This window comes from Macaca mulatta, chromosome 4, assembly GCF_049350105.2.
Source record: "Macaca mulatta isolate MMU2019108-1 chromosome 4, T2T-MMU8v2.0, whole genome shotgun sequence".
Lineage (NCBI taxonomy): Eukaryota > Metazoa > Chordata > Mammalia > Primates > Cercopithecidae > Macaca > Macaca mulatta.
This window is the reverse complement of record NC_133409.1, coordinates 150,582,890-151,017,500: the sequence shown is the minus strand read 5'-3', so window position 1 is coordinate 151,017,500 and position 434,611 is coordinate 150,582,890. Positions and strand designations below refer to the sequence as shown.

At 48.0% G+C, this 434,611-nt stretch overlaps 28 protein-coding genes, 7 long non-coding RNA genes, 3 other non-coding genes and 2 pseudogenes across 185 annotated transcripts in view; 18 read left to right on the top strand and 22 right to left on the bottom strand.

Annotated features, from left to right (window-relative positions):
• Positions 1-7,737, top strand: part of LOC144340487 (uncharacterized) — a 20,835-nt gene extending 13,098 nt beyond the window's left edge. Inside the window, exons 5-7 of one of the 3 annotated variants that reach the window (XR_013416664.1) lie at positions 2,485-2,588; positions 3,285-5,166; positions 6,190-7,737. This is a non-coding gene — a long non-coding RNA (uncharacterized LOC144340487). Of the gene's footprint in view, positions 1-2,484; positions 2,589-3,284 lie in introns of all 3 variants that reach the window. The other 2 variants (XR_013416663.1, XR_013416662.1) reach the window with 2 other exon arrangements.
• Positions 7,738-10,035: 2,298 nt separating this feature from the next.
• On the bottom strand, positions 10,036-15,444 carry LOC100424348 (HLA class I histocompatibility antigen, alpha chain G). The gene is given in 9 exon segments (XM_078000535.1): positions 10,036-11,047; positions 12,732-12,779; positions 12,886-12,947; positions 13,360-13,476; positions 13,581-13,856; positions 14,432-14,707; positions 14,953-15,222; positions 15,352-15,417; positions 15,420-15,444. Coding segments are annotated over 9 exon segments (1,269 nt in total). The 5' UTR covers positions 15,424-15,444; the 3' UTR covers positions 10,036-10,897.
• A 43,178-nt stretch (positions 15,445-58,622) lies between these two features.
• LOC714466 (class I histocompatibility antigen, Gogo-B*0101 alpha chain-like) lies at positions 58,623-89,706 on the bottom strand (annotated as a pseudogene). Its single transcript, XR_013416649.1, has 11 exons — positions 88,349-89,706; positions 62,321-62,388; positions 62,151-62,213; positions 61,790-61,906; positions 61,408-61,663; positions 60,898-61,177; positions 60,026-60,301; positions 59,830-59,931; positions 59,361-59,393; positions 59,209-59,256; positions 58,623-59,046 (listed from the first exon to the last, which is right to left on the bottom strand). The product of XR_013416649.1 is annotated as a class I histocompatibility antigen, Gogo-B*0101 alpha chain-like (transcript).
• Positions 64,224-69,044, top strand: LOC144340495 (uncharacterized). The gene is made up of 2 exons (XR_013416676.1): positions 64,224-65,455; positions 65,999-69,044. It is a non-coding gene; the product is annotated as an uncharacterized LOC144340495 (long non-coding RNA).
• Positions 70,076-86,539, top strand: LOC144340493 (uncharacterized). The gene is made up of 4 exons (XR_013416673.1): positions 70,076-74,276; positions 76,159-79,999; positions 80,216-86,011; positions 86,347-86,539. It is a non-coding gene; the product is annotated as an uncharacterized LOC144340493 (long non-coding RNA).
• A 942-nt stretch (positions 89,707-90,648) lies between the features above and the next one.
• MIC1 (MIC class I antigen) lies at positions 90,649-158,505 on the top strand. 4 transcript variants are annotated; one of them, XM_077998229.1, is made up of 9 exons: positions 90,649-91,992; positions 99,817-100,071; positions 100,341-100,619; positions 101,207-101,485; positions 101,588-101,737; positions 104,516-114,651; positions 141,508-141,569; positions 141,771-141,925; positions 143,247-144,128. In XM_077998229.1, exons 1-6 carry the CDS (start codon positions 91,923-91,925, stop codon positions 104,581-104,583), a joined length of 1,101 nt encoding a protein of 366 aa, XP_077854355.1. In that variant the 5' UTR covers positions 90,649-91,922; the 3' UTR covers positions 104,584-114,651; positions 141,508-141,569; positions 141,771-141,925; positions 143,247-144,128.
• A 7,620-nt stretch (positions 158,506-166,125) lies between these two features.
• Positions 166,126-173,655, bottom strand: LOC114677641 (uncharacterized). Its single transcript, XR_013416679.1, has 2 exons — positions 172,919-173,655; positions 166,126-168,090 (listed from the first exon to the last, which is right to left on the bottom strand). It is a non-coding gene; the product is annotated as an uncharacterized LOC114677641 (long non-coding RNA).
• A 2,537-nt stretch (positions 173,656-176,192) lies between these two features.
• Positions 176,193-189,205, top strand: MICB (MHC class I polypeptide-related sequence B). Of its 2 annotated transcripts, none has more exons than XM_077998849.1 (6): positions 176,193-176,580; positions 184,432-184,674; positions 185,073-185,222; positions 185,797-186,075; positions 186,174-186,308; positions 188,554-189,205. In XM_077998849.1, the coding sequence occupies exons 1-6, from the start codon at positions 176,490-176,492 to the stop codon at positions 188,679-188,681; spliced, it is 1,026 nt and encodes a 341-aa protein (XP_077854975.1). In that variant the 5' UTR covers positions 176,193-176,489; the 3' UTR covers positions 188,682-189,205.
• Positions 189,206-204,100: 14,895 nt separating this feature from the next.
• Positions 204,101-204,914, bottom strand: LOC144340620 (peptidyl-prolyl cis-trans isomerase A pseudogene; annotated as a pseudogene).
• A 10,555-nt stretch (positions 204,915-215,469) lies between these two features.
• MCCD1 (mitochondrial coiled-coil domain 1) lies at positions 215,470-216,757 on the top strand. Of its 2 annotated transcripts, NM_001194528.3 has the most exon segments (3): positions 215,547-215,723; positions 216,264-216,539; positions 216,573-216,757. In NM_001194528.3, coding segments are annotated over 2 exon segments (360 nt in total). In that variant the 5' UTR covers positions 215,547-215,552; the 3' UTR covers positions 216,453-216,539; positions 216,573-216,757.
• Positions 216,758-216,760: 3 nt separating this feature from the next.
• Positions 216,761-228,405, bottom strand: DDX39B (DExD-box helicase 39B). 4 transcript variants are annotated; one of them, XM_015135918.3, is made up of 11 exons: positions 228,352-228,405; positions 226,725-227,067; positions 225,568-225,695; positions 225,209-225,301; positions 222,986-223,169; positions 221,857-221,975; positions 219,288-219,419; positions 217,810-217,919; positions 217,569-217,713; positions 217,295-217,442; positions 216,761-216,967 (listed from the first exon to the last, which is right to left on the bottom strand). In XM_015135918.3, the coding sequence occupies exons 2-11, from the start codon at positions 226,933-226,935 to the stop codon at positions 216,951-216,953; spliced, it is 1,287 nt and encodes a 428-aa protein (XP_014991404.1). In that variant the 5' UTR covers positions 226,936-227,067; positions 228,352-228,405; the 3' UTR covers positions 216,761-216,950. The 4 variants fall into 4 exon arrangements, with proteins under 4 accessions (XP_014991404.1, XP_077854977.1, XP_077854978.1 ...); XM_077998851.1 differs by having other exon boundaries at positions 226,725-226,937; NM_001047143.1 differs by lacking the exon at positions 228,352-228,405 and having other exon boundaries at positions 216,951-216,967; positions 226,725-226,935.
• On the bottom strand, positions 222,860-222,935 carry LOC114677863 (small nucleolar RNA SNORD83). The gene has a single exon (XR_003729292.2). It is a non-coding gene; the product is annotated as a small nucleolar RNA SNORD83 (small nucleolar RNA).
• LOC114677862 (small nucleolar RNA SNORD83) lies at positions 227,505-227,582 on the bottom strand. Its single transcript, XR_003729291.1, has one exon. It is a non-coding gene; the product is annotated as a small nucleolar RNA SNORD83 (small nucleolar RNA).
• Positions 228,406-230,807: 2,402 nt separating the features above from the next.
• Positions 230,808-233,113, bottom strand: ATP6V1G2 (ATPase H+ transporting V1 subunit G2). Of its 3 annotated transcripts, none has more exons than XM_077998861.1 (3): positions 232,962-233,113; positions 232,442-232,542; positions 230,808-231,917 (listed from the first exon to the last, which is right to left on the bottom strand). In XM_077998861.1, the coding sequence occupies exons 2-3, from the start codon at positions 232,499-232,501 to the stop codon at positions 231,744-231,746; spliced, it is 234 nt and encodes a 77-aa protein (XP_077854987.1). In that variant the 5' UTR covers positions 232,502-232,542; positions 232,962-233,113; the 3' UTR covers positions 230,808-231,743. The 3 variants fall into 3 exon arrangements, with proteins under 3 accessions (XP_077854987.1, XP_077854986.1, NP_001040610.1); XM_077998860.1 differs by lacking the exon at positions 232,962-233,113 and adding an exon at positions 232,808-232,925 and having other exon boundaries at positions 230,808-231,875; positions 232,520-232,542; NM_001047145.1 differs by lacking the exon at positions 232,962-233,113 and adding an exon at positions 232,808-232,889 and having other exon boundaries at positions 231,744-231,917.
• Positions 233,114-233,162: 49 nt separating this feature from the next.
• Positions 233,163-245,515, top strand: NFKBIL1 (NFKB inhibitor like 1). 8 transcript variants are annotated; one of them, XM_077998854.1, is made up of 5 exons: positions 233,181-233,326; positions 234,534-234,810; positions 243,367-243,466; positions 244,314-244,490; positions 244,708-245,515. In XM_077998854.1, exons 2-5 carry the CDS (start codon positions 234,661-234,663, stop codon positions 245,295-245,297), a joined length of 1,017 nt encoding a protein of 338 aa, XP_077854980.1. In that variant the 5' UTR covers positions 233,181-233,326; positions 234,534-234,660; the 3' UTR covers positions 245,298-245,515. The 8 variants fall into 8 exon arrangements, with proteins under 8 accessions (XP_014991407.3, XP_014991408.3, XP_077854980.1 ...); XM_028846828.2 differs by having other exon boundaries at positions 244,314-244,535; XM_077998853.1 differs by lacking the exon at positions 233,181-233,326 and adding an exon at positions 233,970-234,121.
• Positions 234,719-259,673, bottom strand: LOC100427033 (uncharacterized). Its single transcript, XR_001444198.3, has 3 exons — positions 259,536-259,673; positions 237,136-237,251; positions 234,719-234,856 (listed from the first exon to the last, which is right to left on the bottom strand). It is a non-coding gene; the product is annotated as an uncharacterized LOC100427033 (long non-coding RNA).
• LOC144340473 (uncharacterized) lies at positions 248,901-251,449 on the bottom strand. The gene is made up of 2 exons (XR_013416622.1): positions 250,542-251,449; positions 248,901-249,292 (listed from the first exon to the last, which is right to left on the bottom strand). It is a non-coding gene; the product is annotated as an uncharacterized LOC144340473 (long non-coding RNA).
• LTA (lymphotoxin alpha) lies at positions 259,088-260,782 on the top strand. 3 transcript variants are annotated; one of them, XM_015135926.3, is made up of 4 exons: positions 259,088-259,255; positions 259,681-259,788; positions 259,875-259,980; positions 260,226-260,782. In XM_015135926.3, exons 2-4 carry the CDS (start codon positions 259,690-259,692, stop codon positions 260,636-260,638), a joined length of 618 nt encoding a protein of 205 aa, XP_014991412.1. In that variant the 5' UTR covers positions 259,088-259,255; positions 259,681-259,689; the 3' UTR covers positions 260,639-260,782. The 3 variants fall into 3 exon arrangements, with proteins under 3 accessions (XP_014991412.1, XP_014991411.1, NP_001040613.1); XM_015135925.3 differs by having other exon boundaries at positions 259,197-259,399; NM_001047148.1 differs by lacking the exon at positions 259,088-259,255 and having other exon boundaries at positions 259,690-259,788; positions 260,226-260,638.
• Positions 260,783-262,685: 1,903 nt separating this feature from the next.
• On the top strand, positions 262,686-265,292 carry TNF (tumor necrosis factor). 2 transcript variants are annotated; one of them, NM_001047149.1, is given in 4 exon segments: positions 262,686-262,871; positions 263,471-263,516; positions 263,710-263,757; positions 264,059-264,480. In NM_001047149.1, coding segments are annotated over 4 exon segments (702 nt in total).
• A 2,218-nt stretch (positions 265,293-267,510) lies between these two features.
• LTB (lymphotoxin beta) lies at positions 267,511-269,589 on the bottom strand. Of its 2 annotated transcripts, NM_001047150.1 has the most exons (4): positions 269,396-269,557; positions 268,766-268,811; positions 268,511-268,582; positions 267,662-268,116 (listed from the first exon to the last, which is right to left on the bottom strand). In NM_001047150.1, exons 1-4 carry the CDS (start codon positions 269,555-269,557, stop codon positions 267,662-267,664), a joined length of 735 nt encoding a protein of 244 aa, NP_001040615.1. The 2 variants fall into 2 exon arrangements, with proteins under 2 accessions (XP_014991414.1, NP_001040615.1); XM_015135928.3 differs by lacking the exon at positions 268,766-268,811 and having other exon boundaries at positions 267,511-268,116; positions 269,396-269,589.
• Positions 269,590-269,717: 128 nt separating this feature from the next.
• Positions 269,718-277,860, top strand: LST1 (leukocyte specific transcript 1). Of its 14 annotated transcripts, none has more exons than XM_077998227.1 (8): positions 269,725-269,928; positions 272,963-273,117; positions 273,704-273,758; positions 274,643-274,770; positions 275,163-275,261; positions 275,471-275,493; positions 276,140-276,280; positions 277,406-277,860. In XM_077998227.1, the coding sequence occupies exons 4-7, from the start codon at positions 274,743-274,745 to the stop codon at positions 276,251-276,253; spliced, it is 264 nt and encodes an 87-aa protein (XP_077854353.1). In that variant the 5' UTR covers positions 269,725-269,928; positions 272,963-273,117; positions 273,704-273,758; positions 274,643-274,742; the 3' UTR covers positions 276,254-276,280; positions 277,406-277,860. The 14 variants fall into 14 exon arrangements, 13 of the variants coding, with proteins under 13 accessions (XP_077854348.1, XP_077854353.1, XP_077854350.1 ...); XM_077998224.1 differs by having other exon boundaries at positions 276,095-276,280; XM_077998226.1 differs by having other exon boundaries at positions 276,140-277,860.
• NCR3 (natural cytotoxicity triggering receptor 3) lies at positions 276,466-280,647 on the bottom strand. Of its 10 annotated transcripts, none has more exons than XM_077998872.1 (5): positions 280,320-280,624; positions 277,553-277,704; positions 277,360-277,477; positions 277,104-277,211; positions 276,638-276,747 (listed from the first exon to the last, which is right to left on the bottom strand). In XM_077998872.1, exons 1-5 carry the CDS (start codon positions 280,360-280,362, stop codon positions 276,638-276,640), a joined length of 531 nt encoding a protein of 176 aa, XP_077854998.1. In that variant the 5' UTR covers positions 280,363-280,624.
• A 27,698-nt stretch (positions 280,648-308,345) lies between these two features.
• AIF1 (allograft inflammatory factor 1) lies at positions 308,346-310,198 on the top strand. Of its 2 annotated transcripts, none has more exons than XM_077998296.1 (6): positions 308,346-308,461; positions 308,696-308,757; positions 308,845-308,911; positions 309,276-309,317; positions 309,526-309,688; positions 309,998-310,198. In XM_077998296.1, exons 1-6 carry the CDS (start codon positions 308,374-308,376, stop codon positions 310,080-310,082), a joined length of 507 nt encoding a protein of 168 aa, XP_077854422.1. In that variant the 5' UTR covers positions 308,346-308,373; the 3' UTR covers positions 310,083-310,198.
• Positions 310,199-311,704: 1,506 nt separating this feature from the next.
• LOC144340471 (uncharacterized) lies at positions 311,705-313,843 on the bottom strand. The gene is made up of 3 exons (XR_013416620.1): positions 313,650-313,843; positions 312,937-313,223; positions 311,705-311,951 (listed from the first exon to the last, which is right to left on the bottom strand). It is a non-coding gene; the product is annotated as an uncharacterized LOC144340471 (long non-coding RNA).
• A 328-nt stretch (positions 313,844-314,171) lies between these two features.
• On the top strand, positions 314,172-331,701 carry PRRC2A (proline rich coiled-coil 2A). 5 transcript variants are annotated; one of them, XM_077998878.1, is made up of 31 exons: positions 314,172-314,315; positions 316,229-316,373; positions 317,241-317,418; positions 317,768-317,867; positions 317,956-318,028; positions 318,688-318,831; positions 318,977-319,128; positions 319,309-319,388; positions 319,537-319,679; positions 320,263-320,353; positions 320,472-320,688; positions 321,253-321,727; positions 322,634-322,824; positions 323,030-323,327; positions 324,075-324,285; positions 324,619-326,481; positions 326,860-327,128; positions 327,337-327,467; positions 327,714-327,843; positions 327,949-328,034; positions 328,227-328,451; positions 328,606-328,746; positions 328,868-328,939; positions 329,056-329,223; positions 329,435-329,517; positions 329,678-329,888; positions 329,979-330,077; positions 330,202-330,414; positions 330,511-330,605; positions 330,703-330,793; positions 330,915-331,701. In XM_077998878.1, the coding sequence occupies exons 2-31, from the start codon at positions 316,292-316,294 to the stop codon at positions 331,053-331,055; spliced, it is 6,453 nt and encodes a 2,150-aa protein (XP_077855004.1). In that variant the 5' UTR covers positions 314,172-314,315; positions 316,229-316,291; the 3' UTR covers positions 331,056-331,701.
• LOC114677882 (small nucleolar RNA SNORA38) lies at positions 316,581-316,712 on the top strand. Its single transcript, XR_003729310.2, has one exon. It is a non-coding gene; the product is annotated as a small nucleolar RNA SNORA38 (small nucleolar RNA).
• A 461-nt stretch (positions 331,702-332,162) lies between the features above and the next one.
• Positions 332,163-346,736, bottom strand: BAG6 (BAG cochaperone 6). Of its 50 annotated transcripts, none has more exons than XM_015135967.3 (26): positions 346,476-346,736; positions 345,743-345,863; positions 343,247-343,364; positions 342,936-343,132; positions 342,652-342,705; positions 342,418-342,492; positions 341,330-341,565; positions 340,446-340,575; positions 339,466-339,663; positions 339,003-339,255; positions 338,580-338,657; positions 338,362-338,469; positions 338,136-338,248; positions 337,944-338,031; positions 336,584-336,870; positions 335,869-336,160; positions 335,533-335,702; positions 335,296-335,349; positions 335,087-335,189; positions 334,871-334,995; positions 334,559-334,705; positions 334,099-334,158; positions 333,526-333,669; positions 333,329-333,436; positions 332,632-332,778; positions 332,163-332,355 (listed from the first exon to the last, which is right to left on the bottom strand). In XM_015135967.3, exons 2-26 carry the CDS (start codon positions 345,848-345,850, stop codon positions 332,260-332,262), a joined length of 3,489 nt encoding a protein of 1,162 aa, XP_014991453.2. In that variant the 5' UTR covers positions 345,851-345,863; positions 346,476-346,736; the 3' UTR covers positions 332,163-332,259. The 50 variants fall into 50 exon arrangements, with proteins under 50 accessions (XP_014991453.2, XP_077856552.1, XP_077856540.1 ...); XM_078000426.1 differs by having other exon boundaries at positions 337,944-338,028; XM_078000414.1 differs by having other exon boundaries at positions 338,580-338,684; positions 346,500-346,736.
• On the top strand, positions 346,494-353,579 carry APOM (apolipoprotein M). 6 transcript variants are annotated; one of them, XM_078000476.1, is made up of 8 exons: positions 347,196-347,657; positions 349,361-349,532; positions 350,715-351,436; positions 351,827-351,981; positions 352,592-352,665; positions 352,756-352,854; positions 353,001-353,099; positions 353,440-353,579. In XM_078000476.1, the coding sequence occupies exons 3-8, from the start codon at positions 351,323-351,325 to the stop codon at positions 353,463-353,465; spliced, it is 567 nt and encodes a 188-aa protein (XP_077856602.1). In that variant the 5' UTR covers positions 347,196-347,657; positions 349,361-349,532; positions 350,715-351,322; the 3' UTR covers positions 353,466-353,579. The 6 variants fall into 6 exon arrangements, with proteins under 6 accessions (XP_077856605.1, XP_077856604.1, XP_077856603.1 ...); XM_078000475.1 differs by having other exon boundaries at positions 349,361-349,536; XM_001112572.5 differs by having other exon boundaries at positions 349,361-349,546; positions 350,735-351,436.
• A 122-nt stretch (positions 353,580-353,701) lies between these two features.
• Positions 353,702-356,120, bottom strand: C4H6orf47 (chromosome 4 C6orf47 homolog). The gene has a single exon (XM_001112658.5). It carries the CDS (start codon positions 355,297-355,299, stop codon positions 354,418-354,420), a length of 882 nt encoding a protein of 293 aa, XP_001112658.1. The 5' UTR covers positions 355,300-356,120; the 3' UTR covers positions 353,702-354,417.
• Positions 356,121-357,432: 1,312 nt separating this feature from the next.
• On the bottom strand, positions 357,433-361,511 carry GPANK1 (G-patch domain and ankyrin repeats 1). Of its 7 annotated transcripts, none has more exons than XM_078000469.1 (4): positions 361,194-361,511; positions 360,448-360,613; positions 359,456-360,183; positions 357,433-358,051 (listed from the first exon to the last, which is right to left on the bottom strand). In XM_078000469.1, the coding sequence occupies exons 3-4, from the start codon at positions 360,079-360,081 to the stop codon at positions 357,607-357,609; spliced, it is 1,071 nt and encodes a 356-aa protein (XP_077856595.1). In that variant the 5' UTR covers positions 360,082-360,183; positions 360,448-360,613; positions 361,194-361,511; the 3' UTR covers positions 357,433-357,606. The 7 variants fall into 7 exon arrangements, with proteins under 7 accessions (XP_077856595.1, XP_077856594.1, XP_014991469.3 ...); XM_078000468.1 differs by having other exon boundaries at positions 359,456-360,180; XM_015135983.3 differs by having other exon boundaries at positions 360,472-360,613.
• A 211-nt stretch (positions 361,512-361,722) lies between these two features.
• CSNK2B (casein kinase 2 beta) lies at positions 361,723-369,060 on the top strand. 4 transcript variants are annotated; one of them, XR_013416067.1, is made up of 10 exons: positions 361,723-361,830; positions 362,414-362,496; positions 363,445-363,547; positions 364,111-364,226; positions 364,669-364,744; positions 364,891-365,080; positions 365,408-366,563; positions 366,710-366,838; positions 367,420-368,015; positions 368,762-369,060. XR_013416067.1 is itself a non-coding variant. In XM_077998880.1 (9 exons), exons 7-9 carry the CDS (start codon positions 366,506-366,508, stop codon positions 367,818-367,820), a joined length of 588 nt encoding a protein of 195 aa, XP_077855006.1. In that variant the 5' UTR covers positions 361,723-361,830; positions 362,414-362,496; positions 363,445-363,547; positions 364,111-364,226; positions 364,669-364,744; positions 364,891-365,080; positions 365,408-366,505; the 3' UTR covers positions 367,821-369,060.
• Positions 369,061-371,647: 2,587 nt separating this feature from the next.
• Positions 371,648-376,031, bottom strand: LY6G5C (lymphocyte antigen 6 family member G5C). 2 transcript variants are annotated; one of them, NM_001032890.1, is given in 4 exon segments: positions 371,703-371,963; positions 371,966-372,083; positions 374,060-374,227; positions 375,219-375,343. In NM_001032890.1, coding segments are annotated over 4 exon segments (420 nt in total). In that variant the 5' UTR covers positions 375,340-375,343; the 3' UTR covers positions 371,703-371,950.
• Positions 376,032-382,893: 6,862 nt separating this feature from the next.
• Positions 382,894-399,103, bottom strand: ABHD16A (abhydrolase domain containing 16A, phospholipase). 9 transcript variants are annotated; one of them, XM_078000455.1, is made up of 22 exons: positions 398,942-399,103; positions 397,871-397,927; positions 397,485-397,545; positions 397,057-397,123; positions 396,725-396,811; positions 392,706-392,791; positions 390,023-390,077; positions 389,307-389,380; positions 388,969-389,091; positions 387,762-387,876; positions 387,536-387,637; positions 386,474-386,537; positions 386,018-386,067; positions 385,524-385,647; positions 384,948-385,052; positions 384,651-384,714; positions 384,176-384,232; positions 383,968-384,030; positions 383,752-383,828; positions 383,570-383,668; positions 383,426-383,472; positions 382,894-383,226 (listed from the first exon to the last, which is right to left on the bottom strand). In XM_078000455.1, the coding sequence occupies exons 5-22, from the start codon at positions 396,770-396,772 to the stop codon at positions 383,143-383,145; spliced, it is 1,437 nt and encodes a 478-aa protein (XP_077856581.1). In that variant the 5' UTR covers positions 396,773-396,811; positions 397,057-397,123; positions 397,485-397,545; positions 397,871-397,927; positions 398,942-399,103; the 3' UTR covers positions 382,894-383,142. The 9 variants fall into 9 exon arrangements, with proteins under 9 accessions (XP_077856581.1, XP_077856578.1, XP_077856580.1 ...); XM_078000452.1 differs by lacking the exon at positions 390,023-390,077; XM_078000454.1 differs by lacking the exon at positions 397,485-397,545.
• LOC100427419 (lymphocyte antigen 6G6e) lies at positions 398,942-411,186 on the bottom strand. Of its 2 annotated transcripts, XR_013416618.1 has the most exons (4): positions 410,147-410,530; positions 409,022-409,147; positions 408,405-408,919; positions 398,942-399,265 (listed from the first exon to the last, which is right to left on the bottom strand). XR_013416618.1 is itself a non-coding variant. In XM_078000480.1 (3 exons), exons 1-3 carry the CDS (start codon positions 410,271-410,273, stop codon positions 408,807-408,809), a joined length of 366 nt encoding a protein of 121 aa, XP_077856606.1. In that variant the 5' UTR covers positions 410,274-411,186; the 3' UTR covers positions 408,781-408,806. The 2 variants fall into 2 exon arrangements, 1 of the variants encoding a protein (XP_077856606.1); XM_078000480.1 differs by lacking the exon at positions 398,942-399,265 and having other exon boundaries at positions 408,781-408,919; positions 410,147-411,186.
• Positions 403,189-409,815, top strand: LY6G6F (lymphocyte antigen 6 family member G6F). 3 transcript variants are annotated; one of them, XR_013416614.1, is made up of 6 exons: positions 403,189-403,366; positions 403,868-404,197; positions 404,281-404,544; positions 406,449-406,604; positions 406,699-406,841; positions 406,991-407,224. XR_013416614.1 is itself a non-coding variant. In XM_015135991.3 (6 exons), exons 1-6 carry the CDS (start codon positions 403,315-403,317, stop codon positions 407,013-407,015), a joined length of 894 nt encoding a protein of 297 aa, XP_014991477.1. In that variant the 5' UTR covers positions 403,189-403,314; the 3' UTR covers positions 407,016-409,815. The 3 variants fall into 3 exon arrangements, 2 of the variants coding, with proteins under 2 accessions (XP_014991477.1, XP_077856597.1); XM_015135991.3 differs by having other exon boundaries at positions 406,775-406,841; positions 406,991-409,815; XM_078000471.1 differs by having other exon boundaries at positions 403,268-403,380; positions 406,775-406,841; positions 406,991-409,815.
• Positions 411,187-412,048: 862 nt separating the features above from the next.
• LY6G6D (lymphocyte antigen 6 family member G6D) lies at positions 412,049-415,765 on the top strand. 2 transcript variants are annotated; one of them, XM_015135992.3, is made up of 3 exons: positions 412,049-412,111; positions 412,203-412,325; positions 414,696-415,765. In XM_015135992.3, the coding sequence occupies exons 1-3, from the start codon at positions 412,057-412,059 to the stop codon at positions 414,917-414,919; spliced, it is 402 nt and encodes a 133-aa protein (XP_014991478.1). In that variant the 5' UTR covers positions 412,049-412,056; the 3' UTR covers positions 414,920-415,765. The 2 variants fall into 2 exon arrangements, with proteins under 2 accessions (XP_014991478.1, XP_077856600.1); XM_078000474.1 differs by having other exon boundaries at positions 412,057-412,111; positions 414,575-415,765.
• A 350-nt stretch (positions 415,766-416,115) lies between these two features.
• On the bottom strand, positions 416,116-418,947 carry LY6G6C (lymphocyte antigen 6 family member G6C). The gene is given in 3 exon segments (NM_001194576.2): positions 416,116-416,423; positions 417,210-417,320; positions 418,739-418,947. Coding segments are annotated over 3 exon segments (378 nt in total). The 5' UTR covers positions 418,791-418,947; the 3' UTR covers positions 416,116-416,208.
• A 1,494-nt stretch (positions 418,948-420,441) lies between these two features.
• On the top strand, positions 420,442-424,093 carry MPIG6B (megakaryocyte and platelet inhibitory receptor G6b). 5 transcript variants are annotated; one of them, XM_015135936.3, is made up of 6 exons: positions 420,442-420,558; positions 420,753-421,100; positions 421,266-421,356; positions 421,713-421,753; positions 421,872-421,970; positions 422,098-424,093. In XM_015135936.3, exons 1-6 carry the CDS (start codon positions 420,498-420,500, stop codon positions 422,169-422,171), a joined length of 714 nt encoding a protein of 237 aa, XP_014991422.1. In that variant the 5' UTR covers positions 420,442-420,497; the 3' UTR covers positions 422,172-424,093.
• A 329-nt stretch (positions 424,094-424,422) lies between these two features.
• DDAH2 (DDAH family member 2, ADMA-independent) lies at positions 424,423-427,661 on the bottom strand. 16 transcript variants are annotated; one of them, XM_077998893.1, is made up of 7 exons: positions 427,446-427,661; positions 426,260-426,620; positions 426,041-426,140; positions 425,841-425,914; positions 425,560-425,679; positions 424,927-425,027; positions 424,423-424,741 (listed from the first exon to the last, which is right to left on the bottom strand). In XM_077998893.1, the coding sequence occupies exons 2-7, from the start codon at positions 426,554-426,556 to the stop codon at positions 424,585-424,587; spliced, it is 849 nt and encodes a 282-aa protein (XP_077855019.1). In that variant the 5' UTR covers positions 426,557-426,620; positions 427,446-427,661; the 3' UTR covers positions 424,423-424,584.
• Positions 427,662-427,963: 302 nt separating this feature from the next.
• CLIC1 (chloride intracellular channel 1) lies at positions 427,964-434,010 on the bottom strand. Of its 2 annotated transcripts, none has more exons than XM_078000473.1 (6): positions 433,589-434,010; positions 431,863-432,546; positions 431,541-431,666; positions 431,272-431,378; positions 429,918-430,099; positions 427,964-428,386 (listed from the first exon to the last, which is right to left on the bottom strand). In XM_078000473.1, exons 2-6 carry the CDS (start codon positions 431,916-431,918, stop codon positions 428,225-428,227), a joined length of 633 nt encoding a protein of 210 aa, XP_077856599.1. In that variant the 5' UTR covers positions 431,919-432,546; positions 433,589-434,010; the 3' UTR covers positions 427,964-428,224. The 2 variants fall into 2 exon arrangements, with proteins under 2 accessions (XP_077856599.1, XP_077856598.1); XM_078000472.1 differs by having other exon boundaries at positions 431,863-431,972; positions 433,949-434,010.
• Positions 434,011-434,611: the final 601 nt, after the last annotated feature.

Genomic DNA, 434,611 nt, shown 5'->3' with positions numbered 1-434,611 from the left:
TTTATTTTGTCTGCTGTAAGTATAGCTACTCCTGCTCACTTTTGGTTTCCATTTGCAGAGATTCTCTCTTGCCACCCTTTTACTTTCTGTCTCTATGGATTGTTGTGAGGCAGTATTACTGGTGAGTTTTTTGTAAGCAGAATATTGTTAGCTCATGTTTTCTATTCATTCAGCCATTCTAAATCTTATAAGTGGATAATTTAATCTGTTTACATTCCAGATTATTATTAATATGTGAAACTTTGTTTCTGTCATATTGTTGTTTTCTGGTTGTCTTATATGTTCTTTGTTACTGTCTTTTTCTCTTATTGGTTGTCATTGTGATTTGGTGGATTTCTGTAGTAGAACCTTTTGAGTCCTTTCTCTTCCTCTTTTGTGTGATTGCTTTACCAGTGAGTTGTATACTTGTGTATATTTTCATGATGATAATGTTGATATGTTGAAAATGCTGTCCTTTCACTTCTAGGTTTAGGACTTTCTTCAGCATTTCCTGTAGGGCCAGCCTAGTGGTAATGAAGTCTTTCAGCATTTGCTTGTCTTGGAGAGATTATTTCTTTTTCAATTATGAAGAATAATTTTGTTCAGTTTATTACTCTTGGCTTGGCATTTCTTTTCTTTCAGGACTTTGAGTATACTATCCTATTCTCTTCTGGCCTGTAAGATTTCTGCTAAGAAATCTGCTTTTAGTCTGATGGGATTTCCTTTATAGGTGACTAAACGCTTTTCTTTTGCTATTTTTAGGGTTTGCTTTGTACCTTAGACTATAGAAAGTCTGACTAGTAATGTGCCATGGAGAAGAACTTTCTGCACTGTGTTTTTCTCAGGATTATTAAACATCTTGGGTCTGACTTGGTAGTCATTTGGTACCATTTGGTAGACTTGGGAATTATTCATCTATTTTTTCATTAAACAGGTTTTCTAATCTGTTCTTGCTCTCTTGGCTCTTGAGGATACCAGTAATTTGAATTTTTGGTTGTTTATTGTGCCATATGTCACGAAGGCTTTGCTCATTTTTTGTGTGTGTGTTTTTGTCTGATTGGATTATTTCAATAGATCTGTCTTCAAGTTTTGGGATTCTTCCTTCTACGTGGCCTAGTATATTGTTGAAGCTTTCAAATGTATTTGGTATTTCATTTCATGAATTCTTTAATTCCTGAATTTCTGTTTCATTCCTTTTTTTAAAGTCTACATCTATGGTAAATTACTTATTCATATCCTGAATTATTTTTTGATTTTTTTTTGTATTTTTTTCAGAATTCTTTTGTATCTCACTGAACTTCTGTAAAATAAATGTTTTGAATCCTTTACCTGGAATCTTAAAAATTTCCTTTTTATTAAGATCTATTGTGTTCCTTTGGGGCTGTATTTTTTTTTTCTTTTTTGCTTTTTCATGTTTCCATCCTAATGTTAACATTTTTGCATCTGATATAATTCTTTGATTATAAGAATTGATAAGTCAATTCTTCCTATTTTTGAATTTCATTTCATAGTAGTGAACATTTTTCTGAAGATGAATCTATGGTGTTGGTTGCAGGGGGTACTTTGGATTTGATTCTGGGTGTAGTACATAGTAGAGTACTATGGTCTCTGTATAATTTCTTTGGCTGTAGACAGTGTTAATGGTATCTGTGATTTCCTCCGTGCATTAGGGTATGGTTATTACTGAGGCTGTGGTGAAGATGTCCTAGGGACTGGGATGCCACTTGAGACAGTCTTCAAGCTCCAATGGTGGCAGTGGTGCGCTGAGTGTTCCTATCTTTGTGCCCCAAGGTGGTGCCTGCTAGCACTTGTGTTTGTGGTTACCAGTGGGCTGATTCCCGGGTCTCCAGGTGGCTTGCTTGGATGCCAGTAGTGGCAGTGGTTCACTGGGTGGGTGGGTGGGATCTTGGACTCCTGGGCAGCTAGCTTTGCAGTGGCAATGGTGGGCTGATTCTCTGGGTCCCAAGCAGTGTGCATTGTTACCAGCAGCTGTGATAGGCTGAGTGGGATGCCTATAGGTGGTGTTTGCATGTAGGTGACAGCTAAGGTGATAGCACTCAACCTCAGGTACCCAAGAGGAGTACGCAGGTGCCCAAGGTGGTGGATTAGGTTGAGGAATTCCCAGGACCCGGGGCTGTGTTCTCTGTCTCAGTGAGAGGGGTCGATGAAGCTGTCTCTTCATCATTAAATGCTGTGCCAACGAGTCCCTTAATTTTCTTTTTGCCTGGAGGACTGAAACATTTATTATAGTTTAGGTCGGCCGGTTATGTTTTTCACTACCTATATGTCTAAAATCCCTGTATTTTTTTATAGATATGTTCAGGGTATGTTAATTAGCTTGATTTAATCATTACATATGGTATACATATATCAGTATATTACCCAATATCTCATGAACGTATTATGATTTGTCAATTAAAATTATACAGAGATATGTTGGAAAAAGGTATTATTTTCTGGGAATAGAATCTAGTTTCACAGCATTTTCCTTTTATGTTTTTAAAGATATTGGCTGGGCGTGATGGCGCACACCTGTAATTCCAGGACTTTGGGAGGCTGAGGCGGGCGGATCATGAGGTCAGGAGATCCAGACCATCTTGGCTAACAGGGTAAAACCCCGTCTCTACTAAAAATACAAAAAATTAGCCGGGCGTGGTAGCGGACGCCTGTAGTCCCAGCTACTGGGGAGGCTGAGGCGGGAGAATGGCGTGAACCCGGGAGGTGGAGCTTGCAGTGAGCCGAGATCACGCCGCTGCACTCCAGCCTGGGCAGCAGAGTGAGACTCCATCTCAAAAAAAAAAAAAAAAAAAAGATGTTGCTCGTCTGTCTCCTCATTTGCATTGTTTCCAGTGAAATAACTGCTGACATCTTTATTATTTTTTTTCATTTTCTGTTTTTTTTTTTAATTTTCTCTCCTTCTATGGCTTTCAACAAATACATGTTTTTTTCACCCACAATTATAGAGTGAACTTGAGCAACAATTTATAGAGAGGGCTTTTGACTATTGGTTGTAAATTTTTAGAAACAGTTGTTTGCTCTTTGTTTTATTAGGTCAAAGGCTAATTTCCTCAGAGTATTCTTATATTGAAGAATGTCGTAAACAATTTTATTTGTGATCTTGGCTGAACCATGGTGCCCAGATAGGTGATCAAGCATTATTCTGGATGATTTGTGAGGATATTTCTTGGATAATATTAACACATAAATAGCTAGACTGAGTAAAGTAGATTGATGCCTATAGTATGGGTGGGGTTCATCCAATTCATTGAAGATGTAAATTAAACAAAACACTGACCTTCCTCAAGGAAGATGGAACTCTGCAGCAGACAGCGCTGGGATTTGAACTGCAGTATCAGTCAACTGACCCACAAACAGCTGGTTGGCTTGTGTACAGCATTTACAAGATGAATGGACAACATCCTGTTTGGAGGTCTACCACTTTGATCAAAGAAGATAAAAACAGAACAGCTCTTGTGGACTGAATTGCATGGTATTTTCTTAGCAGTGGTGGAAGAACTGAACAATGATAAAGCTCCTATGTTTTGGTTTTTACTGACTTACAGACAGTGACTAATGGCCTGACCATATAATTAATCAGGAGAGCAATGGGAAAGTTGCCTATGAAAAAATCCCTGTATGAGATAGTCTTATGGAAATCACTATGATAATTTGAGAGGCTCACTAATGTAAGACATGTGGATTCCTGATGTAGAGTGAATGTTGTTCTTGACTGAATCTCTCATCAATGTGTGATCCCCAGCATTAAAGGTGGGACATGGAGGGAGGGGATTGGATCATGGGGGCAATTCCTCATGAATGGTTTAGCACCATCCCCTCAGTGCTGTTCAATGCCACTCAGAATAACTCCCTTCCAGGTTTGGAAGGTGATTGCAGTCAACAAGCATTTACCTCCAAGGGTTTGCCAGGTGCACGTGTAATTCCAGCTGTGAGAGTGGTTGAGGCAGAAGGATAACTTGAGTCCAGAGGGTAGAGTTTAGCCTGAGCAACATTTGATCCTAGCCAAGGAAACATATCAAGACCACATCTAAAAAAAAATAAATCCACATGTTTGCTTGTGGATTTAATTCTACTTAATTCACCTGGGTCCATGAAATAAGTAGACACTAGGGGCTGTAGCAATGCAGAGAGAGGTGGAATCAAGACATAGTCCTCTTGCATTCCCCACTTCACAGCCACAAAATACCCATAAGAAGTGTTTTCTTTAACAACAACAAAAAGACAGAGACAGCATATGGCTACATGGCAGATTATCTTATGGGAAGGCCTTGAAAATACATAGCTGGCAAGTGAGACTGTTACCTTTAGCCCCAAGAGGCAGCAAATGGGTCTTCGCAAGAATAGATACTTACCATGGAGTGGAACTTGTTCAACTAGTGGTAGGTGTGCTACCAAACTGAATGGGGTCCACTCACCTGGTGCAGTAAAGGCAAACATCCACACTGAGATTTTGTTGTGGGAGAAAGGAGGGCATTTATATGTAGGGCGCCAAGCAAGGAGAATCAGGCAACTCACACTTAAGACCCAACCTCCTTGATGGGTTACAAGCAAAGGTTTTTAAAGGCAGGACTACTTAGGAAAGCAGAGTTACAGACATCATAAAATTGTGCATGGAAATTATACATTGGTTTGGCCTTAAAAGTCGGAATATCCTGATGAGGGAGCTTACAGGTCTTAGGTAGATTTAAAGATTCTCTGATTTGTGATTGATAAAGAAGCAAAGCTTCCTTACATAGTTGGGGGCAGTAGAGAGGAATGTTCAGACCTGGCCTGTGGGCTTGACTCTCTCCAGGCCCCTCAGGAAAAAATTTAGAACAAAGAATGGGGGTCAGAGTTCAGTCCTCAGTTTCCCCTTATCTGAGGTCTCCCTGTCAGTGGATTTATTAGGTGGGATTCCATGTTTCTGAAAAACAACTCAGGACATATATTAAGATGTTATTTTTAGTTTCTGTAGAGATTCAAACATCTTGTGACTCTAACTTCCTTGGCTATTGTTTTAAGCTATCACTACCTTCTTACTTATAAAGTCACTCACTTACTTTTTAGGGCTGGCTAGGTGCCTGGAATTTCTCTTGAAGAAACTGAAGGTTTTCCTTTATTTCCATGTTGGGAGGCCCTGGTAGGCTTCTAAAAGAGGTCCCTCCTTTATCTCAGATACACATGGTAGGAGTGCTACAAAAGAACTTGAATGGGAGATACAGCAACCATGTGGAACACTGATTGACATTTCTTTACACCAGAAAAGGCACTTGCTCAAAATGTCCAACAATAGTCAGAGTGATGTCCTCCTCAAAGGGAGAGTTCCATAGAGAATTAAAATAGTCAACTGAAACACTGGGTGTATAAAGCAAGAGAACAAGGGGCTTGTCTCCCCAAGAGAAAGGGGAAACAAGCATAAAGATTGGGCTTGTACACCTTCATGAGTGTGCTCACACTTGACATGAGAGTATCCTCTCTTTTCCTGGTGGATCAGGGAAAGGTGCTGGTGTGATCTACATATATTCCTTCCCATGGTGGGAGGACACTGGAATGATGACTGTAATTCACCTCAACTTGCTTTTCTCATCCCTGATGCAGTGGTCCCAGGGCTAGGGATGGAAATAGAGTCCAGAAACAGGAATTATTCCTAAGCAAGAAACGGTAAATATATTTTATGTCCTTTATGTAATAATTCCTAAAGGCCTGGAGAAGTAGGTTGTGCCTTCACTGCACCTGGCAAAGTTGGGACTAACACTGAATGCAGCTGTATTGCCTGGGGTCAGATAGCCACCCAGATCTCTACCTGCATAACCCTACCCTCTATGAACTGAAATGGATGATGTGAGACAATTGCTAGAACAGTATTTGTCCCTGCAGTCCAAGCCAGCACAGCAGCAGAACCTAGTGTTCCTTCCAAAATTATAAATGTTTAGTATAAATGAAGAGAAGGAGAAATAGTAGCTGAGAGTAAATGAATGAACACATGGGTTATGTAATGAGGAAAATCCAATGTTACATGAACTACTCGAAAGAGGTATAAGTAAGAAAGAGTATTGTCTCTTAGCTCGATTTCAACAGATGCCTGAAAGGGTGCAGCCATGTGTTGCTGATACTATTCCTATTTTTGGACTGCACTGGGATCATTGTTAATGACCAAAGAGGATTCTGGTAATGTACCAGGATCTTTTCACTGTTATGATTCTTCTGGTGTAGGAGATCTGTGATTGGCCAGACACAGTGGCTCATGCTTGTAATTCCATCAGTTTGGGAGGCAATGGTAGGAACATCGTTTAAGGTCAGGATTTGAGACCAGCCTCTGCAAAATAGTGAGACCCATTCCTATAAAATATTTAAAAATTAGTTGGGCATGGTGGTGTGCACCTGTAATGCTATCTGCTCAGGAGGCCGAGGCAGAAGGATCACTTGAGTCCAGGAATTTGAGGTTACAGTGAGCTCTGATTGTGCCACTGCATTCTACCCTGGGCAACAGAGCAAGAGATTAACTCTAAAATAAAATAATAAATATTATAAGAAGAGATAATGTAGTCAAAACCAGGGTGTGATCTGTCGTCCAATAAAAATATGTGGTCTTTGTCCCTGTTTCCTGACAACCGGGTTCTAGAACATTTGCAATCTCCTCAGTGATAAACATGACTTCAATATGGCAAGGAGAAGACTATGGGGTGAGGGGCTCCTAGATAGCTTTAGAATGGGAGCTGGTTGCCAGAAACACGAAGCTGTGATTAGAGGATTGGAACTTTTAGCCCCATCCCTAAAGTCTAGGAGGGAAAGAGAGGCTCCAGGTTGAGTTCAGTCACACAATGGCCGGTGATTTAATTAATCTTGCCTACACAATGAAATTTACATAGAAACCTCTAGAGATTGGGTTTCGGAGAGCTTCCCAATTGGTGAGCACATCCATGTGTCCACGTGCTGGGAAGGTGGTGAACTCCATCTCCATGGGGACAGAGGCTCCTGTGCTCAGAGCCCTTCCAGACCTCACCCTGTGCACCTCTTCATCTGGTTGCTCATTTGTATCCTTTATAACTGCTGTGGTTTGAATATTTCCCCAAAAAAGTATCTGTTGGATATTTCTTCCCGAATGCAACATTTTTAAGAAATGGGACCTTTGAGAGGTGATTGGACCATCAGAGCTCTGCCTTCATTAATGAATTAAGACTCATCATAAAAGGACCTGAGGCTGTAAGTTTGACCTCCTTTTCCCCCTACCTCTCACCCTCTCTTGCCCTTTTGTTTTCTACCAGATACAGTCCCTTGATTTGGGAATTCCCATCCTCCACACCATGAATGAAACAAATTTCTGTTTCTTATAAGTTATCCAGTCTCAGGTGTTTGCTATAGTGGCATAATTTAAACCAGGGGTCCCTAACCCCCGGGCTGCGGACTGGTACAAGTTTCTGGCCTGGTAGGAACCAGATAGCACAGCAGGAGGTGATCGGTGGGCGAGGGAGCATGAGCATGACCACCAGAGTTCCGCCTCCTGTCAGATCAGTGGGGGAATTAGATTCTCATAGAAGCACGAACCCTATTGTGAGCTCTGCATGCGAGAGATCTGGGTTGCATGCTCCTTTTGAAACACTAATGCCTGATCATCTGAGGTGCAACAGTTTCATCCAAAACCATTTCCCTCTGCCTTCCGCCACCTCCACTGGTCCATGGAAAAACTGTCTTCCGTGAAACCGGTCTCAGGTGCCAAAAAGGTGGGGATTTAAGCTATAAAAATAAAAGAACTGCAATACTGAGTGTGAAAGGAAAGTAAAATTTCAGGACTCCAAATTCACTATACCAAAGGGAAAAGTTAAGTTTGGAGACTGAGTAATGGAAAAACTGCCTTTTTTTTGTTCCTAAACAAATAACTGCAAAGATAGAAGACCCCATATCTCCCCAGGTGGCCTCCCTCACAAACTGCTCACAAGATAATTCCTTGTGGGCCCCAACATCTTTACTCTAAAATGGAGTTTTGTTGAATTTCCCCCTGACAGTGTAAATTAACAGCTTATCTTCACAGGTACAGGACAAAGACAAGACTAGACATCATCCCTTCACCCACCAGGTGACTTTTCTTCCCAAGGTTTACTTTATCTTATGTAAAATGCAGATTTACTGAGCACGAGATGAATGCATAGTTGACTGTTTTTTTCCTCTCCTGGCTGCTCTTTCCCCTATAAATATTGAAGTCCTCAAACCCTGTTAGGAAAAAGCACGGGCCACAGATGCTACAATGATTTGTGTCTCTGTTTCCAAGATGCATCTTCAGCTCGGCAAAATCAACTTCTAAACTGACTGAGACCTGTCTCAGAGGTTTTTTGGTTTACATGACTATAGCGACGTCCTGAGTTCTTTGAGTTAATTTAAGAATTATCAGTCCTTGGGAGGTGAGAGACCCCTGACTTTGCAGCCATGATAGACAGAAGTGCAGGTAACCTGGGACCCGATACTTGGGACTTGCATCTGAAGTCAGGACAGACTTGTGGGACTGAGCCCTTAAACCTGTGGAGCCCGAGGTGAACTCCAGGTAGTTAGTGTCAGAATAGAGTCAAACTCTAGGACTCCCAGCTGCTGTTGGAGAATCAGAAATTTGGGTGGAGGAAAACCCCATCACCATCCCACAGAGAGAAACTTAGAGTAAGAGTAAGCAAGTACACCTCTATCTTTTTGGTCCCAGAGGAAAAGATAAACAAAATGTAAGCATTTACTTCACGTCCCTAATCTATTAAACACAGGTTGCTACCAGCTGTTCATTGTCCAGACATGGAGTGGTCCTACCTCTAACCTAGAAGTTAGGATTTTTTAGGCCTTTGAGGGTGTCACATAAAAACTAATAAATGTTAGAGATTCTCTCCCCAGAAATATTTCCACACACAAGAAAATATAAATATTAATATAAAACATTGGTGTGGACCCAGAACCTCTGAGGTCTTACAAACCTGGGTGTTTTAATCCTAGTAAGAGACAATGCTGAGGAAAGATGTTGGAATAATCATTTCATCATCACACAATGCCACTCCAATAATCTAGACTATAAACTGGGATAGACAAAAACTTGATGTAATAATCCATCCTCAAGGGATATGTTATTTATTAGTCTTGGTTCATTCAGCCACTCTGTGTGCCTACCAGGTACCAGATAAAGTTCTCTTCCTGGATCACTGCTCCAATAATTAAAATTTGTCACTTTTTCCCACCCCTCACATCCAGCACTTGAACCCTCTTACTACACCAGAGTAACAAATATGTTACTCGGTAACATATTTGAAGAGATTAATTTTGAGCCAAAAATGAGGGACCACGGCCCATGACGCAGTCCTCAGAAGACCCTGAGAACATGTGTTCAAGGTGGTTGGGGAATAGGTTGGTTTTATACATTTTAGGAACATATGAGACATCAATAAACTATACATTGTTTCGATCCAGAAAGTTGGGACAATTTGAAGCAAGCAAGGGTTGCGGGGTAGTGCTTCTGGGTTATAATTAGATTTTTAATTTTTCTGATTGGCAATTGGTTGAGTTACTATCAACAGAAAGGAACGTCTGGGTTATGATAAGAGGTTGTGGAGTCCCAAATTTTCTCATGCAGACGACGCCTCCAGGTGCCAGGCTTCAGAGAGAATAGATTGTAAATGTTTCTGATCAGATTGAAGGTCTGTGTTGGTGGTAAATGCTGGTCAGCTTTTCCTGAATTTCAAAAGAGAAGAGGGCATAATGAGGCATGTTCAACACCTGCTTCCCATGGTGGCCTCAGTCTTTCAGGTTAACTTTTGAGCACCCTGGCTGAGGGTGTCAATTGAGATGGTTAGGAGGGGGTGGCTTTGATGTTTATTTTTGGTTTACAACATGCAAAATGTTGAGAGAAGACAGACACCACCTCCCTCCTTGGAAGAGGACAACACTCCAGTCACCCTGCAGTTGATCATGGACATGCGTCTTAAGCTCCACCAGTCCGATGACCACCTGCTGAAGAGGTGTCATTGTCCTAGGTAAATACTAAGGGTGTGTCATCTCACGCCAAGAAGATTAAGGACACTGACACACGAGGAGTGAGTTTAGGAGCAAAGGGCTGAATAGGCAAAAGAAAGACAAAGGGGAACAATTCTCTTCTTGTGAGATAGAGGGGCACCCAAAAGGGAATTCCGGCCTGGAATGGGAGTGCATCCGATTTTACAGGCAGGCTTGAGGAGATGGTGTCTGATTTATGTAGGGCCCACAGGTTGGTTGGACCAGGTGTGATATTTACATAGTGCAAGTGGAAGGCTGTTCACCCCACCCTCATCCTATTATGCAAATGGGCTTGCCACTTGGCCGGCGCCATGTTGTCTGCTCCTTACTGTAAACGTGCCTGGCAAAGAGAAGGGAAGATGGAGTCGCCATTGTGATCATGCCCAGTCCCAGGTACCCGATTCCTATTCGCACAGCTGCCAGCATTCACCTGTGCAAGCTTCCAGCTTACTTGTCTATGTCTGAAGCTTGATATTACAGGCTGCTCCTTGTTAGAAAAGAAAATAATTTGGAGTCTGCTTTTCATTAAAAGCCTTCCGTACCCTCACTAGCTGTATAAATAATTTCTTAACTCCTATATCACTGCCAGCCTCTGAGCCAGAATGAGGTGACAGAGAGGCTGGGACTGTACAGAACACATTTTAGTAAAGATGGCTGAGTGACAGTAGTGATGTCCAGTTTCCAGGTGCAGCAGTGACATCTGTCCTGGCCTCAGGGTCCAGTGTCCAGCACCAGGTGTCAGAGGTGTGAGCAGTGGCGTCTGTGCTCAGCAGCAGGGGCAGTTGTTCCTAGGAGGGACCTGATCCAGGGTGGGCTGTGGATTCTGTTCCTGGATATGTAGGTTCCAGCCTGCTTCTGTGGCCTTTCCCACAATAAAACTAGACCCAATACCAGATATACGACTTTATGTATACATTACAGAAATTTGGTTTCCATAGTTTGCTCCAAGAAGTGAGTGGGAAATGAGTCTGTGGACGAGTGTCAGAGAGCGGCATTCAGAGGTGTTCCTTGTGCGAGAGCCACATCCTGAATTCTCTACCTGGCCTCTACCCCACTGTGGAGAGAACAACAGGGAATGTCACATCTCATAACTGATGATACACATCCTCCCTTTTCATACTGTGAGAAAAATCCTCTTTTAAACAGGTTTGAAAACCCACTCCACCCACCCACCCTGGGCACTCTCTGATCTCAGTGGGTCCCAATCTGGCCGAGCAGCAGGATTGCTGGCGGGGGCTTAGAAAACACTCAGGCCACTCCCCAGAACCCCAGTCTCAGAGTATTATGCATACGACCAAGGAATCGTTTATATAACAAGCCCTAGAGGTGAGGCTGATGCTCAGACATGTGGGATCCTGCTGTTCTTGATACTCCAAGTATAATCTGGAGAACAGCAACATGAACTCCAGCCTTGTCATAAATACAGAATCTGTAGCTCGACTCCAGACTTCCTGGATCTCAGCACCACGTTCGAGTGATCCCTGTACACACGGAAGTTCCTTGCCTAAGTGTCCTCTAGACTTGGGGTCAGAACTGTGCAGTCTGCTCTGGGTGTGGTCTGATCACATCCCTTACAACTGGAGGTCCAGGGTTCAGTCCTTGCCCTCATTCTTTTCCACAGTCAGTCACTCCCTTGGTGCCCACCACCCACAGCACACTGCAGCTCACAACCAGGTTCTCTCTTCAGGAAAGAACAGTCCTTGATGATGGGTCCAAGTTCACAGACAAATATAAGTCTAAATTAGACTCTGCTTTATAGATTCATGAGTTGGGATTGGATTCAGCACCAAGATCACAAGAACCAGGGCAGGGAGAGAGGGCAGGAGAGCAGAGCAGAATAGAAGCTCTAGAAGCAGGGCAGGAGGTGAATGGCTCTGAAAATTTGTCTCAGAATGCACAGAGACCCCCGTGTTCAGGGGCCACCCTGGGCGATGTCTGAGCCTCTGTGGTCACAGTTCCCACTGGACAAGTTTCCACTGATGGGACAAGGACAATGGAGCAGAGGTGACCCAGCTGAGGACTGACCACATAAAGTCCATGAAGAACTGAACAGTAACTAGGCACAGGCCCAGTCCACACTGGGCTCCTCACAGCCTTCTCCACCCCCACCTGCAACAGATTCAACACAGTGAACATGCAGATTCTGGAAGGTTCTTAGGTCTTTATTTGCTCTCTCAAATTCTAGGGTTTACTTATTTAATTAATCCATCAACCTCTCATAGCAGATATTTGAGAAAACAAATTTATATTCAGATTCTTATTTTCAGTAGGGAAGTAAGAAGTTGCAGCTTAGTGCACATAAAGTTGAGACTGAGATGGAGACATCCAGTCCCACCTCTCTGGAACAGGAAAGATGACTGGGGAGGAAACACAGGTCAGCGTGGGAACAGGGGTCACAGTGGACACAGGGGTAGACTGTCTCTCCACCTCCTCACATTACGCTAACAGGGACACAGACACATTCAGATGCCTTTGCAGAAAGAGAGGCCAGAGTCTCTTGAAGTCACAAAAGGGAGGCATAAAGAAATCCTGCATCTCAGTCCCACACAAGAGAGTTATCTCAGGCTACAGAAAACAACAGTCATGAACAAATTCAAGTCAGTCATGGTAAGTGATGACACTCTGAACAGCCCACCACACACTTGAAACGTCCCAATCAAAGAATCTCCATTACGCAGGCCTTTCCCCTCTGCCCCACCCCCACCCCCGCAGCCTACTCTAGACCCCAAGAATCTCACCTTTTCAAGCCGTGAGACACACATCAGAGCCCTGGACACTGTCGCTGGCTGGGGTAGAACAAAAACAGGACCTCGTCAGAGCCCACAGGAGACGTGGGACAGGAGGAATTACGGGATGGGTGAGCTCCTCCACACTCCCACCCCCACCACTTACACGCAGCCTGAGAGTCGCTCCCTCCTTTTCCACCTGTAGCAAGAAAATGTCCTGTGAGGGGACTGGGAGGAAGCAGGGTCATGAGATCTTAAGAGGAACCTCCTAGTCTTGGACCCAAAAGAAATTTCCAGAACATGACTACAGACCCAGGGCAGGATCAGCAAACAGGAGGAAAGCAGGTGTGTGTCCTGGACCAACTGCCCTTCTAAGGTCTGTCCTTAGCAGGGACCTTGCCCTGACTCATGAATGCTGGAATCAGGACCCCAACAGCACAACCATCAAGGTGATACATCTGTCCTTCATTGTCACATGTGCTGCACAAAAGAGTAAGTGCCGGCACCCAGGGCCCCAGGCTGGGTTAGCCCCTGTGTGGATGCTGCTTCCCAGGAATGAAGCAGGGAACACTTCTACCTGGGGTTTGAAATCCCCAGCGGGACAAGAAAACCCAGACCCCACCCCACACCCTTTCCCTACCTGAGCTCTTCCTCCTCCACATCACAGCAGCGACCACAGCTCCAGTGACCACAACTGCTAGGACAGCCAGGCCAGCAACAATGCCCACGATGGTGATAGTGGACTGGGAAGATGGCTCTGGGAAAGGAGGGGAAGGTGAGGGGCCCTGACCCTGCTGAAGGGCTCCAGAAGGGCTCCTGTTTCCCCTGAGAAGAGACATGACCCCTCATTCCCCTTCTTACCCCATCTCAGGGTGAGGGGCTCCGGCAGTCCCTCATGCTGCACATGGCACGTGTATCTCTGCTCTTCTCCAGAAGGCACCACCACAGCTGCCCACTTCTGGAAGGTTCCATCTCCTACTGGCCTGGTCTCCACAAGCTCGGTGTCCTGAGTTTGCTCCTCCCCATCCCGCTGCCAGGTCAATGTGATCTCCGCAGGGTAGAAGCCCAGGGCCCAGCACCTCAGGGTGGCCTCATGGTCAGAGACGGGGTGGTGGGTCACGTGTGTCTTTGGGGGGTCTGATGGGAAGAATCAGAAAATTCAGGCGCTTTGCATCTCTCATGGGACACCCCAGCAGCACCCATGTGACCACCCTGAGAATGAACAGGACACCTGGGGTGGGGAAGGGAGCACGGAATCCAGACACCAGCCCGGACACAGGCATCTGGGATAATCTCCTATTCCTTGGAGAGTTCTAGTCTCTGAGGGAGGAACAGGGACTTCTGGTCCTAACCTGAGTGGAGGCCGAGGGACTCAGAAAAGCTGGAATCAGACCTTCAAACACATTGAGTGTGAGGCAGAGAACAAGGCCTGAGAGAAAAATTCACGGTGCCCAAAGTTGCTGCAGGAGCCAAAGGGGACCCCTGATCAGTATTCCAGGGACTGTCTTTCCCTCCATGTCCTCAGAGACGTCATCCCTTAATTGTCCTAGAGAGCAGAGGGGGCCCTCAGAGGAAATCAGGAAAACTCACGCCATTCTCCATTCAAGGGAGGGCGACATTATAGCGCTGATCCCATTTTCCTCTCCTCCTCATGGGAGGCCATCCCGGGCTATCTAGAGGTGATGGGGAAGGCGCCCCATTGCCCCTGGTACCCGCGCGCTGCAGCGTCTCCTTCCCCTTCTCCAGGTATCTGCGGAGCCACTCCACGCACGTCCCCTCCAGGTGCGCTCTCATCTGCTCTGCCTCGCGGGCCGCCTCCCACTTGCGCTGAGTTATCTGAGCCGCCGTGTCTGCCGCGGTCCAGGAGCGCAGGTCACCGTTCAGGGCGATGTAATCCTTGCCGTCGTAGGCGAACTGGTGATACCCGCGGAGGAGTCGCCCGTCGGGCCCCAGGTCGCAGCCGTATATCCACTGGAGGGTGTGAGACCCTGGCCCCGCCCCCGCGGTCAGCCCCGCCCACCGAGCCCCGTCCCGCCCCGACCACACCCCGGGCATTTTGGCCGCAACTGAAAATGAAACCGGGTAAAGGCGCCTGGGGCTCTCCCCGGTCGAGGATCTGGGCGGGTCCCGCGGCCTCGGGGCGGATCTCGGACCTGGAGACTCGGGGAGACCCGGGCCGTCCGTGGGGGATGGGGAGGGGTCGTGACCTGCGCCCCGGGCCGGGGCCACTCACCCGCCTCGCTCTGGTTGTAGTAGCCGCGCAGGTTCCCCAGGCCCACTCGGAAAAACTGTGTGATGTTCTTGGCGAGCCCTGTCTGCTCTTCCCAATACTCCGGCCCCTCCTGCTCCGCCCACGGCGCCCGCGGCTCCATCCTCGGACTCGCGGCGTCGCTGTCGAACCGCAGGAACTGCGTGTCGTCCACGTAGCCCACGGAGATGAAGCGGGGCTCCCCGCGGCCAGGCCGGGACGTGCCGGCGCTGAAATACCTCAAGGAGTGCGAGCCTGGGGGCGAGGAGAGGCTGAGACCCGCCCGACCCTCCTCCCCGCGCGGCTCCCCGGGCCCTGCGCCCCCGCCTGCGGTCCCCTCGCTCCTCCCCGCAGAGGCCGTTTCCCTCCCGACCCCGCACTCACCGGCCCAGGTCTCGGTCAGGGCCAGGGCCGCCGAGAGCAGCAGGAGGAGGGTTCCGGGGGCCATGACCGCATCTCGGCGTCTGAGGAGACTCTGAGTCCTGGCGGGTGCGTGAGGACTTTAGAACTGAGACCGCGGCGACGCTGATTGGCTTCTCTAGACATCCGACACCCAATGAGAGTGGGAACTGGGGACGCGTCACGAGTATCCTGGAAGAAGGACCCGACACAGGTTGAGAGAAGTGAAACTAGGGGAGTGGGGAATCCCCAACCCAGGGCCTCCCCAATGCAGATAAGGCCCGAGGCCCTGAGAGCCACGCCCAGGACCTGGGACTTCATCCTGATCCCTCTCCGACACCAAGCCTCTTTGACACCCTGTCTGCCTGAGTCCTGGACAAGTATCTGTCTGTGGAAACCAGGGAGAGACTCCCAGGCTGCACCCAGCCTCTTCCCCTTCCCTACTCGTCCTGGAATCCCCGATCCTGAACTGGGCTCCCTGCCTCCCACTCCCTACCTCTCCCCTTGGACCTTTATACAGGGAAACTCACCACGGGGAACTTGATGCCAGAGAGTGAGCTCGCCCTGGGAATGGAGGTGTAGAGACAGGGGTTTTCTCTCTAAACCTGGTGAAGTTTTGTCTGAAGGCACCACACGGAGATTCTCATAGAGACCAGTTTCCTTTTTGTTTATTAATACAGTAGGTAGCACAATATTGGTAATCCCTGAATGATTAGAATTCCAATTTGTAAAAGTCCTGTGCCAAAACAGCATTACAATTAAACCCTCAAAGCTCCTAAGTTTTACTTTCCCAGACTATGGATCTGTGACTCTGAGTTGTTGAATTTAAAATTATCTTCATTCCCTAGCCCGAGTTTCCCTGCGTGAGTCCAGAACATCTCTTGAATACAAAGAAGCAGAGTTTGTTACTGTCTATTGCAACCGGGAGCCTGTAGTCATCACCTCAAAGTTGCGAGTGCTCCATGTAGTCCCAATGCTCTTCACGGACGCTCAAGCACTGCCTGTTTTCCAGAACTATGCACATCTAAGCAGTGTGCATATTTTATCTGGACACTAAATGAGTTTAGCAACTACTAAACTACTAATACTAAATGAGTTTAGCACATTGGTAGGCTACAAGATCAAAACACAAAAACTGAGTGTGCTTCTATAGAGCGTCAATGCATTAATACAAATGTTATTTAAAAATCCAACTTACAACAGCATTAAAAAGAATGAAGTCAGAACAAAATTGAGGGCCCAGCAATACTCTTCACTTCTATGGTTAATTGGTTTTTGAAAACAGTGCTAATATAATTCAGTGGGGGGAGAAATTATCTTTTCGTCAAGTGGTGCTGAGACAATAGGCTATCCATATGCAAAAGAATAAAGCTGGATCCCTACTTCACACTACATATAAAAATTACCTCAACGTGTATCAAAGACCTAAATGTGAGACTTAACACTAGAAAACTCTTAGAAGAAAACATAGGTATAAATCTTCATGACTTTGGATTAGGTAAAAATACCCGATCTTAAATGATACCAAAGGCACAAGCAAAAAGAGGAAATAAAAGATAAATCGAACATCATCAAAATTAAAAATGTGTGAGTCTAAGGACACCACCAAGAAAGTGAAAAGAAACTCATCGAATGGGAGAAATTTTTTGCAAATCTTACATCTGGCAAGGAAAAGACTTGTATTTAGAATATATAAAGAATGGTTGTAACTCAATATAATAATATTAGTAATAATAAGATAATAATAAACAATAAATAAAATAATAATATGACAAATAATATACAAAAGGCTCATAAGCATATAGAAACATGTTCAATATCATTAACCATCAGGGAAATGCACACAACCCAAAAATAAGATACTATTTCCCACCCACTAGAATGGCCATAATTAAAAAGGTAATAATTAGTGTTGATGAGAATATGGAGATACTGGAACACTCACACTTCGCTGGTGGGGATTTAAGAGACATAGCTCCTTTAGAAAGCAGGCTATCAGTAGCTCAAATTGTTGAACATTAAGTTATTATTACATGAACCAGCAATCCCCTCCTATGTATACAGTATACCTAAGAGAAATGAAAACATAAGTTCACATAAAAACTTATATACCATGTTTGTAGCAGCATTATTCATTATAATCCAAACGAGAAGGACCAAAATGTTGCCAACTAATAAATAAATTGTGATATATCCATACAATGGAATATAATTAAGCAATGGAAAAGATGTTAAGTACTGATACAAGCTACGACTCATTCAAACTTTGAATACGTTCTGGTAAGTAAAAGAAGACAGACACAAACGGCCACATGTTGTATAATTTCATTACATAAAATGTTCAGAATAGGTAAATCTGTAGAGCTAAAACATAGATTGGTAGTTTCTTAGGCCTGGGCTTTGGATATGGATTTTTCTGCAGGGCTGGGAGGAGGTAAAAGGATCTGTAATTGATTGTGGTACTGGAGACACAACTGTGAATATTCTAAAAACCACCGAATTGTATATTTTGAATGTGTTGATTTTATACTATTTAAGTTATATCACAAGTTGTCTGGAAAATGATTAAATTACATATAAAATTTACAGTCATTGCAGTTCAACAAAAGCTACCAGATAAAAACACTCAGTATGGTTTGCATGCAAGTGAAGAAAGTAGACATGCAGAGAGAAGGCTGATACAATAGTAATCACCTTAGTAAAGTGGGTTTGGATTTAGTGACAGGAGAGATTTAAAAGTATATTTATGTATATTTTGATTGTTTCATTTCCCATTGTGAGCATGAATTATTTTTACACTAAAAATTTAAAAATAAAATGTTACAAATCTTGAAAGCTCTGCAGTCAAATAAACATAGTAACAAATGATAAAGAGCTGTCTGGAATGTCTTCCTAGAGAACTGGTTGAAGCACATGCATGTAAAAGGGAGGCAATGTATGTATGTATGTATTTGAGATGGAGTCTCACTCTGGCGCCCAGCTAATTTTTGTATTTTTAGTAGAGACAGGGTTTCACCGTGTTGGCCAGGCTGGTCTCAAAACTTCCGACCTCAAGTGATCTGCCCGTGTAGGCCTCCCAAAGTGCTGGGATACAGGCTTGAGCCACCAAGCCCGGCCACAACTTCTCTTTTAAAAGGATCTCTGACTGCTGTGCTGAGAACAGAATTGAGAGGCGAGGGACCAGGGAGGCAGAAGGGAAAACAGTAGGAAGCGAGTACAGTATTCCAGGCTGGAGATGTCAGTGACCTTGACTGGGGTGTGAGCAGGGGAAAGAGTGGGATGTGAGGGGATTCTGGATGCATTTGAAGATGGACTCACAGCATTTGCCAATGGATTGTATCTGTGGTGTGAGAAAGATGAAACAAGTACACCCATAGTTGTAAAATGAGTGAGTAGAAGGAAGGGTGGAGCTGCTGTCAGTGGAGATGGGGAGACTCTGGCAGGAGCATACTGAGGAGGGGGCATCACAGGCACTCAGTGGAGATGTCTACTAGGAATGCAGGTTGGGGAGCTGGGGTGGAATTTAGACAGACAACTCCAGAGTTTAGAGGAAAGGAGAAATAGAGCAGGCTGGAGAAATAGATTTAGGAGGTCACACTATATAAATGATACTTAAAACCTCAAGAATGGACGAAGCACCAAGGGAATGGTTGACTGTGGAAAAGAATGAGCACAAGGACTGAACCCTGGACCTCCAGTTTAAGGGATCTGATCAGAGCACACCCAGAGCAGACTGCATAGTTCTGACCCCAAGTCTAGGGAACACTTAGACAAGGAACTCCCATATGCACAGGGATCATCTGAACGTGGTGCTGAGATCCAGGAATTCTGGAGTCAAACAAGAGATTCTGGATTTATGACAAGGCTGCAGCTCATGCTGCCGGTCTCCAGATCAAAAACACCAGGATCCCACATGTCTGAGCATCAGCCTTGCCTATAGGGCTTGTTATATAAGTGATTCCTTGGTCTTCTGCATAATTTCCTGAGACTGGGGTTCTGGGGAGTGGCCTGAGTATTTTCTAAGCTCCCACCAGCAATCCTGTTGCTCAGCCAGATCGGGAACCACTGAGATCAGAGATCAGAGAGTGCCCAGGGTGGGTGGGTGGGGTGGGTTTTCAAACCCTGTTTAAAAGAGAATTTTTCTCACAGAAAGAAAAGGGAGGATGTGTATCATCAGTTATGATATGTGACATTCCCTGTTGTTCTCTCCACCATGGGGTGGAGGCCAGGTAGAGAATTCAGGATGTGGCTCTTGCACATGGAACACCTGTGAATGCCGCTCTCTGACACCCGCCCACAGACTCATTTCCCGCTCACTTCTTGGAGGAAACCATGGAAACCAAATTTCTCTAATTTACACATACAGTAGCATACATGGTATTGGGAGCTAATTTTATCGTGGGGATGGCCACAGAAGCAGGCTGGAAACTACACATCCAGGAACAGAATCCATAGCCCACCCTGGGTCAGGTCTCTCCTAGGAAGAACTGCCCCTACTGCTGAGCACAGATGCCACTGCTCACACCTCTGACACCCTGGTGCTGGACACTGGACACTGAGGCCAGGACAGATGTCACTGCTGCACCTGGAAACTGGACATCACCACTGTCACTCAGTCATCTTTACTAAAATGTGTTCTGCATAGTCCCAGCCTTTCTGTGTCACCTCATTCTGGCTCAGAGGCTGGCAGTGATACAGGAGTTAAGAAAAAATTATTTAGGCAGATAGTGAGGGTACAGAAGTCCTCAGTAAGGTTTTCCTTTTAATGAAATGCAGCCCCGAAGTCATTTTCTTTTCTAACAAAGAGCAGCCTGTAAAATTACTACATCTAATAAAAGAGATAGACTCCAGTATAATAGTGGAGACTTCAACATCCAACCCTCAGCATTAGACAGATCATCTACACAGAAATCAAGAAGAAACATTGGATTTAAACTTTAGACCTAATAAAGCTAACAGACATTTACAGAGCATTCTATCTAACACTACAGAATATGCTACACTCTTTCCATAAACATATGGAACATTTTCTGGGAGAGAGCCTATGTTAAGCCACAAAAAAGTCTCAACAAATTTTCAAAAGTTGAAACCATATCAAATATCTTCTCCAGTCACAATGGAATAAAACTAGAAATATACACCAAGAGAAACTTTGGCAACTAGACAAATACGTGGAAATTAAACAACATGCTCCTGAATAACCATTGAGGCAGTAGAGAAATTAAAATGGAAATCAGAAAGTTTCTTGAAGCAAATGAAAATGGAAACACAACATGCCAAAACCTGTGGGATACAGTTAAACAGGGCTAGAAGGGACGTTTATAGCAATAAATGCCTACCTTAGAAAAGTAAAAACACTACAAACTAACAATATAACAATGAACCTCAAGGAACTAGAAAAGCAACAACAAACCACATCCAAAATTAGCAGAAAAAATAATAAAAATCAGAACAGAACTAAATAAAAGACTTCTAAAAACCATGTAAATCATCAACCAAGTGAAAAGATCATTCTACAAAAAGATAAACAAAAGTGATAAACCACTAGCTAGACAAACCAAGAAAAAAAGAGAGAAGACTCAGACAAAATCAGAAAAAAAAAAAAGAGAAACATTACAACTGATACCGCAAAAATACAAAAGATTATCAGAGACTATTATGAATAATTCTGTACTGACAAACTGGAAAACCTGGAGGATATGGATAAATTCCTGGAAACATACAACCTAGCAAGACTAAATTAGGAAGAATAGAAAACCTGAAGCCCTGACATCCATGAACCGTTCTCACAGCGGGTCCAGTGGGCCCCTGACCACCCTGTGATTATTTCCTCAGCGCTGGTTTGCATAATTGAAATAGACCTGCTCAGCAACAGGCAGAATCTGCAGTTCACTTCCTTTTGTACCTTTTATTTTCAGTTCAGGGGTACTGGTACAGGCTGTTATATAGGTAAACTTGTGTTATAGGAGTTTGTTGCACAGATTAATCACCCAGTTTTTAAGCCTAGTACCCATTAATTATTTTTCCTGATCCTCTCCCTCCTTCCACCCTCCACCTTCTGAAAGGCCCCAGCGTGTGTTGTTCTCCTGTCTGTCTCCACGCGTTCTCATCATCTAGCTCCCACTTATAAGTAAGAACATGCAGTATTTGCTTCTCTGTCCCTGCATTAGTTTGCTAAGGATAATGACTTTCAGCTCCATCCATGTCCCTGCAGAGGAAATGATCTCATTCCTTTTTCTGCTGCTTAGTATTCCATGGTATATGTGTACCACATTGTCTTTATTCGGTCTATCATTGATGGGCATTTAAGTTGAGTCCACGTCTTTGCTATTGTGAATGTTGCTGCAATGAGCATATGTGTGCATATGTCTTCATAATAGAATGATTTGTATTCCTTTGGGTATAATGGTATTTCTGTCTTTAGGTCTTTGAGAAATCACCACACAGTCTTCCACAATGGCTGACCTCATTTGCACTCTCACCAATAATGTATAAATGTTCCTTTTTCTCCAAAACCTTGCCAGCATCTTTAATTTTTTGACTTTTTAATAATCGCCATTCTGCCTGGTGTGAGATGTTATCTCATTGTGGTTTTGGTTTGCATTTCTCTAATGATCAGTGGTGTCGAGCTTTTTTTCATATGTTTGTTGGCTGCATGTATGTCTTCTTTTGAGAAGCATCTGTTTATACGCTTTGCCCACTTTTTAAAGGGGTTGTTTTGTTTTTTCTTGTAAATTTGTTTGAGTTCCTTATAGATGCTAGATATTAGACCTTTGTCCAATGCATAGCTCGCAAAAAATTTTCCTCATTCTGTAAGTTGTCTATTTACTCTGTTGATAATTTCTTTTGCTGTGCAGAAGCTCTTTAGTTTAATTAGATCCCATTTGTCAATTTTTGTTTTTGTTACACTTGCTTTTGTCACCTTTGTCATAAAATCGTTGCCCATGCCTATGTCCTGAATGGTATTGCCTACGTTGTCTTCTGGGTTTTTATAGTTTTGGGTTTTACATTTAAGTCTTTAATCCATGTTGAGGTGATTTTTGTATATGTTGTAAGGAAGGGGTTCAGTTTAAATCTTCTGCATATGGCTAGCCAGTTATCCCAGCACCATTTATAAATAGGGAATCCTTTCCCCATTGCTTGTTTTTGTCAGGTTTGTCCAAGATCATAGTTGTAGGTGTGTGGTCTTATTTCTGGATTCTCTATTCTGTTCCATTGGTCTATGTGTCTGTTTTTCTACCAGTACTATGCTGCTTTGGTTACAGTAGTCCTGAAGTATAGTTGAAATCAGGTACCGGATACCTCCAGTTTTGTTCCTTTTGCCTAGGATTGCCTTGGCTATTTGGGCTCTTTTTTGGTCCCATGTGCATTTAAAAATATTTTTTTCGAGTTCTGTGAAGAATGTCAATGGTAGTTTGATAGAAATAGCATTGAATCTGTACTTTACATTGGGAGGTATGGCCATTTTCACTATACTGATTTTTCCTATCCATAAGCACAGGAAAATTTTTCATTTGTTTGCATCATCTCTGATTTCTTTGAACAGTGGTTTGTAGTTATCCTTGCAGAGATCTTTTACCTCCTAAGTTAGCTGTATTCCTAGGTATTTTATTCTTTTTGTGGCAGTTGTGAATGGGAGTTCATTCCTGATTTGGCTCTTGGCTTATCTGTTGTTGGTGTGTAGAAATGCTAGTAATTTTTGCACATTGATTTTTTATCCTGAGACTCTGCTGATGTTGTTTATCAGGTTAAGAAGCTTTTGGGCTGAGCCTATTCACCTATCAATCATCTGGTCCTGGGCTTTTTTGTGGTTTGTAGGCTGTTTATTACTGCCTTAAGTTCAGAACTCGTTATTTGTTCAGGGATTGAATTTCTTCTTGGTTCAGTCTTGGGGGCAGTATATATGTCCAGGAATTGATCCATTTCTTCTAGATTTTCTCGTTTACGTGCATAGAAGCATTCATAATATTTTCTGGTAGTTGCTTATATTTCTTTGGGGTCAGTGGTAATGTTTTTATTGTTTCTGATTGCGTTTATTTGAATTTTCTTCCTTTTCTTCTTTATTAGTCTAGCTAGTGGTCTATATATTTTCGTAATTTTTTTTAGAAACCTCCTGACTTCATTGATCTTTTGAATGCTTTTGAGTGTTTCTGTATCCTTCAGGAGACAATACCTTTGTTAATTTTTTTGGTGGTTGTTGTTATTTCTTGTCCTCTGCTAGCTTAGGGATGTGTTTGCTCTTTGTTCTCAGGTTCTCTTAGTTGTGATTTTAGGTTGTTAACTTGAGATCTTTCTAACTTTTTGATGTGGGCATTTACAGCTATAAATTTCCCTCTTAACACTGCCTTAGCTGTTTCCCAGAGATTCTGGTACATTGTATCTTTGTTCTTATTAGTTTCAAAGAACTTCTTGATCTCTACCCTAATTTCATTATTTACCCAAAAGTCATTCAAGAACAGGTTATTCAATTTCTCTTTAATTGTATGGTTGAGTGAATTTCTTATTCTTGATTTTGAATTTGATTGCACTGTGGTCCAAGAGACTATTACGATTTCAGTTCTTTTGCATTTGCTGAGGAGTGTTTTACTTCCAATCGTGTGATCGATTTTACAGTAAGTGCCATGTGGCAATGAGAAAAATGTATATTCTGTTGTTTTGGGGTGGAGAGTTCTGTAGATATCTATCAGGTCCATTTGATCCAGGACTGAGTTCAGGGCCTGAATACCTTTGTTAATTTTCATCTTGATGATCGGTCTAATATTGTCAGTGGGGAATTCAAGTCTTCCATTATTATTGTGTGAGATTTTAAGTCTCTTTGGAGGTCTCTAAGAACTTGCTTATGAATCTGTGTGCTCCTGTATTGGGCGCATATATATTTAGGATAGTTAGATCTCCTTGTTGAATTAAACCCTTTACCCATACATAATGCCCCTTTTTAAAAATCTTTTTTCATCTTTGTTGGTTTAAAGTCTGTTTTGTCAGAAACTAAGATTACAACTCTGACTTTTTTCTGCTTTCTATTTGCTTGATAAATTTTCCTTCATCCCTTTATTTTGAGCCTATGTGTGTCATTGCATGTGAGATGAGTGTATTGGAGTCAGCGTACTGATAGGTCTTGGATCTTTATCCAGCTTGCCCATCCGTGTCTTTTAAATGGGGCACTTAGCTTATTTACATTAAAGTTAGTCTTGATATGTATGGATTTGATCCTGTCATCATGATGTTAGCTGGTTACTTTGCAGACTTGCTTATGTGGTTACTTTATTGTGTCACTAGTCTGTATAATTCAGTGTGTTTTTGTAGTGGCTGGTAACTGTCTTTCTTTTCCATGTTTAGTGCTTCTTTTAGGAATTCTTGTAATGTAAGTCTGGTAGTAATGAATTCCCATGGCATTTGTTTGTCTGAAAATAATCTTATTTCTCCTTTGCTTATGAAGCTTAGTTTGGCCGGATATGAAATGTTGGGTTGGAAATTCTTTTCTTTAAGAATATTGAATATTGGCCCTCAATCTCTTCAGGCTTGTAGGGTTACCACTGAGAGGTCCACTGTTAGTCTAATTGGCTTCCCTTTGTAGGTGACCTGGCCTTTGTCTCTTGCTGCCCTTAACATTTTTTCTTTCATATCAATCTTGGAGAATCTGATGATTACTTGTCTTGGGGATGATCTTCTCATGGAGTAACTTACTTGCCACCTCTGCATTTCTGAATTTGAATATTGGCCTGTCTAACTAGACTGGGGAAGTTCTCATGGATGATATCCTGAAATGTTTTCCAAATTGGTTCCATTCTCCCCATGACAGGTATACCAATTATTTGTAGATTCAGTTTCTTTACATAATCCCATGTTTCTGGGAGGTTTTGTTAATTCCTTTTAATTCTTTTTTCTCTATTCTTATCTTCCTGTCTTATTTCAAGAAGTCAGTCTTCAAGCACTGAGATTCTTTCCTCCACTTGCCATATTCTGCTATTAATACTTGTGACTACACTATGAAATTCCTGTAGTGTGTTTTTGGCTCTATCTGATTGGTTACATTCTTCTTTATACTGGCTATTTTGTCATTCACTCCAGCAATGTTTTATCATGATTTTTAGCTTCCTTGCATTGGATTACAGTGTGCTCCTTTAGCACAGTGAACTTTATTCCTATCCATATTCTGAATTCTACTTCTGAATTCTACTTTCTGTTACTCAGCCTTAGCCTGGTTCCAAACCCGTGCTGGCTTTTTGAGTTTTCAGCATTCTTGCACTGATTCCTTCTCATGTTTGTGGGCGTATCTACCTTCAATCTTTGGGGTTGCTGACCTTTGAATGGGTTTAGTTTTTCTCTTCTTTTGTTTTCTCTTTTAACAATCTGGCCACTTTTCTGTAGGGCTGCTGCAGTTTGCTGGGGGTCTGTTCCAGTCCCTAGTTGCCTCTGATTTTCCAGTACCTGGAAGTACCACCAGTGAAGGCTATGTAACAGCCAAGATGGCAGTCTGCCCCTTCCTCTGGAAGCTCTGTCTCAGGGAGGTACAGACCTATTGCAGGCCAAACCCACCTGTGGGAGGTGCTAGAGACCTTGGTTGGGAGGTCTTGCCCCATCAGGAGGAACAAGATCAGGATCTAGAGGTTTACTAAAGGGAAGAATATGCCCTCAGGAGACACAGAAATGATTCCATTGAACTGGAAGCTAAGACAGTCACCCGGCCCCTTCAGTTCCTTATGCTTCTGAATCAACAGAAAAGGAAGGAGTGACTGCACTGTCTGGGGTGATTGGTCCTGGTCATCATGGGGAATTGGTCTGCTACTACACAATGGCAGCAAAGAAGACTATGTCTGGAACACAGAAGATCTTTTAGAGCATCTCTTACTAATACTCTGCCATAATTAAAGTCAATAAAAACTAAAACAACCCAAGTCAGGTAGGACTACTAATGACACATACCCTTTAGGAATGAAGGTTTAAGTCATCCAAGCAGGAAAAGAAATCTAATCAGCTGAGGAACTTGCTGAAGGCCATGGGAATATGGGATGCTTAGTAAAAAAAGAAAAAAGTCTTTATAAAAGAAAAAAGTCTTTAGTTTTGGCTGGCACAGTGGCTTATGCTTGTAATCCCAGCACTATGGGAGGCTGAGGTGGGTGGATTGCTTAAGTCTAGGAATGTGAGACCAACCTGGGCAACATGCTGAAACTCCATCTCTACTGAAAATAAATACAAAAAATTAGTCAGACTTGGTGATGTGCTTGTAGTCCCAGCTACTTAGGAGGTTGAGGTAGGAGGATCACTTGTGCTCAGGAGGTGGAGATTGCAGTGAGCCAAGGTAATGCCACTGCACTCCAGCCTGGGCAACAGAACAAGACCCTGTATCAAATAAATCAGTAAATAAATAAATAACCAGCTGTAACCATGTGACCTGTTATAGAAATAAAGATGGCAAACGTTATGAGTATTACCTTCTTATATTTTATAAAGATATTTATGTCTGTGTGTATGTATCTGTACGTGTATTAAGCAAATACCTTTGTTTTCGTCTTTTCCTGATCGTCTTATAATAAAACATAAGATGTGCTAATAGTTCCCTTTTATTAATGATTTTTAAACTTTTTTTAAACATGGTATTGACGTTATAGTATATCGAAGAAAAGAGTGCATATCATGCATTCAGTTTGATTCTTTTTCTGAGGAAAGGGTTAGTGTGTTTTTAGTTGGATGCAAACTAGTTGTATCATCTTTGGCAAATGTGTGACTTTATAGTTGTTTTTATTTGGAGACTAAGTATGGTTTAAGAAAACGTTAATGGGCCGGGCGCGGTGGCTCAAGCCTGTAATCCCAGCACTTTGGGAGGTCGAGATGGGCGGATCATGAGGTCAGGAGATCGAGACCATCCTGGCTAACACGGTGAAACCCCGTCTCTACTAAAAACACAAAAAATTAGCCGGGCGTGGTGGCGGCGCCTGTAGTCCCAGCTACTCGGGAGGCTGAGGCAGGAGAATGGCGGGAACCCGGGAGGCAGAGCTTGCAGTGAGCTGAGATCCGGCCACTGCACTCCAGCCTGGGCGACAGAGCGACACTCCGCCTCAAAAAAAAAAAAAAAAAAAGAGAAAACGTTAATGGGTGCCAAGTTCACAAGCATGGACTGGGATGATGGGTCTTATGTGTCAATTTGACTAATCCATAGCACCTAGTTATTTAATCAAACACTAATTTATATGTTGCTATGATGGTGTTTTGCAGTTGTGGTTAAAATCTGATGTCAGTTGATTTTATGAAAAGGAAATTACTCTCAAAAATCTGGGTGGGACTTTTTGAGTCAGTTGAAGGCCTTTGGGCAAAATATGAGGCTTCCCAGAGAAGAAAAAATTCTGCCTGAGGTTGACAGTAGCAACTACAGTTTAGGTTTTCAGTCTGCCAGCCTGGTCTACAAATTTCAGACTGAAGCCTGCAACATTGTGACTTTCCAGCCTGCCAGCCTGCCGAGGTGTAATTTGTGACATCAATAACGTAAAATGAGGGCTGGAAAAAGATGTGAAGAAGCAAGCCAAGTGTGGTGGCTTATGTCTGAAATCCCAGCACTTTGGGAGGCCAAGGCGGGCGGATTGCCTGAGCTTGGGAGTTCAAAACCAGCCTGGCCAACATGGCGAAACTCCATCTCTACTAAAAATACAAAAAATTATCATGGCTTGATGGCAGGCACCTGTAATCCCAGCTACTCGGGAGGCTGAGGCAGGAGAAGCACTTGAACCCAGGAGGTGGAGGTTGCAGTGAGCCGAGATCATGCCATTACACTCCAGCCTGGGCGACAGAGTGAGATTCTCTCTCTCTTAAAAAAAAAAAAAAAAAAAAAAAAGCGGGTCCGGGCGCGGTGGCTCAAGCCTGTAATCCCAGCACTTTGGGAGGCCGAGACGGGCGGATCACGAAGTCAGAAGATCGAGACCATCCTGGCTAACACAGTGAAACCCCGTCTCTACTAAAAAATACAAAAAACTAGCCGGGCGTGGTGGCAGGCGCCTGTAGTCCCAGCTACTCGGGAGGCTGAGGCAGGAGAATGGCGTAAACCCAGGAGGCGGAGCTTGCAGTGAGCTGAGATGGCGCCACTGCACTCCAGCCTGGGCGACAGAGCGAGACTCCGTCTCAAAAAAAAAAAAAAAAAAAAATGCAAAGCAAAACAAAAAAAAAAGCGGAGTTCTCATATATGACTGAAGTTGGTTTCAATTCGAGATTGTTATAACTGTTTTGTTACATGTAATACCATAGTAATCACAAAGAAAACATACATAAAGTATACACGAAAGAAAATGAGAAGTTATTCAAAATATATTGCTAGAAAAAAATTGACTTAACACAAAGGAACGTTGGAATGAAGAGCATGAGGGATGAAACAGCTATAAGACATGCATAAAACCAACATCAAAATTACAGAAGTAAGTCCTTCCTTATCAGTAATTACTTTAAAGGTAAATGGATTAAACTGCCCAATCAGAACTCAGAGATTGTCACAATGGATAGAATAAAAAGAATCTAACTATATGCTGACTACAGGATACTCACTTTGCATCTAAGGACACATACTAGTTGAAACTGGAAGGATAGAAAAGGACATTCATGAAAATAGTAAAAAAGAATTTTTTATGATCTCTCAAAAGGTTCTATGTGTTGGCTGAGCTCAGATGATGGCCTGGGAGTTTTACATCGTTCAGGAAATGAAGCGGAAGGAACCAGATGCAGGCAGGATGGTTAATAGCAGTGTCCAGAACTTACACAATCACACTTCAGCCATATTTTATTGGCCAATACATTTATCAGATCTGATCGTGTTTAAGGGGGTGGAGAGACCTTACCTCCTGATGAGGGAGTGGTGGGTCAAACTAAAGAAAACCAAGTGTGATGGAAGATATTTTTGTAGCCCTTTTTGGAAAATACATGCAATCCAAAACATCCTATTGGCCAAAAAGGAAGAACACCATCACTCCTTACCCCTCCAGTGTAAGTCCTGTGATTCTATAGTATCCTGGGGAAGGATCATGTCTTAGGAAGCAGGTGTGGAGTCAAAGCTCTAAATAAAGCCCCATCTACAGTCATAATTTCACTTTATTTTGATGAAATTTTGTGTCATTTTCGATAAAGTAGGGGCTCACAAACTCTTCAGGGATCTCTCCAGTGGCGGGGATGACATGCTTCCTCCTCCACAGTTCAACTTTACAGATAAGTGGATCTAGGTCTCAGTTTCAGTTACTTAAAACGTCAGAGACTTGGATGCATGCAGGTCACAAAAAGGTGAAAGAATGTTCTCTTACTTTCCCATCTCTCACTCACTGCACCCTGAACAAGAACCTGCTCTACCTTGACCTTTTGAATGGGGAGGAGGGTCACACTCCTGCCTAACCTTCAAGTTTCCAGAGATAAACCTGCTACCCAAACAGCATGGTTCATTATGACGACTAAACCTTACACCAACAGCTCTCCCCTTATCCACCATGGCAGAAACTGAATCCCATGGAAAGACCCAGAAAATTCTTGCTCAATAGGACCAGTGTCATGCCCATTCTGCCAAAATGAAGCTAACATATTCATCACAATATGGGGTGTTGATGGGGATATAAAAATGATTACCAAAAAAATTTGACAAAAAAATCTTTAAAAAATCTTCTGCTACAAAGGAATGCAGCTCCTCACCAGCAACAGAACAAAGCTGTATGGAGAATGGCTTTGACGAGTTGAGAGAAGAAGACTTCAGATGATCAGTAATAACAAACTTCTCCAAACTAAAAGAGGATGCTCGAACCCATCACAAAGAAAGTAAAAACCTTAAAAAAGATTAGATGAATGGCTAACTAGAATAAACAGTGTAGAGAAGTCCTTAAATGACCTAATGGAGCTGAAAACCGTGGCACAAGAACTACGTGATGCATGCGCAAGCTTCATTAGCTGATTTGATCAAGTGGAAGAAAGGGTATCAGTGATTAAAAATCAAATGAATGAAAAGAAGTGAGAAGAGAAGTTTAGAGAAAAAAGAGTAAAAAGAAACAAACAAAGCCTCCAAGAAATATGGGACTATGTGAAAAGACCAAATCTACATCTGATTGGTGTACCTGAAAGTGATGGGGAGAATGGAACCAAGTTGGAAAACACTCTGCAGGATATTATCCAGTAGAACTTCCCCAACCTAGAGAGGCAGGCCAACATTCAAATTCAGGAAATACAGAGAATGCCACAAAGATACTCCTCGAGAAGAGCAACTCCAAGACACATAATTGTCAGATTAACCAAAGATGAAATGAAGGGAAAAATGTTAAGGGCAGCCAGAGAAAAAGGTTGGGTTACCCACAAAGGGAAGCCCATCAGACTAACAGCGGATCTCTCAGCAGAAACTCTACAAGCCAGAAGAGAGTGGGGACCAATATTCAACATTCTTAAAGAGAAGAATTTTCAACCCAGAATGTCATATTCAGCCAAACTAAGCTTCATAAGTGAAGGAGAAATAAAAGGGAGGCAATGGCAGAAGAATCAAGGCAGAACTACAGTGGTAGAAGAGAAGAAAAATGTAAACATGGAGACATAAGACAAGAAGATGACTGATGAAGGAAGTGTCTCAAATACATAAATACATACATACATACATAAAAGAGAAGTTTTACCGTGTCCCTCTTCTGCTCCAAATTGTCCTCTACCTCCCACCTCACTGAGAGCAAAGGTCAGATGCTTCCCCATTCCCCTCAAGCCCACTTGCTCTGGCTGTACCTCTGATCTCACCTCAGTTTCTCTCTGTCCTGGCCTCCTTGTTCTTCTGGGAACACACATACCTTCCTGCCCTGGTACATCTGAACTGGAGTTCCTCTGCCTGGAAAGAACTTCCCCAGACATCCTCGTGGACAACTCCTCATGTCCATCAAATCTTTCCTCAAAGATCAGCTTTGCAACGTGGCACACACTGACCACCCCAGCACAACAGCCACCTTCCCTGTCCCCACTGCCCACACCCTGGATCACCTGTCTCACAGCACTTACCACCTTCTAGCACTTTCTTCCCTTGCTCTGGTTATAATGTATCTTTCGTCTGCCTCTTCGCATTGGAACACATGCTACCCAAGGTCAGAGATTTTTCTCATTTACTTCAGTGATGTTCCCCAGATGCAGAACCACTCTGTCCTGTGTCTGGCTGACGACAAAGGTCAGTTGAATGAATGATCAGTGTAGAGCACCTCCCTAGTCTAAAGCCAGTATCTTTATTAACATAGCTTCAGGCCAAATGATGTTTTGTGGTGACCACAGCACAAGGTCTCCTCACACTGACACCGAGGCTGCCTGTGCTTTTCTCAGCAGTGCTGCTTGTGGTCCTCCCTCCTCCATCCTTCCTCCCACACCAACACCCCCACACACTGCAGCACACATTCAGGTTTCTCTCTTCAGGAAAGAACAGTCCTTGATGCCCACAGGTGGTGTTTGCATATAGGTGACAGCTAAGGTGATAACACCCAACCTCAGGTACCCTAGAGGAGTGCGCAGGTGCCCAAGGTGGTGGATTGGGTTGAGGAATTCCCAGGACCCGGGCCTGTGTTCTCTGTCTCAGTGGAAGGGGTCAATGAAGCTGCCTCTTCATCATTAAATGCTGTGCCAATGAGTCCCTTAATTTTCTTTTTCCCTGGAGGACTGAAACATGTATTATAGTTTAGGTCTATGGTTATAATGTTTTTCACTACCTATATGTCTAAAATCCCTGTATTTTTTGATAGACATATTCAGGGTATGTTAGTTAACTTGATTTAATCATTACATACGGTATACATATATCAGTATATCACCCAATATCTCATGAATGTATTATGGTTTGTCACTTAAAATTATACAGATATATGTTTGAAAAGGTATTATTTTCTGGGAATAGAATCTAGTTTCACAGCATTTTCCTTTTATGTTTTTAAAGATGTTGGCCGGGCGTGGTGGCTCACACCTGTAATTCCAGCACTTTGGGAGGCCGAGACGGGCGGATCACGAGGTCAGGAGAACGAAACCATCTTGGCTAACACGGTGAAACCCCATCTCTACTAAAAATACAAAAAATTAGCCGGGCATGGTGGCGGGCGCCTGTAGTCCCAGCTACTGGGGAGGCTGAGGCGGGAGAATGGCGTGAACCCGGGAGGTGGAGCTTGCAGTGAGCCGAGATCGCGCCGCTGCACTCCAGCCTGGGCGACAGAGCGAGACTCCGTGTCGCAAAAAAAAAAAAAAAAAAAAAAAAAAAAGATGTTGCTCGCCTGTCTCATTTGCATTGTTTCCAGTGAAATAATTGCTGACATCTTTATTATTTTTTTTCATTTTCTGTTTTTTTTTTTTATTTTCTCTCCTTCTATGGTTTTCAACAAATCCATAGTTTTTTTCACCCACAATTATAGAGTGAACTTGAGCAACAATTTATAGAGAGGGCTTTTGACTATTGGTTGTAAATTTTTAGAAACAGTTGTTTGCTCTTTGTTTTATTAGGTCAAAGGCTAATTTCCTCAGAGTATTCTTATATTGAAGAATGTCATAAACAATTTTATTTGTGATCTTGGCTGAACCATGGTGCCCGGATAGGTGATCAAGCATTATTCTGGATGATTTGTGAGAATATTTCTTGGATAATATTAACACATAAATAGCTAGACTGAGTAAAGTAGATTGATGCCTATAATATGGGTGGGGTTCATCCAATTCATTGGAGATGTAAGTTAAACAAAACACTGACCTTCCTCAAGGAAGATGGAACTCTGCAGCAGACAGCGCTGGGATTTGAACTGCAGTATCAGTCAACTGACCCACAAACAGCTGGTTGGCTTGTGTACAGCATTTACAAGATGAATGGACAACATCCTGTTTGGAGGTCTACCACTTTGATCAAAGAAGATAAAAACAGAACAGCTCTTGTGGACTGAATTGCATAGTGTTTTCTTAGCAGTGGTGGGAGAACTGAACAATGATAAAGCTCCTATGTTTTGGTTTTTACTGACTTGCAGACAGTGACTAATGGCCTGGCCATATAATTAATCAGGAGAGCAATGGGAAAGTTGCCTATGAAAAAATCCCTGTATGAGACACAGTTTTATGGAAATCACTGTGGTAATTTGAGAGGTTCATTAATGTAAGACACGTGGATCCCTGATGTAGAGTGAATGTTGTTCTTGACTGAATCTCACATCAATATGTGATCCCCAGCATTAAAGGTGGGACATGGAGGGAGGGGATTGGATCATGGGGGCAATTTCTCATGAATGGTTTAGCACCATCCCCTCAGTGCTGCTCAATGCCGCTCAGAATAACTCCCTTCCAGGTTTAGAAGGTGATTGCAGTCAACAAGCATTTACCTCCAAGAGTTTGCCAGGTGCACGTGTAATTCCAGCTGTGAGAGTGGCTGAGGCAGAAGGATAGCTTGAGTCCAGAGAGTAGAGTTTAGCCTGAGCAACATTTGATCCTAGCCAAGGAAACATATCAAGACCACATCTTAAAAAAAAAAAAATCCATATGTTTGCTTGTGGTGATCACCTGGGTCCACGAATTAAGTAGACACTGGGGGCTGTAGCAATGCAGAGAGAGGTGGAATCAAGACATAGTCCTCTTGCATTCCCCACCTTACAGGCACAAAATACCCATAAGAAGTGTTTTCTTAACAACAAAAAAGACAGAGACAGCATATGGCTACATGGCAGATTATCTTACGGGAAGGCCTTGAAAATACATAGCTGGCAAGTGAGACTTGCCAAGTTGCCAAGATACCTTGGCCCCAAGAGGCAGCAAATGGGTCTTGGCAAGAATAGATACTCACCGTGGAGTGGGACTTGTTCAGCTGGTGGTAGGTATGTTACCAAACTGAATGGGGTCCACTCATCTGGTGCAGTAAAGGCAAACATCCACACCGAGATTTTGTTGTGGGAGAAAGGAGGGCATTTATATGTAGGACGCCAAGCAAGGAGAATCAGGCAACTCACACTTAAGACCCAACCTCCTTGATGGGTTACAAGCAAAGGTTTTTAAAGGCAGGGCTAATTAGGAAAGCAGAGTTACAGACATCATAAAACTGTGCATGGAAATTATACATTGGTTTGGCCTTAAAAGTCAGAATATCCTGATGAGGGAGCTTACAGGTCTTAGGTAGATTTAAAGATTCTCTGATTTGTGATTAATAAGGAAGCAAAGCTTCCTTACATAGTTGGGGGCAGTAGAGAGGAATGTTCAGGCCTGGCCTGTGGGCTTGACTCTCTCCAGGCCCCTCAGGAAAAAATTTAGAACAAAGAATGGGGGTCAGAGTTCAGTCCTCAGTTTCCCCTTATCTGAGGTCTCCCTGTCAGTGGATTTATTAGGTGGGATTCCATGTTTCTGAAAAACAACTCAGGGACATATATTAAGATATTATTGTCAGTTTGTATAGAGATTCAAACATCTTGTGACTCTAACTTCCTTGGCTATTGTTTTAAGCTATCACTACCTTCTTACTTATAAAGTCACTCACTTACTTTTTAGGGCTGGCAAGGTGCCTGGAATTTCTCTTGAAGAAACTGAAGGTTTTCCTTTATTTCCATGTTGGGAGGCCCTGGTAGGCTTCTAAGAGAGGTCCCTCCTTTATCTCAGATGCACATGGTTGGAGTGCTACAAAAGAACTTGAATGGGAGGTACAGCAACCATGTGGACCACCGAGTCACATCTCTTTACACCAGAAAATGCAATTGCTCAAAATGTCCAACAATGGTCAGAGTGATACCATCCTCAAAGGAAGAGTTCTGTAGAGAATTAAAATAGTCAACATTGGGTGTATAAAGCAAGAGTGGGGAAACAAGCACGAAGGGTGGGCTTACACACCTTCTTGAGTGTGCTCACACTTGACATGAGAGTATCCTCTCTTTTCCTGGTGGATCAGGGGAAGGTGCTGGTGTGATCTACATATATTCCTTCCCATGGCGGGAGGACACTGGAATGATGACTGTAATTCACCTCAACTTGCTTTTCTCATCCCTGATGCAGTGGTCCCAGGACTAGGGATGCAAATAAAAGTCCAGAAACAGCAATTATTCCTAAGCAAGAAACTGTAAATATATTTTACGTCCATTATGCAATAATTCCTAAGGACCTGGAGAAGAAGGTTGTGCCTTCACTGAATCTGGCAAAGTTGGGTTTAACACTGAATGCAGCTGTACTGCCTGGAGTCAGATAACCACCCAGTTCTCTACCTGCATAACCCTAACCTCTATGAACTGGAATGGATGATGCGAGACAATTGCTAGAACAGTATTGGTCCCTGAAGTCTAAGCCAGCACAGTAGCAGAGCCTAATGTCCCTTCCAAAACTAGAAATGTTGGTATAAATGAAGAGAAAAAGAAATAGTAGCTGAGGGTAAATGAATGAACACATGGTTTGTGTAATGAGGAAAATCCAATGTTACATGAACTACTCGAAAGAGGTATAAGCAAGAGATGATATTGTCTCTTAGCTCAATTTTACCAGATGCCTGAAAGGGTGCAGCCGTATGTTGCTGAGACTATTCCTATTTTTGGACTGCACTGGGATAATTGTTAATGACCAAAGAGGATTCTGGTAATGTGCCAGGATCTTTTCACTGTTATGATTCTTCTGGTATAAAAGATCTGTAATTGGCCAGGCACAGTGGTTCACGCTTGTAATTCCACCACTTTGGGAGGCCATGGTAGGAGAATTGTTTAAGGCCAGGAGTTCGAGACCAGCCTGGGCAAAATAGTGAGACCCATTCCTACAAAATATTTAAAAATTAGTTGGGCATGGTGGTGTGCACCTGTAATGGTATCTACTCAGGAGGCTGATGCAGAAGGATCACTTGAATCCAGGAATTTGAGGTTAGAGTGAGCTATGATTGTGCCACTGCATTCTACTCTGAGCAACAGAGCAAGAGATTATCTCTGAAATAAATAAATATTATAAAAAGAGGTAATGTGGTCAAAGACCAGGGTGTGATCTGTTGTCCAATATAATATTTGGTCTTTGTCCCTGTTACCTGACAAGCAGGTAGTAAAACATTTACAATCTCCTCTGTGATAAGCATGACTTTAATGTGGCAATGAGATGACTATGGGGTGAGGAGCTCCTAGATAGCTTCAGGATGGAGACTGGTTCTCAGAAACACCAAGCTGTGATTAGAGGATTGGAGCTTTTAGCCCCATCTCTTACCTCTGGGAAGGAAAGAGAAGCTGGAGGTTGAGGTCGGTCACCAATGGCTGATGATTTAATTAATCTTGTCCACACAATGAAACGTCCATAGAAACCTCTAGAAAGTGGGTTTTGGAGAGCTTCCCAATTGTTGAGCACATCCGTGTGTCCAAGTGCTGGGAGGATAGTGAACCCCATCTCCATGGAGACAGAGGCTCCTGTGCTCAGAGCCCTTCCAGACCTCACCCTGTGCACCTCTTCATCTGGCTGCCCATTTGTATCCTTTATAACTGCTGTGGTTTCAATGTTTCCCCAAAAAAGCATCTGCTGGAAACTTCATCCGCAATCCAACAGCGTTAAGAGGTGAGACCTTTGAGAGGTGATTGGACCATCAGAGCTCTGCCCCTTTTAATGAATTAAGTCTGATCATAAAAGGATCTGAGTCTGTGAGTCTAACCTCTTATTCCCCCTACCTCTCACCCTCTCTTGCCCTTTTGCTTTCTACCAGATACAGTCCCTTGATATTGGAATTTCCATCCTCGACAACCATGAACCAAATAAATTTGTGTTCGTTATAATTTTTCTAGTCTCAGGTGTTCTACTATAGTGGTATAATTTAAACCAGGGGTCCCTAACCTCCCGGCTGCAGACTGGTACAGGTTCCTGGCCCAGTAGGAACCAGACCGCACAGCAGGAGGTGATCGGTGGGTGAGAGAGCATGAGCATGACCACCTGAGTTCTGCCTCCTGTCAGATCAGTGGCAGAATTAGATTCCCATAGAAGCACAAACCCTACTGTGACCTCTGCATGCCAGAGATCTAGGTTGCATGCTCCTTATGAAATGCTAATGCCTGATCATCTCAGGTGGAACAGTTTCATCTCAAAACCACTCCCCTCTACCCCCGAATGGTCCATGGAAAAATTGTCTTCCTTGTGCCCAAAAGGCTGGGGACTGCTAATTTAAGCTATAACAATAATAAACTGCAATACTGAGTGTGAAAGGAAAATAAAATTTCAGGACACCAAATTCGCTATACCAAAGGGAAAAGTTAAGTTTGGAAACTGAGTGATGGAAAGACTGTGTGGTATATGATGAGGTTTCTCTTCAAATAACCCAATCAATCTTATTATTTAATTCATAGTGGCCCCCTTTTTTTCCCTTTCCCTCCTTTTTGTCCTTTTTGCCTTTGTTAGATGCCCAGGCACGCCACAGTACCAGGCGTTATCAGTACCTTCTCACATTCCTTTCCTTATTTGGAAAGAGGACTTAACTTTCTAGCTCATTACAGACACCCCTTCCCATTTCCTCTCCGCTTTCTTTTACATGTCCACCTTATCTAAAAAAATCAAATGTGTAGCCAACTGGGATTAGTTTAGATTGTATGACCCAACCCCAACCAATGGGGAAAGCGTACAGGGGCAGGACTTGCATCAGGAATAAAGGCTCTCATGCCCCTTTGTTCAGGGCGCTTTCATGGCGACTGGCCAAGAAGACACCCCTCTGCGCAGAAGTAAAATTGCTTTGCTAAGAATCCTTTGTTCGAGTGTTCAATTTTCTTAGGATTTTGAGCGTTATTCCTAACAGTTCTGGCACCCAGCTCTGGGGATCGAATATTCTCCTTTGGGAAGGGAGCCTTCGGGCATTCCACCCAGGGAGACGCGTCCTACTATCTAGTTATGGTGGCCCTAGGGTGAAGGAGAACAAATCTCCTTCGTCCATTGTGACGAACAAATCTGGATTCTCAGCAAAGCAGGGAGGAGAGGCTTGCAAGACTGCAGCAATAAGAGTACCAGGTAATTCTTGTGCATGGAATAAGGTAGGAAACTTCACGAAGGCCACTAAGTATTTCCTGGGTGGTCGAGATAAGTTGGAGGCTGAGAGTGTGTGAATGGAACTAAGTAGTATTGTGGTTGTGTAGAGTGAGTGAGTCTTCTTTGCCGTCTGTTGCTGCCATCTATCTGCTAGAGGCAGGAACAGAGTAGACAAAGAGGAAGGGGGAGGGTAGAAATCCCAAACAGGTGGGGTTGGAGACTTTTCCCAAAGCCTCAGTAAGCCTCCAGGAAGGGGGAGGGTAGAAATCTCTAACAGGAGGGGTTGGACCCCCCCATAAGGCCTAAGATGGGAAACGTTTCGAGTAAGACAGGAAAATCAAAGAGTCTAGAGAGAGATGGAAGTCCTTCTGGTAGCCCCTTGGGGGTTTATGCCAAAGTATTGGAAAGATAGTGAGAGAACCAAGTATAAACGAAAATAGCAGATGATAAAATATTGTTGCTTTATTTGGGTTCGAGAACCCATCCTTAAACCCTCACTTTTCTGGCCAAAATTTGGGTCTAATGATTTGTCAGCTCTTAATGGAACATATTACTGGTAAGAGCCCTGTCTCCCAGGAAAAAAATCGGTTGCGCCCTCTGCTGGCAGCAGGGACTAGGTCTCCTTTATCTTTTAGACTTCGGAGGGAGAAACAAGTCAACCCTTCTGAAAGAGAAAAAGTTCCCGTGCCTGGACAACCTACACCTACTAACACGTGGGATCTTCTAAATCATCTTCCTTCATTCAGCGTCCCGGATCCCACCCCTCCGGTTCCCGTCTCAGGTTCCTCCCCTGTTTGGGTCACTCTTCCAGCTGCCCCAGGCTGTGCTGTCCCTCCGGCTGTGACTTCGGGTTACTCCCCAGCCATTTCAGGCAGCATCCCAGCCTGTTCTATTCCCCCAGCTGCTGCTGTGGATCCCTCCTCTGCTTGTGGTGCTTCTGCTCATATTGCTCCCCCTCCTTATAATCCCAACTCTGCAGAATTACTGTCTTGTGAGCCTGCCCCCTCTCAACCTATTAAGTATCCCTCTTTAAAGGGGCTTCAACGTGAAATAGAGCGACGTAAAAAGGATATTCAGAACTTTCCATTTCCCTCCACACCCAAAGAGCCAGATCCAACTTTCTTTCCTTTAAGAGAGGTACCACAAGGCTGAGGGACTATTGGCTTTGTAAGCTCTCCCTTGACTAGTTCAGAGGTCCGGAATTTTAAAAAGGAGCTTAAGCCATTACTAGATGACCCTTACGGAGTAGCAAATCAAATTGATCAATTTTTAGGGCCTCAGATATACTCTTGGGCCGAGTTGGTGTCCATCTTGGGCATCCTCTTTTCAGGGGAAGAACGAAGTATGATTCGGAGGGCTGCTATGGCGGTTTGGGAACGCGAGCAAACTCCCAGTCAAAATGTTCCTCCTGCGGACTATAAATTTCCCACCCGAGACCCCCAGTGGGACAACAACAATGCAAATCACTGGGAAAACATGCAGGATCTAAGGGAGATGATAATAAAAGGAATTTGAGAATCAGTAGCCCGAACTCGAAATCTTTCTAAAGCATTTGATATTCAATAGGAAAAAGATGAGGAACCCTCTAGATTCTTAGATTGAGGGAACAAATGAGACTGTACGGAGGCCTTGATCTGGAAAAACCCCTTGGACAGGGAATGTTAAAATTTCACTTTGTTACTAAAAGTTGGCCAGACATTTCAAGAAAATTACAAAAAATAGAAAATTGGGAGGACCATCCCCTGAGTGAACTGCTCAGGGAGGTTCAAAAGGTATATGTCAGAAGAGATGAGGAAAAGCAAAAACAAAACACAAAATTTACGTTATCTACCTTCCAGCAGATAGCTCCAAATCCATATACCTCTAAGCAGGGCTTCCAAGGAGCCAGAGATTATAAGGGGCCTAGACTGGTCTTGAGAGGACCCAAGCCTCCATCTGGAGGGCTGAGGACCTCAACTCATAAGCCCCCTAAGGGGTATGGGGGGCAAGCGCAGAGAATGCTAAGACTGAGAAGAGAGAGGGACAAGATAGATGTTACTGATGTGGAAGAACAGGCCACTTCAAGAGGGAGTGTCCTGAACTAGAGAGAGAGAGAGAGACTCTCACACTCAGGACTTTTGAAGAACAATGGGGGAGTCAAGGGTTCCACCTCTCCTATTTTAAGTCCCACCAGAAGCCCTTGATAAATTTGGAGGTGGGACCTAAGCATGAATTTATCACCTTTTTAGTTGATTCAGGGGCTTCACGCTCCTCTGTTTCCCTCCACCTGGTCTCACCTGCTCTTCAGAAGAACTTTTAGTCTCTGGGGTAAAAGGAGAAGGATTTAAGGCAAACATTTTAGAAAGCACAGAAGTCAGATACCAAGATCAATTTACTCATATTCAGTTTTTATTAATTTCTGAAGCGGGAACTAATTTATTAGGGAAGGACTTAATGTTAAGGCTAGGCATAGGCCTTCAAGTGGGCCCTAAAGGATTCCTCACTTCACTACATTTACTCACTGCTGTGGATGAGAAATATATTCATCCCAATGTCTGGTTAAAAGAAGCAAATAGAGGGAGACTCCAAATCCCTCCAATACGTATCAAACTAAAAACTTTTGGGGAAATAGTAAGGAGAAAGCAATACCCCATTCCAGAGGGCAGAGTAGGGCTAAAGCCTGTAACTGAGGGTCTCGTTAAAGATAGGCTCCTTGAATCCTGTATGTCTCCTCACAATACCCCAATCCTGCCTGTCAAGAAATCAGATGGGTCGCATAGATTGGTGCAAGACCTTAGAGCTGTTAATCAAATAGTCCAGACCACTCACCCCATTGTTCTTAACCCTTACACCATTCTTAGCAAAATTCCATATGATCATCAGTGGTTTACAGTGATAGACTTGAAGGATGCCTTCTGGGCATGCCCCTTGGCTGAGGATAGCTGAGACATATTTGCTTTTGAGTGGGAAGACCCCTATACAGGGTGGAGACAGCAATATCAATGGACAGTCTTGTCCCAGGGGTTCACAGACTCCCCCAACATCTTTGGTAAGATCCTAGAACAAGTACTAGAGAAAGTTACAGTCCCTAAACAAATATGTCTGCTTCAGTATGGGGATGATCTTCTAATATCTGGTAAAGACATAAAAGAAGTAGGTGACTTCTCTACACACATTCTCAATCACTTGCAATATGAGAGGTTGTGGGTCTCAAAATGGAAACTTCAGTATGTAGGACCTGAAGTTAAATACTTAGGCCACCTAATCAGTGCAGGTAAACAAAAAAAAAAGGACCTGAAAGAGTGGAGGGAATTGTTTCCCTACCCCTGCTTCAAACTAAACAAGAACTCAAGAAATTTTTAGGACTAATTGGGTATTGTCATTTATGGATTGATTCATATGCATTAGAAAGTAAACTTCTATATGAGAAACTTGCCCAGTGGAAGCCTGATCGTCTCTTGTGGACTTTCCAGGAAATCCAGCAAATTAAGGCATTAAAAGAGATGCTCATAACCGCCGCTATTCTAGCTCTACTCTCCCTAGAAAAGCCGTTTCATCTTTTAGTTAATGTAAACAATGGGTTAGCCCTAGGAGTGCTCACCCAAGAACATGAAGGTTGCCAACTGCCCATGGCCTCTTGTCAAAGGTCTTAGACCCAGTCACTCATGGGTGGCCCTAACATATCCAACCCATCACAGCTGCAGCAGTATTAGTCAAAGAAAGTAAGAAGTTAACCTTTGGAGGAAAGTTAACAGTAAGCACGCCCCACCAAGTTAGAACTATATTAAATCAGAAAGCAGGGAGGTGGATCACTGACTCCAGAATTTTAAAATATGAGGCTATCTTACTAGAACAAGACTATTTAATATTAACTACTGATAATTCACTTAATCCAGCAGGCTTTTTAATGGGGGATCCAAACTTAAAATGAGAGTATGCATGTTTGGATCTGATTGATTACCATACAAAAGTTTGACCAGACTTGGGAGAAACTCCCTTCAAGACAGGGCGGCACTTATTCATAGATGGGTACTCCTGGGTGATTGAAGGGAAAAGACGTAATGGGTATTCAGTGATGGATGAAAAGACACTTGAAGAAGTAGAATCAGGAAGGCTGCCTAATAATTGGTCTGCCCAAATGTGTGAACTGTTTGCACTCAGCCAAGCTTTAGGACATTTACAAAACAAAGAAGGAACTATTTAGACTGCCTTTGGGGTGGCACACATATATGGGAAAATTTGGATAGAGAAGGGTCTTATCAGTAGTACAGGCCAAGATTTAGTTCATAGAGAACTGATTGCACATGTCCTCAACAACCTCCAATTGCTGGAAGAGATAGCTACTGTACATGTCCCAGGGCACCAAAGGGACTTGTCTTTCACAAGTCGGGGAAATAATCTTGCAGATTAAATAGCAAAACAAGTTGCCATTTCTTCCAAAACGTCTGTTTTTCATTTAACTCCATGCCTTCCTTCTCCTACTGCAACCCTCATTTTCTCTTCCATTGAAAAAGAGAAGTTGATAAAAATAGGAGCTAAAGAGAAGGTGGAAGGGAAATGGATATTACCAGATCAGAGGGAGATGTTGCCAAAACCTCTCATAAGGGAGGTCTTGTCTCAATTACATCAAGGGACACACTGGGGACCCCAAGCAATGTGCGATGCAGTTATCTGGGTTTATGGGTGTATAGGAATTTATACCCTGGCCAAACAAGTTACAGATAGTTGCTTAATATGTTTAAAAAAAAAAACCTAATAAACAGGTTCTAAGGAAATCGCCCCTTGGAGGAAGAAATCCAGGGCTGAAACCATTTCAAAGTGTTCAGATCAATTACACTGAAATGCCTCCAACTGGTCATTTAAAATACTTATTAGCAATAATAGACCACTTTACCCACTGGATAGAGGCAATCCCATTCTCATGTGCAACTGCCAGTAATGTAGTTAAAGCATTAATTGAAAACATCGTACCCAGATTTGGACTAGAAGAAAATATTGATTCAGATAATGGAACCCATTTCACTGCGCATGTCATTAAGAAGTTAGCCCAGGTACTAGATATAATTTGGGAATACCATACCCCTTGGAATCCATCCTCCTCAGGAAGAGTAGAGTGGATGAATCAGACTCTAAAAAACCACTTAACTAAGTTAGTTTTAGAAACTCGATTGCCATGGACTAAATGTCTTCCTATTGCTTTGTTAAGAATCCAGACTGCCCCTCGGAGAGATATTGGCCTCTCCCCTTGTGAAATGCTTTATGGAATGCCCTACTTACACTCTACTGCTGACATCCCTATGTTTGAAACAAAGGATCAGTTCCTCAGAAATTATGTACTTGGTCTATGCTGTACCTTCTCTTCCCTTAAAACTAAAGGTCTCCTAGCACAGGCACTGCCCCTGGAGTTTCCAGCACATCAGCATCAGCTTGGAGACCACATTCTCATCAAAGGGTGGAAGGAAGGGAAGCTTGAACCAGCCTGGGAAGGACCCTACCTAGTGCTCCTAACTACTGAGACTGCAGTCTGGACAGTGGAAAGAGGATGGACTCATCACACCCAAGTCAAGAAGGCACCACCACCTCCAGAATCATGGACTGTCACTCCAGGGCCAACCACCACCCAACTAACTCTAAAAAAGAGCTTAGGGCAGGGCACAGTGGCTCACGCCTGTAATCCCAGCACTTTGGGAGGCCGAGGCGGGTAGATTACGAGGTCAGGAGATCAAGACCATCCTGGCTAACACGGTAAAACCCCGTCTGTACTAAAAATACAAAAAAATTAGCCAGGCATGCTGGAGGGCACCTGCAGTCCCAGCTACTCCAGAGGATGAGGCAGGAGAACGCCATGAACCCGGGAGGCAGAGCTGGCAGTGAGCCAAGATCGCGCCACTGCACTCCAGCCCAGACTACAGAGTGAGACTCCATCTCAAAAAAAAAAAAAAAAGAGCTTAATAATCACTTGTTTATTATCTTTTTTCTTTTCAACAGAAGGTCACCTTGTCATCAATGTAACTCAGGCTAGTCATCCTTTAACCCTTCAGTTCGATGCCTGTTCAGTCATCCCATGTGGAGACGAGCAAGCTCAAAGGAGGCTATCCCATGTTGATAAGTATCTATGTCCATATTGCAAAGAATCAAACAAGTATAAGTATGGAGCTTTAAAAAGTCCTTGTGGTGACTGGGCAGATGTTTGGTGAACTACTAAGTACAAAAGGTGGACAGCCAAGCCCCCTGCTTCAAATAAGTTATGGGGACTGAAACAAAAACTCCAACTAGTCCGTGGTCCCACCCCACCAAATTGTAAGCCATTACACTGTAACCCCTTGTTGCTGCTTATAAATAATCCCCGGACAATGGCCCCAGATCCCTCTATATTCAAATGGTATGGGTTGGGAGCAGACACTGAAGGACAGCACCCTACAGGAATCTTCTCCTTAAGGTTTGTTAAAACACTGATTAACACTAATAAAGGAGTTCAGACCCCAAGTTCCGGAGACACGTGGAACCCAACGCTCTCCCCACATATAGCGAGTCCAACATCCTCCTCCCATCTCCAGAATGACCCAACCAAGGAAACAATTGTGGAGGTAGAAAACTTAAGGCAAACTATAGCTCTAGAGACAGGATACCAAGATGCAAATGTTTGGCTGGAATGGATTAAACATTCTTCTCGCACTTTAAACAAAAGCGAATGTTACCCTTGTGCGCACAGTAGATCGGAGGCCCAGATTGTCCCCTTCCCACTTGGATGGTCTTCCAACCGACCGAGCATGGGCTGTATGGTCGCTGTCTTCCAAAACCCCTCAGCCTGGGGCAACAAATCATGTCAAGCTCTTTCTCTGCTGTTCCCCGAAGTTCAATACCCTGTGGGTCAGCCCCCGAGGACCATTCAGCGTCCGTCTCCCAATGCCAATTTTACTTCGTGTCTCTCACGACAGGGAGAGAACTTGGTGTTCCTGGGATCTTTAACGGGATGCAGTGAACTTAAGCCTTTCCAAGAGCTTATCCATCAGTCTGCCCTTAGCCATCCTCGAGGAGATGTGTGGTGGTATTGTGGTGCACCAATACTGGACACTCTGCCAAGTGACTGTAGTGGAATTTGTGCTCTAATTCAATTGGCCATCCATTTCACCCTGGCATTTCATCAACCAGAAAGGGTAAGAACCAAACATCGTCAAACAAAAGAGGACCCCCATGGGTCCTTCGGTTCTCATGTTTATATAGATACCATTAGGGTCCCAAGAGGAATGCCAAATGAATTATAGGCCCGAAATCAAATAACTGCCAGATTTGAATCTGCATTCTTCTAGTGGTTAACTGTAAATAAAAATGTCAATTAGATAAATTACTTTTATTACATTCAGCAATGATTTATTAATTATACTAGAGATGCTATTAAAGGAATAGGTGAACAATTAGAACCTACCAGCCAAATGGCCTGGGAAAACAGGATAGCATTAGACATGACACTAGCAAAATAAGGTAGAGTTTGTGTCATGATCAAGACCCAATGCTGTACTTATATCCCTAATAATACTGCTACCAGCAGGACCATAACTAAAGCATTACAGTGTCTTACTGCCCTATCAAATGAGCGAGCTAAAAATTCTGGACTAAATGATCCCTTCACAAATTTAATGGGAAAATTGGTTCAGTAGATGGAAGGGACTTATGTCCTCAATCCTTATCTCTCTGGCCATTGGATTAGCATTTCTTATTCTCGTAGGATGCTGCATCATACCCTGTGCCTGAGGATTAATACAAAGACTTATTGAAACAGCTCTCACTAAAACCTCTTACGATCCTCCTCCCCCTGATTCAAATAAGCTTTTCCTTCTAGAAGACCAAGTAGAACCAAATTATGCTAGAAAAATTTGAAGAGAAAGAGTTATTAAAAAAAAAAAAAAGGAAGCAGGGGAAGCTGCGGGTTATTATGAGGTTTCTCTTCAAATAACCCGATCAATCTTTTATTCTTTAATTCATAGCACCCCCTTTTTTCCCCTTTTTCTCCTTCTTTTTTTCTTTTTGTCTTTGTTGATGCCCAGGCACACCACAGTACCAGGTGTTATCAGTACCAGCTCACATTCCTTTCCTTATTTGGAAAGAGGACTTAACTTTCTAGCTCATTACAGACATCGCTTCCCCTTTCCTCTCCACTTTCTTTTACATGTCCATCTTATCTAAAAAAAATCAGATGTTTAGCCAACCGGGATCAGTTTAGATTGTACAACTCGACCCCAGCCAATGGGGAAAGGGTACAGGGCAGGACTTGAATCAGGAATAAAGGCTCTCATGTGCCTTTATTCAGGTGTGCTCTCATGGCAACTGGCCAAGGAGGCACCCCTTTGCAAAGAAGTAAAATTGCTTTGCTAAGAATCCTTTGTTCAAGTGTTCAATTTCCTTAGGATTTTGAGCATTATTCCTAACAACTGCCTTTCTTTTGTTCCTGAACAAATAACTGCAAAGATAGAAGACCACATATCTCCCCAGATGGCCTCCCTCAAGAATTGCTCACAAGATAATTCCTTGTGGGCCCCAACATCTTTACTCTAAAACTGAGTTTTGTTTAATTTCACTCTGCCAGTGTAAATTAACAGCTTATCTTCACAGGTACAAGACAAAGACAAGACTAGAAATCATCCCTCCATCTACCTGGAGACAAACGCATATTTGACTTCTCTACCCAACATTTACTTTATCATATGTAAAATGCAGATTTACTGAGCATAAGATGAAAGCATAGTTGACTGTTCCTTTTTCCTCTCCTGCCTGCTCTTTCTTCTGTAAATATTGCAGTCCTCAAAACCCTCTTAGGAAAAAGCATGGGCCATAGATGGTACAACAATTTGTGTCTCTTCTTCCAAGGTTAATCTTCAGCTCGACAAAATAAACTTCTAAACCGATTGAGACCTGTCTCAGACGTTTTTTAGTTTACATGACTATAGCAACTTCCTGAGTTCTTTGAGTTAGTTTAAGAATTATCAGTCCTTGGGAGATGAGAGACCCCTGACTTTGCAGCCGTGACAGACAGAAGTGCAGGTAACCTGGGACCCGATACTTGTGACTTGCATCTAAAGTGAGGACAGTCTTGTGGGACTGAGCCCTTAAACCTGTGGAGCCTGAGGTGAACTCCAGGTAGTTAGTGTCAGAATTGAGTCGAATTGTAGGACTCCCAGCTGCTGTTAGAGAATCGGAGAGTTATTTGGGTGGAGGAAAACCCCATCACAGAAAGAAACTTAGAGTAAGAGTAAGCAAGTACACCTCTACCTTCTTTGGTCCCAGAGGAAAAGATAAACAAAACGTAAGCATTTATTTCATGTCCCTAACTCTGCTAAACACAGGTGTTCAACCAGCTAAACCAGCTGTTCATTGTCCAGACGTGGAGTGGCCCTACCTCTAACCTAGAAGTTAAGATTTTCTTTTAGGCCTCTGAGAGGGTAACATAAAAACCAATAAATGTTAGAGATTCTCTCCCCAGAAATATTTCCACACACAAGATAATACAAATATTAATATAAAACATCAATGTGGACCTAGATCCTCTGAGATCTTAAAAACCTGGGTGTTTTAATCCTAGTAAGAGACAATGCTGAGGGAAGATGTTTGAATAATCATTTCACCATCACACAATGCCACTCCAATAATCTAGACTATAAACTGGGATAGACAAAAACTTGATGTAAATACTTTCAAGGGAATGGGTGGAAATATATTATTTCTTAGTCACTGGTTCATTCAGACACTCTGCATGCCTGCCAGGTACCAGATAAATTTCTTGTCTTGGATCACTGCTCAAGAATTAAAATTTGTCATTCTTTTCCCACCCCTCACACTCCAGCACTTGAACCCTCTTATTACATCAGAATTCCACACTGTCGATGAAAAGAGTCAAATTCTGTAACATATTTGAAGAGATTTATTCTAAGCCAAATATGAGTGACCACAGCCCATGACACAGCCCTCAGGAGACCCTGAGAACATGTGCTCAAGGTGGTTGGGGCAAAGGTTGGTTTTATACATTTTAGGAAGACATGAGACATCAATCAAATACATTTAAGATGTACATTGGTTTGGTCCAGAAAAACAGGACAACTTGAATCAGGGTTGGGGGTGGGGAGCGTCTAGGTTTTAGGTAGATTTTAAAATGTTCTGATTGGCAATTGGCTGTTATCAATAGAAAGGAATGTCTGGGTTACGATAAGAGGTTGTGGAGACCAAATTTTCTCATGCAGATGACGCCTCCAGGTGGCAGATTTCAGAGAGATTAGATTGTAAATGTTTCTTATCATACTTAAGGTCTGTGTTGATGTTAAATGCTGGTCAGCTTTTCCTGAATTCCAAAAGGGAAGAGGACATACAAAATGAGGAATGTTCGATGCCTGCTTCCCATCATGGCCTGAATCAGTCTTTCCGGTTAAATTTTGAGTGCCGCAGGTGAGGATGGTGTCCATTAAGACGTTTGGGGTTGGGTCGGGGGTCTTTGAAGTTTATTTTTGGTTTATGACACTTAGAGTCTTGAGAGGAGACAGAAACCACCTCCCTCCCTGGAACAGGACTATGATCCAGTCACCCTGGCAGTTGGTCATGGACATGAGGTTTAGGCTCCACCAGTCAGACGACCACCTGCGGGACCCTGACCCAGGATGAGGCCGTGACTGTGCAGAACGCATTTTAGTAAAGATGGCTGAGTGACAGTGGTGATGTCCAGTTGCCAGGTGCAGCAGTGACATCTGTCCTGGCCTCAGGGTCCAGTGTCCAGCACCAGGGTTTCAGAGATGTGAGCAGTGGCATCTGTGCTCAGCAGCAGGGGCAGCTGTTACTAGGAGGGACCTGATCCAGGGTAGACTGTGGAATCTGTTCCTGGCTGTGCAGTTTCAAGCCTGCTTCTGTGGCCTTCCCCATAATAAAATTATCTCCCAATACCATATACACTACTTTATGTATAAATTAGAAAAATTTGGTTTCTGTGTTTGCTCCAAGAAGTGAGGTAACAATCTGTGCACCAGTGTCAGACAGCAGCATTCAGGGGTTTCTTTGTGCAGAGCTGAGAGCCACATCTTGAATCGTCTACCTGGCCTCCACTCCATGGTGCAGAGAATAATAAAGACATCACATCTCATATTTGATGATATATGTCTTCCCTTTTCTTTCTGAGGGGAAAACCCACTTTTAAACAGGGCTTCAAAACCCACCCAACGAACCCACCCTGGGCACTCTCTGATCACTCGTATCAGTGGTTCCCACTCTGGCTGATCAACAAGATTGCTAGTGGAGGCTCAGGAAATACTCAGGCCACTCCCCAGAACCCCCTGGATCAGAGTATTATGCACAAGACTCAGAAAACGCTTACCTAACAAGCCTTACAGCTGAGGCTGATACACAGGCATTGGGATCTTGGTGTTCTTGCTACTCCAAGTGTGATCTGAAGACCAGCAGCATGAGCTCCAGCCTTGTCACAAATCCAGAATCTCTTTCTCCACTCCAGACTTCCTGGATCTTAGCATCACGTCCAGGTGATTCCTATGCACAGTAAAGTCTGGGACTCCTTGGTCTATGTGCCTTCTAAACTTGGTGTTCAGAACTGTGCAGTCTGCTCTGAGTGTGGCCTGATCAGATCCCTTAGCACTGGAGGTCCAGGGCCCAGTTCTTGCACTCATTCTCTTCTACAGGCAGTCACTTCCTTGGTGCCCTCATCCATGCTTGAGGTTTTAAGTATCATTTATAAGTTGTGACCTCCCTAATTGAGTCCTCCAGCCCAGTCCTTTCTCCTAAACTCCAGATTTGTCTGTCCAACTGCCACCCCAGCTCCCTCACCTGCATGACGCATAGACATCTCCTCCACTGAATGCCTGCAAAGACCCCGCCTCAAATAAGTGCCTGCCAGAGTCTCCCCATCTCCACTGACAGCAGCTCCATCCTTCTACTCACTCAGTTTAAAACTATGGGGGTCCTTGATTCCTCTCTTACACCACAGATATAATCCATTAGCAAATGCTGCGAAGTCCATCTTCAAATGCATCCAGAATCTGCTCACGTCCCACGATTTCCACTGCTCACACCCCAGTGTGAGCAACCGATATTTCCAGCCTGGAATACTGCACTCGCTTCCTACTGTTTTCCCTTCTGCCTCCCTCGTCCCTCGCCTCTCAATTCTGTTGTCAGCACAGCATTCAGACAGATCCTTTTTTTTTTTTTTTTTTTAAATACCTTAAGTTCTGGGGTAGATGTGCAGAATGTGCAGGTTTGTCACATATGTATACACGTGCCATGGTGGTTTGCTGCTCCCATCAACTCATCATCTACATTAGGTATTTCTCCTAATGCTATCCCTCCCCTAAGCCCCCACCCCCCAACCGGCCATGGTGTGTGATGTTCCCCTCCATGTGTCCATGTGTTCTCATTGTTCAACTCACTTATGAGTGACAACATGCAGTGTTTCATTTTCTGTTTTTATGATAGTTTTCTGAGAATGATGGTTTGCAGCTTCATCCATGTCCCTGCAAACGACATGAACTCATCCTTTTCTATGGCTGCATAATATTCCATGGTGTGTATGTGCCACATTTTCTTTATTCAGTCTATCATTGATGGGTATTTGGGTTGGTTCAAGTGTTTGTTATTGTGAACAGTGCCACAATAAACATACATGTGCATGTGTCTTTATAGCAACATGATTTATAATGCTTTGGGTATATATATACTCAGTAATGAGATTGCTGGGTTAAATGGTATTTCTAGTTCTAGATCCTTGAGGAATGGCCACACTGACTTCCACAATGGTTGAACTAATTTACACTCCCACCAACAGTGTACAAGTGTTCCTATTTCTCCACATACTCTCCAGCATCTGCTGTTTCCTGACTTTTCAATGATCACCATTCTAACTGGTGTGAGATGGTATCTCATTGTGGTTCTGATTTGCATTTCTCTAATGACCAGTGATGATGAGCATTTTTTCATATGCTTGTTGGCTACATAAATGTCTTCTTTTGAGGAGTGTCTGTTCATATCCTTCACCCATTTTTTGATGGGGTTGTTTTTTCTTGTCAATTTGTTTAAGTTCTTTGTAGAGTATGGATATTAGCTCTTTGTCAGACAGATAGATTGCAAAAATCTTCTCCCATTCTGTAGGTTGCCTGTTCACTCTGATGATAGTTTCTTTTGCTGTGCAGAAGCTCTTTAGTTTAATTAGATCCCATTTGTCTATTTTGGCTTTTGTTGCCATTGCTTTTGGTGTTTTAGTCATGAAGTCTTTGCCCATGCCTATGTCCTGAATGGTATTGCCTAGGTTTTCTTCTAGGGCTTTTATGGTTTTAGGTCTTACATTTAAGTCTTTAATCCATCTTGAATTAATTTTTTGTATAAGGTGTAAGGAAGGGATCCCAGTGTCAGCTTTCTGCATATGGGTAGCCAGTTTTCCCAGCACCATTTATTAAATAGGGAATCCTTTCCCCATTGCTTGTTTTTGTCAGGTTTGTCAAAGATCAGATGGTTGCAGATGTGTGATGTTATTTCTGAGGCCTCTGTTATGTTCCATAGGTCTATATATCTGTTTTGGTACCAGTACCATGCTGTTTTTGTTACTGTAGCCTTGTAATATAGTTTGAAGTCAGGTAACATGCCTCCAGCTTTGTTCTTTTTGCTTAGGATGGTCTTGGCTACACAGGCTCTTTTTGGTTCCATATGAAATTTAAAGTAGTTTTTTCCCAACTCGGTGAAGAAAGTCAATGGTAGCTTGACGGGGATAGCATTGAATCTATAAATTACTTTTGGCAGTATGGCCATTTTCACAATATTGGTTCTTCCTATCCATGAGCATGGAATGTTTTTCCATTTGTTTGTGCCCTCTCTTATTTCTTTGGGCAGTGGTTTGTAGTTCTCCTTGAAGAGGTCCTTCACAACCCTTGTTAAGTTGTATTCCTAGGTATTTTATTCTCTTTGTAACAGCTGTGAATGGGAATTCACTCATGATTTGGCTCTCTGTTTGTCTGTTATTTGTGTATAGGGATGTTTATGATTTTTGCACATTGATTTTGTATCCTGAGATTTTGCTGAAGTTGCTTATCAGCTTAAGGAGATTTTGAGCTGAGACAATGGGGTTTTCTAAATACACAATCGTGTCATCTGCAAACAGAGACAATTTGACTTCCTGTTTCTAATTGAATACCCTTTATTTCTTTCTCTTGCCTGATTGCCCTGGCCAGAACTTCCAATACTATGTTAAATAGGAGTGGTAAGAGAGGACATCCTTGTCTCATGCCAGTTTTCAAAGGGAATGCTTCCAGTTTTTGCCCATTCAGTATGATATTGGCTGTGCATTTGTCATAAATAGCTCTTATTATTTTGAGATATTATTTTGAGATAGGTTCCATCAATACCTATTTTATTGAGAGTCTTTAGCATGAAGTGCTGTTGAATTTTGTCAAAAGCCTTTTGTGCATTTATTGAGATAATCATGTGGTTTTTGTCATTGTTTCTGTTTATGCGATGGATAATGTTTATTGATTTGCATATGTTAAACCAGCCTTGTATCCCAGGGATGAAGCCAACTTGATAATGGTGGATAAGCTTTTTGATATGCTGCTGGATTCGGTTTGCCAGTATTTTATTGGGGATTTTCGCATCAGTGTTCATCAGGGATATTGGCCTGAAATTTTCTTTTTTTGTTGTGTCTCTGCCAGGTTTTGGTATGAGGATGCTGCTGGCCTCATAAAATGAATTAGGGAGGATACCCTCTTTTTCTATGGTTTGGAGCAGTTTCAAAAGGAATGGTACCAGCTCTTCTTTGTACCCTGCTAGAATTCAACTGTGAATTCATCTGGTCCTGGACTTTTTTTTGGTTGGCAGGCTATTAATTGCTGCCTCAATTTCAGAACTTTTTATTGGTCTTTTCAGGGATTCGACTTCTTCCTGGTTTAGTCTTGGGAGGGTGTATGTGTCCAAGAACTTATCCATTTCTTCTAGATTTTCTAGTTTATTTGTGTAGAGGTGTTCATAGCATTCTCTGATGGTAGTTGTATTTCTGTGGGATCTGTGGTGATATCACCTTTATCATTTTTTATTGCATCTATTTGATTCTTTTCTCTTTTCTTCTTTATTAATCTGGCTAGCGGTCTATTTTGATGATCTTTTCAAAAAACTACCTCCCGGATTCACTGATTTTTTTGAAGGGTTTTTTTGTGTCTCCATCTCTTTCAATTCTGCTCTGATCTTAGTTAATTATTATCTTCTGCTAGCTTTTGAATTTGTTTGCTCTTGCTTTTCTTGTTCTTTTAATTGTGATGTTAGGGTGTTAATTTTAGATCTTTCCTGCTTTCTCTTGTGGGCATTTATTGCTATAAGTTTCCCTCTATACACTGCTTTAAATGTGTTCCAGGGATTCTGGTATGTTGTGTCTTTGTTCTCATTGGTTTCAAAGAATATCTTTATTTCTACTTTCACTTCATTATTTACCCAGTAGTCATTCAGGAGCAGGTTGTTCAGTTTCCATGTAGTTGTGTGGTTTTGACTGAGTTTCTTAATCCTGAGTTCTAATTTGATTGCACTGTGGTCCAAGAGACTGTTTGTTATGATTTTCATTCTTCTGCATTTGCTGAGGAGTGTTTTATTTCCAATTATGTGGTCAATTTTAGAATAAGTGCAATGTGGTGCTGAGAAGAACATATATTCTGTTGATCTGGGGTGGAGAGTTCTGTAGATGTCCATTAGGTCCATTTGGTCCAGAGCTGAGTTCCAGTCCTGGATATCCTTGTTAATTTTCTGTCTTGTTGATCTGTCTAATACTGACAGATAATATTGGGTGTTAAAGCCTCCCACTATTATTGTGTGGGAGTCTAAGCCTCTTTGTAGGTCTCTTACAACTTGCTTTATGAATCTGGGTGCTCCTGTATTGGGTACATATATATTTAGGACAGTTAGCTCTTCTTGTTGCATTGATCCCTTTCCCATTATGTAATGCCCTTCTTTGTCTTGTTTGATCTTGGTTGGTTTAAAGTCCATTTTATCAGAGACTAGGATTGCAACCCCTGCCTTTTTTTTTTTTTTTTTTTTTTTTGGCTTTCCATTTGCTTGGAAATTCCTCCATCCCTTTATTTTGAGAATATGTGTGTCTTCTCACGTGAGATGGGTCTCCTGAACACAGCACACCAATGAGTCTTGACTCTATCCAATTTGCCAGTCTATGTCTTTTCACTGGGGCATTTAGCCTGTTTACATTTAAAGTTAATATTGTTATGTGTGAATTTGATCCTGCCATTATAATGTCGGTTGGTTATTTTGCCCATTAGTTGATGCAGTTTCTTCATAGCATCAATGGTCTTTACAATTTGGTATGTTTTTGCAGTGGCTAGTACCAGTTGTTCCTTTCCATGCATAGTGCTTTCTTCAGGAGCTCTTGTAAGGGAGGCCTGGTGGTGACAAAATCTCTCAGCATTTGTTTTTCTGTAAAGGCTTTTATTTCTCTTTCACTTATGAAGCTTAGTTTGGCTGGATATGAAATTCAGAGTTGAAAATTCTTTTCTTTAAGAATGCTGAATATTAGTCCCCACTCTGTTCTGGCTTGTAGGGTTTCTGCTGAGACATCCACTGTTAGTCTGATGGGCTTCCCTTTGTGGGTAACCTGAGCCTTCTCTCTGGCTGCCCTTAACATTTTTTCCCTCATTTCAACCTTGGTGAATCTGACGATTATGTGTCTTGGAGTTGCTCTTCTTGAGGACTATCTTTGTAGTGTTCTCTGTATTTCCTGAATTTGAATGATGACCTGTCTTGCTAGGTTGGGGAAGTTCTCCTGGATAATATCCTGAAGAGTGTTTTCAACCTTGGTTCCATTCTCCCCATCACTTTCAGGTACACCAATCAAATGTAGATTTGGTCTTTTCACATAATCCCATATTTCTTGGAGGCTTTGTTCATTTCTTTTCACTCTTTTTTATCTAATCTTGTCTTCTTGCTTTATTTCATTGAGTTGATCTTCAGTCTCTGATATCCGTTCTTCTGCTTGATCGATTCAGCTATTCATACTTGCGTATGCTTCAGAAAGTTCTCGTGCTGTGTTTTTCAGCTCCATCAGGTCATTTATGTTCCTCTCTAAGCTGGTTATTCTAGTTAGCATTCATCTAGCCTATTTTCAAGGTTCTCACCTTCCTAGCATTGGGTTAGAACATGCTCCTTTAGCTTGGAGGAGTTTGTTATTACCCGCCTTCTGAAGCCTACTTCTGTCACCTCGTCAAACTCATTCTCTGTCCAGTTTTGTTCCCTTGCTGGCAAGGAGTTGTGATCCTTTGGAGGAGAAGAGGTGTTTAGGTTTTCGGAATTTTCAGCCTTTTTGCGCTGATTTCTCCCCATCTTTGTGGACTTATCTACCTTTGGTCTTTGAAGTTGGTGACCTTCAGATGGGGTCTCTGAGTGGATGTCCTTTTTGTTGACACTGATGCTATTCCTTTCTGTTTGTTGGTTTTCCTTCTAACAGTCAGGTCCCTCTGCTGCAGGTCTGCTGGAGTTTGCCAGAGTTCCACTCCAGACCCTGTTTGCCTGGGCATCACTGGCGGAGGCTGCAGAACAGCAAACATTTCTACCTGTTTCTCCCTCTGGAAGCTTTGTCCCAGAGGGGCACCCACTAGAGGCCAGTCAGAGCTCTCCTGTATGAGATGTCTGTCTGCCCCTACAGGGAGGTGTCTCCCAGTCAGGATACACGGTGGTCAGGGACCCACTTGAGGAGGCAGTCTGTCCCTTATCAGAGCTTGAACACTGTGCTGGGAGATCTGCTCTCTTCAGAGTTGCCAGGCAAGGATGTTTAAGTCTGCTGAAGCTGCGCCTACAACTGCCCCTTCCCCCAGGCGCTCTGTCCCAGGGAGGTGGGGGTTTTATCAATAAGTCCCTGACTGGGGCTGTTGCCTTGTTTTCAGAGATGGACTGCCCAGAGAGGAGAGGCAGTCTGGCCACAGCAGCCTTGCTGAGCTGTGGTGGGCTCCACCCAGTTTGAACTTCCCAGTGGCTTTGTTTACACTGTGAGGGTAAAATCGCCTACTCAAGCCTCAGCAATGGTGGACACCCCTCCCCCTACGAAGCTCGAGTGTCCCAGGTCAAGCTCAGACTGCTGTGCTGGCCATGAGAATTTCAAGCCAATGGATCTTAGTTTGCTGGGTGTGGGTGGGACCCACCATACCAGACCCCTTGGCTCCCTGGCTTCAGCCCCCTTTCCAGGGTAGTGAACAGTTCTTTCTCACTGGCATCCCAGGCACCACTGGGGTATGAAAAGAATCTCCTGTTTCCCAACCCCTTGTGCTTGCTGGGTGAGTCAACGTCCCACCCTGCTTCGGCCCACCGTCCTTGGGCTGCACCCACTGTCCAACCAGTTCCAGTGAGATGAACCAGGTACCTCAGTTGGAAATGTAGAAATCATCCACCTTCTGCGTCGATCTCACTGGGAGCTGGAACCCAGAGCTGTTCCTATTCGGCCGTCTTGCCAGTAATCCAGAGAGATTCTTTTAAAAGAGAAGTTGTACCATGTCCCGCTTCTGCTCAAAACTATCCTCTAACTCCCATCTCACTTAGAGCAAATATCAGATCCTTCACCACACCCTCCAGGCCCACCTGCTCTGGCCACAGTTCTGCCTTCATCTCAGTTTCTCTCTGTCCAGCCCTCCTGGCCTCCCTGCTCTTCTTGGCACACAGACACCTTCCTGCCATAGTGCATTTCCACTGGAGGTTCCCCTGTCTGGAAAGAACTTCCCCAGACATCCTCACGGATAACTCATGTCCCTCAAATCTTTCCTCAAAGGTCACCTTTGCAACAAGGCCACACTGTATAACAGCCACCTTGGATCACCTACCCGAAGACACTTGCTACCTTCTAGCATCTTTCTTCCTTACTCTGCTCATAGTGTATCTATCCTCTGCCTCTTCCCACTGGAACACAAGCTCCACAAGGCCAAAGATTTTTCTTATTTTACTTCAATTATGTTCCCCAGATGCAAAACCACTCTGCTGTATGTCTGTCAGACAACAAAGGTCAGTTGAATGAATGATCACTGTAGCACACCTCCCTATTCTAAAGACAATAGCTTTATTAACATAGCCTCAGGCCAAATGCTGTTTTTTGACAGCCACAGCACAAGGTTCCCTCACACTGACATTCGGGATGGCCTGTGCTTTTCTCAACAGGGCTGCTTGTGCCCTCGCCACACCAACCCCCCTCCCCCAACATACACACACACACACACACACACACACACATGCACACACACACACTCTGCAGCACATAATCAGGTTTCTCTCTTCAGGAAAGAAAAAATCTAGACTATGGATCCAATTTTACAAACAAATATAACTCTAAATTAGACTCTGCTTTATAGATTCATGAGTTTGGATTGGAGCCAGCACCGAGATTACCGGAACCAGGGCAGGGAGAGAGGGTAGGAGAGCAGAGTAGAATAGCAGTTCCACCAGAAACATACCTAAGAGGAAAAATTATGGGATCCCTCCTCTCCGTTAATTCCAGAAACTGGTTCCTTTAAAAAGGTTGGGTGCAGCAACATGGATAGAAATGGAGGACATTAGGTTAAGTAAAGTAAGCCAGGCACAGAAAGACAAATATCACTCCCTCCTATATGTGGGAGCTACAAAAATTGATCTCAACAAAGTAGTGAATAGAATGGTGGTTACCAGAGGCTGGGAAGGGCAGTAGGGAGGCAGGGGTTGATGAGAGGTTGGTTAATGGGTACAACAGTCAGATAGAAGGAATATGATCTAGTATTCAGTAGCATAATAGGGAAACTATAGTTAACAATAATGTATTGTATATTTCAAAATAATTAGAAGAGAAGATTTAGAATGTTCCCAACACAAAGAAATTATAAATGTTTGAAGAAACAGATATCCTAGTTACTCAGATTTGATGATTACACATCATATGCTTGTATCAAAATATCATACATACCCCACAAATATGTACAACTCTTATGTATCCATAAAAATAGAAAAGTCATAAAAAATAAAACAGAAATGTTAAAGAGAAGATGGAAAATACAATCTAGGATAGAGGACTATTAGGAGGGCAGGAGCTGAATGGCTCTCAAAATTTTTCTCTCAATAGCACAGTGACTCCTGTGTGCAGAGGCCACCCTGGGCGATGTCTGAGTTTCTGTGACCACAGCTCCTGCAGGACAAGTTTCCATTGAAGGGACAAAGACAATGGAGCAGTGAAGATGACCCAGCTGAGGACTGACCCCATAAAGCCCATGATGGACTCAACACCAACTGGGCACAGGCCCCATCCACACTCAGCCCCCCGCAGCCTTCTCCAGTCCCCACCTGCAACAGACTCTGCACAGAAAACAGGTGGATTCTGGAAGGTTCTCAGGTCTTCAATTCCTCTCTCTAATTTTAGGCATCATCTCCTTTAATTAATCCATCAACCTCTCATGGCAAGAATTTGAGAAAACAAATTTATATTCAGATTCTTATTTTCACTAGCCAAGTAACAGGTTGCAGCTCAGTGCACCACGAAGTTGAGACAGAGATGCAGACATCCAGCCCCACCTCTCTGGAACAGGAAAGATGATTGCGGAAGGAATGCAGGTCAGCGTGGATACGAGGGTCACGGTGGACACAGGGCTGGGCTGTCTCTCCACCTCCTCACATTGTGCTAACAGGGTCGCAGACACATTCAGACGCCTTTGCAGAAAGAGATGCCAGAGGCTCTTGAAGTCACAAAGGGGAGGCATGAGGAAATCCCATCATCTTAGTACCACAAAAAGCAGCTGTCTCAGGCTACAGAAAACAATAGTCAAGAACAAATTCAGGTCAGTCATGGTAAGTAGTGACACTGAACAGCCCACCACACACTCAAAATGTCCCAGACAAAGAATCCCCATAACCCAGTCCTTTCCCCTCTGCCCCACCCCCACCCACTTCAGATCCCCAGGGTCTCACCTTTACAATCCCAGCGAGACACGTCAGAGCCCTGGGCACCATTGCTCCCTGGGGTAGAACAAAAACAGCAGCTGGTCAGAGCCCCCAGGAGACGTGGGACAGGAGGAATTAGGAGGTGGGTGAGCTCCTCCACATCCCAGTCCCCAACTTACAGGCAGCCTGAGAGTAGCTCCCTCCTTTTCCACCTGGGGGAAGAAAATGTCCTGTGAGGGGCTGGGGGAAGGCAAGGTCATGAGGTCCTGGAGGAAACCCCTAGTCTTGGACTCCAGGGAAGTTTCCAGAAATGTGACTGCAGACCCAGGGCTGGATCAGGAAACATGAGGAAAGTGGGTGTGGGTTCTGGACAAACTGCCCTCCTGAGGTCTGCCCTCAGCAGGGACCTTCCCACGACCTGTGACTGCTGGGATCAGGTCTCCATCACCACGATCAAGGTGATTCTCTGTCCTTCATTGTCACAGGTGCTTCATAAAGAGTAGGTATTGGCACACAGGGCCCAGGCTAGGTAGGCCTGTGTGTGTGGATGGTACTTCCCAGTAACGAGGCAGGACACACTTCTACCTGAGGCTTGAAACACCCAGTGGGACAAGAAAACTCAGGCCCCACTCCTCTCCCCTTCCCTACCTGAGCTTTTCTTCCTCCACATCACAGCAGTGACCACAGCTCCAAGGACAATCAGGCCAGCAACAATGGCTGCGATGAGGATGGTGGGCTGGGAAGACTGCTCTGGGAAAGGAAGGGAAGGTGAGGGGCCCTGACCCTGCTGAAGGGCTCCTGCTTTCCCTGAGAAGAGACATGACCCCCCAGTCCCCCTCCCTACCCCATCTCGGGGTGAGGGGCTCCAGCAATCCCTCATGCTGCACATGGCACATGTATCTCTGCTCCTCTCCAGAAGGCACCACCACAGCTCCCCACTTCTGGAAGGTTCCATCCCCTGCGGGCCCGGTCTCCACAAGCTCCGTGTCCTGAGTTTGGTCCTCCCCATCCTGCTGCCAGGTCAGTGTGATCTCCACAGGGTGGAAGCCCAGGGCCCAGCACCTCAGGGTGGCCTCATGGTCAGAGACGGGGTGGTGGGTCACATGTGTCTTTGGGGGATCTGAGGGGAAGAGTCAGAAAATTCAGGCACTTTGCACATCTCATGGGACACTCCAGCAGTGCCCATGTGACCATCCTGAGAATGGACAGGACACCTGGGGTGGGGAAGGGAGCACAGAATTCAGACACCAGCCTGGAAACAGGTACCTGGAACAAGCTCCTATTACTTGGAAAGTTTTAGGCTCTGAGGGAGGAACAGCGACTTCTGGTCCTGACCTGAGTGGAGGCTGAGGGACTCAGAAGAGCTGGAATCAGACTCCCACACACACTGAGTGTGAGGCAGAGAACAAGGCCTGAGAGATAAAGTCACAGTGCCCAAGGCTGCTGCAGGGGTCAAAGGGGACTGCTGATCAGTATTCCAGGGATTGTCTTCCCTCCATTCCCTCAGAGACTTCATCCCTTAATTGTCCCAGAGAGCAGGTGGGCCCTCAGAGTCACTCTCTGGTACAGGATCCGGAAACCTAGGAGGATTCTTCCCACTCAGGAGCAGAGGGAGGACGATATTCTAGCTTTGTTCCCGTTTTCCTCCTCTCCTGGCGGGAGGCCAGCCTGGGAGATCTACAAGAGATGGTGAAGGCGCCCCGTGGCCCCCGGTACCTGCGCGCTGCAGCGTCTCCTTCCTGTTCTCCAGGTATCTGCGGAGCCACTCCAGGCACCTGTCCTCCAGGTAGGCTCTCACCCTCTCCGCCTCACGGGTCACCTCCCACTTGCGCCGGGAGATCTGAGCCGTGGTGTCCCCTGCGGTCCAGGAGCGCAGGTCCTCGTTCAGGGCGAGGTAATCCTTGCCATCGTAGGCGAACTGGTCGTACCCACGGAGGAAGCGCCCATCTGGCCCCAGGTCGCAGCCGTACAACTCCGGGATGGCGAGACCCTGGCCCTGCCCCCGCGGTCAGCCCCGCCCCGACCCGACCAACCCACAGGGATTTGGGCCCAAACCGAAAAAGAAACCGGGTGAAGGCGCCTGGGGCTCTCCTGGGTCGAGGATCTGGGCCGGTCCCGCAGCCTCGGGGTGGATCTCGGACCTGGAGACTCGGGGACGACCCGGGCCATCCGTTGGGGATGGAGAGGGGTCGTGACCTGCGCCCCGCGCCGGGGTCACTCACCGGCCTCGCTCTGGTTGTAGTGGCGGAGCAGGGTCCGCAGGTTCACTTGGAAATTCTCTGCGTGGGTCTTGGCGCCTCGTGTCTCCCGCTCCCAATACTCCGGCTCCACCCACGGCGCAGCGGCTCCATCCTCGGAATCGCCGCGTCGCTGTCGAATCGCAGGAACTGCGTGTCGTCCACGTAGGCCACGTAGATGAAGTGGGGCTCCCCGCGGCCGGGCCGGGACACTGAGGTGCCGAAATACCTCATGGAGTGGGAGCCTGTGCGCGAGGAGGTGAGACCCGCCCGACCCTCCCCCCGGCGCGGCTCCCCGAGTCCTGCACCCCGCCGGGCGGGCCCCTCGCTCCTCCCCGCAAAGGCCGTTTCCCTTCCGACCTCGCACTCACCTGCCCAGGTCTCGGTCAGGGCCAGCGCCCCCGAGAGCAGCAGGAGGAGGGTTCGGGGCGCCAAGATCCCATCCTTGGCGTCTGTGGAGACTCTGAGTCGGGGTGTGTCCGCGGGATCTTTAAAACCGGGAACCGTGGCGACGCTGATTGGCTGCTCTCGAAACCCGACACCCAATGGGAGTGAGCACTGGCGCCGTGTCATCAGTATCCGGGAAAAAGGACCTGACAGGTTGGGAGAGGGAGAAGAGAGACGCTGGGGAATTGGGCAATCCCCAAGGCTGAGCCTCACCACCCCAGACACCGCCGTCGGGACCTGAAACCCAGAGAGCCAAGCTCCAGGGCCCTGGAACTTTGCTCTTACCCTGCTTCTTTTGTATCAAGCGCTCTATCTCAATGTTTCCCGGTTTGTTGGCCCGGGAGTTGTCTGAGAAACCAGGCAGAAACCTTCGGCATGTGCCCAGGCCCTCTCCCTTCACTTTTCATCCCAGAATCCCTGTCCCTGAACTAGACTTTCTGCCTCCCACTCCTTACCTGTCCCCCAGGACTCTTCTAGAAGAAAACTCACCCCAGGGAGCTTGGTTCCAGAGAGTGAGCTTGTCCTGGGAATGGAGGTGCAAAGACAGAGGTTGTTTTTTGTTTAAATCTGAAAAAATTGTGCCTGAGCCCATGAGATTAGAGACCAGTTTCCATTTTGTTTATTAGCTACAGTGAGTAGCAGAATCTTGGTAACCCCTGAATTATCAGGAAGCTAATCTGTAAAAAATGTGACTTTGTCATTACAACTGGACACACAAGGCTCCTAAGTTTTCCTCTTTCAGACTATATATCTGTGACTCTGGCTTGTATTTTAAAATTACCTTCATTTCATAGCCCTGAGTTTCCGTGTGAGTCCAGGACATCTCGTCAATACAAAGTAGCACAATGTGTTACTGTATGTTGCAACCAGAAGCTAGTACATTCATTCACCTCACAGTTGCAAGCACTGAATGCAATCACAATGCCCCTCATCAGTGCTCAGGCACTGCCTGTTTTTAGAAAGTAACCACATCTAAGTGGTGTGCATATTTCATAGGAACACTTAGTATTTTTTTAAACCTGATTAAAAAGCAATTAGTTTTTAGGCAGTCCCACATAAGGTATTAAAGACCAAATGCAAAAAAAAAAAAAAAAAAAAAAAAACCCTTCGAGTCTCTGTAGATGAATGTATTAAAAATCTATTAAACAATGTGTTTAAACCTAAGAATTCTGCTGCTTTCGAATTTTTTCCCTCTGCTCCTTTTCCTCACCTCCTGCTTCTCCAGTCCTTCCCTCCATCCCTCTCATTCCTCAGGATTCCTCCTCTCCCCTTAGTCCCCACCACTCTGTCACTCCTGAATAGCACCTCTAGCACTGTCCCATTACCTGCTATGTGACTGTTCTCTCCACAGTGGTCCTGCTACTGTGAGTTAGAGTGTAAGAGTTAAAGAAAGAGGAAAGAAACATGAAACATGGCTTGGCAGTTAAAGACAGGTTTACTTTAGATAAAACATGACAGGGTCTTCTGACCAATTTTGGTCAGGAGCACTTTCTTTTACAGACTAAGAATATATATTGGTTTTAGGGTGAGGAGTTTATTACAAGCTTGAAATCTTCCTGTGTGAGGGAGAAGTTTTATGGCAGGGTTGGAATGTTTCTGGGAGGAGGTGAGTTTATCTTGGGGCAGACATCTTCCCGGCCGGAGGGGCGTTATCTCGAAGCTAGCATGTCTCTGGTCGGGGAGGAGTTTGGAATGTTTCTGGTTGGAGATGTTATTTGTGGTTTATGGCCGTGCTGACTTTAGACATTAGGCTGATGCCCTTTGGATTTAGGCATTTTTTTAATTAAGGTAACTTTAGAACAAGGGATTTATCAGAGATGGTGATGCTCCTGCTCTGTCACAGAGTGTGTTATTTCTTCACATAAAACACTCCAATGGCTCCATCTCACTCTTGTGAAGCTTATAGAGTGTAAGGCACATGAGCATATGAGGGCACACTTGGTTCATCATAGGCACTAAATTAATTTTTGTTGATTGAATAAATGAAATACGAGTGTATTAAAATTTAATTGCATCATGGAAAATTATAAAATGAAAAACACTGGAAAAAGGTAAGAAAGATTTTATTTTATGCAACTACTGTGTATATAAATTCATAAATTCATTCCATGTACCTTTTGAGCCTGTGTATGAATTTTATACGACTGCATAACAAATTATCACAAACACTGGCTTTAAACAGCACCCATTTATTCATTTATTTTTAGAGACAGAGTCTGCCTCTGTCATCCAGGGTGAAGTGCAGTTGCACAATCATGGCTCACTGCTACCTCAAACTCCTGGGCTCAAGAGATCTGCCTGCCTCAGTCTCCAGAGTAACTAGGATAACAGGCAAGTGTCACCATGCCCATCTAGTTAATTTTTTTTTTCCTTTTTTGTAGAGAGGAAGATCTCATCAAATTGCCCAGACTAGTCTCAAACTCATGGCTGCAAGTGATTCTCCTGAGTCATTCCCTCAAATGTTAGGATTACAGACATCAGCTACCACACCAAGCCAAGCAACACCTATTTATTTGTTTACAGCTCCTTAGAAATCCCGGCATGATGTGGATAGGGTCTCTGTTCAGGGATTCCCAAAGCTGTGTTTTCATTTTGAGATCCTCCTTCAAGCTTATACAGAGGTGACAGAATTCAGTTTCTGGCAGTCGTAGGACTGAGGTCCCTGTTCCTTGCAGACTGTCAGTATGGAGAGGGGCAAGAGCTGCACTCAATTCCTGGTTCCCACCACTGTTCTTTGCCACACAGCTCCTCCATTTTCAAAGCCCATAGTGCAGGAAACCACTCATGCTGAATTCCTCTCACACTGTGAATCTCTATGCTCAGGAAGAACCCAGTCCTTTCAAGGGCTCACAACATGAGGACAGCCCAAACCAGGATAGTCCCTGTCTTAAAGTCAATTGATTTAGGACCTTAATTATATGTGCAAATATCCCTTCACAGCAGCACCGACATTAGTGTTTGTTGAGTAACTGGGGGAAGGTGAATGACCAGGGGGTGATTTTTGGAGGCCATGATAGAATCAGCCTAGCATGGCCTGGATCTTTCTTTTGTGTTTAATTGGAATATAGTTGGAAATTGAAATTCCAATGAAACAATCACTGTGAATGGTAATAAAATATATCTTATCTAGCCATTGAAATTCTTCTTACCTCTTAAAACCAAATGAAATGTTTAATATCTTATAATTAATTTAAGCCAGGTGCAGTGGCTGATGCCTGTAATCCCGATATTTTCAGAAGCAGAGGCAAAGGCAAATCGCTTGATTCCAGGGGTTCAAGATCAGCCTGAATAACATGGCAAAACCCCTATCTTTACAAAAAATACAAAAAATTAGCCAGGTATGGTGGTGCATGCCTGTACTCCCAGGTACTGGGATGGCTAAGGTGGGCAGATCACTTGAGCCCAGGAGGTTGAGGCTGCAGTGAGCTGTCATCCTTCCAAGGCAGTCCAGCCCAGGTGACAGAGCAAGACCTTTTCTCAATAATAATAATAAATGTAGAGCAAATGAAAATTAAAGTGCAATAATTTTTCCTCTCTTATGAAGCTATATTAGTTATTTACTGTTATTTAACAAATCATTTAAATTTAGTGTAATGCCCAGACAGTAAGTTCCCCAAAGAAGACCACCAGAGCCCAGAGTCAAAGCCAAGCGGCAAGGATCTTTTACTGCAAGTTCGAACTTGGTCCCTCCATTCCACAGCATACAAGAGGGCCCCGAACAATGCGAAAGCTTGCCTTTTATAGCCCGATGTAAATAGGATACGTAAAGTTACAGATGAACAAGGAAATTCTTTTGGTTACAGCATTATAATTGGTTTACATTTTAAGCTATACATTTAGCAGTTTTCTATTGGTTCCCGCGCTTTCAGTAAAACCATGAGCGGCTGTGTCCTTATCGGAGACTTTCCAGGTGGTGTTTTTTTTTTTTTCTTTAAAGTCGAGATATATGGTAGTCTCTGAGTTGAGGAATGTGTTTGTACTGGGCTCAGGAAGTTGAGAGATAAATGGTGGGATGTGTTTGTACTGGGCTCAGGAAGTTGAGAGATAAATGGTGGGATGTGTTTGTACTGGGCCTGTTTGTGTTGAGCCCGGGGCTGAGGAATGTGCCTGATTTCTTTCATTTCTTTCATTAGCAGCTCACAAAAACAAATATTTATCATCTCCTGCAGTTTCCAATGGTCAGGAATCCGGAAGAGGTTTCCCTGAATGCTTCTGGCTCAGGGCCTCTCACAAGGTTACAGTCCAGCTGTCAGCCAGGGCTGCATTATCTCAGGGCTTAACTAGACTTGAAGATTCACATGAAACATGGCTCACTCACATGGCTATTGGAAGAGGCCTCAGTTTCTTGTTGTCTGGTCCCAGAAGGCCTCAGTTCCTTATTGTCTGGTCCCAGGAGCCCTCACTTCCTAGCCACATGGACTTTTCCACAGGGCTACTAATGACACAGCAGCTGGCTTTCCCCAGAGTTCATGATTCTAGAGACAGAGAGAGCAAAGGTGGAAAGCCACAATGCGTTTTATGTTTAACATCCCAAGTCACAAACTGTTATGTCAGCATTCCTCTATCAGTTAGAAATGCATCATTAAGTCCAGGCCACACTCACCAGGAGGGAATTAAGCTGCACCTCTTGAAGGGAGGATTCTCAAAGAATTTGCATATATGTTAAAAGCAAAATTAAAATTATTGTTTCAGGATTTTGTAAATCAAAAGCTTCTTTCATCTGATTCTTTTATTTAATGATTTCAGCTTCTCTTTTTAAAGTAATGATTAAAAGTTTGCGACATCGCAAAGCCTTGGGTGCTGAGGGGGAAAAAGTTTCAGACAGGAAGGAGATAAAACAATATCTCTGAGTTTTTATTGCAAATACCTCTGATAACAATGATCTCTTTAATTTGTTGCAACACAGTTGAGAACATACAGTAACTAGATCAAATAGTTCTAAGACTTCAGTGCCACAACAATAATGCCTTGAAAATAAGTCTTTGTTTTTTCTAAGGTGTCTCAAATGTGATTTTAAAATGCTCCAAATGCCAATTTTCATATTCATATATCATCTTCAACAATATTTGCCTAATCAGATTGCTTTTCAGGTAGAAAAATGTGACTCTCATGCCTCAGTCAACATATCTAGCTTAGCATGATGCCAATAACTTTGGTTGGATGCAGTTTCCCAAAATGGTTAGCTCCAATCTAGGAACAAGATTTTTCTAAAACTACCTTTTTGGTGGGCATCATATAATAATCTTAACATCTTTGGTTCTGGTTTTGAATGAGATGTGATAGAAGCGATTTGGACACCACTGTGGTTTGTGAACCCTGAAAATCTGAGACAGGACTCAGTTAATTTAGAAAGTATATTTTGCCAAGGTTGAGGATACGCACCCATGACACAGCCTCAGGAAATCCTGATGACTGTGCCCAAGGTGGTCAGAGCACAGTTGGGTCTTATACCTTCTAGGGAGACATGAGACATCAATCAACATATGCAAGATAAACACTGCTTTCTTCTGGAACAACGGGACAACTCAAAGCAAAGACGGGACAACTCGAAACAGGGAGGGACTTCCAGCTCACAGGTAGATAAGAGACAAATGACGGCAATTCTTTTGAGTTTCTGGTTTTCCTCTCCAAAGGAGACAATCAGACATGCATTTATCTCAGTGAGCAGAGGGGTGACTTTGAATACAATGGGGGGCAGGTTGGCCCTAAGCAGTTCCCAGCTTGAGTTTTCCTTTAACTTAGTGATTTGGTGGCCCCAAGATTTATTGTCCTTAAACAGATTCTAAATAACACTTCTATTATGTGCTTCTAAAGTTTTTTTTTAAGCAGCCCTATTGTGTTTTCCAGCCATATTTGCTGTTCCCTCACTGGTTATTCCTATGTAATATTTCCCTGTTTAATTTATTTTGACCAACCATGTGTATTTCCAATTCTGTAAAAGTTTAATTTGGGTATATGTGTGGTAATATGTAACACATCAAATCCTTTGCAAGATGAAATTGCCTTACACATCAGATTGAACATTGTATACCAGAAAATCTAGAGAGATACCAGTGATCCAAGGATCAAATGACCTATTTCTAGCCAAGGCCATTTTCATGAAATCCTGGTACTCTCTGTCACATGCCTCCTTACTATTGGCTATGGCTTTGTTCCAATTAAGAAGTCATAATCAAGTAACTAACTGGGCAACCAGCACTAGCATAAGACACAGAATCTGTGAGACCACCCTGGGCTGCTGCCCAATTCCATCCCCCAGAAAGAGCCTCCATCCTGGGTCTTGTGATTATTATTCCTTTGTATTTTTATAGAGATTTGTACAATAAGTGTATATACACCCAAACCAAATATGAGTTAATTTTGCCAGTTTTTGAGCTTTCTGTATGGTAAACTCATACTGCATTTATGTTTCCAGGATGCACATTCTGTGCAGGAGTCCTCTTTGGTGTGGGTGGCTGTCTTCCATTCATTTTTAGACTGCTGAAGCTTTATATTTTATTGTTATACTACAATTTTGCTGCTTTTCTATTCATGTATATGTGGTTAACTCCAGTTGTTGTAAACATTAGTGTGCTTGTCTCCTGGACACATAGGCAAGAAGGTTCCCAGAGTATATGATCAGGAGTGGGATGGTCGGATGATCTGTTGCATGGACTTTACCCATACTAGATGATGAAAATTTGATTTTCAAACTGATTTTACCAACTTAAACTTTTTTTTTTTTTTTTGAGACGGAGTCTCACTCTGTCGCCCAGGCTGGAGTGCAGTGGCGGGATCTCAGCTCACTGCAAGCTCTGCCTCCCGGGTTCACGCCATTCTCCTGCCTCAGCCTCCTGAGTAGCTGGGACTACAGGCGCCCGCCACCTCGCCCGGCTAGTTTTTTGTATTTTTTAGTAGAGACGGGGTTTCACCGTGTTAGCCAGGATGGTCTCGATCTCCTGACCTTGTGATCTGCCCGTCTCGGCCTCCCAAAGTGCTGGGATTACAGGCTTGAGCCACCGCACCCGGCCCAACTTAAACTTTTACAATGAAACTTTTACATCAGTGGAAGAGCTCATGTTCATGATGTCTTCTGAAAACACTGGCTTAAAGGTGAGGAATTAAGAGTTAAAAGCCACAGTCTTGGCTAATATCCAGAACCTATAAAGAACTAAATCAAATTTACAAGAAAAAAACAAACAACCCCATCAAAAAGTGGGCAAAGGATATGAACAGACACTTCTCAAAATAAGACATTCATACAGCCAACAGACACATGAAAAAATGCTTATCATCACTCGCCATCAGAGAAATGCACATCAAAACCACAATGAGATACCATCTCACATCAGTTAGAATGGCAATCACTAAAAAATCAGGAAACAACAGGTGCTGGAGAGGATGTGGAGATATAGGAACACTTTTACACTGTTGGTGGGACTGTAGACTAGTTCAACCATTGTGGAAAACAGTGTGGCAATTCCTCAAGGATCTAGAACTAGAAATACCATTTGACCCAGCCATCCCATTACTGGGGATATAAGTCATACCAAAGGATTATAAGTCATGCTGCTATAAAGACACATGCACATGTATGTTTATTGAGGCACTATTCACAATAGCAGAGACTTGGAATCAACCCAAATGTCCATCAGTGACAAACTGGATTAAGAAAATGTGGCACATATACACCATGGAATACTATGCAGCCATAAAAAAGGATGAGTTTGTGTCCTTTGTAGGGGCATGGATGCAGCTGGAAACCATCATTCTCAGCAAATTATCGCTAGAACAGAAAACCAAATACCACATGTTCTCACTCATAGGTGAGAATTGAACAATGACATCACTTGAACACAGGAAGGGGAACATCACACACCGGGTCCTATTGTGGGGTGGGGGGGAGGGAGGGATAGCTTTAGGAGATATACCTAATGTAAATGACGAGTTAATGGGTGCAGCACACCAACATGGCACATGTATACATATGTAACAAACCTGCACGTTGTGCACATGTACCCTAGAACTTAAGTGTAATAAAATAAAATAAAATTTAATTTAATTTAGTTTAATTTAATTTAAAAAGCCATTGTCTTGACTGCAGAATTACAACAGGTGTTTTTTATTCAGACTCTGTTAATAACATCCTGCTCTTTACTGGTATCCCATATATGTGGCATTATACTTATAATATAGCTTCAGAAAATGCTTCTTAGAGCATTACCACATAGGGTTATTTTATATCTTAGGAATATTTCATAATAAAAAGGAAAATTGGATGAAGTGCGGGAGGTTGGAAGGAAGGAAGGAAAGGAAGGAGGGAGGATGAAAATAGAGAAGAAAGAGAGAGGGAGAGGGACAGAAGAAAAAAGAAAGGGAAGGAAAGAAAGCAACAAAGAGAAAAAGACAAACTGAAATCAAGAAGAGAATAGATGTAGAGGAACTGGAAACACCATGTATGGCCAGTATTATCAAAATAGAAGGAAGTGAACACACATAGATAACCACTCTAGAATCATGGAGACATAAGAGAGCTACATTAGTTGTCTGTTGCTGTGTAACAGATGTTCCCCAAGTTTAGTTACTTAAAACAACTTAAATGTAAAACAACTTGAAACTGGAGCCACTGCAGGTGGCAGAAGTTAGATAAACAAAAGGATTTTACAAACTGGAATAGGTAAGAGGTCACCGGTGTGCAGATGGAAAGGATTTTGTTGGTCCAAGTCCTCCAAGAAGCAGATGCCACCATGGGATAAAAGTTGCAGCATTTTATTAGGGCAGGCACCTGTTAGACAATGTGGGAAGGGAGCCAGCAAACCCTGGGAAAGGCAACAGACTGAGATGCAAGTGTGACCCCAAGTGATGGGCAGAAGGAGAAAAGGTGTTTTGGATGCATTCTAGAACACAGGCAATCTAAGGAGAGTTGAGCAAGGCCATGGAAGAGTCCTGCAGCCACCAATGGCCATCAAAGGAGTCCTCTGTGTCCCAGGAATGGTCCTGCTTTGGTGTCCCTGGTGTGACCTATTACTGGTTGGGAACAGCCCACGGGAAGCAGGGTCTCTGCATCACTGCTGCTGAGGATGTCAGAGCACAGGAACGAGGCCTTGGGAAATTACCTGGAAATGCGACTCAACTCTTCCTTCCTGAGGGGTCTGGGTTCTTGGAAATAAAACCCTCTCAGTCTGGGTTGGTGGACCATTCTCCTCACACTTACAATGGGACAAGCAGAACCAGGAGGCCCTGAAGAGGATCCCTGGGTTCCACATGAACTCCTCCTCCCCTCATTGTGTGACAGCAGCCATGCCTCCTCCTGGGGATCAGGATCTGTTACCTGTGCCTGGAGAGGAGGGGACTTCTCACCTGCTGGTCTCTGGGCACACACTGTCCAAAGTTGCTCTGTGGAAGCTGTAATGTGTAGTTCGGTGGGCACTCATTTGTCCCCTTTTAAGAGTACTTTCCTTTAGAATCCAGGACTTTCTACCCCGCAGAGCATGGTTTTGGGAGAGGAGAAGTGCAAAATCCCACAGTAGGTGAGTTGAAGGAATGGGATATGGAGCCACATCCATGTCTACCCCTTGGTATCTGGACCCACGTGTTCTTCCTACTGAGATCACAGAACCGTAGAGATGTCTTTGATTTTAAAAATGCACCATGTCCTGAAAGATGGCACCCTCCCACCCCCAAAGAGCTTCCTGCAAGCTGGCGCTGAGCTGTGCCTATAGAAGCTCTTTTCAGCATTCTTTATGGCCAGCAGCCCTTGGTTGGTGCAGATGGTGATAGGACCAGTGGGTCCCACAGCCATGGCCACACTGCACCTCCTTCCCTGTCAAGTGGGTCCCCACGAAGATACTGCACGGAGAGCAATGCCAAGCCTGTGGATCAGGAATATCAACAGCCCCCAGAGAGTGGTGCTGGCTGAAGGTTTGAGAGCAGGACAGGAAAACCCACCTATAGAATAGGTGCCTATCCCTGTGAAGATGAACCTATGGCCCTTCCAGGATGGAAGGAGTGCAATGTAGTCAACTCCTCACTTAGGGTCTGGTTGGTCACCTGAAAACATAGAGCCCTACCAGGTAACATCATTGGCCTCAAATGCTGATGAGTAGGACATTTAGAGGTGGCAGCATCTGGATCTGCCTTGGCAGGAGGGAGTCAGTACTGTTGGACCCATAGGTAGCCTCAGCCCTGCCACTGTGTTTGCTCCATTTATGTACCCATCGTACCCGGCCTGGCTGACCCATGGGGAAGGCTGACTAATTTCAATGCTCTGCTTGGTTGTTCAGGGCCATTTCAGGTTTGGGTGTTTTCTGCGGATGTTAACATGGGATTCAGGCTCAACTCACGTGAAACATTTCCATCTCATGATGGATGCTGTCGGGCATGTCCAATGTATGACTTCATGAGTTACACAGATGCTGATTCGTATGGGCACTTGGAATCACATGCTTGTTTTGTGTCCTATGATCAAGCATTCTCATCTCATCAGAGCCTGTAACATGCCAAAAGCTGCTTCTAACATATTGCTCTGCAGCTCTGCTTGGATGGGTATATGTCTCTGCTGTGGATGGCGTGGCCTTACTCCAGAATCCCAGGCCCTCCGTTGTGACTCTCCTGCTGGTGCTTGGTTTGGCTCCATCCCAAATCTTACCCCACCACTGGCACTTTCAGCACCAGGGGGTCTGAGGGATGGCGGCTGCACCATGGCCTGGATCTACTGCAGTGTCCTTTCCTGTGGAGGCTCCACTCAAAGCTGGCATCCTTCTATGTCACCTAGAGTGTTGGCTAAAGCAATATATCTACCTGTGGAATTTGATGTCAGAGCTCAAACGGGCTCACCAGGCAGTGTGCTTGCTTCCTTGCATGAGGATGCAAGATGCAACAGTTTGTCATTTACTTTGGAGGGGACACACCTGGATGCCCCTAAACACTGGACCTGTAAAACTTCACTGCAGTGGCCATTTCTGAATCTCTGTTAGGTTATCTTCACCCTCTGGAGAGAAGATGTTTCACCAAAGCCTCCAGTGTACTTTTCTCCTCTTGTTCATCCATCCCAGTCAACATGATGTTGTCAATGAAATGAAGGAATTTAATATTTTATAGGATGTCCAGGTTCTCCAGATCTCTTAAGACTGTACTATACAGGGCTGGGGAATGATAGTAGCCCTGAGGCAAACTATAAATAAATGTGTTGTGGATCCCACATGAGTCACTTTATATCCACTTTTTTTTTTTGACAGAGTCTTGCTCTGTCGCCCAGGCTGGATTACAGGTGCACGCCACCAATCCCGACTAATGTTTTTGTTTGTTTGCTTGTTTTGTTTTGAAACAGAGTTTCACTCTTGTTGCCCAGGCTGGAGTGCAATGGCACAATCTCGGCTCACCGCAAGCTCTGCCTCCCAGGTTCAAGTGATTCTCCTGCCTCAGCCTCCCAAGTAGCTGGGATTACAGGAATGCGCCACCACACTCGGCTAATTTTGTATTTTTAGTGGAGACGGGGTTTCTCCATGTTGGTAGACTGGTCTCAAACTCCCAGCCTCAGGCGATCTGCCCTCTTCTGCCTCCCAAAATGCTGGGATTACAGGCATGAGCCACCACACTCGGCCTATATTCACTTCTAATTGGAATGGAAAGGAATGCACTCAGCAAATCCCCAGCTGCACACTGTGTGCCTGAGGCCTTATTAATCTGCTCTACCAGATATCCAGCCGGCATGCTAGCTGCAATCAGGACTCCTACTTGGTCATGTCTGGAGTAATCCCCTTCATTCCTTAGGCCCCATCAGGCTTATTTGCTAGACTACACGGAGAGAATAGGCAACCCAACACCACCCCACATCCTTCAGCTCTCTAATGTTGGTGCTAACCCCACAACACTTGCAGTGACCTCCACAAGGTTCACCCTGGGACACACGATCATTTGTGATTTGGCCAGAATGGAGGCGGTTTCAGAGGTTTCCCTTTGGCCTTCAGCACAATGACAGCCCTTACTCCACAGACTAGGGACCCAGTGTGGGGGTGACTCCAGCCGCCAGGGCATCAGTGTCAATTATGCACTAGGAGAATGGGGACATAACTAGGGCTGGGTCTATGGACTCAGTGATTCCATGATGAGCCATAATGTGTCCAGGTTTATTTCTGTAATCCCCAATGTGATGGGGGTCATGATGGTGCTGTGGGCCTCTGGGCATCAATGTCATCTCACACTCAAAGTCAGACCCGCCCAGGTTCTCCCTATTTCCCTTTCCCAGGGTACAGTCTCTAAAGTAAATGGCTGTAGGTCCCTTTGCAGAACGGCTCAGCGAATTGACCCAGCATATACTTGCCATGGGATTGCACAGTCCTCCCTCCTAGGAATATGGACACCTCCTCCATCACTGGGGTCTGAATCTGAAGCTTGACTGAGATCTAGGCATTGAGAATGGATCATGATTTTGTATTGGGTCAAACACCCTCAGCCTCCTGCTCAATTCTTGCTTTCTTATCATAGATATCAAGCAGCACCCTTGCTGGCTGCCCGTCTGTTCTGACCCTGGAACACCACCCTCTATTAACCTTCCCCACAACTCCGGGCAGGTCAAGCCCCCTCGGCTGCTCCTCTGGGGTTGCCATGGTAACTGTGTCCTCTGGCTGTTGCAGGTCACTGCCATCACTTGTTCTCTATCTCTTCAGAGCCACACTCTACCCATAGATATTCATGAGCCCAACTCTGAGACAACCTTTCCTACCATCACCCCCAGCCTTCAGAGAACAGCACAACGAAACTTGTTAGTGATTCAGGTCCCTGTCGCCAGCACGTTCCTGAGGCTTTGCTAGAAGGTGGGCCCTCTGGGTCCTCTTATAAAGCACGGATCTTGTGGGCCTTCTGGCCTCACCCAATGTCTCCATCCCGCATGCCAAATTGCCTCAGCCTCATTATTCCATCCTCTACATGTTCCAGGGCAACTAAATCAGGTCTAGCTTGTGAGAGTCCGGCATCATTTTTTCCCAGTCTACATGGATCACCCCAGCAATGGGTTTGCCCCATGCCCTGGGGTCTTTGAAAAACCCTTGTAATATGGTTTGGCTGTGTCCTCACCCAAATCTTATCTGGAATTTCCACGTGTTGTGGGAGGGACTCTGTGGAAGATAATTAAATCATGGGGTCAGGTCTTTTCCATACTGTTCTCATGATACTGAATAAGTCTCACATGATGGTTTTATAAGGAGAAACCCCTTTCACTTGGTTCTCATTCTTCTCTTATCTGCTGCCATGTGAGACATGCCTTTCGCCTTCTGCCGTGATTGTGAGGCCTCCCCAGCCACATGGAACTGTGAGTCCATTAAACCTCTTTTGGTAAATTGCCCATTCTGGGTATGTCTATCAGCAACATGAAAACAGACTGATACATCATGCCTTGAGACAGTGTTCCCAAGTCAAAGGAGTTTTATTTATCTAGCTTGAAATTCTCTCCCTTTGATCAAACGCCCTCAAATTCCAATCCCAGAAGTGCTCCCCGGAATCCTATGTGGCCACGCCGGCTGGTTCCTGCAAAGCTCCCGAGTGGGATTCCTGCTGCGTTGTAAGGGTGAGGCTTCTGCAGCGTCTCCCAGCATAGAAAGTGGGAACCATTACTAGAGAAGGACAAGCCTTTTCTGCATGCCCACAGGGTCCTGGAGGGCACCCATCAGATAATGCTGTCCTAGTTTGCAGCATCTCACTTTTCCCCACCAAGGCCCTGACTTTCCACAAGAGGCCTGCCTTGGTTGAATGTCAAACATCTCTGGAGTTCTGTGACCCTCACAATAATGTCTTCAGCTACATCGCATGCTCTCTACCCTTTCTCCACAGGAAATAAGGGCCTCTCCATGAGACACTGCAGAGGCCCTCACACGTAGCCAGTGACAGCTGTTAGAATTCCTTAGATTCTCATTCTCCTTTTACAGGGCATCAACACAACCAAGCAGTAACCAGCCAACTTCCCTGTTGTAGGTTTTCCCTCCCAACCTGTCATTATTGTGTAGAGGCTTCTATCACCCCACCTAGCACCCAGTAACCAGGGCATCTTCTCAGGTCAGTGCTGGGGAGATCCGCAGCAGCTCAGCTGCACCTTGTGCCGTGGACTTTCTGTGTCCCCTACCAATGCGGATGGCATCCTCGGCCTGCCAGGCAGTGGGCAAGCTCAGCCCCAATCCCCGTTTTTGCCTGTGTTTATTGACCACTCCTGAAGCCACTTGTGTTGGTTAGCATCCCCTGAGGAGCAGACTGCAATACAGAATTAAATGTGCCAGGATTTATTAGGGGAAATAGCCATGAAAGAAATTGGGGAGCTAGATAGAAAAGACTGGGAAAGCCATAAGACTATGATGCAAGTGGCTTTTTTATTTTTATTTTTGAGTGATCTCAGCTCACTGCAACCTCCACCTCCCAGGTGCAAGTGATTCTCACGCCTCAGCCTCCCAAGTAGCTGAGATTACAGGCATGCACCACCACACCTGGCAAATTTTGTATTTTTAGTAGAGATAGGTTTTCACTATGTTAGCTAGGCTGGTTTCAAACTCCTGACCTCATGTAATCTGCCCACCTCGGCCTCCCAAAGTGCTGGGATTACAAGCATGAGCCACTGTGCCCGGCCAGACTGCAATGCAAGTTTAAACCCCAGTGAAGGAGAGAGGGAAGGAAGTTTGGCTGGAAGTATCCTAGACCCAGTGCAGGTTAAGAGAAGTTCAGTAAGGGTGAGCCCTGGAGCCTCAGTGGGCCTTTAAAGGAGGGACAGTCCTGCCTTTGTTTCTCCTCTTCCCTCAATTATTGAATCAAAGAAGCCCATGGCAAGCGTGGTCTCAGAGCACATGTAGCAATAGATTTTATAGCAGGTTCTTATCTGAATTCACTTCCTTGCAGATAGGACTGAGGTCCCCACTTCCTCGCTGGCTGTTGTCCAGGGGCCACCCTTAGCTCCTAGAGCCCTCTCTCAGTTCCTCACATGTGTCCTTCATGACATATCCAAACCTCCTGCTTGGAACCTCTGACCTCCCTGCTCTGCTGTGTCTCCTCTGTCTTCCTCCTCTGCGGCATCAGAGGCAACAAGCGGCAACAGCTGGAGCATCATCAGTTGTGCTTCCTCTAGCTGAGGGGCTGGAATGTGCATTCTCAAGACTGCCACAATGATCCAGTGGGGAGAAAGGACAAAGGGTGATGATAAAAGAGAAAAAAAGGTATGACCTGATGAACTGATACCTTTAAGTAAATGAGAAGGGATGATGTTTGGGACACCAGTAGAGGGACTGGCTCTGGCTGGGAGCAGGAAGGTTAACCCACAACAACCATCCATGTGGTAGAAGGCCCAGCATGCAGCGCAGCTGCAAATGCAAGAGCAGATGGAATCTGTGAAGTTGTCTTCTAGTGTGTTCAGTTTTCTCAGTGAAGTAGGAAGCAAGGTCATTAACTGAAGTAAGAATGCAGATAGAGGGTTGGATGTGTGAGCAGAGAGAAGGTGTGTGAGAGTCACCCAGGCCAGCAGGAGGCTGAGGGTGAGCCATGCTGGGAGACGGTGATTGCTGGCTGTGGTAGGGGGCCCCCATGAGGTGTGGGTCATGAAGTTGGAGAGAGTAGTCAGTGTGCTGTGTGCTGCTCTCCAGCCTCCTGCAGCTCATGGGGGCAGGTGCAGTGCAGGCAGAGGTGGAATCCACCAGCTGTGTAGTTTTGCCAAACAAGTGTGACAACCCAAGGGAGGGGCAAGAGAGGGATGGAAATTATTTACAATAGAATTCAAAATGGTTGAAGAGGGAGGAGAGGACATCAAGGGCGAGGGACAGGGAGTAGATGGCAGGATCACTCGGTTGGGAATCCCAGGGTGGGTGGAAGGATTGTTGGAATTGATGTACTATAGGGCAGACTCCAAGCCTGGAAAGCGGGCACATAGGCAATGAGTGGTTCACTGATATTACATCACAGCATATGATCAAATGATAGTATCTGTGTCCTCAGAGCCTGTGGCCTCCGTGCAAGGGGATGAGTGGAAAGATGGTCAGAGAATGGGAAGTGTGAGATTGAGAGTATGGAAGGGCTGGGGTTCTTGACCATGATGAGGCCTAGGGATGACAAGGGCATGAGATTCAGGCAGAGAGAGGAGAAGGTCATGGAGGAGAGGAGTTCCAGCATCAGAGAAGCCAGAGGTCGATGCACCCTCTGTGCTGTCTTGGTGTCTATTGCTGCCATAAAAATTAACACAAACCAAGTGGCTTTAAACAGTATCTATTTGTCATGTCACAATCATGTGGGTTACAAGTTCGACAGACTCATGGGGCTAAAATAAAGGTCTGTGTTCCTTCTGACTCTGAGGAAAAATCCACCCTCAAGGTCATTCAGATTCTTGTCTGAATTCACCTCCTTGCAGATAGGACTGAGGTCCCCACTTCCTTGCTGGCTATTGTCCAGGGGCCACCCTTAGCTCCCAGAGCCCTCTCTCAGTTCCTCACATGTGTCTCTTACAACATATCCAATCCTCCTGCTTGGAACCTCTGACCTCCCCTTTCTACGGTGTCTCCTCTGCCTTCCTCCTCTGCAGCATCTGACTCCAGCCAGAGCAGCTTCTCTGCTTTTTAATGGCTTGTGAGATTTATTCGGGCCCACACAGATAGTCCAAAATTATCTCACAGTTTTAAAGTCCTTAATCTTCATCACATCAGTGTTGTGCCTTTTGCCATGTAATATAACCTGCTCCAGGGTGACAAGAATTGAGATTGGACATCTTTGGGAACCATTACTCAGCCCATCACATCTGCGTATGTTGAAGTCACCAAGGATCAAGGAGATCAAGGATCAAGGATTGCTGGAGAGGGCAATAGTGAACCAGGAGCTACAAGAGTCAGGACTGAGAGGAACGGCCTGCAGCCCACAGGGAATGGCTGCAATGAGGGGAGTGGGGCCCAAATCTGATGACAGCTTAGGGGACTTAGGGATGAAGGAGGCAGAAAGGTTGAAGAACCACAGTGAAGAGTGAGGATGCCACCCCACCTCTGGGCCAAGGGTACAAGGTCCCTGTGGAAAGTCCCCCATGTGGGAGGACTTTGGACGGGGCCACATCCTCTGGGAGACACAGACATCGCTGGAGCTGCGAGGTGCAGGAACATCTGAGGCAGGATGTGGAAGTTTTGCTGATCATGGGCTGAGAATTCCCGGGGGCACAGCGGGTAGATTTCTGGATTCGGGAGGGGTATGAGGAGACAGAATAGGGGTGTGCGGAGCCTTGTGGGGATGTGAATGCAGAGTGTTGGGGGACCCAGTGTGACTGACACCAACAAGGAAAGGGCATGAGGAGCTCAGTCCTGGTGGACTCAAGGCAGACAACGGTGCTGAGGCTGTGGGAGACGACGGAGGAGGCTCAGGGATGGCTCTCACCTGGGCTCTGTCCATGGAGGTGAGGACGGTGAGACAGTTGGGCCTTAGTGCTGTGTGGGCTTCTTCTTGTCTCCCTGATGACTGGGTGGAGGGCCTGGAGGTAGAGGGGTCTTAGAGGATTCACTCTTGTCCCTGAGGGAGGGGGTGACTCACTCCAGGTCTCAGGTCTGCACTGACACCTTTCTTTGTGGCTTGGGGCTGCCTACTGTAAATTATTGGGGATTAGTCCATTTTGGAGTTATAACCTAAAACAGAGACTCAGATGGTTCAAATGTCCTTTTCACGAAGCAATGTTATTATATGCGTATCATTTAGATTGTCTTGCAAAAGTCTCATTTGTTGTTTTTCTAAATGCCTGTCAATATTGTTTTAAAATTTACAAATGTGATAAATGTATCCTCAATGTTAATTGGTTGCAGGTTGTTTAACCTTATATGTATAGTTTCACATATATATAACAACAGTAGTTTGGGCCTCTTATATTCTAATAATTAAGACTTTAAGCTGTGTCCACATTGCAGTGCAAGTATGTGTCATGCATAACCCTAGCACTAAGAGACAAGAGGGAAAGTCCCTCTCCCCTAAAATTTTAGGAAATTTCTGGGTTCTTTTTCCACTGAGGGGGGACAAGTCAGCTAGTGAGGAACATGAGGTCTTTGGCCTCATCTAAAGATGCTTCAGCTACCAGCTGTGAGAAGCACTGCCCACCAGGAAGGCCTCCCTGCCTGGCTCCTGGACTCTTACACCATGGCAGTGGCCATCTTCCCTCCCACTGCAGAGTGATATCCCGGATAGTGATATCACTCTGCAATGGGATGTGAATGCAGGGTGTTTGGGGGACCCAGTGTGACTGACACCAACAGGGAAAGGGCATGAGGAGCTCAGTCCTGGTGGACTCAAGGCAGACAACGGTGCTGAGGCTGTGGGACATGACGGAGGAGGCTCAGGGATGGACCCTTACACCATGGCAGCGGCCATCTTCCCTCCCATTGCAGGTGATATCCCGGATAGTGAGCTGCTAGCAACTGTCCACTCTCAGGCAGTTTTGCCTTCTAAGACACGGGTTTTTGTCTGAGGACCTTCTTGTTTTCAGATGATCAAAACTGGGGCCATCCACTCCCTTCTGAAGCACTTCTGCCCAGTGGCCTGTGGCTGTGCCCCCAGTCACAACAGGACACCCCTTCAGAACACGCTGCAGGAAGGCGACATCTCTACACAGGCTCACACGTGCAGTGTGTGCACGGAGCTTTGGTTCTAGTTCAGGAAGAATGGGAGGAGGCTCGCTAGTCCAACAGAGCTTGAGGCCTGTACCAGTGTCATATTCCAGGAGCCAAAGTTATAAGGGATACAAAGAGCCCAGACCTACCAGAGATGGCAAATCCCTACAGTATCATTCTGGGCCAGCAAGAAGAGGGAAAGAGAAATTATGGTCGTACTTCAGAAATATTGCAGGTTTGGTTCCAGACCATGGCGACAGAGCAAGTCACACAAATTTTTCAGTTTCCCAGTGCATATAAAAGTTATATTTACACTTGACTGTAGTCTTTAAGTGTACAATAGCATTATGTATAAAATGAACTATGTACATACCCTAATGTAAAACTACATTATTGCAAAAAAATGCTAACAATCACCTGAGGCTTCAGCTAATCCTAACCTTTTTGCTGTGGAGAGTCTTGTCTCAATGTTAATAATTGCTGACTGATCAGAAGGGTGGTTGCTGAAAATTGCTATGGCAATTTCTTAAAATAACACAGCGAACTTTGCAGCAAGATTCTTCTCCTCACTTGGACACTTAGAGGCCATTGTAGGGTTGCTAACCGGCCTGCCTTCAATATTTCTGTGTCTCACAGAATGGGGAAGGCCGGGAGAGAGAGAGAGTCAGTAAACCAGCCAGTTGGTGGAGAAGTCACAACAGTTATCAATAAGGTTCACCATTTTATAAGGGTGTGGGTCATGGTACCCCAAAACAATTACAAGAGTAACTTCAAAGACCACTGACCACAGGTCGCCATACAGGTATAATAATGAAAAAGGTTGAAATACTTCAATAATTACCAAAATGTGACACAGAGACATATAGTGAGCACATGCTGTTGGGAAAATGGTGCCAAATAGCTGTAGGTTATTTCCAAACAAAGGACCTAGCCACTCTTCTTTTGTAATTTTTTTTTTCACTATTGTAATTAATATCCTTATACCTAAAGATCTTTCCAGATATTGGATTTGGTTTTAAAATCACAGATTTCTCAAATATAAGTTATTAGGTGAAAGGGCATGAACATTTTTAAGCCTTCTCATACATATTATCAAATTGCTTCTCAAAAGCAGTGTACCATTATATTCACCCATTTATTCAACCCATATTTATGGAGCCCCGTCTCTGTATTTGGATTTCTAGATGCTGGAAATCCAAGTGGTGACTAGACAAGGTCCCTGCCTCAAAGAACTTGTGTCATTGATACAGACAACAAATGAAACAAATGAAAACAATTCTAATATCAGTGATAATTGTTACGGAGAAAATATGCTTGAGCTAGAAGATTGATGGAGGTGAGAATGGTAGGAGATATATTTTGTTGATCAAGATGTTCCTGAGAATTTGACCACTGGACATCTGAGCAGAGACCTGAATGGTGTGAGGGGCCTTTGGATCCCTGGGGAGCAGGTGCACATGGGGAGTTCCAGGGGGAGGTGCCTGAGACAGGATTGAGCAGTGTTAGTGGAGATGAGTGAGCTGGGCTGAGAGGGGTGGGATAAGGCCACAGTGGCCAGAGGGATCCTGTGATGAGTGGCTGTAGGAAATAGTGAGAGACTGGGGTTTCAACGTGCTAGGAAGGGAAGAGGCTGGAGTGTCTGTGGGATGTGGTGGTGAGGATGAGTTCTAATTCCCATTTGAAAGACTCACTCTGCCTATTGTGTGGGTGATGGACAGCGGGCATGAGAGTCAGCAGGAAGCTCGGCTGGAAAGCCCTCCAGTTTACTATCTTGGAGAGGATGGCTCCAGTGAGAAGACAGTAGAGGACTGAGAAGTTATTGGATTTGGGGTTAATACATTTTTAGCATGGTGTTAGCAGTAACTCCATGGAGAACCACACATTTATTTGCTTACTTTAATTCTATAACAACCTTCGAGGTGGCTTACTGCAACAAACCCAGTGTAATAAATACATATGAATTATTTTAAAATCAACACCAAGGAAAATATACATTTTAAAAGATTAAGGCTGGGGTAAAGCTAGAACATTACTAGGCAAGAAGGAACATCTGAAACATTTGCTGAAATGGAGTTCTCTGTTTACCTAGCCATAGATTTGTTGCCTCATGATTTCACTGCATCTGAGCACCACGGAGCGGGGCGACAGTGCAGGTCACTAGTCCCTTGTTTCCTGATTCAGGAACAGCATCCTGTTCTACACTTACAGTCAAAGGAAATTACATCATTATAAGATGTTTAATGATGAAGTCAAAGTCCACAGAGTCAGCAAGTAAGTGTAAAAACCTCAGGAGTCCAAGGAGAGTCTACATTTCTCCCCGGAAATGGCCTCACGACGTGCTGTTAAAGGGAGCGGGTCCTTTCAAGGGGCCCCAAGATACAGGAGCAACTGGGCTGCAGCTCTCAGTAAAGATGCCCTTTCTACCTGCAGTTCCACGAAACCTCACAGGCAACTTCGGTGATCTCACCTGAGCTAGGAATTCGGGTTTTTGATGTTGGTTCTCTTTGAGCCATTGTGTGAGCTTTAAAATGTGACGTGGAGATTTTGCTATACTGGTATTTCCTTGCTGGAATTTGACATCCATGGTGGCTCTGGTTTCCCTGTCTGGTTCCAGGAGGAAATGGAATGTCCTGCACTTTTTTTCAGCATCTCTTTGTGTAAGAAGGATCAGGAGACTTGGAGTCAAGGGCTCCTCCAATCTCACTCTCCTCCATAAAACAGTGTCCCGTAAGCTTTCTGGGGGTGAGGGCCTTGACACTGTGCTGTTCTGATGAATATAATTGTCCCAGCTCCCGAAATAAAACCACAGGTGCACAAAATACCGACTCTTGCAAGCAATGCCAAGGTGGGGATGTTTCCTAGGCACCAGGTTTAGCACTTTGTATGTATACACACAGGAGCCAGGCATTGTGGTTTATGTCTATAATCTCAGCACTTTGGGAGGCTGAAGCATGAGAATTGTTTGAAGCCAGAAGTTCGAGACCAGCCTGGGTAACAAAGTAAGACCCAGTCTCTACAAAATACACACACACACACACACACACACACACACACACACTGGGTATGGCGGCTCCAGTCTGTAGTCCCAGCTACTCGAGAAGCTGAGGTGGGAGGATTGCATGAGTCCAGGAGTTGGAGCCTGCAATGAGCTGTGATCGGGACACTGCTCTAGCTTGACCATCAGAGTAAGACCCTGTCTCAAAAACAAACAAACAAAAAAAACAAACAAACACAGCCAGAGTCAGCGCTGAGGGAGAGGCTGACCTCAGGGGTGGCGTCACAGGTATTTCTCAGGTCCCTCTCAGTGGCCTTTGTCTCTTTTTCCTGGAAGCGGAGGAAACTGTACTCCATGAGGGGAAGTCCTCTGAAGAACGCAGGAGATACTCAGGAGCGGGGTCCAGAGAAGGAAAAGGATGAGGAAGTGGAGACAAAGAGGAGGAGGCGGGGCAAGAAGGGAGCACGTGAGGAATGGGAAGGGGGAGGACCTTCCAGCTGTCAGAAAAGTCAGGCAGAATTTGGCTCTTGGTTTTTGTGCTTTATAAGAATGGATTTGGGGAACCAGCCGGAGTGGAAGATAAGGAGTCTACTTTGCGGAGGACACATGTGAGTCTCCTCCTAGTTTGAACTCATCAGTAGCAGCTGACAGCCAGGACCTTTGTGGGGGGCATGTGACACCCCTTTGCAACCAGGGTATTTTCTGCACCCCACCGGCCGCCCCTCCTGGGACAGCGCTGGTCCCTCCAACCCTAACAGGGAGGGAAGGAAGGAGAAGTCTGGAGGCTTTGGGTCCTCCCTTGTGCTCCTTCTTCCTCTGCCCTTTATTCCCTGAGTGTCCTCGCCTTTCGTCCGCTACCAGGACCCCACTACAGCAAAGCGCATCCTGCACACTGGCCTGGACTCCCTTTGTAACTATCCAGTGGGTTCATCTTGCCCGCTACCTAGACAAAACCGATTTACCAAGACAGGAGAATTGCAACAGAGAAAGAGTAATTCATGCAGAGCCCTCCGTGCGGGAGACTAGAGTTTTATAACTCAAATCAGTCTCCCTGAAAACTCTGATCAGCTTTTAACGATAATTTGGTGGATGGAGGGGCTAGTGAATCAGGAGAGCTGATTGGTTGGCCCCGGTATGAAATCATAGTGAGTGGAGGCTATTCTCTCAGGCTGAGTCAGTTCCTGAGTCGGGGCCACAGGACTGATTGGCAGGTCCAGATCGGGCCCTCCAGTTGTTAGAAATGCAAAAACCTGAAAAGACATCTCAAAAGGCCGCTTCGAGGTTCACAATAGTGATGTTGCCTACAAGAGTAACAGGAGAAGTTGCAAATCTTATGACCTCCGGAATAATGGCTGGTAATATTCAGAATTCCAGCCCGTCTCATCCTAACTTAATGACCGGTAGCCTTTCTTCGTTTTACAAGAACAGTTTTCCTTCAAGCTATAAACTAAATTCCTTCCCAAGGCTAGTTCAGCCTATGCCTAGAAATGAACAAGGGCAGTTTAGCGGTTAGAAGCAAGATGGGGTCAGGTAGGTTTGATATCTTTCACTGTCATGATTTCTCTAGTTATAATTTTGCAAAGGCGGTTTCACCTTGGCTTCAGACCCACCAATACAGTATCACTGTGCCCTGTCCTTCCAACCACTGCCACTAGGTGGAAGCAGAGCGAGCATCGCCCAGATGGGCTAGATTCTTGCCACAGGCTCACTGCTAGAACGAACGTTCTTGAGACTTTAGATCTGAAAGTCAGCCTGATTTCTGAAAGCCTTTGACCGGTTCCAAAATCAAATCAATACTCCAGGAACAAGATCTGCCTCGACTTTGTCTCCACCCAAGGACGCTATGGCTACGCAGTTTTCAAACGTGCTTTGAGAATAAATGGAACGGGGTCCCCTGTGTCCCCACTCATTTGCGTTTTCCTTTTTATTACAGCCAACCCCTTTTGTAAATATTGTTACATATCCCTTTATTCCACTGAAAACATCTCTTCCAAAGGCACTTTAAGAAAGATTCAATGCCATGAAAATAGGAAGGATCCTCTTGAACGAGAGTTTCTGGTGGTGGGTTTTAATGAACATTTTAGTTTTTAAAACTCTGTAACTATCTCGTTGTAGGGCTTAGCCTCATATTTTCAACTGAAATATTCTCTTCCTTAACCTCCACATAGATACAAGTTTATAATTTTTTTTATCTTAAAATTTTATTTATTTTTCTGTTTTGGGGACAGGGTCTCCTCCTGTCACCCAGGCTGGAGTGCAATGGCACAATCAGAGCTTACTGCAGCCTGGAACTCCCCAGCTCAAGCGATCCTTCTACCTCTGATTCCCAAAGAACTGGGATTATAGTCATGAAACACTGCAATCCACCCAAATCTAAGTTTATACTAAAAGATAAAATTTCAACATCGTAGGGGATCGGTCAGGTGGTGGGAATAATTATAAAGTTATAGGAAATAGACACAAACCTTCTTGGAAGGCAGAAAGTTTTGCAAAAGCCTCAGGATAGGGTTATGGCTGAAAGCAGCCTAATCCTCTTACCTTGAGTTAATAGCTTCGAGTAGGTACAAAGACATGTAAGGGTGCTTTTTTTTTTTTTTTTTTTTTTTTTTTTTTTTTTTTTTTGAGACTGAGTCTGGCTCTGTCGCCCAGGCTGGAGTGCAGTGGCCGGATCTCAGCTCACTGCAAGCTCCGCCTCCCGGGTTTACGCCATTCTCCTGCCTCAGCCTCCTGAGTAGCTGGGACCACAGGCGCCCGCCACCTCGCCCGGCTAGTTTTTTGTATTTTTTAGTAGAGACGGGGTTTCACCGTGTTAGCCAGGATGGTCTCGATCTCCTGACCTTGTGATCCGCCCGTCTCAGCCTCCCAAAGTGCTGGGATTACAGGCTTGAGCCACCGCGCCCGGCTGACATGTAAGGGTGTTTAAAGAGCATGTTTACTCATGCGGTCCTAAGACCAACCTTTGATCATTTGTAGTACTGCTCTCTCCGGGGGACAGGGACTAGATTAATTACCAACAGATGTGTTGACTCAAAGCCTTTGTCATTAAATCTGTGCTGAATAAAGGCCCACAGGGCCAGTTACTGAGGGTACCCAGGTGCCACAACCCCTTCTGTGAGTGGCCCGGCCCCCTGGCGCACTCATTCACTGAATATTGGTGTCTGAGTATGTTATTCATCCATCGTGCAGCTTGAGTCTGCTGGTCAGACCCCAGCACAACATTTAAGAGGAAATGAAAGTCACAAAGTTATCCCAGTCTCTGGAGTCACTGTCAAAACTTTCATGAGGAATCTTCCAGGTTTTCCCCTACTTAAAATATATATTAATATTATGTAAGTGGTATTAGTGGCATTTTCACCCAGGCTGGAGTGCAGTGGCACAATCTTGGCTCACTCTAACCTCTGCCTCCAAGATTCAAGCGATTCTCCTACCTCAGCCTCCCAAACAGCTGGAACTACAGGCACCCGCCACCACACCTGGCTAATGTTTGTATTTTCAGCAGAGACAGGGTTTCACCATGTTGGCCAGGCTGATTTTGAACTTCCGACCTCAGGTTATAGGCCAGCCATAGCCTCCCAAAGTGCTGAGATTACAGGCATGAGCCACTGCGCCCAGCCTCCTTAACCTTTTAAAAAAAGGTTAGAAGTATGCTTGACGCATCTTTTCATAGCAATGATTAAAATTGCTCTTACTCTTTTTAATGACAGCATAGAATTTTATCGTGTAGCTGTTCTTTGGGAGACGATTGAAATCTTCTTTATCTTCACTGTGGTAATGGAGATGGGGGTGTGTACAACAGCTAAAATTCAACAAGTTGAATATTTTAAATAGATGCAGTTTATTGCATCCAAAGTATGCCCCCAATAAGATGATTTAAAAATATTATCCTCTTTGAGACTTGTACTGCTTATGTGAAACAAAACAAAACAAAAACCTTGTTCTTGTGCCCAGGAGACTCACCCTGACACATCTGGAGGTAGAGGGTCATGCTCTCCGCAACTTACCCTCACAGGCTCTGAAAAAGCAATAATAGCATTATATTTACGGATTCAGAGAGAGAGAAGGCTATGGTAAAAATGTTCATAAGTAAAACTAGATAAAGGGCAAAAATAAAAGAAATAATGAAACTGCGTCTTTTAAATTTTATCTCTCCGGCCGGGCGCGGTGGCTCACGCCTGTAATCCCAGCACTTTGGAAGGCCGAGGAGGGCAGATCACGAGGTCAGGAAATCGAGACCATCCTGGCTAACACGGTGAAACCCCGTCTCTACTAAAAATACAAAGAATTAGTCGGGCGTGGTGGCGGGCGCCTGTAGTCCCAGCTACTCGTGAACCCGGGAGGCGGAGCTTGCAGTGAGATCCCGCAACTGCACTGCAGCCTGGGCGACAGAGCAAGACTCCGTCTCAAAAAAAAAAAAAAAAAAATCTCTCCTTGACTTTTTCTCTCCCCTTTTCTTCCTATCTCTTCCCTCCTTTCCTCAACGCGTCCCCCCATCCTTCCCTCTTTTCTGCATTCTCTGCATTTGATCCCCGGTGTATTCCAGCCTCCAGGCCAACAAACGGGTCGGCGTCCGCCGGGGGCATGTCAGGGAAGGGACGCAAGGCGGCGCTGTCACCGCATTCTGAGAGCCGCAGCGACCTGGGCCCCTTGTATCATTTCAGTGAAGGTCACTCCAGTCTTTGATGGAGGCCACACTCGGGGCGTAAATCAGGATCCTCACTGAAGTGGCGGGGCCCTGAGAGGCTTTTTCCTGGCCCCTTAGTTGTGGGTTTTCCTGCGGGCGGTAGAGCCCGTTTCCATCAGAACCGCCCAGAGGCGGCCTCTGCCTTCCAGGGGTGGTGGAGCAGCAGGAAGCGTTTTCGGATCCTGGAATCCGTGGGCGGCCCGTGGGAGGGACTGAGGCGCATTTCCCTACTCACCCGGATCCGAATCCGCCGCAGTGCTGTTTCAAGCGAGTCACAATCCAGATCGCGCTCCAGCCCGGACTCGGAATTCCTGCCCCGCGGGGCTGCATTTCACAGCCGCAGGTGTGAGTGACCCGCAGCTGGAGACCAGAAGCCTGAAGGCAGCTCCGCCCTCCCCAGCGCCGTTATTCCGTTTCTATATCAGTAAACACGTTTCGTTTTCCGTAGACCAGGGCGGGGTGACGGGTGATCCCAGTCCTCGCAGTGAACTCCGGGCCGCAGACTTGAAAACGCTTGCGGGCAAGGGCGGGCGCTGTGGCTCTCGCCTGTAATCCCAGCACTTTGGGAGGTCGAGGCCGGCGGATCACCTGAGGTCGTGAGCTCGAGACCAGCCTGACCAATATGGGGAAACCGCGTCTCCACTAAAAATACAAAATTAGCCGGGAATGGTGGTGAATGCCTGTAATCCCAGCTAGCAGGGAGGCTGAGGCAGGAGAATCGCTTAAACCTAGGAAGCGGAGGTTGCAGTGAGCCGAGATCGCGCCATTGCACTCCAGCCTGGGCAACAAAAAGGAAAACTCCGTCGAAAAAAAAAAAGAAAAGCTTTCGGGGGCGGAGCGCAGCCCCGCCCTGGGTTATGTAAGCGACCGCGCTGGGCCGTTTCTCTTTCTTTTCCGGACCCTGCAGTGGCGCCTAAAGTCTGCGAGAAGGAAATCGCCTCTATGCTCGTGAGTGCATGGGGTATAAGGCAAGTGCTGAGGGAGAAAACGTAGTTGATGGGGCAGAGCAGACGGGTCTGGTGGTGGGGTGGAGGGGGAGGGCTTTGGACAGAAGACCTGGGAGGCTTGGTTGGGGAGGGACGCCCAGGCCTGGGCACTAAGAAGCAACTCTCCTGGAGCTCAAGACCATCTTGGCCTCCCCTAGCCCCGGAGAGGACTGGCTTCATGTCTCCCTGAAACCACTTCTAAATGCCTTAGAACAAACCTTGCATATTCATTATTTTTATTGAACTATTAAAAGTCTTTTTTGGCCGTGAGCTGAATGAGATGCTTTGCTGGAGCTGGCACAGGGAGAAGGTCCTGGAGGGAGGGTAGACACTGTGGAGGGAAGGGCTGGGTCAATCTCCCTCTCTGTCTCTCACTAGGCTTACGACCGTTAGCGTGAAAATAATCTCTCTGAGGTGGGGAAAGGACCCCAGTCCCTGCTGTGCTCACTAAATTATGAGGATCAAAATAAATTATCAGTGAATGTAAATGGGAAAACTAAGAAATTGTTAAAATTCTCAAATACATTATATTTTAATCCACAGAAAAGTATAGGCTAGGGATCATGGGGGACTAGTTAGTAATGACAGGTATACTTTAACTTAAAAAAAAAATTTGTGAGGCTGACAAAGAAGAAATGGGCACATTTCCTGATCTTGGAGGGTTCATAGGGTAGAAGATGGTAGGTGACAGCTGGGTGTGGTGGCACTCGCCTGTAGTCCCAGCTACTCAAGAGGCTGTGGTGGGAGGATTGCTTGAGCCCAGACATTCAAGGCTGCAGTGAGCTATAATCACGCCCCTGCATTCCAACTGGGTGACAGAGCAAGACTCCTCTCTTTAAAAAATTTTAAAAATTAAAAAAGATTCAAGGCAGGGCACAGTGAGTACTATCAGGAAGGTTCAAACCACAGGCTAAATCAGTAGTTCTATGACTTGACTATACATTGGAAACATGTAGGGAACTTTAAAGGATACTGAGATTTAGGTCCAACCTAGGTTTACTGATTTAACAACCTAGGTTGTGGCTGTGGCCTGGGAACACGGATATTAAAACTCTCCAGGTGGTTCTATGCAGTGGCTAGGTTTGAAGACCACTGCCTAGATGTCCCAGCGACTAAGAGATGCACATTGGGGACAAGGCAATTCTCTTAGTAGAAAGAGGCTTTCCAGACAGCATTCTTATTACTGAGAATTGAGAATTCATATGCCACACAATTTATCCTTTTAAAGTGTACAGCTCAGTGTCTTTTAGCATAATCACAAGGTTGTGCCACCATCTACCCTGGAAGATTTTTTTCCTTTTTTTCTTTTTTCTTTTCTTTTTCTTTTAAAGGCTAGTCAAGTGAAACAGTGGGAGTAAGAAGAAACAAAGACATCTATAACTAATTGTAATCAATTAGTTGTAAACACCACTGCACTCAGAACAGCCTAATTGGGAAGATTTTAAGGCTATGGTGCGGTCTGATGGGTTCCAAGTCAGAGGTGACAGTAACCTGGAAGAGGGAAACTGCTTGAGAAGCGGCATCCTGGTGGGATAGGGTGAGGAGATCCCAGAGCCCACTTTTACTGCAACCCTGGGGAGATGTCACCAGAGAAATGGGGGTGGTGCCAGACAGCAGGTTGTGGCAGCTGTGGTTTCCATGACAGAGTAGAAGCATCCATCATGTGTGACATTCAGCAGATGGGGCGCTGTGGGTGGCTTGGAGCACTCTGGTTGTAACTGAGGCAGGCACAGTGTTTAGGAAGCCTGTGCAGTAATCTAGGCTGAAGGGAGGGGAAAGCCTAGACTAACATTGTGGCTGTGGGATTGAAATAGGATTGGAGGAGCTGACTTTGACTCCCAGAGATGAAGGGGAAAGAGGAAATCAGAAGGGACCAAGGATGGTAATGCTCTTAAGAGAAACTGAGGAGGAAGAGAGGATGATGTGGTGGGAGATGTGTAGAGAGTCCTTGTAGATCTGCCACATTGAAGGGGACTATGGTCCCAGAGGTACAGATGTCCTAAATCAGGCTGGAAAAGGGAGTCTGGAAAGAGCTTGGTGTAGTGAACCATGGGGAGCCGCCTCGTTGGCCCTGTGATCACCCAGGGACTGAATAGAGAGGCGGCCCTGGGAGACCTCAGACACTTAAAGGATATAAGGGGGTAAAAGCGGGGGCCTGGCTTTGAGTCAAAGGGAGGAGAAGGAGATTATAAAGCTGAAACGTCTAAGAGAGTTTGTGGTCTGAGCTGTTCTACTGGGGCAGGTGCTTCTGAGAGGCAGAGGTGGCTGAGATCTGGAAACAGGTCTGCAAATCTGGTCACTAGTCTCATTGCCAGTGACACTGTGCGCGGTTAAGGGAGTGTGTTGGGAGAATAGCCACGCGTTGTCTGTCCCGGAAGGAACAAGCCAGCGAGAGCCGGTCTGATGGGGCGGCCGGCGAATGGGGCTTGGTGAGGCCCGCGCTCCTAGGGGTGGAGGTGTGGGGATGGGTGGTCGCGATGCCGGGAGGGCAGGCAGGGCCCTGGCCGTGCTCATGAAGTTGGAGCTGTACTCTCAGCTACTCGAAGCTCGTCCCTGCTTTAGGCTGCGCTCCCGCGTGCTCCTCTTTTCTGGGCGCCAAGTCCCGCCTTCTAAATCTCCCCAGGTCTCCAGCCCACTGGAAGTTTCTCTTCCGAGCGTGGCCCCGCCCTCTCCGCTCCTGATTGGTCCTAAGTTCCGGGCCCCAGTTTCATTGGATGAGCGGTCGGGGCCGGGCCAGGTGATTAAGTTTCCGCCGCGCATTTCCCCGGGCTTAGTTCAGGTCGCCACTGCTTGAGCCGCTGAGAGGGTGGGGACGTCGGGGCCATGGGACCGGGCCGGGTCTTGCTATTTCTGACCAGCATATTCCCTTTTGCACGTCCGGGAGCCCCTACTGGTGAGTGCTGTTCCTGGCGGTCCTCGGCGGAGCGGGAGCAGCGGGGCGTTTCGGGGGGTCGGGTGGGTAGCGGCGAGCGCTGTGCTGTCAGGGCGGGGCTAAGGTGCGCTGTCGGTGGTGCGGGGAGCCGGACGCGGCCGTTGTCGCCATTTCTAGGGTGTCCTCTGCCCTCATCCCCTGCCCCCGCCACCGAAGGTCCCTCCTGCCTCCCTTATGGGCCTTTCCTACAAGCAGCCTTCACCCAGTGCTGCCCCTATGCCTCCTACTCCCAATTGTCCCTGACCCTAACTTTCTGGTGCTGCCTTTTTTCTGGGGGTCTTCCCTCCATCCCACTCCCCTCCAGGCCACCCAAGGGGAGCCCTAGTGCTAATGGCAGTTGGGCCTTAGGCAGGGCACAGGGCAGTGCAAATGCCCCCTCCTCTCTAGTGCAGGTGCCTGCTCTGGACTCTGCCTCACGGCGGCCCCTTCCCCACTCCTTCATCCTCAGCCTCACCCTCTTGAGGACCCCATCCTCCAGCCCACAGGTGCTGAACCATCCCTCCCGGGTCCCTCCGCCCCTCTCCACCTTGGGACCTTGCACTGCTCCCACTTCTTGCCCAGCTGCCTTGGGCCATCAGCAAGTTCTCATCTTTCCCAAGCCCCACCCTCCCCTCCTGTCCTCACCCTACCTCAAGTTCTCCCACAGTCACTCCTGCACCATGGTCATGCCGCCCTCCAGTTCTTGCTCTGCCCATCTCCCCTCCCCAACCCAGACCTAAAACAGGCCGTTGGGCCAACTGTTCCTTGACCTTCATTCTTTTCTTTTGGTTCCTTGACCCCAGTGGGCTCTCACTCCCTACACCACATACCTAAAATCTGTTTTGCCTGCTTGCAGTGCCACTGTTCCCCGTCCAGCACTACTCCTTTTGGCAGGCCCTTCCTCAGGCTGAGAATCTCTCCCTCTACTTTGGTTTTCTCTCTCTGGCCAGCACTCTCACCCCTTGCTTTGTTTTTAATTTTTAACTTTTGTTTGGGTATGTAGTAGATATATATGTATATATTTATGGGGTACCTGGGATATTTTAACACAGGCCTACAATATGTAATAATCACATCAGGGTAAATGCAGTATCTATCACAACAAGCATTTATCCTTTCTTTGTGCTACAAACAATCCCATTATGCTCTTTCAGTTATTTTTAAACGTACAATAAATTGTTGTTGACTGTACTCACCCGGCTGTGCTATCTACTAGATCTTATTCATTCTAACTATATTTTGTACCCATTAACCATCCCACTCCCCCACTCCCCACTACCCTTCTCAGCCTCTGGTAATCATCATTCTATTGTCTCTCCCCATGAGGTCAATTGTTTTAATTTTAGGCTGCCACAAATAAGTGAGAACATGCAAAGTGTGTCTGTCTGGGCCTGGCTTATTTCACTTCACATAATGACCTCCAGTTCTTTGCAAATGACACTATGGCTGAATAGTACTCCACATACACATGTACACCACATTTTCTTTATCCATTTGTCTGCGATGGACACTTAGGTTGCTTGCAGATCTTGGCTGTTTTGAATAGTGCTGCAATAAACATGGAAATGTAGACAGCTGTTTAATATACCGATTTCCTTTCTTTTGGGTATATGCCTAAAAGTGGGAGTGCTGGAGCATATGACAGTTCTATTATATTTTTAGTTTTTGGAAGAACCTCTGCACATTGTTTCCCATAGTGATCGTACTAGTTCCCATAGTGATCGTACTAGTTTACGTTCCCACCAACAGTGGACAAGGTTTCGCTTTTGCTACATCCTCACCAGCATTCCTTATTTGCCTGTCTTCTGGATAAAAGCCAGTTTATCTGGGGTGGGATGTTGTATCGTAAGAGTTTTGATTTGCCTTCATCTGATGGCGCATGATGTTGAGCACCTTTTCATATACCTGTTTGCCATTTGTATGTCTTCTTTTGAGAAATGATTATTCAGATCTTTTGCTCATTTTAAAATTGGATTATTAGATTTTTTTTTTCTATAGAGTTGTTTGAGCTCCTTATATGTTTCAGTTACTGATCCTTTGTCAGATGAATAGTTTGAAAATATTTTCTCCCATTTTTAGATGGTCTCTTCATTTTGTTTATTGTTTCCTTTGCTGTGCAGAAGCTTTCTAACTTGGTATGATCCCATTTATGCAATTTTACTTTGGTTACCTGTGCTTGTGGGGTATTACTTAAAAAATCTTTGCCCAGTCCAACATCATAGTTTCCCCAGTGTTTTCTCTTATAGTTTCATAGTTTGAGGCCATAGATTTACATCTTTAATCCATTTTGATTTGATTTTTGTATATGGTGAAAGATAGGGTCTAGTTTCATTCTTCTGTATAGGGATGTCTAGTTTCCCCAGCATCATTTATTGAAGAGACTCTCCTTTGCCCAGTGTGTGTTCTTGGTACCTTTGTTGGAAATGAGTTTACTGTAGATGTATGGATTTGTTTCTAGGTTCTCTATTCTGTTTCATTGGTCTATGTGTCTGTTTTTATGCCAGTATCATGCTGTTTTGGTTACTGTAGCTCTGTAGTATAATTTGAACTCAGATGATGTGATTCCTCTAGTTTTGTTCATTTTGCTCAGGATAGCTTTATCTATTCTGGTTTTTTTGTGGTTCCATATACATTTTAGGATTATTTTTACTATTTCTGTGAAGAATGCCATTAGTGTGTTGATAGGGATTGCACTGAAACTGTAGATTGCTTTGGGTAGTATGGACATTTTAACAAAATTGATTCTTCCAATCCATGCACATAGAGTATGTTTTCCATTTTTTATGGAATATCTCTTCAATTTTTTGCATAAGTGTTTTTTGTTTTTTGTTTTTGAGATGGAGTTTCACTCTTGTTGCCCTGGCTAGAATGCAATGGAGTGATCTTGGCTCACCGCAGCCTCCGCCTCCCAGGTTCAAGCGATTCTTCTGCCTCAACCTCCCAAGTAGCTGGGATTACAGGCATGTGCCACTGTGCCTGGCTAATTTTGTATTTTTAGTAGAGACAGGGTTTCTCCACATTGGTCAGGCTGGTCTTGAACTCCCAACCTCAGGTGATCCACCTGCCTCGGCCTCCCAAAGTGCTGGGATTACAGGCATGAGCCACCACACCCAGCCACATCACTGTTTTATAGTTTTTATTGGAGAAATCTTTCACTTCTTCAGTTAAGTTTATTCCTCAGTATTTTATTTCATTTGTAGCTGTTGTAAATGGGATTCGTTTCTTGATTTCCCTTTCAGATTATTTTCTGTTGGCATGTAGAAATGCTACAGATTTTTTACTGTTGATTTTGTATCCTGCAACTTTACTGAATTTGTTCTTCAGTTCTAATAGTTTTTTGGTGGAGTCTTTAGTTTTTTCCAAGCATCAGACCACAAGATCTGCAAACAATGATAATTTGACTACTTCTTTTCCAGTTTCGATGCCTTTTCTTTCTTTCTCCTGTCTGATTGCTGTAGTTAGGATTTGCAGTACTGTGTTGCATAACTGGTAAAATTAGTCATCCTTGTCTTATTCCAGATCTTAGAGAAAAGGCTTTCAGTTTTCCCCCATTCAGTATGTTACTAGCTGTGAGTTTGTCATATATGACTTTTATTATATTGAGGTCTGTTCCTTGTATGCTTAGTTTTTTGAGAGTTTTTATCATGAAGGGATGTTGAATTTATCAAATGCTTTTTCAGTGTCAATTGAAATGGTGATATGGCTTTTGTCCTTTATTCTGTTGATATGACATATTATATTGATTGATTTGTGTATGTTAAATCATCCTTGCATACCTGGAATACATTCCACTTGATCATAAAGAATGATCTTTTTAATGTATTGTTGAATTTAGTTTGCTAGTATTTCCTTGACAATTTTTGCATCATTGTTCATCAGGGATATAGGCCTGCAGTTTTCTTTTTTTGATGTGTCTTTGCCTGGTTTTGGTATCAGGATATTCCTGGCTTTGTAAAATGAGTTTGGAAGTATTCCCTTCTTCTCTGTTTTTCAGAACAGTTTGAATAGGACTGATATTTCTTGCTCTTTAAATGTTTAATTGTGGTAAAGTATACATTACATAAATTTTACTGTTTTAACCACTTTTAAGTGTATACTCAGTGGCATTAGCTACATTCACATTTTTGTGCAACCCAAAACTCTGTACCCATTAATCGGTAACTCCGCATTCCTCACTACCTCTGGCCCCTGGTAACCACCATTCTACTTTTTGTTTCTATGAATGTGACCACTCTAGATACCTCATTTAAGTAGAATCATGTAACGTTTGTTGTTTGTCTTTTTGTTTCTGGCTTATTTCACTTATAATATTTTTGAGATTCGGTGGGCACAGTGGCTCATGCCTGTAATTCCAGCATTTTGGGAGGCTGAAGCAGGTGGATCACCCAAGTTTCGGAGTTCGAAACCAGCCTGGCCAGCCTGGCCAACATGGTGAAACCCCATCTCTACTAAAAATACTAAAAGTTAGCCGGGTATGGTGGCAGGTGCCTGTAATCCCAGCTACTCAGGAGGCTGAGGCAGGAGAATCGCTTGAATCCGGGAAGCGGAGGTTGCATTGAGCTGAGATCAGGCCACTGCACTCCAGCCTGGGCAATAAGAGGGAAACTCCATCTCTAAAAAAATAAAAAATAGGCCGGGCGCGGTGGCTCAAGCCTGTAATCCCAGCACTTTGGGAGGCCGAGACGGGCGGATCACGAGGTCAGGAGATCGAGACCATCCTGGCTGACACGGTGAAACCCCGTCTCTACTAAAAAATACAAAAAACTAGCCGGGCGAGGTGGCAGGCGCCTGTAGTCCCAGCTACTCAGGAGGCTGAGGCAGGAGAATGGCGTGAACCCGGGAGGCAGAGCTTGCAGTGAGCCGAGATCTGGCCACTGCACTCCAGCCTGGGCGGCAGAGCGAGACTCCGTCTCAAAAAAAAATAAAAATAAAAATAAAAATAAAAAAATAAAACAATAATAATAATATTTTCGAAGTTCATCCAGGTTGTAGTGTGGGTCAGAATTTCATTCCTTTTAAAGATGGATAATACTCATGATATGTATGTACCACATCTCGGTTATCCATTCCTCAGACAGTGGACACTTGGGTTACTTCTACCTTTCGGATATTGGCAAATATTTCATTTCTTTTGGGTATATATTTATTTATTTTGGGTATTTCTTTTGGGTATATATTTATCTATTTGGGGTATTTCTGTTGGGTATATATTTATTTATTTTGGGTATTTCTGTTGGGTATATATTTATTTATTTTTGGGTATATATTTATCTATTTTGGGTATTTCTTTTGGGTATATATTTATTTATTTTTGGGTATATATTTATCTATTTTGGGTATTTCTTTTGGGTATATATTTATTTTTGGGTATATATTTATCTATTTTTGGGTATATATTTATTTATTTTTGGGTATATATTTATTTATTTTGGGGTATATATTTATTTATTTTGGGGTATATATTTATTTATTTTGGGGTATATATTTATTTATTTTTGGGTATATATTTATTTATTTTGGGGTATATATTTATTTATTTTGGGGTATATATTTATTTTGGGGTATATATTTATTTATTTTTGGGTATATATTTATTTATTTTTGGGTATATATTTATTTATTTTTGGGTATATATTTATTTATTTTGGGGTATATATTTATTTATTTTGGGGTATATATTTATTTTTGGGTATATATTTATTTTTGGGTATATATTTATTTATTTTTGGGTATATATTTATTTATTTTTGGGTATATATTTATTTATTTTTGGGTATATATTTATCTATTTTGGGGTATATATTTATCTATTTTGGGGTATATATTTATCTATTTTTGGGTATATATTTATTTATTTTTGGGTATATATTTATTTTTGGGTATATATTTATTTTTGGGTATATATTTATTTATTTTTGGGTATATATTTATTTATTTTTGGGTATATATTTATTTATTTTTGGGTATATATTTATTTATTTTGGGTATATATTTATTTATTTTTGGGTATATATTTATTTATTTTTGGGTATATATTTATTTATTTTTGGGTATATATTTATTTATTTTTGGTATATATTTATTTATTTTTGGGTATATATTTATTTATTTTTGGGTATATATTTATTTATTTTGGGTATATATTTATTTATTTTTGGGTATATATTTATTTATTTTTGGGTATATATTTATTTTTGGGTATATATTTATTTATTTTGGGTATATATTTATTTATTTTTGGGTATATATTTATTTATTTTTGGGTATATATTTATTTATTTTTGGGTATATATTTATTTTTGGGTATATATTTATTTATTTTTGGGTATATGTTTATTTATTTTTGGGTATATATTTATTTATTTTGGGGTATATATTTATTTATTTTTGGGTATATATTTATTTATTTTTGGGTATATATCCAGAAATAGAAGCAGTACACAGGGGCTTCATTTTCTCTACCTCTCTGCCAACCTTGCTCTGTGTGTGTGTGTGTGTGTGTGTGTGTGAGATAATAGCCATCCTGATTGGTTTGAGGTAGTATCTCATTATCTCATTGTGGTTTTGATTTGCATTTTCCTAGTGACTACTGATATTGAGCATCTTTTCATGTGTTTATTGATCATTTGTATATTTTCTTTGAAGAATTGGCGATTTAAGTCTTCTGCCCATTTTTTCCCCCACATAGCTTCTCATGGCTACTTTGCCCATTTTTTAGTGGGTTGACTGTTTTGTTGTTTTTGTCAGACTTTTTTACATATTCTGGAAACTAATCTCTTATCAGATATATGACTTGCAATTTTTATTTCATTTCAGGGGTTGATTGCTTTTTCACTCTGATTGTGCCCTTTGATGCACAGATGTTTTGAATATTCATGAGTCCAGTTTGTCAGTTCTTTCTATTCTATCTGTGCCTTGGCGTCATATCCATGAAAGCACTGTCAAATCCTATGTCATGAAGATTATCCCCAATGTTTGCTTCTAAGAAATTTTTAGGTTTTAGTTCTTGAGTGTAGAGTTTAGGTCTTTGATTCATTTTGAGTTAATTTTTGTATATAGTACAAATTAAGGGTCCAATTTTATTTTATTTGAACAACCAGTGCCCCCAGAACTATTTGCTGAAAAGATCAACTGACTCTTTGTCACCTGCTCACCCCAGTGGACACTAGCTGTTCCACCCACTTGCTGTCCTGGGGCCTTGTCATGCCACTCCTCCACTTTGGACCCAAGCCCACACCATTGCTCCCCTCTGGGATACTGACCCTACTATAAGCTTCCCTGGGGCTACAACCTTCCTACCCCTTGTGCCTCATGACCACCCCCTCCCTTGTCCCCGCCATGCCCATGATGAGTCTTTTCTCGAGGCAGCTCCCCTTGCCTCCATCTCACCCTCACCTGTGCACCACAGCCACACTGGACATGGGTCCCCCTGAGCCTGAGTCCCTTCCCATTCCCACCATCCCCTCTGGCAAGACCTTCCTTCCACCGCTGCCTTCATGCTCCTCCCTTGCCCCTGCAGGGCAGCCTCTCCCCGTGGCCCCTATTCCCTTAGGGGGCTTGTGGCCACCCAGTCCTGGCACCTGGCCTACAAGTTTGTCATCTCCATTCCCCCTTCTTCTGTTCGTCAGTCCCCTGCTCTGTCCTCCCACCCTCACAGTTTTCCTTGTATCTGAAATCCTCGTTCTTGTCCCTTTGCCCGTGTGCATTTCCTGCCTCCTCAAGAAGCTTGAGACAGACCTGTGTGTTAAACATCGATGTTAAGTTATTTCCAGGAAGAAGTTTCATCTGTGATTTCCTCTTCCCCAGAGCTCCACAGTCTTCGTTACAACGTCACGGTGCTGTCCCGGGATGGATCTGTGCAGTCAGAGTTTCTCGCTGAGGGACATTTGGATAGTCAGCTCTTCGTGCGCTATGACAGGGAGACGCGCAGGGCAAGGCCCCAGGGACAGTGGGCAGAAGCAGTCCTGGGAGCTAAGACCTGGGACACAGAGACTGGGGACTTGACAGAGAACGGGAAGGACCTCAGGAGGACTCTGACTCATATTGAGGGCCAGAAAGGAGGTGAGTGCGGGCAGGGGCAAGAGTAATGGGAGGCCTTCTCCAAGAGAGTTGGAGGCAGAGAGCAGGACCCGTCTCTTCCTGCTGGTTCTGGCTGGGGGTGGGGGTGAGGAGTAGGTCAGTGGGGCTCAGCAGGGTGGTGAGCCAGCACTCAGCCCACACCGGGAGGCATGGAGGAGGGCCAGGGAGGTGTCCCTGCTGGGCTGAGTTCCTCACCTGAGTGGAAAGGTGACGGTTTCAGGAATGGAGAAGTCACTGCTGGGTGGGGGCAGGCTTGCATTCCCTCCAGGACATTCAGAACTGTGAGATCTATGAAGATGGCAGCACCGGGGGCTCCCGGCATTTCTACTACGATGGTGAGCGCTTCCTCTCCCTAAACCTGGCGACTCAGGAATGGACAGTGGCCCAGTCCTCCAGAGCTCAGACCTTGGCTATGAATTTCTGGAAGGAAGATACCATGAAGACCAACACACACTATCACGCTATGCAGGCAGACTGCCTGAAGAAACTACGGCGATATCAGAAATCCAGGGTGGCCGTCAGGAGAACAGGTACCAACCCTGGCCAGGGGCTCTCCTCTCCCTCCAATTCTGCTAGAGTTGCCTCTGCCTCCCAGCTCTGTCCAGGGAAACCCTCCCTGTGCTATGGATGCAAGCATTTCCTGTTGGCATATTGTGTCTGATTTGCCTCTCCTGTTAGAGCCACTGGATAAAGACAGTGAGTCAGGGGCTGAACCTTCCAGTGTTGTAATCGGGGAAAGCGGCGGGCCCTGCGACAGAAGCCTGAGCCTGGGGTGGGTGTCAGGCAGGAGAGGAAGCCTTCAGGGCCAGGGCTGCCCCCTCTGCCTCCCAGCCTGCCCATCCCAGAGAGTTCCCTCCTGGCCCCACGACCCGTGAGTCCACCCCAACATCCCCCTCCTCAGCATCAATGTGGGGATCCCAGAGCTTGAGGCCACAGTCCCAAGGTCCATCCTCCTGCTAGCCTGGAGGAACTGGGCCCCAGGGTGAGGACAGACTTGCAGGTCAGGGGTCCTGGAGGGCTTTAGCCAGAGTGAGAACAGTGGAGAGGAGCAGCCCCGTTCCCTGCATCTCCCTTAGAGGGGAGCAGGGCTTCACTGGCTCTGCCCTTTCTTCTCCAGTGCCCCCCATGGTGAACGTCACCCACAGCGAGGCCTCAGAGGGCAACATCACCGTGACATGCAGGGCTTCCGGCTTCTATCCCCGGAATATCTCACTGACCTGGCGTCAGGATGGGGTGTCTTTGAACCACGATGCCCAGCAGTGGGGGGGGATCCTGCCTGATCAGAATGGAACCTACGAGACCTGGGTGGCCACCAGAATTCGCCAAGGCGAGGAGCAGAGGTTCGCCTGCTACATGGAACACAGCGGGAATCACAGCACTCACCCTGTGCCCTCTGGTGAGCCTGGGGTGACCCTGGAGAGGGTCAGGCCACGGTAGGGACAGCAGGGACGGCTGTGGCTCTCTGCTCAGTGTATAACAAGTTATAACTTTTTTTCAGGGAAAGTGCTGGTGTTTCAGAGTCAATGGCTAGACATTCCATATGTTCTTGGTGTTGCTGCTGCTGCTGTTGCTGCTGCTGCTGCTATTTTTGTTATTATTCTCTATGTCCTTTGTTGTAAGAAGAAAACATCAGCTGCAGAGGGTCCAGGTGAGAAAAGGGAGCAGTTTCTGGAGATGGTAAGGCCCCTGTCCGGGCAGTAGAGTCCCCTCCTTGTTCCTGCAAAAATAGGCATGTTGGTGACAAGGCTTCTGGAACAGGGGATGGAAGTTGGGGAATTTGGGAGGGGAATGGGAGCAGCATCTCCATCTACACCGCTAAGTTCTTCCCAAGCGAGGGTCAGATGTCCGGCTGTGGCCTCCTCCTGCTGCAGGTGAGCAGTGGGCAGCAGGGAGGGCTGCGGTGCCTGCTTTGTCCCCATGCTGGTCTCTGTGTCTCTCAGGCTCACTAGGGCGCATCCAGGTGGTGTGAACTGGGAATCACGTGCTGATTGCTGAGGGCCTGGATGATCATGGCCTCAGAGGGAGCAAATAGTAAAGGTGGCTATAATCTGGGGAGGGCCAGAAACTGGAGAGGAATCTGAGGAGAGGCGGTGCCCCTAGTCCCTTCCTCTCTGCATCCCTCTCCCCTATTTCTGCAGCCATCAGGGTGGACACCCAGAAAAAGACCTGTGAGGCCCAGCCTGGGGGCCCTGCCTGTGTAGCCCTTTGCAGACCCCTTGTAACAGAGAAGGTCCTGAGCACACATGGCCATCTCTGTCCACTTTGCAGCTCCCCGTGCACCTCCTCCAGGAGCTTTCTCGGGGGTATTGTGTCCTCTGGGCCACTCAAGGCCCCGCTCTTTCCAGGTTCCTACTGCCTGGCCTCCTAGAGTTTCCTTGCAGATGACAGGGATGAGTAGATAAGCAGATGTTCCTGGGCCATTTGAGGAGCGGGGCCCAGCCCCTCATCAGGGCAGCTGTGGTCCCTGTTTTCATCCCACCTCCGAGTGTTTTCTTTTTTTTTTTTTTTTTTTTTTTGAGACGGAGTCTCGCTCTGTCGCCCAGGCTGGAGTGCAGTGGCGCGATCTCGGCTCACTGCAAGCTCCGCCTCCCGGGTTCACGCCATTCTCCTGCCTCAGCCTCCCCAGTAGCTGGGACTACAGGCGCCCACAACCGCGCCCGGCTAATTTTTTGTATTTTTAGTAGAGACGGGGTTTCACCGTGGTCTCGATCTCCTGACCTTGTGATCCGCCCGCCTCGGCCTCCCAAAGTGCTGGGATTACAGGCATGAGCCACCGCGCCCGGCCATCCGAGTGTTTTCTTCTCCAGTCCCTGAGGGTCACAGTCCCCAGGTGCCATCTTTTGGGGGCTTTGTTCTGTGCTCTGTGGCCTCACCTCGCCCTCCCTGAGCCAATTTCCCTTTCTCAAGGTAGTCACTGCCTGGTAAGTTTGGAGTAAGGGACGGTCAGAATCATTTCCCCGCAGTCAGGTTGTTTGGCGGGGGATGAAAAGAGACAGCAGGAAGTTTTGTGTTTCTGCAAAGACAGAAGCAGCGCAGGGGACAGTGAGAGGCTGGGGTGTCCAGGAGACCTGAATCTTTCCCCACTTCTGCGTGTCTAGCGTTAGGGGCGCTGGTTTCTCATCCTTGATCCTAATTGCGCTGTCAGTCGGCCCCTCAGGCCTGAGCAGATTGGAAGGTTCATCCTCTGCCCTGCAGCAAGAGGGCCCCGTCCAGGAGGCACCCACAGCAGGGGCAGCGCAGGTCTGTGGTCGCTCCTGCTCTCACCTGCGGTGTCTCCCGTAGAGGGATTGTCGGTTCTGCTTCCCTGTGGGCAGGAGTGGTTTTCTCATAGGTCACTGGGCTTTTGGCCAGGAAAAGGGTATGAAGTTCATGTACCAGTTTCTCAAAATTCCTGCTTTCAATGTTGATGTCCAGTAAAGATACTCATAATTTTAGCTCTATAATCTTAATACGATTTCCTCTAATATTGTAAAACATATTATATGACACAGGAACTCAAATTTGGAGCTCCCTCTCCAGGAGGGTCTGTGTGGGAGATGGTGGCTATGGCAGTGGCAGTTCCCAGGTGCAGAGGGCGGGCGGAGGCAGCCTCAGGCTAAGGGGTCTCCGCTACTCCACATGGAGAAAATCCCTTGTAGGTTGCAAGGGCAGTGGTCTAGGTAGAATCCCTGCTAGGGACAGAGCAGGAAGGCCTCACACCCTCACCAAGCAGCAGCCCTGGGGTGGAGCTGCGTTTCCAGGGGTAAGTGGACCAGGCAGGAGCAGTGGTGACTCAAGAGCAGGTCACAGGCCTCGGTGGGTGCTGAGGGTCAGGAGAGGCCAGGCCTCCTCAAGCAAGGTGCGGGTCCCAGGGTCACATCAGGTGCAGATCCTCTGGCAGCCACATCTTTCCATGCTGGGCCTGCTGGGCCCCCCAGCCTTCCTGATGGGATTCCCAGTTAGGAGCTGTCTGCTCAGGGCTGGGAGGGAAGGAGCACTGAGCTGCAGATAGAGGGCAGAGCCCACAGTGGGCAGGGCCTGCCCTGGTGTGCAGGTGCCTCTGCAGGAGAGGAGGGCCTGGGGACTGAGAGCAAGGGTCAGGACCTCTCTTTGGGGAGGCCTCTCGCTGTAACAGGACTGGTCAGGTCTGAGAGGAGGGGAGGGCACTGGATTCCCTCTTAGGTCTTGTCCTTTATTCTTGTGGCCCTTTCACTCCCTGCACAATGAGTGGTGGGCAAGGGCAGGGGCTGATGTTGATGGAGTGATGAGAGGGAACTGGCAGGAACTGGGAAAAGCAGGGAGGGAGGAAGAAAAAAGTGGGGGCCTCATCTTCCCTCAGAGAAAGGGTGAATCTGGTTTTGGAGCAACTGAAGAGAGAAAAGTCCTCAGGGAATAAACAGAACACTGCACCCAGTGGAGCATTTACCCATTTCCCTCTTTTCTCCAGAGCTCGTGAGCCTGCGGACCCTGGATCAACACCCGGTTGGGACGGGAGACCACAGGGATGCTACATAGCTCGAATTTCAGCCTCTGATGTCAGCTCCTGGGTCCACTGGCTCCACTGAGGGTGCCTAGACTCTACAGACAGGTGGCTGGGATTCAACTCCCTGCCTGGACCTCACCAGCACTTTCCCTCTGTTTCCTGACCTACGAAACAGAGAAAATATCAGCACTTATTTATTGTTGTTCGATGTTGCAAAGTGTTAGTAGATATGAGGTGTTTGCAGCTGTACCATATTAATTGATTCATCATTTCTGTTGTTTTTGTTTTTTTTTTTTTTTTTTTTTTTGAGACAGAGTTTCACTCTGTCACCCAGGCTGCAGTTCAGTGACACAATCTTGGCTCACTGCAGCCTCCACCTCCCGGGTTCAAGCACTTCTCGTGCCTTAGCCTCCCGAGTAGCTGGGGTTACAGACACACACCACCATACCCGGCTCATTTTTGCATTTTTCATAGAGACAAGGTTTTGCCATGTTGGCCAGGCTGGTCTCAAACTCCCGACCTCAAGTGATCCGCCTGCCTCAGCCTCCCAAAGTGCTGGGATTACAAGCATGAGCCACCGTGCCCAGCCTATTTTATTACATTTTAATTTATTTTATTTTATTATATTATCCTCTGTGCCTGGCCTATTTTATTGTATTTTAAGATATTTTAATATATTACATGTGTAGTAATTAGGTTATCGTAGGTGAGCTTTATGAGTGAGTGTCTTGGTAATGACTCCTCCTGACCAGCCCAGGACCAGCTTTCTTGTCACCTTGAGGTCCCCTCACCCCATCACACTGTTATGCATTACTCTGTGTCTACTATTATGTGTGCATAATTTTATACCATAGATGTTTACTCTTTAAACAGACATTTCTAGTCTCTTTTATTTCATGCGTCTGGGAGCGGATAAAGTGTGAGGCTCAGGGAGAACGAGAGGTCTGTCTCAATGCCTTGGTGCAGCGTGAAAACAACCTCCCCTCCTTGTCCGCTTTCCCTGCTAGTTCCCGATGACTGACAGATTCACAGCAGAACAGAAAGGACTAGGGAGGGGTGGAGGTGGGACATCTGGCACCGACATTCAGGGACTGACCGTGTGAGGGAACATCTGCCCTGAAGAGTTGGAGTCTTCCAGTGATGACACAGAGCTGAAGTATGATACTGGGGAGGGGATAGAGAGAGCTTCGAGGTTTTCTGATTTTGAAGAATTCCAGTCAGTCAGGTTCTGGCATAAAGTGACTGCTGGGGAGGTGTGGACTGAATTAATGAAGAATAAATGAACCAGGAAAGTGGACATATAAGAGGTGGGTTATTCCTCACCTTGCTTGTTTCTTGATGCCTCCTGACTGCTGGTGTTGGGACACACAGATGGGTGATGCACTTCTTGGTCAAGGCAACCTCAGCCCCACCCAGGTAAGGCGGTCATGGCAGACAGCGTCAGGGTGACACCTGTGAAACAGACTCAAGCCAGGGATGGGAACCCTCCTTGCAGCAGGAGTGGATGCAGGACCTGCCTGGAAGCAAGAGAAGGGTGAGGGACCCTAGCTGGGCCCTGTTTCCTCCAACTGCCTGGGTTCACAAAGCAACTAGTAAGGGAGCTTGGAGTAGGGAATTCACTCATGTGCTACTTATTTATATAGAGATGTGTTCATCGACATTTTCTTTTATGTTTTTATTCAGGTTGATGTCATTTACACATTTATGCATTTATGTTATATATTTAATAGTCTTATTTATATTAGTTAGCAGTTGTCACTTGTTGAATTCAGTTCTCATTAGGTATAAATTTTCAAATTCATTTAAGTTTTTATTAATCAAAGTTTAATTGTCCGTGATTTAAAACATCAAATATTTGCATAGGATTTCTCTAGAGAAACAAGTCCTCTCTGCATCTTCTCAATTTCTGCCTTCCTAGAGGCAACAATGTTCAACATTTTTGCTAAGTCTTTCAACTTTTACTTCCATATGTCTAAATACAATTCCTTCATTAATACTGCTTGATTTTTCAGTTGCAGCCATTATCTGTTGCACAGCACAGTGGTGAATGCAGTAGTTAATTGTACCTGTTCCCTTTCACTCTTCCCATTCTTTCATCTTCCCAATGTATTTCTATAGTAATTATGTTTAGTTCAGTCATTCCTTGTTTCTTTTTCCATGACTAATTTTCTCATATGTCAGCTTGACCACTTTTCACTTCCTGAACATTTGTTCTTCCTGTAGTTAATACTTGCCTTTGTTTTGTTTATTTTATAAATAGCACTCATTAATGTTGATATTTCTTCTATTTGTATTACTCCTTTTTTTTTTTTTTTGAGACAGAGTCTCACTCTGTTGTCCAGGCTGGAGTGCAGTAGTGCAATCTCGGCTCACCACAACCTCCACCTCCCAGGTTCAAGCAATTCTCCTGCCTCAGCTTCCTGAGTAGCTGGAATTGCAGGCATCTACCACCATGCCCAGCTAATTTTTGTATTTTTAGTAGAGACGGGGTTCCACCATGTTGGCCACAGTGATCTCTATCTCTTGACGTCGTGATCCACCCACCTCGGCCTCCCAAAGTGCTTGGATTACAGGCGTGAGACATTGCACCTAGCCTTTTTTTTTTTTTTTTTGAGATGGAGTCTTGCTCATGTTGCCCAGGCTGGAATGCAATGGTTCAGTCTTGGCTCACAACAACCTCCACCTCCCAGGTTCAAGGGATTCTTCTGCTTCAGCCTCCTGAGTAGCTGGGATTACAGGCATGCACCACCACACCCGGCTAATTTTGTGTTTTTAGTAGAGACAGTTTCTCCATATTGGTCAGGCTGGTCTCGAACTCCCGACCTCAGGTGATTCACCCGCCTCGGCCTCCCAAAGTGCTGGGATTACAGGGGTGAGCCACCGTGCCCAGCCGTATTATATTACTCTTTTAAGAAGTTACAGACTTTGGATATTCCACTTTACCTTCTTGGAAATGTCCCTCCTGGGCCCTTCTGGCTGCTCCCATCTGGACTGGAGGCTTCTCCCTGTGGAGCAGAGTCACCATCGTAGGATCTCCCTCCACTGCATGAGGCAGTGCTTTACATGCGGTGGAGCCACCTGGGGTCCTGCCAAATGCAGACTGATTCAAGATGTCAGGGCTGGGGCATATGAGCCTGCCTTTCTAGTTTCATGAGATGCTGATTCTTCTGGGTGTGTGTGTGTGTGTGTGTGTGTGTGTGTGTGTGTGTGTGTGTGTGTGTGTGTGTGTGTATGTATGTATAAAGAGAGAGAAAGAGGGAATTTTGCTCTGTCAGCCAGGCTGGAGTGCAGTGGTGGCTGGAGTGCAGTGGTGCCATCATGGCTTACTGCAGGCTCGATTTCATAGGCTCGAGTGACCCTCCCAACTCATCCTCCTGGGTAGTCAGGATCACAGGCCACATCCTAATATATTTTTAATTAGCTGATGCAGTTTCTTTCTAAATTAGTAACAAAGCTAAGCATTTTTTCATTGTGGCAAAAAATACATCACATAAAATTTACTATCATAACTATTTTTAAGAATACAGTACCATTGGCCAGGTGTGGTGGCTCATGCCTGTAATCCCAGCAATTTGGGAGGCTAAGGCAGGAGGATCACTGGAGGCCTACAGTTCAAGTCCAGCTTGGGGAAAGTAGTGAGACCTTGTCTCCAGCCAAAAAAAAAAAAAAAAAAAAACCGAAAAATATACAGTACTATAATCGTGTTAATTGTAAGCACATTGTAGTGCAACAGATCTCTAGAATATTTCACCTTGAAAGCTGAAACTCTGTGCCCATTGCACAAAAATGCCTCACTACCTGGAAGTTTTACCTGGCAACCACCATTCTACTTTCACGTTCATCAAGTTTGACTATTTTAGACACCTCATATAAATGGAATTATGCAGTATTTGGAGTTGTTTTTTTTTTTGATTGGCGTATTTCACTTAGCAATGACTTCAAGGTTCACATATGTTGTATCATATAGCAAGATTTTCTTCTTTTTAATGTTGAATAATATTCCATTGTCTGTACATCATCATATTTTCTTGATCTGTTCATCTGTTGGTAGACATATAGGTTGCTTCCATGTCTTGCCTGTTGTGAATAACACTGCTATGAACATGGATATGCAATCTTTCTTTTTACTTTTGTATCCCCCCCCTCATTTTGGTGCATTTAATCTTCTAGTAGCTTTTTCTGAAAGCACGTGCTTAAAGTACATTTGTGTGTTTCAACATATCTACTATTATTTTGCCTGTCTCCAGGAAGAGGAAAGAAATGTATTAAGGTGCTCTTTGGCACAGTATTTAATGGTAAAGAAAGAAACAGTATAAATGGCGAGTGCTGCATCACCATTTCCTACAAGCCCCTCAACACAGGGAGTTTCAGCATTGCAGTTTCAGCATCCTGCAATTTCAGAACTACTGTGAATACAAAAAGCAAGAAAAGTCCTGCCTAGAATGGGAGTCACTCCAAATATGGTGGCCCTGGGACAGCAGACCTTTCTTGTCACACGTCTTCCATGAGGGCCCTTTCTTCAGTGACCGTGGTGCTTTCCTTCTATCATCTATCTATCTATCTATCCGGTTGGTTGGGTCTCTCTGGAGAACCCTGATACACTAATGGACAGTAAGGAAATAAAGCCTAGTATTATCAATAATTGCCATTGAGAAAAATATGCCCTAGGCCAGAAGATCGGTGATGGTGGGAATAGCAGGAGACGTAGTTTAGACAAGGTCATTGAGCAAGACGTTTCTGAGAACTTGACCACTGGTTATCTGAGAAGAGACCTGAATCGTGTGAGGAGTGAGTCATGTGAATCCCTGGGGAGCAGGTACATGTGGGAGTCACAGCATGGGTAGGTGGCAGAGACAGGAGAGAGCGGTGACAAGAGGTTGGTGTGAATGGAGACAAGTGAGCTGGGTTGAGAGGGGTAGGATGAGCTCAGAGTTGACAGAGGGGCCCTGTGTTGAGGGGCTTGTAGGAAATGGTGAGACATTGGGGTTTCATTGCGCTAAAAAGGGAGGAAGCTGGAGTGACTTTGGGATGTGGTGGTGACGATGTGCTCTAATTCCCATTTGAAAGCCTCACTCTACCCATTGTGTGGGTGATGAACAGTGGCGTGAATGTCTCTTCATGTCCATTACCCATTTTTGAATGGTGTTGGTTTTTTAATTGGTGAGTTGTAGTTTGTTATGTATTTTGAATATTAATTTTTCATCAAATATATGATTGGCAAATAACCCCACCCATTCTGTGCATTTTCTTTCCACTCTCTTAATAATGTCATTTGTTGCAAAAAAGTTTTTAAATTTGATGAAGTCTAATTTATCATTTTTCTTTAATTGCTTGTGCTTTGGGTCATCCAGCCAAGAAACTAGTACCAAATCCAATGTTCACAAGACTTTCCTCAATGTTTTCTTCTAAGGGTTTTACAGGTTTGACTCTTAAGTTTAGTTGTTTGATCTATTCTGAGTTAATTGTTGAGTATGGTGTAGGGAAGGCTATGAATTTTGGCCAACATCATTCTTTTGCATGTGGATATCCAGTTTCTCAGCACCATTTGTTAAAGCACCATCTGTGGAAGTGGGGCTGACACATTTGCAAGATGCATTGAGCACTAGTACACCATGCATTTATTTCCTTTTCTTTACTCCACAGTTGTTTTGAGGAGGCTTCCAGTGACAAACACAACAGAAATGAAAATACATGAATTCTTATAAAATCAGTATCAAGTAGAATTATAAGCTTTAAAATGTTAAGAGTGAGGCAAGACTAGATCATTGCTAGATAAGCTGAAACATAGACTGAAATGGAGGGTTTACTGTTTTCCTTGCTACAAATTTTGTTGGCTCACAATCTCTTATGCTTATTGCATAAGGGAGCCAGCCACGGGGTGGGGTGATAGCTCACATAACCAGTCCCTGGTTTCCTGCTTAGAACAAGTTCAGATTCTCTCCACTTACAGTAAAAAAGTGAATTGCAGGATGTTCAAAGGAAGTTGACATCCACAAAGTCAACGAATAAGTAGTAAGTGTAAACCTCAGAAATTTAAGGAGATTCTACTTTTTCCCCAAAAAAATACCTCACAATTTCCTGCTGAAAGGAGAGGGTTCATTCAGGGAACCACATGATGCCCTTCTTCTGCTGCGGTTCTAAGTGGAGTTGTCCTTTTCTCTAACTACAGGTCTCACAAACCCTTGCAGCCAGCTTCCATGATTTTAGCTTGACTAAGACTTTGAGTTTTTTATATAGTTTGTATTTGAGCTGCTGCCTGGGGCTTAGAAATGTGACTTGGATATTTTGCCAAAGTGGTATGTTTTTCTATAGAATTTGACATGGTGGAGACCCTGCTTTTCTGCCAGGTCCCCACAGGGGATACACTGCCTTGTACCTCTTTTTAGTACTTCATTAGCAGTGGTAGAAGATTTGAGTGAGGGCGTCCCTCAATCTCTACCCTCTCTCTGGTGCAGAGGATCGTGGCCTGTTGGGGGAACAGTTGTGTCTAGGTCCCCTGGCTGATATGATAAATATCAAAGTCCGACCTCTGGTAATGAAGCCACATGTGCACATAACATCACTTTTCCATGCAGTGTCATAGAAGAATTGGTTTCTGGATCCCAGCTAAGGGCCTAAGCACTACAGACATAGAGATAGAGCTCTGGGGAAGGGAGGGATGACTGGGGTGGAGCCACATATGTCTTTCAGGGCATCTCTCAGTGGTCTTTGTCTATGTCCTTGCTGGAGTTCAAGGAAGTTTGTACTCAAGGAAGAGAAGGTCCTTGCAGGCCTCCTCACCCTTGGCATTCTAGGTATTTGGGCTGGATAATTTTCTGTTGCATGGGTGACTGGGCTCACCTGTACACTGCGGGATGTTCAGCAGCATCCCTGGCCATTCCCCACAAGATACCAGCAGCACCTCCTCCTCACTCCAATTATGACAACAAAAGATTTCTCCAGACATAGCTCCTGTCCTCTGGTGGGAAAATCTCCCCTGGATGAGAACACTGGTTTGAGAGGTAGAGACACTCAAGAGCTGGGCTTGGACAGGGGAAGGGATGAGGAAACAGACACAAAACAGAGTGGGGCTGGGAAACAGGCAAAGGGAGTTCAGGCCTGGAGGGACCTGGCCTGATGGCTGCAGGTATGGAGACTAGAGTCTCAGAGTGTGTGGGACTGAAGCACGTGAGGAATGGGGAGAGTGACAGGACCTCCTATTGCCAGAAAATCGCACTTGTAACCACTGCATTCCCAGCCCAGGTGTACGCGTCTCTGGGAAATCAGAATGCATTTGGCTATCATGGTGTCAGAAAGAGCCCTGAAAAGCCTTGTGTGCCTCCCAGTGTAATGAAAGTGCAGGTGACAGCCCCTCCTGGAAACATTGTTGCCAGATGTTTAACCCAGATCTGTCTAGGTCTTTAGGAAACACAGCGGACAGAAGAGCAAAGTAAAAGGCCTCCGGTGAAATAATATGATAAATTAGGTGTGGAGAGCATTCTAAAGTTATTTGGCCTGCAATAAGTCATGTCATTCTAAAAGAAAAAAAGATTAGTGGATTGCTGTAGATTATAGGTAACTAAAGGACACATAATCAAAGGCAATGAGTGGATATTTTATGGAAACAAGTTATAAAAAATGTACAAAGAATAGATTGAAGAAGTGAAGATATTTGAATATGAAAGCGCTTTAGATAATACGGAATTATTGTTTATTTTCTTTGGTGTGATAATGTAGGTTTTTACTCTTAGGAGATGCACAATGAGGTGTTTACTGGTGAAGTATCATGGGTCTAGCAAGCTAGTTTACAATGGTTCACTCAAAAATCTTAGTCCATTCTGTCTCTCTTCATACATAAACACACACACACACACACACACACACACACACACACACACACTATACAAACACATACAACTGAATCTATAAAGACACATGTATATGGCCAGGCATGGTGGCTCATGCCTGTAATCCCAGCACTTTGGGAGGCCGAGGTGGAAGGATCACCTGAGGTCAGGAGTTCGAGACCAGCCTGGCCAACATGGTGAAACCCCATCTCTACAAAAATACAAAAACTAGCCAGACATGATGGTGGACACCTGTAATCCCAGCTACTCGGGAGGCTGAGGCAGGAGAATCACTTGAACCTGGGAGGTGGAGGTTGCAGTGAGCCGAGATTGCACCATTGCACTCTACCCTGGGTGACAGAGTGAGACTCCATCTCAAAAAAAAAAGATATATATATTTTTTTATTTGTTATAATTATATTTGAGATGGCATCTCACTATGTTGCCTAGACTGGTCCAGAAGTCCTGGCCCCAAGCGATCCTCCCACCTGGCCTCCCAAAGTGCTGAGAATGCAGATGTGAGCCACCATGCTCAGCCTTTATTTATTAATTAACAAAAATTGTATTTTTAAAAGTTTTATATATTCATGAGGTGCGAGTGCAATTTTGCTACATTGATGTATTGCACTGTGGTGAAGGCAGGCCCTCAGTGCATCCATCACAGGAGCAGTGTATCCATCAAGCACCACTGTATCCACCAAGCAACCTCCCATCATACACTCCCTCTCATCTACCTCAGCCCCTCTGAGTCTCCATTGTCCGTCATCACATAATCTGCTTCCATGTATCTAAAGAGATATTAAGCAAATATAGCACAATGACAACTGATGGACTTCATTCCACTATTCTTTCAGCTTTTTTGCACATTTGAACATTTATATAATTATCAGTTGGAAGAATGAGGGAAAGAGAGAAAGAGAGAGCTGAATCTAAAGATCCTAAAAGTTGTATCCCACTAGGAAATATACTTAATTTTTGCAGTTCTCAAAGTGTGGCTGTAGATTACTGAGATTTTGGGGTGCCTTTCAGAGGATCCAGGAGAGAAATCTGTTTTCACAATAAGACCAGGTTGTAATCTGCCTGTTTTCACAATAAGACCAGGTTGCAATCTGCCTGTTACGTTTTGTTGACCTTTCCATGGATGGTGCAAATGCCAAGGTAGGCAACACAACCAGCATCTTAACAAAAATCAAGGCAGTGGAGTCAAACTGAATTCCTGCTTAAGAATATTTTGATGGAGCAATAAAAATTATGACTTTTGTTAAATTTTGATCCCAAATACATGTCTTTTTAATGTTCTTTTCAAGAAAATGGAAAGTGTACAAAAAAAACTTAACTGGATATGGAAAGAGGATGGTAGTCTTGAGGAAGGGCACTTGGATGACTGAGTTGTGTGTTAAACTAGCTGATCTCATTAAAAGACATTTGCATTATTTTCAGTGTGGGGCTACTATGAATAGAGCAGTTATGAATATTGTGTACAGGTTTTTTGTGAACATAAGTTTGTATTTGTTCAGGATAAATGCCAAGGAGGACAATTGCCTGTTGTATGGTAATTGCATGTTCAGATTTGCCGAAAACTGCCATACTCATTTCCAGAGTGACTGTACCAGTTCTCATTCCTACAAGCAACGTATGAAAAATAAGATTTCTTTGCATCCTTGCCAACATCTAATGTTACCTTTATTTTGTATTTTAGCCATTCTCACAGGTGTATAGTGATATCTCCTGTGGTTTTAATTTGTATTTCCCTAATGGCTAATGATGTTGAGCATTTTTAAGTGCTTATTAGCCCTATGTTTATCCTTCTCAGTGAAATGTGTGGTCATGTCTTTTGCTCATTGCCTATTTTGTATTTGGATTTATTTTTTACTATTGAGTTTTAAGAGTTCTTCATATATGCTAACTACAATTCTTTATAGAATCTGTTGCTTGCATGTCTCTTCTATTTTGTAGCTGGTCTTTTTATGCTCTTCATGGGTGTCTCACAGAGCAAAGTTTTAAATTTTCTTAAGATCTAGTTTATTAACTTTTTCTTTTATGGACTATACTTTTGGGGTTATATCTAAGTGCTCTTTGTCCTCTCCTAATCTGACAATGTTTTCGTAAAAGGATTGTAATATATATTTATTTATTTGTTTGTTTGTTTGTTTGTTTGTTTGAAAAAAAAATGTAGCACAGGCTGGCATTGAATTCCTGGGCTCAAAGGATGCTCCCACCTCAGCCTCTCAGGTAGCTGGGATTACAGGCCTATGCAACCATGCCTGACTCAAGGTTTGTCATTTTAAAATTATGTTTTTCATTTAAGCTTGTGATCCACTTTGAGTTATTTTTTGCACAAGGTATGAGGGTTAGGCCAAGGTTGTTTTTTTTTTTTTTTCACTGTGGTTGTTCAGTTGCTCTAGCACCATTTGTTCAAAAGGCTCTCCTTCCTCCATTGAATTTCTTTTGCACTTTTGTAAAATATCAGTTGGACATATTGTACCTTCTGCCAATTTTTAATTGGGCTTTCTTCTTATTGAATTCAAAAACTTGTCATATATTCTGGATACAAGTTCTTTATCACAAATACAATTTTCGAATATTTTCCCTGTGGCTTGCCTTTTCATTTTCTTAAAAAAAAAAAAATATATATATATATATATACACACACATATATATATATTAGAGAGAGAGAGAGAGAGAGAGGATATATAGATATAGAGATGGAGTGTTGCCCTTGTTGCCCAGGCTGGAGTGCAATGGCATGATCTTGGCTCACTGCAACCTCCACCTCCTGGGGTGAAGTAATTCTCCTGCCTCAGCCTCCTGAGCAGCTGGGATTACAGGCATGCACCACCATGCCCTGCTAATTTTGTAGTTTTAGTAGAGACAGGGTTTCGCCATGTTGGTCAGGCTGGTCTCGAACTCCCAACCTCAGGTGATCTGACTGCCTTGGCCTGCCAAAGTGCTAAGATTACAGGTGTGAGCCACTGTGCCCGGCCTTAATGGTATTTTTTTAGCACTAAAGTTTACATTTAAAAGAAGTCCAATTTATCATTTTTTAAAAACTTTGTGACTTGTGGTTTTGGGGTTTTGTGTAACAATTTTGCCTAGCCCAAAGTCGCAAAATTTTTCCATTATATTTTCTTTCAGAAATTTTACAGTATAAACTCTAGGTCTATAATTCATTTGAGTCACAATTTTATGTGATGTTGAGTAAGTGGCTAAATAATTTTTTTTGAGACAAGGTCTTGCTCTGTCGCTCAGGCCGGAGGGCAGTTGCATGGTCACAGCTCACTGCAGCCTCAACTTTCCTGACTCAAGGGATCCTCCCACCTCAGCCTCCCAAGTAGCTGGGACTACGGGCACAAGTCACTGTGCCTGGCTAATTTTTTCATTTTTTGTAGAGACGAGGTCTCACTTTGTTGCCCACTTTGTCTCAGACTGGTCTCAAACTCTTGGCCTCAGGCAATCCTTCTGCCTTGGCCACACAAAGTGCTTGGATTATAGACATGAGCCACCATGCCTGGCCCTTTTTCTTTAAAAAAAATTTTTTTAATTATTTTTAAAAATTGTTTTGAGTACATAGTAGGTGTATGTATTTATGGGATCCATGAGATGTTTTCGTTTAGGCATGTGTGTGAAATAAGCACAATACAGAAAGAGACAAAAAGCACACCAGATTGGCTACAACTTAAGACCAACCTCACAAATTCTTTTTCATTAAAACTTTACAGAGTGTTTAAACAGGGATCTTTATTATCCCTTTTACTGGTTTGCACAGGGAGAGAGAAGCCAAAAGCCAAGCTGGTAAAATAACTATTACCCTTTTGTCAGCATGTCAGCCTTCTGGGTTCCCTTCCTGCCAAGCTCAATTCTAAATCAAGCATTTAAGGTTTGGGGAGGTTAACTTTTTCCAGTTAACGTTCTAGAGATAGGAACCATTTTAAAACGTTAAAAGAACTAAGGAAAAATACCATAGAAAAGTCTGGGGGTTTGGGTGGTAGAACTGGAGGAGATGACAATGTGGATGGGAGAGGCAGGTAGGGCCAGGGTATGGCCTAAGTCTCCCTTTATTTGCCTAAGGTCCTTTAATGAGAAAGGAATTTGATGGGGCCCCAAATAAGCAGTATCCTCAGATGGTTCCCTGGAAGTTGCTTCTCTAATTTTCGGGAATCAGTCTCTATAGGCCTGCCTGATACGACTGCTAAAAGAGCTGAGTTGACTGTGCAATGCTTGCAAAGGCCTAATAAAAAGGCTATGCTCTTGTGCAAAAGAAAATGAGCTGCTTTTTCGTCAAACTCTCATGGTCAAAGGAGTCCTTATGCTTCAGAATGCACTCCAGAGGTGTACAAGCTGAGAGGTGTACAAGCTGAAGAATCTGTGTTACCTATCTAGAAAGAGAAGCAAGAAAAAGGCATCCTTTTAGTCTCCTTCCTTTGGGTGTGACTTAGGGTGGCTGGGAAGAGTGGGGCATCCCCCCTGCTGTTTTCCCTCCTTGGGGTCTGGATGCTGGCACCTTGTTTAATGTGCTGTCTATGGTTGAAGGCATGACCCTCAGCCATGGAACCAGAAGAACTAAGTGATTGGGATTAGTCACACTTACCCATGGAACTCCAGTCCTCTGCTTGCAATTTCCCTTTGACTTCATAGACTTATGTGGTCTGCGTGGCTCCCAGAAAGAAATGCCTTGGAAAAAACTACGTAATAGTTACATTTCGGCAAGACCCCTTTAATAGAAGGGGCATACTAGATTGAACTTCATATCCTGCTATTATGGGCCATGCTAAAGCCTTTACCCTTATAGAATGGTTCCGGCTAACTTCTGGACTTAAATACCCTTAATATTTAGGTACCATTTTAATTGGAGGCAGAATAGGTGCCTTAAAAGAACATAGAGACTGAATGGTGGTTTTCCTGCTGATGGGACAGTATTGAGACTAAATTTTGGTTTTGGAGGACATTTCCCTCCTTGTTGAAGGCAGAGATTTCCCATTTACAGAAGCAGCATAAAATCTAGTTTCTAGTAGAGGGATGCAAAAAGGGAGGAGAATTGGGAAGTTAGAGTTTTTGGCAAAGGACCAACAATGTGCTTCATGGATAGGACTTCTATTCCACTAGTTGGTGCTGTTGACCTTGAAATGCCATGTGCACTCCAGACCAAGGGCAGAGAGTGACCTCAAAATGTCATGTGCTCTCCAGACCAAGGGCAGACAGAGATGCTCACTGTGGCGGGTAGGGGGGATGTGTTCCTAGAATATCGCAATGACATTCCCCTGAGCTATATCCCTGGTTACTACAGCATTTCCTGAGCATGCCTAACAGGATTACTTCTCTAAACTGTAAAATTCCTACAGCATTATATACAGAGAGAGAATAGGAGACATGGCAATCATGGACAAGAATGGAGGAAATCATAGGAAAGTTAGAGATCCTGTTGCCAACACCCAATCAGGCAGTCGGAGGCTGGGGTCAGTCTAGAAGCCTTTGATAACACCACGTGGTAGCCCCAACCAGAAATCCTCAGTTGCTGCATGACTTCTTCCAGCCCCACGTGATGTCTAGGTCCTCCATGAAAGGAAACTGGTTCAAACATGGCCAGTATGCCCAGCAACCCATGGGTAATCGGGGATTCTCCATGTTTTCCCTAGGAAGCCTGTATCCCAAGTCTTGTAATGCTGGGAGCCACACTAACCATTTTTAAATGGCTGAAGGGGACCCAGTATTTTGTTTGATTTGATTCTAAAATGGAGGCCAAGAGCCTAAAACAGAGTGGAGGTCTGCTTCTATACTCACCATTCTGATGAATATACCTTGGGATCCCAAATGAGCAACAAAAATAAAGCAACACCTTTGTCTGGGGTGATACCTAAGGTGCATTGCCTCATGCCAAGAAAATTAAGGACACAGACACACACAAGGAGTGAGTTTAGGAGTAGAGGTTTCATAGGCAAAAGGAAAGAAAGAGAAAGGAGAATAGCTCTCTCTCCTGTGAGAGAAGGGGCACCCAAGTGGGAATTCCAGCCCATGGCAGAGTGCACTGGATTTTAGAAACAGGCTGAAAGAGGTGTCTAATTTACACAGGGCCCACAGATTGGTTGGACCAGGTGTGATGTTTACATAGTGCATGGGAAAGCTGGCCACTCCACCCTAATCTTCTTATGCAAATAGGCTTTCCACTTGGCTGACACCATGTTGTCTGCTCCCTACTGCACACATGGTTGGAAAGGAAAAATGGAGCCGCCATTTGAACTTGCCTAGTCCCAGGTAGCCTTTTCCTATTGGCACGACTGCAGGTATTCACTCATGCAAGCTTCCAGCTTGCTTGTCTATGTCTGCAGCTCAATTTTACAGGCTGCTCTTTGTTAGAAAAGAAAATGATTTGGGGGCTGCTTTTCATTAAAAGGAAAACCTTACCAAGGACTTCTTTACTCTCACTATCTGCCTAAATAATTTCTTTTTAATTCCTGTATCAGTTACATAATCAGTTTTAAAGCAAATACTGTTATGTGATATTGGGATACCTGGACATTTTGCTGTCATAGGAGTTTATCCCTGAAGGTATTACCAAACTGCTTCCTTAGCTATAAACATCCTAGGACCATGGGTCATGACAAGCAAGGAATGTACCTTGCTAATTTAGAGATAAACTTTATTTGGGGGAAGGGGGTGGTTTTTAGTTACATGGATAAGTTCTTTTGCAGTGGTTTCTGAGATTTTGGTGCATCCATCACCCGAGGAGTGTACACTGTACCCAGTATGTAGTCTTTTCTCCCACACCATCCTATGGCCCTACCCTCTGAGTCCCCAACGTTCATTATATCATTCTTTTGCCTTTGCACTCTCATATAAGTGAGAACACATGACATTTGGATTTCAATTCCTGAATTACTTCACTTAGAATAACGGCCTCCAACGTCACTCAGGCTGCTGCAATTGCCATTATTTCACTTCGTTTTGTGGCTGAGTAGCGTTCTGTGGTGTATATATACATACCACATTTTCTTTTTTTTTTAATTACACTTTTTATTTTGAGGTAGTCATAGATCCACATGTAACTGTAAGAAATAATAAAGAGGCCAAGTGTGGTGGCTCACACCTGTAATCCCAGCACTTTGGGAGGTGGAGACAGCAGGATCACTTGAGCCCAAGAGCTCGAGACCAACCTGGGCAACACAGCAAGACCCTGTGTCTTACAAATAAAACAATAATAATAATAATAATAAAGAGAAATGTCACACATTCTTTACCCAGTATTCTTCAATGACATGCTACAACTACAGCATAATATCACAAGGGACACTGACATTGATATGGTCAAGACACAGAACAGTTCCACCACCACAAGGAACCCTCATGTTACCCTTTTATAATTACACTGACCTCTCCCCACTTCCATGCCTAACCCCGGCAACCGCTAATATGTTCTCTACTTCTATTAAACTTGTCATTTCAAGAAAGTGATATGAACGGAATCATGCAGTACGTGTTCTTTTGATATTGGCTTTTTTTTTCCACTCAGCATGACTCCCTAAAGATTAAAAGATTCATTTACATTATTGGATGTATCTATCAATAGATTGTTGGGTTTTTTGTTTTTTGTTTTTATTATTATACTTTAAGTTCTAGGGTACATGTGCACAATGTGCAGGTTTATTACATGTGTATACATGTGCCATGTTGGTGTGCTGCACCCATTAACTCGTCATTTACATTAGGTATATCTCCTAATGCTATCCCTCCCCCTTCCCCCTGCCCCACGACAGGCCCCAGTGTGGGATGTTCCCCACCCTGTGTCCAGGTGTTCTCATTGTTCAATTCCCACCTGTGAGTGAGAACATGCTGTGTTTGGTTTTCTGTCCTTGCAATAGTTTGCTCAGAATGATGGTTTCCAGCTTCGTCCATGTCTCTACAAAGGACATAAACTCATCCTTTTTTATGGCTGCATAATATTCCATGATATACACCACATTTTCATTATCCACTCATTGATTGATGGACATTTGGACTGGTTCCATATTTTTGTAACTGTGAATTGTGCTGCTATAAACGTGTGTGCAAGTGTCTTTTTCATATAATGACTTCTTTTCCTCTGGTAGATACCCAGTAGTAGAACTGCTGGATAAAATTGTGAATCTACTTTTAGTTCCCTAAGGAATTGCCATACTGTTTTCTATAGTGGTTGTACTAGTTTACATTCCTGCCAGCAGTGTAAAAGTGTTCCCTTTTTACCACATCCACAACAACACCTATTGTTTTTTTTTATTTTTCAGTTATGGCCACTATTGCAGAAGTAAGGTGGTATTGCATTGTGGTTTTCACTGACATTTCCCTGATAATTAGGGATGCTGAGCATTTTTTTCATATGTTTGCTGGCCATTTGTATATCCTCTTTTGAGAATTTTCTATTCCTGTACTTAGCCTTCTTTTTGATGGGATTATTCGTTTTCCTCTTGCTGATTTGTTTGAGTTCTTTGTAGATTCTGGACATTAGTCCTTTGTCAAATGCAGAGTTTGTGAATATGTTCTCCCTCTCTGTGGGTTGTCTGTTAACTCTGCTGATTATTTCTTTTGCTATGCAGAGGCTTTTTAGCTGAGTTAGGTCCCATGAATTTATTTTTGTTTTTGTTGCATTTGCTTTTGGGTTTTGCTCATGAAGTCATTGCCTAAGCCAATGTCTAGAAGGGTTTTGTTCAGTGTTATCGTCTAGAATTTTTATGGTTTCAGGTCTTAGATTTAAGTCTTTGATCCATCTTGAGTTAATTTTTGTACACAGTGAGGCATAGGATCCGGTTTCATTCTTCTACATGTGAGTTGCCAATTATCCCAGCAGCATTTGTTGAATAGGGTGTCATTTCCCCACTTTATGTTTTCATTTCCTTTGTCAGAGATCAGTTGACTGTAAGTATTTGGTTTTATTTCTGGGTTCTCTATTCTGTTTCATTGGTCTACATGAGTCTTTAGGGTTTTCTAGCTGTACAATCATATCTTTGGCAAACAGCAACAGTTTGATTTTCTCTTTGCCAATTTGGATGCCCTTTATTTCTTTCTCTTGTCTGATTGCTCTGGCTAGAACTTCCAGTACAATGTTGAATAGAAGTGGTGAAAGTGGGCTTCCTTATCTTGTTTCAGTTATTGGGGGAATGATTTCTAATTTCCCTCATTCAATATAATGTTGGCTGTAGGTTTGTCATAAATGGCTTTTACTACCTTCAGGTATGTTCCTTGTATGCCAACTTTGTTGAAGGTTTTAATCATAAAGCAATGCTGGATTTTGTCAAATTTTTGTCAAATGTTTTTTGTGCATGGTTAGTACTAAGTGTCAACTTGATTTGAATAGAAGGATACAAAGTATTGATCCTGGGTGTGTCTGTGAGGGTGTTGCCAAAATAGATTAACATTTGAGACAGTGGGCTGGGGAAGGCAGATCCACTCTTAAGCTGGTGGGCACAGTCTAATCAGCTGCCAGCGAATATAAAGCAAACAGAAAAGCAAGAAAAGGAGAGACATTGGCCTAGCCTCCCAGCCTACAGCTTTCTCCCATGCTGGATGCTTCCTCCCCTCAAACATTAGACTCCAGGTTCTTCCGTTTTAGGAATCAGGCTGGCTCTCCTTGCTCCTCAGCTTGCAGACAGCCTATTATGTGACCCTGTGATTGTGTAAGTTAGTACTTCATATGCATATATATATAATATATATTATATATAATACATTATAATATATATTATTCTGTTAGCATTAAGTACTAACATAATATATATAAAATAATTTATATATTAAGTACTAACTTACTATATATGTGTATATATATTCTGTTAGTTCTGTCCCTCTAGAGAACCCTGACTAATACAGATTTTGGTATCAGGAGTGGTTCTAAAGGAACAGAATATTAAGGATGGAGTTCTTTCATTGGTTTGGGGGTTTCTGGAGTTGGTTGCTTAATATGATTAGACCCAAAAATGCTAAGGACTCTACTTCTAATAGTATGGAGAACATTGATAGTCCCTGGCATGAACTGTTTAGAGAGTTATGCAAAATAAATGCATTTGACACTCCTGATTCCCCACTCCTGAGAGGCAAGTTTAGTGACTCTAAACCTAATACCTTTGACCATATGTAGAGAACCAGGGAACATAATAAAGCTGGTTGGTTTCTCCCAAGTTCAGTGATAAAAGTTCACTTGGACAAAGTGATGAAAGAAGATGATTAACTAGGGATTCTGTCTCCCAGCTTCAGAAGCAGATACTGAGCCTCAAATCTGCTAAGATTGCCCCATGAGTGAAAGTCTTATCTCCTGTAGAGAAAAAGCTGAAATTATGGAAAGACAGACACAAGCTTTTCTCATGTGAGTGGCTGACCTGCAATAAAAGATGCATGCACAACCTCACCACGTGTCTACTGTTAAAGTGAGGGCATTGATCAGAAAAGAATGAGACCTTGCAACTTGGAATGGGGATATGTGGGAGGATCCTAATGAAGCTGGGGACACTGAGTGTGTAAACTATGATGAAACTTTTTTGCTAGAAGAATCAGCTTCTCCATCCCCAGTACAGGCAACATCCCCTCCCCAGCCCATGCTGCCATCAGCCTTTCCACCTTTGTCTGAGAAGACAAACCCTGCACTGCCTGAGGCAACAGTGATGGCCTGCCCTGAGGCAGTTGCCAGGCAAGATAATGTTGATTCTCCTCAGGAGCTGCCCCTAACACCTCTGTTTGCTTCTAGACCTATAACTAGACTAAAGTCCTGGCAGGCCCCTAGAGGTGAGGTTGAGAGTGTGACCCATGAGGAAGTGTACTACATTCGAAAAGAACTGTTTCAGTTTTCTAATTTATATCAATAGAAATGTGGAGAACAGGCATGGGAATGGATATTACAGGTGTGGGATAATGGTGGAAGGAACATAGAGTTAGATAAGGCTGAATTTATTGATTTGGGCCTAGTAAGTAAGGACTCTGCTTTTAATGTTGCAACTCAGGGAGTTAAAAAAGGTTTTAATAGTTTATTTGCTTGGTTAGCTGAAATATGGATTAAAAGATGGCCCACTGTGAGCAAGCTGGAAATGCCTGATCTCCTTTGGTTTAATGTAGAGGAAGGAATCCAAAAGCTTAGGGAGATTGGGATGGTGCAGTGGATTAGTCACTTTAGACCTACTCATCCCAGCTAGGAAGGTCCAGAAGATATACCCTTGACCAATGCCTTGTGAAATAGGTTTGTGAGGGCAGCACCTGCATCTTTGAAGAGCCCTGTAATTGCTCTTCTCTGTATGTCAGAGCTAACAGTGGGAATCACAGTCACTCAACTACAAAATTTAAATACAATGGGAATAATTGGATCCCGAGGTGGTAGGGGCCAAGTGGCAGCACTCAACCATCAAAGGCAAGGTGAGTGTAGCTACCGTAATGGATAGCAGAGGCAAAGTGGCAATCAGAATAGTCTGGCTCATGTAGAGCTCTGGCATTGGTTAATTAATCATGGTGTTCCTAGGAGTTAAATTGATAGGAAGCCTACTTCATTCCTAATTAATTTATACAAGCAGAAAATTTCTATGTGCAATGGACAAAAGACTAATTTGAAGTACAAAAACAAAGAATCATGGCCCCTCGGTCAATTTCCAGACTTGAGCCAGTTTACAGACCCAGAACCCCTTGAATGAAAGGGAGGCTGGGTCCCCTTGAAGAAGGACCCCACTACATTACTGACAATTTATGCAGTGAATCTTCTTCCATCCTTCTGCGAGGAGACCTCCAGCCTTTTCCCAGGGTTAACTGTGCACTGGGGAGAGGAAAATGATCAGATATTTCAGGGACTACTGGACACTGGCTCTGAGGTGATGTTGATTCCAGGGGACCCAAAATGTCATTGTGGCCCTCCAGTTAAAGTAGGAGCTTACGGAGGTCAGGTAATTAATGGAGTTTTAGCTCAGTTCTGACTTACAGTGGGTACAATGAATCCCCAGACTCATCCTGTGGTCATTTCCCCACTATCAGAATGCATAATTGGCATAGAAATAGTTAGCAGCTGGCAGAACCCCCACATTGGCATGCTGACTGGTAGAGTGAGGGATATTATAGTGGGATAGGCCACACGGAAGCCATTGGAACTGTCTTTACCTGGAAAAATAGTAAATCAACAACAATATCACATCCCTGGAGGGATTGCAGAGATTAGTGCTACCATCAAGAACTTGAAAGACCCAGGGGTGGTGATTCCCACCACATCCCCATTCAACTCTCCCAATTGACCTGTGCAGAAGACAGACAGATCTTGGAGAATGACAGTGGATTATCATAAGCTTAACCAAGTGGTGACAACTCCAATTGCAGCTGCTGTACCAGATGTGGTTTCATTGCTTGAGCAAATTAACACATCTCCTTGTACCTGGTATGCAGCCTTTGACTTGGCAAATGCCTTCTTCTCCATTCCTGTCCATAAGGCTCATAAGAAGAAATCTGCCTTCAGCTGGCAAGGCCAGCAATATGCGTTTACTATCCTACCTCAGGGGTATATCAACAATCCAGCTTCGTGTCATAATCTGGTTCAAAGAAACCTTGATCACTTTTCGCTTCTGCAAGATATCACACTGGTCCATTACCTTGATGACATTATGCTGATTGGATCTGGTTAGCAAAAAGTAGCAAACACACTGGACTTATTGATGAAACATTTGCATGCCAGAGGATGGGAAATAGATCTGACTAAAATTCAGGGACCTTCTACCTCGATAAAATTCTAGGGCTCCAATGGTGTGGGACCTGTCAAGATATTCCTTCTAAGGTAAAGAATAAGTTCCTGTATTTGGCCCCTCCTACAACCAAGAAAGAGGCACAATGCCTAGTGGGCCGATTTGGATTTTGGAGGCAACACATTCTTCATTTGGGTATGTTACTCTGGCCCATTTATCAAGTGACGTGAAAGGCTGCCAGTTTTGGGTAGGGTCCAGAACAGGAGAAGGCTCTACAACAGGTCCAGGCTGCTGTGCTCTGCCCTTGTGCTATATGACCCAGCAGGTCCAGTGGTGCTTGAGGTGTCAGTGGCAGATAGGGATGCTGTTTGGAGCCTCCGGCAGGCCCCCATAGGTGAATCACAGCAGAGGTCTCCAGGATTTTGGAGCAAGGCCCTGCCATCTTCTGCAGATAACTACTCTCCTTTTGAGAGACACCTCTTGGCCTGTAACTGGGCTTTGGTAGAAACTGAACATTTGACTATGGGTCATCAAGTCACCATGCAACTGAACTGCCTATCACGAACTGGATGCTTTGTGACCCATCTAGCCATAAAGTGGGTCATGCACAGCAGCATTCCATCATCAAATGGAAGTGGCATATACATGATCAGGCTCAAGCAGATCCTGAAGGCACAAGTAAGGTACATGAGGAAGTGGCTCAGATGCCCAGGGTCTCCACTCCTGCCACCCTGCTTTCTCTTCCTCAGCCTGCACCGATGGCCTCATGAAGAGTTCCCTATGATCAGTTGACAGAGGAACAGAAGAATAGAGCCTGGTTCACAAATTGTTCTGCACGATATGGAGGCATCACCCAAAAGTGGACAGCTGCAGCACTACAGCCCCTTTCTAGGACATCCCTGAAGGACAGCAGTGAAGGGAAATCTTCCCAGTGGGAAGAACTTTGAGCAGTTCACCTGGTTGTGCACTATGCATGGAAAAAGAAATGGCCAGATGTGGGATTATATGCTGATTCATGGGCTGTAGCTGATGTTTTGGCTGGAGGGCCAGGGACTTGGAAGAAGCATGATTGGAGAATTGATGGCAAAGATATTTGGGGAAGAGGTTTGTGGATGGACTTCTCTGACTGGTCAAAACCCACCGAGGTATTTGTATCCCATGTGAGTGCTCACCAATGGGTGATCTAAGCAGAGGAGGATTTTAATAATCAAATAGGATGACCCATTCTGTGGACACTCAGCATGTTTTCTCAGCCACTCCTGTCATCACCCAATGGGCCCATGAACAAAGTGGCTACGGCAGCAGGGATGGAGGGTATACATGGGCTCAGCAACACAGACTTTCACCCACCAAGGCTGACCTCACTACAGCCACTTCTGAGTGAGTGCCCAATTTGCCAACAGCAAAGACCAACACTGAGCCCTCAATATGACACCATTCCTTGGGCGATCAGCCAGCTACCTGGTGACAGGTGGATTATTGGACTTCTTCCATCATGGAAAGGGCAGAGGTTTGTTTTCACTGGAATAGACACTTACTCTGGATATGGGTTTGCCTATCCTGCATGCCATGCTTCTGCCAAGACTACCATCATGGAGTCACAGAATGCCTTGTCCACCATCATGGTATTCCACACAGCATTGCCTCTAACCAAGGCACTCACTTTATGGCTAAAGAAGTGCAGCAGTAGGCTCATGCTCATGGAATTCACTGGTCTTACCATGTTTCCCATCATCCTGAAGCAGCTGGATTGATAGAATGGTGGAATGACCTTTTGAAGTTACAATTACAATGCCAACTAGATAACAATACTTTATAGGGATGAGGCAAAGTTATCAGGAAGGCTGTGTATGCTCTGAGTCAGTGTCCAATATATGGTAGCGTTTCTCCCATAGCCAGAATTTATGAGTATAGGAATCAAGGATTGGAAGTGGCACCACTCAACATCACCCCTAGTGATCCACTAGCAAAATTTCTGCTTCCTGTTCCCACAACATTACATTCTGCTGGCCTAGAGGTCTTAGTTCCAGAAGGAAGAACACTGCCACCAGGAGACACAATATCGATTTCATTAAACTGGAAGTTAAGATTGCCATCTGCATACTTTGGGCTCCTCCTATATTTAAGTCAACAGGCTATGAAGGGAGTTACAGTGTTGGCTGGGGTGATCGACCCGGACTATCAAGATGAAATCAGTCTACTACTCCACAACAGAGGTAAGGAAGAGTATGCATGGAAGATCCATTAGGATGTCTCTTAGTATTACCATGCCCTGTAATTAGGGTCAATGGGAAACTACAACAGCCCAATCTAGGCAGGACTACAAATGGCCCAGATCACTCAGGAATGAAGGTTTGGGTCACTCTCCACCAGGAAAAAGTTCACAACCTGCTGAGGTGCTTGCTGAAGGCAAAGGGAATAGAGAATGGGTAGTAGAAGAAGGTAGTCATCAATACCAGCTATGCCCACACGACCACCTGCAGAAACAGGGACTGTAATTGTCATGAATATTGCCTCCTTTTTCTAAAATCATGTTTGTGCATGTATACACTTGGACTAAGAAAATACCTTTATTTTATTTCCTTTGCCTTTATCATGTGACTTAGGATTTATTGACTTCATGTCATCATTTCAGTTTTATTAACTTTATGTAATAGTATTTGGGTTGGGGATTGGTGTGTTTCTAGTTGTATGAAGGATCATTGTATTATGTTAGGTGTAATTACGACCTTATTATTGTCTTTGTTTGAAGATTATATATGATCTCAGGAGAAGAGTATGGGTTCAAGTTGACAAGGGGTAGACTTGTAATGGTTAATACTCAGTGTCAGCTTGATGAGATTGAATGATACAAAGTGTTAATCCTGGGTGTGTCTGTAAGGGTATTGCCAAAAAAGATTAACATTTGAGACAGTGGGCCAGGGAAGGCAGATCCATTCTTAATCTGGTAGGCATTATCTAATCAGCTGCCAGCAAATATAAAGCAAGAAGAAAAACTTGAAAAGGAGAGAGACTGGCCTACCCTCCCAGCCTACATCTTTCTCCCGTGCTGGATGCTTCCTGCCCTCGAGCATCAGATTCCAAGTTCTTCAGTTTTGAGACTCGAATTGGCTCTCCTTTCTCCTCAGCTTGCAGAGAGCCTATTGTGTGACCTCGTGATTGTGTAAGTTAACACTTAATAAACTCCTATATATACATATGCATACACATATGTATATGTGCTATTAGTTCTGTTCCTCTAGAGAACCCTAATATATGTATCTATTGAGATAACAATATTATTTTTGTTTTTCATTCTGTTTATGTGATGTATCACATTTATTGACTTGCATATGTTAAACCATCCCTGCATCCCTCGTATGAAACCCACTTGATCATGGTGTATTATCTTTTTGATATGCTGTTGGATGGATTAACCAGTATTCTGTTGAGAATTTTTGCATCTAAGTTTATCAGGGATATTGGTGTGTAGTTTTCTTTTTTGGTTATGTCGTTTCCTGCTTTTGGTGTTAGAGTGATACTGGCTTCATAGAATAATTTAGGGAGGATTCCCTCTTTTTCTTTTGAAATAGTTTCAGTAAGATTGGTACCAATTCTTCTTTGAATGTCTGATAGAATTCAGCTGTGAATTCATCCGGTCCTGGACTTTTTTTGGTTGACAATTTTTTTTATTTCTCTTTCAATCTTGCTACTTGTTATTGGTCTGTTCAGTTTCTGTTTTTTCCTGATTTAATCTGGAGGATTGTATATTTCCAGGAATTTATCAATCTATTCTAAATTGTCTAGTTTGTGTGTGTAAGGGTATTCATGGTAGCCTTGAATGACCTTTTTTATTTCTGTGGTATCAGTTGTAATATATCCTGTTTCATTTCTACTTTAGCTCATTTGGGTCTTTTCTTAGTTAATTTCACTAATGGTCTATCAATTGCTTATCTTTTCAAAGAACCAGCTTTGTTTCATTTATCATTTTTTCATGTTTCAATTTTACTTAGTTCTGCTCAGATCTTTGTTATTTCATTTCTTTTGCTGGGTTTAAGTTTGGTTTGTTCTTGTTTCTCTAGTTCCTTGAGGTTTGACCTTAGATTGTCTTTTTGTGCTCTTTCAGACATTTTCACATAGGCATTTAATGCTATGGGCTTTCATTTTAGTACTGCTTTTGCTGTATTCCAGGGTTTTGATAGGTTATGTCACTGTTACCATTCAGTTCAAAGAATTTTTAAATTTCCATCTTGATTTTATTGTTGACCCAAAGATCGTTGAAGAGCAGATTATTTAACTTCCATGTATTCACACAGTTTTGAGGGTTCCTTTCCAGTTTCAGTCCATTGTGGTCTGAGAGAGGACTTGATATAATTTTGATTTTCTTAAATTTATTGAGACTTATTTTGTGACCTATCATATGGTCTATCTTGGAGAATGTTCCATGTGATAATGACAAAAAGGTATACTCTGCAGTTGTTAGGTAGAATGTTCTGTAAGTATCTGTTAAGTCCATTTGTTCTAGGGTGTAGTTTAAGTCCATTGTGTCTTTGTTGACTTTCTTGAGGACCTGTCTAGTACCATCAGTGAAGTATTGAAGTCCCCCACTATTATTGTGTTGCCACCTGTCTCATTTATTAGCTCTAGTAATAATTGTTTTATAAATTTGGAACCCCTAGTGTTAGGTGCATATATGTTAAGGGTTGTGATACTTTCCTGTTAGACTAATCCCTTTATCATTATATAGTGTTCCTCTTTGTCTTTTTTTTAAAACTGTTGTTACTTTAAAGGCTGTCTTGTCTGATATAACAATAGCTACTTCTGCTCACCTTTGGCTTCCATTTGCATGGAATAGTTCCACCCCTTTACCTTCAGTTTATGTGAGTTCTTATGTGTTAGGCATTCTCTTGAAGACAGCAGATACTTGATTGGTGGATTTTTACCAATTCTGCCAATCTGTATCTTTTAAGTGGAGCATTTAGATTATTGACATTCAACATTAGCGTTGAGATGTGAGGTACTATTTTATTCATCATGTAGGCTGTTGCCTTAATACCTTGTTTTTTCCATTTCTTAGTGTTGTTGAAGAGTGATGGCTAAATCTAAATGTATCCAGCATAATTCACCTACACTTAGTTTTCTAGATAATTGAGTTGGATGGCCCCATTTTAGTAGTGATAAACATGAAACTCTAAACCCAATAACATCTTGGAGAGATGATTTGTTTTTTTCCTATAGGAAATGTCTCAAACTGCTTTCTAGACAGCCTCACAAAACATCTAGAATGTATAAATCCGACTTTCATAATGCATTAATGATATGCTTTGGCTGTGTTCCCACCCAAATCTCATCTTGAATTGTAGTTCCCATAATTCCCATGTGTCATGGGAGAAATGTGGCAGGAGGTAATTTGAATTATGGGGGCAGATCCCCCATGCTGTTCTCATGATAGTGAGTGATTCACATGAGATCTGATGCTTTTACAAGCATCTGACATTTCCCGATTGCACTCATTCTCTCTCCTGCTGCCACGTGACAAGGTGCCTTCTGCCTTGATTATAAGTTTCCTAAGGCCTCCCCAGCAATGTGGAATTGTAAGTCAATTAAACATCTCTTGTTTATAAATTACCCAGCCTCGGGTATTTCTTCATAGCAGTGTGAGAATGGACTAATACAGTAAATTGGTACCAGGAGTGGGGTGCTACTATGAAGATACCCAGGAATGTGGAAGTGACTTTAGAACTGGGTAACAAGCAGAGGTTGAGACAAGTTAGAGGGCTCAGAAGAAGACATGAAATGTGGGAAAATTTGGAACTTCCTAGAGACTTGGAGGGCTCTGAAGACAGGAAGATATGGGAAAGCTTGAAACTTCCTAAAGACTTGTAGAATGGTTTTGACCAAAATGCCGATAGTAATATGGACAATGAAGTCCAGGCTGAGGTGGCCTCCGATGGAGATGAGAAACTTGTTGGGAGCAGAAATAAAGGTGATTTATGCTTTAGCAATGAGACTGGCAGCATTTTGCTCCTGCCCTAGAGATACGTGGAACTTTGAACTTGAAAGAGATGATTTAGTGTATCTGCCAGAAGAAATTTCTAAGCAGCAAAGTGTTCAAGAGGAAGCAGAGAATAAAAGTTTGAAAAATTTGCATCTTGATGATGCAACAGAAAATAAAAACCCATTTTCTGGAGAGAAATTCAAGTCCGCTGTAGAAATTTGCATCAGTAAGGGGGAGCTCAATGTTAATCACCAAGACAATGGGGAAAATGTCTCCAGGGAATGTCAGAAACCTTCACAGCAACCTCTCCCATCACAAGCTCAGAGGCCACCCTTAAGTGAAAAAAATCAACCACAGAAGATGACATTATAATAGGCTTACTACAGTAGCGGAAGGTGCTAAGTGTTTCTCATCATTGGTGCCTTTGTTAAAATGGGGAGGGTTTACTGAGTGAGTGGGCAGTGGGTGGTGGTGGTGACAACCACATTCTCTCACTGTGGCCTAACACTTTTGAGGCAAGTTTCCATTTCTCCATTAGATATGTCTTCTCCACATGCAGAAAACGTAGTCTCATAGCTTCCCTATTGGGTGCCAGACTGTTGGCATTTCATTTTTTTTATATTTTTTTTATTTTTATTTTTATTTTTTGAGACGGAGTCTTGTTCTGTCGCCCAAGCTGGAGTGCAGCGGCCAGATCTCAGCTCACTGCAAGCTCCACCTCTAGGGTTTAGGCCATTCTCCTGCCTCAGCCTCCCGAGTAGCTGGGACTACAGGCACCCACCACCTCGCCTGGCTAGTTTTTTGTATTTTTTAGTAGAGACGGGATTTTACCGTGTTAGCCAGGATGGTCTCGATCTCCTGACCTTGTGATCCACCCGTCTCGGCCTCCCAAAGTGCTGGGATTACAGGCTTGAGCCACCACGCCTGGCCTCATTATTTTTTTAATCAGAGACATGAATATCCTTTTTCTTAGTTGATTTCTAGGACTTCAAGGTTTTTTTTGGGAAGAAGTTACTTGAGGAGGCTCCTTGGTGGACCACGGGGTCCCTCCTAGGGATTTATTTGGTGCCCCTGGTGTGGGTGACTATCTCCCTGAGTCCCAAAAGACAGCACATTCTGCTGGGTACCCAGGGATAGGGACAGATGCTAACAGCTCCATCTTACAAGTGCAACATGAAATTTAAGGTCAGGGAATCTCTTAACTTTTCTTTCTTGAAGGACCTCACATTTAGCTTCTTGACTCAAAATCATTTTGTGGATTTGAACAGGTTTCCTCTGCAGTGTACTGTCTGTAGGGGAATACACTGAAAACACAGTTCATTTTCAGATACTCAATGGGATTGAAAAGTTGAATTGTTTGCTTGCTTGCAGTGAGCACAGAGGAATTTGCTGTCCCATGCCACTGGGACATTTTTAGGAGCACCATCCTCTTCCAGAGGGCTTGAGTAAGGTCAGTGAGGAATTAACATGCAGTATATTGGCAGCTCCAGGATTCAGCAGGGAGACACACATGTCTTTCTGATGTGTGAAGTTCTGAGGGCATTTTACAAAGTACTTGTTCACTGAGCAGGTGTTTCCACTACTTGCAATAAGTCAGTGGATATGGAAACCACTTTTCCATCTATCAACCACAGATGAGAAGATGAACATGAAGTGCTCTGAAAGAAAGCAGAAAAGGCCCTTTCCATGAATTTTCCTAATTTTTAGAATTATCTTAAACAACACGCCTGAAGTTACAACCACATTCTTTTCTAGCAGCTTCACTTCTAAATGAGAAAATCATCGAAAGGGTATTTAGTACTCAAGTGGTTGACACAGGATAAATGCTGAAAATCAGTGCTCGATTCGAAGATAGTGATGTTCCAGAATGTTGGAGTCTCTCAGGTGTCAGTAGGGAGGTGGGCCGGGGACTTTTCCCAGTAACCAGAAGGAAGAGCCTCAGGGAGATGAGGATGTCTCACAGCCAGGGAAGGGACGGTAAAGGGCCCCATGTGAGTGCATCACAGGGATCTGTTCCTGTTTAGATGCCAATGCTCAGTACCCAGTGCAGAACATGGCAAGACTTCAGCAAATACATCAGTCAGCTGGATGAAGGAGGGCAGGTGTGAGCCAGCAAAAAAAATGCTTGTGATTTTATTGGAGCATGAATTTAAAAGTGTTGATGTGACCGGGCGCAGTGGCTCACGCCTGTAATCCCAGCACTTTGGGAGGCCGAGGAGGGTAGATCACGAGGTCAGGAGATCGAGACCACAGTGAAACCCCATCTCTACTAAAACTACAAAAAATTAGCCGGGCACAGTGGCAGGCACCTGTAGTCCAGCTACTCGGGAGGCTGAGGCAGGAGAATGGCGTGAACCCAGGAGGCGGAGCTTGCAGTGAGCAGAGATCGCGCCACTGCACTCCAGCCTGGGTGACAGAGCAAGACTCCGTCTCAAAAAAAAAAAAAAAGAGTGAAGTATTTGTTCAGGGATAGACAAACAGAAAAAATTATTAAAATACAGTCCTCTGTATTTTCTTCTAGGAGTTTTATAATTTAACCCTTACATGTATGTCTCTAATCCATTTTGTGTTGATTTATGCATATGCTGTGAGGTAGGGTTTCAGTTTTTTTTTTTTTTCTTTTGCAGACACAGTGTCTGTGTCACCCAGGCTAGAATGCAGTGGGGCAATCAGAGCTCATGGTAGCCTTGAACTCCTGGGTCCAAGCAATTCTCCTGTCTCAGCCTCTCAAAATGCTGAGATTGCAGGTGGAGTCACCACTTCCAGCTCCCCAACTTCATCCTCTAGAATGTGGACATCCAGGTGTCCCAGTTTCATTAGATGAAGAGTGTATAGTTTAACACATTGAGTTGTATTAACACCTTTACTGGGGTTCTTTACATATAATTTCTTCATGTGTCTCTGAGCTGTTGTCTAGTACCCTTTCATTTTAATCTGAATGACTCACATTAGTATTTCTTATAGGAAAAATCTACTGGCAATGGAATCTCTCAGTTAGCTGTTAATTAACTGGAAATATCTCAATTTCTCCTTCATTTATTTTAACTTATTAATTGTGATAAAATGCCCATAACATAAAATTTACCATCTTAACCATTTGTAGTGGTAGTGTTCAGTAGTGCTAAGAACATTCACACTGTTTTGCAAACCAATCTCCAGAACTCTTTTCATCTTGTAAAACTGCATATTTTCATTTTTGAAGAATAAGTTTTCTGGATATAGAACTCTTGGTTGACAGCTTTCTTTTTGTAGCACTTTAAACATGTCATACCACTCTGACTTTCCTCGGTGTTTTCTGGTATGAAATTGGCTGTTAATCTCAATGAGGATCCCTTGTACATGATGCATTATTTGTCACCTGCTGCTGTCCAAGTTCTCTCTGCCTCTATTTCAACAGTTTGGTTATAACGTATCTTGGTTTGGATGTCTTTGAGTTCATTCCACTTGGAGTTCATTCATTGAAGTTCTTGAATGTGTAGATTCACAGATTTTTATCAAGTTTGGCAAGGTTTCACCTCTTATGTTACCCTGCCAGGACCAGCTCAGTCAGGGAGACCCTAACCCAGCAACGCTAGAGGAATTAAAGACACACACAAAGAAATATAGAGGTGTGAAGTGGGAAATCAGGGGTCTCACAGCCTTCAGAGCTGAGAGCCCCAAACAGAGATTTACCCACGGATTTATTAACAGCAAACTCATCATTAGCATTGTTTCTATAGATATTAAATTAACTAAAAGTATCCCTATGGGAAACGAAGGGATGGGCCAAATTAAAGGAATAGGTCGGGCTAGTTAACTGCAGCAGGAGCATGTCGTTAAGGCACAGATCGCTCATGCTATTGTTTGTGGCTTCAGAATGCCTTTAAGCGGTTTTCCACCCTGGGCAGGCCAGGTGTTCCTTGCCCTCATTCCGGTAAACTCACAACCTTCCAGTGTGGGCGTTAGAGCCATTATGAACATGTTACGGTGCTGCAGAGATTTTGTTTATGACCAGTTTTGGGGCCAGTTTATTGCCAGATTTTGGGGGGCTTGCTCCCAACGTTACCCCATATTTTTACTGTCTCTTTCTATCTCTCCTCTACTTTGGGAACTCCCATTATGCATCTGTCAGTCCACTTGATGCTGTAGAGAGGTGTCATAGCCTCTGATCATTTTGCTTTATTTTTTTTTCTTCCTGCTCTTCAGATTACATAATCTTAATTGGCCTATCTTCAATTTGCTGGTTCTTCTGCCCGCTAAACTCTGCATATATTAGTAAGCATGATGGTGTCCCACAAGTCCCTTAGGCTCTGTTCACTAATTTTTTATCCTTTTTTTCATTTGTATTCCTCACAGTCTACAATTTAAGATGACTTGGCTTCAAGTTTGCTGATTCTTTCTTCTATCTGTTCAAGTCTGCTATCGAACATCTCTAATGAATTTTTTTCAGTAATACTTTTCCCTTCTAGAATTGCAGTTTCCTTATTATATTTGTAATGACAGTCTTTATTTTGTGAGATATTGTTCTTCTGGTTCATATATGTGTGTGTATATATATATAGTATATATAGTCCATGGTCTTTTTTATTTATTTGAGCATATTTAAAACTATTGGTTTAAAGTCTTTGTCTAGTAAATCTAATGACTTGGCTTCCTTAGGGACAGCTTCTGCTGATGTATTTTTTTCTGTGAATGGGCCATTTTCTTAAACTTCTAAATACCTCAAGAATTTTTGTTGAAAACTGAACACTTTGAATACAACAATCTAGTAACTCTGGATACTATATTCTTTCCACTCCCCAGAGTTTCTTGTTGCCACTTGTGGATGGAGTTGTTTCTTAGTGACTTTTCTACACTATTTTTTAAGCTTTTTCTTTGTCATGTGTGACCACTAAAATCTATTCTATTAGCTTCATGGTCAGCCAGTGATTTTACAGAAGTTTCCTTAAACAGCTGGAGCCAAAAAATAAATAAATAATGCCTCCCAGACTTTGCAGATGGACTCTGAGTTGGGATACTCCTTCGACACTTAACCAGGCAGTTTAGACGTCCACCTTAACCTTCATTGGCTGCTTACTTGGAGGCTAAAGATCACCCATAGGTAAAAGCCTAAGGTCATCTCAGGTCTTTTTAAAGAATGTGTTTGGCCCTGGCCGTGTATGTGGCATTCTGATTTCCTCAGTATATGTGGGATATTTTGAAAGCCATATTGCCTTATGTATCTCCATCTCCAGCCTCTACCTTCCTAGGCTTTTCAGTCTGTCTGCTATTAACCCATTCGTCATTCCATGCCCCAGGCATCTGTGACTAGTATTTGCCTTTAAATGCTTTTGACAAACATAGCTATGGAGACCATTCCAATCTTAATAAAGTTCCAAGAGGAGTGAAGCAAAGACCAGCCTCTAAGCTGATCTTTTTGGGGGCTATCATACATGTCAAAGGACACAAACACAATTATTTGAAAAGAAAGTTCATTTTGCCTCTTCTGGCATCAGGAAACTACACCAGGAATGTGGGCCACCATCCCCATGGCTGCCTCATAGCTGAGGGTGTAGGGTTGGGAGTGAGTAGGTGGCTAAGGAATAGTGGCACCATGCTCTCTTACTAAAATCTAGAGTTCCTTTTTCATTAAGCACTACTTCGGTTGTTGTAAAAAAAAAAAAAAAAATTTATAGGCTCCAGAGTACAGAAAAACTTAATTTTGTTATTTTTTTCCAGATTAACAGTTGCTTTAGTGGGGGAGTGTGTTTTTGGAGTTCTCTACCATTTTTGGTGAAGGCATTACAATTGTCTTTTAATAAGATTTAAAAATTATGAAAAAGTCTTACATGCTTACCATTTCTGGTGCTCTTCATTACATATTTGCATTTGGTATCATCCTTTTTGCCTGAAGGACTGAACTACTTATTACAGTTCATGTCTCCTGGTTATGTATTTTTTCACTCCCTATAAGTCTAAAATCCCCGTATTTTTTGATAGATATCTTTAGAGTCCGTTAAGTAGCTTGATGTAATCATTACACATGGTATATATATATCAGTATATCACACAGTACCTCATGAATGTATTATTATTTGTCAATTAAAATTATACATATATACATATATGTTTTTAAAAGTTTTTTTTTCTGGAAATAGAATCTAGTTTGACAGCATTTTCCTTTCAGAACTTTAGAGATGTTGGTTGTCTGTCTCCTCATTTGCATTGTTTCCAATGAAATAACTACGGTCATCTTTATTACTATTCTTACGTTTTGTGTTTTTTGTTTTTTGTGTTTGTTTTCTGCTTTTTCAATTTTCTCTCCTCTGGTTTTGAACAAATACATGTTACTATCACTCACAACCATAAAGTGAACTTGGGAAACAATCTGTAGGGAGAGTTTGTTGATGATTGGTTTTTCATGAAAATTTTCAGAATAAATTTTCAGAAACAATTGTTTATTCCTTGTTTTACAAAGGCGAATTTCCTTAGAATATTATTGTATTGAAGAATGTCACAAATAATTTTGTCACCTGGACCTGGTGCCCAGATAGGTGGTCAAGCATTATTCTGGATGATTTTTTTAGGATGTTTCTTGGATATGATTAACATATAAATTGCTATACTTTGAGTAAAGTAGATTGACCTCTATAATGTGGACAGGCTTCATTCAGTTCATTGAAGGTGTAAATTGAACGAAATACTGATCTTCCCCAAGCAAGATGGAATTCTGTCCTGGGATTTGAACTGCAGTATCAGTCACCTGACCCATAAAGAGCTGGTTGGTTTGTGTATAGCATTTGTAAGATGAATGGACAACACCCCGTTTGGAAGTCCACCCCTTTGATCAAAGAAGATAAAAACAGAACAGCTCTTGTGGACTGAATTGCAGGGTGTTTTCTTAGCAGTGATGGAAGAATTGAACAATGATAAAAGCTACCATGTTTTAGTTTTTACTGACTTATAGGCAGTGACTGATGGACTGGCCATATAATTAATTAAGAAAGCAACGGAAAACTGGCCTATGAAAAGAATGCCCATATGAGACACAGTCCTATGGAAATCACTATGGTAATTTGAGGGGTGCATTAACATAAGACATGTTGATGCCTGATATAGATTGGATGTTGTCCCCATCCAAATCTCATGTCAAGATGTAATTCCCCATGTTGGAGTTGGGGTCTGGCAGGAGGTGACTCGATCATAGGGTGATTTCTCATGAATGGTTTAGTATCATCCCCTCAGTGCTATTCAATACCCATCAGAATAACTCCCCTCCAGGTTTGGAAGGTGATTGAAATCAACAAGCATTTATCTCTAAGTGCTTGCCAGGTGCACCTGTAATTCCAGCTATGAGAGTGTCTGAGGCAGAAGGATATCTTGAGTACAGGCATTTGAGTTCAGCCTGAGAAATATTTGAGTCTAGCCTGGGAAACATATCAAGACCACATCTCAAAAAAATTTACGTTTGCTTGTGAAGATCACTGGGGTCTATGAAATAAGTAGACACTGGGGCTGCAGCCATCCAGAGATAGGCTGAATCAAGACATATTCCTCTTGCATCCCCGACCTCACAGGCACATAACACTCATAAGAACTGTTCTTTTTAACAAGACTGGGTGCAGTGGCTCACACCTGTAATCCCAGCACTTTGGGAGGCCAAGGCGGATGGATCACTTGAGGTCAGGAGTTTGAGACCAGCCTGGCCAACACGGCGAAACCCTGTCTCAACTAAAACTACAGCAATTAGCCAGGCATAGTGGTGTGTGCCTGTAATTCCAGCTACTCAGAAAACTGAGGCAGGGGAAAAGCTTGAACCTGGGAGGTAGAGGCTGCAGTGAGCCAAGATGGCGCCCCTATTCTCCACCCTGGGTGACAGAACAAGACTCTGTCTCAAAAGAAGGAAAAAAAGTATTCTCTTTAACAAGAAAAGAGACAGAGACAAACAGAGACAAGAAAAAAACATGAATGGCAGGTATTGCCACCATGTGGACCACTGAGCCACATTACACCAGGAAACACATTTGCCCACAATGTTCAACAATGGTCAAAGAAATTTCTTCCTCAGAAGAAGAGTTTCAGAGAGAATTAAAATAGTTGAAACACTGAGTGTATAAATCAGGAGTAGGGAGACATAAGCATGAAGGGCGGGCTTACACACCTTCATGAGTGTGCTCACACTTGATATGAGTGTGGACAAAGGAGTGTCCCCACTAGAGAGTGTCCTCTTTTTCCCTGCTGGATCGGGGAAAGGTGCTGGTGTGACTCCACATACAATCCTTCCCAAGGCCGGAAGACACTAGATTGATGACTATACTTTACCTCAACTTGCTTTTCTCATACCCGACGCGGTGGTCTCAGGACTAGGGATGCAAATAAAAGTCCAGAAACAGGAATTATTCCTAAGCAAGAATTTGTTAACATCTTTAAAAACCATTATGCAAGACTTCCTAAGGGCCTGGAGAAGTAGACATGCCTTCACTGCATCTGGCAAAGTTGGAGCTAACATTGAATGAAACTGTATTGCCTGGAAGCCAGATAGCCAACCAGTTCTCTGCCTGCATAACCCTAACCTCTGTGAACTGAAATGGACTGATGGAAGACACTCACTGTTAATAGCACGTATAGCTCCCTGCAGGCAAGGCCAGCACAGCAGGAGAATCTAATGTCCCTTCCAAAACGAGAAATATTTGGTATAAATGCAGAAGAGGAAGAATAGTAGCTGAGGTGAAATGAATGAATAAAAGGGGTATGTAATGAGGAAAATCCAATATAACATGAACTCCTCAAAAGAGGTATAAACGAATGATGAATTGTCTTTTATCTCATTTTTACCAGGTGTCTGCAAGGTTGCAGCCATATGTTGCTGAGACCATTGCTATTTTTGAACGGCAATGGGCTAATTGATAATGACTAAACAGGACTCTGGTAATGCACCAGTATATTTTTACTGTTATGATTCTTCTGCTATAGGAGATCTGTGGTTAGCCAAGCAAAGGGGCTCACATTTGTAATTTCACCACTTTGAGAGGCCATGGTAGGAAGATTGCTTTTGAGGCCAAGAGTTTGAGAACGGCCTGGGGCACATAATGAGACTGCATTTCTACAAAATATTTAAAAACTAGTCAGGCATGGTGGTGTGCACCTGTAGTGCCAGCTACTCAGGAGACTGAGGCGGAAGGATCACTTGAGTCCAAGAATTTGAGGTTACAGTGAGCTATGATTGTGCCACTGCATTCTACCCTGGGCAACAGAGCAAGACGTTGTCTCTAAAATAAAATAATAAATAAATAAATAGAAATTATAAGAAGAGATAATGTGGTTAAAGGCAGGAAGTGATCTGTGGTCCAATAAATATATTTGATCTTTGCTCCTGTTCCCTGACAGGCAGGTCCTAAAACGCTTGCAGTCCCCTCAGTGATAAGCATGACTTTAATATGGCAATGAGATGACTATGGGGTGAGGGGCTCCTAGATAGCTTCAGGATGGGGGCTGCTTGCCAGAAACACCAGCTGTGATTAGAGGATTGGAACTTTCACTGCCATCCCCATCCTCTGGGAAAGAAAAGGGGGCTGGAAGTTGAGCTCAGTCATCAATGGCCAATGATTTAATCAATCTTGCCTACACAATGAAAATTCCATAGATACCTCTAGACAGTGGGTTTTGGAGAGCTTCCCAATTGGTGAGCACATCCACATGTCCACGTGCTGGGAGGATGGTGCACCCCATCTCCATAGAGACAGAGGCTTCTGTGCTTATCTCTTTCTATAAGGCAGATATCGCTGTTTCTAGGAGGGAACTAGAGTGGACTGTGGATTCTTTCTCTGAGTCAAATAAAAATGTAGAGTCAGAAAATTCAGACACTTTGTACTCCTCATGGGACACTCCAGCAGCACTCACGTGACCATCCTGAGAATGGACGGGACACCTGGGGTGGGGAAGGGAGCACAGAACCCAGACATCAGCCTGGACACAGGCACCTGGGATAATCTCCTATTCCTTGGAAAGTTCTAGTCTCTGAGGGGGGAACAGCGACTTCTGGTCCTGACCTGAGTGGAGGCCGAGGGACTCAGAAGAGCGGGAATCAGACCCCCCCACACACTGAGTGTGAGGAAGAGAACAAGGCCTGAGAGAAAAAGTCACAGTGCCCAAGGCTGCTGCAGGGGTCAAAGGGGACTGCTGATCAGTATTCCAGGGATTTGCTCCAGATTAATCTGAGTCATGGAAAAACTGCCTTTCTTTTGTTCCTAAACAAATACCTGCAAAGACAAAAGACTACATAAATAAATCCCCAGGTGCACAACTTTTTCAGATTTAAAGAAAAAATAACCCTTGTCTTTGCACCTCCATTCCCAGGATAAGCTCACTCTCTGGCATCAAGCTTCCTGGGTGAGTTCTCTTCTAGAAGAGTCCAAGGGGACAGGCAAGGAGTGGGAGGCAGGAAGTCCAGTTCAGGGAGGGGGATTCTGGGATGAAAAGTGACGGGAGACGGACTGAGCCCATGCCGAGGGTTTTTCCCTGGTTTCTCAGATAGCTCCGGGGCCAAGATTCGGGAAGACATCGAGACAGAGCCTTTGATATAAAAGAAGCGGGTAAGAGCCAAGTCCCAGGGCCCGGGGACTTGGCTTTCTGGGTTTCAGGCCCCGAGGGCGGTGTCTGGGGTGGGGCGGCTCAGCCTTGGGACCCAACTCCCCTTTCTCTCCCCTAACTTTCCCAACCTGTGTCAGGTCCTTTTTCCTGGATACTCATGACGCGGCCCCAGTTCTCACTTCCATTGGGTGTCGGGTTCCTAGATCAGCCAATCAGCGTCGCCGTGGTTCCTGGTTTTAAAGTCCTCGCCGGCCCACCGGGACTCATTCTCCCCAGACGCCAACCTTAAGGTTCATGGCGACCCGAACGCTCTTCCTGCTGCTCTCGGGGGTCCTGGCCCTGACCCAGATCTGCGCAGGTGAGTGCGGGGTTGGGAGGGAAACGGCCTCTGCGGGAAGGAGCGAGGGGCCCGACCGGCGGGGTAAATCTGCACATATATTTAATTACAGATTACAATTACAATCAAGGCAGAAATGATCTTATTTTTACATTTTTACACAAATGATTCTCCATCAAGAGATGGAGATACAAGAGATCAAGGCAGAGAGGGGACCTTGTGCTGTAGCTGTCACAAAAAACAGCATTTGGCCTAAGGCTATGTTAATAAAGCTATTGCCTTTAGAATAGGGAGGTCCTCTAAAGTGATCATTCATTCAGCTGACCTTTGTTGTCTGACAGACGTAGGACAGAGTGGTTCTGCATCTGGGGAACATAAATGAAGTAAACTCAGAAAAATCTTTGGCCTTGTGGAGCATGTGTTCCAGTGGAAAGAGGCAGACGATAGATACACTATAAGCAGATTAAGGAAAGAAAGTGCTGGAAGGTAGAAAAGTGTTGTGGGGAGGTGATCCCCCTCAGTTTTATGGCAGGGTTGGAATGTTTCTGGGGGAGGTGAGTTTCTCTTGGGGCAGACATCTTCCCGGCCAGCCGGAGGGGCGTTTTCTCGAAGCTAGCATGTCTCTGGTCCAGGAGGACTTTGGAATGTTTCTGGTTGAAGATGTTATTTGTGGCTTATGGTCGTGCTGACCTTAGCCGTTAGGCTGATGCCCTTTGGATTTAGGCGGTTTTTTATTAAGGTGAACTTTAGAATGAGGGGCTTATCAGAGATGGTGATGCTCCTGCTCTGTCACGGAGTGTGTTATTTCTTCACATAAAACACTCCAGTAGGCCAGGCGCAGTGGCTTACGCCTGTAATCCCAGCACTTTGGGAGGCCGAGGCGGGCGGATCACGAGGTCAGGAGATCGAGACCATCCTGGTGAACACGGTGAAACCCCGTCTCTACTAAAAATACAAAAAAAATTAGCCGGGCGTGGTCGCGGGCACCTGTAGTCCCAGCTACTCAGGAGGCGGAGGCAGCAGAATGGCGTGAACCCGGGAGGCGGAGCTTGCAGTGAGCCGAGATCGTGCCACTGCACTCCAGCCTGGGCGACAGAGCAAGACTCAGTCTCAAAAAAAAAAAAAAAAAAAAACTCCAGTGGCTCCATCTCAGTCTTGTGAAGCTTCTAGAATGTCAGGCACATGAGCATATGAGGGCACACTTGGTTCATCATAGGCACTAATTTAATTTGTGTTGATTGAATCAATGAAATATGAGTGTATTAAAATTTAACTGCATCACCAAAAATTATAAAAATTAAAAATTTTACCTGTAAAATTTTTACATTTTTATTTGTCCCAGAGACAGAATCCACAGTCCACCCTAGGTCCCTCCTAGAAACAACTGCCCCTGCTGCTGAGCACAGACGCCACTGCTCACACCTCTGACACCCTGGTGCTGGACACTGGGCCCTGAGACTAGGACAGATGTCACTGCTGCACCTGGAAACTGGACATCACCACTGTCACTCAGTCATCTTTACTAAAATGCATTCTGCACAGTCACAGCCTCGTCCTGGGTCGGGGTCCCGTAGGTGGTCGTCTGACTGGTGGAGCCTAAGCCTCATGTCCATGACCAACAGCCAGGGTGACTGGGGCACTGTTCTGTTCCAGGGAGGGAAGTGGTTTCTGTCTCCTCTCAAGACTTTAAGTGTCATAAAGCAAAAATAAACTTCAAAGACCCCCAACCCAACCCCAAACATCTTCTTAATGGACACTATCCTCACCCGCGGCACTCAAAATTTAACCTGAAAGACCAATTCAGGCCATGATGGCAAGGGGGCACTGAACATTCTTCATTATGGTCTCTTCCCTTTCAGAATTATTCTCTCTGAAGCCTGCCACGTGGAGGCATCATCGGCATGATAAACTTTGGTCTCCACAACCTCTTATCATAACCCAGACATTCCTTTCTATTGATAACAGCCAATTGCCAATCAGAACATTTTAAAATCTACCTAAAACCTAGAAGCTCCTCCTCCCCAACCCTGAATCAAGTTGTCCTGTTTTTCTGGACCAAACCAATGTATATCTTAAATGTATTTCATTGATGTCTCTTATCTTCCTAAAATGTATAAAGCCAACCTGTGCCCCAACCACGGTGAGCACATGTTCTCAGTGTCTCCTGAGGGCTGTGTCATGGGCTGTGGTCACTCATATCTGGTTCAGAATAAATCTCTTCAAATATGTTACGAGTTTGACTCTTTTTATCAACAGTGTGGAATTCTGATGTAGTAAGAGGGTTCAAGTGCTGGAGTGTGAGGGGTGGGAAAAGAATGACAAATTTTAATTCTTGGAGCAGTGATCCAAGATGAGAACTTTATCTGGTACCTGGTAGACAGAGTGGCTGAATGTACCAGGGACTAGTAAATAACATCTTTCCACCCATTCCCTTGAGAGTATGATATTACATGAAGCTTTTGCCTGTCCCCGTTCATACTCTAGATTATCGGAGTGGCATTGTGTGATGGTGAAATGATTATTCAAACATCTCCCCTCGGCATTGTCTCTTACTAGGACTGAAACACCCAAGTTTGTAAGATCTCATAAGATCTGGGTGCACACTGATGTTTTATATTAATATTTATATTTTCTTGTGTTTGGAAATATTTCTGGGTAGAGAATCTCTAACATTTATTAGTTTTTATGTAACTCCCTCAATATGTGCTTCTGAAGTTTTTTTTTAAGCAGCCCTATCGTGTTTTCCAGTCATTTGCTGTTCCCTCACTGGTTATTCCTATATAACCTTTTTCTGTTGGGTTTATTTTGACCAACCATGTGCATTTCCAATTCTGTAAAAGTTTAATTTAGGTGTATGTGTGGTGATATATAACACATCAAATCCTTTGCAAGATGAAATTGGCTTGCACATCAGATTGAACATTGTATACCAGAAAATCTAGAGAGATGCCAGTGAGCCAAGGATCAAATGACCTATTTCTAGCCAAGGCCATTTTCATGAAATCCTGGTCCTCTCTGTCACATGCCTCCTTACTATTGGCTATGGCTTTGTTCCAATTAAGAAGTCATAATCAAGTAACTAACTGGGCACCCAGCACTGGCATAAGACACAGAACCTGTGAGACCACCCTGGGCTGCTGCCCAATTCCATCCCCCAGAAAGAGCCTCCATCCTGAGTCTTGTGATTATTATTTCTTTGTATTTTTATAGAAATGTGTACAATAAGTCTATATATCCCCAAACAAAATATGAGTTAGTTTTGCCAGTTTGGGAACTCCCTGTACGGTAAACTCATACTGCATTTATGTTTCCAGGATGCACATTCTGTGCAGGAGTCCTCTTTGGTGTGGGCGGCTGTCATCCATTCATTTTTAGACTGCTGAAGCTTTACATTTTATTGTTATACGATCATTTTGCTGCTTTTCTATTCATGTATATGTGGTTGACTCCAGTTTTTGTCATAAACATTAGTGTGCATGTCTCCTGGACACATAGGCAAGAAGGTTCCGAGTACATGATCAGGAGTGGGATGGTTGGATGATATGTTGCATGGACTTTACCCATACTAGATAATGAAAATTTGATTTTCAAACTGATTGCACCAACTCAAACTTTTACAGTGAAACTTTTACATCAGTGGAAGAGCTGATGTTGATGATGTCTTCTGAAAACACTGGCTTAAAGGTGAGGAATTAAGAGTTAAAAGCCACTGTCTTGACTGCAGAATTACAATGGGTATTTTTTATTCAGACTCTGTTAATAACGTCCTGCTCTTTACTGGTATCCCATATACAGTAGCATTATACTTATAACATAGATTCAGAAAATGCTTCCTTAGAGCATTACCACATAGGGTTATTTTACATCTTAGGAATGTTTCATAATAAAAAGGAAATATGGAGGAAGTGAGGGAGGATGGAAGGAAGGAGGGAGGTTGCAAACAGAAAAGAAAGAGAGAGGGAGAGGGACAGAAGAAAAAACTAAGGGAAGGAAAAGAAGCAACAAAGACAAAAAGACAAACTGAAATCAAGAAGAGAATAGATGTAGAGGAACTGGAAACACCATGTATGGCCAGTATTATCAAAATAGAAGGAAATAAAACACACATAGATAGCCACTCTAGAATCGTGGAGACATAAGAGAGCTACATTAGTTGTCTGTTGCTGTGTAACAGACGTCTCCCAAGTTTAGTGACTTAAAACAACTTAAATGTAAAACAACTTGAAACTGGAGCCACTGCAGGTGGGAGAAGTTAAATAAACAAAAGGAGTTTACAATTTGGAATAAGTAAGAGGTCACTGGTGTGCAGATGGAAATGATTTTGTTGGTCCAAGTCCTCCAAGAAGCAGATGCCACCATGGGATGAAAGTTGCAGCATTTTATTAGGGCAGGCACCTGTTAGACAATGTGGGAAGGGAGCCAGCAAACCCTGGGAAAGGCAACAGACTGAGATGCAAGTGTGACCCCAAGTGATGGGCAGAAGGAGAAAAGGTGTTTTGGATGCATTCTAGAACACAGGCAATCTAAGGAGAGTTGAGCAAGGCCATGGAAGAGTCCTGCAGCCACCGTTGGCCATCAAAGGAGTCCTCTGTGTCCCAGGAATGGTCCTGCTTTCGTGTCCCTGGTGTGACCCATCACTGGTTGGGAACAACCCGCAGGAAGCAGGACCTCTGCATCACTGCTGCTGAGGATGTCAGAGCACAGGAATGAGGCCTTGGGAAATGCAGCTCAAAACTTCCTTCCTGAGGGGTTTGGGCTTTTGGAAGTTAAACCCTCTCAGTCTGGGTTGGTGGATCATTCTCTTCACACTTACAAAGGGACAAGCGGAACCAGGAGGCCCCAAGGGGATCCCTGGTTTCCACACGAACTCCTCTGAGAAGGGGACTCCTCTTCTCACCTGCTGGTCTCTGGGCACACACTGTCCAAAATTCCCCTGTGGCAGCTGTAATGTGTAGTTCAGTGGGCACTCATTTGTCCCCTTTTAAGAGTACTTTCCTTTAGAATCCAGGACCTTCTTCCCTGCAGAGCATGGTTTTGGGAGAGGAGAAGTGCAAAATCCCACAGTAGGTGAGTTGAAGGAATGGGATATGGAGCCACATCCACGTCTACCCCTTGGTATCTGGACCCACGTGTTCTTCCTACTGAGATCACAGAACCGTAGAGATGTCTTTGATTTTAAAAATGCACCATGTCCTGAAAGACGGCACCCTCCCACCTGCAGAGAGCACCTGCAAGCTGGCGCTGAGCTGTGCCTATAGAAGCTCTTTTCAGCATTCTTTATGGCCAGCAGCCCTTGGTTGGTGCAGATGGTGATAGGACCAGTGGGTCCCACAGCTATGGCCACACTGCACCTCCTTCCCTGTCAAGTGGGTCCCCATGAAGATACTGCATGGACAGCAATGCCAAGCCTGTGGATCAGGAATATCCACAGCCCCCAGAGAGCGGTGCTGGCTGAAGGTTTGAGAGCAGGATAGGAAAACCCACCTATAGAATAGGTGCCTATCCCTGTGAAGATGAACCTCTGGCCCTTCCAGGATGGAAGGAGTGCAATGTAGTCAACTCCTCACTTAGGGTCTGGTTGGTCACCTGAAAATATAGAGCCCTGCCAGGTAACATCATTGGCCTCAAATGCTGATGAGTAGGACATTTAGAGGTAGCAGCATCTGGATCTGCCTTGGTAGGAGGGAGTCAGTACTGTTGGACCCATAAGTAGCCTCAGCCCTGCCACTGTGTTTGCTCCATTTATGTACCCATCCTACCCGGCCTGGCTGACCCATGGGGAAGGCTGGCTAATTTCAATGCTTCTGCTTGGTGGTTCAAGGCCATTTCAGGTTTGGGTGTTTTCTGTGGATGTTAACATGGGATTCAGGCTCAACTCACATGAAACATTTCCATCTCATGATGGATGCTCTCGGGCATGTCCAATGTATGACTTCATGAGTTACACAGATGCTGATTTGTAGGGGCACTTGGAATCACATGATCGTTTGTGTCCTATGGTCAAGCATTCTATCTCATCAGGGTCCATAACATGCCAAAAGTTGCTTCTAACATATTGCTCTGCTTTGGATGGGGTATATGTCTCTGCTGTGAATGGCGTGGCCTTACTCCAGAATCCCAGGCCCTCCGTTGTGACTCTCCTGCTGGTGCTTGGTTTGGTTCCATCCCAAATCTTACCCCACCACTGGCCCTTTCAGCACCAGTGGGTCTGAGGGATGATGGCTGCAGTATGGCCTGGATCTACTGCAGTGTCCTTTCCTGTGGAGGCTCCACTCAAAGCTGGCATCCTTCTATGTCACTTAGAGTGTGGGCCAAAGCAATATATCTACATGTGGAATTTGATGTCAGAACTCAAACAGGCTCACCAGGCAGTGTGCTTGCTTCCTTGCATGAGGATGCGAGATGCAGCAGTTTGTCATTTACTTTGGAGGGGACACACCTGGATGCCCCTAAACACTGGAGCCGTAAAACTTCACTGCAGTGGCCATTTCTGAATCTCTGTTAGGTTATCTTCACCCTCTGGAGAGAAGATGTTTTACCAAAGCCTCCAGTGTACTTTTTTCCTCTTGCTCATCCATCCCAGTCAACATGATGTTGTCAATGAAATAAAGAAATTTAACATTCTATAGGATGTCCAGGTTCTCCAGATCTCTTAAGACCGTACTATAGAGGACTGGGGAATTACAGAGGCAAACTATAAATAAATGTGTTGTGGATCCCATATAAATCACTTATATCCACTTTTTTTTTTTTTTTTTTTTTTTTACAGAGTCTTGCTCTGTCACCCAGGCTGGATTACAGGCTCACGCCACCATGCCTGGCTAATATTTTGTTGCTGGGTTTTTTTTTTTTTTTTTTTTTTGACAGAGTTTCGCTCTTTTTGCCCAGGCTGGAGTGCGATGGCACAATCTCAGCTCACCGCAAACTCCACCTCCCAGGTTCAGGTGGTCCTCCTGCCTCAGCCTCCCAAGTAGCTGGGATTACAGGCATGCGCCACCACGCCCGGCTAATTTTGTATTTTTAATAGAGAGGGATTTTCTCCATGTTGGTCAGACTGGTCTCAAACTCCCAGCCTCAGGTGATCCGCCCTCCTCTGCCTCCCGAAGTGCTGGGATTACAGACATGAGCACCACGCCCGGCCTATATCCACTTCTAATTGGAATGGAAAGGAATGCACTCACCAAATCCCCAGCTGCACACTGTGTGCCTGAAGCCTTATTAATCTGCTCTACCAGATATATCTAGCCGCATATATCGGTATATATATAGGCATGCTAGCTGCAAACAGGACTCCTACTTAGTTACGTCTGGAGGAGTCCCATTCATTCCTTAGGCCGCATCAGGCTTATTTGCTAGATTACATGGAGAGAATAGGCAACCCAACACCACCCCACATCCTTCAGCTCTCTAATTTTGGTGCTAATCCCACAACACTTGCAGTGCCCTCCACAAGATTCACCCTGGGACACATGATCATTTGTGATTTGGCCAGAATGGAGGCGGTTTCAGAGATTTCCCTTTGGCCTTCAGCACAATGAGAGCCCTTACTCCACAGACTAGGGACCCAGTGTGGGGGTGACTCCAGCCGCCAGGGCATCAGTGTCAAATATGCACTAGGAGAATGGGGACATAACTAGGGCTGGGTCTATGGACTCAGTGATTCCATCATGAGCCATAATGTGTCCAGGTTTATTTCGTGGCCTCCTTAGTCCCCAATGTGATGGGGGTCATGATGGTGCTGTGGGCCTCTGGGCATCAATGTCATCTCACACCCAAAGTCAGACCCGCCCAGGTTCTCCCTATTTCCCCTTCCCAGGGTACAGTCTCTAAAGTAAATGGCTGTAGGTCCCTTTGCAGAACGGCTCAGGGAATTGACCCAGCATATACTTGCCACGGGATTGCACAGTCCTCCCTCCTAGGAATATGGACACCTCCTCCGTCACTGGGGTCTGAATCTGAAGCTTGGCTGAGATCTAGGCATTGAGAATGGATCATGATTTTGTATTGGGTCAAACACCCTCACCCTCCTGCTCAGTTCTTGCTTTCTTATCATAGATATCAAGCAGCACCCTTGCTGGCTGCCCGTCTGTTCTGACCCTGGAACACCACCCTCTATTAACCTTCCCCACAACTCCGGGCAGGTCAAGCCCCCTCGGCTGCTCGTCTGGGGTTGCCATGGTAACTGTGTCCTCTGGCTGTTGCAGGTCACTGCCATCACTCGTTCTCTATCTCTTCAGAGCCACACTCTACCCACAGATATTCATGAGCCCAACTCTGAGACAACCTTTCCTACCATCACCCCCAGCCTTCAGAGAACAACACAATGAAACTTGTTAGTGATGCAGGTTCCTGTCGGCAGCACGTTCCTGAGGCTCTGGTGAAGGTGGGGCCCCTGGGTCCTCTTATAAAGCATGGTTCTGGTGAGCCTTCTGGCCTCACCCAGTGTCTCCATCCCACATGCCAAATTCCCTCAGCCTCATTATTCCATCCTCTACGTGTTCCAGGGCAACTAAGTCTGGTCTAGTTTGTGAGAGTCCAGCATCATTTTTTTGCAGTCTACATGGATCACCCTAGCAGTGGGTTTGCCCCATGCCCTGGGGTCTTTGAAAAACCCATGTGATATGGTTTGGCTGTGTCCTCACCCAAATCTCATCTCAAATTTCCATGTGTTGTGGGAGGGACTCTGTGGAAGGTAATTAAATCATGGGGGCAGAATTTTCCCATGCTGTTCACATGGTAGTGGGTAAGTCTCATGAGATCTGATGGTTTTATAAGGAGAAACCCCTTTCGCTTGCTTCTCATTCTTCTCTTATCTGCTGCCATGTGAGACATGCCTTTTGCCTTCTGCCGTGATTGTGAGGCCTCCCCAGCCACATGGAACTGTGAGTCCATTAAACCTCTTTTGGTAAATTGCCCATTCTGAGGTATGTCTTTATCAGCAACATGAAAACAGACTAATACATCATGCCTTGAGACAGTGTTCCCAAGTCAAAGGAGTTTTATTTATCTAGCTTGAAATTCTCTCCATTTGATCAAACGCCCTCAAATTCCAATCCCAGAAGTGCTCCCCGGAATCCTATGTGGCCACGCCGGCTGGTTCCTGCAAAGCTCCTGAGAGGGATTCCCGCTGCGTTGTAATGGGGAGGCTTCTGCAGCGTCTCCCAGCATAGAAAGTGGGAACCATTACTAGAGAAGGACGGGCCTTCTCTGCACGCCCAGAGGGTCCTGGAGGGCACCCATCAGATAATGCTGCCCTAGTTTGCAGCATCTCACTTTTCCCCACCAGGGCCCTGACTTTCCACAACAGGCCTGCCTTGGCTGAATGTCAAACATCTCTGGAGTTCTGTGACACTCACAATAATGTCTTCAGCTACATCGCATGCTCTCTACCCTTTCTCCACAGGAAATAAGGGCCTCTCCATGAGGCACTGCAGTGGCCCTCACACGTAGCCAGTGACAGCTGTTAGAATCCCTTAGATTCTCATTCTCCTTTTACAGGGCATCAACACAGCCGAGCAGTAACCAGCCAACTTCCCTGTTGTAGGTTTTCCCTCCCACCCTGTCATTATTGTGTAGAGGCTTCTATCACCCCACCTGCCATAGCACCCGGTAACCAGGGCATCTTCTCAGGTCAGTGCTGGGGAGATCCACAGCAGCTTCAGCTGCACCTTGTGCCGTGGACTTTCTGTGTCCCCCACCAATGCGGATGGCATCCTCGGCCTGCCAGGCAGTGGGCAAGCTCAGCCCCAATCCCTGTTTTTGCCTGTGTTTATTGACCACTCCTGAAGCCACTTGTGTTGGTTAGCATCCCCTGAGGAGCAGACTGCAATAGAGAATTAAATGTGCCAGGATTTATTAGGGGAAATAGTCATGAAAGAAATTGGGGAGCAAGACAGAAAAGACTGGGAAAGCCATAAGACTGTGACGCGAGTGGCTTTCTTTTTTATTTTTGTTTTTATTTTTTAAGCGATCTCAGCTCACTGCAACATCCACCTCCTATGTTCAAGTGATTCTCATGCCTCGGCCTCCCAAGTAGCTGGGATTACAGGCACACATCACCACACCTGGCAAATTTTTGTATTTTTAGTAGAGGTGGGTTTTCACCATGTTAGCCAGGCTGGTTTCAAACTCCTGACCTCAATTAATCTCCCCACCTCGGACTCCCAAAGTACTGGGATTACAGGCATGAGCCACTGTGCCCGGCCAGACTACAGTGTGAGTTTAAACCCCAGTGAAGGAGAGAGGAAAGGAAGTTTGGCTGGAAGCATCCTAGACCCAGTGCAGGTTAGGAGAAGTTCAGTAAGGGTGAGCCCTGGATCCTCAGTGGGCCTTTAGAGGAGAAACATTCCTGTCTTAGTTTCCCCTCTTCCCTCAATTACTGAATTGAAGAAGTCCATGGCAAGTGTGGTCTCAGAGCAAATGTAGCAACAGATTTCAGGCTGCAACAGCTGGAGCATTATCAGTTGTGCTTCCTCTAGCTGAGGGGCTGGGATGTGCATTCTTAAGACTGCCACAATGATCCAGTGGGGAGAAAGGACAAAGGGTAATGATAAAAGAGAGAAAAAGGTATGAACTGATGAACTGATACCTTTAAGTAAATGAGAAGGGATGATGTTTGGGACACCAGTAGAGGGACTGGCTCTGGCTGGGAGCAGGAAGGTTAACCCACAACCACCATCCATGTAGTAGAAGGCCCAGCATGCAGCGCAGCTGCAAATGCAAGAGCAGATGGAATCTGTGAAGTTGTCTTCTAGTGTGTTCAGTTTTCTCAGTGAAGTAGGAAGCAAGGTCATTAGCTGAAGTAAGAATGCAGATAGAGGGTTGGATGTGTGAGCAGAGAGAAGGTGTGTGAGAGTCACCCAGGCCAGCAGGAGGCTGAGGGTGAACCATGCGTGGAGAGGGTGATTGCTGGCCATGGTAGGGGCTCCCTATGAGGTTTGGGTCATGAAGTTGGAGAGAGTAGTCAGTGTGCTGTGTGCTGCTCTCCAGCCTCCTGAAGCTCATGGGGGCAGGTGCAGTGTAGGCAGAGGTCGAGTTACCCACAAAGGGAAGCCCATCAGACTAACAGTGGATTTCTCGGCAGAAACCCTGCAAGCCAGAAGAGAGTGGGGGCCAATATTCAACATTCTTAAAGGAAAGAATTTTCAACCCAGAATTTCATGCCCAGCCAATCTAAGCTTCATAAGTGAAGGAGAAATAAAATCCTTTACAGACAAGCAAATGCTGAGAGATTTTGTCACCACCAGGCCTCCCTTACAAGAGCTCCTGCAGGAAGCACTAAACATGGAAAAGAATAACCAGTACCAGCCACTGTAAAAACATGCCAAACTGTGAAGACCTTCGACATTATGAAGAAACTGCATCAATTAATGGGCGAAATAACCAGCTAGCATCATAATGACAGGATCAAATTCACACATAACAATATTAACCTTAAATGTAAATGGGCTAAATGCCCCAATTAAAAGATACAGATTGGCAAAGTGGATAAAGAATCAAGACCCATTGGTGTTCTGTGTTCAGGAGACCCATCTCACATGTAAAGACACACACACGCTCAAAATAAAGGGATGGAGGAAGATCCACCAAGCAAATGGAAAGCAAAAAAAAAAAAAAAAAAAAAAAAAAAAAAGCAGAGATTGCAATCCTATCTCTGATAAAACAGACTTTAAGCCAACAAAGATCAAAAGAGACAAAGAAGGCCATTACATAATGGCAAAGGGATCAATTCAACAAGAAGAGCTAACTGTACTAAATATACATGCACCCAATACAGGAGCACCCAGTTTCATAAAGCAAGTCCTTAGAGACCTACAAAGAGATTTAGACTACCACACAATAATAATGGGAGACTTTAACACCCCACTGTCACTATTAGACAGATCAACGAGACAGAAAACTAACAAGGATATCCAGTGATGTAATTCCTCCCTTGCAGAGTTTCAGAAGAATAAGTGAGAAAAGACACAGTGCCAAGAGAAACAGATACAAGACCTGTAGTGGGTTGGACACCAGTGCTCTAAAGCAAGTTCTGCCTAAACTGGCAAGAACATTTTTCAGGTCAGGAACAGGAGTTCTGGATTCTGTCTGGGGCCAGGCTGGGAGGGAGCTGGGCGTGGCAGAGCAGGATGGGGGCAAGGGCTGTGGCAGGGCCTGGTACTGAAGTGAGGCCAAAGCCTGGAGAGAATGGCTCCTGGTGGCTGTTGGGCAGCTCACGCAGCTCCCTGCCTCACCCACTGTATAAGTCAGGGTTCTCTAGAGGGACAGAACTAATAGGATGTATGTACAATGTAAGGTAGTTTATTAAGGAGAATTGACTCACATGATCACAAGGTGAAGTCCCACGACAGACCGTCTGCAAGCTGAGGTGCAAGAAAGCCAATGGTGGATCAGTCCAAGTCCCAAAACCTCAAAAGTAGGGAAGCTGACAGAGCAGCCTTCAGTCTGTGGCCAAAGGTGTTTGGCTGCAGATTCCAGGACAGGACCTTCTTGTCCCCTGCAGTGACCCCCCACCTTGCCTGACTATATCTGTCCAACTTGATGGTGCCACTGAGGGCTCTGATGCAGGGAAGGAGCTGTGTGCTCTGTGTGGGAGAATGCCTTCTGCCTTTCTAGCGGGGCCTCAGGTGAGGGCTATGAGCCTGAGCTGGAAGAGGAGATGGAAGGGAGATGGCCTTGGAGCAAACGTCTGCCCCTGATAGTGTATCCTGTAGGTATCATCCCATCAGCCAGTGCATTGGCAGGACCCCATTCACTCAACCCTCCCCCTGGAGGTGGTTCCTGGTGGTGCCTCCTCAGGAGCTCCCGCCTCCAGCTGCACAAATCCCTGAGAATGGCACGTGGGTACGAGGGTGTCGGTAACTGTCATGCTCCAGTGCTGACTTGAGTGTGTATGTGTGTGTGTGTCTGCACAGGTGTGTGCATGTGTGCACAAGTGGGAATTGGAGTGTGTGTACACGTGTGTAAGTGTCAGAGTGAAGCACGAGTGTGTGGGTGCCCACAGGCAGCAGTCGGGGTCCCAGGGTCCTCACTCCTCCCTGCTTTCCTTTCTCTCCAAAATTTGACCACACAGCAGCTTGGTGACCATCTAGGTTTAAGTGTATCAAAGAGAAGGGAAACGCAACTAGGATTCCTGTAGTGTGGGGAAGGGAAATGCCTTAGCCCAGCTCTCTGATTTGCCTTTTAATGGGTTTGAGTTGGAATGTGGGTGCAGAAGAGCCTCCCACAGTGCCACTGGTGGTGGGGGAAATAGCCCCTCCCAATGACCCATTTTCATGCTGCTGATAAACACATACTGGGAAGAAAAAGAGGTTTAATTGGATTTACAGCTCCACATGGCTAGGGAGAACCATGGTGAGAGGTGAAAGGCACTTCTTACATGGCAGTGGCGAAAGAAAATGAGGAGGAAACAAAGGCAGAAATCCCTGATAAACCCATCAGATCTCATGAGACTCACTCACTATCACAAGAATACCACGGGAAAGACTGGCCCCAAGGATTCAGTTAACTCCCCCTGGGTCCCTCCCACAGCATGTGGGAATTCTGGGAGATACCATTCAAGTTGAGATTTGAAGGGGGACACAGCCAAACGATACCACTGGATGAGAGCATTTAGATTGATGTCACGATGTATATGGGTCCATAGGAACTTGAAAGACTCTTCCCCTTCACCCTATTTTAGCAAGATAAACAGAGGAAAGGAGCTTCCCTTAAGGGAAGATATTGACTCTATCCCTGAAACTAAATCACAAGAAAATAAGAAATGCATGAAATCTAAACTAAGATATTTGGGTAAACTGTCTCAGAATTTAAAGCATCAGCAGCGACAAGATATAAGGATCAGTGACAATTCTTTCACTCCATGGTCTAGTCCAGTGAGACTGGTCAGGTCTTGCTGCCTCAGTGCTGTCCTGGTACTTTGAAACTATCTGTGATTCTGTGAACTGAACCCCCAGCTGCCCAAAAACTTCCCTTTGCTGATCTGAGCCAGACTCTGCTTTTATGGCTTACACCCAAATAATTCAAGTTATTTTAAAAAACAATAATAATTCAAGTTATTCATTTATGAGTTATATAGTCTCATGTGGGGAAAGAGAAGGAGAGTGAGGTAATACTCAATTTTACTACCTGCTAAGCATTTATAAGTGAGATACTTCTTTTTAAAGTCATACTTTTGGATTAAAACAAACTCTGGTGTATTTAAGTAAATTCCCTGAGGAATGTGAACACCGTAAGCAGGTCAGTGCGTTATTCGCTGCTTCCCCTCCACAGAGCTGTGGTTCACTCTCCTCCATCCTGCCCCCTGCACTGGGAGGCGACCACAACAGACAGCGTGGCCTGTGCTCCTGCACCACCTGGCTTCTGCCTGAGTGTGGATGAGAACAGGCGTCTGCAGGAGATGGGAGCATGGCGGGAGAAGTAACTCAGGGTTTTCATTTCCTTAACTCCCTCTGGACAGGTCTGTGGTTCTGTAATCATTGCCGCCCTCTACCTACAGCCACAGGCATGCGGGGCTGCCCCTAGTGAAAGCCACAGATTTCCCTGGGTTCTGGAAACTGCTCCCTCTTCCTTGTTTTTTCAAGCTCAGAGATGGAAACAGTTTCCTGCCACTGATCATCCCAGGGAGCTTCAGCACCCCTTGTGGTTTTCTTAGCCCTGCCAGCACCTCTGTAATGTGTCTTCCTTCTTTGTCATCTCTTTCCTGCCAGGACCCTGACTGCCTCACAGAAGAAGTGTCAAGAATTTATTTATGACATGGCAATAACACATCTATTCATGGTGTTAATTCAATTTGTTTCCTAGAGACAGGGTCTTGCTATGTTGCCCAGGCTGGTCTTCAACTCCTGGCCTCAAGCAATCCCCCTGCCTTGGCCTTTCAAAGTGCTAGGATTACAGGAGTGAGCCATTGTCCCTAGCCCTTAACTTGAAAATCTGACTTAGTATAATAAAAGAAAAAAATAGAAGTATTCTGGAAATGGAGCAGGAAAGAAGGCAAAGGTGGGAACCATCAGTCTGTGTCATCTGAGAAGCCCCCCGTGCAGAGACTGTCCCAGGTCTATAGTGAACAACAACAAAGCACACAGGATGCTGGTGTCAGGGACAGAGCATGGCCGCGGCGGGATGATAGCGGCTCTCCTATGAAATAATGCTCATATACAGCCCTTGTGAGAAGGATCAGATCAACATATAAAAATATGCCAAATAAAGTGAAACTCAAGGCAGGAGAGGGACTGGCCATTCTCAGCCCTTGACCTCCATGGACTTGGAGAAGGGCTCAGTCTGGAGATGTGTGAGGCCTCCGACCTGGAGCAGCACCTGCCCCTAAAGACCAGGCACAAATCCCAGCACATGGAGGGATCCAGACAAATACACAAGAAATGACCACAGCGGGAGCCTTACTGAGCACAGAGCGAGGCTGCACACCACTCAGCACCTGCCTCTCCACCTGCCCTTCTCTCCCCAACACAGCAGATCCTCAGAATCCAAAAAGAGAACCTAACCTCCATGTTTTATTAATGGTTTATAATACTATATCGCATCTTCAGAAAACAATACACAGAAGATAGCTATAGAGCGAGACATCTAGTTAGGGTGAGTGAGTCACAGTAGCGATCTGGGAGGGAGACCCTGTAAGCCTTTCATTCCAAGAAAAGAAAGTTTGATCCAAAGAAGGAGACCCCAGGCCTGGATATTGGGATTACATGCAAGGGGTTCTGGAACATCAGGAGAATGGGTTCCTCTCCCTACATCCTCCCGGGGCTATGCTTGGGAGGACAGCAGCTGGGGGAAGAAAAGTCAGGGTCCACAGAAATATAAGGGGACTGAAAACAATCTGTGTCTTGCTGGTCTGCACAAGGCAGCTCTCGAACTGTGGAGAACATGGTCATGACCAGATTCAGCTCAGCCACTCTCAGCCTTGAAACCCAGAGCATTATGGACAGCCCATCACCATCCCCCACCTTCAAATCCGAAGATCCCTACAGCCCAAAGCTGCTGCCTGGCCTCAACTCCTGTTGGCATCAGGCCCCAAGGAGGCTGTGAGCACGTCTGTCTGGGACCCTGTCACCTTCTGGAGAATGACAATAAAGAGGACCCAGCAGCCTGCAGGAGGAGACTGTATTCGAGGCAGGACCATGGGATGGGTGAGGCACAGGACTGTGGTTCTATCCTCTCTATTCGAGGGGTTAGAGATGAGCTGCCTCTGCCACCCTTTCCGTGGTGATATTTGTAGAATACACCCCTGCTGGAATTTGTATGAGGAAAGAAACCCGATGAGATGCTGTGGTGAAGAGGGGCCACAAGGGTCTTGAATACCAAGTTAATATCGCTACCAGCTGAGATTTGGAAGTGAAACCCAGGACCCAGGAGAGGAGGAGGAGGAGATAGCGCAGGACCCTGTGATCGCTCTCCTGGCCGTCTGTGTGCAGTGAGACGCTTCCCTTCAGGGTTGGGAGCACCCAGTATCATGGTCTTGAGTGTTGCTACCCTGTCGTTCTCATCTGTGAATGGGGCCGGATCCCTTTCTTCCTCTAATATAAATAACTTGGAGGATCTGTCACCAGACACCTCATATCTACATATTAATAAATTCTGTACAATGGTTTGGTTTAATGTTTTATATGTTATAAGAAATAAATAAAACATAGGGATGATATTTTTAGTAAAGGTAATTCAGGGGATATGAAAATCAGATTCCTAGGGTCCTGGGTACCTCATCTTGCTGTCTGAAGTCCTGATGGAGGATCAGTGGAGAGCAGAGTTCAGAAATCATCCTGAAGGCTGAAGTTCCCTGGTGAAAAGGACCCTCTCCTGCACCGTGGGGCTCAGACGGAACAACACAGCTCCCTCCCAGGGGCTCCAGCCTCTGGCCTGTGTTGTCAGTCTGCACTTTCTCGGCCTTCCTGGCTGCCAATATTCTGGTTCCCAGCAGCCTCCTCTCTCACCCTTCACCTCTTCTGACTGGGTGTAAATAGTAACTAGACCAGGCAGTGCCCTCCCTGTCAGTCTGCCTGTCTGCCTGGTTCCCTCTCAGAGTTTGTGTCTTCATTCGGTTCACCATCCCCAGCCCCAGCAGGAACAGGGAGAAGTGACTCGGCAAATCCCCCACTCAAAATGGGATCCCTCAACCAGAGACCACGTATGAAAGTCAGTTTTCCCTGACTAAAGAAACAGGTCATTTACCCTGTTAGAAGTTCGTGTCTGCCAGAGACCTCCACCTGGGAAATGCTGGTTCATGGCAAGGTCTCTCTTTTAGTAAAGGGAACAATTCCTGGCTAATTGACAGCTAATAAGTCGTTTAGAATCCAATTCTTGTAAAAAGATTACCTACTTAAAGGATTAACTCCGTTATAATAAGGACACACATCCCACACCGTACATCCAATGTCATTTGTGAGATTGTTTTCATTTGCTCATGTAGAATGTTACTCTACTGCCTTGCAGAGAGGCTTGCCACACATTTCAAATCTCTGCTTCTCATTTCACACCATCTGGCTGAGGAGGTGAAGGTGATGGGAAGTGTCTTCAGACAATACTCTGAGGTTTGTCTCTCAGAGTCACAGTCATATATTACATATAGAGATTATTTTCTTAGAAGTTGTAATTTATTGATATGTATTTTAATCATGGCATAGATAGATACTATCCAACAATTTGTTTTTATTACCTCCATGTTACACTGCTTAGGTGGCCACTACTGGTATCTCTGCATTTTCTTTCTTGTATGTGACATTAACGTATAAGATTGTGTGTACATGGTGGCTTGATTTCCAGGAATTGCTAATTAGGTAATTTAGACCATTCCTTCCACTGAGTACAATGGGAAAAGGAGGAAAACACACATATTGGAAAAATCTGGTTGAGCAAATGGATGGGCTAACAAAGCAGTGAAGACTTGCCTGGCCAGGAACCAGGAGAGGCAGAAATCCAGAAAAGCATCTTGAGCTGCGGAGCTGCTTTTGTGGATCGGAGGCAGTGCCACCAGCTCCCCGGCCGGAAGCCCACTTCCAGGGTTCAAGACTCAGGATTCAGAACTTAGATGGTCTCCTGGTCTCTCTAGAATTCGGTGCTCATTTAGCCACGGCTAACACCCTCACACACAATGGCTGGAGGATCCAAGCTTATGGTATGACTGCCTCTGGAGCATTTCACTCTAGAGAAATCCCAACAGGTGGAGGTAAATGGTCCAGAGGGCACCAGCCAGCCTCCCACAGAACTCAGTCTAAGGCACTTCCCTGTGTTGTTACCCATGTTGGCCATGTCCTCAGGAACTCAGTGGAACGGCCATGTAGTCTCTGAGTGGAAGTGAGGGCCGGGGAGTGGGGCGGTATGGGGCGGTGGTCCCTAGGCAGTCAGAGATTTTGTGTCCCTGCATCCCTTCCTTCCATCCCAATCAGAGACCACTTGTGAAAGCCCAAGAACAAATGTCCTTAAATGTCAGAGGTGAATCCAAGACCACTGATCCATTGTGCCCAGGAGCCTTGGGCCATGTAGCCCAGCAGTAATAAAGTCTATGAGGCCTTGGTCGCCCCCAAAGTGGTGCCCCAAGAGGAGCTGCCACTCGTTGCCATCAGGCACCCCAGGAGCTGGACATGGTATTCACTGTCATTTCTGATGAGGAACTAGAGAGGTCCCATAGCATATACACCTTGATCAAATTGGGTCATGGTGGAGTCAGGCAAAATTCTGCAATGACTCACAGGTACCTAAGTATAAAATAAAGTCTCAACTCAGAGCATCCATCAGAGCTTCAGGCTCAGTAGTCATTCCTTTGTGCTGTTGCTGTGCTTGTACTGTGAAAACTGGTGCTTGAAGGAAGGAGATATAGTGACATGTTGCAGGAAAACACATGTCATTAGAAAACTTGGCATGATTCAGGGAGTGGGAGGGACCATTGTCTTTTCCATGGTAGATGTGGGGCTCTCTGTCATCTTTATCCTGTTGTTCCAAGTGCAGAAGAGAAAGCTTCTTCCTACTTTCAGCTACATGACTGACAACAGGAGCTGGAATTCAGAGGATCAGTGGCAGACTCTCTCTCTCCAGGCCCCAACCCTGTAGGTTTAAGGAACAGACTTAGGTCTCTGGCACTTTGTTCTCAACATGCATTTTCCTTCACTCATCCAGAAAAAAAAAAAAAAAAAACATAGAAAATGAACCAAAGGTTGCAATTCTCATGGCACCTAGAGAACTGGAGTACGGACCAAGGTTGCCATGTGCCTGTCATTGCTCCACCACACTCGGTTGCTGTGTGACCTCAGGAGAAGCTCTCTACCACTAGGGACTTTTAAATTCATCTGTGAACCCTGGATAAACACAGACATTCCGGTAACCTTACTGAAATGAAGTGAGGACCAATGGGTTGACAGGCAGAGAAAAATTTAAGTGATGGCATTTACTCCTAGACAGGGCTGTTTAGGAACATGCATCTTAAAAGTAGGAGGAAAACATAATGCCAGCAACGCCCTGCCTAAAATCCCCTTTAGTGATGATAATTATCATTCATCTTTCTATAAAAGTACAGCAAGACTTTCTCTCTCAATATCTCAAATCAGTTAAGTATATCTTCTGATCATATACCAGTGTGGACCCACATGTTTTGCTCTGAGTGAAAATGAAAAGGAATGAGAACATCTCCACCTCCGTGTGGTGACCATGGGACCACAGAGGTCTGGAAACCAGCCTACATCGCCCAAACTCTACATCACTTTCCCTTGTCAATTTTCAATCTATCTGTTCTATGCTTTGGAATCCTACATAATTCATACTCTTGAATAATCTCATTTCCATATGCAGGGCAGGGTAGAAAAGGTGATATCTCTGTTTTAATTTGCTAAGACTTCCATAATAAAGTGGCACAGACTGGGTAAGTTAAACAATAGAAATGTATCATCTCCCAGTTCTGGAGGCTACAGGTCCAAGATCAAATGTATTGCAGGGCTGATTGCTCCTGAGGCCTCTCTGTTTGGCTTATACATGGCCATCTTCTCCCTCTATCTTGTCAACATAGGCCTCAAAATATGTGTAGAGGGACACAGTTTAGCCCATAACAGTCTGTGCCATCCTTGGCAGTGCCTTTTGTAAGAAATAAAAGAGAATACAACCCTTTGGCTGGACTCTGTTGATATTTTGAAATGTTGGTCTTGCAGTAAGAACACCACCAAAACAAGGAAGCCAAAGTTTAGTTTTCCCTGGAAGGTGAGCCCTCCCTGAGCCTGGCTGCCCCAGGGCAGCAAGACCCAGTGCTATGTAGTTCTCCAGAGTGCTATTTACTATAGTGATTCTGATTCTCTACTTTTAACTGGGAAAATAATTCTCTCTCAGGAAAGCAACCACTTCTGATGCTATGTAGGTATTATTCTCCTTATACTTACAGGAGAAAAAAATTGATGTTAATAAACAGGAAATATTTGCCAAATTATTATCACACAAATAATTTTTATATTATCTTAAGATATCCTTTATTGTATTGCGCTTGTTGGTTTTTTAATAAAAAAAATTACTGGCACATAATATTTGTACATATTTTGGGGTACACTAATATTTTCATGCGTGTGTAGAATGTGAAATGATCGAGTCGGGATATTTAGGATATTCATCACCTCAAGCATGTGCCATTTATTTGTGTTGGGTGAATTTCAAATCCACTCTTCTAGCTATTGTGAAATATACAATACGTTGTTGTAACCATAGCCAGCCTGCTGTGCTATCGAATATTAGAATTTATTCCTTCTATTTAACTGTATCTTTGTACCCATTAAGCTACCTCCTTTTATCTCCCAGGTCCCCCCACACACGTTTCCCAGCCTCTGGTAACTATTATTCTACTCTACCTCAATAAAATCAACTTTTTTTCAGTTCTCACATGTGAGTGAGAACATGTGATATTTGTCCTTCTTTGCCTGGTCTATTTCACTTAACATACTGACCTCCAGTTCCATCCATGTTGCTGCTAGTTATTATGAAGTCGCTCTAGCTAGAAGAATGGAGAATTAAAAGAAATCTTTGTGAAGCCACTACCCAGGTTTGTCCATTTGTAACATTTTAATATTATTGGCTATATGTAGTATACATAGAAAATAATAGAAATATATGTAGATAGCCCTGATTTTCCACAGTTCTGTTATGTATGTGTTTCAGTTGATACTGAACTGAGTAAAGCAAGGACTGCCAGTGAGAAGTGAGCGATGTCTTGAATTTGGTGAATGCCTTTATAATGTTACAAAGTTTTTTAAATCCCTTTGTTTGACATGATTTTAGACTTTGTATAAATTGTTTTTTGTTGAATGCATCATTCTGTGGCTTGCTTTTTCATTTAACATGGTCTATGAGGTGAATCCACACCCACAGAAACAGTTCATTTGTTTTCAGTGCTGGATAGTATTCATGGGAGGAATATCCCACAATTTATCTCTTCTCCTGTCCACAGACCTTTAGCTTGTTTCTGGTACGGACACTGCCACGATGAACATCCTGGGTCATCTCTCTCTGGTCCCCTGTGTGAGTTCCCCAAGATATGGATGGAGGAACAGGATTACTGTGCTTTTACCACATGATGTTATAGGATGTCAAATTGTTCTCTGAAGAGGTTGTATCAACTCCACCTCTAAAATCTTATTTGATATTTTACAGGTCAAGTTCTCTTCCTCCCCAACTGACTGCTCATCCTCAGTCCCCCTTCATTGGCTCCTTTTGTTGTAGATGCTGGAGCACTCTGGGGTTTACTGCCTCCCAACCACTCTAGTGTCCTCCACTCCCAGGATTTTAAATATTGTCTAGACACAGATGGCTCCCAAATATATATCTCTACGTATTTCTATAATCAAAAAGATAATGGTACCAAAACAGGTACCCTGATATATTGCGGATGGGCCTGCAAACTGGAAATGTTTTCAGGAAAGGCAGTATGGCGATTTCTGCCTAAGTTAAAAATGCATACACCCAGCAGTCCCACTTCTAGAAATGTGTCCAAAACTACCCCTGCATTCCTGAAAAATGACTGTATTCAGAATTAGATGTTGCAACCCTGTTTGTAAAAGCAAAAAGGAAAGAAGAAAGAAAGAAAATGAAAAATAAAAGAAAAAATAATCCAGATGTCTGTCACTAGGGGACTGGTTAAAAAAGCATTGCAAGCTGGGCACAGTAGCACTCACCTGTGAATAGCCACTCTACTCCACTCTGGGTAACATAAGGAGGCCTCCCTACCTTCCTAAGAAAACCCAAACAAGCACTGCGTATCCACACCGCGGAGTCTACAAACATTTAACACAAAAGAAAAAAGACATAGGAAACTCTTGATATTCCCTCATGGGATGGTCTCTATGATACATTATTAAGAAGAAATAAAGCAAGGTGTAGAATAACATATAGAGTCTGCTAAAATTTGTGTGAAAAGGGACAAAGATATATATGTACACATTTATATTTGCTTGCATATGCATAAAATATATTTGGAAGAATAAACAAGAAGTTGATATCCCTGGTTGCCTGTTGGGGATGAGACAGGGTTAAGAGAGAGACATTTTACCTTTTGAACATTTTAAATTTTGAATTTTGAACTATATCAAGAAATAAAAGATAATTCCTAGGGAGACCAAACAAACCCAAGAAAATTCACAATGCAAAACCTTTTAAAAACTAATAGAATTTTTTTACTTTTATTAAAATAAATTTTAGGCCGGGTGCGGTGGCTCAAGCCTGTAATCCCAGCACTTTGGGAGGCTGAGGCAGGCGGATCACGAGGTCAGGAGATCGAGACCATCCTGGCTAACACGGCGAAACCCCATCTCTACTAAAAAATACAAAAAACTAGCCGGGCGCGGTAGCGGGCGCCTGTAGTCCCAGCTACTCGGGAGGCTGAGGCAGGAGAATGGCGTGAACTCAGGAGGCGGAGCTTGCAGTGAGCTGAGATCCGGCCACTGCACTCCAGCCTGGGCGACAAAGCGAGACTCTGCCTCAAAAAATAAATAAATAAATAAACAAATTTTAAAAATTTTCTAAATATTATATTATTCCTTTAACAAGGAGGTTTACTACCATTTTAACTCAGTATGTTGTTTTCTTTTTAATTGCATTATTTTTCCTTACATCTGTCTTTTTTCCAACACAACGTAAAATAACAGCATGATTGATTAAATGCAATTTGTTTGGTGAAGGAAATTTTGTTCAAATCTTGGTCTAAGTGGGAAAGGGATTCTAGAGGATCCAGTGCAACAATTACGGCTTCGGTATGTTCACAACGCCCCCTAGTGTTTATATGGGCTCATGGATGTGATATCTAGAAAACACTGGAATTCTCAAGGACACACGACTGAAGCCATTTGCCAAATGTTCAAGGTCCTATTAAAGGCCCATCTGAGTACTTGTCATACGAGGTCACCCTATCTTTGAATCAGAAGGTACACTCAGAGCTCCTAGGGTCACATCCCAGGCCCAACCAGCTAAGGTCAGTCAAGGAAGGTCTGGAGGTCAGTGTCGTGAGGAGTGGGGGGTCAGTGTCACTGGGAGTATGGGGACCAGTTGTGGAGTGGTGGGAGTCCCAGGTGCTGTATGAAGCCGAGCCTTTGGATCACTCTGTGATTCCACATTTGGTCCCTTCTTGGGTGTCTGATATTCCCGGGACTCCAAGGAAATCAAATGCTGCAAGCTTGGGTTGGGGAGCTGTCCAGGATGGGTCAGGTGTGGTCTCATTGATCCTACACTTCTGCCTCCCAGGCCACTCCCAGCCCTCTTCTGATATTAGAAATCAACACGGATTGCCTTAGGGTGGTGGTTCGCAAAGTGTGGTCCTGGGGGAAGCAGCATTGGCATCACCTGGGAACTTAGATATGCAATCTTCGGGGCCTGGCCTGGACTTACTGTATCAGAAACTCTCCATTTTAACAAGCCCCCAGCAGAATTCTGCTTTTCAAATCAGATCTCTGTCTCTCTCTCTCTTTCTCTCTCTCTCTCTCTCTGTCTCTCTCTCTCTCTCTCTCTCTGTCTCTCACTCTTTGTTTCAAGTCTCAATATTGAATAACTGTGACTTCTGGATAGTCAGATGTTAGACAACCTTTCTGCCAGGAAGCACCAGGCTCCTTGATCAGCTTATTCTCATTCTTGGCCTGGCCCAGAGGAAGATGTTCACTTCCTGGATTCTGAGCAAAGCTCTCCTATCCTGGGTGTCTGTGGTGCTCCCACTTACACCACAAAACAAAGTTCAAATAATATTCTTTTCTTTTATGAGATTTTTGGTATTCCTTCATTAGTCAGAGCTGAAGATCTACATATATGTCTACGAAGCAAGTGTGCATGTCTCACTAGCCAGTTTGTTAGTCTTGCCAATGCACCACAATGTAGCAGCCTCTCAGTGTCTTCTTGTGAGGTGTTACCTGGAGTTCTTTGTCTCACCACCAAGAGAATTAAGGAGCGTGGATACAAAGAGTGAGGTTGGAGCAAAAGTTTAATAAGCAAAAAAAGAAAGCTCTCCCCTGCAGAGAGGGGGCTTGGAAGAGGGTTGCCATTTTTACAGTTGAATGCAAAGGCTGATGAGGGCTGGGTGTCTCATTTGAATAAGGCACGAATTTATGGTAGCTCCACCCCATCCTCCTAGTGCCCATGTGGACCCTTAGCTTGACTCCACATTGCTTTGTTTCCCTTACTGCCCATGTATCGGGGAACAGAATTTTCCATTGCGGGCATGTCTGGGCAAGTTTCCTGTGTAGCCTTTCTTATTTGTGCAGCTGTGGGCATGTCTTAGGCAAGCCCCCCTGTGCAAGTTCCCTTTTCTGTGCCTGCAGGCTGTTCTTTTGTTTGAAATAATTCAACTGAGGACCCACCATAACTGGCCACCTGACCAGTTTCTTCCTTTTTCCTCTCTCAATTTGTGTTATAATTTCCTTACTGATCTCTGCCTGAGCAAGACTGGGCATACCTTGAAGGCAAGGAGGGTTTACTTCCTCTTACCTCAGTCCCAGCTCCTCTTAAAACAATGCCCGGCACTCAGTAGGTATTTGATAAATGTTTGCCAAATGAAGGGATTGCCTGCAATGGCCTGGCAGACAGGAAAGCAGAATGAAAACCCACAGGCCAAAAGTGGCTGGGAGAAGATTTTCCAAATCCTGGTGCTGGGCACAGGGCCCACTAAAGTTCACTTTTGAACCTTCCCATCTGTCTCATCCTCCTCTCTTCAGGGACATCCGTGCCCCACAGAGCCCACTTAGTCACACACTACCTTTCAGGACCACCTTCCAGATCAGCCAGGCACAAACCCCACAGACTTCCTGCCTGTGGCTCCAAATCCTCAGCTGAAATTCTGAGGCTAATTTCAGTGGAGTTAGAGGCTTATCCCTTAGGAGTGGCAATGGCTGGCTTTAAGATTCGAGAAGTAGTGTTTCTAATTTTTTAATTTTTTTTTTTTTTTGAGACGGAGTCTCAAAAGGCTAGAACATTACCAGGCAAGCAGGAACATCTAAAACATTTGCTGAAATTGAGTTCTCTGTTTACCTAGCCATAGGTTTGTTGCCTCATGATTTCACTGCATCTGAGCACCACGGAGCGGGGCGACAGTGCAGGTCACTAGTCCCTTGTTTCCTGATTCAGGAACAGCATGCTGTTCTACACTTACAGTCAAAGGAAATTACATCATTATAAGATGTTTAATGATGAAGTCAAAGTCCACAGAGTCAGCAAGTAAGTGTAAAAACCTCAGGAGTCCAAGGAGAGTCTACATTTCTCCCCGGAAATGGCCTCACGATGCGCTGTTGAAGGGAGCGGGTCCTTTCAAGGGGCCCCAAGATGCAGGAGCAACTGGGCTGCAGCTCTCAATAAAGATGCCCTTTCTACCTGCAGTTCCACGAAACCTCACAGGCAACTTCGGTGACCTCACCTGAGCTAGGAATTCGGGTTTTTGATGTTGGTTCTCTTTGAGCCATTGTGTGAGCTTTAAAATGTGACGTGGAGATTTTGCTATACTGGTGTTTTCTTGCTGGAATATGACATCCACGCTGACTCTGGCTTCCCTGTCTGGTCTCAGGAGGAAATGGAGTGTCCTGCACTTTTTTCCAGCATCTCTTTGTGTAAGAAGGATCAGGAGACTTGGAGTCAAGGGCTCCTCCAATCTCACTCTCCTCCATAAAACAGTGTCCCGTAAGCTTTCTGGGGGTGAGGGCCTTGACACTGTGCTGTTCTGATGAATATAATTGTCCCAGCTCCTGAAATAAAATCATAGGTGTACAAAATACCGACTCTTGCAAGCAATGCCAAGGTGGGGATGTTTCCTGGGCACCAGGTTTAGCACTTTGACTTTGTATGTACACACACAGGAGCCAGGCATTGTGGTTTATGCCTATAATCTCAGCACTTTGGGAGGCTGAGGGATGAGAATTGTTTGAAGCCAGAAATTCAAGACCAGCCTGGATAACAAAGCAAGACCCAGTTTCTACAAAAAAAAAAAAAAAAAGAAAAAAAAGAAAAAATAGATGTATATACATACACACACACACACACATAGTAGTGGCTCCAATCTGTAGTCCCAGCTACTCGAGAAGCTGAGGCGGGAGGATTACCTGAGTCCAGGAGTTGAAGCCTGCAAGGGGCTGTGATCGGGACACTGCTCTAGCTTGACCATTAGAGTGAGACCCTGTCTCAAAAACAAACAAACAAAACAAAACAAAGCAAAATACATACACACACACAGCCAGAGTCAGCGCTAAGGGAGAGGGTGACCTCGGGGTGGGGTCACAGGCATTTCTCAGGTCCCTCTCAATGGCCGTTGTCTCTTTTTCCTGGAGGTGGAGGAATCTGTACTCCATGAGGGGAAGTCCTCTGAAGAAGGCGGGAGATACTTAGGAGCAGGGTCCAGAGAGCAAAAAGGATGAGGAAGTGGAGGCAAAGTGTAGGGGGCAGGGCAAGAAGGGAGCATGTGAGGAATAGGGAGGGGGAGGACCTTCCAGCTGTCAGAAAAGTCAGGCAGAATTTGGCTCTTGGTTTTTGTGCTTTATAAGAATGGATTTGGGGAACCAGCCGGAGTGGGAGATAAGAGTCTACTTTGCAGAGGACACGCGTGAGTCTCCTAGTTTGAACTCATCAGTAGCAGCTGACAGCCAGGACCCTTGTGGGGGGCACGTGACACCCCTTTGCAACCAGGGTGTTTTCTGCACCCCACTGGCCGCCCCTCCTGGGACAGTGCTGGTCCTCTCCAACCCTAACAGGGAGGGAAGGAAGGAGAGATCTGGAGGCTTTGGGTCCTCCCTTGTGCTCCTTCTTCCTCTGCCCTTTATTCCCTGAGTGTCCTCGCCTTTCCTCTGCTACCAGGACCCCACTACAGCAAAGCGCATCCTGCACACTGGCCTGGACTCCCTTTGTAACTATCCAGTGGGTTCATCTTGCCCGCTACCTAGACAAAACCGATTTACCAAGACAGGAGAATTGCAATAGAGAAAGTAATTCATACAGAGCCCTCCGTGCGGGAGACTAGAGTTTTATTACTCAAATCAGTCTCCCTGAAAACTCTGATCAGTTTTTAAGGATAATTTGGTGGATGGAGGGGCCAGTGAATCGGGAGAGCTGATTGGTTGGCTCCGGTATGAAATCATAGTGAGTGGAGGCTATTCTCTCAGGCTGAGTCAGTTCCTGAGTCGGGGCCACAGGACTGATTGGCAGGTCCAGATGGGGCCCTCCAGTTGTTAGAAATGCAAAAACCTGAAAAGACATCTCAAAAGGCTGCTCTGAGGTTCACAATAGTGATGTTACCTTCAAGAGTAACAGGATAAGTTGCAAATCTTATGACCTCCGGAATAATGGCTGGTAATATTCAGAATTCCAGCCCCTCTCATCCTAACTTAATGGCCGGTGGCCTTTCTTCGTTTTACAAGAACAGTTTCCTTTTAAACTATAAACTAAATTCCTTCCCAAGGCTAGTTCAGCCTATGCCTAGAAATGAACAAGGGCAGTTTAGCGGTTAGAAGCAAGATGGGGTCACTTAGGTCTGATACCTTTCACTGTCATCATTTCCTTAGTTAAAATTTTGCAAAGGCGGTTTCATCTTGGCTTCAGACCTACCAATGCAGTATCACTGTGCCCTGTCCTTCCAACCACTGCCACTAGGTGGAAGCAGAGCGAGCATCGCCCAGATGGGCTAGATTCTTGCCACAGGCTCACTGCTAGAACGAACACTCTTGAGACTTTAGATCTGAAAGTCAGCCTGATTTCTGAAAGCCTTTGACCGGTTCCAAAATCAAATCAATACTCCAGGAACAAGATCTGCCTCGGCTTTGTCTCCACCCAAGAACGCTATGGCAACGCAGTTTTCAAACGTGCTTTGAGAATAAATGGAAGGGTCCCCTGTGTCCACACTCATTTGTGTTTTCCTTTTTATTACAGCCAACCCCTTTTGTAAATATTGTTACACGTCTCTCTATTCCATTGTAAACATCTCTTTCAAAGGCACTTTAAGAAAGATTCAATGCCATGAAAATATGAAGGATCCTCTTGAAAGAGAGTTTCTGGTGGTGGGTTTTAATGAACATTTTGGTTTTTAAAACTCTGTAACTATTTCGTTGTGGGGCTTAGCTTCATATTTTCAAACTGAAATATTCTCTTCCTTAACCTCCACATAAATCCAAGTTTATAATTTTTATTATTTTAAATTTTTATTTATTTTTCTGTTTTGGGGACAGGGTCTCCTCCTGTCACCCAGGCTGGAGTGCAATGGCACAATCAGAGCTCTCTGCAGCCTGAAACTCCTGGGCTTAAGCAATCCTTCTGCCTCTTATTCCCAAAGAACTGGGATTATAGTCATGAACCACTGCAATCCACCCAAATCCAAGTTTATACTAAAAGATAAAATTTCAACATTGTAGGGGATTGGTCAGGTGGTGGGAATAATTATAAAGATAAAGTTATAGGTAATAGATACAAACCTTCTTGGAAGGCAGAAAGTTTTGCAAAAGCCTCAGGATAGGGTTATGGCTGAAAGCAGCCTAATCCTCTTACCTTGAGTTAATAGCTTCGAGTAGGTACAAAGACATGTAAGGGAGTTTATCTAAAGAGCATGTTTACTCATGTGGTCCTAAGACCAACCTTTGATCATTTGTAGTACTGCTCTCTCCGGGGGGATGGCGACCAGATTAATTACCCACAGATATGTTGACTCAAAGCCTTTGTCATTAAATCTATGCTGAATAAAGGCCCACAGGGTCAGCTAGTGAAGGTATGCAGCTGCCACAACCCTTTCTGTGAGTGGCCGGGCCCCCGGCGCACTCTTTCACTGAATATCGGTGTCTTGAGTACGTTATTCATCCATCGTGCAGCCTGGGTCTGCCGGTCAGACCCCAGCACAACATCTAAGAGGAAATGAAAGTCACAAAGTTATCCCAGTCTCTGCAGTCACTGTCAAAACTTTCGTGAGGAATCTTCCAGGTTTTCCCCTACTTAAAATATATATTAATATTATGTAAGTGGTATTAGTGGCATTTTCGCCCAGGCTGGAGTGCAGTGGCATGATCTCAGCTCACTCTAACCTCTGCCTCCCAGATTCAAGCGATTCTCCTGCCTCAGCCTCCCAAACAGCTGGAACTACAGGCACCCGCCACCACGCCTGGCTAATGTTTGTATTTTCAGTAGAGACAGGGTTTCACCATGTTGGCCAGGCTGATCTTGAACTTCCGACCTCAGGTTATATGCCCACCATAGCCTCCCAAAGTGCTGGGATTACAGGCATGAGCCACTGTGCCCAGCCTCCTTAACCTTTTAAAAAAGGTTAAAAGTATGCTTGGCATATCTTTTCATAGCAATACTTAAAATTGCTCTTACTCTTTTTAATGACAGCACAGAATTTTATCATGTAGCTGTTCTTTGGGAGAGGACTGAAATCTTCTTTATCTTCACTGTGGTAAAGGAGATGTGGGTGTGTGCAACAGCTAAAATTCATCAAGTTGAACATTTTAAATAGATGCAGTTTATTGCATGCAAAGTATGCCCCAATAAGATGATTTAAAAATATTATCCTCTTTGAGGCTTGTACTTTGCTTATGTGAAACAAAACAAAACAAAAACCTTGTTCTTGTGCCCAGGAGACACACCCTGACACATCTGGAGGTAGAGGGTCATGCTCTCTGCAACTTACCTCCACAGGCCCTGAAATAACAATAATAGCAGTATGTTTACAGATTCACAGAGAGAGAAAGCTATTGTAAAAATGTTCATAAGTAAAACTAGATAAAGAGCAAAAAAAAGAAATAATGAAACTGCGTCTTTTAAATTTTATCTCTCCGGCCGGACGCGGTGGCTCACGCCTGTAATCCCAGCACTTTGGGAGGCCGAGGTGGGCAGATCACGACGTCAGGAGATCGAGACCATTCTGGCTAACACAGTGAAACCCCGTCTCTACTAAAACACAAAAAATTAGTCGGGCGTGGTGGCGGGCGCCTGTAGTCCCAGCTACTCGTGAACCCGGGAGGCGGAGCTTGCAGTGAGATCCCGCAACTACACTTCAGCCTGGGCGACAGAGCGAGACTCCGTCTCAAAAATAAACACATAAATAAATCTCTCCTTGACTTTTTCTCTCCCCTTTTCTTCCTATCTCTTCCCTCCTTTCCTCAACGCGTCCCCCTATCCTTCCCTCTTTTCTGCATTCTCTGCATTTGATCTCCGGTGTATTCCAGCCTCCAGGCCAACAAACGTGTCCGCGTCCGCCGGGGGCAGGTCAGGGAAGGGACGCGAGGCGGTGCTGTCACCGCATTCTGAGAGCCGCAGCGACCTGGGCCCCTTGTATCATTTCAGTGAAGGTCACTCCAGTCTTTGATGGAGGCCACACTCGGAGCGTAAATCAGGATCCTCACTGAAGTGGCAGGACCCTGAGAGGCTTTTTCCTGGCCCCTTAGTTGTGGGTTTTCCTGCGGGCGGTGGAGACCGTTTCCATCAGAACTGCCCAGAGGCGGGCGCTGCCTTCCAGGGGTGGCGGAGCAGCAGGAAGCGTTTTCGGATCCTGGAATCCGTGGGCGGCCCGTGGGAGGAACTGAGGCGCATTTCCCTACTCACCCGGCTCCGAATCCACCGCGGTGCTGTTTCAAGCGACTCAGATTCCAGATCGCGCTCCAGCCCGGACTCGGAATTCCTGCCCCGCGGGTCTGCATTTCACAGCGGCAGGTGTGAGTGACCCGCAGCTGGAGACCAGAAGCCTGAAGGCAGCTCTGCCCTCCCCAGCCCGCAGCGCCGTTATTCCGTTTCTATATCAGTAAACACGTTTCGTTTTCCGTAGCCCGGGGCGGGGTGACGGGTGATCCCAGTCCTCGCAGTGAACTCCGGGCCGCAGAATTCAAAACGCTTGCGGGCAAGGCCGGGCGCGGTGGCTCTCGCCTGTAATCCCAGCACTCTGGGAGGCCGAGGCCGGCGGATCACCTGAGGTCGGGAGCTCGAGACCAGCCTGACCAACATGGGGAAACCCCGTCTCCACTAAAAATACAAAATTAACCGGGCATGGTGGTGAATGCCTGTAATCCAAGCTAGTAGGGAGGCTGAGGCAGGAGAATCGCTTAAACCTAGGAGACGGAGGTTGCGGTAAGCCGAGATCGCGCCATTGCACTCCAGCCTGAGCAACAGGAAGGAAAACTCTGTCGGAAAAAAAAAAAAAAAGCTTTCGGGGCCGGAGCTGCAGCCCCGCCCTGGGTTATGGGAGCGACCGCGCTGGGCCGTTTCTCTTTCTTTTCCGGACCCTGCAGTGGCACCTAAAGTCTGCAAGAAGGAAATCGCCTCTGTGCTCCTGAGTGCATGGGGTATAAGGCAAGTGCTGAGGGAGAAAACGTAGTTGATGAGACAGAGCAGACGGGGCTGGTGGTGGGGTGGAGGGGGAGGGCTTTGGACAGAAGACCTGGGGGGCTTGGTGGGAGAGGGATGCCCAGGCCTGGGCACTAAGAAGCAACTCCCCTGGAGCTTGAGACCATCTTGGCCTCCCCCAGCCCCGGAGAGGACTGGCTTCATGTCTCCCTGAAACCACTTCTAAATGCCTTAGAACAAACCTTGCATATTTATTATTATTATTGAACTATTAAGTCTTTTTTGGCGGTGAGCTGAATGAGATGCTTTGCTGGAGCTGGCACAGGGAGAAGGTCCTGGAGGGAGGGTAGACACTGTGGAGGGAAGGGCTGGGTCCATCTCCCTCTCTGTCTCTCACTAGGCTTACGATCTTTAGCAGTGAAAATAATCTCTCTGAGGCGGGGAAAGGACTCCAGTCCCTGCTGTGCTCAATAAATTATGAGGATCAAAATAAATTATCAGTGAATGTGAATGGGAAAACTAAGAAATTGTTAAAACTCTCAAATATGCTACATTTTAATCCACAGAAAAGTATAGGCTAGGGATCATGGGGGAATAGTTAGTAATGACAGGTATAGTTTAACTTAAAAAAAAAAAAAAGTTTGTGAGGCTGACAAAGAAGAAATGGGCACATTTCCTGATCTTGGAGGGTTCACAGGGTAGAAGATGGTAGATGACAGCTGGGTGTGGTGGGACTCGCCTGTAGTCCCAGCTACTCAAGAGGCTGTGGTGGGAGGATTGCTTGAGCCCAGGCATTCAAGGCTGCAGTGAGCTATAATCACGCCCCTGCTTTCCAACTGGGTGACAGTTGGAATAAAAAAATAAAATAAATAAAAAAAGATTCAAGGCAGGGCACAGTGAGTAGTACTATTAGGAAAGTTCAAACCACGGGCTAAATCTGTAGTTCTAAAACGACTATACATTGGAAACACGTAGGGAACTTTAAAAGATACTAAGATTTAGGTCCAACCTAGGTTTACTGATTTAACAACCTAGGTTGTGGCTGTGGCCTGGGAACATGGATATTGAAAACTCCAGGTGGTTCTATGCAGTGACTAGGTTTGAAGACCACTGCCTAGATGTCCCAGCGACTAAGAGATGCACTTTGGGGACAAGGCAATTCTCTTAGTAGAAAGAGGCTTTCCGGACAGCATTCTTACTATTGAGAATTAAGAATTCATATGCCACACAATTTATCCTTTTAAAGTGTACAGCTCAGTGTCTTTTAGCATAATCACAAGGTTGTGCCACTGTCACCACTATCTACCCTGGAAGATTTTTTTCCTTTTTTTCTTTTTTCTTTTCTTTTTCTTTTAAAGGCTAGTCAAGTGAAACACTGGGAGTGAAGAAGAAACAAAGACATCTGTAACTAGTTGTGATCAATTAGTTGTAAACACCACTGCACTCAGACCAGCCTAATTGGGAAGATTTTAAGGCTATGGTGTGGTCTGATGGGTTCCAAGTCAGAGGTGACAGTAACCTGGAAGAGGGAAACTGCTTGAGAAGTGGCATTCTGGTGGGATAGGGTGAGGAGATCCCAGAGCCCACTTTTACTGCAACCCTGGGGAGATGTCACCAGAGAAATGGGGGTGGTGCCAGACAGCAGGTTGTGGCAGCTGTGGTTTCCATGATAGAGTAGAAGCATCCATCATGTGTGACATTCAGCAGATGGGGCGCTGTGGGTAGCTTGGAGCACTCTGGTTGTAACTGAGGCAGGCACAGTGTTTAGGAAGCCTGTGCAGTAATCTAGGCTGAAGGGAGGGGAAAGCCCAGACTAACATTGTGGCTGTGGGATTGAAATAGGGTTGGAGGAGCTGACTTTGATTCCCGGAGATGAAGGGGAAAGAGGAAATCAGAAAGGACCAAGGATGGTGATGTTCTTAAGAGAAACTGAGGAGGAAGAGAGGATGATGTGGTGGGAGATGTGTAGAGAGTCCTTGTAGATCTGCCACATTGGAGGGGACTATGGTCCCAGAGGTACAGATGTCCTAAAACAGGCTGGAAAAAGGAGTCTGGAGAGAGCTTGGTGTAGTGAACCATGGGGAGCCTCCTCGTTGGCCCTGTGATCACCCAGGGACTGAATAGAGAGGCGGCCCTGGGAGACCTCAGACACTTAAAGGATATAAAGGGGTGAAAGGGGGGCCTGGCTTTGAGTCAAAGGGAGGAGAAGGAGATTATAAAGCTGAAACGTCTAAGAGAGTTTGTGGTCTGAGCTGTTCTACTGGGGCAGGTACTTTTGAGAGGCAGAGGTGGCTGAGATCTGGAAACAGGTCTGCAAATCTGGCCAGTGACGCTGTGCGCGGTTAAGGGAGTGTGTTGGGAGAATAGCCACGCATTGTCCGTCCCGGAAGGAACAAGCCAGCGAGAGCCGATATGATGGGGCGGCCGGCGAATGGGGCTTGGTGAGGCCCGCGCTCCTAGGGGTGGGGGTGTGGGGATGGGTGGTCGCGATGCCGGGAGGGCGGGCAGGGCCCTGGCCGTGCTCATGAAGTTGAAGCTGTTCTCTCAGCTACTCGAAGCTCGTCCCTGCTTTAGGCTGCGCTCCCGCGTGCTCCCCTTTTCTGGGAGCCAAGTCCCGCTGTCTAAATCTCCCCAAGTCTCCAGCCCACTGGAATTTTCTCTTCCGAGCGTGGGCCCGCCCTCTCCGCTCCTGATTGGTCCTATGTTCCGGGCCCCAGTTTCATTGGATGAGCGGTCGGGGCCGGGCCAGGTGATTAAGTTTCCGCCGCGCTTTCCCCCCGGGCTTAGCTCAGTTCGCCACTGCTTGAGCCGCTGAGAGGGTGGGGACGTTGGGGCCATGGGACTGGGCCGGGTCTTGCTGTTTCTGGGCCGGGTCTTGCTGTTTCTGGCCAGCATATTCTCTTTTACACGTCCGGGAGCCGCTGCTGGTGAGTGGCGTTCCTGGCGGTCCTCGGCGGAGCGGGAGCAGCGGGGCGTTTCGGGGGGTCGGGTGGGTCGCGGCGAGCGCTGTGTGTCAGGGCGGGGCTCAGGTGCGCTGTCGGTGGTGCGGGGAGCCGGACGCGGCCATTGCCGCCACACTTCAGCCTGCTTTCCCGTCTCTTTTCAGTCCTCGGGATCCCGCATCACCTGCCTATTCTGGTCTCCTCCTGCGCTTGCTCTCCTCGCCTCTCCTCCGCTTCCTCTCACTTTTCGGACAAACCAGTCCTTCTGAGGCCCATGGGTTCCCGGGCTGCCTCCGGGGCTGCTCCTGTGAATGGCATTCGAGGGCTCTTCCAGCTCGGCCACTGAGGCAGCCACAACCCCCGGTGCTCGGGGCGGCTCTCAGGTCCCTGAAGTCCTGTCCTCTCCCGGAGCCGACGTGTTCTCAGCTCCTGGGCCACAGCTCCTGGATTTGGAGCCCTCCTTTCTTGGGACCCGGAGCTGGTGCTTCCTGCTGTTGTGGGTACTGTGGGGGTTTGGAGTCTGCAGGCTCCGGACAGAGGATTCTTCCTGCGACTTCTCTCATCCCCAGCTCATTCTCCCCTCGCCTCCGGCTTCCGGGAGTCCTCTCCTCTCTCGCATCCCACTCCTACTAATGACCAATGATCTAAGGACACCAGATTCCCTCCTACCTCCTCCCTGCCCATCTCAAGGCCCGCTGGGTGCTGTTGCCCTCCCAGCTCCCTGCTACCCCTTCCTGTGTGCTGTTCTCTGATCCATTTCTAGGGTGTCCTCTGCCCTCATCCCCTGCCCCCGCCACCGAAGGTCCCTCCTGCCTCCCTTATGGGCCTTTCCTACAAGCAGCCTTCACCCAGTGCTGCCCCTATGCCTCCTACTCCCAATTGTCCCTGACCCTAACTTTCTGGTGCTGCCTTTTTTCTGGGGGTCTTCCCTCCATCCCACTCCCCTCCAGACCACCCAAGGGGAGCCCTGGTGCTAATGGCAGTTGGGCCTTAGGCAGGGCACAGGGCAGTGCAGATGCCCCCTCCTCTCTAGCGCAGGTGCCTCCTCTGGACTCTGCCTCACGGTGGCCCCTTCCCCACTTCTTCATCCTCAGCCTCACCTTCTTGAGGACCCCACCCTCCAGCCCACAGGTGCTGAACCATCCCTCCCGGGTCCCTCCGCCCCTCTCCACCTTGGGACCTTGCACTGCTCTCACTTCTTGCCCAGCTGCCTTGGGCCCTCAGCAAGTTCTCATCTTTCCCAAGTCCCACCCTCCCCTCCTGTCCTCACCCTACCTCAAGTTCTCCCACAGTTACTCCTGCACCATGGTCATGCCGCCCTCCAGTTCTTGCTCTGCCCATCTCCCCTCCCCAACCCAGACCTAAAACAGGCTGTTGGGCCAACTGCTCCTTGACCTTCATTCTTTTCTTTTGGTTCCTTGACCCCAGTGGGCTCTCACTCCCTACATCACATATCTAAAATCTGTTTTGCCTGCCCTTGGGGTGCCACTGTTCCCCCTCCAGCACTACTCCTTTTGGCAGGCCCTTCCTCAGGCTGAGAATCTCTCCCTCTACCTTGGTTTTCTCTCTCTGGCCAGCACTCCCACCCCTTACTTTGTTTTTAATTTTTAACTTTTGTTTGGGTATGTAGTAGATATTATGTATTTATTTATGGGGTACCTGGGATATTTTAACACAGGCCTACAATATGTAATAATCACATCAGGGTAAATGCAGTATCTATCACAACAAGCATTTATCCTTTCTTTGTGCTACAAACCCATTATGCTCTTTCAGTTATTTTTAAATGTACAATAAATTATTGTTGACTGTACCCACCCTGCTGTGCTATCTACTAGATCTTATTCGTTCTAACTATATTTTTGTACCCATTAACCATCCCACTCCCCCACTCCCCACTACCCTTCTCAGCCTCTGGTAATCATCATTCTATTGCCTCTCCCCATGAGATCAACTGCTTTAATTTTTGGCTCTCACAAATAAGTGAGAACATGCAAAGTTTGTCTGTCTGGGCCTGGCTTATTTCACTTCACATAATGACCTCCAGTTCTTTGCAAATGACACTATGGCTGAATAGTACTCCACGTACACACGTACGCCACATTTTCTTTCTTCATTCGTCTGTTGATGGACACTTAGGTTGCTTGCAGATCTTGGCTGTTTTGAATAGTGCTGCAATAAACATGGAAATGTAGGCAACTGTTTAATACACCGATTTCCTTTCTTTTGGGTATATGCCTAACAGTGGGAGTGTGGAGCATATGACAGTTCTATTATATTTTTAGTTTTTGGAAGAACCTCCACATTGTTTCCCATAGTGGTCGTACTAGTTTACATTCCCACCAACAGTGTACAAGGGTTCCCTTTTGCTACATCCTCGCCACCTTATTGCCTGTCTTCTGGATAAGGGTGGGATGATTTGATTTGCCTTCATCTGATGACGCATGATGTTGAGGACTTTTTCATATACCTGTTTGCCATTTGTATGTCTTCTTTTGAGAAATGATTATTCAGATCTTTTGCTTATTTTTAAATTGGATTATTAGATACTATAGTTTCTTAGTTTGAGGTCATAGATTTACGTCTTTAATCCTTTTTGATTTGATTTTTGTATATGGTGAGAGATAGGGTCTAGTTTCATTCTTCTGCATGTGGATATCCAGTTTCCCCAGAATCATTTATTGAAGAGACTCTCCTTTGCCCAGTATGTGTTATGGGTACCTTTGTTAGAAATGAGTTCACTGTAGATGTATGGATTTGTTTCTGGGTTCTCTATTCTGTTTCATTGGTCTGTGTGTCTGTTTTTATGCCACTACCATGCTGTTTTGATTACTGTAGCTCTGTAGTATAATTTGAAGTCAAATAATGTGATTCCTGTAGTTTTGTTCTTTTTGCTCAGGGTAGCTTTATCTATTCTGGGTTTTTTGTGATTCCATATATATTTTAGAATTGTTTTTCTATTTCTGTGAAGAATGTCATTGGTGTTTTGATAGGAATTGCATTGAATTTATAGATTGCTTTGGGTAGGATGGATATTTTAACAAAATTGATTATTCTGGCTGGGCGCAGTGGCTCACACTTGTAATCCCAGCACTTTGGGGGGCCCAGGCGGGTAGATCACTTGAGGTCGAGAGTTCAAGACCAGCCTGATCAACATGGAGAAAACCCGCCTCTACTAAACATACAAAATTAGCCGAGCATGGTAGCATATGCCTGTAATCCCAGCTACTCAGGAAAGCTGAGGCAGGAGAACCGCTTGAACCCAGGAGGCAGAGGTCTTGGTGAGTTGAGATCGCGCCATTGCACTCCAGTCCAGGCAACGGGAGCAAAACTCCGTCTCAGAAAAAAAAAAAAATTGATTATTCCAGGTCATGAACATGGAATGCCTTTTCCATTTTATTGTGTCCTCTTCAGTTTTTTGCATCAGTGTTTTGTTTTTTTTGTTTGTTTGTTTGTTTGTTTTTTCTGAGACAGAGTCTCGCTCTGTCGCCCAGGCTGGAGTGCAGTGGCCGGATCTCAGCTCACTGCAAGCTCCATCTCCCGGGTTCACGCCATTCTCCTGCCTCAGCCTCCCAAGTACCTGGGACTACAGGCACCCGCCACCGCGCCCGGCTAGTTTTTTGTATTTTTTTTTTTAGTAGAGACGGGGTTTCACCGTGTTAGCCAGGATGGTCTCGATCTCCTGACTTCGTGATCCGCCCGTCTCGGCCTCCCAAAGTGCTGGCATTACAGGCTTGAGCCACCGTGCCCGGCTCCGCATCAGTGTTTTATGGTTTTTATTGGAGAGATCTTTCACTTCTTCAGTTAAGTTTATTGAAGGGGTGGCCTGCCCCTCCACACCAGAAATAAGACACAGAGACAAAGTATAGAGAAAGAAAAACGGGGCCCAAGGGACCGGCGCTCAGCTTACAGAGGACCCACACCGGCACCGGTCTCTGAGTTCCCTTAGTATTTATTGATAATTATCTTTACCATCTTAAAGATAAGGGAGTGGCAGGACAATAGGATCATTGTAGGGAGGAAATCAGCAGTAAGACATAAGAACAAAAATCTCTGTGACGTGAATAAGTTTAAAGGAAAATGCTGTGCCTTGAGATGCATATGCAAACATCTCCATAAACCTTTTAGCAGCATTGTTTCAGCCTATCACATGGGGAGAAACCTTGGACAATACCTAGCTTTCCTAGGCAGAGGTCCCTGCGGCCAAAGGTCGTGTACGGCCAAAGGTCGTGTACGGCCAAAGGTCGTGTACGTGTCCCTGGGTAGTTGAAATTAAGAGAATGGTGATGACTTTCAACCAGCAAGCTGCCTTCAGGCATTTGTTTAACAAAGACACATCCTGCACAGCCCAAAATCCATTAAACCTTGAGTCACCACAGCACATGTCTCTTGCAAGGACAAGGTTGGGGGTAGGATCACAGATTAACAGCATCTCAAATACAGAACAAAATGGAGTCTCTTATGTCTACTTCTTTCTATATAGACACAGTAACAGGCTAATCTCTTTCTTTTCCCCACAGTTTATTCCTAGGTATTTTATTTTATTTGTAGCTAAATGGGATTAGTTTCTTGATTTCTTTTTCAGATTATTTGCTGTTAGCACATAGAAATGCTACTGATTCTTCATGTTGATGTTGTATCCTGCAACTTTACTGAATTTGTTCTTCAGTTCTATTAGGTTTTTGGTGGAGTCTTTAGGTTTTTCCAAATATCAGACCACATGATGTACAAACAAGGATAATCTGACTTCTTCTTTTCCAATTTTGATGCCCTTTATTTCCTTCTCCTGTCTGATTGCTCTAGCTAGGACTTGCAGTATTGTGTTGAATAACTGTACTGAAAGTAGTCATCCTTGTCTTGTTCCAGATCTTAGAGAAAAGGCTCTCAGTTTTCCCCCATTCAGTATGTTACTAGCTGTGAGTTTGTCATATATGACTTTTATTATATTGAGGTCTTTTCATTGTATACTCAGTGTTTTTAGAGTTTTTATCATGAAGGAATGTTAAATTTATCATGCTTTTTCAGTATCAGTTGAAATGGTGATATGGCTTTTGTCCTTTATTCTGTTGATATGATTTATTACATTGATTAATTTGTAGATGCATACTTGGAATACATTCCACTTGATCATGAAGAATGATCTTGTTAATGTATTGTTGAATTTGGTTTGCTAGTATTTCATTGACAATATTTGCCTCAGTGTTCACCAGGGTTATAGGCCTGTAGTTTTCTTTTTTTGATGTGTCTTTGCCTGGTTTTGGTATCAGGATATTCCTGGCTTTGTAAAATGAGTTTGGAAGTATTCCTTCCTCCTCTATTTTTCAGAACAATTTGAATAGGACTGGTATTTCTTGTTCTTTAAATGTTTAATTGTGGTAAAGTATACATTACATAAATTTTACTGTTTTAACCACTTCTAAGTGTATACTCGGTGGCATTAGCTACATTCACATTTTTGTGCAACCCAAAACTCTGTACCCATTAATCGGTAACTCCGCATTCCTCGCTACCTCTGGCCCCTGGTAACCACCATTCTACTTTTTGTTTCTATGAATTTGACATTCTAGGTACCTCATTTAAGTAGAATCATGTAATGTTTGTCTTTTTGTTTCTGGCTTATTTCACTTATAATATTTTGAGGTTCATCCAGGTTGTAGTATGGGTCAGAATTTCATTCCTTTTAATGATGAATAATACTCATGATATGTATGTACCACGTCTTGGTTATCCATTCCTCAGACAGTGGACACTTGGGTTGTTTCTACCTTTTGGATATTGGCAAATATTTCATTTCTCTTGGGTATATATTTATTTCTTTTGGGTATATATCCAGAAATAGAATTGTTGGACCATACAGTATTTCATGTTTTAATTTTTAGAGGCATCACCATAGTGTTTTCCATTGCAGGTGTGCCATTTTATATTTCCAGAAGCAGTATACAGGGGCTTCAGTTTCTCTACCTCCTTGCCAAACTTGCTATTTGTGTGTGTGTGTGTGTGTGTGTGTGTGTGTGTGTGTGTGTGTGTGTGTGTGTGTGAGAGAGATAATAGCCATCCTGATTGGTTTGAGGTAGTATCTCATTATCTCATTGTGGTTTTGATTTGTATTTTCCTAGTAACTACTGATATTGAGCATCTTTTCATGTGTTTATTGATCATTTGTATATTTTCTTTGAAGAATTGGCCATTCAAGTCTTTTGCCTATTTTTCTCCCCCACATAGCTTCTCATGGCTACTTTGCCCATTTTTGAGTGGGTTGACTGTTTTGTTGTTTTTGTCAGACTTTTTTATATTCTATATATTCTGAAAACTAATTTCTTGGTTTCTTTTTTGAGACGGAGTCTTGCTCTGTCGCCCAGGCTGGAGTGCAGTGGCACGATCTCGGCTCACTACAAGCTCTGCCTTCCAGGTTCACGCCATTCTCCTGCTTCAGCCTCCCTAGTAGCTGGGACTACAGGCTCCTGCCACCATGCCCGGCTAATTTTTTTTTTTTTTTTTTTTTTTTTTTTTTGGAGACAGGGTCTCCCTCTGTCACCCAGGCTAGAGTGCAGTGGCGCCATCTCAGCTCACTGCAAGCTCTGCCTCCTCGGTTCACGCCATTCTCCTGCCTCGGCCTCCCAAGTAGCTGGGACTACAGGTGCCCACCACCATGCCCAGCTACTTTTTTTGTATTTTTTCTAGTAGAGACGGAATTTCACCATGTTAGCCAGGATGGTCTTGATCTCCTGACCTCGTGATCTGCCTGCCTCGGCCTCCCAAAGTGCTGGGATTACAGGCATGAGCCACCGCGCCTGGCCTTCTGGAATCTTATCAGATATATGACTTGCAATATTTATTTCATTTCAGAGGTTGATTGCTTTTTCACTCTGATTGTGCCCTTTGATGCACAGATGTTTTGAATATTCGTGAGTCCAGTTTGTCAGTTCTTTCTATTCTATCTGTGCCTTGGCGTCATATCCATGAAAGCACTGTCAAATCCTATGTCATGAAGATTATCCCCAATGTTTTTTTCTAAGATATTTTTAAGTTTTAGTTCTTGAGTTTAGAGTTTAGGTCTTTGATTCATTTTGAGTTAATTTTTGTATATAGTACAAATTAAGGGTCCAATTTTATTTTATTTGAACATCCAGTGCCCCCAACACTATTTGCTGAAAAGATGGACTGACTCTTTGAGACCTGTCACCTGCTCACCCCGGTGGACACTAGCTGGTCCGTCCAATTGCTGTCCTGGGGCCTTGTCATGCCACTCCTCCACTTTGGACCCAAGCCCACACCATTGCTCCCCTCTGGGATACTGACCCCACTATAAGCTTCCCTGGGGCTACAACCTTCCTACCCTTGTGCCTCTTGACCACCCCCTCCCTTGTCCCCGCCATGCCCATGATGAGTCTTTTCTCGAGGCAGCTCCCCTTGCCTCCATCTCACCCTCACCTGTGCACCACAGCCACACTGGACATGGGTCCCCCTGAGCCTGAGTCCCTTCCCATTCCCCCCGTCCCCTCTGGCAAGACCTTCCTTCCACCGCTGCCTTCCCTTGCCCCTTCAGGGCAGCCTCACCCCATGGCCCCTATTCCCTTAGGGGGCTTGTGGCCACCCAATCCTGGCACCTGGCCTACAAGTTTGTCATCTCCATTCCCCCTTCTTCTGTTCGTCAGTCCCCTCCTCTGTCCTCCCACCCTCACAGTTTTCCTTGTATCTGAAATCCTCGTTCTTGTCCCTTTGCCCATGTGCATTTCCTGCCTCCTCAGGAAGCTTGGGACAGCAGACCTGTGTGTTAAACATCGATGTTAAGTTATTTCCAGGAAGAAGTTTCATCTGTGATTTCCTCTTCCCCAGAGCTCCACAGTCTTCGTTACAACGTCACGGTGCTGTCCCGGGATGGATCTGTGCAGTCAGAGTTTCTTGCTGAGGGACATCTGGATGGTCAGCTCTTCGTGCGCTATGACAGGGAGACGCGCAGGGCAAGGCCCCAGGGACAGTGGGCAGAAGCAGTCCTGGGAGACCAAGAGACCGAGGACTTGACAGAGAATGCGCAGGACCTCAGGAGGACTCTGACTCATATTGAGGGCCAGAAAGGAGGTGAGTGCGGGCAGGGGCAAGAGTAATGGGAGGCCTTCTCCAAGAGAGTTGGAGGCAGAGAGCAGGACCCGTCTCTTCCTGCTGGTTCTGGCTGGGGGTGGGGGTGAGGAGTAGGTCGGTGGGGCTCAGCAGGGAGGTGAGTCGGCACTCAGCCCACACAGGGAGGCATGGAGGAGGGCCAGGGAGGTGTCCCTGCTGGGCTGAGTTCCTCACCTGAGTGGAAAGGTGACGGTTTCAGGAATGGAGAAGTCACTGCTGGGTGGGGGCAGGCTTGCATTCCCTCCAGGACATTCAGAACTGTGAGATCTATGAAGATGGCAGCACCGGGGGCTCCCGGCATTTCTACTACGATGGTGAGCGCTTCCTCTCCCTAAACCTGGCGACTCAGGAATGGACAGTGGCCCAGTCCTCCAGAGCTCAGACCTTGGCTATGAATTTCTGGAAGGAAGATACCATGAAGACCAACACACACTATCGCGCTATGCGGGCAGACTGCCTGAAGAAACTACGGCGATATCAGAAATCTAGGGTGGCCGTCAGGAGAACAGGTACCAACCCTGGCCAGGGGCTCTCCTCTCCCTCCAATTCTGCTAGAGTTGCCTCCACCTCCCAACTCTTTCCAGGGAAACCCTCCCTGTGCTATGTTAGCATCTTGTGTCCTGATTTTCCTCTATCGTTAGAGCCACTGGATAAAGACAGTGGGTCAGGGACTGAACCATCCAGTGTTGTAATCTGGGAAAGCGGCGGGCCCTGCGACAGAAGCCTGAGCCTGGGGTGGGAGTTAGGCAGGAGAGGAAGCCCTCAGGGCCAGGGCTGCCCCCTCTGCCTCCCAGCCTGCCCATCCTGGAGAGTTCCCTCCTGGCCCCATGACCCAGGAGTCCACCTCGACATCCCCCTCCTCAGCATCAATGTGGGGATCCCAGAGCCTGAGGCCACAGTCCCAAGGCCCATCCTCCAGCTAGCCTGGAGTAATTTGGCCACAGGTTGAGGACAGACTTACAGAAGGTCCGGGATCTGTGAGGGATTCAGCCAGAGTGGGAACAGTGGAGAGGAGCAGACCTGTTCCCCGCATCTCCCTTTGTGGGGAGCAGGGCTTCACTGGCTCTGCCCTTTCTTCTCCAGTGCCCCCCATGGTGAACGTCACCCACGGCGAGGCCTCAGAGGGCAACATCACCGTGACATGCAGGGCTTCCGGCTTCTATCCTGGGAATATCACACTGACCTGGCGTCAGGATGGAGTATCTTTGAGCCATGACGCCCAGCAGTGGGGGGATGTCCTGCCTGATCGGAATGGAACCTACTACACCTGGGTGGCCACCAGGATTCGCCAAGGAGAGGAGCAGAGGTTCGCCTGCTACATGGAACACAGCGGGAATCACAGCACTTACCCTGTGCCCTCTGGTGAGGCTGGGGTGACCCTGGAGAGGGTCAGGCCAGGGTAGGGACAACAGGGAAGGCTGTAGTTTTCTGCCCAGTGTATAACAAGTCCCTTTTTTCAGGGAAGCCACCGGTGCTTCAGAGTGAACGGCTAAACCTTCTGTATGTTCTTGTTGCTGTTGCCGTTGTTACAGCATTTATTATTATCTGTGTTCATCGTTGCAAGAAGAAGAAAACATCAGCGGCAGAGGGTCCAGGTGAGAAAAGGAGGCAGTTTCTGGAGATGACAAGGCTCCTGTCTGGGCAGCAGGGTCCCCTCATTGCTCCTGATAGGATGTAGGTGACAAGGCTGGAACAGGGGATGGAAGTTGGGGTATTTGGGAGGGGAATGGGAGCCACATTCCCATCTACACCCATAAGTCCTTCCCAAGCCAGGACTGGGGAAAGGCCCTCGAACGTCCAGCTGTGGCCTCCTCCTGCTGCAGGTGGAGTGGGCAGCAGGGAGGGCTGCAGCGCCTGCTTTGTCCCCGTCCCGGCCTCTCTGTCTCTCAGGCTCACGAGAGTGCGTCCAGGTGGGGTGAGTTGGGAATCACATGCTGATGGATGATCATGGCCTCAGAGGGAGCAAATAGTAAAGGCAGCTGTGATCTGGGGAGGGCCAGAAACTGGAGAGGAATCCAAGGAGAGGCAGTGCCTCCCCTATGTGCCTCCTCCAGGAGGCACTTTCCAGGTTCCCACCACCTGGCCTCCTAGAGTTTCCTTGCAGATGACATGGATGAATAGATAAGCAGATGTTCCTGGGCCATTTGAGGAGCGGGGCCCAGCCCCTCATCAGGGCAGCTGTGGTCCCTGTTTTCATCCCACCTCCGAGTGTTTTGTTCTCCAGTCCCTGAGGGACACAGTCCCCAGGCACCATCTTTTGGGGGCTTTGTTCTGTGCTCTGTGGCCTCACCTTGCCCTCCCTGAGCCAACTTCCCTTTCTCAAGGTAGTCACTGCCTGGTAAATTTGGAGTAAGGGACGGTCAGAATCTTTTCTCCCCCAGTCAGGTTGTTTGATGGGAGATGAAAAGAGACAGCAGGAAGTTTTGTGTTTCTGCAAAAACAGGCCATGCAGGGGACAATGAGAGGCTGGGGTGTCCAGGAGACCTGAGTCTCTGTCATTTCCCCACTTCTGTGTGTCTAGCGGTAGGGGCGCTGGTTTCTCATCCTTGAACCTAATTGCACTATCAGTTGGCCCCTCAGGCCTGAGCAGATGGGAAGGTTCATCCTCTGCCCTGCAGCAAGAGGGCCCCGTCCAGGAGGCACCCACAGCAGGGGCAGCGCAGGTCTGTGGTCGCTCCTGCTCTCACCTGCGGTGTCTCCCGTAGAGGGATTGTCGGTTCTGCTTTCCTGTGAGCAGGAATGGTTTCCTCGTAGGTCACTGGGGTTTTGGCCAGGAAAAGGGTATGAAATTCACGTGCCAATTGCTCAAAATTCCTGCTTTCAATGTTGATGTCCAATAAAAATGTTCATAATTTCAGCTCTATAATCTTAATAGGATTTCCTCTAATACTGCTGTTGTAAAGCATATTAAATAAAACAGGAACTCAAATTTGGAGCCCCCTCTCCAGGAGAATCTGTCTGGGAGATGGTGGCTGTGGCAGTGGCAGTTCCCAGGTGCAGAGGGTGGGCGGAGGCAGCCTCAGGCTAAGGGGACTCCCCTACTTCACATGGAGAAAATCCCTTTTAGATTGCAAGGGCAGTGGCCTAGGTGGAATCCCTGCTAGGGACAGAGCAGGAAGGCCTCGCAGCCTCACCAAGCAGCAGCCCTGGGGTGGAGTAAGTGGACCAGGCAGGAGCAGTGGTGACTCAAGAGCAGGTCACAGGCCTCGGTGGGTGCTGAGGGTCAGGAGAGGCCAGGCCTTCTCGAGCAAGGGTGGGGTCCCAGGGTCACGTCAGGTGCGGATTCTCTGGCAGCCACGTCTTTCCATGCTGGGCCTGCTGGGCCCCCCAGCCTTCCTGATGGGATTCCCAGTTAGGAGCTGTCTGCTCAGGGCTGGGAGGGGAGGAGCACTGAGCTGCAGATAGAGGGCAGAGCCCACAGTGGGCAGGGCCTGCCCTGGTGTGCAGGTGCCTCTGCAGGAGAGAAGGGCCTGGGGACTGAGAGCAAGGGTCAGGACCTCTCTTTGGGGAGGCCTCTCGCTGTAACAGGACTGGTCAGGTCTGAGAGGAGGGGAAGGTACTGGGTTCCCTCTTGGGTCTTGTCCTTTAGTCTTGTGGCCCTTTCACTCCGTGCACGATGGGTGGTGGGCAAGGGCAGGGGCTGATGTTGATGGAGTGATGGGAGGGAACTGGCAGGAGCTGGGAAAAGCAGGGAGGGAGGAAGAAAAAAGTGGGGGCCTCATCTTCCCTCAGAGAAAGGGTGAATCTGGTTTTGGAGCAACTGAAGAGAGAAAAGTCCTCAGGGAATAAACAGAACACTGCACCCAGTGGAGCATTTACCCGTTTCCCTCTTTTCTCCAGAGCTCGTGAGCCTGCAGACCCTGGATCAACACCCGGTTGGGACGGGAGACCACAGGGATGCCACACAGCTCGGATCTCAGCCTCTGATGTCAGCTCCTGGGTCCACTGGCTCTACTGAGGGTGCCTAGACTCTACAAACAGGCGGCCGGGATTCAACTCCCTGTCTGGATCTCACCAGCACTTTCCCTCTGTTTCCTGACCTATGAAACAGAGAAAATATCAGCACTTATTTATTGTTATTGGATGCTGCAAAGTGTTAGTGGATATGAGGTGTTTGCATCTCTGCCATATAGAGAGCGGCAAAGAGATCATGACCAACTCAACATTCCTTTGGAGGCTATATGATCAAACAGCAAACCGCTTATCATGAATGCAGGATGTGGGCAAACTCAGGACTGCTCCTGCCTCCTGCCGACAGAAGGTTTGCTGAGGACAATCACTCCATGGTGCTCATTGAGGTTATCTACTGGGTCATCTAGAGCCTATTGTTCGAGGAATGCAGTCTTGCAAGCCTACTCTGGACCCAGCAGCTGACTCCTTCCACCCCTCTTCTCGCTATCTCCTATACCAATAAATACGAAGGGCTGTGGAAGATCAGGGAGCCCTTGTTCGCGAGAAGCAAGGAGCCCCCTGACCCCTTGTTCCAAATATACTCTTTTGTCTTTGTCTTTATTCCCACGTTCATCTTTCGTTCAGTCCAGTACAGGGTTGTGGGGCCCTTAACAGTGCCATATTAATTGGTATCATTATTTCTGTTGTGTGTGTGTGTGTTTTGTTTTTTTGGTTTTTTTTATTTTGAGACGGAATCTCTGTCACCCAGACTGCAGCTCACTGACTTGATCTCAGCTCACTGCAACCTTTGCCTCCCAGGTTCAAGGAGTTCTCATACCTCAGCCTCCCGAATAGCTGGGATTACAGACAGGCACCACCACACTCAGCTAATTTTTGTATTTTTCGTAGAGACGGGGTTTCGCCAAATTGGCCAGCCTAGTCTCAAACTTCTGACCTCAGGTGATGCACCTGCTTCAGCCTCCCAAAGTGCTGGGATTACAAGCATGAGCCACCGTGCCTGGCCTATTTTATTGTATTTTAATATATTTTATTATATTGGCCACCGTGCCTGTCCTATTTTCTTACGTTTTAATATATTTTAATATATTACATGTGTAGTAATTAGGTTATCATAGGTAAGCTTTGTGAGTATCTTGGTGATGACTCCGGACCAGCTTTCTTGTCACCTTGAGGTCCCCTCGCCCCGTCACAACTGTTATGCATTACTCTGTGTCTAATATTATATGTGCATAATTTTATACCATAGATGTTTACTCTTTAAATAGACATTTCTGGTCTGTGTTTTATTTCATGCGTCTGGGAGCGGATAAAGTGTGAGGTTCAGAGAGAAGAAGAAGAGGTGTCTCAATGCCCTGAGCCAGCATCAAAGCCATCTCCCCTCCTCTTTCCCTTTCCCTGCTAGTTCCCAATGACTGACAGATTCATAGCAGAACAGAAAGGACTGGGAAGGGATGGAGGTGGGACATCTTTCACCAACATTCAGGGGCTGACCTTGTGGGGGAACATCTGCTCTGAAGAGCTGGAGCCTCTTGTGATGACACAGAGATCTTTGTCACTGTGTTCAGGGAAAGGACCAAGCCTCACTCCCCATGCGGAGAGGAGGTTCTGGCTGTGACCGGCCTGTGGGAGAGGTGAGGACCCGCTCCCTCTACAGTGACAGCCAAGAACCTGCAGGTGACAGAGAAGGCTTCCCCTCAACTGTGTCCTATCAGGTTCTTCCAGACATCAAGGAATAGACCTGGGACACTGCCTTCAGTGACATGAACACACCCGGAAGTGAGGTGGCCCTACCAGGGGGTCCTGGGGCTGCCACTTGTTTTGGGAACTCAGTGTCTGCAGAGGGGCGTGGAGAGTAGGCTTTGTGCAAAACAGTAATCATGACCTATAAATTATTTTATTCTTCATTAGCTTTTTGTCATAAAATAAAAGTTACTCAAAAAGAGAAACTGTCTGAAAATGTTTCCCTTTAATAATAATAATAAAAGATAAATACCCTTCAACCACCAGAGATACAGAAGTTTGTCAACCAGCCCAGAAACCCCATCATTTGCCCCAACTCAGTGATAAAGGCTTCCCTCCTCTGCATAAAATCACAGCCTGACCTTTATGATCATCACTTCTTTGTTCTATTTTATATTTTCATCATCTGAAATTGTAGTTAAGTTTTACCTTGGGATATATAAATTTTGTTCTCTTTTTTTTCTTTTTTTTTTTTTTAAGATGGAGTCTCAATCTGTCACCCAGGCCGGAGTGCAGTGGCGCGATCTCCGCTCACTGCAACCTCCGCCTCCTGGATTCAAGCGATTCGCCTGCCTCAGCCTCCCGAGAATCTGGGACTACAGGCGCGTGCCACCATGCCCAGCTAATGTTTTTGTATTTTTAGTAGAAACGGGGTTTCACCGTGTTAGCCAGGATGGTCTCAATCTCCTGACCTCATGATCTGCCTGCCTCGGCCTCCCAAAGGGCTGGGATTACAGGCGTGAGCAACCGCAGCCTGGCCTGTTCTCTTTTTCTCTCTATGCTCCTCCTTGAAATTTATATTGTTCTGGTTGAGTTTTCCATAGTTTGCATTTTGCTGTCTCCATCCCAAGGCATAGTTTAATATGGACCGGTTTTATCTGTACTTTCTATAAATTGGTACTTGGCTGCAGATATTTGCTTATAGGCAGACTTGATTTTCTTCTTGAATACTTTATGGCACTCCATTGTATTCTTCCATCAAGAGGAAGAACTTAGTACTGATTATTTATACTTTACTTTTTTCTTTCTTTCTTTTTTTTTTTTTTTTTTAGATGGAGTCTCTGTCGCCCATGCTGGAGTGCAGTGGCGCGATCACAGCTCACTGCAAGCTCCGCCTCCCGGGTTCACGCCACTCTTCCGCCTCAGCCTCCCGAGTAGCTGGGACCACAGGCGCCCGCCACGCCCAACTAATTTTTTGTATTTTTAGTACAGACAGGGTTTCACCGTATTAGCCAGGATGGTTTCAATCTCCTGACCTCGTGATCCGCCCGCCTCGGCCTCCCAAAGTGCTGGGATTATAGGCGTGAACCACCGCGACCGGCACTTTTACTCTACTTTTAATTGCCATTGCTTTTCAATGGCTAAATCTGTTAATTCGTTATGGGTTGCAAAAGAATTATAGTCTCAGTCTCTCATTCCTTCCTCATTTACTAGCTGAATAATTTCTGAAATAAGAGATTTATCCTTGGCCGGACGCGGCTCATGCCTGTAATCCCAGCTACTCGGGAGGCGGAGGTAGACGAATTGCTTGAACCCGGGAGGCGGGGGTTGCAGTGAGCCGAGATCGCACCATTGCACTCCAGCCTGGGTGACAAGAGTGAAACTCCGTCTCAAAATAAGTAAATAAATAAAGTGGAGCACTTGACGGCCATGGGAGAGAATAGGCTATGACCACACATAGCAAGATGATGAGCCCAACAAAGATGATGAGCCCGACCACATGAAAACAACTTTTAATTTCATTCGATCAGAACCGACAGAACTAATCTACTGTGTTACAAATCAATACAGTGGCTACTGTAGGGTGGGGGAGGGTGGTTTATGAGTGAGTAGGATTCCAAGGTGTTTCTTGGAGGGTGGACATGATGTTGCTTGATGAAGGTGTTGTTTATCTGAGATTTTACTTGGTCAAAACCCACTGCTCACCTGTGATTTGTCCCCCTTCCTCCATGCATGATGTCTTTCTTTTTTTTTTTTTTTTTTTTGAGACGGAGTCTCACTCTTGCCCAGGCTGGAGTGCAGTGGCCGGATCTCAGCTCACTGCAAGTTCCGCCTCCCGGGTTCACGCCATTCTCCTGCCTCAGCCTCCCGAGCAGCTGGGACTACAGGCGCCCGCCACCTCGCCCGGCTAGTTTTTTGTTTTTGTTTTTGTTTTTGTTTTTTGTATTTTTTAGTAGAGACGGGGTTTCACTGGGTTAGCCAGGATGGTCTCGATCTCCTGACCTCGTGATCCGCCCGCCTCGGCCTCCCAAAGTGCTGGGATTACAGGCTTGAGCCACCGCGCCCGGCCGCATGATGTCTTTTTTTTTTTTTTTTTTTTTTTTTTTTTTTTGAGACAGAGTCTCGCTCTGTCACCCAGGCTGGAGTGCAGTGGCCGGATCTCAGCTCACTACAAGCTCTGCCTCCCAGGTTTACGCCATTCTCCTGCCTCAGCCTCCCAAATAGCTGGGACTACAGGCGCCCGCCACCTCGCCCGGCTAGTTTTTTGTATTTTTAGTAGAGACGGGGTTTCACCGTGTTAGCCAGGCTGGTCTCGATCTCCTGACCTCGTGATCCGCCCGTCTCGGCCTCCCAAAGTGCTGGGATTACAGGCTTGAGCCACCGTGCCCGGCCCGCATGATGTCTTTCATTCAAGTTTACATTTCTGGTGTTTTGAAACAATTCTCTCTAAGCTAATAGAATTTCTCCTACTCCAAGTCCTTAGAAATGCTGCATTGGAAATACCAGTGAAATTTTTTTTTAATTCCAGGAAATAAACACCTGTGACTCAGATAGAAAAAGGAGAATCTACCACAAGAGCAGTCGGCTTGGGAGCTGACACCAGAACAGCTTTGGAAATGGCTGTCCAGCCAGGAACTAGGAATCAAAACTCAAACAGGACCACAGGAGGTGGAGGGTAGAAATGACGCCCCAGCAGTGCATGAATGAATGAGTCATGGGCAGTGGCTCGCGGGTTGCCTGGCCAGTCTGGAACTTGGGGAAAATAAAGTTGGAAAATTGGGGGGTAGAAGAGAGAAGTGTGCATTCACCTCTTTCCATGGGAAGAGCGTGTGAAGATAGAGGTTGCATGTAGATGCCCACCAGAGGGTCTCCAAGGGCTGGGGCTCCCTGTAACCAGTTGGGCGAGATGGCTTGATGGACGATGCCACTCAGTCGCACAGGGCTTGCTCATGGAGTTCGTGCATGAAGTGGCCATGGTGGCTGCGATGGACACTGCATGGGCACAGCAATTGAGTCGCCACTCACCAGGGCTGACCTGGCAGCTGCCACTGCTGAGGACCTAGCCTGGTAAAAGCAGCTGTTTCTTTGAACAGAGAAAAAAAAAACAGACAATGCTAATTAAGAGCAAGACAGTGTTACGACAGATAAATATGCCACTGCAGCTATAGTAGAGATGTAAACAATCTTGAAATTATTTTTAAAAAAAAATGTTGATGGAAAAGACTTATTGCAAGTAAAGAAGTTAAAACAGTTGTAAAAATTATATTTCTGCCCAACTATATCCAGATTGTTTCACAGGGAAGTCCTACTAAACCTTCAAAGAAGGTTATTGGACTTATTTAAAATATTCAAGAGAGGCCAGGTGCGGTGGCTCAAGCCTGTAATCCCAGCACTTTGGGAGGCCGAGACGGGTGGATCACGAGGTCAGGAAATCGAGACCATCCTGGTTAACACGGTGAAACCCCGTATCTACTAAAAAAAAATACAAAAAACTAGCCGGGCGAAGTGGCGGGCGCCTGTGGTCCCAGCTACTCGGGAGGCTGAGGCAGGAGAATGGCGTAAACCCGGGAGGCGGAGCTTGCAGTGAGCTGAGATCCGGCCACTGCACTCCAGCCTGGGCGACAGAGCCAGACTCAGTCTCAAAAAAAAAAAAAAATATTCAAGAGAATGGGGCAAAATATGAAAAGCTAGACAACTCACTTTATCAGATATGAATAATGTTAATTCTAAAGTCAGAGAACAAATAATAAAGAAACATGATAGGAAAATCACTATTAATAATTAGATGAAAAATAGATGAGAAAAAAGTAGACTGTGTCCATCAGTGTGCTATAAACAAATTAAATATCTTGACCAAGTTATGAATCCCGAGAATGCAAGAATATTTAAACTTTAAATCTTTTAATGCATTTTAACACTTAATTCAATAATTCAGAAAGAGATCATCATAGTTCACTAGATGTAGAAATCACTGCAGATGAAATCCAACACTACACCTGACCTACATTTCTTCAGTTATCTCTACTTTTAAGAATTCGTGATCAGGCCGGGCGCGGTGGCTCAAGCCTGTAATCCCAGCACTTTGGGAGGCCGAGGCGGGCGGATCACAAGGTCAGGAGATCGAGACCACAGTGAAACCCCGTCTCTACTAAAAATACAAAAAATTAGCCGGGCGCGGTGGCGGGCGCCTGTAGTCCCAGCTACTCAGGAGGCTGAGGCAGGAGAATGGCGAGAACCCGGGAGGCGGAGCTTGCAGTGAGCCGAGATCGCGCCACTGCACTCCAGCCTGGGCAACAGAGTGAGACTCCGTCTCAAAAAAAAAAAAACAAAAAGAATTCGTGATCAGTGCAGCACTATTCACAATAGCAAAGACAAGGAATCAACCTAGACGCCCATCAACAGTGGAACGGATAAAGAAAAATGTGGTACATATACACCATGGAATGCTACCCAGCCAAAAAACAAGAACAAAATCATGTCCTTCACAGCAACGTGGATGAAGCTGGAGACCATTATTCTAAGCAAATTAATGTAGAAACAGAAAACCAAGTACCACATATTCTTACCTATAAGTGGGAGCTAAACCTTGAGTACACATGGACCCAAAGAAGGGAACAATAGACACTGGAGCATCCTTGAGGGTAGAGAGTGGGAGGAGGGGGAAGATTAAAAAAAAACTACCTATCCAGTATAGTGCTGATTACCTGAGTAACAAAATTATCTGCACACCAAACACCCATGATACACAATTTACCCATGTAACAAACCTGAATATGTATCCCTTGAACCTAAAAAGTCGAAAAGAAAAAAGAAAAAAAGAATTCCTGATCAGGTTGAGCCCACCTAAATAATCCAGGAGAATGGCCGGGCGCGGTGGCTCACGCCTGTAATCCCAGCACTTTGGGAGGCCGAGGCGGGTGGATCACGAGGTCAGGAGATCAAGACCATCCTGGCTAACAAGGTAAAACCTTGTCTCTACTAAAAATACAGAAAATTAGCTGGGCATCTTGGCAGGCGCCTGTGGTCCCAGCTACTCAGGAGGCTGAGGCAGGAGAATGGCGTGAACCTGGGAGATGGAGCTTGCAGTGCGCCAAGATCGTACCACCGTACTCCAGCCTGGGCAACAGAGCGAGACTCTGTCTCAAAATAATAATAATAATAATAATCCAGGGCAGTCTCGCCTCTCAGTGTCCATACCCTTAACAATATCTGCAGTTCATCTTGTTGTGTAAGATCACACATCCAAAAGTTCCGGAGCTTAGAGTTTGAATATATTTGTGGGGCCATTATTCTGCCTATTATAATTATATGGTGGCTGAATGAGATTTAACATTAGTCTAATTAAACTCCTAGAAGATGAAAGGTAAGTAATTACAAGGCGGCATTCCATAAGGAGATATGGCAAACAATTAAGTAAAGATATACACAGCCCCATGAATTAAAGGAGATTCACATCAACTCAGACCGCACTGGAACTTCAGATGGTAAAGACAAACAGTGATCTTTAAAGTGGCCATAGAAGAAACACAGATCTGGCCAGGCGCGGTGGCTCACGCCTGTAATCCCAGCACTTTGGGAGGCCGATGTGGGCGGATCACGAGATCAGGAGATTGAGAACATCCTGGCCAACATGGTGAAACCCAGTCTCTACTAAAAATACAAAAAAATCTGCTGGGCGTGGGGGTGCGCACCTGTAGTCCCCACTACTCAGGAGACTGAGGCAGGAAAATCGCTTGAACCCGTAGTCCTAGCTACTCGGGAGACTGAGGCAGAAAAATAGTTTGAACCCAGGAGGCAGAGCTTGCAGTGAGCCAAGATCGCACCACTGCACTCCAGCATGGGCAACAGAGCAAGACTCTATCTCAAAAAAATAAAAATAAAATAAAAAGAAACAGATCATTATTTAATTTTTTTTTTTTTAGATGGAGTCTTGCTCTATTGCCCAGGCAGGCTGGAGTGCAATGGTGCCATCTCGGCTCACTGCAACATCTGCCTCCCAGGTTCGAGCAATTCTCCTGCCTCAGCCTCCCAAGTAGCTGGGATGACAGGTGCACACCACCACGCCTGGCTCATTTTTGTATTTTTAGTAGAGACAGGGTTTCACCTTGTTGGTCAGGCTGGTCTCAAACTCTTGACCTCAAATGATCCATCCGCCTCGGCCTCCCATAGTGCTGGGATTACAGATGTGAGTCACGAGGCCCGGCCAACAGATCATTTAAAATGCAACTGGATTGGAATGTAGCTGATGTCTCTCCCTGTCAGCCCCAGTAGCCAGAAGAGACACTGGCATTCACAAGCTGAGGGAAAAACCAACATCAAACTAGGAATTTGTGGCTGGCAAACCGATCTTTTGAGGCAGGCAGATCATAAGGTCAGAAGTTCGAGATCACCCTGGCCAGCATGGTGAAACCCTGTCTCTACTAAAAATAAAAAAATTAGCTGGGCATGGTGGCACGTGCCTGTAGTCCCAGCTCCTCGGGAGGCTGAGGCAGGGGAATCGCTTGAACCCGGGAGGCCGAGGTTGCTGTGAGCCGAGATCGTGCCACTGCACTCCAGCCTAGGTGACAGAGCGAGACCCTGTCTCAAATAAACAAATAAATAAGTAAATAAGATAAAGTTAAATAAGGTCACAGGGTGGGGCCCTAATCTGCTGGGACTGGTGTTTCTAAGAGGAAGACATAGAAATGTCTCTCTTTCTGCAAGCACACAGAGGAAAGGCCATAGGAGGACATAGTGAGAAGATGGTCATCTACAAACCAGGAAAAGAGCCCCCACTAACCGGAAACGAAATTTTCCAGTACTTTGATCTTAAGATTTTGTTATTGAATGAATGTTTGTGTGTCAAATTCATATGTCAAAGCTCTAATTCCCAGCATGATGGTATTAAGAGGTGGACCTTTGGGAGGTTATTAGATTCAGATGAGGTCAAGAGATTGACCCCATGATGGGATTAGTGTCCTTATAAGAAAAGGAGGAGACTGGAGCTCTCATTCTCTTCACCACATGAGGATATGGCAAGAAGGCCGCTGTTTCCCAGGCAGGAAGAGGGACTTCACCCCGAACTGAATCTGCTGGCACCCTGATCTCAGACTTCCAGCCACAAGATTTGTGAGAAACGAATTTTTGTCGTTTAAGCCACCCATCTGTTGTGTTCTGTTATGGCAGCCCTGTAACTGAGTACCCCATTTTCCTTAAAATTATCTTTACCTTTTTTCTTTTTCCCTGTGTGTTCGCCTCTTACTTAGCTCTTTAAGAATGCAATTATAACCTTTGCCTTCTCTCTCCCAGACACTCCCTACACTGCAAGCTTACCTATGTGTGGGCTTAGAAGTTCCAGGGACCAGCAGGCTCATACCTATAATCCCATCACTTTGGGAGGCCAAGGTGGGTGGATCACCTGAGGTCAGGAGTTCAAAACCAACCTGGCCAAAATGGTGAAACACCATCTCTACTAAAAATACAAAAATTAGCTGGGTGTGGTGGCGGGTGCCTATAATCCCAGCTACTCAGGAGGCCGAGGCAAGAGACTCGCTTGAACCCGGGAGGCGAAGGTTGTAGTGAGGTGAGATCACACCACTGCACTTCAGCCTGGGCAACAAGAGTGAAATTCTGTCTCAGAAAAAAAAAAAAAAAAAAAAAACAAGAAGAAGTTCTAGGGACCAAACCTTAAAACAAACCAGGAACCTCCAGAACTCTCCCCCACCAGGAGATTGCTTTGAGACAATGGTCAATTTACAACCTAGTTCTGCCCACAATGGTGCCAATCGGACCACTCAATAGATAAGCCATCAAACAAGTCACGTAGACCTCACACCTCCTTACCCCTTCCCTGCAAGCCAGTCACACCAAGTCCCCCTTTATAAACCTTGGCCTTCTCCCTAGAAATTTGAAGTATTTACTTTGGATGGGAATTTGGCCACTTCCCCACTACTAGTTTTGGTTAATAAAGTTACTTTCTTACTACCAGCCCTCCTGCTTGTTATCTGAATTTGCAAGCAGCAAGTAGCCAGACCTGAGTTCAGTTACAGTGCAAGATGACTAAGGCAATCCCCAAAACCAAATACCAGTAACTCCCCCTTTCCAGTCTCAGACCCAGCTTTAAGATCACAGCATTTAATCATGCCTATTTTTTTGTTTTTTTTGAGATAGAGTCTCGCTCTGTCGCCCAGGCTGGAGTGCAGTGGCGCTATCTCGGCTCACTGCACGCTCCGCCTCCCAGGTTCACGCCATTCTCCTGCCTCAGCCTCTTGAGTGGCTGGGACTACGGGCGCCTGCCACTGTGCCCGGCTAATTTATTGTATTTTTAGTAGAGACGGGGTTTCACCATGGTCTCGATCTCCTGACCTTATGATCCGCCCGCCTCGGCCTCCCAAAGTGCTGGGATTACAGGCGTGAGCCACCGCGCCCGGCATTAATCATGCCTTAACAAATATTTAGTGAGTGCCTCTGTGCTAGGCATGGTTCTAGGCCTGGTGATCATTTAATCAATAAAAGACAAACACCTGCTCCCTGATGCTTACAATCTGAAAGACAGACAATAAATAAAAGCATAATAACAGTAGTGGGTTACATGGATGTGTTCCAGTAAAAAAAATCTTAAAATAAAACAACAGACTTTATATGTTCTCTCTTTCTCTGGGTTGACTGGGCTCAGCCAGGCAGCTCTTCTGCTCCATGTGACATAGGCAAAAGCTGCCATCATCTGGAGCCTGAGGGGCCCAGAGCATTCAAGAGGCTTACTGGGGCTGTTAACTTGGTTGTCTGAGTTCTCCTCCACCTACTGCTCCACATGGCTAGGTTGCTCCCTGCTCCATCCCTGGGCTTCAGAGGGGGTGTTTCAAGATATCTAGTCAGAACCACAAGGGATCTTTTGTAAGAACCTCAGAAGTCAGGCAGTATCATGATCCCCATGTTCTAGTCACCAAAACCAGTCTCAGATCCAAGAGTCAGGGAGTAGGGGGATTAGGCTCAGGTCTTGATAGAGGATGGCAAGGTCACATTGCTAAAGAGCATGTGGGATCGAAGACATTGGTGAAGCCATCTTTGGAAAAAGACATTTGCATACTTAGAAAGAGATAGGAGATAAGAAAAACAATAATACAAAGTAGAGAATTAATGCAAAGTCACACAGGTGGCATTTTTAAATAGTATGGTCAGGGCCGAGTGCGGGGGCTCATGCCTGTAATCCCAGCACTTTGGGAGGCCTAGGCGGGCAGATTCCCTGAGGTCAGGAGTTCAAGATCAGCCTGGCCAACATGGCAAAACCCCATCTCTACTAAAAATACAAAAATTGGGCCAGTCACGGTGGCACATGCCTGTAATCCCAGCACTTTGGGGGGCCAAGACAGGCGGATCACGAGGTCAGGAGTTTGAGACCAGCCTGATCAACATGGTGAAACCCTATCTCTTCTAAAAATACAAAAATTAGCTGGGAGTGGTGATGCGCACCTGTAATCCCAGCTACTCAAGAGGCTGAGGCAGGAGAATCACTTGAACCTGGGAGGCGGAGGTTGCAGTGAGCCAAGATCACACCACTGCACTCCAGCCTGGGTGACAGAGTGAGACCTGTCTCAATAAATAAATACATAAATACATAAATAAATATAGGATGGTCAGGGTGGGCCTCTTGGATGGGCCATGTGAGCAGACCTGAGGAGGAAACAGCTATGCAGATATTTGAAGGAAGAACCTTCCAGTATCCCGCTGTAAGCATACCCAGGACTCTGCTCTGGGGCAGACCCTAGAGCTGCAGTAGAAATGGAGGTGGCCACACTCACAGAGACTGTGGCAGAGTGTTGGGGATTTGGATCTCCTTTTCCTGCTGTGGCTGTTAGAAGTTCTGGAGTTGGGGAGGGAAATGCACTGGCATGTGGAGGAAGATGAGGAGAGGAGGGGGAGGCTGAAGTGTGTCCCACCCTCGCTCCACCTCTCTGTTCTCTCTCTCCTGCACCCGATGCCTCCCCGACTTCCCCAGAGTTGTGGCCACTGACAAGGAGGACCCTGAGGGCAACCACACCTTGCCATGCAGAGCACCTGGCTTCTCACCTGCCAACCTCACTCTGACCTGGCGGTAGGAAGGGAAGGAGCCAACTCTGGACTCAAGGCTCAAAGGGACCAGACCCAGGGAGATGAGACATATCAGGGCTGGGCAGCTGTGGGGGACCCTCCCAGAGAAGGCATGAGATACACCTGCCTGCAGGTGCCCCTGGGCCTAGAGAAGCCGCTCAGTGTGACTAGGTGAGGTGTTGTCAGAGGACCAGGGGCTGAGGGAGGGGCATCCCATCGAGACCCTGCCCCCCTCTCTGCCTCAGCACTCAAGGCCCCTTCCTCCCTCCTCTATGGAGATGCTGAGGATGTCCTCATTCTCCCTCTGAGCATTCACATCTCACCCCTCATCTGTCTCTCTAACCTCCTTCCTTCCTGCTGCAGCTTCTGCCCCAGCCCCAGGCTCTGACCTCTCTCTCCCCAGTTCCACCCTCCAGGGGGTGATGGTTCACTTCCCTCTGAGGAGCCAGCACTAGGTGAGAGGCTAGGAGAAGGAAAAGCTCACGGGCATGGATTGGGAGGGAGAATGGGCACTGAAATGGAAGGCTGGGGAGACAGAAAAGGCAGGTGTTTCCAAATCACTATTTTTCTGTCATGGTCAGAGTGCCATCCTGCTGCCAGGCCCAGGGACGTGGAAGGAGCAGCAGGAATTGGGACATACTCCACAGGAAAGAACAATGTGACTCCTTCCTCCACCGTCTTCTTCCTCTTGCCTATTCTGGTCAATTCTGTAAGTGAATCATGTTACCAAAATGTTAAATGTTTCTTTTAGGAAAGTCTCCAAATATTAGGGAATAAAATTATTAGGGTCTAAGCCCTGCATACCGAAAAACAGAAGCTTTAAGAAATAAAGACCTGCATGGAGAATTGGTCATCAAGTCGGGGATGTCAAAGTCTGCGCTGAATCAGCTCTTTTTTTCTTTCTTTCTTTTTTTTTTTTTTTTGAGACAGAGTCTTGCTCTGTCACCCAGGCTGGGGTGCAGTAGTGTGATCTCAGCTCACTGCAACCTCTGCCTCCCCGACTCAAGCAATTCTCCTGTCTCAGGCTCCCAAGTAGCTGGGATTACAGGCATGCACCACTACACCCAGCTAATTTTTGTAATTCTCAGCAGAGATGGGGTTTCGCCATGTTGGCCAGGCTGGTCTCAAACTTCTGACTTTAGGTGATCTGCCCGCCTCAGCCTCCCAAAGTTCTGGGATTACAGGTGTGAGCCACTGCGCCCAGCTGAATCAGCTCTAAAGTGGTGCTGAAGTGAGAGCCATTTATGTGCCTGTGTGAGCTCAGGCAGGTCTCAGACAGGTCTTGGGACCTCTGTATCCTCCTTAGAAGAGTGAAATAAGCACCCATTGCCCAGACCTTGGTTATGATACGTCATTCTCCGATAAAAGGAGGCAGGGCTCCTTAGAAAAACAGCTGATTCTAGGGCTGGGATAGCAAAAACATAAGATGAGCCTGGAACATCTTGTAATGCCGGAAAGTAACCCCCACCCATCTCCCAACCCTCACCACCAAAAAATAAGGGCATGTCAGAGGGACACAGGAGTCAACCTGAAAGACAAAGCTGGAATAATCTGAGCAACAAAGTACAATAGTATTGGATTATAACCCAAAATATAAATAAATATTCATTCCACACTGATTTATTTAATCAAAAATAATTAAATAAATAAATAGGGAAGAAGAGACAAATCTTCCTTACAGAAGAATTTCAAAAAATATATTACAAGAATCTCCATTCCAGGAGACGGAATTTTATTTCTTTCACCTTGAATACAGGCTGGACTTACCGACTTGCTTCCAAAGACTAGAGTATGAAAAGGGAAAAACAATAACTTTACAGTGGAAAAATGTAGCAGACACTACCTTAACCAAGCAATCAGTCATGTTAACATCTTGCACCCCAGAAATGATGTGATGAGGACACTCCCCCTCTATAGTATTCTTCCCTTAATCCCATAACCCCAGTCTAATCATCATAAGGAAGCATCAGACAAACCCAAAGTGAGGGACATTCTACAAATTATCTGTCCAGTATTCTTCGAAACTTTCAAGGTCATGAAAATAGGTAAAGACTGAGAAACTCACAGATCAGAAAGACTAGAGAGACTCAAAAGCTAAATGCATTAATGGGCCCTGGAGAAACAGGTGAAGTCCAAATAAAGTCTACAGTTTAGCAAATAGTATTATTATAGCAATGTTAATTTCTTAGTTTCTTAGTCTTGACATAATTTTGTTAGATGTTAACATTAAGGAAAGCTGGAGTTTATGGAAACTCTGTGTTCTAGCTTTGCAACTCTTTAAATCTATTATTGTTATTGTTATTTTTTGTTTTGTTTTGTTTTGTTTTTGAGATGGAGTCTTGCTCTGTCACCCAGGCTGGAGTGCAATGGCGCGATCTCAGCTCACTGAAACCTCCACCTCCTGGATTCAGGTGATTTTCCTGCCTCAGCCTCCCGAGTAACTGGGATTACAGGTGCCTGCCACCATGCCCAGCTACTTTTTGTATTATTAGTAGGGATGGGGTTTCACCATGTTGACCAGGGTGGTCCCAAACTCCTGACCTCAGGTGATCCGCCCACCTCAGCCTCCCAAAGTTAAATCTATTATTATTCAAAACAAATTGAATTTAAAGTGAAATTAAGCTAGGCAGAGTAGCTCATGCCTGTAATCCCAGCCTTTTGGGAAGCCAGGACAGAAGGATTCCTTAAACCCGGGAGTTTGAGAGAAGCCTGGGCAACATGGTGAGACCTTGTCTCTATAAAACAATTTTTAATATAAAAAGTGAAATGAATAGACATATATTAAATAAATTAAATCAATAATTAATAACATTCAGAAACAGAAAACATCAGCCCGCAAATGGGTTTACTGATAAATTCTACCAAACATTTAAGGAAAAAAATTATACCAATTTTCTATAATCTCTTCCAAAAGCCATACTTTCTTTTGCTGCTGTTGTTATTTAGTTTTAATTTCATAATCATAAACTTAATGCTGCAATCCAGCTAGGCATGGAAGGGAACAAGGAAAACATGGAACCCAAAGGGAACTGCAGCGAGAGCACAGTTTCTAGGCTACTACGAGCAGATGGGTGGAGGGTGCTCTCCTGAGTTACGGAAGGAATGGTCTAGTGGTTAAGATAAAACACAAGTCAGGCCAGGCGTGGTGGCTCACACCTGTAATCCCAGCACTTTGTGAGACTGACGCAGATGGGATCACCTGAGGTCAGGAGTTCGAGACCAGCCTGACCAACATGAAGAAACCCCATCTCTACTAAAAATACAAAATGAACTGGGTGTGGTGGCTCATGCCTGTAATCCCAGCTACTCGGGGGGCTGAGGCAGGAGAATCGCCTGAACTCAGGAAGCAGAGGTTTCAGTGAGCCGAGATGGTGCCATTGCACTCCAGTCTGGCAACAAGAACGAAACTCAGTCTCAAAAAAACCCAAAAAAAAAACACAAGTCAAACTTAGTCAAGTTGTTCACAGTCAGCAATGGTGATCTTCTTGATGGTCTTGCCATTCTGGACCCAAAGCACTCCATGGCCTCCACAGTATTCATGCCATCTTTCACCTTGCCAAAGACCACGTGCTTGCCATCCAACCACTCAGTCTTGGCAGTGCAGATGAAAAACTGAGAATCGCCCGGGCCTGGTGACTCACACCTGTAATCTCAGCACTTTGGGAGGCCGAGGCAGGCAGATCACCTGAGGTCAGGAGTTCGAGACCAGCCTGACCAACATGGTGAAACTCCGTCTCTACTAAAAATACAAAAATTAGCCAGGTGTGGTGGCGCATGCCTGTAATCCCAGCTACTCAGGAGGCTGAGGCAGGAGAATTGCTTGAACCCGGGAGGCGGAGGTTGTAGTGAGCCAAGATCCTGCCACTGCACTCCAGCCTGGGTGACAGAGTGAGACTCCATCTCAAAAAAAAAGAAAAAGAAAAAAAAAACTGGGAATCATTTGTGTTGGGTCCAGCATTTGCCATGTACAAGATGCCAGGACCTGTCTGCTTTAGGATGAAGTTCTCGTCATCAAATTTCTCTCCATAGATGGACTTGCCACCAGTGCCATTATGGCATGTGAAATCACCACCCTGACACATAAACCCTGAAATAATTCTGTGAAAGGAGGAACTTTTATAACTAAATCCTTTCTCTCCAGTGCTAAGAGCATGAAAGTTTTCTGCTGTCTTCGGAAACTTGTCTGCAAACAGCTTGAAGGAGATGCAGCCCAAGGACTCGCCATTGACGGCGATGTCGAAGGACACGGTGGGGTTGACCATGGTTGATAGTACAGGGCTCCTGGGGGTGGCGTCTGCAAAGCCAAGACAGACACTTTCTATCTCATTTCATGAGGCCGGGATTCCATGAGGGAATACTTTCTAACTAATTCCATGAGGCCAGCATTTGCCAAATACCAAAATCAGATGAAGACTTTACAAAAAAGAAAACCACGGACCAATATCTCTCATGAACATAGATGCAAAAATCCTCAGCAAAATGCTAGCAAATCAAATCCACAATGTATGAAAAGAACAATACACCATGACTAAGTGGAATTTATCCTAGGTATGCAAAGTTACTTCAACATTTGAAAATCAATTAATGTAATCCATTATGTCAACTGGCTAAAGAAGAAAATCACATGATCATATCAACAGAGGTAGAAAAAGCAATTGACAACATCCAACACCCATTCATGATGATTTAAAAAAAAAAAAATCTCTTAGGAAGCTAGGAATAGAGAAGACCTTACTCAACTTGATAAACAACATCCACAAAACATCCACAGCTAACATCACACTTAATGGTGAGAAACTAAAAGCTTGCCTGCTGAGATCAGGACAAGGCAGGAATGACCCTCTCAACACAGCTTTTCAACATTGTACTGGAAGTCCTAGCTAATGCAGTAAGACAAGAAAAGGAACTAAAAGGTATACAAATTTGGAACGAGAAACAAAACTGTCTTTGTTCACAGATGATATGATTGTCTATGTAGAAAATCAAAAAGAATCCACACATAAAAAACTCCTGGAACTAACAAGCAATTATAGCAAAGTTGCAGGATATAAAGTTTATATGTAAAAGCCAATCACTTTTCTTTTTTTTTTTTTTTTTTGAGATAGAGTCTTGCTCTGTCACCCAGGCTGGAGTGCAGTGGCCGGATCTCAGCTCACTGCAAGCTCCGCCTCCCGGGTTCACGTCATTCTCCTGCCTCAGCCTCCTGAGTAGCTGGAACTACAGGCGCCCCCCACCTCGCCCGGCTAGTTTTTTTGTATTTTTTAGTAGAGACGGGGTTTCACCGTGTTAGCCAGGATGGTCTCGATCTCCTGACCTCGTGATCTACCCGTCTTAGCCTCCCAAAGTGCTGGGATTACAGGCTTGAGCCACCGCGCCCGGCCGCCAATCACTTTTCTATGTATCAGCAATGAACATGTAGAATTTGCCATTTAATTTTTTTTTTGTTCAAGATGGAGTCTTGCTCTGTCGCCCAGGCTGGAGTGCAGTGGCGCCATCTCAGCTCACTGCAACCTCCGCCTCCCGTGTTCAAGCAATTCTCCTGCCTCAGCCTCCTAAGTAGCTGGGATACAGGCGTGTCCCAACATGCCCAGCTAATTATTGTATTTTTAGTAGAGACGGGGTTTCACCATGTTGTCCAGGCTGATCTCGAACTTTTGACCTCCTGATCCACCTGCCTCGGCCTCCCAAAGTGCTGGAATTACAGGCGTGAGCCACCACTCCTGGCCCAGAATTTGCCATTTAAAACACAATACCACTTACGTTAGCACCCCTAAAAATGAAACACTTAGGTACAAATCTAACAAAATATGTGCAAGATCTATATGAAGAAAACTACAAAACTCCAACAAAAGAAATCAAAGAACTAAACAAATGGAGAGATGTTCCATGTTCATAGTCACGAAGGCTCAATATTGTTAATATATCTGTTCTTTCCAACTTGATCTGTAGAATGAATGCAATCTCAATAAAAAAACCTCAGTAAGTTATTTTGTGGATATTAACAAACTGATTCAAACTTTATATGGTGAGGCAAAAGACCTAGCCAGCACAATACAGAAGAAAAATAAAGTCAAAGTACCACCACTACCTGACTTCAAGACTTCCTATAAAGCCACAGTAATCAAGACAGAGTGGTGATTAGCGTAGCTATTGTGGGAAACGATATGGAGGTTCTGCAAAAATTTTAAAAATGAAATACCACATGATCCAGCAATCCCACTAATGGGTATATATCCAAAGGATACAAAATCAGTATGTTGAGATATTTGCACTCCCATGTTCATTGCATCGTTATTCTTTTTTTCTTTTTTCTTTAGAGACAGAGTCTCTCTATTTTGCCCAGGGTTGTCTTGAACTCCTGGCCTCAAGTCTCAGCCTCCCAATTAGCTGGGATTATAGGCACAAGACACTGCACTGGGCTGCTGCATTATTCTCAATAGCCAAGATATGGAATCTACCTAAGTGTCCATCAATGGATGAATAGATAAAGAAAATGTGGTATATATAAAAAATGGAATACTATTCAGCCTTGAAAAACAAAAGTCTGTCATTTGTGACAACATGGATGAACCTGGAAGACATTATGTTAAGTGAAATAAGCCAGGCATAGAAAGACAAATACAATTTCACTTATATGTGGAGTACAGAAAAATGTCAGACTCACATATAGAGAGTCAACTGGTGGTTATCAGAGGCTGGGAGGTGGGGGAACTGGGGAGATTTTAGCCAAAGAACACAAGATTTCAGTTAAGAAGAATAAGTTCAAGAGATCTATTGTACCTTATGGTGACTAAACTTAATAACAACATATTGTATATTTCAAAATAGTATGATAATTGCTTTAAGCATTCTCATCACACACACAAAAAATATGTATGTGAGGTAATGTACATGTTATTAAATTGTTTGGTTTATGCATTCCACAATGTGTGTGTATGTGCGTGTGTGTGTGTATATATATATATATATAAAAACATGATATACACCATAAATGTATAAAATTTGTTAATCAAAAAATTAATTTTAGAAAGACAGAGTGGCATTGGCAAAGAATAGTCAAATTGATCCACTTGAGCAGAATAGAGAGCCAAGAAATAGTCCCACATAAATACAAGGAGCAAAGACAATACGATAGAGAAAAGATAGTATTGGTCAGGCACGGTGGCTCACGCCTGTGATCCCAGCACTTTGGGAGGCCGAGACGGGAAGATCACGAGGTTAGGAGCTCGAGACCATCCTGGCTAACACGGTGAAACTCCATCTCTACTAAAAATACAAAAAATTAGCCGGGTGCAGTGGCGGGCACCTGTAGTCCCAGCTACTCAGGAGGCTGAGGCAGGAGAATGGCGTGAACCCGGGAGGCGGAGCTTGCAGTGAGCCGAGATTGCGCCACTGCACTCCAGCCTGGGCGTCTCAAAAAAAAAAAGAGAAAAGATAGTCTTTTCAGCAAATGATGCTGGAACAACTGGACAGCCATGTACAAGAAAAATGAAAAGATCTCTCTTAAAAGGTTACTGTGAAAGCCACCTGTGACAGTAACAGAAAGTGCCCAGCAGGGTCTCTGACACTTAGTAATGTAATCTCTCTCACTGTAATGTGATGGCTAAACTTCAACATCCCTCAGCCCCTATCTCCATAAAACTTTCCCGTAGAGGCAACAATGATTCCTGTCAGTCACCCAGTCCTGCCAATCCACTGGGTAGGATACAATATTGAAGGGCCCATCAGCACACTGGTCTTAGGGGGCTCTGCAGCCCCTTGACCTTGTGGATGATGCTGGTCTTAATCTCTTCTTGTCCCTGGCTAAAGACAGGCCCCTCCTGCGGAGGCCAGGTCAGAATGCTCATCTGATTAAGACTCTATTAAGAGTCAGGAATAACAAAAACAACAATAAATAAATAAACATAGCAACATAATCTATGTGTCTTAGTCCATTTCCTGCTGCTATAACAGAGTACTACAGACTGGGTAATTTATTTTGTTATTTTTTCTTTTTTTTTTTTTTTTTTTTTTTTTTTTTTTTTTTTGAGACGGAGTCTCACGCTGTTGCCCAGGCTGGAGTGCAGTGGCGCGATCTCGGCTCACTGCAAGCTCCGCCTCCTGGGTTCACGCCATTCTCCTGCCTCAGCCTCCTGAGTAGCTAGGACTACAGGCGCCCGCCACCGCGCCCGGCTAATTTTTTGTATTTTTAGTAGAGACGGGGTTTCACTGTGGTCTCGATCTCCTGACCTTGTGATCCGCCCGCCTCGGCCTCCCAAAGTGCTGGGATTACAGGCTTGAGCCACCGCGCCCGGCCTTTATTTTGTTATTTTTCCAACAGGGTCTCTCTCTGTCGCTCAGACTGGAGTGCGGTGGCATGATCTCAACTCATTGCAACCTCCACCTCCCAGACTCAAGTGATCCTCCCACGTCAGCCTCCTATGTAACTGGGACCACAGACCCGCACCACCACACCCAGCTAATTTTTGTGTTTTTTTGTGGAGATGGAGTTTTGCCATGTGCCCAGTCTGGTCTCAAACTCCTGGGCTCAACCTTGGCCTCCCAAAGTGCTTGGATTACAGGCGTGAGCCACCACACCCAGCACAGACTGATCAATTTATAAAGAGAATAAATGTATTTTCCACAGATCTGGAAGCTGGGAAGTCCAAGAGCATGACACTGGCATCTTATGAGGGCCTGGCTGCAGTATCATCCCACGGTGAGAGGTGGAAGGACAAAGAGGCTGAACTGAGTTTTATCTTGCCATACAATGGCATTAATCTATTCAACCTAATCAACCCTGAAAGGTCCCATATCGGCCAGGCACAGTGGGGTGGCTCACGCCTATAATCCCAGTACTTTGGGAGGTCAAGGTGGGCAGATCACCTGAGGTCAGGATTTCGAGACCAGCCTGACCAATATGATGAAAACCTGTCTCTACTAAAAATACAAAAATTAGCTGGGCGTGGTGGCACATGCTTGTTATTCCAGCTACTCAGCAGGCTGAGACAGGAGAATCACTTGAACATGGGAGGCAGAGGTTGTAGTGAGCTGAGATTGTGCCATTGCACTCCAGCCCGGGCAACAAGAGCGAAACTCCACCTCAAAAAAATATAAAAATAAAAAAGTCTCACATCTTAATACCATTAGGATAGCAATTAAATATCAACATGAGTTTTGGTGGGGGACATTCAACCTTAGCACTAGGTATTCTGGTTTGTGTATTTTTTTTAATCTTAATTCCTTCATTTCTACAATTATGAGATCTACAATTCGTCCACTATATTTGTTTTTTGGTTTTTGTTTTGTTTTGTTTTTTGGGTTTTTTTGTGTTTTTTTGTGTTTTTTTTTTTTTTGTTTTTGTTTTTTGAGACGGAGTCTCGCTCAGTTGCCCAGGCTGGAGTGCAGTGGTGCCATCTCGGCTCACCGCAAGCTCCGCCTCCCGGGTTTACGCCATTCTCCTGCCTCAGCCTCCCGAGTAGCTGGGACTACAGGCGCCCGCCACCGCGCCTGGCTGATTTTTTGGATTTTTAGTAGAGACGGTGTTTCACCATGTTAGCCAGGATGGTCTCGATCTCCTGACCTTGTGATCCGCCCGCCTCGGCCTCCCAAAGTGCTGGGATTACAGGCGTGAGCCACCACGCCCAGCTGTTTTTTGTTGTTTTTTTTTTTTTGAGACGGAGTCTCACTCTGTCACCAGGTTGGAGTGCAGTGGCCTGATTTCAGCTCACTGCAACCTCTGGCTCCCGGGTTCAAGTGATTCTCCTGCCTCAGCCTCCCAAGTAGCTGGGACTACAGGCATGCACCACCATGCCCAGCTAATTTTTGTATTTTTAGTACAGACGGGGTTTCACCATGTTGGCCAGGATGGTCTCAATCTCTCGACCTTCGTGATCCCCCGCCTCAGCCTCCCAAAGTGCTGAGATTACAGGCGTGAGCCACTGAGCCTGGCCTCATCCACTGTATTTGAACTGACCCAAAGGCCAGCGCTTTCTCAATTAAGTTCCCACAGATGAACAAAACCAAAATTCAGATTCTATTTTATTTATGGCTTAGAACTACCTACTGTTAAAACACACACACACACACAAACACAAAAAAACAAAAAAACTACCTACTATAAATTATTGAGGGTTAGTCCATTTAGTCCATTTTGGAGTTCATAACCTAAAGCAGAAACTCACATGATTGAAATGTCATTTTCCCAAAGGATCGTTATTAGTGTATCATTTAGATTGTCTTGCAAAAGTCTCATTTGTTGTTTTTTTCTAAATGGCTGCTAATCTTTTAAATTAACATATATACGGCCAGGTGCAGTGGTTCATGCCTGTAATCCCAGCGCTTTGGGAGGCTGAGGCAGGCGGATCACTTTAGGCCAGGAGTTCAAGACCAGCCTGGCCAACATGGTGAAATCCAGTCTGTACTAAAAATATAAAAATTAGCTCCACATAGTGGCACATGCCTGTAATCCCAGCTTCTTGGGAGGCTGAGGCATGAGAGTTGCTTGAACTCGGCAGGCGGAGGTTACAGCGAGCAGAGATTGTGCCATTGAACTCCAGCCTGGGTGACAGAGCATCGCTCTGTCCACCCTCCAAAAATGTAGTTAATTTTCTTTTTTTTTCCTTTTTTTTTGTTTTTTTGAGATGGAGTCTTGCTCTGTCACCCAGGCTGGAGTGCAATTGCACGATCTCAGCTCACTGCAACCTCCCAGGTTCAAGCAATTATCCAGCCTCAGCCTCCTGAGTAGCTGGGATTACAGGCGGCTACCATCATGCTTAGCTAATTTTTTGTATTTTTACTAGAGACGGGGTTTCACCATGTTTGCCAGGCTAGTCTTGAACTCCTGACCTTAAGTGATCCACCTGCCTTGGCCTCCTAAAGTGCTAGGATTACAGGCGTGAGCCAACCGCGCCCGGCCAATTTTCAATGTTAATTGGTTGTGGATTGTTTAACAATATACTGCATAGTTTCACTTATCTATAACAACAGTAGTTTGGGGCTCTTATATTCTAATAATTAAGACTTTAGCTGTGTGCACATTGCAATTAAAGTATAAATCATGCATAACCTTATCACTAAGATACAAGAGGGAAAGCCCTTCTCCCCTAAAACTTTCACAAAGGTTCTGGGTTCTTTTCCCACTTAAGTGGGAAAAAGTCAGCTAATGAGGAATGTAAAGTTTTTGGCCTCATCTAAAGGTGCTTTGGCCTGCAACTGTGAGAAGCGCTGACTGCTGGGAAGGCCTCCCAGCCTGGTTCCTGGACTCCTACACCACGGCAGAGGCCATCTTCCCTCCCAGTGCAGAGTGATATCCAGATAGTAAGCTGGCTAGTAGCTGTCCACTCTCCAGCAATCCTGCCTTCTGGGGCATGGTTTTCTAAGGACCTTCCTGTTCCTAGATGATCAAAATTGGGACCAGCCACTCCCCTCTGAACCACCCCTGCTTCTGGGCCTGTGGCTATGCCCTCCAGTAACAACAGGACACCCCTTCAGAACACCCTGCAGGAAGCTGACATCTCTACACAGGCTCACACATGCACGGTGTGTGCACAGGACTTTGGTTCTAGTTCAGGAGGTATGGGGGGAGGCTCACTAGTCCAACAGAACTTGAGGCCTGTACCAGTGTCATATCCCAGGAGCCAAAGTTACAAGGGATACAAAGTGCCCAGACCTACCAGAGAAGGCAAACCCCTACAGCATGCAGGGCTAGACAGGGGCAAGAAACAAGGTCATTCTGGGCCAGCAAGAAGAGGGAAGGGGAAATCACAGGCATACCTTGGAGACACTGCAGATTTGTCTCCAGACCATGGCAACAAAGTGAGTGACACAAACTTTTTAGTTTCCTATTGTGCATAAAAGTTATGTTTGTACTATACTGTAGTCTGTTAAGTGTACAGTAGCATTGTGTCCAAAAAAATGTGTATACTTAACGGAGTCTCGCTCTGTCACCCAAGCTGGAGTACAGTGGCATGATCTTGGCTCACTGCAACCTCCGCCCCCTGGGTTTAAGCCATTTCCTGCTGAGCCGTCCAAGTAGCTGGGACTACAGGTGCCCATCACCATGCCCAGCTAATTTTTGTATATTTAGTACAGATGAGGTTTCACCATGTTGGCCAGGCTAATCTTGAACTCCTGACCTCAAGTTATCCACCCGCCTCAGCCTCCCAAAGTGCTGGGATTACAAGTGTGAGCCACGGTGCCTGGCCATATACTTTAATTTTAAAATATTTTATTGTTAAACAAATGCTAACCATCATCTGAGGCTTCAGCTAATCCTGATCTTTTTGCTGGGGGAGGGTCTTGCCTCCATGGATCAGGGGCATGGTTGCTGAAGGCTGCTTTGACAACTTCTTAAAATAAGACAATGACGTTTGCCTTTTGCCGCATGGATTATTCCTTTCAATATTATTGTGCCTCAGGGAATAGGGAGGCCCAGAAAGCAGAGTCGGGAGAATGGCCAGTTGGTGAAGCAGTCACAACACACACATTTTTCCATTAAGTTTGCTGTCTTATATGAGCATTGCTCATGGTGTCCCAAAACAATCACAATAGTTAGAGGTCACTGTAACAGGTATAATAATGAAAAAGCTTGAAACATTTTGAGAATTCCACAGTGTGACACGGAGACATGATGTCTGTCTGCTGTTGGAAAAATAGCATCAACAGACCTGCTTTTTTTTTTTTTTTTTGAGACGGAGTCTCGCTCTGTTGCCCAGGCTGGAGTGCAATGGCCGGATCTCAGCTCACTGCAAGCCCCGCCTCCCAGGTTCACGCCATTCTCCTGCCTCAGCCTCCTGAGTAGCTGGGAGTACAGGCGCCCGCCACCTCGCCCGGCTAATTTTTTTTTGTATTTTAGTAGAGACGGGGGTTTCACCGTGTTAGCCAGGATGGTCTCGATCTCCTGAACTCGTGATCCGCCCGTCTCGGCCTCCCAAAGTGCTGGGATTACAGGCTTGAGCCACCGCGCCCGGCCATCAACAGACCCGCTTGATGTGCTTGACACAGGGTTGCCACAAGCCTCCAATCCCTAAATAAAAAACAGCGTCTGCAAAGAGCAATAAAGGGAAGCACAATAAAAAAGGTACATCTGCAAAGGGGAATCAGCACTTAAGCAAGGTCAGGATGAGCTTTCAAGTCAGGTGGACCTGGACATGAACCCTCCAGGCCCTACTACCAACCAGCTGTGGACCCTCGAGCACATCCAGCCTAGAGCTGCCCCCAACAGACACTTCCCCAGTGAGTGCTGAATGAAACCATCTGAGCCAATTTCCTCAGGTGCAAACCAGTGATGTAATTCCTACCTTGTAGAGTGAAGTGAGAAAAGACAGTGTTAAGAAAAGAAAAAGACATGCCGGGTGCAGTGACTCACGCCTGTAATCCCAGCACTTTGGGAGACCGAGATGGGCGGATCACGAGGTCAGGAGATGGAGACCATCCTGGCTAACACGGTGAAACTCCATCTCCACTAAAAATACAAAAAATTAGCCAGGCATGGTGGTGGGCACCTGTAGTCCCAGCTGCTCGGCAGGCTGAGGCAGGAGAATGGCGTGAACTAAAGAGGCGGAGCTTGCAGTGAGCCCAGATTGTGCCACTGCACTCCAGCCTGGGCGACAGAGTGAGACTGTCTCAAAAGAAAAAAAAGGCCGGGCGCGGTGGCTCAAGCCTGTAATCCCAGCACTTTGGGAGGCCGAGACGGGCGGATCACGAGGTCAGGAGATCGAGACCATCCTGGCTAACGCAGTGAAACCCCGTCTTTACTAAAAAATACAAAAAATAGCCGGGCGAGGTGGCGGGCGCCTGTAGTCCCAGCTACTCGGGAGGCTGAGGCAGGAGAATGGCGTGAACCCGGGAGGCGGAGCTTGCAGTGAGCTGAGATCCGGCCACTGCACTCCAGCCCGGGCGACAGCGCGAGACACCCTCTCAAAAAAAAAAAAAAAAAAAAAAAAAAAAAGACGCAAGACCTGTGGTAGCCTTTCCTTTCTGTCTGGCAGCAGCCACTGGGTAAACCAAGATGGTGCATACAAGTACATCCAGGAGCTATGAAGAAGCAGTCTGATGTCATGAGCTTTCTTCTGAGGGTCCGTTGCTGGCAGTACCATCAGCTCTCTGCTCTCCACAGGGATCCCCTCCCGGCCCCACCCAGCCCAATAAAACACGCTACTGGGCTACAGCCAAGCAAGGTTGTGTTATATAGAAGCGCCGTGGTGGCCGAAAATCCAATTCCTAAGAATGCAACTTAACAGCAAGCCTATCATGGTGTTAACCAGCTAGTTAGCTCAGAAGAGCAAGCTGGATGCCACTGTGGGGCTCTGAGTCCTGAATTCTCATTGGGCTGGTTAAAGATTCCACATACAAAGTTTTTGAGTTTATCCTAGTTGATGCACTCCATAACACTATCAGAAGGAAACCTGACACCCAGTGGTCCACAACAAGCACAGGGAGATGCGTGGGCTGATATCTGCAGGCCAAGAGAGCCATAGCCTTGGAAAGGGCTGTAAGTTCTACCACACTACTGGTGGTTCTCGCCATGCAGCTTGGAAAAGGTGTAATACTCTCCAGCTCCACAGCTACCACTAATGTAAGTAATGTTTGTAAAATTCATACCTAATAAACACTAGATTTAAAAACAAAACAAAACAAAACAAATCACAGACCTGTGGTAGGCTGGGCGCCAGTGCTCTAAAGCAAGTTCTGCCTAAACTGGCAGGAACATTTTTCACATCAGGAACAGGAGTTGTTCCTGGACTCTGCCTGGGGCCAGGCTGGGAGAGAGGTGGGGGCAGAGTGGGACAGAGGCAGGGGCAGGGCTGGGGGCCGGGGCCTGGGCAGGGCCAGGCACTGAAGTGAGGCCGAGGCCTGGAGGGAACCAGTTCCTGGTGGCTGTTGTGCAGCTCACACAGCTCCCTGCCAGGTCCCCCGCCATGGTCCCCCCTCTGCCCTGGCTCTCTCGGTGCCATTTCCTTCGCCTCCTTCTGCCCTCTTGGTCCCTGGCACCCCAGGGCTCCCGTGGGTGCTGCTCCCAAAACCCCAAGGCAAGCATGGAAGAGCAGACCAGCTCCAGAGGCAATGGGAAGATGACATCCACTCCCAGGGTAAGTGGCACCACAGGTAGGAAAAAGAGGGTGTGAGAATTTGTACTGGGGTGTGGAAAAAAAACCCTCAATCCCACCCTGCACCACCCCACACCATGCCTACCCCTGCAGCTCTTTTCCTAAATTCAGCTACCAGCTCCTCTCCCAGTCCAGACCGCAGGGCTCCCTTCCCCCACCCCCACCCACAGCAGCACAGTCCACAAAGTCCTTGAACAGGATCTATTCCCCCTCACATAACAGTTAATTATTTCTTAGTGGGGAGGAGCTGCCGATCCTCTTTCCAGTGACCCCATATCCTTGTTCAAGGAAACCAGTTATGGCCCCTGGGCCAGGGAACTCTATCTGCACCCCCCCCACCAAAGGCCTATGCCCAAGACAGGGAGCTACCTGGGCTTCTCAATACAGGTGTCCTTAAAGGACTGGGTCAAAACCAGATAGGGAAGGTGGAATTTCTCACTTCCAGCCCAGAGCCTGCAACAGTTTCCCAGGGCCTCGGCCCCCTGCCCTGGCTGATGCTCCCTCCCCTAATTCCCTCACCAGGGCCCCGGGATCCACCGCACAGCTGAGCTGGCCCAAGCTGAAGAGTTGCTGGAACAGCAGCTGGAGCTATACCAGGCCCTCCTGGAAGGACAGGAGGGAGCCTGGGAGGCCCAAGCCCTGGTGCTCAAGATCCAGAAGCTGAAGGAACAGATGAGGAGGCACCGAGAGAGCCTGGGAGGAGGCGCCTAAGCTTCCCCTAGTGCCCACAGCACCCTCTGGCACTGAAAATCCATGTGCCACCCACCAGCGGCCTTGGGATCAGAGACACCCCAGCCGCTCCCAGACCAGAGAAAGTGGAAGAGACCCCCACAAATCGCGGGCAATTGGCAGGTAGTGGGGGAGCCAGGGCTCTGCAGTCTTAGTCCCATTCCCCTTTAATCTCACAGCAGGCAGGGCACCCAGGCCTTACAGGAATTTACGCTGGACCATGCCCTAAAATACCTCACCCCAAATACAATAAAGGGACGAAGCACTTATAGATACCACAGACACATGTGTTTCATTTTTAGTTTTGTTAAAAAAAATTCTGACAAATCAGAAATGGGGGTTCAGGAGTGGTGGTGATGCAAAAGATGGAAGCCATGGGGTGGGGGCTGTCAGGGGTGGGGGCAGTAGTGTCTCCTTCACCCCCACCCTGGTGTCCTCTCCTGAAGGACAGACGGTCACATTCCAGAATGGGCGAGTCTTCTACCGTGTCTGTTCAACTAAGGAGAAAACATAGCATGGTCAGAATAAGGCATGAAAAGGGGAAAGCAAGGCAGGAACACACAGCGCACATGCAGATGCTGGTGTACTATGTGGGTTCAGAGAACAGATGTGGGGGTGAGGGAAGGGATGTAATACGATGAGAGAAGACAGAGACCCCACATAAAGGTCAGGAAAGCATCCCAACACAGCATCAAAGATCAGGGGGCATGAACCAGCCAAGTGTCCATTATGCATCAGGTGCCAATGATCTAAGTGATGGGATTTAGGACAAACACACTAAGGAACAGGGAGGACCTAAAGGGTTTCATGAGATCAGTACTCACTGTAGGAGGAGATGTCTATCTCATCAGGCAGCTCACTAATATTGACCTCAAAGCGATCCTGCACATCATTGAGGATCTTGGCATCATTCTCATCGGACACAAATGTGATAGCCAAGCCCTTGGTGCCAAACCGGCCTGCTCTGGCCACCTGGAAGGAGACAGAGGGTAGCACTGGAAGATCAAAGAGGAAAGAGATCCAGAGGCAGGGATGAAGATGTACAAATAGAAAAGAAGGGAATGGGAGAGTGGGATTTCTTCAGCCTGTGGGGTTTACCCGATGTAGGTAGGTGTCAGAATCCTCAGGCATGTCATAATTAAAAGCAATGTTCACCCGCTCGATGTCCATGCCTCGGCCAAATAGGTTGGTAGCCACAAGAATTCGTCGTTGAAAATCTTTAAACTGCTGATACCGAGAAAGCCTTTGTGAGAAAGGAAATTTTAAAAATGTTGAGATGCCCTTCTCTCAACTGTCTTTCTCCCAAAGACACAAAATATCTTTCCCATCTTCAACTCACCTCTCCTCCTGGGGCATCCCACGGTGGATGGCAATGGCTGGAAAGTTCTGCTCCACCAGTAGCTGGGCCAAGGCAATGCACCGCTGCACAGACTTCACAAAGATCACCACCTGTTGTGGGGTGGGGTGGGAGGTGGGGGGGTCGCGAATTGGGGGAATAGGAGTCCATAGTGTGTGTGAGACATTACATGGGAGAGAGGAGTTTCTAGTAATTACGTTCTCAGGAATTCCTCTTCATCTCTCTTATTCCCCCATTATATATTTAGAGCAGAAGAGGAAATATAACTTTATTTTAGCACTGATTTTTCCCTAGGGAGGCTGGCCTCTGAGGTAGCACAAAGTTCAGAAACCAAAACTGCCAGACATGGTAGGAGACAAGGATGAGATCACCTCATGAAAAAGTGATAAAAAACTAGAATTAAGATCTGGGGGGGTAACTGATATTCCTGCTCACCAAAACATTAAACCTAAGGGAGCTATCCTAATTCTATAAAGTAGTTTTAAGTGCAAATAGGCCACTCACAAGTATATTAATGAAACACTTTTTTGACATGGGGTCACTGTCCCCCAGACTGGAGTGCAGTGGTGCAATCGTGGGTCACTGCAGCCTACACCTCCTGGGCTCAAGAGATCCTTCCACCTCAGCATCCCAAGTAGCTGGGACCACAGGTGCACACCACCACACCCAACTCCTTTCTTTTTTTTTTTACTATTTGTAGAGATGGGCCTCTCTCTGTTACCCATGCTGGTCTTGAAGTTCTGGGCTCAAGCGATGTTCCTGCCTCAGCCTCCCAAAGTACTGGGATTTATGGGCATGAGCCACTGCCCTGCACCCAGTCACAAATGCTTCTCTTGAATAAGCAGTTATTAGAGGAATTAAACATGTAAGAACCCTAACTTGCCCCCCAAAATCATTTCAAGCCTTTAACAACTTCCTAAAACCTTTCAAGGACTTTTGGAGACAAGGTCTCACTCCACTGCCCAAGCTGGAGCACAGTAGTGCAATCATAGTTCACTGCAGCCTCAATCTCCTGGGCTCAAGCTATCCTCCCACCTCAGCCACCAGAGTATCTGGGACTACAGGCATACACCACCACACCTGGCTAACTTTTTCTTCTTTGGTAGTGAAGTTTCGCCATGTTGCCCAGACTGGTCTCAAAGTCCTAGACTCAAGTGATCCACCTGCCTCAGTCTCCCAAAGTGCTGGGAGTACACACATAAGCCACCGTACCTGGCCAAGGATCTTAACTTTTGAAGTTTATTTTCCTTGAGGTTATTGAGGACATACATATCCATGCCAACCACAGAATAGAAAAGCAGCTTCCACCTTACTCATGCTCAGCCCCTAATGTTTACACCCTCATAATTCTCTCCCACATCACACATGTGATTTCCTCAATAAAAGTGTACTTAATATCCAGGTTTCTGCTACAGCTGGAGTGCTCCAATGCTCATCCCCCTACTGGACGTGTAACTGACCTGGTTGAACTCAAGGACATCCAGAAGGTCAAAGAGCTTCCGGTTCTTCTCGTTGTCCTTCAGTTTCACGTAGTACTGCTGCAACCCATGCAGCGTCAACTTCGTCTCATCATCCACGAAGATCTCCATTGGCTGGGGGGGAGGAAGGGGTGGGGAACGGGAGGAGGGCAGAGTGGGGGGGTTAAACCTGGGGGGGTGGAGGAAGCTGATCTCCAATACACCCCATGGGGGGATGGGGAGGAAAGAGAAGATTGAAAACCCCACCCCACTCCCAAAACTACCCATATTTTACTGTGGTCTCTCTCACATTACATCTAATTTCCTTCCTATCAGAGGGGTTTTAAGACTGCCCAACTAAAAACTATCATGGGAAAGAAACTGCAAATGAAGTAAAGGAGCAGTGAAACCACCCAATGGCACAGATGCCACTACCTCAAATAGAGGTGGGAGAAGAAAGAAAAAATGTGGAAGATGATTCTCAAAGGGAGAGCAAGGCCCAAACGTCTGGGAAATGATGGGAGGCAGTGACTCAAGGTCAGAATAACTCCATCACAGCTGCTTGTAAGAACATGGGGTGGGGGCAGGACAACTGCTCCATTTGATTCTCCTACTTCAACTAAGAGAATCTCATATACATTAGGAAAGTGGATGTCAATTTTAAGATCAGAACACTGCAATGGACAGTCAAAATGCCACTTAAGGAGAAACAAAAATTACTCAAGATAAGTAACTTGCCGTCAGACCACAACAGGATAATTTTAGATGAGACTGGTCTCTTCACTAAGAATTAAACCATCTACAGGTTTACAGGGAAGGTATCAGTAAGTGGTATTAAAAAACCAAATTCAGAGCAGGCAGATATGCTTTTAAGGGACAGGATCTCACCATGTTGCCCAGGCTGGAGTGCAGTGGCTATTCACTGGCACAATCATAGCACATTATAGCCTCAAATTCCTGGGCTCAAGTGATCCTCCTGCTTCAGTCTCCCGAATAGCTGGGACTACAGGCACACACCATTATACCTCACTGCATTCATCTTTAAAATTTAAAAACCCCCTGAAGGGGAGGAGAGTAACAAAGACAGAAATTACCACAACTCCAAAATACAACTTTCCTAACACTTTTGTACTTCTCTGGGGGAAGATAGTTAATATTAAGACCCAGAGGACAAAATAGGAAAGGATGGGTATGTCATGGGAAAAAACAGAAGCCCAATCCCAAAAGGCAGGTTTTGATACAGGGTCTTACTCTATCACCCAGGCTGGAGTACAGTGGCACAATTACAGCTTACTGCCGCCTCCGTGTCCCAAGCTCAAGCAAACCCTCCTGCCTTAGCCTCCCAAGTAGCTGGGACTACAGGCATGCGCCACCACGCCTGGTTTTTCTGGTAGAGACAAAGTCTTACTACACTGCCCAGGCTAGTCTCAAATTCTTGGGCTCAAGCAATCCTCCCATCTTGGCCTCCCAAAGCACTGGGATTAGAGGTGAGCCACCAGGCCCAGCCAAGGCAGGCTTTCTAAAGAGAAGTTCCATGGCCTTCTTCAAATCTCATTCTAGCCCCAAATAAAGCTAAAGAGTTATCATCCCACGGGAAGGAACACTGCAGGGAGAACACACTCCACTGCTTATGCAATTGGCCCCACCTAGCCCCAAACCCTAACACCCACCCGATTACATCCACTTTACCTTTCCTATGTCCCTCTCCTCTGAGTATTAAAAAAAACAAAAAAATTTTTTAAGGAAAAAAAAAAAAAATCTACCACCCCATTGAGGACACCCCTCCCCAACACATATGGGGGGAAACGGGGCACGGCACGCGTTGGGTTCAGGAAAAAAACCGGGAACGGAAAAAGAGGCTGGTTTGGTCCTCAGCTTCCTGGTCAGGTTTCCCCGCGGCCTCCGCTGCCGCCATCCACCGCTGGGTGCCGTCTGCATTCCCTCGCCGCGCCACGGTGCTTCTCTGTTGCCGGCTCACATCAACCGAGGTTCCAGATGGGTGCAAGGAGATGTGGGTGGGAAGGAGTAGGGTATCGGGGATTGAGGTGCCAAAGGCCCCCACCCCTGGAGGTGGGGAAGGGGAGGATTCATTTGTGCTGATGCTCTTCTTTTGGACATGCCCTGCCATCTGTCTGTCCCTCTCTTGCTCTCCTGCCACCGGAAAGTAGGAGTTTTGGTGAGCAGAAGGCTCCAGCTGTATGCTCGACGCCACCTTGACAGTGCGTGGCTGTAGGGGGCACGTAAGAGACGATGGGTGGGTGGTAGGGCAGAAAAATTCTGCCCTCCCCCAAAGGGAGAAGAGGTTCAAAAATGTTGTGATTTTTGAAAAAGTCGAACACTACCCGCTCTCACATTAACCCGACCAAGTCTTCCGGAGTTTCCCTGGCACCCGCGCAGACCCTAACACTAGCTGTCTCTGCTTCTGTATGTCTCTTCAAGGAGTCATTACTCCCAGTTGGGCACAAGCCGCCTTCTTGGCACTTGAATGACAAGGGAGTCTGAGGAAGAGGGCGAGGAAGGGGAGGAGGCAGCGGGCGGGGAGTGGAGGGAGAGAAGGTAGAAGGGTATTTACATCTTGCATGAACTTGCGGCAGACTGGACGGATCTCTTTGCTCAAGGTAGCACTGAACATCATGACCTGCTTCTCGTGGGGGGTCATGCGAAAAATTTCCTGGACATCCCGACGCATGTCTACAAGAACAAGGAAAAAAATTGTAGGAGAAAATAAGCAAGTATGATAAACAAAGATTAGAGGTAGACTTTCCAGTGAGGTGAAGATTGCTGGAAATAGTAATAACACAACGGAAAAAGCAATGGACTTGGAATCAAGAATTGGGATCAGATTCCAGCTGTTCGTTTTAACCAAGCAAGAAATAAGATAAAACCCCAAAGTTCCCAACTATAAAACGGGGACAAAGCCCAGTGCAGACGCTCTCAAGGCCTTCGAAACATGCTTTACAGGCCCTTCTCCCAATCCTTTCCTGTCCAAGCCCCAGCCAGCCCTCAGGAGACTACAAGTATCAACCATATATTACATTCCAGGTAGCAGAGTCCATCTATGACTCTCTGGATCACTTTTCTATCAACTCAGGCAAATATGACATTGCTACCTGGAGCCCACCTTTGTAACTCACCACACTGAATTGCCGAAGACCATTTGTAATGACTTATGGGGCCTATGTCCAACCCCACACTCATTCACCAAGATTCAAATCTTACAGAAAAAACTTCCATTAACCCCACTTGACACACTAGAATACCACACCACACGAACTGCTACACTCTCTACATTAATCCCAGACCTGAGTCTAGAAACTTATTCAGCTATAAATTCTGACTGTAAATGCTGTGCTGGAGATGCCAGAAGGGTACTGTCTTCTCTTTCAGTTTAGAATCTCCCCTATGACTTCCAGTATAGGAATCTATAATGAAAACGATGGTGGTGGTGATAACTTAGGCCTGAAATTACCGAAGTCCCCTATTCTCAAAGATTAAAAACAAAAATCATAGAAAGATGATAGATGACATCCTTTACTGTGCTTAAAAGCATAATAAAGCCCAACCAGGGAACCCAGAACCATCAGTCATGGGTGATAGATAAGAGTCGTCCTTGCACTGAGGCGCTCCTGTTTCAAATAAACATCATTTGGCTCCAAAGAACAACTCCCCAGCATTAGCCAAGTCCCAGCACTGCCACTCACCGAGCTGTTCAAGCATCTTATCACATTCATCCAAAATAAAGTGTTTAATGTGTTTGAGGTTGAGGCTCTTATTTCGAGCCAGGGCTAGGATACGGCCTGGAGTCCCCACGACGATATGCGGGCAGTTCTTCTTCAGCACCTCTTCATCCTTCTTGATAGACAGACCACCAAAAAAAACAGCAACCTGCCGAGAGCCAGGAGCAAAGAGTCTCAAAAAAGAGGAAGGAAAGAGTCCAATCCCCCCAGAGTTCCCACTGTTTGAGCTAAACCAATTTTTAGCATGTTTCAAAACTAAAACGAACTCTAGAGGTCACCTAATTTAGAAATGTTATGTCCCCCCACCAAACACTGAGGGTGACTGCCTAAAGTTACATAGCTAGTCGGAGCAGTCAGGACAATAATTCAGTTCTTCTGACTTAATCTAACCGTCTTCCTTCATTTATGAGGCCAAGCCTCATTTTAAAAATAAAGGAGTCAGGTGTGGTGGCGCACGCCTATAACTCCAGCTACTCGGGAGGCAGAGGTTGCGGTGAACCAAGATCTCACCATTGTACTCCAGCCTGGGCAACAAGAGTGATATTCCGTCTCTAAATAAATAAATAAATAAATAAAATAAAGCCAGGCCCGGTGGTTCACGCCTGTAATCCCAGCAGTTTGGGAAGTCGAGGCAGGTGGATCACTTGAAGCCAGGCGTTCAAGACCAGCCTGGCCAACATGGTGAAACCCCATCTCTTCTAAAATACAATATTTACAAATTTACTACTAAAATACAAAAACTACAAAACTTAGCCAGGAGGCTGAGGAAGGAGAATCGCTTGAATGCAGGAAGTGGAGATTGCAGTGAGGCGAGATTGAGCCATTGTACTCCAGGCTAGATGACAGAGCGAGACTCCATCTCAAAAAATAAAAAATAAATAAATAAAGGACGGCAAGAAATTACCAGGATTAGTATAAAGTACCACAAAAAAACACATGGAACATTAAGTTTTCCTAAATAAACCCAGAATCTCAAACTCCTTCATACAAACCCCATGAAATTACTGCTTTGGGTGAAATATTATCACTTCATGTTAAAACCATTAGGTGAATAGTTGGTTAGGGATCTGGGCCTTGGTACAGTGTCAAATAACACCAGAAACTCTAGTTTTAAGGGGGAAAAGAATGACCATGGAATCAGACTGTCACGATGCTAATCCTATGGTAAACCTAAAGTCACTAATGAGGCCAGGCACAGTGGCTCACACCTGTAATCCCAGCACTTTGGGAGGCCGAGGTGGGTGGATCACTTGAGGTCAGGAGTTCGAGACCAGCCTGGCCAACATGGCGAAACCCTGTCACTACCAAAAAAAAAAAAAAAAAATTAGCCGGGTATGATGGCACACTGTAGTCCCAGCCACTCAGCAGGTTGAAGCAGGAGAATCGCTTGAACCTGGGAGGTGCAGGCTGCAGTGAGCTGAGATCGCACCACTACACTCACAGCCCAGGGGACGCAGCAAGACTCCATCTCAAAACAAATAAATAAAAATAAAAATAACTAACATAAGTCAACCCGATTTCTGGCATAACAGGAGATACAGCATCACCTATGAAGGATAATTGCCAAAAATGCTTAACTTCAATCAGATTTTTTTTTTTTGAGATGGGAGTCTCACTCTGTCACCCAGGCTGGAGTGTAGTGGCACAATCTCAGCTCACTATAACCTCTGCTTCCTGGGTTCAAGCGATTCTCCTGCCTCAGCCTCCCAAGTAGGTAGGACTACAGGTGTGTGCCACCACGCCCGGCTAATTTTTGCATTTTTAGTAGAGACAGGGTTTCATCGCATTGGCCACACTGGTCTCGAACTCCTGACCTCAAATGATCCACATGCCTTGGCCTCCCAAAGTGCTGAGATTACAGGTGTAAGCCGCTGCGCACTTGGCCAGAATCCTCAATATTCACACACCCCTGAAGCTGTTTTAAAGTTTCTGGCTTTCTCTGCCACACACCCCAAAATTACCAAACTGATAGGATTCAAAGTCAGTATAAAGTAGTAAAAAAAGGGTGGTCTCGGTTAAGCATCATCCATAGCCCAATTACGAATCCTCCCGTTACATAGGATCTTAACACTGTTAAACCATGGCAAACTAAAACTTCTCCAAAATTAAAGAGACTACTGGCCTACAAGTTTCTTATCCCTCCAACTTGCCACACCCTCACTCTGAGGTCTCTTTACCTCGGCTTACCTTGACATTGGGCATGTATTTAGAGAAGCGCTCATATTCCTTGCTGATCTGAAAAGCCAACTCCCGAGTGTGACACATCACCAGCACAGACACCTTAGGCAGGAAGTAGACCGAGACATACCATGAGTGTAGCCCTTCATCGTTCCCTCTAGGGAAGTGACTGACAAAAACACACCTGGGCCGATAATAAATGACTTCAATTCTGTGATCTAAATCACGAACCCCATGCTTGGATAGAACATTCCCCACAGCTGTCAGGTTGTCAAGGGTAACCGAGGTCATCATGTAGCTAGGACAAAAACACCCTTCCCTTATAGTCCTAACCAAAACCCCTTCCCCAGCACTCTCCCCAAATATACCTGCCCAGTAACTGGCTCCAGCTGTTGCAGTGTGGCCAACACAAACACTGCTGTCTTTCCCATGCCCGACTTGGCCTGGCACAGGACATCCATTCCCAGAATGGCCTGAGGGATGCACTCATGCTGGACTAAAAGTAGGGAGGAAAGATAAATTAGACTTCAGTCTCCAGATAACTCTACAACCTTTTTCATCATGCCAAGCCCATTTCTTACCACTCAATTCTCAAAATCTAGTATTTACCTGGTTCTTGCCAACTTCCAGACCCCTTTTTCCTCTCTCTGCTCAATTATATTCACCTCAAAATCAGACTCTCCTAATTCATCCCAGCTTTGGCCTCCTCCAGATCTAGGCCTTCCCAGTCCTACTAACAGCCCCCTTGCATCTACCAACCGCTCACCTTCAATGCTCCTGGCTCTGTCCTTATTTTTCTTAATCTGTAACAATTCATGACATCTGAATACCTGCTAAAGACATTTCTCCTACTTAGGTTGCCATACTTCGGGTCACATAACAACAACCCGGGACAAAATGAAGGACTTGGTACCTGACCCAGAAGCCAGTCATCTCTAAACCAGTCATAGAGGTTTCCAGAGGCCACAGTTGGCCTGGCCCAACAGAGGGAGACTACAGGTCCAATCAGGACCTTTCTGGAAATTTAAAATTACAAGTCAAATGACAAAATTAAAAATAAGCAGACAAAAGAAGTCAGTCACAAGAATGAATGGCAGACCTAGAAGCTACTTTTGGATAATTAGCACTTTGGTGCTATCATGAAAGAAAGAACAAGTCTGTATAATCCTCCTCTATCCAAAATCGTTTTCGATACTTATCTCCTGATTTTTTTTTTCCTCACTGTCTCCCCGGCTGGTGTACAGTAGTGCAATCACGGCTCACTGAAGCCTCAACCTTCACCTGCTTCGTTTAGTAGAGACAGGAGTCTCCCTATCTTGCCCAGGCTTCTCTTGCACTCGAGCTCAAGTGACCACCCCTCCTGCCTTGCCCTCCCAAAGCGCTGGGATTACAGGCGTGAGCCCCTGCACCTGACCCTGATCTAGCCTTAAGTATAAACTTTTACCACCTGAGCAACAACAAACACATCTTTTTATTGTACCCTTAAAGAGCCCAATGAGCACTACATGCCCAAGAGAAAATTTACCTTCTGACGGATGCTCAAAGCCACAGTCGACAATGGCCCGGAGCAACTCTGGCTTGAGCAGGAAGTCACGAAAGCCAGAGCTGTGGATGGAGACATAGGAGCCCTTGACATCCTTCTTGGCAGGGGCCTCAGCCCCATCTCCCCCAGCTGCTGTCTCCACCTCATCATCTTCATAGTCCAAGAGCTCATTGTCCACATCGTTCTCTGCCATAACTGGGCCGGCAGGGGAAGACGGGAAGGGGAATCTGGATGGGTTCTCGCAAAACAGGTGAAAACAAGGGGTGAAGAGTAGGGGATTGAGGAACAGCAAAGGAAAATAAAGATACTATTTCTAACAGAAGAGCTGGGGAGGGGGAAAAAAAAAAAAGCAAGACTTAGTCACGAGCAGAGCCTTCACCACCTCTTTTCCATTCCCAGTTCCCACTTTCCCTAAACTAGGAAACTTTTACATGGAAAAAAAAACAGATACACAACATAAAAACGAAAAGCAAATACAACAGAACAGAAAAAGCAGCACCAGCGAAAGTGGTTAGGACACAGGTTCCCAACAAGATTAGCAATCACAGTAGCGGAAACCAGAAAAGTTGGAAGGGGAAGACCAACTTATAAATTCTTAATCTGAAAATAAGTGAGGAAATATAATAGATAATAAAAGATAAAATATGATTAATAACTTAGTAAAGTGGAAAATGGAGATGACAAGCAGAGTCCTGGAAAGTCCTCAAAGGAAGACTGTGCTTTCCCTATTATAATCCCACCGTTATGGATGCCTAACTCAGCAGCCATCAGTCAAGGGTGATAGATGAGGGTCATCACTGCGCAAAGCGCTCATCTTTCGAAAAGAAAACATCATATGGCCGCCGTCCACCTCCCATAGCTCTCAGCCTCCCACTTCTCAGTATCCTCTCTTCCGTTGTTTAAGAAAGCCTTGTGTAATTAGCATGGGGGGGAGGGGCGGTGCAAGACAAATGGCTCGGCCACCAAAAACAAAAAAAATCCATGTCTCCACCCTACAATAACAAAGTTAATAGTTGACAGAGAAAGGCAATCCCCGCCCAGGCTTTAACAGGATCTTTACCAAGTGGTCTGACATCACTGTTGCGCTACGAAGGTGAGACTCCTTTTGGAGAAACATACAATGACACCAATAGTAAACACTTGTAAGGCACTCCAAATTAACTTGGGCGAGTCAAGGTGAGAAAAATCCAACTGGGCCCAAAAACCGGCTCCTCCTCCCAGTCCCACCGTGGGCCAAGAAAGGGCTCAAGAAAGGACAAGTAAGGTGATAAGAGCCCCGCCCTCCGCAAATACCAAGACCAAGGGACGCCTAGCGCCGCCTCTCATTGATGCTGAGGCCTCCAATATGAAAAGAACCTACTGGAAGAAGGGAGCAAAACGAACACAATGGCGCCGAGGACACCATCTTGGATTGGGCCCCCCCTTAGCTTCCCTTCCTTCCCCCAAGAGCTCTTTGCTCTCGAAAGGGATGCAAGCTACGGAAATGGGGAACCAACTAGGCCCCAGAGACCAGACGATCGCCTGTGAAAAGGGTATCAGGAACCCATGTGACGGGATGGGTGCGAAGAAGCGCAGATGGCAACGGATTGTAGTGAACGCCAAAGCTTACCTAAGAAGGCAGAGCGCGTATGGCGGCAGCAACAGCGACGAAGGAGGGAAATCTGCCTTCACTTCCGGTTGCAGGCTTCTCTCTACTCCAGCCTCCCGCCTTCTTGGCTGCAAGAGCGCAGGCGCAAGGGACCGGAAACGGGGCCTTCCGCGGTTGTACAGATCCGTGCGCTCCAGGCTTGCCTTTGGAAAATGCCTGTCTGAAATTTGTTTTAAAACCGTTTCTAACTTCCCTGCTACCGCCAGTAACAAAACGTATAAAGGAAACTAACGTTTCCTCCCACTGTTATCTTTCTTCTGTTGTCGTACTCCTCTCCATGCCTCTCATCTCTTCGTTTAGGTTTTTGCCATGCAGGTCTTCTCTCTAGGCACTCCATGGATGCGCGAGGAACCGGTGTGGCGAGGGCTGCGAGTTCCCACGGGGTCCTTGGCCCGGTAGTGAAGGTGACCTGAGGGCGGCTGGGCAAGCACTAGGAAACGGCAGGCCCTAGCTGAGGGGGGGGGCGTTGCCCGACTCTTTCCCAGTCGTGGGGCTAGTGGGCGGTATTTTCCCAAAAGGATGCCGTCCGAGGTAGCTGCGGCCCTAGGGCCAGGGAGTCAGGAAGGTGTTCTGAATCCGAGCGGGAAGACGGGGTCTGGATTCGGCCCCAAGTGTCAATAGTAGGGCTTGAGGGTTATACTACATTCCATTAATACTGTTTTTTTTTTTTTTTGTTTTGAGACAGAGTTTCGCTCTGTCGCCCAGGCTGGAGTGCAATGGCGTGGTCTCGGCTCACTGCAACCTCTGCTTCCTGGGTTCAAGCGATTCTCCTGCCTCAGCCTCCCAAGTAGCTAGGATTACAGGCGCCCGCTACCACGCCCAGCAAATTTTTAGTTTTTTAGTAGAGACGGGTTTTCACCCATGTATGACCTCAGGTGATCCACCTGCCTCGGCCTCCCAAAGTGCTGGGATTACAGGCGTGAGCCACCTCACCCGGCCCATTAATACTGTTAATTCGAGCAGAATGTTCTTGGCCCTACCCCAACAGCCCCATTGTTCAACCTGGATTTTTTTTCCTGAATGAAACATTTGCCATCCCTGTCTTTGAGATGGGGAGCTACAAAAGTAAGACCTGATGTCCTGCTGTGTAATAAAACAACAAACGTTTGACCCTCTCCCTGTTAGCACACTTAATCTTTTAATACTAAGGAGTAGGTACCGTTCTTGTCATCTTATTGACAGAAGCAAAGCAACATATCCCAAGCAGTACAGCTAGTGAGGTTACAGCCAGGATGCAAACATCTCTAATTCTCTATTGTATTCTGCCTCCCTGCTCAAAGAATCTGGTTAGTAAATACACTACGGGTTACCTTATTGGTTCAAATTCTTGGTGAAGCAAGCTTGTCTTCAGTGACAAAATGAAGTAACTAATTCAAGAATAGTGTCATAGAAGGTATTTTCCCACGTATCATTCAATTTATGCAAAAGTATCAACTGCCTCCCTTGTGCCACATGCTGTCCTAGGTTCTGGGGACACAGCAGTCAACAGCCCTTTTCTCACAGTGTTTACATTACAGGGAAGAAAACACATAAAGACAAATATAATGTCAAGTATCGATAAGTGTTCGGGGTCCAGTGGCTCAGGCCTGTAACCTAACCCTTGAGGAAGCCGAGGCCGAAGGATTGCTTGAGCCCAGGAGTTTCAGACCAGCCTGGGCAACAGTGAATCTCTACAAAAAATTTTAAAATTAGCTAGGCATAGTGGCACTCGCCCGTAATCCCAGCTACTCAGGAGGCTGAAGTGGGAGGATCATTTGAGTCCAGGAGGTCAAGGCTGCAATGAGCTGGAACTCTAGCCTGGGCAACACAGTGGGACCTTGTCTCAAAAAACCAGTAGCAGTAAGTGCTATGAAGAAAATGCAAGGTAAAGGGGCAAAGAGCACTTGCTCCTACATTCCAGCTTTTCTCTATAGTTGCCATCTATAGTCGTCAGATTCCCAAATGAGGAACCATGTTTCTCCCTTTAGAGAAATAATAAAGTACTACTTGTTCTTGTTTCCCCAACATGTTTCAAAGGATAGCCATTTGGGCTGTTTAGGGAATATGTAAACAAAAAACAAGAAAGTGACTGAATGCCGGGCGCAGTGGCTCACACCTCTAATCCCAGCACTTTGGGAGGCCGAGGCAGGTGGATCACTTGAGGTCAGGAGTTTGAGACCAGCCTGACCAACATGGTGAAACCCCATCTCTACTAAAAATACAAAAAATAGCCACGTGTGGTGGCACACACCCATAATTCCAGCTGCTTGGGAGGCTGAGACAGGAGAATCGCTTGAACCCGGGGGCAGAGGTTGCAGTGAGCCAAGATCGCGCCATTGTATTCCAGCCTGGGCAACAAGAGCAAAACTCCATCTCAAAAAAAAAGTGGCTGAAAATGAGAAATGATGAGGCAAAAGGAGGCTGCTTCAACTCACCAATTTATTTGCCAATAGTTATTTTATTGATACTTTTTTTATTGTTACAATGGTAAAGTAAGGTGTCAAGGATGTAGAAAGGAAGGGCATGCATATGAGGGAACACAGTATCATTTTAGATCTTGGAAAACAATGAGCATCTGATAAGTCTCTGGGGAAATAGGAAAGGAGGAAAATCCAATAAAGAGAAAGATCAGCATAAGAAAAACAAAGACAGCCTACAAAATGCAGTTATCTACCTGGAATTGTAAGCGAGGGGCTAAATGTAGTCATCTCCTCTTTTTGGAGATCAGAAGGTCTCTGGGAAAAGAGAAAAACCAATTATTCAGAAAATAACTAGGGTCACAGAATGAACAAGTGGAATTAGAGAGCCACTGATGGAAGTGAGGAAACAGCAGTGTAGGTTTTGGCCGGTGAGCAGGTGGTGGTAATAGTATCATAGGGTTGCTAATTATTGAATCACTGCTACTACATGGGAGGAACTGTGCTAGACTTTACAGAATGATTCCAAATCATTGAAGCAACCCTCACAAGGTAGGCATTATTATCATCCCAGTTTCACAGAGGAGGACATCGAGGCTACCAAGTTAAGTAGCTTGTCCTGGTTCCACAGCCAGCAAGCAACAGGGTCAAGAGAGGGGACCCACATCTGCGAGACACTGAAGTCAGGATGTTTTCCACATTCCTACTTCCCCATATTACAAATTTCACAGAGGGTTTAGGTGAGAATGACTTGGGAGTTTACAAAGTCCCAGTGAGGGTTAAAGAACAACAAGGAGATTCAGATGTGAGCAGGATATTTATAAGTGTCACAAGAAAATTATTGGATCCTGCCTCCCAGGATTTTTAGGGGATGGAAAGAAGACAGGGATTATGGTGGGAGGTGATTTTGATTGGAGGATTTCTTTGAGGGAGGGAACTGGCAGAAGGAGTCAGGCCCTAGGCAGAAATCCGGTAGTTGGGGTGGACTTGGGGCCTGACGTCGCAGACCATGCCAAGAAGCTGGGCCAGGACACGCTCTCGGTTTCTCTGCTGGGAGCTCTGCATGCCCTGCACCTGGCGCCTTGTAGCCTGCTCCACCTCAGCGGACAGGTTCCCCTGGGAACCCATGGCCTGGGGGGTAGGGAGAGGGGTGGAAGAGAGAAAGGGAAAAGCAGAAACAGAGAGACAAGGGTCCAGGCATATGAGGGGAAAGATCCTGAAACAAAGCCTAGAAGAAAGGCCCTCTCAGAAACCACCCCCATCCCACAGAAATATCCCAACACCAAAGAGATCAACCCTTTCCCCTTAGACCTAACATGCAACTTCACCCTAAAACAGACTGTAATATCCCCACCACCTCACCGTCCATGACCATAAAACTCTACCCTCCACCACAAATGTTAATCATACTCCACATAGATGTTATACTTTACACAGACTGTGACATTCCACCCATAAGCTCTATGTGGCCTTCAAAAATCCCAGACTCTCTTACATATCATCACAAAGTTTCACCAATGTTGTGGTCCCTGCCAGGGTCCCCTCAGCCTCAGCCCTCTGCCACCATATTTTCTTGTTGAGTCACCCTTACACACCTCACAAGATGTACCCACCAGCTTGCACTGGGGTCTCATACCAACTCTGCCTCAACTCACCGCCTGCTGCTTGCTCTGGAATTCCTGCTCTCGCTCTCTGCGGTATTGCTCCACCTCCATCTGTGCCTCCTCCTTTGCCTGCTTCAGTCGCCGGGCCTTCCCTGGAGGCAGAAGAAAGGACAGTGGGTGGGGTGGGCCCACACACACACACACATGTAATAGCAGGGGTCAGTCCCTTCCAGAAAGTTATACAGCCTTCTCTCAGCCAACCAGGGGCCAGATTCTAATATCCATCCATTTCTTCCCTCCTAACCAGCCTCCAGACCCTAGCTGTCTTCCCACCAGCCTTGGGTTTTCCCAAAATGTTTGCGTCCCCCACCCCCAATTTTCTTTCCAGACTCCTAAGGGAGGAAAGAGGAGACTCACTCTTTCTGGCATCTGCCACCTTCTCAGCTGCCCGCTTCTCAGCTTGCAGAAGCTGCTGGATACCCTGGGACTGACTGGCCATTTCTGTTGTTATGGCCAATGCTGTTTTGAATGCTGTGAAGGTACCAGATGGCTCCCACCCCCCACCGCTCACTTCTCCTCCTCCAGCTCGTTGCTACAGTCCTCCACTACCCCTGGGTCTTAGTGCTCCCCTTCTCACTCAGCCTACTGCACCGGGTGTTTCCCCCAATCTCATCCTCCTATTGATGACTGGTCCTGCTCTCTAGCACTTCTTGCTCAGGCAGTACCCAAAGGGGCCGCCTGGGAGCAGCAGAGACCAGGCCCAAAGCTGTGGGTTTATAACAGATTAGTCATCCCAGTCGGAAAGGTCTAGGGATGAGGCAGGGGCGGAGACGGGGGAGTACTGGGGTGGGAGAAGGAGAACTTGATTGGTGGGAGAAGGAGAACTTGATTGGTGGTATCAGAGGAAGCATAAAGGGTTGTGAATGGGGTGAAAAGGTAAGGATGTCATCATGCAACCTGTGTTGGGAAAAGAGCATTCTGGGCTTAATTCTAAACTAACTCTCTCCCTTTCTCTCGCTCTCCACCACCCCGCCCCCTCCCCGCCTCCCGTTGTTAACATCTCCATCTTTTTCTACATAATTCTCAAGTACAAATTTCTGCATCTCACTTGCCCTATCCTACGATAGTCTTCTTCTGTCTTTTGTGTGTATTTTTTCTCTTTTTTGATCTGTCCCTGTAATTGGCCCACTGTGGTTTTTGTTTTTGTTTTCCATGTTTAATGTGATTTTTATCCTATCTTTATCTCCCGTTTTCTCTCTCTTCTCATCTTTTCGTCCATCACTGAACCATCTCCTCTCTCTGCCAAGTTAGAGGAGGCGGGAAAAAACCTCCAAATAACTCTCTTTTCTCTCTCCTCTCTCCTCCCCTCCCCTCCCCTCCCCTCTCCTCTCCTTTTCCTCGCCTCTAGTCCAGTCTTCTGGTTTCAGACGGACCCTTAACTTAAGTTCCCTAGTTTCCCCCGGGAGATGTGGCCAAGAACCACTCTGTCGGGGCGGAACGACATCCGGTAACACCCCTCACAGTTCACTTCCGCCCTCCACCTGCGACTCTGCTTGCGCCATTTCCTCCAGCCCGGAGTGTCTCCGCCCTTCCCGCCTCCAGTCTCCGAGCTTCTTAAACACAGGCCTTGGGCCTACAGCTCTGGGGGTACTTGGGGGGGCGGGGGCAGGTCTGATGAGTAACCCCTCCCCCCAGGTTCCAGAGGAAGAAGCCTCCACATCTGTCTGCCGGGTACATGATATTGAATTTCTAGATCATTATTGGAGATTATCTGTGACTTTTTAAAACTCAGATTTCTGCTGATAAAAATTTTCCCCATCCGGCCCTGTTGGGTTTTTTAAAAGTTCTTTGTTAAAAATTAAAAATTTACCTGGGCTCCTGAGCCTTAAACCAATTATTTACCCTTTTCTCGAATTTTACATTAAAAAAATTAAATCTCTGATCCATCACCCCCCTCAAAAAAAATTTTTTTATTCAAATCTATCATCTGATAAAGGATAAGGGTTAGGATAGGCCTCATCTCTTGTTGAAGATATTAGAAAAAAAGGGAACCAAAGGGAGAAACAACAGGGGATGTCAGAGATGGAGAGAGAAGGACCAGCCAAGGCTGAAGTCCTGACTGCTGCCTTTTTTCCTTCCTCAGCCCAAGAGTTCCATGGCCTCCACTTCCCGCCGCCAACGCCGAGAACGTCGCTTCCGTCGTTACTTGTCTGCAGGACGGCTGGTCCGGGCCCAGGCCCTCCTCCAGCGACACCCAGGCCTCGATGTAGATGCTGGGCAGCCCCCACCACTGCACCGGGCCTGTGCCCGCCATGATGCCCCAGCCCTGTGCCTGCTGCTTCGGCTCGGGGCTGACCCTGCCCACCAGGACCGCCATGGGGACACGGCACTGCATGCTGCTGCTCGCCAAGGCCCAGATGGTGAGTCTGCTCAGTGGGGAACAAGGTCATAAGCAGCTGACCAGACCTGAAATGAAAGCCAACCAATAGTTGAGAATTAAGCTACTTATTTTGTCATCAGGACCTAGGGAAGGATTTAACCAAGTTGGCATATGGCTGTCATTTGTGCCTTTACATTCCTGAGCTACCATTGTCTGAAGAACCCAACATTCCCCAAACAGCAACTGGTCTTCAAATTTCACATCTGTTTAGTAGCTACTTTGTTTCTTTTTTTTTCTTTCTTTCTTTTTTTTTTTTTTTGAGACGGAGTCTCGCCCTGTTGCCCAGGCCGGAGTGCAGTGGCGCAGTCTCGGCTCACTGCAAGCTCCGCCTTCCGGGTTCACGCCATTCTCCTGCCTCAGCCTCCCAAGTAGCTGGGACTACAGGCGCCCGCCGCCACACCCGGCTAATTTTTTGTATTTTTAGTAGAGACGGGGTTTCACCATGTTAGCGGGGATGGTCCCGATCTCCTGACCTTGTGATCCGCCCGCCTGGGCCTCCCAAAGTGCTGAGTTTACAAGCGGGAGCCACCATGCCCGGCCCCTACTTTGTTTCTTGACGGATTGTTTGCTTGTAGCCAAAAAGTAGCATAGAAGGTAGGTTCTGGAGTTAGACTGCCTGGATTCAAACCCCAGCTCCAAATCCCAGCTCCACACTTCATAGCTACCTATTCTTGGACAGGTTACTTGAGGCTTAGTTTGCCGATGTGTAAATATTAAAATAATAACAACCTTTGCTATGTGCCAGGCATTTCTCATAAAGTAACACATTTGATCCTCACAACAATCTTAGGAGGTGAGTACTGATATTATACCCCATTTCCCAGCTAAGGAAACAGGGCATAGATAAGTCATTTGCCAAAGTTACAGTTATTCACTGGTAGAGCAGAGATTATAACCCAGATGGACTAGATAGAGTGTCCATGCTTTTAACAGCTACATTGTCCTGTGTTAGACATTATAGCATTGTACCTTGATTGTGCCCATGTTCAAAGTACCCATGTTGTGCTATATATGTTTGGAGAAGCAATTGACATAGTACATAATTAGAGTACCTGGCACACACAATAAGCACTTGGTAGATGCTGGCGATTGTTGTTCCTGGTTTGTTTGTTTGTTTGTTTTTTATGGAGTTTCTGTCTTGCCCAGGCTAGAATGCAGTGGTGCGATCCTGGCTCACTGCAGTCTCTTCCTCCCTGATTCAAGTGATTCTCATGCCTCAGCCTCCCAAGTAGCTGGGATTACAGGCGTGTGCCACCACGTCCGGCTAATTTTTATATTTTTAGTAGAGATGGGTTTTCGCCACATTGGACAGGCCGGTCTCGAACGCCTGACCTCAGGTGATCCACCAACCTCAGCCTCTCAAAGTGCTGGGATTACAGGCTTGAGCCACCACGCCTAGCCTTGTTCCTGTTTTTGTTATCAGCAGGTCCATACTCCCTTACCCACAATTCTAAACTCAAAAACACTCTGAGAACCGAACATTTTTCATCAGGCTGCCACCAAAATTCATTTGGTGACAGAAAACTAATCTGAACTAAAGTAAGACTTATCTATGATTTATTTTTATCCTACTGATGTCAATATTCATACATTTCCCTGCAGAAACACTCATGTGTTTGGTTCTTGGGGCTACCCAGGCCCTCCTGGGCTACCTAATATACAGTGAGTATACTTTTAGGTCAGCCCTATCAAGTCCCAAAATCATTTGAATTCTGCAAAACTTTTGGCACTTGAAGGATTCACATGGGGAACCTGGTGATATTGTAATAGGGTGGAGGCTGGGCACAGTGGCTCACGCGTGTAATCCCAGCACTTTGGGAGGTCGAGGAAAGCAGATCACGAGGTCAGGAGTTCGAGACCAGCCTGGCCAACGTAGTGAAACGCCTGTCTGTACTAAAAATATAAAAATTAGCCAGGCATGGTGGTGCACATCTGTAGTCTCAGCTACTTGGGAGGCTGAGGCAGGAGAATTACTTGAACCCGGGAGGCAGAGTTGTGGTGAGCCGAGATCACACGACTGCATTCCAGCCTGGGTGACAGTGAGACTCTGTCTCAAAAAAAAAAGGAAAAAAATAGTGGTGGAAGCAGCTCTTTATAAGTAGAGCCCTGCTTATTAGAATAAAAGGTGAAACCTTCTTTCCCCATCTAGAGATTTCCTTCTGGAGTAAGACCATTAGAGGAAAACCTCTAGATCCGATGAACAACCCTAACATCCCCCAGCTCAAGTATAGACAGAAGGCCCCTCCCACAAAACCTCCCCCAAATGGTCAAAAACCCCCCTATTTAAAAATGTCCTTTAACGTACCTGAGATAGGCTAGCATATTCAGATTTGTTTCTTCTTGTTATTTTTACTTAAAACAGAGTAGATTTACCAAGTGTAGGCATCTAACTTGACAGCTCATATTGTAAGAGGCAGGACCCTGGAAGGCAAAAGAGCAGATTACCCCGAGGCAGACCTGCATCCAGACCCCAGCTCTGCCATCGACAGGGACATGCAGCTTACCTCTGTGAGCCCAATTTGCCTCACAAAAATGGGAGTTTTGCTTTGTTTTGTTTTGTTTTGTTTTGAGACGGAGTTTCATTCTTGTTGCCCAGGCTAGAGTGCAATGGCGTAATTTCAGCCCACCACAACCTCTGCTTCCTGGGTTCAAGAGATTCTCCTGCCTCAGCCTCCCGAGTAGCTGGGATTACAGGCATTTGCCATCACGCCCAGCTAATTTTGTATTTTTAGTAGAGATAGTGTTTCTTTTTTTTTTTTTTTTTTTTTTTTTTTTTGAGACGGAGTCTCGCTCTGTCACCCAGGCTGGAGTGCAGTGGCCGGATCTCAGCTTACTGCAAGCTCCGCCTCCCGGGTTTACGCCATTCTCCAGCCTCAGCCTCCCGAGTAGCTGGGACTACAGGCGCCCGCCACCTCGCCCGGCTAGTTTTTTGTATTTCTTAATAGAGACGGGGTTTCACCGTGTTAGCCAGGATGGTCTCGATCTCCTGACCTCGTGATCCGCCCGTCTCGGCCTCCCAAAGTGCTGGGATTACAGGCTTGAGCCACCGCGCCCGGCCGAGATAGTGTTTCTCTATGTTGGTCAGTCTGGTCTCAAACTCCCAACCTCAGGTGACCCGCCAGCCTCAGCCTCCCAAAGTGCTGGGATTACAGGCGTGAGCCACCACGCTCAGCCAAAATGCCCCTGATAGTATGGTAGGGATTTCCTTTATTGTTTGTTTGTTCGTTTTGAGGCAGGATCTCATTCTGTCTCCCAGGCTGGAGTGCAGTGGTGCAATCTTGGCTCACTGCAGCCTCTACCTCGTGAGCTCAAGCAGTCCTCCCACCTCAGCCTCCCTAGTAGCTGGAACTACAAGCACACACCACCATGCCCAGCTAATTTTTTGTATTTTTGGTAGAGACTGTTTTGCTATGTTATTCAGGCTGTTCTCCAACTCCTGAGTTCAAGCAGTCTGCCAACCTCAGCTTCCCAAAGTGCCGGGACTAGAGGCATGAGCCACCATGCCCAACTCTATTGTATTGAATTTTAAGAAGCTGGTAAGACTGATATCCCATTTACAGATGAGGAAAGCAGAGCCCAGAAGGTTCGGGAACTTGTCTGAAATCTCACATCTTTCAGGTCATTGTCTTCCAGAGGGGAACCCAAGCTCAGTGCCTTCACTCCCAAACCCTGGTGTCCTCTCTGGCCTTATTTACTCCTGGTCCCCTGCCAGCCCTGCCACCAGATGGCCTTCTAACTCCTTGGTTGAAAGACCCATCTCATTCGGCTTCCAGCTTCCTTTTTTTTTTGAGACAGAGTCTTGCTCTGTCACCCAGGCTGGAGTGCAGTGGCACGATCTCGGCTCACTACAGCCTCTGCTTCCTGGGTTCAAGCAATTCTCCTGCCTCAGCCTCCCAAGTAGCTGAGATTACAGGCACACACCACCATGCCCAGCTAATTTTTTTGTTTTTATTTATTAATTTTTTTATTTTTATTTATTTATTTTTGAGACGGAGTCTCCCTCTGTCCCCCAGGCTGGAGTGTAGTGGCAGTATCTTGACTCACTGCAGCCTCCACCTCCCGGGTTCAAGTGATTCTCCTTCCTCAGTCTCCTGAGTAGCCAGGACTACAGGAGCCTGCCACCACGCCTGGCTAATTTTTGTATTTTTAATAGAGACGAGGTTTCAACATGTTGGCCAGACTGGTCTCGAACTCCTGACCTCAGGTGATCCACCTGCCTCGGCCTCCCAAAGTGCTGGAATTACAGGTGTGAGCCACCATGCCCAACCCAATTTTTGTATTTTTAGTAGAGAAGGGGTTTCTTTTTTTTTTCTCGAGACAAAGTTTCGCTCTGTTGCCCAGGCTGGAGTGCAGTGGCGGCGCGATATTGGCTCATTGCAAGCTCCGCCTCCCAGGTTCACGCCATTCTGCCTCAGCCTCCCAAGTAGCTGGGACTACAGGCGCCCGCCACCACGCCCGGCTAATTTTTTGTATTTTTAGTAGAGACGGGGTTTCACCGTGTTAGCCAGGATGGTCTCGATCTCCTGACCTCGTGATCCGCCTGCCTCAGCCTCCCAAAGTGCTGGGATTACAGGCGTGAGCCACCACACCCGGCCAAGATGGGGGGGTTTCAACATATTGGCCAGGCTGGTCTCGAACTCCTGACCTCCAGCGATCTGCCCACCTCAGCTTACCAAAATGTTGAGATTATAGGCATGAGCCACCATTCTCATCCCACAGAAGGTTTTTTGGTTTTGTTTTTGTTTTTTGTTTTGTTTTGTTTGAAAAAGAGTCTTGGCCTGTTGCCCAGACTGGAGTGCAGTGGCACAATCTCAGCTCACTGCAACCTCTTCCTCCCAGGTTCAAGAGATTCTCCTGCCTCAGCTTCCCAAGTAGCTGGGACCTGCCACCACACCCAGCTAATTTTTGTATTTTTAGTAGACACGGGGTTTCACCGTGTTAGCCAGGATGGTCTTGATCTCTTGACCTTGTGATCCACCCACCTCAGCCTCCCAAAGTGTTGGGATTACAGGTGTAAGCGACCGTGCCTGGCCAAAATGTTTTTTATGTTTATTTTTCTTAGTATGAAACTCCAGCGTATTAAAGAGCATTGGGAGCGGTTGATCTGGTAAATCGCTATAAAGGGGGCATTTCTTTTTTTTGGGGGGGGGTGTGGGGGGATGGAGTCTCATTCTGTTGCCCAGACTGGAGTGCAGTAGTGTGATCTCGGCTCACTGCAACCTCCACCTCCTGGATTTAAGCCATTCTCCTGCCTCAGCCTCCCGAGTAGCTGGGATTACAGGCGCCTGCCACCACACCCGGCTAATTTTTTGTATTTTTAGTAGAAACAGGGTTTCACTATATTGGCCAGGCTAATCTCGAACTCCTGACCTCATGATCCGCCCACCTCGGGCTCCCAAAGTGCTGGGATTACAGGCGTGAGCCACCGCGCCCGGCCTAAAGGGGGCATTTTTAATACTGGAGAAGGGTGAACTATTTTTTTTTTTCTCCCCAAGACAGAGTCTTGCTATGTCACCCAGGCTGGAGTGCAATGGCACAATCTCAGCTTGCTACAACCTCCACCTCCTGGGTTCAAGTGATTCTCCTGCCTCAGCCTCCCGAGTAGCTGGGATTACAGGCATCTGCCACCATGTGAGGCTAATTTTTGTATTTTTAGTAGAGACGGGGTTTCACCATCTTGGCCACACTGGTCTTGAACTCCTGACCTCATGATCCACCCACCTCAGGCTCCCAAAGTGCTGGGATTACAGGCGTGAGCCACTGCGCCCGGCCAAGTTTTTTAATTTCTAAAAATAAAAATAAGTGTACATTTAAAGTAGTAGAAGAAAATGCAGAGAATGTTTTATAATCTTAAAATAGAGCCTTCCTAAGAGTGAAATGAAATAAAAAGTCAGAAAATAATATATTGATGCAGATTTAACTACATGAAAATTTTAGGCTGGGTGCGGGTCACTTGAGCCAGATCTAGGCAGATCACTTGAGCCAGAAGTTCAAGACCAGCCTGGACAACACAGTGAGACCTGGTCTCTACAAAAAATACAAAATTAGCCAGGCATGGTGGTACGTGGCTGTAGTCCTGTAGTCCCAGTTACTCAGGAGGCTGAGGCGGGAGGATTGCTTGAGCCCAGGTGGGGCAGAGTTTGCAGTGAGCAAGATCATGCCACTGCACTGCAGCCTGGGCAACAGGGCGAGACCTTGTCTCAAAAATATAAAGTTTTTTTAAAGACAGAAGAAAATGTTTGCAATATGTATAACACATACAGTGTACAGAACCCTCATATCAATATGTGTAATTTCCAAAGAAAAAGTAGATAAAGAATATGAGCAATTCATTCACAAAAAAAATACAGATAGCCAAAAGACATGAAAAAGAAACGAATATCATTAATAAAATATTTTTTTAATTTATCCAACTGGCAAAATTAAAAGGGTTGATGATACTCAATTTTGGTAAAGGAAGACACAGGCACCCTTGTATTCTGGCACAAACTTATTGAGAGCAGTTTGGCAAAATTGCACATGTCTTTGACTCAGAAATTCCACTTATGAAAATCTACCCACCCAGAAAGACTGTAACGAGTCAACAAAGATACTCATGAGGCTGAACATTTTTGGAAACAAGTCTATCGATATTGGGGTAAGGAGATTTGCTTTGTACACACAGTGGAACACTATACAGTCATCAAAAAGTATGAGGTAGACTGTATATATTCCTGTGGAAAAAATATAAATGAGATGTTAAAGAAGCAAGTTGCCAAGCAATATTTGTAGTATGGTTACATATGTGTCATATGTATGCTTTTATGTACACCAAGACAGGACTGGAAGGGATCACAGTATGCTGTTAATAGTCATCGAATGTGTTCTTCCTTCTTTAAAAAGAAAATTTCAACTTAATTATATCCCTTTCACATTAAAATGTCAAATAAAAATGGGGGATAAGCCACCTACAGCCCCACCACCCATAGGCTAGAATTTTTACATATTTTTTGCCAGTCTATTTTTTTTCTTTTTTTTCTTTTTTTTTTTTTTTGAGACGGAATCTCCCTCTGTTGCCCAGGTTGGAGTGCAATAGCACAATCTCAGCTCACTGCAACCTCTGCCTTCCAGGTTCAAGTGATTCTCCTGACTCAGCCTCCCAAGTAGCTGGGATTACAGGCACATGCTACCACGCCTGGTTAATTTTTGTATTTTTAGTAGAGACGGGGTTTCACCATGTTGGCCAGGCTGGTCTGGAATTCCTGACCTCAGGTGATCCACCCGCCTCGGCCTCCAAAGTGCTGGCATTACAGGCCATGAGCCACCACACCCAGCCTTTTTTTTTTCCCAACCATAGGATTTGGCCTCTTGTTTTAGACAGTTAGGATCTGATCCTCTCTGCTTCTTTTTTTTTTTTATTTATTTAATTAAATTAATTAATTTATTTTATTTTTTATTTTGTATTTATTTATTTTTTTTTTTCTGAGACAGAGTCTCACCCTGTCGCCCAGGCTGGAGTGCAGTGGCACAATCTCAGCTCACTGCAACCGCTGCCTCCCAGGTTCAAGCAATTCTCTGCCTCAGCCTCCCGAGTAGCTGGGATTACAGGCACTGGCCGCCACGCGTGGCTAATATATATATATATATCTGTGTGTGTGTGTGTGTGTGTGTATATATATATTTTTTTTTTTTTTAAGTAAAGATGGGGTTTCACCATCTTGGCCAGGCTGATCTTGAACTCCTGACCTTGTGATCCACCTCCCTCAGCCTCCCAAAGTGCTGGGATTACAGGTGTGAGCCACCATGCCCAGCCAGATCTGATCCTCTCTACGGTTTTGTAGCCAGCTGTTTTCAAACACATGCCTCAGTTGTAGTGGCTGTTTAATATTATGTTTTTATAGTTGGAGGTCCTACTCCTTGAAACCTATGAATGTAAACCTCCCATGCAAGCCTGAGCAGCCACTACACTCACACCTGCAGTGAGCTCAGGTGGGGAACATGTGAATGAAAGACAGAACCAGGTACTCCCTGGGTGGGATAAGTTGAGAGGGTCTGTGACAGGTCACAGCAGCACTAGGGAGAAGTGCCCCCACTCTCCCCTCACCCTGATGTGATTTGGGTAGGGATGGTGGGCCTTGACCAGCCACAGCTGGGCCGTTCTGTCTTCTTGCCTTCCTGGCCTTGCCTTCCCCTATTCCAGCTTTCTGCCAGGTAAACAGTACTTTCCAGCACTACCGAATAAAGATTTAAGGACTGCTAGTCCATTTCCTCTTACCCCGGGGAAAGAAAGTAGGTCCACAGGAAGGATGGCTGCCTCCCTCCCCTTCTTCTATCCCCCAGGTGAAAGAGTTGGTTGGCGGCCACAGTAGGTGGGCCTGGCCAGGGTGCCTGGGTTGGCAGTGAAGGAAGTAGCATGGCACTAAGCTAACCTTGGGCCAGATGCAACAAGGTTGGGACTGAAGAAAAGGGGAGTTCAGGAACGTCGATTCCTCTCCTGTTTTCTCTCAGCCCGTGGGTGAGACCCTCTGTCACACTCCACTCCTTTTCCCCGCCCTAGGTCAGCAGTCATTTGGAAAGAACTTGCTCTGCTGCGGCCACATTCTGTGGCTCATACTTGTTGCCGGTTCACCTCCCCACCCCTCTCCCATCATCCCCTGGTAAGGCTGACTGAGAGAAATTCCCCTGAAAACATTTATTTTACTCAGTTTATTGATAAGTGATAATAAAAGATAAGTATTACATATTTGTGTATTATTAATGGCCCAGAGTAGGACGTTCAGATATTTTCCCAGTCTCATATATATGGTTTCAGATGAGAAAATAAGGGATTTATATAGTGACAGTATTTTTAAGTGAAAAGTGGAATGCATAGTCAAAGAATTTTGGCACTGCCTTGGTGGCTGGAGGCAGGTCAGAAAATGTCAGTTGGCATGGTAGAACTTCTGGGACACTGAAATAGTTTGTAGAGACACAAGTGAGAATTTTTTTTTTTTTTTTTTTTTTGAGACAGAGTCTCGCTCTGTCCCCCAGGCTGGAGTGCAGTGGTGTGATCTCAGCTCACTGCAAGCTCCACCTCCCAGATTCACGCCATTCTCCTGCCTCAGCCTCCCGAGTAGCTGGGACTACAGGTGCCCACCACCACACCTGGCTAATTTTTTGTATTTTTTAGTAGAGATGGGATTCACTGTGTTAGCCAGGATAGTCTTGATATCCTGACCTCGTAATCTGCCCACCTCAGCCTCCCAAAGTGCTGGGATTACTGGCGTGAGCCACCGCGCCCAGCCAAGAATATTTTAAACTACTATACTTATCATGCATGTGGTAAACTATCAGTCTGTATTTATCAGTGATGGTTATTTCCTAATACCCAGGAGGCATACATGTGGGCCACCCTTCCATTGCTTTAAGACCAAGGGAGTGAGTGACCAGCAGGATTCAAGATGGCAGCTCTGCCGAGGATTGGGAGTCCCAGCTAACTTCTGCTCCCTGCTCTCCCACCAACAGCCTACACCGATTTCTTCCTCCCGCTGCTAAGCCGCTGTCCCTCTGCCATGGGAATAAAGAATAAGGATGGGGAAACCCCTGGCCAAATTTTGGGCTGGGGACCCCCCTGGGATTCTGCTGAAGAGGAGGAAGAAGATGATGCCTCCAAGGAACGGGAATGGAGGCAGAAGCTCCAGGGTGAGCTGGAGGACGAGTGGCAGGAAGTCATGGGGAGGTTTGAAGGTGAGAAGTCCACTGCTATCCACAGCTGCCCTTCCCTGCTGGCCGCTTTCCATCTGCATGAATGCATCACACTAGGCTCCTCTGCCTCCTTCTCTGTGTTTCCCTGCCTCTTGGGGTCCATCACCTTCTCACAGCCTCTCTCCAACTACCCCCATGCCACCCTCCCAAACAGGTGATGCCTCCCATGAGACCCAGGAACCTGAGTCCTTCTCAGCCTGGTCAGATCGCCTGGCCCGGGAACATGCCCAGAAGTGCCAGCAGCAGCAGCGAGAAGCAGAGGGATCCTGTCGACCCCCACGGGCTGAGGGCTCCAGTCAGAGCTGGCGACAGCAGGAGGAGGAGCAGCGGCTCTTCAGAGAGCGAGCCCGGGTCAAGGAGGAAGAACTGCGTGAGAGCCGAGCCAGGAGGGCGCAGGAGGCTCTAGGGGACCGAGAACCCAAGCCAGCCAGGGCTGGGCCCAGGGCAGAGCACCCCAGAGGAGCGGGGAGGGGCAGCCTCTGGCGATTTGGTGATGTGCCCTGGCCCTGCCCTGGGGGAGGGGACCCAGAGGCCATGGCTGCAGCCCTGGTGGCCAGGGGCCCCCCTTTGGAGGAACAGGGGGCTCTGAGGAGGTACTTGAGGGTCCAGCAGGTCCGCTGGCACCCTGACCGCTTCCTGCAGCGATTCCGAAGCCAGATTGAGACCTGGGAGCTGGGCCGTGTGATGGGAGCGGTGACAGCCCTTTCTCAGGCCCTGAATCGCCATGCAGAGGCCCTCAAGTGACCCTAGGGAAGAAGCAAGAAACTTCGGGGCTGCAGCCTCAGGATGAGGCAGAAGGAAGGGTAAGGGAAAGGATGGGGACCACAAGGAAGAGCCAGGTGCTGCTCAGCAGAGGATATGGGTGGGAGTGAAACTTGTAACAAGTGGGGGTGGGGAGTGCGGGCCGCCACCACTGCTCTTTGACTCTGCCGTTTCCTAATAAGACCTGGTTCCACATCTCACTCCCAGTGTCTCCTCTGTCTTTTTCCATTGCTGTGGTTTTCATCACCCATGACATCTCCTTTCCCGCCCCGCCTGCTGAAACCCACAGCTCCCACACACCTGCAACACACACACACGCTAACGCGGGCTCTCGGCTGGAGGCAAGAAGCCTCTGCATGCCCCCACAGTTCAGCCCTAAGAAGGCCCAGTTTGCCATGCAGCCTCACTGCGCTCCCCACACCGGAGTCTTGTCCACCCTGCAGTCTGTGGCTGGAGAAATAGATGCGAACAGAGGCAAAAAGGGGAACAAAACCAGTTTCCCTCCCCTCCCTGGCTCCCCAAGCTGAACCACATCCTCCTCCCCACTTAACACCCCCTTCCCCCAACACAGGGCTTTCCCTTTGCTGAGTCACTGAATGAGCGAGTTGGGGGCAGCCGGGGCTGGGGGGCCATGAGGAGGCTGGGGGAGGATGGGGAATACAAGCAGAATGGCTGGAGGAAGAGCCCTGTGGGGGAGTGGAATTTCAGTTGCTAAAATTAGGAGCAGAGGAAGGAGGTGGAAAGAGCAAAATTATGTAACCTGGGTTGTCTGTTCTTGGGCAACTGGAGCTCCACACCCAAGGCCAGCCATGCCGCTGGCTCCATCGTCTCTGCCCTCTAGCTTGTCAGTTGTATCTCTCTTCCTCCAGGGCCCCAATCTTCATCTCTGCCATTCAGCTTCTGCCCCATCCTAAACCTGAGTTCATCTCTGGGCAGCCCAGGCATGGCCTTCCCTATAAACATTTCCTTTTCCAAGAATCAGTAGTTGAAGTCCTGAGGGGTAGAGGGAGAGTCTGGGATTCCCACGGAGGAGAGAGGGGGGCTCCCTGGAAACCAAGATAGGAAATGACAGACCAGACCCCACTACCATCGCCCAGGACACAACTGGGAACTCGGCAAAAAGAAAGGACAGGGCTGCAAGGAGAGTACAGGCATGTGCTGGTGAGTGCACCATCTGCATAGTTACACCAGAGCATCTTATCCATCAGAAACTTATTTTTCAGGTTTATGAGCCCAGGTCTCTACAGGAGAATCCCAGGAGTGGAAGTGGAAGTCAGTAGAGGACAGGGAGGGCAAACCTCTGGGAACATGGGAACATGGGAACATGGGTGAGCACGAGATCCTTGAAGAAGACAGAGAGCCTGAAGTTCGGAAGAGACCCAAGGCCTCTGAAGGACCAGGCAGATGTTCAGGGTGCAGGAGGGGGAGGGGCTGGTGAGAAAGATCCTGTGAGAGGAAGCTGCTGTGATTCAGAGAAGAGACTTCAAGCTGTGTGTGACCCTGGCGTCCGGTTCCTCTCACAGGCTGGAGCTTTTCGGAAGTGGCATGCAAAGAGCCCAGGTTTGGCCTTGGGGGGAGTTGGGGTTATGGTCCCTAAGCTGGGGGTTGAGAGGTAAATTGCAGAAAACTGGTGACCAAATTTGCTCCTCCACCCAGGAGATTTCTTACTGGTTTTTAAGCACATCATTTCCCCTTCTGCATGAGTTACATAAAACCAAAGCAAAATAAGCCCTGAAACCTGGGCCCACCGGATCACAGTCTTTTCAACGACCCTACCTGGTGTCTGGCCCCCAGCCTTGGTGGGGGTTCCCCTGAGATAAGGGCTGTTCACTTTCTCTGACCACATGGTTTCCGCTTCTGTGTCTCTTGTTTCCTAGGCTGATAAAAATACTGAGCCCTAGAGGCCCTGGCTTCCTCTGACCCCTTGGGGCAGGCAGCAGGCATCCTGTCCAGCATGGGGGGCAGGGGCGGGGGGGCCCGGGATTCCCAAGGGGTGACTCAGTGCCTGCCATGAAACAGTGGGTAGGTGGAAGTGTATCTCTGCTCTCTCGAGCTGGCACCAGGAGTTGAGTCTCAGTGGAGGATGCACTGGGAATCAATTGGAGGAATAGGCCTAGAAAAGAATAATGGGATTGGAGAGGGTCAGTTTGAGGACTCAGGTTGGGACAGGTTTGGGTTAAGTTAGGAAAAGGAACTGGGAGAGACTCTGTTCCGTGTAGGTCACCTGAGCATTATGTAGCCCAAAGATCAATTTAAACCCTGCTTCAAGCTTACAATCTAGTGGGGAGGCAGACCCATACCTAATTAACTGATTCAAGGCATGGTGAGTAAAGTTTAAGATGTTTACAGAAAGGGGGAGATGAAGTCCATCTGAAAGCCTCCAGGGAGCCTCTGAGGAGACAGCATTGAACTTGCTCTAATGAACGGGTTCGCTAGGTGGAGGTGGATGGAAAGTTTCCATAGGCAAATAACATGTCTTGAACAGAGCCTGACAAGTCAGAAAATGCAGTATGTTCCGGGAAAGGAGCATCCTGAGGTAAAAGAAGCACAGGTGTGAGGGAACGTGTGATGAAGAAAGGACCACAGAAAGTCAAGGTCAGAGATTGGACTTCATCCCGTGGGCAGTGGTCCAGGTGATGAGAAAGAGGGAGAACAGGAGAGTGCTGCAGGAGTACAGACAAGTAAGAAAACGGTCATCATCTTGTGAATGAATACCTACTGTGTGTTAAGCAGCCCTTTTCCTAACACCACAAATCCTCTCAATGTCTGTCCAAAAGGTGGGTGGTGGTGGTCAGGCACCTCGCTTCTATAATCCCAGCACTTTGGGAGGCAAAGGTGGGAGCACTTCGGGAGGATCACTTAAAGCGAGGAGTTCAAGACCAGCCTGGCCAACATGGTGAAACCCCGTCTCTACTAAAAATATAAAAATTAACTGGGCCTGGTGGTGGGTGCCTGTAATCCCAGCTACTCAGGTGGCTGAGGCACAAGAATCTCTTGAACCCGGGAAGCGAGGTTGCAGTGAACTGAGATCACACCTCTGTTCTCCAGTTGGGGTGACAGAGCAAGACTGTATCCAAAAAAAAAAAAAAAATTTTAAGCACCTGTTAGGAGCAAGGCACTGCTTGACAATAGGTATAAATAATAAAGTCATTTCCTTCATAGAACTTGCAATCTAATGAGACAATATACAAATAACTATACATTATAGTTATAATGTATAGGTATGCCTGCTTAGGGTAATAAAGTGCTCAAAGAAGATTTGAGGTACCAGCATGACTCTCAGGTGGAGATTTCCAGAAAGCAGGTCTGGAGCCCAAGAGAAGTTGGGTCTGGAGGAATAGATTTGGGCATCATTCCCTTCCCAGTAGAGGCTGAGCCTTTGAGTGGACAGGATCTTCAAGGGAAGGGGCAGAGTGACCAGAAGAGCCCTGAGCATGATCGAAGGAAGAGAACCAATAAAGGAGAGGTTGGGAGCAGTCAGAAAAGTAGGGCGTGGGGGCGGGGGATGCCAAGCAGAGACAGGGCAGCCATGTCTGAGGCTTCAAAGAGGTCTAGTAAATGAGGGTTGAAAAAATTGTTGGGTTCGGGAACTAGACGATTACAAATTTTGAGAAAACCGTTTCCATTTAATAGAGGAGCAGAAATCACTTTACATAGGTTGAGGAATGAGTGGGAGGTGAGGAAAAGGAGGTGGTGGGCACAAAGTCAGAATGGTGAACACAAAATAACTGAGAATCATCTCTTAGTTCTACCCACAGATGAGGGAAATTTTACCAGTTCCTGAAAAAGTGGTTCGTTAAGGGGCTAGTCTTTTGAGACATCACACGAAAAGGGAAGGTGAGATGATGGACTGGACATTTGAGGGAGAAAGATTTCAAGGAAGGATCTTTTTTGTTGTTTATTTTCAAGAAATAAAATTGAATGTAAAATGAAGATGCTTAAAGAGACAAAGATAGGCCAGGTGCAGTGACTCACACCTGTAATCCCAGCACTGTGGGAGGCCAAGGTGGGCGGATCACTTGAGGCCAGGGGTTCAAGACTAGCCTGGCCAACATGGCAAAACCCCGTCTCTACAAAAGATACAAAAATTAGCCAGACGTGGTGGTACATGCCTGCGGTCCCAGCTATTCGCTGAGGTGGGAGAATCACTTGAACCCAGGAGGCAGAGGTTGCAGTGAGCTGAGATCACACCACTGCACTCCAGCCTGCGTGACAGAGTGAGACTCAGTCTCAAAAAAAAAAAAAAAAAAAAAAATCCAGGTGTGGTGGCTCACACTTGTAATCCCAGCACTTTGGGAGGCCAAGGTGGGCGGACCATAGATATCAGGAGTTCAAGACCAACCTAGCCAACATGGTGAAATGCTGTCTCTACTAAAAATACAAAAATTAGCTGCGCGTGGTGGCACACGCCTGTAACTCCAGCTACTCAGGAGGCTGAGGCAGGAGAATCACTTGAACTCAGGAGGTAGAGGTTGCAGTGAGCCAAGATCATGCCACTGCACTCCAGCTTGGGCAACAGAGCAAGACTATCCCAAAAACAAACAAACAAGAGAGAGAGTGAAAACCTAAGTAAAAAGTGGGGAGAGAATGTAGTAAAGATAGAGGAAGTGGAATAGAGTATAGATGAAAGGATCAGCCTTGGAAACAAGAAAAAGTACTGTGAGTCAATATGTAAGGAAAGATTAAATATAAATAACAAAATGAAGGGAAGAGAGGGAAGTGAGATCCACACTGGATGGCCTTAAGCTCAATGAAATGTTAATAGATGAGAGTGAAGGGCATCAGAGGCACGGAGATTTAGAACATCACGCACAGGAGTATGATGGGGAGTCAACAAAGAATGAGTAAAAGTTGTGTCCAGAAACACTGATGACTCTCAGATTAGCTGGCCAGGATTAGTTATAGGCCTCATGGTGACTCAGCTGTCTACTGCAGTGCTTGGCAGCCTAAGACAAAGCCCCAAGAATGAGACCACTTAGTTTACCCAAGTCAATTTTTGAGACGGAGTTTCACTCTTGTTGCCCAGGCTGAAGTGCAATGGCTCAACCTTGGTGCACTGCAACCTCCACCTCCCAGGTTCAAGCGATTCTCCTCCCTCAGCCTCCTGAGTAGCTGGGATTACAGTTGCCCACCACCACACCCAGCTAATTTTTGTATTTTTAGTAGAGATGGGGTTTCACCACATTGGCCAGGCTGGTCTCGAACTCCTGACCTCAGGTGATCCACCTGCCTTGGCCTCCCAAAGTGCTGGGATTACAGGCATGAGCTTCGGTGCCTAGTGGTAAGAGATTCTAAAATGCAGACAAAGTGGATTTGATATTGTTGACCATGCAGTATATGTTAAATCAACAAGCAAAACCAGGAAAGCAGAAGCAGCCGGAAGTCTTGGTAAGAATAAAGAACTGATACAAGGGGAGGCAGAGAATGGGAGATGTGAAAAGTGAGTGGTTGTGATGAGAAGGGTAATTCAGAGATCAAGATCTTGAAGGCATAATTCTTCCAAGTGTTGCTGGAGTTTAAGGTACAACCTTACTCCTGGGTGGCTAAAATGGAGGAGGGAAGAGACTGTAAAACCAGTAGATTTGACAAACTTGGAGAATTGAGAGGCCAGATTGTAAGACTCATCTGATCTGTGTAGCTTTTTTTATTTTTATTTTTTTTCCTCTGAGACGGAGTCTCGATCTGTCACCCAGTGCAGTGGTGCGATCTTGGCTTACTGCAAGCTCCGCCTCCCGGGTTCATGCCATTCTCTCACCTCAGCCTCCCAAGTAGCTGAGACTACAGGCACCTGCCACCACGCCCAGCTAATTTTGTTTTTGTATTTTTAGTAGAGACAGGGTTTCACCTTGTTAGTCAGGATGGTCTCGATCTCCTGACCTTGTGATCTGCTTGCCTCGGCCTCCCAAAATGCTGGAATTACAAGTGTGAGCCACCGTGCCCAGCCGATCTTTGTGACTTTTGAAGTCACTAAAGATGATGGTAGGAGGCCGGGTGTGGTGGGTCATGCCTGTAATCCCAGCACTTTGGGAGGCCAAGGGAGGTGGATCGCTTGAGCTCAGGAGTTAAAGACCAGCCTAGGCAACATAGCAAAACCCTGTCTCTGCAAAAAAAAAAAAAAAAAAAAAAAAAAAAGGCCAGGCCGGGCATGGTGGCGTGCGCCTGTAGTCCTAGCTACTCAGGAGGCTGACATGGGAGGATCACTTGAGCCCAGGAGGTCGAGGCTGCAGTGAGCCAAGAGCATGCCACTGAACTCCAGCCTGGGTGACAGAGCAACACCTTGTCTCAAAAAGCAAACAAACAAGGATGGTGGTAGGGATAAGATGTGGAGAAAGACTAAGCTAGTTATACAAGTTGTTAAGAGCATAACCAAGATTTTGATGGATAAGATTGTGCTGTGAAGACAGGAAGAGCATGGCCAATGCAAAAGGCACATGCTTTGGGAGAGGAGGAGGAGGTTGCCAATGGTCCAGGGGAGAGAAAATAATAACTCCTCTCTTCTACCTTCATTCCTCTAGTGATGGAGGTTGAAGAAAGAGCAACCTTCACCACAGAGAGGACTAGCATCATTAGGGGAAAGCCAGGTTTCAAAATGCCCAGAGGAAAACACTTTCAAACATAGAAGACAAGATTTGAAACTGTGAGGAGTTCCACCATATATTGTGAAGTGGATTGGTAGAAGGGTCCTTGTGGAGTCGGGAATTGAATCCAGGGAGGTGAAATCCCAGTGGGAATTCAGAAGACTAAGTCTGGAGAGTTTAGCTTCTGGGAGCAGGAGGTTGTTGCTTCTGGAATTCAGAAGGGAAGATGCACTGCATCCATTGTGAGGGGAAACAAGTGTCTCAAAGGGGTCTTATAGGGATGCCCAAGAGAAGTTCCATGGCTTTAAACACCATCTTCATGCTGACCATGCCTAGGTTTCTTTATCTAGCTTGGACCTTGCCCTGAAATCCAGATGTTTATCTGCCAAGTGACATCTCTACTTGCGTGTCTAATAGACTTACACTTAACCACACCCAAAATAGAAGTTTTTAGTTTTTCCATCCATCAGAATCCTGCTTCTCTCCCAGTCTCTACATCTCCCACCCATCAATCCATCATCTAGTCCTGTCGATTCTACCCTTGGAATGTATAATATATCCCAAATTTGTCTACTTCTCTCCATGTCCATGGCTGCCACTATTTTCTCTTCACCATTAATGCCACTGCCACCTGTCTCCTACCAGCCAGCCTAATCACAGGAGCCACAGCGATCTTTTAAAAACAAGTCCAGGCCGGGCACGTTGGCTATGCCTATAATCCCAGCACTTTGGGAGGCCGAGGCGGGTGGATCACAAGGTCAGGAGTTCGAGACCAGCCTGCCCAACATGATAAAACCCCATCTCTACTAAAAATACCAAAATTAGCTAGGCATGGTGGTGCATGCCTGTAATCCCAGCTACTCAGGGGGCCAAGGCAGGAGAATCACTTGAACCTGGGAGGTAGAAGTTGCAGTGAGCCAAGATCACGCCATAGCACTCCAGCTTGGGCAACCGAGCAAGACTCTATCTCAAAAAAAAAAAAAGTCCAGGCCAGGCTCAGTGGCACATGCCTGTAATCCCAACACTTTGGGAGGCTAAGGTACAAAGATTGCCTGAGGCCAAGAGTTCAAGGCTGCAGTGACCTATGATGGTGCCACTGTACTCCAACCTGGACAAAAAAAAGTGAGACTCCATCTCCAAAAAAAAAAAAAAAAAAAAAAAAAAAACAGGCTGGGTGCAGTGGCACATGTCTGTAATTCCAGCACTTTGGGAGGCTGAGGCAGGCGGATCACTTGAGGTCAGGAGTTCAAGACCAGCCTGGCCAAGATGGTGTACTTTCTCTACTAAAAGTACAAAAATTAGCCAGGCATGGTGGCATGCACCTATAATCCCACCTACTTGGGAGACTGAGATAGGCGGATCACTTGAACCTGGGAGGCAGAGGTTGCAGCGAGCCGAGATTGTGCTACTGCTCTCCAGCCTGGGCGACAGAGTGAGACTCTGTCTTTAAAAAAAAAAAAAAGGCTGGGCGTGGTGTCTCACGCCTGCAATCCCAGCACTTTGGGAGGCCGAGGCAGGTGGATCACCTGAGGTCAGCCTGGCCAAGATGGTGTACTTTCTCTACTAAAAGTACAAAAATTAGCCAGGCATGGTGGCATGCACCTATAATCCCAGCTACTCAGGAGGCTGAGACAGGAGAATCGTTTGAACCCAGGCAGTGGAGGTTGTGGTGAGCTGAGATTGCACCATTGTACTCCAGCCTGGGCAACAGAGTGAGACTCCATTTCCAAAAAAAAGAAAGAAAAAAATTCCAGGGCCGGTGTGGTGACTCATGCCTGTAATCTCAAAACTTTGGGAGACTGGCCCAGCATAGTGGCTCACAACTGTAATCCCAACACTTTGAGAGGCTGAGGCAGGTGGATTACCTGAGGTCAGGAGTTCGAGACCAGCCTGACTAACATGGTGAAAGCCCATCTCTACTAAATACAAAAAATTAGCCAGGCATGGTGGCGTGCACCTGTAATCCCAGCTGCTTGGGAGGCTGAAGCAGGAGAATCACTTGAACCTAGGAGGCAGAGGTTGCAGTGAGCTGAGATCAGCCATTGGACTCCAACCTGGGCAAAAAGAGCGAAACCCCCTCTCAAACAAACAAACAACAACAACAAAAAAACACTTTGGGAAGCTGAGATGGGCAGATCACTTGGAAACCAGGAGTTCGAGACCAGTCTAAACAGCATAGTGAGACCCTGTCTCTACAAAAATTTAAAAAAATTTTTTAAATCAGCCAGGCACAGTGGCACACACCTATAGTCCTAGATACTTGGGAAACTGAGGTGAAAGGATGACTTGAGCCCATGATAGGTTGCAGTGGGCTATGATGGTGCCACTGCACTCCGGCCTAGGCCATAGAGCAAGACACCATGTCAAAAAAAAAAAAAAAAAAAAAAATCCAATCACCTCTGCTCACCTCTCTCTTCTCTATCTCTCTCCCCTGCAACACACACACTGACAACCTTTAAAGGCTTCCTGTGGCTGGATGAAATCTAGAGGCTTTACCCTCCTTGCATGGCCCTGCATGACCTGGCCCCTGGCCTCCTCTCTGACCTCATCTCCCACCCCTCTCCCAGCCTCTCTGCTCCAGCCACACTGGCCGCCTGTTTGTCTCCAACACCCCCAGCTTGGTTCCGCCTTCCAGCATTTGCAGTAGCTGCTCCCTTTACCTGGAATGCTTTGCTCCCAAACTTTTACCTGGTCAATATTTTTTGTCATTTGGGTCTCAGCTCCAGTGCCACCCAATCACTTGAAGCGGATTTTGCTGACTGCTGTGTTTAAAAGTAGCTCCCTGCCACTCTAATGACGCCAGCCTGTCTTATTTTCTCATAGCACTATGTACCAATTTCTTCTTCAGTTTCTTTCTTTTCCGTCTGGCCTCACTGGAATACAAGCTCCGCAGGTGCCTTCTCTGATCCCTTTGCCTCTGTGTCCCTCCTGCCTTAGAACAATGCCCAGCATGTGGTAGGCACTCAGATACCACTAAATGGAGGAATGGATGAATAATTCATAAAGCAGGATAAAGTTCAACTTTAGGTTGTGGCTCAGATTGGATTTACATTTAGAGTCAGATTTAAGTTTAGTGTTAGGAGTGGTGGTAAACTGGTTTCAAGATCAGCCCTAGAAACAGGGTTGGGTTGGGGTAGAGGAGTTTTATTTAGGGGGTTATTAATTGGAATGTGTTTAGATTTGAGGTTAGGGTTACAGTTGGGGTTGAGTCTGAGTTGTGATTTGGGTTGAGGTTAAATTTGGGTTAGGGTTGATGTTGGTATTAAATCCCAATTTAGGTTTTGAGGCTAAGTTCAAGTTTGAAGCTAATGTCATTTCAGTCTCATTTGGAGGCTTCAGAGATTTCACTAGTTTCTCCACAAAGACCACTATAAAGACTGTATTTCCCTGAGTTTGGGGCACAAGACTCCAGTCATCAGCTCTCCCACCCAGGGAAAGTCCCAAACCAACTGCTGGCCTGCCCAAGAAAGAAACCAAATTTCATACAACCTCCGAAACTGAGATTGAAACCAAGATTGGCTCATCTCAAGGAGCATCCTTCAGCATATCTCACATGCACGTGACACAGCCTCAGCCCAGTCTTGCCCTTCCTTCCTCTCTGTCTCTCGTCTGCCCATCACTCCTTCTTGCCTTTAATTTAAATTTCTTCCTCTTTAATTTAAATTTCGCTCTGTGTCTCACTATTAATTGCAGTACCATTTTGGGTTTTTTTTTGTTTTTTGTTTTGTTTTGTTTTTTGGGTTGTTTGTTTGTTTGTTTGTTTGAAATGGAGTCTCACTTTGTTGCCCAGGCTGGAGTGCAGTGGTGCGATCTTGGTTCACTGCAATCTCTGCTTCCCGGGTTCAAGCAGTTCTCCTGCCTCAGCCTCCCTAGTAGCTAGGACTACAGGCACGTGCCACCACGCTCGGCTAATTTTTTGTATTTTTAGCAGTGATGGAGTTTCACCATGTTGGCTAGGATTGTCTCTATCTCTTGACCTCGTGATCCACTCTCACACTCTCCTTGGCCTCCCAAAGTGCTGGGATGACAGGCGTGTGCCACTGCACCCAGTCTTGCAATACCATTTTATATTTTAATATAGCTCAGTTGGGGTCTCAGTCTATCAGCTCATACCATTAGAGAAGCAGAAAGAGACAACAGGAAGCAAAAAGGACCCTGAAAGAAAGGGCAACACGGAGAAAAAGAAAGGAACAGGGGCTAAGAGGGAAACCAACACTGACGCAAGAGATAAGGTTAAAAGAATGAAAAGAAGGTTGGGCACAGTGGCTTACGCCCATAATCCCAGCACTTTGGGAGGTCAAGGCAGGCGGATCACCTGAGGTCCGGAGTTCGAGACGAACCTGGCCAACATGGTGAGACCCCCCCCCACCATCTCTACTAAAAATACAAAAATAAATTAGACGGGCTTGATGGAGTGCCTGTAATTCCAGCTACTAGGGAGGCTGAGGCAGGAGAATCGCTTGAACCCGGGAGGCAGAGGTTGCAGTGAGCAGAGATTGTGCCACTGCACTTCAGCCTGGGCAACAGAGTAAGAACCTGTCTCAAAAAAAAAAAAGGAAAAGAAGTTTTCTGACCTACCCCATCTGATAGTAGGTTATAAGACCTTCATTCCAGAAGAGGCTCTGCCTATCCCTGGGAGGAAGGAACGCTGTACAGAGAGACCGAGAAGAATATGGCCAGGCCTTACTGGGATCCCCCCAATTCCAGTCTATCACCATTAGATTATACTCCTTTTGTTCAGTTACATTTCTGCACAGCTGTTCATTCTTCGTCAAATCTAAGCATAAAAATAGATTTCCCTGGGTCCTTCGGTCCTCATTTCTGAAGGCTCCCATGTCCTCTAAAACTTTGATTAAATAAATGTATTACGCTTTTCTCTTGTTAATCTGTCTTTTGTTATAGGAGTATTGGCCATAACCCTTATGATGGGTCAGGAAGGGATCACCCCTTTCTGCCCCTACAGAAATAATAGCTAAGACTAGTAAAGCATAAAAGGCAAAGGTACACGGCCTCAAGTAGAGAAGGAGAACAGGAGAAATAACTCATACACACCCAGAATGTTAATTCCATGTCCCTCCATGTTACGCCAAGACCCCTCAGGGACCTTGTGCCTGGGGAGAGAAGTGGTCTGCCCCCATGGAACAGTGGGCTTGACCCCGGGTCGCCACCAGCCCCAGCTCCAACCCCTCTAACACTCTCCAAGTAAAATCACATCAGTAGCAGTAATAATATTTGAGGTGACCAGTTGGTATTATCTCAAACTTAGGAAAAGTGAATAAAGTCATCTTTAGAAACTTTGCTTTTTTTTTAAACCTTGTAACTTGTAAGCTAACTGAAAATGGGCTCATGTATGAGAATGTTCATATCAACATTTTTCGTGTTCGACAAAAACTAGAAACAAACCAAATGCCCATCAACAGAATATATTAGAGTATATTGATACAACAGAATATCACATCACAATTTTTTTTTTTTTTTTTTTTGAGATGGAGTCTCGCTCTGTCACCCAGGCTGGAGTGCAGTGGCCGGATCTCAGCTCACTGCAAGCTCTGCCTCCTGGGTTTACGCCATTCTCCTGCCTCAGCCTCCCAAGTAGCTGGGACTACAGGCGCCCGCCACCTCACCCGGCTAGTTTTTTGTATTTTTTAGTAGAGACAGGGTTTCACCGGGTTAACCAGGATGGTCTCGATCTCCTGACCTCGTGATCCGCCCGTCTCGGCCTCCCAAAGTGCTGGGATTACAGGCTTGAGCCACCGCGCCCGGCCCATGTCGCAATTTTTTAAAAAAATATTACTGATACATAAAACCACGTGGATGAATCTCACAAACATAATGCTGACTGAAAGAGGCCAAACAGAAATGAGTACATTCTGTGTGACTTCATGTATATGATGCCCCAAAGCAGGAGGAACTTATCTCTGATGACAAAGGAGAGAGAGTGGTTGGTTATCTTTGGAGGGTATCAGCAGGGAGGGGGCGTGAGGGAACCTGCTGGGAACCTGAAAATACGTGGAACTGGGTGATGGCTACATACAGATGGAAAAATTCATCAGTCGTACACTTAAGAGGTGTCCACCTCATACTTAAGTTACATATCAATAAAAAGGAAAACATTTTTGGAACTTTTTTTTTTTTTTTGAGACAGTCTTGCTCTGTCCCCCAGGGTGGAGTGCAATGGTGTGATCTTGACTCACTGCAGCCTCCATCTCCTGGGTTCAAATGGTTCTCCAGCCTCAGCCTCCCAAGTAGCTGGGACTACAGATGCGCACCACCACGCCTGGCTGATTTTTGTATTTTTTTTAGAGATGGGGTTTTACCATGTTGGCCAGCTGGTCTCGAACTCCTGACCTCAAGTAATCCACCTGCCTCAGACTCCCAAAGTGCTGGGATTACAGGCGTGAGCCACTGCACCAGGCCTGGAACAATTTTAAAATAATGTATTGGCTCTGCAAATGCAGCTTCAGGACAAGTCCCTTAGCTGTCCCCACCCCACCCTAAGTCACCACCCTTAAGCCTCACCCATGTGGAATTCTGAAACTTCCCTTGTAGAGAATGTTGGAAGGTGTCTGCCACATTGATCCTGGAGTGTGTGTTTATTTGTGGTTATATAAATCTGATCTGTGGAAGCCACCTGAGGTCAGGAAGAGATGGAGGGCATCCTTCAGGAGTGAGATGAGACATCATCATACTTGAGTGTCCAGCATCATCTCTGAGTAAGGGGACCAAAAAATATATCTTCCAAACTAGGACATTTTCAAGAGTGGAAGGGGGCTCCATTAATATTTTCACCTGCACGAGAGGCAAACGCTAGAATGTCCCCGATGAAGAGGATATATAATGAACCTTCTTGATGTGAAACCTGCCAGATGGGCTGGAAAGTCCATATACTGGAACAAGTATGACTTGAGTTGTTTGGGACAAGGGCAGGGGTACAAGAGAAGGAAATGGGCAAAGAGAGAAGCCTGTACTCAGCCAAGGGTGCAGAGATGTTATATATATGACTGCTCTTCAGGGAACCGGGCCTCCAGCCCACACCCCAGCTGCTCAACCTCCTCCTCTCCGAATTGACTGTCCCTTCTCTGGAACTCTAGGCCTGACCCCACTCCCTGGCCCTCCCAGCCCACGATTCCCCTGACCCAACTCCCTTTCCCAGAACTCAGTCGCCTGAACCCCCAGCCTGTGGTTCTCTCCTAGGCCTCAGCCTTTCCTGCCTTTGACTGAAACAGCAGCATCTTCTAAGCCCTGGGGGCTTCCCCGGGCCCCAGCCCCGACCTAGAACCCGCCCGCCGCCTGCCACGCTGCCGCTGCCGCTTCCTCTATAAAGGGACCTGAGCGTCCGGGCCCAGGGGCTCCGCACAGCAGGTGAGGCTCTCCTGCCCCATCTCCTTGGGCTGCCCGTGCTTCGTGCTTTGGACTACCACCCCACAGTGTCCTGCCCTCTGCCTGGGCCTCGGTCCCTCCTGCACCTGCTGCCTGGATCCCTGGCCTGCCTGGGCCTGGGCCTTGGTGGGTTTGGTTTTGGTTTCCTTCTCTGTCTCTGACTCTCCATCTGTCAGTCTCATTGTCTCTGCCACACATTCTCTGTTTCTGCCATGATCCCTCTCTCTTCCCTTCCCGTCTCTCTCTGCCTCCCTCTGCTCACCTTGGGGTTTCTCTGACTGCATCTTGTCCCCTTCTCTGTCGATCTCTCTCTCAGGGGTGGGGGGGTGCTGTCTCCCAGGGCAGGAGGTCCGTCTTCCGCAGCGTGCCCCGCCCCGCTTACTGTCTCTCTCTCTCTTTCTCTGCAGGTTCTCCCCATGACACCACCTGAACGTCTCTTCCTCTCAAGGGTGCGTGGCACCCCCCTACACCTCCTCCTTCTGGGGCTGCTGCTGGTCCTGCTGCCTGGGGCCCAGGTGAGGCAGCAGGAGAATGGGGGCTGCTGGGGTGGCTCAGCCAAACCTTGAGCCCTAGAGACCCCCTCAACTCTGTTCTCCCCTAGGGGCTCCCTGGTGTTGGCCTCACACCTTCAGCTGCCCAGACTGCCCGTCAGCACCCCAAGATGCATCTTGCCCACAGCACCCTCAAACCTGCTGCTCACCTCATTGGTAAACATCCACCTGACCTCCCAGACATGTCCCCCCCAGCTCTTCTCCTACCCCTGCCTCAGGAACCCAAGCATCCACTCCTCTCTGCCAACTTCCTCCATGCTAAAAAGACAGAGGCAGGCACTCCTATGCCTCCCCCTGCCACCCCCCAGGAACGCAGCTGTTCAGTGCCTGCTTCCTCAGGGATTGAGACCTCTGATTCAGACCCCTGATCTCCCATCCCCATCCTCTATGGCTCTTCCTAGGAGACCCCAGCAAGCAGAACTCACTGCTCTGGAGAGCGAACACGGACCGTGCCTTCCTCCAGGATGGTTTCTCCTTGAGCAACAATTCTCTCCTGGTCCCCACCAGTGGCATCTACTTCGTCTACTCCCAGGTGGTCTTCTCTGGGAAAGCCTACTCTCCTAAGGCCACCCCCACCCCACTCTACCTGGCCCATGAGGTCCAGCTCTTCTCCTCCCAGTACCCCTTCCACGTGCCTCTTCTCAGCTCCCAGAAGATGGTGTATCCAGGGCTGCAGGAACCCTGGCTGCACTCGATGTACCACGGGGCTGCGTTCCAGCTCACCCAGGGAGACCAGCTATCCACCCACACAGATGGCATCCCCCACCTAGTCCTCAGCCCTAGTACTGTCTTCTTTGGAGCCTTCGCTCTGTAGAACTTGGAAAACTCCAGAAAGAAAAAATAATTGATTTCAAGACCTTCTCCCCATTCTGCCTCCATTCTGACCATTTCAGGGGTCACCACCACCTCTTCTTTGGCCATTCCAACAGCTCAAGTCTTCCCTGATCAAGTCACCGGAGCTTTCAAAGAAGGAATTCTAGGCATCCCAGGGACCACACCTCCCTGAACCATCCTGGATGTCTGTCTGGCTGAGGATTTCAAGCCTGCCTAGGAATTTCCAGCCCAAAGCTGTTGGTCTGTCCCACCAGCTAGGTGGGGCCTAGATCCACACACGGAGGAAGAGCAGGCACATGGAGGAGCTTGGGGGATGACTGGAGGTAGGGAGGGGACTATTTATGAAGGCAAAAAATTTAAATTATTTATTTATGGAGGATGGAGAGAGGGGAATAATAGAAGAACATCCAAGGAGAGACAGAGACAGGCCCAAGAGATGAAGAGTGAGAGGGCATGGGCACCAGGCTGAGCGAGAGAGAAAGAAGTAGGCGTGAGGGATCACAGGGCCCCAGAAGGCAGTGAAAGGCTCTGAAAGCCAGCTGCTGACCAGAGTCCCACACGGAGGCATCTGCACCCTGGATGAAGCCCAATAAACCTCTTTTCTCTGAGACGCTGTCTGCTTGTGTGTGTCTGTCTGGGAGTGAGAATCTCCCAGTCTATCTAAGGAAAGGAGGGAGGGATAGAGGGCTCAAAGGGAGCAAGAGCTGTGGGGAGAACAAAAGGATAAGGGGCTCAGAGAGCTTCAGGGACATGTGATGGACTCACTAGGTGAGGCCGCCAGACTGCTGCAGGGGAAGCAAAGGAGAAGCTGAGAAGACAAAGGAAAAGTCAGGGTCTGAAGGGGCGGGGGTCAGGGAGCTCCTGGGAGATATGGCCACAAGTAGTGGCTCTGAGGAATGGGTTACAGGAGACCTCTGGGGAGATGTGACCACAGCAAAGGGTAGGAGAATGTCCAGGGCTATGGGGGTTGAGTATGGGGACCCCCCCTGCCAAGACAGGGCCATGTAGAGGGCCCTAGGGAGTGAAAGAGCCTCCAGGACCTCTAGGTATGGAATACAGGGGACGTTTAAGAAGATATGGCCACACATTGGGGCCCTGAGAAGTGAGAGTTTCATGAAAAAAATCAGGGACCCCAGAGTTCCTTGGAAGCCAAGACTGAAACCAGCATTGTGAGTCCCCGGGTCAGAGTGAAAGAAGAAGGCCTGCCCCAGTGGGGTCTGTGAATTCCCGGTGGTGATTTCACTCCCCGGGGGCTGTCCCAGGCTTGTCCCTGCTACCCCCATCCAGCCTTCCCTGAGGCCCTGAGCCTGCCCCCAAGCCCCCAGCTCCTTCTCCCCCAAGGAACCCAGACGCAGGCCTCAGGACTCAACACAGCTTTTCTCCCTCCAACCCCATTTTCTCTATCTCAAGGACTCAGCTTTCTGAAGCCCCTCCCAGTTCTAGTTCTATCTTTTTCCTGCATCCTGTCTGGAAATCAGAGGGAAACAGACCACAGACCTGGTCCCCAGAAGAAATGGAGGCAATAGGCTTTGAGGGGCAGGAGGACGGGATTCAACCTCCAGAGTCCCACACACAAATCAGTCAGAGGCCCAGAAGACCCCCCTCGGAATCGGAGCAGGGATGGTGGGGAGAGTGAGGAGTATCCTTGATGCTTGGGTGTCCCCAACTTTCCAAATCCCCGCCCCCGCGATGGAGAAGAAACCAAGACAGAAGGTGCAGGGCCCACTACCGCTTCCTCCAGATGAGCTCATGGGTTTCTCCACCAAGGAAGTTTTCCGCTGGTTGAATGATTCTATCCCCGCCCTCTCGCCCCAGGGACATATAAACGCAGTTGTTTGCACACCCAGCCAGCAGACGCTCCCTCAGCAAGGACAGCAGAGGACCAGCTAAGAGGGAGAGAAGCAACTCCAGACCCCAACTGAAAAAAAACCCTCAGACGCCACATCCCCAGACAAGCTGCCAAGCGGGTTCTCTCCCTCTCACATACTGACCCAGGGCTCCACCCTCTCTTCACTGGAAAGGACACCATGAGCACGGAAAGCATGATCCGGGACGTGGAGCTGGCCGAGGAGGCGCTCCCCAGGAAGACAGCGGGGCCCCAGGGCTCCAGGCGGTGCTGGTTCCTCAGCCTCTTCTCCTTCCTGCTCGTGGCAGGCGCCACCACGCTCTTCTGTCTGCTGCACTTTGGAGTGATCGGCCCCCAGAGGGAAGAGGTGAGTGCCTCGCCAGCCTTCATCCACTCTCCCACCCAAGAGGGGGAGAGAGATGGGATGGGCGAAAGATGTGTGCTGACAGGGAGGGATGGAGAGAAAAACAACGTGGAGGAAGACGAGGATGCAGAAAGACATGTGGCAAGAGATGGAGAACAGAGAGAGAAAGATGGAGAGGCAGGATGTCTGGCACATGGAAGGTGCTCACTAAGTGTGTATGGAGTGAATGAATGAATGAATGAACAATCAGATAGTAAATAAGATATGGAGACAGATGTGGGGTGTGAGCAGAGAGATGGGGGAAGAAACAAGTGATATGAATAAAGATGGTGAGACAGAGAGTGGGAAATATGGCAGCTAAGGAGAGAGATGAGGGAGATAAGGAGAGATGAGGGAGATAAGGAGAGATGAAGATAGGATGTCTGGCACACAGAAGACACTCAGTGAAAGAGTTGTTGAATGCATGGAGGGTGAATATACAGATGAATGGAGAGAGAAAACCGGACAACTCAGGGCTAAGAGCGCAGGTCAGACAGGCAGCCAGCTGTTCCTCCTTTAAGGGTGATTCCCTTGATGTTAACCATTCTCCTTCTCCCCAACAGTTCCCCAAGGACCCCTCTCTAATCAGCCCTCTGGCTCAGGCAGTCAGTAAGTGTCTCTAAACCTTTTTCCTAATTCTGGGTTTGGGTTGGGGTGTAGGGTTAGTACTGGTACGAAAGCAGTGGGGGAAATTTAAAGTTTTGGTCTTGGGGGAGGGCGGATGGGGTGAAAGTAAGGGGATGGGGGGTATTTTCTAGGAAGTTTAAGGGTCTCACCTTTTTCTTTTCTCTCTCCTCTTCAGGATCATCTTCTCGAACCCCAAGTGACAAGCCTGTAGCCCATGTTGTAGGTAAGAGCTCTGATGATGTGTCTTGGAACTTGGAGGGCTAGGATTTGGGGGTTGAAGCCCGGCTGAGGGTAGGCAGACCTTGGAGACAGTGTGAGAAGGACTGGCTGAGCTCAAGGGAAGGGTGGAGGAACTGCACAGCCCTTAGGGGGATACTCAGAACGTCATGGCCAGGTGGGATGTGGGATGACAGACAGAGGGAACAGGAACCGGATGTGGGGTGGGCAGAGCTCGAGGGCCAGGATGTGGAGAGTGAACCGACATGGCCACACTGACTCCCCTCTCTCTCTCTCCCTCCCTCCAGCAAACCCTCAAGCTGAGGGGCAGCTCCAGTGGCTGAACCGCCGGGCCAATGCCCTCCTGGCCAATGGCGTGGAGCTGACAGATAACCAGCTGGTGGTGCCATCAGAAGGCCTGTACCTCATCTACTCCCAGGTCCTCTTCAAGGGCCAAGGCTGCCCTTCCAACCATGTGCTCCTCACCCACACCATCAGCCGCATCGCCGTCTCCTACCAGACCAAGGTCAACCTCCTCTCTGCCATCAAGAGCCCCTGCCAGAGGGAGACTCCAGAGGGGGCTGAGGCCAAGCCCTGGTACGAGCCCATCTACCTAGGAGGGGTCTTTCAGCTGGAGAAGGGTGATCGACTCAGCGCTGAGATCAATCTGCCCGACTATCTCGACTTTGCCGAGTCTGGGCAGGTCTACTTTGGGATCATTGCCCTGTGAGGAGGACGAACATCCATCCTTCCCAAACCCCTCCCCCGCCCCAATCCCTTTATTATCCCCTCCTTCAGACACCCTCATCCTCTTCTGGCTCAAAAAGAGAATTGGGGACTTAGGGCCAGACCCCAAGCTTAGAACTTTAAGCAACGCCACCACCACTTCGAAGCCTGGGGTTCAGGAATGTGTGGCCTGCACAGTGAAGTGCTGGCAACCACTGAGAATTTAAACTGGGGCCTCCAGCACTCACTGGGGCCTACAGCTTCCATCCCTGAACTCAGTCTGTGACATCTGGAATCTGGAGACCAGGGAGCCTTTGGTTCTGGCCGGAACGCTGCAAGACTTGAGAAGACATCACCTAGAAGTTGACACAAGTGGACCTCGGGCCTTCCTCTCTCCAGATGTTTCCAGACTTCCTTGAGACATGGAGCCTGGCCCTCCCCATGGAGCCAGCCCCCTCTATTTATGTTTGTACTTGTGATTATTTATTATTTATTATTTATTTATTTATTTACCGATTAATGTATTTATTTGGGAGGTCGGGGGATCCCAGGGGACCCAATGTGGGAGCTGCCTTGGCTCAGACATGTTTTCTGTGAAAACGGAGCTGAACAATAGGCTGTTCCCACATAGCCTCCTGGCCTCTGTGCCTTCTTTTGATTATGTTTTTTAAAATATTTATCTGATTAAGTTGTCCGAACAATGCAGATTTGGTGACTGACTGTCACTCATTGCTGAGCCTCTGCTCCCCAGGGGAGTTGTGTCTGTAATCGCCCTACTATTCAGTGGCGAGAAATAAAGTTTGCTTAGAAAAGAAACATGGTCTCCTTCTTGGAATTAATTCTGCATCTGCTTCTTCTTGTGGGTGGGAAGAAGCTCCCTAAGTCTCTCTCCACAGGCTTTAAGATCCTTCAGACCCAGTCCCATCCTTCGACTCCTAGGGTCCTGGAGACCTGACATAAACAAAGCCCAACAGAATATTCCCCATCCCCCAGGAAACAAGAGCCTGAACCTAATTACCTCTCCCTGAGGGCATGGGAATTTCCAACTCTGGGAATTCCAATCCTTGCTGGGAAAATCCTGCAGCTTAGGTGAGATTTCCGGCTGTTGCAGCTGGCCAGCCGTCCGGAGAGAGCTGGGGAGGAGTCACATTCTCAGGTACCTGAATCACACAGCCAAGGGACTTCCAGAGATTCAGGTGTCTAGGCTTCAAATCACCCTGTCCTAACTCTGTAACTTGAACCAGCCACTTAACCTATCTATCCAATGGAGACAGGAATGTCCACCACACATAGGGCATGTGAGAGAAGGCCTGACCTCCATCAGAGGACCTCACTCAGCCCTTGGCACAGTGGGCACTCAATGAATTCTGGCTTACTTCCTTCAACCAGTTTCCAGCTGTTCTATCCTATTCCATTCTCTCAGTGGGTGAAATTGAAGAGACTGAGGACAATAAAGAACAAGGGACTGAACCGCTGGGCGTGGTGGCATGCACCTGTAATCCCACCACTTTTCGAGGCCAAGGTGAGAAGATAGATTGAACCCAGGAGTTCGAGAGCAATCTGGGCAATATAGTGAGATCCTGTCTCTATTTTTTTAAAAAGAATGAAATATGGGAATAAGATGTGGGTGAAGGACTCACATGCCGGCTTGGTCCCACCGGTCTTTGTGGTGAAGGAGGGGAGAGGTGAGAGGTGGGTGATCTGGAAGGAGAAAGGCACCCCTTCCCCCGATGAAGGCTCTTCTGGAGAGAGTCAAAGACAAATAAGGGCTTGGCGCAGTGGCTCATGCCTGTTATCCCAACACTTTGGGAGGTTGAGGTGGGAGGATCACTTGAGCCCACTAGTTCAAGACCAGCCTATGCAACATAGCAAGACTTTGTTTCTACAAAAAAAAATTAAAAATTAGGTGTAGTGGTGCATGCCTGTAGTTCTAGCTACTCAGCAGGCTGAGGCAAGAGGATCACTCGAGCCCAGGAGTTTGAGGTTACAGTAAGCTATGATCATGCCACTGTACCCCCATCTGGGTGACAGAACAAGACCCTGTCTCAAAAAACAATTCCAAAAACAAATATGGAGACTGAAATTGAGCCCCCCAAGACTGGGAGCCCCCACTGAGCTCAGAAATTAGGCTTTACCTCCAGCCCTGGGGTGCCAGGCAGGAGAAAACCGTGTGGTAGGCTAAGGGGGTGGTGTGACCCACTGGGGTGACCTAGATAGGGCCTTGGGTCACCCTCTGCCTCCTCCAGCCTGTGGCTGAAAGTCAGTCATGAAGTAAGGGGGGACTACTGTTACTCATCCCAGAAGCACCCACACTTACTCACTTTTGGGAAGGGGGACATAAAGTGTGAAAAAACGGTGAGGATTTTCCGCCTCACCCTAAATGGGACACCATAAGTGGGGCATTGGTTTTTCCTCCTCCCCAGAACTTCCTGGTGTTTTCAGGCACCACAGGCTCCTTCCTGCCGTCCCCATCTCTCTCTAATATTCTCCCCTTCTTTCTCCTTCAGCCTCCTCCCTTCAGACCCTATAAGCCTTGAATTAAGCTCCTTGGAGGAGAAGAGTGGACTGTGAGGTAGGAAACAGAGAGGCCTTCAGACAGCCCTAGGGGGAGAAGTGCGGGGCCCCTCCAGGCCTCATTCCTCTGTCGTGATAGGGGCTTACTCTGCTGCTGGGCCTTTCTGAGTGGTGCTTGCTGTGCTGTGTAACGACCCCTCTCACTGTTGGGGCGAACCCAAGAGAAAAGAGTGTGGTGCAGAGTCTGGTTGGGACCACGTGGCCCTGAAAATCAGGATGCCTGGAGAAGCTTCGGAGTTGGAGGAGTCCCCCTTCCTCCCACCCTCCAACTGGACTAATGATGGGGCCTGGCCATTCAGAGGCAGGGAGAGGGTGGGACAGGCCCACCAACATCCGTAGGAGCAAAGGCCATACGTTGTGTTGTGATGAATTGTTTCAAGCAACCAGAAGAGTACTGAGAATATTTAACCCACACCCGTGCACCCACCCTGAATTAAGACGTGTGTCGCAACTCGGCATCTTTATCGGCAGCACTGAAGCTTTCCATTCTTTATTTTCATCAGGCTCAAAATCAATTTCCAAACAGTCTCCTACATTTTTCCCACTGCCATGGGGTCCTGGGCGTCCGGGCCCCCAATATTTACACACTCGCACCACGCACTCATATTCCCTCACCCCACCATCACGGCCCCAAAGAAGGTCTTCCCTCTCGCGAAGTCCACCATATCGGGGTGACTGATGTTGACGTACACCCTCTCGCCCCTCCGGAGCTGCACCAGGCCGCCGAACCCCACGCTTGTGTACCAGAGAGGCCCGTACCCTTGCCTCCCGGCCGGGTCCAGCACGGGAGTCACGGTCTCAGCGCCCTCGAGCAGCAGCTCCGGAGTGCCCGGCCCGTAGGCGCCCCCCGCCCGGTACAGAGAGCTGCGCAGCGTGACCGAGCGGCCCCGGGGTTCCGCGCCGCCAGGGGGCGCCCGGCCCCGGTAGCCGACGAGACAGTAGAGGTAATAGAGGCCGTCCTGCGGGAGCGCCAGCCCATCGGCGTCCGAGAACTGCGTCCCGCTCGTCAGAAACGCCTGTTCCTTCGTCGCCTCCCAGCCTAGCCCCTGCCCCTTCAGCGGAGCGCCTGCGGAGACACGGGCCCACACGCTCTTGGGAATGCGATCCTAAAGGCTTGGGACTTCTGGGAGGGGGGCGGCTTTTAGTCCCTGCGGGAACCGACCGGGCCGGGGGAGAGGGGATGCTGCTGTCTCTGGGATGAGTGCGAGTTGGGGGCCGAGGGAACTTGGATGTGGGGTGCAGAGCGCTGTAGTGGGGACCCCCAGGCCGGCTTTTGCTTGCACCGGAGGGAAGAAGAAACTACACTGCGGGGACGAGCGGAAGGGTGGGCATGAGCGGCGAAAGGTGGTGAAGCGGATGGGAAACCGAGCCCTGGAATCATGGAGCCGAAAGACTCTGGGCGAGCAGAATTGGAACCTTCGGATTATTTACACTCTTATTCAGGTCTTTGAGGTCCTTACCTATGAGGTGGGCAGCTGGGAGCCCGGGGCTGAGATCTGCTTCTGGCTCCTCCTCCGGCAGCTTCTGAAACCCTGGAAGGGGCAAAGAGTCCACGATTGGGGCCAGGGCAGCCACCCATGCAGGCTACCCTTGAGAGGACAGGCAGCAGGGATGGGGAGCCTGGATTCCTAGAGGAAGAGGTATCTGGGAACGCAGCTGGGAGCTGGGAGCCCCTGAGGGGCTGAAGCGGGGAAGGAGAGACAGTCTGCTCTTACCCAGTCCTTGTTGGGCCTGTGCCCCGGGGTCAGCGGTGTCCGTTACCTGGTTGGGTGGGTCACAGTGCCCAGAGTTCAGATTCAGCTCATCTCACCCCTACCCCTCTGAAAGTGGACCCAAGCTGCAGGCCTGGGGTTTCTCCCACCAGCACCATCCCCAACACACACCTCCCTAGAAGGGAGAGCAAGCAAGGCATAGGTACTTGGGCAGAGAAACAGATGTGCCTCGGAAAGAGGAGAGGAGACACAAGGGGCTGTGTCAGGACACAAGCACAACATCACAGGAACATCGCAGGAACATCACAGGAACATCGCAGGAACATCGCAGGAACAGTGCTCTGCACCCCACATCCATGTTCCCTCTCCCCCACTGGCACTCATCCCAGAGACAGCATCATCCTCCCTCCCCCAGCCCGGTAGGTTCCCGCAGGGGCTAACTGCAGCGGCTCACTGCAACCTCTGCCTCCTGGACAGGAACATGGACACAGAGTCAGCAAAGAGACAGGACATCCCCACCAGGGACAGCCAAGCCAGCTGAGCCAGAGGGGGCAAAAGACCACAGGCACAACCAGAGGGAGCCAAGCATCTGCAAGATACAGCTCTCCACCAGGGCCTGTTGCAGCCACTCACCAGTCCTCCCTGATCCTGGGGCACTAAGGCCAGCACAGCCAGGACAGTGATAGGCACCGCCAGCAACAGGGTCACCAGAGAAGTGGCTCCTGCCACAGCTAGCAGGAGGGAGCCCCTCCCCTGGAGCCTCCCACCCCTGCCCTCCAGCCCCAGTGCCCCCATTGAGACTGAACCAGAGCCAGAGCAGGGGGCTTTCATACCTCAGGGACGGGGCCACCCCCTCTCTGTAGACCTACACACCTGGCTGGGACTTTCCACACACCCCTGCTCCCCTCACCCAGCTTCCTGTTTACCCAGAGCTGGGGTGGGGCAGCTGGATGCCTGGGTTCTCTGAACTGGGGAAGAAGTTGGGGTAGGGAGACAGACTCTCAGGGTGGAACCAAAGGGGTCCTTAGACATCTTCTGGCTCAGCAGAGAGGGAAACTGAGGCTCAGGGAGGAAAGGTAACTTGCAGGAAGCCAGTCAGCAGAGCTGAAATGAGAACACAGATCTCCAGGTTTCCAGTGTGGTTTGCATTCTTCTAAACCCTCAAGGTAGGTGCTGAAGGAAGAGCTGATCCTGTCTCTGAGGTCAAGGGCTGGAGTAGGACAAGGACTGGAGTCTTGAGGGATGGATGTCTGGGTCCTTGAGAAGAACTGATTCCCATACTGGGCTGACATCCTCCCATTCCCTTGCTCACCTCCAGCCCCCTGTGCTGAGTGAGAAAGGGAGAGGTAAGCCTTAGCTTCACCACTGACTACTGACTCACTGAGGAGGGATGGAAATGGAGCTTTACCTCTCGCTACAAAGAGTAAAGACAGATGAACGAGGCATACTCCCACCCTCAGAGAGCTTCGAAGTCGACAATGAGCCCTATCCATTAGTAGGTGCTTACTAAATGTTTATATATAAATGAATAAAAGGACAAATAAATGCAGGAATAACCAAAACAAAGCAGTAAGGACCACATGAATGGTAGACGTAGGCAGCATGAGTGGTTAAGAGTCAAGGGAGGAGCCGGGGCAGTGGCTCACACCTGTAATCCCAGCACTTTGGGAGGCTGAGGCAGGTGGATCACTTGAGGTCAGGAGTTCGAGGCCAGCCTGGCCAACATGGTAAAACCCCATCTCCACTAAAGATACAAAAAATTAGCTGGGTATGGTGGCACACGCCTGTCATTCCAGCTACACAGGAGGCTGAGGCAGCAGAATCACTTAAACCCAGGAGGCAGAGGTTGCGGTGAGCCAAGATTGCACCATTGCATTCCAGCCTGGGCGACAGTCTGAGATTCTGTCTTAAAAAAAAAAAAAAAAAGAGTCAAAGGAAGAAAGACCAGGTCCAAGGAAGCTGGAAGTGGCTCCAATCATCTCCCCTTCTTGGTAACATCTCTATGTGTTTCCATAATACTACTACTAATAATATAGCTGACCCACAAAATTCACTTAGCATGTGTATGCCACTGATTTACACACTTTAATAATTTGTTTGTTTGTTCATTTGTTTGAGGCAGGGTCTCACTATGTCATCCAGACTGGAGTGCAATGGCAGGATCATGGCTCACTGCAGCCTTGACCTCCCAGGCTCTATGGATTCACCCACCTCAGCCTCCTGAATAGCTGGGACTATAGGCACATGCCACCATGCCCAGCTAATTTTTGTATTTTTTGTAGAGATGGATTTTTGCCATATTGCCCAGGCTGGGCTCAAACTCCTGGACTCGCATGATCTGCCCGTGTTGGCCTCCTAAAATGCTGGGATTACAAGCATGAGCCGTCATACCCAGACAATAATTATAATCCTGACGAAAACCCCAAGAGGAAACTGAGGCACAGAGAGGTTAAGAAACTTATGGAGCTCACAGAGCCAGTGGCAGAACCAGGATTTGAACCCAGGCATCTGGCTCCAGAGCCTTGATGAAAAGGCAGTTTAAAAACCGAGTACTGCGGCCGGGCGCAGTGGCTCATGCCTGTAATACCAGCACTTTGGAAGGCCGAGGAAGATGGATCACCTGAGGTCAGGATTTCGATTTAGATCAGCCTGGCCAACATGGTGAAACCCCATCTCTACTAAAAATATAAAAATTAGCTGGGCATGGTGGCAGGTGCCTTTAATTCCAGCTACTTGGGAGGCTGAGGCAGGAGAGTCGCTTGAACCCAGGAGGCAGAGGTTGCAGTGAGCCAAAATCATGCCATTGCACTCCAGCCCGGGTGACAAGAACAAGACTCTGTCTTAAAAAACAAACAAACAAACAAAAACCAGTACTAGGCCAGGTGAGGTGGCTCACACCTATAATGCCAGCACTTTAGGGAGTCAAGGCAGGTGGATCACTTGAGGTCAAGAGTTCGAGACCAGCCTGGCCAACGTGGTGAAACCCTGTCTCCATTAAAAATACAAAAATTAGCTGGGCGTGGTGGCACAAACCTGTAGTCCCAGCTACTTAGGAGGCTGAGGCAGAAGAATCGCTTGTACCTGGAAGGCAGAGGTTGCAGTGAGCCAAGATCACACCACTGCACTCCAGCCTGGGTGACAGAGCAAGACTCCGTCTCAAAAAAAAAAAAAAAAAAAAAAAAGTACTGACTTGTGATTTGTATGTAAAATTTGCCTTCCTCAGGCCAGAAAAGAAATGGGGAAATAAATACTGAACTCCAGTCAATGTTAAGCTTCTGAAGGGTTTAGATGTAAAATGTACTGATATTTGCAATTTTAAAAGATATTTAAAAGTGAGATGGAGGGATACATATGTGATAAAGTAAACAGAAAATGTGAATAGAGCTGGGTGCAGTGTCCACTCCTGTAATGCCAGCACTTTGGGAGGCTAAGGTGGAAAGATTGCTTGAGACCAGGAGTTCAAGACCAGCCTGGGCAACACAGTAAGATCCCATCTCTACAAAGCCTTATGTGGTAGCTGGTGTCTGTAGTCCTGGCTACTCAGGAGGCTCAGATGGGAGGATCTCTGAGCCCAGGAATTCAAGGCTGCAGTGAGCTATGATTTCACCACTGCACTTCAGGCTGGGTGATAGAGACCCCATCTCAAAAACAAACAAACAAAATGTTAATAGTAGCATCTAGGTGGTAAGAATATGTTCACCATACAATTCATCTCATTTCACTCTTTGTTTGTACTTTTTAATAATAAAATTAAAAAAAAAACCTGAATATTATTCAGCATAGGGAACATGGAGAAGGGTCGGGGAGGAAGTAGAAGGTTCTTGAATTTGAAAGGGGAAACACAAATGAATATGGACCCACCCAGGCACCAAATCTCCTCCTCACCCCTTGCCTTACATGAGCTCCCCTGTCTTCACCCTCCTCAAGGAGTGGGTGTGCAATCCTCCAGCACCCATCTCCTTCTCCATCACAGTGCCACTAAGAAGCCTTCACCCAGGTCTCTCCAGAGGGCCTCAGGCTGCTGCCTTTACTTAGTTCTGTGTTCAATGCCAGAATACTGCCTCCTACAGAAAGTCTACCTGGATTGCCCACACCTCTTTTCCTGTCACCAACTTGTCAGCAACTTTCTGTCCTTGATCTATCCACAGGGCTCATGTAGATCTAGTATGGCTGCCTTTAACTCTCGTGTTTGTTAATCAGACAGCCAAGCAGCCTGTTGCATAGAGCTGCAGAACACCAAGTGGGTCACCAGAACACCAAATGTGCTAGAGCTCCCAGTCTGAACTGGAGTGGCGTATGTGTGTCCACAGACATACACCAAGATCAAGAGGTCTCAACAAATGAAGTGTAACAAGGTAATAGAGAAAAAATTAATCAAGGAAGACACATGAAGGAGGTGGGTGTTCACTGACTAGTGGCAGGATCAGTGAAATGACTGGAACTGAGGCAGATTACAGCCCTAGCTATAGGCCCTGGAGTTTGTAAAGAAAGATGTTGTGGCTGGGCGCGGTGGCTCAAGCCTGTAATCCCAGCGCTTTGGGAGGCCAAGACGGGCGGATCACGAGGTCAGGAGATCGAGACCAGCCTGGCTAACACGGTGAAACCCGGTCTCTACTAAAAAATACCAAAAAAACTAGCCGGGCGAGGTGGCGGGCGCCTGTAGTCCCAGCTACTCGGGAGGCTGAGGCAGGAGAATGGCGTAAACCCGGGAGGCGGAGCTTGCAGTGAGCCAAGATCCGGCCACTGCACTCCAGCCTGGGCAACAGAGCGAGACTAAGTCTCAAAAAAAAAAAAAAAAAAAAAAAGAAAGAAAGATGTTGTAACCCTGACCCTCAAGCCCAGCTTCCTTTCCTAACAATGTGGGGGAGGAACCCAGGCTGGAGGAGAAGTTAAAGCCAGAAGAGGGGCAGGAATGTCTGAGGTGGCAACCCTTCTCTCCAGCCAGACAGCACTGGCCAGTTTGAAGTCTGTCCATCCTGCAGGCCACAAGCTCTGGGTAAGCTGGGAATGGGCAGGGACCTTAGTGGAAGGATGGTCACACCCCAGAGTGGGGTGAAGCTAAGATGAGGGGAGGGAGAGTATGGGTTTGAGTTTCCCTGGGCCGTCGAGGAATCCTTTGAGTCTCTGCTGCCCAAAAAAATTAAAGACAATTCCTTTCTGTGCCCACGGCCCTTATGGCCTCCATCTGGGCTTCTGCTCCCCACCCCCGAGAATTCCTCCTAAACCCAGAAGGGTCCTAGTTTCCAGACCCTAGTCAGTATAGCTGGCTCTGGGGTGAAGACAGCGGCCCCCTCTTTGCCCTCAAACAGGAAGCAGTGGTTGGAGGGGAGGAAGTGCCTGAGGGGAAGTTATGGGGCCCCAGATACTCCTCCATGCCCCACTTCAGCCCCAGCAGCATCTGCCTGTGGGAAGCAGCTCTCCACACCAGCCAAAGGGGCCCCCACACTCCCGCACTGCTCTGGGGCTCAGGGAGCAGCCCACCTACTGGGTGTGCTGACATCACCCTCCCTACTTCCCACCAGTGCCCTCACCTATCCAGGCCCGGAGTCCTTCCCCTCCATCAGCCCCTTACCAGCACCTAGAACCATCCAGGGCTGGAAAGTCCCCTCCAAACCACCTGGTCAGCCCAGGGCAGAGGGAAGGGCTGGGCTCTGGAGCTGGACAGAGCTGGCCTTAAACCCCAGCACCACCCTTCTGGGATGGATGACCTAGTAAAGTCCAGGCTGGAATCTTGGGTCTTTACTTGGGCAATGGGCACCATGATACCCTATGTTCTGGGGATTAGCAGTGAGGAATGGAAAGTGCCCAGCTCAGGGTTGGCACATAAGTGAGGATCCCCAGCCTGGGAACAATTATAACAGAGGGCCCCTCACTTCACAGATGAGGAACTTGAGGCGCATCACTAGCCCCTGATCATTTCACCTAAAAGAACAAGGACGAGAGTTCCTGACCTCCAGGCCAGTCCCTGATCCCTGACCTAATGTATACTTGCAGTGATGATAAAATGAGTAAGTAAAGGGCCTCTCACATCTGGATAGGGAGGGTCCTGGGAGCTTAGGAAGTGATGGGGGACAGTGATGTATGTAGCTCATGACTAGGTGGAGAGGCCTCTGGGGCAGCTGGTGCAGGAGGGAAAGGGACCTCACTGGAGGCCCAGAAACAGCAGGGATTTTGGTGGGAAGCCTCTGAGGGGTGAGCCATCTCAGCTATGAGGCAAGGTAGGGCATGTACCCTGGTAGGAGGTAAGGTATTAAGGTTTGGGGTGAGGAAGCTCTGAGGGTATATTTTTCTGCCTCTAAAACTGTTGGAGAGGGAATCTGAGAAAGCCACAACCAACCAGGAGGCTGGGGTACGCTGGAAAGGGAATGGGCTTTCTAACCTTGAGCCCTCTTCCCTGTAGATACATGTATATACATCTACGGGGGCCTGGGGCTGGGCGGGCTCCTGCTGCTGGCTGTGGTCCTTCTGTCCACCTGCCTGTATCGGCTGCATCGAAGAGGTGAGCACTGCACTCCCTCCCTCCCCCCCGCAGCAGTGCCACCTGTGGCCCCACCCACACCCTTTCCCACGGCTTTCCCAGAACACTGCCTGGCCCTGGAGCCACTGGGAAGCCAACAAGGGAGTCCACGCCTGCTGGGGTGGGGAGCTGGGGAGGGCCCGGGAGAAGCACAAAGGGTGGGCTGTGCTGAGCTTCTTTTTTTCTTCCAGTGAAGAGGCTGGAGAGGAGCTGGGTGAGTCCAGGGACAGGGAGTGGGGAGGGTAAGAGAGATCCTGAGTGGGTGAATGGGGAGAAGCATGGCTGAGTGCTGAGAGGAGGGTTGGGAGTGGGAGACAAGGAGAGAGAAAGTAGGAGCATGAGAGAGGCAGAGACAATCGAGGCGAGAGAAAGAGAAAATGAGACAGAAACCAAAAGAAAAAGTGAGAGGGAGGATAGGAGTGAGAGATAGGGAGAAAATGAGAGTGAGAGAGACACAAAGAGAAAGAACAATGAAAGAGAGAGAGATAAAAAAAGAGAGAGAGAGGGAAGGAGAGAGAGAGAGAGAAAGAGAGAGAGAAAGAGAGAGAGAGGCTCCAGAACCAGGCACAGTGGCTCACACCTGTCATTCCAGCTATTGTGAGGCTGAGGCAGGAAGCTAGCTTGAGCTCAGGGGTTGAAGACCATCCTAGACAACATAGTGGAACTCTGCCTGCAAAGATGGCGGGGGCGGGTGGGAGAGAGAGAGAAGAGAGAGAGAAGAGAGGGAAGTAAGAAAGGCTGGAGGTGGGAGAAGAACTCACAGGGAAGGGTCTGAAGGCATCGCCTCCCATCAGCACCTTCTGTCCTGGCCCCAGGTCCAAGGGTCCTCAGAGCAGGAGATCCACTATGCATCTCTGCAGAGGCTGCCAGTGTCCAGCAGTGAAGGACCTGACCTCAGGGACAGAGACAAGAGAGGCACCAAGGAGGATCCCAGAGCTGACTATGCCTGCATTGCTGAGAACAAACCCACCTGAGCACCCCAGACACCTTCCTCAACCCAGGCGAGTGGACAGGGTCCCCCTGTGGTCCACCCAGTAAAGACCATGGTCCCCCCACTTCTGTGTCTCAGTCCTCTCAATCCATCTCGAGCCTCCATTCAAAATGATCATCATCAAAACTTATGTGGCTTTTTGACCTTTGAATAGGAATTTGTTTTTTTAAAATTAAAATTAAAAAAACACGTGGCTCACCCCTCCACCCACTCTGGGGTCAAGTAGTAATTTACTGGGTGAGAGAGAGTGTTCATGGACCCAAGCTCCCCTGACAGCCAGAGGAGGGTATGTGTGGGCCTGGCAGGAAAGGGCAGTTGCCAAGGAGGAGTCATATCTGATCCTTCCCATTTCTCAAGACTATCAGGCTCAGCCTCCTGGGACTGGGGGAAGCAGGTGTGCTGAGCTCCCACATGGTGGTGGGAGGGGCCCTGGGACTACAGCCGGAAGCTGCCTTCTTGGACCTTTCCAGGTCAGACCTGGTGGAAGGGAGTTCAGAGCTGGGGGAATCCGGAGAGAGTAGATTTGGCATCTGGAGAATGGAGAAGAAAACACTTGAGACTCATAAGGAGGAGTTAGTGGTGGGGCAGACAGTGATTTATTGGGGTCTTTTGAAGAGGACTAGGGACCTCTGGGCTCTGGAATCACTCCTCAGGGGCCATCTCAGGAGTGGCAGTGTGTTCCCATGTGACAGTGACCTGGTCAGAGAGAGGACAGGAGCCGCTCAGTGTCGCAGTCCCAAGGCTCTCCTCTTCCTTGTCTCTGGCCTCCCTCCTCCCACTCTCTTACTGCCCCTCCCATCCCATCCACTATTGCCCCTGGCTCCATTACTCACATTTTCCCTGGTAATAGAGGGTGCTGCCCACGGCCACAGAGAGAAAGCTGACAGCATAGAATCCAGCCCGAAGGAGGAGGACTGTACCAGCCCCTAGCTGAGGATATTCTGCATGGGGCAATGTAGAAGGGGGTTGGGGAAGAAGTGCACACAGGCTCAGGGAGGGTAGGGGCCTCAGAGGAGCATCCCTGACTCCCAAGGACATTGCCTCTTGGGGTCTCCAGCCAGGAGGAGACACCACCTCCCAGCATCTCACCTTTCTCCACCACCAGCCGAGTCCCATTCCCTGTCCCGACACCCAGGCCCAGCACCTCCACCCTGCACACGTAGATGCCGGCGTCATGGCCTCGCACGTCCCAGATATGCAGCTCAGCCTGGTGGTCACGGAGGAAACGGGAAGAAGAAAGTGGGGCCAGGCGGCCCCTGAACTCTGGGGTTCCATTCCTCACCTCCTTCCCTGGAGCCACCTCATCTCGGAACCATGTGACGGAGCCAATGGCCAGTCTCCCTTGGCTGGCATTGAAGGAGCAGGGCAGGAAGGCAGAGGATCCTTCTAGGGTACGAATCTCAGGGGGCTGGGACACCCAGAGAGCACAGGATCCTGGGGGCAGAAGGAAGACCCAGAGAAACACCTCCCCAGTTACTCCAAAGAGAAAAGACAACAGAGCTTGGAGTAGAACATCCCAGCTGTCTCTGGGCATAGGGTGCATGGAATAGATACTTTGGGTGCCTCATTAAACCCTTTCCTCTTAACCAATCTGATTTCTTAACATTGCTTATTAAATCATATTTCGGCTGGGTGTGGTGGCTCATGCCTATAATCCCAGCACTTTGGGAGGCTGAGGTGGGTGGATCACTAGGTCCGGAGTTCGAGACCATCCTGGCCAACATGGTGAAACCCCATCTCTACTAAAAAAATACAAAAATTAGCCAGGCATGGTGGCACGCACCTGTAATGCCAGCTACTCGGGAGGCTGAGGCAGGAGAATCGCTTGAACCTGGGAGGCAGAGGTTGCAGTGAGCCGAGATTGCACCATTGCACTCCAGCCTGGGCAACAAAGCAAGACTCCATCTCAAAAAATAAAAAATAAAAATCATTTTTCAAATTCTTCCTATACCAACTCTCACTCTCACCCTCTGCCATCATTCTCCAGCCAGTTCAGTAGTAACTTATCTGGCTGAAATGTAAACCATCATGGTGAAATTAAGCTCATTAATGAATGCAGCTGCCTAGTTAACGAATATCACTCATTATATTATTCCAGGTATTATTTTAGTACAAATGGCATTGTACAGTAAGTCATCCTTCCTCTTTCCTCTTTTTCTTTTTTCTTTTTTTTTTTTTTTTTTTGAGAGGGAGTCTTGCTCTGTTGCCCAAGCTGGAGTGCAGTGGTACAATCTTGGCTCACTGCAAACTCTGCCCCCTGGGTTCAAGCGATCCTGGTGCCTTAGCCTCCCAAGTAGCTGGGACTACAGGCGCCCATCACCATGCCTGACTAATTTTTGTATTTTTAGTGAGATGGGGTTTCACTACCTGGTCTCAAACTCCTGACCTCAAGTGATCCACCCGCCTCGGACCAGGCTAGTCTCAAACTCCTGATCTCAAGTGATCCACCTGCCTCAGCCTCCCAAAGTGCACCTGGACACTCTTTGTTTTTCGTTAAAGAACATTAACTAATTAAATCTCCAGGTGAAGACATGGCCTTAATTGGTTGAGATTCCTATTTAACCCATCCATATTGATGAATTAAACCAAATATTAAAATCCCTGATTAAATTATCTACTGAGGGAAATTTATGAGTCATTCTGTTTCAGTGGTTCTCAAACTTTAGTGTGTATGGAAATTACCCGGAGCATCTGCTAAAACAGATTCCTGGGGCCACCCCAGAGTTTTTTATTCAGTAGGTCTGGAGTGGGGCCTAAGAATTTGTTCTAGGTTCCCAGAAATCCACATTTTGAGAACTCCTGCATTTAGTTAATAATATGCTTGATAATTAAGGTCTCTCAGTTCATTAAAAACAGTTTCAGCCCGGAGCGGTGGCTCACGCCTGTAATCCCAAAACTTTGGGAGGCCAAGGCGAGTGGATCACCTGAGGTCAGGAGTTCAAGACCAGCCTGGCCAACATGGTGAAACCTCATCTCTACTAAAAATACGAAAGTTAGCCAGTGGTAATGACCTGTGATCCCACCTACTTGGGAGGCTGAGAGAGGAGAACTTGTACCCGGGAGGTGGAGGCTACAGTGAGTTGAGATACTGCCCCTGCACTCTAGTCTGGACAATAGAATGAAACTGTCTCAAACAAAAAAATAGTTTTACCACCAGGCGGGCGCAGTGGCTCATGCCTGTAATTCCAGTAATTTGGGAGACCAAGGCAGGCAGATCACTTGAGATCAGGAGTTTGAGACCAGACTGGTCAACGTAGCAAAACCCCAACTCTACTAAAAATACAAAAATGGCTGGGAGCAGTGGCTCAGGCCTGTGATCCCCACACTTTAGGAGGCCAAGGTGGGCAGATCACCTGAGGTCAGGAGTTTGAGACCAGCCCAGCCAACATGGTAAAATCCTGTCTCTACTAAAAATACAAAAATTAGCTGGGTGTGGTGGTGCACGCCTGTAATCCCAGCTACCCAGGAGGCTGAGGCAGGAGAATTGCTTGAACCTAGGAGGTGAAGGTTACACTGAGCCAAGATTGTGCCACTGCACTCCAGTCAAAGTGACAGAGCAAGACTCCGTCCCAAAAAAAAAAAAAAAAAAAATTAGCCAGGTGTGGTGGTGCATGTGTGTAGTCCCCGCTACTCGGGGAGGCTGAGGCAATTCACCTGAACACGGGAGGCAGAGGTTGCTGTGAGCCGAGATCGCACCACTGCACTCTAGCCTGGCGACAGAGCGAGACTCAGTCTCAAAAACAAAACAAAACAAAACAAACAAAACAAAAAACAGTTTCACCAAGAAATTTATCACAGATTTCCTTGGATCTCTCAAACTCCTAATTATATGTCTAGACCTTATCTAAAAAGCTTCACAGTGGATGACACAGAGAGACTGTGAATTGGGGGAGTCCACTGAGTGTCACCTTTGGAGCGGTCCCACTCCTCCCTCAGAGCCAGGTGTTTCAGCCCCCACTAAGCCTGTTCCCTGTAGCATCTAGTCCAGCCTCCTGGATCTCCCTCCTCCCACCCACACTCCTTGGGGTCCTGAGCACACGCCCTGTCACCTGGATAGACCATGATCAAGATGAGCAACAGCATCCAGGCCATGTCGGAAGATGTCCCAGTTGGCGAAGGGGATCTGAGCAGTGAGGTCTGGGTGGAGGAGGGAGGACTCACTACTTGTAGCCAGGCCTTTGGTCACCAGATGGGGATGGGGAGCTTCCTATGACACACGGGACTCACATATCACTTGCTAAGGATCACAACTGCCAGGGACCTCGAGCATCAAATGCATGCCTCCCTGAGGAGAGAGGATGGATGCTGCTGATGGAGATGTCTGGGTCTCTAGGAGGCCAAGGGGCCAGCTTGTGGCAGGCTAGCTAAGCATGTGAGGGGGAGGGTGGGGCTTAGATGGCTGCTAACCCAAGGGTGAGTGGGCGGTTGGGCGGGTGAGACCAGGATGTGGGTTCCCCTAACTTCTGAGGTTCAAGAAGACCAGCTTTTACCCAGAACAAGCCTCCAGGAGCCCTCCCTGGCCCAGAAGCTAACCTACTTCCCCTCCCCACTGCTCACCAGTACCCAGACCCATCCCATCCATTCCCTTCCTGGAATCTGGCCTCACTGCACCCCAGGGCTGCTCCAAGATTTCTATGAGGGGTTAGGAGAAGCAAGCTGATTGGTGAAGCTATATTTAATTTGCATAGCAATCACCCTGGGTGTGTGTGTGTGTGTGTGTGTGTGTGTGTGTGTGTGTGTGTGGTTGGGGGTTTCTTTTGTTTTTTTTTGAGATGGAGTCTCACTCTGTCACCCAGGCTGGAATGCAGTGGCATAATCTCGGCTCACTGCAACTTCTGCTTCCCGGGTTCAAGCAATTCTCTGGCCTCAGCCTCCCCAGTAGCTGGGATTACAGGCGCACACCACCAAGCCCGGCTAAATTTTGTATTCTTTGTAGAGAAGGGGTTTTACCATGTTGGCCAGGCTGGTCTCAAACTCCTGATCTCAAGTGATCTGCCAACCTCGTCCTCCCAAAGTGCTGGCATTCCTGTTTTGGTTTTTTGAGACAGGGTCTGGCTGTGTCTCATCCAGGCTGGGTTCAGTGGCGCCATTACAGCTCACTGTAGCCTCGACCTCCTCGACTCAATCAATCCTCCCACTTCAGTCTCTTGAGTAGCTGGGACTACAGGCGCACACCACCACACCAGGCTAATTTTTGTAGTTTTTGTAGAGATGGGGTCTCCTTGTGTTGCCCAGGCCAGTATCCGACTCCTGGGCTCAAACAATCCACCCACCTAGGCCTCCCAAAGTTCACGAACCACGATGCCTGGCGAAACGTATTTCTTAAACAATGAGATTTGGAAGTCAAAATTACTCCTTAAACCATGGACTACAGGATGGATGTTATGATAGCAGGCATGAAAACAATGTTCAGCCGGGTGCAGTGGCTCATGCCTGTAATCCCAGCACTTCGGGAGGCTGAGGTGGATGGATCACCTGAGGTCAGGAGTTTGAGACCAGCCAGGCCAACATGGCGAAATCCCGTCTCTACTAAAAATACAAAATTAGCTGGGTGTGGTGGGGCGTGCCTGTAGTCCCAGCTACTCGGGAGGCTGAGGCAGGAGAATCACTTGAACCCAGGAGGCGGAAGTTGTGGTGAGCCGAGATTGCACCATTGCACTCCAGCCTGGGCAACAAGAGCGAAACTCCGTCTCAAAAAAAAGAAGAAAACAACGTTCATCTCTTTGGACATCTCCATCAGAGCTTTTGGTTAACTATGTACATTTTCAATGAGCAGTAATCATTTTAAAGAAATCTTATATTTCAGAGCAGTAGACCTCAACAGTAGCCTTAAAATACTCAGTAAACCAGCTGGGCACAGTGGCTCACATTTGTAATCCCAGCACTTTGGGAGGCCAAGGTGAGAGGATGGCTTGAGGTCAGGGTTTGAGACCAGCCTGGGCAACATGGCAAGACTCTGTCTCTACAAAAAAATTTAAAATTAGCTGGACATGGTAGCACATGCCTATAGTACCAGTTACTCAGGAAGTTGAGGCAGGAGGATTCCTTGAGCCCAGGAGTTACAAGGATGCAGTGAGCTATGATTTTGCCACTGCATTCCAGCCTGAGTAATGGAGTGAGAACTTGTCTCTAAATAAAATACAATTTAAATTGGGAAGAGTAGTAAACGGAGTTTAAAAGAAAAAAAATGTGGCTAGGTATGGTGGGTCATACCTGTAATCCCAGTACTTTGGGAAGCCCAGGTGGACAGATCACTTGAGCTAAAGTGTTGGAGGCCAGGCCAGGCACGGTGGCTCATGCCTGTAATCCCAGCACTCTGGGAGGCTGAGGCCGGCCAATCACGAGTTCAGGAGATTGAGGCCATCCTGGCAAACACGGTGAAACCCCGTCTCTACTAAAAATACAAAAAATTAGTTGGGCGTGGTGGTACCTGCCTGTAGTCCCAGCTACTAGGGAGGCTGAGGCAGGAGAATCACTTGAACCCAAGAGGCAGAGGTTGCAGTTAGCTGAGATTGTGCCACTGAACTCCAGCCTGGGTGACAGAGCAAGACTCCGTCTCAAAAAAAAAAAAAAAAAAAAAAAAAAGAGTTAGAGATCAGCCTGGACAACATGACCAAACCCTATCTCTACAAAAAAAAAATGCAAAAATTAGCTGAGCATAGTGGCTCATGTCTGTGGTCCCAACTACTCAGGAGGCTGAGGTAGGAGGATCACTTGACCCTGGAAGGCAGAGGTTGCAATGAGCTGAGATCATGCTGCTGTACTACAGCCTGGGCAACAGATTGAGACCGTGTCTCAAAAATAAACAAAAAAAAAAAAAAAGAAAAATTTTTAAGTCAGTAAACTACGTTGTAACAGATGTACTATCATCTAGACTTTTTTTTTTTTTTTTTTTTGAGATGGAGCCTTGCTCTGTCACCCAGGCTGGAGTGCAGTGGTGGCGACTCAGCTCACTGCAGCCTCTGCCACCTGGGTTCAAGTGATTCTTCTGCCTCAGCCTCCCAGTATCTGGGATTACAGGTACCTGCCACCAGGCCCAGCTAATTTTTGTATTTTTAGTAGAGACAGGGTTTCACCATCTTGGCCAGGCTGATCTTGAACTCCTGACCTCAGGTGATCCGCCCACCTCAGCCTCCCAAAGTGCTGGGATTATAGGCGTGAGCCACCACGTCCAGCCATCTAGGCTTTATTGTTCCATTTATAGAGCATGGCAGAGTAAATTTAGCTAATTCTTGCTGAGTGCAGTGGTATGTGCCTGTGTCTCTGCTACTCAGAAGGCTGAGGTAGGAGGATCACTTGAGGATAGAAGTTCAAGGCTGCAGTATGCTATGATTTTGCTTGTGAAAGCCGTGGCTCCATGGCACTCCAGTCTGGGCAACAGAGCAAGACCCTCTCTCTCTCTCTCTCTCTCTCTCTCTCTCTCTCTCTCTCTCCTCTCTCTCTCTCTGAGACAAGGTCTCACTCTGTTGGCTAGGCTAGAGTGCAGTGGCACAATCATGGCTCACTGCAGCCTCAACCTCCTGGGCTCAAACCATCTTCCCACCTCAGCCTCCTGAGTAGCTGCCACACACCACCATGCCTAGATAATTTTTGTATTTTTCGTAGAGACAGGGTCTCACCATGTTGTCCAAGCTGGTCTCAAACTCATGGGCTCAAGTGATTTGCCCACTCAACCTCTCAAAGTACTGGGATTACAGGCATGAACCACTGCACTTGTCCAACCTCAGCTCTACAAAAAAGAAAAAAAAAAAAAAGTCCAGGCACAGTGACTCACTCCTGTAATCCCAGCACTTTGGGAGGCCGAGGCGGGTGGATCACCTGAGGTTGGTAGTTCGAGACCAACCTGACCAACATGGAGAAATCCCGTCTCTACTAAAAATACAAAATTAGCCGGGCATGGTGGTGCACGCCTGTAATCCCAGCTGCTTGGGAGACTGAGGCAGGAGAGTCACTGGGAGGCGGAGGTTGTGGTGAGCTGGGATCGTGCCATTGTACTCCAGCCTGGGCAACAAGAACAAAACTCTGCCTCAATAAATAAATAAATAGGCCAGGTGTGGTGGCTCACTCCTGTAATTCTAGTACTTTGGGAGGCCTAGGCGGGTGGATCACCTGAGGTTGGGAGTTTGAGACCAGCCTGACCAACATGGAGAAATGCCGTCTCTCTACTAAAAATACAAAATTAGCTGGGCGTGGTGGCGCATGCCTGTAATCCCAGCTACTCAGGAGGGTGAGGCAGGAGAATCGCTTGAACCTGGGAGGCGGAGGTTGCAGTGAGCCGAGATCACGCCATTGCACTCCAGCCTGGGCAACAAGAGCGAAACTCCATCTCAAAATAAATAAATAAATAAATAAAATAAGATAGGTGTGCTGGTGTGTTCCAGTAGTCTTAGCTACTTGGGAAGCTGAAGCAGGAGGATCACTTGAACCCAGGAGTTCGAGGCTGCAGTGAGCTATGATCTTGCCACTGCACTCTAGCCTTAATGACAGAGTGAGACCCTGTCTCAAAAAAAAAAAAAAAAAAAATCACTAATCACAGATCATAACAGATAAAATAATCATGAAAATTTTGAAATACTGCAAGAATTACCAAAATGTGCCACAGAGACACAAAGTGAGCACAGGCTATTGGAAAAGTGGCACCTGTAGACTTGCTCAACACAGGGTTGCCACAAACTTCAATATATAGAAAAATGTGGCTGGGTGCGGTGGCTCAAGCCTGTAATCCCAGCACTTTGGGAGGCCGAGACGGGCGGATCACGAGGTCAGGAGATCGAGACCATCCTGGCTAACACGGTGAAACTCCGTCTCTACTAAAAAATACAAAAAACTAGCCGGGCGAGGTGGCGGGCACCTGTAGTCCCAGCTACTCGGGAGGTTGAGGCAGAAGAATGGCATAAACCCAGGAGGTGGAGCTTGCAGTGAGCCGAGATCCGGCCACTGCACTCCAGCCTGGGCAACAGAGGGAGATTCCGTCTCAAAAAAAAAAAAAAAAAAATGCACATCTGTGGAACACAATAAAACAAGGTAATACCTCCACAGGGATTAGTACAAGAGTATGCCAGACACTCTTGTATGTGTATCACACAGCTACAGGAGATAATACAGCACATAGAAGGGAAGGATGACATGTGATACGCCACGTGCCCACCCCTTACCACATGCCCCCTTCTGGCTCCTTTTACTATTATATTTTTCAGAGACAAGGGGTCTCACTCTGTCACTCAGGCAGCAATACAGTGGTGTGATCATTGCTCACAGCAGCCTCGACCTTCTGGACTCAAGCAATCCTCCTGCCTTGGCTTCCTAAGTAGCTTGGAATACTGGTAAGTACCATCACACCTGACTTTTTACTTTTATTTATTTTTGAAAGACAGCATCCTGCTATGTTGTCCAGGTCTCGAACTCCTGGTCTGGCTCCTTTTATTTATTTTATTTATTTATTTATTTATTTTGAGATGGAGTCTTGCTCTTGTTGCCCAGGCTGGAGTGCAATGGCACAATCTCAGCTCACCGTAACCCCCGCCTCCCGGGTTGAAACGATTCTCCTGCCTCAGCCTCCCGAGTAGCTAGGATTACAGACGTGCGCCACCACACCCAGCTAATTTTTGTATTTTTAGTAGAGACTGAGTTTCACCATGTTGGCCAGACTAGTCTTGAACTCCTGACCTCATGATCCGCCCGCCTTGGCCTCCCAAAGTGCTGGGATTACAGGCGTGAGCCACCACGCCCGGCCTGGCTCATTTTATGTTAATACATGTTGTTGTTGCTGCTGTCGTCGTTGCGAGACAGAGTCTTGTTCAGTCGCCCAGGCTGGAGTGCAGTGGCACAATCTTGGTTCATTGCAACCTCTGCCTCCCAGGCTCAAGCAATTCACATGCCTCAGCCTCCCGAGTATCTTGGTTCACAGGCGTGTGCCACCACACTCAGCTAACTTTTGTGTTTTTAGTACTGATGGAGTTTCGCCATGTTGGCCAGACTGGTCTCAAACACTTGGCCTTAAGCGATCCACCCACCTTGGCCTCCCAAAGTGCTGGGATTACAGGTATGAGCCACCACGCCCGACCTAATACATGTTTTTTCTCTTTGTGTCTGTGTTTCTAGCTCTGTGTCATAGTCCTTTTGTAGATTGTCCAGTTCCCACCCATCACTGAAGTAATTCAGAGCTTTCTTTTGGAGAAGCAGTCATCTCATGGTTAAGAATGCTGGTTTGGAATGAGCCTGGGTTCAAATGCCAGTTCCCCTGCAATCCCCACAATTATGTTATACAATCTTTTTTTTTTTTTTTTTTTTGAAACAGGGTCTCACTCTGTCAACCAGTCTGGAGTGCAGTGGTGTGATCATAGCTCCCCGTAGCCTTGAACTTTGAACTCCTGAACTCAAGTGATCCTCCCACGTCAGCCTCCAGAGTATCTGGGACTACAGACACACATCATCACGTTTGGCACACTTACTTTTATTTTTTGTACAGACAGGGTCTCACTGTGTTGCCCAGGCTGATCTAAAACTCTTGGCCTAAAGCAATCCTCCCACTTCGGCCTCCCAAAGTGCTGGGATTACAGGTGTGAGCCACTGTGCCCAGTCTAATCTTGAACGAATTATTTGACCTCCCTCAGCTACCGGAACAACCACACATGCCACACAACCTGGGAAGGACCAACTCAGCCTTCTCCAGCAGTGATGTGGCCACCGCCCCAGGGATATCTAACTAGAGGATGTGGGACGGAGGCATCATGGCAAGGCCAGGGCTGCCCCCTGGTGGTCACAGAGCATGGGAGGCCCGAGCTACCAATGGTGGTTTTTCTCAACCGGGCCTTGATTCCAGCTTCTGCCGGATCCCCTACCTTGCTTGCCTCCTTCTATCAACACCTCATTCACACCACAAAGCATCAATCTGGGAAAAATTGTCTCTACTATCTCAGCTGTGAGAAGCCCATGGTTTGGGGAGGGAGAAGAGGTCACCACCAGTGGGGACGAGGAATAGGTAACTGGCCTGAGGATAAAACTCCATTCTTTCGGCAGGGAGCAGTGGCCCACACCTGTTTTCCCAGCACTTTGAGTGGCCGAGGTGGGCAGATCACCTGAGGTCAGCAGTTCGAGACCAGTCTGGCCAACATGGTGAATCCTCATCTCTACTAAAAATCCAAAACTTAGCCAGACATGGTGGTGCGTGCCTGTAATCCCAGCTACTCGGGTGGCTGAGGCACGAGAATCACTTGAACCCAGGAGGTGGAGGTTGCAGTGAGCCAACATTGTGCCACCGCACTCCAGCCTGGGCAATGAGCAAAACTCCGTCTCGGGAAAACAAAAAACAAAAAAAAAACTCCACTCTTCCACAGTGTACACTCAATCACAAGGTTCTACTCCATGTTCCAGGGCAATGTGGCTTAGAAGACAAATCCAGCCCAAGTTTGAGTCCTGGTGCCACTACTGTAAACTGGGGGTACCACCTGTAAACTTTCAAACTCCATTACCCTAGGTGTTCAATGTGTGGTTCTTCTCCAGTGCTTCGCTAGTCCTGTGCAAGGGTGACAGTGCCATTGCTACACCTGGACTCAAGGGCATCCTGCTCTCCCAGCTCTTTTCTACATCTAAGGCTTTTAAACATTTGTCATAGCTAAAAATGTTCCGGATTCCAAAGACAGTATGTGGTTTTTTTTGTTTGTTTGTTTTCAGTCCATCTAGAATAAATCCTGGTGTGTGTGTGCATTCAAGGGGCCCCTTTCAGAAACTCTGAGAACCTCTAGGGAAGGCTAACCTGCAAGACAGGAACTGCGCTAATCAGCACAGTGGGCACAAGGATGGAACCTTTTTTTTTTTCTTTTTTTTTTTTGAGACGGAGTCTTGTTCTGTTGCCCAGGCTGGAGTGCGGTGGTGTGATCTCAGCTCACTGCAACCTCCGCCTCTCGGGTTCAAGAGATTCTCCTGTCTCAGCCTCCTGAGTAGCTGAGATTACAGGTGCCCACTACCATGCCCAGCTAATTTTTGTATTTTTAGTACAGATGGGGTTTCACCATCTTGGCCAGGCTGGTCTTGAACTCCTGACCTCGTGATCCACCCACATCGGCCTCCCAAAGTGCTGGGATTACAGGCATGAGCCACTGCACCTGGCCAAGGATGGAACTTTTCTAAAGAAACTATTTCTAGGCACTCAAGAGGAAAGGCAACAAATAAAACAGTGTTGAAGTGGATGTGCACTGGTCTCATTTGTTTGTTTGTTTTTTTGTTCTTTTGAGAGAGAGTCTCACTCTGTCTCCTAGGCTGGAGTGCAGTGGCATGATCTCTGCTCACTGCAACCTCTGCCTCCCAGGTTCAAGCGATTCTCCTGCCTCAGCCTCCCGAGTAGCTGGGACTACAGGTGCCTGCTATCACGCCTGGTTAACTCTTTTGTATTTTTAGTAGAGACAGAGTTTCACCATGTTGGCCAGGCTGGTTTCAAACTCCTGACCTCGAGTGATCCGCCTGCTTCAGCCTCCCAAAGTGCTAGGATTACAGGTGTGAGCCACTGTGCCCAGTCTCTGGTCTGACTTCTTTAACAACAAGCTGTAGGCTGGCTGGTTGAGGCCAATAAACTCCCAACTCAGACCATGAAAATAAGTGAAAACACAAAATTCCACAATCCAGCACAGGTGATCTCATCCTTCCCCCACCCTCACCCCCACCCCCACCAGGGTTCCTCCTCTACGTGTTGGCAGGGGTAAGATCGAGTGACTTCTCTGGCCAAGTCTTATCAATAGTTTTCAATTAATGAATACTCCCAGGTGATGATACTTTCAGCTTCTGAGAACAGCTTCTCCTCTGAGGCTCACAGCATCTGACCCCACGACCTTCAATCTCTCCTTGGTGTTGTTGTCCACTCGCCCTCACATTCATCAAGAGCCCATCCCTGACTCTCCAGCCTCTTCTCTATTTTTTCTTTCTTTTTTTTTATTTTTTTGAGATGGAGTTTTGCTCTTGTTGCTGGAGTGCAATGGTGTGATCTTGGCTCACTGCAACCTCTGCCTCCCAGGTTCAAGCGATTCTCCTGCCCCAGCCTCCAGAGTAGCTGGGATTACAGGTGCCTACCACCATGCCAGGCTAATTTTTGTATATTAGTAGAGATGAGGTTTCACCATTTTGGCCAGGCTGGTCTCGAACTCCAGACCTTGTGATCCGTCCACCTCAGCCTCCCAAAGTGCTGGGATTACAGGCGTGAGCCATCATGCCCAGCCCCCCTCTCTATTTCAACCTTTGCCAACTCCTTAATGGACTTAATGTCCACATTAACTTTTTTTTTTTTTTCGAGACGGAGTCTCGCTCTGTCACCCAGACTGGAGTGCAGTGGCGAGATCTCAGCTCCCTGCAAGCTCCACCTCCCGGGTTCACACCATTCTCCTGCCTCAGCCTCCCGAGTAGCTGAGACTACAGGCGCCTGCCACCATGCCCAGCTAAATTTTTTTGTATTTTTTAGTAGAGACGGGATTTCACCATGTTAGCCAGGATGGTCTTGATCTCCTGACTTGTGATCTGCCTGCCTCGGCCTCCCAAAGTGCTGGGATTACAGGCGTGAGGCACAGTGCCCGGCCATAAATGACATTTTTAAACATTGAGATATAATTTCATACAGTAAAATGCACAGATCTTAATGTACAGTTTGATGATCTTTGGCCAATATGTACAGCCATGCAACCACACTGCAATTGAGCTATAGATAATTCCCATTATCCTGGAAAATTCCTCCAAGCCCCTTTTTGTAAATCCCTTTCCCCTCCTAGATGCAACCATTGATTTTTACCTCTGTAGACTTTTTTCTTGAGACAGAGTCTTGCTCTGTTGCCCAGGTTGGAGTGCAGTAGTGCAATTATAGCTCACTGCTGCCTTGACCTCCTGGGCTCAAGCCATCCTCCCACCTCAGTCTCCTAAGTAGCTAGGACTACAGGCATATGCCACCGCACCCAGCTAATTTTTTTAAAGTTTTTTTGTAGGCCGGGTGCAGTGGCTCACGTCTGTAATCCTAGCACTTTGAGAGGCTGAGGCAGGGGGATCACAAGGTCAGGAGCTCAAGACCATCCTGGCTAACATAGTGAAACCCTGTCTCTACTGAAAAAAAAAAAGAAAAAAAAAATTAGCCAGGCGTGGTGGCACGTGCCTATTGTCCCAGTTACTTGGGAGGCTGAGGCAGGAGAATCGCTTGAACCTGGGAGGCAGAGGTCACAGTGAGCCAAGATCGCGTCATTGCACTCCAGCCTAGGCGACAGAGCAAGACTCCATCTCGGAAAAAAAAAAAAAAAGTGTAGAGACGAGGTCATTCTATGCTGCCCAGACTGGATTCTAACTCCTGGGCTCAAGTGATCCTCCTGCCTTGAACTCTCTAAGAGTTGGGATTACAGGCATGAGCCACTGCGCTCGGCCTCTATAGATTAGTCTGTTCTTGAACATCATATTAATGGAGTACATACTCTTGTATCTGGCTCCTTGCATTCTGCTTAATGTCTGTGAGATTTGCCCACACTGTTGTATGTATCAGTGTTTCATTCCTTTTTTTGCTGAGTGCTAATCCTTTATATGATGTACCACAGCTTGTTGATCCATTCACCTGATGATGTACAATTGGGTTGTTTCTATTTTTTGTTTTTGTTATTATGACTCAATCCGCTATGAACCTTCTTCTACCCATCTCGCAAATGCCTTTTCAATATCCTAAGTGTGCAACTTCACAGTTATTTCACCTTGTCCACTCCAATCATCACCTTGACTCTCCATGACCTACATCTCAGATCCTATCACCATGGAAGCTGTTTCACTTTGAAATCTCACCTCCTCTTTCCCAAGGACATAAAAACCATCCAACCTGAGTCCCCCAGACTCCTGTACCCTAAACGTGTGCTTTTATACCACTGTCTTGTTGGAAGATTTTTGGGTTGTTTCTCCCACTTTTTTTTTTTTTTTCTTTTTGAGACAGAATTTTGCTCTTGTTGCCCAGGCTGGAGTCCAATGGCATGATCTCGGCTCATTGCAACCTCCGCCTCCCGAGTTCAAGCGATTCTTCTGCCTCAGCCCCCCAAGTAGCTGGGATTACAGGCACATGCTACCACACCCGGCTACTTTTGTATTTTTAGTAGAAATGGGGTTTCACCATGTTTATCAGGCTAGTCTCGAACTCCTGACCTCAAGTGATCTGCCTGCCTCAGCCTCCCAAAGTGCTGGGATTACAGGCGTGAGTCACTGCCCCCGGCCCCCTTTCTTTTTAAAAAGTGTTATTATATATTTTGTATTATATATATTTTTGAGATGAGATCTCACTATGTTGCCCAGGCTAGTCCCAAACTCCTGACTCCAGGCTTCAGGTGTTCCTCCGACCACAGCCTTTCACATAGCTGGGATTACAGGCAAGCGCCTGGCTTCCCACTTTCATTCAATAAATTTTGTGCATCTACCATGGCTATCCTAGGCCATCCTGTCATAGCCACAGTTGTTACTACTGCTTATTCTCTGTCAAGTCCCCAATCTACATCTCCCCCTCAGGTGTCTTTCTGGAAACCTAAGTCCACACTATCTAATTGCTCTCTAGGCGGCTTACCCTGAATACTCCACGGGCATTTCAAAGTCATCAGTGTCCACTCAGACTGGGTCAACCTCCTGTCATCCCTGTCCCAGTGAATGGAAACACAAAGCTCCAGTCACTTAAGGCAAACACCTGGGATTCATCCTATTCTGCCTTCTCCCTCAGTTCCCCCATCCAAAAGATCTCCAGTTCCCCCATCCAAAAGATGTCCACTCTGCTTCTGAAAGATCGCAGGTGTCTTTTCCCTGCTCTTCATTCCACTGCTCGTTAAATCCCTCGTCAACTCAAGGGGAAACAAGCACAGTTGCTTCTCTAATGGGTAGTGTGGTTTCTGCACAGCATTCCCTTCATACCACCACTGCTGGGCACTGAGGTTCATTCATCTATTCAGCATCGCTCTTCATGAGTGCCTTCCATGGGCCAGACACCCTATCTTCATCTCTCTTAATCGCTCTTTTCAGTATCTCTCTCCTTATCTCTCATATTTCCCACATCTCTGTCCACAACTCTTTCTGTCTCACCATGTTATTCACATTACTTGTTTCTTCCCCCATGTCCACTCACATGCCACATCTCTACACACCCCTACCCCTCTGTCTCTGTCACACGCACACACACATCTGCTTATTCACTCATTCAACAAATATTCAGTGAGCACCTTCCACGTGAGACATTCTGTCTCTCTCTCTCTTTTTTTTTTGGGCTCTCAGCTCACTGTAACCTCCACCTCCCAGGTTCAAGTGATTCTCGTGCCTCAGTCTCCCAAGTAGCTGGGATTACAGGCATATGCCACCACAGCTGGCTAATTTTTGTATTTGTAGTAGAGATAGGGTTTCGCCATGTTGGCCAGGCTGGTCTTGAACTCCTGGCCTCAAGTGATCCACCTGCCTCAGCCTCCCAAAGTGCTGGGATTACAGGTGTGAGTTGCCGTGTCTGGTCTGCCTCTCCGTTTCTCTCTCTCTCTCTCTCTCTCTCTCTTCCTCCATCTCTCTGCATCACTTTCTGCATCCCCATCATTCTCCATGTTTTCCCTTCCCATCCCTCCCCATCAGCATACCTCATTCCTTTACTCCATTTCTCTTCCTTCCCCATTTCTCTCTGGGTGAGAGAATGAAGGAAGGCTAGTGACTAGTCACCTCTTCCCTCCAGGGGCCAGAGTTGAGGCCTGCCTTAGCTCTGCCAGGCTGGTTGGCACTACTCTTGTTTGCCCTTGGAGTCTCTGCACAAGGATGCTTAAAAAGAAAAAAAAAGAAGAAGTTTAGGCCGGGCACAATGGCTACCACCTGTAATCCCAACACTTTAGGAGGCCGAGGAGGGTGGATCATGAGGTCAGGAGTTCGAGATCAGCCTGACCAACATGGTGAAAATACAAAATTACTAAATATACTAAAATATAAATATTATTATTATTATTATTATTTTTTTTTTTTTGAGACGGAGTCTCGCTCTGTCGCCCAGGCTGGAGTGCAGTGGCCAGATCTCAGCTCACTGCAAGCTCCGCCTCCCGGGTTCACGCCATTCTCCTGCCTCAGCCTCCCAAGTAGCTGGGACTACAGGCGCCCGCCACCTCGCCCGGCTAGTTTTTTGTACTTTTTAGTAGAGACGAGGTTTCACCGTATTAACCAGGATGGTCTCGATCTCCTGACCTCGTGATCCGCCCGTCTCGGCCTCCCAAAGTGCTGGGATTACAGGCTTGAGCCACCGCGCCCGGCCTTATAAATATTATTAAAAATACAAAAATTAGCCAGGCATGATGGCGTGCATCTGTAATCCCAGCTACTCAGGAGGAGAATCGCTTGAACCTGGGAGGCGGAAGTTGCAGTGGGCCGAAATCACGCCACTGCACTCCAGTCTGGGCGACAGAGTGAGACTCTATCTCAAAAAAAAATAATAACAATAAAAATGAAAATAAAGTTTGTGCAGCAGCGACAGAAAAGTAACGTACAATATTAGAGGAAGACTCACATCTCTCAGAAACTATATATTAAGCAGGCAAAAAAAATTATTAAAGATACCAGGTGCAGTAAGTCAAGCCTATAATCCCAGCACTTTGGGAAGCCGAGGTGGGTGATCAGAATTTCAAGACCAGCCTGGCCAACATGCTGAAACCTCGTCTCTACTAAAAATACAAAAATTAGCTGGGTGTGGTGGCAGGTGCCTGTAATCCCAGCTACTAGGGAGGCTGAGGCAGGAGAATTGCTTGAACCCTGGAGGCGGAGGTTGCAGTAAGGGGAGATCATGCTGCTGCACTCCAGGCTGGGCAACAGAGCAAGACTCTGTCTCAAAAAAATAGAATAGGCCAGGCGTGGTGGCTCACGCCTGTAATCCCAGCACTTTGGGAGGCTGAGACGGGCAGATCACGAGGTCAGAAGATTGAGACCATCCTGGCTAATACGGTGAAACCCCGTCTATACTAAAAATAAAAAAATTAGCCAGGCGTGGTGGTGGGCGCCTGTAGTCCCGGCTACTTGGGAGGCTGAGGCAGGAGAATGGCATGAACCCGGAAGGCAGAGCTTGCAGTGAGCCGAGATCACGCCACTGCTCTCCAGCCTCGGCAACAGAATGAGACTCTGTCTCAAAAAAAAAAGAATAAAATATTTTTCACTGACAAAGAGTGAAAACTATGTCTATGAAACTGTGAGCATAGCTAACACTCAGGAGTGATTGCACCACTGCACTCCAGCCTGGGCTATAGAGTGAGACCCTCGAGACCCTCTTTTTTTTTTTTTTTTTCTGTTTTGAGACGGAGTCTTGCTCTGTTGCCCAGGTGGGAGTGCAATGGTGCAATCTCGGCTCACTGCAACCTCTGCCTCCTTGGTTCAAGAGATTCTCCTGCCTCAGCCTCCTGAGTAGCTGGCATTACAGGCGTATACCACCACACCTAATTTTTGTATTTTGGTATACACAGGGTTTCACCATGTTGGTCAGGCTGGTCTCGAACTCCTGACCTCGTGATCCACCCACCTCAGCCTCCCAAAGTGCTGGGATTACAGGCGTGAGCCACTGAGACACTGTCTCTTTAGTTAAATTCTAATAATAATAATTTCACAAAAGTTGTTTATGATAAATAGCCATTCAGATTTTTTTTTTTTTCCCGAGACTGAGTTTCTCTCTTGTTGCCCAGGCTCGAGTACAATGGCGTGATCTTGGCTCACCGTAACCTCCACCTCCCAGGTTCAAGCGATTCTCCTCCCTCAGCCTCCCAAGTAGCTGGGATTACAGGCATGCGCCACCACACTCAGCTAATTTTGTATTTTTTGTAGAGATGGGATTTCTCCATGTTAGCCAGGCTGGTCTTGAACTGCCAACCTCAAGTGATCCGCCAGCCTTGGCCTCCCGAAGTGCTGGGATTACAGGCATGAGCCACCACGCCCAGCCTCAGGTTTTTAAAATAGCAAATATTTATAGAAGGAAAAATATATGCATATTACAAAAGTTTAAAAATCAGTGAGTTGAACAAACATGTCAAGAAATGAGAAAAAGATTCAGCCCAATCAGCTGGGGAAAGGAAAGAAAGAGAAAGAAAGAAAGAGAAAGAAAGAGAGAGATAGAGGAGAGAGAGAGAGAGACAGAGAGAGAGAGAGAGAGAGAGAGAGAGAGAGAGAGAGAGAGAGAGAGAGAGAGAGAGAGAGAGAGAGAGAGAGAGAGAGAGAGAGAGAGAGAGAGAGAGATCGAGGCCGGGCGCGGTGGCTCAAGCCTGTAATCCCAGCACTTTGGGAGGCCGAGACGGGTGGATCACGAGGTCAGGAGATCGAGACCATCCTGGCTAACACGGTGAAACCCCGTCTCTACTAAGAAATACAAAAAACTAGCCGGGCGAGGTGGCGGGCGCCTGTAGTCCCAGCTACTTGGGAGGCTGAGGCCGGAGAATGGCGTGAACCCGGGAGGCGGAGCTTGCAGTGAGCTGAGATCCGGCCACTGCACTCCAGCCTGGGCTACAGAGTGAGACTCCGTCTCAAAAAAAAAAAAAAAAAAGAAAGAAGGAAGGAAACAAGGAAAGAAGGAAGGAAGGAAGGAAAGAAGGAAGGAAGGAAGGAAGGAATAGAAGTACCCCCAAAATTAAGAAAGAACATAACAAAGATAATTTCAAAAATTAATGAAACAGAAAACAAAGGAACAATAGTCCAGAAAATATATATTTAGAGAGACTACTAATATTAATAAGCCTCTGACTAAACTGCTTAAGCAGAAAAAGGTGAGAGAGGGCACACACACAAAATGAGTAATTTAATGGAAATATAATCCCAGATGTAGTGGATATTTACATTGCAAAGTTTGATAAGATGAATAATTTTCTTTTCTGTTTTTTTGTTTTTGTTTTTGTTTTTGTTTTTTTAGAGACAGGGTCTCACTATGTTGTCCAGGCTGGACTCAAACTCTTAGCCTCAAGTGATCCTCCCACCTCAGCCTCCCAAATAGTTTGGACTGGGACTACAGGCATGGCCACCACACCCAGCTAAGATGAATAATTTTCTAGAAAACTATATGACCAGCTGGGCTCAGTGGCTCACGCCTGTAATGCCAGTACATTGGGAGGTTGAGGCAAGAGAATCACTTGAGCCCAGGAGTTTGAAACCAGCTTGGGAAACATGGCAAAACCTCATGTCTACAAAAAATAAAATAAAATAAAATAAAATTAGCCTGTGTGGCACACATCTGTAGTCTCAGCTATGTAGGAAGCTGGGGTGGGAGGATCACTTGAGCCCAGGAGGTCGAGGCTGCAATGAGCCATGTTCGCACTACTGCACCCCAGCTCGGACAACAGAGGGAGACACTGTCTCAAAAAAAAAAAAAAAAAAAAAAAAGAAGTAAGAAGAGAGAGAGAGAGAGAGAGAGAAGGAAAGCATATATGTGTGATCTCGGCTCACTGCAAGCTCCGCCTCCCGAGTTCACGCCATTCTCCTGCCTCAGCCTCCCAAATAGCTGGGACTACAGGGGCCCACCACCACACCCAGCTAATTTTTTGTATTTTTTAGTAGAGACGGGGTTTCACCGTATTAACCAGGATGATCTTGATCTCCTGACCTCGTGATCCGCCTGCCTCAGCCTCCCAAAGTGCTGGAATTACAGGCATTGAACCACCACTCCTGTTTTTTTTGTTTGTTTGCTTTTTTTTTTTTTTTTTGGCAGAGTCTTGCTCTGTTGCCCAAGCTGGACTGCAGTGGCACAATCTCAGCTAACTGCAACCTCCACCTCTGGGGTTCAAGTGATTCTCCTGCCTCAGCCTCCCAAGTAGCTAGGACTACAGGCATGTGCCAGCACGCCCACTAATTTTTTGTATTTGTAGTACAGATGGGGTTTCACCGTGTTAGCCAGGATGGTCTCGATCTTCTGACCTTTTGACCCGCCTGCCTCAGCCTCCCAAAGTGCGGGGATTATAGGCGTGAACCACTGCGGCGGCCAAGAAAACAAAATTTTAACCACCAAAAAAGTCACCAGATCCAGATAGCTATGAAACTTTCAAAACAGTTTTCATCATATGAAAATTATTCTAGAGATCAGAAAACAGGAAAAGTTTCTCAACTTGTTTCGTCAAATTAATGTAACCTTGGTGCAAAAGCCAGGCTTTTGAGAGAAAGGAAAATCATAAAGCAGTTTTGTTTGTGAACATAGATACAAAATGGAGAAGAGGAGAAAGAGAAAAAGAAGAAAAACAGGAAGAAGAAGAAAAGAAGAACATAATAAAAAATATTAGCACCAGGCACAGTGCCTCACACCTGTAATCCCTGAGGTCGGGAGTTTGAGACCAGCCTGGCCAACAGGGAGAAACCCTGTCTCTACTAAAAATACAAAAAATTAGCTGGGCATGGTGGCACATGCCTGTAATCCCAGCTACTCAGGAGGCTGAGGCAGGAGAATCGCTTGAAGCCAGGAGGCGGAGGTTATGGTGAGTCGAGATCACACCATTGCACTCCAGCCTGGGCAACAAGAGTGAAACTCCATCTCAAAAAAAAAAAAAAATTGGCAAGCTAGGCACAGTGGCTCACGCTGTAATCCCAGCTACTGGGAAGACCAAAGTGGGAGTATTACTTGAGGCCAGAAGTTTGAGACCAGCCTGGATAACCTAAAGAGATCTGGTCTCTGAAAAAAAAAATTACTTAAAAAATAAATAATAAATATTAGCAAACCTAAACCACTATTGACTAAATAATGTAAAATAACATAACCAAGTAGTCTTTATCCCGGGAAAGCAATTCACTATTCATGCAATTCTTAGCTCTATTGATACAATTTACTGCATTAAGAGATGAAGAGAAAAATCTGTATTACCATCTCAATCAACATAATGAAAACTTTTCACAGTCAGGCATGATGGCTCAACCCTGTAATTCCCAGCAGTTTGGGAAGCCGAGGCAGGAGGATCACTTGAGGCGAGGAGTTTGAGAGCAGCCTGGGTAACATAGTGAGCTGCCTTCTCTACAAAACAATTAAAAATTAGCCAAGCAGGGTGGCACATGCCTGCAGTCCCAGCAATTACAGAGGCTGAGGTGGGAGAATAACTTGAGCCCAGGAGTATATGGATGCGGTGATGCAGTGAGCTGTGATCACACCACTGCATTCCAGCCTGGGCAACAGAGTGAGACCCTGTCTCTTCCAAAAAAAAAAAAAAAAAAAAAAACACATTTCACACCTTTCTAAAAGCTATTTATGAAAAATAACCAATCAGAATTTTTTTTTTTTTTTTTTGAGATGTAGTTTCTCTCTTGTTGCCCAGGCTGGAGTGCAATGGCGCAATCTCGGCTCACCACAACCTCTGCCTCCTGGGTTCAAGTGATTCTCCTGCCTCAGCCTCTCAAGTAGCTGGGATTACAGGCATGCACCACCAATGTCCAGTTAATTTTTTTTTTTTTTTTTTTGAGACAGAGTCTTGCTCTGTCACCCAGGTTGGAGTGCAGTGGCGCGATCTCAGCTCACTGCAAGCTCCACCTATTAGTTCTCGCCATTCTCCTGCCTCAGCCTCCTGAGTAGCTGGGGACTACAGGCGCCCGCCACTACGCCTGGCTAATTTTTTGTATTTTTTAGTAGAGATGGGGTTTCACTGTTAGTCAGGATGGTCTCGATCTCCTGGCCTCGTGATCCACCCACCTCGGCCTCCCAAAGTGCTGGGATTACAGGCATGAGCCACCGTGCCCGGCCTAATTTTGTATTTTTTTAGTAGAGACGGGGTTTCTCCACGTTGGTCAGGCTGGTCTCAAACTCCTGACCTCAGGTGATCCACCCACCTCGGCCTCCCAAAGTGCTGGGATTACAGGCATGAGCCACCGCACCCATCCTCAGATTTTTTAAATAACAAAACATTTTACAACAGTTGTTTGTGATTTTTTTTTTTTTTTTTTTTTTTTTGAGATGGAGTCTTGCTCTGTCACCCAGGCTAGAGTGCAGTGGCACGATCTCAGCTCTCTGCAACCTCTGCCTCGTGGGTTCAAGTGATTCTCCTGCCTCAGCCTGCCAAATAGTTGGGATTACAGGTACCTGCCACCATACCCAGATAATGTTTTGTGTTTTTAGTAGAGATGGGGTTTCACCATGTTAGCCAGGCTGGTCTCAAACTTCTGACTTCAAGTGATCCACCCACCTCAGTCTCCCAAAGTGCTGGGATTATAGGCGTGAGCCACCACACCCAGTTGTGATTTTTAAAATTAGGAATATATATTATGCGTCTCTCTTCACTCATGAAATTTAGTATTCATTTTTGAACAGCTTTGTACTTTTCTGGTATACCTTTCCTCCTGTTATCTGCCATCTCTTCTCCGAGTACTTGTATTTCTGATGTCTGGTCTTCCTACGTTACCAAAATGCTAAGTTTTGTTGATTTTCAATTCATAATGAAAACCTAAGGCTGGGCGCTGTGGCTCACACCTGTAATCCTAGCACTTTCGGAGGCCAAGGCGGGTGGATTACTTGAAGCCAGGAGCTCAAGACCAGCCTGGCCAACATGGCAAAACCCCACCTCTACTAAAAATAACAAAAATTAGCTGGGAGTCGTGGCAGGCACCTGTAATCCCAGCTACTCGGGAGGCGGAGGCAGGAATCACTTAAACCCAGGGGACAGAGGTTGCAGTGAGCTGAGATAGTGCCACTGCACGCCAGCCTGGACGACAGAGTTCGTGCCATGGCACTCCAGCCTGGATGACAGAGTGAAACTCAGTCTCAAAAAAAACAAAGAAGCCAGGCGTGGTGGCTCACACCTGTAATCCCAACACTTTGGGAGGCCAAAGTGGGCGGATCACGAAGTCAGGAGTTTAAGACTAGCCTGACCAACATGGTAAAACCCTGTTTCTACTAAAAATACAAAACTTAGCCAGGGATGGTGGTGCGCACCTGTAATCCTAGCCACTCAGGAGGCTGAGGCAGAACTGCTTAAACCCGAAAGGTAGAGGTTGCAGTGAACCAAGATTGCACCACTGCACTCCAGCCTGGGTGACAGAATGAGACTCCATCTCAAAAAAAAAAAAAAAAAAAGAAAAGAAAAGAAAATTTGGGCAAAAATTGTCATCTGCTTTTGGCAATATATTTCTGGCATATCGTTTGTCGGTAAATTGTGTTGCTCTTTTTTACCTTTATTTTCCGTAGAAGTGGAGTCTTGCTCTATTGCCCAGGCTGGTCATGAACTCCTGGCCTCAAGTGATCCTCCCATCTCGGCCTCCCAAAGTGCTGGGATTACAGGCATGATCACTTCTCCCAGTCCCTTTGGGCAGTTTCTAAAACATTCTCCCTCCAGCTTTCCCAGTAGTACTTGCCTCTGCTCAGTCAGCTTGCTCACAGCTTTTCCCTCAGCATGACGCCTTTCCTCCAAGGAAGGAATATTTTCTGTGTGGTCCCTAGAACACCTCCTCCCTCCCTGCCCTTCCCTGAGGTACCACTGTGGACTATCTGCTCTTCTTGGAATTTGGTCACACATGAACGTAATTGGGAGTTTGTAGGTTTTCTGTCTCCTAACTTTACAGAAAATTTAATGTGTGCTTATGTGTTTCCATTCTCTTTATTGCACTCTATAGTTTCCAAGAGACAAGTGGGAAGATTTAGAAATAAGCTGCTGACAGCTGGGCGTGGTGGCTCATGCCTATAATCCCAGCACTTTGGGAGGCCGAGGACGGGTGGATCATGAGGTCAAGAGATCGAGACCATCCTGGCCAACATGGTGAAACGCTGTTTTTCCTAAAAATACAAAAATCAGCTGGGCATGGTGGCGCACACCTGTAGTCCCAGCTACTTGGGAGGCTGAGGCAGGAGAATTGCCTGAACCTGGGAGGCGGAGGTTGCAGTGAGCCGAGATAGCACCACTGCACTCCAGACTGGTGACAGAGTGAGACTCCATCTCAAAAAATAAAAATAAAAAAAAGGAAAGAAACAAAGAAAGCTGCCACATTCCTCTCAAAGCTCTACAGGGAGAATTTTTAGAAAAGAATTATGACAACGGCAACCTTGGTGAGCTGGTCATCATTGTACAGGGCTGCACCTTGCAGGCTCAAAATCCTGACTTGTTTTCTCGCCTCAGGAAGAGCCCTCTCATTAACCAAGCTTCAAAGTTTGGTGCATACACCAGGATGCCCTTTTGTTCATCTAGAATGAGAAATAGATGCTGGGCATGGTGGATCATGCCTATAATCCCAGAACTTTTGGAAGTTGAAGTGGGAGGATTGTTTGAGGCCAGGAGTTCCAGACCAACCTGGGCAACACAGCAAGACCCCTGTCTCTACAAAAAATAAAAAAATTATCTAGGCATGGTGGTGCACGCCTGTAGGAGGCTGAGGCTGCTGTGAGCTGTGATCACGAAAGAGTGAGACCCTGTCTCCAAAAAAATAAATAAATAAGAAAGAAAAGGAAAAGAAAGAAATAGAGCTGCAGAGATCCATTTCCTCCCAGCCTCTCCCACTCCTGCATTCCCTACATACACACACAAGCACACTATATCAGTCAGGGTCCCAACAGGAAACAGCACCCACACATTTTGATAATTTGAGGAAAACAGTTTCTTTATAAAGGTGGGGCCTGGCGCGGTGGCTCATGCCTGTAATCCCAGCACTTTGGGAGGCCAAGGCGGGCAGATCACGAGGTCAGGAGATCAAGGCCATTCTGGCTAACACAGTGAAGCCCCATCTCAAAACAAAACAAAACACACACATACACAAAGGTGGGAGTGTTACAATGCAAGGGAACTGCAGGGGATATTGCCACCCCCAGGCTCAAAGGGATGAGAGGAGAGAGAGGTTGCAGCAGTGGTTCTTAGTTATTTTGTGCCACAGATCCCTGTGGCATTCTAATAAAGCATAAAATTTTAAAAACATACATATAAAAACAAATCGGCCGGGCGCGGTGGCTGCACGAGAGGCTGAGGCAGGAGAATGGCGTGAATCTGGGGGGCGGAGCTTGCAGTGAGCAGAGATCGCGCCACTGCACTCCAGCCTGGGCGACAGAGTGAGACTCCGTCTCAAAAAAAAAAAAAAAAAAAAAAAACCACACACACACACACACAAATCGGCCAGGCGCAGTGGTTCACGCCTGTACTCCCAGCACTTTGGGAGGCCGAGGTGGGTGGATCATCCGAGGTCAGGAGTTCCAGAGCAGCCTGGCCAACATAGCGAAACCCTGTCTCTACTAAAAATACAAAAAATTAGCTGGGTATGGTGGCGGGCACCTGTAATCCTAACTGCTTGGGAGGCTGAGGCCGGAAAATTGCTTGAACCTGGGAGGCAGAGGTTGCAGTGAGCGGAGATCGTGCCATTATACTTCAGCCTGGGTGACAGAGCAAGACTCCATCTCAAAAAAAAAAAAATTGCATCGAATTCCAGTTATCAAAATATTAATAAAAACTTTCAATAGAGTAAATTGAAACTGTCCCAAGATTGACAAGAATTGCATGCGGAGGTCTGGGCGGAAATACAGTTATAATGAAGCATAAACCAGGCTGCAATTTGGCTCACTGCTCTATTCCTGCAATTCTCCAGATTCTGACCATCCGCATCCCCGTTGTGCTAACATTAGGGTCAGAATGTCTGTATATTATGACCCCTCATCTCTATATTTAAGGAAAAAAAAAAGCCAGGCACGGTGGCTTACGCCTGTAATCCTAACACTTTGGGAGGCCAAGGAGGGCGGATCACGAGGTCAAGAAATCCAGACCATCCTGGCCAACATGGCGAAACCCTGTCTCTACTAAAAACACAAAAAAATTAGCTGCGCTTGGTGGCGCGCGTCTGTAGTCCCAGCTACTCCGGAGGCTGAAGCGGGAGAATCTCTTGAACCCAGGAGGCGGAGGTTGCAGTGAGCCAAGATCACGCCACTGCACTCCAGCCTGGGGGACAAAGCGAGACTCCATCTCAAAAAAAAAAAAAAAAAAGGCTGTGGCGGTGGCTCACGCCTGTAATCCCGGCACTTTGGGAGGCTGAGGCGGGCAGATCACAAGGTCAAGAGTTTGAGACCAGCCTGGCTAACACGGTGAAACCCCATCTCTACTAAAAATACAAAAAATTAGCCAGGCGTCGTGGCGGGCGCCTGTAGTCCCAGCTATTCGGGAGGCGGAGCTTGCAGTGAGCGGAGATCGCTCCACTGCACTCCAGCCTGGGGGACACAGAGAGACTCCGTCTCAAAAAAAGAAAAAAAAAAAAATAGCTGGGCGTGGTGGTGGGCGCTTGTAATCCTAGTTACTCGGGAGGCTGAGGCAGGGGTATCACTTGAACCCGGAAGGTAGAGGTTGCAGTGAGCAGAGATGGCACTACTGCACACCAGCCTGGGCAACAGTGTGAGACTCTGTCTCAAAAATAATAATTAGTCACCATGGCTGGGTGCAGTGGCTCATGTCTGTAATCCCAGCACTTTGGGAGGCCAAGACAGGTGGATCACCTGAGGTCAGGAGTTCGAGATCAGCCATGGCCAACATGATGAAACTCCATCTCTACTAAAAAACACAAAAATTAGCTGGGTGTGGTGGCGGGCACCCAGCTACTTTGGAGGCTGAGGCAGGAGAATTGCTTGAACCCAGGAGGAGGAGGTTGCAGTGAGCCGAGATCATGTCACTGTACTCCAGCCTGGGCGACAGAGAGAGACTCCATCTCAAAAAGAAAAAAACCTAAGGCGTGGTGGCACATGCCTGTAGTCCCAGCTACTCAGGAGGCTAGGGTGGGAGGATCACTTGATCCTGGGAGGTTGAGGCTGCAGTGAGCCATGACCACACCACTGCACTCCAGGCTGGGCAACAGAACAAGACTCTGCCTCAAAAAGAATAAAAGAGAAGAAAAGTCTATCTGGGGATGATGATGACTCCCAATATCTTCTCTCTGGTAGTTGATCTGGTTATTTGACAAGATCTCTAGGCAGGAGGTCTTAAGACAATTGCATTTATTTTGCAAAGAAGTTTTTTCAGTCAGATAAGGAAATTCCAGAAACTGTAGTAGGACTTTGATTCTAAGGCAGCTTCTAAGGCCTCTCAGCATTTTAAAGCACCAGTCTTTGGGGTATCAATTTCTGAGCCCAGTATCTTCTTGCATATCTATTCTTTTTTATTTTTTATTTTTTATTTTTTATTTTTTTGAGACGGAGTCTCGCTCTGTTCCCCAGGCTGGAGTGCAGTGGCGCGATCTCGGCTCACTGCAATCTCCACCCCCCGGGTTCACGCCATTCTCCTGCCTCAGCCTACTGTGTAGCTTGGACCACAGGCGCCGGCCACCACGCCTGGCTAATTATTTTTTATTTTTTATTTTTAGTAGAGACGGGGTTTCACCGTGTTAGCCAGGATGGTCTCGATCTCCTGACCTCATGATCCACCCGTCTCAGCCTCCCAAAGTGCTGGGATTTCAGGCGTGAGCCACCGCGCCCAGCCTGCATGTCTATTCTTTTCCCCTCATCTGTGTTTAGGCCCTGAGTTTCCTTCTCCACCCGCTTGTCCTTCTATATACCCTTCAGTCTTCACTTTTTTTTTTTTTTTTCAGATGGAGTTTTGCTTATTGCCCAGGCTGTAGTGCAATGGCATGATCTTGGCTCACTGCAATCTCCGCCTCCCAGGTTCAAGTGATTCTCCTGCCTCAGCCTCCCAAGTAGCTGGGATTACAGGCATGCACCACCATGCCTGGATAATTTTGTATATTTAGTAGAAACGGGGTTTCTCCATGTTGGTCGGGCTGATTTCAAACTCCTGACCTCAGGTGATCCACCCGCCTCAGCCTCCCAAAGTGCTGGGATTACAGGCGTGAGCCACCGCGCCCGGTCTAGTCTTCATTTTTGTCCCACAGTCAGAGCAGCTGTCAGTTTCTCTATCCCAGGCAGTTTTTCTGAGCATCTAAGCACTGTCTCATCCTAGTAGTCTGTCAAGCCATTCTTAATGGAAAGACCAGTCTGGGAGGCAGTCTCACTCAGAATAAAAGCCAGAGTCTTCACAAGGCCCTACCCAAAGTGACCTCCTCCTCACCTGGCTTCGGCAGCACAGGCCTCCCTGCCACTCCATGAACACTCCAGATATCCACACTGCTCTCACGTCAGGGCCTTTGAACTTGCTGTTCCCTCCACCTGAAATACTCTTCTCCCATTGTGATACTGTTATAATAAAAAAATATATATTTTGGGCTGGGTGCGGTGGCTCACACCTGTAATCCCAGCACTTTGGGAGGCCGAGGTGGGTTAATCATGAGGTCAGGAGATCAAGACCATCCTGGCTAACACGGTGAAACCCTGTCTCTACTAAAAATACAAAAAAAAATTAGCCGGGCATGGTAGCAGGCACCTGTAGTCCCAGCTACTTGGGAGGCTGAGGCAGGAGAATGGCGTGAACCCAGGAGGTGGAGCTTGCAGTGAGCCGAGATTGCCACTGCACTCCAGCCTTGGTGACAGAGCGAGATTCCGTCTCAAAAAAAAAAAAAAGAAAGAAAAGGCCGGGTGCAGTGGCTCATGCCTGTAATCCCAACACTTTGGGAGGCCAAGGCGGGCAGATCACGAGGTCAGGAGATCGAGATCATCCTGGTTAACACGGTGAAACCCCATCTCTACTAAAAATACAAAAAATTACCCAGGCATAGTGGCGGGCACCTGTAGTCCCAGCTACTTCGGAGGCTGAGGCAGGAAGAGGGCGTGAACCCTGGAGGCGGAGCTTGTAGTGAGCTGAGATCGCACCACTACACTCCAGCATAGGCAACAGAGCCAGACTCCATCTCAAAAAAAAATAAATAAATAGCCTGGTGTGGTGGTGATCACCTGTAATCCCAGCTATTCAGGAGGCTGAGGCAGAAGAATCGGTTGAACCTAGGAAGCAGAGGTTGCAGTGACCTGAGATTGTGCCACTGCACTCCAGCCTGGGCAACAGAGCGAGATTCCATCTCACTTTGGGAGTCCAAGGTGGGTGGATCACCTGAGGTCAGGAGTTCAAGACCAGCCTGCTCAACATGGTGAAACCCCGCCTCTATAAAAATATGAAAATTAGCCAGGCATGATGGCAGGTGGCTGTAATCCCAGCTACTCGGAAGGCTGAGGCAGGAGAATCACTTGAACTTAGGAGGCTGAGTTTACAGTGAGCTGAGATTGCGCTATTGCACTCCAGCCTGGGCAACAGAGTGAGACTCCGTTTCAAAAACAAAAACAAAAAAACCGGAGACCATCGGCAATACTCCTATGTCCCCTCTTCCCTACTTTGTTTTCCTCCATAGGAACCTAGCACCTTTTTTTTTTTTGAGACCGACTCTCGCTCTGTTGCCCAGGCTGGAGTACAATGGCGCGATCTCAGCTCACTGCAACCTCCGCCTCCCGAGTTCAAGCGATTCTCCTGCATCAGCCTCCTGAGTAACTGGGATTAAAGGCACACACCACCAGGCCCTGCTAATTTTTTTATTTTTAGTAGAGATGGGGTTTCACCACGTTGGTCAGGCTGGTCTCCAACTCCTGACCTCATGATCCACCTGCCTCAGCCTCCCAAAGTGCTGTGATTACAGGCGTGAGCCACTGCACCTGGCCACCTAGCGCCTTTAATATACTTATTTATTTATATTGTCTGCCTTCCCCAATTAGATCAACCATGACGACAAGAGTTTTCGTTTGTTGGATTCTCTGGGCCTAGAGGAATGCCTGGCATATAGTAAGCATTCAGTAAATATCTGTTGAGTGAATGTATGAATGAAAAACTGAGATCCTCCCAGCAGGCACCGAGAACAGTGGGAGTACAGGGTTGCAGCTCTCTGCAGCAGGAGAATGCAGCTGCAATAAAGGGACGTCAAGAAGCCAGAGTCCGGCCGGGTGCAGTGGCTCACGCCTGTAATTCCAGCACTTTCGGAGGCTGAGGCGGGCGGATCACAAGGTCAAGAGATAAAGACCATCCTGGCCAACATGGTGAAACCCCGTCTCTACTAAAAATACAAAAATTAGCTGGGCGTGGTGGTGTGCGCCTGTAGTCCCAGCTACTCAGGAGACTGAGGCAGGAGAATCGCTTGAACCCAGGAGGCAGAGGTTGCAGTGAGCCGAGATTGCACCATGGCACTCCCGCCTGGGCGACAGAGCAAGACTCCATCTCAAAAAAAAAGAAGAAGAAGAGGCAGCCAGAGTCCACTCCAGCATCTCTCCTATCTGGCTTGGGTCAGGGAGAGGGCAGTGAGAAGTGAAAACTCCCAGCTACAGAAAAGGAAATATGTTGGGGGAAGGGAGAAGGAAAGGTGTCTTCATCAATGCCAGGGCAGGGTAGATGGAGCCCTGGGCAGGGAGTTTGGACAAGGAAATCTCAATGAGGGAAATGTGCTGTCCTCACCTCCCCAAGAAGTGACTGGCCAAACAGAGTGGCAGAGGGGATAAAGGTTATGCCTAGGGAGGCATGTGTCAGAGGCTATCATCCACTCTGTTGAACCCACAGTGACCAGCACCCCCATCACACAAACATGCCTGCATGCATGCATGCACATGCAGTGCGCAAACCTAATGTCAGCCTCACTCCCTGGCTCTTCTGTTCACAAACACTGTTTCTTTAAGTACTACTTTCAGTTCCTCCAAAGAATCTACTTAAACTGTCAAATTCCTGATCTCTGTAGATTTTACCAAAGATTTCAAAGGAGATGAGAGGGTTACATTGCACATACTAAAATAAACAAATTAAAATGCTTTGTTAGAGATTTCCATATTTTTAAGGGCCTCCTTGGAGCTGACAGGCTGGGAGCAAGGTTTCTCTCCCTTTCTAAACCCTGTACCCATCTTGTCGCCCTCCTGGAGCTGCCAGCAGACTTCAGATTCTTCTCTCACCTACAGAGCAGAAAAATTCAGCCAGCCCTTCCTTGTCTTCCTATCTACACCTGCCTGTCCAGACTCATGAAACCTGACAAAATGCAAGGTCTTACCATTACCCAAACCTTGGACCTGTTCAAAAAGAGCAGTTCCTGCGAATAAATGTCCCTGATGTCTTCCTGCCCTTCCTGCACACCTCCAGTGGCTTATCAAAATCTTTGTTTCATGCACACACCGGGCTCTCATTTAAGAGGAATTTGGGAGAATGTTATTTTCTAATCTGCATTTCATGCCGGGCTCCCCCTCCTTCCTGGGGCGCTAATGTCAGCAGAACCTGATGGGGAAGTGAGGTCTGGGAGGCAGAGGAGGAAGGAATGAGGGGAAAGGGGAAGTTTGGGAGGAAGGCTTCTGAGAAGACTGGTGGGAGAGAAGGAGAGCCTGCAGACAGAGGCCTCCAGTTTGGTCTGTCTCCCCACCTCTACCAGCATCTGCTGAGCTATGAGCCAAACCAGGGATTTACAGGGTAGGGAGAGTGGGATAGGCAGCGGCGTTAGATTGGAGGAAGGAGATGGACAGACCTGGGCTGTGGGCTAGGAGGGCTGGTCTAGGCAGGCCAACTGTGATGTCCCTGGGCTGTTGTCAGGGTAAAGAGAGGAAGGGAGGGATGAAGGCTGATTAATCTTTTTCCCCCGACAGGAGGAAAAGCTTTCGGACTGCTGAAGGCCCAGCAGGAAGAGAGGCTGGATGAGATCAACAAGGTAGAAGGAAGAACTAAGGGGGCAGAGCCTGGGGGATGGGGCATGCATGGGGAGGGCCTACCCTGGCTCTTATTTTCCCCTCCATAGCAATTTCTAGATGATCCCAAATACAGCAGTGATGAGGATCTGCTCTCCAAACTGGAAGGCTTCAAAGGTGAGGGGGAAACTATAGGAGGTGGAGGCGGAGCTGGGGGTAGGAGGGTTAGGATTTCCACAAGAACAGGGCAGGAACAGCAGAGACACAAAGTTTACTTTTGTGGTAGCTAGAGGGGAACCTGCCTTTATTGCCCTCCTGCCACACTGCGGTCCCTTTCCCGGGCCGGCCTCTCTCAGCATCCCCTCTAGCTCCTTACACCCTAGCAGGGCCCCTCAACTCCCCAACCCCACTTCCTCTGCCTGCCCCTTCTCCTTCCACGTTGAGTCCTCCACCTAGCAGTGGGTTGGCAACCCCTTCCTCAATCTCCTGCTGAAAACCCTCCAGGCAGCGCTGATCCCCTCTGCTCTCTCCCCTCACCCAGAGAAATACATGGAGTTTGACCTTAATGGAAACGGCGATATTGGTGAGAAACGGGTGATTTGGGGCGGGGGGGGGGTGGGGTGGGGTGTGCAGGCCTAAGAAGACAGAGGTCTCTCCTACTTGCTCCATTCCTCATGATTTGGGAGGGGGCCCACCTACCAGAGTGGGAGGAAGGAGAATGGGGATGTGGAAGCGGAAGAAGAGAGAGAGGATCTCCCTACCTTCTCCCCATCCCCATCCTCTGCCCCCAGATATCATGTCCCTGAAGCGAATGCTGGAGAAACTTGGGGTCCCCAAGACTCACCTAGAGCTAAAGAAATTAATTGGAGAGGTGTCCAGTGGCTCCGGGGAGACGTTCAGCTACCCTGACTTTCTCAGGATGATGTTGGGCAAGAGATCTGCCATTCTAAAAATGTGAGTGTCAAGTTCCAACCTCCCCTGTACTTACCTGTTTTCTCCTCCCCGATCCCTATCCTTGTCCCCAGTCTCAACTTTTCTACACGTTGCTCATCATCCGTTCTTCCATCCTTAGAGGGACCCTTCCAAGGTCCTGACCCCATCCCTTTCCATAGTCCTGGTCCCCAGAAACTCCAACCCCTGCTCTTCCTCCTCCCACTTCCACCCTCACATCCCCATCCCCTTCTAGCCTTTCCTAGCACCCTATGATTTATTCCCTTGAGAGGAGTGTTCCCTGATCCCTGTGCCTCTTTCCATCTCAACCAGGATCCTGATGTATGAGGAAAAAGCGAGAGAAAAGGAAAAGCCAACAGGCCCCCCAGCCAAGAAAGCTATTTCTGAGTTGCCCTGATTTGAAGGGAAAAGGGGTGATGGGATTGAAGGGGCTTCTAATGACCCAGATATGGAAACAAAAGACAAAATTGTAAGCCAGAGTCAACAAATTAAATAAATTACCCTCCTCCTCCAGATCAAGTCAGCTTAGTTTTTATTTGGGTGAATTTTTTCCTGGGTTTGGGAAGGAGAGACAGGTCTTGAGGGAAGGGCAGCAAGGATTTGGCCGTATGAACAATCCATCAACAACGCTATAGTGTGTCCACTACAGCAGATGGTTTCGTGCACCAAGTGGGAGTCCAACTGTATAAGACAGCCTTAACCTCAAGGAATGCAGGCAGGACAGAAACACATGTCCAAACAAGGTACCCAGGCCCATGACAGATTTTATGAAGAGCAAGGAATACCATGAACCAACATTCTCCACCACTATAAGCTTTGTCACTTTGACAAATCACTCAGCCTCTGTGAGGCTTTTCTCTAAAAATGGGAATAAAGTGACCCATGCTATTGTGCCTGACATATCACAAGCTCTCAATAATGTTTAAAACTTGAATGAGCTGGGGCCGGTGGCTCACACCTGTAATCCCAGCGCTTTGGGAGACCGGGGTGGGCGGATCACCTGAGGCCAGGAGTTCGAGACCAGCCTGAGGAACATGGAGAAACCCTGTCTCTATTAAAAATGCAAAATTAGCCTGGCATGGTGGTGCATGCCTGTAATCTCAGCTACTTGGGAAGCTGAGGCAGGAGAATCTCTTGAACCCAGGAGGTGGAGACTGTGGTGATCCGAGATCGTGTCATTGCACTGGGCAACTAAAAGTGAAACTCTGTCTAAAAAAAAAAAAAAAAAAAAAAAAAAACTTGAATGAATGGCTGGATGAATGAAAGAACTGGTGCTATTGAATAAAGTAAATAATTTACAGCTGGGCGCGGTGGCTCATGCCTGTAATCCCAAAACTTCAGGAGGCCGAAGTGGGCAGATTACCTGAGGTCAGGAGTTGGAGACCAGCCTGGCCAACATGGTGAAATCTCATCTCTACTAAAATACAAAAAATTAGCTGGGCGTGGTGGTGGGTGCCTGTAATCCCAGCTACTCGGGAGACTGAGGCAGGAGAATCGCTTGAACTCGGGAGGTGGAGGTAACAGTGAGCTGAGATCATGCCATGGCACTCCAGCCTCGGTGACAGGAGTGAGACTGTCTCAAAAAAAAAAAAAAAGAAAAGAGAGAGACTGGAAGGAGAAACTCATTGGAAACAATGACTGTGGACAGCCCTTACAAGAATTTTGCTGCAAAGGGTAACAAAATGGTATGTGTGGTAGCCAGCAGGGGAGAAGGGAGAAGAGAATCATTTTGGAAGTTTGAAAACAGAAGTCATCTTAAATCTTACTGAGCCTCTGACTAAAATTCTCATCTGATTTCTGCAAACTTTTCTGCCTTCACTTTCCAAAATGAACAAGCAGTCTCCTTTATTTAACCACATCAGGCTAGGCACAGGCCCCCAAACTCATGCCTTCACTAATCTGTTCCCTGTGCCTGAGATGTACACCCTCTTCTCAAACTTGGGTAAGTTCTAACTCGTTCTTCATATCTATTTATTTATATTTTTTGACAGATATCTACTCCAGTCGTTCTTCATATCTCATTTTTTTTTTTTTTTTTTTTTTTTTCTGAGATGGAGTCTCATGTTGCTCTCAAAGTGCTGGGATTACAGGCATGAGACACTGCTCCTGCTCCCAGCCCTTTATTTATTTATTTTCTTTTTCTTTTTCTTTTTTTTTTTTTTTTTGAGACATAGTCTCACTTTGTTGCCAGGCTGGAGTACAGTGGTGTGATCTCGGCTCACTGCAACCTCTGTCTCCCAGGTTCAAGCGATTCTCCTGCCTCAGCCTCCCAAGTAGCTGAGACTACAGGCACGCATCACCGGCCCAGCTAATTTTTGTATTTTTAGTAGAGACGGGGTTTTGCCATGTTGGCCAGGGTGGCCTCCATCTCTTGACCTCGTGATCTGCCCGCCTCAGCCTCCCAAAGTGCCGGGACTACAGGCATATGAGGCACCACGCCCGGACTCCTATCTCTTTTTTTTTTTTTTTTTTTTGAGACGGAGTCTGGCTCTATCGCCCAGGCTGGAGTGCAGTGGCTGGATCTCAGCTCACTGCAAGCTCCGCCTCCCGGGTTTGCACCATTCTCCTGCCTCAGCCTCCCGAGTAGCTGGGACTACAGGCGCCTGCCACCTCGCCCGGCTATTTTTTTGTATTTTTTAGTAGAGACGGGGTTTCACTGTGTTAGCCGGGATGGTCTCGATCTCCTGACCTCGTGATCCGCCCGTCTCGGCCTCCCAAAGTGCTGGGATTACAGGCTTGAGCCACCGCGCCCGGCCCCGGACTCCTATCTCTTAACAGTTTTTCTAGAAGCATGTCTCAAGCACCCCAGGCATAGTTATATTTTATTTCTCCACTTCTTTTTTCCTTTTTTTTTTTTTTAGAGTTTCGCTCTTGTTGCCCAGGCCAGAGCGCAATGGGATGATCTCGGCTCACAGCAACCTCCACCTCCCAGGTTCAAGCGATTCTTCCAACTCAGCCTCCCGAGTAGCTGGGATCATAGGCATGTGCCACCACTCCTGGGTAATTGTATTTTTAGTAGAGACGGGGTTTCTCCATGTTGGTCAGGCTGGTCTCGAACCCCAGACCTCAGGTGATCTGCCCGCCTGAGCCTCCCAAAGTGCTGGAATTACAGACTTGAGCCACCGCGCCCATCCTTCTGGGTTTTTTTTTGAGACGGAGTCTTGCTCTGTCGCCCAGGCTGGAGTGCACTGGCATGATCCTGGCTCACTGCAACCTCCGCCTCCCCGGTTCAAGCAATTCTCTGCCTCAGCCTCCCGAGTAGCTGGTATTACAGGAGCCTGCCACCACGTGAGGCTAATTTTTGTATTTTTAGTAGAAATGGGGTTTCACCATGTTGGCCAGGCTGGTCTTGAACTCCTGACCTCGTGATCCACCTGCCTCGGCCTCACAAAGTGCTGGGATTACAGGCGTGAGCCACCAGGCCCGGCGTTGTTTCTCGACTTCTGTAATGTCCTGTGCACATCTCCAGCGCCTTCAAATCATAGTCATTGAATGATCTGTTGAATGGGTATATTAGATCTGATGGGAGCAGAGAGCTCTAGAATCGGGTAGTAAGAGACAAAGGAGAGAAACAGTACTGCATTTGACAAAATGAAACCCATTAAGAAACTACAAATTCCCGATATCAAATATAAAAATTTATTCACGAAAGTTATAGGTTATAAAATTAAATGTCCGTCTTAGTCGATGGTTGCCCATATTTTGATGAACAAGTCATTCCTAGCCTATCTTTGTTCAAACGATTTGCATACATTATGCAAATAAATGGAACTGCCCGAAGAAGGCTTACGCTACATGGTGCGGGCGAAACGCCTCCCGGGACCTTTGGATTGGTCTGTCTATCCACCTTATTTGCATGACGTGATTTAACAACTGGAAGGCCCCGCCCCTCTGATGCATTTCCCCCCGCTCCAACCACCTCCCCAAATTCACGGCAAAGGGACGCTAGAGCTAGAACTCGTACCAAGTCTGCGGAAACTCCGCCCTCCGGCAGCTAATCCCGCCCGCCAGCCCGCGTCCTCTCTCCCCTCCCCAGCTGAAGGCGCCACGGGCCGTGAGTCGTTGCCTTCCACTTTTGGCGTCCCTACGTCTCTCCGCGCCCATCTGTCTACGAACGTCCGACGCACGCTCCGCCTCTTTCTCCCACATTCGTCGAGTAAATTCTGCGTCCCAACCGCCCAGCCGACCTGCACCGCATTCCCGCCCCTTCAACACGTCTCAACGGCCGACGCTGGGGGCCCGCCTCCTTAGCCAATCGACGTCCTAGTATCCTTAGGTCCCTCCTCTTTATGCAAATAACCTCCGCATGCTCCGCGCGCCCGGCGTTTTTTTTTTTTTAAAAACTAAGGACAGCCCTGGAAGTAAAGAGAGTTAGGGTAGAAAGCGCCCCGCCCTTTATGCAAATCAAGGGGCGTGTTTAGGCGCGGAGGGAGGTGGGAGGTAGGGGGGGTGCTCCCGGGGGCGGCGGTTGCCCGGATGGGCCGTTAGTCGGAGCTCAGCCGCGGAGTGAGCGAGGGAGACGGGAGGAGCCGAACCCGGCGCCATCCGCCGCCATCCTCCCCCGCCCCACCGCCATCCCGTCCCGGGGAACCCCTAGGCCCGGGTCCCGGATCCCCGCGCACCCGGCCAGGTGAGTCTGGGTGAACCGTGCGCTGACGCCCTTTTTCGGCGCGGGAGAGGTGGTGGCGGTGGCGGCGGCAGTGGCGGCGGCGGTGGTGGCGGCGGTGGTGGCGGCGGTGGCGGGCCGGGGGGGAGGAGAAGCTGCCATTAGTCGCCGCCATTTTGTCCTCCTGCTGCCGGGCCTGCCTGCCCCTCCCCCTCCGGTACCTCTACTCCGGGACCTGCACCTCTGGCCGTTCATTCAGGATCCATAGTGTGCCCTTACCCACCCACCGTCTTGGCTTCAGGGGGTGACCCCTGCGCCTGGGCCCGTAATTCCCTACCCTCCGCTGCGTTCTTGGCTTCTCACCCACATCTGTGGGCCCCCTCCCCGGCTGCCGCCCCGGGGTGGGCCGCGCCTGATGGTTCTCTGGGAAGGGCGCTTTTCCTCCATATTGGACCCCCTCCTATCACCCAGCGCTGTGTTCCCCCTCTCTGGATGCCCCCTTCGTGTCGAGCCACTCCCACTCTAGAATCCTGCTTTTTATCCAGCATCTTTGCTTTCTGTATTGCTCAGTCGCCCTATGTCTGCTTTTTCATTTTTCCTATTTCTCGTCTCCTTTCTCCCCCAACCCCGTTTTTCTTCTCGGGCTTCTGCCCCCTTACTTCGTTGTCTGCATCTTTTTTTGGCCTTATCTGTTTCCATATATTTTCCACCTGCTTTCATATGGTGGTGGAATTTTCTGTTATTTTCTGTTAGTTTTGGTCTGCTCACTCCATGATTCTTTTATTCCTTTTCTTTTCATATATTTATTTTCACAGGTTGGCCTCCTTAAACACCTACGAAGCAACATCCATGTCATCTCTAGCTTGTCATAAAGTTCTTTCTCCCCAGTTTTGGCTTTCATTCTGGGCCTGTCTGGATTTCCCTGCTTTCTTCCCCACTATTTCTCATTTCTTTACACTGTTCCCGTCCATAAACGAATGCCTGGTCACTCTGGAACGGACTGAGAGACCTGTCGTCTGGCTTGCTTAGGGAGCTGGAGGTATCGAGGAAAGAAACACTGGTGATGGACATTTTTAATGAGGATAGGAAAACGAAGATGGCTCTGGCCTTGGCCTTCTGTTTTCTGACCCATGGTTGCAGGGTGCTAGGTGGCTCTATAATGCTTTTTCTCTGTTCTTCATATGGTAAAACGGTATTTCATCTGGAGGCGATTTTTTTCCAGGAGCCAATACAGGAGCAAGTTTAGAAAAACATGGGATATTTCAAATACTTGGGGTTCCTATAGCCTGGGAATATGTAGAGCCCCAGTTGTTCTATGAGGATTTCTCTGGTACCAACCCCCATTCTGGCTGAGCAAGCTCATAAAATCCTTAAACTCCCAGCATACCTTCCTGCAAACCTTCCCAGATGTACACGAGGCTGCTGGGCAGGGAGCCTGGGGTACAGGGCCCTGGGGGCATGATTAGGGAGCTGGTGTCCAATAAATAGGGAATCTAAAGCGTTGTTTCTTCTTCTATGATGGAATTGTATGCTTCTTTTTTAGTTTCTCTTGCTTGAATTTGTTTGCCCTGGTGTAAGCCTCTGAAACGATTTTGGTGGAGAGAGAAAAGATTACTACTTGTAGGGAATGCAAGGCTGCTACCCTTTGTAGACAGGCACAAAGGGCAGAGTGTTTATAGTAGGAGGATACTGGATTTTTACTTAGATTTCCTTGACAAAGGTGTCTGGGGGAAAGGAGGGAACATGGCATTTGAGCTATGAGGGAGCTAAGTAGATCATGGTCGCTTGAAAAGAGTGGGCAGTTTACATAGACTGGAGGAAAAGACACCAGGGGGCCTCATATCTGAGTCCCTAATGACAATGCATGGGAGTTTTTAAGCTTCTGTTATGGTCTGACCAGGGAACAGAGACTGAGGCACTTGCTCTCTGGCCCACAGGCTCCGGCACGTTTTGGGGGAGGTGCCTGCAGGACCCAACATACTCAATGAGCTTCCAGCGCAATGTCCGATCGCTCGGGGCCGACTGCCAAGGGAAAGGATGGAAAGAAGTATTCCTCGCTCAACCTGTTTGATACGTATAAGGGCAAGTCCTTAGAGATCCAGAAACCCGCTGGTGAGGGTCCTGCAAAGATGCTTCTGATGGTTGGAAGCTAGGCATGCATGGGGCATATGTTTTAGAGCTCTTTAAAGGGAAGTGGCTGTAGTAGAAATGCCAAAAGACTAGAGGAGACTTCCCAACTTTACATTGGGTCCTTTAAAGGGGGTGTGGGCTCTGGGTGAACACCAGTTACCCTCCTACAAAGGCGTGTCTGTGGTTCCCTGTCTTTGGACACGTAAGAATTGGAGGCAAAGAAATGTGGATTTGGGAAACTTTAAGGCCAACTTGCTCCTTGCAGGCTTATGATCAACCAATCTCACATAAAAGCATTGAATGTTACATGTCTCAGCCCTCTTGATAGGGATTTCAGAGATTTTTTTTTTTTTTTTTTTTTTTTTTTTTTTTTGAGACCAAGTTTCGCTCTCGTTGCCCAGGCTGGAGTGCAATGGTGTGATCTTGACTTACCACAACCTCCGCCTCCTGGATTCAAGCGATTCTCCTGCCTCAGCCTCCCGAGTAGCTGGGATTACAGGCATGCGCCACCACACCCGGCTAATTTTGTATTTTCAGTAGAGGCAGGGTTTCTCCATTTTGGTCAGGCTGGTCTTGAACTCCCGAGCTCAGGTGATCTGCCTGCCTCGGCCTGCCAAAGTGCTGGGATTATAAGCGTGAGCCACCACAACTGGCCCGATTTCAGAGATTATTAAGGGTAGGGGAAGGAATCCCTTCTAAGAGAAGTTTGGAGGAAGTGGGTAATAAGATATTCAAGATGTATAAATGTGGCCCAGGATAGGAGGCCATCAGATCTCCCATATGAGGCATTTTTGACCCTCTCTCCATCTTTTTCTCCAGTTGCCCCTCGCCATGGCCTGCAGAGTCTCGGGAAAGTTGCCATTGCCCGGCGTATGCCACCTCCAGCCAACCTTCCAAGCCTGAAAGCTGAGAACAAAGGCAATGACCCCAATGTCTCACTAGTGCCGAAAGACGGAACAGGATGGGCAAGCAAACAGGAGCAGTCCGACCCCAAGAGGTAGACAGGCTTGGGGGACCTAGAGTGATGGATATTTTAACGTGAACTTCAGGGAGTGTTGGGGCTTGGTTTAGCCCAGCCATGTATGAGCCAGAGACAAAGGAAGAAGTCCCTTTCTTACCTATTCCAGGTTTCTTGTTAAGTGGCTAAGGAATGGTACCTTTAGCTTTTTGTCTTGGAGAGAAAGCATGAAGAAACAGACAACAGCCTACAAAGGATGACAAAATTATTTTGTCCTTATATTTGTAAATGGCAGCAATGGGCATGATTTCAGTCCTGAGTCTCCACCAGTTGGAGAAGTCGGGGAGGCATCTCAGGCCTGAATAACCTTCCCATTCTATCCCCTCAGTTCCGATGCCTCAACCGCTCAGCCGCCGGAATCGCAGCCACTGCCGGCTTCACAGACGCCTGCCTCCAACCAGCCGAAACGACCCCCAGCAGCCCCAGAGGTAACTGGAGAACTGGAGGGGTAAGGGGAAGAATGGCTCATAGCTGTCCCACCCACATCATTTATCATCTCTCTAAACACTTCCCCAGAACACTCCTTTGGTTCCAAGCGGGGTAAAGTCCTGGGCACAAGCCAGCGTCACCCATGGAGCACATGGAGATGGTGAGTGCAGCACTTAATTGGGGAGCTGTGTTTGGGCACTATGGGATGCATGAGCCCTGCACTGTATTTTCAGCCAAGTGATTTTGGTCTTCTTTGGCTAAATCAAGAACCACCCATAATTCAGTTTCATGGAGGCACATGAGCAAGTTTAAGTCTCAGTCTTATATGATGGAGTGTAGTGGTCCCAGAACTGTCCTTCTTGGAGAATAAGCAGTTATTTTCTAGGGGGGTGAGTTTGAAGGCAGGAAACCTGATAGTCTGGTACCTGTCAGAACCTTCCACTTTTTTGTTTGTTTGTTTTTTGAAATGGAGTCTAACTCTGTCACCCAGGCTGGGGTGCAGTGGCGCAATCTTGGCTCACTGCAACCTCCGCCTCCTGGGTTCAAGTGATTTTCCTGCCTCAACCTCCAGAGTAGCTGGGACTACAGGCACGCGCCAACACGCCCAACTAATTTTTTTGTATTTTTAGTAGAGATGTGGTTTCACCATGTTGGCCGGGATAGTCTCGATCTCTTGACCTCGTGATCCACCCGCCTCAGCCTCCCACAGTGCTGGGATTACAGGCGTGAGCCACCATGCCCGGTCAGAGCCTTCCACTTTTATAGCGTGTTCTCAGTAAATAAACTTCTGCCTCCTGTTCTGTATCACCATCCTAATAGGTGGAAGGGCATCAAGCCTACTGTCGCGATTCTCTCGAGAGGAATTTCCGACCCTGCAGGCGGCTGGCGACCAGGACAAGGCTGCCAAGGAAAGGGAGTCTGCCGAACAGTCGTCTGGGCCCGGACCAAGCCTCCGCCCCCAAAGTGAGTGGCTGCCTTTTGGCCAAGACATAATCTATTCCATCTCAGAGCTAAGTGCTAGCTTATTCACCTTCCTCCCCATCACTTTCAGCTATGTTCACTTGCCCTCCAATCATTGATACCCCTCTCTACGTTTTCCAAAATACAGATTCTACAACTTGGAGGGACGGAGGTGGGCGTGGCCCTGATGAGCTGGAGGGCCCGGACTCCAAACTTCATCATGGTCATGATCCCCGGGGGGCGCTGCAACCTTCAGGCCCACCCCAGTTCCCTCCCTACCGCGGAATGATGCCGCCCTTCGTGAGTCTTGGTGTCTTGTCTTAGAGCGATTACGTTGGAAGCTGGAGAGCTAGGAATCAGGACTTAGTCTTTGGCCTATGAGATAGAAGGGAGGGTGGGAGGATGATTGATAGCAGGCTTAAGAAGCTAGAAGGGTGTATGACTGTCCCTCTGAGCAGCTACTGTTGGACCGTTTTACAGATGTATCCCCCATATCTCCCGTTCCCTCCGCCCTATGGACCCCAGGGGCCTTACCGATACCCCACTCCTGATGGGCCCAGGTGAGCAATCCAGGTCTGGTTTTGTGGCTTGGGGGAGGGGAAGCTTATTGGGGGAGGAGATGGTTTTCTAGCCAGGAAGCTCAGTCTAGGATCAGTCTTGTATGTGGTTATACAATATGCCATCTTTCATTTTCTTTTCTGTGTACAGCCGTTTTCCCCGTGTGGCGGGCCCCCGAGGCTCGGGGCCACCAATGCGTCTAGTAGAGCCTGTGGGTCGTCCCTCTATTCTCAAAGAAGATAATCTCAAAGAGTTTGATCAGTTGGATCAGGAGAATGATGATGGTTGGGCAGGTAAGTGGATGTTAAGGGTCAAGAATTTGGATCTTGAGGAAAAAAAGAATACAGGGTTATGTGGGTGAAAGGCAGACATTGAAGTGTAGGGAAGGCTAGGGCCAGTGGCTCACATCTGTAATCTCAGTGCTTTGGGAGTGTTAGGTGAGAGGATCGCTTGAAGCCAGGAGTTGGGCAACATAGCAAGACCCCCACCTCTACAAAAATATCTTATTTTAATTAGTTGGTTGTGGACTATGCATTTGTGGTCCCAGCTACTGTGGAGGTTGAGGTGGGAGGATCAGTTGAGCCCAGGAGTTGGAGGTCACAGTGATCTATGATCATGCCATTGAACTCCAGCCTGGGCAACAGAGCGAGACTTTACTTCTTAAAGGAAAAAAGAAAAGGGTAGGGGAGGATGGATGGGGAATACCAAGTCCTGGCAAAGTGGAGAGAGGAATAAGAATAAGACTTCATTGGTGGATCTAGACTTCAGAGGGAAGGGTGCTGGCATTGGTAGTCCTTCTTGTTGTGTAGTTCCAGACTACCTTATGAGATTGGAGGGCAGAATGCTTGGGTTACTAATACTCATATTTCCCCTCAGGGGCCCATGAAGAGGTTGACTACACTGAAAAGCTCAAGTTCAGCGATGAGGAAGATGGGCGAGACTCTGATGAGGAGGGAGCTGAGGGCCAGTGAGTTAGGGCCGTCAGGGGAGAGGAGGAGGGGTCTTTGTTTGTGTTTTGGTAATATACTCTTAGAGGAGTATATTAGTTGCAGCTGATTTTAATTTCACTGTTGCTCTGCTCACAGCAAGGATTCCCAATCAGCATCTGGTGAGGAACGGCCCACTGAAGCAGATGGCAAAAAGGGCAACTCCCCCAACAGCGAACTGCCCCCTCCTAAGACGGCTTGGGCAGAAACCTCTCGGCCTCCAGAGACAGAGCCAGGACCTCCTGCCCCAAAGCCTCCCCTACCCCCACCTCACCGGGGCCCCGCCGGGAACTGGGGCCCACCTGGGGACTACCCAGTGAGTGTCTACAATAAGGGATTGAGAGGGTCAGCTGTGGGAAATCAGTGTCAGCTGAGTAATGGAAGCAGTTGTGATATAGAGGAAGAGGGTGCTAAAAATGGACTGTGTGAAGTGCCAGGCTGCAGAACATCCTGGAAAGCTTGGAAATATCTTTGGTGATAGCGGAGTCTGGGTAAGAAGTGAGAAACTGGGATGCTAATGAGGAAAGAAGAACAAGAAGGCCTGGGTATTTGGGTTTCTGAAGGAGAGAGAGAACAGACAAAAAGACTAGGGTGGCTAGATAGCTGGATCTGGTAGTGTGCATCTATAGTCCAAGCTACTCAGCAGGCTGAAGCAGAAGGATCACTTGAGCCCAGGAGTTCAAGATCAGCCGGGGCAACATAGCAAGACCTGGTCTCAGACAAGACCAGGGTAGTGAATTTGTCACCACCCAGAGAGATCAACACCAAAGCATGGGTCCTTGCATCCTGCAAGTAGCGACAGTTGATTGGTCTGTGAAAGAGATGGTAGAAAGCATAGTAACTGATACCCCTGGCCCTGCTGGGTCTTGCCAATTGACAGGATCGTGGGGGTCCTCCCTGCAAGCCTCCAGCACCTGAAGATGAGGATGAGGCATGGCGGCAGCGACGAAAGCAGTCATCATCTGAGATTTCCCTGGCAGTGGAGCGGGCCCGGCGACGGCGAGAAGAAGAGGAGCGGCGCATGCAGGAAGAGCGCCGGGCAGCCTGTGCTGAGAAGCTCAAGCGACTCGATGAAAAGTTTGGGGCACCTGACAAGCGGCTCAAAGCAGAGCCTGCTGCCCCACCTGCTGCCCCTTCTACCCCAGCTCCACCACCTGCAGTCCCTAAAGAACTCCCTGCACCTCTGGCGCCATCTCCGGCATCAGCCCCAACACCAGAGAAAGAACCTGAAGAGTCAGCACAGGCCCCTCCTGCCCAGTGTACTCCCACTCCAGGTGTGGCTGCAGCTCCCACTCTGGTGAGTGGTGGTGGCAGTACCAGTAGCACCAGCAGTGGCAGCTTCGAAGCCAGCCCAGGTATGGAGATGGGGATAGGTACTACCAGATGTCAGATCACTGCTTCAAGGTGCTTAAAGGTTCAGGGTGGTAAGGCTGGGGACAAATGAAGTAGAAGGCAGTTGTTTTGGTTTATTGGTTATCAGTGATAGTGTCCTATCTGTGTATCTGAAGGAGGGAAGATTTTGTCTGAAATCCTAGGTTGTAGTCTAATACCATTTCTTGGCAGAGTATTGTAGCTCACGCCTGTAAACCCAATATTTTGGGAGGCTTGGGGTGGAGGATCACTTGAGCCTAGGGAGTTTGAAACCAGCCTGGGCAACAAAGTAAGACCCTGTCGGCCAGGCATGGTGGTTCACGCCTGTAATCCCAGCACTTTGGGAGGCTGAGGCGGGCATATCACGAGGTCAGGAGTTCAAGACCAGCCTGGCCGACATAGTGAAATCTGTCTCTACTAAAAATACAAAAATTAGCCAAGTGTGGTGGCACGTGCCTGTAGTCCCAGCTACTTGGGAGGCTGAGGCAGGAGAATCGCTTGAACCCAGGAGGCAGAGGTTGCTGTGAGCCGAGACCATGCCATTGCACTCCAGGCTGGGTGACAGAGCAGGACTCTGTCTCAAAAAAAAAAAAAAAACTGTCTCACAAGAAATATATCAATAAAAACCCATTTCCTGTAGGCCGAGACCGAAGAAAGTACTGTTATTCTGATGATTGCATAGAAAGCTAATGCCATCACCATAGGCTCATGAGAGGTCATAAAGTGCTTTAATGGGTCTTAAATGGGAGGGACTTCAATAGAATAGATGTTGAATAGAGTACCTCAGTCTTAAGGGAGCTAGAGATGAGACCTGATACTCCTGGAGTGTTCATGGAGTGTCTGTTGTTGAACTAGATCACTCTGTTGTGTTTTTTTTTTCTTCGATGCAGTGGAACCACAATTGCCCTCAAAAGAGGGTCCTGAACCGCCAGAAGAGGTTCCTCCTCCTACCACACCCCCAGCTCCAAAGGTGGAACCCAAGGGTGATGGGATTGGTCCCACCCGCCAGCCCCCTAGTCAGGGCTTGGGCTACCCCAAATATCAGAAGTCGTTGCCTCCTCGTTTCCAGCGGCAGCAGCAGGTAAAATCAAGTTATTTACTCTCTGAGGGCTGCTTTTCTTCCTGGCTTCAGTACCTAATTCTCTTCATAAGTTATCTTCTGGGTCCCTTTGCTTCTTTGTCCAGTTGTCTCCGTTGTCACCACAATTTCCCCTAGTCCAAGTTTTTTCTTTGCTGATTCCCTTGTCTGTGTGTGCTTTGAGCCTCTCTCATCTTGTCTTTCCTAGGAGCAGCTCCTGAAGCAACAGCAGCAGCAGCAGTGGCAGCAGCATCAACAGGGCTCTGCCCCTCCTACCCCAGTGCCCCCATCACCACCACAACCTGTGACCCTGGGGGCTGTGCCAGCTCCACAGGCTCCGCCCCCACCCCCCAAGGCCCTCTACCCAGGTGCTCTGGGCCGGCCCCCACCCATGCCCCCAATGAACTTTGATCCCCGATGGATGATGATTCCTCCTTATGTGGACCCCCGGCTCCTCCAGGGTCGGCCCCCTCTAGACTTCTACCCTCCTGGCGTGCATCCCTCTGGTAAAGGGGCATGGGAGGAGGAGTGGGAAACAGGAAAATCCCCTCAGTCTTAGAAATTGGGTATCAGGGTCTTAACTGTCACACTGGTATGATGGGTTTTACCCGTCATAGTGAAGAGGGAAGGGCATATGCTTAGCACTGCTGAGATAGGTGTGTTGCAAAATGGACTTAGTTAAGAGATAAGCAGTGGTTGGCCAGGCATGGTGGTTCACGCCTGTAATCCCAGCACTTAGGGAGGCCAAGGCAGGCAGATCACCTGAGTTCAGGAGTTCGAGACCACCCTGGCTAATGTGAAACCCTGTTTCCACTAAAAATACAAAAAATATAGCCGGGCGTGGTGGCACTCGCCTGTAGCGGGAGACTGAGGCAGGAGAATCGCTTGAACCCAGGAGGCGGAGGTTGCAGTGAGCTAAGATTGTGCCATCACACTCCAGCTTAGGCAACAAGAGTGAAACTCCATCTCAAAGGAATGAATAGCAAAACTCCATCTCAAAAACGAAGGAATGAATGAAAGGAAAGAAGGAGTGGTCCTTCATTTGCTAGGATTTATTTGGGGTGGGTTGATTCTCTTGTAGCGAAGCTGAGTGGATAATCTTGTTATACAAGAGCAGGCAAGGCCCAGACCGACTGGGAACAAGAGATGGATGAGCTGACTTGACAGGGAGGACTAGATTGGAGAGATGCTTTTTGGGCTGGAGGGCCTGTGACATGAATAGGATTATTTTTCTTTTTCTTTGGTTTCTTCAGGCCTAGTTCCCCGAGAGCGCTCAGACAGTGGGGGCTCAAGCTCAGAGCCATTTGACCGTCATGCACCTGCTATGTTACGGGAACGGGGCACTCCACCGGTGGATCCAAAGTTGGCCTGGGTAGGAGATGTTTTCACCGCCACACCCACTGACCCCCGCCCACTTACCTCACCACTGCGCCAGGCTGCAGATGAGGATGACAAGGGGATGAGGTGAGTCTTGGTCATGAGAAATGGGTGAGTTCATAGTGAAAGGATCTAGGCCTGGGAGAAAGGTACTTTGGGTTAGTGGTAGGGATAGGGATGAACAGGAAAGGAGAGGCTAGATGCAGTAGCTCATCCCTGTAATCCCAGCATTTTGGGAGGCTGAGGCAAGAAGATTGCTTGAGCCCAGCAGTATGAGATCAGCCTGGGCAACTAGATGCCATCTCTGCCAAAACAGAAAAACAGTAAAAGAGAGTCTAGATCATAATAAAGTGTTCTTTTCCCACCTAGTTCTGGTTTTCCTGAGATACTTACTTTCATTCTTTCTGTCTGTCTCTTCAGGAGCGAGACTCCTCCAGTACCTCCCCCACCACCCTATCTGGCCAGTTATCCAGGCTTTCCTGAGAATGGAGCCCCTGGGCCCCCAGTCTCTCGCTTTCCTCTGGAGGAACCAGCTCCCCCAGGGCCCCGTCCTCTCCCCTGGCCCCCAGGCAGTGATGAAGGGGCCAAGATACAAACTCAGCCTCCCAAGAAGGAGCCCCCTAAGGAGGAGACTGCACAGCTGACAGGGCCAGAAGCAGGCCGAAAGCCTGCCCGCGGAGTTGGAAGTGGAGGCCAGGGTCCCCCGCCACCCCGCAGAGAGAGTCGCACAGAGACCCGCTGGGGCCCTCGTCCAGGCAGCAGTCGTCGTGGAATCCCTCCAGAGGAGCCAGGGGCCCCACCCCGCCGGGCTGGGCCTATAAAGAAACCACCACCACCTACAAAAGTTGAAGAGCTGCCTCCCAAGCCTCTCGAACAGGGGGATGAAACCCCCAAAGCCCCAAAGCCAGACCCACTCAAGATAGCCAAGGGGAAGCTAGGGGGCCCCAAGGAGACCCCACCCAATGGGAATCTTTCCCCTGCCCCAAGGCTTCGGAGGGACTATTCCTATGAAAGAGTGGGTCCTACCTCTTGCCGGGGTCGGGGCCGAGGCGAGTATTTTGCCAGAGGGAGGGGTTTTCGGGGGACCTATGGGGGACGGGGGCGGGGAGCCCGAAGCCGGGAATTCCGCAGTTACCGAGAGTTTCGAGGAGATGATGGGCGTGGAGGTGGGACGGGGGGACCAAACCACCCTCCTGCTCCCCGAGGCCGCACTGCCAGCGAGACCCGGAGCGAGGGTTCAGAGTATGAGGAAATCCCCAAGCGGCGCCGGCAGCGGGGCTCGGAAACAGGCAGTGAGACCCATGAGAGTGATCTGGCTCCCTCAGACAAGGAGGCCCCCCCACCCAAGGAGGGAACACTCACTCAGGTCCCTCTTGCTCCCCCACCACCAGGAGCCCCACCTTCACCAGCCCCAGCCCGCTTTACTGCCCGGGGTGGGCGAGTCTTCACTCCCAGAGGGGTGCCATCTCGCCGGGGCCGAGGAGGAGGGAGGCCCCCTCCTCAAGTCTGCCCCGGCTGGAGCCCTCCAGCCAAGTCTCTGGCTCCCAAGAAACCTCCCACAGGCCCTTTGCCACCAAGTAAGGAGCCTTTGAAAGAGAAGTTGATCCCAGGGCCTCTGTCCCCCGTGGCGCGCGGAGGCAGCAGTGGAGGCAGCAACGTGGGCATGGAAGACGGGGAGCGACCCCGAAGGAGGCGACATGGGAGGGCTCAGCAGCAGGATAAACCACCTCGTTTCCGGAGGCTGAAACAGGAACGGGAAAATGCTGCAAGGGGGTCTGAGGGCAAGCCCTCCTTAACCCTTCCAGCCTCCACTCCTGGACCTGAGGAGGCCCTCACAACAGTCACAGTGGCCCCACCACCTCGCCGGGCAGCTGCCAAGTCTCCTGATCTGTCAAACCAGAACTCAGACCAAGCCAATGAGGAATGGGAGACTGCATCAGAGAGCAGTGACTTCGCCAGTGAGCGCCGAGGGGACAAAGAGGCACCCCCACCAGCACTGCTAACACCCAAGGCTGTGGGAACTCCTGGGGGAGGTGGAGGTGGAGCTGTACCAGGTATTTCAGCCATGTCCCGCGGAGATCTGAGCCAGAGAGCCAAGGATTTGAGTAAACGGAGCTTCTCAAGTCAGCGGCCAGGCATGGAACGGCAGAACCGGCGCCCTGGCCCAGGGGGCAAGGCTGGCAGCAGTGGCAGCAGCAGTGGAGGAGGCGGTGCGGGTCCTGGAGGAAGGACCGGGCCAGGACGAGGAGACAAGAGGAGCTGGCCCTCTCCCAAGAACCGAAGGTGGGTAGGGACAAACTTAAATTTATTGTGGTTTAAAAATTGGAGGAGGGGGAAAAATCCTGAGGGAAAGGTAAGTTTGGGTGTAGTGGAGGTTGTGGCCATGGACTCTAGAATTAGTAAGATTTCCGCGTCTGGCTAAGGCAACTGGAAAGCAGTTGGTAGGGTGATGGAGTCAAGAACAGCCACGTATATATTTATTCCTGGTTCTTTGCTTTCCACTTTGTGTCCGTGTACACATAGGAACCCTTAGAAGGACTCAGAAACACCTGGACTTTAATAGGGAAGAGAATAGGTTGTAAGCAGAAGTTGGGAAACTTAACTTGTGGGAAAAAGTAACGATTTAGTGGATACTGGAGCTACTGCTCTTGTTTTCTCCAGTCGTCCTCCAGAGGAGCGTCCCCCGGGGCTTCCCCTGCCTCCCCCACCTCCCAGCAGTTCTGCTGTCTTCCGGCTGGACCAAGTTATCCACAGCAACCCTGCTGGCATCCAACAGGCTCTGGCCCAGCTTAGTAGCCGTCAAGGGAGTGTAACTGCACCAGGGGGGCACCCAAGGCACAAGCCTGGACCTCCCCAAACCCCTCAGGGCCCCTCTCCTAGGCCCCCAACCCGGTATGAGCCCCAGAGGGTCAACAACGGCCTCAGTTCTGGTAAGCTGGAGGGGTTATGGTGGGAATATCTCCATCCCCAGAGAAGGTCAAGTGCTGGAGGGAGTGGGTGGAGAACCTGGCCTAGGGGCCCTGCTGCTCGGTCGGTTTCTGCAGGGAGCAAGGGTAGAAGGATTGGGAGATGGAGTAGGGAAGAAGTTAGGGTCAGTGGCAGAGCCAGGCAGATGCTGACACTTTTTCTCTTCCCCAGACCCCCACTTTGAGGAGCCAGGTCCAATGGTGAGAGGGGTGGGTGGGACTCCTCGGGATTCTGCCCGGGTTAGTCCCTTTCCCGCTAAACGTCGGGAGCGGCCTCCCAGAAAACCAGAGCTGCTACAGGAGGTAAAGAATGGGTTTGAGATTGTGCTTCGCTGCACTCTTACTCGTGAAGATTCTTGTTGGTTATGTTTTCTCCGTTCTCTTTCCTGTTTTTCACTGTTTTTACTCCAGAATTCTCAGTATTAGTCTCCCACGTGTCTCCCTTGTTGCCTCACGCCACACACTGTGTCACCCCACTCTGTCCTGGCTTCCTATAATTCCAAGTTCCCACCCAATTCATGTTTTGCCTCTGGCCCTTCTCATCCGTAGGAATCTTTGCCACCTCCTCATAGCTCTGGATTCTTGGGCTCTAAGCCTGAGGGCCCAGGCCCTCAGGCAGAGTCCAGAGATACAGGCACAGAGGCCCTGACCCCTCACATCTGGAACCGTTTACATACTGGTGAGTAAAACTGAGTGAAAGGACTATGGTAGAAGGGTTAAGAATGAGATGGGCTTCTGAGCTATCATCTCTCACTTGTCTTCTGGTTGGTGCTCCCTTCTCCAGCCACTAGCCGAAAGAGTTATCGGCCCAGCTCCATGGAGCCTTGGATGGAGCCCCTGAGTCCTTTCGAGGATGTGGCTGGCACAGAGGTGAGTGAGGGTGGGAGGGTGTCTGAGCTGGGACTTCTTTGAGCACTGGCCATACTCCCCCACTTGCTCTGGGTTGAGTCTGGAGCTGTTCTCTCACTTGGTTGTCCCTTCTGCAGTTTATCTGTGTGCATCAGTCAGGTATTGGGGTGCTTTCTACCCTGACTTAACTAACTCCTTCTCCACTCCTCTCAGATGAGTCAGTCTGACAGTGGGGTGGACCTGAGTGGGGATTCTCAGGTGTCATCAGGTCCCTGCAGCCAGCGAAGTTCCCCTGATGGAGGACTCAAGGGGGCAGCAGAGGGACCCCCCAAGAGGCCTGGAGGCCCCTCACCCCTGAATGCTGTTCCTTGTGAGGGTCCACCTGGCTCTGAACCTCCTAGGAGACCACCACCTGCCCCCCACGATGGGGACAGAAAGGTAAAAGACTAAAAAAGGATAAGGGGAATGTTTCTAGGAATCTGACTTTGGCCCTACCTTTTTCTGCTTTTTCCCTCTGCGTGTGTGTTGTGGGCATTCCAATTTAGATTTCCCTTCCCCTCCCCCAACCCACTTTACTGTATGCCCAATCCAGGAGCTGCCCCGGGAGCAGCCTCTGCCCCCTGGCCCCATTGGCACAGAACGATCACAGCGTACAGACCGAGGCACAGAGCCTGGCCCCATTCGGCCATCCCATCTACCTGGTCCCCCAGTCCAGTTTGACACTAGTGACAAGGTCTGTGTGGGCTGGATATGGGTGTCCTGAGTTGGGTGGAGAGAAGGGAAGGACTAAAGGTGGGACATAGAGGACGCATGTCTGTCATGGGACAATGTCTCCTGCCTTGTTGTGATCACAGGACTCGGACTTACGCCTAGTGGTAGGAGACAGCTTGAAAGCAGAGAAGGAGCTAACAGCATCAGTCACTGAGGTAAGTGGGAGTAAGAATTTGGTGGAAAGGCCCAAGATTGCCGGAGAAGATTGCTGGGAGTGACCAGGGCATCCAGGATGCCAGACATCCCTCTCCACAAGGCCTTTCCTTCCCAGGCCATTCCTGTATCAAGAGACTGGGAGCTGCTTCCCAGTGCTGCTGCCTCTGCTGAGCCACAATCCAAGAACCTGGGTTCTGGGCACTGTGGCCCGGAGCCCCCCTCCTCAGGCCAGCGTCTGTATCCTGAGGTCTTCTATGGCAGTGCTGGGCCTTCCAGTTCTCAGGTAGCCCCACTTCCCATTGCATGAACCCTTCAGTAAATAATCATTTTTTTCTGCCTGGTACGTATTTATAATCAAGCCTTTCTATGTTGTAGAGTTGTGAAATACCACTTTGTGACATCATTTTTGTCCCTGCGTTCTGCTGCTATGGGTGGGATGGTGATCTTTTCTTGACCACAGATATTAAAGATGTTTCAACCCTACTCTTCTGCAGATCTCTGGGGGAGCCATGGACTCTCAATTACATCCAAACAGTGGAGGCTTCCGCCCTGGGACACCCTCACTGCACCCTTACAGGTAAGACCCGATACCTGTGGACCACAGAAGTACTTGGAGATGTGTTTCAGGGGAGAGAGAAGGGGAAGACACAGTTCTAGGGTACCAGAAGCTAGTGGACTTAAGGCATTGCTAGGACTCTGGCTTCCTAACAGCTTTTCTCCCCACAATTTCTTTCCAGATCACAGCCCCTATACCTACCCCCCGGCCCAGCCCCTCCCTCGGCACTGCTCTCTGGGGTAGCTCTCAAGGGCCAGTTTCTGGATTTCTCCACACTGCAAGCTGCAGAGCTGGGGAAGTTGCCGGCTGGAGGAGTTCTCTACCCTCCACCTTCCTTCCTCTACTCTCCGGCTTTCTGCCCCAGTCCTTTGCCCGACACATCGTTGCTTCAGGTAAGAGAGGGGCAGGTGTTAGATATTGGGGGATAGGGTGGGGAGAACGATTTTGTAGGGGTTGATGTATTTCTTCCCATTTCCCAACAGGTACGCCAGGATCTGCCGTCCCCTTCGGATTTTTATTCTACTCCTCTGCAGCCTGGTGGCCAAAGTGGCTTTCTCCCTTCAGGGGCTCCTGCCCAGCAGGTATATTGTATCTTCCCACTTCCCTTTCATTTGATTTCTCTGTCCAATCACTGGCTTTGATTTTCCCTGGTTTTCTGACATTCCTTCCTGCCCCCAACATGCACACCCAAATTTCTTGTTACAGATGCTTCTACCCATGGTAGACTCACAGCTGCCTGTGGTGAACTTTGGCTCCCTGCCGCCAGCACCACCTCCTGCTCCACCTCCCCTTTCTCTGTTACCTGTGGGCCCTGCTCTGCAGCCCCCAAGCCTGGCTGTGCGGCCCCCACCTGCTCCTGCTACTCGGGTGCTGCCTTCACCTGCCAGGCCCTTCCCTGCTAGCTTGGGGCGAGCAGAGGTAAGGTACAGCAACTGAGGGGCTAGGGAGTGCCAAGATTTAGGAGTAGGGATTCTGTATTTCAAGGCAGGGAGTTCATGATTTTTCTTCCCTCAGCTGCATCCAGTGGAACTAAAGCCGTTCCAGGATTATCAAAAACTGAGCAGCAATCTTGGGGGACCTGGGTCATCACGGACTCCCCCAACTGGAAGGTGAAAGGGAATAGGGATGTGGACTTTCCAAGTGCTTCCTTACTTTGGGACCAGGGTCTGGATCCTGGGCGTGCCTTAGATGTCCTTCTTCTCTTAGGTCCTTCTCTGGCCTCAATTCCCGTCTCAAGGCCCCGCCTTCCACCTACAGTGGAGTCTTCCGCACCCAGCGCATCGACCTTTACCAGCAGGTAAAGGAGAAACCCCTGTGGCCCCAGCTCTAAATTGGAGTTGCCACCTGATTTCCTGTCCTTCCATCCCATCCCTGACCTCCCACCATGACTCACTGTTTAACACATGCCTGTCCTCTAGGCCTCCCCACCAGATGCCCTGCGCTGGATACCTAAGCCTTGGGAGCGGACAGGGCCGCCTTCTCGAGAAGGGCCCTCTAGACGGGCAGAGGAGCCTGGGTCCCGAGGGGACAAGGAGCCTGGGTTGCCCCCACCCCGCTGAGGGAGTTCCTCTTGCCCCCTACCCCCGGGGCTTGTATATAGATTATAAATATATAAGGGGGAAAGGGGTGGGGGGGGGGGTTGTGGGGCTGGGGCCTCACTTCCCCTCCTTCCCCTTCCCCTGGTCCCTGTCCCTGGGGCTGTTTGTTAAAAAAGAGTAATAAAAGGATTTAAAAAAAAGTTCTACAGTGATTTGGGGGATGGGTTGTTGGCATTGTCTTAAAAGCATGGTGCTTAGTGATCTGTAGTTTCAGTCAGGGAAATATTCGTTCCATTCCAGAGAGCTGTTGAAACTAAAAACACAACCATCATACTGGATCTTTAAATTTTTGTGACTGAGGAATTTGGGCTGAGCTCAGCTGGATAAATCTTTTTTGTGCCAGTGAGGTCAACTGGTTATCAGTCTGCACCTGACACCTGGGCTGGTCCCAATATGGCTCCCTTTGCTATCTGGGGCCTTGGTGAGACATCTGTAACATTACTGGATTATCAACCAGCGTCTTCACATGGATTCTCCAGCAGACCTGTGAGCTCATGTTCCAAGAGGTCTAGGTGGAATCTGCTAAGCTTATGCGATGTTTAACTAGCCAGGGTAGGGGATGGGGGGTGAGAACGGACATCAACTGCATCTCAGAGAGACTAGCAAAGAATTTGCAGCCATGGGACTTTGGTCCTTTATGATGAACTAAGGGGAAATCTCTGTTAAGGCCTCAATGTTGGAGCACATTTAAGGGGCTCTTTGAATTGGATAGACCAATTGCAGCACTGTCAAACTAAGTGGGATTTCACATGGTAACATTGCATGCTAGTTATGCTAAGACTACACGTAGGTCTGCAGCTGCTCAGAAACTGATGACTGATTTGAGAGCTCTATCCTAGCATGCACCTGGAATATGCTCCCAACTCAAAATACGGGTCTTTTATTTACATATAAAGTGCTTTCGCACAAAAAAAAATCAAAACTGGTTTGTACAATTCAGCGTGCTGGGTGAACAAAAGTGTCCATATGCTCACGAGATACAAGATTTCTGGTACTCCAAGGAAGTATTAATTTAAAAAACAAGTTCACACAAGATTAAGGGACTCACACTACTTAATGGAGACAATGTAGAGAGAAAGCAGCCAGAAAAATCCGACTTTTATTTCTTAAATACTGTGAAGGGGGGAAACGGTCCCCTGATGAGGAAGGGCCATAGAGCAAAGAGCTAAGGATCATCAGCAAAGGCCCGGTGGGCATTGGGGAAGCGCTGGGGACTGTAGTTGGGGTCTTCCTGCAGTCGTTTTTGTATATCGGACCGGAGCTAAAGAGAAAAAGCAAGCAGGTTGGAGAAACACTGGCCAAGTCCCTATGATCCCAGCAAGCAAACAAGGCCATCCCTCAGAAGCTAACATTTCCCCCACCAAGCACACTGTCAAATAGCCCGGGGTGGCATTGTCAAGCCTTCCCAGATGCCAAAGGGGAAAACAAATGGTAGCACCAGGGTGACCAGTTCATCGTTGAAGGGATCCAGGGAAGAGGGACCCTAGCCCAACCCCTCCCACTAGACCATCCCTATTCTGCTTCAAGGTGGGGGCACCTGCTGCCTGTAGCTCTCCTGAACCTCTGGTGCCTCCAGGTCCCGGCTCAGGCTCTCGGGGCTCGTCAGGGGCCTAGCTCCGGCTGCCTTAGCTGCCCGGCTCACAGCCTCTGAGAGAAGCAGCTGGGGGCCCTCACCCTGCATCGTCTGGGGGACGGGGTTGGGAGGGAAAAGAGGATCAACGTCAGATCCAGTGCCACCATCCGGCTCACCCTTTCCATGAGTCAACCACTCCACTGAGTCTCCATGCTAGTGGAGAGAGGGGAAATAGAGTCCAGGATGTGGTTTTTACAGCAGAAATGCCTTCCTAATTCCCCTTGGCTCTAGCCAAAACCAAAGTGAATGTGCTTGAACGTGCTCTTCAAAATGAGAGGCAGAAGGGATCAAGCTATCTGGGATTCAGAGCTAGATAATTCACAAGAGGAAACCCAACTTAAAGGAAAATGGGATCTAAGCACATGGGGATTAGGCAGCTGAGGAACTAATACAGGACTGCTAGCAAACAGACTGTCAAGTCCTGTATGGTTATGCAACAACCAAGAGCAAGTCTGAATCCCAGAAAAGTTTCCTCATTAAAGGAGGGGAGGGGAGGGGAGACTGAATAACAAGAGCTCCTACCATCTCTAAATAGTTTTAATTCCAGGCATGACGGGGAAACCTGGATAGAGAGAGAGGCTTAGGGAAGAGGAAAACCAACCTTGCGTCTCTTGGCAGGCATACCACTGAGGTAGGCATCACTCAGAGGGGGCTGCGGTTTCACCTTCCGCTGGCTCTGAATGTCCTGCTGGATAATAGGGACCCATTCCTGGGGAGGAAAAGATGAGAAAGTAGTAATGCCCTTGACTTTCAGCTGCCTTGACCCACTGGATCACTGGATTACTTCCTGACACTTACTGGGGGGACTGCAGCTGCCCAAGGTTCTGTCTCAGCTGAAGCTCCATCCTGTTCATCCCGGGAGCCCCCCTCAGGAGCAGGTGGTGGACCTCGGGACATGGCCTCTTCTGCTGTTGTTCCAGGGGCTGGGGAAGCATTCTCCCGCTGGGTGTCAGATGGTGGGAAGAGCCAGGCTTCAGAATTTTTAGCCTCCAAACCTTTTTTTTTTTTTTTTTTGAGACAGAGTCTCGCTCTGTCGCCCAGGCTGGAGTGCAGTGGCCGAATCTCAGCTCACTGCAAGCTCCGCCTCCCGGGTTTACGCCATTCTCCTGCCTCAGCCTCCCGAGTAGCTGGGATTACAGGTGCCCACCACCTCGCCCGGCTAGTTTTTTTGTCTTTTTTTTAGTAGAGACGGGGTTTCACTGTGTTCGCCAGGATGGTCTTGATCTCCTGACCTCGTGATCTGCCCGTCTCGGCCTCCCAAAGTGCTGGGATTACAGGCTTGAGCCACCGCGCCGGCCACCTCCAAACCTTTCTCCCCCAGCCCTCCACTCCACATTATCTGGCCCCTCAACCTCCCCCTCTCCCGAGTACCTGAGGCTCAGGGGAAGCTCTTTCTGCTCCCTGAACTTCCATTGGCTCCTCAGGAAGAGGCTGTGAAATTAAAGAACAACATATTTTGGCTGGGCACGGTGGCTCACGCCTGTAATCCCAGCACTTTGGGAGGCCGAGGCGGGCGGATCACGAGGTCAGGAGATCGAGACCATCCTGGCTAACACGATGAAACCCCATCTCTACTAAAAATAAAAAAAAAAAAAATTAACCGGACGAGGTGGTGGACGCCTGTAGTCCCAGCTACTCGGGAGGCTGAGGCAGGAGAATGGCGTGAACCCGGGAGGTGGAGCTTGCAGTGAGCCGAGATCGTGCCACTGCACTCCAGCCTGGGCAACAGAGCTAGACTCTGTCTCAATAAAAAAAAACAACAACATATTTCCTCTCAGATCTCTCCAGTTCTCTCAAGTACCCTGACCCCACTGCCCAACAGGTCCCTTACCTGGGGGGGATCACCAACCCTGCGAACGTATCTGAGAATGGCATCAGGACCTACGGGCATGTGCTCCAGTACCACCTGAAGCCTCAGTCCCATCATAGTGGTCAGCCAGCTCACCAAGGAGGGATTCACCCCGCGAGACATACGACGCTGAGGGGCAGAAAGCAGATTTAGAACATAAAACCCTCAACCACCTTTCCTAATATATTAGATCTGGGGTATAGAACATCAGTTTAGAAAACAAAAATGAAAACTGCAGCGAATGGAAACCTCAGGAAACAAAAGGCTAAGGACCTGGGGCTAGGTGGTGCTTACAATTCGGCCATTGATAACAGCAGCAAGCTCCATCTGCTGTCCCCCCAAGCAATGCAGGTTCAGGGCCAGGCATTCAAACAGGCCTTGGTTACACAACTCCAGCAACCGGGCCCCAAATCCACTATCTGTGGGCAAAACACAATGAGGGAATGCTGGCACATGGCAGCCCTGCACATCCAACAGGCCCCACTTGCCCCAGCCTGGCCAGCCACTGACCTGTGCAATGCAGCACATGAGCAGCAATGCTATTAAACTGCTCTTGGAGAAATTCCAGGTTTGTCCGGATGATGTCCACACCTGGCTGAACCTGCACCAAGGACTGAGAGACAAGATACACAAAAACAGGAATCGTAAGACTGGGAACGGAGGAGGCAGCTGCCTTGACCAGACCCAGGAGAGGAGGGGAATAGAGAAGGGTTACTCACAAAACTCTCCCGCACATACTCTTCTAGACCCGTGATCAATGTGTGGGTTGCCATCTGCGGAGGAAACAGAACAGGTTTAGTTCAAAGCCTCGGTCCTCCCAAGACTTCCACCTTGACCCCAACAAGTCCAGGGCTTGTGTGGGGGCAATTGGAGCTTTACCTGGCAGAGAAGCAGTCAGAAACAAGGAATAAAATGTGCAAAGGAGGAGAGCTCTGGGGCCCCTGGCCTTCATTTACCCGGATGTTACTGGGGGTGGGCTCCTGACCACCCAGGTAGTGTTGGTGGAAGAAGGATCGCAGCTGGGGTTGCAGCCGTTGTAGTGGCTGAAAATGCCCATGGAGAAGCATCACTACGTCCACCATAGAGAAGTTCTGGCACAGAAGAGAGAGCAGGGCCCCAAAGAATCCTGGAGGACAGGGGCAGATGTTAGCAATCGCCTTTACCACCTGGCTTGCCCACCCACAACCAGGTGTCAACCTCATCCCACCTTGGCAACACCCCTAAACCAAGGCCATCTACCTTCCTCTGGCTGCCCCTTCCTGGAGCAAGCCAAAGCACCCCCTTTTGCTCACCAAGGGCCCCATCAGCTCCAGGCTCAAAGATGTTGCTGGATCCACTGAGGCGTTGTATGAAGGCAGCAATACTTTCACTGCTGCCAGCCCGAGCCCCCAAGGAGCCCAGCAGGGAGCTCAGCACACCCTGCACCACTGAGGTAAAAAACTCCGGTGATAGGCTCTCAAGGCCCAGGCCTCCAGGACTCCCTGCCCCACCAGAAGGGGAGCTTGGTGGGGGCATGGTCTGCTGCTCTGGGGCAGGTTGTGGGGGTGGAGGAGGTGGGGGTGGTGGAGGGGCTGTCTGTGTTGCCTGGCAAATAGAAAAGGAACAAAGAACAGAAGGTTGAGGTGAGAATGCAGATAGGGAAATAATACGGCATCAAGAGGGCACAAACATATGGGTCTGGGAAGATGGAGAGTTACATTCTGATCTTCACTGCTTAGAGCAGAAATATGGTAGGTATTTAACAGAGTCAGGCAGCACAACTACCTACCTCTTCCTCTGAACAGGTTGTCAGAAAGCAGTGACACTAATTACTACACTTTCTTTTTCTAAACCTCATTTTCTTCATCTTTAAAATGAAGGGTTCAGAGTCAATGAATTCCCAGGGCCCCTTCCCCCACGTGTCACTAGGGGCTTTTACCCAGTGGTTATATAATGGGAAGAAGGTACCACTGCCTGGCTGGGCCAGGAGACAGGAAGGGTGAGGTGAATGGCAAGCCAGCCACTCACCTGCAAGAAGTCAGTCATGCCCTGGAGAAAGGCAGGGACACCAGGCATCGCCACAGTGATAGTGGGAGAAGCCACACCAGGCCCTCCAGCCCCTGGTCCGGCAGGCCCTAGCAGGTTCCCCAGAAGCTGAGAGAACTGAAGATCAGCCGTGGAGGGTTGAGGGGTGGGTGGAGGCTGGGCAGGCCCCCCAGGGGCGGGGCCAGCTGTGGTAGCTGTGTTGGTGGTGCCAGCACTGGCAGAAGCAGTGGCAGGGGCTGGTGGTGGAGCCATTCCTGGAGTCCCCTGAGCTGTAAGAACCAAAAGAAAAAAGCTGGGCTGAGCATGGTGGCTCTCGGCTATAATCCTAGCAACTCTGGGAGGCCAAGGCAGGAGAACTGCTTGAGCCCAGGAATCTAGGCCACATAGCAAAACCCCATCTCTATCAAAAAACAAAAAAAGACAATTACTAGCCAGAAGCTAGTACTGCTAGCTACTCAGGAGGCTGAGGTGGGAGAACTATTTGAGCCCAGGAGTTCAAGGTTACAGTGAGCTATAACTCACTGGATTGCACCACTGCACTCCAGTCTGGGTGACAGAGCAGGACTCTGTCTCAAAAAAAAATAAAAAAGCTGGCCAGGCATGCTGGCTCAAGCCTGTAATCCCAGCACCTTGGGAGGCCGAGGCAGGTGGATCATGAGGTCAAGAGATCGGGACCGGCCGGGCGCGGTGGCTCAAGCCTGTAATCCCAGCACTTTGGGAGGCCGAGACGGGCGGATCACGAGGTCAGGAGATCGAAACCATCCTGGCTAACACGGTGAAACCCCGTCTCTATTAAGAAATACAAAAAACTAGCCGGGCGAGGTGGCGGGCGCCTGTAGTCCCAGCTACTCGGGAGGCTGAGGCCGGAGAATGGCGTGAACCCGGGAGGCGGAGCTTGCAGTGAGCTGAGATCCGGCCACTGCACTCCAGCCTGGGCGACAGAGCGAGACTCCGTCTCAAAAAAAAAAAGAGATCGGGACCATCCTGGCCAACATGGTGAAACCCCGTTTCTACTAAAAATATAAAAAATTAGCTGGGTGTGGTGGCACTCACCTGTAGTCCCAGCTACTCAGGAGGCTGAGGCAGGAGAATCACTTGAACCCAGGAGGCGGAGCTTGCAGTGAGCCAAGATTGCACCACTGCACTCCAGCCTGGTGGACAGAGCGAGACTCCATCCCCCCCCAAAAAAAGAAAAACATTGAAACCTAAAGACAAACAAGACACTATAGCAGCCCTATTCCAGGAAAGCAGGAACCAAGAAAATACAGAAAGAACTAGAAAGTGCCAATAAGCAGACTAGGAAAGGAATTTAAAGTCTGAGTGGGGAAGAATGAAAACTCACCCACAAGGACTGGCTGCATAAGAAGCTGCCCCACAAGGCCGCTCACCATCTGGGCCAACGAAGCATTGGTACCCAGCCCGGCGCCCTGCTGGATAGAGAGCAAGGAAGGACTTCAGACCTGCCCTTCCATGCACCACCACAGGAGTCTCTCCCTAGACTGTTACGCACTAGAACTCCCCAACCCTTGCTCACCAGTGTCCCAGAGACTGGGGGCCCTCCAGGATGAGAAGGCCGAGCCTGTGGAGGAGTGGGCCGGGCAATCACCACCCGGGTTGGAGCTGTTGGGAAGCCTGGTACCTGCTGTCCTGTGGGTGGCAGAAGAGAAGAGACCGAACAGGGCTGAGGGCCAGGCCCTTGCCAGCCAGCTGCCACCACGGACTGTGCCCCACCTCCCAAGCCTCCCCTTCCAGGTCATTACCTGCGGCCGCGGAGGCAACAGCTGCCACCATGGCCTGATGAGTGATCTGGTGGGCGACGGCGTGCATGAACTCAGGGGGCAGGGAGGGCAGCTGGATGAGGGTGGAGCCTGGGGGGCGGGTCTGATGTAACCTTGAACCTGGACCCCTTCAACCCACCCACTCAGCCCTTCCCCTTCACTACCCAGAGCTCAGCCTGCCCTGATGCCCTCACTCTTACCCAGGGTTTGGCCATGACCAGGGGGCCCCAGGGGGCCAGTGGGAGCACTCGGAACACCACCAGGCTGTGTGCCAGAATCTGGGCAGGGAGACAGAGAGAGTAGCCCTGAGGTAGGTAGGGCCAAGGCCTAACTATATCCTACTGAGATCAGGCATACTTCAGGCCCATAATCCCCCAATCAGAAAGCCTGCTTTTCCCTTCATCTAAACAGGGAGAAGGTGCTCCCTTCACCATGCAAACACATCTCCAAAAACAAAGCAACCCGTCCCCCACATCCATCTACTAAAGTTTCTGCTCTGGTCCCCAGGCTACCACCACCAGCATGGGCCTCTCCCTTCCCCACCCTGTTTCCTCATACCTCGACATGAACCTCCCTCAACATGCTGATTCTACTCTTCTCGCCAGCAACTGATTCTAACTCACCTTGAATGTTCATGTGCATCATGACCACGGGTTCCACGCTCTGGTGGGAAATCCGGATGACCCTCGGGTGGCTGGTGGCTGGCGGGGGAGCTGGACCTGGAGGGGGAGCCCCCTCAGCTGAGGACTCGACATTGGTAGAAGATGGAGCCGTGGACGAGGCCTGCCCAGGACCAGGGGGAGGTGCCTCCGCATTGGGAGTTGGGGGGGGCCGAGTCCCATTTCCTGTCATGGTCACAGTGGTTCCCACGTTGATCTGAAAAAGACAGATGGACAGGCAGAAGTGAGAAAAATACAGAAGCCTAACCAAGAAATCCTCACAATAAACCTCTGAAGTATCCCCAGCCTCCATCACCATGTTTCCAAAGTCTCCTCCTTTCCTAACCTCCTTCAGGCCCAGTAGCTACCCTGGGTCACTCTATCAACACTCCTCACTCTCCCTCAGGCCAGACTCCCCCTAACCCACCTGTATGGGAATGGCTGCCTGCTGGAGCACCATGGGGGTGGTGTAGTGAGACATAGGCCGGACTACATGCAGGTGTCGTGGGGGCGCACAGGCCAGATTGCAGCGCAGGTCAGACAGTGCAACAAAGGTGTTGCCCAGCAGTCGCAGGCTCTCCCCCACCAAGTTGATCAACCGCTGATCCTCCTCCCGGCCCTCGTGCTGCACACCCCAGCCAAACACAAAAGGGCAGAAAATATCAAGCTGGAGTCCATCTCACTAATGAAAGCAATAATGCCTTCTAAGAATACCACGTCCTCCAAAACTTTCAGTTATATCCTTATAAGTTTATATGCAGACCAAATCTTTGCAAATAAATTACATCTTATTCACATGAGAAACATCCTATTGAAACACTACAATGAATCAGTAAGTCAACATATACTGATTTCCTTTACTTTAAACCTTCTAAATTCATTCAAAGGCACAAAGGGTACAAGGACAGTGGTTACAGAAAAGATTATCACTTTCTCCGTAAGGGAGGAAAAAAATCACTTACAGGTTCAGAGGGAAATTGTTTTGTTGCAATGTGTGTGTGGTTTTGTTTGTTTTTTGAGACAGAGTCTCGCTCTGTCACCCAGGCTAGAGTGCAGTAATGAAATCTTGGCTCACTGCAACCTCCTCTTCCCGAGTTCAAGCAATTCTCCTGTCTCAGCCTCCTGAATAGCTGGGATTACAGGTGTGCACCACTACGTCCAGCTAATTTTTATACTTTCAGTAGAGATGGGGTTTCACCATGTTGGCCAAGCTGGTCTCAAACTCCCGACCTCAGGTGATCCGCCCACCTTGGCCCCCCAAAGTGCTGGAATTACAGGCATGAGCCACTGCACCCGGCCCTGTTGCAATGTTTTTCGAGGGAGGGAAAGAGTTATCTGTATTTCAGCCTGTTCTGTTTTAGGAGTACTGGGGCTAAGGAGAAAGGGCAGGGCCATCAAAGGGCTCACATTGTTATTATAGTCCGTGGTGGCAGCAGCACCCAGAACCTCGTAGTAGCGCTGCAAGAAGGGCTGGAGGCGACTCTCCAGCCGCTGGAGCTCTTGGAGCACCTCCACATACTCCGCAGGGGAAGGATGGCTGTGGACAAACCCAAGGGGCAGTGAGCCAAAACTTTCCTCAGATTCCCAACCTCACAGTCAACAGGGACCACATGTGCCCTCCTTCTCCCTGGTCTCCCAGAGCCCTGGCCCAATCCTTCTCTGGACCAGCAGAGCTTCTATTTTCAACCTCCGCCTCCTGGGTTCAAACGATTCTCCTGCCTCTGCCTCCCAAGTAGCTAGGATTAAGTCGCCTACCACCACACCCCGCTAATTTTTGTATTTTTTAGTAGAGATGGGGTTTCACCATGTTGGCCAGGCTGGTCTTGAACTCCTGACCTCAGGTGATCTACCCGCCTCGGTCTCCCAAAGTGCTGGGATTACAGGCATGAGCCACTGTGCCCGGCCAAAGCTTCTATTCTTTACTCCCACCCATGAGAGGATGGGGAGAAGAAAATGAACTTCTCCCACCCTCTCCACCACAATCCTGCACCTACAATGGTGAGAGACTAATTCTAAGAAACAGAGCAAGCCTACGTGAACTCAGAGAAGAGAATTCTCATCAGGCTCAGGAGATACTATTTGGATTTTCTTGCCGTAGGGAGAGCAGTTCTTCTCAGCTGCCTGTCCTAGCGTCATTTACCTATACCAAGAGAGCCCCTCCTCGCCCCTCAATGGTAACCTTCAACTAAGACCTCCAAGTAATCCTTTCCCTCCCTTGCCATGGTTCATTTTCTTCTCCCCATACTTCACTTAGGACTTCCCACCCCCTAAAGATTCCCTCCATCTCTCACTTGGGTGCGTTTGTTTCCGGGGCAGGTGTTGGGCCCGCTGGGGCTGGACCAGGAGTGAGCTCCGGGTTCTGGGCTGGGGCACGCTCCTCCACTTCTTCTGCCTCCATGGGCTCCCGAGGAGGTGCTTCACTTTCAACTGGTTCTGATGTTTGAGAGCTCAAGGCTACTGGCTCCTGGGTCACAGCTGGTGGCTGCGGGGGTGGCTGACTATGCTGCGGTTGGGGTCCTCCTCGACACTGAAGGTAGGGGAGAGTCAGAATACCAAAAGCAGGATAAGACTGCTGCAGAAGATTACTCTGCAGGAGACTGGACAGAGAAAGTATCCTAACTAGACTCCCTGAAGGCATGGCTCTGCAATTGTATCTCTAACTCTCTAGCAACTAGTATAAGACTGACACAAATTAGATGCGTAATAAGCATCTGTAATTTTTTTTTTTTTTGAGACAGTCTCTCACTCTGTTGCCCAGGCTGGAGTGTAGTAGCGCAATCTCAGCTCACTGCAACCTCCGCCTCCCAGGTTCAAGCGATTCTCTTGCCTCAGCCTTCCAAGTAGCCAGGACTACAGGTGTGTGCCACCACGCTCAGCTAATTTCTGTACTTTTAGTAGAGACAGGGTTTCACCATGTTGGCCAGGCTGGTCTCGAACTCCTGACCACAGGTTATCCCCCTGCCATGGCCACCCAAAGTGCTGGGATTACAGGGAGGAGCCACCATGCCTGGCCGCAGCATCTGTAATATTTGTAAATAACTTTCTAACAAAGAGTAGAGACTGTGGTTTCCTGTCCTCCATAAGTTGGTTTCCCAGCCTCCACAAGTTAAGAATGTGGAATCCTTTAACTGAAAAGAGATGCCATGAGACAAGTCGGAAACAAACTCCCCGGATACCAGGCAGGTATGGCAGAGGATTGGCAGAAATGAGCACGTCTCACAAAGATACTTCTTCTGCCCAGAATAATGAATACTGCAGAGAAGACTGCATTATGAAGGCCAAAGCCTGTGGATGTGGCCAGTCAAGCCCCAACCCCCAGGATGAGAGAAAACGGAGGAGGGAGGGTGGGGAGAGACTCTAGCCAACCTTGCCCACTTACCTCCATCCGGGATAGTAAGGTCTGTATATCCCTGATCATGTGTTGAGCCATCACCAGCCGTACCCGGGGCTCACTCTACAACGAGAGAAGGTTGATCAGGGTAGGTTACAGATGAAGCCATGAGTTCTACCACCTACTAAATCAGGTCCCAGCCATCTCTCAGTCAGGTCCAACCCACCTCCCAGCCTCCTTCTCCCAGATCCCCTTCCCTGACCCTCGGAGGCCCCTCAATACCTGAATCGGGGCCTGTTCCATGTTGATGTGAACATCCACAGCAGAGCCGTCACTCTGGGGAAAGGGTAAGGGAAGTTGTTCTGGGAGAAGCCAACACTAAGACCTCCACACCTCCAATTCATTCCCTGGAGCCCCGCCCTCTTTTCTCCTTAAAGACTGAGACCAATAGCACACCACAGCGCCCCCTGAACCCAATCTAAAGATGGAAGCATCTATCTTATTCCCTGTTGCTACCACAACCAAAGCTATCCACAAAACCCCTCCCCTGTGGAACATAAGCTTACAGGAAGATTGAAGGTTCCAACCATGACATAGCTGTTGGCATTCCGGTCATGAACAGAGGCCCCAGGCCCCCGAGTACCAGGCGAGGGTCCCCCACCATGAGTGGCTGAGGCAGACCCCGTCCCAGAAGATGCCCCAGAAGGGAGCTGAGTCTGAGGAGGAGCCCGTTCCACCAGGTGGATAACCTTTCCCCCAACATCTGCAGAAAAACAGACACACACCGAAACATAGTATGAACAGGTAAACCCATGGCCTCAGTTCATCCCTCCAGACAGCAGCCCCAACCTCTGAACTGCCTCCTCAGTCCCCTTACTGTATTCCTGGAGCTTCTTATCATCTTGCAGAACTCGTCCCTGGTAAATGAGCCGTTGTTTTTCAGACGGGATGCTGACAGAGGCAGCAATGTGCTCCTTAAACTCTTTTACATTCATCTGAAAGGAAGAGGAGGCATGCACAGGAATGGAAAGAATGGAAAAAAAAGGAAGAACACAGACAGACAACCAACTTGTGGAGGTGAGGTGTAAAAACTACCCCAGAATCACTACCCACTAGTCTTGACTGTGAGATAATTACTGTGCAAACCCTTAAACTAAAGTAACAGCTGTCAAAATACAGACAATAAACTTGGCTGGGCACGGTGGCTCACGCCTGTAATCCCAACACTTTGGGAGGCCAAGGCAGGCAGATCACGTGAGGTCAGGAGTGTGAGACCAGCCTGGCCAACACGGTGAAATCCCTTTTTTACTAAAAAATCCAAAAAAATTAGCCAGGCATGGTGGTGGGTGCCTGTAATCCCAGCTACTAGGGAGGCTGAGGCAAGAGAATCACTTGAACTCAGGAAGCGGAGGTTGCAGTAAGCCAAGATCGCATCACTGCACTCTAGCCTGGGGGACAGAGAGGGACTCCATCTCAAAAAATTAAATTAATAAACTAAATGAAGCTCAGGTTATAGATCCAGGAAAAATAACACGGATGAAAAACAAAAAACCACCTGGACATTATATTTTCTGTCTGGCTCCCATGGGAATTCCCAAGAGACTATGTGTCTAGAAACATCAGTGACCCCTTTCCAAACACAAAATGATACAAGTTTATTTACCAGACTCTCCTGTGATTTCGAAGATTAAAAAATGGCAAAGAAGATGGGGTCTGGAATCAGGTGAATGAAGAAAGACTAAGAAGATAAAAAAGTAGCAAAAAAGGTCCCGGCACAGTGGCTCACACCTGTAATCCCAGCACTTTGGGAGGCTGAGGCAGGTGAATCACCTGAGGTCAGGAGTTCGAGAACAGCCTAGCCAACATGGTAAAACCCTGTCTCTACCAAAAATACAAAAATTAGCCGGGCGCAGTGGTGGACATCTGTAATCCCAGATACTTGGAAGGCTGAGGCAGGAGAATCGCTTGAACCCAGGAAGCAGAGGTTGCAGGGAGCTGAGACTGCACCCCAGCCCTCCATCCTGGGCAACAAGAGCAAAATTCCACCCCAAAAAAAAAAAAAAAAAAAGTAGCAAAAAGAGAAATATTTTTCCTAACTAGAGACTGACTCTTGGGAAGTACCAGAGTGTTTATACACAACTAATCACAAGTCTATACATAGCTTTCTTATATCCAGGTAATATCATGTTTTAGAAAACCATGGACCACCCCACATGCAATTTGTCTCCAAGTATTACAGAAATAAAGACATAGATAGCTAGGGCCGGGTGCGGTGGCTCATGCCTATAATCCCAGCACTTTGGGAGGCCGAGGCAGGCAGATTACCTGAGGTCAGGAGTTTGAGACCAGTCTGACCAACTTGGAGAAACCCCATCTCCACTAAAAATACAAAATTAGCCGGACATGGTGGCACATGCCTGTAATCCCAGTTACTAGGGAGGCTGAGGCAGGAGAATCACTTGAACCTGGGAAGCGGAGGTTGCGGTGGGCCGAGATTGTGCTATTGCACTCCAGCCTGGGCAACAAGAGCGAAACTCCCTCTCAGGAAAAAAAAAAAAAAAAAAAAAGACATAGATAACTGTGTCCAAGGCTTTAAGCTCAAGAGACTCAAGATGTGACACCAAAATTAGTAATTTCACTCAACAGTCTATCAAGGACCTATCTCCAGTATGGGTTCTGATTTCTACCCTTTAAAAACACAGAATAAACCTGACTGCTTTCTATCAATAACACATACTTGCTTAGGGTCCCTGTGCTGTTTCCCTTCCCAAAGGCCAGAGCCATGTCTGTCCCTTTGGGCTGGGGTCCACCCGTGATGATGACACACATCTTCCTTCCTCTGTATTTCCCTCTGCATTAAGTTCTATCTATGTGAAGGACAGAACAAAATCAGCCTCACTCACAAAACATCAGAAAACGTTCGACTGGAATACGAAGGGATCAATAAAAAGAAAATCTGAGGCCAGGTATGGTGGCTCATGCCTGTAATCCCAGCACTCTGTGAGGCAGAGGAGGGCAGATCACCTGAGGTAAGGAGTTCGAGACCAGCCTGGCCAACATGGTGAAACCCCGTCTCTACTAAAAATACAAAAATTAGCTGGGTATAGTGGCACACACCTGTAATCCCAGCTACTCAGGAGGCTGAGGTAGGAGAATCGCTTGAACGTAAGAGGTGGAAGTTGCAGTGAGCCAAGATCGCGCCACTGCACTCCAGCCTGGAAGACAGAGTGAGACTCCATCTCAAAAAAAAAAAAAAAAGAAAAGAAAAGAAAGAAAATCTGATCACCAAAAATCAGGCTCATCTCTCAGGCTAAGGAGCCTAAACGAGGAAAAAAAGCTAAAGGTGTCTTCCAGAACTACTGAGTTGTCTCACCTGGGCCCCCACAATAAAGGTCCGAGTTTGAGAGTCCAGCGTCTTCACCAGCACCTCCAAGCTGTCAGGCTCCTCCACAGAGGTACTGGTACTATCATTAGGCTCCATGGCCGACAGGTCTCTAAAGAAGAACGAAGGAAAGGAGGCCCGCTGTTGCCCAGCAGAGTGTACCCGGAAGACTCCCTAGCGTTAATCCCTGCCCCAATACCTAAAAAGTTTCTCCTACACACACACACACATTCACACCTGTCCCCATCCCCCCCTCTGATTCTGGGGCGCAGGGAGAGAAACACAAAAGGGCAGGAGATCGACGGCATAGGGAGCTGGAGGACGAGAGGTGGGAGGGGCTCCATGATGCCAATCACAATAAGCGTGGAGCCAGTCAAGATTAGGAAGGAAGCACGAGACCAGAGACTAGTGTCATCACCGGTCACGGCAGGACAAGCACCCCAGAGGTCGGAAAATCCTGGGACTACGCGAAAGCGGTGGTCGCGCCACACTCTGCGGGGAAAGTGGTTTCGCGCACGCGCGCCACGCCCATCGAACCCTCCTAACTCTCTAGACCCGAAACGGCACTCACGGGGCCACCGACCTGCTAGCTGACTGCCCGCGTCTCCTGCCTTCCCACGGTGTTCCAGCAGAGCAGCACAACTAACCCACAGCCAAATACAAACACACAAACACACACACACCCCCACTACCCCGCGGCTCCGCCCCCGACTTCCCCACGGACCGTCACTTCCGGTCTCCCCCAAACCTGCCACCGACGGCCACTTCCGTTTCCCGATAGTATTTGGGGATCTCGAGGCGATACTTCCGGCTCCCCCCAGGTCCCCAAGCTTTACTTTTGTGGGGCACGACGAGAAAGTCCGCAGCCCCAAACAGTGAGTTTCTGAGGGCGAGTCGGGCCGGGGCCGGCCTAGGTGGGAGGGAGCCGAGCACCCAGAGGAGCCGCCGCCGCCGTCGCCCGGGGGACCGTACTACGCCTGCGTGTGTCTCACTACGCATGCGTAGACACTTAAGCATTGCCCCCCCCCCCCCCCCCGCACAACCCCCTCGGCGGCGTTCACGTCTGTGCGCGCGCTTGAGCTCTAGAAGATTGAGGTGGCTACCGTAAATGCCTGTAAAACAATCACCAACTGGGACTCTACCACTGCTTCGAGAGGGGCTATGGACGGTCGTATGGACCTTGGACTTTGGAGATGGGGGATTATGCCACATTAATCTATGTTTAAATCTTGGCAGGCTGAGAATTTCAGGCGGCACTGTCCTAGCTAGCTAAAACTCTTCTCCACCTTTTCGCCCTCGCTGCGCCCTTTCGTCTGTGCCTCCGGAAGTTACTGTTACAGTAGGCGTTTGGGGGCGGCACGGGGCGATTTTGTTCTTGGTTGGTTGGGCTAGATTTCAGTTCCGCCGGGTGGGCGTTTTGCGGGCTGTGGGCGTCACATTCGTCACCGGCGGTGTGTGGCCAAGGGGACATGACACGTTTTAGGAAAACTAAGCGTGCTACTACATTGCAAGATTTTTGTCAAGAAAAGAGGCGCCTCCGAGTTTGAGAATTGGGAGCAGATGGAGTTGGAGTGGACAGAAAGACAAGACCCTGATCGTGGAGAATTTAAAGGCCGGCCAGCGTGCTTCCGAAGGCCGGGGGTGGAGGCATTACCGCCTCTCCGTGCCCTCTTAACCTGCCCTGGGACAAGGGCCTCGGCCCTGCGAAGCTTCGAGTCCTCCCGAAAGACACATCGCTGCTGGGGTGCCCAACCTTTCTGAGATTCGTAGTTTATACCCAGGTCCTGGTTATGTTTTAGTTAAGAGTTCTAATAACCATCTGTTTAATGAGCACTTGTGCCAGCCGATATACTACGGGTTTTGTGGGGGTTTTTTGTTTGTTTTGTTTTGTTTTTTTTGAGACAGAGTCTCGCTCTGTCGCCCAGGCTGGATGCAGTGGCGCGATCTCGGCAACCTCCGCCTCCCGGGTTCACGCCATTCTCCTGCCTCAGCCTCCCGAGTAGCTGGGACTACAGGCGCCCGCCACCAAGCCCGGCTAATTTTTTGTATTTTTAGTAGAGACGGGATTTCACCGTGTTAGCCAGGATGGTTTCGATCTCCTGACCTCGTGATCCGCCCGCCTCGGCCTTCCAAAACGCTGGGATTACAGGGGCAGGCCTTGTGTATTATTTTAAAAAGCCTTTTAACATAAACCTTTAACATTTTTTAGGTGAGTACACTAAGACGAACATGAATGTCAGAATTGACAAATGGAGGCCAACAGGACTCCAGATCGAGCACTTGTACTTTACTGCCCCAATAAAAAAGTGTTACATTTTAGCTTTTTTATGTATTTTTTTGAGAGAGGGTTTGGCTTTGTCGCCCAGGCTGGAGTACACTAGCTCAATCACAACTCACTGCAGCCTCTGCCTCCCAAGCCCAACCGATCCTCCCACCTCAGCCTCCCAAGTAGTAGGGACCACAGATGTGCACCACCACACTTAGCTGATTTTATTTTTATAGAGATGAGGTCTCGCTATGTTGCCCAGCCTGGTCTTTAACACTTGGCCTCAAGCAATTCTGCCACCTTGGCCTCCCACAGTGCTGGGATTACAGGTGTGAGCTACTGTGCCTAACCACATTTTAGCTTTTTATTACAAAAATTTTCAGCCGGGTGTAGTGACTCACACTTGGGAGGCTGAGGCGGGTGGATCATGAGGTCAGAAGTTCAAGACCAGCCTGGCCAAGATGGTGAAACCCCATCTCTACTAAAAATACAAAAATTAGCCTGGTGTGGTGGCGAGCACCTGTAATCCCAGCTGCTCGGGAGGCTGAGGCAGAGAATTGCTTTGAACCTGGGAGGTGGAGGTTGCAGTGAGCCGAGATCACACCACTGCACTCCAGTCTGGGCAACAGAGCAAGACTCTGTCTCCAAAAAAAAAAAAAAAAATTCAAACATTACACCAAAATAAAATAGTATAATGAACTCTAATATACCAGTCACCCAAATTTTGTTTTTTTTTGTTTTGTTTTTTGTTTTTTTTTTGAGACGGAGTCTAGCTCTGTCGCCCAGGCTGGAGTGCAGTGGCCAGATCTCAGCTCACTGCAAGCTCCGCCTCCCGGGTTTACGCCATTCTCCTGCCTCAGCCTCCGGAGTAGCTGGGACTACAGGCGCCCGCCACCTCGCCCGGCTCGTTTTTCGTATTTTTTAGTAGAGACGGGGTTTCACTGTGTTAGCCAGGATGGTCTCGATCTCCTGACCTCGTGATCCGCCCGTCTCGGCCTCCCAAAGTGCTGGGATTACAGGCTTGAGCCACCGCGCCCAGCCATTTTTGTTTGTTTTTTAACTAAATCGCAAGCCTCACCCCTCGGCAAATTTTTTGTGGCAGTCCATGGGGTATAAATTTATCAAGCTAGGTGTGGTGGCTCATGTCTGTAATCCCAACACTTTAGGAGGCCGAGGCGGGCCTGAGCTCAGGAATTTAATACCAGCCTGAGCAACATGGTGAAACTCTGTCTCTACGAAAAATTAGCTAGGCGTGATGTCGTATGCCTGTAGCTCCTACTGGGGAATCATCTGAGCCCGGGAAGTCAAGGTCACGGTGAGCCGTGATCATGCCTGGGCGACAGAGTGAGACCCTGTCTTAAAAATAAATAAGTAAATAAATAATCTGTTGAGGAAGCCCCACCTCTCACAGCATTAACTGCTCCAGTCACTTGGTGCTATTCAATGACAGCCTATTTGGCAATTCTTACTGCCTATTATTTGAGAACTTATTACCCATCAGAAACTAAGAGTTTTGCAGGCCGGGCGCGGTGGCTCACGCCTGTAATCCTAGCACTTTGGGAGGCCGAGGCGGGCGGATCACAAGGTCAGGAGATCGAGACCACGGTGAAACCCCGTCTCTACTAAAAATACAAAAAATTAGCCGGGCGCGGTTGTGGGCGCCTGTAGTCCCAGCTACTCGGGAGGCTGAGGCAGGAGAATGGCGTGAACCCGGGAGGCGGAGCTTGCAGTGAGCCGAGATCGTGCCACTGCACTCCAGCCTGGGCAACAGAGCGAGACTCCGTCTCAAAAAAAAAAAAAAAAAAAAAAAGAGTTTTGCAAACATTACTATTAATTATAGCAAATACATACTTTGGACTTACCATGTGCAGGTCTTTGCTAAGGGCTTTATGTGCATTATTTCATTTAATCCTATAAGATTGATGATTTGCCAATTTTACAGACGAAAAAACATAGTAGTTAGGGGTTGGTGGTGTTTTGTTTGTTTGTTTGGAGACAGAGTCTCACTGTGTCGCCCAAGCTGGAGTGCAGTGGCACAATCAGGACTAACTGCAGCCTCAACATCCCAGGCTCAAGCAGTCCTCCCACCTCAGCCTCCCTAGTAGCTGGGACTACAGGCATGTACCACCACATGCTGTTAATTTTTGTATTTTTTGTAGAGACAGAGTTTTGCCACGTAGCCCAGGCTGGTGTTGAACTCCTGGGCTCAAGCCATCTGCACACCGTGGCCTCTGAAAGTGCTGAGATAACAGGCATGAGCTACCATGCCCCGCCTGTAGTTAGGGTTTGGACACATTCTGCCTGACACCAACATCTATCCTCTTTTAACAGATTACGTAGCTTCTTTGTAGTAATGAATGTTGAGTGAATGTGTCAGTGAACATTGCCAGGGTATACATATTTTTCGTTTTTTGTTTTTTTGTTTTTTTTTTTTTTTGAGACAGAGTCTCGCTCTGCCGCCCAGGCTGGAGTGCAGTGGCCGGATCTCAGCTCACTGCAAGCTCCGCCTCCCGGATTCACGCCATTCTCCTGCCTCAGCCTCCCGAGTAGCTGGGACTACAGGCGCCCGCCACCTCGCCCGGCTAGTTTTTTGTATTTTTTAGTAGAGACGGGGTTTCACCGGGTTAGCCAGGATGGTCTCGATCTCCTGACCTTGTGATCCGCCCGTCTCGGCCTCCCAAAGTGCTAGGATTACAGGCTTGAGCCACCGCGCCCAGCCTCATATTTTTCTAATTATAAACTGAAGAGAGCAATCCACCGTGCCCCAGCACCTGCATCATACACCTGCATCATACCTGCTCTAAAGCACTTACCAAGTTGTATTGCAATGGTTTGTCTACACAGTTAGTTTTCCCTAGAACGACTTATTCAAGGCCAGGGGCTATGTCTTACTCATTTTTTTAATGTCCCCAGGGATTAGCTAGTTCTTGGGAAACAACTGGGACTCAAAATAGTTTGCCAAGTGAATGATTGAGAGGTCCAATCAAGCTACTACTTCCCTTCAGTGCTGCACAGTGCAGCAAATAACCAGCTCAGATATGGGTTCAAAGACCACAGGTTTCTCCTTGGACAGCTCAGCTCTCCTCATAACTCCATAGTATGGAGTGGTTGCATCTGGAAGAGGGGGAGGAAGTTCCAAATACTAAGTAATCCAGGTTTGGGTTGGAAAACAAGGTTGAAGTTACTCATTAGCAGGTGAAAGGGTCAAGGGTCGAATGCAAGGGAGCTGAAAGCAGAGTGGACTGAGCAGCCAGTAGGGGAGAGCAGTTAAGGCACACACAGCACCAGCTCCCTCCTGCCTGAAGATGTTCCACCAAATTTGGGCAGCTCTGCTCTACCTCTATGGTGTTATCCTTAACTCCATCTACCAGTGCCCTGAGCACAGTCAACTGACAACTCTGGGCATGGATGGGAAGGAGGTATGGACTGAGATTGGGGAAGCCTATGGTGGAGGCTCTGAGGGACTTGGGTGGATGGCCTAGAATGACTGGAGACCGTCTTGGGAAAGGAAGGGAGGAATGGGGTGTGAGTGTTGTGATAATGAAAGCAAGAAGAAAAATATCAGTACTGTGGCCATCAATGCAAAGGCATGGCAGAATTAGGGGGTGGGGTGATTACCCAGGTTGATTGGAGAGGGACAAAGAGGAAAAGTCATTTAATGACTCTTTGTCATGGATCCAATCCCAAGTTGGAAAGAGGAAGGCAGCCAACACCTCTACCCCTAAGTCTTGCTGTCCTGACTGATGAAGAGGTTGGACCTATCCTGTGCTGGCATCCACCCTCTTTTGCTCCCTTCATTGTCTCTCCAGTTCCCAGAGGTCCACCTGGGCCAGTGGTACTTTATCGCAGGGGCAGCTCCCACCAAGGAGGAGTTGGCAACTTTTGACCCTGTGGACAACATTGTCTTCAACATGGCTGCTGGCTCTACCCCGATGCAGCTCAACCTTCGTGCCACCATCCGCACGTGAGTGGTGAGGAGGCAGAAGCATCACTAGGTTCAGTCTCTGCCCAAAGTGTAAGAATCCACCCACCAAGAGCTGGCCTCTTAGCTGATATATCTACTATGCTTGGCCCACAGAATTCAATGGCTGTATTAATTGCCCTCTGGAGAGAGATGTGCCTAACCAATGCTTGGTAGCTTGAAACCCAAGGAGAGCTGGGCTTCAATAAGGAGTACAATTGAGTAAATAGAAGTTGGGACAGGCTGGGCGTGGTGGTTCACACCTGTAATCCCAGCACTTTGGGAGGCCGAGACGGGCGGATCACGAGGTCAGGAGATTGAGACCATCCTGGCTAACACGGTGAAACCCCGTCTCTACTAAAAATACAAAAAATTAGTTGGGCATGGTGGCGGGCGCCTGTAGTCCCAGCTACTTGGGAGGCTGAGGCAGGAGAATGGTGTGAACCCGGGAGGCAGAGCTTGCAGTGAGCCAAGATCATGCCACTGCACTCCATCCTGGGCTACAGAGTGACACCCAGTCTCAAAAAAAAAAAAAAAAAAAAAAAAACCAGAGCTGGGTTACTGTGGTTGGGGTGATGCTCATTCTTTCCTCTTGCCACCACCACCTCTGCAGAAAAGATGGGCTCTGTGTGCCCCGGAAATGGATCTACCACCTGACTGAAGGGAGCACAGATCTCAGAACTGAAGGTTGGTTCTTCCCAGCCCTCACCCTCCCCAAGTCTCTTGAAGCTTGGTTCTGCATCTGTGTTCTCACACTTCTCCCACCTACCTTGACAGGCCGCCCTGACATGAAGACTGAGCTCTTTTCCAGCTCATGCCCAGGTGGAATCATGCTGAATGAGACAGGCCAGGGTTACCAGCGCTTTCTCCTCTACAGTGAGTAGGGATATAAGGCAGGAAGGGTTGGAGGGAAACAAGGGAGGGCAAGAGAACTCCTCACTCTGGATCCTATGACATCCTCCCAGGAAGAGCTAGGTGCTTCCAGGGGTTTTGACTGGCCTGGCCCCACCTTGCCCTTCCAGATCGCTCACCACATCCTCCCGAAAAGTGTGTGGAGGAATTCAAGTCCCTGACTTCCTGCCTGGATTCCAAAGCCTTCTTACCGACTCCTAGGAACCAAGGTAAGGTGTTAAAGTTTCACAAAACAGGATTAGGACTCACCAAGTCTTCTGGGGTTACAGGGTGAAAGAGGCTCGTGTGATGTCACCAGAGGGATGTGGCTAAGAGCTGTCATGTCACCTGAGGGAGGCAGGATGGGTTCTGGGCTACTCAAGAGAGGTTTCAGAGTTTGCACTGGATAAAGGGGGCAGAGGGTCATACGTGGAGGGAAAAGGCCCTTAGAGACTCCCCTTTGACACAGGGAATGAAAGAACACATTCTCCGCCACCCCATTACTATCAACTTTGCTTTTCTCCCTGGACTTCCTTTCTGTCCTCTTCTTTTTCCCTTCTCCCATCACAGAGGCCTGTGAGCTGCCCAGTAACTGACCTGTAACTTCGTCTAAGTCCCCAGATGGTACAATGGGAGCTGAGTTGTTGAAGGGAGAAGCTGGAGACTTCCAACTCCCATTCAAGATAATAAAGATGATTTTTCAATCCTCATCTCATTCTGGGGTTTGTCTCCAGACATCATTCCCACTCCTCCCATTTCAACACTCCCCCTGGATCCTCTACCACCTAAACCCCCAGGTGGACGGCGTCAGGAAGAACAGTGGCAGTAACTCTCACTTTGTAGTGGTATATTTAGGATTTGATGTGACACAGTTATTTATTGCTGAGTGAGCAAACCTCTAGTCCCCAAGTGGGGACTACAGGCTTCAGTGCTTCCCCCACACTGCCTGAACTACCAGCCCTTCTGCATTGGCCCTCCTGCCAATACTGCCTGCACTGTCCCCACTCCCTCTGGCTCCCATGATCACCAGATCCGCCCTGCAGGCTCCCTGTCACCTGTGGGGCCCTATCCAGACCCCCTAATCCACTTGCCTAGCAGTCCCTTGGTGGCTCAGATCCCAAGATCCAAGGAGTACCCTGGGTGTCCCAACCCCTCTCTTACTGCTATCCTGCTCTGGTCTCCTGCACCCCAGGAGAGTTTTGAAAGGCAGAGAGAACCCTTTGGTCTTTATTCTCCACCACCACACTTTTTTTCTTTTTTTCTTGCTTTTAAAAAGTGGAGGTGGAAAAAAAAAAACTGAAGGTGGGAGAAATTTAAAAGCAAAAATAACAGCTGGTGAATCCAAGGGCAGTGCCCTCACTGTCGATAAACACAAACACCCTAAATAGCTCTGTTCTTTCCTATGTATGAAGGGGGGCCCTGCACCCTCATACTCTGGGGTTTCTTCCCCATCCCTGAGGTCCCTATGCTTACAATTTGGGTCATGCCCCACACTTTTCTCCTAAAGCCCACACTCTCTTCACCCTTTGCCCCCACACCACCCCATGGTCACAGCCCCTTTCCTGGGTCTCCCCTCTGCTCCTCACCCTCCCTCTCCAACCCCTCACTCTCCCAATCAGTGGCCTCCTCATCCCCACTGGGCTCCCGGAGGCTGACAGCCAGCACCAAGGCCTGCAGGAGACCAAAGAGGCAGGCAAAGTGCAAAGGGTGGGCAGTAAGTAGGCTCAGAACAGCATGGAGCCCATGCAGGGCAGCCAGGAAGGACAGTAGGCCATGTAGCCAGAGGCCCAGCGGTCCACGGAGGCCCAGTGTGTCCAAGGCTGCCCGCAGTGGTCGTGAGCACAGGGCCAGCAGGGCAGAGGCCAACAGCTCCAGCAGATGCAGGGTCAGGTTGGTGGAGATCTGCAGACACTCCTCTGGTCCCCCCAAGTACCGGGAGGGAGCTCCTGGTTCCCCCCGCAGCCAGCCCAACAGCTTCTCACGCCTGCCAGGTTTCTCCACTGGGGCTCCTGGCCCAGGGACGCTCATTCCCCCTTCAGGCAACACCCCTGGTCTCCTGTTGCCACCTGAATCCACATGATCCCATCCGAGTTCGGGACTGGCCCCTCCAGCCTCCAGTCTCCCAGACTCTTGAGTGCTAGAGACAGGCTGGACCCACTTGAGGGAATCCATTCTTTTGCTCCCTAGTTGCTCAACTTGGGGCTCAGTGCTTGGTTCGGAAGCAGCCCTAGAAACCCTCAATGCCCCCGAGTCTTTGGTCTTGGGATGCCTCACATCTTCCATGGTTTCTGGGGCACTATCCCAGTCACTTCCTGAATTCTCCGAGGAGCTGTCCACCCATCGGGGTTCTGGGTCAGGTGGGTCAGGCCTCATTGGTTTCCGGCGGCCCCAAGGGCGAGGTAACCAGCCACCAAGCCGTCGCAGGAACATGGCTGGGGTGTGCAATGGGCCCCCAGATTCTGAGGCTGCTTCCTGGCACTACTCAGACTCTCAGGATCTCCTCAGAAACCAGAGTCTTTCTGGCTCAGAACAGCTATTTGCCTGGTGATGCAGTCCTACTCTGAATTCAGAAGTGGCTCCTCCCTTCTCTGAATGGTCATGCAGCCTCAAGTGTGGCAAGTGGTTTGCTTCCTCTTCAGTTTTGGGGTAAAGGGAGGCACACCCAAATTCATTCACCATCCACACCCCCACAAACAAGATTCCAAGAGTCTCAGATCTGACAAGGCCTGGGTCACCACCAGAGAGTCCTCTCTGTGTTTCCAGATTTCCTTCCCAGCAGGCATCACCCCAAGTTTCACTCACCAAGGCCACACCCCAAGGTGCCCCAGAAACTGGGGCGGCAGTGCTCCATCCAATAAAGCAGGCAGGAAGGTGGCCCCAGGTCCTAGGTGCTCCTGGATCGTGTAGTCTTTAACTGCTGCCCCAAGGGACCTCGAGGAATAGGAATTCTCTTTGTTACTAGGTGGAATGAAAGTGTCCAGCAAACTCCAGCCAGCAGCGTTCGTCCCTTGATTTAGAGGGGGATGATTTCTACAAAGTGGCCCGATTGGCCCGCGAACACGCAGCAGAGACGCGGCCTCTGCAAGGTCAGAACTAAGATGTCCTCGGAGATCCCCAGTCGCAAGGCAAAGTGCGGGCCTACTTCAGGACTCACGCGTCCGGGCGCTTTGCGCGAGGACCGCTCCCGAGCCCAGCGTCGGCGTTGCGGCCTCGGGGAGCCGCTGGGAGCCGCGGAGCCCGGAAGCAGCTGCACCGGGACGGGAAGGACCCGCGGGGGCGGTGCCGCAGCTCATGGGGCGGACCCTGCGAATCGACCGCCCCCGTATCCCCCGCGCTGTCCGTGCGCGCCAGACCACGGAGCGCCAAGCTGAGATTAGCAAGGGCCAGGACCTTTATTTAAACCCAACTCCTCATTTTCCCGAGCTTCTCATGCTCCCCTGAACTGGGTCGCCCCCCTACAGCCCCCTGCCCCTGGGTTCTTCTCCACATTCCCCACCACTCCTCCATTTCGCATCCAAACCTTCATGAAAGACTTTCCTAGAAAGGAAAAAATGAGGAGTCTTGCGACTGGAACAGCCCTCCCCTCCCCCTCTCTGCAAATTTTAATTCCTTTTCACAACAGTGAGCTCTTCTTGTGTCTGGCATGAGCAAGACAAGGGGATGGGTGGTGGGAGGGTTGGGAAGTGTGGGAAAGAGAAGTGTACACAAATAGGTGGAATGAAAAAGCTTGACTTAAAGTTTAGATTTGGAGACCAGAGTTCTGGTCCCAGTTCATCTAAGCGTAATAATCGTGGGCCTTCCTATCACACTGGCCTCTTCCAGCAAAACCCTAACCCATTCTCATCTCTAGGGGCCTTCTTTGACTTCCCTTATTACCCTGTATTTTTGATAACATGGGCTGGGAGTGGTGGCTCATGCCTGCAATCCCAGCACTTTGGGAGGCTGGGGCCGGCAGATCACCTGAGGTCGGGAGTTCCAGACCAGCCTGGCCAACATGGAGAAACCCCGTCTCTAATAAAAATACAAAATTAGCCGGGTGTGGTGGCGCATGCCTGTAGTCCCAGCTATTTGGGAGGCTGAGGCAGGAGAATCACTTTAACTTGGCGGGCGGAGGTTGTGGTGAGCCGAGATCACACCATTGCACTCCAGCCTAGATAAGAACTAAACTCCGTCTCAAAAAAAAAGAAAAAAAAAAAATTGATAACATGGCTGTTTCCCCCTTCAGCCATGAACTTTTTTGAGGGTTGGGAATGTCTTTACCTGTATTCTTGGCACATAGAATATGGACTTATGTTTGTGAAATCAGTGAATTGGCTGTAGTCAGGGAACTCCTCTTGGGGGAAGTGAGACTTGCATGGAGCTGGGCAATTCATGGTCCAGGAGGGTTGAAAGAATAGGTGGGGCACTCCCAGGAGGGGCTGGGACCTGAAAGTGAACCCAGATTGGCAGGGAGGTGACCTTATCATTGCCACCTGGAGAGGCTGCCCCTTCTGGCTCAGGTGGGACTTGCATGTGGCTCCCAGGCTTGTTTGGCTTCCTCAAAATAGCTTCCAGAAAAGTGAATAAACCACAAAAGGTTGATTTATTTATCACTCTCAGCCCGTCTCTTACAGAGTCCACTGACCAAAAACTGAGGATCTGCACCTGGGCAGATCCCAGGAAGGGGAAGTCAAAGGGCCCAGGTCAGAGGCCCAAGTTCAGACTTCAGCAGCAGACCGGGGTCAGATTTTACCAAAGTCAGAACTCAAGGTTCATGTAAGTCCTTAGATCCCGCTCCCAAGCCCTGTCTTTCTCCTCCCTCCTTCTCTCCTTCTTCCGGCTCAGCGTGGCCACCTGAGGGGCTCTCTCCCTCCCAGCCACAGCTCGGGTATCCCAAGCTGGGAAATGTGTTACTCGGGGCTGGGGTGCTGATCTGTAGCCTAGTCCCTCCTGGTCCCTCTTGAGGACAGTGGGGATGGGGTTGGCACGGCCCTCACCCCGGGGTCCCAGTCCCATTCCTGGCTCCCAGCCCCCCCTCAGTAGGAGTTTGAAGCCCGGGCTGGAGATGGGCACCCCAAGTGGAAGGCTGGAAGGCTGAGGACTCTGGGACAGTGACAGCAGGTGAGCAGTGGATGTGCGGTGGTTGGAATCTTGGAAGTGGGTGTCACAGGTCTCGCAGTACTGGAGGGAAGGAGTAGGAGACCTGCAGAAAAAGAAGAAAAAGCATTAACGGCAGGGGAAGGAAAAGGGGAAGAGTTGAGGCCTGAGAGAGGGCTGGCAGGGTAGGAGAGGATCCTTTCAGCTTTTCTGCTAAGGAACAAATTGCCGGCTAGGCATAGTGGCTCACACCTGTAATCCCAACACTTTGGGAGGCAGAGGTGGGCAGATCGCTTTGAGCTCAAGAGTTTGAGACCAGCCTGAGCAAAATGGCAAAGCCTACTTTTTTTTTTTTTTGAGATGGAGTCTCGCTCTGTCGCCCAGGCTGGCGTGCCGTGGCCGGATCTCAGCTCAGTGCAAGCTCCGCCTCCCGGGTTCACGCCATTCTCCTGCCTCAGCCTCCCGAGTAGCTGGGACTACAGGCGCCCGCCACCTCGCCCGGCTAGTTTTTTGTATTTTTTTTAGGAGAGACAGGGTTTCACTGTGTTAGCCAGGATGGTCTCGATCTCCTGACCTCGTGATCCGCCCGTCTCGGCCTCCCAAAGTGCTGGGATTACAGGCTTGAGCCACCGTGCCCAGCCTACTTTTTTTTTTTTTTGAGATGGAGTCTTGAATCTGCTGCCCAGGCTGGAGTGCAGTGACATGATCTTGGCTCACTCCAACCTCCACCTTAGCAATTATCCTGCCTCAGCCTCCCAAGTAGCCGGGATTACAGGCACATGCCACCATGCCAGCAAAACCTGCTTTCTACAAAAAATATGCTTGAGCCCGGGAAGTGGAAGTTGCAGTGAGCTGAAATCACGCCACTGCGCACCAGCCTGGTGACAGAGTAAAACCTTGTCTGGGGAAAAAAAAAAAGGGACAAATTGACTTCCTTCCTACTTAATAATGAGGGAATCCAGGCTGGTCCAAAGGTGGTGGTGTTATCTGAAATGACTGTTCACTCAGTTACAGATCAAACTCCTTACTCTACTTTTCCCCTCCTTCTCACTACTGGTCTTAAAAACAAATTTATTTAAACCATTGTGGGACCCAGAGCAGAAGAGTTGAAAAGAAAAAATTGTAACCAGGCCTAGCAAACTCTTGGGCAAGGGGAGGGATACTAGTGATAATGACTACAGCTAACATTCATATATTGCATACTATGCAGCATGCACTATTCTAGCATTTTACATATATTAACCCATTGAATCCTAACAACAATCCTTACTACCCCATTTCTAAGATGAGAAAACTGGAACATGTAGACATTAGGTTGTTTGCCCAAGTAAGTGAAATCAGGCTTTAAATCCAGGTAGCTCATATTCATAACCACTTGACTATACTACCTTGTCAACCTACACATGAGGATAAGGAAAGAACTCAGCACTGTGCTGGGGCCTCTGGTGTGGAGTGGCTGGGAGAGGCAGAACACAATGAGACAGGGGTCTGAGCTAAAGTTTCCCCTCACCGGTTCTCTGGGCTCCTTGTCTCTCCATGGCTTTCCCTGACCATGCGGGCCACCTCAGGAAAGCCAGCTTCTTCAGCGAGCTGAGCCGCATCCCTGCCACCCAGCTCACAGACCCCCACCCAGGCAGCCCCACGGCCCAGGAGATAGCTCACAGCTGCCCCCTGGCCCGCTCGAGCAGCGCACATCAGTGGGGTCCACCAGAAGGCATCCCGAGCATTGATATTCCCCCCAGCTCCTCCTGCCTCATGGGGCTCCAGCAGTCTCCTAAGTTCTGCCAGGTCCCCCTCCTGGGCTGCCCTCAGTATCCGGTGAGTCATCTTATCCTCAGCCTCAAGGGATCTCCCTTGTCCATATCTTCCTGATACTCCTTCTGCCACTGCTTCTGCTGCAGCTGCCCCCATGATTCTTCTTTTCTTTCTCTTTCTTTCTCTGGCAGGTTCAGTCTGAGATCTTTGGGAGTCAGGAACGCAGCTCTCATCCCCAATAAGGGCCTCATAGAAAGCTCGGGCTGCAGCTCCATCCAGGGTGGACTCTGGCTCCTCGGGCTGTGGCTGCTGCTGCCCATCCTTCCAGAGGTCGCTGGGGTCAGTGGCTGGGGTGAAGGTGATGAGGAAGGGCTGGGACATGGCTTTTGGGAGAACTGAGAAAATGATACCAGGCAAGGGAAGGATGCGACAAGCAAGCCAAGCTCCTGGTGACTCTGTAGCAACCAGAGCCTCAGGGACCTGCTGGGATGAGAAAAAGTAGTCAAAAACACTTTCCTGCCGCTAAAGTGACCCCACAACTTAAGACTCTGCAGGGTCTAAGGGAGAGAGTATATGCGTAAAAACACGAAACCCTACAATACCGACTTTGCTCCTTAGTAAAAATTAATCAAACTCCATGAGACAGTCGTCCAGAGGTCCTGCGTCCGGCCCCCACCCCCATCCTTACCAACAATAAATACCAGCCTCTTTCTGAAATCACTTTCTCACCCCGTAAAACAGACATACCAGTAGGAAAAAAAAAAATCAAACCTGGCCCTTTAAGTCTTCCGTGATCCCATTTCGGAGTTTCCTCTTCCCAAACAAAAATAGACGGGTCACTCCCTAGAAGATCTCGGGGAGAGGCTCCTATACGTGTTGCCGTGTAGCTTCCGTACCGCAAAATGGCGCTATTCTGATCAGCAGAGTTGACACAATCAAATAGCCACACGGCACGGAGACGCATGCGTGGCGACAACAACAACAAAAACCACCACCCACATTACTTGATGGCTCAGGCGTGCGCAAAGCTCCCGGTTCAGTTTCCCGCGCTGGAACTTTTCCAATAGTAAACGAGCAAAGCTCCGCGCGCCCAGGTGGCGCGAGCGCTAGGATCTGTCGGTTGGGGTCCTACTTTTACATAACGCCCCCACAATGCCCTTCGCCTTCCTCTACGTGGCCCCCGCTCCAAGCCCATTTTCTGGAGCTAGGAATCCACTCTCTGGGTTAGGAAAGGCCCTCAGGAGGCGGAGGGAAACCTGTGGAATGCCGAGAAGCCGTGTAATGAAATAACGTCACGCCTGCCCCTCACCATTACTCTGACCAGGGTTCGAAGGTCACACTTAGAGACTAAGGGGAAATGGAGAAGTGCAAGGGGACGAGCAGAATGGCTGGCACCACCTCAGGTTAGCGCACTGGGCCGTTCTGGTTCTCACACAGCCCAGCCCAGCCCAGCCCTCCCAACCCAAGTCCCTACGCACGGAGCCAAGCCGCACCTCTCGCCTCATGAGGCCGGAGCCCGGAGTAAAACAGAAGGCCCGTCAAGGGTCTCTGGCGGGACTGACTCGCACTAGGGGCCCAACAGGCAATAAGGACCCAGCGCATTGGCCAAGGATAGGCCAGTCCCCAGGGAAGCAGCACCGCGCCGGGACTAGAGGGCAACTGTGAGGAGAGCTGCGAGGAGGGGTCCAGCCTGGCTCCCTCCTTTCCCCGCCCTAAGTCAGCTTCTTCGCCCAGTGAGCACACAACTGTATTGCCCAGGCTCCCAGGCCCCGAACGCCATACCTGGTTTCCGCTTCCGGTGGCTTCTCGTTGCGCCCCGCCCGCAAGCGTCCTCCTCCGGGGATTCGTGACAGCCAGGTCGTGCGCGGGTCATCCTGGGATTGGTAGTTCGCTTTCCCTCACTTAGCCGGTTTCTCTCTCTACCGGGGACTCCGCGTCCCGGCATCCACCGCGGCACCTGACCCTTGGCGCTTGCGTGTTGCCCTCTTCCCCACCCTCCCCAATTTCCACTCCCCCCACCCCACTTCGCCTGCCGCGGTCGGGTCCGCGGCCTGCGCTGTAGCGGTCGCCGCCGTTCCTTCGAAGTAGCAACTTCCCTACCCCACCCCAGTCCTGGTCCCCGTCCAGCTGGTGAGTCTGAGGTCTTCGCTGCTCCTAGTCGCTTGTCGCTGGGAGCCGCACATGGGTCTCCGCACTTTGATATGGGGGCGGGGGGAGGAAGCAACCAGGTCCGGCAAGGAGGGAGAGGTGGCTTGAGGAGCGGAGGGGGGATGTGTGGAATCCGGTGAAAGGGACCTGACAGTCGCCCCCAACCCTTGAGAAAAGGAGGGGCCCGATTCTTGCTTGAGAGTGATAAACTTTGAAATCCTTGGGAAAGGCGCCGGGGTCGTGCAGAGACTTGCATTGGTACGGAGCCTGAGTCGAGGTCCCTGCCGGAGTTGACACAGAGAAGAGAGGGCCCTGGCTTTCGGGAGCTCCAGGGACGTGGGTCGGGCTGGTGGGTCAAAGTATCTGTTGGCTTCTTTCAAGTGGTGGGACCCCAAAGAATGTTTAACGTCAAAGAAAAGGGAACTGAGATGTAAATTGGAGGAGTTGGAGAGGAGTGCTTCAGAGTTTGGGATCCTTTAAGAAAGGGTGGTTCTAATGTGGGAGGAGGGAGGATACCCGAGGCAGGGAAGGAGAACTTGAGCTTTACTGACACTCTTTTTTTCAGCTGACGTGAAGATGAGCAGCTCAGAGGAGGTGTCCTGGATTTCCTGGTTCTGTGGGCTCCGTGGCAATGAATTCTTCTGTGAAGTGAGTTCTCTTCGACCTCCCTACTTGCTGGCTTCACATATCTTCCCACCAGATGTTCCTTCACGTATTCCACTTCTACACTGTTCTCTTACATACTACTTGAAAACTTCCCATCAACGAAGAGTCCCCTCAATAACCCCCGACGAACCTGTGCTAAAGTGGCAAAACTGGGGCCCAAGTTTTGACTCTGCCACCCTCCAGCAGGCAATTTGTGTCTTTTTCTTTATCTTTTTTTTGAGACTGGGTCTCACTGTGTCGCCCAGGCTGGAGTGTAGTGGTGCGATCTCGGCTCACTGCGACCTCTGCCTCCCAGGTTCAAGCGATTCTCCTGCTCCAGCCACCCAAGTAGCTGGGATTACAAGTACCCGCCACCACACCCGGCTAATTTTTGGATTTTTAGTAGAGACAGGGTTTCACCATGTTGGCCAGGCTGGTCTCAAACTCCAGACCTCAGGTGATCTGCCCGCCTCAGCCTCCCAAAGTGCTGGGATTACAGGCATAAGCCATTGCGCCCAGCCTGTATCTTTTATTACTAAAGTTGTACTGCTAGTACATGTCTCAGCTGGCTGTTAGGAAAATTGAAATGCTACGTATTGAAATGTTTTGTTCAGAAACCATGCCGTTCAGCTTCCATCCTCCTCAGCCAGCTGAGAGGACAAAACTGGTTCCTAGAGATGGAGTACAGGAGTAGGGACAGAGATCTTGAAAAGAATGTCTAAGAAAAAGATTGCTGTACCTGCTTATCCTTAGAAAAGAAAAGCCAAAGCTTTATGGGAGGGAGTATAGGTGAACTAGGGAGAGACGCAAGTACTTCTGCTGAGTTGGGAGTGAGAAACAAGCGGAACAGATGCAGTTGTGTTGATGATAAGGCATCAGTTAGAGCATTTTGCCCAGGTCAAAGATGGGGATTTTGATATGGGTTCCCTCTTGGCTTCCATGTCCCCACAGGTGGATGAAGACTACATTCAGGACAAATTTAATCTTACTGGACTCAATGAGCAGGTTCCTCACTATCGACAAGCTCTAGACATGATCTTGGACCTGGAGCCTGGTGAGGCACCCTCAGGGTTGTTTTGTGTGTGTGCATGCACTTTTTTTCTCTTCAAATCTATATTCACTTACTTGAATTTTGAAATTTCCTTTGGTTCTCTGATTTCTTTAACCCCAAATTCATGCTTTATTTTGATCCTCCACCTGACTGTGTCTAGTTTTGTGACGTATATCACTTGTTCCCATGTTTTCTAAATCCACAATTCAGATGTTTTCCAAAATATGTTTCCTCATGGGTCTGGTTTGCTATTTCTCCTGCTTTGCACCTTCCAGTCTAGAGTTTCATCTTTTGCATTGACATTGTTGCAGTTATGTATTGGGGAGGGAGCTGGGAGGGAGAGTGGGGAGCGGAGGCTAAAGAGGTGTGAAGAGAAGACAGAGCTGTCTTGGGTTGGCGCAAGGGTCAGAAGCCCAGGTTTCTGGGTCACATGCCCAGATGTTGGATGGGGTAAGGCCCAAAAGTAGGTGCCAGGCGAACTGAATAGTCCGCACCCCCTGGATATGGGCAGGGCACCTAGGAAAGCTGAAAAACAAGTGGTTGCATTTGGCCGGGCTGTGTTTCAGATGAAGAACTGGAAGACAACCCCAACCAGAGTGACCTGATTGAGCAGGCTGCCGAGATGCTTTATGGATTGATCCACGCCCGCTACATCCTTACCAACCGTGGCATTGCCCAGATGGTGAGGCCTCTCTGCTCCTAATTGCCTCCTTCTGAGCAGTAAGGGACACAGGTTCCTGCAGCAAGAAGTCATGTTTAAGCCTTGTTTAAGGAAACTGGCTGAGAAGAGGAGAAGAACCCCAGGCTTGGGCCTGGGAATTGAATTCTGATTGGGGGTCATCCTGAAGGGATAATTTTCAGGGAGGGAGACAGTCCTTGAACAGAGAGTTGTGATAGACTGCCTCTTCCTCAGGGAACAAACAACAAATGGCTCTGATGGTTTGTAGCCTGCCTAACTGGAAGAAAGGCAACATAGGAGTTTGAGAGCCCATCTGGGCCAGAGAAGGGGCCTCTGGACAGAGGTGGGAGGAGTGGGGGACAGAGTGATATGGGTTGAGCTGAGAAGGGAGTTGCCTCTTCTCTTCACACCTACCTGCCAACCCCTTCCATTTTATTCACCTCAGTTGGAAAAGTACCAGCAGGGAGACTTTGGTTACTGTCCTCGTGTGTACTGTGAGAACCAGCCAATGCTTCCCATCGGTGAGTGTTGAAGAAGGGAAAGGAAGGCACCTTGTGGCAGTCTTACGGGAAGGAGTTAGGGCTCAGCATGTTGGGGCCTGAGTCCTGAGGGGAGGTTAAGTAGGAACAGGGAGATACCTGGCCTCCTGAGTCTGGCTGTCTCCCAGGCCTTTCAGACATCCCAGGTGAAGCCATGGTGAAGCTCTACTGCCCCAAGTGCATGGATGTGTACACACCCAAGTCATCGAGACACCATCACACGGATGGCGCCTACTTTGGCACTGGTTTCCCTCACATGCTCTTCATGGTGCATCCCGAGTACCGGCCCAAGAGACCCGCCAACCAGTTTGTGCCCAGGTAGGGAGCAGGGAGAGTCATTAAGGGTAAAAGGAAAGGCCTAAGATCCCCCAGAGAGAGGGGAGGATGGGGCATGGCCCTTTTTTGAGGCCTGCTTCTCCCAGAATCGGCATCTCCCTGCGGAGTGACTGTGGGAAAGTTATTTGATTGTCTGTGCTTCAGTTACCTTATCATAGAATGTTCTTGAGCTGAGAAGTTGGGAACCACTAGGCTTAAGCTCTGAGCAGGTCCATGGAGGAGTTCAGGTGGGGAGGTGGGAATGCAGGTGACTAGCAGGGTCTGGATGGGGCTCATGCTACTGCCTCTCTGACCTCTGCCCTGGTCCAGGCTCTACGGTTTCAAGATTCATCCGATGGCCTACCAGCTGCAGCTCCAAGCCGCCAGCAACTTCAAGAGCCCAGTCAAGACGATTCGCTGATTCCCTACCCCACCTGTCCTGTACTTCCTTTCCTTTTTGCCACCCTTTCAGGAACCCTGTATGGTTTTTAGTTTAAATTAAAGGAGTCATTATTGTGGTGGGAATATGAAATAAAGTGGAAGAAAAGGCCATGAGCTAGTCTGCTGGTGCTTGCGGTTGGGGAAGGGAAGGTGATGGTGTGTTGGACTCCAGGGGCCCTCATGGCCCAGCCCACCCTCCCCAGATTGAAAACCAGGACAGATTTGTGCTCAGTGAATTGGGTGATGTTTTTAGTATAGAGCAGAACAGAATTCCTAGGACTGTGTGTGATGAAGTGCAAGGTCAAAAGGAAAAGACAGAAAAAGCATGTTTTAAAGATGAGAAGTATTTGGATACCTATAACTGTCTGTCTATACTGTAAGGTGCTTAATCAGCAACTCCATCTTTCAGTTTTAAAGGAAAAGTAGCCCTAAAGTCAGTATAACTAAGGGTGGAATGAGGTGGGACAAGGTCCAGAATTACTGCTCAGTGATGTGTGTGTGTGCTGCCTGCTGTTGGAGCTGGGACTGGCCATCTCAGAAGGATGGGGATGCTTGATTTCCAGGCCAGGTTGTCCCAGCACAGTGGGGACTGGCCCTGTTATATGAGGAAGACAGCACATGGTGGCAGAGATAGACACTAAGCCATGGACTTTCCAAGGGAGGGAGTAGGTCTTTGGAGGGTATGCAGGACAAAGGTAGACACTGGATAAAGAACCAGATAGTGCCCAGATATTACCCCGTCTGGGCCATTGCTCCCACACTCAGGAACCAGACGTTGTGGGTGAGGACATGCTGTCCCTCCTGCCAAGTTAATAACTTCCTTCCCAACCAGGATCCTGCCCCAAGCAGGAATATAGCTCTGCATTTACAGCAGCTCCTCAGACCTTGTCAAAACCACCCTGCAACTCAGGATTAAGGAGCGTGGTCACAGGAAGGTGGGGTTTCAGGGCATCCCTCAGGAACTGCCCGTCTCCCCAGAATTCCATAATGAAGGCCCATATACTTGTAGGTGTGCTGGTCATGGTGGGCTTCACAGTGGGAAAGGGTAAGTGGGGCCCAGGGGCAGGGAGGGAGGAAGGGGTAATTGAGTTCAGGAAGGGGGTGGAACGTGGCCATGGATACTCGGGCTTCCTACTGGCCCAGGGTATCTGAGAGTGACCCAGTGCCCCATCCCTCCTTCTGCCTTCCCAGTTCCTGTTCCCGACATCCGGACCTGCCACTTCTGCCTCTTAGAAGACCCTTCTGTAGGATGCATTTCAGGCTCAGAGAAGTGTACCATCAGCAGCTCATCCCCATGCATGGTGATCACCATCTATTATGGTAAATAAGGTCCCAGGAAGGGGCTGCTGGTGGGGCAGCCAATGGCTTGATCTTCTTTCCTCTCACAGATCAGGGCTGCTCCGGGCATGGGGTACAAGAAAGGAGGGGCTGAGTGCAATGGCTCATGCCTGTAACCCTAGCACTTCGGGAGGCTGAGGCAGGTGGATCACTTAAGCTCTAGAGTTCAAGACCAGTCTAGGCAACATAGTGAGACCCTGTCTCTACAAAAAAATAACCAGGCATGGTGGTGTGCACCTATAGTGCCAGCTACTCGGCAGGCTGAGGTGGGAGATCTCTTGAACTCAGGAGGTGGAGGTTGCAATGAGCCAAGATTGTGCCACCACACTCCAGCCTGAGTGACAGAGCCAGACCCTGTCTCAAAAAAAAAAAAAAAAAAAAAGTCTTGGAAGGAGGGGTTTAAGGTTCTAGGGGGCCAGCAGAGCTCACTTTTCTAGCCTCTTGAAGGAGTCTGGGTTAGAAGTCAGTCAGGTCTGGGTGAGGGATGGGAAAAGTCCGTAGCAGGGGTTCATGGACTATGGGAAGCTATTGGAAGGGGTTATCAGCTTTCCCCTCTCCCTCAGATGTCAAGGTTCGCTTCGTCATTCGAGGCTGTGGACAATACTATTCCTACCACTGCCAAGAAAAACGCAACACCTACTTCGTAGAGTACTGGTATCAGGCCCAGTGCTGCCAGTACGATTATTGCAACTCCTGGTCAAGCCCCCAACTCCAGAGCTTCCTGCCGGAGCCCCATGACAGGCCCCTGGCCCTGCCTCTGTCTGACTCCCAGATTCGGTGGTTCTACCAGGCCCTGAACCTCTCACTACCCGTCCCCAATTTCCATGCTGGGAAGGAGCCTGATGGCCTGGACCCCGTGGTCACATTGCCCCTGAACCTGGGCTTGTCTTTTGCTGAGCTGCGCCGCATGTACTTGTTCCTCAATAGTTCAGGACTTTTGCTTCTTCCCCAGCCTGGACTCTGACACCTCACCCTTCCTGAATTCCACTCTGTGCAAGTATCTTTCTGTAACACCCTCAGCATCCTGCACTGCCCTCTCTGAAAACACCCATATTCTTTGGTCACTGTGATTTCTTAGGCCTCCCTCTGTTGTACCACTAGCATCTATATGACTTTGGTGTAATTTTCTCTCTCGAACTTTGGTGCCGTTTTTTTGTTTGTTTGAGACGGGGTCTCGCTCTGTCACCCAGGCTGGAGTGCAGTGGCATGATCTCTGCTCACTGCAACCTCCACCTCCTGGGTTCCAGCGATTCTCCTGCCTCAACCTCCTGAGTAGCTGGGACTACAGGTGTGCACCACCACGCCCAGCTAATTTTATGTATTTTTAGTGGAGACAGGGTTTGACCATGTTGGTCAGGCTGGTCTCAAACTTCTGACCTCGTAATCTGTCCGCCTTGGCCTCCCAAAGTGCTGGAATTACAGGTGTGAGCCACCGTGCCTGGCCGAGCTCTGGTGCTGTTCTTCCCCCCAGAAAAGAATCTCTAGTGTGGATTCTGCCCAGACAGGCTGACCTGGGAAAGGCACAGTGGTTCCTCCATTCCTTCCTGGGTGTTCCAGTATCCCCCATCCCCCTCAATCCAGTCACCTGCCTATTTAGATCCAGCTCTGTTTCCCATCTCTAAGACTGAACTAGCAGCAAGAAAGATGAGGAGGCCGGGCACGGTGGCTAACGCCTGTAATCCCAGCACTTTGGGAGGCTGAGGTGGGCGGATCACTTGAGGTCAGGATTTTGAGACCAGCCTGGCCAACATGGTAAAACCCGCTGTCTGTTAAAAATACAAAAATTAGCCAGGTGTGGTGGCACACGCCTGTAATCCCAGCTACTCAGGAGGCTGAGGCAGGAGAATCACTTGAACCCGCTAGGCAGAGGTTGCAGTGAGCCAAGATTGCGCCACTGCACTCCAGCCTGGGTGACACAGCAAGACTCTGTCTCCAAAAAAAAAGGATGAGGAATAGAATTCTGTGCAGACGTCCTGACTTGGCAATCTTGTGTCCCTGCCTCACTGTCTCCACCAACCCCGCCTGTCCTGGTCTTGTTCTGCCTTCTGTCCTCTCTCGTCAGTCTCTGGCCTCCTCGGCCCCATTTCACCTCACTGAGTCCTGACACCCACCTCCCTAGGGGCCTGTGGGAGGAGAGGGAAGGGTTTGTTCTGCTCAGCTCCATGTCCGCTGTTTCCCTCCACAATAAACTGGGACCGGGCTAAGACGGTGTCGCATTGTTCGTGGGGTCAGGCTAAGGTGTGGGCAGGTCAACACAGATTAAAGAGGGCGCGGTGGCTCATGCCTACAATACCAGCACTTCGGGAGGCTGAGGCAGGCGGATCACCTGAGGTTGGGAGTTTTGAGACCAGCCTGACCAGCATGGAGAAACCCCATCGCTACTAAAAATACAAAATTAGGCGTGATGGCGCATGCCTGTAATCCCAGCTACTTGGGAGGCTGAGGCAGGAGAATTGCTGGAACCTGGGAGGTGGAGGTTGCGGTGAGCTGAAATCGCACCATTGCACTCCAGACTGGGCAACAAGAGTGAAACTCTTGTCTTAAAAAAAAGGCCCGGCACGGTGGCTTGCCTGTAATCCCAGCACTTAGGGAGGCCGATGCGGATGGATCATGAGGTCAGGAGGTCGACACCAGCCTGACCAACGTGGTGAAAGTCCGTCTCTACTAAAAACAACAAAAAAAAAACATTAGCTGGGCATAGTGGCGGGTGTCTAATTCCAGCTACTCAGGAGGCTGAGGCAGGAGAATCGCTTGAACCCAGGAGGCAGAGGCTGCAGTGAGCTGAGATCATGCCACTGTACTCCAGCCTGGGCGACAGACCAAGACTCTGTCTCAAAAAAAAAAAAAAAAGAAACTTTCTCTTTAAACCAGAAAGACTCAGGAACTTAGAGCCACATCCCAGAGTCACCTGCTGCTGGGGCCCTGGACTCTTGCCATTCCTTAGTTCTTTTCAAGGATTCTGGCATCCATGATGCCCTCTCGGGGGCCCAAGTTGAGGGGCAAAGTGTGAGAGCACTGATGTTGGGCTGCAGTGGTTGGATCTTCATGTTAATATTTTAATTTTGAAATAGTGCAAATGTATAGATAGCAATGATGGATACAACTCAGCTTTTTCCATACACTGGATAAACATGCTGGACATAACGCAGCTCTGAGTCAGGCTCAGTATTGAGCAGCAGGACTCCCAGATGAGTACAGCCAGGTGTCTGCCCTCCCAAGTCTTGCAGCCCAGTGCTTGGGTTATGAAACCTTTTGCTGAAAAGCAGTGCAGCTTTGTGGCTGGCAGGCCCAGTCCCAGCTCCTCTACCACTTGGGTACGTCAGTCTCTTCAGCCTCACCTTGGTCACCTGTCAGGTAGGGATAGTGCCTCAGATGATTGAGAAGGTGCATGTAAATGTGCATACGTAAGTGGAAGTTAGGGCCTTTTCCCCCTCAAAAAAAATATATTTGCTCTAGAGTCAAATGCATACACAATGTTCAGCTTTTTTTCCTAAGGTTCTTGCTATGTTGCCCAAGCTGGCCTTGAACTCCTGGGCTCCAGAGATTCTTCTGCCTCAGCCTCCAGGTAGCTGGGACTACAGATGCACACCACCGTGCTCACCTGGCTGATTTACTTATTTTCAAACCTTTTTGTTAAAACATTCAGAAGCTTGCACATATCACAAGATAGATTTTTGTAAACTACACATCTGTGTAACCAGCCACAAAATCAGCGTGAAGACATTTACCTGCAGCCAAGCCTGCCTCTGTTCCCCTCCCAGGAGCTCTTCCCAGCTCTCTGGGGGAGCTGCTGTCCTGACTGGTAGTAGTTTAGATGAGTTCTGTCTGTGCTTGATGGAAATGGTATCATAAAGCATCTACTTTTACCTACAGTGTTTTGCACACGTGTTAACAAATCTCTGTGGCCTGTACTCTGACGGAAGACACCAATGATAATTAGGTCATGAAGCAGTTGGAGTACAAAGAGAGGTACAAACCCTTAATGTGCCCCCCAACCCCCACCTTGCTAGGTCCACCCTTCTCCGTGACCTCTGACGTCGGTATAAGACACAGAAAGGCCCAGGTTTATAGCAGGTCAACTTGGAAGACACCCTCAGAGGCTGAAGAACTTGCCCCGGAATTGAAGAGACCAAGACTCCAATAGGTCTAACGTCTCTTTGAGAGTGGCCTTCTCGGCTCAAGGGGGTGACTCACGCCTGTAATCCCAGCCCTTTGGGAGGCCAAGGCAGGCAGATCACTTGAAGTCAGGAGTTGGAGACCAGCCTTGCCAACATGGTGAAAACCCGTCTCTACTAATAAAATACAAAAATTAGCTGGACGTGGTGGCATGTGCTTGTAATCCCAGCTACTCGGGAGGCAGAGGCAGAAGAATCGCTTGAACCTGGGAGGCAGAGGTTGCAATGAGCCAAGATCACACCACTGCACTCCAGCCTGGGCGACAGTGAGACTCTGTCTCAAAAAAAAGAGTGGCCTTCTCGCCCACCTCCTCCTACCTTAGCCTGGTCCTTTTGCAGCCCCCCTCCCACCAACATAGCCCTCTAAACCCCTCCAGCCCCTACACAGCTCCGGTCTGACAGCACTGCCGAGGATGCCCACTAACTTTCTGGCGTTCACCATAGGAGGGCTTTCATTTCCTTTTCCCCTTTTTGTGTCTAGAACGAATCACATACCAAGGCAGGACAGGAGCAGACCTCAGCAGAGCTGGGGGCCCCTTACCTGCCCCATGGTAGGGCAGTCAGGCAGGTGCACCTCCCTCAGCCTTTACCTCCACCAGAAGAAAGAGACATACTAAACAGTTTGCACACAAATTTATTTGGGAGAAACATCCAGGGACTAAGGACAAGAGAGGAAACCTGGTGGGCGGTGGGGCTGGGGGTGCAGAGTGGGAGTAAGGGTGCTGAAGGGTGCCAACCAAGAGGAAGAGCCAAGGCTGGGGTCCACTGACTGCAGGGAGCCAAGGAGGGCTGGTATGAGGGACTAGAAGTCCTGGCCAAGCCCAGAAAGAAGTCAGGAAGGTGGCTGGAAACTGGTAGAATTTTACACCAAAGGTTGTTGCAGTCACACTAAGAAATATAGTGCCCTCTGTGTTGAGGGTCATTGCAGAAATCCAGGAAGCAGCATTGAGAGAATATCCAGAAGCCAGACACCGGAGAAGTTTGGGTATGTGAACAATCACTCATCTGCTCCTTACTTCGGCAGTCACTCACCATGACGTCAGAATTGCTGCCTGGGGAGGGACCACAGGCACCAGTGATACGGAAGTCCCCAGGAGGAGCCCCAAATCCTCTCATCCCCTCACTCATAAGTCAAAAAAAGAAAAAGAAAAGATTCCTGTGGTTAGGCATGGGTGGACATGCCCAGTGTTCACCAGCCATGGAACTCCACTGAAGTTCCCATGCAAGGCTGGAGGAAAAGAAATGGTTGGAGGGGGAGTTGGGAGCTACTGAGCCAAGTGGGGAGAACTAGCACCATAGGACCATGTGAGAAAAAGCTGGGAAATGTTTTGGAGATTGGGTGGCAGGAAGGAGGTGTTCTGTCATTTATTTTTCAGATCAAAAGTAAGAGAATAAGATGATGTCTGCTGCTGTTATATGTAACAGGGAAAAATCTTTGTGCCTGCATCCCAAGAAGTCATGTACAGGGATGTTTGCTGCTGCCCTGCTTGAGAGAAATGACCGAAATGCCCATTAATAGTGGGATGGGGAAATCAGCTGTGATATGCCCATGCTATGGAGTAGTACACCGCAGGTCAATAAAACAAAGAAGCTGTTCACAAACTGATATTGGAACATTCAATTCCCCTAACTGTTAAGTGCAGAATAATGTTTACAGTGGGATGCTACTATCTTGCTGGGGGGGAGAAAAAGAGGTGAAAAAATAGTAAACAGCATACTTGTGCAGGGTGGAATGTGCATAAAAGATTGCAGGAGGGATCATCCACAAAGTAAAAAAAAGTCGTTACGTGTGCAGGGGAGCCAGGTGGGTTAGGGTAGCAGCGGGAGACTTTGGTTTGACAGTACTTTATACTCTGATATTTGACGCATGTCTGTGCATCGGCTATGTTAAAAGGGTAATGAGAGGATTTGAATACAGGCTGCTGCATGCAGTGGTTGTTGACAGCACCATCTCTGGAGCCATCACAAATTCTGGCTCAGCATCTGTGAGACTCAGGCAAGGTTATGACCTTTCTGCACCTCAGTTTCCTCATCTGTAAAATGCAGATAGTAGTAATACCTGCCTCAGCGGATTGCAAGTGTTTAGAATAGTGCCTAGCACATATTATGGTTACGTTTTTGCTAACTTATGGAAGGTGGGGGGTCAGTGGAAGAGCAGGCATCAGGAAGGAGTCAGTTTTCAGCGAGGGAGATGTCCAATGGCCAACGGGATATGAGGAGCGTAGTTTGACATAATATTCAGATTCAGAAGGAAGTGGTATGTGGCTGCTGGTTGAAGCCAGCAAAGCAGATAAAATCCTCTGAGTATATGAAGTGGGAACACAGCTAAGGACCAAACCTTGGTGAACATGAACCACTAAGGGTCAGAGAGAAAACACTCCATGAAGGAGACTGAAGAAGCAGTGGAGGATGCAGGAGAGCAACGCCAGCAGTAACGGCACACAGATGGGGAAGCAGGCAGCTTGAGGACAGGCAAGGGCACGTGGAGATCTGGAGGGTCCCCATCAAAGCCGCACACCTTGAAAGGGTGGAAGCTATTCAGCTACAGATTGAGGAGAGAAAGTAGTGGAAGTGGAGACAGAGTGTGGCTCTGAAGAAAAGGAAAGAGAGGCTGGGCGCGGTGGCTCATGCCTGTAATTCCAGCACTTTGGGAAGCCGAGGTCAGTGGATCACCTGAAGTCAGGAGTTCGAGACCAGCCTGGCCAACATGGTGAATCCCTATCTCTACTAAAAATACAAAAAATTAGCTGTGCGTGGTGGCGTGCACCTTTAATCCCAGCTGCTTGGGAGACTGAGGCACAAGAATTGCTTGAACTGGGGAGGTGGACATTGTAGTGAGCCAAGATTGCGACACTGCACTCCAGCCTGGGTGACAGAGCAGCAAAAATAATAATAATAATAATAAAAAGACAGGATTACAGCAGTGTCCTATGGGATTATGGGAAGAAGACTTGGGGTGCAGCTTAGGAGGCTGAGAGAGTTTCAGTTTGGGAGAGTGCTGGGCCCACGACAGGAGAAGGTCACTTACCGTTCTTTATGTGGAGAGTGATGCAGCTGCTGCCAGCCGGGGTGAGGCAGGTGTCAGATCCCAGAAGGCACCCTAACTCCTTGGTCTCCAAGAGGCATCGGTAGCAGCGCAGGTATTTGGGGACTGGAAGTGGTTGAGGGCGTTCCCAATTGACAGGAACAAACTTACCTAGAACACAGAGAAGTGCTGACCCCACTCACACCCCATTCTCCCTCACACCCCACCACTGTCTGATTGCAGGCCACTCAACCCCACTGCTCCCGCCCTTCCTATCTCAGAAAACCATCAAAGCCCCAATTCTCTGCTTCTTTCCCCAACTGCATACACATACATCCCCCTTTTCCTCTGGTCCTAAAGCCAGGCCACACGTTAACAAGTCCCCGGACCCAGCAGAGCATTTGGTGTGAGGCAGAGGAAAGTGCTAAACGAACACTTTGAATCCTGTGTCTCTGTGGCTGGTGCTTTGCAGCCAAGTGGGGAGCCCAGCAGGCTGGACTCAGTCTTGTTCTATCCTGTGGATTCTAGTTCTGTCATCCAGCACACTCCCTAAACCTCCCTATTCCATGTTGCCCTCAGATCTGGAGAAGATTCCTTCAGTATCTCTATTCAGGTCACTGCTGTGAAGTGAGACAGCCCTGGGGTGGTCACTAGAAATCTTCAGAGGCCGGGTGTGGTGGCTCATGCCTGTAACCCCAGCACTTTGGGAGGCTGAGGTGGGCAGATACCTGAGGTCAGGAGTTCAAGACCAGCCTGGCCAACATGGCAAAACCCTGTCTCTACTAAAAATACAAAAATTAGCTGGGCATGGTGGCTGGTGCCTGTAATCTCAGTTACTCGGGAGGCTGAGGCATGAGAATCGCTTGAACCCGGGAGGCGGAGGTTGCAGTAAGCCGAGATCTCACCACTGTACTCCAGCCTGGGAGACAGAGCAAGACTCCATCTCAATAAATAAATAAATAAATAAATAAATAAATAAATAAATCTTCAGATTGCGTATCAGTCCATGAGCAGGCATTCCCCACCAAACCCATCCATTCCATCTCTCCTCCTGCATGGGTTTACCTGAGCATCCTGGACAAATGTACCCAGACGCTTGGTGTCTGTGGGTTTCTCCATCCAGCAGGCCAGGAGACCCTTCTGAACCCTTGGAACCACTTACCAAACACCAAGCTCATCATGACCAGCACTATTAAGAGGACGGTGTACAGGGCTTGGAGGCTGCTGTGGAAGCACATGGGACCCGGATTCTGGCTCCCTGCAGGGCCTGCCATAAAACGCATGACTGCCTGCTGGCCTCCAGTTTGGGCTTATATTGGTGGAAGAGAGGTTGGCCAAGAGGAAGGAGAGAGGCAACACCAACTCAGGGTGGAAATCAGTGCCAGACCAGCCAGAGGGGCAGAATGTTCTCACCCACAGCCACTCTGGGGCATAACATCCTGCTTGAGGGCAGGGGTCCAGCAATAGGGGAATGAGAAAGGGAACTTTATTTCCTATTAATTGGACAGATGTTTATTGAATCACTGCATCAGGTCTTGGGGATACAACCGTGCACAAAGTCTCCACCCTCACAGGGCACAGTCTAGTAGGGGAGACAAGTCAATCGTCAATGATGTGGGGAGGGCAGAGTGCTGCCAGGAGCACCTCGACAGTTAAACCACTGACCTGAGGGATTTCGGCAGAGGAGTAACCTGATCCGATTTCTGTTTGTAAAAGATTGCCATGGCTGCACATTGCATTTGGGTCAAGAGTGGAGGCCGCCGGGAAGTAGCACGCTATTCCCAAGTCCGGTCACAAGATGGCGGACTGGTCCAGCAGAAGATGGGCAGGGACGAGGAGGCGGGGCTACTGAACCTGAGATACATTTAGAAGACTGGACAGATTTGCTGTTGGACTGAACGAGGGATGAGGGAACTGGGGTAGGCTTGCACAAAGAAGTGGTACCATTTTCCAAGATAGGAAACGTGGTCCGTCTCAAAAAAAAAAAAAGAAAAAAAGCAAACAAAAAAACACACCAGAAAATAGGGGGTGCCCAGTCCCACTTCTCATACCCTGGGGACACCTGCCAGACATCCCAAAACGAGGACACCTGGATCCCAAGCGATACGTACTCAGCTCAGTGTCCCCTTGGGGTTCCGGGAACCCAGCGCCTTCCCCCACCTCATCCTTTTTCCTGCCCCGCCTAAGTTCAGCTGCGGCTCAGTGGGCCTGATCTCCGGCGCCCACAGAATCTGGCGCTGCGCGTTCGCTCTCCGCGCCTGACAGCACCTCAGAGCTCCGGTAGGACGCGGGGGTGGCCCCCTGCTCAAGTTCTGTTCCCAGGGGAAGAAACCTGGTAAGTGCGAACCGCAGGTCGGGACCCAAACGTCTGGCCCCAGCGGACATCCAGAGCCTGAGGCGGCTCCCCAGAAAGGCGGCGCCGTAGCGCCACCCCACCTCCCAGGCGAATTCTGGAGACCGCGGCACGAGGCGTCTCACCCGTTTACTCCGCTGGGGACCCGCTGGGCTTCCCAACCTCGCCTATTCGGTCCCCACCCCGCCAGCTCAGTCTTGACTCAGAAACTCCGTGTTTTTACTTTTAGGATCGTTTGGCTGTGGGTTAGGGGCGGAGAGCGTCCTCAGCGTCCGGGAACGACACCACTTGCTCCAATTTCCCGTCTGGAGGTTCTGGTCGGTCGAGGCTCCGAACTCGGGTTCCCTGCTACCTCCCAGACTATCCAAGAACTATCCAGTCTCAGGATGATAACAGGGAAGATGGGAAGAAACAGACGGGAGAGGTCCTCCCAAAAAGACTGAGGGAAGAAAGAAATATGAGAGGCAACAGGGACGCCACTGAGCACTCCCCAAGAGCCTTCGAATGAATAAATTTAAAAACTATATTACAGCCGGACTGCGGTGGCTCACGCCTATAATCCCAGCACTTTAGGAGGCCGAGGTGGGTGGATCACCTGAGGTCAGGATTCCGCGACCAGCCTGGCTAACATGGTGAAACCCCGTTTCTACTACAAATACAAAAAATTAGCCGGGCGTGGTGGCGCGCACCGGCAGGAGAATCGCTTGAACACGGGAGGCGGAGGTTGCAGTGAGCCGAGATCACGTCATTGCACTCCAACTTGGGCAACAAGAATGAAACTCCGTCTCAAAAAAACAAAAATAACAACAACAACAAACTGTATTAGGCTGGGCGCAGTGGCTTACACTGGGCCCAGTGGCTCACAACTGTATCCCCATTACCTTGGGAGGCCAAGGAGGGAGGATCTCTTGAGCCCAAAAGTTGGAGACCAGTCTGGGCAACATAGCGAGAACCCATCCCTACAAGAAAAAGTAGAAAACAGGCCGGGCGCGGTGGCTCAAGCCTGTAATCCCAGCACTTTGGGAGGCCGAGATGGGCGGATCACGAGGTCAGGAGATCGAGACCATCCTGGCTAACACGGTGAAACCCCGTCTCTACTAAGAAATACAAAAAATAGCCGGGCGAGGTGGCAGCGCCTGTAGTCCCAGCTACTCGGGAGGCTGAGGCCGGAGAATGGCGTGAACCCGGGAGGCGGAGCTTGCAGTGAGCTGAGATCCGGCCACTGCACTCCAGCCTGGGCTACAGAGCGAGACTCCGTCTCAAAAAAAAAAAAAAAAAAAAAAAAAGTAGAAAACAATTAGCAGGGCGTGGCGGCGTGTGCCTTTAGTCCCAGCTACTCGGGAGGCTGAGGTTGAGGTGGGAGGATCGCTTGAACCCAGGAGGTCGAGGCTGCAGTGATCGCGCCACTGCTGTCTCAAATAACAACAATGATAATACTTTAAAAATAAAATAAATTGGCCTGGCCCGGTGGCTCATGCCTGTAATCCCAGCACTTTGGGAGGCCGAGGTGGGGGGATCATTCGAAGTCAGGAGTTTGCAACCAGCCTGAGCAACACGGTGAAACCCTGTCTCTACCAAAAATACAAAAACATTAGCCAGGTGTGGTGGCACCCTCCTGTAATCCCAGCTACTCGGGAGGCTGAGGCAGGAGAATCGCTTGAACCTGGGAGGCGGAGGTTGCAGTGAGCCGAGATGACATCACTGCACTCTAGCCTGGGCGACAGAGTGAGACTCCGTCCTAAATAAATAAAATAAAATAAAATAAAATAAATTGTATTAGAGAAAAGCCAGAGTAGTGGAGAACCGGGGAGGAACGCCGGGCACCTACATAAATGTCTTGAATGAATGAGTGCACATAGCGATAGACAAAAAGAATCAGAGGGCCGGGCGCGGTGGCTCACGCCTGCAATCCTAGCACTTTAGGAGGCCAAGGCGGGCGGATCACAAGGTCAAGAGATCCTGCCGGGCGCAGTGGCTCAGGCCTGTAATCCCAGCACTTTCGGAGGCTGAGGCGGGTGGATCGCCTGAGGTCAGGAGTTCAAGACCGGCCTGGCCCAACATGGTGAAACCCCGTCTCTACTAGAAAGACAAAAAATTAGCCGGGCATGGTGGCATGCGTCTGTAATCCCAGCTACTCAGGAGGCTGAGGCAGGAGAATTGCTTGAACCCGGGAGGTGGAGATTGCAGTGAGCTGAGATTGTACCATTGCACTCCAGCCTGGGCAACAAGAGAGAAACTCCATCTCAAAAAAAAAAAAAAAAAAAAAAAAAGAGAGAGAGAGAGATCGAGACCATCCTAGAAAATATGGTGAAACCCCGTCTCTACTAAACATATAAAAATTAGCCGGGAGTGGTGGCGCGCGCCTGTAGTCCCAGCTACTCAGGAGGCTGAGGCAGGAGAATCGCTTGAACCCGGGAGGAGGAGGTTGCAGTGAGCCGAGATCGCGCCATTGCACTCCAGCCTGGTTAGGGGAATGGAGCGAGGCAAATGAGGGGCGGGGCTGCAGATGACCCGGCCGGGAGAGGGCCTTGGTCTGTTCCGGGAGCGGATCGACACTGCGTCCTAGAGAGGAACCAGAGAGAGGGTCTTTAACCTAAATATAAAGACGGAGCAAGACTCCGCCTCAAAAAAAAAAAAAAACAAAATAAATAATAAAAAGAATCAGAGAGCCAAGGCTCCTCTTGAAGCGAAGAGGGCAAAGGGCAAAGGGGAAGCTCAGGGGAACCTCATGGCGCCCTCTGAAGCTCCCTCTCGAATATAATCGCAACGAAAAGGTCAACGACTAGAGGCTTTGCGAGGCTGAGGCTGGGCTTCCGGAGGGGATCACCCTGAGAGGTCCGGGAGGACTTCTGTGGAATCAAGCGACCGTGGGCCTTGAAGGAACAGGGGGGCAAGACACTCCCTCACTATTCGCGGAGTATTTCCTTGAATTAGTACTTCGAGGAGGGGTGAGACCGGGACAGGGTGGGGCCTTCTTAGGAGGGGGCGCGGCCTCTGAGGAATTAATCCCGTTTTGGTTGCGTTTTGCTCCTCCCCTGTCGACGGGGCAGGGCCAGCCCAATGCGTGCTAGGAGTCCGGAGAGTTCGTTTCCATGGTGACGGGTTCCGCTAAGGTTTTCCTGGGGTGAAGAGGCAGGGCGTTGAAATAGTCGCCATGGCAACAGCAGCAGAGGACAGTATCCTTGCTGAGTGCTCCTACCTAGAGTTAAGGTAAGCAACCGAGTGACGAAACAAAGAAGGCGGGGCCTGACGACAGAACGCCAAGGTTAGGGGAATGGAGCGAGGCAAATGAGGGGCGGGGCTGTAGATGACCCGGCCAGGAGACGGCCTTGGTCTGCTCCGGGAGCGGCTCGAGACTGCGTTCTAGAGAGGAACCAGAGAGAGGGTCTTTAACCTAAATATAAATGAATGACTGGATTCCTGAGGAATCCGGTATGGCTTGATTGGATGGATGGATGGATGGATGGATGGATGGATGGATGGACGGACGGACGGATGGGTGGACGGAAATCTGGCTATCGCTGACGCCTGAGCTCCCCACCCTCTCGGGCCCTCCACCTCCGGAGCCCTCACTCGCTTGTGACAGTCGTGCGAGAAACACATGCCTCTCCTAGGAGCAAACCCTCAACCCAAGCAGGCAGCCCAGAGCCAGTCCAGCACCTCATACTGGAGGCATTCAGGGTGGAGCTTAGGTCAATGAGACGGCATAGGATGAGGCTTTTTGTTCCAGCCGGGAGCCACTTCTTCACAGGTTGCCCGTCCAGGGTGTAACTTTCCTTTCTCCCAGCGCCATTTTCTCTCCTAGTTTGCCCAGCTCCTCAGGGTGCCTGGACTTTCAGGCCTCACCCTGTGTCCAGTATAGAAGGGTCCAGCGCCCCAGCAACTGTGGGCGTCTGCATCTCTGCTGATCATCCCCTGGAACTGCCGGAACTTTGCTGTATAGGGTGAAGAGCGGACAGGGGCCTGGTCCCACCTCTGGGTGGGGATTGGTTCTGAAAACAAACACAGCTGCTCTGAACCTTATTGCATAACGAGTAATCTGAAGTAGGCTGAGGCCCCTGGGTGGGGGGTTCAGAATTCACATGTTGAGCCTCCCTTTCCCTACCCAATTTCTGGTATCTAAGGGCCCCTCAGGGCATCCACTGTTCTCTACAATTACACGCAGGAAGATGGGGGAAAGTGGCAGTAGGGGCAGTTCAGCAGAGTCCCTAATGGACATGTCCAGAGAGGGGTGTCCTTTGTCCCCAGGGTAAGGGAGGTGAGACTGGGCACCCTTTTGGGTTTTTTTTTTTTTTTTTTTTTTGGAGACAGAGTCTCACTCTGTCACCTAAGCTGGAGTCCAGTGGCACTATCACAGGTCACTTCAGCCTCAACCTACTGTGATCTTCAACCAAGCGATCCTCTTACCTCAGCCTCCAGAGTATCTGGGACCACGGGTGCATGCCACCATGCCTGGCTAATTTTTTAATTTTTTGTAGCGATGGAGTCTCCCATGTTGCCCTGTCTAGTCTTGAACTTTTAGGCTCAAGTGATCCTCCTGCCCCAGCCTCCCAAAGTGCCGGGATTACAGATGTGAGCCACCATGCCCAGCTCCTGTTTGCATTTAAGGAGCTTCCCTTAGCTGAACAAAAATTTGGTTTCCAGGGGATTAACTGTTTTGTTGGATCTGGGAGGGCGGGATTCAGAACTGTGCAGCTGGCTCCAGAACTTCATGTTCCACACTTCCCATCATTTGCCCCCTGGAATGGGACAGAGGAGAGGGCACCAGTATCAGCTGTCCACCTGTTTGCTAATGGTGGAGCATTATGGAGCTGTGGTCACCTCCCTCTTCTAACTCCAAATTTCAGGCATCACATCACCTGATTAAGTCTCAGATCTCTACTTCCAGTGGAGACTCAGTATACTTTCCCTTAAGGAGTTGCAGTGCTAATGGGGGCACACACAGCCTCTGCCCTGGGGGTTACAGATGAGCTTCATGCACTGGGTTTGGAGAAGACACAGAAATTTAGCCAGAGACTCTATCTAGGACATCAGAACATTGTTGCCCATGTTAAGCATCTTGCTCAAAACAATGGACTTGGCTGAGGCAGGTGGATTGCCTGAGCTCAGGAGTTTGAGACCAGCCTGGGCAACATGGTGAAACCTCTACTAAAATACGAAAAATTAGCTGTGCGTGGTGGCGCACACCTGTAATCCCAGATGCTTAGGAGGCTGAGACAGGAGAATCGCTTGAACTTGGGAGACAGAGGTTGCAATGAGCCGAGATCGTGCCACTGCACTCCAGCCTGGGCGACAGAGAATCCATCTCAAAAAACAAACAAAAAACCACCCCCAACAAAACAAAACAAAACCACAATGGACTCAGGGTTATAAGCCTTGGGGTCTTTCATCTGGAAAAGAGAAGTTTCCAAATGAAAAAGTGGCCATCGGCCAGGCGCAGTGGCTCACGCCTGTAATCCCAGCACTTCGGGAGGCCGAGGTGGGCGGATCACCTGAGGTCAGGAGTTTGAGACCAGCCTGGCCAACATGGTGAAACCTCATCTTTACTAAATATACAAAAATTAGACAGGCATGGTGGCGCATGCCTGTAATCCCAGCTACTACTAGTGGGGCTGAGGCAGGAAGATCGCTTGAACCTGGGAGGCGGAGGTTGCAGTGAGCTGAGATTGTGCCACTGCACTCCAGCCTGGCCAACAGAGTGAGACTCCGTCTCAAAAAAAAAAAAAAAAAACAGGCAACAAACCAGTGGAAGAGGGACTCATTCATTGTGTTCCACAAGGTCCAAAGATTAGAGATAGATGAAAGTTATGGGGAGCCAATGTCCTCAGGTACAGCCTAAGCTGCTTTTTCTAACAGAGCTGTCCAAAAGGCAAAATATGGCTCTGAGAAGACACGAGTCCTTGGCACCTGGCCCTCAGGCCCTGGCAGGGCCTGTGTTTGCTGAACTGCAAAAAGGCTATGAGGACAGAGACTTGATGACATGGCAAGGTGGGTGTGCAGGGTTTGCTGCGTAAGACATGGGGAGCAGGCCCTTCCTTACTCCTCACGAGGAAAACAAGAGGTGAGCAAGGAAAATTAGGGGCACTGCTAGTAACATCATGCAGGTTGAACCTGGAAACCAATAGAAGCACTGGGTAGGTGAAATTGGATCCTAGAAAGCTCACGAGCCATAAGCAGGAGGGGGCAACCATAGGCTCCTGGGGTGGTTGTATGCAGGAAGAACTGAGGAAGGAGGTGGGATGGGCCAGGGAGGCTGCACAGTTGTGGTAACAGTAGGCACACCAGGGAAGGGGGAGGTTTGGGGACCCGCTGCCTGAAGATAGCTCAGGTTAGGGGCTGAAGGCCTGCGAGGACACAGAGATGGGAAGGGTTAGATGAGCTGTCTAGGGTTAGGGTTTCCCAAAGCCTCTTTGGGGCCTCTGCTCTCCTCATTACCTGCCTCTGGCTCCCCGGACACTTGAGAAGTTATATAATTAGCCAGATAGTAGAAAAAATACCTTTTTATTATTAGGAATAATTCATTCATGTAATGCAAGATGTATGTTGGAGAAGGTTAAGTATAGCCACATGAATGAGGGGAAACGAGCAAGAGGAACAGTGGTGAGAAGGGGGATGGTCCCCCACTTTCCACAAACTATAAACAGCAACATGAACACAGAGAATCACAAATAAGGGAGTCTTTCCTCATGTGTCCTCTCACCCCATTCTTCCATAATGAGTCCCAGTGTGGTCCCTAGAGGTGCCAGGGCATCTGGAAGTTCTGGGCTGGGAGTGGGGTACAGTGAGTGGCCTCAAAGTTGTGCAGATGCTTCCGAGCCTGAGGAAAGGAGGTGGGACAGGTGGGGTACAGAGCACTGTAGGGAGGGGCAACCACTGGACTCCTTCCCCACCCTTCGCCTCCGCACCCACCACCCACTCTACAAAAGCTGCCACTTCCAATGCTTATAGGGTATTCCCAGTCCCCCTATGTGAGCCCTGGCCATTCAAGAACCCTTCCCACTTCCCACTCAGCTCACCAGAAACAAAGCCAGCTGCCGCCGTCCATCTGCACTCATGTCCTCCCCTGCCGAGAGGAGGTGCTCAAAACAGGCCACACATGTGGGTATTCATCCCGTTCCTAGGCTCTTCCCACCCCCTTTCCTGCCCCAGGAGCTCCTTACCCACGCTCCAGGGGAAGTCAGGCCCGTGTTCTGCCTGGTAGGAGCGGAGGACAGACAGACACCAGTCCTCTTCCACCTCCCATCGGCTGTAAATTGAGGCTGGTCAGGAAGAGAGATGACAGCCAGTCAGCAACCTGACCTTGCCGGGCCCCCGCCCCAAGCCTCACTGGATCCCTTCTCACCTTCCTCCAGCTGTGAGGAGGCCTCCAACCACTGCCTCACCACTTGAAGACCCTCCTCTGCCATCACCCGGGGATACCTACAGAGGAAGCGCCGGGACAGGTCAGGGCTGATTTTTTTCATTCACCATTCCTGAGCCTTTCTCCCTCCTTCCCTATGCTGGTGTCGGTATCTGTGCGTGTACACTGCTCCCAGCACGCACACACCCTGGCTCTCACCGATGCTGCAGGAGCTTCAGCAGGAGGTCATTGCCTCGGTTGGACATGATGTCCTCAGGAACCCTAGGGGTGAGAAGAATGTACCCTGGAGGGGCTGGAGGTTAGGAGGAAAGGTCTAGATACCCGGGTTTCTGGTGAGCAGAGGTGGGAGGGGAAAATTCCTGGCCATCTCTGGGATTGGCGAGGGCCGACCTTCCGAAGCACTCACGTGGTAGTGATGATCTCATCCTTGGTTCTCCGGATCAGCAGTACAGGACCCAGGTATCTTCAGAGAACAGAGCAGTGGGAAGGGAGAGCTCAGAGGGAGACAGGTGACAACTGGCCCACCCCCATCCCCGCACTGGAAGCATTCTTATCCCCTGCTACAGCACAGTCTGTGACCAAGCCCTTCACTCAGGGATGAGAGGGAATATTTAAGAATGGGCATGGTTCAGTCTGGCCCTGCTGGGAGACCCCTGCTGTACCAGGCCTTAACCCTTTGGTTACCAGATCCTGAGGTGGTCCAGAGTCCCAGGGGACCTGGGAGGGCCAGTTGAGGCCAGTTGAGGTGGTGGCAGGGTCACTTGGGATGTGATCCAGTGGCCTTTTACCAACTTGCACTTTAGTACTGGTTTCAGCGTTTAAGTGCCCAGCAGACTGTTTAGGGGGCAGGTGTTCGATGCTGGATGCTGGCCGGCGCTCACCTGCACAGCTGCTCCGCATTGTTTAGATTGAGATGCTGCCTCACGGTCCTGGTCACCAGGCCCCCTAGAGTGGGATAAAGGTGAAGGGATGGCAGAGACAAAGCCTTTGCCCAACATAAAGGTCCTCACTGTTCATGGAGAAAGAAAACTGAGGCCCCCAGACAAAGGAGTCCTCCTGCTTCCAACAATGGGGTGACTTACACCACACCCAAGGAAAAGGGGGCCATCTCAGTTAGAACAGTTCCCAGTTCCAGACCACCCCTTCCCAGGAAGGGCAGGCCTGGGAGATGCACTCACTCCAGCTGTCTGGCATGACCTTCAAGGCCAAGGGCACCAGGTCATCAAAGGAGGCATCCAGGATCACGGCACTAACATCTGGGTAGGACATGGCGGCCCACGTGGCTGGTACCAGGGCAGGGAAGAAAAGTAAGAACTGAGAAAGGCTCCTTTCTCCTCACCACCCATGCTCTCATCCCACTTACCCTGTAGGCCAACCCCATTCCCCCTATGTTATTCCTTGTTTTTTTTCTTAACCTACTTCACTTGGTCAGGGAACTGTCTGGAGAGGATGGGGATAGAACACTGGAGACAGTGCACTAACAGGCAGGAAACATTCACTTTCCGTGATCTCCCCACCCAGGACCTGGGTCTGCTTTTCCTTTTAATGACTGGGCACAAGAGAGGAAGGAAAGGTGAAGTGTATACAAATACGATAGCTTCTTCCAGGCCCACTCAGAGATTCTACTTCCTCTCTCTTCTTCCTTGAGCCTCCACCCCACCCCAGGGCCACCAGTGCATTTCCCCACCTCTCCTGGGTGAGGCTGGGTGGTCATGAATGTGTCTAAAGTGGGGGGATGGGAGGGAGGCTGGTACCAGTGAAGCCACCGATGGACCAGGCGTAGATGATGATGTCCTGGGGTTGGAAGCCCAGGCGGTGGATGGCAAACTGGACCACCACATCCATGGCATTGGCCTCATTCTGCGGGAACGGCACTCCCTACAGGAAGAAGGGCAAAGTCAGGATTGTGTCAGCACCAAAGGCCAGCTCACCTGTCCCTCCCAATGTGGACCCCTCCTGCAGCCAACTAAGACAGAGAAGGTGTAGAAGGAAGGGATGGTAGGAGAGGTTGTTCTTTCCAGAAGACAGATGTGTACAATGAGATCCACTTCCACCTCTCCCGCCAGCCCCCCACTATGGGGATGGGGGCATGGCTCCCAATTCTGCCTTCACAACCTCCTAGCCCCCAGCTCTCAGGTGAGTGGGAGGCCCTTCAAGAAATCCACAGCCCCTCTCCTCCCTCCAATGGCTGACCAGAGGGAAACAGACATAATTCAGGAAAAGGAAGGGATTCCTGAGATGGTCTCACCGTGCTTCCAGCAAAGCCTGGATGATTCCAGCCCAGGACTGAATATCCAGCTGTAACAAAGAGGGAGGAGGAACTGAGACCTTATGGCCCACACCCCTTTCTCCATCCCTGGGGGAAGGAAGAGCAGAAGTACTCCCCAGCTTAGAGGCAAATAACTGCAAGCCTTCCCAGAATAGGAGATGACACCAAAGGTTCTGAGGCAGTACAGGGAGAGGCGTGTGACTGTGTGGGGTGTGTGGTAGGGGAATGGAACAGAATGAAAAGCGTAATTAGGGACACAGGCCAGGGGAGGGATGTAAGGTTATCAAAGCAAATGGCGAGTGGACCTTTCCCTAAAGCTGAGAGACTCAAAACCTCACCCAGAGAAAGTGGAAGCCAGGAGAGGTCAGATCAGTGTGGGAGGCAGGGACATTCCCTTCAAAGGGCAGAGACAAGGAGGCTGAGTCACCATCCTACCTTCCAGGGGTGTGGAGATGCAGCCCACCTCGTAAAACCCAGCATTCCCCTCACAGCAGATCACCTAGGAAGGAGGCAGGAAGGAAGGGCTGGGGGGCCAAGTTGGGACTGAAAAACTCCCTTTGGGCAAGGAGGGCAGCCCATGAAGAGCTTTGCAGGGAAGAGGAAAGGGCAGGTCTCTGTTTTCTCCAAGGGGAATGGAAGCTTCTCATTCCACAGGGTCCATAAGAGGAGAAGCAAAGGGATTACAAATACTCCTCAGAGGCTGAACTGCTTGACCACCCAGCCATGTCCACTTTTCCTTGGAAGATTACCAGCTGGGTCTCTCTCAGGAAAGGGACTATGGAGATGTTTTTCCTTTCTAGTTTTCGGGTCTGTTATCTTCTGTGACCATTGCTATTGTGTGGTATGCTGACTGCTCTCTCTGTCCCTCTCTGACTGCTCTCCCTATCCCTCTCTGAGCTCCAGTCTTATGGTCAGATAAACTGTAATGCCATGGCGCCCCAAGCTGAAGCCCACGGGTGGTGGGATTTGCATGAACTCTCATAGCAGATGGGCAGAGCCAGGACTAGAACCCAGCTTCCTAGACTCCTGGCTTAGTGCTCTTTCCACGGCTGCTTCATGGAGGCAGAAGACTTTGAAGCCAGGCTGTGTGGGTCCAAATACCAGCTCTACTACTTACTGTGAGGTCCAGGACAGGTTTTCTGTGCCTCAGTTTCATCTCCTATAAAATGGGCTAACATAAGCAGTAACTATCTCACAGATTGTTGTGAGAATTAAATATATATGCTTCATATATACATATGAGAAATATATGTAAGTGTGAAGTGCTGTCGAAGTGGTAACTATTAATATTAGTTTCTGGTTCTTGAATGTCTCTCCTACTTCATCTGTTTCTCTATCATAGGGTTTCACTACATCACAAGGTCTTTAGGGTGGAGCTAAGAGATGGGATTATCCCAGTAGTGGTTCCTCCAGGGAGATGCTATAGCATTGGGGTCCCCAGACCTCTACTGCCTTCCTCACAGTCACCCCACCTCTGGGATCCCTGCTCCCTCTTACCAGCTTCTGTCCCTGGGGCTGAGCTGTCCCCCGCCGGTCCACAAACATGGTGTCAATCTCATTGCCATCACAGGCCAGCAGCTTTGCCCGGCGCCCATTACACTGAATAGGGGAGATGCAATGGCCAGGTTGCCAAGGGGCAGAAGGCCACATGACAAGGGTGGGGCGGGCTAGGTGGGGGTGGGAGGGGAGGGCTATAGGGGATGGGCGGGCAGGGAAGCCTCACCTCTTCCACCAGTCGGGCCTGGCCCTGCAGCAGCACAGGCATGAGGGCCTTCTGGAGCAGGTACACAGAGCCTGGATACAGCATCCGGCGCCCCAGGGTGTGCGCCACCAGGTAGCTGTGGGGAACACAGGTTAACAAACCCCAACCCTGGTGAGGCGTGGGAACTGTGCTGGGGACACTGTGCTGGGGACACTCACAGACTGTAAGGCCTGCTTCACCTGACTTTCACAGCTTTACTTTCCTCTTTCAAGCCTTAATGAAATATGTAGTAGGCTGATGTTTTTCAAACTTTTCTTAGTGCAACCTTTGTAAGATAAATATTTTATATTGTGGCTCAGTACACATATATCCTGTATGTACAGAATTCTGAGAGTTTTATGATGTACTTTCTATACATAACAAATGCAAAGTTATCAGATTATGATTTCTTAAAATCTAAGTACAACATATTAAAGGTCCCCAAATAAATAATACTTTAAAAAATGATGGTTGTAATTCAAAACCTCAAATATGGCTTCACTTCCTGACCAATTAGCACACTGTCAACGACCAACCACTAAGTCCACCCTGTTCCCTGGTATTCTAGAAGCTGCCTCCTAACTCCCAGCAATAGAAAATTCCCAGTGTCTGTTCCACTGTAAGATATAGGTGGTTATTTCTGTTCCTTCTGACATCATCAGTACCCACGACTGAGCTTTATTTGGGATTTACCACGTGCTCTCAAGCACCCAGGCAAGGCAGGAGCCCTTCAGAACATGTTACCTTACTTAATCTCCTCAGCAACCTTGCAGGGCAGGTTCATCACAGGTGCAGACACAGAGGCGAACAGGGGCCCGGAGCCAAGGTGGAATAACAACGGGGCAGAGGGGCCACGATGGGTACACAGATGCCACCAGAGCCTGCCCTAGCTACAGGTGTCCTCCCCACCCCCACCCCACCCCCACTGCTCCTTCTCAGCCTCACTGAAGGAGCTTTTGTTCATATCCCAGTTCTTCACTTACTATCTTTGAGACTCCAGATCTCTCTGAGCCTCTTTTCTTCAAATATAAATGTGGATAAAAATGACTTTGCCATAAATGATTTACACAAACCATACGACACTAGGCCCAATGAGTGACAGCTATTTTACAATGGAGCATCCACTCCCAGAGCCCTCCTGAAATGGCCCCTCCACCCCAGCAGGCCTCTCCTCCCTGCCATTTCCCACCTGGTGATCTGACAAGGCAGCTTCTTAACCCGGTTGAGGAGGGTGTCTGCTGTTCCCCGGTGCAGGGGCTCTGGGCGAAGCAGGGCCACACCCCGGCGGGAAGGGCCCCCTCGAGACTCCTTCCTGAGGAAGGGAAAGATGCAGGGAAGGATGGGGTCAGGAGCAGCAAGCTGGACGTCTGAGATCTGGAGAACAGTGGGGGACTAGGAACGACATAATGGCACTGGAAGGCAGGCACTATGACCTGAGAGGGCATGGAGGTGGGGGGACAGGGCAGGGCAGGTATTATCTGGAATGGTTCCAAGGGGAGGAATAGAGCAAAAGAACTGGGGCCTCACCGGCTGCTGGGTTCTTCCCAGTGGAAGTCGACTGGCCAGCTCCGGAAGTCAAAGTTGTAGTTAGCAAGCTGCCTCTGCAGTGGACACGAGAGTAAAAGGGGAAGAAAAGGCGTGTTGAGAACTCAGGGGAGGCCCTCCTACCCACCCTCAACAACACCTTTGTTATCCAGGGGTCTGATCCCCATACATCATGGGGAAACCAAGCAGAGGTCAACACCCTCCCAATTCTCAGATGGAAAATTCTAATGGGACCAGAAAATCAGGCGAGATGGTATGCCCCATCAGGTATCAGGACTGGCCTGTCTGCCCTCTTCCAAGCTAGGAACCTAACACTCTGCTTTTCTAAAAAACTAAGCCTGACCCACCCCCAGGAGGAGTGGCTGAAGGTGCTGGTGCTTTTGAGTGATGGGGTAGAAGGGGGCCGCTGGCTGGTCACGGTCTATTCCCCACCTGGGTCCCTTATGGGGTACTATCTTAGAGGCTTAGAAATCTCCCAGCAGATCACACCGACAGATCCAAGGTTGAGTGAGACAGAGAGGAGGCTGCAGCCTCAAAATCCCAGGCCCAAATGATGCTCCTACTTAGCCCTCACTGCAGCCTCAAACTCCCAGGCCCAAGTGATCCCCCTACCTCAGCCTCTGGAGTAGCTGGGACTACAGACATGTGCTACTATGCCCAGCTAATTTTTAAAATTTTCTTTAGAGACAAGGTCTTACCATGTTGCCCAGGCTGGTCTCGAACTCCTGGGCTGAAGCGATCCTCCTGCCTCGGCTTCCAAAAGTGCTGGGATTGTAGGCATGAACCACCTCGCCAGCTCCACATGTTTTTTGAGGACAGTGGGAGCTGTGTCTTTTTTTTTTTTTTTTTTTTTTTTTTGAGACGGAGTCTCGCTCTGTCATCCAGGCTGGAGTGCAGTGGCGCCATCTTGGCTCACTGCAAGCTCTGCCTCCCGGGTTCACGCCATTCTCCTGCTTCAGCCTCCCAAGTAGCTGGGACTACAGGTGCCCACTGCCATGCCCGGCTAATTTTTGTATCTTTAGCAGAGATAGGGTTTCACTGTGTTAGCCAGGATGGTCTCGATCTCCTGACCTTGTGATCCACCCGCCTTGGCCTCCCAAAGTGCTGGGATTACAGGTGTGAGCCACCACGCCTGGTCTAGCTGTGTCTTAATACTTGACTATATTGTCCCCTGAGCTCCCAGCACTCTATTTTGAGGGTTTTCATTTTCTGCACAGAAATTTTTTGACACTTCAAAAATAATTTGAATAACAGAGAGCAATAGAAAAATTATACAAAAAGGTAAATGGCAAAACAAGATGAATAAAAGCAAATTTCAGGCAGGCTTTGCTCAGACCTGCTCTCAAATCTGGACTTAGCTACTTTCTTGCTCTATGACTCTGAATGGGTCACTTAACCTCTTTTTGCCTGTTTTCTCAAATTTACAAATAAGGGTAATAATGCCACCTCGCTCAGCTGTCGTGAGAATCAGAAAAGTGTGTGCCAAATGCCTCAGCCAGTAGCATAGTACGGGGCATCATTACACAGCTCCATAAATAGTGTGGAATAGCCAGGAATGCGATGACAGTGGTCATAGCTATTTGATCCCAGAAACCTCCCATAACAGAAAAGAGCTTTACGGGGCTCCAAAGCCCATCCTCAAAGATAATCACAGTTCAGCACCAGCTGGCCTGGCACAATTCCCAGGACACTGAGCCCCAGCTTTTCTCCCTCCTGGCACCATGCTGTACTCCCAGTCACAGGAGTGGACATACCTGTCCACCTTGTCCCATCCACAAACAAGGATAGCATGGTATTCAGTGTATACAACAAAAATAAACATTTATAGAACTGAGCTGCTGTGATACAGAGAAAACTACCTTCTAAGAAACATTGTGGGCTGGGTGCAGTGGCTCACGCCTCTAATCCCAGCACTTTGGGAGGCCAAGGCAGGTGGATCACCTGAGGTCAGGAGTTTGAGACCAGCCTCACCAACATGGCGAAACCCCATCTCTACTAAAAATACAAAATTAGCCGAGTGTGGTGGTGCATGCCTGTAATCCCAGCTACTTGGGAGGCTGAGGCAGGAGAATCGCTTGAACCCAGGAGGAGAGGTTGCAGTGAGCTGGAATCATGCCATTGCACTCCAGCCTGGGCAACAAGAGCAAAACTCCATCTCAAAAGAAAAAAAAAGAAACACTGTGGGCCAGGCACAGTGGCTCACACCTGTAATCCCAGCACTTTAGAAGGCCAAGGCGGGCAGATCATCTGAGGTCACGAATTCAAGACTAGCCTGGCCAACATGGTGAAACCCTGTCTCTACTAAAAATACAAAAATTAGCTGGGCATAGTGGTGTGCGCCTGTAATTCCAGCTACTCAGGAGGCTGATGCGTGAGAATCGTTTAAACCCGGGAGGTGGAGGTTGTAGTAAACTGAGATTGTACAACTGCACTTTGGCCTGAGTAACAGAGTGAGACTGTCTCAAAGGAAAAAAAAAAAAAAAGAGGCCAGGTGTGGTGGCTCACGCCTGTAATCCCAGCACTTTGGGAGGCCGGGCCGGCAGATCGCCTGAGGTCATGAGTTCGAGAGCAGCCTGGCCAGTATGGTGAAACCCCATCTCTACTAAAAATACAAAAATTAGTGGGCGTGGGCGCCGCGTGCCTGTAATCCTAACTACTCAGGAGGCTGAGACAGGAGAATCACTTGAACCCGGGAGGCGGAGGTTGCAGTGAGCTGAGATCGTGCCATTGCATTCCAGCCTAGGCAACAAGAGCGAAACTCCATCTCAAAAAAAAAAAAAGAAAAGAAAAAAGAAACACTGGGGCTGGGCGCGGTGGCTCACGCCTGTAATCCCAGCACTTTGGGAGGCCGAGGCGGGCGGATCACAAGGTCAGGAGATCGAGACCACAGTGAAACCCTGTCTCTACTAAAAATAGAAAAAATTAGCCGGGCGCAGTGGCGGGCACCTGTAGTCCCAGCTACTCAGGAGGCTGAGGCAGGAGAATGGCGTGAACCTGGGAGGCGGAGCTTGCATTGAGCCGAGATCGCGCCACTGCACTCCAGCTTGGGGGACAGAGCGAGACTCCGTCTCAAAAAAAAAAAAAAAGAAAAAAGAAACATTGTGGAATGTTTCTAGTTTAGCCAGTTCTTGCAGGTGAGGGAGAGGGAAGATTGTTCTAGCAGAATATTCCATTAGAAGTGGTAGGGAAGAAAAATTTCTCAGGTGGACAGTTCACTAATGAAGGGGAGACGAGATACAGCAATGTGCAAACAAACACCCAGTGTGGTAGGTGGTAAAACACACCTCCTCTTCCTGCAGAAGCCAGTGTCCGGTGCTCTGAGGGACAACTGAGGAAGCTGCTATTGGGCACCTGCGTGGCACTTTTCTTAGAGCCTCTCACCTTGTTTTCTGAAGACTGGTTCCGATGCGTTGCTTCCAAGATGGTGATGAACTGCCGGTACTGGGGGTTGGTCCAGCGGCCAATGCCTGGTAGAAAAAGGACAGGAAACAGTGCTAGGAAAACTGGAAAGCAGAATGCCTAGGTTTTAGGAAAACAATTGGAAACAGGCTAAGAGAAGGCCCTGAAAGAAGTGAAAGAAAAAGGAACTGAGGGCATAGGATGTGGAGAAATAGACCTGAGCCAACCCTCTTCCTCCAAATCCAGCAACTGGCTACAGGATGCTTCTTCTCCATAGCTTCTGCAGTTTGTGTCTCTACAGATGATCCTTAACCTACCATCTTTCAGAATGTTCATTTTCCTCAGTCTTTAAACACTGTCACATAACCTATTATATGACACTATTAAACACTGTCTTATAATACTATTCTCCCTTGTGAAAATCAAATTTCTCTATTTTTCACTGCCACTCTTCTCCAGTGCTTGCTTTCTGCCTCTTTTCTGTATATCCTAGCCCCTTGCCGTCTGGTTTCATAGTCTCCAGCTCCTGCCCATAATTACTTCCTCACTGAATCCCTGACTCTTCCATCCTCATTCTCTTCAACTGTACCACTCAGCATTCTTCCTGTCCCTCAAGATTCTCCCTGCCTCTGCTTCCTGGGCCCATCCTTGACTCCTTCTAATTCCTGAACAGTTCCTCTCCTGCCTCCTTTCTGCTTTCCTCTCTGAAGCAGAAGCAACTCTCAGTGCTGACTCTCTCTTCTCTCTTTTCACTTACACGCCCAGTGATTGCATCCACTCTCCTTTCACTGCTGAGGCACCTCAAACCCTAACTTCTCTCCTCACTGACCTGGCAGGTGTCGTGTGCCAGGCAGGCACCATTCTACACACAGGAGACTCAGCAGGAAATGAGATACGCAGCTCCTGGCTCTCAGAGAGCTGGCATTCTGGTTGGGGTGAGGTAGAGCCAGAAGACAATAAACAAGAACATTTCAGAGAGGGATAAGTGTTACAAAGAAAATACAACAGGAATGAACTAGAACTTTATGTGTCATCACTGGTAGTCCCCCAAAACGATATGATGAGAGAATGACGTGTGCTGCAGAATGATTTGTATGGAGTGATAACATTTATGCCAAAACTGTAAAATGTGCAAAATAATACATACTGCTTATAGATAGCATATTTCATAGATTCTAAGATGTATATTTTTTAACCCTTGAAAACTCTGAAATTAGTATTCATTTTACAATTGATGGCAGCTTAGATTTGAGGAAATGAGGTATATGTTTCATAAAGGTATGTGCCAGAAAAAAAAAAACAAACCCCACACCAAATGACAATTATTACTTCTGAGGAAAGAGGAAGATACGACTGAAAGGATTCCAATGGGAACTCCAACCCTAACTGTGGTGCTTTAGTATTTTATTGACAGAAAGCATTTAAAGCAAATATCACAAAACTATATATTAAAAAAAATCACGGCCGGGCGCGGTGGCTCAAGCCTGTAATCCCAGCACTTTGGGAGGCCGAGACGGGCGGATCACGAGGTCAGGAGATCGAGTCCATCCTGGCTAACACAATGAAACCCCGTCTCCACTAAAAATACAAAAAAATTAGCCGGGCGTGGTGGCGGCGCCTGTAGTCCCAGCTACTCGGGAGGCTGAGGCAGGAGAATGGCGGGAACCCGGGAGGTGGAGCTTGCAGTGAGCCGAGATCGCGCCACTGCACTCCAGCCTGGGCGACAGAGCGAGACTCCGCCTCAAAAAAAAAAAAAAAAAAAAAAAAAAAAAAATCACAAAACTATATATCAAAAAATTTAAAAAGCCTTTTATATTTTGTTCTGTGGACTTTTCTGTATTTTTCCTTTTTCCTTTTTTTTTTTTTTTTTTTGACACAGAGTTTCGCTCTTGTTGCCCAGGCTGGAGTGCAATGGTGTGATCTCGGCTCACCACAACCTCCGTCTCCCTGGTTCAAGTGATTCTCCTGCCACATCCTCCCAAGTAGCTGGGATTACAAGCGCCAGCCACCACGCACAGCTAATTTTTTCTGTATTTTTTCTAAATTAAAAATAAATAAAATAAAAAATTAAGACAAAACTGAGCAGTGGGAGCTACTTTTAGACAAGGTGGTCAGGGAAGGCCTCTCTGAGGAGAGCCCAGCCCTGCAGAGATCAGGGGGCAGAGCACCTCAGGCAGAAGGTCCGGGACCCAACTGCAACCATCCAGCCCTGACACCACCCCCCCCATGTTCAAGCATCGCCCATCACCTGGTTGTCATCTTATGTACCCACTAGGGGTAGGTGATCTGTTCTGCCTCTTTATTTTTTTAAACTGCGAGATATAACATAGGTACATAAAACATATATTCAGTTTAAAAAATACAAAGCAAACATTCATGTGACTATCACCTAGGTCAACAAAGAGAACACAGTCACCTTTCAGCAGGGGTCTCCCCTATTCTGTACTTCCCCACCCCAGGTAATCACTCTCCAAACTTTTAAGAAAACCATGCCCTTGTTGTCTTTGGTGTTCTACCTCAAACACGTGCATCCCTTTCGAATTTTATATAAATGAAATCATACTGCATACATTATTTTGTGGTTAGCTTCTTCTATTTAACACAACATTTCAGAAATTCATCTGCATTGCTTTTGTTTTTCTGGAGACAGAGTCTTGCTCTGTCACCCAGGCTGAAGTGTAGTGGTGCTATCTTGGCTCACTGCAACCTCTGCCTCCCAGGTTCAAGCAATTCTCATGCCTTAGCCTCCCAAGCCATTAAGACTACAGGCATGTGCCACCATGCCCAGTTAATTTTTTGTATTTAATTTTTTCTGAGATGGAGCCTTGATCTGTTGCCCAGGATGCAGTGCAGTAGCTCAATCTTGGCTCACTGCAACCTCTGCCTCTCAGGTTCAAGCAATTCTACTGCCTCAGCCTCCCGAATAGCTGGGATTAACAGGTGCTCACCACCATAGCTGGCTAATTTTTTTTTTTGTATGTTTAGCAGAGATGGGGTTCCACCATGTTGGACAGGCGGGTCTTGAACTCCTGACTTCTGGTGATCTGCCCGCCTCAGCCTACCAAACTGCTAGGATTACAGGCATGAGCCACCACACCTGGCTTCATCTGCGTTGATGAGTGTAGCTATAGTTTGTTCATTTGCATTGCTATATAGTGTTCTGTTGCATGGCTATTGCACAGAACTTTTTTTCTTTTTTTTTTTGAGACGGAGTCTTGCTCTGTCACCCAAGATGGAGTACAGTAGTGCAATCTCGTCTCACTGCAATCTGCAATCTTTGCCTCCCAGGTTCAAGCTATTCTCCTGCCTCAGCCTCCTGAGTAGCTGGGATTACAGGCACGTGCCACCACGCCCAGCTAATTTTTGTATTTTTAGTAGAGATGGGGTTTTACCATGTTGGTCAGGCTGGTCTCGAACTCCTGACCTCGTGATCCACCGGCCTCTGCCTCCCAAAGTACTAGGATTATAGGCGTGAGCCACCGCACCCAGCTGCACAGAACGTATTTTATCCATCCTACTATTTGGTAGCCACTGGAGTTGTTTCCAGCTTGGGATTATTACAAACAATGTTGTATGTTGTATTCTTGTACATATATATTGTTTATACATGTGGAGGAGTTTCCCTAGTGTGTATACATATATAGAATTGTTGTAGGGTATATGCATCTTTTCTAGATAATAGCAGCCAGGCATAGTGGCTCACATCTACAATCCCAGTACTTCAGGAGGCTGAGGTGGGAGGATCACTTTGAGTTCAGGAGTTTGAGACCAGCCTAAACAACATGGTGAGACCCTCTCTCTTAAAAAAAAAAAAAAAAAAAAGCAAACCTTGTTGTTTTCATATTTATAACCCAAGTCTTTTAAGGAAAAGATCATGCCTTAAACCATTCTCAATGATTCCCTCTCGGGGCCCATCACTAAACTGTATTTGCACAAGGTACTTAATATGTACCCAGTGACAGTGACAGATAAGATTCAAACCAGGTTTCATCTTGACCTACCTCGGAGGCAGGCCACGCCTGCCAGAAGTAGCAGCAATGTCCCAGCATAGTGAGAAAACGGCACCACTTTGGACAAACTCAAGTAACCTGGGAAGGGAGAGGGACAATGTGAGACCCTCTCCGCAGTGTTCCTCAGCTCCTCTTCCCAGTTCAGCCCCAACCTCCACCCCACACTCCCTGTTTGGAACAGCCATACCCTAAGAGGAAGAAGATGCCTGATGGAAGAGGGAAGCCAAGCCATCCTCACAGGTCCCCTCTCCTCTTTAGGGAGCTGGCTCCTCTGCCAACAACCTGCCCATTTGCTACCCCACCACGTTTGAAACCACACTGACCTTTCCTGTACAAGTAGAAGAAGGCGAAGGGAGAGGAGTAATAAGAGATGGACCAGAATACTGAAGCCTGCAGCAGAGAGACAGGGACAGGCAATCAATACACACACATACACACACACATACACACACACACGCCTGCCATTCCAGGCCTATACTCTGAGCAAGATGGACAACCTGAGGGATATCATATCATATTTGCTGTATGACACCATGAATACAGTAGATGCTCAATATTTGTTGAAAAGTAGTGTGTCAGTGTAATGGAGGCTGGGAAAACTAGGTACAGGTTCTATTTTCTTCCTCTGGAATTATGGAAGAATTATGTCTTCCATCTCCAGGCATAATTCCATCACATTTAAAGGCAGTCTCTCTGTCTACTCAAGTTAATCAAGCCTTTTCAATTGGCCCTGCTCAAGACAGCCCCTGACCTGGTCCCCAAGAGATGCGCAGACGTCACCACAGGAACTGTGCCAGAACAAACAGCTGTCCCTGCAGCCAAAGAGGTTAGTTGCCAGGGAGGACAGGTCACTGGGGAACTGCAGGACTTAGCACCTGCAGATGGTCCCAAGAGTAAACATGTTTTCCTTATGGCTCAGGCTGCCCCCAGAGAAAGCAGTGCTACATACCAAAGGGGAGTGCCAAGTATGCACACTTTGAGTGTGTCTGTGTGTCTGTGTTGGAGAGGTCTGCTGCAGAGCCCAGAGCATCCCCCAACCCCAGGGGTACTGTTGCTCCCAAGCTAGGGAAGGCTAAGTTCAAGAGGACAGGTGGGTCTGAAAGATGCAGAGAGTCCCAGATGCCAGGGTAGACATACCAGTGCCAGGATGCTGTCAGCATGTTTCTCCAGGGCACGGGGCTGATAGTACGTATCCTGCCAAAACAGATGGCCTCCTTAAGGACCCTGCCACTGGCAGGTCCTTTTCCTTCCCTTTCAGAAGCTCTGCTGTGTGTCCTCCGGTTCTACTCTCGTTGACTATCTCTCTTGAGACATCCCCGGCCCCCACAGAAAACCCTCTTCCTCACCCTCACCCTGAACCTAATTTCCCACCCCTGACCATGGGAACAAACACAGGGAGCTGGACTTGGAAGCAAAAGTGAAAGCAGCATTGGACGATTTTTGCTCCTTTTCCACAGTCTAGTTTAAAATGGATTGCAGGCGCGTGCATATGGGGAGAAGGGTTAGTTTCAGAAGAAAGACACCAAGACAATCTAAGAGGGAAAGAAAAGCATCAGAAATAAGAGTAGTTGACTAAGAAGAGAATGTGGGTAGGAGCGGGCAGTTTGTAGGAGACAGTAACACAATGTGAGACAACTGATAAAGAGGAAGATAATATTTAGAACAGCCTACCACCACCCGCCCGCTCTCCAGAATACAATGACTCGGGTCTCCAGGCTAGGTTGGGCGGGGGTTGAGGGGAGGACCTACGGATACAGGATCTGTAAAAGTCATTCTGAAATTCAAGGCGAGGGTAAAGGGAAGATAAAAACGGAGCCGAGGGAGGCACGAAGAGGCATTGCGAAAGAGGAAATTGGGAGTTCGACGGCAAAATTCAACGGCTCTCCAGTCCGCGCAGGGTCTCTTTCCCGGGACTTAAGACTCAACTAGGACTGGCACGAACCACGACAGACAGGGTGGGGGGACGCGGAGAGGAAAGAGCAAGGAGTGGCAGTCGAAATGAGATAGCGGTAAAGAGCGAAAAAGAAAGGAGGCGGCCAGTCCGTAGGCGTGACTTTAACTCAGGAAGCACACAGAGCGCAGACTTTGCGGACGACTGGTTTGACAAGCAGGCTCCCCTTATTTCCCATTATGGGCACTTCTGAGGAGCAAAGGCCGTAAAGGGTTTGGACTGTACCACGTTCCTCGGCGGGGAGGAACTCGACTCACCCAGGAGCTGGAATGGGGGGCAGTGACTGCCGTTGGCGTTTCAGGGACGCTGGCCGGGGCCCTTTCAGAGTCTCTCTCCCGGTAGATTTTGTACAGCCGGGGGCCTAGGACGCAGCTCAGCAGCTTCGCCATGGCCCTGGCTTGGGCCGCTGCTCTTCCAGCAGCAGGTCCCCCTGCCGGCCCCGCCCTCCCTGCCTCTGAGGTGTTGTGTGCCCTTGACGTCAGCCCGTACCGGCTCCGCCTCCGGGCGAGTTGCGACATTTTCAGTGCTTCCTGAGAAGAGTTTCGCGCAGTTGGGGCTACGGGTGCAGCAGTGGTCCGAAACTAGTGGAAGATTTAGGAACGCGGAGAATCAGAAAATTACCAGGCATAGCTCAGTAATTTTTTTCTGTCTCATTATTGGCAGACTCTAGAGCGACAGCGGAAACAAGGGGTGAGATTAGGAGTACTTGATAAGAGTAACAGAAAAGATAAGGTGTCTAGGAATATATCTAGTACAAGAAATGCAAGATGTTATGAAGAAGACTATAAAAAGTTACTGAAAAGGCAAACTGGCCCGGCCCAGCGCGGTGGCTCACGCCTGTAATCCCAGCACTTTGGGAGGCCGAGGCAGGCGGATCACTTGAGGCCAGGAGTTCAAGACCAGCCTGGCCAACATGGTGAAACCCCGTCTCTACTAAAAATACAAAAATTAGCCTGGCGTGGGTGGCGCGCACCTGTAATCCCAGCTACTCGGGAGCCCGAGGCACCAGAATTGCTTCAACCTGGGAGGCAGAGGTTGCAGTGAGCCAAGATCTTGCCCCTGCACTCCAGCCTTGGTGACAGAGCAAGACTGTGTCTCTAAATAAATAAATAAAGGTAAACTGGCCCAACGCAGTGGCTCACGCCTGTAATTCCAACACTTTGGGTGGCCAAGGGATGATTGCTTGTGTCCAGGAGTTCCAGACCATGGCTCACGCCTGTAATTCCAACATTTTGGGTGACTGAGAGAGGATTGCTTGCGACCAGGAGTTCCTGGCCAGCCCAGGCAACATAGTGAGACCCCATCTCTACACAAAATACCTAGGAAAAAAAAAAAAAAAAAAGACCTAGCAGGGTGTGTTGGTGCGCACCTGTAGTCCCAGCTACTTGGGAGGCCAAGGTGGGAGGGTCGCTTGAGCCCAGGAGTTCAAGATTGCTCCATGCACTCCAACCTGGATGACAGAGCCTGGCCTCAAAATAATAACAATAATAAGTGAAAAATAAAAAAAGAAAGAGGTAAACAAAAAGCTTTTCAATAAATGGAAAGCTACACCATGGTCCTGGATATGAAAATTCAGCACGGTGAGATATGGGGAATATTTGTAAAAAGAAAATAAGTGAATCATTACTCTTATGCATGAAATGAATCTTAAAACCGTGATGCTGAGTGAAAATAGAAAGCCGCAGCCGGGCGCGGTGGCTCAAGCCTGTAATCCCAGCACTTTGGGAGGCCGAGACGGGCGGATCACGAGGTCAGGAGATGGAGACCATCCTGGCGAACACGGTGAAACCCCGTCTCTACTAAAAAAAATACAAAAAAACTAGCCGGGCGAGGTGGTGGGCGCCTGTACTCCCAGCTACTCGGGAGGCTGAGGCAGGAGAATGGCGTAAACCCAGGAGGCAGAGCTTGCAGTGAGCTGAGATCCGGCCACTGCACTCCAGCCTGGGCGACAGAGCCAGACTCCATCTCAAAAAAAAAAAAAAGAAAATAGAAAGCCGCAGAAGAATGTATACATGATACCAGTAATACTAGATTCAAAAACACATAAAATTTAAGCAAGTGGAGAAGAAAGAAAATTCAGAATCGTGGTGGTTTTTTTTTGTTTGTTTTTTGTTTTTGTTTTTTTTTTTTGAGACGGAGTCTCTCTCTGTCGCCCGGGCTGGAGTGCAGTGGCCGGATCTCAGCTCACTGCAAGCTCCACCTCCCGGGTTTACGCCATTCTTCTGCCTCAGCCTCCCGAGTAGCTGGGACTACAGGCGCCCGCCACCTTGCCCGGCAATTTTTTTGTATTTTTAAGTAGAAACGGGGGGGTTTCACCGTGTTAGCCAAGATGGTCTCGATCTCCTGACCTCGTGATCCACCCATCTCGGCCTCCCAAAGTGCTGAGATTACAGGCTTGAGCCAACACGCCTGGCCAGAATCGTGGTTACACAGCATAGAGGATCTCTGACTGAAACAGAATATTCTTTTTTTCTCTTTCTTTTTTTCTTTTTTTTCTGAGACAGGGTCTAGCTCTTTCGCCCAGACTGGAGCACAGTGGCACAATCATGGCTCACTGCCCTGATCCTCCACCTGCTGGGCTCAAACATCCTTCCACCTCAACCTCCTGAGTAGCTGGGAATACAGGCCCACGCCACCACACTCGGCTAATTTTACGAGGTCTCACCATGTTGCCCAGGCTGATCTCAAACTCCTGGGCTCAAGCAATCCTTCTGCATTAGCCTCACAGAGTGCTGGGATTACAGGCGTGAGCCACTGTGCCTGGCCTGGAATATTCTATTTCTTTTCTTTTTTTTTTTTTTTTTTGAGACCAAGTTCCGCTCTTATTGCCCAGGCTGGAGTGCAATGGCCCGATCTTGGCTTACCAGTCTCCGCCTCTGGGGTTCAAGCGATTCTCCTGCCTCAGCCTCCCAAGTAGCTGGGATTACAGGCATGTGCCACCATGCCCTGCTAATTTTTTTATTTTTAGTAGAGAGGGGGTTTCTCCATGTTGGTCAGGCTAGTCTTGAACTCCCGACCTCAGGTGATCCGCCTGCCTCAGCCTCCTAAAGTGCTAGGATTACAGACGTGAGCCACCGAGTCCGGCCTGGAATATTCTATTTATTTCTGGGGTTTTTTTTTTTTTTTTGGAGACGAAGTCTCGCTCTGTCGCCAGGCTGGAGTATAGTGGCATAATCTCTGCTCACTGCAACCTCTGCCTCCTGAGTTCAATTGATTCTCCTGCCTCAGCCTCCTGAGTAGCTGGGACTACAGGCATCCGCCACCATGCCCAGCTAATTTTTGTATTTTTAGCAGAGATGGGGTTTCACCATGTTGGCCTGGATAGTCTCGATCTCTTGACCTCGTGATCGGCCTACCTCAGCCTCCCAAAGTGCTGGGATTACAGGCATGAGCCACCGTGTCTGGCCTTTAGTTTTAGAGTTGGGGTCTTGCTCTGTTGCCCAACCTCAAACTTCTGGCTTCAATCGACCCACCCACCTTGGCCTCCAAAAGTATTAGGATTATAGACATGAGCCACCATGCCTGGCCAGGCTTCTTTTCCTCTCATTATGTTGTGAGATTCAACCTTGTGGCAATCACTGAGTTTGTTCATTCTCATTGCTGTCCAGTGTTCTACTGTGTTAATATACCACCATTTATCCATAATATAGTTATACTTCATATAGTTTTTGGTATGTATGGAATATTTCATCAAAATAATTTTTTAAAATAAATAAATGACACATTAAAACTATAATAACTGCATGAAGATCTGCCTTAGGAGTTTTTGCCATTCAGAAGGATGAATCAGCCCGTTAGCCTTCTCCTTGAGTAATAATACACTCATCAGGGGTTCAGGAGAGGTCTGGGGTATGCCAGACAGCCACAGGGAAAGTCATTCCCAATCATTTACCGGACACTGACTGGATACACAGTCTTGTGCTGGGTTCTGTGGAGGACCAATGTGAAAACTCAGTTTCTTCACTCATAACTGACATTTCTTTTTTTCTTCTTTTTCTTTTTTTTTTTGAGATGAAGTCTCTCTGTCTCGCTCTGTCTCCCAGGCTGGAGTGCAGTAGCATGATCTCGGCTCACTGCAACCTCTGCCTCCTGGGTTCAAGCGATTCTAGTGCCTCTCAGCCTCCTGAGTAGCTGGAATTACAGGCATATGTCACCACGCCCGGCTAATTTTTGTATTTTTTGTAGAGACAGGGTTTCACCATGTTGGCCAGGCTGGTCTTGAACTCCTGACCTCAAGTGATCTACCCAACTCATGGCTGATATTTCTTAGGAGTGAAAGAGACCTCAGAATGTACTTCCAGACTGACAGGAGCTAGACAGGCAGGACCACTTCCCTGCATGGTTTTTTGCGTGGAAGTCTTTACTTGAGTCCCTTAGCTGATGTGGAATCAGAAGAGCAAAAAGGTCATCTTCAGAGTGGCCTGGGCTGGGTCCTTTTCTCTCCAGGACAGAAAAGTGGTGGTCACTTTTTCCCTAGTAGACATGCTGCTGGACTTTATCGCCCCAGCATTCCCATCCCCTCCAGAGGCCCTTGTCACCCCAGACCAGCGAGTGTGGGCCTTTATCTGGACTCTGCTTCCTCCTTGGGAACACCAGGTCTTGGAGCAAGAGAACTTGGCAGGCTTTCCCCATGGCAGTCTTATTCCTCCTCCTGTTCCTATATGGAACTCCCCAGGCTGCAGGTAAGGGGCAAGAGGTAGGTGATTCCTTAGCTGTTTCCAAGGTTGGGGAGGGACTGCTGCTCTTTCTCTTAGGAGCCTGGCAAAGGCATCTGACTCAAGAAGATAGAATTACCCCAACTGACCTCTTCCTGCCTCTGACACTAGGGAAGACCCAGGGGCAACGAAGATCCAGGTTATGCAGTTTCCTTTATAAAATAAGAAGAATGAGTAAATGCTTTCAGAAAAGTTGAAATGAGTAGAAGAGATGTGGGCATTTGCCAACTCTTTCAGCCCTTTCCCTCTTGCCCTCAGACCCCCTCACTGTCTGGGGGAGAGACAAGGAAAGCCCTTACCCTATTCTCTCCACCTGTCTTATTTTTGTAGCTGTCACTTGAGAAAAGTGGTCACCAGCCAGGCCTGTGCTGGGGGACCCCAGAAGGGGAGGAAGTCAGGGTTGAAGATCAAATGGGGGGTTGTTGATCTGATGGAGGTCTCTGGCCTCATACAACCTTCTTCCCACAGACAACATCCAGGCCATCTATGTGGCCTTGGGGGAGGCAATGGAACTGCCATGTCCCTCACCACCCACTCTACATGGGGACGAACACCTGTCATGGTTCCGCAGCCCTGCAGCAGGCTCCTTCACCACCCTGGTAGCCCAAGTCCGAGTGGGCAGGCCAGCCCCAGACCCTGGAAAACCAGGAAGGGAATCCAGGCTCCGACTGCTGGGGAATTATTCTTTGTGGCTGGAGGGATCCAAGGAGGAAGATGCCGGGCGGTACTGGTGCGCTGTGCTAGGTCAGCACCACAACTACCAGAACTGGAGGGTGTACGACGTCTTGGTGCTCAAAGGTGAGTGGGGGCATGCAGACCAGGGGCTACTGTGGGCCAGGAAGTCTAGATGAAGAACTGAGGGGTCCCTCTCTCCCCCACAGGATCCCAGTTATCTGCAAGGGCTGCAGATGGATCCCCCTGCAATGTCCTCCTGTGCTCTGTGGTCCCCAGCAGACGCATGGACTCTGTGACCTGGCAGGAAGGGAAGGGTCCCGTGAAGGGCCGTGTTCAGTCCTTCTGGGGCAGTGAGGCTGCCCTGCTCTTGGTGTGTCCTGGGGAGGGGCTTTCTGAGCCCAGGAGCCGAAGACCAAGAATCATCCGCTGCCTCATGACTCACAACAAAGGGGTCAGCTTTAGCCTGGCAGGTAAACCGAGGGAGGAGACGGAAAGGGATGTTCTTTCACCTCAGCCTCCCAAGTAGCTGGAATTACAGGCGCCCGCCACCATGCGCGGATAATTTTTTGAACTTTTAGTAGAGACGAGATTTCACCATTTTGGCCAGGCTAGTCTCAACCTCCTGACCTCTAGTGATCTGCCCACTTCGGTCTCCCAAAGTACTGAGATTATAGGTATGAGCCACTGCGCCTCCCCTAATTTTTAAACTTTTTTGTAGAGACAGGGTCTCACTATGTTGCCCAGTCTGGTCTCAAACTACTAGCCTCAAATGATCTTCCTATCTTGGTCTCCCAGAGTGCTGGGGTTACAGGCATGAACCACCGCATCTGGCTATTTTTTCTTGAAAGGGTGAATTACTATAAAGGGTGTGAGGGGAAAGTGTGGTTATGGCTGGTGGTCTGCTCTGTAGTTGGCTGCCCATGTGTGAGCAGGGGGCATTGCCATTCTCTATTTTTTATTTTGTTTTGTTTATTATTATTATTATTAGGCCAGGCGTGGTGGCTCAAGCCTGTAATCCCAGCACTTTGGGAGGCTGAAGCAGGCGGATCACTTGAGGTTGAGAGTTCAAGACCAGCCTGACCAAAATGGAGAAACTCCGTCTCTACTAAGAATACAAAATTAGCCGGGTATGGTGGCACATGCCTGTAACCCCAGCTACTCGGGAGGCTGAGGCAGGAGAATCACTTGAACCTGGGAGGTGGAGGGTGCAGTGAGCCAAGATCACGCCGTTGCACTCCAGCCTGGGCAACAAGAGCAAAAGTCTATCTTAAAAAAAAAAAATTGTATTTTTAGTAGAGACGGGGTTTCACCATGTTGGCCAGGATGGTCTTGATCTCTTGACTTCATGATCTGCCCGCCTTGGTCTCCCAAAGTGTTAGGATTATAGGTGTGAGCCACCATGCCTGGCCTTTTTTTTTTTTTTTTTTTTTTTTTTTGAGATGGAGTCTTGTTCTGTTGCCCAGGCTGGAATGCAGTGGCGCGATCTTGGCTCACTGCAACCTCTGCCTGCTGAGTTCAAGCTGTTCTCCCATCTCAGCCTCCTGAGTAGCTGGGAGTACAGGTGCCTGCCACCATGCCCAGCTAACTTTTGTGTGTGTGTGTGTGTGTGTGCGCGCGTGTGTATTTTGAGACTGAGTCTCTCTCTGTCGCCAGGCTGGAGTGGAATGGCACGATTCCAGCTCACTGCAACCTCTGACTCCCTGGTTCAAGTGATTCTCCTGCCTCAGCCTCCCAAGTAGCTAAGATTACAGGCATACGCCACCATGTCCAGCTAATTTTTGTATTCTTAGTAGAGCCAGGGTTTCACCATGTTGGCCAGGATGGTCTTGATCTGACATGTGATCCACCCGCCTCGGCCTCCCAAAGTGCTGGGATTACAGGCATGAGCCACAGCGCCTGGTCTCTTTTTTGTGTTTTTAGTAGAGATGGAGTTTCACCATGTTGGTCAGGCTAGTCTCGACCTCCTGACCTCAGGTGATCCACCCATCTCGGCCTCCCAAAGTGCTGGGATTACAGGTGTGAGCCACTGTGCGTGGCCCCAATTTTTATATTTTTAGTAGAGATGGGGTTTCATCATGTTGACCAGGCTGGTCTTGAACTCCTGACCTCAAGTGGTCTGCTTGCCTTGGCCTCCTAAAGTGCTGGGATTACAGGTGTGAGCCACTGTGACTGGCCGCCATTCTCTATTTATGGGTCAGGGTGAGAGGCCTGGAAAGGGGCAGAGTAGGGTGGAGGATATTGAGGGCAGGGAAACTTACAAAGTCTTCTGTTGGAAGAGCCCACCAGACTGTGGAGGGGAGGACTCTCTTTGGGGCACAGGGACAGGCCCCCTCACTGCCTCCTTCCCATCCCTCTGGTCTGGCTCTTACTACAGCCTCCATGGATGCTTCTCCTGCCTTCTGTGCCCCTTCCGTGGGCTGGGACATGTCTTGGATTCTGATGCTGCTGCTCACAATGGGCCAGGGAGTCATCATCCTGGCCCTCAGCATTGTGCTCTGGAGGCAGAGGGTCCGTGGGGCTCCAGTCAGAGGTGAGTCCCTCCCTCCCGGGGGGAAGAAGAGGGCACGTGGGTGGGAGGCAAAGGGCTAGGCTCGCACCCTGCCTTTGTACCCTACCTCCTCTAGGGGAGGGGGCAAGGAACACAGCTCTAAGTTGTCTGCTGACTTCTCTTCTGTATCCCTGATGGCTCCTTCTCCCCAGCTGCCTCGATTCCTCAGTTCAAACCCGAAATCCAGGTCTATGAGAACATCCATTTGGCCCGTCTCGGGTGAGGAACAGCTAGGGAACAGAGGCTTAAATCCCGGAGGGGACTGGGGATGGGAGAGGAAACACGGGTTGGGTTGGGGAGGAGCCCTTGTTCCTGAGGATGTGAAAAGTAGAGGTATCCTTAATCCGTCTCTCTGGAAAACCCCACAGCCCACCTGCCCACAAGACCAGGTGATTTTGGTGACATCTGCTGGGAAGTGTGACCTGCTGTTTCGCTGGCCATCTAGCACCTGGAGTATTCCTCGACAACCTTGGCAAGGGGGGCGGGACTGCGAGTTCGACTTCACCGTCCAGCTGGCGTCCAGCAGCCACCAAGCTGTGTATGGGGAGGGTGGGGGACTGAAGGAAAGGAGGAGCATTATTTTGTGATGTCACCTACAAAAAGGTTTGGTCTCCTGTCTTGTAGCAGCCAGTGGAAGGATGGCCCTGAGCCCATAGTACTGTGGGGTTGAGGGGAGCCTGAGGTTGCTGGTGGGGGCAAGGAGGATGGGTGTGAGCAGGGAGGAGACAGGAATCTGGAGACTTGAGCAATGGTGGGGAATCCATTGCAGCAGAGCTGAAGGACAAATGGGGAAAACTGGGGAAGAGAGAGAAGGGAAGAAACTCAAGTCAGAGAAAGTGGAAAGAGATAGACAGAGAAAGAAAAAAATAGAAGCACCAAGTGGGAGGACGGAGTGACAGAGAAAATGGAAAGACTCAACCCATCTCTAAATTAAGCCAGACCCCCACTACCCAGTGTGTCATCCTCACAAAGAGGAGAGGGAACAAGCACCTTTAATCAACCCCAGACTTCCTCACATGCAAGGGGAGGGAACTGAGTAGGATAGAGATGCCTGTGCTCAGCTCCCACCCGGGGCCCCTCTTTATCCTTCCTTATCCTAGGCACACACTCTTCCCTGTGGCGCTCTACCAGGGCATTCAGAGCATGTGAGCAGCTATCGCCACTCTGGCACTTCCTCCCTGCTGCCCTGGGGTCACACCCTATTTCCCGGGGGCAGAGGGAGTGTCTACTCGGGCTGGCAGGCCCAGTGGGGGTGTATTATTTATTGGGCTGGGGCCATGCTGGGATGTTTGTGAATCATGGGCGAGTCTGGGCTGGTGAAGCGACGGAGGGTATTGATGCTCCCAACTTGGCCATTCCTCAGTCTCAGGCAGAAATGAGCTGAGCTCCAGCCACACCCTCACAAGCAGCTCCACTGGGTGCCCTTTTGTGTCTCTGCTCAAGCTTGGGCCTTACTGGAGAAAAGCTTTCTCAGAAGTCTCACCTAACGCCTTCAGGCTGCAGGGGCTTAAACTAAGCCATTGGCAGGATAAAGGAAGCACATGACACAGATGGAGAATGAGGGGAGTGCTGTGGTCCAGGTTCCAGCTCCAGCCCAACCCACCAAGCAGCTATAGTTCGCTCTTAGAGCTCACACACACACACAGCAGTATCTGCAGTATTCCTGTACTCCTAGATAGACCTTTTATTAAAGCTACTCTTCATAGTCCCCCAAGCCCTCCATCCTGAGCTCCCGACCTACCACATTAGTCTTTCCTAGCAAGACTCTCCTCCTTACCATACCTGATGCCGCTTTGATCCCTTTGCCTGAGATCCACAGTGTCATCAAAATGCCTGCCTTGCCAGTGACTGGGGCTGACAGGGGGCATCAGCAATGGGCATCTAGAAAAGACAAAAGACACAGAATAGCTGTTCTTTATGAGGCTGGACTCTGGGCAGGTGCCTCCCCAGGCCTTGTGAGGGGCCTGTGAGGGGGTCTCCTGAGAGATCTGGGGTCTCTGTACAAAATTAGGTTGTCGGGCATGTCTCAAAGTGTCTGTGCAGGTGTTTCCAGGGCCGTGGTGATGGCGGCAGAATCCTAGGTTGGGGGCTGCAGATCCCGGCGAAGCTGGCCACAAGGAGGGGCAGGGAGGAAAGGAGGCTGGTGAGCTGCCATGGGGAAGCGGCCATGTTGCACAGGTCCTGCTAGCAGCAGTGGTGCCGCAGAATGTAGGAGTGCAGCCAGTAGGTGGCATGGCTCGGCAGAGGGCACTGGGCCCTTGGGAGGTAGCCTTTTCGCTCGATGATCTCACTCTGATCTGTGGGATGAAGGAGGCATGCTGAGGCGGGGGCCACAGGAAAGGCGGGATGGATGGAGGTAGGGAGCCGCCTGGAGAAGGGCCATTGGACCAGAGCCCTACCTGAGGTGCCGATACTGATGCTGCAAGATTCATCGTCCTGACACTTGGTGGGAACAGGGTAGCAGGATTTGGCCAAGCTGCAGGTGTAACAGCGGAGCCTTCCCCGGGCAGGGGACATGGTGAGACCTGTTGAGGCAGCAGAGATTAGGAGAGCAGGAGAGGCAAACCCTCCCTGTGGGGCAGGCAGAGGCTAGATCCGGAGAGGGATCTCAGAGAGAGGTGACACACGAAGCAGAGAGAGGAAAGCTGTGGAACAAGGGAGAAAAGCAGACAGAAGTAGAAAAAGTGACCGGGCGCAGTGGCTCACGCCTGTAATCCCAGCACTTTGGGAGGCCGACGCGGGCGGATCATGAGGTCAGAAGATCAAGACCATCCTGGCTAACATGGTGAAACCCCGTCTCTACTAAAAATACAAAAAATTAACCAGGCATGGTGGCACGTGCCTCTAGTCCCAGCTACTCGGTAGGCTGAGGCAGGATAATCTCTTGAACCCGGGTAGCTGAGGTTGCAGTGAGCCGAGATCATGCCACTGCACTCCAGCCTGGGTGACAGAACAAGACTCCGTCTCAAAAAAAAAAAAAAAAAAAAGAGACACAGAGAAGGGAGGGGAGACGATGCAGGAAAAGAAACAGAGATGGAGGTAAGAGCGGTACAGGGATTGAGAAATGAGCAGACATGAACAGAAGCCATGAGAATCAGAGTCCAACATAAGAAGAATGAGACAAAAAGCCAGACCCAGCAGCAGGGAAGTAGAGGCGGTCAGTGAAAAAGTTAAGTAAATGGCAGCAGAGACAGATAGGAAAATAGAAATTGACATTGACCAAAGGGCCCAGCACAGAAGCAAGAGGTGAAATAAGGGATAGGGGAGACAGGGGTGGGTCAAAGATGCAGCAAGGAGGAGACAGTTATTCTCAAATGCTTTTGAAAGGAAACTCTTCCTTTCCCACCTCATCAGGCTGGCCTTCCCAGTGGCTGGTCTCCCTGAAGTCCCCCACTCCCCCAGATCTCTTCTTGGCCTCTTCCAGCTCTCCCACCCCTCTCCTCCCCAGCCCTCAGGTTCCTCCACATGCCCTTGTCCCCGCCCCCAGCCCCCTGACCGCTGAAAGTTCCCCAGTCCACCCTTACCCAGTGCACCACAGAGGAACAGGACACAGAGGAAGATGTTGGAGGTGCCCATGGCCAAACGCAGGGTCAGGAATTGGGGAGAGGTGATCTGCATCCTGAGATCCCGGGATTTGTAAAGTTGGAACATTTGAACAAGACAGGGAGGAACCAGGAAACAAACACACCTAGGGAGTGAATCTGGGGGGCGGAACCGTGACCAGATTCACCAGCCTGACCCGCAGGCAGTGGAGGCCCCCAGCCTGCCCCTGCTAGGAGACTGCCCTTGCCTGGAGGGTCTCCTCTGCTCTCTCAGCGTGTTGTCTCTGTAACTTAGCTTCCTCTCCTGCTCCTGAGTTGTGTCTGTCGCCTTCCCTCCTACTCCTCTCCCTCCCTCTCCATGTCTCAAGCTGCTCCCTGGCTCTCTTAGCTTCTCTCTGTCTTTGTTTTCTCTGTCTTTCCCCCTCAGTGCTTTCATGTCCTTCAAGGTCACCCTCCTAAACAACCCTGGCGTGGATCTATTTGAGTGTAGAATCAACAATACCCCCCCACACCCACCCACCCACACGCACACACAAAGCCCAGCTGTATAAGGGTGGACCCCACCCAGCTTCAGATCCCTTTGATCCCCCCAAGCTTCAACATTCCTACCCCATAATTATCCCTGACAGCTTTACTACCTTGGGGGAAAGAAATAATCATGGTGGGGCTGGAGGGCCAGCCGGGTGTGCTTGCACTGGGGAGAAATCACTAGAAAGGAAGGCATGGGGCCGGGCGCGGTGGCTCAAGCCTGTAATCCCAGCACTTTGGGAGGCCGAGACGGGCGGATCACGAGGTCAGGAGATCGAGACCATCCTGGCTAACCCGGTGAAACCCCGTCTCTACTAAAAAGTACAAAAAACCAGCCGGGCGAGGTGGCGGGCGCCTGTAGTCCCAGCTACACGGGAGGCTGAGGCAGGAGAATGGCGTAAACCCGGGAGGCGGAGCTTGTAGTGAGCTGAGATCTGGCCACTGCACTCCAGCCTGGGCGACAGAGCGAGACTCCGTCTCAAAAAAAAAAAAAAAAGAAAGGAAGGCATGGATAGAATTTGGGGTAGGGGGTGGTGATAGAACCTGGAGGACTGGGGTTGAAGAAATTGGGAAGGAGGAAGGCCCATCTGGGGAATCAGAGCCAGCATGTACCAGGAGGAGTAAGACTAGGAACAGGGAGTGAAGATAGGGGAGACACAGGTGCCCAGGAGAGCAGCTTTTTTAAAAAACATTGATCTCAGGACCTCTTTACACTTTTCAAAGTTACTTAAGACTCTGAAGAGCTTTTCTTTATGAGGTTATATCAATATTTACTATATTAAAAATTAAAACAGATCATTTAAAGTAGGTATTATTTAAACAATAAAAATAATAAATTATTGCATGCTAACAAAATATGGTTTTGTGAAAAATAACTATTATTTCCCCACAGCACAGTGAGAAGCTGAGCATTGCTTTACATTTTTGTGAATCTAATGTCAGGCTTCGTGGGAGATGCCTGGGTTTTCCTATCTGCTTCTGCATTCAGTCTGTTGGGATATGTTGTTTTCATTGAAGTCCAGTATATGAAGAAAATCTGATCTTACACAGATAGTTGCAAAAGGAAGACCCTCAAGGACCCTGTGAAAGGGTATCAGGGATCCCCAGGGGTTCTTCTTGGTCCACAGTTTCAGGACTGCTGCTGGAGATAAAGGAGTTTGAGGACTCCAGAGGATGCTGAGGGCATGCCGTGGGGCCCCTCCCTGTCCCCACTGGGGCCCCTGGTGCCTGCTGGGGGAGACTCTTTCCTCCTTTTTTTATAGCCCTATAAAGCTCAAGGCAAGGGGGATATAAGGCAGGTAGAGTCGGGCTAGGGGAGGGGGGTGGGCGGGAGGTAGAGGCGGTCCTGACACGGGCAGACTGCGATGAAACCCCAGTTTGTTGGGATATTGCTCAGCTCCCTGCTAGGGGCTGCCTTGGGTAAGGAGGCGGCCAGCTAGCCTCTTACACAGGCCTTCTGCCAGCCAGCTCCACTGAGGGCCCAGGTCCAGCGCCTCTTTTCTCCTGCCAGGAAACCGAATGCGGTGCTACAACTGTGGTGGAAGCCCCAGCAGTTCTTGCAAAGAAGCCGTGACCACCTGTGGCGAGGGCAGACCCCAGCCAGGCCTGGAACAGATCAAGCTACCTGGAAACCGTGAGTCCTCCATTTCTCTCTCTTCCCACAGCCTTTCCCTGCCTCCAGCCCCACGTCAATCCTTCTGGCTTCCAGAACCCTCCAGGCTCAGTCTGGCTCTGGGCAGATGGTGCGGCTGTCAGAGGAGAGCAGTCTGTACCCCTTCTGGCTCCTGGCACAGAGCCCCTGAGAGGCCCACAGTCCTTGTGCCCCCACCTCTCCACCTCCTTACTCTCCCAAAGGAGTCTCATAGGCCCATTAGCTCACAGGTGAAGAGCTCTGGCCCTGAAAGGCCAAAGTTAAAACCAAACTTCAAAATTTCAGCATTAGTCAAGGACCAGGGAGGGGTATGTGTGTGTGTGTGTGTGTGTCTGTCTGTCTGTCTGTGTGTGTGTGTGTACATATTCTTAATATTTTATTTTAACGTAATTTTGGATTGACAGAAAAGTTGCAGAAATACTCAACTTTTCCTAATGCTGACATCTTACATAACCATGGTACAATTATCAAAATCACAAAATAACATTGATACAATACTACTAACTAATCTACAGACTTTATTTGATTTAGCAGGATCCTACATTGCATTTAGCTCTCGTGTCTTCTTTGTCTCCTCTGATCTGTGCCAGCTCTGTTTTTGTCTTTCATGACCCTGACATATTTGAAGAGCCCTGATAAATTATTTTATACCTAGAGTTTAAAAAAATCACTTTTAGGGCCGGTGCAGTGACTCACACCTGTAATCCCAGCACTTCAGGAGGCCGAGATGGGAGGACCACTTGAGCCCAGGAGTTGAGACCAGTCTGGGCAACATAGGGAGACCCTGTCTCTACAAAAAAAAAAAAAAAAAAAGATTAAAAAATTAGCTGGGCATGGTGGCACATGTTTGTAATCCTAGATACTCAGGGGGCTGAAGAAGGAAGATTGCTTGAGCCTGGGAGGTTGAAGCTACAGTGAGCCATGATCATGCCACTATACTCCAGCCTGGGGAACAAAATGAGACCCTGTCTCAAAAAAAAAAAAAAAAAAAAAATCATTTTTAGGCTGGGCTCAGTGGCTCACACTTGTAATCCCAGCACTTTGGGAGGCCAAGGCAGAAGAGTCACCTGAGGTCCGGAGTTTTCGGTAGAGATGGGGTTTCACTGTGTTAGCCAGTATGGTCTCGATCTCCTGACCTCGTGATCCACCCGCCTCGGCCTCCCAAAGTGCTGGGATTACAGATGTGAGCCACCACGCCTGGCCAAAAAATGTTTTTAAAAAATTAGCCAGCCATGGTGGCACACACCTGTAATCTCAGCTTCCTGGGAGGCTGAGGTAGGAGGATTACTTGAACCCAGGAGTTCGAGGCTATAGTGAGCTATGATTGCACCACCACACTCCAGCCTGAGTGACAGAGCAAGACCTTTTCTCTAAAAATAAATAAAATCATTTTTAGATTTAAAAAAAAAATTTACGTGCCAGATGCAGTGGCTCACGCCTGTAGTCCCAGCACTTTGGGAGGCCAAGGCAGGTGGATAACCTGAGGTCCGGAGTTTGAGACTAGCCTGACCAACATGGAGAAACCCTGTCTCTACTAAAAATACAAAATTAGCCAGGTGTGGTGGTGCATGCCTGTAATCCCAGCTACTTGGGAACCTGAGGCAGGATAATTGCTTGAACCCAAGAGGTGGAGGTTGCGGTGAGCTGAGATTGCACCATTGCACTCCAACTGGGCAACAAGAGTGAAACTCCATCTCAAAAAAAAAAAAAATTTACATATACTTGATATACTAAAAATTATTTTATAGAATGTCCCTCAGGCCGGGCACGGTGGCTCAAGCCTGTAATCCCAGCACTTTGGGAGGCTGAGACGGGCGGATCACGAGGTCAGGAGATCGAGACCATCCTGGCCTACATGGTGAAACCCCGTCTCTACTAAAAAATACAAAAAACTAGCCGGGCGAGGTGGCGGGCGCCTGTAGTCCCAGCTACTCAGGAGGCTGAGGCAGGAGAATGGCGTAAACCCGGGAGGTGGAGCTTGCAGTGAGCTGAGATCCTGTCACTGCACTCCAACCTGGGTGACAGAGCGAGACTCCGTCTCAAAAAAAAAAAAAAAAAAAGAAAAAAAAAAAGAATGTCCCTCAATTTATATTTATCTGATATTTGCCATGATGAGATTGAGGTCATGCATTTTAAGCAAGAATACTGCAGAAGTGACGTTGCGTCCTTCTCACTGCATCACATCAGGAGTTTACAGTGTCAATGCATTAACTTTGATCACTTGGTTTCAGGGAGGTGTTTTTTGAGGGGGCTGAAAATCCCTTTGGGCTCCTTGAAATCACATCTGCTCTGCCCCAGAAGGCAAGTCCTGAAGCCAGGAGTCCAACACCCCAGTTTCATTCTCTCTCTCAGCCCCAGTGACCTTGATTCACCAACATCCAGCCTGCGTCGCAGCCCGTCATTGCAATCAAGTGGAGACAGAGTCGGTGGGAGACGTGACTTATCCAGCCCACAGGGACTGCTACCTGGGAGACCTGTGCAACAGCGCCGTGGCAAGCCACGTGGCCCCTACATGCATTTTGGCTGCAGCAGCTACCGCCCTGACCTGTCTCTTACCAGGACTGTGGAGCGGGTAGTGGGAGTAGGAGTAGAGAAAGGAGCAAGGGAGCAAGGGAACAAGGGACATCCGAACATCTAATGTGAGAAGACAGGCATCCTTCTGTGAGTCATTAAAATCTATGCACCACTCTACAGCTGACTGGAAAATTGCATCTATCTTTGGTTGATGGGAGGACTTAAAGGGTAATATGGGGCATCCAGGTTCTAGTTTGGGGGTTACCAAGCAACAGCGGGCTTAATTACAGTGGTGCACTCCTTAACCAACTAAACCCCAAAGGACGATGGCTTCTCTGCCTTCTGTGGCTCCTGGATCCTGTTGCTAGGTTGAATCTTCCTTAGCAATGAGATTCACTGAGTGGGGTTGCCAGGGTTTTGCGAGCCTGAGTCTGGGTTTGCTCCCCTTTCTCCCATTTGCAACTTGGCTCCCAATAAGACTATTTTGAATTGAGAAAAGAAATGTAAAAAGTGTGATAAGTAAAAACTGCTTGGTGCCCTACTTACTAACCAGGCCAGGTGAGGCCTCTGACTCTAACCTGAGAGAAACTGAAGAAACAGGGTCTCGGGCCCCATCCCCATGTGCCTCTCCTATCCTGTCTGGAGAGCCCTCAAGCCAGGCTGCACCTTCTTCTTGGCAATACATCAGGGGTGTGGCCTAAATTTGGGATATGAGTTGTTGTGTGCCACCTGGAGACACTGGAAGGGAGGATGAAGACCTGAAAAACCTGTTTCTCCATTTGCCCCAGCCCAGCCTCCCAGGGAACCTCCCTGAAGGATTCCTGTGTAAGGGTGGGAGGTTGAGAGTATTATTTCCTGGGAGGTGACCTGACCCTTAGGTCTTCTGATAATAAATGTGCATTTTATCAGACTCAGACATTTATTACTCAAAACGGAAAGAGGTCAGTATGGGGGATGGGGTACGTATGGGAGCCTATACAGTGAGGTCATCAGGTCCTTGTGGGAGCCTTCACTGGGGACAAGACAGAAGCCCCATTTCAGGCCCAGATCCCAATCCCTTCTCAAGAAGGGGACAGTAGAGTGTAGGAAGCAAAGTGGGGAGCCCTTCTAGGAGCCAATGGAGGCCCTGGAAAGAAGTGGGAAGGGACCCGGAAAGAGCAGTGAAGGGTGTGAGGTGGGAAGGATGGATGAGGAGACCTCTCAGAACAGTGTTTAATGGGAGCTAGAGAGAGACCATTAAAGAAATGGGAGCTAGGGAGAGACTATTCTGTAAAACCAGGGGATATGGAGACACAGGGAGAGAGGCTCAGGCCAAGGCAGGTGGGAGGAGGGGCAGCCAATGGAATGAGTCTCAGTGCAGCAGCCAGAGGCCAAGGCCAGCCAAGGAGGTAAGGAAGACAAGGCCCAGGGCTGGAGTGGGCCGGGGGCCTGCACTGTTGCAGTTGTCCTTGTTGCAGCAGGTGGTGTTATATGTCAGGCCCAGCTTGCGGTTGGTTTGGTTGAAGGCCTCCTGACAGGGCTCTTCTGGTGTGCCACAGCGCAGATTGGAGAAAACCCACATCTTACCTAGGAGTGGGAATGGGCAGGGAATCAGCTAGGATGGGCACCTGGCATGCCTGTGTCCACCTCCCCACCCCATCCACCCACCTAGGCTTCCTTCCCTCCCAACTCTGTCCCTGGCCCTCCCCTTCTCTTTTCTCAGTCTGATCTTCCTCCTGCACGTCCTTACCCACCACTCCCCCAGTCCCGGTTCTATCACTTGCTGGCCATAAGGCCTTGGACCTGTTTCTCTCTCTCTCTCTCTCTTTTTTTTTTTTTTTCAAGACAGAGTCTTATTCTCACCCAGGCTGGAGTGCAGTGGTGCCATCTCAGCTCACTGCAACCTCTGCCTCCCAGGTTCAACCAATTCTCCTGCCTCAGCCTCCCGAGTAGCTGGGATTACAGGCACCCACCACCATGCCTGGCTAATTTTTGTATTTTTAGTAGAAATGGGGTTTCACCATGTTGGCCAGGCTGGTCTTGAACTCCTGATCTCAAGTGATCCACCTGCTTTGGCCTCCCAAAGTGCTGGAATTACAGGCATGAGCCACCATGCCCGGTTGTGTTACTGTCTCTTTTTGAGGCCGTTTTCTCAATATAATAATAGCAACCACATCACAGGGTTGTCATGAACACTAATTGAAAAAAAGACATGCAAAGACATAGAATGTTGCACACAATCATCTTTGGCCAAACAATATCATTGCTATAATCCTCTGCTTCTCTGTCTCAGTCTTAGCCCCATTTGGGCCTCAATCCTGGCCATAGAGTTTCCCACCTCCCTGCTCTCCCCACTAAGGAAGGGGATGTTACCAAGGTATGCATGTGTTGTCAGGCATTGCTGTCCTGGCTCCAGGCGGCAGGACTGCCGGTCCACACAGCCCAGCACAGGGACCTTGTAGCAGGAGTGACAGCGAATGTCAGCTGGGAAGACACAAGTCAGGCTGAGGTGGTCTCTGACTTACCTGGGGATAAGCTGAGCTGGGGGCGGGGGTGGAGGGTGGAGAAGAGCCCATCACATAGGTGCTCCAACCTGTTTGGCTGTTTGGTCTAGTAAGCACAGAGCAGATGAGTGATGCAGGGAAAATGGAAAGTAGGCGGCAGGTAAGGGTAGAGTTGTTGCTTTGTGAAAGACCCACACCCTACATATCTTCCTTCACTCCACCCCGTTTGGAGATGAGTCAAGAGGGACAGAGCTATGAACAAAAACATGGGGCTGGAGATAGATGGAATGTGAGGAAGATACCATGGGGAAAGAATGTGGGTGGTGAAGGAGGAGATGGAAACTTAAAAGAAGAAGAAATAATAAAAATGAAAATCATGACTGTTACAACACTGTCAGAAATGTCTTGGAACTTGAGGTTGGCGAGAAAGCCATTTGTGGCCAGCTTTAGCAATTTACAATTTACTCTTCATCTCCTGGAGCTGGCAAGAGTGTGGGAAGAGGAACCAGACCTGAATAGAATCCTCTCACCCCAGTAGCTCTTCAGCAGAAAGGAATGATACCTGAGAGACAGATCACCAGATTCCATCCTAGCACCTTATCAAAATGGAGAGGGTGGATACAGAAGGCGGTACCCCAAAGTTCCTGCTTCAGTTAATTCAAGGTTTGGGCAGGCAAGTTTGGTGACGCAGGGTCCAAGGGTGGAGGAGCCTGGTAAGTGCACCTCAGTGAAATCCACCTCACCCTGGAGGTGAGTGGCCCAGGTGTCCCTTCTTCAGAAGGTTCACGAAAATGCTCTATCTCCATGGAGGCTCTTAGATGTCACTGCAACCATCTAGAAAGCTTGTATCCCTGGTAGGGGAGTGGGTATGCAACCCAGGAGGGGAGTAGAGGGTATCTAGGAAAGGCCATGGCTGAGGGACTGAACATCTGAGTCCCTGATGGAGTAGATGGGGAGGGTGGGCTACAAAAGGAGCCTGGGACTGGATGCCTAGGTCTTTGAGAGGACAACTTACTGAGCACAGCAGATAGAGAAGAAGGCAGGTAAGCTAGATTCTGGAGAGCTGCATATTGAAGTGGGGCTGGTTGGGGAACTGGATACCTGAGTTTCCAAAGAGGGGACACCTTGGAGTGGGGAACAGGGGACCCAGAGCCCTGGCAGGTGAGAGAAATGGGTCTGTCTTGGAGGTGGGGAGGATGGATGGAGACCTGGCATTTTGAGAAACAGAGCAAGGAGGCTGTCATAGGGAAGCCTGGTCTTGGTGGCATAGGAGAGCTGAGCCAGTTGGGGCTGGGGGTGTTGGGATCCCGAGTGGTGGGTAGGGCAGGGAAGTGGGTAAAGCAGGGTGTAAAGGTCCTGACCAGGCAAACCAGGTCCTTGGGGCCCCCAGGTGCTCACCTGAGACCCAGCAGAGCAGAGCAGACAGGGTGAGCAGCAAAAGGGCTTTCATGGCGAGGATCCTGAGAATGGTGGCAACCACAGCAGCTGCTAAAGTAGAATCCAGCTCTGGGAGTTGAGTGGCCTTTTTGGAACTTATAAACCTAAAGGCTCCTCCCTTCACTGCCTCTGATAGCCCCTCCCTTCCCACTTACTACACAGCTGACCAGAGAAAAGACAAGGGGTGGGGAGGCACTGAGCAGGACAGAGTGGGAAGTAGGGATGGGAGAGAGGGATGGGGGAGGGCAGGTGCCACTAGTGGCCAATGCCATTGTGGTTCTTGGTTTCAGGCCAAGATGCCCTTCCTGGCCCCCTGCTAACAGTCCTGCTGCTGAGTCCTCTGAAGGAGCATCATCAAAGGCCTCTGTGATTTACAGTGTCCATGGTGGTAGCTTCTGCTGGTTCCTGGGAAATGGACAAAAGGATGAGGCCCAAATTAATTGCTGAATTTGGGTCCCTGGGTCCCTGCTGGACATTGATAGGGACATGCTGGTGGAAATTGGGGATGGAATGGGTCAAATTAATCTCCATTCAGGCCCCACTCGGTCTTTCCAATGCCTGCTCAGCCATCAGTGACTCACTGATGGCTTCTGTGATGCCATAGCAGCAGAGGCAGGGGCTGGGGCTACTCATCTAGGGGAGCCACCACAGGTCTGCTAAGTAGGGGCTGCCTCAGGCTCCCATGAAGTTTCTCAGGACGTCACCTCGGCTCCACTTGCACTTGGTGTGACCTTGTTGCTCCAGTCCAGCAGCAGCAATTGTCCTAGGTGTGGCTGTGTGCACCTGCTCCAAAGCACCTCCCCAATCAAAACCTGCCAACTTGGGCAGGGCACCAAGGCAGGAGGAACAGCATGGGCACAGAGAGGTAAGGTAGAAGCTAAAATAAGAATAGAAATAGTAGGCTGGGGGTGGTGGCTCATGCCAGCAGTCTCAGCACTTTGGGAGGCCGAGGTGGGTGGATCACAAGGTCAAGAGATCAAGACCATCCTGGCCAACATGGTGAAACCCCATCTCTACTAAAAATACAAAAATTAGTTGGGTGTGGTGGTGTGCGCCTGTAGTCCCAGCTACTCCGGAGGCTGAGGCAGGAGAATCACTTGAATCCAGGAGGCAGAGGTTGCAGTGAGTCGAGATTGCACTCCAGCCTGGCAACAGAGCAAGACTCTGTCTCAAAAAATAACCATAATAATAAAAATAATAGAAATAGTAATAATAATGGCAAGTACTTACATAGTGATCCTACGTATTCTAAGCAGTTTACATGCATTACTTTATTTCGTTATCACAATACCCTACAAAATAGGGATTTTTGTTGTTGTTGTTGTTGTTTTTGAGACAGGGTCTGGCTGGCTCTGTCGCCCAGGCTGGAGTGCAATGGCCTGATCACAGTTCACTGCAACCTGGACCTCCTGAGCTCAAGCGATCCACCCTCCTCAGCCTCGTAAGTAGCCTGGATTACAGGCGCGCCTGAAAAGTTAAGCAGGCAAAAGTGTTTGTGTAAATTGGCCCGAGCACACATTTTAAGTGAGCACCATCTGAAGACTCTGAGTTTGCCTGCGAGGATTCCCAAAGGGATCTGGGTAGTTGGTGGCCCCGCCCCCTCTCTTATCGGAGCCCCCCAGCCCCTCCGTTCTCCTCACCCCCAACTTCCCTCCGGTCCCCCCCCAACCCGCCCCACGCCGCTGATTCGCTCGCAGCTTCTCCTCACCACATCCCAACCATGGCTGTGTTTCTGCAGCTGCTACCGCTGCTGCTCTTGAGGGCCCAAGGGAACCAAGGGGGTAAGCGATCCCTGGGAGAGTTGTGATAGATGCAGAGGGGCTAAAGCAAGAAAGGGGCCGCCTAGTAGGGTGGGTTGTGTGTGGGAAGATCCAGGATGGCTGGAGTGCAGAAGAGAGAAGAGAAAGAGGAGACGGGATGGGGGGTCGTCTTGCCCTATGGACCTGCCCTAACCACAGCCTCCGGCCTCTCCTAGCTTCTCTGGACGGCCGCCCTGGGGACCGGGTGAATCTCTCTTGCGTAGGAGTCTCTCACCCCATCCGCTGGGTCTGGGCGCCCAGCTTTCCGGCCTGCAAGGGCCTCTCCAAAGGACGCCGACCGATCCTGTGGGCCTCTTCGAGCGGGACCCCTACCGTGCCTCCCCTCCAGCCTTTTGTAGGCCGCCTTCGCTCCCTGGACTCTGGTATCCGGCGGCTGGAGCTCCTCTTGAGCGCGGGGGACTCGGGCACCTTTTTCTGCAAGGGCCGCCACGAGGACGAGAGCCGTACAGTGCTTCACGTGCTGGGGGACAGGACCTATTGCAAGACTCCCGGGCCTACTCATGGTAGGTCCAGGCCTGTGCGCACAAGGGAACTTAACTCCGACACATACCCGGAGGAGGGAAGAGGATGGAAGAGGGCCTTGGCTGGGGGTTCTTGAGCGGGAGAGCTGGCTCTCTCTCGTCAAACCCCTGACCTCAGCATCCCTCCCTGCCATGCCTTTCCCCCAGGGTCCCTGTATCCCCAGCTCCTGATCCCGCTGCTGGGCGCTGGGCTGGTGCTGGGACTGGGAGCTTTGGGCCTGGTCTGGTGGCTGCACAGGTGAGCAGGAGGGACCTGGCCTGGTTAAATGGGAGTGACCAGAGGTGGAAAGGGCAGGACCAGAACCTTCGCAAAAGAAAGAGCTAGACCTAGAGCTCTGGTCCTGTCTTGGCGAAGAATGGGAGAGGTCAAAGGTGGGAGCGAGGCTGCTGGCTGGTGAGTAGAGCCCAGCCAGAGGAGATGAGCTGGAAGTGCAGCAGAGTCAGAGCCTGGGCTGGACTGTCGGTGGGGGTAGAGTCTAAGTTGTTTCTGGTCTGAGCCTTCAAGTTGCTGGACTGTCCTTGGCGCGGCCTGAGTCCCAGGAGAACCAGTGAGACAAGACTGGTGGCTCTCAAAGACTCAAATGTCCCTTACAGGCGCCTGCCCCCGCAACCGATTCGACCACTCCCTAGATTTGGTGAGACTAACTCCACCCCGTTTTCTTTCTCCTACACACCCACTCCCCACCCCTCAATTCCTAAGTCTGAGCCCTTGCTGGGAACAGACATGTTGGTCACCTTCTCTCCATCCTTCAGCTCTGTCCCCCCCACATAGCTCCACTTGTGAAAACCGAGCCCCAGAGGCCAGTAAAGGAGGAAGAGCCCAAGATTCCAGGGGACCTGGACCAGGAACCGGTAAGGGCATGGGGATGGGAAGGGGATGGCCAGAATCTCTGAGGAATATGGACCAAAAAAAAAAAAAGGCCTGAACCCCAAGGGAGACTGTGGAGACCATCTTGTCTTCCTGCCCTTCCTCCTCCAGAGCCTGCTCTATGCGGATCTGGACCATCTAGCCCTCAGCAGGCCCCGCCGGCTGTCCACAGTGGACCCTGCTGATGCCTCCACCATCTATGCGGTTGTAGTTTGAAGGGAAGCCCTTACTCCAAACCTCCCAAGCTAGGGGATCCCAGCTACCCATAATCCCTCTCCCCTCCTTGGTCCCTCACCTGGAAGAGGAAGGCACCATGGTATAGAAATAAGTGCTAGACTGGGAGTCGGGAGACCTGGGCTCTAGGCTGTCTCTGCCACTGATCTTACTCCTAAACTTACTCACATCTCTCCTATAACCTCCATGTCTCCCTCACCACCGGTGTCGTCTGCATATCCAATCAAGCCCTAGCTCCTATCTCATCAAAAGTCCCAGACAGTTGCCTTATCTCTTCCCTTCCCTTCACAGTCAAGCTTTGGAACCAGGGGCATACACCTGCCTCTTCCATTTTCTTCTCCTTCACTTTATCCCCACTGCTCATCTGTTGAAATTGCTTATCTGCTCTCCATAAGATTGCCAGTAACGTCCTAAGAGCCACACCCAGTAGACATTTTTAGCATTCATCTGGTTTGGTCTCCGATTACTCCATTCCTTTTTTTTTTTTTTTTGAGATAGAGTCTCGCTCTGTCGCCCAGGCTGGAGTGCAGAGGCATAATCTTGGCTCACTGCAAGCTCCGCTTCCCGGGTTCACGCCATTCTCCTGCCTCTGCCTCCTGAGTAGCTGGGACTACAGGCGGCTGCCAAGACACCCAGCTAATTTTTTGTATTTTTGGTAAAGACGGGGTTTCACTGTGTTAGCCAGGATGGTCTTGATCTCCTGATCTCGTGATCCACCCGCCTCGACCTCCCAAAGTGCTGGGATTATAGGTGTGAGCCACAGCGCCCGGCCTGATTACTCCATTCTTTAAACTCTATTTTACTTTGTTGCTGGTGTTTTCTTTTTGGACTCCTCTTCCTTGCTCCATATCCCTACAGTATTCCCCATCATTCTAGGTTTGTCCTTTTCTGTTCTTCTGGGACACTCTCATCCACAGTCAGTCCTCAGCCCCCACCTCTGCAAATGACACCGAGAACTCTGTCTGGCTCAGATCTCAGATTTGGGATTAACAAACTTCCCCTTAAACATTCTGCCTGACTGACCTCAGGCATTTTGCACTCCGAATGTCAAACCCAACTCATTGTCATCTCTGAAGCTGCTCACTTAATTCTCCTCTGCATTCTCTTTAACAACCCAGTTGCCCAACCCAGAAACTGGGAGTCACGCAGACCTCCTTCCTCTCTTACTCCCACACAGTGAGCCATAAAGTCCAGTCTTTCTATCTTAACATCACTGTCAAACCCACACTCTATTCCATGACCAGTGCTGCCAAGTGAATGTACTCTCCTCACTTCCTTCCTGGATTACCCATAGCCCCACCTCATCCTCCTACCCTTGCTTTCCTCCCTGAAGTCAGAGAGATGCTACTCAAGAGATAACTGCTTCTGACAGCCCTTATTACAGAACTGAAGTACTCTCCTTAGCTTCAGCTCTGTGCCCACATGCCTTGGCTTTGGATACAACATACTACAGCACTTTGTCCACTCTCCAGGCTTATCTCTGTCACTCCACATGCACATCTTAGAAAATGCCAGCCTTAAGAGAATTCTCCCTAGCCCCAAAACGTCTTTGCCCAGTGCAATTCCTTCTTTCTGTAGTACCGCTTTCCCTCCTCCACACTATCTGCCTGGCTAATTCTTATTTATCCTCAGTTCAAGTGTGGCCTTCTCTGGGAAGCTGATCCTCCTGGCCCACCCCTTGTATATACTTTGATGCCCTAGGGCACACCACCTTTATTTCCCTCATAGAAACAGCCTTCTGTAAATTGTTCCATCACATCACAACCTATATTTCAATTTGTAAGAAATTTGCATGTACTGTGAGCTCCCCACCATCAGGAGACCAACCCTTTTGATATCATTACTAAGCCTCAGTAAATGAATGAATGAAAAATGAATGTCCCTGGAAGTGTCATTTCTTTTTCTTTATCAAATAGGGGTGGACTGGTAATCTACCAGTCTCTGAATCATCTGACTTTTAGATAAATTCAGTGAGCAATCCATCCGTACACTCTTTTCTCTGCCCTGGACACACTTCCCACGATAGAAATTCTGTCTTGTCCATCTTTTGCGCAAGTTCCTATGACATGGTTGGGCAATGAGTTGGTAAGTATCTAACAAGTTTTTTGAATGAGAGGCCTTCTTCCCTGCACTGACCCCAACCCCAGGTTTCAGCCCTGCCTTATCCCTTTGACCCAGTAAGACACCAGTCACAGCCCAGTCTAAAAGGTCAATTCTATTTTATTGGTTCTGAGAGGGAGGACTCACCCAGTGGCCCCTATCCTTTTCCCTACACTCTGCCCTCCCCCCATATTGAGATTCTCTCCCAACTACTGCCTACTCAGCATTCTCTATCTAACCCTCCTTCCCCTTCTGCTCCCTATACTATCCTACCCCTGGCCAGCAGTACCCCAAGGCCAGGCCCTCAGCTGTGGGGGCGTGTGCTGAGCACCAAGCAGAGGGAGCTGAGCCCGGCGCCAGCCTTCTCCAGTTCTGAGCAGGACACAGGTACCAGGGTGACATCAGAGAGCTTCTGCAGTGCCTGCACAGGGAGGACATGGAGTGGGGAGAGGGTAGTGAGACCTCAGGCTGAGCCAGGCCACTCTTCCAGCCAGCTCAGAGTGGCCCCACCCAGGCTTCTAGAGAAGGCACCCTTCCTCCCACTAGGAAAGCCTGAAACTCTTTTCTCTGATGGTGCTTGGTGTTGGAGTTCCTGCCCTCCCTCACCTCCTGGCTGTTGGGCAGATCCCCACCTCCACGGTGCAGGAGGAAAGGGGGCACACCAGGCAACCCAGGACGAAGAAAGAGACAGTCAGCAGCTGCGTCATCTGGGAGGGTCAGGGAAGCATATGGGTGATCAGTCAGTACTGCCATTGCCTGGAGGAAAAAGGAAGTGTTGCAGTCTCAGAACCTCTCCACAGCTGAGTCCGCCTGCTCAACCACCACTAAGGGCTAGGGAAAGACTGACATTTGTGCATAATAATGACAGCAAGCACATAGAGCTTACTGTATGTCAGACACTAAGTACTTTAGTTACCTTTGCTAATTTCCACCTTGGAATCACATGCAGTTATTTTCAACCCCCTACCTTCCCCAGCCCCTCCCCTTATCTGTCCTATCCATCCTTAGAGTAACAGTTTAGGTGCCAACTTTGGGGTTTCCTGAAACTCCGGAATAGCAAATTAATCACCCCTGTTCCTAGTCCCGCTGTTGTAACTTCTTATTTACTCGTGTGTTCTTTCATATAAGATGGACAGCCCAATGAGGGCAGGGGTTGGGGCTAATTTCCTAAGCCTCCTAGCTCCCTGCCTCCCGGGCCCAGAACCGCGCCCACTTTCGTTGGCCCCGCCCCCTCCTCACCCGGACAGCCTTTTGGGCAGCTTCGCTGCTGCCTGCCACAACAGTGCGAGGTCCCCCCATGCCGCAGAGACCACGCAGGTGTGAGGGACCCGAGACCGGCACAGTGGAGACGGCGAAGTCCTAGGGAGAGCGAGGGGAGGTTTTCAGGGGCGCGGGAGGGGTGATGGGATATCCTCAAACATAGGCTGCTCTGTGCCTCTCATTTTCCCCAGCGGGCTCCCAGGCCTTTCCGACCCCCCACCTGCACCCCGCTCCCTCCCTAGGCGGGTCCCGCTCCGCACCCGGAACGTATCCGCCACGATCTCAGCTCCTCGGTGATTGGTCCATTTGGAGAGGCCTACGAAAAACTCCCGGCCTGAGTCCGGGAGGCCGCGGAGGTTTGAGGGCGGGAATGAGTTGGAAACAAGGCTCGAGACGGCCGAGTCTCCCAAACTCTACTTCCCTGTGCCAAGACCCAGCTGGTGCCGCCCACCAGACTCACCGGTGAAGAGAACGTCAGTGCCATCCAGCGTCGCGTTCTCGTCTCCTATTTCCACAATTCGGAGCCCCAGGTCTTGCAGGGCTTTGCGGACTCCATCGACCTTAGGATAGGAGAAGAGGGCACGGAGCTGTGACACCCCCGTCCCCAATTCTTCCCCAAAGCCCCGACATCCAGCTCCTCCTGTCCTTCCCTATACCACACACTCGCCGTGGCGCTCACCTCTGGCCTACGAGCGGGGCTCCAGGGTCGCGTGATTAGGGCCGTGTCCCCTTGGATCACGGCTGTGTCGCCAAGCAGCGGTCCCAGCGGCAACGACTCCTCAGGTGGCAGTTCTAGCAGCTGTAGCCCCAGTCGCTGCCTCAGTTTACCTCCCAGCACCCCGTGCTCCCTTTGGGCTTTGGCCAGATCCAGAGCCGGAAGGCCAGCCCCCGCATCTTCCCCCGACGCCAGGCTCTCTGGGACTCCCCGGATCAGGGCATGGGAGCAGCGGCCCAGCCCCTCCCCCGGCGTCCCCATCCCATCCACACAGAAGCCCCCTCCAACCGCTCGAATTTCTTAGTTTTCTTGTTTCTTCACCTGTCTGGGAGAAGAAACAGAAAAGGAGGAGACAGAGAAAGACACATGCAGACAAGGGCGTTGGGGGTGGTTAAGAGCGCCCAGGTCTTCCTCCTGCCATCTCTGGGCGTCCCTCCCACTCCGCCCCACCCCCTCCAGACCTTGTGCTCCTGTCGACCCCACTCTACCCAGCACCCTCAGGGGTCAGATTCTTTAAGAGGAGCCTGAGGAACAAGGCTAGGGTGTCTAATCTCCAAAACACCTGTTGCCCCTGCTCGGGGGCTTCGTGAGGTCCCTGTCGGGCGCCCCTCTTGGCAGCCACTAGGATGCGCTCACTCCCCAAAAATGCAGCAGCCCCGCCCCCTTAACCCTCAGCTGCTCGCTACGGTAGGGGCTTGAAGTCCGGCCCGGGACCCGCAGGGGTTATGGGACAGAAGGAGAAAGCTGGAGAGTCAAGGGCTGGGGGATGGAAGTCTTGAATACCCGAAAGAGAAGGGAAAAAAGGTGGGTAGGAAGGGAGGAGTTCCAGCCTAAGGAGTTAAGCATCCTCTCTCCGCCCTGGCCGGTCACGCTGCCCCTAGCAAGACCTAGTATAAACCGGACTGAGTCCCAAAGGACTGGGAGAGGTCTAAAACGAAATGCGAGGGGCGGGGAAACAGGGGGCGTGGTTCCGGGGCGCTGGCGCTACTCCCGGCTCCAGGGCCGGGTTCCCCGTCTGTGTCCCAAAGTCCACCCCGCCTAGCTCCGCGCCCAAATGCCGGCTCCCCATACTTTGTCCGGTGCAGGCATGGGCCCGGCACCCCCAAACTCCGGCCCCCATACGGTTCAGGGCCTCCCACCCAAGACTCACCTCCAGCGGCCACCCCCACTCCTGTCGCGCTGTGATCTCGGCTGGGGCCCCACCCCCCGAGGACAGAGTTGGTGGAGAAGGGAGTCCCCGTCTTCAAGCCTCAGGGACTAGGAGCTCTGGCTTTTAGGGGGTCCTTGGGTAGGCGAGCTCATATACTACGATGGGGCGGGGGCGCGACGGTCTGGCGGCTCCGGGGCATTGTCTAAGCGGGACGGGGCGGGGCTTCTTTGGGCCACGCCCATTCCGCCCTGCTAAGCCGCGCCCACTACATCCAGACTGCGTCCCCCTTGCCAGAAATCGGCGCCGCCCAGCGAGCGCTGCCCAGGCCCACCCAGATCTGGCCGGCCCTAGTGTCGGGGCTGCAAATGCTTCGTAGACCTCACAACAGCGCAACGGCGGACCGGCACGAAAAATAGCCCCCACCACAAACATTTCCCTTCTTAATTCCTGGCTTCTGCCCTGAGCTCAAGATCACTGACCCACCCCTCATTCCATATCACCCACACTTCAAACCCCCATTGCGTAAAAACACTTGATTTTTATTCTGTATTTTATTACTGAAATATGTTGTTCTACCCATCCCACCCCACAATAAAAATCTCACTCAGGCCCCCCATTTCTTTCCCTCATCCCCTCTTCCATCACACCATCCCGGAATAAGTGATCCAGGATTCCCTGACCACTGGCCATTTTGGAGTGTGTCCATTGGGTAGCAATGTGGAAACCACCAGGGCCTTTGTGAAGAAAACGGAGGGGGTTGAGGGAGTCCCAGGAGGGGCTTATTTGAGGGCCTTGGCCACTTGCTCATAGGCGAGCTCGATCTCCTCATCATCTGGACAGGTGGAAGCGAATTCTTCCCGCGCGTAGGCATTGCTCAAGTACCGATGCACTCCCCGGAAGACCTCGGGGATGGTGAATCCCCGGTACTTCTTACACACCACCTGAGGATGGGGAGAGGAGAGGGACCAACATGTTAGCCCCAGGGAAGCCACCTTGGCTGCTACGCTGGCCTTTCCCTTCTCCCCAGGCTGACATGATAAAACCAGCTCAACTCCTTACTGTCTTGTACCATCGTTAGCCCTCCTTTTCACTTACTGAAATCCTGGCTTTTAATAACCAGCCATTTTTCCTGAGTTTTTAAAACCTGAGATATAATTTACATATCATAAAATTCTCCTCTTGAATTTCCACAGTGACTTTTTTCCCCCATACCACTTCAGGCACTGACACAGTGACTTTTGTCCTTATTTTTCATCAGACTTTTTTTTTTTGAGACGAGGGAGTCTTGCTCTGTCACCCAGGCTGGAGTGCAATGGCATGATCCGGGCTCACTGCAACCTCCGCCTCTCAGGTTCAAGTAATTCTCCTGCCTCAGCCTCCCGAATAGCTGTGATTACAGGTGCCCACTGCGGATAATTTTTGTAATTTTAGTAGAGATGGGGTTTCACCATGTTGGCCAGGCCGGTCTCAAACTCCTAACCTCAGGTGATCCACCAGCCTTGGCCTCCCAAAGTGTTGGGATTATAGGTGTGAGCCACTGTGCCCAGCCCATCTGACTTCATCATATATTCTTAACTTTCTTTTTTTTTTTTTTTTTTTTTTTTTTGAGATGGAGTCTCGCTCTGTCGCCCAGGCTGGAGTGCAGTGGCGCGATCTCGGCTCACTGCAAGCTCCGCCTCCTGGGTTTACGCCATTCTCCTGCCTCAGCCTCCTGAGTAGCTGGGACTACAGGCGCCCGCCACCGCGCCTGGCTAATTTTTTGTATTTTTAGTAGAGACGGGGTTTCACTGTGGTCTCGATCTCCTGACCTTGTGATCCGCCCGCCTCGGCCTCCCAAAGTGCTGGGATTACAGGCGTGAGCCACCGCGCCCGGCCTTATTCTTAACTTTCATGTGAATATTTTATTGTCTCAGATTTCAACCCTTTGAGAGCAAGGCCCAGTCACCATACACTTGTGTATATTTCAATGCTTAGTACATGGATGTTCACTACATAGTTGTGTGGCAGACTGACGTCAGGCCCATGTTGCACAAACTAAACCATAGCTTTGAGGCTATGACAAAAACATGGGAACCAGCAGTTTTGATCTTCCACAAGAGGAAGTGAAGATTGAAGCTATAAAGAAAGTTAAAGCTTTGACTTTAGGAAAAGCCTGCTCTATCTAATCTGGGAATTTGGCAGTGATACCGAGACAGGAAGAGCATTCTTCAAAAGTAATACTGGGATGTATTCCTCTTTGGTAGTCTGTTTGCACCCACGACTTATATCATGGAATATAATTATCTCAAGCAGTGGTCTTGCCAGCAATGACTGCTGCAAAGGACTGGGGTGGGGTCTGCCATTGGTAGCAATTTATAAAAACCACAATAAGAAAGAAGCCATCTTCAGAGTGGTTGTCAGGGGAAGCCCATGTGGGAGCTCCTTAAAGGGCCATCCCAGTGGTCATCCTCTCCTCCCGCAATAACCACACACCTGTACTATGTGTAACTTTGGCAACAGGTTGCAGTCAGCCAGGGTGAGCTCGTTGCCATCCAGAAACTTCCTCTGAGAGACACCTTCATCTTCAGCACTGGTTTCATCCACTTCTTCTGGGAGGGGCGATGTTAAGTAATTGTCTAAAACCTTCAGGGCTTTCAGGAGTCCCTTCTCCAGATCTGTGCAAGAGAGGGAATTGATTAGAACTTCAGGAAAAGATTGACATAGTCTGAAAAGGCCCGTTGGGGGTAGATACTAATGGTGAGTCCAAAATAATAATAGCTAACACTCATTTACTTTTCTATGTGTTATTCTAAGCACTTTACATTTTATTTTATTTTACTTTATATTATTTTATTTTAGATGGAGTCTTGGTCCGTTGCCCAGGCTGGAGTGCAGTGGCATGATCCCGGCTCACTGCAGCCTCTGCCTCCCATATTCAAATGATTCTCCTGCCTTAGCCTCCTGAGTAGCTGGGATTACAGGTGCCTGCCACCACACCTGGCTAATTTTTGTATTTTTTTTTAGTAGAGCCCACTCATGTTGGCCAGGCTGGTCTCCAATTCCTAACCTCAGGTGATCCGCTCACCTCGGCATCCCAAACTGAGCACTTTACATTTTAAAAACTGATTTATATCGCCAGGTGCAGTTGCTCACGCCTGTAATCCCAGAACTTTGGGAGGCCGAGACAGATGGATCACCTGAGGTCAGGAGTTCAAGACCAGCCTGGCCAACATGGTGAAACCCCGTCTTTACTAAAAGTACAAAAATTAACTGGGCATGGTGACGCACGTCCGTAATCCCAGCTACTCAGGAGGCTGAGGTAGGAGAATAGCTTGAACCCGGCAGGTGTAGGTTGCAGTGAGGTGACTGAGACACTGCACTCCAGCCTGGACGACAGAGTGAGACTCTGTCTCCAAAAAAATAACAAAACAAAAAACTTATTTATATGAAATTGTTATCCTAATTTTGTGGATCTGGAAATGGACTTAGAGGTGAAATGATTGCTCAAAATTATACAGCTAGTTGGATTTGTACTCAGGCAATCTGGATCTAAAGTGATGATTGTTCTTAAGCATAATCCTATTCTGCCAGAAAACAGGCCAGCAGACAACTAATGTCCCCAGTGGAGCAAAAGAGGCTAGGGAACAAATGAGAAAGGCTTAAAAGTCCTGGCCAATAAAAATGCAGGGAAATACAGAGGTAAAGCAAAAATGGGAAGCTGGGGGAAATTTACCAACATCTGCTTCATCTCCCTGATATCGGAACTTCCAGGTGCCCCTAATGTCTCCTACCCGCTGGGTCCTCTCTATTCCTCCCAGGACCCAGGCCTCTGACCCACAGGACTCACTATCATTGAGTGCTGGGTTTGAATTCTTGATGTAGGCAGAAAATTTGGCAAATATGTCCAGCCCAGCAGTGTTGGACTCAGGGTTCAGAGCTGCCAGCTTGGGGTACCTGAAAGCCAATGGGAAAAATGAGGTAAGATGTCTTCCTGGGAGGAACCTCAGCTAGCTCCCCTGCCCCAGCCCCACCACCATCTCTGTTTTCCATTCTGCTACCTGTCTGTTTCCCAGAATCTCCCTGCTCCACCTCTCCACTTTCTGAGTGCCACTATACCTGGGAGGGCACAGCACTGCCTCCAGAAATTCCTCAATCTTGTTGGTGTCTGTGTGCACTTCAGTGCCATACAGCAGGAATGGGAGCTGCCCTCCTGGGCACAGCTTCTGCACTGTCTCGGTCCGCCTGGAGAAAGGATTAGGCATCAGGACTGGAAATGAGGGTCAGGGAGAACCAGAAAGGGGGAATGGAGGACGTGGGATAAGAAAGGGACTCCAGGAGGAGGGCAAAAATGTTCACGACAGAAGGACTCGGGTGCGTGAGTGTGTGTTTGCACACATGTGTACACAAGGGGTGTTTCAAGGAACAGAAGCAGGCCTACCTTTTGGTGTCAACGGTGGTAACATTGAAGGTGACTCCCTTGAGCCACAGTACCATGAACAGTCTCTGGGAGAACGGGCAGTTCCCAATCTTGGCCCCATCACTACCAGCCTGAAAAGCAACCCCAACCCAAGGTTATGCCTGGTGCACCCCACCAATCCCTAGGCCAGTCTCTGCATTCCCACTCCCAGACCAGCTGTTTTCTGCCTAGTCATGACACATACACTGTCCCCTCACTATGGGCTCTTCGCCCTTGGGCCTGGGTCAAACCTAAGGCAGATCAATGGGAAATATTTTTTGCAAAGGCAGGCTTCTGGTTCCCCAGTGACTGAGGACAGGTGGGAGGTAAGTAAAGGGAGGAGGTCCTGGAGAACTTGGGAGGATCTGAATCCTAGAGAGGGAAGGGTGTGGAACTTCAGTGAGGCCAGAGTTGTAGGCTAGAAGCCTGGATTTCTGGGTTCCTGAAGGCAGTAGAGTCTGAAGACAGGAGAGGTGGGGTGGGGTCTGGGAGCCAGAGCTTTGGTTCTCTAAACCTCCAACCCAAGCTGTCTTTGGCAGCTGGGTAGGGAGTCTAGTCAAGGGGCCCTGGGCCTTGCCCTAGAGATATGGAGGGCCCCACAGAGAGGGGCTGCCCTCTAATTAGCAAGTAGTGACCTCATTGGCCCAAGGGACACCTCCCCCTAAGCTGAGGGTGATTCATCTCTCTGTCTCCAGCTTCCTTCCTGTCAAGGATGTGGGGGAAGGGACCATGAGGATGAGGCCTGGGCAGCTAAGGCTACCCCCTAACCCGCTGCCAGGGTCTCCCAGCACAAGTCCTCTGACTGCAATAACTATCCTCTCACAGGACACAGGGCCGGAATCTCTGCGGCACAGCCTCACCCAGGAGTAAAAATAGCCCCAGAGGCGAATGTGAGGGTGAGGTGGGGACCACACCTAAGGGGGTGGACCCAAGCACACTCTGACTTCCCCCGGCCCAGGGAGAGGGAATGGCTGCCCGAGAAACCCAAGCACAAGGGAGAGGGAGACACAGGCAGAGACACACAAAGATGAGAGAAACAAAAGCGGGGAAGGGGAAAGAAAGGCGGCAGGAAAGTGGAGGGTGGGGAGACATGCATGCCAACAGAGAGACACAAACAGAGCAGAGAGGAGGACGCTGTTACAGAAGGGAGAGAGGGGCATAGACAGGAGGTCCCCAGACTGGGGAAAGAATGCAGCAGCGGTAGGGAGGGGACCGGCCGCTGGAATCAGAGGGGAGCTGGGCAACACCGAGAAGCCTGCTGCCTGCAGTTTTGCTACCCAAATGCCATAGGACCATCTCTCCTCACCCACACCCGCAGAGAGAGGAGAGAGTTGGGGCAAGTCTTCTACTTCTCCAACCCCCAAATCCCAAAATGCCCTAACTGAGCTCTCTTCCTCTATGTGATCTCTCTCCCACCCATCCTTGTGGTAGCTACTCACGTCTTCTTGCCACCTCCCCTTCTCTCCCTTTCCCCAGTCCTGCGGATATTCGATGCCACCCCATCACCTCTCCAGCTCTGCTTTTCGAACTCTGATCCCAGTCTCCTGTTTTGTTCCACCCCCTCAAAGCTTCCCAATTTACTTGCTCTCACTCTCAGGCCTCTCTCAACACACACTCTTCCCTGAAATGTCTCCAGCCACACACACACACACCCCCCTCCCCTGCTACACTACTCACCCTCAGATCTTGTAGGGACACATGTCCTAACTGAGGTTCCCCCTCTGTCCCTTCTAAACCCTGCTGGGCCCCCACTGTCCCTTCACCAGCTCGCTCCCTACCCCACCCCACTCTCACTTTTGGGAATTCTCCTTTTTCTCTACTTCCCTTCTTTTAGGCTGCTAGAAACTTGCACTTTTACAAACTTTTCAGGGTTGATCCTAGAACTCTCATTACTTGCTAACAAGTTAATGTCTTCCCCTCTCAAAACCACCCCTCAACCAAAGAGGGCATGTGGGATTGGGGGTGGGAGCCAAGGAGGGAAGGGATTAGGGAGTTAAGGCTGGACCGAGGGAAACGTGGGAGTTGGCTTCCAGGAATTTTGGGTGGCTGAGGAGAGAAGCGTTCTTACCTTCACGAACAATTCGACCTGCGGTTGTTCTTCAGCCATGGTTGCGTCGGGGACCAGGAAGTGGCCGTCGCTGGGGGAACTGGGAGGGGCTGGGGCCAGGGAAGGCGGGTCTCACACTCAGGGATTCTCTCCCCTAGACCCAGGGCTGTCCCTCCAGTGCAACACAAGCTCAATCAGACCCTATTTGCTCCCAAACTCGGCCTCCCCACCAGCCCAACGCACCCCACACCCAGCTCCTCCAGCTCGGTCCCCTCCCGGGCTGGATCAGAGAGCCGCTGACTCACCGACCGGCCCCGCCCTGAACCTGGGGAGGGGATTGGAGGGGGGCGGGACTCGACGATGTAGGGAGTGGGTCCGGAAGGGGAATCCTCGGATCTCCCACAGGATGGGGATGGGGGTGTTAAGGAGGAGTCCTGAAAACCTCCTTGTTTGTCCGACTTCTCCTGAACACAAGACTCTTTTCTGCCTCAGTTTCCCTGCTTCATTAACCTGAGTACAACCCAACTGACCCTCATATAAAAAACTTGACACTAGCAGCTTAGGCACACCCGTGAAGATCCAGGGATGCGGCCTTTGAATGGAAAGGTGGTCGTTTAATCCTTCTGCATTTCTTCCAGACTCCAATCCAAATTCTGGGTTGCTGGGACTGTGGTCTGAGAGAAG

Coding starts and splice junctions, on each gene's coding strand:
- APOM (XM_078000476.1), top strand. CDS start 351,323: ATGTTCCACCAAATTTGGGCAGCTCTGCTCTACCTCTATGGTGTTATC. Junction 351,982..352,591: donor CTTCGTGCCACCATCCGCAC/GTGAGTGGTGAG, acceptor CCACCTCTGCAG/AAAAGATGGGCTCTGTGTGC. Junction 352,855..353,000: donor CCAGCGCTTTCTCCTCTACA/GTGAGTAGGGAT, acceptor TTGCCCTTCCAG/ATCGCTCACCACATCCTCCC.
- LOC100427419 (XM_078000480.1), bottom strand. CDS start 410,273: ATGTTCCAACTTTACAAATCCCGGGATCTCAGGATGCAGATCACCTCT. Junction 409,148..410,146: donor GTTCCTCTGTGGTGCACTGG/GTAAGGGTGGAC, acceptor CTGCCTCAACAG/GTCTCACCATGTCCCCTGCC. Junction 408,920..409,021: donor CATCAGTATCGGCACCTCAG/GTAGGGCTCTGG, acceptor TTCATCCCACAG/ATCAGAGTGAGATCATCGAG.
- LY6G6F (XM_015135991.3), top strand. CDS start 403,315: ATGGCAGTCTTATTCCTCCTCCTGTTCCTATATGGAACTCCCCAGGCT. Junction 403,367..403,867: donor TGGAACTCCCCAGGCTGCAG/GTAAGGGGCAAG, acceptor TTCTTCCCACAG/ACAACATCCAGGCCATCTAT. Junction 406,842..406,990: donor ATCCATTTGGCCCGTCTCGG/GTGAGGAACAGC, acceptor AAAACCCCACAG/CCCACCTGCCCACAAGACCA.
- DDAH2 (XM_015135940.3), bottom strand. CDS start 426,556: ATGGGGACGCCGGGGGAGGGGCTGGGCCGCTGCTCCCATGCCCTGATC. Junction 426,141..426,259: donor GCCCCGCTCGTAGGCCAGAG/GTGAGCGCCACG, acceptor TCCTATCCTAAG/GTCGATGGAGTCCGCAAAGC. Junction 424,742..424,926: donor ATCTGCCCAACAGCCAGGAG/GTGAGGGAGGGC, acceptor CTCCCTGTGCAG/GCACTGCAGAAGCTCTCTGA.
- MIC1 (XM_077998229.1), top strand. CDS start 91,923: ATGGGACCGGGCCGGGTCTTGCTATTTCTGACCAGCATATTCCCTTTT. Junction 91,993..99,816: donor ACGTCCGGGAGCCCCTACTG/GTGAGTGCTGTT, acceptor CCTCTTCCCCAG/AGCTCCACAGTCTTCGTTAC. Junction 101,486..101,587: donor CACTCACCCTGTGCCCTCTG/GTGAGCCTGGGG, acceptor ACTTTTTTTCAG/GGAAAGTGCTGGTGTTTCAG.
- MPIG6B (XM_015135936.3), top strand. CDS start 420,498: ATGGCTGTGTTTCTGCAGCTGCTACCGCTGCTGCTCTTGAGGGCCCAA. Junction 420,559..420,752: donor GGCCCAAGGGAACCAAGGGG/GTAAGCGATCCC, acceptor GGCCTCTCCTAG/CTTCTCTGGACGGCCGCCCT. Junction 421,101..421,265: donor GACTCCCGGGCCTACTCATG/GTAGGTCCAGGC, acceptor CCTTTCCCCCAG/GGTCCCTGTATCCCCAGCTC.
- CLIC1 (XM_078000472.1), bottom strand. CDS start 433,987: ATGGCTGAAGAACAACCGCAGGTCGAATTGTTCGTGAAG. Junction 431,379..431,540: donor GCAGTGCTGTGCCCTCCCAG/GTATAGTGGCAC, acceptor ATTGGCTTTCAG/GTACCCCAAGCTGGCAGCTC. Junction 430,100..431,271: donor AAACCCAGCACTCAATGATA/GTGAGTCCTGTG, acceptor TCTCTTGCACAG/ATCTGGAGAAGGGACTCCTG.
- AIF1 (XM_077998296.1), top strand. CDS start 308,374: ATGAGGGGAAAGGGGAAGTTTGGGAGGAAGGCTTCTGAGAAGACTGGT. Junction 308,462..308,695: donor AGACAGAGGCCTCCAGTTTG/GTCTGTCTCCCC, acceptor TTCCCCCGACAG/GAGGAAAAGCTTTCGGACTG. Junction 308,912..309,275: donor CAAACTGGAAGGCTTCAAAG/GTGAGGGGGAAA, acceptor CCCCTCACCCAG/AGAAATACATGGAGTTTGAC.
- NFKBIL1 (XM_015135921.3), top strand. CDS start 233,204: ATGAGGCAGGGGCGGAGACGGGGGAGTACTGGGGTGGGAGAAGGAGAA. Junction 234,811..244,313: donor TGCTCGCCAAGGCCCAGATG/GTGAGTCTGCTC, acceptor TCCCACCAACAG/CCTACACCGATTTCTTCCTC. Junction 244,536..244,707: donor AGTCATGGGGAGGTTTGAAG/GTGAGAAGTCCA, acceptor CCTCCCAAACAG/GTGATGCCTCCCATGAGACC.
- CSNK2B (XM_077998879.1), top strand. CDS start 362,425: ATGAGCAGCTCAGAGGAGGTGTCCTGGATTTCCTGGTTCTGTGGGCTC. Junction 363,548..364,110: donor GATCTTGGACCTGGAGCCTG/GTGAGGCACCCT, acceptor GCTGTGTTTCAG/ATGAAGAACTGGAAGACAAC. Junction 364,227..364,668: donor ACCGTGGCATTGCCCAGATG/GTGAGGCCTCTC, acceptor TATTCACCTCAG/TTGGAAAAGTACCAGCAGGG.
- TNF (XM_015135927.3), top strand. CDS start 263,276: ATGAAGATAGGATGTCTGGCACACAGAAGACACTCAGTGAAAGAGTTG. Junction 263,517..263,709: donor CCCTCTGGCTCAGGCAGTCA/GTAAGTGTCTCT, acceptor TCTCCTCTTCAG/GATCATCTTCTCGAACCCCA. Junction 263,758..264,058: donor GCCTGTAGCCCATGTTGTAG/GTAAGAGCTCTG, acceptor CCCTCCCTCCAG/CAAACCCTCAAGCTGAGGGG.
- MCCD1 (XM_077998862.1), top strand. CDS start 215,553: ATGGTCCCCCCTCTGCCCTGGCTCTCTCGGTGCCATTTCCTTCGCCTC. Junction 215,724..216,263: donor AGATGACATCCACTCCCAGG/GTAAGTGGCACC, acceptor TTCCCTCACCAG/GGCCCCGGGATCCACCGCAC.
- PRRC2A (XM_015135933.3), top strand. CDS start 316,292: ATGTCCGATCGCTCGGGGCCGACTGCCAAGGGAAAGGATGGAAAGAAG. Junction 328,940..329,055: donor TAACAGCATCAGTCACTGAG/GTAAGTGGGAGT, acceptor TTTCCTTCCCAG/GCCATTCCTGTATCAAGAGA. Junction 329,224..329,434: donor CTGGGCCTTCCAGTTCTCAG/GTAGCCCCACTT, acceptor ACTCTTCTGCAG/ATCTCTGGGGGAGCCATGGA.
- MICB (XM_077998849.1), top strand. CDS start 176,490: ATGGGACTGGGCCGGGTCTTGCTGTTTCTGGGCCGGGTCTTGCTGTTT. Junction 176,581..184,431: donor ACGTCCGGGAGCCGCTGCTG/GTGAGTGGCGTT, acceptor CCTCTTCCCCAG/AGCTCCACAGTCTTCGTTAC. Junction 184,675..185,072: donor TATTGAGGGCCAGAAAGGAG/GTGAGTGCGGGC, acceptor AGGAATGGACAG/TGGCCCAGTCCTCCAGAGCT.
- NCR3 (XM_077998868.1), bottom strand. CDS start 280,362: ATGGCCTGGATGCTGTTGCTCATCTTGATCATGGTCTATCCAG. Junction 277,705..280,319: donor CTTGATCATGGTCTATCCAG/GTGACAGGGCGT, acceptor TTCTGCCCCCAG/GATCCTGTGCTCTCTGGGTG. Junction 276,967..277,103: donor CCTCTATTACCAGGGAAAAT/GTGAGTAATGGA, acceptor CTCTCTGACCAG/GTCACTGTCACATGGGAACA.
- LST1 (XM_077998219.1), top strand. CDS start 274,743: ATGTATACTTGCAGTGATGATAAAATGA. Junction 274,771..275,162: donor TTGCAGTGATGATAAAATGA/GTAAGTAAAGGG, acceptor TCTTCCCTGTAG/ATACATGTATATACATCTAC. Junction 275,262..275,470: donor GTATCGGCTGCATCGAAGAG/GTGAGCACTGCA, acceptor TTTTTCTTCCAG/TGAAGAGGCTGGAGAGGAGC.
- ABHD16A (XM_078000450.1), bottom strand. CDS start 399,073: ATGGCGAAGCTGCTGAGCTGCGTCCTAGGCCCCCGGCTGTACAAAATC. Junction 385,053..385,523: donor GTCCATCGGTGGCTTCACTG/GTACCAGCCTCC, acceptor CCCTGGTACCAG/CCACGTGGGCCGCCATGTCC. Junction 383,327..383,541: donor CTCCTGGGGCAGGAAAGGGG/GTGGGAAGAGCC, acceptor CAGCTTTTGTAG/AGTGGGTGGTGGGTGCGGAG.
- LTA (XM_015135926.3), top strand. CDS start 259,690: ATGACACCACCTGAACGTCTCTTCCTCTCAAGGGTGCGTGGCACCCCC. Junction 259,789..259,874: donor TCCTGCTGCCTGGGGCCCAG/GTGAGGCAGCAG, acceptor GTTCTCCCCTAG/GGGCTCCCTGGTGTTGGCCT. Junction 259,981..260,225: donor ACCTGCTGCTCACCTCATTG/GTAAACATCCAC, acceptor GGCTCTTCCTAG/GAGACCCCAGCAAGCAGAAC.
- C4H6orf47 (XM_001112658.5), bottom strand. CDS start 355,299: ATGTTCCTGCGACGGCTTGGTGGCTGGTTACCTCGCCCTTGGGGCCGC.
- ATP6V1G2 (NM_001047145.1), bottom strand. CDS start 232,889: ATGGCCAGTCAGTCCCAGGGTATCCAGCAGCTTCTGCAAGCTGAGAAG. Junction 232,543..232,807: donor GGTGGCAGATGCCAGAAAGA/GTGAGTCTCCTC, acceptor TTCTGCCTCCAG/GGAAGGCCCGGCGACTGAAG. Junction 231,918..232,441: donor TCCAGAGCAAGCAGCAGGCG/GTGAGTTGAGGC, acceptor CCTACCCCCCAG/GCCATGGGTTCCCAGGGGAA.
- BAG6 (XM_015135957.3), bottom strand. CDS start 346,095: ATGGAGCCCCTCCCACCTCTCGTCCTCCAGCTCCCTATGCCGTCGATC. Junction 339,256..339,465: donor AGGCAGCCATTCCCATACAG/GTGGGTTAGGGG, acceptor TGTCTTTTTCAG/ATCAACGTGGGAACCACTGT. Junction 334,159..334,558: donor GGGTTGGTGATCCCCCCCAG/GTAAGGGACCTG, acceptor TTAATTTCACAG/CCTCTTCCTGAGGAGCCAAT.
- LY6G5C (XM_077998331.1), bottom strand. CDS start 375,339: ATGCGTTTTATGGCAGGCCCTGCAGGGAGCCAGAATCCGGGTCCCATG. Junction 374,228..375,218: donor CATGATGAGCTTGGTGTTTG/GTAAGTGGTTCC, acceptor TCTGTGTTCTAG/GTAAGTTTGTTCCTGTCAAT. Junction 372,084..374,059: donor CACTCTCCACATAAAGAACG/GTAAGTGACCTT, acceptor GTCCCTCCCCAG/GCAGCAATTCTGACGTCATG.
- LTB (NM_001047150.1), bottom strand. CDS start 269,557: ATGGGGGCACTGGGGCTGGAGGGCAGGGGTGGGAGGCTCCAGGGGAGG. Junction 268,812..269,395: donor CCCAGGATCAGGGAGGACTG/GTGAGTGGCTGC, acceptor CCACCCAACCAG/GTAACGGACACCGCTGACCC. Junction 268,583..268,765: donor ACAGGCCCAACAAGGACTGG/GTAAGAGCAGAC, acceptor TGCCCCTTCCAG/GGTTTCAGAAGCTGCCGGAG.
- GPANK1 (XM_078000469.1), bottom strand. CDS start 360,081: ATGTCCCAGCCCTTCCTCATCACCTTCACCCCAGCCACTGACCCCAGC. Junction 358,052..359,455: donor ACAAGGAGCCCAGAGAACCG/GTGAGGGGAAAC, acceptor CTTTTTCTGCAG/GTCTCCTACTCCTTCCCTCC.
- DDX39B (XM_015135918.3), bottom strand. CDS start 226,935: ATGGCAGAGAACGATGTGGACAATGAGCTCTTGGACTATGAAGATGAT. Junction 225,302..225,567: donor TGGAGCCAGTTACTGGGCAG/GTATATTTGGGG, acceptor TTCCTGCCTAAG/GTGTCTGTGCTGGTGATGTG. Junction 217,714..217,809: donor GGGATGCCCCAGGAGGAGAG/GTGAGTTGAAGA, acceptor TTTCTCACAAAG/GCTTTCTCGGTATCAGCAGT.
- LY6G6D (XM_078000474.1), top strand. CDS start 412,057: ATGAAACCCCAGTTTGTTGGGATATTGCTCAGCTCCCTGCTAGGGGCT. Junction 412,112..412,202: donor CCTGCTAGGGGCTGCCTTGG/GTAAGGAGGCGG, acceptor TTCTCCTGCCAG/GAAACCGAATGCGGTGCTAC. Junction 412,326..414,574: donor GATCAAGCTACCTGGAAACC/GTGAGTCCTCCA, acceptor ACTTGGTTTCAG/GGAGGTGTTTTTTGAGGGGG.